This window comes from Platichthys flesus, chromosome 1 (genome assembly GCF_949316205.1).
Source record: "Platichthys flesus chromosome 1, fPlaFle2.1, whole genome shotgun sequence".
In the NCBI taxonomy this organism is placed as follows: Eukaryota; Metazoa; Chordata; class Actinopteri; order Pleuronectiformes; family Pleuronectidae; genus Platichthys; species Platichthys flesus.
In genome coordinates, this window is record NC_084945.1 from 26,408,771 (window position 1) to 26,985,486 (window position 576,716).

The following is a 576,716-nucleotide window of genomic DNA, read 5'->3' on the forward strand; positions in this document are numbered from 1 at the left end:
AGTGGGTGTAAATGTAAATCCCAGAGTGAAGTGTAACAACCTTTTTTTTCATCTTTAACATGTGTTAAATATTCCACATGAACTACAAACTATTTAAAAAAGTAAAATACAACACTGTGGAAAATCGCTTTTAATATTAAAAATACTGTGAGAAACATAAAATGACGAGATGAGAAACTGACTGTCCCCAATCCTTAATCAATCATGTCGTAACAAAACAGGAGAAAAGAAACCTAAAAATAAATTCTTTAGACGTACTGTAGCAGCTCCCACTAAGACTAAGCACAAAGCATGCCTTTACTCTCTCTCTTGCTCTATCTCACACACACAAACTGGATAAAGTACAGCGCCGTCATAGCTGGCATTTAACTGAAATCGCGCTCTGTCTGTGAACATTGTGTTTTGTCTTCTAAAACCCCCAAAAGCCCCAAAATACAACAATCTTGCCACATAACTTCATTTGCGGTTGCTACAAGTGATGCACGTGGGAATCGTCATCTTTATCGGCAAAAAACATTTTATTTTCAAATAAATGGGGTTTGATAACAGAGGCAGACATCCGGTTTTGGTGTTGTTTCCTCAGATGAAAAGGGCAAGAGTTGTTTTTTGACATTTACAACAGAGAAGTCATGCACTCGGCATCACTTGACAGTTCTCGAGTCTGCCCTGAGTTGTCTCTGCTGCATCTGCATCTGCCTGATTACCTACCTGCATTGCTTCTCAAGGTTTCAGAGTGTTACAAGCAGTGTCCCACTGACAGAGCCATTCCCACAGGTTAGAACAAGTGTTCTTGTTCTAACCTGTGAATCTGACAGCTTGAAGTTCTGATGTACAGTACATACATTTTTTTTTCATTCAGACTGCAACTGCAACTGCCCTGGATCTTCCTGCCTAATTGGACGAGATTATTTTCTTCTCAAGGCCGGTGGATTTATTTTAATATTTGCATGTGATTTAAGTGATTTTAATATCTCCCAGAGCTCACACCCATGTCATCCTTCTGCCCAAGTAATAATTATAGTTCAAATGCTCTACTGTTTGTTCAAACCCCCTCGGATTCTGCAATAATTTTCCAACCAGTCAGAGTGACATCTTGTATTTTAAATATCTAAGATTTGACATACAAAAGGATGTGTTTTTTTCTGTTTGAATAAGAAATTGATAACATGACAGCTTATCTGTGAAAGGGATAACGATAATGAAATTGTTGCAGTTCACTGTTTCAATCAATAGTTTTGATCAAGTAGTGGACAAATAATTCAGTTAAATCCAGTTTGAATGTTTTTTTACCCACCAATAATTATAATTAAGACTTGTCTGATAGTCAGTTTAGTCTATTTTCAAGCCCACACCTATTAGTACTCAGGTGTAGCCTGTACATCTCGGAATTTCAGACTCCACTTTAGAGTTGTTTTTAGTCTTTCCATGCAATCTACCTGTTTCTCTTAGTTACCAGTCTGTTTCCCCAGGCTGGCTGTCGACCTTCTGTTGAGCTTCAGCGCCTTCAATCCTCCTCATTAAAGCCTCTTTAATCACATCTTCTGTCTCAGTTTCATAATAGCTTTGTTTGTTTACAGTTCATATAGAAAATCATTGCAAAAATCAATAAGAGTTCAATACTCTTCCCTTAATTCGGAAAGGAAGCCGCTTGTTTCTGTCAGTTTTCAACATAAATAATTATAATTCCTAATGAAACCTGATGCCCGAATACATATTCAGCATATCCCGTAACAGTTATAATAAAGAATAATAATTGTTGAGGGTTGCGTGGGGGCTGATGTCAATCCCAGCTGACACTGGGCAATAAGCAGGGTACATCATGGACTGGTAACCAGTGTATCCGAAGACTGACACATAGAGGCAAATAACCATTGACACACACGTTCACACCTACGGCCATTTAGAGTTGCCTATTATACACACAGAAAAAACAGGGACAACATTCAAACTTGAACCTGCAACCTTCTTGCTGTTAAGCAATAATGCGATCCACTGCAGCACCATGCTGCACAGCAAATACAAAACCACAAATGCTGCCAGAATTACAATTTTATCATTATAATTGGGAAACACTCATTTCAAAACCCCTACTGACATCTCATTTGCTGTCCCAGGAATATCTGGTTGTCCTTTAACAACTAAATCATTAAAACATTTTTCATGGTAATGTTTGGCCTCTGAAATCAGAAAAGCTGAAAGACTGATGTACAATAAACAATTTTGATCACAGGACAAGATAATGGGCCCCATTCACAAACAGTGCATGCGCACAAATCTGTGCTTAATCTGTGAGTACGAACACTTGATTATTTCAGTGTTAATTTGGCAGCTATTTTTGATTTAGTCTTAGTCTTAGTCTTTTGACGAAAATGCATTTTAGTTTTAGTCACATTTAGTCATTTTTATCCTTCTTAGTTTTAGTCTAGTTTTAGTCGACGGAAACGAATTCCATTTTAGTCTAGTTTTAGTCACATTTAATAGCCACATGAAACTCCTTTTCTATAAAAACATATAGCTGCAGCCTAATAGCTCAAAAACATATGTTTAGTTTTAAATGTGAAAACAAAAAGTGAGAGCAGGTCAGACTGGAGGCGAACACAGAAACTGCAGCTCGGTAGAAACCAACTGCAGCTTCTGCTCTGATCAAGAAGCTGCGGCGCTGATCTCTGAGCAGCTGAGACCAGAGAAACTCTGTGTTTTCACTGTTTCCATAGTTAAGAAGCAGTCGGTCACTGAGAGGCTTCTTCACGTGTACTATGATCTTGTGTCTCTGAGCGATTGAGCGGGGCGGGGGGCGGAGCCTTGGGACCGGTGCGCTATCTGGGAGCGCACAGACACACACACACACACACACACACACACAGAGTCACAGACTCACTCGCCGGCTCCTGATACGATGATGTTAAACAAATTATTGTGACTTAGTCAACCACCAACATTTTCGTCTCGTCTCGTCTCGTCAACGAAAGTCTCGTCTTCGTCATGGAAAAAGGGTCGTTAACGAATATATTTCGTCATCGTTTTCGTCAACGAAATTAACACTGGATTATTTCAGTTTCTGCTGTTGTGAAATTCACCTTTTGTGGCCGTTTCTTATAACTTTAACTTCTATGTTCAGCACACCGCTCTGTTAAATAGACACAAATGCCATTATATAGAGAAATAGAGGTGTGGCAGTATGCTATTTACAGATAGCAGACACGCGTCTGTCAATTTAGAATGATTCTGATTCACAAACATACGCAAGATGTTGAGAACAAAACTTGTCATGAATTCTTTGGCGATTTTGCACTTATTTTTGTGCGGAGATTAGGAACATTTCTGTGCACATGTTAGTGAATGAGGCCCGTTGTGTTAGTTTTTTTTATATTTAAGCAAAACAACAATCTTTAACTTTCAACCTTTCCCTAACTTGGACTGGCCTTTTAGTAGCCTGATCCAAATCCTTTTACTTACCATGGCTTTAATATATAGCACATTCTATGTCTAACCAACATCTCCCGCACAACTGAACAAAGCAATTTTTTGAAAAAAAATACAGTATTGCTGATGTAGTATACAATACTGTCATCTTAATTCTGTACCTCTACTACAACAGTCAGGGTGTTAATACAAACCAGAGACTTTGATCAACATCTTTCTCGAACACTAAGCTCCTTGTATGTTTGTGCATCTACATTTTTTTTGTGGTTACATGGTGTCTGTCATTTCTACTTGAATTTGAGGTTCTTCCTGAGCAGATTTGTTCAGCATGATAATGTTCTGTGGTTCAGACTAATTAGTCCAATTATGGGACAAACTGACTCCCAGAGGGCCAAAGCCTGAGCTACCATCTGCTTATGGAACACCCTCTCGATTGGGATCAGCTTGTCAATCTGCCTGGGGGTTAATATACATACACACATGGCAGAAACATTCATCTTCAAACACTCAACAATGTATTAATTTGCTCTGAGTTTTTAATTATTTCCTTGGACCAAGAGAGAAAACAACTAAATCAGTCAGTGGGCTGCAAATCATCCCTTGTGCCATGCAGATGCAAATTAACCTAAATGAGAGACATCCTCTAATTTCACAAATTAACTTAGATGAGAGATTTCACTTAAAAAGACGTCTGAGCTCGTTTTGACCAACTGTGACTTCGCTGAAACAAAAAAAGGAAATGGCCATTACGACCCATGCTGATTTATTGGGCCTCATTCACTAATGTGCACAGAAGCGTCTTACTCTCCGCAGTAAATACGTGTGTGTGCGCAAAACCGCTGCCAGATTCATGTAATATGCGCACCAGCAATTTTGTTCTCACCACCATGCGTATGTTTGTGAATCGAAATCATCCTATCTCGTCAAGCGTGTGTTTGCTCTCTGCAATTAGCATACTGCCACATCTCTATTTCTCCATATAAGGACATCCATTTGTCATGAAGAGAGCGGTGTGCTGAACAGTTGAAGTTATGAGAGACGGCCCCCAAAGATAAAAAACACAAGAATCTCACAACAGATGAAATTGAAGGTGTTGGAGATGAAGACACAAATTAATTAATAACTGAGGTGGTGAATGCTGTGTCTTGCACAGAGCTGAGCACTACAGTTCCTGACATGTCTCCATTCCTAGATGCATTTGTTTAACACCGCTGTTCCAGGATCAGGACAGATGGCCATTCAAGGTCCAGTCATCCTGTGTCTGAGTCTAACTAAATAACTAAATAAACCTGATTATCAGTTTGTGTGTTAGGAGGTACAGAGACGAGCAAACACACACACACAGGCACACACACAGGCACACACGCACACACTCCTCCAGATAGAAGATAGAAGTCAGAAGTTTCACTTCATTGTTGCAGAACAAGAGACGCCCCGTTTATCCAGGAACATAAATATGAATTCAGTAGATTGCTATAGAGATTATGTGGATGAAAGAGCGTAAAATTCATACTTATTTAAAACATTTGGTCAATGCCTTAGTAAATCAAGTTATCGCTGTCTATCTACCATTTTTATTTAAAGGAGACATTTTACCACAGTTGATATGGCTCCTTGGGGTCTTAATGAAATGTCTGTAACATCTTTGGTCAAAATACCACAAGGATCATTTAAAACAATACACCTTTTTACCCCGTCTAAAACAGCCCTCCTCAGATTGACCTGTTTTGAGTGCCCTGCCATCCTCACCCCCGGTGAGCCTGGCTGCGAGAGCCCCAGCTCCCCAGTGCAGCCTCGCAGTGGGAGCTTGAGCTGGCGCAGCAGCAGCATCCGTCCACACTATTGAGTCAACGTTTAGAGGTGTCCCAGGATTCCCTTGTTTATGCGGCCACTTAAATGTCTGACGGGTAGAAGCAGCGAGCTAGCCGGGCTCCACCGGCCTGGTTAGATCGCGAGGTAACGCTAGCCGGGGAGCCGGGCCAATGCGACATCCTCTACCCTTAACCCTCAACAAGAGTTAGGAACATTTTTTATATACTATGCATTCAGATAAAAGGGTGCGTGTTTACATTTTCTAGGAGAGACGGGTTTTCATCATTGTGGCATACACATAGTCTGAGGATGTTCTAAATTTGTTCACAGAGTAACATCGAATTTAGCTGCGAACATGTTGATGTCTCTCAGATTTGTGCATCAAATATTCCCACTGTTTGTGAATGAGGCCCATGGTTGCTACATGATTTGTAGGCCGTCCATCTCCAGAGAGTTCTGCATACCTACCAAATTATTATAACAATAGCTTTAATTGCCCTTCTCCAGCAAATATAGTTCATGTGTAGCTGTTGGAAACACATAGGCAAGGTAAACAATGGTTGTGTATGGTTTTGAAATGTCCATTTGTTCCAGCAGTGTTGTTCCAGTTCTTCAGCAGCTGCTGTAGATGTTGTCAATGACCTTGAATCCTTTTGATATAAATGTCAGGGTAAACACATTCGAACATACACATCTGCAGTTTAATCACACGTAAAACTTCCATTCCATTCAGAGGCTAATTTGCATTACCATAGGAATCGAGTTATCCATTATTCTAAATATGCATTTAAGTTCCTCCTCTTTCTCAAGCACACCGATTCCTTCATCATTTCCAAGAATCTGGATATGTTGTCACAAAAGCGGTCTTGTTTGTTCAAGGATGCTCTTAGATATGAGAGAGTACAACACCCAAGACATAGTGCAATAACTGTTTTAATATCCTCTGCTGTGTCAAACTGGGAGATTTTATGAGATCTGTTTCACTACAAAGTTTTTGGGAGCAAGCTTTGTTTAAAATGTCTACAAATATCAATATGAAGCCCATTTTAAGGCAAGATCTTTCTAATAGTTTAAAGTGGAGGCTGCCTGGGCTGTGCCATTTAAGAGCCAGGAATATTATGTGTGTAAGTGAGAGAAGGAGAAAGTTCAGTCAAACCATGCAATGCACATGGGGAACACGTTTAAGCTTCACTGTGATATTGCTATTTCAAAGCAGTACAGCAGCACCACTAAATAAATCTGACATTTCCATGCAAATATGATTCACAAGAATGCTGTTTTTTGCACAGACCACTTAATAATATATACAGTGGTTTTCAAAAATTATTCAGACACCCTCACCTATTCACACTTTGTTGTGTTGGATAATTGGCATTGTTGCTCATCATTCTACACAATGTAATCAAAAACGCCAAGATAAAACCATGTTTTTTTGTGGATCTTTTGTTGTGTTATTAAAGCTAAAAATTGACATTTCCCCCTTTCTTATATAAAGAATGGAGACACATTTTCCATCAAATACAATTTAATGGAAAATGTGTCTTCATTTTCTCCCACTACAAAAATGAAGACAAAACTGTCTCAGTTGTCAATCATGAAGTTTCATCTAATTTTCAGGCAGAAGTCACTTAAAGAAAAAACACTTAAACATGCATCAGAGGAACCACTGACGAGAAATTTCTCTATCAAAAAATATTCTTTATTATGTTCTGTCTACTTTTTAGTTTAGCCTCTGCAACATGAATCAAGATGGTTTGATTTCAGTTTTGATGGTATAAATCTTTTATAAACAGTCCATGATTCAGACACTTTGGGGTGGCCCTCCAAATAGTGGTCATCCTGCTTTAATTTATCTAATAATCGTCAATATGTGTCGAGATTTCATAAGATCTCACATGTTACCAACTGAATTGGTTGAACATAGTTTAAATTTCCACAATTCACAGTGTGAATTACAGTGGTGCACGAGTGAAGCATGAGCAAAGGTGAGTTAGAGAGGTTGGAAGTAAGGAAGTTTAGTTTTAACTGCATTTGAGAGAGAGAGAGAGAGAGAGCGAGAGAGAGAGAGAGAGAGGGAGAGAGAGCTGGAAAACGATTCCATGTGTTTTATTGACTTTTTGACATAAGGGTTTCGGTTATGATTACATAGTAAATAGAAAGCCTGCACTTTCACCTTTAATGATATACATTTACCATAATGGTTATTATTTTGTCATGTGATTGGTTTGACATAAATTTTAATATTTGCATTCCATGTAATCTTCCTTTAAGATGAACATAGGGCCAAATGAATGCCTAGTCTTGTGCCTGTTACATTAATAATGATACATCAAGCAGGCTTATATCGTAGTTTTCTAATGGTTTGCAAGAGCAAGTCCTGAGAAAGAGTCAAAATTCTTACCTGAATTGTTTTCATTACAGCTGTGATTGCACTCATTTAACAATTCCTTTTATTCCTGTTTTCCCCTCAACTCTTTCCCAGTGTCTCCATCCAAACCAACGGTAACTGGAGCAACACTGAATCAAGCAGTTTTCTTTTAACACGTTTGACTAAGTTATCTCTTTGAGCTTTATATTTTTAATTAGAATTCAGGCAGATGTCACTGTGTCTTATACAGAGAGGTGTTCCTAATATTTTGTCCATCCTATTTCTATTAATCAAGGTTGACATTGACAATTTTGGGAACACCTGCCAGAACAATGCAGTATAGTCAACAGTATCACAAATGACATCCTCCAAAATAACTACAAAAATAAATCATCATCTTCAGAACTGCAAGAAGGGGCTTGTTGAGGGGGGTGACCAAGACCCCACCGGTCATTGTTACAGAGCTTCAGCAGAGATGGGAGAACCTGCTGGTAGGACGAAGAACTCAGCAGCACTTCATCAATCTGGCCTCTATTGTGTATATGGAGCGACTAGACAGAAGCCACTTATAGAAACAGACATCTGACAACCTGCCTGGAGTTTGCCAAACAGTATTTAAAGGATTCTGAGAGCATTAAGAAATCTTATCTAGTCTGATGAGACAGAAATTGAGCCCATCTGGCAAAACTCCCAATGCTGTGTCTGCTGAACACTAGGTGCTGCTCATCACCTGGCTCAAATGTTATAGACCGTATGTAATGTGAAATGACTGCTCCCAAGGAGTGATGCTAAGCCTCTGGACCCCCACCTGTTGGTTGGCTGCAATATGAGGAAGTGGAGAGGTGTTTTCAATCATGAAGCTTAGCGTATATTCAGTCAGGAAGATTTCAACTGCTTATTGATCAGCTGATTGGGGGCGTTCCTAAATGGCCAATCAGATCGGCCACATTCTCTTTCAGCCAATCATTGAGCATCTGTCAAACTTTAAATCCCCTTTACTCTCCTCCGCAGTCAGCCGTCAATCGTTGACGTGCATAACCCACCTCAACACCAATCTCCTAGCCAGACGTTGTCAGACTCACAATTCTAGTCAGAATGTGAGTCTGAGACCGCTCCATTGGGCTGTGATTATGGGGCGTGTTTCAACTGACCAGGAAGTAAAATTCCTCTTCGCTCAATTGGATCGACCTACAACCAATCAGAGCAACGTAGTATGTGACATATGCTAAGCATTGCATTGTGAGTTATTTGCTGTTCACACCCTATGCTTCAGCGCAGCGCCAAGCCTTAAATAACAGCTGGCTCCCATCCACTCCCATGTTAAAACTTTGTGCCGCTCACACCGGAGGCTGAAGCACCGCGAGGCAGCCTTGACGCAGAGCGGTGCTTCAGCCTCCGGTGTGACTGGCACAAAGCCGTGCAGCGATCTACTGGATCAACAAGTGTTATTATTAGCGCTGCCCGGCGGTTCAGCGTCGCTTCAGAGTCCGTTGTGAACAGCCAAGCGCCGGGGCGATAGGGATTAGGGCGGTGCTTTGGCGTCGCCTCCACGTTCCTCGTTCCTCTTTCAAAATGAATGCGCTGTCGATGTCTTCTAAAACAGACTCAATGGCAGCATCTACACATCTCAGCTCTCCAGCGGCAGGCATGTTTGTTGAAAACGAATTCAACCCAAGGGCACTTTGATGACGTGGTTGATTACGTTACCGTTGATCATCTGTCAATCATCGTATAAAGCCCGCCCTGACAATCTGATTGGCCCGGTCGGGCATAATTTTTCCTCAACGGAGCGACTCCAGACCGAACTGCCCGACCAAAAATGTTGTGGGCGGGGCTAAGTTCGTCTGGCATCCAGGCTACCAATCTCCTCCAGTCTACAGCAGAATCATCATCACATCATCCAGATCCCCGACCTCAACTGATCGCGATCATATGTTTAATCCTCTATTGTGTTGGTTGTCGATAATGGATCATCTGTCCGTCCTGGGAGAGGGATCCTTCACATGTGGCTTTTGCTGAGGTTTCTAAGTTTTTCTCCTGTTAATAGTTTTTTTGTAGTTTTCCTTACTCTTGTTGAGGGTTAAGGGTAGAGGATGTCGCATGACTAATTGAAACACCACCAGTGTCTAGACCCCGGGGAAGTATTTCTGATCTATGCTCTGCTTCATCCCCCTTCTAAACCTGATGACATCACACAGATGTCTAAAATGCCAAAGACTAAAACATTCATATTACTGTTTGCACTTGTTTAATCGTGAATCAAGTCTCTCTTGACTGAACTTTTATAGTCTAGTTGAGGACAGACAGAGTGGCTTTTTATAATTGAACAGAGGATGAATGCAGCCAGATGCAGAGAAGTCCTTGAAGAAGTCTGGAGTCCAAATGAATTTAGACTTCAGAGACAATACACATTTGAGGACAGCAAGAACCTAAAAGCCAAGATGACGCTGAGGTTTGAGTGTCTCTACCAAAACTGCAGACTTAAAGGGAAAGTTAACAGAAAAATGTGAATTCACCGATTATCTATTACCTCAATGCCAATGGAGAAGTGGATGAAGTGTTTGAGTGCACAAAACACTTCTGGAGTTTAAGGGATAAACTTTGTTGCAGCCAAGTCCGATACAATTTAAGTAACCGGGGACTTACACTTCACATGTTATGTTTTAAGCCTAAATGTACGCTGACATCTTCCTAGAAGGTGCGATCACAAACCCTCGGACACACCATTTTGAAGCTATGTCCGCTAGCATCGCCATTTCCAGTGGACTTTGAGGCTTAAAACATGATGAAATTACCTGTTATGAGTTTCATATGAAATCGGGAATTGCAGACACTTGAACGACACCACACGAGTAGTATGGAGGCATGTTATGTAGCCAGTTACTTCAATTGTATTGGATTCGGCTTCAACAAAGTTTACCCTTTAGATTGCAGAAGTAATTTGTGGACTCAAATACTTTCGCCCTCCATCGATATAGTGGTGAGTAGATAAAGAGTGAATTTTCAGTTTTCTGTGAACTATCCCTCTAAACCCCACAGAACATCTGTCATCTTTGCAGAGACCTGAAGATGGCAGCTCTCAGAGAGTTCCATCCAAATCGATGGGAAGCATCAGATCGGATTCCTCTGACAAGATATGTAAGGAAGACTAAACTGTCCAATTCAACAACCTTTACTCTCAAGGCTGTGGAGACTTATCAAACAGCACAACAACAACAAAAAAACATAAAGATCCAGATGTGTTACAAGCTGAAGCCTGGCAGAAAATATCTTTCATCCTCCATAAATTGACGTCTGGACCTCAAATACAGAAACTGCTAAATTTCAAGTTGGACTCCAACTACAGCTGGTTTTTTGTTTCCGAGTTTGTGCTGGTGTCAAAATGTTGTTTTGACTGCAAACATGGCGTGTGTTTGTTTCCAGAATGCAACTGGTAAGAACATAATCTACATATTTATAACTCTGTTTGATATCATTAATATTATCTTTGATACATATGCACTGGTGTGTGAGTGTGTGTTCCTGATTGATGTGCATTATGCTTCATCTCAGCATAAACTCAGAGGGAAGATTAAAGGAAAATGGGGATTCAGCAGAACGAGCTTAGAGTTGGTTTCGCACGTAAGCAAGATAAGTGAAAACTAAAATGTGCACACGTACACACACATGCACCCCCCTCCCTCCCACACACAAACACACACATATGCAGTGACTGAATCTTTTTCACATTTGTTTCATCTGGCTGATCTGTTGATCTGTGTTTATTTAAAAACCACACACTGCAGATGTCGTATAACCCTTGGCTTCTCTCGCTCTCTCTCTTTCTCAAATTTAAATGAGCTTCATCAGCATGAAATACTTTGGCATCTGTTTGCCAAAGAACACGGTGACAATCTTGAATAATGATAAATCATTGAGCGAAACGCCATCTTTAAAATTGCAATCAATTAATCAACAAGCAATTTATGATTATTTGTTGCTCCTGTCTTCGGTTAAAAAAATAGGTTATTTGTCTTTTCGCTCTTTTTCTCTCCCTCTCCGTCACTTGTCTTTTTATTGAAATCTGCTTGCTGCTGTAACCATCATATGCAGTCATAGTGTGAAAATCCTGATTGATGTGTAGCCATATGAGCCTCATCTGGACAGATACAAACCCAAACTGCATTTTCAATTAGAATCGTAACAGTATGCTTGTTATGAATGTGGTTTGTTATATTAGCAACATGTTTATCTGGCAGCCTGCATTTATCATGTGGCCTATATGTGGATTATATAATCTTGTTTAGGAATTTTTGACCATCCTCATACATTACTATATATGCCACTATATATTATGTATATTGTATATTACATTATATCTGTACTGTCTAATTCCCCAGATACTCCTTTTTCTCTCAAAGCAGTAACCAAGGTCAAGTAATAGATAAAGGGCCAACAAACAGTACATTGTAGTGTCTATGCTTAGGGACTTTCATATCTTATTCAGATGCTCCAGACAGAGAGGCACCAACTGCAACTATTTTGTGTATTTCACCAGTGGCAAGACGTAAGGACACAATGTAATTTAGGAATGCATACTTTAGGCTCAAATATCCAATAGGATGCGAACACCTACATGTAACATAGAGAGTGACAGCAATTCTAGCCATTCATGGATTTGCTGTTGGAATGGGTGATGCAAATAGAGGGAGATATAGTGGGATGCTGTGGGAGACATCTTCAGAATTGGGGGTGACAATTGCTCCTGTTTCTCTGTTAGCGTTTGTTGTTCCACCATCTGGTCTCCTTGATGCATCGGGTCTCCATTAAAACCTTCTGCATAAGACATCAGCTGCTGCCTGAGTTCTCCTTCTCCAGTTTCCAGAAAACTTCCAAAACATCTAGCCCAGAATTGATGGACTTGCTCAGTCTGTGATATGTACCAGAATTCCAGTGGTTTTTCTTGTATAATAATAATAACATGTTGAGTAAGTATTGAGTAATCGTTATTTTAAAAGCAGTCAAATATAATTTCCAGTATTTATAAGGAGAAGAAATTGCTACACAGCCCACATAGCTGTAGCTATTACTTTAAGCAGGGACACAATACCAGCACCGATCCTAGAGCTGACAGCAGGTCAAGGTAGGTGTGGTTCATAATGTTGATGGCAGCGGACTGTCAGACAATTGGAATCAAAACATATGAAATAATAAAGGGGGTTCACCCTCCTGGTTAAATGTCAGATGTGTGTGCTGAAAATAAACCATGGAAAAACCTTGCAGAAAACAATGAAAACAAAAATAGAATAAATCTTTGAGCAAATCACAGAGTACCTAGAGCATCTATATCGATAAGGTGTCAGGCACACACTTTTAAAAATTTAGTATCACTCTTTCGTTTAAGAATAAAAAGCCTAACCAGCAGCAATTGTTAAAATGTGTGCAATTGCAGGTTAATTAGAGGTGCCCTGTGTAGTTTTCTTATAAACGATAAAAAGTTATATTAGAAATGAGATTCTGAAGCTTTTTTATTGTGCTTTTTTGTCTTTTGTTCTGTGGTCTTGAGTGTGTCGGTATTAAGTCTCCACTGGAATGTGCTGCCTTCAGGAAACATCCTCACACTCTTAAATCCTAGCACTTTCCCCTTCCTCTGCTTCCTTTACTTTCATTCAATACATGAGGCAGGTCCAAATTGTCAAAAAAATATCAATGGGCAATATTTTTGATGTTTTTGCTCCAAAAATATCAATAAGCACTGAGCTCAAAACACCAATTTCAAATGGTTTTTGGAATAGGAATCGTTCCTACCAATTTGTCAGCCCCCTTACACAAAGCTTCTTTATCGTTCTTTGATTGAATCACATAATGTGGTGTGAATCAATGTCAGTACACTGGGCTTGTTTTCAACAAGGACATCAAAAAGCATTTTATTTTGTGTGTATTTGCATGTCTTATATCATTATGATCTTTTGACAATGTACCTTCTTAATTTATATGAGAGCACAGCTTTATCCCACACTGTTGATTACCATGTGTTACCAGATTACCAGTTTATCACACATGACGTCAGAAATCGACCTGTCAATCAAGTAAATATATATAGAATTACTCAACTTCCATACTAACATGTTCTTTATTCCACATCCTAGATAAAAGGGTGTGTGTGTGCGTGTATGTTTCATCTGCGGAAAATCTTGGCAAGGACTGGGCACAACATAACCTTTAAATGTGTGGTTGTGAAGTTTAGTACTTCTCTTCAAACTGACATGTAAGTTACCTAATGATGAGGGAAATCTTCTTTAAGTACAACAACCATTAAAGCTTAAATACAAATTAGAATGAATTGCAAAAATGTTTGCACTATACACACAATGCCCTAGTGAATATCTCTCCTTCACACAAACTAGTAGCAAATTTGCTTATTTCCACAAGGAATAACAGACTAGAATTCCTAAGTTATCATTAAACTATCAACCCTTGAGGAACATAAACCAATCAAAGTACATTCAAGTGAGACTGAATCCATTCCCTAACAAAGACTATATCAGCTTACACTATTGAGCAGTTTTCTTTTAACCTGTTCAGTTATTGGTTTATCTGTGAGTAATGTTATGACCTCTCTGAAATGCCACGGTATCTCTGTCCCAAACAGAGTTGTGAGATTTAATGTTAGGAAATAGAAGATCCACTTGTGTTTTGGACCCCATCTCATCTATCTTGTCATGGATTGTCTTCCAGCTATATCCTCACTTATCACAGAAGTCATTAACTCCTCCCTCAGCCCAAGTTCAGTCCCCCAAACACTTAACGAGGTTTCTGTCACCCCAAACGTCTACAAACACTGGCCTCAGCTCTGATATCATGAACAATTTTTGTTGTCACCAACAACCTCTTTCTTCTCAGCATTCTCCTTCTCTTCGACCTCACTGCTGCTTTTTATAACATTAAGTAAAGATTCAAGAGATTCAAGATTTTTTTTTTGTTTTGCTATTATTTGTAGTAGTATCGGCCAATACCATCACCGGGTCTATGGCCCTGCTAACGCCTGATTAAAATGTGTCTACAGAGAACTAAGTGACCGCTTATGATTAAATTCTCTCCCCCGCTCTATATGCAAATAAACACTACAGGGGTGAATCCTACTCAGAATTTTGTCAGTAAATGTCTATTATTACTGTCAAGTTGTTTGTTGGCATTAATACCAGAGAAAGGAGAAATGTGAATCTTGTTCGCACCGTACAGAGTCTGTTCTGTCGGCTCTCACCGGGGAGTCACACACAGCGGACAGCAGAAGAGGAGGTTACACATTCTGATCATAGAGACCATTTGTGAAAAGATACCCCACTCTTGAAATGTGAACGACATGCATTGCGGTTAATTGGACCGCAACACTACTGAGCCAACACAGTGCAAGGTTATTTACACAAAGAAAGAAATAACTTAATGTATAACATTTGGAACAAATTTACAATAAGGTTCAGATAATTAAGAATTAGTCGTAGACAATGTCAGGATTTCAATATTTTAGCTAATATCTGTCTCACTGAACTCTAGGTAAATAAAGATAGGGTTTCATATTATAGCTGTACTCTTACCAATAAGGGTAGGAGCAGTTTGAGCCAGATAAAGGGCCTTCACACAAATTATTTAATAATGACCTTTTGATTCCTAGTGTTTAATTAGAATGTGTGTGTCACATGGGTGTTTAGTCACCTGTCTTGATAAAAGGTCTGCTAAGAGCTGCTGCCTGTTTTGAAGACAAAAAATGTGTGATATACAATATACTGTACTTAACCATATCTCATTTCTAACTTTTACATATTAAGGCCTGATTCCCTTAGGTTCATTCAACGTCACGTAGAGTTTCAAGCAGATGTCTCAGGTTCGGAGTGACTTTGTTATGGCTCAGTCGGTACAGCCGAGGGAGCAGAAACATAACATTTTCTCCTAAAGGCTAGTTTATGGAACACAACATCGAACTGTAGGGGAGAGGGAGAGTTGTTTGGCAACCAGCAGCGTAGAGTAGGAGCGTGACGGAGGACGGTTTCTTGTCACTTCAGGGATTCCGTGACAAGAGGCGTGGGACTACAACTGTGGACCAATAAGGGAGAACCAAATTGATTTGCGGTGTCACCCCTCTAATCTTTTATAACCAATCACATTAAATCTACTGTTACAATTATATCAAACGCCTTCTGTGCTTACTGATTTAGCCTAGGATGTGATAATTGTCCATAGCTATGATTGTTCAACTTTTCACTGTTTCTCAATAAATACTTTAATTAGACCAGACTCTTCTCATCTTTGGGATAAACAAACACGCAGACAACAGCGCTTCACAGGGTTTATAAAGTTTTTTTTTCACTCAACAACTCTCAAAAGTGCCCAATATTAAAGAGTCTGGTGATACTGTGGAACACCAACGTCTGCCAACATAATTTGCATCCTAGAGAAGCATCATGAGCTATCGGCCAATAACCAAGCGGTGGACACCCTTAACATTAACCACATCACCATTCTCTGGGATGCACCCTCAACATCACTGGTACTGCCCTCTCTTGGTAATAGCTCACAAACATACATAAAGGGTTTATGGTTTATATTTATATAGTGCTATTCATACAGTGCATCTATTAGCAGCACTTTTTTTTCAATGAGGGGCAGTTCGGGCTTCAGCATCTTGCCCTAGGGAACTTCGGCATGCAGATGGGGAATACTGGGATCGAACTGCCGACCTTCTGGTTGGAGGATGATCAATCTACCCCTAAGCCACAGCTGCCCAACATACAACAGCTCATCAACATCAACAACTTCACCTCCTTCTTTACTTCTCTGTCCCAAGGTGTAACCCTGGGTTCTATGCTTGGTCCTCTAACACCACAGGTTTATAGAGGTGTTCACTTCCTCACTGCTCTGGTGATGTCCAGCTCTACATTGCAACTATCTCCATCACCACTGCTATTCACTTTAAACAACTGCATCACTAAAATATACCATGCAAGCAAGCCAATTTCTCCTGAACAAACTGTTGTAAATCTTGCAGCTTCATTAACAGGCCAAAATAATTCATTAAAACCCCTGGCAATTTCTGCCTCAACATCGATGACTCCTTTCTGTCCCCCTGACCGAAAAATACGTCATCAATCTGTCCATGTTATAATCAATACTCAAGACTTATCCCTTCAGAACTTATTTTAATTTGTTTAATGGTGGGTCTCATGTTTTATCCCATCATTTTAATTAATGTAAAACATCTTAAGATGCTCTGAAAAGTGCTTTATAAATCACTAGTAGTATTAAAACCAACGTATGTGTGGTGTTTGTGTTTTTGTGTTTATAGTTTGTTGCTGTGTCGTCTCCTGCCTTTCTGTGTTTTCCCTGTGTGTTGTGTGTGGCAGGGGGCGTGGCTGGCTGGTGACTGCAGCAGGACGAGGCACACTTGCCTCCAATCCAACTAATCATCCCTGCAATATAAGCCTGGTCGTCTCGTCACTTCGACGCCAGATTATTCTGTCGTCTACGGTAGCTAGTCGCAGCCTGAACGCTCCACTTATGCTTCACCTGGATTTATGCTAACCGTACTCTGTTCTTCACTCCAGAACGCTTGTGTGCCTTTCTGCTCGGCTCTTCGTCCTCCAACCTGCCAGGAACTTCAAGCCAGCCAGCAACCTGCCTCTCCAGCCTCCTCTTGCTTCATCAGCAATAAACTTTGTTCCATACCCATCAACTACCACTCCGTGTCTGCTTCGGGGTCCGATCCTTGACTTAAATCTTAACAGTATGTTTTTCAAAGTACATCCAGAACAGTCAAGGCACTTAACAGTTCCAAGGAGCTGTATAACAACATCCCATGATTATCCACCCTTTATCACTTTAAATTGTGGCCAAACTATGATCTTTGGTTTGCCCACTAGAACAGAGGAGTCATAGGTGGTGATAATATGCCAAGATATGTGTCACTGGAAGATGTATACTGCCAGCTCCTAAGCATGCAAACAACGGAAGATTTAAAATACTTGGAAAAACAGGCAACGCAAATGTTACATGAGAAGGAAAATTCATCAGTAGAACACCAACATCCACTTTGATTCAAGGATGAACTGATTCGATTTTTTGGTCAAAGGTCAAGGTCAGTGTGACCCTATGAGTGTGATATCTCCAGAACGCCTTGAGGGAATTGCTTTACATTTAGCACAATCATTCACTTGAACTGTTATTTCATTTTGTTAACCAAAGGTCGAGGTGGACTCAAAGATAAACTTATTCGATTTTGGCGCCTGTAGGTCAAATGTGGAAGGGAAACCTAAAAAAAATTGAAAATTCACTCATTATCTACTCATTACTATGAATAGATGGAAGGATGGGTGAAATGTTGAGTCCCCAAATCACTTTTGGAGTTTAAGGGGTTAATAGTGTTACTGCAAAATCCAATATAATTAAGTAAATGGTTGACTTCTTCAACGTAAAGAAACAACTGGAAAATGGCTCTGTGAGGTCAGTTACAACATGTTTTTTTGTTAAATGTCCTCTGCTATCCTCCCCGGGTCGTGTTCGCGCGTGGATCAAATCGGACATATAGGCTGAAGACATGTTGTAAGTGATGTTGTTTCGATTGGAACTATAATAATTCTGTTGATACTACCTGTATATTAATTTTATGATACAAAGACCTAAAAATATTATAAGCTATCTCTCTATCTGTGACAGTAGCAGAAATGACGAATACAGGAGTTGATGAAAAGCATTTAAAGCAAAATGCTACATGCCTAAAGTTGGATAACTTTGAGTCTATAGGACACACAGGTGCTCACTGCTTATTCATGTGAAGTCTTTCCAAACAGGATCATGGCCAGATGTGTGTGCCAGTGTGGACAAAAGGTGGAAGGGAGCCATCTGTCACTGAGATATTAGTTTTCCTAGCAGCCACAGTAACATTTGGGCTAAACTTATTATACTTATAAATGTAATTGCTCTATGATTGATAATGCACTCGGCTTAAACCCTGTGGGTATCCCACGTGTTCCCTCTGACATCGGCCCTTGAGGATTATGTAGCAAACTTAGCTTCATGCAACAAATGGAGGTGTGTTAATGCAAAGTGATGGATGGACGCATCTGAGCTTAATTGTTAACCCAATTTGCTGTTAATGGCTTGTATCTGCTTCAGATGCCCAGGTACCTGTATACCACATCTAGCTAACATTACACCAACTTCCATAAAACACTGTCACACACATCTTGTTTGTGTGATTCCAAGGTAAAGTAACTCAATCAATAACCTGAGGTGCAATAAAGAGAACCGCATGCATGGTTTGACTTGGAACACTTTCAGTGATAAACACATTCCTATGTATGTACCTGATAGTGAAGTGAAAGGCAGCGAGCAGGCGGCACACATACCTCCCTCGGGGATACAGCACTTTGACTGGAAGCAATTAATTACTGAGCCTTTATACACACAACTATTAGGAGTTGTGTAATGAAACTGGGATTCAAATGTATAAGTTGTGTGTGTCTGTGTGTGTGTGTGTGTGCGAGCTTGTCTTAGTCTTAAATTAATGCAGGTAGACTGGTGGTCTGATGGGAGGATCTGCAAAAACAAAGCGATTAATGAATAATGCAGGAATTGTGCACACAAACACACACACGCAAACACACTTACATGCAGGCTGAGCAGTAACACATACACTCACATAAAAATACATCAGGTGTCTCCAGTGTGTGTTCGAGTGAATGTACCATATGTGTGTGAGACAGAGAGGTTGATAGATTTTATGGGAAGGGTCCATTGCAACGTCCATGTTGTCTTTAAAGGTGGGCGGCAGGTAGTGAGGAGTCTCTGCTGAATATTAATGACAGTTGTACAGTGCTGAGCGGTGCACCCCTGTGTCTGTGGATTTGTCATATACCAGCGTGATATCACAACAGGTTGGCGTTGTTGCTACAGTGTTCGGACTGTGGGAGTCTGCTTAATGTCACATTTTTCTCTTGTTTGTTTTGGATTTATTTTTCCTAGTAAAGGATCCATTACATTCCCCATCTCCAATGTTATCAAAACCATAGCCTACACTTGTACTATCACAGCTCAAATAGTATGTTTTCAACAACATGTGATCTTTTTAAGCAGCGATTATTTTAGCCTAAATTAATACATTTAGTTTAACCCTTGCAACACAGCACTTTTGTGAATGAACTGTACTTTCAAAAAATGTATTTACCTCGTAGGCTGATGGTGACTTTGAATAGCTCAACATTCCTAAAATTACCATCAGCATTGGTTTATTTAAACCATGAAAACAATCATTCCTTAAACTTGCTCAATTACTCCAAGGACGTTCGGTTTTCATCAATATGTTTGTCTGTTTGTCAGTATTACGTAACAACTACTGGATAGATTACCATGAAATCTCATGATCTCATATTTACATGACAGATAAATCTGAGTGTTTGTAAATTGGTGTGGCTAGGGACTGTTGGCTCTTAATTGGCAGAGGTAAGTGCCATTCTAGGTAGTTATTATTCTACAACTCATTACTACAACAAATTAACCCTGAATCTAGAAGCTGTTGTGACTTAAACCATGAGCGATCCTTCAACCTTAATCGGAGAGCTGTGACTTTAGAAAATGTTGTTTTTTACAGGGCTGTTACAATTTCAGAAGCCACAGGCAATTGATGATGCCTTACCGCTGCAAGAACCATTTGTTTCATATTCATATACATTACGAACATTACTTTATTCAAAAAGTAGGAAAATGTTAAATGGGAACAATGTTATGTCTTAAATTGCGTTCAGAAATTACAGCTCCTCTGATATCAGCCGTTAAAAACTCCATGACCACGTAAAATGTTATGATGAAGACATGATAATTTTGCATAATTGCACTCTGTTCAATTTCCATGACCTTAATGATATATTACAAGGATTAGACTGTCAATGAATGGTCCTACTTATAACCGTGGCCACACATTAGATTCAGTCTTTACACTTTGACAGAGCATCATTCCTTCACCTTAGAAGACGTATTTATCTATACGTTTTTTCTCCCTGTTCCACGTTGACCAAAAAAACATAAAAACCACTAAAAGCTCACACATTTTAAATGAAGATGGCGTGTGACGGTTCGCACGGCGACCGTCACGCCAGTAATACACTGCCCTGTTTACATGTGTAATCATTACAAATGTTAACTGTATGTGTTGCATGTCTGTTGTCCGGGTCCGTAGACCGTGTTTATGTTTGTTAACCCGTCCATTTTTCATCCAAACTTCCGTGCATAGTGCAAAAGCTTCCTTCAACCATTACACTGCTACAGTTTAAATACCTTTGTACCCGTCGGTTTTCGGTTAAAATCACCACGCCATACAATGTCTTGTGTTATAAATGTTCCGTTTATTTCGTTTAAAATCTCACATTTATTCCATATTACACAGCGTTGGTCTTACCGTGGTTCAGCGTCGCGTCTTTGTTTGTTTGTGTGAAAAGCGAGCAGCCTGTGATGCGGAAGTAAACAGGTGCTCGACTTCCGTGTTAGCCGGAAGTGAACCTGCAGGGTATTTAATGTTGTTTATGCTGTTATATTATTAGTTGGCTATGCCTTAATGGAGCAATTGTATTGTAAATATGTTGCCGGGTATTTTTCCAGCCATAAGGAATTTGTGGTATAAGCTGTTAAAGCTTTGGGGTTTGCCTAACCTGTGACACCCCTGCGATACTATGTTGGTTTGTTCCAATTGTGGGGGCGGGGTTAGGTCCCATTTAAGCCTGTCTGTTCATTCTGTAGGGAGGGCTGCTGATGGAAAGACGTATGTCTTAGAGCTCTCCCGAGAAGTGTTTTCTTAGAATTATATTGTTATTGTAATTATTTGACTGGGCCCATGTGCCAATTTGTTTTCTTATTTTCCAAGTGTTTTTTTTTTTTTTTTTTTATTGTATACTTACCTTGGCTTAAATGTCAAACCACACTGGATATCATAGCCCCTAATAAAACAAGACAGAAATCACCTGTTGAGTTGATGAGACGCTACGAGATCTCAAAAGGAAGTGCAGAAAAACCTGAACAGAAAAAGACCGGACTGCATGTCCACTACTTATATACGTAAAAACTCTTGACCTTCTATAATAACAAAGTTAAATAGCATGTTTGAACTATTTCTCCAAATTAATCATCAGTAATCAACATAATCCCAGATTCCTTTTTATAACAATAGATAGACTTATAAACCCTGAGCTCCTTCCGCCCTTCTAGCCACCTCACCCACTGACTGTGTAAAGTTGTTATCTTTCTCTATAGGCTAAACCTCCATGAGCTCGGAACTATCATTGCACCAGCCACCACTTTTCATCCCAAATATCGCAGAGCATCCTGCGCGTTCCATTCTACTTAGTAACTTTCAGCAAGTGTCACTGTCTGATCACATCAACACTGTGTTGTATATACGTTCGTCTTCCAGCCCTATTGCCATCCTACCCACCTCACTCCTAAAATAAGTAATCTTTACCATTGGCCCTAGCCTTTCTCTAATTAATAATTGCTTCCTTTCTTCTGGCCAAGTCCCTGATTATTGTAAGAAAGCCACCATTTAGCTTTTATTTAAAAAGCCAAATCTTGACGAGCCCTCCCATAAAGTCATAGGCCCATTTCAAAACCCCATTCATATCCAACATTTTTGAAAAGTTGGTTTTGACCCAACTGCTAGATGTGTGTGAGAGTAATACAACTTTTAACGAATTCCAGTCAGGATTCTGCAAACAATACATTACGGAAAACGCTCTCCTTAAAATGACTAATGATTTATTATTGTCTGCCGATGCTGGTGATTATGCATCTTAGACAATTGATCAAAACATTCTGATCAATAGACTAACGCCATGCATTTGGCATATCGGGAACTGCTCTTAGATGGTTCAAGTCATATACCTCAGATAGACTAATCTCTGTTTACATTAGAAATTACTCCTCATCCTTGGCCCCACTAATATGCAAAGTGCCACATTGTTCGTTTCTCATACTATTTTTGCTCTACATGCTCCCATTAGGAAACATCATCAGCCATATTAATGAGATATCATATCATTCCTATGACGATGACACCCAAATAACGTAGTCCTTCAACGTAGGGAGCCTGTCTGCCATTAAGGAATGGATGTCACTTAACTTCCTTCAGTTAAATTCAAACAAAACAGACATAATAATCTTCGGTCCCAACCAGCTAGCAGGCAGATCACTTTTCTTGGTCCCCTGGCAGCCAATATTAAAACAACAGCTAAAAATCTAGGTATCACATTCGATTCTCATCTGAACTTCAAAGCACATGTTAATCAAATAATTAAATCCTGCTACATCCATCTACAAAACATTTCTAAAATCAAATCGTATTTCACCAAAAACAAACCGTAGGGCTCATATCAAGCCAATTCTTGCGTCCCTTCACTGGTTACCAGTTACATTTAGGATTGCTTTTAAGATTCTTTTAATAACCTTTAAAGCTCATCATGGGCTTGCCTCCATATACATTTAGCAGCTCTTGACTCCCTTTTAAATCGGTCGTAACCTGAGATCTGCCAGCCTGTCCCTGTTGGCTGTCCCTAGGTCAAGGCTGGATACTCAAGCCGACTGGGCTTTCTGTGTCAGGGCCTCGCGGCTTTGGAACTCCATGTCTGATGAGATGAGGCTTGCCAACCCACTACTGATCTTTAAATCACTGCTCAACAATTGTTTTTACAGGAAACCATTTCTAACATGCGACTTGTAATTATTTTCATTACAGCACTCTTTAAGTCTTAAAGAGTTCAAGTGTGATGTTCTGGATCTCTCTTTGAGAGAGTGATGTAAAGACTAAAAACAAAGTAATCAGTGGCTGGATGATTGTATTCATTAGACCTTTCTTTTTCTACCACGGTACAATATCACAGATATTATTCATCTGCTGATATTTTTATTCCTCTTGATACTATGCAGCCTGAGCCTAAAAGATTGCAACATTGAAAACTGTGCACGGATAAATGTCTTAGCACGTTGATAAATTAGATGGTGATATGCTGACTGTGGCATGGGGAAGCATCATGAAAACTGCTGTGACTCTGAGGCATGACACTCCTAATGACCATACAGATAGATGAGAGAGAAGGCGCAGAGAACAGAAAGAGGGCACAGAAGGAGAGAACTGTCTCAATTGGCTGACAAGAGCCAGAACAAAATTAACTTAAAGCAATTCAACATACCCAAAGTATCTTTTCATTATCTGACCTCTACAACTGAATTCATAATTGCACTGCGCGCTGCAAAATCCCCCGAAAGGATTGGCTTCATGTGAGAATCAAAATACCTGAGTCAGTTGTTATGGGTGTAAAACAAACAAAAACATCTCAGGAGGAAAGAGTCATCAGCAGAATCATAAATAAAGTATTTAATATGATGCGAGAAGAAACACTGAGACTTGCCGGTAAATGCGACAGACAAACATGACACTCAACCAGATGAAAAATCTGATCAGATGATTAAAATAGAGAGGAGAAACCAAATAGATTCAATTTTTTTATGTGGTGATGAACAATTATGAATAGGCTGCGTGATGCAGTTTCAAAAAGTTTGTTAATGTCAGACTGCTCAGCCAAAGCAGAGGAGAGGTGTAGTTAATGTGTGATGAGGTCAATCTGAGGGGAAGTGTTCAGACAGAGGTGAATCTAATCAGGACAGGGCAGACGATCGCTCTGGTGGGAAACACACAAGGGCAGATAGTGAAGTATCTGGAACAAGATGAGAGTTGAGGGGGGGAAAAATTAAACGAGAAACAATGCATGAATGACAAAACGAAAACATAACCTCGGGAGCAGAGCGGGACATGACAGATAGTTCTTGTGTTTTTAAAAGGGTACATTTCCATAAATTACATGGGCCTTACTGCGATATGGTAGATTGGTCTTATTTTGGAGATGGCATTGTTTACAACAAGAATATATTTAAAATACTGTGTATGTACATGCTAAATCAGCTCAGACAGACAGTTTCACCGATGTCAGCCACCTATAGAATTTATAGTCTTATTCCACAACAGGGATTATTGTACATGCATGGCTCATTATGTAGTTCAAGGCTTGTTCCTGGTTTTACCATAAAATCCATTTCAGTCTCACATGCACCGTGCTCAACAGATAACAGTGACATGTTTGACACTAAGAAATTATTTTGATGAGAATCTTCAACCATCAGTTTACTGTAATGAGAACCAGCAGATTTTATCACCTGTAACTAGCTTTCTAATTTGATTTTTTTACTCCCATTGATGTATCTTAAAACGCTACATGTCCCTGGCTAATACTCATCCTCACAGGGTGATGATCTGTGTCGAAGACTTGCACTAAAGAAATACATTAGTCTGTTTATACATGGCGTAACTTTGCACTTTCAAATTGCAGTGCAGTGCATGTGTTAATCTGTACCATGTGGTTTTGTGACATTGGTAGGAATTTCAGACTCAATCGCAGAGAGCACACATGAGACCTTGGTAAGGGTAGAAAGTCATGGTCTGAGTAATACACAAAATTAGTTCAATGCACTTATAGGCAAGGAACAGGCAAAAATCCAGAGACCAAAGAAGCAAGCAAGGCTCACACAGGAGAGGTCTGCTAAGAGAGCATGTATCTTGCAACTAGGAAATAAACAATGCAGCGAAAATGAGGGATTCGTTTACATAAATCCCAGGGGAAGACCTAATACAGTGCAGGTGAGTTTGTGTCAATGATTGGGATCAGGACATGTGACGACAGGAAGGCTTTTCCAAAATCCCTCAATCACTGAATAGTCCATTACATAGTGAATGCTTTCCAAAGGTTTAGTGACATTTTGATACCCTATATCCTGCACTTATTGTTTCCCACAATGCATTGTGAAGATTAGTGTACAACTGATGTTGAACCTAGGAGAGACGAGAAGAAAGATGGAAGCAGGAGCAGCCAGACCTGTCGTAATGTAAATACGAGTGTAGAACAGCATCACAGCACAAACTAATCAGACAATGTTATTTCTACCTTTCCATCTTTACGTACAGTCTATGATTAAAAGTCTTACTTTATTAAGATTTACGGCCGGGCTCCAGACTACAAACAAATAGTCCCATTTTGCAAACTTTTTCTGGAGACAGCGGAAGTACATTTTAAAACTACTCGCACCACTGCGACGTGCAAAAATGCCCCCCCGTTTTTTTGTTAAAATCATCATTGCCGTCAAGTGAAATACCAGGAGTGATTTTGAGTGCACCTTTGCAGACTGAGAGCAAGGTGGAAACTATACACACACAAACTGGCCCCGGTGCCCAGCCCCCACACATTCACACACTTTAATCAGAGCAGAACTGAGCTCTAGTTTCCTGGTTCCTGCCTCCCCTCTCCTGCTGACCTGCACTCACTATAACTAATAACAACAACACTCATCACTAGTTATTAGGACCTGTTCAGTACATGAAGTTGTTTGATTCGCTCCAGTACAACATGATACGTGATGCGCCATAGTCAGGACTCAGTCTTAAAGTAAATAGAGTGACACAGATTCATCATCCGACACAATCGAATAATAACTAAATACATGATCGTAAGTCTGTCACCTAAATCATAACCATCCCATCTGGTTTACAGAGCTTGTAACATGCACCCTCAGACAAATATTTAATATTTATTAAAGAGCAATTTGTGTTAACAGGGCCAGATTCCTTTTTATGTATTGTTTTGGTTGTGTGTGTGGTTTATTTTATACATGGTTTATTTACTGAGGATATTATAATATTTTTTAATTCTATCTGAAATGTCAGACTGAATATTGTTAAGAAGTGAAGGAGCTTTGTTCTTTGAAAGGCTTTACTTGCCAAATTATGATCTAATATTACTATTTTTTTTCCGTGGTATGAAATTGTTTCAAAACGATGGCATAATTTATCCAATAATTTCTGGGACAATATATCATCCAACAAAATTTGTTATCATGACGGGCCTACCTTAATATTTGTAATAATGCACCACATTAGAGGTTTCTTTGCACAGTTTACAGCTTTAGTTCTCTAAGAATGTATTTTATATCCAAGAAAAATTGGTATTGTAGACTGACGTATTCCGAACTGAATTGATATTCAGTCGAATCAGTCAGTAATGTGCAGAATAGCTCATTTCAGAAAAACATTTGACAGGATTGTCAGCACAGAGGAGGATTGGGTCTGATGTCAGAGGGTGTCTGCATGTGGACACAGTGGAGAACCTGATTAGAATCCGTCTTGAGGGAACAAGCTTTGAGGAGGTTGATGCCTGGGAGGCTGAACAGATGAGGTTCAGTCAGAGCTGAAGAGCTAAAAGGCCCAACTACGAGGGTTGGCCTTGAGAGGTGCCAGGGCCTAGTGGTCATCAGGGGGATGTGCTCTAATGGAAGGGGAAGGAGGCTTTCTGTAAGAGAAGTTCCATGTTTACTTGTTTTGTTGTGGTTGTTATTTTGTAAACGTTCTATTTATTTACCAAAACATCTATCAGTAAAACAGTTAAGATGGAAACAAATATGAATGTGTTGCGTTGTATGTCGTAAGTGGTGCACCTATATTTTGTTCTGTTTATGGGGGAAAATTTGAATAATTGCGTTACAGGCCGATTTAAGGTCCCCTAAATGTTCTGCTTGTGCTCCTAAAAGTTTCAGTAAGGGGCTTAAGTGTTTCTAGTAAAACAAGTTAGTCTGGAGCCCTAGTTTAGTGGATGATTTTGTTTTGGTTTAAAAATGTAAAATGGCATCCAACAGCACTAGATGGCACGCCTGATGTGACAATCAAAGTTTGTGCCTGATGGTTGCGTGTGTTTTTGTGTTGTGTAATTGTATTGTGTGAAAGGCAGAGAGACCACTAGAGATAATTATGTTTTGATTTAGTGATGATTTGCCATCAATCTCTGCTCCATGAGCGTTTTCACTTTAGTTTTGTAATGATGTCAGAACCTTTTTATTGTGATAGGGGCGAGGGACATCTGGCAGCTCCCTGAAAGTTTCTGAAGAGATTTATTCTTTAAACCCTGTTAAACCCTGTTTTTATCTTTGTGGAATTCAGCAGAATGAGGAGTGCTTTTAATGCAACTCTAGTTAGTAAGCTAGTTAGTTGGTTATTGGGATGTCCAGCTATTATTAATCCATTTCGTACACTGTTGCTTATTGTTTGTGTCTTTTTTTCCTAAGAAGACCCTGACCATATAAATAACTCACTATTGTAAATTGAACTAAACATTTCATGTTAAATCAATGAGGACATAAGACAATAAGGATTTCCCCAGATACACAAGTGGGAATCAGTTGTTAGGTAGGGCATTCACCAGTCATCCATGTTACTGCCGGATGATTGGTCAGCTGAATGTGCTGCTGCCCTCACCCAGACAGTTAGTGCAGAACCGCAGCCCCATGAGATGGGCCCCCAACTGTGTACCATCCCAACAATATTTATTTTGTTTTCATTTTTGCACTTTTTGTGTCTTTTAACTGCTCTCTGTGATTTACATATGAAAATATTATTTCAGTCAGACAACTCAGGTCCAACGTTTATTGCAACATTAGGCGTCGCTCCATTTCTCACCTTATACAGAGGCTCTGGTCTAGAGGCCCTCTGACCTCTTCAGCTCCCGGGACAGTGCTGGTAGGGCAGTTCAGGGATCCATCCGTGCCAACACAGAAAACCAAGCTATATTACAGATTATTAGAGTTCTTCAACGAAACCATCCTGCAGACCGACATTTTCCTATAAAACCAGACTGCACTTATTACAGTTAAACGCTTCTTTAATCACAAGCAGCTTGGGTTGCAGAAAATCCAAAGTGAATGTATACGTCAGCATTTTTTACACCAAGAATGCCAACTATTCTTATAGTGAAGGCTGGCAAAGAAAGTGTATGGCAGAGCCCAGCTTTACATCTTACATCTGTTTAGTAACTTTCTCTAACCACAATTTTCTAATGTTGGCCCGAGAGCAGCTCCACTGGAGCGACCAGGGGAGTTCAGCAGTTTGATTCAAGGCAGCACAAAAGTAGTTATTGTGAAGGTTTGAGTGTTCCTGATTAATTTCCCTGTCATTCCTCTCAGTTCAATATAAATCTTTCCAGAGAAATAAAACTGTTACAATCATTTTGACATTTAGTACCAACTGGGTGGGAATGCCATTCGGACAAATCCTTAAATGGGCCCGCCTTCTACCTCTAAGACCCCTATACACCACCCTGCATTCAGTTACCCTATCCATCACCTCAATTTCTTTCCCTTGTCTCTGAGCCTCGAGGATCCTTCCAGAAATCTGGACATGAACGCTGGCATCATGGTCAGGATATCTGGACTCAGTTCCACTGCGGTTACATGCCAACACGAGTATGTTATCATTCAGAGAGCAGACACATCGAGCCATTGCCCCGAAGAGCTGCTGATATTGAAACACGTTTCTCTTCCAATAAACACGTCCACAAGACAATTTAATGTCAGCACATATTTCATCTTCTACATTCTACATGTATCTGTCCCACAAAGAACATCTTCCCCTCTGGCTGTCTTTTATCCCTTGTCCAAGGAAAGAGGAGGGAAGACAAAACAATGACCCCGTCTTTTCTGTTCGTTACAACACCGCTGATATAAAATAATGCAGAAACAGAATCATTCAAGGAAAGAACAAACATGGGAAATAATGAATGAAAGCAAAAACATGCCCTTCTTTGCGTGATTTTCCTCTCTGTTACTCTATAAGTCCCTGTCTTTCCCTCTGTTTTTGTCTGCAGGCTCATGAATATCCGTTCTATTTTCTCTCAACTTGTTTGTTTGGCCTGCATATCCTGGACAGCTGCAGATGCTATATGGGCCGTTTATCAATCTGAGAAATGGGTCTCACGCTGATCCCCTTTCAGACACTCTTGAAGTGAGCCTCCTGCTTCCCTTTCTATACATTAGACTACCTCGTTATTTATACTGATCCTAGCTGTGCAGTCAAATGGACAGCAATAAAAGTGAACTTTTGGAGAGAGAACATTTATTTGGCCTGACACAGAATGTACTTGCAGCATTATTTTTTAGATATTCTGACAAGATAAACATATAAATGTTGGATGACACAATGAATGTTGACTGAGGTACCAAAATCAATCATATGGATAAACCTCACTATGGCTTTGCAATATTTTTGGTGGCACCATTTATTTTCTTATTTTCCTAAGATTACCTTCAATCCAGGATCTTTTTAAACTACTAAAGTTCAAAGTAATACCAACAAAAGCACGGAATATGTCTTCAGTAGGTTGTGATTAGGGCATGTTTAGATCTGATGCACAACTTTGATCTAATTTCAGCTTCTTCTTATGTCGATTGTCGTGCAGTGCACATGGGGGAGCGAGTGCCGATCACATGCTCCTGACGTGTCCAAGGTCAATGTCAATGTAAACCTTATTACCCACAAGGGTGAATTTACAGAGGCACACCATACATGTACACACACCCACCCACACATTTTAAGCAATAGACCTAACAACAATATAAAATATGCAAAAAGAGATGGCCTCAAGAAAGATATAGAATGTGAAAGTGCAATCTGAATATACTATATAAAGCATCATATACAATATACAATCTAAATGTTCATCTCAACATACGTTTTGGGATGATTTTAATAGTGTGTATCTTCTGCCTCGTACAGCTTCATGTATGATATACAGAGAATAGAATACAGTTTACAAAATAAGGCTTAATCTCATTTCACCACTTCTCCCTGCCCCTAAATCCAACCACTCTGTTTTGCGCGTCAATATAGGGTGTCCTGAATCTTGTTGGGATGAAGCAGTAGGGGCAAGTGTTAGGGCTGTACAGCCCTCAAATCAGAGATGTTTTTTAGACGCACACTTCCAACGAAGGGCTATGAATATGTTCCAGAATGCCTCGCGACCTCAATGGCAAGACAGACCCACAAATGTAGTTTTTTCTTTAAAAATAACGATTTTAAATAAAAATTTAATGTCAATGTATTATGGTATGATATTGCCGTATTTTGACATGATTTCATGTCGTATCCCCCCCTCTTTGAAGCTACACCATGCACTTAATTTAATTAGTGCATTGCAGCGAGGTTACTGAACTTAACTGCTCCTCTAATAAAGTTAATCCTGGCAGGGTTGCATACAGACCACTGGTAGCAGCATGTAGCTGTGAGCTTTTGATATATACGTGTAATAATGCAAAGCATCCAAGCTTTTCAATTTTCATTCCATGAATAGCAAATGTCATTGTGCTGTACCATTATTGCCTTTACCATTAAACTGAGAGAAAGTAGGAAAACATGTCCTGAGCATTTACCTGGTAATTTGATTTAGCTGCATTGGCATAGATGTTATTTGAATATGTACATTTAGTAACTGAAAGCGATTGCATTGGTTGATTTAAGATCTCAACAATGTTATTACAATGATGGCTTCTTGAGGGCCTGTCCCAAGTCATAGAGGAGGATCAACCACTTACCCTTGTCACTCCATTTCAAAGGACAAGATATCCCTCGAAAAAAAAAGGGAAGGGAGAAGGGATGACATGGGATATAGCCTACATAAGCTCACAATCTAAATACCTTGACATAATAATAAAATAAGTGAGGATCTATCCCTCTTCATTGAAAGAAAAACAGGGGCCAGAGGTCGAGCTGTGGCAACAGCATATCTACCTGTTTCCTCCTAGTCCTATAACAGACATACCATACATTTTTAAGATGTTTCTCCAGACCGAATGCCACATATGGTCAAGGCAGCAAGTTTCCCACTTGTTAGTATTGTGAAAGCAAACACAATTTGACTTCTTATTTGACAATGGCCAGATTGGGTCATTCTGGACTGGGCAGTCAGGTTATGGCTGGTCGATTGCACTTAACAGTGCAACCACATAAATTGTGAGCTTTCACTATTCATTGCTGACTTTTAACTTTTGCAATTTGACATAGAAATTAACATTATTTCTAAAGCCAAACTTAGAAGCCACACTTAGAAGAGTGTTCTGAAACTCCTTGGCAGAAGCAAATTCCTGGGCAGCAAGGACAGGGTTTAGAAAACTAAGCTTTATCAATGCCATGGCCACAGAACTTCTCTGCACTTTTTGATACGCAGGTATTGAACAAAGGTTATCAACAAATGCAGTGAAAGTAAATTATGTGGCCATGTCTTTGATATAGCTTAGTTTTCTATCCCTTGCCCTTGATGCCCTAGAACGTGCTGCCTCTATCCCATTGAACATTGATTCAGCTAAATTATTTATCTCTCCTTCCCTCTCTGTCTCTAGCTGTCTTTCTCATACACACACTCACACAGACCACCATAAACATACAAATATATTCTATGAAGGTATACTGCTACTACTTAGCACAGACAAGGGTTTCTCAAAGGTTCTCTGCTGATAAACCCTTGCATTTGCCGTACATTAAGCCTGCATGCTGATGTCCTGAATCCTGAAAGTGTATTATAATTTATTTTCTAAGATTCTCACTGTGTTACTTCTGACCTTTAATACAGAAAAAAAGACCGGAAGAAAATCAGAGGCAGCCAAGGTAGTACGAGGATTTTATTGTAATGCCATAGGACAAGCTTAAGAAATATATTTTGCAGTTGTAAGTATTCATTTGGCAACCCAGTGTTATCTGTGACTTTAGAGCTGAGTTTCTGTGACTTTAGAGCTGATCAAATCTTTCCCTCCGCAGCTGTTTCAAGTTCAAACCAGGATTTGAAACCCGTAGTGCTGAATCCTGACTGTGATGCATTAACCAAGTGAACCACATGGGGAGTGTGGTAGTAGCAGATGTTTTATCACATGATGAACACCAATGGCAGTGGAAAGTGAAATTCAGACTTCAGAGAGACCAGCATTGTCATAGGAAAAGGAGTATAATCTCTTATTTTCTGGCAGGTTGCTATGAACTAACTAGGCGCTGTGTGACTAGCCAGTGATGAGCAACAAGAGGTGTAAGGACCGCTCCTGGTTGCTACAGCAAATGAGAGGCATAGGAAGGATGATTCATACCCTTGCTGTATAAATTATATACCCCTATCAGTCAATGCTAACTTTTTTGTATTGGAATAATACTATTTCACATGATGTCATCATAGCGTATTTTATACCTAATGAGGATGAATCTATGGTTTATTAGGTAAGTTGTAGATCATGTTTCTACACTATATGACATATTTTCATAGTTGCATAACTCTGACCAAATTATTCTTGATGATTTTTTAACCAACATAAACTTCACATTTTGTCTATAAGGCAAAGATATACCAAGAATAATTCATTTCTAAACTATGCTTGTCATTTTCTGACATACCTTCTGATATCATATGATGGGCACAATTTTGTAAAGATTGTATGTCTTTATTATCTATTCTATTATTTTTAGATATTTTGGATTTTGTATTTGTTATATTTTTTAATTGAGCAGGGGAGAACTGGGTAAGGCGAGCCAGTAGGTACGATGAGCCACCCCCTGTATCTAGAAAACCAAAAAAATGTAATCATGTGACCAAAATTAAGGAAAAGAGTCGACATTACTCATTCCGTCTTTGACTCAAGTTCATTGAGAGAGTGGTGCAAACTAGAACAAAGTGAATTTTTTGTCTTGTATCCTAATTAAAATATTAAATAAAATATTGGTATTATATATTAAGTTAATTCAATGTAAGCCTCAAAACAAGGTAGGACATTCATCATAACTGTGAGATTTGAGCTACTGTGTGAAACAGTTAGATGTTCATATTGATTTCTATTAACGTAATGAATACCTTGTTGACTAATGCTAAGTTTAAGTGTAGAATTACACACGCTATTCTTGAGGGGAACAGGCGCTCGTACACAGTGTGACAGTTTCATCCATTCTCCGTTAGAATAGCGTATGTCATTTTTCCCTTAAATTCTGAATTATGCAGAGTGGTGGATGATAAACTTAATGTCGATATTGCTGTTTATGGATCACGCTAGCTTATCTTTTTTCATTTTTATTTTATATTAATACAGCATCGCGGCAGGTTCAGTGTTAACGGTATTTCATTAATAATTAAGTTACAATAACTGATGTTTTTCACTGCAGCTATATTGTATATTCAGTGAATGTTCAATTTAATTCAAGGATTTGTGAAGATCAAGATCAGAGTAGTGGTAGATGTGCAATGTTTTATTAACGCATACCACAACATTAAGCACACGTTGTCCTGGTTGCTTAACTTCAATTTACAATTCAAATAGCTACTATAATGCAGCAGGAGTCACGTGGGTGGGATGATGCACCTGAAGAGAATTCCCTGAAGAAGACATCAACAAAAAACTGGTCTTCATGGAAGCCTGTTAGTTTCTCCATTCCTTCTGTGGTCTTGCCTGCCCGCTGCCCAAAAACCGACGGTGATGTTTTACTCATGCCCTCTGCCGCATCTTCAGCTCAACCCCCTATTGAAGCTTTCTTGGCCACCTATTACCAGTATAAGATTGAGGAGAAACTCCGGTCTAATGTGCAATCACCCAATCAGTGCCTGAGGAACTTTGCCTATGGTCACCGGGCACTCTGTATGAAGTGGAATCCCAATATGGCAGAAGAGGAGGTTTTTCTCGGCAAATCCTCAGAGCATGTTATCCCAGGCTGGCCAGTGGCCTACGTGGCATCGTGTCCATGGTCGACCATCTGGTTAAGGTGGGGTCCTTGATAGAGAAAGACTGGAGCAACTCCAAAGACTACTGGAACCGCGTACAACAGTCCAACTCTTCGGACCGAGCTAACAAAAAATCCAGCAGGAAACCTGAACATGGGCAGGGTGGTGGACATGGTGCAGACATGGCCTCTGTGCAGGTGGCCTCTGTTCTGGGCATTCCAGCCCTCCTGGTGGTACCAATAATGGTCTGAGGATCAGGGTGCACATACTCTTCGATGAATAGAACCCTATGGAACAACCTCAGGAGGGCTGGAGAGACTTTGAACGTGAGTAATATCCCAAGGTTTGTTATAGCCAATGGACAAGAGAGTAAGGCTGAAGGGGAAACTAACCTGCTCCTCACCCTCAATGACACTCACATCTCCATCAGCATACATATTGCAGCATCACAAGAGGCCGTGTTATAGAGGGGCATTATGGGCCTCGCCCTGGGATTGACCAGCTCCCCACAAGATGGCAGCCCTCATCAAAGCTGGCTGATGGAAACTGTCCTTGTGGAGTTAAAGGGGAAAATCTGTTTTGTCTGAATAGATGACATCATTGTTTTTTCCAAGACTCAGGAGCAGCATCTACAAGACCTGGATGCAGTCTTCCAAAAGCTACATGAGGCCCATCTGACTCTCAATGTGAAGAAATGCCATCTTCTTCAGACGCAGCTTCACTTTCAGGGGCATATAGTGTCAGGGGAGGGGAGGCTCCTTGGCTTTCAGGTTCACTTTGACGCTACCTATGTGGGACTAGGGACTGTCTTGATGCAAACTATTGAGGGAGTGGACAACGTTATAGCCTTTGCCACAGTGCAGGGTGTTGAACAGAGGTAATCCACCTCAGAGAAGGAGTGCCTAGCAGTTGTCTGGGCAGTGGAGAAATGGCAGCACTACCTAGATGGGGAGACATTCAAAGTATTCACAGACCACAGCGCTCTAACCTGGGCCTTTTACTGTCCTAAGACATCGTCTCATCTGATCAGATGGACTCTGCAGCTCGAGCCTTACTCATTCAGATTCAATTATAAAAAGGGCTGCTGTAATGTTGTCCCAGAGGCTCTATCCCGGGCACCACCATTATCAGAAGGGAGTGTTAGTGTTGCTGTTGCAAAATCGTACAAGTCTGTCTTACCCAGCTCCCTTCAGGATATCAAAAGAGCCCAGCAATCTGACATACTTTGTTAAGGGCTTAGCCTTTCCATCGAGCAGCCGACACCTGGTCACATTCACTATGAATACCAAGAAGGAGTGCTATACCGAGGTGTACCTTCAAAATATGGGGGATTTGATTACAAAATGGTGGTCCCGCTTTACTGGTGCTAGAGTTTCTGGCTAACAGTTCTTTTGGAGTTCCCCACTACCTGGTATCAGACCGGGCCCCCAATTCACAAGCCAGCTGATGCATAGTATTTGTCAGTCATGGCTCACTACTGCCTACCACCTACAGACCAATATTACAGAGAGGGTTAATAGGACGTGTTTTGCGTGGGAATACCAATATGACTGGGACCGGTGGCTGCCAGAATTTCGGTTGGCTATCATCACTGCAGTGAACGAGACCACTGGTGTGACCCCTGCAGTGTTAGCTCTCGGACGCATATTGTGTATTCCAGTGTTAATTTTGGCAGCTATTTTTGATTTAGTCTTAGTCTTAGTCTTTTGACGAAAATACATTTTAGATTTAGTCACATTAAGTCATTTTTATCGTTCTTAGTTTTAGTCTAGTCTTAGTCGACTAAACAAATTCCATTTTAGTCTAGTTTTAGTCACATTTAGTCATTTTTATCCTTCTTAGTTTTAGTCTAGTTTTAGTCACATTTTATAGCCACATTAAACTCCTTTTCTATAAAAACATATAGCTGCAACCTAATAGCTTAAAAATATATAGTTAGTTTTAAATGTGAAAACAAAAAGGGAGAGCAGGTCAGACTGGAGGCGAACACAGAAACTGAACATCGGTACAAACCAACTGCAGCTTCTGCTTTGATAAAAAAGCTGCAGCGCTGCTCTCAGATCAGCTGACACCAGAGAAACTCTGTGTTTTCACTGTTTCCATAGTTAAGAAGCAGTCGGTCACTGAGAGGCTGCTCATAGAGAACGCGCTCTGCTTTCACTGTGTCTCTCTGAGCGAGTGCGCGGGGCGGGGGGCGGAGCTACGGACCGGAGCGCTATCTGGGGCGCACACACACACAGACACACACAGACACACTCACTCGCCCGCTCCTGATACTTCATGATGGCCTGATACGATGATGTTTTAAAAATTATTGTGACTTAGTCATCCACCAACATTTTCGTCTCGTCTCGTCAACGAAAATTAAAATAGATTTCGTCTAGTTTTTATTTTCAAAGATTCGTTTTCGTTACGTCTTCGTCTCGTCTTCGTCATGGAAAAAAGGGTCGTTAACGAATATATTTCGTCAACGAAATTATCACTGGTGTATTCTGAGCAGCCGAGATGCAGATGATGGTGAAGTTGAAGGAAGGATTCCGCGGACCCAGAACTAGCTTGTATGGTTAAAGTTTATTTACAAAGAAGTTCACAGATAAGGACGGACTCTAGAAATCCGGAAACATTCACGCGCCAATAGTGAAGCCCGCTTTGCAGGCGTCAAACGCATAATATATATAGAGGTTGCCTACACCCATGACAACGTCCCTCATCCCATGGTTGAGAAGTGCATGAATGCATGTGTCTGAGCATATAATGTAAATGAAATGTTTTATTCGTAAAGACATGCCTTGTGCTTAAAAACAACAACTCATCTTCTATACTCAGCCATTATCACCTAAGTGCACTTTACAGTAAATGTGTTGGGGAGGACAGGAAATCTGCTCTTGTTACCCACATATATTATAGTCTGTGCATATTTATCTAGCCTTAAATTATAATGACAAGGGATGGATCTCCATCTGTATTTGTTTATTGTATGTCTCATCTCATCTCATTTTCATCTGCTTATCCGGGGTCGGGTCGCGGGGGGAGCAGCTCAAGCAGGGGGCCCCAGACTTCCCTTTCCCGGGCCACATTGACGAACTCTGACGGGGGGATCCCGAGGCGTTCCCAGGCCAGTGTTGAGATATAATCTCTCCACCTAGTCCTGGGTCTTCCCCGAGGTCTCCTCCCCACTGGACGTGCCTGAAACACCTCCATCCTTACCAGATGCCCGAACCACCTCAGCTGACTCCTTTCTAAGTAAAGGAGCAGCGGCTCTAATCCGAGTTCCTCACGGATGGCTGAGCTTCTCACCCTATCCCTAAGGGAGACGCCAGCCACCCTTCTGAGAAAACTCATCTCGGCCGCTTGTACCCGTGATCTCGTCCTTTCGATCATCACCAAGGCCTCATGACCATAGGTGAGGATAGGAACGAAGATCGACTGGTAGATCGAGAGCTTTGCCTTGCGGCTCAACTCTCTTTTCGTTACAACGGTGCGGTAAAGCGAACGCAATACCGCCCCCGCTGCTCCGATTCTCCGGCCAATCTCACGCTCCATAGTACCCTCACTCGCGAACAAGACCCCAAGGTACTTGAACTCCTTCACTTGGGCTAAGGACTCATTTCCTACCCGGAGTAAGCAATCCATCGGTTTCCTGCTAAGAGTCATGGCCTCAGATTTAGCAGTGCTGATCCTCATCCCAGCCGCTTCACACTCGGCCGCCAGCCGATCCAGTGAGTGCTGAAGGTCACAGGCCGATGATCCAATGAGGACCACGTCATCTGCAAAAAGCAGTGACGAGATCCTCAGACCACCGAACTGCAACCCCTCCCCACCACGACTACGCCTCGATATCCTGTCCATGTATATCACAAACAGGATTAGTGACAAGGCGCAGCCCTGGCGGAGACCAGCATCCACTGAGAACGAAACTGACTGGCTGCCGAGGACGCGAACACAGCTCTCGCTTTGGGAGTACAGGGATTGGATGGCCCTGAGGATAGACCCCTTACCCCATACTCCCGCAGCACCTCCCACAGTTTCTCCCGGGGGACCCGGTCATACGCCTTCTCCAGATCCACAAAACACATGTAGACCGGATGGGCATACTCCCAGGCCCCCTCCAGGATCCTTGCGAGAGTGAAGAGCTGGTCCGTAGTTCAGCACCTTGGAGTAGACTTTACCAGGGAGGCTGAGAAGTGTGATGCCCCAGTAATTGGCACACACTCTCTGGTCCCCCTTTTTGAACAGGGGAACCACCACCCCGGTTTGCCACTCCTTTGGCACTGTACCCGACTCCCACGCGATGTTGAATAGGCGTGTCAACATGACAGCCCCTCAACACCCAGAGCCTTTAGCATTTCTGGCCGGATCTCATCAATCCCTGGGGCCTTGCCACTGCGGAGATGTTTGACCACCTCAGTGACCTCCACCAGGGAAATTGACGATGAAACACCATCAACCTCGAGCTCTGCCTCCAACATAGAGGGCGTGTTATTCGGATTCAGGAGTTCCTCAAAGTGTTCCTTCCAACGTCCGACAACCTCCTCAGTTGAGGTCAACAGAGTCCCATCCTTACTGTACACAGCGTGGATGGTTCCCCGTTTCCCCCTCCTGAGGTGCCGGATAGTCTTCCAGAAACACTTTGGTGCCGACCGAAAGTCCTTCTCCATGGCCTCTCCGAACTTCTCCCACACCCGCTGCTTAGCCTCCGACACGGCAGCAGCTGCAGCCCTTCGGGCCTGTCGGTACCCTGCAACCGAGTCAGGAGCCCTCCAGGATATCATATCCCGGAAGGCCTCCTTCTTCAATCGGACGGCTTCCCTGACCACCGGTGTCCACCACGGTGTCCGAGGGTTACCGCCCCTTGAGGAGCCTAAGACCCTGAGGCCACAGCTAGCCGCAGCTTCAGCAATGGAGGCTTTGAACACCGCCCACTCCGGCTCAATGCCCCCAACCTCCACAGGAATGCCAGAAAAACTCCGTCGGAGGTGTGAGTTGAAGATACCTAGGACGGGGGCCTCCTCCAGGCGTTCCCAGTTCACCCGCACTACTCGTTTGGGCTTACCAGGTCTATCCGGAAATTTCCCCCACTCCCTGATCCAACTCACAACCAGATGGTGGTCGGTTGACAGTTCCGCCCCTCTCTTTACCCGAGTGTCCAAAACATGCGGCCTCAGATCAGATGACACGATCACAAAATCGATCATTGATCTTCGGCCTAGGGTACTCTGGTACCAGGTACACTTATGAGCACCCTTATGTTCGAACATGGTGTTTGTTATGGATAATCCATGGCTAGCACAGAAGTCCAATAACAAACGACCGCTCGGGTTCAGATCAGGGAGGCCGTTCCTCCCCACCACGCCTCTCCAGGTGTCTCCATCGTTGCCCACGTGGGCATTGAAGTCACCCAGCAGAAGTACGGAGTCCCCTACTGGAGCCCCATACAGGACTCCATTCAGGGTCTCCAAGAAGGCCGAGTACTCTGAACTGCTGTTTGGTGCATACGCACAAACAACAGTCAGAGTTTTCCCCCCTACAACCCTTAGGCGCAGGGAGTCGACCCTCTCGTCTACCGGGGTAAACTCCAACACCGCGACGCTCAGCCTGGGATTTATGAGTATCCCCACACCCGCCCGGCGCCTCACGCCCTTGGCAACTCCGGAGAAGAATGAAGTCCAACCCTTATCCAGGAGTACGGTACCAGAGCTGAGACTGTGCGTGGAGGTAAGCCCCACCAGATCTAACTGATAGCGCTCCACCTCCCTCACAAGCTCCGGTTCCTTTCCCCACAGCGAGGTGACGTTCCACGTCCCCAGAGCCAGCTTCTGCCGCCCGGGTCTGGTCCGTCGAGACCCCTGACCTTCGCTGCCACCCATGTGGCTGTGCACCCGACCCCAACGGGTCTTCCCACAGGTGGTGGGCCCATGAGATGAAGAGAGGGGGGGTGCCACGTAGTTTGTTCGGGCTATGCCCGACCGGGCTCCGTGGCAAACCCGGCCACCAGACGCTCGCCATCGAGCCCTCCGTCTGGGCCTAGCTCCAGACGGGGGCCCCAGGCTTCCTCCGGGCTGGGTCCCATCTCCTCTTGTATCGATATTCATTGAGGGTTTTTGAACCATTCTTAGTCTGGCCCCTCACCTGAGACCACTCTGCCATGAGAGACCCTACCAGGAGCACAAGGCTCCAGACAACACAGCCCTCAGGTTCACAGGGACACGCAAACCTCTCCACCACGATAAGGTGACGGTTCAAGGAGATTGTATGTATTATGGTGTATATATTTGTTTCCTTATAGGCGGATGTAGTAAATGGGGGGAAGTGACGTCTCACCAGGGGGGTTTGTTTGTTTGTGGGGGCCGGTGAGCGACAGGCGAAGTTCAGTGAGGCGGACCCTAGGACCTACACAGGACTGGGCGGTCAGCGGTGGTGGGAATAGCTTGGATTCAGGGCCGGTCTTTCCTACAGGCGACATAGGCGGTTGCCTAGGGCGCCACTCAGATGGGGGCGCCAAAAACTGCGCCGAGCAAAAGAAAAATCTAAAAAATATATTTTTTCAGGTAGTTTCATTAGAGAAATCAGTAAATGACAGCAGCACTCAAGAGGAACGTTTGGCACAGGAGCATTTGCACCCCGTCCTGTCTCTTTGGGGGCTCCGCCCACCTGCCAGATGCAGTCTGGATGAGGAACTGAATGTTCCGTGTCTTTATTGCGGCTGCATTCATCCTGTATTGTACAGAATCAGAATCAGAATCAGAATTCTTTTTATTGCCTTGTATATTTTCACATACAGGAAATTGCCTTGGTGTGGTTGGTGCACTTTACAAACAACAATATAAAAACAACAATATAGAGCAATATAAACATCAATATAAAAAACAACAATATCGAAAAAATAATATATACAGTAAATGTGTTGTGTGCGGTTTTAAGGTGCAAAGATTGGTGGTAGTGCCAATAATGTAGTGTTATAAATTATGTGCGAGGGTGGGGGGGGGGGTCAGCAGAGTCAGTGTGATGGGGGGGGCTTGTTTGTGAGCCCCACTGCCATGGGGAAAAAGCTGTTCAGGTGACGCGAGGTTTTAGTCCTGACGGCCCGGAACCTTTTCCCAGATGGAAGTCTCTGGAACAGGTGGTGACCGGGATGGGAAGGATCAGCGATGATCTTGCCTGCTCTCTTTCTGGTCCTGGAGTGGAACAGGTCTTGGAGAGCCGGCAGGTCACAGCCGATGACCTTCTCAGCTGACCGAATGATCCGCTGCAGTCTGCCCTTGTCCTTGGCAGTGGAGGCAGCGAACCAAACGGTGATGGATGAGGTGAGGATGGACTCAATGATGGCTGTGTAGAACTCAACCATCACTTTCCGCGGCATGCTGAATTTCCTCAGTTGCCGCAGGAAGAACATCCTCTGCTGGGCCTTCTTGGTGATGGAGGTGATGTTCTCCGTCCACCTCAGGTCCTGTGCTATGATCGTCCCCAGGAATCTGAATGACTCCACTGTTTTAACTGGGGAGTCGCACATGGTGAGGGGGGCGGTTTGGGCTGGGCTCCTCCTGAAGTCTGCCACCATCTCTACAGTTTTTGAAGCGTTCAGCTCCAGGTGGTTCTGGCTGCACCAGGAAGCCAGGCTGTTAACTTCCTCTCTGTAGGCGGCCTCGTCCCCATTGGAAATTAATCCAATAAGGGTGGTGTCGTCGGCAAACTTCAGGAGTTTGACAGAGGGATGGCTGGAGGTGCAGTTGTTGGTGTAGAGGGAGAAGAGGAGAGGAGAGAGCACACAACCTTGAGGGGCTCCAGTGCTGATGGTCCGGGTGTCAGAGACAAGCTTCCCCAGCCTCACGCGCTGCTTCCTGTCGGTCAGGAAGTTGGTGATCCACCTGCAGGTGGGGTCAGGCACGCTCAGCTGGGTCAGCTTGTCCCGGAGAAGAGCTGGAGAGATGGTGTTGAATGCGGAGCTGAAGTCCACAAACAAGATCCTGGCGTAGGTGCTGGGGGAGTCGAGGTGCTGGAGGATGAAGTGGAGTCCCATGTTGACTGCATCGTCTACGGACCTGTTGGCTCTGTAGGCAAACTGCAGCGGGTCGAGGAGGTGGTTGGTTATAGTTTTGAGGTGGGTCAGCACGAGTCGCTCGAAGGTCTTCATTACTACAGAGGTCAGGGCGACTGGTCTGTAGTCATTAAGGCCTGTGATCCTCTGCTTCTTGGGAACGGGGATGATGGTGGATGTTTTCAGGCAGGCGGGTACAACACATTCAGCCAGTGAGGTGTTGAAAATGTCCGTGAACAATGGAGAAAGCTGATCCGCACAGTGCCTCAGTGTAGAGGGGGAGACAGCGTCTGGTCCAGCTGCCTTGCGGGGGTTCAGTTTCTTCAGGAGCTTATTTACATCTCTCTCCTGAATTGAGAGAGGTGTGAAGGGGGGGATGGAGGTGATGGGGCAGTCTGGGGCCATTTTGTGGGGGGGGCTAGTGTCTTTGTCCAGGCTGGGGAGAAGAGGTGTGATAGATGCGGGGGGGGTTTGAGAGGGTCTATCGAATCTACAATAAAAGTCATTCAGATCGTTGGCAAGTCTCAAGTCTTCCACAGAGTGGGGGGATTTGGTCTTGCAGCCGGTGATCACCCGAAGGCCTTTCCAGACTGACGAGGAGTCGTTGGCTGCAAACTGTTGTTCCAGCTTCTTTGAATACAGTCGTTTGGCCTCCTTAATCTCCTTGCCAAACGAGTATTTAATTAGTCTGAACCTATCCATGTCCCCACTCTTGAAGGCCACCTCTTTCTCCAAACGAAGCTGTTTGAGTTTTGCTGTGAACCAGGGCTTGTCGTTGTTATAACACACCCTGGTGCGTGTTGGAATACATCGGTCTTCACAGAAGCTGATGTAGGACGTCACAGCATCTGTATATTCGTCCAGGCTGTAAGTGGCAGTTCTAAAAATGTCCCAGTCTGTGTTTTCAAGGCAGTCACGCAGCTCCTCCACAGCTTCTCTGCTGCTCCAGTTCTTTGATCTCAGCACAGCAGGTTTAGAAATCTTGAGTTTCTGTCTGTAAGCCGGGATCAGGTGAATGAGAGCGTGGTCGGACAGACCCAGGGCAGCGCGGGAGACTGCATGATAAGCCTTGCTGATGGTGCTGTAGCAGTGATCCAGGGTGTTCTCCCCCCTGGTCGGGCATTTAATTAACTGTTTATATTTTGGGAGCTCCTGAGATAAGTTCCCCTTATTAAAGTCCCCAAGGACAATAACGGGGGAATATGTGTTCTCTCTCCTTCTCTCCACTCCCAGTATCTGCTCAGCGAGTTGTCGTTGAGCCTCGCGCACGTCAGCTTGCGGGGGGATGTAGACTCCAGCCAGGATGAAAGAGGTGAATTCCCGGGGAGAGTAGAACGGTCTGCAGGTGATGAAAAAAGTTTCCAGGTCCGGAGAACAGGACTGTAAAATGACTTTCACGTCGCTGCACCAGCCCTGGTTTATATAAAAACAAATCCCTCCGCCTTTTGCCTTGCGTGAGAGGATCGGGTCGCGGTCCGCGCGTAACAGCTGAAAGCCGGTCAGCTGTGCGGCGGAGTCCGGTGTGGCTTCGGTCAGCCACGATTCAGTAAAACAGAATACAGAAGAGAGGGAGAAGTCTCTATTTGTCCGGATGAGAAGGCGCAGTTCGTCCATCTTATTGCACAGCGAGCGGACATTAGAGAGGAGAATGCACGGGAGTGATGAGCGAAATCCTCTCTCCCTGAAGCGCACCAGAGCCCCAGCGCGCTTTCCTCTCCGTCTCCGCCTCAGTCTCGCTGCGTGGCCGAGGAGCACCGCACCTTTGACCAGTAAATCAACTAAATCCACGGAAGATGCGAGAAAGTTGGGACATAAATCAGATGGTGTTGTGTCCCTGATGTTAAGAAGCTCGTCCATCGTGAAAGTAATCCGAGTTGGGTCGCAATTAACAGAATTAAATACTAAAAACAAACACAGAAGTGCGCACCAACACACCGTGGCAGCCGTTCGTGGCGCCATCTTGGTCTCGTACTGGTTAGTAGTGGGTGAGAATCACCTACGTTAGATCACCTAGATCACCTAGAGAATCACCTACGTTAGATCCTAAAGCCTCGCTTGATCACCACGAGTGTCATTGAGACGTGTTGATGTTGTTTTGATTGTCTACTTAGAGTTAGACTGGTAATAACTTAGAAACTCCGCTGGGCATTGAGGACAGACACTCGCGCACTAGGTGGGCGGGGCTACATTCTCGTGTATTGGTGTTTGTTTCACCTGCACGTCGTCTTGCAGGCGGGTCGCTATAGTATATTGTTTACTTTACAGTGTGTAGTTCAGTTCCGACAGACACAGACTCTGTAATTCATGTATTGTTATTGTGCCTTATAAAGACCAGTTATAAGCTAATGTTAAATAGGTCTATATTGTAAATGTTTATATTTCTTTATGAGTGATAATGTATATTAAGATGTTTGGAGGAAAGAGACACCATAATAATTTAATGTATGTTTTATGCACTTTAAAATGCAGTTACACTCAAAGAAATGCTTGTACTAGAAATTGTGTTTAATTTGAATAAGATGCAGTCTGGATGTGGAACTGAAGGCTCCGTGTCCTTACTGCTGCTGCATTGCGGTTGTATTCTACAGATATACTTTGTTGCTGTGGTATCAATTTTGGGACCCATAACATATATCTCCAAATATATCTCCATATATGTTGACAAGAATTTATCTAACATAAGGGTAAAATGAGGCAAAAATGTAGGTACGTACCTCCTTGGTGTTGTCAGAATATGATAGCACATTGAGGCTTATGGTTAGAGTGTGTATGTCCAAGCAACTTCGACGAAGAAAGAAATAATTTTATATTAAGTTTTCGTGGAAAATCGTTTTGAAAAATTATTTTTTTATTTTTTGTGGGGGGGGGGGGGGCGCCAGGAGTGAAGCCTGCCTAGAGTGCCAAATGTGCTAGGGCCGGCCCTGCTTGGATTATTTAGTATATTATTGTTTTTGGCAATCTCACCATGCCACAATTGGTTAAACTTGGCTGTTGGTTGTTGTTGGGGAATATAAGGGACAAACTATTTAGTTTGATGAACTGAGGGACTATATGAACCTGGGGTTTGGGTGAAATCTTGATGTATGTGATTTGTTTGAAGTTGAGTGGTTGTGTTCACTTTCCCGTCTTTGTTTGCGGGCACGTCTAGGTGTGCGACGTGTGTATAATTAGGTTGATTGAAAATGTTATTATTAATTGAAACGTTCTGGGTTAATTTTGTTTTTATATATATGCCTTCATATGTTTAAGGAGCAGATGACAAGGTTATCGATCCTATAAACTATTATTTGTTTATTGTAAGAGGGTCAGTGGGTGGCGCCCATACACAGCTTGACAGATCCACTCGTTCTCCTTTAGAATAACTATGAAATTCTTCCCTGACATTCTAAACAAGGTGAATTGTTACAAAATTGCACAAACATGCTGCACATACACAAAAGAACATGCACACATCCATTATTTGTGTAGCTTACACACAAAGACCAGTTTAATCCTTCCCCATAATTTTTAACATGTTGAAAGACAGTAAACACATAAATGGTTTAAATTGTTTGCCTTTTGGTGGCATGGATTATGTATAATTTTTACCTCAGTTTTTAATGGTGGCCCTATTTACCCATAGAGGGCTCAATTTACCCCATCACTATGATAATTTTACCCCCCATCTTGGGATAAGTTGTGCCAAAGGACCACCTTTTTTGATGGGTCATTGTTCAGAAACCATAATAATTAAATAACTTGTTTAATTTCCATGACGACACAAAAACTTGAGGTATATGTAGTATATATATTGTTTGAAACAAATAAACTCCTGTTTTCCAGTCTATTCACGTTTTCCCCTACCCAATAGTGTGTAGCTGAATGGAAGTGGGCAGCTTTTACTGCTGGAATCAGGCCCCGGAAATTTAAGAGTAATGCTGAACTGCATATTCATTTAAAAGAATAAGAAATTATAAAATATCTGTACTCACATGCAATATTCATCAAGAAAACTGAAAATATTAAGAATTCTGAACAGAGTTTGGTATTTTTGTTACCTAAGCGGACTGTGTTTCAATTTAGTGAGTAGGACGACACAGTCTAAGCTGTGATTGGCTTTGTTTTCTTTACATGGAAATCACTTAACCATTCTGACTTGGAGCTCATTCGAATAAATTACCAATTGTGGCTGCAGAGGCTGCTGCCTACCAGCCAAAAGTTACAGACTGAGGCTTTTATGTCCAAGTAGTTTGTTTCTGCTAGTGATTTTAAAATAAATGTAGCTATCTATTAAGTTCTCCAAACCTCCTTTTTCAAAGAAATTGTTTTCTGGAATTTTTTTCAATTTGTTAGTGAGATATATATATTAAGTGGGAATACGTGATAATTGTTCAACCTTGTCAGCAATTTCTAATTATATTCATTTTTTGTTTTGTTTTGTTTGTTCTCTAAAAAATCATTGTCCATGGGTTTTTTGCTCTCCTCTCCTTTAGCTTAACACAGAACAAGTTTTCATATTTGTTTTTTTCTTAAAATTACACATTAACATTTAACTTTTACAGCAATTCCTCTTAAATATCACAAGACAGTCTTGTGCAATTGCAAAACCAATTTACATGAAACATACACAGTACGCAGTGCTGAAATGATCGGTCGATGAAAAATGATAAATACCTCCTCAGTCAGTTGAAATGGAAATTTGTCGATATTTTCAGGCTAACCGTTAAATAAACACAGGGTTGTTTATGCTAATGTGGATTCAGATGCAAATTAAAGATATTTTTAATGAAATTATTTTACACTGAGGATATTAAAAGGGATTTCTGCTAAAAAAAATACCCACTAAATATATATATATAATGTATAGAATATATAGAGAAAACCGATTAATAGATTCTGTTGAAAACTACCCAAGTAACCTGTTTTAAAATCAAATCTTTGTCTGTCAAAACTTTCTAATGAAGGTGCTACACTTTGCCAAGGTTTTCAAGGTTGTGCCCTTGGGCCCAGCATGATTGTAAAGAACACAGGAGCAAAAACAGAGCCACAAAGAGATATAGGGGAAGGAAGAGAGAAAAAGAGGCAGAAGCAAACAGAGAAAGACTGCGGCCAAAGTAATGAGCTTTAGAAAAGCAGAGCAAAGATGAAACGACTATCTCCTATGTTTTATTCATGTAGTTTGTTTTTAGCCTGTCGGTTCACATTAACTGCAGTGCACACACATACACATCAGCATTTATAAGAGCTTGCACTTAAAAGTTTATCTTACTATAGGAAAAATGTCCAATTGAATGGCACTTATCAGGAAAAATTGTTTGCATCCAGGTTGGAGGCTAGACAATTGAATACTGTGGAAACATTTCCAGTGTATTAAACTGAATAGTCACTGATCAGGACAAAGCAATGATATAAAGTTAAATTAGATGATGTACCCTTCTCTTTAGTTAATTTACTCAAGTGAAGTTTTGCATTTAATTTTCACCAGAAACTTAGGATTTCCTCCTCCAAGAAGGTTATATTTTAATTTTGTTGGCTTATTTGTTAGCAGGATTACTCAAGATTCTAATTTAACCGAATGGGGGGATAGGGCCCAGGCCTGACTACTAAGGGGTGAAACCAAGACTTTTATTTTATTTAAAAGAATGTGTTTTACAACCAAATAATTGTTTTGGTCATTTCGTTTATCATTTCCTTACTTTTAAATGTTCTACTATAAGAATTAGACAGTCATGTGTATGATTGTTCACTCTTGGTGGAGGTATGCATACCATTCTAGTTGTGTCAAGGGACTTTTACACCCCAGATATCTAATCTTGAAAAGTACAGGTTCTGTCGGTATTCATCCAGTTTAGATGCACGTTTCCAGCTGTATTCATGCTTTCGCATCTCTACAATCGTATCTGCTCATAGAAGGAGCATTGTAATTTATTTGTTGCGATGATGCTTGTGAAGACAGATGTAATGTATGAGCTTCCTTTACCCTGGCCTTGAGCTGACAAACAGCAAAAAGGGACCTTCCTGAAGGAAATGTAAGTTATTAATGTGTTGTCTTGCGAGCGGGATCATATAGGCCACATGCATACCAGAATGTCCCCCATCTCGCATGGTTTATTCTGTTTTACTCCTTTGGTTGTTTAATGATACTCTGTAAAAAAGTCCTATTGGCTATCACTTACTTACCTTTTTTGTTCCCTTCAGTTAAGCCAGTGTATTTTCTGATGGTAGGATTCCTAATCTAACTCACATGTGAAAATTACCAATAACAGAAACAGCTAAACCCTGATAATTTGTTCTGCCATTTACTTCTTTCTTATTCACAGGTTCTCTCTTTACTGCTCTCTACTTTACACTCCTACATAGTGAAAAACGTCAGTTCACTTCATAGAAAACCCAATGAATTCCATAGAAATGCTTTACACAAAGTAACATTTGAAGGTGGAAAGAAAGTCAATGAAAATACTCAGGCCAAGCCACAGGTGGCAAAAAGTGTGTTTTTCACCTTAACACAGTATAAGGATGCTCTTCAGCTCCTTGTAGGTTTGAAAGTCAAACCATCACACACATCACTTCATGTGCTCAACTCAATTAAACCACAACAGTTTGTTGAAGAAAAACCGGCATCTGCACACAGGCACAGTTTGCACCTGTGGCATCAGTGCACCCGTCAGAAACAGCACAGTGCCTGTGTGGGCAAAATTTGTTTGAGTATGAATTTGATAAACTGCATACAATAGTGTGAGGGTTTGATAGATGGATCTTTTCAAAACAGAACTATCACTTAAATATGCTGTTAAGTTTTTCTCAGATAACCAAGGAAATGTATTTTTGAAACAGACATCCATCCAGCAATCCATTTATTCAGCTTATCGGGGTCAGGTGGCAGTGGCTGCAGGCTAAGCCGTGTATTCCAAACATCCCTCTCCCCAACAAAGTTTTCCAGCTCCTCCTGGGGAATCATGAGGTGTTTCCAGTCCAAATGGGATACATTCTGTACTATACCTTCAGTGAGTTTTGGGTCTAACCCAGGGTCTCCTCATATTTGGTTGTGCCCAGAAAACTTCAGAATGAAGGAGCTCAGGGGGCATTTTAATCAGATGCCAAAACCACCTTTACTGGTAAACGCCTTTGACTTGACCTGAAGATTAGTAATTCCAGACTTGTTCTATTTACTTAATTATCGACTTACCACTGAAGTAACTGCAGCTATCGCGAGTTTTGGCAGTAAACACAACTTCTAGTGAGAACTGTAGCAGTAGGGTTAGGGTTAGGGTTAGAAAAAAAAAAGATTGGTGTTAATGACGTCGTTTTGAGTCAAATTTGAATGCTGCTTGGATGAAACCACAGGAGCAGTATGGAGGCGTTTGAGGGTTTTTACTGTTTCTTTTTTACGTCTGAAGAAGTGGTCACCATTTACTTCAATTGTATTTATTCTCTATACACGTTAGTTTATCTACAGTTATGTGAGACTGGAAGAAGGGTACTCTATGGACAGGCTGTCAGTCTATCTCTGGGCTAATTCACATGCAGCTGATAGACAGACAGACAGTCCAACTCACTCACAGACAATTTAAACTCTCCAGTTTCACTTAACCTACATGTCAATGGATTGTCTGAGGCAAGCCAGAGTAGCCTTAGGATATCCAAACAGTCATAGGGAGAACAACCGATCTCCACACAGAGAGGGCCCAGGAAGTCACAGTGGGGCTCAAACTTGTGGGCTTCTTCGCTGCGAGGCAATAGTGTACATGTCAACCGCTCTATTATTATATATGCATTTCATGCAACTGGCATGGTGAAAACAGTCACTGGTTGCTTCAGTACTTTAAAATCACATACTAAGTTGCTAAAAGGATGTGCACAGTCAAACATACCCATACATTTTGAACATGCCCTATCCAAAACCCATGAACATGAACCTGCTGCCACCACAGCTTGTGCTCTGAGGCTCTTCACCAGATATCAAGACCTGGGTGCAGGGATTTGTTCCCATTCAGCCACACAGAGCATTGGTAAGGTCAGGCAGTGATATTGGGAAATAATGCCCAGCTCAGAGTCAATGTATCAGTTTATCCAAAGCGTGTTGGATGGGGTGAAGTACAGCAATTTGTTAAGGCCAGTTAAATATTCCAAACTGAGCTTTTCCACTTTTACTTTCCACTTTTTTGCCAGGTCCACATCTACCACTAGTGCCTAAAATGCCAGTGTTTGACAGTGTCTGCAGTATAATTAAATTTCCATTAATACTAAGAAGTTTGGCCAAGACCATGAACAACAATGCCAGGCTGGAAGAAGACAAGCAAGCTGGACGTGATGTTCAGGTTTTCATATCCACTAAACCTAACTAAGTGGCTAAACAAAGTCATGCATAAAAATCAAACTTTCAACCTAAAGTGATTAATCCCGCTGAATTCATTATAATGCACAAGGTCATCAGCTCCAATTAGTCTCCCTTCCACACATCCACAACCTTGAAGTAATCTTCTCATCTTTGAAGCACCTTTTTTTCCCCCTAACTTGAGAAACCTGGCTTTCCCTCTGCCTGGCTGCCACAGAAAACCTTCCCCTCCTCATGCTTAGACTAATGCTACTGCATTCTGTACGGAAATTTCTCCTCCACTACATCCAGAACTCACCAGCTGGAATTTCAGTCCTGAATAACCTCCACAGCATATTCAATTAAGAGGATATCCCATCAGTTTTCTGGGCTTCACAGGCAGGAGAAACCATCCAAGCCGGAGGCCAAGAAAATGGAAAATATATTTGCATCAAGTCAAATTTGACCGAACTAAGTATTACTTTGTTGACATAATCGGAGATAGACTGTTTCTTTAGTATGTCACTATAGTCTTAATGCAGTTGTGCATTTAGTAAGCTCATTGGCATATTGAAGAACATTTAAAAAAACGTCAAATTTAGAGATTTAATTAAAGCCTGTTGGACAAATTGGATTTTCTTGACTTTCATGATTGGTCTGTTAAAACATCAAGCGTGCATGCACAGTCATTGCTGGATAGTGAAAATAGCTTCGGGAAAAGTTTCATGTCCAATTTTTTCTGGAAGGAAAACAATGTCACAATAGTTATTTCACTTACAATCAATAGTCTGACAAGCTTTCTGACACATTGACACAGAGTAATTCTTCTCCAGGAATTCTAAAGACGGTCCTCCTCAAATTAGGCAAAACTATGCATCTTTTGAAACATTATGCTTTCTTCTTTTTGATTGGGAGCCAACTCTGCGAAATCTGGCAGCTGGTACGCTTCGGAAACTGAGGCGCAAACTCAATTTGGCAGCTGGAAGTGTGAGAGTGTCTCTGAGTGAAAACATTAGGTCCTCTGGTAGATGGCGTTTGAATGACAAGTGAAGGGAGAGTGGATGTCTGCTGATAGAGTCTGTTATTATGTTTCTCCATTTTTTACCTTCTCTTTCACATCTTAAGCCCATATGTGCGCCGGCCACACCGCCTTAGGATAGCACAGCACTCAGCAGGCGTCTGAGGGAGGATGTGTAGGAGAAGAAGCATGGGTGTTTGTGTGATTTGTGTGTGTACTTTTCTGTATATTATTGGGTTTGGCTGTTGACAGAGATGCTGCGAAGGGGGATGCTGGGAGGTAGGAATGGGGAATGTTGGTGTATGTGCGTGTGTGTTGGGGTGGTGTTATCTAGGTACCTTAGCAGCCTCTTGCTGAGCATCTTAGCTTGATAAACAGAGAGATTGGAAGAAGGTTGCAAATGCCTTCAGGAGAGAAATACAGTGCAATCAAAGCTCTCGCTCAGTGTTTTCTCTCTCTCACACTCATGCACACACTCACAAATGCAAACACAAACCATACGCACAGAGGGAGCTCCACAAAATATACAATCAAATAGGCCTATACAGACACACAATCATGCCCACCCATATGCACACATTGGTTCTTTATCTAAAGTATGAGTACCACCTGGCTGGTGAAGGTTTGGTTTAACCTGGCAGAAGGCCGGACTGGATGATCTGTAGGGCAGACGAAGATGTAGCGAAGAGAAAGGGAATCATAGAGGCCAGACAGAGATAGAAGAAGAAACGACAAAGACAACAATGTTTTGATATTCTTTAACGAACCAGAAGCAGAGGGGAAAAAAATAGATAAGAAAGGTCAAGCGAGGGAAAGAAGAGAGACAGAGGAGTTTAGAAGAAGAGTGCTCAGCAGAGAGCAAGGTGAGAGCCAGAAAGATCAATGGCCCAATGAAGAGAAAGGTGAAAGATGAAAGAGAGAGATGTGATGAAAAAAAGTGAGACAGAAGGCGAGAGGAGAGTGAGTGTGGCAAAGATGTGAGCGGAAAAGATGAAAAGGCTGGCTGCAGGAAGGAAATGACAGAACGATGCTCTCCAGAGATGAGGAGAATACATAGTGAGAAATAAAGTGTGTGTGGTGTAGCAGCTGTCGCTTAAGGAATCAAGGGGTCCGACAACATGGGACATCAGGATTGAATGATTGTAGGATCTGACCGTTTAGGATAAAAGACCAGGGGGATTTTCTTTGCATTCTTCAGAAAAAGATTGCTGCTGTCAGCCTGGTATACCAGGAACATATATTTATGGCAAACATAGACATTGTTTTCACAAGAGGCTCTGAGATTGGCCTGTAAAAAACAGATTGTAAGTTTGAAAATTTAGCGTTTAATTAGCTGACGGTTTAACTATACACTTTATTTCACAAAAGCCATAAAAACTTTGCTTCACGGCTGTTAAATGTAAATTATTTGACTAACGAAAAGGCCAATCCATTAATTTTCAATCTTCTCAGTGGAGTTAATAAATTAATGGATGAGATGCCAGCAAGAAGGTGGGGAAAGGTAGGAAGGAACAGCATCAGTCCTTTACTTGACCAACACAAATAACATAAAGTACAATATGGATGAGATGACTCATTCAGCCCCATCCCTACCAAGACCACTAACAGGCTACCAGCACCTCAGCAGAAAAACAATACTTTGTGATGAAGAAAGGCTTATTGTTGTTTTCGGAGCCGCAGAGTAGTTTGCTTTCCTGTTGTCTGCTCTGTTGGCTCGGTAAACCCACCCTCCACACACAACGCAATCTCTCTCACTTTTTTTCCCTTTTCCATCTCCATCACACAAACCCTCCACATGCCACTTTCCCCTGCTTCCCTTCAGCCCTTGCTCTTCCCTAGTCTATACCTGTCAGTTTTTTCCTTTTCCCCCCTCCACTCACTCATGCCTCTTCTGTCTTTGTTCATTTTTAGCTTTCCCCTTCCACTCTGTTTGTTGTGATTAACAATTCAAAGAAGCTGGTATGCAATAATTATTGCTTGGGTGGGAATGGCATGATCTTCCCCTTTTAAGGGACAAAGGGATTCTTTTAAAACTCTTTTTTCTGTTTTATTTTGATGACTCTTACATTGCTTGTGGCTGATGGGCCTTTACTTCCATTATTTGTTATTTTTCTTGCCTTTGTCATCATCTTCTCCGCCCCGGATGTGTTTTACCTTTGTCCAATAAGATTTGTGTATTTAGGGCTGCATCCTTCAGGGGGAAGTCTTTGTGGTCTACAGAGGATTTCCATAATCTGCGTCAGCAGCTTGTGACACCCTCATGTCTATTTACTAGCAACAGAGCTGAAGTTGAACATGATAAAAAGTTTTCATGCCCCTTAGATTTTTTTTTACATGTGTACTGTTAGCTGTTGAGTTGAGTGTAAAACCTGGACGTCTCTCCACTTGCCTTTATCATTACCTCCTTGGAAAACAGTTTGTCAAGCTCAATGAATCCTGGGATAGGCTGGGTCGGAAATGATCCACCAATTGGAGTATTTTTCTTTGCTTGCCTACCTCTCAGCCTTTACACCACTGCTAATGTGCACCCTGCTTGTGCCCTTAGGTAAGATCTTGTGTGCAGCATTGTGTGTGTGCGTAAAAAGGTGAACGTGGCTCCGAGGATGATCAGAGGAAATTTAGGCTAAAAACATGGTGCAAATGATGCCGCTCCTGGTCGAATTTGAACGCCAGGTGATCTGGACACTTGGATGACACCACACAAAGTATTTTTTATTTTTTCTGTTGTTTTATTAAGTCTGAAGAAGTGATCACCAGTTACTTTAATTGGATTGTATTCGGCTGCAATACTGTTTACCCCTGAGAATCCAAAAATGTTTTGTGGACTCAAACACTTCTCCCACGCCTCCATCGATATATTTCTGTGAACTATCCCGTATTTTGACATATATATATACATGGCATATAAGAAGACATACATATAATTGAACGCACTTATAGGGTAACTTGGAGAGGGTCTGTGTCTGAACCTTGTCCTCTCACTACTGGGGTCCCTCAAGGTTCTGTCCTAGGTCCTCTCCTCTTCTCTTTGTACACCAACTCCCTCGGCTCTGTCATTCACTCGCACGGCTTTTCCTACCATAGCTATGCCGATGACACCCAACTAATCCTCTCTTTTCCCCGATCAGAAACACAGGTAGCAGCACAAATCACTGCCTGTCTGACCGACATCTATCAGTGGATGTCTCAACACCACCTGAAGATTAACCTTGACAAAACTGAACTTCTCTTCCTTCCAGGGAAAGACTCTCCCATCCACGACCTGACTATTAACTTTGACAACTCTGTGTTAACCCCCACTCAGACGGCTAGGAACCTGGGCGTAACACTCGACAGCCAACTCTCCCTTACTGCCAACATTTCTGCAACAACACGGTCCTGTAGATTCATGCTTTACAGCATCAGGAGAATATGCCCCCTTCTCACTCAGAAGGCGGTGCAGGTTCTGGTCCAGGCTTTGGCACGTCTAGATTACTGTAACTCCCTCCTGGCAGGTCTACCTGCTACTGCCATCCGACCTTTGCAGCTCATCCAGAATGCAGCAGCTCGACTGGTTTTTAACCAACCTAAATTCACTCACACTACTCATCTCCTCCGCTCCCTTCACTGGTTACCAGTGGCTGCTCGCATCCATCAACAATCAGCTCGTTGCTCCCTCACTGCGAGCTAAACACTCATCAAAAACACGACTGTTTTCCGTCCTGGCTCCTAAATGGTGGAATGAGCTCCCCATTGACATCCGGACATCAGAAAGTCTACACATCTTCCGCCGAAAACTAAAAACATACCTCTTCCGACTTTACCTTGAATAAAAAAATTAAAAAAAACTAACAACTTTTTGAAACTAACTCTTTAGTAGCACTTAAATGGCACTTACTTATAGCACTTTGTAGTTTTGCTTTATTTGAAGAAATTGTATTTTCTTGATTCTTGTCGTCCTTGGTATGTACCCTCGGGTTTGAATGCACTTATTGTAAGTCGCTTTGGATAAAAGCGTCAGCTAAATGAAATGTAATGTAATGTAATGTAATGTAATGTAATGTAATGTAATAATTAACTATGAACTCACTAATGACATACACCGAGCAGATGATTTCAAACAAGAAATCAATATGAACTGTCATGTAACCTTAATCTGTATCTTAATTAAGTGAGGATTCAGAGACATTTGAATGATGAATGCACAGTTCTAAAACGGGCATCTCCTGATTCCCAGCCAATTAGCATCAGGTCTGCCAGCTGAAAGGTCTGCTTTCAACCCTTTTAGCAACAATTCGGCCTCCCAGCTGGCTAGACTTCAACCTGCTAACCCTCAAGTCAGACCACTCTGGATGGTTAACTCCCACCATGCTTGCACTCAACTTGTTTCTTGATCGATTGCCCAGTTGGTGATGTTGGGGATCCTTCACCTGAAGTAAGCTTTAGCAGCCACAGCTCAGGTTGTTTAGGTCTGTTTGCATGTTGGATGACAGGTTGCTTGACTCAGACCAGGCAATCGTGGCCAACAGCCAATCTGTTCCCCTGTCAACAGATCTATATCTTGCTCTTGATTTTTAAGTCAGCAGTCTGGCCAATTCCCACCTCTTGATGCTAGTCGGTTGTCTGGCCAACGTCTGCGTCCTGTTCCTAGTTGGTTGTCCTACTGCCACCTGCTCCTGATCCTCAATTTGTTGCCTGTCCAGCATCTGCTCCTAATCCTCCTCTGGTAGTCAACTGGACACAAGCAACAGAGAAGCATCTTTAACTAAATCTGAGGCTGATTACATCCAGGACGTATTAAGGTAGTAGTAGAGAAATAGATGGCTGGCCGGATAAACTCCTCAGTTGCTAATTCAGCTCTCCATTAGTGTTGTGTCGTTCGTGAACGATTCGTTTGTTTTGAACGAATCGTTACAAGGACTCTGGAGTAACGAGTCCTCTCAAAGAGTGATTCGTTCATTTTCTCGTGGCCGCGCATCGGGACTGTTGCATAGGCTGCTGCAGGTCATGTGAAAAAGGATCCAAAGACTCGTATCCGGCAGATGAACGAATCACTGATCCGAAGACTCTGTTGGCAGAAGAACGAATCACTGATCTGAAGACACGGTCGTGAGGTGAACGATTCGTTCATCTGCTGGGTACGAGTCTTCGGATCATTTTCCACGTGACCTCCATAGGCTCAGAAGAGGAAACAGTTACCTCATTCCCTATGGCGGGACCGCTGTTAAAAAGCAGCCATGACTGACAGCTTTTGTGTGGCAGATCATATTTTTTTTAAGAAAACCTCCTCTATTATATACAGTAAAACATGACAGTTTGTATGGTTTTAAATTGTCATTTATAGTCACACTGGCATGTAATTATCACGGGAAATAATTACACTGCACTAAACTGTAAGTGTAAATGTAAAATGAAAATAACAAAACCAGTCATTATGACTTTTGAATAGGGCTGAACGATATGGGGAAATAATCTAATTGCGATTCCAGCTGGATGTGCTGGCAGCGTGTGGATGAGCAGCTCCGTAGATCCCCGTTCATGTCCGGGTGGACGTGCAGCGGTATGGAGGCGCCGGGCCGCAGCAGGAACAGCTGAACACCTCCGTCTCGCAGATGTGCATGTAGGTGACCGGGGGGCTGTGGAGCCCCGCCACCCCGGAGCTCGGCTTGCTTTTCCGAGGAGCTATTTTCCCGTCCGCCGCCCGCACCGCGGTCACCGGCGAGATGAGCTCGATCTGTGTGGCCGACACGTTGGCCGAAGAGTCTGTGGGCAGATGAGAGAAAAAAAGGTCGGGAGTTGAACGATTCGTTCATCTGCCGGGTACGAGTCAGATCGTATGGATCGTTTGCTGAAGTGGACAATGGAAGAGGACAACGGGAAATTAGTTGGACCTCTTCAGTGTTAGTAGCAATTCCACAACATCTTGCTGCATCTGATGGCACAATGACATGCGCTTGTCACGGCCAGGGTTTCAATGTGTTTTCATGAAGAAGAGAAGTAGAAACTTTATCTGCATGTTTAAAATGGTTATGAAATTTGAATATCATGTTGCTTGGAATCACCTTACGTTCTTGTACATCCATCTCAGTAGTATAAACTTTAGGTTACTTTCGTAACCCCGGTTCTCTGAGTAGCATGAGTGAGATGTCTCACTATGGGATACGCCCCTCGCGCGTATTCACAGAAGCACTTATTCCAATTCGCCAGCCCTGACAGGCTGGCAGTCGTGACGTCCGCGTCAAGGTGCCGCACCTTAAATAAGGTGGACGCGGCATCACACGTCATTCAAAACAAGCACACCTCTTCTCGCTTCACCCCAGTAGCAAGAAGGGCGGTCTGGTGAGACATCTCACTCATGCTACTCAGAGAACCGGGGTTACGAAAGTAACCTAAAGTTCTCTTTCTTAGCATTCGTTTCGATGTCTCACTATGGGATATGGAGACTCCCGTATTGCCAGACAAGCTTATCTCGGTGACTGACCACCAGCCCCCCCCCCCTCACTTAAAAGTGAGATCCACATTGGAGCCCACGCTCAAGACAGCGTGGGTCAGGCCAGGGGATGTGACATCCAACCTGTAGTACCTCGCAAATGTGAGGGGAGAAGACCAGCTAGCTGCAGCGCAGATGTCTTGGATAGAGACTCCCTTGAACAGGGCCCAAGAGGTCGCGAGACCTCTAGTAGAATGTGCCCGTAAACCAGTCGGAACCTGAAGGCCTGAGCTGGAGTAGGCCAATGCAATGGCATCCACTATCCAGTGAGAAAGTCTTTGTTTGGTGACAGGTTTGCCCCAGTGGGGCTTAGCCCAGGACACAAACAACTGATCCCCTTTTCTAAAGCTCCTCGTCCTTTCCACATATGTGTGTAAGGCACGGACAGGGCACAGCATGTGTAACCGCTGCTGTTCTGCAGAACCATAGGGAGGTGGCTGAAAAGCTGACAGTTCCACTGGGGAGCATGGTTTAACAACCTTTGGAACAAATGCAGGATTCGGTCTCAGCGTCACCCCAAGGTTACCCGGGGTGAACCGCATACATGCTGGATGTACAGACAAAGCATGAATATCACTTACACGTTTAGCTGTAGCCAAAGCCAATAACAGAGCCACCTTCAAGGATAACGTTTTCATGTCCACGTTATCCAATGGTTCAAAAGAATGACTAGAGAGGGCTCCAAGCACCACTGCTAGATCCCATGATGGTGACATAGTCTTAGAGATGGGCAGCAACCTCCGTGCACCCTTCATAAAACGACAAACCAGAGGGTGTTGACCCACTGGTTTTCCATCAAATCCAACATGGCAAGCAGAAATAGCTGCCAAGTAAACTTTGACAGTAGAAAATGCCGTCTTTTGATCAATCAAGTCCTGCAGGAAGGACAGGACTGTACCAACTGGACATTGAAAAGGGATTTCCTGTGCCTTAGCACACCAATCCTCAAACAACCTCCACTTACAGTCATAAAGAGACCTAGTGGATGATGCTCTGGCATTCTGAATTGTGTTAACAACATTATTTGATAATCCAGTCAGGCTCAGATTAAACCACTCACGGGCCAAGCCCACAGGGCGAGGCGCTCCGGGTGAGGGTGAAATATCTGTCCGCGCGCCTGGGAGAGCAGGTCCCTGCGCAGCGGGAGAGGCCATGGGTGACCGTGGAGGAGCTGTCTCACTTCCGCCAGCCAGTGCATGGACGGCCAGTGAGGAGCGATCAAAATTACTGACAGACGATTCTCCCGCTCCCTGAGCAGTGTCGGGGGAATCAGAGCCAGAGGTGGAAAAGCGTAAAGCGGGACGCGCGGCCACTCGTGAGCGAACGCATCCAGCCCCAGCGGTGCGCTCTGGTCGTGCAGGGAGAAGAACAGTGGGCACTGTGTGTTTCCCCTCGACGCAAACAGATCCACTGTTGCGCGGCCGAAATGTGACCAAATCTGAGCTACTACAGCCGGGTGAAGTTTCCACTCCGCGTAGAGAGGATTTCCCCTGGACAAAAGGTCTGCACCCACATTCTTAATTCCGGGAACGTGAGTCGCTCACACTGAGAGGAGATGCTCCTCGCTCCACAATATCAGTCTGCGTGCAAGAGTGTGTAACTGTAGAGAACGTAGACCCCCCTGATGATTGATATACGCCACCGTGGTCGTATTGTCCGTCCTCACTAACACATAATGTCCCTGGAGGAACGGCAGAAAATGTTTCAGCGTCAGAAACACTGCCATCAACTCCAGATAATTTATATGGGCATGTTTGAGATCTGTGCTCCACATCCCATTCGCGGATCTGCCCTCGAACACACCGCCCCAGCCTGACAGACTGGCGTCCGTTGTGATCACTTTTCTGGCAGATATTGCGCCCATGCTCAACCTCGCTGCCCCGACGGGCGTTGCCATGGTAGCAGCGCGAGGACGCAGGACGCGCAAGCCGTTACACTGCGGCGTCTGTGGCGCACAGGATCCAGTCTGAGAGAAGCCACCCAGCGCTGAAAATCTCTCATGTACAGCCTGCCCAGCCTCACCACCAATATTGTTGAGGCCATCAGTCCCAATAACCTGAGGCACAGTCCGTATGTGACCCGACGTGTTATGGCAAAATGAGAGAGAGTGGACCTGAAAGTGCGCACTCTCTCGGCTGACAGGCGAGCCGTGTAGGTCAGTGAATTTAACGTGAGACCCAGAAAGGCAATTTCCTGTCTCAGCGTTAACACACTCTTTTCCCTGTTCACCACAAAACCGAGATCGCCAAGGTGAGTCAGTACAATGCTCGTGTGCGCCGCAGCCTCTTGCTCTGAGCGCGCCAGCAGCAGCCAGTCGTCCAGATAAGTGGCCACGCGTATACCCCGCTCCCTGAGGGGAGCTATAGCGGCGTCGACACATTTCACAAACACCCTCGGGCTCAGTGACAGGCAAAATGGGAGTACCAGATACTCATACACTGTGCCCTGAAAAGCGAACCTCAGATATTTCCTGTGCGGAGGATAAATGGGAATGTGAAAATACGCGTCTTTCAGATCGATTGATGTGAACCAGTCCCCCGGTCGGATCAAACGTATCAGCGTTGAGTGTGTCATCATGCGAAACTTGTATCTCCTGAGATACGAGTTCAAAATGCGAAGGTCCAGGATGGGACGTAATGAGGTCCCCCCTTTCTTTGGGACCAGGAAATACCTTGAATAGAAACCCTCCAGTCCCTGCCTGTGTGGCACTATTCTTATGGCTCTTTTGTTTAATTGAGCTGATATTTCTTCCCGTAACACCCGGGCCGACTCTCCCTGCGCACGGGAAGCGATGAGGCCGGGAAAACGGGGGGGCATTGTGGTGAATTGAAGCCTGTAGCCTTTGGCCAGTGTTCTCAATACCCATTCTGACGCTGTGCATTCTTTCCAACTCTCTAGCCTCAAAGTTAGGGGGGAGTGAAGCTCTGTCTGACACAGACGATCTTTGGGGGCCCGTACCAGCTGCGCACTTCCGAGTATCACTGCGCATGCGCGGTCTGATAGGCTCGGAGTGAGTGGAACGGGATGTTTCACCACAGGTGGGACGCTGCTTCCCCCTTGTGGTGTTATGGGGAACAACAGTGTGGTCTGCACCTCTGTGTTTCGTTGGTTTTGTTTTTGTGTTTTTATGATTTTGCAACCCTGCGCCCTCGGCTGTGAGCCTGGATACGTCAGTGGAAAACCTTTTATTAACACAAACCCTGTGTGCGTGCTTGTGAGACATTGATGTGGCGTTGAACAATCCCGCATCTGAAACATGTCTCTTCGCCTCTTTACTGGGACGCACAAACTGAGCTCTGGGCCCACGCGTCGCCGAGAGGGATGGGTGGCACTGGGTTATTTCTCCCCTAACACACGTGATAGCTGGGCTGCCAGTGAACAGGGAACGGGTGGCAGCTCCGCTCCCGGTGGGGTTGACCGCTAAGTCGCCGCCTTCTTCCGCCTGGCCTGCTGACTGGTCGACGGACCCGGTTGAGCAGCCTGGGTTGACGGGGAATAGAAGGGCTTTCTCGGCCAAGCGGGCTTTGTTTCCGGGGGGCCGTTGGTGTTCGCACCCGGTTGAGCCCTGGGGCGCTTCGGGATGCGGAAAGCAGGAGCGGCGCTCCTAGAGGCAACCTGAGCGAAAGTCTGCCGGGGGGGCGGAGGCGCCGCGGCAGGTGCTTTCCTCGGAAGGCAGAGCTGTAGCGCCTCATCCTCCTTTTTCTTCGCCTCACAGCGCTTTTGCATTGAGGCGAGGGCGGAGCCGAAGACACCCTCGGGGACAATAGGCATGTCCAGGATGTCCTCCTTTTCTCTATCAGACAGATTGGTCAGATTCAGCCATCTCGTCCTCTCTTGTAACACCAACATCGACATGCACTTCCCTGCCGCCTGTACAGCGCATCGCTGTATGCGTAGGCAGATATCCGCGATTGTGGTGATCTCGTCCCACGCGGAACTTTCGGGCATGTCGGCTATGTCGTCAAAAAGCTCCGCTTGGTAAGCTGACAACATGGAGGTGACGTTGAGAGCCCTCACCGTCAAAGCCGCTGCTTTATAAGCTCGCTCAGTCATGGCAGATTGGAAGCGATCGGCTTTCGTGGGAAGTGTGGGGGCCCTGGATGAGGCAGCTGACAGCCGTGGATGAAGGTGTGCTGCCACCAGGGGCTCCATGGGAGGCATGCGGGCCATGGCATGCTTATCCATTCCCTCAATATCCAAGGAAGACGCACCTTGAATGGTGGTTTTGCTGGAGTAAGGGTTATGTTTCCATGAGGTGGTAACTTCCTCCAGGAGTTCCGGGAACACCGGGAGAAGTTGTCTCGCAGCCCTCTTTGCTTGGGGTAATTTCTTCCCCTCGTAGCGGGACCTTGGGGCCTCCGTCACGACCGCGGGCCATGGAATCTTCAGTCTCTCTGCGGCGCGTTTACACACATCGTGCATATCGCCACTGGGCTGGGGCATAATCGTCCCAACCGAGCCCTTTGCAGGGCTTGGAGAGCTGAGAGCCTGTGAAGGTGGGACAAAGCAGGATTCATAATCCTCGTCGTCACCATCCGACACCAGACAATCCCCGCCGTCGGACTCATCCTCCTCCTCATAATCCAACATGAGGGGCGGCTCCGTTAGCGGGTCAAGCAAATCCAGCGTGGAGCCCCAGCGCCGAATCTCTGATTCGGGAGCGTCCTCCTCGTCCACACCGGGTTGGGGTTCCTCGGTAGTGGCACTGGAAAGGATAGGGTCCCTCTCAGAGACGCTAGCTTGGCGTGCTAGTCGTCGGCGGCGACTCTTCGCTGTGAAGCGGGCGCAGTCGGCGCACAAGCTCGCGTTGCTGACAGCGGCGCGGGCATGTTCCAGCCCGAGACACGCGGAGCAGACCTGGTGAGTGTCCATGCTCGATATTTTATTTCCACAGGTGCACATGCGATGGGCATCGCCTGGTTGCGAGGTGGAAGGAAGCTTTGCAGCTTGATCCATTTAGCTTAGTGTGCTAAAGGGGAGCGAATTATCTGAAGTGATAGACGCTTTTAGCTAGCTCCGGTGGCAGGCAGTGTGGTGACCGCAGGCTCCCGGTGCCATTTAGCTAATCAAATAGAAGCAACTACCTATGGTGAAGGCAGTCGCATCGACGTTAATTCCACTAGCGTCCGGCGATGGAGGTGTTAGCTCCGGTCTGTGGACAGCAGCTAGTTAGCATCAACGCCGATTAGAAAATTGCTTGTTCGTGAAGCGAGAAGAGGTGTTTGAATGACGTGTGACGCCGCGTCCACCTTATTTAAGGTGCGGCACCTTGACGCGGACGTCACGACTGCCAGCCTATCAGGGCTGGCGAATTGGAATAAGTGCTTCTGTGAATACGCGCGAGGGGCGTATCCCATAGTGAGACATCGAAACGAATGCTTAGAAAGAGAACATGTAAGTTCAATCTCACTTCCTGCTGATTCCCCAATATTCATAAACCAATGACGTCAGTTTTGTTGTCTAAAAAAATCCAAGGTGGTGACTGAAGTATAAATTTCATACAAATGTTAAAAAATAACTTGTCACATTGTCCTTTGGATTAAGATTTCAATGTGATTTGCAGGTCACCTTGAATTTGAGAAATATTCTGTTATTGATATCATAGCATTGTTCATACAATAGATGATTTAATAAGTGACAAGTCCTTTAATGTGGGAAATCGTGGTCAAAGGTCGAGATCTGTGTTCTCGTATTATTCCTCGGCCGAGGTAAAACAAATTCTGATGGTGGCTTAGTTCCTACTTTTGTCCTGAAAGTGAAAATATATTCATATATATAAATGTTTCTTTATATCTCATGGGAGCTCAGTTAAACAAAAGGAGGCTGTGAGTTTTTCTCTGTGTGGGCATCATGCAAAAGCATCGCATTCATTTTAATTTTGTTTTGTTTCTGTTTTCTAGCAGCAGAAATGATGTGTAACTACAAGTCGGAACTACAACTGTGATCGGCAAATATCTCTGATCTGTGATTTACTGGCTGAAAAGGCAGAAACACAGCAGCTTACTACTCATTAATGTTAACAACCTATAGCTGCTCTAAGCTTAACAGGCAATGTTTTTTCCCACACAGTTCCCTTCTAGCAATGAAAGTGTGATTAAACGTACGGATCATTATCAGAGCTTATCAAGACACATTTAATTGATTTTATCTGCTGAAAAAAGCCAATTGAAAAATGACATCTTTAGCTGCTCACTCAGTAATGTCACAATGCTTGTACTGTGAATAAGTAGTAAAGACATTTTTGGTTTAAGAGCATAATGTATAATAATTGCATAATTTCCCTTAAATTTTCCCATTACATTAAGTAGCTATTGTTGTTTTGTTGATTTACAGTGAGTGTAGATTAAAAATAACACATGAGTTGGCAGGTATAAAGAAGTTTAAAGCTACTTATAATCATATGTAAATGTCACATCCAGCACCAGGACCATCAGCCCTGGCGCCCCCCAGGGATGTGTGCTCTCCCCACATCTCTTCTCCCTCTACACTAAGGATTGCATCTCAGGAGACCGTTCTGTTAAACTCCTGAAGTTCGCAGTCGACACAACAGTCATCGGCCTCATCAGAGGCAGTGATGACTCTGCGTACAGACAGGAGGTGGAACAGCTGGCCTTCTGGTGTGTTCAGAACAACCTGGAGCTGAACAATATCAAAACTGTGGAGATGACAGTGGACTTCAGGAGGAGCCCCCCAACACTGTTCTAAACAGAACACATCACCAAGTGTTCTCACTGTGTGACACCATTGTACAATCTCAGCTGTGAGTGGAAAGAGTTTTTCTCCCAACAGAGAGATACGTTTGTTGTTTAGATGATCACGTGACATCAATCTTAGGAGTCGTTACTTTGAGTCGTTTCATAATAATTATTCAACTTATAAACTCACATGTTGTAGCTACTAGTGGTGGGGAACAAAATCGATTCTGTTCAGTATTGCGATATTTTGCGCACTCAATTATATCGATACAGTAGCAGAAAGGATTGCAATATCTTTTTTTTACAATTTTTGCAATATTTAATTATATATGTAACAGTCCCTGGCTGGCAAAGCATGACGTGGAGAGTTACAGAGTTTAAAAGATACCTGGGCATTCAAGGCACTAGTGTGTCAGCTGAAAGGGTTTTCTCCCCTGCAGGAGATATAGTAACGGCCCAGAGGAGCACTTTAATGAGTTGAGCAGTCCTATTTTCCTCATTTTTTGAAATGCCTTTGAATAATATGGGGGACATGAAACGCAATATATCGCAGAATCGAATCGCAATACTTGCTTTTTCGCAATATGTTAAGAATTGCAATACTATAGAATCGTGGCCCAAATAACGCAATACTATCAAATCGTCAAATTTTTGCCAATTCCAACCCCTAGTAGCTACATCTATTATTTTAGACTGTAATTTACATGTTTAATTAACATTCAGTAAATGTAAGTACTGGATTTGAGGCAAATACCTGATAATACACCAGGGTGTGAGTGCACTGTGTTATAGTGTTTGTTTTCCCTCACAAATAATCTTTGAGTAAATATAGACATTTTCCATTTAGGAGAGTTACAATGAATAATGTTAATTAGGTACAACTGATAAATGAGTCCTTGGCTACATTTGTTATTCCAGCTGTCAAAAGAGTCTGCTACTTCAGTTTTTGTTTCCCCTTATAAATGAAAAAAGGGGAATAATAAATAAATCAATAAGAGATTTGTTCGCAAATCCAGGTATTTTGTCAACCTGGTATGGGATCCAGAATGGAACAAGCTTATACAATGTTGTACAGCAGCCAATCATCATACGAATGAATGAAAAACAATGAGTATTGTATTTCTGAGAGTGTGATAACCTTTGGTGTTAACCTTTAGAAATATAAAAAATCAACTTGCAAACTGCACGACAAGAAAACTGCTATTTACTAAGTCTCATATGTCGACAGATGTTGTGCCACACTGGCAATTGACTTTTACATTTACTCAAAAATTGCTGCTTTGAATAATGATTCTTGGAACTGACCACATAGTCTGTTTACGGGAGAGTTTATCAATCCCAGAGCTGAGAGGCATTGACTTGAAAGAGGGAAAGAAAATGTAAGACAGCATGGAAGGGTAATGAGGAGGGCTGTGGGTTAAACTATTTGGTGTCTGGCAAGAGAAAGCTCAGGGAAAACTAAGGAGATATTAGTTGAACTTAAAGTGTGCGTTGTATGTGTGCATGTACGCAGCAGTGAGTTATTACAGGACAATATTTCCCTTAGACCTAAAACTTGATACGAACCAAAAGAGAGCAAAACATTAAACCTCAGACAATTACCGAAATGGTCTGACTGCAATGCACTCCCACACAAACACACAAAAGGCCCATAGACTGGTAAAGATGCACAAAATGTGCAGGTAGAGGTTTCAGGGTCAAGACAAAGCGAAAACATAGATTTTTCATCCAACAGGCAATTTCGAGATTTCACGAACTTTCATAACTTGCCGTCTTCTTGACTAGTGGGAAGGTGATATCACTTTTAGATGTTTTTAATTTCTAAAATTCTATTTAAATCTGTAGCTTTCTCCTGAATTCACATTCTAACGCAACATGACATACCCCGAAGTAATTTTTAAAGCTGTCGCCTGCTTAATGTTATTGGATTCATCCAAAGTCATTTCCTCTTCGTCGTTCATGGTATCGTTACCATGAAAAAGTAACTTAGTTACTTTACAGATTACTTGATTTTAAAAGTAACTAAGTTAGATTACAAGTTACTTTATTAGTTACATCAAACAACTGCCGACAACACCCCTGCCGCCTCAACATAAAAATGACAACCGGTTTTGCCAAAACTCACTTTATTAGAAACCGCCGGAGGGGGCCCCCCTGCGCGAACGGAGGGTTCCCCCAGCGGGCGCTGTAGCTGAGGTGATCCGCGAGAAGGGCCCGACACGCGTCCAGTCGCTGCCGCCGACCGCTGTACCTGGTCCCGTCCAACGGCCCGCCTTCCGCACCGCCGACGGAAACCGCAAGGCGGCCCAAGAGAAGGAAAGCCCCTGCAGCAGCGGCGCCACGGACGAGGACCTCCCCCCCCCCAAAAAAAACGTTGTGGCCTGCCGCACACCGAGCCTCCGGCGGCCTGGAGAGGAGGGTGACTTGTCCCCCAGCCGCGGCACGTGCCCAGCGGTCATTACTGAAAAAAGTGGTCAGATTAGAGTTACGTGTTACTAAGTAGAGCGTTACCGCCATCACTGATTGTTACATTAGATGTGTGTTGTATGTGTGTTTTTTTATGAAACATATCTTTCAAGACTTTTTCCCTTGTTTTTTTTCTCATAATCTGACCCCCATAAATATCCAGTTCCCAGTTTTATTCATATCTTTTTCTGATGTTCCATCAAAAGCCGTAACAAAGCACTTCAGAACACACAATTTATAGAAAGACAGAGGCTAATATTAGGGACTTAACCTCTGAGCACTACACCAAGGCTTTGTAAAAATGTCTCAGACATTAAAAGAAAGCCTTATAAATTATCTGAACATTGATGAAACAGGGATATTCACAATGGAATAATTGCAGGTCAGTGAGGGTCACACCCAAACCTCTAGGTGAGAGTATCTTTGCCTTGGATCTCATACAATTCTTGGCATGATTCACTTCTTTCAAGATAAAGAGCTGATTCTCCAACTGAGCCAACAACTAAAGCTGGCATTAAAATTGTGATTTGGTTATTTATAAGAGCTGCTATGAATGAAGGTCATTTAGAATAGTTATTCTATAATTTCTCACATTTTAAGTTCAGCAGAATGTACATTTTTCACACCACAACTTCAAATTGGACAGATGAACACCACACATATCTGTTAAGTAATGACAGATTTTCACAGAACTAGTTTTCTTCCACTGAATAGCTCCAACGCTTCTACTTTTTCATTTTTAACCCCGCAAAGGAGGTTGTGTTTTCGCACCTGTATGTTTTTTTTTTGTATGTTAGCAGATTAAAGCAAAAACAAGTTATCAGAGTTACACCAAGCGGTGCAGGAAAAAGAGCAGCCGGATTATTAAAGACCCCTTTCACCCCAGCCATAAACATTTTTGCCTGCTGCCGTCTGGTCGACGGTACCGCAGCATCCGGGCCCGCACCACCAGGCTCAAAGACAGTTTCATCCCCCAGGCCATAATACTTTTAAACTCCTCTGAACTGCAATAACTCCACCAAACTAGCACCATGACATATTTGCATAGTTGCACCATTGCACTATTGTTGTTTTATTTTCTCTTCAGCTGTTTATATATATATACTTTATTTTCTATTTTGATATTCTATTTTATACTATTTCTATTTCATTTTTTAGGTTGTAATTACTTGAGCATTGCTAGAAGAGAGCCTGTGACTCAAGCATTTCACTGCCAGCGACTGCTAAATGTTATTGTTGTGCATTTGATAATAAAAATCGTGAATCTTGAATCTAAATCAGCACATAGGAGAATGTAAAATTGCACATCTGGCTGATACAACTATAAAATAACAAGGTAACCAGTAAAACTACAGCAGCTGAATACCCTTGGCTAAATAAAAAATAAACTTACTTTAAGATGCTTCTTCAGGTTGGAGATGGAGTCTTTGGACGCTGTTGGTTGCTGGCAAGCAGAGTTTGCAATGCACAGTTATACTGTACTACGTTCTCCCTTCTCTTTCTTCAAAGTGAAATGCTGTTTGAATTTCCAGGATAGAAAAGCATTCCTGCCGTTAGTCCGGCTCTGGCACCTGCTCCTCTTTCGACTCCATTAGCAGCTACTGATCACGCAAATAGCTATTTTTCATTCGTTTTCATGTTGGGGCTTCTAGGGATATGCATCAACTTGCCTTCATTTATTTAGAGAGTGAATCAACTCGTGAAACAGAGAAGTACCATCATGTAATCCATTGATTTAAAAAATGTAACAATATTCTGAATACCACCTATTTTAATTATAACTAACGGAATACAGTTTCTCATAATTTGTATTCTAAATACATAACACCGGTACATGTTTTCCATTACTCCCGCACACTGGTAACATCCTATTGCATCTACGGCCTGCCGCTTTACCCTGCAAGGCGCTAATCTAGAGTTTCCGACCTCCGGCCTCGGTAAACTAACCATGGATAAATACCCCAAAAAGTCTAGGAGGTAAATTTAGAGTTTAATTCTGCGTGGACAGATTTATTTGCTTACACTGCCAACGATGCAGACTTACCTGTATGCTTGATATGTGGCTAGTAATTAGCAAATGTCACAGCCCGGCTCAAAACCAGGAGGGAGACGACACGGGTGAACTGTTACTATTTCAGGATATTTATTAATAGAAAAAATTATAATTAACAACCAAAGTGTCCAAAAACAAAACAGAGAAGGGTGCTGGCGAGATTTGCTCTGATTGCCGCTGACGTCCACTCCCCCTACAGTTCTGCAGAAGGAAGAACAGGGACACCTAGTGTCCAGGTGAGGGTGGAAGGGGTCGTCACACAAACAAAAAAAAATTTAATGTTGAAAGACAATTCCAGTGTCATCAAATAGCGGTTGTGGCTCCAGACAGATTCAATTTGGAGGAAGAGGGGGCAGAATGGCTCTTTCGATAGTAAAGGTTGCCTACCCCTGACCTAGTAGAATTCCAACACCACTGACGAGTGACCATCGAGGCATCCAGAGAAAGCCTTAGAAATTGAATTAAAATTAAATGAAAAATCAGGTCACGGCACCACGTTGCTTTGTCAGGTGACCTTTCAACAAGAGGGCAATGCATTTCTCAACTTCTGTGTCCCCTGCTTCCATGGCAGCCAGCAATCCTGTTGCAGAGCCAAACTTCTTGCTCAGGTCCTTGAAAATGGGTGCTTGGAGGTTTGCAACTTTTTCTGCAGTAATGTCCATGATTTTGGCGTTGTCAACGTTAGCCAATACTTTTTCTGTAAGATGTTGGATGGTTGCCTGTGGGTCTTTAAAGTAGATCCAGATCATTTTTGCCTGATCCAGTGTCTTCATGATGAGCTTAATAACAAGAATCCTGATAAAAGCATTATTGTTTGGTGTCATTGGTGCTGCATTCTGTTCAGGATCAGCTGAAGTCAGATCGGGCACAGCTTGACTCTGGTCAGGATCAAACAAACTTTGGTCGGGAGCCAGTTCACTCGGCTCAAAATCAGCTGAACTCTGCTCGGGATCAGATAAACTCTGCTCAGTATAGGATGTACTCTGCTCAGGATCGAACGTACTCTGCTCGGGATCGGATGGGATCTGGTCGGAATCAGCTAGATCAGTGATTCTCAAATGGGGGTACGCGTACCCCTGGGGGTACTTGAAGGTACTCCAGGGGGTACTTGAGATTCTTTTTTTATATATTTAAAATTAGCATCCATTCACAAATCTTTGAAAAATTGTTATTTAACAAATATTCAATAAAATATAAGTGTAAGTTCATGAACTAAATTTTATATTCTGTAGGCTTATCAATTTAATTATCCTAAAAAAACAGTCTCCCCCATACCGATGGTTTGACCCAACCTGCCACACGCCACCTGTCATCACCTGCCTTGAAAACTTCAACAATGGAGTCGAGTTGAAGTGCAGCAGCAATGCTGCTGAAACACGGAGGGACAAGTTCAAAAGAAGCAGAAACCAGAGCAGAGAGCCTTCCCTAAACAACACCGTGAGAGCTTGTGCCTCTTCGGAGGGGCGCTAAAACGTAAAAGTTTTCCGTTGTGAAGTTAATGATTCATAACAAGAAGTCCGCGTCTCTACCGGTACCCTTTCAAAATAAAAGCAATAATACAAAAGCGGAAATGAAATTGTATGTCCTTAAAGCGAGCAAATATTTCACAATAAAATAACAGAAAGACACTTCAATAATATTAACAATAACATAGATTGGGTTATTTACACTTTTTGTTTTTTCTGTGGGGAGAGATTAGCCAACAGTGGCATTAGGCCACCACATCTTCAGCGGTATCTCCAGACAAAACATGAAAGTCATGTTGGTAAGCCACCTGAGTTTTTTAAGAGGAAACTTTCTGAGTTCAGGTCATCTCAAGACACGATGCGAAAAGCCTCCCCGAAGCAAACGGAAACAAGCTACCTGTCAGTATTCTTTTCGATCTTAAAAGAAGATATTTTAAGATGATAAATATTAAAAAAATATGTTTTGAGCTAATCTTTTATTTAAAACTAAGTTAATGATTTATTTTAACGAATCACTCTGTTCCATATGTCTGAAAGAATGGGATCCTCTGACTTGGGAACAGGCGAGTTGTAAGTCGGAGGTGTGATGTGAATGTAGAGGAGATCAGTCAGCTCTTGTGTGAGTGTTAAATTATTACCAGATGAGAAGTTTTGATTTGCATCATCCTTTGTAAGATGCACAACGTCAATAGAAGCATTGAGTGCCTGTAATTCCTCCTTGCTTTTGGCTGTGGCTGTAGGGTGAAACCTTGCCCTGGTTTGTGCAACAATCCTGTGAATATATGCTTTACCAAAAGTCTCCACGATAAAGTTCTTTATCCTCCCCTTCACACTGTCCCCAGAGTTGATCCTTTTGGGGCTTGCACCTGCAGACTCAGTCGGTTCCGTCCTCGCTGCAAACTGGATAATGGCATCTGCAGCATTTTTAATCTCCAGACGGGCTCTGACCCCAGTCCCTGTAAACCTGGACAAAAAGGAAAACATAGGACATTTTCTCAGAGTACATATTGGTTTACTATTTAAATGTTCAAAATTAAGATAATTTGAAGATGCTTTCAGGACCAATCAGCTAACAGCTCTATCCTGTGTTGATTGATCGTCTGTGGCGCAGGTGAGGGTGCTCTCCCAGTCCCCTAGGACTTATGTGGTTTCATAAGTAGACAGTCTCGGAGGAAGTAGGCACTCTACTGAATGCCGTGCCAGGTTTTACTTGGAATCTCAGATATTTACTGTTAAACCACAGCACTGACAATGCAGGGACCCTATTACTATTTAACATAACGATGCAAAATCAAATAAATCAGACAAATAACAGAAATTTAATAGACATCATCTGTGTAGTTTAAGTTATTTAAGTGTAATTTTTAAACCAGATGCTTTGGGAAATCTTGTTGATAATTGTGTGGACGTACAGGTGCACTGGAAAAAAGGCCACTCTAAAAATAAGCAAAACAAAAGTTATTTTTTGCGAAAATGAAAATTCTCTTGGTAAGATTTCTTGAAATAAGACATAATATTTAAGCCTTACAAGATAGGAGTGATCTTGAAATTAGCAGGGGAAACTCATTTTTAGCTATATTTTACTAGTACTATGGAGAGGCGGTGGTCTAGTGGCAGAAACTTGGACTATGGGCAGAGAAGGTCTCTGGTTCGTCTCTGGTTCGACTCCACGGAGAGACAACAAAAGACGAACCTGGATTGATCTGTCCAAAAAATCCAAGAGTCTCCCTACCCTGTCTAGTGCCCCTGAGCAAGGCACCTTACTCCCCCAACATCTGCTCCCCGAGCGCCGTACATGGTCGCTCACTGCTCTGTGTGTCCTGCACCAGATGGGTAAAAAGCAGAGATTAAATTTCCCTACCTGCATGAGTGTGCCTCTGCATGTCTGTGCATGTGTTTGGGATGAATAAATGGATCTTAATCTATTGTGTTTTGTGTCTCGTAAGAAGCTTGTGATGCTGTAGTATTTTAGTATTTTACCCTCAAAAGTATAATCTTTTTTATCCTCCGTTTGTTTCAAGTGTCAAGTAATTTTTTGTTCTGTAATTGTGACACTGTTCTAGATTTAAGTCCACCACCTACTTGAAATAAGATTAGAAACTGGCATTTTGAGACAAACTGTCTTGAAGTTAGCATTCCTGACTCGTATTAGGCATTGCTCTTTAACCATAATAAACCGTAATTTACCATCCTGTCATCATCTCAAGTGGTATTTACCTTATTGTAAGCTCTACAAATTCAATACTGTTCTAGATTCAAGACATTCATCTACTAGATTCAAGACATTAACTACCTCTTATAAGACAGAAGAAATGAAAACTAGTCTTGCATTTAACCAGCTTTTTATGCATTTATTAATTTTTCTCAACATTTTGGCTCACAGTATTTATGAAACTGCATTATAAAAACATAGCAGAACATGCCAAATGAGTGAGTGAGATAAGGTAAGGTCCAAACATCTGACCAATGTGCCCCTCAATACACAAACAAAATCTGTGCTTTGCACAGGCACACTCAAAGCATATAGACACACTAGGCCAGGGGTTCTCAAACTTTTGCAAGCTAGGTCCCCCCAAAGCTGGTCAGGGGTAGTTGGGGCCCCCCCACGCACCCGCAGCCCACCACAGCCGCCCTCGACTACACCTACATAGATAGATAGCATATTGTTATTGATAGACCTGACATGTCATGGTTAGGCTATTGTTAGAACCATAAAGACAATTATTATTACTTTTTTAACTATGTATTATTATTATTGTTATTATTATGATTATGATCAGTAGTAGTAGGCCTGTTAATAGGCTATTAATATTAGCAGCTATGTGAGCCTGCAGGCTTTCTTATTTTAATAATCATCATCATTATCACCATCATTATATTATTATTATTATTATCATAATAATAATAAGTTTTACAACTGCTATCATTAGGATACTGTTATTATTATGGGCCTCTTGTGATCTTTAAAAAGAATCTTGCAGGTCTGTCTATGTGAGACATGAGCCTGCTTTGCTTTGCGAAGGTCATCAAATCTTGGGGCAATGTTTGACAAACATATCCTCAGGTCATCCTCGATCTGTGCGCGGTTGCGATATTTAGTTTTGAGAGCAGTCTGTCTTGAAAAGCCTGCCTCGCACAAATAAGTTGACGCGAAAAGGAGGATAATTTTTAAGGCTATGTCGCAAAGATGAGGGTATTCCGGCATCAATGCTACACAGAATGAAGAAAGAGGGGAGGTGGTAAACAGATGCTTGAGTCTACTGTCACTCTTCAGCTCAATAAGCTGCTCTTGCATGTCTATTGACAGCTCGTCTGCTGAGCAGAGAAATGGATCCCGAACCCAGGCAAATGAACGGTAGTCCACTTTGAAATAGGACCCAAACTGATTCTTCAGTGCTAAAAGGTGATCAGCAGCGGATTGGAGGAGAGAGGAGAAATCAGTGCCACGTGCATCGACAATGAGGTCTGCAAGGCTGGGAAACATGTCGCAGTGTCCAGAATTGATGAGACCATGCAAGAGAGCAATTTTTTTCATGAAGGCATTCACTCTATCTGCGAGGAGCAGAACGTTAGATTCGCGGCCTTGCATGGACCGGTTAAGGCCATTCAGCCGGTCAAAAATATTCACCAAATAGGAGACAGAGGCAAGCCAAATGGCATCATCCAGGTGCTTCGCCAGATCTGTATGACTTTCAATCAAAAACAACTTTACCTCCTCTCGCAGCTCAAACAGCCGTTGTAACACCCGCCCCCCGGAGAGCCAGCGAACTTCATCTTGCAGCAACAGCTGCTCGTGCCCTGACCCTATCTCCTGGCAGAGGACCCCAAACAAACGGGAGTTAAGTGGACAAGCTTTAATATGGTTAACTATTTTCACGGCCTGGTGAAGCACTGACTCGAAGAGTGGTGGCATTTTCCTGGCAGCAAGTCCCTTGGATGGACCATGCAGTGTGTCCATTGCACAAGTTGAGCAACTTGCTGGACGCGAGCTACGAGGCCACGCTCACGGCCTGTCAACGACCGCACTCCATCTGTGCAGAGGCCAATAAACTTTCCCCAGCTCAAACCACTGTGTTGGATGAACGAGTCAAGGACATTAAAGATTGCCTCCCCTGTTGTACGGGTCTGAAGAGGCCGGCAAAACAGGATGTCCTCCTCAATTTCCTTTTCCCCCACATACCTAACAAGTGAGAAGCTGGGCCTGTCCAGCGATGTCTGGATGCATTTTTAATTTGCATGGCTTCATGCTGTCATTTGCCAGCACCTCGGCACACAAAACACACTGAGGATGCTGCTCAGTCGTGCCAGTGACGGTGAAACCAAACTGCAAATAGCTCTCGTCATATTTGCGAAGCTTTGGCTTCTTCGCAACTGGCGCATCGGTTGCCTGACTTTTACGAATCAGAAACTTGTCCATGGTTGTGTTTGTTTGCTGATACAGTGTATGTGATGTTAATAAAGTTGTAATTGCAATGTCGTGGTCTTGTGAGTATGTTTGTATGTGTGGCTGTGAGCGACTTGCACACGAATAATGAATAAGGCTGTGCTATGCAATGGTTCCTAAAAGAAAGAACAGTACACAATGTAGACAGAGACAGCACAGAATGGAAAGGAAGGAGTGAGTCTTTAAAAAGACTGTTTATAAACCAATGAATATCTGAATAATAGAGGAAACAAGAGCAATCGCACAAGCTCTGCAGGGTGTCGTCTCAGTGAGGGTGAGCGCTGACCATGCCTGCAGTTACTTTTATACTCAGAGGCGCACGTGCAACTCGGGTTCAAATGATAACACTCCTCTTTTGATTGGGGGGTCAGGAACGAAACTTTATTTGATTGATTTGTGTTAGTCCAGCCCCTTGCATTTCGCCACTGAGGGAGCCTCCACTAACCAGTAACAGGTAGTTTCAAATTGTTAATAATTTTTTTTTTTCTCACCTCTGACATTGCGCCCCCTGGAGAGTGCCCCCTACTTGAGAACCACTGCACTAGGCACACTAAAAACTACTCCTGTGACATTCATTCTTAAAACAAATGCTTAATATTGTAACATTCAAATGAAAGGTTCTGGGATTACATGAACAACTAGTCCCTCAATACACCATTAACCATTGTAACATCATCATTAAGGATGCACCATACTGGACTTTTCGCCGATATCCAATATGTTAATATTTTACAACTCAACGGGACAATAACCGATACCGCTATATTCAGTTTTATCCCAACCTAACTGCTTAGTCAATTTACTCCTTCACAGTAGATGTGCCTAAATTAGTGACTGCATCTGCTGAACAGACAATTAGTTGTTTAAACTCAATGTTAACTGAAAAGTTAAAATAAACTTAAAACAAAGCAGAATCTGCACTGAATTGTGCAAACAGCACACACAAAATATGACATCACATCACAGGATATCGGCATGTTGGCTAATATTGTCATGCACCCCAAATTAACACTGGGCTAACTTAACCAAATTCCGACCAAGAGTCAACAGCAATGAACATGGACTGTAGTACCCTTGGAGGGAGAGAGGACGTGCTATCCTACACCATATCTGACCACTGGTTTTATTGGACAATAAAAGCTTTCCACTCAGCCATGCTCTACTTGTAAGATGATGTGAAAAGTTGGTTATTGCCACATCTCCAACCACTAAGAAGCAGTTGGACGGACTGACAATTAGGACCCGGCAGGAGAGAGGGCGTTTCTTCAAGTAGGAATTGGGGTCTTCTTTTTCCTGTAACATATAACACATACATCCTTCTGTCAGGATAATGCATTTTGGTCATTTGGAACCTAGCATTGTTTACAAACACATAACTTTACAAAGCAAAATTCTGAAAAAAGTTACAGTACTGAGAAAGCTCATCCATCTGAAACTGCTGTTTTTAACTATCCCCAATGCATTTACCGTTTACAATTGTCTAGCCTTCCAAAATAACTAAAAAACAATGCTAGGATAGTCTTGCTTGGTTATCATTAGGGTGAAAAACCTGCTACCATGTAATTCACCCATTTCTGTACATACTGTGACATAGCCAAGACATCTACCCAGTGAAAATCCTCTTTCTAAAAACAAATGTTTTATGTGTCTTTGAAGGCTTAGAACATACATTATGTAAATAGGAAATACATTGGGAGTCCTCAGAGGCAGCACCTTCAGTTATATTTGTTTTCCGATTCTATAGTCAAAATGATCCTGCAACATTTTACACAGCTCACCTTGAGGACATGCACCAGAGCCTCACTCACATCTCGTTCCCTCTTTGGAGGAGCAGACGTGGAGGGGAACAGTGATGGCAGCACATGTAGAATCTCAAGAGCCTGTTCAGCTGTACAGGAAAAGATTCATTACTTAAACACTTGGACAAAGTGCACAAGGTCAAATCTGATCAAAAGTTATACAACAGACCCAATGCTTAAAAAAAAAAAAAATGGGATAGCCATTGTTGTATAGCACACTCTATACCGATACAACTTAAGTAGAGATGAGACAGGAGACCGTGATGGAAAAGACGTGCGTACTTTACTGTGAGTTTCACAGGACAGAAAATAACCAGCATGCAATGCAGGTAAACAGTGGGGCATTACGGATGCCCTGAGGGAACAAACTTAACTGGATATCAATACACAACAGCCATCATAGATGCAAAAGAAGGAAGACAAAACACCTGCTCATGTACTTGACAATTAAAATGCCTGAAGGTCCACCCTAAACCCTAATAACACCAAAACATCATTCCCTACCTTTGTCCATTCCCATTGGGGGTTTCAGTGCCTTTTTCCATACACCAAAAAACTGCACCTTTTGGCAGAAGTCATGCCATATTCCCTTCATTTCATCGATGAAGTTGATATTATCCTTATCCAAAATGCTTTGAAGCTTCTCCATCCCTTATGAAATATAAAATATACCAAAACAGACATTTGAATATATCATTTAAGAGGAAATTGGTATTTTAAACATTGTGTGTGATTTTAAAATAATTCATATGCTTTTAAAGAAATACGCTCAAAGTATAAGCAGGCATACCTGGGTTTGTGTCATTTACTATATACTGTATGCCTTGGAATTCTCATTGTTAGTTTAAACTTTTTCGCGTATACACCGAGATTTCACAAAATGTTAGGTCATGGAAATTTAGTTAAAAGTTATGGAAATCCATGGAAATCCATGGAAATCCATTGTTCAAAATGTGTATGAACCCTGGGCTCCGTTTGTGGCGGATAAATACGACAAAGTAAAAATGTGGAAATATGATATTCTGATATTGTGTTTATGAGTTATTTGAAAGTTAAGTGTTAGATACGCTCTTCACAGGCTTTCTCTCTGACTCTCATTATCTGATTAACATACACACAGACAGACATACCACTCCACCTACTTAAACCTTCCACCGCCATCAGTTGTAAACAATTTCAGAAGCAGGGAGGGGCTGCTATCTTTAGGCGTTACTCTTTTAGTCAACCACCATTCTGAGAGCCCCTAATTTGCATACACACTCACATACACATCCTTGTTAGTTAGTACGTTTATTTAGTAATTTGTGTTTTAACACTTTATTATGTTCATAATAAATGTTTTCTTTCACAAATGTTCTGTCATATTGTTGCATACGTGAATTTTGCCAACCGTTACATTGTTAAGAACTCTATTACCTTCATTGTTCATTATATAATCTTTAATAGTAAAATATTGAGATTTCTAATTGGACTAGATCTAAATGAGACTGATCTTAATCAATAAATGTGCTATCTTTTCCGTTCTTTGAAGGGTGGTGCCCTGCGAGAACTTTAACCAACTAAAGTTATGATCTAATAATATTTTTAATATTAATGTTTTATATTTTATTTTGATAACCAAATTTATGAATGCCTAAAGGCAAACCATTTGATGGTATCACTTTTTAAGCACTATTGTACAACACTGCTCAAAAAAATACATACGTTGGTATTAAGACATGTTTATGCAGCAACACATTCATATGTTTTCCCATCCTAACTGTTTTACTGATAAATGTTTTGTTAATAAGACAATTTCCAAAATAAAGAAATGTGCTGTTTCATTTTAAATTAAAGTAAAAAAATTGCAGAACTGCTTTACGGGATACTTTAAGTGCTGATAAAACACTCATGAAGTTAAATGGTGCTTTTTGAAAAATGTTCTCCAAATAAAAGAATTATAAATATAAACAAATGCGGTCAACTCATTACATTTACTTCCTCTTACATAAAGCCTCCTTTTCTCCCTTTAGAGCCCATCCCCCTGATGACCACTAGGGCCTGGCCCCTTTGAAGGCCAACCCTTGTAGTTGGGCCTTTTAGTTCTTTAGCTCTGACTGAACCTCATCTGTTCAGCCCCCCAGGCATCAATCTCCTCCAAGCTTTTTCAATATCAATTCAGGTCGGGATATGTCTACAATTCCAATTTTTCTTTGATATGAAATAAATTCTCAGAGAACTAAAGCTCTAAACTGTCCAGAAAGAGACTCTAACTTGGGGCATTATTAAAAAGTATTGAGGTAGGCCCATGAAGATGTCTCTGATGACAAAAATTGCTCTTGAATTTTGGATCATTGTGTTGTATGTAACCAGCTCTGTAAACAGGATGGGATGTTTTTGTTTTAGATGACAAACTCACGATCATGTATTTAGTTATAGATCGATGGTATCAGATCATGAATCCGGATCCTCAGATTAACACTGAGTCCTGGCTATTCGATTTGTGTTGAACTGAAAGCACACAAAAGGTTGACGACTCCTAAATGCAGCCTCAGAAACTCTTGAGCTATTCGAACAAACTCTAGGTTACTTCCCGTACTGATCAGGTCCTATTTACATGTGATGAGTGTGAATTAGTTCAAGTGAGAGCAGGTCAATAGGAGAGTGGACGGAGGAACCAGGAAACTCCAGCTTGTTTCAAACCAACTGATCATTGTTCAGCAGTGGGCCGTTTTGGAAATTCTGTATTGTTGCCACTGTTCTTCAACAAATTAACTTAACTGCTGGTTCACGTTAACAGACTCTGTTCATCTCATCTATGCCTCACTGTGTGTGTGCCTGTGTGTGTGTGTATAAAATCCACCTCGCTCCGGATAATACACGTGATGGCCGTTGAGGAGTAAAGAAAATCTGTATGATGAGGATTTATAAAAAAAGAAAAAACGGGGGCATATTTACAAATCGCTCTGGTGCGACTAGTTATAGATAGTCCTACAATCTCCAAAAATTGTTTAAACATGACATAACTATATCATAGTTTCCCAAATATTTAATTACATTTAATCTCTTATATATATTTAAGCCAAAACTTTTTTCTTAGTTTCCGACAAAGATCTTTTTTAAGCAAGTACATGTAAGACTCAGTCACTGATACGTGCCTTTGGGGACAGAGGGGGAGTAAGTTGATGAGGGCTGTTTAATTTAGTTCATAAATAAGTCTGTAAGAGACAGCCGAGCAAGACTCCGCATTCGATGACTATATAAAACTTCACACAAATTCCAAGCTTTGAAATAAACGCACAATGGAAACCTCTGCGATGAAGCAGCTGGTACAGGGCTTTCTGTTGTATTTATCTTCATTCTGTGAGAGCGCACCCCTTAAAGGAGCTGCTGTTACTTGGATTAGTCTGGATCGTGGTCACACAGTGGAAACAGACAAATCCCCCAGAAAGACAAACATCACATGCTCGTGTGGAGAGGTGATCTATTTCCGTGATTGATTCTTTCAAGATTAAAACACACCTGAGCATATAATATTCTTCTCAAGATATGCATATCGCAAACGTGCCATTGCTGCTACTTGAGATGAGTACAGATGAGAGAATTTGATCAGAGAATTATTCTATTACAACGTTTCTGCCTTCACTATGTAGTGAATCATTTCAAATGTGGATCTGTGTGATGGTTGATCACAGTAAAATTCTGGACTATCAAAATAGCTTTTTATTTGAGCCTTAAAAACTCTTAAATTGAAAAAATCCCACTGACACGGGCAGTTAAGGGAAGCTATGATTCATTGTTAAATTATTATTGTGTCTCAAGGAGTAACACTCACACACACACACACACACATCATAAATACATTTATAAATTGATAAACCAGGTTTTTCACAAGGTGGTTGTAGCGAGGGGCTGGAATGGAAACGAATGGCAGAAATCCCGTTGAGATCAGAAGCTGCATGAACAGCAGCACTAACCAGCAGTGTCATCAGGTTCTCACAGTGTGTTAAAAAAACAAATTGGTGTATGCTTAAGAGATTACATTAATGATGTGGAATCGCAAATATGAAAAGTGGTCATTTAAGCCTGTAAATATTTTTGTTTGAAAGCCTACCAGCTGAGAAACCTCTCCCAGCTGCTTCCTCCAATTGTAAAACGTGGTTCATTGAACACATCAGGTTTGTCGTCTCTGAGCTCATCCTGATTCCTGAACAGATCGAACTCGATAGATTATAATTACTGTAATTATTTGTCAAATAGTCGCCAATCTTCGGATCACTTACATTAAGCCTGCTGAGCTGACACTGTGACAAGGAGCACTTATATCCCTCTGGGGAGTTTTGTATTACTGCTTGGCCTCCTCACATGCCTTCAAGGCGCTTTCATTAAATGTCACACACACAAGATGACGTGTGAGCAGGGGAGAGTCTATCAAGGCCATGTTTTCCTTCAGTAGTTGTTTTTTTGCCTACCTGATCTCTTCATATGTGTTTGCCATACCAACAATCTGGCACACATCAATATGTACTGTGGTGTTGAACGTTTGATTTCATGCCACAGTCTCTTTTTCATTCTCATCTGTCCTAGAAGAGAGTTTTCTTCCCATTCATGAACACAGTAAAAAAATGTACATCTTAAAAAAGCATAACTTTTTTTTTTTTTAAAAGACACACAATATTTACCCACACCATTAAAAATAAGTTGTACTACAACTTAAATTGTACAATAATGACATTTTTTTTGTTTTCTGAAGTGGTCATTGCACCTTGTATTCCAGCAGAGCCATAGATAAAGTGAAGTTGTGACATGAGCTATAGGGTAGAGCGGGGTAATGTGGGACATCGGGTGATGTGAAACACCCACTGTATCTAGGCAATGGAACACATTTGTGGTCATGTGACTATTATGTTTTCAAGCCCCTCCCATTCCCCCCTTGCCATGAGGGAGAAGTTGGTGCAGGTGCTGTGGTAATTATGTTTTTTCACAAAAATTTGTTTTTTGCATGTAAAAGTAAATTTTCTTGCTTTGAACTTAATCAACTGTTGTGTCAAAACAAATTGATTCAGGTAGAAACAATTATATCATACATGTTGATGAACTTCCAACATATAAAACCATGTGACTGATGCTAGCTGAAGATTAGCCTGAATTGATAAAAGATATTTTTTTTCTAAAATTGTGGCTTCAGGGTAAAGTGGGACAAATGCTGTGGGGTAAAGTGGGACAGTGTCTCACTTTACCCCAACTTGAAGCACAAGTTAAGTTTAGTCTTAAATATATTTTTGTGTTATATTACATTATATATGTTTTATTTTTAATGTCATTAACATTGTAGAAAAGCCATCATGCCAAGAAACTACACCAGGAAGACAACCTGGGGCCAAACACCCCTCGCAGAGATGGAGAGTGCAGCCGCTGAGGTCATGCAAGGGGAAGAAGTCCTTAAGAAAAGCTGGAAGGGATACAACTATTGACAAGACAACCCTCAAAAGATTCATAAAGTAAAGACAAAGGGAAAGTAAAATCAGTAGCCTGGGGTGCAGTAGCTGAGGTAAAGAGAATATTCACAGATGAGATGGAGGAGGAGCTTGCCAAACACTTGAAACAACTAGCTGACCAGTTGCATGGCCTTGCTCCAGTTAAGTGCAGTGAACTGGCATTTGAATACGCAGTGAAAATCAATATCCCTGTCCCTACCAATTGGACAGAGAAACAATGTGCAGGTAAGCTGGTGTGTGCAAGAGATCACATGAATCATAATAATCATAAATGTGGTAAATTGACCAATCCCCATGATTCTGTTACTAGTCCGATATTAGTGGTTGTCAATCTAGCTGTCGGGATTTTAACTATTACAACATGTGTTGTAATGGTATTTTAAAGTGGACAAAATAAGTGGACCACTTTACCCCGTAGCTGGGGTAAAGTGGGACACAAGACCACTTTTCTTAAAACAATCATATTTTCACTGCCCTTTGTCCTGAAGACATTCTGATCATTTCCATTGCTAGAACACATCCTGAATCAATGGGAAATGTGTTAATTTTACTGATATATCAGTTTAGCTCGCCTAGAGGGGAGCAAATGTAAAAAATGTCCCACATTACCCCGCTCTCCCCTATCATGTGAATGCTCCACTGCCATTTTCTTTACATTACGAGTCATCTGCTGGCATCAGGAGAAAAGTGTTGTTTAATTGAGTAAGTGAGACACTAATATTCAAAATAAACATGCTATCTATCATTATGTTTCAATGTAATGACAGTGGCTGGATTGAGCAGTTTCATGATGTTTTGTTAATGGCGTTTGGGACCACAGTCCGCCATATGGGGTAAGTCTCATGCTAGTGATATCAAATGCCCCCAAAGGAGAAAATAATAGGTATACAATACGCCTCAAGCCTTTGGCAATGAAAGCAGATGATACAGAAGTGAGGCTACAGGCCGCTGCCTGCCTGTTGCCCCACTGCAATTTGACTGGCTGTTAGCCAGTTATTGTTGTTGCCAAAACTGGTATAAAACTCACATAAATGTCTGAAGAAATATATCGAAAATATTGTTTCCGGAAATATTGTATATCCTGTGACAATGTGTCATTTGCTAAATGCAAGCTATGCCCAGAACCTGTCTATACCATCAAAGACAGCCATTAGCTGGGCATAGAGTTTTTAAATGTACCACCACAGCCTCTTGTTGCTCTGATGAAGACATGCTTTATAGGCTGCAACTTAGTTAAAGCTTTACTATCACTTTGTACTCCCAATTCAATCTTTTCACAGTGTTACTGTCATTTATTCGTGTTTGAAATTAGTTAGTATCTTTTTTATAGACAAAAAGGTGCCCGCCAGCAAAACGATATTATTTTTATTATAAGCTAATGAGAGCAGAAAGAGAAGCATTGTTAGTTGCGTTTAGAGTGGATGGTTCTGCTAATACAGACAGATTGATTAAAATTGGGATTTGTTGTTATCTTGCAACTGTCCAGAGTTGTTGATGCCAATCTCAGCAGACATTGGTGAGAGGAGTACAGCCTCGAGAATCGTCACTCACAGGGCAGACGACCTGTTTGTCTTTGGACTGTGGGAGGAGGCCGGAGTAGCCTACCTGGAGAAATGTGGGAGAAAATGCAAACCTGAAGAAAATCCATTCACAGATTGTTTTGAACATTGGCATGGTAGATTTCATGTCTGTAAGTTTGCCAATAAGCTTAGTGTGTATAGATCCTTGGTATTTGTCAGAAAAACTGTGCAAGTGAATTAAGAAATGTCTTTCTAAGGTTAGTGAATAAGACCCAACATCATCATCTGTGTCTCTACGTCGCAGAGGCAAATCATTTTGCACGCTATCAATCTGTTAACGTAATGTAGGAAATGCTAGGACAGAAGGACAGCAGGACAAGATGAGGCTGTTTGGAATATAAAAAAAATGCTCAAACATGTTATTAAATTCTGTAAAGAAAATCTCCATACATACATATTCCAATGAATTACTTCATTTCAATAGGTAGACTTGATGAGGGGGTAACAATATTCATCACAGCAGAACCAGTGCAAAGAAAAAAACTCAAACAGTCCACTACAGATTAAATTTGCTGACAATCCGTAAACACCTATTGTTATTTTTCTTTTTGAATGACTACTTATTCTCTACCTGTCAAGATATTGGGCTTTTGGAAGGGATACACTCACATACAGAGTATAGACTACATGTGCACTGACGCACACAAATACAAATGTGCACAGTTTCTCAGGTAAAGGTTGTGGACTTGAAGAATATTCTCATTAGGTCTCAAAACAACACTACCGATGCTGTCTCCATCATGAAAACTGCAGTGTGTGTGTGTGTGTGTGCGTTTATGTGTGGACATAATGAGCAAAAGTGTGAGTAAGGGTGCTGAAAGATGGTGGTAACTAACACTCTGACAACACTCTTCTATCACCTTAAACCCCCTGGTGTTGAGAGCACCGGATAGAGCACAATTATGTCTATTAGCTCCTCTAGCCGTCACTCATACCTTAATAATAGCATGTCGTGTCTGACTTATTGTCAAAATACACTAACATACAGGCTGAGCTAAATTTAATGGCAAAATACAAACCATGTGGCCTGAATACAGTGAAATCAACAGTGGACAATTGTATCTCTCTGTATTTTTCTGTGAGGAAAATTAAATGAATATATTTTAAGTTTGTCCAGTTGCCAGGATGTTGCGAATGGCACTTTTCAAGGTATGACTGCAACACAAGATGTTTTGACTCAATTATACTCACTTTAAGAAAAAAGAGAGGCACATGTTTTTGCCAATGTGACTCCGGATAGTACATACATTGACTGTCATGGAGCTCTGTGCTTGTCGTCCTCGATGTAAAATACATTCAGAGAGTCTCGCCTACACAGCCTACACATATGAAAATTGCCCCTCTGCTTTTGTGTTGGAGAAAAACAGCAAAGCATGTGAGAGCGAATTCTGGAGGATTTAATACATTCTGCACCCTAGGCCGAGATTAAACCAAGCAGCGGTGAAATAGGATGTGAGAGCAGCCTATTGTGTATCATCTGTATGTTGTGGGGGTGTCTGTACGATATGATGATACGTGTGTGTGTTGCGCATGTGTTATGCCATATCAAGTCATGTCATCGCTTGTGTTTATATAAAAGGAGAAACAGGCTGGAACAATATAAATGGAGCAAACAGAATAGGTAAAGTGGAAATAAATAGTTTTGAGATTACTAACATGGAGTCCTCTAATTCTTCTTAGTAGCGGAAGGTTGTTAAAAACCTTGGGCGCTGATCAGGAAGAGGCTGCTGTATCGAGATGGAGCAGCACAGACAAGTCGTGTCATTGAGTAGGAGGGTGTGCAGCTTTGGTGGCTGGGACGCCACTGCAGCCATTCGTCAACTGTTGCAGTTAGCTGATCTGTGCTGTGATGCACCACAAGTCCAATATATTTCCAGATAGCACATAGCGGAAGGAAAACTAAATTTCACACCAGCTGTGGTGTTGCATCATCCAGGCCACCAAGCACAAACAAAAAGCATTCACAGCAGGTGGAGAGCTGAAGACCGATGGGGCAGTTCCAGGGCACATGCTTCCTAAGTGCTGTGTCCCCGTCACTGAAATGCCAGTTAATTGGGTTGTAGTAGTGAAACCCCTATAAAGCCCTAATGGAATTATCCACCAGACTCTGACCTGAGAAAATGCATGTTGATCATTTCATTAGAGGCCCAGAAACGTGATCTATAGGGTGGACAGCTGTGATGACCCTGTTGTGTTTATTGACTTCCCATCAAAGTGCATGGTGCAGCAATTCTGTGTAAATTTGGCAAGATTTCTGCTTGTTATCATTGTTGCATTAACCTGCCTAGAGGGAGTTCATACCATTTACCTCTAAAGTTCCCTCCACCCTTATTCATGTTAAACTGTGGCCCCTCAGATGCAAAGAGTCCCTGTCCAAGCTAATAGTGCAGAGTGGAGCAATTAAATTATGCTGAATTTCATCTAAACGTTTTCTGACACAGATTGATGGCTGCTCTGTTATGATAACAAGACAAGGTTCAATTTGTGAATGACTTTACTAAGAAAATGGAAAATGCAAACCTATGTCACTACGCAACTTTTCAATCACATCCTTATTTAGTTTGAAAAAAGTTAACGTTATGTTATACTACAGTTTGTTGGTTGTCCTGAAGGTCACCAGCGACAATTTAGTTTTTAATGCTTTGCATTACATCATCTTTATAGAAAGAATTTAAATGTTCTACAATTCTCTTCAATTTGTTACCATTGCCCTCTGAAACATTCCATGGTCTGGCATCCTTATTGTCAGAACAACACTGATAGTCACAGTCTTCCAAAATGCTTATGACCCCTTAAGTTATTTCTGTCATCGTTTTCCATAGTAGAACTCTGTGTGGTAGTATGTGGCAGGTTTTGTATCGTTGAAGTTTAAAAAAGAAAAGGAAAAAGGAGAGTAATAGTGGTTATCAAGAAGGCAGAACTTTGGTGTAAATCTGAGACAGGATGCCACTTCTTGCATGGGCGTAGGACTCTTCCACCACCCTAACCTCCAAACACTAGCAACACTAGCTTTTCACTTCATTGCAGACTTGGTGTGGTACACAGCTTGCTATAGATATGGCAATATATATTGTAATTAGAAATATACTGTATAGTGTGGTATCATTAATCATTGATGTAACTCAATTCAAAGGCAGAACATTTTCAAAGTTCTGAAAAAGTTGACTTTACATGTTTCCGTAATACCTCCCTGAACTTTCATCAAAATCATTTTTGCCACACCTCAAGTATGGCACAATAGACCATGCATATTCCAACAATTATCCAATCAGGCAATCATGTGGCAGAGTTGCAAGGCATAAAAACATGCAGACACAGGTCAATAGCTTTGATAAATGTTCACATCAAAAAGGGGGCAAAAATGTGACTCAACAGAAAAGGACACCATTCGTTCTTGCACAAATGCTACAGTAGCTCAGATAATCATCTAAAAATATCAGAAAATCCTCTCAGAATGAACCATACATCAGACCTTGAGGTCAATGGACTGCAAAGGACCACATCCAAAACTGCAGATATTGTGTGATGTTGTCAACATGGAGCAGAATCTCAAATGAAAGTTTTCTAAATGTTTTTGTATCGACACTTCTGAAGAACTGAGGCTTTTATGAGAGCAAGAGGAGCAACTAGCCCGTGATAGTATGACCTTCCAGATAAAGTGCTCTGTGAGTGGCTGCAGCTTATGCACACCAGCACTGTGGGTGCGTGTGTGTGATGTAGACATTGATGGAGGATTAAAAGTCCCACTCCAGTAACTTATTAACCCTCTGAAACTCTCCTTTGTTCCTCCATTACTCATTCTTAAGGTTTGTTATGAAAATAAATCAACTCATGGTCTTAAACTGGCCTACATCTTCGGCGTGAGTGGGATCTATGAATATGCTGATATGGCTGCAGTGAACATGACTGCGCACTGGAGACCACTTACAAAAGATAAATAAACTGTATTCCCCTGGCAAACCTCCATTTCCAAAATAATGTCCAGGGTGAGGTTAGGATGCATGTGTATGGTATTGGGTCCGATGGTAGTGCACATATAAATACTGGGGTGACACTCATGCGTTATACTGCATAATGGATGCTCTGGCTGTTCGAGGAGTGAAGAAATGGCTTCTCCTCTAAACATTAACATGTTTAATGATATAGGTCAGGAATATTGCAGCCGTCCCAGAATTTAATGCTTGCAGTTTTGGTTGTGATTGTTAAAATTGGGATAGGCAGTACATTGAATTCTTCCACATTCGGATTGTGCAAGGCGAATCTCTTTTTGCCACTACCTTTAATTTTATCATTTTTAATTTCAGGCACTGTCCTCTCTATCGAAGTCACTCTCACTCACAGCGGCAACATTATACGACTCAGTACATTTTCTATACTTTGATATCAATGCTGTGTCACAAAAAAATACGATGCTCCTCCACCCCACTCACAAAGTTGAGCTTCTTCTCACTTGATGCCCTGATTCACAAAAAAGAAAAAAATTGATCCTCTGGGTCATTTAATATTCATGTAGTGTTTTGCATTTATGGTTGAATGTGGCCGTTTAGAAGGCGGGATGAGAGGCAGATCCACATATGCCCGTTGCCAGGTGGACTGTGATTTATAAAAGGAATATTCCCTTCAGGTATGTGTGTGCATGGTTTTATATATATATATATATATATATATAAATTTATATATATACACACACGTACGAATATATATATTCCTTTTTTGGTTTCTTTTTGGCTCTCGGCTTCTGTGCACAGACTGTACACTCACTTTTATTATGAATCCTGAAAACTATTTTATGAAAGAAGCCCCAGGACATTGCACACCTCCCAGCACTAAGTGAGGGTGGCAGGAGAAGGTTACATTATAGGTTTTTCCACTGCATGTGTGAAAGAGTGAGTGGTACTTTAATTAATAAACACAAAATTATCTTTTCAGCGAAAGTAGCACTCAAAACACACACTCACAAACATGGTAAACAGACACTGCTTATTGAATATGTGTATTTCAATTTATTCTAAAAATCTCTGAGCAATGTCTTGTACATCGACTTCCACTGAAAGAATTATAAACCTCTGTCTGCCAAAAATCTGTTCTTTATACAAAGATATTACACAGTCTTAGTCATTAGAACTTTTTTTTCAGTTCATTCCTGATTTAAAAAAAATCTGGTTTCACTTAAATACTGGACTTTACCATCTCACTTTCTAAATGTTGGGAGCTTAGACTGATGGATGACATGACAGCTCCACAAAAGTAAAGCCGTATCACCTTGTTCACCTCCTGGTGGCTGGCTGCAGGATAGGTCAAATTCCCCTCCTCCTCCATGTTAGTGGATTGGGCATGAACCAAACTAAAGAGTAAATGGACTAAAGCGTATACATTTGTTATTTTGTACCTTTCACATTTCGTTGTTGTTTACAAAAAAGTGTTCCTTTTCTTTAGCTATGTTACGCCATCTGGTGGCCCGGAGTAGGACATAACATAAATGCAACAGGTTTGGGGAAGTGAGGGTGCAGTCACACAAAAGCCAGGACCCGATATGAGGCAAATACCAGCTCTAGTGGACAAAAACCTAGTTACTCTTGCACTATTTCCCTAAATGCAAATAGAGCCAAAGGGACGCCTTCATCCCATTCCCTACAGCTCTCCACGATATACACTGCTCCAAAAAAATAAAGGAAAACTTTGAAAACACATCAGATCTCATTGTGAAAAAAAGTATGTTGGATATTTATACTGATATGGACAGTTTAATTGTCTTAGGAACAAAAGGATGCCACATCTTTGATGGAAATAAGTTTTCAGCCTAGAGAGGGCTCAATTTTATAGACACCCCGAAAATCATAGTGAAAAAGTGATGTGGCAGGCTTGTCCATTTTGCCAAAATTAAATTTCTGCAACTCAAAATGCTTCTCAATATCTTGTGTGGCCCCCACGTGCTTGTATGCATGCTTGACAACCGTCGCGGCATGCTCCTAATGAGACAACGGATGGTGTCTTGTGGGATGTCCTCCCAGATCTGTCTAAGGGCATCAGTGAGCTCCTCTAAAGTCTGAGGAGCAACCTGGCGGCGTCTGATGGACCGAAACATAATGTCCCAGAGGTGTTCTATCGGGTTTAGGTCAGGTGATCGTGAGGGCCATTCAATTGCATCAATTTCTTCATCCTCCAGGTACTGCCTGCATACCCTTGCCACATGGGGCCGGGCATTATCGTGCATAAGGAGGAACCCAGGACCTACTGCACCAGCGTAGGGTCTGACCATGGGTTCACGGATTTCATCCCGATAGCTAATGGCAGTAAGACGGCCGTTCTCTAGCCTGTAGAGGTCTGTGCGTCCCTCCATGGCTATGCCTCCCCAGACATCACTGACCCACCACCAAACCGATCATGCTGAACGATGTTGCAGGCAGCATAGCGTTATCCTTGGCTTCTCCAGACCCTTTCACGTCTATCACAGGTGCTCAGGGTGAACCTGCTCTCATCTGTGAAAAGCACAGGGCGCCCCTGGCGGACATGCCAATTCTGGTGTTCTATAGCAAATGCCAATCGAGCTCCACGGTGCTGGGCAGTGAGCACACGGCACACTACAGGACGTCGCGCCCTGAGGGCACCCTCATGAAGTCTGTTTCTGACTGTTTGGGCAGAGACATTCACACCAATGGCCTGCTGGAGGTCATTTTGTAGGGCTCGGGCAGTGCTCAACCTGTTCCTCCTTGCACAAAGCAGCAGATATCGGTCCTGCTGATGGGTTGAGGACCTTCTACGGCCCTGTCCAGCTCTCCTAGAGTAACTGCCTGTCTCCTGGAATCTCCTCCATGTTCTGGAGATTATGCTGGGAGACACATCAAATCTCCTTGCAACGGCACGCATGGATGTGCCATCTTGGAGGAGTTGGACATCTCTGCAACTTCTCTAGGGTTAAGAAATCGCCTCATGCTCCCAGTAGAGATAATGACTCTAGCTTAAACCAACACTAATGGAAAACCAGTCGAAGTGATCAAGAGGGAGAAACTTGAAATCGCCTCCACATGCAAAACCACTCCTGTTTTGGGGGTCGTCTCATTGTTGCCCCTCTAGTGCACCTGTTGTTAATTCCATCAACACCAATGCAGCTGAAACTGATTAACAACCCCCTCTGCTACTTAACTGACCAGATAATTATCAAAAAAGTGCAATTGAATTCATGCCATACCCTGATAAAAAGTGTTCCTTTAATTTTTTTGAGCAGTGTATTTGCGCAACACTGACTTAAACGTCTGATGCCATCTTTCGAGTGCCCCCTGCGACTCCGGATGATAAGCACTCAAGACCCTTTGTGATATTGACAAGGATGTTAACACCTGATCGAAAATAGCCGAAAGGAAGTTGGTACCTTGATCAGTTTCCACGATCTTAGGGATGCCAAAAGTAGAAAAGAACTTGATCAGGGCCCTTATTACTGACTGAGCTATTATACTCAGGATAGCTTCAAGGTACCGGGTAGCTACACACATGATTAACAGGAACTGGTTACCGGATTTCGTTTTTGGCAGAGGGCCAAGTCAATCAACCAATACGTCCTCAAATGGTTCCCCTATAGCCGGGACCAGGTGAAGAGGTGCAGGCTTAATAACCTGATTAGGCTTCCCCGTGATCCGACATATATGGCACGTACGGCAAAACAAAGACACATCTCGCTTCAAACCTGGCCAGAAGAAATGTCGCAACACTCTGTCATAGGTTTTCATAATACCTAGATGACCAGACCAGAGATGTTCATGAGCCAGAGATAAAACGGACTGTCGGTACCATAGGCAACCTACTTGTCTCTGTGGTGGGGAGTATCGCCCTGAACCTTAAGCTGGACACTCGGCTCAGCAGTAAACTGAATAATCACAGGTTGGTAAACAGTCTGGCCAGTCAACTCACCCGCGAAAGAGTATCTGACAACTGCTTCACCCAAACTACATGCTTGAGAACGGGTGACCACACACATAGGGAACCCTTCAGGGAAGTCATGAGCCAACACATCAGGCTGCAAAATCTCAGATCTTTCTAGAACTTCTAAAACTGGCATAACTTTGCTACCATCGATGTCATTCCCTAGCATAAATGTGACGCTTTAACGAGGAAAGATGGGCGCACGCCCACTTTAAACACTCCATTTGCTAGGTCACAGGATAAATGTATCTAATGGAGAGGCACAGACAAAAACCCCAGTTCAATGCTTTGCACAAGCACAATGGAGCCACTTAAAGTGTCATTACAAAAAGGTAACATGTCGGACAATTTAAAGAGGGTGCTGCGCCAGTATTTATTAGAATACCCACTGGACACTGGACGTCAGCTTGGAGCCTCCGGCGCAGAGCAGGGACTGGAGCCGACGCCACTGTGAGGACCTCTGACATCGGAGGATGAGAGACGTCAGGTGGGGGCCTCCGGTGCGGAGCAGGGACTGGAGCCAACGCCAGTGTGAGGACTTCTGACATCGGAGAGTAAGAGACATCAGCTGGAAGCCTCCGGCGCGGAGCAGGGACTGGGTCTGGCTGGGGCCCAATCGGGGCTGGAGGTGGCTGGTGCTTGTGAGCATGCTGCTGGAGGGAGAGGCTTCTGCTGTGGATGCCCCCTCTCCAACGTCCACTACCCACACAAGAAGCCTTTTGGATGCTGCGGGGTCCCCCACGAGCCCAACAGCCTGCCAGGTACCGGTCAGCAGATAATGCTGGTGGCTGGTTCCTCTGAGCAGGCTGTAGAGGTGAGGGTTTGCTGCATCTGCCCCCCATAGCAGACACTCTTTGCAGGCACCCGGATCCACCCAGAGCCCGACGGCTTCCTGCATCCAGGTCTGCTGCTGGGGCTGGAGGGTTGCAGAGTCTTTTTAGTCCGTCCCGCACCTCCACGAAGTACGGGACAAAATGACTCACCTATGGGCACACCTTCAGCCAGGCCTCAACCACTGAGATTTCCTCCAGGGTCTCTGACTTGCTCTGGGGTCCCGGAAAATGCAGCTCATCAACCAAAAAATCCAAATAAAAAACTTTATTTGAATCTCTGCTGAGTCCATATTTTTGCTCGGATTGTTCTGTTAAGGTTTGAGGAAAGGAGATGGACCCAGATGCAGAGTTTGAAAACAAAAGGTGATTTTAATTAAACTAGTTCCTTTACTTTCAAGGTGAAGAGGCTCAGGAGAACAGGACAGGGCAGGACAGGAACGCAGGACAGAACACTACCATGGAGCAACAAGAACAACCAGTAAGAAAAAACAATCCGACAGAGGACAAAGGAAACACAGAGGCTTAATTACACAGGGAAGGCAGCGGCAATTAAAACACAGGTGAAACACATTAGGATTGGGACGACAATCAACAACAGGAAGACAGCAACAACACAGGAACAGAGACTACAAAATAAAACAGGAAACAGAAAACACACAATCAAACTAAAATGACAGAACATTACAGACGTGTGCCCTGTACATTAACTCCCATGAAACCTGTTGCTTAAAAGCATCAAAGATCCCGGACGAGCCCCCAATTTATGTTACACCCTCTGGTGGCTCGGAGTGGGACATAACATAAATTCAACAGGTTTGGGGAAGTGAGGGTGCAGTCACACAAAAGCCAGGACACGATATGAAGTGAAGAAAGTATTTATTTACACAAAGCAACACAGGGATCAACAAAGACTGTGAGTGGCACCAATTAAAAGAACATAAAGAACCCCCCCTGTAGCGTCCCCGGCTGAATGATGATCAGATTCTTTTTTACTGATGGTTCAAAATCCTTTTTTTTCTCTTCATACATCCGTGACATATGAACACACCGTAAGAACATGTGCCTTTCTCAGCCAGGTGCTAAAAACGACAAATGAGAATACGTTTCATGAGCAGCGAAGCAGCCATCGTGCAAAGTGCTTTTTCAAAATAAACGTATCAAAAAAACAATAGGGCATTAATGGGTCATTTATGTCAACCCCCCCCCCTTACAGGACCCAAAAGTACAGCGGGTGGTGCTCACTTAAACCTGGGGTATTAACCTACGTGTGTGTGTGATCTGTAGACCCCGGAGTATCTTACCTGTCCTCATTGTCCCTGTGCGCACAACAAAAACGATCAGAGCTCAGCCACAGCTCAACCCAAAAGCCTCCTTGCTAACAAAACAAAGGACTATTTAAAGGGGAAGGTTTGATGATGTGAGATCTGGAACAGGTGTGGTGATTTGATAATTGGAACAGGTGTGCACAGCTCAAGAGACACTATTTACTTCCTCTACTTCTTCTTCTACGATCTGAAAGGAAATGTAGCCCCTCTCTACTGCTACCCACAGGAGAATGAAAACAGGAGGAGGAGACAAAACAACAACACAAACCAACAACACAATACATGTAGGCCTATATAACACGTATACATACAAGACATACAGAACCCCCCCCCCCCCCCTCCCATTAAGAGTCAGCCTATGGCTAACGATACCTCAAACCATCCTGTAAACCCAAAATCAATATTAATTTCCCCCAGAGAGGTTTTGAGGACCACTGACCCATAATAGTTACACATGAGACAAAGCGTCTGCAAACACATTTTCAGTGCCCTTTTTGTGGGGGGTCACCAGGTTGTAATTCTGAATAACCAAAGACCAACACACAAACCAACAACACAAAAGAGAACACAATACATGTAGGCCTATAACATTTATACATACAAGACAAACATAACACTGTACGTAACAAGCTTTTTCTAATAAACCATAACGTATCTTTGTGTATGGATATTTTCGGAGGTAAATTATGTTTTAATTTGTTATTCGAAACTATAAAAAGGTGAAATGTCATGATTGACAGCTAAGACTGACTTGCGATTGGTCGACTGCCTGTATAGATGGGACCTTGGTACCGTAACTCTAGTCACATCACTTCTGAGCAGACTCTGGCTCCAAAAGACATACAAATCACAAGGTTGTGGCACCCTTGGAAATTTAAGCGTCCTTTTTTTATCAGCTGGCAGAGGAGCCGCGGTTGCGCTTCTTACAAAGCAATTCCGCGCCAGAACACTAGGCGGAGTAATGCTTTCAGGCTTAACCCGTACAATTTGCTCTCTGTTCAACATTACTCACCTAAAACATAACAGAGAAAATAGGTGTTGATTGCTACATTTTATGTTTAAAATAGTAAACCATCATTAAGGTATCCCACACATGACATAAAAGGTAACTTGATGAAAATTTTCCTCCTGAGTCTAAGACGATAATTTGCAAGCCTGTGTCAATAACTTGCAACTTAATTAGGTTGCTCTGCAAAAATGGGAACCGCTTGGGGACTATAGGGACACTAATGCAGATACACTCACTGGTTTTATGCAACCAATTTGTGTGACTGTGTTGCGGGAACATGATGCCCTACATCTCTACAGTTTCACCCGAAATGTTTGTTTGCATAGCACCACACCAGGGCTTTTACAGACTTGGCTTGCCTGCTACATTAGCATTCGTCTCATTGGTGACATTAACAATTATTTTGTGCCTTATTTGCTCATGCTGAGTACATTGCAGCAAAGGGGGTAATACAATAAAAACAAGAATATTTTCATAAATGAAACAACACAAAAAATGGTAATCTGCAACTACAGTAGTTGTACACACTGAATTAGATGCTCATTATTTGGAAAGTGCAGTGTACCAATCCAAATGGAGCAGGGCCAAGTTACTAATTGTCCAGCACTAGTTCAGATTTTTTTTTAGGAAATCTCAGTGTCTTGTCTTGGAATCGGTCCAGTAGATGGCCTCCACTGGAAGCAGAATCACGGTTTCACTGGCTACATAGTAATCTCAAGGGGCAACTATGACATTCTACAACATGTCAAATAAAAGTGCATTTTGTAGACCACAAAACAAAAGGTAAATAATCAAGTAACAAGCTAACAGTCACACTGTGACTCATCAGTGGACAGATCGAACTGGATTGTAGCCCGGGAATAAACCAAGCAGGAAGGGCATGTAAAGAAAGGTAGTGGATGAGCGCTCTCCCCTGGGTCTGGGCATGACTCACTACAAATACTCCTGAAATGGGGAAGTGAAAAAAATAAAAATAAAAGGCCTCACTCACCCTCCCCAGCCATCTCCACCTGGGGCCTCCGTCTGCTGGTGGGCTAGGGGGAAAGGTGACGCTGCCCTCCTCTGGGAAGGACTCAGTCTGGTCTCACTCACTCACAGCACTGTTATTTATTGTTTTTTTGTTTCCTTACCCTGCCTGCCTCCCTGCACACCTAGACCCAAAGTTAGATTGTCCTCCTCACTCTGCATGCACACACACACAAACTTATACACTTACACACACTCTTATATACAAATAATTCACCCATTTTGATCGTACGACACATACTCCAATTCTTACTGTATAATTCATAATTCCCTTAATAATATGCTGAATAGCTTGATGGGGGGTAAAAAGAAAAAAGAAAATGAATGGGGATGGCCCATTAACAAAACTGAATATTGAGCTCATCCTGAAACCTTTTTTGAAATAATTGGAAAGTCTACGTGTAGCTTGCAGAGTTCCTTTCTTCATCTTAATGAGATGGAAATTAAAAAGAAAAGCTAATGTCGACCTGAATCAGTAAATTATGTTTTATTATAGAGAAACTTGCATCAATGCATGATCCAACATATATATATATATGGCCGCTGTGTACAGTGCAACCCCACTGATTGAACTAAATATATTCCTCAACTCTTAATGGGACAAAAGTTCCTGATTAAAAATTTGAACATGTCACACTAATGCAGTGATTCTCAAACTGTGTGGCGCGCCCCACTGGTGGGGCGTGGAGGCATAACAGGTGGGGCGCGCGACCGGGAGGGGGAAATGTGAGGCGGAACTTATATTATAGCCGAACCAATGTTTAAACGTCCGTATCACTTTACCGCCGGAGCAGTAAACAAATTGTTCTTTCGCCGTAGCCAGGGCTCTGATGCCGCAGGCGGCTCTAAAGCCCCTCTGGAGTGGCTCCCTTATACAGTCTATGTCCCTGTAGAGCGCACACTCTCAGGCCCCGGGGCTCCGCCCCCCACCCCGCTCACTCGCTCAGACATGCACACAGGAGATCAGAGCTCGTTCAAGTGCAGCAGCCCGTCAGGGACAAACAAGAGACGGTGGTCAAAAACCAAGTTGAAAAGAAAGTACGAAGAAGCCTGTCTTGCTCTTGGGTTCACAGCTCTTCAGCCCCTCTGCAATGGCTCCCTGTACAGTGCTGTGAATGTTGCGCATATTTTTCGCGAACGGTGAACTTTACGAATCAGTTTTCATATGATGAACGTGAGTGAACGTACCGTTCACGTTCATTTTTTTAAATCATCATCGTATTAGGCCGTCATGGAATAACAGGAGCGGGTGTGTGTGTGTGTGCGTGTGTGCGCGCGCGCGCTCCCAGATAGCGGACACACACACAGGGAAGAAAATAGAAAGTTTAATTCTGCGTGGACAGGTTAATTTGCTATCACTGCCAACGATGTAGGTTTACCTGTATGCTTGATATGTGGCGAGGAATTAGCAAACAAAAAAAAATGTGATGCTTAAAGACATTTCCAGAGCAAGCACAAAGCATCTGCTGAAAAGTACCAAGCTGGATACGAGTAAAAAAAGCATATAGTTCTGTGCTTCATTTATTTCAAAGTAGGCCTACACATGTATTTTATTCTCCTCTTCATTAGAGTTTGATGTTTTCCTTTTTTGTAATGGGTAAAAATAGCAGTTTTTTTTATTGTCGTTCTATAATTTAATAAATGCAACTAACTATAGTTTTTATATATATTATGTAACTATATAACTTTATAACCTGTGTTATCAGGGCGGATCCAGACAGATTTAATATGGGGGAAGAGGGGGCAAAATGGCTCTTTGGATAGTAAAGGTTGCCTACCCCTGGGGTAGGACATGAGGAGAGACCAGTGGGGATTTTATGTCTGAAAACTCTATTAGACCCAACAAATTAAGATGACACTTAGAAACATTACACCACAATCAAATGCATGTGTTCTTTCTGGTTGAGCTTTATCATCTTTGTAACAAAGTGATTATAATTGAATAAATGTTTTCTCTATTATTGAAAAAGTACAGACTGATGGAGGAATGTAGTGATAAATGTCCCAAAAGAACTTCAATTAAGTTGAATTTAAGTAAAGTTATTGCACTATTCTGTGAAAAATGCAACAAAGGTCACAAAAAGTTGTTGTTTTTATTTGAACATCAAAATTCCTGAAAGTAATGTGGATTTAATGTTCATGTGTATGTTATGTAAATACACATGTTAAACTGGGAATGAAAAATATTCTAGACCCAAAGTGGGGCATGACAAAAAAAGTTTGAGAACCACTGCACTAATGGAATATAATAAAAGTGTGAATTGCAGTGTTATAGAGGACTGCAGTGTTTTCATGAATAATCAGCACAACACATGGCTGCATGTTCAAATTATGTGTCAATGCAAAAAAGATGGATAAAATCTTTATCTTTAAGTGTCCACTCTGAAAGAACTTGACATTATGCCACAGCTCTTATTTAAATGGTATTCTGATTGAAGGGCACTTCTGTCAGCAGCACCTACAGAACCCACGGCAATGAGTAATACCTGAGGTATCACTCGTGTAGGAGGAAAATGAGATTCAAATGAACCTGAGAACATCAAATATTAGATACTAAATATGATAAAGTTCATCCACTTTTCTGAGTCAGCAGCAGAATCTGCATTCTGAGTGTCTGATTCCTTTAGTTTCATAATGATCAAAACTAATCTTACACTACTCGTTACAAAGTAAAATATGTCTTACTTTTTGCTCTGTGGTTTCATTGTAGAGTTGTGTACAATGCTCCTTGCACTGCCATGGCTCTTGCTCTTCAGTGGTGTCAATGGCCTGGTGGACCATTAAAACATTCATAAAATGTTTTAACATCCTCTGCAGACAGCCAGATCCCAGAATAACACATACTCTAATTGTGACTGGTTCGCATAAGGGTAAACTATATGTATGCTCAGTGGCAGTCACAATACCTGACACACATGCCTGGTCTACCTCAATACTCAGCAGGGAAAACATGTTGACTGTTCACAAACATTATTTAATTAGATTTATTTGTATTCAGAAACAGCAACATGTCCACATGCTGTACGGTTCGGTGACAGTTTGTTCCACAGTGGAGCGTACCCATTCAGATGGTATCCATAATCAGTGAAAATATTCATCTTCGTTGTAATTTCATCCAGTGTAGTGTAATATCCTGATGTATATATATTATATAGACCAATTTCTATACCATAGTTATCTATTCACCATTTTATATATTTGTTGGTGTTTATACTTGTATTTTTGCTTTACTTAGCAACTTAGGTTACCCATAGCATTTAAATGACATCCATGAGCTGGATGCAACATAATATTGTGCTAGTGTGCACTTCACACTCTTGTGTATGGTTTGAATGATAATAATGTGAATCCTAATCTTGTTCTTGTAAATGATGTATCACCCCTTTTTTCATTTTAGGTTGTGACTGCTCCTGAGTCAATAAGTTGTTTTAGAAAACTACAGTAAGACCTGAGAGCAAAACCTCACAATCCAGCTTTGGTGTCGGCATTGAGCTGCAGTACGGTGACGCATCTCTCCTCACTCCTCAATGCCAGTATGCCACTAACTTCCAGCAAAGATTTAAAACCACTTAACAAACACAACACAACAACTCAAAGGTTCTACAGCAAACACAGTGCTTTGTTACGTATTCTTGAACCAACAGAAGACAAACAACAAATGTGTACCATGACAAATTATTTCCCAAACTTGTCTTTTATTTGCTTTATGCGAAACCAAACATGCCGTGTAAACACTTCAATTGGTTTTTAAAGTGTGTGCATCGCTTTCTGTCAATTTACGGACAGCGCAACACAAGACAGATTGAAAAAGTGCTGCACAAATATTTCACTATTTACAAATATGTATTTTAAATTTTCTTATAAAACTGATAAATTCTGTACAAAGATAAATCGCTTTACCACAAAATGACATGTCCAGTCTTGAGAACTAATTGATCCACAATGGATTTAAATGCTTACATATCTTTGACATACTTGTATTCATCATGATAACACTGAGCATTTTCTCACAAATGTACTAAGTAGTTAGCCCTCCACAACAACAAGGGACTCTATGAATCTATTTGAATGCACTGGGGGGTTGGTGCATCTGTTAATAAAGTTTCACCTTGTGTTTGCAGTAAGAGGAGAGTTAGCTCAGCCTCAGCCATCCTGGTGGCTTGACTTCATGGATTAACATGCTATTGTTCCATTGTGCAATATAAATAGCTTGGTCCACTTTGGGCAATGTGGCCCCCATTTTAGAATGGATTGTGAATCACATTAAAGTCTTGGATCCTGTGACACCTCATTGTGTTGATAATTTGTTTGGCATTTTTAAATCATGTTAAGTTTCTTTAGTTTGGGCAGAATTAGCTCCAAACCGAAGGCCGTCTTCAAGTGTAACAGGTTCACACAATGACAAACATCAGTAAGCACCATACTTCCACGGTCTTGGAAACTCATTAAGCATCTTAATCAGCTCCCCACCTATTCAACTGACAGCTCCTAATGATGAATCTTTACCTGCCCGAATTAACAGTTCTTTGTGTATACAGTCTTGATGCTTGATGAAGGTTTTATATCTGTTCATCCTATTGCATGCTAATAAATATATATATATATATATGTGTGTGTGTGTGTGTGTGTCCATCTACATTTTCAGTTTCTGTGAATGCCAGAGGGGGATCAAGTATTTAACTGCACATCAAATCAGTTAATTCCCTCTAACTCCCTTGCTAAAATAGTGACATATGTTAATGGCAGTTTCTACTCCGAGGCAAAAAAACACAATGGTTTGCTCTGACTAGTTATTTTGTATTTTGGTCACCAGAGCTGTACCAATTCTCTCTCTCTGCAACCTCCCCCCCATCCTCTGCCCTACATTGATGTTTGTGAATTTAGATTCATAATTATAAGAGGTACTGGTGGTATGACTTTGCCACTTTTATAATTCAGACATGGGGTAAATGCAAACACTATACTAAGTCATTTTAAGATAATTTAGATGATGATAGAAAACAGGATTTGCATAATGCATATTTATTTGGTGTTTGCTCAGAGCATTTGACTACATAATAACCTTACCTTTTGATAATGAATGCAGAAAAGGGTCCTATTTGACATTTTTTATGTCAGACTACATCACTATAAAGGTTCGGCAAAATAGGAGACTTATAATCGCTATATTATTTTGTTTTTCTGTTGTTGTGTAGCCTAAACTGAAAGTGGAAAACCTCAACAGAAAAAAAGCTGTAAAATAAAGATGAGTACATACAGTATAAGCTCACTTTTCCACCCCACTTCCAAAGGCTCCCACTTTTAACATCCTAAATCTGCTTTCTCTTCAATGCTTGTCTTGATTTAGCACAACAAACAGACTGTGGGAGGGAGTGATAATCTGTTAATCTCTTTGCTGAGGCAAACAGAAGGGAAGGACGGACAGATTGATTTCCTCAAAGCCGATGAGATGCTCTCTACTTTTGACCGGGGCAACAGAAGCTGCAGCGTAGGAGCTGAGACCGGATCCAAATGAGGCAGAGATATGGAGGAGGGGGAGATAGACTGAGGAACGAACTAGGCGATAAATGGTAGCTAAAGAGACAGAGAGAGATGGATGGAGGGAAGTCGGAATAAATGGGAACGTGGAAGAGATAGAGATGAATAGATGGAAAGAAGGATGCAAAGGGTGGGAGAGAGATTGATAAAGGTAAAGGGAGAGAAAAATCGATCTTATAGCAAGCATGTGCCCACAGGAGGATAAAGCTTCTAGAATACCAAGTTTTGTTTGCTTACAGGAAGAGGTATTACTGTGGCCCCAAAAGCGATGAAGCCAAATGCGTCTTTCAAGGTCAATATCCAAAGTTTTGGCCTAAACTTCCTGTAGTCACTTTTGTCATTTCATTTCCAATCTTTTTGCAAAAATTCAATTGTCCTTACATGCGGTTCGCTTTCCTTCTGGTGTTTGAACAGCACATTCCCTCATGTTCTCACATGTAAATCAGATGGCAACTGTTCTGTAAATCCCCTAAAGCTGTGAATGTTAATGAACATCTGTCTCTTCTGTCCAACCTTTCTCTCTGGGGTTGGCAGGACTAAATAATAAACATCCAAACAATGTCCTCTTACTGCAAAAGTGACGTAGTAACTATTACTAATGAGGAACTGATTACTTACCATGGTTCATTCTGGCAACATCTCACCTCTGGTACAGACGTTCATTAAATGGGCCTTTGCACCTCTGGTGCAACCACAGGAGTGATTTCACCTATTCTGGCAAAATAAACCAGTTATCAGGGCTGTGTGGGTGTGCACAGACCCTTTATTGACATCCCTGACTCACCTTTAGCTTTAAATTATCAGGGTGAGACAAATTACATCTTTATCAGTCTAATTAATTCACCCACCTGCATAGTTTGGGGCAACTTCAACCGAAACAGATATCAGAGCCAAAATTACTCGAAAAAGATAATACTAAAAACTGGCCATAGAGTACCACTGTCTGGGACCCACAAAGGGGAAACATACCCTGATTGAACATACCCTGATTGACATACCCTCTCTTTGAACTCTCGCTACTCCCAGCGAGAGTTCAAAGAGAGGTGCAAGCAGGGGGGGCTATCTCCCTACAATTGAAATGACTATGAAAAACATCCCCCTGAATAGTACTGCTAACTGAATCACAGTTTATTATTTAAGTTGGAACTTTGCTGCCTGCTCCTGCTAAATTTGGATCAGTGGCGCTCAAAACAAAACAGTTTGCAGCAGAGACAGTAAATACCCAACAGTACTTATTGTCCTTCACAGTCACATTGACCATCAGCAGCACTGGGAGAAATCCTATCCATGTTAGTGGCCATTCAAACTTCATGAAATGTTTACGGACCCTCCGCAGGCAGGCAAGATTCAGCATAAACTAGCTAGATACTTCTTTCACTGTGTGCATTCGCACAACATGCATACAGTTCGCTAATGCAGGGGTGCCGTCTCACACACCCCCACCACCAACCAACCAGCTCCAAATATTTATCATTCGTTTAAAACATTGCAAAAGGAGAAGGCTGGTGCCTCACAATCACTGAAGCAAATAAAGCAGGACACTCAGAATGCAGGAGTTTATGAATGTGTACACTTTTGTAGTTATGCATACAGTCATATAACTTGAATATCCACTGAGTGTGGACCACACTGTCAGGGCAGCCAGAAAAAATTATTTGCTGCTGTGGAAATGACAGAGTTTTTTGTATTGGTTTTGTTTAGAATACACAGCAGGAACGCTAATGGCCCCCATGGATGGACACACAAAAAAAAACTGCAATAAGAAATGACATTTATGAAAAATGTGAGTGCATGAAACCCAAGGAAATATTTTCTTTCATTAAAAAGTAGAGGAAACGTATCAGTTCCTTTCAGCAAGAGATGTTCCAAACATCTCTGGTTCACGTCAGCATGTCCTGTAATTATACTTAATTTCCTGATCTGCCCAGATAGCTGCATACAGTGTCTGTAAGGGTTTATCTGAGCATTTGTGCCTGATTTGACTTTAAGTTTGTGTGTGTGTGTTTGCGTGTGTGTGTGTGTGTGAACAACATAGCGTCCCAGTGATGTCACATTTTAATGTGAGAATCTATAAGTGAAGTAAAATATGTTCGAAACTGGGTTAAATTTGTACCAATGGGTTAAAAATGTGTGTGTGTGTGTGTGTGTCAGATCACAGAGCACAGACCCGAGGCAGAGCGTACCGTGACAAGCCTCATTAAGAGGGAATCTCCACCATTCTGGCTGTCGACATCACCACCGCCAGACTTCTCTAATTACGCTCTCTAAGTGCCGTTTCGTGCAAGCAATCAGCCCACTGCTCTTTGCATATGCAAATATGACAGACCTGATCATTAGCTTTTATATCTCACACACTCTAATTGTTATTGTAAAAACTGCTGCATGGAGCCAAGGGCAAACACACTCAGTTCTCTCGCTGTCTTTTCCTCTCTCTCCCTCTCCGTCTCGCTCCCTCCATCTATCACAGACTGTCGACTCTCATTCCACTACATGTTTTATGAGGTTTTGTCGCTTGAAACAGAGTCATGCAGTTGAATGTCACGGTCGTATAATCAGCTAACAAATGCCTCTGCCTGACATTGTTTCTTCGGAGTGAAGGAGAGAAAAATAATAGAGGTGCACTTGCTAGCGAAGGCTAATTGGCCAAATGGAATCACTTAGGCAGAACAACACTCCCATCAAAGCAATGATGACGACGATGATGATGGTGATGGTCATGGTGATGGTTCAAGACAAACTAATTGGGAGCCCACTGACACAATTGTAGCAACCCTGGATAAACAGTAATATGTTCAAGGATCTCCAAGGAAAAAGTTGAAACATCGTGTAAAAGCAGAAATGCTAAAACTTTCAAGAGCATTGACGTGACTGAATGATAATTTTAGGATTCTCATTTGATAACACAAAGGGCCAGATGACTTTAACTCACTATTATCTATGTTCATTTAAATGAAACTCATTAGTTGTCTATTGTGAATTTCTGAAAAACTTTGGGCACATTTTCGGACTTGATTAGAAATTCACTTTTTAAATTCACATCAGTTTTAATAAGTTTCTGATATTGAATCTGTCTGAGTTTTTTTGACGATTGCTCCACTGCTACAGGATCAGAGTGAAGCCCTGGGCTCAGACTGGTTCAACAGTGCAAAACTGTCTGCGTCATTGTTTCAGGGTTCCTCAACATGCATCAGCTCTGTTGCTGCCCCAGAATGTGAAAATAACAAAATGCAACTGTATTACCATAGGATATATGATACAAAATATTTAAATGTCACACTGACAGGGACTAACGAGAATGGTTCCTCTTTCATTCCCACCCTCACCCTGAATAGCTCTTATTGCTCTATTTAACTTTGGTACTGTCTCCTGTGAGAAGTGAGTAAATGCAGCTTCAATTGCCAGAATTAGGTCCAGCATGTTTAAGGGCAATGCTGAACAGTCGATCAGTTAAAGTCAGTCAAATCCAGTTTATCCTTATCACAGCAAGGGAATCTAAACAGTTTGCTGTATTTGTTAGCGGGAGCTGTTCTGAATCATTAGGAGAATCCCCCGTCCAGTTGTGTTTCAGTTCAGTGAGTGGGATTACGCAGTCAGAGCTCGGCTCGACAGAATTAGTTTTTGCTCCATGAAAACCATTTAACTGCCTGGACATGAAGCCAAAAAGAATCAGTTACCACCGATGTCTACAGAGGAGGCTGTTGCCTTGTAAAATGTACATAGTGTTGATTTAATATGGCTGGACAATGTCCTGCTAGAAATTCTTGGAACTAAGTTCACAATACCCGTTGACATATGTAAATCGAAACTTAAATTTAACATTCACATCTACTATATTTTGCCGTTACCAGTTTCTCTCTGCTGGACTGGCCCGGTCACACATGCAAATGCAGGTGAATTACACATAATCACTTGGTGAATGAGGACTGTGCAGCAAATGGCTGTTGGACAAGTGTTTTTTGGGTTGCGAGGAAATGTACAGTGAGGAATAGAAGCAGACGCAAATTTGCATGGAAGACATCCTACATTAATGGCTGGTTTGAGATAGCTTTTATCAGGGTCCCTTTCATCTTAGCTCATGGCAGCTAATGACAGTCAAGTGGGGTTAACCACCTTAACGTTGTTGATATTGGTTGTGACTGCGATTGTCGATGTTCACTGAAGTTGAACTCAGAGTGGAGCCACACAGGGAATTTGCTTTGTCAAAGGAATCAAATGTTATATTCGCCCCAAAGCTTGCTAAATGATCAAAGTGAATGGGAAGCGAACGTTCTGATAGGTCTAAAATCCCTGATAGTTAACTATTTGTCTTGGGGCAGTGTTCACAACTTAAATCCTCACAACAGTGTAAATGAAAAACCCATTCAGACTGCAGAAGCAGAAACACCATTTTTTTTCACATCATACACACTCATACCTCTTCAAAACTGTGTGTAATATATGCAACTGGCACAGAGTGGATACATTGAGTAATTATTTCAATCTTCCAATGCAATGTCATGGTTTAACTGTGTTGATGTGCTTTTGTGGCATAACACTGAACCGTTCTGAAAGAGCCACAGTTTATGTAAGGATCATTTGTAAAACAGCAGCTGGCAAGCAAATCTCCAAACCCCTTGTTTTATTAATTAGTTTTGAGATTTAACTTTTGTTTTAAGAACTTCTTTCCCTGTTGTATAAATTCGAACGTGAGACACACAGCAAATGAGGTTTTGCAAAAAGAGAAAAAACTGTTCAGAATGTGTTGTTTCACCTGTTCTGTCTGTATCACAGAGTTATTAACAGTTTGCAGGTGTCAATGCCGGCAGCTGCAGCATCAGTTTACTATACATCAGCTGCCTCTTAATTAACGCTTATCACCTTTTGATATTTATTTTGAAAACATGAAAAAACATTTCACAATGCACAACATTGTTAATATAATCAGTAATCGTTATTAAAAATGTTTCTGTTAATTGTAAAACACCTCCCCCCTGTTTTCTGGAATCTAAGGTGTTCCAGGAATCTACTCCGATAATTAGCTGTGTGTGAAACAGTCTGTACCAAACTGTGATTCCACTGCTACTAATCCTAGGTTCTACACAAACCTTCTTCCTCTATTCATTAAATCTCAGAACATGTGTGTGATACATCTTTTGCCTCTAATTTGAAAACTTCCTCACCAAATGTCATTTCTCATTAAGATCCCTTGTGGATACGTCTATGAAGTAATTCGACACCAAAAACAGGCTGCTGCATAATAACCACACAGTTATCTGTGACTCTGCACTGGAAGGTTTGAACTCATGTTAACAGCGATTTCTCTCAATATGCAGTGAAAACTATAAGGTGAGATGGTGGCAGACATCCTGGGGATGCATTAGTCACAGTCTATTGCAAAAATGTTGTAACACGAAGACTCTTCATCACTGGACATTGTCAGGATGGCTCATATCTTCATCCTTTATCATTCATTCATCTATGTGTCTAGCCAAAATATTTTTTTCAGAAACCCAACTTGAAGAATTGCTTTTCGGTACACTATGGGTCCCCCTACAGGTGGGAGGTGTTTTCACGCTTTTATCTGTGTTGTAAGTCTCAGTTTGAGCCTCTCTGTGAAAAGTGGTACACACAAGTATTTGTTTAGAAGCTGAAGGTAAAGAAGCCGGCAGCATCAGAAGCTTAAGAGCCATGTCCACTTACAAAGTAGATTAATGTTATAGGATTTTACACACAATAAAGGATAGTTTTTGTTATTATAAAATAATGGTGAAAGAGGGGTGATGCATACCCTGTGTGTGTGTGTGTGTGTGTATGTGTGTGTTAGTGTGTGTGTGTGTGTGTGTGTGTGTGTGTGTGTGTGTGTGCGTGCGTGTGTGTTGTATGCTGGCTACTACATATACTATAACTGTCCCATAACTGTTTCATAATGATAATTGGATATTTTTCACATGAACATCTCTACTGAATGTTTTGTGCCTTGCTTCAGAGGCAGATCTTTGCTCTCCTGTTGCTCTCTCTCTCCATCTTTGTCTCTAGCATACACACACACACAAACACACTGATCATTGGTATCACCAGGACAAATGTCTACTGGCTGATTAAAAACCAAAAGATTTTTACTGTCCTCTGTAACCAGGCAGGATCCTCTCTTCCTTGTTGACAGATCTGCTCCAAGTTACAGTAATAATCTAGAGATGCCCCAACAGATGTAAACAAGATTATTTTGAGGAATTATCAGTGAGAGCAATCATATAAACAGCTTGCACAAACCGCTTTTGGCTAGAGCGATATTATATTGCTTGTAAACACAAACAAAATCTTAATGAAGGCAACACAATAATTTGGGAGACTTGGTAAACAAAACAGACTGACAACAAAACCACACGTTTATGGTTTTGCTGATGTTCTATGTAAACCTATAAAGTTCACGTTGTCCTACTGATCACACCCGTGTGCAAAATAGTACAGCATTTGGGATGTCTCACCTTCATTGGATCAGTCATTCTCATCATATGCTTCTCTGAAAAACATTCAAGTTTTTATTGGTTTTGTTAATTTTCTTTTTGGTGAGCAGAAAGTCTGACCCATCTTTATCTCGTCCTTTGGAGTGTTAAACAAACTATAATTTGAAGGAGAAGCATCTAATAATGTGGCTGTGTCACTTAAGGGATGCATTCAGTTAATTCTGTCTGAAAACTAAAATTTTACAGATCTATTAATCAATTTAACCATAATAACAATCTTCCTCTAATTGTTTCAAACTAGTTGTAGATGCCTTAAAGCAGCACTTCACTAATTCAGCATCTCCACTTCAGTTTACTTGCTACAGAGAATATTATTTATCGTGTCAGAAGTGTTGTTTAATGTCTTCTCCAAAGTTCCCTCTGTGGTTAGATTTAGACAATAGAAACACTTCAAGAAAGGTTAAGGAAAGATTGTGGTTTTGGTTAAATGGTCAACCGGGTGCTGTCGAAAGTCACTTTGGATTTCTAATGCATTTAACCAGACCATGTTTTTTGTGTGCTAACAAATACGCCTACAAATGTTAAATAAGATTATAAAATGGGCCTTCAGCTATTTTTTGACTGGTATCTGCAGTTACGCCAGAGGAGGCGCTCTTGTTGGCAGTAATGAGCTTTTTCAATGTCCATGTGTATAGTGCCCTTTCTAAATATGTCTGTTTGGAATGGTCTGTCATCTTGGCCCGCAGTGTTGTTGTTTGCCTTTTCTTTCTGAAAATGGAAAATTGACCTGCAGTAATTTAGAATCCTAAGGCGGCAGCACCACTGCTGCACAAAGAGCTACCTGTTTATTCAAAGTTCTGTTAACTCAGTACACAGAACCATGACCTAGAGAATCAGTTGCTGTTGTTCTGAACACACATACAGTGCTTGTCGCCTCTGTATTTAAAGTTTATTAATATTGAACATTATAAATCTGACTCTGCCCTTTATGGGGCGCTAAGTCGGTATAGTATATGAAGCGGTTCACAGGATATGCGTTCCACATACACACAAACAGACAGGAAGAGGTTCCTGGAAATTGTAGATACGACTTTGGTAAAACTGTACTGGCAAACATCAACCAATTATTTTCAATTTCATGAGAAAAAGAAATAGCAAAAGTTCCACTCAAATGAACTCAGTAAAACATGTTTACAGGATGCATTTATATAGAGACAGAGTAAACAGGGCAGGTAGACGGAGTAAGATAATAAGTGTAATGTACATCCTGTAGACAGAGAAGCCACCAGGAGAGTGGTGTGGAGAGAGATTTGATCCTGCCGTAATGGGGTTCAATTCACCTGTCTGGCTGTGACTGTCCTTAATATCCCTGCTGGCTGATCCTCAGTAGTGTAGCTTGAGGAAATTATCTGCCGGCCTGGTACCTTTGATATATGGTTTTCTTTTACCAGGGAATCCATACAATATTACTCCTCTGCCTCACATGGTGTCAGAGAGGCGAGCGTGAGATATTGGGAAACTTACTGGGGAGGTGCTCCATGCAGCATAAGCAGCAGCACGGATTCGCTAAGGATCAGTGGCAGCCTTGTGCACTTAAATATTGAACAGAGGGGGAAAATGAATCTATTCGCTTTCATGCATTATTAATAGCAAGTAAAAACAGAATTGTATCCACTGAGTTTCTGCTCTATTCTCTGAAGTGAGAGGACGGAGAGTTTAGAATTATGAGTCTCCATTAGTAGTCAGAGCAGTGCGGAGAGCTGAGAGTTTCCACATCCTGTCCGGGGGAAATTGACAGACAGCACGCTTCCATTTTTTTTCTAGCTTGTCCAGGTTGATTCTCTAAAGGCCCTCTTAGGTTCCATTAGGTGCTAGAATATAATAACTCTTCTATTTTGATTTGATTCATTCAGTTTTGGAGTAATGTCCTTACAAACATGTAAAAATGCAGACTCATGAAAGTAATAGCTGCAAGTAAAAACATTTTAATATTTAAATGTTTATTAATGGTGAAAACATGGCAGATCTGCTGCTATAGCTAACTGGCACACTAGAACACACTAGACCTTGACCGGGACTACTTAACCCCCTGTGGTACATAAAAACAGTACTTAGCAGGTGAAGCTGGGAAGAAAGCGGCTGAATAAAGCATTCAGACCCACATGGCAGCACAGAGCAGCAGCAGGAGTCGCAGCCTGATGGAGGGCCCAGCAAAGGTGAGTCAAACCAGCTTAACATGGTATGATGATTAGTTTGCTTGTAAATGTGGCCTCTTAAGTGCCAGACCGTTTGACCCGGGGTGGACTTTTATGACTGATTGCTCTTTGTGTTTCTCACAATTTTTCATTCCCACAGCATGCCAACACTCAGCTACATGTTTTAAAAGTGAGGCTTCAGACCCGTCCAGCTCCATCTGAGGTTGGATGCTACATGAGGTTTGTGTTGAGCAGCTTTCCTCTGAGCACGTCTTTCCTCTGCCGGCTTCACTGCACCTTATACTAGGAATAGGTCACAGAACATTGGATCCTGCCTTCTATGAGTTCTTACCAATATTCAGCGGCAGTGTTTAGAGCAGAGGGTGAGGAGCCTTTTTCCTATCAAGGGCCATTTCAATTTTTATAACATCCTTCGTGGGCTATACGAAATAATTGAACACATATATCACACTTTCCTCTCTAATGCCTGGAACTACTTGTCTTTGGCCGGCCTCTGACGTCAGATGTCGGTGGATGATGATCTAGCTGCTTTCAGCCAAAACAACTTGCCCAAACCAATCCTCACCTTTGATAGTATCATACACAGCTTGCAAAGACAATTAACCCCCGTCGTAACAAACTTTGTAGTGACCCCCCCCCCCCCCCCCCCCCCCATACAAAAATGGTCAGCATTTGTCATGTCCGCAGCTTTAGGCCAGTGAGGAAAAGTCTTGCGCGGAATTTCAGTGTTTTTAATTATGTTTTGCCATATAGATTAATCTTCTCTGTGATAGCTCCTCTGTTCTACTATTTTTAGTATGTTTAAGCCCAATAGTTATTAGCTCACTTGACAGTCTCTATCATACAGGACAAGCTTGTATTTTGTTTACCCTGACTGTGACCTGAGCGTCAGAAGATGCTCTGTGCTTGCTGTGATGAGTTCACAAAGCGAATTAGTAACAGGACTAAACACAACCTGTGATTATTGCCAGATCTTTTCCAGAAAAGAGGAGAGGATGAAATGAAATGACGACAATTACTGCGTTGCACCTGTTGTGGAAATGCCAGAGAATCCAATGCTGTCGTGGATGTGTCCACAAGAACATCCAGAGGTGAACACAGCTCAGGAATTTAACAGACTCCTCCAAAAGCCACGACTGCCATTTTCAGAACTACCTGAGGTGGACCAGTGGCTGGTTTGATGACCTGCTTGCTCAATGCTGATTGGTTTTCCTTACTTTCCACTCAAATACAAATATTTCAACTCAAACAAGTGATCAAAATTTCTCACCGCCCCATTCTAGTCAAACATGCCAGGTGGCGTGAATGATGTGAAGACGAGAAATTTGCATCAACAGTGACATTGTTCAAAAGATGCCAGGTTTCACTGTTCACACCTCCTCAAGGTGTTTGAGTGAAATGCTAAAATCATGTTGTTCTACATCCCCTTGAACGCTCTCCCCCAGAGTTGAGCAATTTTATATTTATAGTTGCCATTTTAGAAATGCCACTGACTTTGATGAGGTCAGACATGAAATGGTCTATACATTAAATACAGCTATGGGCTGCCCGCTGGCTTAAGATACCACATCACTGCTTCATCCCTTGTTGCTGCATGCCAGCTCCCTACCACTGCCTTTTTTTCCAACCACTATGCTCTATGGTGCTGTCCAATAAAAATATTTAAGTAAAAATAAAAACCCTATAAAAATGAAGGTTGGTGTGAGGCATTGCAGTAAATTGGTTCTGACACCCCATGCATCCTTTGAGACAAGCTGGAGATGGTGAGTCAGCCCCTTGGGACTGAACAGGTTTAGTTGGCGTGAGACAGAGGGATGTGACCCCTGTGTCTTCACAGCTGGAGCTACGCTGCTGCTTCCTGTCTCCTGTGTGAAGCTGGATGGTCTTGTCCAGTGTGTGGACTTGTAAAGGTTGAGGCAGAGCTACTATTGCTGCCCAGGTGACTGAATTTTTGTTTCCATATCACTGCGTGGCAGCAAGAAAAGGTCTGGAGCCGATACAGGTTTGCAGCATTGAGATTGCAGGAGATGCTGAGATGAGAAATAAATGTTAGTAGTAGAATAAAAATAGGAACATTGTGCAGGAGATGTTGGAATCCAAAAATGCTCTCCTATATAAATATCAATAGTCATCCTCAAACAAAGAAAATTATAAAAATATGAATCGGATGAGCATATGAAGTGTGTAAGTCTATTTTAGTTGGGGCTGTATATCATGTGGAAACCTTATTCTGAGGATGATTGATGTTTTTTAATTTAAGCTTCCTGCATGAAGAAAAGAACCTCTTCATAAAGACCCAACCCGTCTAAAAAAACATGTGTACCTCAAGCGTCATGTGCACAAATGAGGAGGATTGAAAAGCTGTGTGTGTTTGTTTAGGAGACGTATAGCTACAGGCTGGCATTCCCAAGTGTCTCTATCCACTCTCTGACACATCCACTCGCTGACACACACAAGCACACACACAAACTATACCCGGCCAATTTACAGCCCAGTGGATCTCCAGATTGTGTTTGCAGCGAAGTCCAATTGGCGCCTTTCCAAAGCACTGTTGAACATATTTCCAGTCACAGTTTTTTTTTTTTTTTTGACCTATCTAGATATTTCCCTCGATGACTACTCGCCGGTTGCGGGTGGGAGGGAGAGAGAAATTATATGTCCGGATAATGATCTCACACCTTCCTCCCTTTTCTCTGCCAGGCTCCCTGTAAACCCCAGCTAAGCCATATCTGTTCCCCTAACTGTATTCACGAGTGCATCATCAACGGGCTTGAAGCCAAAGCTTAATTTGTGGGGGAAGGTCAGCAGTGGTCCACAGCTGATAATTCACTAATTGAAATTTGGTTGTACAACAAGAAAAAACTGTGTGAGAGGAGGAAAAAGACGGATAGAAAGAGCATCCAGAAGGGGTATGTAGTTAAAACGGGCGGGCAGAATAATAAATAGCAGCGAGGGGAGTGTGTGTTGTGTCAATCAGCAACAGCTTGTTCTTGTTCTTGGGGGACAAACCCCAGACGTGGAAACTGTTTGGTAGAGCCAGAGCCAGATTGACGTTCCACTTTATTGAGATTTAGTGGGTCTGCATGGATTTGAATGATCCTCGGTGCAGTCTGTCAGTTGTCATGATAATGAATGCAAGATGACAGACTCAGTACCAACCATTCTCAGTTTGCCGCTCACTGTCAGAGGCGGCCAAACTTTATGACAAGGGCAGCCAAGGGATCTAAATATGACAATATTGGTGAGCCAGAATCAAGATTAGATGGGCAGAAGAGAATGATGGCTTCTTATTGGATGTTACAGTGCATGTGGATGAACAGTTGAATAACTAAATGTTGTATTCCTGAGTTGTTGCTGAGATTAAAAGAAACTTAATTCAACCAGGGTTAGCTGGGGGGGAAATATGTGATAAATTAATAATTACTTACTACTCTCAGAAGAATTAATTACTTTACTTCACATATTACTCATTAACAAAATTAATTAGTTACATTTCTTTCTATTACCTGGCATTACAGATTCTTCATTTAATGAAGCATAATTAAAATGTGGCCCTCACAAGCAGCAGGTATTCACTGAGCCAGGTGATTGTTGTCTGTCCCGTTGTAGAGGCTGATGTTAGAAGGCCAGTGAAGAACATTAAGAGCAGGTAAATAATGAATGGATTCTTGGAGTCGGTAGAAAGGGAATAGTCCATTGTCTTGCAGAAGGTAGCTGCCTCACCCCACCTACAGGCCTTACACCGAGCTGACACGTCTACGGCCCAATGTTGAGTGAAGCAGTGAGTGCTGTGTAACTCCGGTTAGGACAGAGGACACAACCCTAACCCAGACTGAGTATTACAATATCTTGATGATGTTCTTTTATCTTGATGATGTTCTTGTTGACACTTGACATCTATTGCACTTCTGTCAGTCCTGTGAGAGGGATCCCTCACATGTGGCTCTCGCTGAGGTTTTTACCTTCTTTTTACCTTGTTAAAATAATTTTCTAGTAGTTTCTCCTTACTCCTGTTGAGGGTTAAGGGCAGAGGATGTCACACCATGTTAAAGCCCTATGAGAGAAATTGTGATTTGTGAATATGGGTTATACAAATAAATTTGATTGATTGATTGAATATACGTCAATCAAAAAGACTAAATAGAAATGCAGACTCTTCTCTTACTTTACTCAGAGAGTTACACTGATTTGTAACTTAAGAATTAAAAAGGAAATCGGATTTGCTCTTTGTATCCAACAGTCTGATATATATATATATAATGATTATATATAGTACATTTTAATTGGACCGTTTCTTTAAATTAGGACAGCTGGGGTCTTCCTGTTGCATTGGGAGATATGTTCCGTCGTCACCATGAACCCAGCTGTGTGAATTACGTGTGAATTAATCCGCCTCTAAAAGTAATTACAAAAATAATTACAAAATTGAACAATGTTTGCTATAAACTTCATTGTGGGGACCAACTGTTTCAGGGTGTGACTTAACCTTTTCAAAAGAAAAAATGAATAAAATAAACAGTTGTGGCTCATTTTTAAAATGGTATGGGTTCAGTAGGAGAGGGCTTGTGTTCACAGAAGAGGAAAGTCAGAAAGTAATGAGAGACTGACACTGTTATCTTTCCACTGAGTTCTGTTGGCAATGAGAAAAATATTGATAAAGACCCGCCTGGTCCTTAGTAGGGGAAATTAGTGGAGCTGTTGCTACTGTAACAATGTTCTTATGATCGATAACTCTTAACTATGCGATCTCAGGATGTGTCCATTTCCAAACAAGCTGAAGGAGAGGAAAAACAGAAAACATGGTAACTTTAACATTTCAGACAGGTCAAATGAACATTTATGATAACAGGACCTTACATGCTGTTACAATCAAAAAGTTGTATCTGTTATAGTCTTTTTAAGGGCACATTATAATGCAGCTATCAGTTACATTAATTTAAACTGGCAAGACTTTCGACCTCTGTGTATTGCTCTCCCTGCCCCCCCTCCTGGACTTTACTTAAGTGAAGTTGTGATTGTATGTTGCTTCGTGGCTTTTCAGCACAGATCATACACTGGAGACGTCCTGTTTGATAGCAAATGCGTAAAAGTGCTGTTTGTCATCTTCAAAGGCTATTGGTATTCCAACTGGAGTATGTGACTTTTCCTGAGGCCGGTCATATGAAAAGCTGTCTGTAATACTGACGGGCTGCAATATGAATAAGCAAACAGTTATGGGAAGTGCATAATGCATAATGGGTTTTATTTCAAATCCAACAAAGCTGCAAACATACACACAAAGAGATGAGAGAAGGAGATGATTCAGTCTGGTGCTCACTGGGCCATTGTCACTGCCACAGTGGGGAATATTACTCCACAGCGAAGCTTAACGGCTGACCAAATCTATCTCTGTCTGTCGCCCCACCTCTCTCCCTCTGCTTGTTGTTGCTTTGAAAATTTGTCCATGACGATGCGCGTCCATGGCAATGTAATTAAAAAATACATTATTTTATCTATTAATACATTTTATATCATTTGGTAAATACTGCACAATGAAATGAAATATAAAATGAGGGACACATGTACAGAGGAAATTTGTATTTAATATTTTATGCTGATGTGATCTAATAAAGATTTTAAACTGTACTGGTCCAAAATAATATTCAGTCAGTTTCGTTTTTACCCTAATTATAATCAAGTGGTGAAATCACTTTAATGATTAGCTTTATGGTAGGTTGAGGAGCGTATTGGACTCCCAAATCCAACAACCTGATTATCTTATTTTCTATTTCATATAATTCTATGTTTTAGTTGAGGAGGAATTCTTATTATAGTTCCAGTGGTGGAGAAAGTATTCATCATTTATTTAATTAAAAGTATTATAACGTAATCAGTCGAGGGTGAGCTAATTTAGCTGTTTAGTTATCAACAGTAAAGCAGCATATAGAGTACTTAGATCATTTCTTCGGTGAAGGCTTGATAATTTAGTCTGCCATAAACAAGTTGAACTATTATTTTAGCCAAGGCCACAGGCAGCTTCAGATACAACTTTTAACACTCAGTGCCTCTTCAGCTGCACCATGTGGTACATTGTGCGCCCTGTTTCAGATGTACGTCCTGGTTGGATGTGGCCCTTTGGAATCAAATGCGTTTTTTTATTCATTCGTGAAACGCTGCGGGGGGAAACTCACCTTCACATCCTGAGTTTAAAAGTTATGCTAAACACTGATGGAAATTCACTCCCACACGAGCCCAACTTTGACTCAACACATGAACACGGCTCCGCTGTTCAGCCTGAAACGTGTGTGAGTGAGTGTGATCAAAGGAGAGCTCATTTGAAACTTTTCAAACTGCATCGGTTGCATTGTGTTCAGTGGGTGGGAGTCGAAACAAAGGGCCGAACATGAGGCTGCTTTCTTCGGACGAGCTAATGACCCTGCAGCACTGCCCCAGATCTACCGCCTCAGATTTATTAACACGGATCCACGTGGAGAGATGTTGCATGAATCTTGTTGATTTGGTATTCAGTCCCATCTGCATGTGGAGAGGAGATATGGAAGTGAAAGCTGATATATGAAAGCAAATATCTCATATTAAATTCGAGACTGTTCATTTTGCTGGGGACTTGCCAGCGACATTCACACGCCCCCGGAGACGACCGGCTCCAAAACAAAACACAGGGCACTTGACTGTGACATACAGACAGCTCATGATTCTTTGCCTGACGCTGTAAACCTTTATTTTCACCCTGCACCCCCCTACCCCAACACCACCCTGGAGGCGTTTTAAAATGATCGATTTTTACATTATTTTAATCCAATGCACTGGCGTGTTATTGGAAAAAGGAGTGATGGATCTGGACGTGCAAGAATGGACATTGATCACTGGGAGAAGGCAGGTCGGGTTGTTTCCCTGAGGAATACTTCCCCCCGGCTCAAACAAGCAGACACGCACAGTCAAGCACGCACACGACTGCGCGCTGTTGGCTGTGGCCGTGTGGGTGTTTAGGTGGGCGCGCCCCGAGCACGCGAGTTGATTCGAGTCTGTGCTGCTTGCTTTGCTGAGAAGTTCATTCCCGTTGCGCCGGGCTGTTGGCAAAGCGTGCGTAAAGCATGCCGGTTGGGTGCAATATCATCCCGCTGACCCGAGGCTCCTCAGTGCATGCGAGGTCGAAAGAGAATCGACTTAATTTTAATAAGAGGCGAGCCACATGAGAGGGAAGCCGACGCGGCTGCGCACAGTTTTCAGCAAGATTAACTGTGTTTCCCGCGCGTGAGATCGGAAAACAACGCACGCAAAAGAGAGCGAGGAGGGAGCGGAGGTAAGCGCGCGCTCGAGCGGTAAGAGGCATTTATTTCCTGGGCCGCGCACAGACAGACAGCGCTGCTGGTGAGACAGCAGCCAGAGGAGGAGGAGGAGGAGGACACACACCACAAACACGCACACAAAAGTTCTCCTGTGTCGAGTTGGAGCATGGTGCCGACAGATGTGTGCGCTCCGATCTGATGGAAGTTTTGCACGATAGAGCGAAAAGAGGAGAAACATCCCCCATGTACCTCTGCGCAGCGCGAGCGCTTTAGAGCAGCGGAGCCTGTGAGACATCCAGTCATGATGTGGGTCGCGTTTTTACCCTTTTTGGTTTCGTGCGCACTTGGGAATACGACCGTGGAGCAGGTGCCGTTCTTTCACGGGCATGTGTTTGAGAACTCGTCTCCGGGCTCCCGTGTCAACGGACTGAGCGTCCCGTTGAAACGGCTCAACTCGCAGAGACTGTGCGCTACCGAGGGATCCGGATCAGCTGCGGCGCACTTTAAACTCCTGGGGGACGGGAGCGACAATTTCCGTGTGTTTGCGCACCACAAACGGGGAAATATTTTACTCAAGACTTCTGGCGTCTTGGACCGAGAGGAGCGGTCTGAATACGCACTGGGTCTGGGTTTGTGCTGCGGGCAATGCGCGGCACTGACCCTGGAGGATGACGGGGACTCCCCGGTGGTGGCTGAAGTGGCGTCCATCAAGGTGGACGTCCTGGACACGAATGACCACCAGCCCACCTTCGCCGGTGCCGATGTGAAACTGAGCCTGGATGATGCCACTGCGCTCCGCACGGCCATCTACGGGGTCACTGCGCGCGACGAGGACAGCGGCAAGAACGCGGAGCTCATCTACTTCGCCCTGCCTAAGAACGGGAGTTTCTATGCGGTGCCGAAAACCGGCGACATCCTCCTGGTGGACTCCATCCTCGGTCTGGATGAACCGATTCGGTTTAAGGTGTTTGCCCGGGACCGCGGGTGGCCACCGCGCACGAGTGAGTGCGTTTCGGTGGAGATCAGTCCCAGACAGTGGCCCATGGTGCCCTCGGTGAACCCCCAACCGGGCAAACGTAAACCAACATCACAAGTTAAAGTTCCAGCGCGAAGGACTAGGTCGGTGCTGGAGTCAGACAGCCCCGTTTTCATCAACGTGTCCGAGGATGCAGGGATCGGTTCAGTGGTGATGAACCTGAACCCTGTGAGGTTTCAGTCAGCCACGTTCGAACTGGTGGAGCCCGACGCGGAGAGCTCACCGGTGAGCGTGAGCCGGGACAGCGGGGATATAGTGATATCACGGAGACTGGACCGAGAGACGGAGCCTCTGGTGGAGATCAGCGTCAAAGTTCAGGATAAAAGAGGTGAGCCAGATACCGAGCGCGCGCGTGTGTGAAGGTGTCTAAGTGTGAGTTAGCGACGGGTAGTTTGTGTGTGAATGAGCATGGGGAAGATAAGGAGAGAGACAAGTGAGACACAGAATTGAACATGATCATTTACGCGCGCATTTCTGTTATCCTGTGCCTCCTTTGGCAGACTGGTTGTGCAAAATATAAGCATACATTTCCAAACACTTGTCACACCAATATCAGACTTTTTTTTTGTGGCATTTTCTTTACATTTCTGAATGAATGTGGTGCGTAAATACGCACGGTCCAAATGATCCTCTCTTTCCACCAGTCTCACAAGCATTCTACTTTGTAGCTGAATGTATCTTAATAGAGAGACAGTGGAGATGGACATAATAATTCTTTATTCTACAGATAACTTGATAAATCGTATGGTTTAATGTTGCTTCTTGAACTTTTCTCCGGTGGGGGATCCTGAGCCATGGGTCCAGAACATTGCACTTGAGAGTTATGTGTGTTTGAGGAGGGAGGAAACCCTTCAAAGGAGTAGCAGTAACAACAGGTGATGTGCAGCGGGTACCTTGCTCCCTCTCTTCACAACATCACTATTCCTGGGCTGCCTCATTTCCATTCACTACCCAGGTGCAGCCCTGCTCAGACTCTGAGATGAGAGGAGACCAGGCTTGCCCAGGGGGGAGTCTGGCTGTGAGTGGTGTCAAAGCGTCCAGTGATTACAGTAGACGTTAATCTGAGTAACATGTCTCAGTGCTGATGATGATTCATGTGTTTGGATGAATTAAGGCAACATGAAGATATCCTCTGCTGCGGCTGCTGCCTACAGCGACAGATGCTGGGATGTCAATGAGAGAAGAGCGGTGCATGATGGCCACTTTACCGACAGGTTAATTATCACCAGCGGATAGAGCACATTGAGAGCGGAAACACAGAGGGGGGGTTAACATACAGCTACGTCCACATCCAAAAAAACATATGTGAAGGAATGAACCACTGGGCTAATTAAAGGTGTCACTGCGTACTGGTGACTATAGAGCAGGCTGCAAAAACAAATATCCTCCTGGAAAGAATCTACAGTGAAGTTGACAGTTGGTTCTATATCTAAACATAAATCTGTCTGTGTCTGTGTAAGTTTGCCAGACGGAAGCAGTTCCACAGCTTGTTCCATCCGAACTAGTTAACGGCACTTGACTGGGGGAGTGACCCGATCAATGCAACCTATTGGTTGCAGTAATGTGAACTTTCCTGATGCAGAAAAGAAGCTGAGCATGCTGTTGGCACACAATGCGAATTTACACTCCCAGTAACTGCATGCAGAGTTGGCTTTTTGTCACATTAATTTCCATCTTAAACACTTTGGTATTGATGGGGGAAAAAGCGATACATTACACTGCTCACTGTGACACTTCATCTTACCGTTGCAGGATTGCAGCGTCATCCTTCGAAGAGTTCCATCATAGAGAATGGAGCTGCTAAGCTGGTGTTTGATTCTGGGGAGGCACTCAGACTTTTTGCATCCACATTTACACAAGAAGATAAATTGTGTAGTAGATGTTTGCATTGTCACAGGAAGGTTCTGGGTTTTGAATCTGCTGGCCGACACTCTCTCCTGCAGTTTGCATGTTCTCCCAGGGACCTTCTCAAGGTGCTCAGGCTTCCTCCCACAGTCCAAAGAAATGCAGCTAAGGACAAAAATAATTCTAAATTGACTTTATAGATACAAATATGAGTGGACGGCTGTTTGTCATTGTGTATCAGCACTGTGATGGAGTGTTTACCTGACCTGTGTACCGTTCCTCTAGCTCAGTGTTGGCTGGCATTGGCCTAAGCCCCCCTGCCACCTGGAAGGAGGAGTGGTTTGGATATGGATGGAGAGAACAATGCTGATAAATGTGTTTATAGATGATGTTTTTCTATCACTGTCAATGGTAACGGTTTATTTTGACATTCTTGTGAAGACTATATTGTAAAAATGTTGATGCTGGAGGAACAAAACAAATCTCATTTTAAAAAGAGCGGCAGCTACATGGAGTATCTTCTGCCATTTTATGAAACAATAATGTTTATTTTTGGATTATTTGGCCAAATCCATTTCTGTTTTGGTTGATTGGATCTTCACATTGCACCTTTCTCTGAATGTGGATGTGCTTCCACTCCAACAGGCTGCAAGTTGACCTAAAGTTTAAAGAGCAGCATAAATTGATGTTTTTTATTCAAAGCCTAAAAGCCTAATCTTTTATCAGTTTTTTTCTGGAGAGTGTGGGGCAGTGGGAAATACATTTCCATGACCTGACTGTTTACTGTGTCATGCCAAAAGACAGCAAGTTTTCATTTCCGGGCTCAGCAGCAGGTGCATGTGTGTGTGTGTGTGTGTGTGAGTGTGTGTGTGTGTGGAGGGGGGGGGGGGGGGGGGGGGGGGAATCGGCTCGTTGTCTCCTGCGGGATGGACGCTGCATCCGCTGGGTTGTCGGTGGCTCAGCTGAAGTCCTTTAATCCATTTGGAGTGGAGAGTCCTGCTCGAGCCTCGACCTCCCTCCATCTGCTCGCATTATCCCTGTAATACCATCTCATTCACTCTGTCTGTCCCCCTGTCTCACTTATTCTCTCTCTCTCTCTCTCTCTCTCTCTCTCTCTCTCTCTCTCTCTCTCTCTCTCTCTCTCTCTCTCTCTCTCTCTCTCTCTCTCTCTCTTACTTTCTCACTCTTACTTCCACTCTCACTCGAGGGATTTAATTTGAGCGGCGGCCCACTTTAACACAGGGTGGAGGGAGGGAGCTTCTGACATGATTCTTGGAAGGACGGTCTTGTGTGTGTGTGTGCGCGTGAGGCTTGAAGCGTCAAGTATCAGGATCTGCAATCACTTCTTCATCTTGTCTGGGTTCGTGGTTCATTCCACAAGTGCTGCCGAGCTCCAGGAATATCAGGGACTGATCCTTGTCACATTGACACACCAAAAGAGAAATACACCAGGTCACAGCCACATCAAGGGAGCAAGAAAATCACCATCCACATTATAATTGAAATTAAATGTGAGAGTAAAGATAGCTTGCTTCCTTCTTTTTTATTCTCCTCATAAAAACATATGCCAAAATCTAAAAGAACACCAATTAAGCGTGTAGTTTATTTCCCCCAAAGGTTCTTCCTCCCCTTTTGAAACAGCCAATGTGACTAATTTCTTTGATTCCTGTTGGCCAATGATTAATGAGGTGATTGTTGGGATTAGTAGTTAAATTATTAATTTGATTAGTCACAATCAAGTCCTTTGTCCATCTCCAGAGTTTTATCCTCATAAAAAAGCCACAATATGTTTTCTACTTTTTAAATGTACATGTCTTTGCTTTCCTCCCACTTACGCACCTGTGGAGAATACACTTTGCTAGCCACACTTTTATAACCCTAACCCTTTTTTTTGCATCAGTAACCAGTATTGGGAGTTGTATTGAAGAATTCCAAACATTATCCAGATGTTTGACTTTCTTTGCTGCTCAGTTACAGCTGTGTAGCAGGGCAGCCATTGAGAGCCAATCGCATGCATGGACAAAAAAGATTCATAGAGCTGTTAGGGTGTCAATTCTCAGTGAGAAAAAATCTTCCACAATACAGGGCGACATTTGTTTCAGTGAACATGTAAAACTGTTGTAAGTGAGAGATTTCAATTAAATATCTGCTACTTGGCGGGGATTTCCATCTCCAACTCCAGATGTATACACAGCCCTTTGACATTTAGCTCCACATCAGATTGACTGTAGTGTTAGTCTATGGATGGTCTATCTATTATTACAACGTAATCACAAGATTTTACCTGTTTGAGTAAATACATAACAGTTTTCTGCAATTTACATGTGTGATTTTCATGATAAAAATAATACAGAGATGTGAACTGAACTAAACCAGGAAATCTAGGGTGTCAATTCTCAGTGAGAAAAAATCTTCCACAATACAGGGCGACATTTGTTTCAGTGAACATGTAAAACTGTTGTAAGTGAGAGATTTCAATTAAATATCTGCTACTTGGCGGGGATTTCCATCTCCACCTCCAGATGTATACACAGCCCTTTGACCATGTCTATTTTAGTAAATGGGAAGCTCATATCTTGCTCATACATCTCTGCATATTTACGTGTGCAGACGATGAAGACCAAGTCTTTAACGCTACCTTATTAGGACTCTTCATTGACTTCCATTTATTGTGGCCAACAAAAACCCTAACCATGACCTCATGCATACCCCCAAACCATAACCTAATCACAATTCACATCTCCTCGTTAGGACCAGATTTGGTCCCCATGAGGACCGCTGGTTCGGACATGGTCAGTGTTTACGATGGAAAAGGTTTTAACAAAAAGGAGTAGATGTGCAGACACATATGAGCAAAGACCTGTAAACAGTTACTATATTAAAATGTGTTTTTAGGCTTCACACACACACACACACACAGACACACACATACACAACATTCACACAACATTCACACACAATACATTCAGCCACAAAATACAACAATCTGCTTATTGTGAGTTCCGATTTGCCAAATGAACGTATCCAGACAGATGGAAGTGAGGGATGCCTGTGAGCTGCATATGTTGCTCATTTTTTGTTTACTGAGATGAAACACGGTCTGTATCTCTTTAGTTATTTCAAAGGGCATATTTTTTTTTCCTATGCACACGCACACAGGTTAGCCACATTAACCCACACTTATCCAATGCAAAGACACTTGAACGTCTTTCTTGTCTCGTTTAACTGTATTTCCTTTTCTGTAAATAATTCATACAGACTCTGACGCACACACTCGGCTCGGCTCGTCATTCAAAGAGACTGTAAATTTCTCTCCAGCTTAGAGTACATTGGTAGTTGGTGCGTACAGCCTTCACTTTTTGTATAACAGAACAAGGGCGGGAGTTAGAAGACAGTTTAAAACCGATGGTCATTGTTGTTATATTCATGCATGACCATTCCATGAGTTGACCCAGATGGTAACTATGACAACAAACATCTGATTGGCTTGCCACCATAGATCACTGTATCAGAAGATGCTTCTATGGGTTGTATCCAATGGCGAAGACAAATAGTCTATGTGGTCCCTCAGGTTGGGGGACCTGTTGGCTAATCTGCAACACACAGCAGACTTTCCAGTGCCTCCCCGAAAGCTCACCCTCTCCTCCCTTCTTGTCTCTTCATTGCCCAGTAATTCTTGTTTTTATTGTTTCTGTCTTTTGTGTAGATGGCTCATTAAAAAACATGGAAATTGAAAACTCTGTGCACCGCCGCAGCAAAAATAATTTAGCTACCAAAGGCATTTCTGATTACTCTTTTCATTTGCTTTCATTTGCTGTGGAGAAGCATAGAGAACATTTGAGTCACACTCAGATGAGTTAATGGGACTTTCACCAGTTTTTTTTGCCAACTAGAGTTTGTAGAAATCCTAGTTCTCAGCTTGAGATACCGTCAGATGGGTGCCAACTTGCCAGGGCCCACATCGCCACAGTAATGGTGACAATAGCACTACTGGTTTCTGCTCATTTGCAAGTAGCATAACTATATGTGGGCTTTGTCCACCCTGACTGTAGTTTATTTTTCTTCATCTCTCTTCTGTTTGAGACTGAAAACACCATGGATACATGTTCTGATATTTTCCCCATTGAATGAAACATTTTCCGTTTGATAAATATTTAGTAAACAGTGAGGCATGTTGTCACATTCATTCAGAGCCCTAATTGAAATCTGTTTTTGTACAAAAACATCTAAATTTGTTAAATTCTTTTATCAAAAAGCAGCAAATTTCAACAATCAGGGAAAGGGGAATAATGAAATATTTTGACTTCCTTCCTTGAGAAAAGGCAATTTATTGATTAATTGGCCAATTATTTTGGCTGTACTCTTATTTACAGTAATTTATGTCTTGTACTCAGTTGACTACTTCAGCACTTATTAGCCTATGTTGCTGTAATGCTTCCTTTGCTATTCGATGACAATATACATTTTTCTTCTCCCTTACAAAACACTTGATATAATTTCCCACTGTTTCATCATGAAAATGGTGTGGAGGGGGGGGAGGGGGATTCAACCAGGGGTTCACCAGCAGCTCAAGTGGTGGGTTGTCGAGCAGTTTCAGTTAAGTGTGTTCAAAAATAAAATACACCATGTCTGCATGTGTGAGCCAGCGAAAGCAAGTGTGTCTGAAGAATAAGTGACATATGTAGATGTTGCAGCTGAAATGAGCAGTAGGAATCAGGCTCAATGTCTCAGACACGATCAGTTGTTGTTTGAGAATGGAAGCTGAGGTTCCAGATGATAAAGTTAAATGAGATTGAGGCGATTAGGCAGTTTAAACAGAATTATTCTAAAGCTGTTTCAACACCCCAGAAAATGCCCACACAATTAGGTTAACAATCAGGTAACTGCCATTCAGGTGTAATACAATGTTTTAGTCCTATTTGACAGTCACACTACAGTAACTGGCGGCACCATTCCACCCCCTGACATTGTTTGTTATATTATTAGTCATTAACTGTCCTCTCTCTCCTTCTGTCGTGCTTCACAGGAGATAAAGATGATGAAAGTGATTTTTTTAATAGACTTTTCCCTCTTTCCACCATCTGTCATTGCCAGAGACTCTGAAAGCCTCACCATCATTTATTCCTGAATAACAGTGTTGTCGTCCAGCCTTTTTAGTGTGTGTGTGACACAGAGCGGTTCAGCAGATTTGTGTCTAAATCCAAATGCACCGTGGAGACCGGGATAGGCCCTCCATGTGCTGATGGTAATCTGTGAGGTTCAGTAATATTCACAGTAATGAGAAACAAAAAAAAATATCTCAGCAGTGGCTTGTACCAAAAGTAAAGATGCTCTGGTGGGGATGTCACAATGCCTCAGGCATTTTATCTTGAAAAACTCATTGTAAACAATGATTATTTCACTATGGATTAAGCTTCTGATTATTTCTTAGATATATAAATATTTGTTTGGTTTATGAATATTCAGGTCACTGTCTGGAGGCCAAAGTGAAACCTTTGTATTTGCTTTTGTCTAAAGATCAGTCCTAATGTCAAACTCACTGAGCCATTTAGAATTATGAAAATACTTATGTAGAATATTGGCAAATCTTTACGTTTGAGAAACTGGAACAGTAAAATGTTTTGACATCTTTGCATGGTTCATAAATTCAAGATCAGTCAATAGTTTTGGCTGTACTTATATGTTTTCTGTTGGTATGTCAATGTAGATATGATATTTGCTAACTATGTCTAAACTTAAAGCAGAGCTAAAGGTGGGGAAAATATCAAAAAGTTTGTTATTTGGTTATGAGCAAAAGTGTGGGGACATGTTGGTTATTTCTACAAACAGATTTTTCATGTGAATATGCAGAATGTAATGGCAAAAAGAACAAATGCCATTAGTGGACAAGTGAAGCCTTTTGGTTTCTTTGTCGTTTGACCCATCACGTTTGAGCAACCTTTGTTTGCTCACAGGTAAAGAGTGGAGAGAAAATAGGCATAGCAAATGGACTGAGATGCATCGAGCTAGCAAATATTTAATTTATCCGTTGTATATATATAATCAGATAATTGTTTATAGATAGTTGTTAATAGACATTAGATTAGACATGCAGCCTGGAACTAAAACACCAACATATGTCTGTTTGTGAGAAACGTTCCACTCGAGTGAAGCGTGTTGGACTGTGAACACTTTATAGTAAATGTAAGAGAGAGTCTTGGCCCCGAATATCCACTGTCTACACTGGAAGACCCCTAATATTGGCCGTTGCCCCGAGAGGCTCAATGTCCAGCAATGTTTATACAAATTTCATGGCAAATAATCCAGTAGTTGTTCAGGTATTTCAGTCTGTCAGTCACCTTGCCTTCCCAGGAGCAGGTGAACACATCTAATCATGAATCTGGAAGTGGTCCCATGTCACTAGAGGTGAAGGAGAAGTGCAGCACATATTCTTACCTGCGGACAGCTGACAATTTTACCCTCATATGCTCAACATTAGTGTCACAGTGCTACATCTATTTATGTATTCCATTCATGGCGGGGGGATGGATTCCTCTCACATTTTATGCACAGAACTCACATTTCCATTTTAAAACATGCTCGTTTTGCAGAGCGGTATAAGGAACCAGTCAATAAATATACAGTGAAAGAAGACAACAGGTGGACAAGTGAGACAGCTGGTTCACCTACAGACTGGTGTAGGAAGGATCAATGATAGAAGCATGCTAGTGAAGGTAAAGGCCCTGGGGGGTGCTGTATACAGGCTTACAGACTGCAGAGATGTACCAGAGGGCCAGAGGCCGAAGGAGTGCGCTATCAGCAGCGGCAGCGGTGACGCTGTGCAGGATCTCATAACTGAACTCTATGAGCAGGACACACACTTCCTGAGGTTTTCACCTCACAGGTAGATGATGAAGAAAGCATTAATACCGGAGAAAGGAGAAATGTGGGTCCTGTTCGCAGAGTCTGTCCTACTGGGCCGTGACAGGCTCTCTCTTCTCTCAACAACTCTCAAAAGTGCACGATATTAAAGGGAGCCTGGTGATATTGCGGAACACAAACATCTGCTGCTTAAACGCGAGCACCAACAAGTCATTTGCATCACAGAGAAGAGAAGATCCTTCAATGTGGCCAAGGACGCATTGCTGAATTTGACCTGAGCGTTCGGATCTCAATTTTAAAGCCTTATATGTTTCATGTAGCATTAATTATTTAACTATATTTACATCGTATAAAATCAGGAGTCAGAAAGTATCATGAATTCACTTGACAACTATTCAGAATTGGCAAGGCAACAGCTGCCTTGCTCATCTCTCAAGTGCAATCAATGAGAAGAGAAGCAGGATGCCTCGCTCGTTAGCTGTTTCCACTCAGCTCTGGGAAAAAAATTATACGTTTTCATCAATTAACTACATAACTTAAAATACAAAAGTATTTACTGAAAAATAACGAGTGAGCCATCTCAGTTCCTTTCGATCTCTGTTGAGCTGTTTGTTTTGCCTCATCTGATTGGCTCCTCTGATCGGCCTTCACAGAGATTGCTGATCATACTAATCAGAGGGAGTGATCGGTAGCCGAACAATCGGAGCACCTTTAGAAAAATCATGACACAAGGTTGATCAGGGTGTACAACAACAGTAAATGTTAGATACCCCATCATTTAAAAATAAGTACATTTTATTAATAATAATAATAATAATAATACATTTTATTTCACAGCGCCTTTCATGTCACTCAAGGACGCTTTACAATTTAAAACAGGAGCAAACAAATAACAAAACAATTAAAATTAAAAGTGCAAGTAAAAACAGCATGGCAACTACAGTGAGAATGCAATCCTGAAAAAGTGGGTTTTGAGAGAGGATTTGAACTGAGGGAAGGAGTCAATGTTTATTCTAACTACTGAGTTGCTAGGATAAAATCATGTTGGCACAATGAGATGATTGCATTGTAGAATCTGGTTAATAGAAATGTTTAATATATTCTGAAAATTGTGTAACAGTCTAAAGCCTGGCTCTGTGTGAATGTAACAGAATGGTCTGATCAGCATGTTCAAATGAGAAACAGGGTAACTGCCTTCCTCTAGTCTTTATGCTAAAGTAATTTGACTGAAGGCTGTGACTTGCTCTATTGTAACAGATAATGCAGACGTCCATGCATCCATCCCATTCTTATGAACGCAATATCTCAAGAACGCCTTCAGGGACTTCCCACAAATTTGGTATAAACCTTCAGTTGTACTCAAGAATCAAAGTTCAAGGTCGCTGTGACCTCACAAAGTCATTTTTTGCCTCTTGACCTTGATTTTTAGAATCTGTAGAGAATTGCTTCAATTTTAACCTGTTGTCTCTCGGACTCAATCTATCTCAAATCTATTCATTCGTCCCCCCATATTAATGATTTGATTACTGATTCAGATCCATTGAAGAGCAGGCAAAGCTGGATTGAGATTTCTGTGAGGATTTCCAGTGTTAATGTGTCAGTCCACTGTCCACTTGAATTGTTACATCCTCCAAAAATATATCATCATGAATAATTCATTGTGCTTGGCAGCGGCAATTTGTGCCAAGATCAATTTCAATTCCTGGGAAATAAATTAGATTTTTAGCACTGCAGCTTACCTTTTTAATGGAATTTCGACTGTTTTACAATTGCACCTCTGCTCCCTTTAATGCCAGCCTCGTGCCTTTGGAGTTACGGTCTGTCATTTATGTATTTTAACAGCAGCATCGTCGCCCATGTTGCCGTGTCATAATCAGCATATTTTAACGTTATTACCCATCCAGTGTTTGATTTACAGTGACCTTCTATCTTATTACTTAAATGTCATTATTGTGAATGTAAAGCAGTTAGTCAGATGGTGAGTGTCTTGTGCCTGCAGCTCTTAATAACCAAATCCACATAATCATGTGGCTCCCCAAGCTTCCTCATTCTCTTTTGTCCTCTTTCATTTCCTCCTGCTAGTGTCCGTCCCATTATTTCCCTGTATTACAGATTAAGTCTTCCTATCACTTTTAAGCTCTAAGTATTTACTTAAGAACATATTTTGTGCTCAGTGGCTCAGTCGGTGAAGCTGGTCATTTTTAATGATTACAGTATTTGCACTCCATTATATGTTCTACTTCCTCAGCTTAGCATAGAGCTAAAAAAATAGCAGGTTGGTGGAGTCAGACACGGCTTATAGCTAATGGAAGTAATTGTAAAATGGATCTTTGGTAAGAACCAATCTGGGCAGGGTTTTTCTCCTTTGTTTGCAGACTGAGTGCCCATATAATACCCAACTGATTTAAGAAAGTGGAAGATTAATTTCAATCTATCATAGCCTGTCATGGTTTTTGGAATAATGAGTGCTTCTACCTATAGTGGGGAATGAAATTGAGAGGAGACTTGGGGCAGCACTATGAATCTATAAGTCTAGAGAAAATGTTCTTTATAGAAGAAACATTGATTTGCCACCAAGATGTGTGTGTGTGTGTGTGTGTGTGTGTCTGGTGGGTGGGATGTGTTGGTAAAACACTGTTATCCATACTAAGTCTAATGGTGCCATTATATAAGTAATAGAAATAATAATATAAAGATTAATATAAATAATTTGTGTTGCCCTCTAACGTTCAACCATTTCACTACCACTTTGGATCGTCTGTTGTTTCTTCAAAATTAGTTTGTGATTGATGAAAAGTTATCAGAAAAACATACTTTTGAGCCAAGTTTGGCTAGGTTACAAAAACAATACAGCTTTCAGTCATCATATATGTCCTGTAATAAATTCCAACGTTATATTTGTGTTAGAACAACATTCAAAATCTTTACTCTTTATGGTGAAGAGTGTTTCATGAAACTGTTGAAATAATCATTTTTTGTCAAAATGTTTGTCTGCGTTGCACTCAGGAATTTTTCTTTTGAATCAGAATTTACTAAGAAACTCCATCAGTCTTAGTGTACTTTTGCTTTTTTCTGTCATTGGTTGTTTTATATCATAACACATTGCTCAGAATTTGCTTTGTAAACACCATGAGTTTGTCCTTTTTGCTGAGGATCAGAGATTTAATTGGTCCAAACAGGTCAGGAGAAAAAGTCTCTAAACCCCAGTTTAGAGCTGATAATAAATTCAGCCCTGAATAATCCTGTAAGTTCAGGTGGACACTCTGAGGGGACTGACGTCCCCGTGATACACAGGTAGCTCCGTGCTAACTTGGATAGCCTGGCCGCGGCTCCGGTTTTTGCGCTCCCCTCGTCCGTGCCAGACAACGCAGGCTCCTCGTCTCCCCCAGTCTCGGGGATGGCTTCGCAGTATTGGCAGTGAACCAAGTCATTTTTTAACTCAAAATGGTCCCACTCTACACTTCGCCATGACCTCTTCATGTTTACTTTGGAAATGGAAATACACGGTAACTCGCAGCCAGTCGCAGGTAACTGAGTAGGCCTGTGGCGTTTTTTGTTCAAACACTGCCCCCTGTGGTCAAATGTGTAATTAGTGAATTTCTTGTTGAAAAAATAATTTCATCGAGGAAATTCTTAATGATCAATTAATTGATCGTCGATTAATTATGCCCATCCCTAAATGTAACAGTTCTTTCACATGCATGTTTTGTGTGGCCACTACCAAAGTATTAACACTGACCTCCAGATGTTGATCCTTTTGTCTTTTGGTAAAATCTTGTTTCATTGTAAAGGCACAGTAGTTAATTTAGCCCTTTCTTGCTCTGCTTGCTCTCTCTCTCCGACAGCCACACACACACCCACACACACTCCAACTCAGGATGGAGGTTACTAGCAGGTCTGAACAGGGCGTAAAGTTCAAAATAAGCACTTTAATCTCTCTGGGCATGAAAGAAGACAAAACTTGCATTAACTGAGTGGACTTTTTTTTCTTGAGTTAAATCCTTATCAAAGACCAAAGACCTTATAATAATGAGTTTAGTTATATATATTTGCCTGTAGAACTTACTCAGAAGTATTTATGCAAATAAAACTCTCTTCATAAGAAGATACTGGGTGTTCGCTAACCTCCTTCCTCCTTGATTCATACTCCTCAGTGAGGGAACTCTGCCTCGTTCAGTTCACGTTGCCACTGAGCTGCTGCCTAATTGAAGTGTGCATGTCTGTAATATGGCGAGAGTAGCCTATTTATTTGTATGTGGGTAGAGACCACAGGGCAGCTTCCTCAAGTCCAGCCTTTCTGACAGCGCTTGCTGCAACAGGAACAATTAATGTCTGCGTGTCTGTGCTTGTCTTCTTGTTATCGCAAGTGCGTGTGTGTGTGTGTGTATGTGTGTGTGTGTGTGTTTTGTGTGTAGGAGGGTTAGTGCCCTTATGTTTGGATCAAACACGTGAGTGTGTGTATGCACACAGCAGAGATCCTTTTTTCTCTTTTTCCTTCTTGTTACTTCTCTCTTTAGTTTGGATCATACACAGTCACTTCCACTTTCCACGCTTTTTCCTCTTTCTTTTCCTCAATGTGTTTTGAGTGTTTTTCTTGCAACAGTTTGCGTGCACTATAGCGTTATGGCCATTTTCTTGTATTCCAAGAAAATCAAATAATAGCATACACACACACTCACGCACACAATGCCTGATAAGTTTTCTGTACCCCATCCTCCTCCTTTCTTATCTTTTTTTCGTATTCCCCTTACATATTCCCTTTATTCTCCTCCCTCCCTGTTGTGTTATGCACTCTCTTCCATCTTTTACTGCTATCTCTCTCGTCGAGCACACAGCCGTTTTTGTTAATCACATTCCCATTTTTTGTCTTCTTGAATCTTTCTCCTTCCTCGCATAACATCACATTTTTCCACAGTCAATTATATATGCCGGCTTCATACACCCTTTCTTCACTTATTCTTTCAGCGTCACTTTTTTCCCCCAAGGGAGTCTTATTCTCTCTCTGTGGCCCATGCTATCAATGTGAGTGATTGTGCAATCCTGTGGTGTGTTAAAGACATGACGAGACTGTCAAACAGATCAATAGACGGTGTCTGAGCATGTCTTCCAAACACGCTCCTTTCCACACACCATATGCACAAAGACGCATTTTATAGAAATCCCAGCAGTCACACATGCAGGTTAACTAATGTATTCAGTCATTAAATGAAGTACAAATACTCACATTCAACAAATTGTGTTGGGTCACTGTGACGGGTCAATGATTGGTGTTCTTTACTGTGACTGATTTCCTGTCTGAAGCAGAGGAAGTCAGTTCATCCGATTAAAGACAGACTGAGAATTAAATAATGCCTCTCTCACACACACACACACACACACGCACACACACACACACTGCAGCGGAGTGAACCTCATGTACCATGTTGTGTTTCAGAATTTCTGTGAGCAATGCAGCACAGATATTAAAGTGGGGCAGCCAAACAGTCAAATTTAGACCTCTGTAATGACAAAACAAATGACAAACAAATGTCAGTCAGGGGCTGAGTAGGGGCCGTCTTTACAAAATGTTGCAAAGATATATTGCCCTATCTCCTTATGGCCCAACTATCCTATATCAAGAGGTATGACAGAAGTGGTCTTGTGGCACCAGGACTCTGTCCAAGGCAGGAGATCAGACTTCATGGACCCATTGGCATATTGGTGTCAGTGTGTAAGTTGATTAAACTTCGTTGAAAAACAAAACTTAAAATTTGTCTCTGCAGGACACTTTACAGTAGAACTTTATTATGAAGACATCTTGAGATGCATTCTGGTTTTAAAACTCTATCCATCTATTAAGTTTAGCCAGTGACGGGTTGACCCATCATTCTTAGAGACAAACAACCATTCACTTTCCCATTCACCCCTTGGGTCTATATAAAGGAACCATGTTGTGACATTCGTAGGTCAACTCTCCCTTACCGCCAACATTACTGCAATAACCCGTTCCTGTAGATACTGACTGCACAACATCAGGAGAATGTGTCCCCTTCTCAATCAGAAGGGGACTACTGTAGTATCCCACGTATCCCACCTATAGTGTATTCATATTTATATTTATCTTGCTCATAGTGTATTCATCATTCTTATATCATACCTTACCTCTTAATACTGTTCATATTCCACTTACATTTCTAACTGTACTTCCTATTTATTTTCATATTCCTCTATGCACAATACTCTGCACTTTAACTCCCTTTTTTTGCACTTCTGGTTAATTGCTAAACTGCATTTCGTTGTATATGTACTTTGACTGTGCGATGACAATAAAGTTGAATCTAATCTAAAAGAAGGCGGCACAAGTTCTGGTCCAGGCTCTGGTTATCTCATGCCTAGACTATGGTTACTCCCTCCTGGCTGCTCTACCTGTACTCTCTGTCTGCTGTACCTCTACCAGACTAAAGACACATCTCTTCCAACTCTACCTTGGATAAAAAAAGCAAAGAAAATTAAAAAAAATAATCTAGCACTTTAGAAGCACTAATATGGCTCTTAAATATAGTACTTTGTAGTAAAAAAATGTACTTGCTTGATTCTTGCTGTTCTGGGTTTTTACCCTCCTGGTTGAATTAACTTGTGTGTTACGCTTTGGATAAAAGCTGTCAGCTAAATGATATGTAATTTAATGTAATATAAAGTCTCCAATTAATCTAACCCCATGACTGTGGGAGGAGGCAGGAGTACCCAGAGACCACCCACACGGACACAGGGAGAACATGCTCACTCCAATGCCCCATTTTTTTTTATTCTAATTTGATTGAATGGATTTATTAACTGCTGAGTAATGTATTAAAACATTTAGCTAGACAATGTATTTCTTGGACTTAAGCCAACCCTACAATTTAAATTGCTATTTTGTAGTGAGCATGCGAGTCATTTAATTCACATTTATATCTAACACACACACACACACACACAAACACAGTGGAATTTTTACAGTAATTTAATATGTAGGGAGATCAGGGTGAGTATAAGGAGACTTTGTGGGATAATATTAGACTATACCATCATTTGCAGATTTTTTTTAATTTCTCTTGTCAGCTCTTGTCTTAGTGTATTGAGGGCAACACTTGGACATGTGTCAGAGGCAGGTTTTTGGCACCAATGAAACTGAAAGTAGTAACTTTTTTTTTTTCATTGTAAAAATTTGGCCGAGGTGTAGAAGCTTCACCTTTTAATGAACAAAGATACACAGATGCAGTGCACCAGTGAGTATTTAAAAGAAACACTGCCACGTGTTTCTAAGAGTTATCAACATTCAAAGAATCAATCTGCTGTTTACAATGTTTACTGTTGAGTGAGCCTGGCAGCACACAGGTGTGGTGTTTTTGAATTACATCCAATCACAATTCAAGGTCAGTTTTCTTATGTTAGTTTGCATAACAAGGCATGCGGTATGTTGACATGGTGACATGCTCTCCAACATCGATACTCACGTGTGCAGCTCCTCTTTGTGAGAGTTTGTTATATTACAGCCTTGGCTGAAGCACCGTAGGCTGGTTTGCAGCTCGATGCCATAGCTTTAGGTGGGGGTGTCCAAACTTTTATCCCGAGGGCCAAATTTGGAAAAAAAATACGAAGGTATGGGCCACTCACGGCACCACGCCCCCTTGCCCTGGAGCGGACTGTTGACAGTGGGGGGGGTGGCTGCATTCTGAGGGACAGCTGCAATGCATTGGGCCATAGTCCATCACATTACCTTTCATTTAGCTGACGCTTTGATCAGAAGCAACTTCCAATAAGTGCATTCAATAAGTGCGGGCCAATTTGAAATGGATAGCGGGCCGCAGATGGCCCGCGGGCCGTAGTTTGGACAACCCTGCTTTAGGGTGTCAGGAAACTCTCTCAGACACCACATTTCGAGGCTATAACAAGGCTGGTATCATTTAGGAGATACTGGGATTTCATGACAGGCAATATCACTAGTAGCTGATCAGGTTATTCACTTTTCTAAAAGTTTACTACAGCTTGAGGCGGCTGTTGGCTTCGAATTCCGGTCTTTTATGGGTCCCCTAGACACCCGAGGTACATGTGCACCCACGCTTTAAACCACATAGGAAATATTAGGAAAAAAAACCTGCAGCGAATTTCTGGAGCCAGAGTCAGTTTGGAAAGGTAAAGTCTCTCGATATATATTTCAGTTGAGCATGAACTGAACCTCAGAGTGACTCTCTAATATAACGTTTTTCTTCCTTTCACTCAAACGTTCCCACTGATGAAACGCTTTTTTGAAATATTTGAAATCATGTTTCGTTTCCCCAATTATGTGACTAAGGTAGTGGAAGAGAAAAGGAGGTTCATCTTCTCCTCCTGCTGAGGTGTGTATTACACTAAACACAAAGACAGGCAGCATCAGGATGTAAGAATAGTGCTCTGAGGGTTCCTGAGCAGCAATCCACAGAAGAGCACTTTTGCGGTTTGAGAACTATTTTGAGATTTCAGCTGTAAAACCTGCACTTAAAGGTCCACTGTGGAGGATTGTGGGCGATCTATTGGGATCTAACATGCTAACATTCAGGAATAATCATTGCACCAAATGCAGACAACAGGAAATCCATATATTTTGATGAAGTTCTCTTGGTGGGTTGACTGGATCCACCTAAGATTTGGTAAGGAAGTGCCTCAAGACCTTGATGAGGCTCTATTTTGGAGATTGAGTTTTTGTTGAATAGCGTTGCCTTGCCGGAGCAGCAAATTGCTGTTCCTTGTTTGGAATGGGAAGTAGTTGTAAATCTGGTCCAAACCAATGCAGCCTGGGGTCAGGTTAATTGGTGACTCTTAATTGTCTGGAGTGAAATGTGATTGTGAATTGTTGTTTGTCTTTGTATGTCGGCCCTGGGAAACGCTGGCTCTCCCTGTCTCCCTCGAAGAAAAAGAGGTATAGATGATGGATGGAGGGATACTCAGATGGATTGAAGTTGTTGTAACTCAAATATACAATGTCCATCTTCCCTAAACGTCATATGTTTAAGAACCTCAGCCTGAAGATAATTCCTAAGTAGCAATATTGAAACACATCAGCAGAACGACATCCAACCACAATAGGAATCATGAATTCTGTCAATTGGCAGCAGAAAAATTAAACGGTTTGTGCTGGATTATTCGACTAAATGTCCAACTCTCACACAGGAGACTGCCATTTGTTTACTGTTCCTTACCAACACATGCAAAAGCTGCTGACTGGTCAAACCTCAACCATAGTTTTGTCAGATCAGAAAATAATTTTAGTTACTGACCAAATCTACCGTTCCTCTTCCCTCTGCTGATTTTTTGTTTCTGTTCATCAGTTCCTTCTGCAGATGGAAAACAATCATATTACCTATTCTTGGCGAAATGCAAGTCCTCACAAAGTCATATAAGATTATCAACAACCCAAAACATGTTCTCTATCTCTGCTTTGAGCTAATACCATCAGGTATGCAGTGTAGACTGCCAGCATGTGAAACAAATTGTAGAAGGCTTATAGTTTCATTCCAGAAGCCAATTGGTCTATGAACAGGCAGAGTAAATGCACAGTCAGTCTGCCTTTTGTGTAGACTCACAAATAAAATATAGTACGGGAACTCAGGAAACCCCAGCCATTTCCCATTCTTATAATTGAATCTTAAAGATATATTTGGTGGGGGAACACTTTTAATATTCTTTAACATTCAAGAGGAAATAATGGCAAAAGATATCACAGCCCCTGTACAGCTCTGCACACGAACAAAAAAGTGTGCGAACATACACAGTCAGGCATTTAAGATCACACACAATGATGCACTATGTTCAGATCGATTTAAGGAATACTTGTCATCAAGAATTGCATAGTCAGGGTAATCTAATTGTAGTGCTCTAATTGGCAGAGTAAATGCCTGAAGGTGTCATACAAGAGGCAGTCCCACTTTCATCACATTAACATTTCATTGTGTGTGTATTTTTGGGAGCCAGCGGTGTGTGTGTGTGTGTGTGTGTGTGTGTGTGTGTGTATATGTGTAGGTATCGTGCATGCATGGGTGCATGCACATAAGTACGATAACAAGAGCCCATGCTGTGAGCAATAACCTGCTAACACAGTGGATTGAGTTGGCTCTGCAGGATTAGCAGTGGTGTGCAACACAACACCCTCTTAATTACTGCTATACAGTCATGTTCAATGTAGAGGAAGAGACAGAGAGCGAGGGAGAAGGGGCACAGTTTTAATTGCTGTAACACATTCGTGCACAGGCAAAGGAAAATTGAAAAGATGAAAGAGGCATGAAAGGACGTCTGTGTTTGGACATTAACTCGGTGCAGGAGTTGAATATCACCAATGAAGCCGTCTGCATTTGCGCACACAAGCCCCCGGGCTGTAAATAACCTGGCACATACACTCACACACAAGTAAGCCATGCATGCAGACACTCACAAACATATGTCACCAAAGTATCTGCCAGCCAGTTGTTCTCCACAGCAGCCACAATGAGATGAGACTGTTCTATCATTGTCACCACTATTTTCCCATCAGTGTCTCAGTGCTTGTGTGTTGGTTTGTGTGTCACAGGCACAGCGAGAGAGAGAGAGACTATCAGTTGGTGTAGATCGATATCACTGACTGAGAGATCACAGCATTGCTTAGTGCCCGTCAATGACATTGTGTGTGTGTGTGTGTATGTGTGTGTTACACAGTATCCAATGACAGGAAAGGGGGAAATGGGTGGAGCCTGGAGGGTTTAATGAAAGAGGGAAACAGATCAGCTGGTGAATCCTATTTTCTGCTCCAGCTTCCCTCATCCCTCTCTCTCTCTCTCTTTGTGTCACTCTCCTCCTTGTTCTATGTCTTTGGTTAGTGTCTGATCTAGCTCATGATGATGCTGTTACAAGATCCGAGAACAGAATACGAGAGAGACAGAATTGTGACAAAGATTTTTCAACTTCATTCAATTATTCATTGTGTCTTTTTCTTTGGTCTTTATCCTTTTTTACTCCTCCTCTTCTTCCCCCCCCTCTTTGTTTCCTCATCATTTCTAATTCTGTGTTGTTTTCACTGTTTCATTCTCTTTTCACTTTTCATGGCTCTTAGTGTTGAATGAATGGAGCTAAATTTATCAGTTTGCTGTTATTCTTCACGAACAGATTTCCATTGTTTTGATGTTATCATGAACATTTAAATTGAGGGAAACCAATTCTTGACTGAACTATGTTACTTGACTGATATACTGTTTTTTAACAAGACTAAATTCTCAGTGGTCAGACAATCGCCAGCGCTACAAATCCACAGCCCCTACATGAACATTGAAATGTGACTGACCGCCATGAGCAAGTAATTTACTGTTATCTATAAAATAAAAGGTACACAAACAGTACTTACACCCCCAACAGCCCTGAGTACAAGTACAAACATAAAGTATCTGATTTTGAGAGTCCCACCACGTGGTCACGAATGTGGCACAAAAAAAACACCCATGTTTTCATCCTTGACCAGTGGTCCGAAAAGTCTGCACATCTGTTTTTTTGCTACGGTTGTGTGAGTTCTTTACTTTAACTTTTAATATATCTTCAGCCTTTGTGAGGTGTCTGGTGTGGTCACTGTAGTTCATTGTGTAAAAGTGGTACCATCTACTTTAAACTAATACCAGTACTATACAATGTGAAGCTGTGCATCTTAAGCTCCTGCACACATTTCCCAATAAAAAACATTTAAACACAAATTAATGGATTTATTCAACAGAAACGCTGGAGTGCTTTTATTTCGAAATGGGGAGTCACACAAAGTGTATATTGAATATATTCGATAGATAAGCTGTGAACCTGTGGTGAAAGATAATTTTCACTGTTTATTCCGCTGTGCGGTATTTGGAAAAAATCATCAAGACCATTGATCTCTAGAAGAGCCGCAGCTGAACAGCGGCTGAACCGCAGCCGGGTTGGCAGCTCAGATCTGTTAACAGAGCTACGGAAATGAAAAGAAAGCCATTCCGCTGCCATTCCAGGGCGCATATGCAGCCAGTGTGGCCCGGCCATAAGGGAACAGATATTGCTGAAGAAGTTGCAATAAACATCAAAATCCACTACGCTGAAATTGCAAAAACACCACACAATGTTATGATCCATTTAAATGCTCACAGACACTTTAAGAACGTGAACATTTTAAAGTGGATTCTTCAACCTGGCAATTCAAATTCATGAGATGTAGGATATACAGAGGTGAAAGTAATAATGTAATGGAAAGTAAAAAACGGTAAGTTTGCACAGTTTTTGTGCACTCTCATTTCTGTCTAGTAGAGATATGGGAATGTGAAACATTGCTGTGTATTTTAGATCATGTGGCAATATATTCAGTATTTCAGTCTGGACCAAGCCTGACTACAGCCACACTGTTAGCTCAGTCCCTAGGCTGACTAATCCTGCTCTCCACTTACCATATAATTTGTATTTCACACTTTACCTCAACCCATCTCACGCGACATGAACAAACCAAGTTCTTCTTCACTCCAGATCATGTTAGACATTCACTTCCTAACTGGAGACACAACATTTTCAGTCTCACAGCTGTGTAGCATTCTGTGTGAATGCAGGTTTCGGGGTTAAAGGGTTTTATCTGGCTCCTATACAATTAATTTTCCCCTGCGTGCTGGTTGAAAATTAACCTGAACTCTTGCTGATGCATTGATGTGCTTGAAACAAGATAAATGAAGCAAAACACTGTTAAAAACCAAATGGTCACAGATAAAGGCAATGAACCTTCATAGTTTCGGTGTTAAAGGCTTCAATTGCTCTTTATGGAGCCTTGAAAGAATAACATTAGTCTATCATGGGAGAGTTGGAGAGGTGAACACTGATGCTTAATAGTTTTTAGCTGGATTACAGAAATAATTTGTCAACTGACATTCGTCAACTGACCTTCAGGATTTAACAGAGATATGTGACAGAAGTAAAGGATTAGAGCAGTCAAAGGGGATTGGAGGAAGGGGAGAGGAACTTATAACCAACAGAGTCTGTCCAATTTAGCAAGATAGAAAGAACCCTTTCACAAGGATTTAGTTTATTTTTACACGAGGCAGGTTTGTTAAACGGGCAAAAGTTTGGACAGAATATAATTAACTTCCATAAGACAGATAAAACCCCAGTAGATGCAACTACCAGCAACGACATATGCGGCCAACCCTTCCAATCCTTTAGGTTTACAGCAATATTTAGCATCATAGCTAGGCTAATGTTAGCAGTTAGCAGATATCTGGAAGGGATTAGCCAATCAGAGGGAGGGTAGGGGCAAGTCTTCTTTCACCTGAATCTTCTCTCACTTGCTCTTCCTCAGTGACCCGGATGTGAGGGAACTGAAACTGAATTTCTACAATTGAATGTATATATGGAGAGTTGAATGTTCAATGGGGATCAAACAGTTTTAGAGCATATTAATGAATGAGTTTCATAACGTCCGATTCTGTTTCAAGTTCATTGGAATTCAGCTACAAACTAATAAAGTACAAATTGTTCTATTCCAATTAAGTTTTGCGATGCAATTATTCAACATAAGCTGCTTCTGGTCTCAGTCCAGAAATAATCAGTCACACCATCAGGCCCTGAGCTTCGACTCTCTCTGTTCTACATTCTGCTCTGTCGTGTCTCCTCCTTGTTTCCTTCCTTCCTCCCAACAATTTGTGCTGTCAGACTATATCCTCTCATCATCGATCTACTCTCCATCTTCCTGTCAGTGTATGGGAGACCTGTGGTCTCTTTCTCTTTTTTCGCTTTCATTTCTCCACCTGATTGCTCTTTTTTCGCCTCAAGTCCACTTCATTCCAAACTAGTCTCGTTCAAACCCAGCTCAGTTCCGGTATGAATGACTGTCTGACAACCATCACTCAATAACTGAAATTAAGTGCAGTTATATCAATGAAGGGCTACTTTTGAACATTTTTTTTTGTCTCCCGGTAGCCTGTCTCTATCTCTCCAGCAGCCCTGATTAGGTTGTTTCCTATCCACTGTGCAGAGTGTAGCGCTCTGTGGCTAATTGGCAAGTTCAATCAGAGAGACAAATGAAGAGTGGAGACACTGACCTTTTAGAAGTAGTCACTGCTGCCCTGTCTTTTTTCTCCCCTCTGCCCTTTCTCCCCCCCGTTCTCTTTTTCTGCTACGTTTCCACTCTGTTCTTTTCATCTTTTGGCTCTGCTTCTTTTGTCACCTTTTTCTCTCTTCTCTTCTCTGTGGGAAATTAGTTGAAAGTCACTGCAATGTATTTTGACAACCTGCTCTCCAGCTTGTCACTAGAAAATTACAGCCTTCGCTCTGTACAGTCACACACACACACACACACACACACACACACACACACACACACACACACACACACACACACACGCACACAATACTGCCACCCTGAAAACGAATAGCCCACCCCTCCCCATGACAAGCTATTCAGAGGGAAGGAAAGCAATGGTCCGGAGCAGAACAATGGATGCTTCTATGGTGCGGTGGAGTCATTTATCTGTTTCGAGGCCCGAGCGTGTCCCACTTGCTTCTTGTCTGACCAACCGTGACTGATGGTGCAACTGCTCCACGTTGAGGTCTTTATTACAGTGTGACCTCCCTGTGTCAAGTGCACTCACTAATGGCTGCTGTATTGTCATTCACCGCTGCAACAGCCAGGGAGATGTGAATGATCTGGTGGAGGCATGGACATATTCATGGATTCCCTGCAAATGCATATGTGCAGCACACAGCTTCAAGCACATACGCATGAAATCCTAACCACGGGTGATGAAATGGACATCATACATTTATGAGTAGCTCACACCCCCTCACACATATTCACATTATCACTCTAAAAGGGCTCCTCAAGCCCCAAAACTGCCTCTTTATGCCTCAAACTTTGTTTGCTTGAGGAAGAAAATGCAACTTGGTCTTTATTTTATTTTCAGCCATTTGCAAGTCTATTTTGCTATGGTGTGTGAGCAGCTGCTACAGCACAATAATAATTCAGCCTGCAGCCAGTTCATGGAAGATTTTACATTTGCTACACTGTGACTTTGATAAACTGTTACTGGAAAAAATAATTCCCTGCTGCACAGAAAAGGATGTTTTTTATATTTTTCATACCTTTGAAAAATGAGCAGAAGATGAACGGATGATTAGTAATAAGTGCAACATTTTAAACTAAACTCAATGTGTCTGTGGAATCACCGTGATCAATTAATTTGTTCCCAGAGATATTTGAATTTACAGATTTATCATGCACAGAGTTTGGTGAACTCTGACATGTTAATTTCAAGAATTGATTACGGTTAAACTGCCATGAAAGAGATGACCTTTAGGTAAAAAACTAAACAACAACAGACATTTAAAAGCTGTCTCTTCATTGGTGCCTCATCCTCCGATTCACCATGTATTTTGCAAGCATGTGCAAACCTGACCTCATCGTGCCTCTTTCTGCTGTGACTTGCACTTAAAGAAACCAACAAAAGCAGTATATTTATCTATCTCAAAAGCAATATCAGAGCTCCAGAGGGCACTGCTACTGCAGTAGTGGGAACAGAAGTTAGTGGAGGCTCACCATATGCCATCAATGTATTCATACCAATACCAATGCCATGTTAAGATATAGAAATAGGCCACTGAGCCATGAAGGGAACACATCTTAGTAGCACTAGTCTGATATGTTTCACTAAGGGACACATGCAATTGTTTTACAAGTGTTATTAACATAATGTTCACTTAAAGCAACACTGATAACAGGGTTTTTATATGGCTGCCTTTATTTTGTCTTGAGGTTTCTAAAGTTTGAGAAAGAAATAGGTCTGTGTTGCAACAGATGGAATTTGGAAACTAATTCCACTAAGAATGATGGCTGTACAACTTATTCAAATGTTCTGTATAATAAAGACCCAAAACCCGGACGCATAAACTGTTTTGTAATATATTTATTTGACTATGTTTAGTCATAAAATAGATTTTAAAGACTTTCCCTAAATATAATTGCATGGGCTAGACTATATAGTCAAAGACATGTATTTAGCTGTTTCTGCATTCAAGTCTTGAATTTAATTTTTTAAGGAGTTCTCCATCTTAAAAAAAAAAAAAATACATTCATCTTTACTGGAGAATCAGAGTTGTACACAGGTTTTCAGATGTTTTAAAACCGGGACAGAATTGAATTTCCTATACATCTCATTTAATAACGTCTCATTTATTAATAATAACTTAATTTGAATAGCCTTATCAAGGTTAAATTTGCTTCAGAAAATAAATACGGAAAAGGTAATCGCATTTTCAGTATTTGAAAATCACATTTGTAAGGCTGAGTTGACCTGGAAGCTGCAATGGCCGAGATCAGGTGATGTTCTTTATTCACAGTGATTGAAGGAAAATGTAGATTTAAGAGCCGATAAATACTATTTGTTACCTAAACCTAACTGTGCAGACCTCATATTTCATTGTTGCCATTTTGTCTGTTATAGCTCGAGTATAATACAATTTGACACTTATTCGTCAATAATCTGACAAGAATTCAGATATCTGGCCTGACTCAGAGTTATTGTCACTCTGGCTACATAAATAGGCTCCATGTAAATTCTTATGAATGAATAAAATATTTTGTTGGTTTGTAAATGTTGTGTCATTAGTTTACCTTTGACCTTTTGAGATATACTCTGAAGTACAACCTATAATTGTACTAATTTTGCTTTAAACCGAGGTCTGCACGCAGAAAAAAGACAAAATACAAAGCAAGACACTCACAGACCTTCACTTGCAGCAGCAAAAAAAAAGAGAACAGATCCAGCCTCTGAGACACAGCAAGTTCAGACACTTAATGGCCTTGTGCGATGGAATTAATCCGTGGTGCTTTGTGTGTGTGTGAAGCGTGTGATGACTTCAAAGCCTTCTGTCACAGAGGGATGAAGAGTCAGTGTGATCAGGGAACATCGAACAGTTTGGCCCGTCGATTGCCTTGTTAAGCAGCACTTGTCTACCTGTCATTCTACCGTGCCGTGTCCAATAATATCCCCTCACAACATCAAAGCTTTTTTTAAGAGTGGGTCCATGAATGAGAGCTGGAGGAGCCATCGGTTATCTTCCGTTTTTTTTTGCTTTCGTTTCTTTCTCTTTTTTAAATGTTTTCTTCCTTCGTTGCATTTGAAGTGCGTTCAGTTGCTACCACAGCATTTTGCATCTATTGTCTGATTGTACTGAGGCTGCCGCTTATTACTGACGTCGGCCTTCTTCGCCCTGTTTGCTCTTCTTTTGCCATGAGATATCTTGTGTGAGTGGCAATCAGTGGAGACACACTTAACTGCAGAGCTCACTGGAGCTCAATTCTTTAAAGCACGTCACTATTGCTTTTTTATACTTTTTTTCGCTTTAAAATCTTTGCTTTTACATTTTCCCTCCTCCAGCCAGCAGCATCAGTAGCATTTACATATTCCCTCATGTACTGAAGAGATCTCCGATGTGTAGGTGGATTGTGTGTGTATTATGTACGTGCATGTGTCATATTGCTAAAGCTTTAGGCCAGCATCTCTGTAAAAGAAAGAGCTTGACACAATTTAATCATCAACAGAAGGTAAATGATAAGATGACCATGACTTAATAAGGACAATGATGGATGGAGGGTTCAAGTCTCTTTCTGAAATACAATCTAACTAATGTGTATGTGTTTGATGTGAGATCTAATTAGATGATGACTTTAGTCAACTTTGTTGATGTCCGGATTTCAAACGTTTTCCAGGCACAACCCTGTTATCTCCCACATCTTCATTTAGGACCCCCCCCGTAACTCATGTGAAGGATCACATTGATTGTCAGGTTCCTTAGAGATAGTAAACCCACACCGCTTGTGATTCAGCTTCCTTCTAGTCGTGAAAACAGCCTTATTCTACATAGCAGCTGAAATTAAATTTAGTTGCACCAGCAGCTGTTCGGGGCTGAAGCAGCTGGCACCTTTTGAACGCTCTGCCAAAATCCTGATTTGCTTTCGTCTGCTATACAGCGATGTCACCATTAACCTCGTCCTTCTGCCTTCCACTGCAAACAGGGTTACCTGTATTTATCGCTGATAGCTAAGCACAAAGGTATATTGATATGATGAGATCCTTCAGTCTATGTCCACATGTTAATTTCACCTTATTCACATTGAGGTTTTGCACTTCAGAGCTGCAGGGTTATATGAGATACAGATCAAACCTGTTCAGCTGCGTGCATTGATTATCCATGAATCATTTGTGTCCCTGAATACAGCTGCTGGTAGCTGAGTGTGTATCCTTGCTGGGAGTTGTTTCAAATGAAAATGGTTGAGAAAAAAAATTGTTTTTGTGTATGTTAAAATCATTTCATTCAAAGTTCTCAGAAGTGTTCTCAGAAGAGTAGGCTACAAACATTTTTTGTTACTGGCTCAACATCACAAGGCCCATAGAGAAGACTTGAATTGTTGAACAGTTGAACACTCATATCTGCAGGACATCATTTGTCTGGGCTTTCATAAACTCATGATTCACTGTTGAAAAGTAAAAATGTAGAAGTTTAATTATATAAAGGCACAAAAATGTCTCTGTTGGTGTCAGGACAGAATGATATTTGAGTTAAAATAACTACTCAGTAAAGATTAGGGGACCTTTATCAACATGGACAAAATATTAATTGATTAATATAAATCCAACAGTCACAGTGACTGATTCAAGAGACAGTGACTTCATGTTGTTAACATTATATATATTGTCACACCCATCACCTGGATATCAACATTTAGTCGTTTTATTTCTCATGAAAAGACTTCCTTCAGGACTTTGGATGAAACTCTTAACCTTTGCCTCATTAAATATATTCCTACATACTGTTTGTATTCTGTTTTGCATAGCTTTAGTTTGCTACAAAATGAATTATGTTATTATAGGAGTGAGAGGGTCACCGGAATGTATCTAATGTATCGTTCATGAGAAACTGTAGAATAATTATTCTTTAGCTGAGTATGATCCCAATCATAGACTATATATTAAAACTTCCTCCCACTTTCAAAAAGACAGATGGAAACACAGAGACGTATTCACACAAGGGAGGCAGGGCTGATCGAATACAGGTGAAACACATGAGGAGCAGGTGCAGATGATCACAAGGGTGGGAAACAGAACAAAGGCAGGAAATAAAGTTATAGAAACACAAGGAACTTAATTTAAAAAAAACAACAACAACAAGGAAGCAAGGAAACTCAGGGGGAAACAACTGAACACACACCTAAACACAGGCAAACACAGGTAAAAGTCAATAAACCAAAAGTGTCCATAAAGTGATCCAAGAACACTTTATCTTGGAGTTTAGGGTCATGGCAGTCTCTGCTGCTTGATGATTTCATGAAGTTTTAAATTGAAAAGCAAACCTTCCTGAAAATTGTTGTAATAATCTGACAAACACCAATGTGATAAGAGTTCTTAAGGAGCAGCTACGTCAGCAGGAGACTTGGTGTAGTGAGATAACTAAGGTCAGAAACTGGACTCTCAAAATGACTTTAGAAAATAAATCTTTGATGTCGGACATAATATGCCTATTACACTATCTTCTGAAAAAGGCTTAAAAATGTTGTGGTGAAAGGCGATTACATTCCAGCTCAGGGGATAAGGGCTTTTGATTCGAACCTCATCAAGGCCAGCCTGTCACCTAGGGGAAAAAAGAACAAGGCAAAAAAAGGATCAAATATTCTTTTAGGAGGAAAAAATATAACAACTTCCCTGGAGGCTATTGAAAGACATTCCCTTGGGTCGCTGATGGTTAAAATAAGGTATTTATCATACCAGGAAAACCTTGATCGTTATGAATAGCTTCAGAGGGTCCAAAGATCGTAAACATAAAGATTTAAAACTTTCTTGTGACAGAATGAGAGCAGTGATGAAAAAAGATTATCACATTGGACCTCAGTTAAATGACTGAAATTTCGATCATGCCTTTCAAAGAGACAACGACTTGACAGGAGGATGAGGCACCGTTGACCTGTCTGTCATGTAAAGTGCATATATTGTGGAAGTCAGTAATGTGCACATAGTGCTGCATTGCATTATGTAGCAATATCTGTCAGGCTGGATCATTATAGTGAAGCAGAGCATAAAGTGGGCAAGCTGTTCCAAGGAGCAGGTGAATTCATATTCCTTATTAATTAGACAGCCCCCGAGATACAGGGTTATGGATGGTTAGCAGGTGATGCTGCGACGTGTTGTATTTTCACTCTTGTGAATCTTTTCAGTATGTGTCCTCTCAGGGCCGCTGTCAGCTATTTGGATGCCCAAGGTATAAGATCTTTGGTGCCCCTCCCTCCCCCCAAAAATAGAATGAAATTAAATCAAATTAAAGCAATGAATATTTGTATTTGTCAAAAAAGACATCTGTTCAATTAGTCACTTGAGAAACTTTGCAAAGACACTTTATATTGCACTAAAGTATTTGAAAGTGCAATCTTATTCAAAGAATCGTATTTGAATTATCACTGTTGTTAAAATTGAATAAATAACTAGGTGAAAACAAGAAAAACTGAACTTTGTAACGCACACAACTTTACAAACAAAGCTTTGCCTGTTCCCAAGTATAACAACATCCTGATACCGCCGGACTAGCAAAACCACAACAACAACAGCACACACACAATTTGAAAGTGCTACTTTCTTTAATAAAATAAACCAAAGAATTACATTTTAACTATCGATGTTGTTAAATTTAAATTAATTAAATGCAAATAAGAAAAAAATAACTATATAGTTATTAACATGAAATAGAAGAAAAGTTATAAAGCTTTAGAAACTCTACAGAAGACTGTATGTTTTGCACTACAGAACATGCATATTCAGCTGTTGCGGGATGTTTTATAGATATAGGACCCAAGCGTGGATTTTTTGCCCCAGCCAGAGTGCAGAGAGACGAGGCAGGGACCGGGGAGCTGCACATCTCCACTGTCCCAGCCAGAGTGTGCACTGCCCGGCTGCAGCACCCCCAAACCAGGGGGAGAGCCCCCAGCCCGCCTACACAGCTCTCCAGGCCCAGTCAAAGTGCACATTGCCATGGGCAGTGTCGGCCGTTGAGCAACATCCAAGCAACATTCTGACGCCCAGCCACACTGGTTGTGGTACGTAATGGCTGCACCAGGGTTCTGCTTCGTGGTGCAGTTGTTCACACAGCTGCATCCGTGTGTCTCATACATGCAACCATAAGGACCAGTGGTTAACAATGTGGAATGTAGTTTATTATTCCTGTGGACCAGGACATCAGATGGAGGTCACCAAGGTTAGAAGTAGACTCCAAGTCTTCCCTATTTATGTCAAAATCTGTGTTATTAATAGAAAATAGCAAACAAATTGTCAGCAATTCAATAAGTTGACTTAAACTGTTTTACTGGGACTACAAATCATTATCTCTGTTGTGCAGTGAGTGAAGGCTGCATACTGCGCGGGGTGACATGAAGCAAAATGTTCTCAACATATCAAACCTTTATTCGATTTTACCCAAGGACAGACAACCAAAAGTGATTCATCACACACACAAATGACAGCATGTGGGGAACAAAGCCTGTTTATTGATGGCGATAATGACTTTGCCAGTTCATTATGACACCATTAAAGGTTTTTCTTTTTTAATTACAGTGTCGTGCTGATGGCTCTATGACATTTAAAAAGCTTCTAATTATTCTGCACGATGGAGGGACGATTAGAGGTGCTAAACCTGCAGTGATTTTAACATTTTAATATGGCCTGGTGGTGCCACTCACTGTTTGACCTGCAGTGACAGATAACCGACAGTGAGGGTTGGGGGGAAATTTCCGCCACACAAAAACAGCTAATCTACGAAAGTGATTTGTCTCAGAAAGTAAGCTTAAGTTTGAGCCAAAAGATGTCCAGGTTAAGATTAATAATCCTGTCAAAGATTACTATGTCTAAATATTCCACTTCCTGAAGTTTGTTTAATACCTGGTGTGCTTGTTAATAATACACTTCAGTGTCACTACAGTGTAAGGCTGTAGGCAGATTTATGTTTACCTCTGAGATGAGCTACACTGTTAATGCTCTCACATAATCCTAAGGAAAACCAAGCAAATAAGAAAATTTCCACCATTTTGGCCGTATTATGCTGCTCGTATTTTGGACTTTTCTCTCCTGTTGCAAAGTTAGTCCGTCTCCTCAACAGATTACGCTCGTCCTGTAGAGCCTGAAGACACCATTTGATTTCCATTAAGTGTCAACATCACCAAGTATCATGTAATATGGCCACCTACCAGCTGGTTTTTATCACATTGGTACAGCAGAACTGGTCCTGTTGTAACCTTGGTGATACAGTGGTGTTTACAGCTGACAGGAACCCTCTGGATAAGGGGTATAAAATTCATGACTCAGCAAGTGGTTGACCAATTACAAAAGTGTTCCAGATGACCATTTAGACAGATTTCCAGACACTAGTTAAAAGAAGGAATGCAGCACTGGACAGTAAAAAACAAATAATGGTTTGAACATTTCAGCATGTAAATCTGTTCTAGTACATCTCAAATTAAAAAAATACAGTATGACCCTGTAAAACTGCCATTACATGACCACATTAATGTTAGCGGGCAGAGTCGAGAAAAAAAAGACCAACATACCTGATAGTTTCTTTTGCCTTGTTATAGCAGCCAGAAACATCCTAACCTCACTGACTTTAGTGTCTTCTTCCTCTATATTCTAAAAAAGAATGCAAGTCTCTGAGCCAAAGCCAAGATAATTATGATGACATCTTCAGGGATATTTTCTAAAACTATAAAGCCCTTCTTGAGCCACGGGAGACATTACAAACACGCCAAGTAATACCCCCCATTACCTTTATGTGTAAAACCAGTTGTTCCTACTTTAGGAACATTGAGAGCATCTCCAACCAAACACATTTCTTTAAGAGTATCTGTGTGTATACCATACATAGGTGGTGTATAGAATATAGTGTTTTCATTGAAAATCACAGAATCTGTTATTTCAGTATAATTTTAGTGCAATAAATGGCCATTATTATAATAAATAAAAAAAATTGAACTCAGTAGAACAAAAACCTCCTTCAAGGCCAAATTAACAGTTGCCTTAAAATAAAACAATCTTTGAAGCTAACGTTAGGTTTCTCAGCTTCAAAACGATAGTGATAGCAATATAAGTTTTCCTAGAAATTTAAGATAAAGATGAAATAACGTCGATAGAGTTCATCCCATCCATGTTTTGACAGACTTTAAGATAAGATAAATTAAGATAAAACTTTATTGATACACACACACCGGGGAAATTCAGTTGTTACAACAGCATGCACGTCAGAATGAAGTAGACAAGAGGAAATATTAAGAGACTATAGAATACAAATTTATAAAAGAAAAAATGCTAAGTATGTACATCATATACACCTTTTCAATGTATTGGTTTGTGTGAAATGTTATAAGTAAAGTGCAGTGGTACAGGATGATCATATTTGCAAGTAAAATCTGTTTCGTGCGTAAGAGAAAACATTCGTACATAAGAAGAACTATGTATATACACAAACATACACCTACATAAAGAAAGTTATTATTTGTTATATATATTGATATATTTAGATATCGAATGATATAAAAGAAAGTATTAAGATTTTTTTCCATATCGCCCAGCCCTACACTACATCCAGATTTGTATTTGAATCCCCAAGGAATAATCGATAATACCCAGTTAATACGTTTGGCTTTCTTCATCAAGATTCAAATAGAATTCTCTGAAAATCAACAAAAATGTTGATTTCAGAAAGACAATTTCTGAAGCCACCACTTGATCCAGATCCTCTTTAAAGTTTGATGTCTTCTTCCCTGACTCTTACCACATAGTAAAGATGTGCTGACTATTAAAGAAACAAACACTGATGACAACATAGCTCCTTGCTAAAGGTCAATCACACCTTAGTGTCTTTTGCAGTTGCCGGCACACCTCTTTCTTCAAAACCCCAATCAAAGACGGTGAAAAAGTAAACTGCTATTGTTTATTGTAAGTATAATTGCAGTACATGACCCTTGTGTATATAACTCTCAAATGAAGACGGTTTCTGACTGACCTTGGCTTCATGTTCTTTTGCAAATGAAGGAGTAAAAGGATATGGAAAGCACTAAAGTCAGGGCCAAATCTAAAAGAGACTCATCACAAGTTATTTAACTTTTCTCAAACCTTGTTGTACATCATTCTCCCTTGAGCTATTTGCTAGTCAGAAATGTAGGAGTTGCCTTTCCCTTTTTTTTCTTAATTAAATTTTCATGATGGAATTGCACCTCATTTCATGCTGCATAGATTCTCTGAATAGTATGAAAAACGCTTCACCAATTGCGCAAATAGAGCTCGTCTCCAACAGACTAGTGTAATATGAGTGTAGTGATTGGTCTTTCAGACTTTCTGTATGGAAACCCAATTTTCAAACCCTAATGGTGCTAATGCAGTTGGCCCATAAGCATGGCTGTCCGTAAATGGGAATAGCGAGAAGCTTGCACCTCTTGAAGCTGGTCTGAGTGTTACCAGATGATCAAACCAACTATTTCACACCATGTTAGTGATGGAAAAAAGTCTCTGTGACAGCTGTGTGAGATTATGCACGCTAGAGAAGTGGAGAATCACAGTTCGTATGTTGACAGCATGTGTAGCATCCGTGTGCATGTGAGCCTGATGTGCTTATAACCCAAAATTCAAGGAAGCCAGTTGAATGGGCCCTGTCCACCTACGTTCACATTATTCATCGGTATTGTCTCTAAAACTGCAAAAAAAATGGTATGACCTTTTATACCCATGGACGCAGGCTTGGAAAAACATGACATTTCGACTGTAAGCTGAAAATCAGCTCCCCTTTCTTTAATACAATTACATCTTTCAATCATTTCCCTTTCAAACCTTTTTTTGTGACCACTTGCTCATCTGTCCCTCTCTTATAAGAGATAGTGAACCGAGTGGATCGGATTCATTTTGAGCAAGTTAAAAAAACAAAACTTATAACAAATTCTCAAAAAGTGGTGATTGACTGAGGCGAAGGGTAGGACTGCCACCAACAATGTCGTTTCACAGCAGAGAACTAGTAGAGTAGTAAGACAGTATCTGGACAGTGTGTGTTAACACGGGACACTGGTGTGATCCTCCTGCAGATCCTACTTCATAGCTCTGCTCATTTCAAGTAGTAGTAGTTTTTTTGAATGACAACAGGATCAGAAAGTAATGAACCATTTGTACTGTGCTTACTGTAAAGCGTTCACTCTTCTCACCCAGAGAGGAGGTGTCCTTCAGGGTTAAAGATCAACTTCATTAAATCCCACTTAATATGTGAACAAGCCTCCAGCATGTTGTGAGGACACATATGCACATTTTTTTACCAAAAGACAAGTCGGTTGGTGAATTATGGAGCTAGATTATCTGTTTGTGTGTGTGCGTGTGTGTGTGTGTGGGTGTGTGTGTGTGTGTGTGTGTGTGTGTTTATGTATGTGTGTCTGTGTGTGCGACTTCATCCGTGATTGTGTGATGGATCAGTCCTGTTAAACTTTGTGCGCAGGCTGCCTGGTGGGTACATGATCAGAATGCAGATGTCTAACTGGTTATCATTGAGTGTGATGGTGTGCAGGTTTTTTGTGTTTGTGCGCCTTTGAGAATTATATTCCGGCTGAAATATGTTGACAGGAGAACAGATGTGTGACTTGCACTTAGGCACATGTGCACATGAACTTCAAAGCATCTGTGGAAGTGGAATCAATAATTCTGCATTTGCATTTGCACTCACTTGATAAACACTGCTAGCTTATGGATAGAATGGAGTATTCAGAATTAATTCAGAATTTTTTATCTTTATATAAACATATAAAACCCAATTTTTTTTTTAGATGTAAACTATATGATGTGACTGTTCATGATTGAAATACATCAATACTGGTTTAAAAATCACATTTATAACAACATTTATACAAATCTGCATATATGTCTTATAACGCCACCCAGGGTCTGTAACTCTCTTGGACCCTCCAGGGCCAAAACCTGCTTTGAGTCAAACGTTTGGGACGTCTCTAATTTATCACATTTATAAATCTAAAAAGATTAACACCCTCTAATTAAAGGTTGGCAGCAGCCCACTGCCAACGACCCGCTCCAGAATGGAAATCTGGAGAGTTGCACTAAATTTCAAATCTATGCTTAACCCTTAAACAACCTATTGTCTACCATTAAGAGACATCCCCCGTCCTCTTCTGCTCCTTGCGTTCTTCCATACAGGAGGTTAAATGTGCCACTGAGCGGGGTAAAACCCGAACAGAAGGACAAGACAAAGAAAGGAGGTCATATAGAGGAGGGAGTGATTCTGTCACATAGATGTGTTTCGTCTCGGCATCGGCCTGTGTCCCCCACACTCTCTCTGCCCCCCCTTCACCGCTAGCTCTCTCGGTTCTAAAATAATGAACAAATACAATAACAAATTCTGTAAAGGGCCAGAACTTTGCGAGTTAATCCAATGACAGGGTCAAACACCACCTACTGTATCACTTTTATTACCTTTGCAAAAATAATAAATTAATCAGTACAGACATAATCTGCACATTAGAGCCGCTAATACAATCAAATACACAATATGGACGCGTACATTTTTCAAAAGAGGCGTTTGCTTGCGACACATTTGACAAAGAATCATAAAGCAGCTGGTGCAATTTACATCTGCAAAGTCATATTCTCAAATGACACAGACACATTTACATTCACTGCTACAGAAAACATGCTATAGTGTCATATGTGTTGGTATCTGGATATGAAATGACTTATGAGATATTATTGCACATCTCAATGATTGAATATAGAAAAGGTCTGGCCTCAGTGAGATGAAGCTGAAAAACATGTTTTCTCACCTTCTAACCTGAAGATTGCTTTAAGCCGTGCAAACCTCTCGCAGATTTGTTTTTCCCTTCACTCAGATGATGGAGTCTATAGATCATGGCTAGAGGGCTTGGTTTTAACCAGAACTGCTTAGTGTGCGGTACAAGCGCAGACAGCCATAGAGATTATGTATATAACTAATTTATTACAGCAAATTTGTTTCTTAGCAAACTCATTGGGATAGGATAATGAACCTATTCTGCATTTCAAGTACATGTTGATACTTAATGTATCATTAAAATATTTACAGACAAGGTTTTTGGTCTCACACCAAAAGAGATGATCCTGCAGGATGTTGTCCTCTTACAGTGACCACAGCATTTTACAACCTCACCTCACAAGGTTTGATAATATATTCAGCATTGTATTAATTAAAAAAAAGAAAACCAATGAGTCATGTTTGCAAACAGACGCCACTATAATAATAACAATAATAATAATAATACTAATAATAATAATATGAGTAATAATTTTAGAATATACGATCTAGTTTTGAGACGATTAAGGTCCTACATTTTAATGCTGAGAGGAGAACGTTCAATTTTATTTGACGCACTGGTGGATCTTTGCACACAGCCCATAGCTTGGCACCAAGCTTCCATTACGTTCTCTTTATTTAATAGTTGCACTTTTTCATCTTTTCCCATGCAGAGGATCAGATGGGAAATGGCATGTGAAGGGATAACAAAGAGAACATAATGATGAATACATGCACCTGAGCAAAAGCAGAGGAGAAACAGCGCTGAGCTTGGAGAGGTAGAACTTAAGAGAGGTGGTTTCTGGAGCGCAGGACGGGTGTCGGGGGGGATATAACAAGAGAGTGGAGGACAGAGGGAGAGTACGGGGAGAACACTGGTTTGACAATTAAGGATTGGAGGAAGAGTAATGGATAACAATGGCTTGTTGCATCAGTTTAGCTGCAGCAGTGTACTACAGGAATAGAAATCAGTTCAATACATACAGGATGAGGTAGGGTGGGGGCGATATTAATAAACAGTCTTTTTCGCTTTTCCGGAAGGTGACAGTATTACATCACAGTGCTTCTTCTCATCTCTTACTGATCATGTCATATAAGGCGTGGCAGAAGTTAACGATGCCTGGAGTGAGTTCGTTGTGGTTTTGGGACATGCTCCACTGGCAATGGTTTTGGCCTGGGTGCGGTTGCTTCATCATATTCGGGGACACAAGTGTTGTGACAGGCTGCTTGTGTTTCCACGTTTTGCTGTCACGACACAGTCGGTAAACCTTGCATCGTATAGCGGGGATACCCGACTCGATCCAACGGGACCAGGAACAGATTTGGACAAAAATTATATTCATGTTGTGTTCTGTCACATAGGCTAGCCTATAAATACTCGTTGCACATGTCTGTAATCAGTGAAAACCAGCAACAAGCACACTTACACAAACACAGTGCAGATTATATTAACTGCATCAGGCTCAAGTCAGGTTCAATGAAATAATAAAAAAACTGAAACGTCTACCGAACCGTTAGGGTTTGGTTATCTTTGTCTAAAGCTCGGGCAGGTTCAATACAACCCAAGCTGCAGTACAGCATAATACTATAGTTTTGTAGGGGACCAGTGATAATAGAGAATTCAACAAAGACTGTTTACACTAATGTGGTTTGCACCCTTACACACCCGGTAAGGAGCTGTGGGGTTACCAAGGTAACAAGTGCACTGGGTGTGGTTAAAAGCGGATGTTTTGGTGGCGCCCGAGAGTTCTCTGTGAGTGAATTGTTTGGTCAAAATAAACGCACGCCGAGAGGTGCACAAAACAAGAAGATCTCCGGACTCCGTGATTCCTTCGACTCCTACAGTTTGGTCCTTGTAGGATGAATTGTGCCCCCAAAAAAGGTGCCCCCCCTTTAGGGACATCTTCCTCTCTTGTGGCAGCCTCGGTTTTCCCATCTGGTTCTGACACTCCCTACATCTCATCAAGCTTAAGTGGCTACTTCTGAGCAACCTAACCTCCCTTAAATTGATAAGTTGAGCTGCTCCCTTTTCACAATCCAACTTGCATGAAGGCAGGTGCTGACGGGCTGATAAATGGATTTTCGTGTGTAGTTATTCATTTGCTGCAAGATATAGTCAATGTTTTTGAAGGTGTGTGTTTTTGTGTGTGCGCGTGCATCCAACCATCCATGTCAAATAATGTCAAAATTCATGATGTGAATCTGATAAAAGTAATAGTCAAAAGACAAATATTCACAGCATAAATAAAACCCTGTCATTAACAGTCACAGAAAAAGTACCGCTTTTGGGAGGTTCGTCAGTAAAATAACATTCTGGAGAGCATATCGCTTTGGCTGGGTCCTTCTCATCAGTCATGAACATACATGTAAATGTGTTGAAAGGCACGTTGTTTCCTCAAAAGGCCAACAAGAGTAGCAGCAATAGCATTTTATAGTACTTTCTCTCTCTTCCTTTCTTCCTCTGCGCTCATTTTGATTTAACAGACAGGTAACAATGCTTTCAGCATTCAATATGTTAGTTTCTGAAATACAATGCATTTCCCACTAAGCTGACAAGCTGTGGTGAATACACAAACACTTACAGACAGAAGAAGAAATAAGAAGCTTGTCTTTGTCAGTCACAGATAGACACAGTAAACACTTTTTCTTTTACGTTTTGTATAATTGCCTCTGGTGGTCACATCTTGTGACCACCAGTCTAAAGTCGAAACAGAGGCAGTGAAAGATTCAGCAGAATGAGAAGTCCCTTCTCCGTCAGAGGCTTGTGTGGATAAACAAGTGTATGGCTGCTTTTTTTTTTTAACCAGCAGCACCATGCTGAGAAATAGAAACTTTACATCATTAAACATGACTTTGAATTCAACACGTGTTTTGGAGTTAAACACAGCAGCACTGTCACATTCAACAGATCAGTATTTCACGGAATTATTAGAATATCAACCGCTCTCAGGGCAGGGGTTAATTGAGCTTTTGGGATCTTTTTAACTGGGCACTAGCAAATCCCACCAGAGACACACACATACACACACACACACACACACATACACACACACACACGTACACACAGGCACAGCAGCACATAGATTCATTGTGAAAGACAGTTCCATCTACAGTTTCTTGCAGCTCATTTCAACTTTGTAACAAGCAACCAGTTTGCTCCTCTTTTCATGTGCCACGAGCACAATTACACCAGCAACTGGGCCACTACTCCCAGCACTGTCCCCACACACGCTTGCACACACACACACACACACACACACACACACACACACACACACACACACACACACGTGCACACACACACACACATAACTGCACACAAGCATACATACACACACAGACACACTTCTGATGGAAAAGTTGTGCTTTAAATACTTATTAGCTGTACAGTGACCATTCTAAACCTGCCTGTTTGGAGTGGGCTGCAGTAATTGAGCTGCAGTAAATAAAGACCTGCAGCCGGACTCAGTCCACAGAATCCTGAGGCTGCATCACTCTTGCTGCACAGAGAGATGTTCACCTGTTTATTCAATGCTCAGTGAAGTTCAACTCGGAAGCCTGAACCCCAAAATGGAGAATTGGTTGTTGTTGCCCTGTCATGAACGTGCTGTTGTCATGATCATCAAAGTCAACTATGTTGATGAGTCTGAGATGCCTGTTGATTCCAATATATTGAATGTATTGATTGTTCAAATCACAAATTCAAGACAACACTTCTTTGGGCGCTTAACAATACAACATGCCAAGTGTGAAGCTGATAAGGTGAGGCTGCTTGAGATATGTGTTCCAAATACATACATAGGTCTACAGACAAACAGACACTGAAATAATGGATTAGACATATGGAATCATTAGTTAGCTACAAATATGTTTTATTTGCTAGTTTTGTCCCTTGTCAAAAAAAAAAAGACCAAACTGAATTTGAAGGTGTTGCAAATGTTTCTATATTATGTTATGTTAGATCCCTTGCATGTCAAACAGATAGAAGACATTTACCTAGATACATTTGTGAACAGAAATAGTAACCTGCTATGGAGCAGCCCCCGTTATAGATCCACGTGTATTTGAACTCTTTCATGTGTATTTCAGCTCCTGGGAGGGTCTGTATTTGTAGACTTTTTGGACGTGTGTGGATGATTTGTCTATGTGAAGACTTAGTTTCTTAGTTTTAGTTTGATGACTCACTGTCTTCAAATGCTCCCTTACAGACAAATAAAGGATCTTAAATCGAAATTGCATTGAAATTTCACAGATAGACACTGACTATTAATCAGTGTTTCAGTCAAGAGTTTAATTTCATCTGACAGGTGAAGGATGCTGGAGAGATCAGCTCATTATTAGGAATCAGTCCTTCAGACTTACTTTATATCTGAATCTCATTTAGTGGAAAGTTATCAAGCTTTGTATCTTGTACCAAGTGTTGGATAGAGACTGAGTGACTGCACAAGAGAGAGAGATTTGGATGAGAACTTATAAATAACATATTTACGATTGTTTTAATCAGCATGGATGCAGATAACAATTAGACAAAATCATGTATAATCCCAGTTTAAGCTTTTTAAGGTATAGCAGCACATAAAACAGGGACAAATGCCCGACTCCTATTTACTGAGGAAAATCTGATTAAGCCTCTTGAGGAAACTACCATGTTCACCACATGGTAATTACCAAGTTGCTGTTTTGATGGTTATGTCAATGAGTTTATTAACAAGTGATCAACAAAACTGATTAAACAAGTAGAGCAGAGCTTACATCCTTTAATAACGCCCCTGATGAACTCTGAAACTTCACATAATACAAACTCCATTTTGTTGTCGTGTTCCTTCCCACAGACAGAGATGATGAAACTCCCCTCAGTGCACGGCCTCACGCTGTTTCAGTGAGAAAAGTGCTGCATTGAAGGAGTCATTTAAAAGTTAACTGAAAAAAGGTTTACATTAGAAAAGTTTAATTTCACATCGAAACAGTTTAAAGTAAGTTTTATATAAATTCAGCATTAAACCACCCACACAGACATTTTTCACATATTATGCCTATTAGACTATCTATGGACCGTGTGGGTGTGTACAGGCTGTTTAATTGTAGTGATGTGCAGGTCAAAGGTTTTTAGTTGTGTTTTTATCAGATCTCTGATTCAACTGCCAAAATCTTTCAGAACAAAAAAACTAAAATTCCACTTAACACACTCTAAAACTACAAATTGATGATAAAGCTGCAAATATAGGGCCAGGCTACTTATAGATTATAGTTTGGGTGCAAAGACATTTGATATTTCATATAATGTAGATTACCGACAGACAGAGTAGGGGAGAGCAGGGTAATGTGAGACATTTTTTACATTTGCTCCCCTCTAGGCGAGCTAAAATGATATATCAGTAAAATGTACACATTTCCCATTAATTTAGGATGTTTCCTAGCAATGGAAAATGATCAGAATGTCTTCAGGACAAAAGGCAGTGAAAATGTGATTTTTTTATAAAAGGTGGTCTTGTGTCACACTTTACCCCAGCTAAGGGGTAAAGTGGGACAGACCAGAGAAATCAAGGGGGTAAAGTGGTCCACTTACTTTTTCCACTTTAAAACTACCATAACAACACATATTGTAATAGTTAAAATCCTGACAGCTAGATTGACAACCACACATAACTAATATGGGACTAGTAACAGAATCATGGGGATTGGTCAATTAAGCACATTTATGATTAATATGATTCATGTGATCTCTTGTGCACCCTAGCTTACCTGCACATTGTTTCTCTGTCCAATTGGTAGGGACAGGGATATTGTTTTTCTCTGCGTATTCAAATGCCAGTTCACGGCACTTACGTGGAGCAAGGCCATGGAACTGGTCAGCTAGTTGTTGAAGTGTTTGGCAAGCTCCTCCTCCATCTCATCTGTGAATATTCTCTTTACCTCAGCTACTGCACCCCAGGCTACTGATTTTACTTCCCCTTTCTCTTTTTTCTTTATGAATCTTTTGAGGGTTGTCTTATCAATATTTCTATTTCTATCTATATTTTCTTAAGGACTTCTTTCCTTGCATGACCTCAGCGGCTGCACTCTCCATCTCTGTGAGGGGAGTTTGGCCCCAGGTTGTCTTCCTGGTGTAGTTTCTTGGCATGATGGCTTTTGTACAATGTTTATGACATTAAAAATAAAACATATGTAATGTAATAATACACTAAAATATGTTTAAGACTAAAACAGCCACGATTTTAGAAAAAACATCTCTTAGCAATTCAGGCTAATCTTCAGCTAGCATAAATCACAGGGTTTTATCTGTTGGAAGTTCATCAACATGTATGATATAAGTTTTTCTACTTGAATCAATTTGTTTTGACATAACAGTTGATTAAGTTCAAAGCAAGAAAATTTACTTTTACATGCAAAAAACAAATTTTTCTGAAAAAACATACTTTCCACAGCACCAGCACCAACTTCTCCTTCATGGCAAAGGGGGATATGGGAGGGGCTTGGAAACATAATGGTCATATGACCAAAAATGTGTACCGTTGCCTAGATACAGGGGGTGTCTCACATTACCCGATGTCTCACATTACCCCGCTCTCCCCTATAGAGCCTTTTACCACTGGTCAAAAAAAAACACTAACACCCACAAACATCTGGCTTTTGTCTGCATTGGGATTGGATACAATCGGCATTTACTCCACAGGGACACAGTTTATCGACTTGGGCTCCGATCAGCGCTGATGGTGATAGAGACACTCAGGTGAAGGCGCTGAGAGCCTCCAATTTTGGTGTGTTGATGTTGAACATAATGCACGGGTTAAAAACAAAACTGAGAGGTAAAATGCTCTACTGGCAATGGGAAAAGAGTCCAGCCCCTTTTTTTGTGGGTTTACCTGCATTTAAAAAAATGCTGTTTTTGTGTGTGTGGGTGTATATGTTTGTGTGTCTGAAGGGGATGGAGGGTTGAGTCATAATCACGGCCTAGGATTGCATGTAAGTTAGCCTATAACACAAAGCCCATCGCACGCAATGCCTCTGCAAGTAATGTATAACCAAGTCTGAACGCCGCGTCTGTCACTTTATTGACCCGCAGGATCTGCAGATTATGGATCCACGCTCACCTCACCATTTAATTGATGTCATCCTCTGTGTTCTTTGTCCTTCATCACTTATCACTCACTCCCGAGACCAAACATTTGCCATTCAAGAAAATGGCAAATGTTTGCTCTCTGTTTGGGATTACAGTCCAATTTGTTCTTGTCCCTGAGCCCCACGGGCTGATGAGAAGTCTCTGTAGCGGATCTAAGAACAGTGATTGCTCCAGATGATAAAATGACATGTTATCTGAAACTCCCGCTGACAGTGTCCTAAAATCACCCACATCAGGGATTTAGAGCCGGGGGCGAACAGATGATTTCCCCATTTCAATCTTATGATAAATACTATCCGTCATTGTACTATTTGTATTGATGATAAATACTGAAAAGTTTGAGTGAAACCTCTGAGCATCTGTAGGAGAGAGAATTATATTTGAGGTTATGTGTGTGTGTGGGTGTGTGTGTGATTGTGTTTTGAAAATTGTCGTCTGTGTTTCCAGAAGACCCTTCATCCTTTTATTGCAACCAATTGCAATCATTTTTATCGTCCATACCGTCATCACAACTGCTGGCAAAATCATTATCCTCAACACAGTCGCCATTGTCTTTATGATAATATTCATCGTTCTTTGAGTCATCACTGGGATCACTGTCAGCACCAGTGGGGACACCATCATTCATCACTATTACAACTGGAGTCGTCATCATCCTCACTCATCCTGTGCCATTTGTTTGTGCCACCTCCTCCTCCTCCTCTTCTTCCTCCTCCTCCTCCTCCTCCTCCTCCTCCTCCTCCTCCTCCTCCTCCAATCCCTCATTCCTCCCACCCTGCTCGCATTCCCATCTCACAAATCCCTTTATTAAATCAAATCCCTTGACTCCTGGAAGCTGCAATGCAACCAAGGACCGGTTAAACCCTCGAAGATAGCATAAGCTCTGTCCATCCCCGTTCACTGCCTGCCTTATTGTTTGTTACTGTGTGTCTGAGTGTGTGTGTGTGTTTGTAAGCTGCACACAATCCATCTGAATTTCCCCTGGCCCCTTCATACTCCTTAGCCAGAGGGAAATGTTGTGTGCGTTTATGCCTGTGCGAGGAGAGGTTATAAGTAGGGGCCTATAACAGATTAAGGCTGCACAGTCCGACGGTTAGAGAAGTGGGAGATACACAGCTCTGCAACACTAAGATGCCAAATGCCTAGAATCCATTCTGTGTTGTGTGTGTACTAAGACACAAGTGTGTAAACATAATTGTATAAGGTACTCAATTTCATATTTTGCCCACATTCCTCTTTTGCCCATCCATCCGTACCTTTTTGTGTCGGCTTCTTTTCTGTGTTCTTAACTCTCTGTCTCTCTTTAATTTTTTCCCTTGGCTCTTTCTTCCCCTCCGCCTTAATTTCCTTGCCTTTTCTTCCTTCCTTTGCTCTTAGTGTCTATTTCTTCCATCACTTTCTTTTAATCTTTTATTTTTCCTTCAGCTCTCTGGCCCCAGGGTGGTGTGTGTGTGTGTGTGCGTGGGGGGGGTTATTAGTCTGTCTTAGACACTAGTACGTTCAGCGACGCAGAGACACACACAAGCATATACTGACCTGAGGCCTAATGGCTGGTTGTCTTTGATTGAGAGTAATAGTGAAATCACCCAGGCTGCTGTTCCAAACAATGGTCTTCACTCACACTTATCTGGGACTATGGTAGGGAAGTTGGAGGCTTGCTGGGGGGGTTCTGATCAGCAGTGGTCCAGCAGCAGCTGGAGGAGGGAGGAGAGATGCTGAACATGTTCCTCCACAGTGGAGCATCTCAATGGGAAGGTCCTTTCAGCACATAAATACTTTTGTACTGTTCCATTGACATGAACTCATTGCATTTAGGGTTAAAGTAGGCGAAAATGTCTGGTGACAAATGCACCTGATATGGTATTTAATAAGCTCAAAGAGATCAGATCATCTCTTACATTACATCTGAATAGTCCAACGATATGCTTTCCTAAGTTTAATTGAAGTTGTTTCATGGTTTCAGTGACATTAAGTCTGGATCATGGTCCACACAAGGATTCATGCCTTCATCATCTATGTGGGCTGTGTCTACCTATACTTGACATTGATTGGTTTGTAGATGGACGTACATCTGACGTTGCTCTGTTGTCAACTCAGCCTTTATGTTCACTTACTTTTTTGAAGAAGGTCAGAATTAAACAGAGTCTGCGGGCACCAGGGTATCAGGGTACCTAACACATATCAGTTGCACAGTTGTCTTGTTATGCATATGGCATAGATGTAGTTCTTTTATGGTGCTTTTGGATGTTGCGACACTTGATGGTTACCACCGGGGGTTTTCTCGGCTCGGAGCACACTGACACAGAGCTTCTATCACCGATCTTTATTGTAATGCAACAGATCTTAACGTCTCTCTGTGGTTGGATCTGTGGGTGCATTGGAGCGATCACTCATCTGATCCCTGCATCTGCAAATGGAGGGATTCTTTGGGGTTTAGGTTTGCTGGCTGCTGTAGTGACTGAGGGACATTACTTGGTTGTATCATGAAATTAAATCTTATTTTAGTGCAGCTTTACTTACTGTTAGTTTATCTAACCAGATTTTGTATTCTCAACCTCCAGGGCTGACAGCGCAGCACTATTGTCACAATTGAACAGAAAATATATGAAAGTGCCTCCGGTGTCTTGCACTGCACTGTGCTTAACAGAGATATGCTGCACATCTCCCTGAGTAGATTGGATGGTGTGTGTGCGTGTGTGCGTGTGTGTGTCTGTGTGTTTGCATGCACTTCCTTGTGTCTTTGCTTAAGTGTATGCGTGTGCATGCAGACGTGAGTGTACGTCCCCAGAGCTTAAAGTGCCTGTAAACCATCTTCCGTCTCAGTGGAATTGTAATGGGCTGTCAGTGGCTCAGTATCCCATGAGGTTTTGTTATTCATAATGTGTGTCCCTTTTTTTTTTTCTTTCTAGTGTGAGAGTGACAGAGAAAGAGAAAAAAGAGAGGGAGAGGGTGTAATGATTTTCTGTAGTAAAGTACATCGGCCGCTGTGCAGAATGATCCTAATTGACAGTGATGGCCATTTCCTAAGGGACTCGGTGTATGTGTGTGTGTGTATGTGCTGATTTGTGTGTGTCTGCACTTGGCACTGAAAGTTATTATAGTGCATAATGTTTATGTCATACTGAGTACACTTGTTTCAGAAACAGCATTTACTGTTTGCGATTCACTTACATCATCATCTGTTATGCACTGAAAACTGCACCCTCCTCAAAAAAAGACCATTAACTGATAAAAGGATGATTCGTTCTTTTATTTACATTTAATATATCATCTGTAGGCGTTTAATTGTTCTGTTTTTCTCTCTGTGTATTTCTTTTTCTTCCTCCCTTTGTTCTTTAGCCCAGAGATACAAACGACTACAATCTTGTGTTCTGATATGGCGGCAGAATTGTGACACCTCCACCCACTGCTGCAGGTGCAGCCCTTGAGCTCCCATTACCGAGCATTGTTTATTATTTATTTAAACACTTTAATAAAATTTCCCTAAAAGTCGTTTCCTGTGTCACCTGGTTTTCTGTGTCACTGTGGTTTTGCTGAATCGGCTCAAGATGGATCATAACCCTGAGACTGTGTGGAAACATTTCTGGTACTCCCCCTGCACCTATGGGCTCACAGCCTTCATTGTTCATGATAAAGTCTTATTTAGACAGTGGGGGGGGGGGACATTATTGTTCCGGTGACAAGTTAGTTTTTTGCTATAACCCTGATACCAAGTCTTGTCCTTATACAAATAGTCATGCACACACAAATACACCGACACACAAACACAATCCAAGCCTCATACCTGCCTTATTGGATTGCTGAGCTGCATCCGTGTAGAGAACAAGCCGAAGAGAGAAATTATCAGAAAGATAGTGAGAAGAAAGAGGGGGTGTTGTTGAGAGAAAGAGAGAGAGAGATGGAAAGCCACAGGGGGTGAAATACTGTTTTCACATGAGTTCTTTCTTTTATCATTAATTTGGTGCAGGTGAAATCAATGCTGGTGTTTGGTGTCATCTGTGTAGCACTCAGTCTGGTGTTGATGGTTACTCTTAAGTTTCTCTTTTCTTTAGAGAAAATACAGAATAGCTTGTCATGATATCTCAATAAGGGGAACCCTTAAAGGTCCTGGGTTTGAATCCTGGCTCTGTGGCCCGTTTTATATTTACATTCATAGAGCACTTTTCTAGTCTTGATGACCAAGCCCTTTACAGTATAGTTTTACATTCACCCAACACAAATTCATACAGTGTATTTATGTGCAGCACTTTCTCAAACAGAAAAAGACACAAGTGAATACCTCTGTATTGGTTAGATCTTTGTTATCTAGGTTTCTGCAGGTTTTAACAGGATAAAGACGTGTTAAGACTGAAGAGTGAAACGAGGACCAATGTTAACTAGACAGATGAAATAGCCCAGTCCCAGGAGTCCCAGAATTACTGGAACTTCCTCACAGATGATGATAAGGTGAAGCAGCTTGGTAGAGAATATGCTACAGGCATAGAAAGAGGGTATCCATAGTTTATAGAGTTCATTTTGATAGAGATCTATTCTGACCAGCGAATTTGTAGTTATCAGTTATCAGGCTCACATTGGTCTTATTTGTAGTTTTATTACAGTGTTCTAATATCTGTATCATTAACACTACCACACAAGGAGACATGTTACCAAAACATTTAAGAACCGCGAAAACCCCGAACACGGTGAAAACCCATGGGAACAACAAAATTTCTAATTTTAGGTAAACTGTCTGCTTTTCTGTCACAACCTGACCCCGCGTTGATGAAACTGTTGGTAGATTTACATCCGCCACTCTCTGTTTCCCTCCTCCTCTGGGTCGTGTAAGGGTGTCAACGCGCAGACAGCGGTGATGTGCAACACACCCGTCACACTGATGACCGCAGAGCTCTTTGACGGAGAGCGGGGTGTCACACTTTTTTGCCTCTGTCATCCTATATTTAATTCCATCCATGTTTGTCGGTTTGAACTTGACTCTAGTAAACAAAGTGTGTCCCTCTACTTCTCTTAATTGTCTTCTCTGAATTCCTGGTCATTGATATTAGTCTGATATAAAAAGCAACATCTTTGACGGAGTAAAATCTTCTTCATGAATTGTGATGTTCCTCCTGTTACAGAAACACATAACTTTTACTGTGTGATTCGAGGCTGGTTCTTAATTTGCACTTATCGGCTTAATATCTGCGCCCAGACAAAGCACACTTTATGTTTTAGACCCTCCGTCCACAAGTTAGATGTTTTATAAGATTTCTGCGAGTGTGCAGATTGAAAGTTGGGGAGCATTTTATGACATACTGTACTAAGTGTGATGACTTTAAGCTGACAACATGCTTCCGCTGTATTGTTTATAATTTGTCTCCAGTATTTTTACATGCACAATTTCCCTCACAAGCAGTATCACTAGCCAAGTTCCATAAAAAGCATATCATCCAAATGGAACTTGACCATACACAGCATACACCTTAAGACCTATTTTTATTCACATACCAATATTGTATATAAAAATATATCAAATTAAAAGCTGTATAGTTGGATGGCCATTGGCAGGAATGACTTCCTGTGGCGCTCTGTGGTGCATTTTGGTGGTCTCAGTCTTGCACTTAACGTGCTCCTGGGTTTGACCAGCACATCATTGAGAGGGTGGAAGGCATTGTCAAGAATTGCATGTACTTTAGACAGCAACCGCCTGTCTGACACCGCCTTCAGAGAGTCCAGCTCCATCCCCTCACGCCACTGGCCTTGCGGATCAGTTTGTTGAGTCTGTTGGCGTCCGCAACCCTCAGTCTGCTGTCCCAGCACACAACAACCAATAGGAGAGAACTGGCCACCACGGTCTCATAAAATATCCCCAGCATAGTCCGGCCGATGTTGAAGGACCTCAGTCTCCTCAAGAATTAGAGGCGGCTCTAGCCTTTCTTGTAGAGGGCATCAGTGTTTTTAGCCCAGTCCAGTTTATGGTCTGCACTCCCAGTTATTTATCCTCCTCCATGCTGACATCCTGGATGGAAACAGGGGTTACCTGTGTCCTGAACCTCTTCAGATCCCAAACCAGCTTTTTTGTCTTTGACGCGTTGAGCTAAAGGTGGTTCTGCGCACACGAGGTGACAAAAGGTGGAGGCTGGGGTGGTGGAGAAGATATGCCGGCAGGAGGCGTGAGTGGCAGTGTGGCTGAGCAGGGATCAGTGAGGAGGAGGTCGTATTTAAAGGGACCACTTTTGTTAGAGATTGGCTGTGATTGGTGATTGACTGACGGGCCCCCATAAACCTATCATTAGCTAACAGCTTATGACACCTGAGCACGTGACTTTGTGTCATGCATGAACTTACAAAATGCTTTTTTTAATTTTATTAAATAAGATATCAAACCTAGCATTAATGTGTTTTATTGGATCCAAGTCATATAATGTGGTTTACTGCTCAAAAAAGTCAGCAAGTGTTTAGTATCTCTTACAATAAGCGGTTAACTTTATGTTTAAGCGTGTTTTGTTGTTGCAGCCAAAACTATGGATGAAGATTCCGCCGTGTGTACAACCAGCTGCTTTAGTAAACGATGTGTTGTTTTGAGTGTTGTGGAGGATTCAGCTATGTCAGTGCCTATAGTTAGCACTAGAGCCTTGATGGTTAAAACAGAACCCTGTTGTTCTTACATACACATGAATACACACATTATGTACTCACACAAACAAACACTCACTGGCCTGCAACATAACAAGATAACACCCCCCCCCCCACACACACAAACACACACACACAAACACACACACACACACACACACACACTAAAAAACTAGGTTCCTATGTAATGACAGACACTCCTCGCCTACAGCGGATTGCCGGTCTGACTACTTGCCATTTCACATCACTCTGCAGAGATGAGTGGGACACAAACATGATATCGCTCGAAACCATACAGATGGAGAGGAAGAGAGGCCCTCTGACATGACTGTAGATGATGTTTATGATAGAGAAAAAAAAGTCTAATGATTTGAGTGATGCTAATACCATGACACAGTACATCTATTCTAGCCTGAGACTGTGGGAACAGGGACACAGATCCCTCTAGCCTCAGTAAGGATGTTAAAGAGCTGGATCATAGAGTGCTGAGTGAAAAACGTACACAGTCTTTTAAAGGGGATTTACCTCGTCAGCAGCAGTCACATTCTAAATTTGCAGCAGTTCCTGCTCCAGGTGGCTCAAGGCTACTCAATAAGCCCACTTCTTTGCTGCCGGTTAGCCAAGGGTTAAGTGGGTTTAATTCTAAAATAGTCTTAACACCGCAAGGTGGCTCATCTTGGATCACAGTAGGGTAAGCTTAGCTGAAGACGGCTTGAGTCTCAGTTATCCACTTTCAGATATGCCAGGTTGACACAATAGTCGAGCGCTTGAATCTCCATCAGCAGTGGACTGAACATTTTCTATGCAGAGCAGTAAAAAGGCTTATATTTTTATTTGTAGATGTGTCTTTATGTAACCTTCCTCAGCTTCAGCTTTTCATTTAAACTCTCAGATTCCATACTGACTGATGATGGTTAACCAGACACTAAACACCGGCCCCCAATTATGGAAGTTCAAGCATTTGGTGAATATGTTTGTATTAAAAAATATATTTTTGTCAACATGACATTTGATGGGGGGGGGGTTTCTGATTTAAATACTAATACTAGTCACCGCTCTATACATATCATGATCAGATGTCTCTCTGTCACTCCAGATGAAATTCAGGTTTGAATATACAACTGCATTTCCCAATCCAAAACTAAACTCGAAGGCCCTTAACAATTCCTCTATCTTTGTTTTGTTTTGTATTATTTCAAGTAAACAATATTATGTTAAAACAACCTATGCCGGAAACACAATTAACTCATACTGCAAATATTTTGACAATCATAAAACATTTACATGGAATCAATGTACTTTTATTAACTACAAAGTCCTTTAATCAGATGTTTACTCTGACATTCATATATCTTGTTTTGATTATAAGTTGTCCTGCACTGATGATTAATGTCGACCATTTTAATTATGTCTTTGTTCCTGAGTAGTTGTATATATTTATCCACAGACCAGCAAAAGATTCTGTCACTGAAATATGAGCACACACACAAGTGCACACACATATACACAAACATACACTCAGAGACATTAGAGTGCTGATTAGCATCAATGTTGGAGTAATGAGAGCAAGGCTTTGGAAAATGAGGGATATGCTGTAAAAAGATGGAGGCACTCAGGGAGGATTATTTTCTCATTCACATTCATCCTGAGCAGAGAGAAAGAAAAAAAAGAGATGAGATAATAAGTTAGAACCACTGGTCGTCCACTGTGACTGCATAGCCTATTGATACTATAGAACAAAGAATCATAAAGGGACCCAAACTTGGAACGCTCAGTCTCGGATAAAGTGGCATATCTATATCAGGCTTTTATTACGATACCAGTCTTTGAGCTTCCTAACTCTACCCCAATACACATGTGGGGGATGGGATTTCATTTGAAGTGAAAAATTTAAGTTTGAGAAATCAGCAGCAACATATTCTTCAAAAGCAGTGTCCTGGTTGCTCCTGATAATCCACATAAAACAGTCTGTTATTGGAAACAAATAAATTGTCCCTATATTTATCCAGTAATTAACTTAGCTGTATTATGTGGAGGCAGAAACCTCTGGTGTGTAAATGCTAACCTCTTAAAGGTACAGTGTGTAGAATTGAATGGTATCTAGTGTTGAAGATGCATGTTGCAGCTGAACACCCCTCAGCTCACCCTTTCCCTCCAAACATGATAGAGAACCTGTGGTAGCCTTCAGTTGTCACAACAACTCAAAAGGTGTTTAGTTTGTTCAGTCTGCGTTACTGTAAAAAATGGCGGCCTCCATAGAGAGGACCCACTCCCAATGTAAATAATACAGTTTTTAAATATAAAGGGCTCATTCTAGAATAAAGAAAACAACAATTTGATAATTGAGATGAAACACAAGTGAAAACATCACTAGGATTATTTTGTATACAAATGCTAATAGATCCCTTTCGCCAACATCTCACCCACCGGACCTTTAAAATGATTGATGTAAAGATCTTCAATTTAATTTCAGTTAATGCCGTTTTTGGTTTATTTATTTTATTATTTTTACCACTTATTCCTCCTTGAATGAATGAATGGATGAATGTGCAATTTAGTCTGAACTCTCAAAGACGTTCAAGGCTACTTTCTGGATTCAAACCGACTTTCTGTCTTTTTCCAAGCTTGCAGGGTTAGGAGACAGCAAAGTAAGATAGACAGTGTGCTGGTTTCATTCAGAAGATGAATAGTCTACCTGCCATTTCCTTAAGTGCTGACGTGAGTAAGATGTTTTGTCTGCAATGGTCAAAAGCACCAGAGTCTGCTGCAGATGCGTCTGTTTGCTCCGTGGAAAAAATACTTTTCACAAGCGACTGAATTCATTATATGTTTCCCTTAGTCTTTGCTCAAAAATAGAAACACAGAAAATGGAGAGAAAGCAGAGAGAGGGTAGAAAAAGCCAGGGACAGAATGAGAGAAAGAAGAGGTGGTGCGTTCCAAGTCAATTTCTCCTTCTGCAGATTGACTTCAAAGCAACACGGCTAATCCTCTCACGCCTGCTCGTTAATAATCCAGTTAATAATCCGTTTAGCCGCTTTCATGTCGCGCTGTTTGTTGGCATTATGATGCTGCGGCAAAGGGAAGAGAGGAGTCGTGGTGTTTCACTCAAAGCAGCCACTTCCAACCCCCCTCAACCCCGTCCCCCCGTTTAATGACACCGGCGTCTATTTGTGGCGTACTTCACTCCAGTCAGGTCATATATTCAAACACTTATCAAGGCCTCGGCAACGCCTTGCACACATAAAGATTGATTTTTTTCTTTTAATAGCTCTATAAATAATGTGCATTGTACTTTGTACGTGTGTGTAGTTGTGTCTGTGTGTGCATACGTACATATCCGACCCTCTTAAAGATAGTAGTTTGAAGTAAGAAAAGAGAAGGCCTACTACGCATGCACACACACACACACATATACACACACACAGACAATATTTGGTCTCTTTCTTCTCTTCTTCTAATCACTCTCTCTCTCCCTGTTTTTCTTTGCTTTTCTCTCTCGTTCCATTTTTTTTTTTCCCTCATAGATGGAACTAAGCCAGCCTCAACTGGAGTCTATATTTTCTTTGAGCACTTTTGGAACTGCCATTCCCATTGAGCCAGAACAAGTGGTTTGCCAGATCCATCATGGTTTTATCTCTCATTATCTCAGCGACCCCTGGCCCCCTCTCCAGCAGTCTTATTTAACTGCTGAAACAGAGTGCAGATGAGAGATGAAACAATTAACTTCCATTTTCTAAATCAGGGGACTTGACATGAGAACTAAAGTCTCAGAAACCAAGAAAAAAAGAGACAAGATGAAAGTAATACTGGCTCTTACTGCATGTCTGTTCACTGTTGAGTCTAACTAAAAACCTACATATGCCCATGGTGGAACCAGAAAGATGTTTGTGTAGATGGTATATCATTTGTGTGACTGCTGTCTGTCTGAGATCATTTGTTGCCTTTTTAACATGAGTCAACTGATCAAATAAAATCCATGGAAGTGGGATTGTTTCTGGATCGTTCCTTTAAAACACAACATTAGAGTACAAATCACTGGATCGATTGTTATACTGTAACCCTAAGAAAGACACAAGAAAGGAATTAAGTAAAGATGCTTTAAAGGCCACAATTGTAGAAACAATTAGATCAAAAACTGGGAAAAAAGCTCCAACACACTGTCCATCTTGCAGTCAGGGATTTATGTTGCAGCACAGTTCAGTGCTAGACCTACATCAGGCAAACATTTTGTGGTGATTAGAAGCCATTTTTAACAAGGAGAGGCCACAGGCCAGCAAATCCAAAAATATCTGAAGCTGAGCACGGAAAAACACGGATTAAACTAAAGCACAAAAACATACTGAGGAAGTACAAAGATGTTCACTAAAAAATCATTTTAGAGGAACACAGAAACAAGTTAAGAAGAAGTTCATCATTCAGTCCCTTTGGAACTACTGGATTGCCGTGCTCAGCTTCAGATATTTTTGGATCCCTAAGAATATGTACACATATTATCAGGTTATTAAAAAAATGAGACCTGTCATGTATGCATTGATGCCAAATGGGATGTACTTTTTTTCACTTTGTTTGCATTTACATGGTGTGATGGATATGGAGGAGGATTCTGTTTTGATATAAACATGGTTTGGATTGTTCTTATTTTACACATATTCTTAAAGAAATGTTATGGTATATATAATTTAGTGAGGCCAGATCATATTCATTATGACAGTGATGCATTGTGTCTTCTGGAAATGTTGTACTTGCCATAAATGCATCTATGCAGTTTCACCTGCAAATTAAACCTGCCTAAAATTGTATTAGGGATTTTATTGGGTGGCTGACCTGTGGCCACTCCTTATTTAAGATGGCTTCTAATTATCATAAAATGTTTCCCTGATGAAGGTCTCGTGCTGAAACGTTGCAGCAGCAGCTAAATAAATCGCTTATTGCAAGTTGCACAGTATGTGGGAGCCTTTTCCCAGTTTCTGATCTACTCGTCTCTCGCCTACACACATTTTCTGCCAAATTGAGGTGCAAAGCATTCTATATCGTTTTAGAAACAATACACGAGAAACAAAAATTCATGATGCTAGAGTCAGAATTCAACTGAAAAAGTAAACCTGATTAATTAGCTCTTTAATTTATTTATTAATTTTTGGCTAATTAATATATTACGTCAGTGTGATTGGTCCTCTAGTTTAAGCATTAACATTTTTTGGGGATAATCGCAAGGAAATTATGTTTCTCTGCTCACTTTGTCCATCATGAACTCCCCTCATGAATGTAGCTGCATGTTGTCATCTGCAATAATACTGAGATTGGTATTTTTCATCACTACAACTGTGTCCCCATAGGGACACTGGCTTGTCTTTTACTTCCACATGAAAACGATTATTTGCCAAATGAGCCTCAGTACTTTTTTCAGTTCAGGTTCATGGTGATCAAGTCCTTTTCCAGTTTTTACCAAACAACTGTAGTATATTTTGTCCCTTTATTTGTTAATTTGCTTGTATGGCTCACTGCCCCGCCCTGGCATATCTCTAGTTGGAACTGCTGGCTGCAGTTTATTTAGCCTATTTGTGCTCCTCCACAGTTCATTGTTCACTTATTTAAGTGCCATTGCTTGAATCTGTCTAGCGGAGCAAAACAAATGGAGGAAAACAAAGGTATCAAGCTTCATGTAGTGGGCCACCAGACTCATCAAAAACTGTAGAGTTATGGATCCAGTACCCAATGGACTAAGGCTCAGGACATCAGCTCACAAAAGCCACAGAAACAAGTTGTACAAATCAGGTCATATAAGTCCTGGAAAGCATCTGCTCTAAGTGCAGCATTGGCAGTTTCATTGGATTCCACTGTGTTAATATTAAAGGTATCTTCTACATTTTCCTCATTTGGGCTGGTGTAAATTTGATCATAGGGAAAGACAACAGGACGCATGTTGAGAAAACCAGGCGAGAAAGTGTTCTACCTTGCATAAGATTATGACGATCATTTTTTTATATGTATATATATATATATATATATATATATATATATATATAGCAAATGCCTTTGTTTCTCTCTAGGCGCAGTTGTAGTACAATGATGATTTTGTTTAACCTTGTCACTGAAAGATTACAAAGGTTTTGTCAATTAAGCGTTGTGACTTTTTGCAATTATAAAAATGGGTTTGAGCCAACAATGTGTCCACTATAGCAGATGTACTGGGAAGCAAGACAACTTTTGGAGTAAGAAAGGAAAGTGCTTTGAGTCAGGGATTAAGTTTTTCCTGGTCAGCTAACATGCTGCTGTTGGCAAATGTCTGGGATAATATGTGGCTTGAGCTCACAGTGTTTGAGACCAACGGCAGATGCATCAGCCAGCCTCCCTGCGAGCACTTGGCTCTGTCTAAACAGCTGCTGCTATTTAACGTCTTGCTTAAAAATGCAGCACTGACTTTCATGTTAATCTTCGCTACGCAGCGCACGGTCAGGCACAATGTGAGGGAGACAGGAGACAGAAAGATGTAATTCCTGCTGAATCCCAGTACAAGTTAATAGGCCTTATTAAAGCAGGAGATCTCAGACATTACCTCAGCTGAACTGTAAACTGAACTCATGAGCGCACACATATGGTGACCTGAAGCAGACTCTCAGTTAATTTAAGGATTCTGTAATTAGTAAATTGTTAAATGGGGGACACATTTTCCTCCTATTATGCTGTGCTGTTTTTGGCGTCTGTGGAATCAGGACTAATACTGTCTATCTGGAGCAACAGAGTGGAGGTTGTAAACAATAGCTGGTATCACATTTGGTAAGGGAGTCTTTGATCCAGATGGTAAATCAAGTATTCTCAGGAAGGGATTGACCAATTATTGGCTTTAGAAGGTTAATACTCGGTCTCTTCAATTAACACCAAATGTATTTATCGTCTACCTTTTCTAATGCTCTTAAAAATTACCGATGAGAACAGGCCGGTACAGACGGAAAAACAATCGCCTGAAACACAACTATCGCAAACAGCTTGACAAGCGTGTGGACAGCAAAACCTCGACAGAGCATAGACATCATAGTCTGATAGATTAGTTTTTGCTTACATTACTGTTCACAGCAAGACATCCCACAGATGTCAGGAGATAACGAAAGCTTCCATTTTAATTGTATGGTTTTGTTCACAATCTAGCTTTTAATGGCCGCCATCCGTGATTGTCAATCATGACATCATAGCGTTAGATAAATAACCAAACTCCAGAATAAATTAACATACATCAGTGTGATAATAACAACCTTAAATTACAGAAACCATCTTCTAGAAAGATTTGACTATTATATAGTATTACTCCCCACTGGCAAAATAATTTTAGTTTTTAGCTCAAATCCCTGTTACAGTAAAATTCGGGCAAGGCGAAAAATCCATTTATTTGCTTTCTTGGGGAATTGTTTAATAAAGAACGATTCCAACTGAAATTTGCTGGATAAATATGAGGCTCTACCTGAAGCTGGTTAGCTTTGACCCCCTGTCTTTATGCTAAGCTAGGTTTAGAGAAGATTTGGCTTCACTTTTGGGAAGCCGTCATGTCGTCCATCTTTATATACACTCTATAGTGTATAGGGGAACAACAGAGCCAGGTGGAGCTCCTCTACAGTTCACCACGATGAATCCTTTCAAATAACGTGTCTAAGCCATTGCATAAAAATATTGATTATTACAACTGCAGCATAATCCCATTCATTATTACTGATGCAAATGTGATAACGTATTGTGTAATTGATTTGAATTGATATTGCCCAGCCTTGGCCAGTACCATGGCTCTTAAAGTGAGCTGAGCACATCTCTGAACACTTTGTCTCGCTGCTGGTGTACATGCCAACTTATGTGTGTATTTGTTTGACCACAATATTGGCAGCATGCAGACTCAATTATGAGAAGCTGCACTTTAAGAATACGCAGCAAAACTATTGGCTAACCATTTGTATAATTTGTAATTAGTGTAAGAACTAAAGCTTGATTTTCTCTCTCCCTTCCCTCCTCTCTCATCCCTTAGTTTAATTGGCAGTTCCATATTAAATATGTAAAAGTCAGTAAGACAGCGGCAGCTTTCCGTTTAAACAGATTATGTATGGCACAGTTACCACTGAGGCCACATAGCCCTTTGTAATCCTCAGAGAGGACATTTAATTAACTGGCCTTCTTTGCTATTCTCTCTCTCTCTCTCTCTCTCTCTCTCTCTCTCTCTCTCTCTCTCTCTCTCTCTCTCTCTCTCTCTCTCTCTCTCTCTCTCTCTCTATCCAACCACCAATCTATCTCCTCGTCCTCTTTCACTCTCATTTATTTCTTTATTCCTTTCTTGCATGGTGTGTGAATGCTTACACACACACACACACACACACACACACACACACACATTTTCAACACAACTGAATTAAATTCAAAGGGACTTTACTGGCATGCGAAACTGAAGTTTTTTACATGGCCAAAGCAAGTGTGAAGTAAAATGTACAATGTCAAAATGTTCGCCTTGCAGTTGGAATTATAATGTTGATATTGTGGCAAGACAAGGAAAGGCAGAGACGCAGGTACTGTTTACTGTCGTTTATTCAGTAGCAAGGAAGAACTGGCACATGTTCTCCATACGGGAAGTATATATAGCTACAGCCTCTAACATTACCCATCAACCCACTGGGTGAGAGGACACACCCCTGAGTGCACGCCACACAGCCCCCCCCCCCCCCCCCCCCCGAACACCCAGAGGGGGAAAAAAAATGGGACAAAAGTCAGTACCTCTCAGGGGGTTTAACGAGGCAACCATAACGGCTACGCCGACCCCCGTCCGCAAACGCAGGGTGGAACAGGCAGAAGGGACATAATTTACAACAGGCACAGGATCAGGAGGCACAACTGGAGAAAAAAACACAGGGGTCTTGCTCACCGGTTTCCCCTCCAGCCCCGTCATACCGGGGCTGGAGGGGAAACCGGTGAGCACGAAAACAAACCGAGTGGTCGCGAGATCCGTTGGCACGAAAGACCGAGGAGAAAAATGATGCACGGGCACCAGTGCACAAGCCGCCTGTGACGCAGGACGCGCAACAGGAACCGGAGAGGGGGCCGAGCTCTGAGGCAGAAACTCCCCTGGGACGCGGAGCGGCTGACCGAGCACCAACTCTGCAGGCGAGGCATCCAGGTCAGCCTTAGGAGCCGAGCGCAACCCGAGCATCACCCACGGCAACCGATCCAACCAGTTCGTGTCTGAGAGCGCAGCCCGCAATGACGCCTTAAGCGACCGGTGAAAACGTTCACACAAACCTTTAGCCTGGGGGTGGTAGGCATTGGTACGGTGAACCTGTGTGCCCAAAGACTTTGCTAGCGCCGACCAGAGATCCGAAATGAACTGCGGGCCTCTGTCAGAGGTGATATCAGACGGTGCACCAAAACGTGAGACGCAAGCTGAAAGAAAAGCGCGTGCCACGTCCGCAGATGTCGTGGAAGACAGAGGAACCGCCTCTGGCCACCTAGTGGTCCGATCGACCATGGTAAGGAGATATGTAAAACCCTGGGAAGGGGGAAGAGGCCCCACAAGGTCAATATGCACATGATCAAAACGCTTGGCCGGAATCAAAAATGGCTCGAGGGGCGCCCTAGTGTGCTGGTGAACTTTTGCGCGCTGACACGCCACACATGTGGCCGCCCACTCTTTGATCTCTTTGCAAAGGCCAGGCCACACAAACTTCGAAGACACCAACTTCACCAACGCCCGGACACCCGGATGAGAAAGAGAGTGCACCATATCAAAGACCCGACGGCGCCAAGCAGCTGGCACCACCGGGCGGAGGCGGCCCGTGGAGACGTCGCAAAGGAGGGCAGAAGAATGTGCATCTCAGTTTCCACTTCCCTCTGTGTTCAGTGGGTGCAAATTCCTTCTGCCTGTGATGGCCTCTCTTTGGCGAGGCTGTGCTCAGTAAGTGTGTTCATGATCAAAGATTTACGTAGTTTTGGATCACTCGCAGTGGTCAGGTAATCTGCCATTGAGTTCTCTCTCCGGGGAGAGCATGGCCTAGGGGATAGAGCGGGTGCTCTGCAACAAGAAGGTCGCCGGTTCAATTCCCACTATATCCCATCTGCATGCCTAAGTGTCCTTGGCAAGATACTGAACCCCTAGATGGCCCCTCATAAAATGATGAGTGTTCTAAAAAAAAAAAATGTAAGTCGCTTTGGATAAAAAGCGTCAGCTAAATGACATGTAATGTAATAATGTAATGTACTCTCTGTTTAGGGCCAAACAGTATTTCACTTTGCTCTGCTTTTTAATTAAGTCTAATTGGTTTTAAGTCGGGGGGCTCTGTGGGCAGAGTCCAAGGACCAGCTTGCTGAGGGGGCTCCTCCTAAGGGTCTCCGTGTAGGGGAGGGCTTTGTTCTACAGAACGTAAGGGTTTGATGAGTATAACCTTAAAATCGAAAAATCTCTTTGAAACTTTTTTAAATTAGTGGAAACTGTAGCCTTGTTCTGGCTGAAGTTTTCCATTTAGACATGGACATTTGCAATAGAGTCTCAACTTGGTATTTGTCTTGGACTGTAAACCTTGGAATGAAAAAGTGAAACAGAAGGGAGTTTAATATTGTAATTCAGATTAGAATTGGATTACCAAGTAGTGCCTCTTTCTGTATCTTGTAGCCGATTGAAAATTTGTTGAAGTTAGTGTGGAGGTAAAATAATCAAATAGTTAATCAAATGAGCAGTACATTATTTTTGCCATGCCATCATTTTTATCTTGTAGGATTCACTGTTCTACATTCTTACAATTTATACAGCGTGCCTAATTGAGTCGAACGCTCTTTTGAAGTCAGCAAAGCAGGAAAATAATTTGCTTTTGTTTTGTTCATTTGGATGTCAATTAGAGGGCTGACATTTTGCTCATTATTCTTTTCTTTTTTGGTCCAAAGAAAATGGACAAGTGGTTTACATACGCATTTTAGATGGGAAGGTCCTCATGTCTTTGTTTGTGTAGAGTGTTTTCTAAAAAGCAGTTCATTTTTATGGATTCCTCAAAAGCATGGGGAACGTTCTTTGGAGTTTTTGCGCAATTTGGGAATGTTGCTTGCAGGATCTGGTTTTGGTTACATGGATTGTGTTGGTCCAACTTGGTGTGGGGAGACAAGTAAAAAAAGGTAAGAGAGTAGAGTTAACTACTTTTGTGTTGGGTAATGGGGCAGGAACTTGTTCTGCCACTTGGTTACCTGTGTTCTCATGTTGTTTGTACCAGTATATCCAGTGTGGATGATTATGTGACCAGGGGAACCCAGTATGTCCTCTGTCAGCAGCTCCATAACACAGCTATTATTTCTCTTCCACATACGGCTCATATTAGTCCATGAGGTGCACAAATTTGTTGATTTCTTGTTGTGTTGCTTTTGAAGTTCTGGAAGGGGTGTTTGTTGGAAGAGGAGTATCTTAAGGTTTTTGGCTTTTGACTTGGTGTTGTTGTTGATTGTCCCCCCCCCCCCCCCACTGTATTCTGTTGTTCAGCCTGGGGGTTGATTATGATTTCACAAGTTGTTTTCTGGTCAGCTTTTTCACACATGGTGCAGCGTTCGCACCTTTTCCCTGAGCTGGCAGTTCTCCTGCTGAAAAGCCTTCTAATTGTATTATATCTTTTTTCTGCAGTGCAGTAGCAACAGCTTTAGGCCACCCTCCATATAACCGTGGCCGTGTTCATACCTGGCATTAATAAACGTTTTTACGCAGAGAGGAGCACTAAATTACTGACAGTCTGAAAAAAATTGTAAAATATAACTTTTCAATCGACCTCAGAGAGAGCCACATGTGAGGGAGCCCTCTCCCAGGACGGACAGAAGTGCAATAGATGCCACGTGCAGGAAAACATCATCAAGATTAAAGTCTTCAAGATTAAAGATTAAAGTCTCTAGCAGCATTTGATGAGGGTAAGCATCCCGAAGGACTACCCCAACATGACATGCCAAGCAGTCCCACTGCAATCACAGTCCATGGTCAGCAACCAGCAGGACCACGATCCACCATCCAGACCAGAACGCCACTCAAGTCCTCAGTCACCGTCCACCGCCACCCACCACGAGCCGCCGCCACGGTCCTGGTCCAATGCCCGTACCCGATGCCAACGCGACACAGGGTCCGCCACCACCACCACGATCAGCCCACACAACACAGAATCCGCCACACTGGATCCACCACCGTGACCCCCTGTGCGCGATCAACAAACCGTAATCCATGGTGCGGCCACAGAGGTCCTGGATCTGCGGGTGATGAAGCAAAGGGATTCGGGGGAAGGGGGATAGGGATGGAGAAGAGGAAGGAGAGCTAGAAAGAGAAGCTCCGTGTGTCATGTGTCACAAAATAGAACAAGTAATGTTCTGGCGCACTAATTAGCTCTAACTATAAGCTTTATCAAAAAGGAAGGTTTTGAGCCTACTCTCTTTTTCTGCATCTTTTTGCGAAAGGACATGTCTGATTTTTGAGGTATTACGCAAGTGGAAAAAGGCGGTTCTAGAAATTTGTTTTAAGTGACTATTAAAGGATAAATCAGGATCGAAGATCTCTCCCAAGTTCCTGACTGTTTTGTTGGAAGCAAGGGCAATGTCGTCTAGTGCAGCTATATTTTAGATAATGTATCTAGGTGTTTGGGGCCAAGTATTATAACCTCTGTTTTGTCTGAGTTTAATAAGAGACAATTGCGGGCCATCCAGGTTTGTATGTCCTTGAGACATGCTCGAAGTTTAGTTCATTGATTACTTTGTTCAGGTTTTATTGACAAATATAACTGGGTGTCATCCGCATAGCAGTGGAAATTTACAGAGTTTGTCCTGATAATGTTTCCTAGTGGAAGCATATATAATGAGAATAAAATTGGGCCGAGCACAGAGCCCTGGGGAACACCATGGTTTACTTTGGTGCGCACAGATGACTCATCATTAATTTGCACGAACTGGGAGCGATCAGAAAAGTACGATTTAAACCAGTTAAGGGCGGTTCCATTAATGTTAATTAAATGTTTGAGTCTTTGTAATATAATTTGATGGTCAATTGTGTCGAATGCTGCACTGAGATCTAACAGAACGAGGACAGACACAAGTCCCTGATCTGAGGCTATTAAAAGGTCATTAGTGACTTTTGCCAAGGCTGTCTCTGTACTGTGATTGGCTCTAAACCCTGACTGAAAGTTTTCACATATATTATTTCCCTGGAGAAACTCACACAGCTGATTGGCTACCACTTTTTCTAAGATTTTAGACATGAAGGGGAGATTAGATATTGGTCTGTAATTGGCTAAAACCTCTGGGTCTAGAGTGGGTTTTTTGAGAAGGGGTTTGATTACTGCTATTTTAAAAGACTGTGGTACATAACCTGATGATAATGACAGATTGATTGTATTAAGTAACAAACTATCAATTAGGGGCAGAATTTTGTACATATAGAGCACTTTGTTTTCATTTTTTTCAGTGTCTGCATAGGCTATGTTAGCAGTGAAGTCAGAGCAGAAAGACTTGAAATGATTTACTTACGCCGGGTTCACACTGGATGCGGAAGCGACGCCGAAGCGAGGCGTAGGCGCTAATCCCTAGAGCGCCGGCGCTTGGCGGTTCACACCGGGCGCGGTAGCGACGCCGTAGCGCCGCTGTTATCAGCCTGCAGTAAAAACGGCATATACTTACTTGTTGCTCCAAAAGTAACTGCAACAGCGTCCCAACATGTGTCCTTTTTAGTCTTGTCTTTATACAACATGTTCCGAGGATCATACAACTCACTGTACTTCTCCACTTCAATTATATGTTGAAGAACTTCTCAGCTGTTGGCTCCGTTAAATGTCGGGTGTCGAGGGTGAATTTACGTAATCTCCACTCAAACCTATGTGGAGAATACGTAGCCCCCCTCTCTCTCTCTTTATCTTTATGACTGCTTGTGTGGCTGTAGTGTAGTGGATGGGCAGAGGGGGACATTTAATAATGTGGTCGGTAAAAGTGGAAAAAAAAGACCTGACGCCGAAACGATCGCTGCACGGCGCGAGGCAGCCGCGGCGCAACGCTACGCTTCAGCGTGCGGTGTGTTCAGCACAACGATTTAACATGGGAGTGGATGGGAGCCAGAGGATTGCTGCTGCGCTTACGCCACGCTTCCGCGTCGCTTCCGTGTCCGGTGTGAACCCGGCGTTAAGCATTTGTTAATTTACCGCATGTCACATCTTGCAGCAATACTTTCTGCATATGTGTCTCAAGTAACACTCAATATGCAAATAGGTTTACATCATCAACAAAACATGTTGTTTGTAGCCATGGGGACAAGGACAGACAGCTCCACTGTCAAAGGCCATGTTCAGACCTGGTATCAACAGCTGTCCAGAGATATTTCAAGTGGATTAAAACTGGACCGCTCAAAATTTCATTTCGCACATTTTGGATTTATATGTAGTGGAGGGTGTTGTGCTCTGCTTTTGTTGTCTAGGTTCAAGGAATTTTCACGCTTCTCTTCTTGACATCTCAGGGTTACCTGAGGTTGCAGCTTAGGCCCAGGCCCCTCTCACCCCTTTGCACTACCCCTTATTCCTTACCCTTTGTTTTGTGCGTTCACGTGTTAGCAGGTATACAGAGGTTTATTTTGAAGTGGGTAAACCCACCAAAAAGGAGACTGACTCCTTCCCAATTGTCAGAAGTGGAGGTGTTTTCCTATCATTCTTTACCCCCGTTGAGTCAATGTTCGAAGTCACAGATGCAGAAAGATACCAACGTGTCAAAAACTTTGCTGTCGTGCAGGTGTTGCATCTTGCACAATATGAAGACACAATGCATGTTGTTCCCAAGGTGTGAAACATAATTAGTACACAAACATACATTGCTATTTACACTTTTAACACCCTGAAGTTCAATGTGCGTCATGAAGGAGCATCATCAGCCTATAGACTATAGCCATGTTAACAAACATGTTCACCTGGGTGTCATGTTTCCATCACAACATATGATGGAAACTGATAAACAGTAATAAAGTGATGGAAACAGAGGTTGAAGCTAATAAAAACCAGGGTTTACTACAAAGTAATTTAACCTGAGAGTGAATGCCAATTGTATCCATTCCCATTTCAGACTGAAGGTTTTAATGGGTAAGTGGATTTTTTTGAACAATATAGAAAGGGGCTGCAGTTCCAAAGATGTAGATCTCCAGGTTCAGTGTTGTGCCATATGTCAGTTTGACTTCATTGGTGGAAAAACAATCCTTGACTTGGTTCCTTTGTTAATCCTTAATTTAGACCATAGCCTTTCTGGTAACTATGTTTAAAAGGCAAGTGGCAACTGATTTTGGGTGTGTGATGGAAATATGTTTGTTTAAAGTTATAATGACAGTTTTAGGTGCATGTTATTTTTCACTGATAGTGACAATCACAGAGGAGGTGTTGTTAGATAGTCTTTTTTCCACAGGCTAAAACAATAGTGCTTCATATTAATGCCAAATAAGACAGAGAGAAAGAAGGTGTGTGTGTGTGGGGCGGGGGGGATCCACGTCACCCCTTCAGTACTGTGAGTGAGAGAATGACAAAATGAGATGGCAGAGAGGTAGACAGGTGCTGATTGGGGTTGTGAACAAAGGGCAACGAGTCTTTGTTTGATTCATCAGCCGTGAACCGAGTGTCTTCCTGTTTGATACCTCAAGCTTCAACACAGTGAATGGTACTCAGACACGTGTGTGCTCACTTTTACACATTCTACACACACTTAATGACGACACGATTATGTAGTGACCCAAACATGCATTTACATAAATGTTCTGTACAGTCTGCCTTTACATAGAGCCTTTCTAGTCTTGATGACCACTCAAAGCTCTTTCCAGTACAGCTTTACATTCACCCAGTCACATACACATTCATACAGGGCACCTATGTGAAGCACTTTTCTCTATAAGAAGGGACAATTTGAGGTTCTGTGTGTCCTAGGACACTTTGGCTTCAGGAATGGGGAAGACTGGACTCTGATACGAGGACGACCGCTGTAACCCCTTAGCCACAGCCACCCACTGACAGCACTAACAGCATCTATCGGCTCCAATCAATGGCAAGAAAAGTTTCTCTGCTTGGTTTGCTCATAAACAGAGTACTTACATGTACCTGCAAAAGCCCCTTCTGACTGGCATTGTCCATCTGCACTTTGCTGTAGGAGTCCAATGACTCATACCTGTGCACTTGTTTGAGATAATAGAAGCAGCTGGGCACTTACTTGTTCAGCCAGAGTATACTCATGTCCGTCTCACACTGTAAGTGGCCTCATAAAGCATCCCACTGCAAAACAATATCCCCACAGAGATATTTTATGTACAGTTTTATTTACTCTACATATAGAGCTCAAAGACAGAATACATTATCTCAAGGCACTTATAGAGTAAGTAAGGATAACCCCCCCCCCCCCCCCCCCCCCAAAAAAAAAAAAAAAAAAAAAAAGTGAAGACTAAGCATCTTGATGGCTGGCTGTAGCATAAGTCATAAACCCTGCCTCCTCCATGTTAGTGGATGGTACATGAGCAAAAACTTAAAGTAGATGCACCTGTGAAATAACATTTTCACAAACATTGTCCATGTTTTTATTGAGCAGTTCACTTATTTTTGAAAGTCAATTCATGCACACATACACATGAATTTGTTTCACCTGCAGTACTATCAGATTCAAATTACATGTACATGTAGTATATTTGCTCTCATCCAGAATCACCTATTGTACAATACTGCTAATTGTTCCAGATTAAGACATCACTTAGCATGTCCATGAGAGAAGACACATGTCTGCATCAGATCATCTCAGCAGTTGACTTAAAGCACAGAACGTACTACAGGATGCAAACAAAGCATCAAAGAGCTAAAGTTCAGATCAAAGTCTTTGGTGTCACCGAAAATAGATCAGGCATCAACACACAGCAGCTGGAATAACACATTACAAGTAACATTTGGAAAACGTTCAGACCAAAGATCTGATTGCATAAAATAACTGATTCACTATCGCTAATAAAAATGGCTGGTGAGAGTATGCACACCGTACACATATTACTGATCAGATTTTGTAGTTTGTAAAGTTATTTATTTCAAGGTTCTTATTTATTTGTATTGAAATTATTTTTATGAAACCATACTTTTTAAGTTATCTAGTTCGAGGCCATAACATGCCAGAACACAGTCCTGTCTCTTGTGTCTGATATCTGTTGCTTAATCATGGACCCATTTTGCAAATATCTCTGCATTTTGAAATTTGCATCACATATGCTGAGCATGCAAGTTCCATTTGAATTGGATGAGAAACAAAACATTTGATACGGATCGCTCTGAATGTTAGAGATTCATTTCATGAATGTTTCTGAATCCTTGTAAGTGGTACAAGACAGGTGTTCTTTAAATTAAATAACAGTTGTAGAATACAGGATAGGAATTCATGGCTAATCCAGTAAACTATAAGATCAGCAACAAATTAACAACACATTGGTAAAACCAACACTAGGATGAAGCGGTCAACTGACTGAGTTTAAACACTGCCAACAAAGGAATGGAGCTTTTGAATCTGAATACAGTTGTAAATCTGTTTATCTATTTCAAATCCTTATCTCTCACTAAATCAGTTTAAAGTTTGTATGGTTGGAGTGAGGGTTAGGGTTAGGGTTAGTATTTAAAAATATTTTGTTTTTATGTCACTCAGCAGGGGTATTAACATTTCAACAATAGTTGATATTTAAGAATCTTGTTCCTATTAATCATGTTATCAATCTTCATTTTAGTTGTGATTTAGGGACCAAGTATAGTTGAAAATCAGGAGAATAAGAGGGATACAACGGATAGTAATTAACACTTGATCCTTTATCCATGACATTCTCACCACTTGTTTCATCACCGCCCTTCCCTTTGGTCACAAGGGAAAAATGCTGCTTTTATTCAGTGAATATCAACAATAGAAATGACTGATGTTTTAATGAACATTGCCTGATTGACATGTTATCTGAAGGAGTACTTGTTGCGCTGCTACAGATCAGAGAGTTGGATCCCTGTACTGTGAAGGCAATAGCAGCTAGTTTTTTAAATTTGAGAAGGTTCCTTATTTTCCTCTCAATCAGCAAATATATCGATCAACTTATCATTTAAGCTCTCTGTTTATATTGTTAGGAACAATATTTTAATTTATAGCAAAGCACAGCCACCACTGTGGCTGGCCTCCACCGGCTTCAGCACTGTGCAGGACGAGGGAGACCATTCTGCCACTGGATAAATTAACCCTTTCCTGTTTGTGCAACCCCCTTAACACTTGGTCTGTAAGTGAGGTAGAATAGTTTTCCAGAAAATATGGTCTGACTATGGGTTTGTTAGAAGCACAGTTTCTAAAATGATATTTAGGTATTTGAAGAGGGACATTTGGAAAAATAAATAGTAGTAGATGAGTTTGGTAGGTTCCTCGGCTTTTCAGAGAGATCTGTGGAAGAAACCCTTCATGCAGATTAACTGACAGGCGAGTGAAACAGAAGGTGGTCAAAGGTGATACAAAAGTACATCTTTACTGACAGGAAAGATGACATTACTTGGTATTATATAGACATTTATGATAACTCACCTTCTATCCATGCAGTTGAATATCGAATCCTCTCTTTGTTGCCTAAACCTTTTAGCTTCGTACAGGCTTGTGATAGCATTTGTCACAGTTATGTAGCCTTCACATACAAGGAAGTTTTTTGTGTAGAAGCTACAAAATATGAAGTGTTAAGAAGGTAAGTAAGAAACAGTAAGTTTGACATCCACAAGTGAGGAATAAGAGTGCAAGTCCATCAAAGGAAACAGTACAAAGCATCCAGCCTGCAGCCTCACTACAGAGTTATGTGAACACACATGCTGTTTAGGGTCAACTGGGTGAGCATAAGCTCTTTCTGCTCATCTCACTTCCAACCTCTTCAATGCAACCTAACTATTCTCCTTTTTTTAAAGTTATCACAGTCTAATCATGAGTGGTAGTGCAATGTCATAAATACTCCTAGAGCTGCATATGGAAGACTATTCTTTTTTTTCTCAGAATAAAATAAAAATTTTGAATTAAGAATCGCCAAGATGGTGACCTGCATACACTGTGGATCAGAAATGCCAGCTTGTCATTCTGTTAAAGGACAATGCTTCTACATGCAGGAATTGTATGTAAATATAATCAATCCTATTTCTTTGATTTATCGCCAAGTCTATTGTAGTGCGATGTGTCTTAACAGGAGAATCTGCCCATTTCCAGCACGTAATGCTTTTATGTCAACACTTGTTTTCAGGACTAATAACTGCTGCTGGTGTTTTGCTGTCTGTCCTTATCCTTACTTCACCCCACCTAAGTTCAGGACACCAAACTCTGACTCCAGTATGACAAGTCCTATAGTTAGCCCCTGGTAATTGACTAGTCATTAATAGTGACATCTTTGAATCCTTATAACTGCGATTGTGCTGAACGTTCTGTGAGCTTCCAGCTGTATTGACTGGGACTCATGCTTCTCAAACGCAAGATTGCATTTTCTATAAATCTCATTGTTTCATATCCTAAAGAGTCAAGTGTTTCTTCGTTGGCTGAGGGGGATGAGCAGATCAGACCTTGGTTTCTAATTCACTTTCCACTGCATATGCCTTATCTGGAGAACATAGCTGCATTAGGAGCTGCAGTAATTAACTAAATGACTTGTTGATCAATTCATTGGCATCTACTATAATAATTAAATAATCGATTTTATAATTTAAACATGCCAAACAATCAAGACAATAATGAATGGATTGAATGGGGATGGAAATAAAGCTTGGTTGTAGCCATAACTTCATGTCAAAAGTTGTATAAAGCCTTTTGTGGCAGCGGGGAAAGGAATCAGATTTGTTGCCGAAAGCTTGATACTTGAGCATCAGCTGGAGCACAATATATAAATAAATCTGTAAGGTCCCCAGATGTTTTTTTTTTTTTTTTTTATGAAGGAAGGGGAATGCATGGAATAACAAAAGACACAATATCTGTTTGTTCTGCATCGGTTTTGATATTGTCAAACAATATTATAGTACTTTAATATTAAATCAGCGGCATACTCTGATAGTATAAAGTTGTGGTGGCAGACAAGTGGAACTGCTGTCCCATGTGCTGCCAGAAGACCCAGTGGATGGCCCTTCAAATTCAAACCAGTGAAAAACTAGAGCACAATGAAAACTGCAAAAGCTGCCAGTCCTCATGGCAAGTGTCTTTTGTGTTACAAATTATTCTAAATTTGGGGTAGTAGTGTCAAACAGTATATATAAATGATATGACATAGAGTTTCAGAGTATATTTATAAAGTCATTGTCGTACAGTGTATGATTTAAATGTAATTGGTTGTATTTAGCCCTTGCAAATCGATGAGCAGCGTATATGATTTTAATATCAGCTAGAACTAGTGGGATTTATTTGTTATTTGATTCAATGGAAATTAAGTCCCCCAATGAAAATTCTGATTTAATCCTGCTCTCTTGATAGATTATTTTTCTGAATTTGATGGTTTATATTTCTACAGATATAAATGTATGCATACTTTGATAAAATATTGTATCTATTGCTCTGCTCTTACAGACATGACCCATTCTGACTTCTGCCAGCCAAGTTAGTCATCTGGAATGATGTTAGCTTATTGCCTCAAATATTGTTACACACATTATCTTTATTGGGATTTAATCAATTTGACCTGGCGAGAAAATGTGAAAACAATAGTTGAATCGGCAGCAGAGGTTCTGATAAAACTAATGACATTATTTATAATAATTAGAAAGATTATAAAGTATTATCACTATAGCGCTACAGCTTTTTATGTGCTGAGAATTAGAACGCCGGCTGTAAATAGAATATTGACAAATTTCATCAGAAAATTTTAAAAGAGAAATGCTGCTTTTTTTCAGCCTTGACCAGAGTAAGATTTCCGATCGTGACAAAAAAATCAATTACCATGAATAAAAAGCAGCAAACACAACCTTCACTTCTTCATTAAAGGTGTTCGAGGATGAGGTTTCACGACTTCACAGACATTGCATGTGCTCTGGGAACAAGATAACGAGAATGCTGTGAGAACAATGACATGTAACCATGGTCCGTCTTGCAACCTATTTGAGCAATTGAGGTCGATGGCCATGAAAAAGTCTTCTGTATCACTAGTTAGTAATTGAAGGTCCTACTGTTTCTAGGGATTGCGACATATCATTAAATCCAAAGAGGAGCATTAGTGTGAGGGATGGCAATAGCATCAAGCTGTATCTCCCTATTGTCCTTCATTATCCACTAATCCACTGATGATCATTATTAGTGAGAAAAAAAGTGTATGTGTGTGTGTTTGTTTGTGTAATGCATTTTGGCATAGCGCTCTGTATATTAGCCCAGTGATTTATTTGTTCTGGGTAATGCCGTCCCATCTTCCCCAAAGCTACATTGTCCTTTTGCCAATTAATTCTGAATCTGTTACGACCACAGGGAGGGAGGGAGGGAGGGAGACAGAGTGAGAGAGAGAGAGAGAGAGATCATCAACAAATACATTGGTTCAACCCCAGAGTTAAGTGCAGTGCTATATGTTTTGTAAGATGTGGATGGTTAATTCCGTTTTTCCGTCTTCTTTTGATGTCCGCTTATGGCTTTTCTCTGTAATGCTCCCTCGCTCTCTCTCTTCTCTAATGCCATTGATTTATGCAATTGCTTGCTTGTTTTTTTTCTTTCTCTTCTTAATTCTGCCATCTTCCACTTTTCATTGTTCTGCTGTTTCTATAACAACCACAGGGTCATTTCTCAGCCTCTGCGTTTCACTCTTAATCCTGTTCATGCGATGCACAGCTCTTATTCTCCTTGCTGCTTTTTTCTCGCTGTGCTCTGTATTACTTGATTGCCCTTGCTCTGAAAATACTTTGCCCCCTCCTGCTCTTCTCCTCCTATCCACCTTGCATCCTGCCATCATTTACTGGACAGTCATTCACACAAAGGCCCTTTCTCATTTCCCTACAAGGGATGCTTATTACAGCCCGAGAAAGTACAATGTAAAGGTGGAGAAAATTCACCATCTGGACTTGCTGCTCCAGCCATGGTGAATTAGTGCCGAACAATTACAGAGATAAGATTGTATAATGTAACTATTCCATATAAGAATCAGACATTTCTCCTCCCAACAAGTACCAGAATGGACAACTGAGAGAGCTGTCTAATGGGTCGTGCACTGAAATTATTCCAGTGCTCCCCTGCTGCAAACAGCATCTTCTTTGCATCTCTCAAGATTTGTGTGAAACCTTGATGTGTCTTCTTAGTGCTACTATAATTGTTGTTGGCTATACGAGTGCAGTAAGTGGCACCATATTACTGTTGTCTGGTGTCCACGTGACACTTTCACGGATGAAATGACATGCGGGAGAAGAGAGTGTAATTTAAAACAGAATAAGAATAGAGAATAAAAATACTGCATGGCTTGAGCAAATACTATTTCTCCTTTATATTTTATCGGATTAGGGGCTAGCTGCATCTCATCACCTCTGTCTCTTATGCGTCTACTTTGCCTGATCATTTGTTGCACACACCTCAGTTCTCCAGTAGCTTAATAATCGGAAACAGCAGGAGTGACCATTGTTTATATGTGGTGTAAAATATACTGGAGCCTTGCCTTATTCAATAGGCAGCCAATCCAGAATACCACAGATTGTACAGGGCATTTGTTATATTTTATCTTTAACTAATCTGTGAGTGAGCTTCTCGATGAAAACATTAGTGTGTGATGTCCAGGAAATGTCAATGTCTATGATGTCCTGTGAAATTGCTTGTTTTGTCCTTCAAACAGAGCAAAATTCTGAACTGTTCAGTTTAAAATGTACTTTTGTGTATTGCCGTGGTGCGTCCTTTAATCTCATTCCCAGACACCCAAAAGGTGTTTCCTCACATTTAGCACCTTGATTGACCCTCTCCAAACTGTGACCCTTTCTAAACTCTCTTCTACTGTTGTTCCTTCCCCAGGTTCAGAGTGGTACTTCATCAGAGTGGAGTTGACTGTGACAGATGTCAACGACAATGTCCCAGACTGGAGCATGGTTCCTGTTCCCTACCTTGCTGTGGTTGCACCTGATGCCCCTGCAGGCTCACTTGTCTACAAGCTCCATGCCCAAGACGGGGATGAAGGCAACAACGGTGAAGTGGAGTACTTCCTGTCAGATGGTAGGTTATTTCTTTCTTCTTTTCTCCTGCTTGTGTGATGGTTTAACATTACTTTTTAACGACAAGGTAAGTTCTTATTCCTTACTCCTCACATTGATGTTTAGGTGCCAGGACCCTGGTATTCTTCATGCTGCTTCACTGGCATTAGGATGCATTGATTAGAGCAGAGCGAGTTCTTACACCCGTGCCGTTAATGCGATGATGCTGAGCCAACCTGTGGTTGTAACAAAACAATATTTTACCCTGATAAATGAACCACTACTGAGTTTTAATCTTAAACCTTAACATCTGAACTTCCATGACATGGGTTTTGGTTTGGATACTCATAGCTTTAGATTCAGTCAAGCAGTTATCATGCTGAAGTAAGCAAACTGATTTTATTGCAGAACCCTTAAACACAAATCACAAATGTTCAGATAGGAATTTATCCTTTCAAGCTAATTATTGCCCACTAAACTAATGACAGATCAAAAACTGTGAAACTGTATTTTTGCCAACAGCGGATATAAAAGTAAAACCAGAGACTCTTTGGAATGAAGTTGCTTTCTCCTACTCACCCTTGGTCCAGATCCACAGCTGCATGCCTGCCCCTGTCGCAGACATCTTCATCAAGTTCACAGGATGATGTAACATGGTAGAATGATTTTATCCCATAGAACAGCATCAAAGTGAGGAGAACTCACTTTGCAGCCACTGCACAGTGAAAGTGTCCCCAGAAGTACATGTATGCTGACTGGAAAAACAAAACGAAAAATTGACTGTCAGACCACCAATACCCAAACTCAAATCGTACACACATAGATATCAGTCCCTGAAGCACACCTGATCATGATGTAGAATCGAGTCTCTTCCTACTGCGCCCTGAAATTTCCAGCCTCTGCTGAGCATGAATTTGGAGTTCATGCACATGGAGCTACTTTTTTATGTTATGTCAAAGTAATTTCTCCACTGCACAATGTGATTTTGTTTCTTATCGTCTGTCACACAGTGATTTCTTCTACTCTTCTTAGAATCTGTTACACTACTGTCTATACAAATACCATCTTAAAATGTTCCCCCTGTGGGACTGACAGAAAAGAAATTGAGAAAAGAAATTACAGGGGAAAAAAACATAAACATTGATGTTAGCATCTCGACTCAACTTTTCTCTGGTTTGAATTGATGTTTTGTACATTAAAGGTTTAATCATACTCTCACAGTGCTTTTGTGCACCACTTCTGTGAACTGAGTTCAATTCTTTTTTTGGATGAAAGAAAGCCTCCTATTCAGGTCAGTCTTTTGCAAACACATTGTAGTGTGGATGTCTTATCACAACCTGTTATGTTCCATACAGGTCAGGGATTTTAAAATCAAAGTTCCAGTTGCTCTGCTCTTTGCATTTCAAATCTCATCAACTATGAAAACTGACCGTCCAGCCACATTTATCACTCGGCCGGCACATGCTCAACGAGATTTTACACTATTTTTGACAGCTCTCAAAGGCAGAAGGATTTACACACAACCTTTTGCCATGTAGCCCTCTGCACTGCTTGACTCTGAGCTGAAATGGAGAGAGACTGTCCAGGGGTTGGTATGTCTCTACTTTTAAGCTGAAAGCCCCCGCAGTGGGTCTGGACGACAAAGATGAAGTTCAACACGGATAAACTTGTATCATGAAATAATGCTCTGCATCTCTCTGGTTCATCTGCTCATCATATGTTTGTGATACACAGTCTCACTGCTATTCTGCCAATGCATAACATCTATAGTAATCTCTCTCCTTGTACCTCTCAGTGATTCTGTCAAGTATCTGAAGTTATTATCAGCACTGCCAACGTGTTGAGTCATTTATTATACATAAAAAGTGTATACTGAACCTGGACTCTTTTACTTCTTATTCCATTTATGTTCTCCTTTTTTTGTAATCTTTGTCTTTTTTGCATTTAGATCTCAGATGTAAATCTCATTTTTGAACTGCTTTCTGTATAATGTCCAATGAATATTGTACATTTCTTGTGTGAAGAAGGTGTAATAATCCTCCTCTCTTCCGCAGGCGGTGATGGTCGATTTGAAGTTGACAGAAAGAGCGGCCAGGTACGGACCACAGGCCTCCCCCTGCAGCGGGACAGGGAGTACCTGCTGACAGTCGTGGCTGCCGACCGGCTGGGCAGCCGCAGTGCCCCCGCTGTGGTCTCTGTGGTTGCTGGAGCCAGGCCGCCACAGTTCTCAAACGCCTCCTTTACTATTGCGTTACCCGAAAACACCCCTGAAGGACAGCCGTGAGTTCACACATACACACATGATTTTTTACCCAAATCTCCTCACTAGAAATCCCCCTTGAAGTGGTTTATACACATGAAAGACTCGCACAACTGTGCACACTGGTTTCTCTCAGACACGTCTTTCTACCACAGACTTGATTGATATCTACTCAGATGAGCATTAATTTTACATTGCATATGTGTTTGAAAAGATGAATTCATCATACATATTTGATGGGCACGCATAATATTTCTTTTCTCTCTGTGGCTGCGCGAGCACATCTTTGTGTTCTACAGACCGCTACAATTGATTTCAGTAGTATAAGCACGACACACTGAGCCATGAGTATTATTATATGCATTGGATGAGTAACGGCGCTGCCCTCATGTATTGATCTACACACACACATGAACACACTTGCACTATGTTTAATTGTGAATGTTGAGTAATGGATGCAGTGGTGGATGTAATACATGGTCTCTGCACGGGTCTTGAAGGTAAATCGCTGTGCATCAGTGTGTGCCTGTCTTTCACACATTATACTGTGCTGTGTGTCTTATACACACATAAGTGCACACACACACTGAGGTTTGAGTTAAGTGGTACAGTTAGGACTGGTGTCCTTGAATTGGTCTCGTTACCCATGACACCCCCTCCAGCTTCTTTAGTGTTACTGACACATTTGACAAACCAGTTGAGTGGATATTCCAGTCTGTTGTTTACGCTGATTTCATCAGGGAAATTGTGTACAGCTCCGTGATAAATAACAGACATCAACTCAGCTCAGGATTTCATGGACAACTGCCCCCACCCTAACCCCTTAGAGTATTTATTGCTACTCTAGTGGACACTGTACAGTAGTGTACATACCTCTCCCTCCAAGGATGTTGCTGTATACAAATCTACTCATCTCAGTACTTTTTCCTCTTAAGGCACCCACTATAATTCTATTCTAATCAAAAGAGGTCTATTTGACACATACTGGAATACACTTTACAGCTCTGCATCAAAACAATCTCTGTCCCTGCGTACTCGTCTGAAAATACATACCACAAGACCATTCATGTACAATTGGTATGATCGTGCCATTTTATATATCGCCATGTTGCATTTACCATTGGGAGTTGTTGTTTTTTTTTGTTATTTTCCTGCAAAAGTTCTCGAAAGTCTCTTATCATAACGCTAAAACAAAGTGGATGCCATGTATTAATAGCAAAAACATTAAAAACTAAAATGCATTCATGTGGATGTAGCACTAGGGCCATGTCAGGTAATGGCCGGTAAGAAACAACAAGCAGACATTCTGTGTTTAAACATCACAAATTAAGTTAATTTGATGAGTTGTCATTTATTTGTATGTAGCTGCTACTAACATTGGGTTAGGATGGTTACTCTCAAAGCCTTGTCAGTAATTTTCTTAAAATGTAATGATGATAAGAATTACACACATGTGAGAAATGATCCTTATTATTGCCATATTGAATGACATTAGATCGTTGCCCCTGTGACCTACAGGCTCCTTACTTAAGGTTATGGATAATTTTCCATTGTGCAAATGGCCAAAACACACAAGTTTTCTGCAGCACCACTCTAACAAAAGCATGTTTGGAAGACATCCATTTAAACAGGCCACAATATACTTTGCACTCATCTGCCCCAGTCCTGCTACTCCACCTTCAGTCAATATCGACCTTTGTCTCTGTGTCTCTCCAGCTTCCTGGTCACACCTGCGGTGTCTTTCCAGAACAAACCAATCAGCTACAGCCTCCTCATTAATCCCAGCAGTCTCTTCTCCATCTCAGCGGAGATGGGTGAGATCAGTCTGACCCGCCCTATCGACTACGAGAGTGACCAGCATCGCTACTTGCTGCTGGTGCGAGCAAGCGAGGGCCAGGACAGCATGAGCAGTGCAGCAGAGGTTTGTGGTTCAAGTCTCATTTCCATGGTCAGCCTTTAAAACTCTTTCGACAGTACAAGGTTGTCTCGTTGTCTTACACAGTCTGCACAGCATACAAACAATCTCTCTGGGTCCTCGACCTAAGAATACTTCTACCAATTTTACCAATATCTGGATCAGCACAGATAATTATGACCTGCTGTATTTGCAGCTATTGTTACTTACTTTCTGGGACTGAATTGTGGACCCAGTAGAGTAGTAGATGGTTGGGAGAAAGCTGTTGAATTGTCCTAATTACCCTACACCATTCCAATAATGAAAAAACCACACAGGGACGTAAAATCCCTGAGTACTCTGAAACATCCTTGAGCTGAACATGCATTTAAGCTGCTGAATAACTGTGGGGTTTAATTGTATTGATTTACAGTTGCTGTGTGGCTGGTAATAGTTGTGAATGTTGCAGTTAAAATGATCATTTTGTTTTAGGGCCTCCAGATTAGTCTTGTTTTAGTTGGGTTGTTATTGGAAGCCCTCATCCGGAATTGATTGCAAAAGAGCATTACAATTCTCAAAGTAAATGACAACTGCACATTTGCATTTGCATTCTGAAAGCATGAACGCTGGCTTTTTCAACTCTGAATAGACATTTCTGTCTGGACTGACTGCTGTGGGATTCCCAGTGACTTCCTCATTCGGTGAGGAAGTGAGGGAGAACAGCGGCTGACCGCTGCAGGCATTGATGCATCTGGTCTGCTTTCCATCATTACCCTGGCCTCGGGCTGAAACATGTCCTGCTGAACCGATCCGTCCTTAACTGCTCCGCTCTGGAACTCTGTGGACTGCAGAGCACCAGGAGCGAGGGAGAGAGGGAGAGAGGGAGAGATGGAAAGTAAGAGAATGAGAAGAGGTTTGCTAGATTCCGTGCTAACGGGAGAAGGATAGAGGGAAATAATGAAAAAAAGGAAGAAAGGAATTGGCAGGGATATGTTACGTGACCTTGTATGCCCACACTCCTGCCCTCTGAGGCCAGGGTAAGCTTTTTGAATTTCCAACTGCGCTGAACAGCCAGCACCTTCTACACCCAAACCCCTGGCCTCCATACACCTCTCTGTCTGTGCAGCTTAACACCATGATGACGTGTGTGTGTGTGTGTGTGTGTGTGTGTGTGTGTGTGTGTGTGTGTGTGTTTGTGTCTGTGTGCGGAAACTTGCCATATTGCATGTGATCTTACATATGTTTTTTATTTCAAGACAGTTGTTGTCTTGCATCACAAATGAGTGAAATTACATTCAAGGACAGTTTTTGATGTGGTGCTTTTACCACCGTCTCTCACATATTCGTCTGAAAACACTCTAACTGAACTCAGTAAAAGGATTTACTGGCCCAATACCCTGAGTGTGTAGTGTTCAGTATCAGCAGTGGGGAAGTTTTGTGTTGTGAAGGATAATCTTGTTGACAGAGTAAACCTTTTACAGAGGCTCTCTGCTTTAAATCAGCTTTAATGTCCCTCTCCCTGCTTTTTGCTGCCTCCTGAACAGAATTACAGTATCAGTCATTGCATCACATTAGAACAATGGAGAGGATAATGGAGGCTTGAATGGCAACAACAACAAAGCTTAAGTGGTTTATTGATATAGTATATGGTTGAGGTAAGGAAGGATACACACTCGGCTCCAGATATTTGTTTGTTAAAATATTCATGCTATATGATTGTTGTAAATATAATAAGCATAGTTTCTTTTCAACAGTACATCCAAGTCGTACCTAGAGGTGCAGCGTCTCCCGTGCTCCATGGTAATACTTTAGTCAAAGACTGTACTGGTTAATTGTAGGTTCCATGCACACATTACAGCATGACTCTGATGTGATGGCAGGTTGGATGCAGGTTCAATTATACGTTGGGCAGATGGTTTTAGATTTTCATTAATAGTGAGACAGAGATATTTGCATGGTGTTTATTTAGTGTCAACACCTCTATGAACCATTTGGGACCATCTATGTATGAACCATCCCCTCACAAGGGCATATTCACGAGTTAGCGTTTTCGCCTTACTTGCACAACTGTGTTTACGCGAGCTTAGAGCTTAGACCCCACTTCCCTACTTTCGACTGCTCAACACCCCCCGACAGCTGCTCGCCCGCCTAGTGGAATATTGGGACTTTGGAGGCGGGGCCAGTGGTTGATGCTCCCCTCCTTCGATTGGTCAGTTTGAACACTCCGGTCCTCTGATCTCCTCCACTTCATGGATCATATATAGCACGGATTTCAGCACAAAAGCCTATATGTTACATTTAGAATGGTTATGCACTATTAACTTGTATTAAGGGCATTATAGAAGTGGCTGGCTCAATTAAAAAATCTGCACAACTTGCTGTCTTGTGGTACTACTTGACGGTCTGGTGACAGGGGGGACATATACTACACCAGAGGTCTGGAGGATTTTCTAACCAACTTTTTTTCCACAAATTTAAATGTCTTTAAATACACATTAACATGCATCCAACATATTGAGAGGCTGATTTGACCCTCTGCCTGACAACCTCCATCCATCCAAGGTTAGATAAGTTGTGCGCTACCCATCAGGGTGCGACATCTCACTAATGTGGGAGTATGTGTGCCATCCACGGATGGCTTGAGGATTCACTGTCTCTTCTACATGTATGTTTAAAATGAAAACATGAATCTGTGAATAACTTTAATAGCTCAGTGTTGTATGCAAGATGTATGTTTATAAATGGCAGTGGCATGGCTACGCTGTACTTAGCACATGTTTAAATTAAAAACATGAATATATGAACCCGTGTTATATTTGAATAGCTTAGTATTGAATGCACAACAGGGTAGCTATGTTTATGTATGGCACTAGGCCCAGAGTAATATAAGACACAATTAAATACAATATATTTAGTAGGGGGTCCCTGCTCCATCTCGCCACCAGTTTGGGGGTCCTTGGCCGGATATACGTTGAAGACCCCTGCTCTACACTATCTTCAACCAGTGAAATCTCCTGACTGGTCCTCAAACTCAATATGTCTTCAGGCTCTGTCCCCACCTCCAAAGACTCCAAATGCAACTTGACGAGCCAGCGACTGTTGGTTGGTGTTAAGCAGTTTTGAACGCTTGGAAAAGGGCAACTTCATGTTTGTCTCACCCCTGTGCTTGCAGAGCCGCAGTTTTGCATGCTTAGCATAAAACCAAGCTGGTGAAGTATGCCTTCCACTTGCCAATACCGTTTTCCGCGCTTGCAGAATACAAATGTTCCCTAGCAAGTAAGGCTTTATACTTGGGAGTTCTGAGACTCAATTAACGCCATATTATCAAAGCCAATAATTAAGTCAGCATTTAAAATTGGATTATATATTTATAGTTTTATTTCCTGGAAACCTAGTTGTGGCATCAGTTGACAACAGAAACAGCAAGTCTTGTGTGTGTGTGTGTGTGTGTTTGTATGTGTGTATGTGTACATCAAATCTGCTTACCATAGATGTGTTGGTGAGTATGGCTGATGGATTTTTTTCCCCCGGAGACACTGAATGACAGGCTAGAGAGAACATGGAGACACACTATAGATGATTGTCGATGGGAAATGCATGAGGCAGCAGAGTAACGCACTCACCACCCATCCATCTGAAGTGTTATGTAAGTTGACGGTCAATAAAAGAAGACTCGTGCTCATAACTGCGAGACTAGACTCCCTTAAATCGATACATATTTTAGAAAACACACTTCCTCTGGAAAAAAAAAGTAGTTGTGCGGTCAGTCACTTATGGAGAGTCTGCTTGTGAAGCCACGGTATCTCCCTACAGAGCCGAGAGGAGAACATGCAGCAATCAGCATCCTCCATTCGTGCATAGGATCTCTGGTGACTGTGGAAACTTTTCCTTTTTTCGATTGCACAAGGGTGAATTCCTAATAAACTATCCATCTTTTGACTTTGTTGAAGATTTGCCAAGCGAGGTAGTTTGGGTTCCAGTCATCTGGATTCGATAGACATAAGTCAAACCTTAAATAATTCTCTTTTTAAACTCCTCTGTGACGATTATGTCACTGAATTTAATTCTGCGCCAAATCCACTCTTCTTGCAGAGCCCTCAACTCTACTTGCCCATGTCCAATACCTGTGCAAAAGTATTGATTAAGTGAAGTTAAATTGTTTTCCTTTGACCTGGCTTTATTTGAAAATATGTAAAAGGAGCAAAGTCTGAAGACTTCAGTGCTGCTGGATGGACTGTGATACTGAACCTATCCTGTAGACACTTGTTTCACTGGAGCTTTCTCTTTGGTACTTAGAGGCTAAGAAGATTTACTTTCCCAGATGAAGGTGTGACTTTGATTATCTGCTTAAAGTGTGAGGGATCCTAGATCCAATGTCTAAGGACTGTGCTACTCTCGGCCTGAACAAAATCCCATTAGACATTTTATCAAGACGCTTTGGCCACTATTCTTACCTACACAGAGGAGCGTATGTGTCTGTCCACATTTGTTTGATAGTTGCCAGTGTCACACAAAAACTACTGAGCCAATTTCCTTTAAACTTTGTGGATGGGTAGGACCAGGCCAGAGGAAGACACCATAACATTTTGGAACGGATCCTAATTAATTCAGTACTTTGTTTGCACCGTTTTCTACTAAATTAATTCAACAAATGGATGTAGAGGGGGTGCATGTGAACACGCACAGAGGTCTGTCTCACGCGCAACACAGACTGACGTTCACAGAATAAATGCATTAGAAAGAGAAATGCATTGCATACCACAACTACATCTTACATGATGAGGTCTGAATGGACACTATAATATTTAATGGATGATAGTGCCATAGCGCTATTGAGCATGCTGCAAATAGCACTGCAATTAGCGCTGCAAATATAAGATATTATAAGAAGTTTAAACAATCTTTGGGTTCATTGTGAAACTGTGGCCACCACAGTCTAGATAATAAAGTGGAAACACTGCTTCCGCAAGGCAAGATAGGGCATTAGCCTTGGAGGAGGTATGTGCTCTCAGAGCACCCTTCTCATTGTTTGTGTGTCTTGTAAAACACCGGTGGGCTCTTCTGGCTTTGCACCACTGTTTCCCTGCAGTGTCAGTTACTGTGTCATGCTCAGGTACACCCACTCCTCTTTTCACTCCAACAAACAATACCTCACAAGCTGTGGTGGCTGGCGATAGAATGTATAGGGGGCGCAGAGTTTTGTTCTGTTATTGTTGGGGTGGACAACAGCACAATAAGCCAGTCCTGTAGCCTGCATCGGAAAAGTTTTCTCATATTGACCTAGGCAACTTTCATGGCAGTTGCATTTTTCAGAGAGATGTTTTAGATCTCCAAAACAGTATTTACATTATTTTTGTCCAGAGGAAGAGTTTGCTCTCCTGGCCTAAACAGTCTCTGTCGATGCAGTCAGACACCACCTCATGATTTAAGGTGTGCTATGTTATCCTATCCCTCTCTGATTAAAGTTTACCATAGCATTAATAGTGAGGGTATGAATTTATTTTCCCATAAAGACTTGAGAGGTAAAGTCAGTGCAGCAATCCTGCTGTACTTACATTTTTGCTTTTGATTTGATCCTGCTCTTCAGAAATCTGTCTCTGTCTGCCAGTGTAGCGAACAGAGGTGCTGCATCGGTGTGAACTGGAGCCACTGAGCATGACTTTAATTTGCAGGTAGTTTCCAAGTTTCTCCCTCCAGGAGTGATAACTCATCGGCACCATTAGTTACCTAACCAGCCTGAGACCTGCCAGGAGCCGCCGTGTGTGTGTGTGTGTGTGTGTGTGTGTGTGTGTGTGTGTGCTTAAACTCATCTTGCTTTGTTACGCCTTACTTCCCTTCTCTTCTCATTCAATCTTGCTTTTCCTAAGACCTTGTACACACACATACAGTAGGATTGTATGGCTTGCCTTACCCTCACCACTTCCTGTCATATTGGCACATAGGCTCACTCGCTCTGGCATGACAAGACAAATACACAAAAATCCCATAAACACTCACAAAGCCAAACTAAGATTGGCAGCCACTGGCAAACACACTTAAGTCACCTCAGGGAGTTGCCATGGTCAGATTTTTTTTTCCATTGATTCGTAGCTGATCTTTGCTGAAGGATTAACGGATATTACAGAATTTAATTTCACCTATCGGGACTTAATACCAGTGGTATTTGCACTAACTCTGTGTGTGTGTGTGTGTTTGCGTGCGTTTGTGTGTGTGTGTGTGTGTGTGTGTGTGTGTCTGCGTGTGTGTGTGTGTGTGTGTTTATCTGAGATATGTTTTGTGTTAATGTGCAAACTACTGTTTTTCTGTGGAAAAGGAGTTGTGGGGTTGGGGTCAGATGAGCTGCCAGCCCATGTCTGTATTAATTCCTCCTGAATACTGCAACCCAGCAGTCAACATCTGGTACAAGATGCTCTGTTTTCCTTCATGTCCCTAATGATCCAAACAGCATTACAGTGGCTCACGCACACGCATACACCCACCTCTATGCTCACACCATACAAATCCATCTTTGCACAGTGATCCACTCTCATTTGTTGGCTCAGGGCTTCTGGAAAAAAAAAAAAAAAACTGCACAAGATTGCATTCTCTGCTGACCTACTGAAAGGGACCACAGTGCCAGCTCTGCAGCAGTTTGCTCACTGAGGAGGGGGTAAATAAATCAGACGGATCAGGGCGAGGGCGCGCCTTCTGAGGAGGCTTGCTGTTTGGTGAGGAATAGGGTTAATTTGGGTTACTCCCCAATGAAAAAGACTCCAGACCCAAAGAAAGCCAAATGGTGCCTGAAGTAGTTAACCCACATTTACATTATTTTCATAACACAAATCTAAAAAGTTTTTTTTTTACTTTTAATCTCCAGCTTTTCTACTTTTCTACCCTTAACAGCATCACTGAAACATATACTTGACATTACCACATGTAGGTTGATATACATTCATATTTAATACAACGTTAAGTTTTGCACTGGCATTTTGTAGACTGAAACAGAAATAACCCCAACACGACGATCACATTCTGTTTCTACCTGTACGTCCTCGCTCAACCCAGCCTGCCCCACTAACTTCCTCCATGTATCTCTTTCTCTCAATCTCCTCCTCTATTCTCCCTCAGGTACGAGTTGTTATTGTGGATGAAAACGACTGTGTTCCAGAGTTCCTCCAGTCCATTTACAGCAAGGATGGTGTCCCAGAGACGGTGACGACGGCGACCTCCCTGCTGCAAGGTGGGACATCCACACAGATCTCAAAAGTCTTGTTTCGTTTCCCGGCCCTAACTCCACATTGTGGTTTGTCCCCTTGAATGCACTTTTCTCAATTTAGGTTTCAGACAACAAAAGAAATCACATTTCACTTTTCCAAACGTTATACAAACTTTACCTTGCAAGAGGAATTGGAGCAACGCTGCACTGTTTTTACTAGCTTTTGTTTAAAATATCAATAAACTGAAGGAAACTGCTTTTGTGTTATTATACTATTCACCCCTTCATTCTCATAAAATATCATGCAATGCTGAACATCCCAGCGTGTTCTCAATGATACATGATAATCATGTTACTGAGGTGAATATGCTGCAGTGGAGCACACTTCTCCACTGTGTTCTACTGTTGAAATAGCTTTTATTTAGTTTATACCGATATAAAATGGTTTTAAAATTCAAGAAAGAACATATTTGCATATGTATGCATATATAGCTAAAGCAGGTGAGGCTCAGTGGGTTATGTGTAGTGTCAGTAATATGCACATAACTCTGTTACGACCTGGTATTTTATGCCAGGTGATCCAATCCCACTCTGACAGCTCTGAAGTGATGGTGTGAATGCAGCGAAGAAACCTCAGACCCCATTCAGAGATGATCTGGGGTGTGTGTGTGGCCATTGACGGACCACCTGCTCAGCTGATGTCCTGTTACCTGCTTCCGTTTCATAATGAAACAAAGATATTTTTCAGTTTTTTCAAAAGAGTAGTTTATATTTTATTAGACAGCTGTAGCACATGGATTCGCTCAGCCTTTCCATGCCCCTGCTGTCTCTCTCAGGCTGCAGTCTCCTGAAAATGTCCGGAGAGGCTGTATGTTAGTATATTAGTTGTTGTTGACATTATCCAGACTTTTTTCTGGCAGCCTCCCAAAATAAGAAAAAAACATCTCCTGTGAATACAGCAGATTATGGGAAGATTTCCTGTCGAGCGAGACGGCGTGTTGATGTTTCTAAGGTGCAACAGATGTAAAACTGTAAAAACAGAAAGAATCGCAGAGGAGCTACATAGAAGCCAAAGACAAACATATCAACTTGGAAAGTCAAGATTGTCTAGACAGTGTTCATGTTCTGTAAAACAGAAACATGTGATCTCCACAGCGGAGTTTATACTTTACACTCTGTCTCCTGCACGCTGCGCCAGCCCTCGCCTGAACACTGCACAAATGTTCCTGTAGTTTTCAATGTGTGCCGCATTCTTCACATGTGAGAGGTCGAGGCTCTGTGGAGCGGACTTTCTCCAGAGTCCATGTCTGAAAAGGGTTTTGCTCACTTTCTCTCTCTCTCTCTCTCTGTTCTCTCTCACATACACAACATGAACGATGCTTGTGCTTATTAGCTGGCGACATGTTCCAATCTCAGGTGTGAGCTGATGTAGCTGGATTGGTCCATTTGTGATTAGATCTACGAAGACACCAGCTACTGCCAAGTGTGATAAGACCCAAGGAGCGGCTGAGCTGCAACATTCTGATGTTTCGATTAGTCGGGAAACTAAGCACTGGAAGTTGTGAGATTACCTGCACTTCCATCAGTGCATCTGCATTAGACCCGCCTTTCCTGTAACAACCCAACGTCTACACACGGATCGCTTGCGTTTCATTAAGCCTCAGAGGAAAAGGAAATGGTAGCTGTTGTGGGCACGATTCACTGCCAACAAATCTGACGGCAAATCATTCCACACTTTTCTCTCCCTCTACCTTCTGTAAAAGACTACTCAGCTAGCCCCACTCTCCATTTAAGACAAATGGGATATCTTAAAAAGTACAATTATTGCTCCAAATTGCATGGCTTCTAAAACAATATTTCCACTTAAAGAGCAGCTCAGGATCCATCTTTCCATCTTCACAGTTTAAAAGTCATTGATGCTCCAATGCTCCTTTACTTACTGTAGGCTAAATATGGAAATACCAATAGCGCAGCAAATGATTATGGACGAGAACAAAATGCAGGGATATAAAACATCACATGGTGGATGTAAATTATTGATGACTGCAGTCATGACATCTCAGTTTAAGGCCTCATTAGCTCCGGCTGCAGGCAGAAACTTTTGAGTTAGATTTCTTTTTTTTAACCATGTTCTGTCGTGATCATCGCAGTCTCCCTCTCCGCTATCATTGTCATCATTAGTCAAATAGGCTGTTTCTTCACAAGACAAAAGTTGTGCAGCTAGTTTTAAAGTGCATGGTGTCAGACAAAATAAAAGAATGGCTACGGCTTGATAAATCCATCTATATCCTGGGAAAAAAGTCACATTATGTTTACAGCATTTTGACAATAACGCAACTTTTCAAAACCCTAAACAAATTAGGATAAATTCGTTTTGCAAAACTGAACATGAGGTTGTGAGAATTATAAGAAAGTATCCATTTTTACCGCCAGCTCCCGGGGCTGTAATAAACTCGCACGATACGGTTGTGTAATTAATGACTCATTTTATGTGTTGTGTTACAGAAGACATACAGTACAGTAGCCATGTGGCATTACCCGGCCATTCTGTACTTGGTACTTGGAAAAAAACATATATGGATTCAGGCTCAACATTAGCACACAGAGAAAAGCTACATTGCACAACATGATGAATACTAGTAAGTAATGTGCAGTAAATCCATTCAGGACACGCACAAAAGACACATTTTCAGCAAATAGTTTAAGCAGTTCAACTTCACAAAGCAAATAGATCACCAGTGGAGCTGCAGCAGCCCTTTGAAGTGACTTGATTTATCTGATTCAAGGCAGCATTGAACATATATAAATCACATTAAAACATTACAGGGTGTGCATGCATTTGGACCCAGATTCGCCCTGGTAGAATATCACATGATTGAGGCGAGCGTTAGAGCTGTTAGTTACCGTAATTTTTCTAAATTCTTGTGCACATACAATCCATAGGGGAAGAAGCCATATTTTCATATACTGCTGCTGAAAACATGTGAAATCAATACATTACATTAATTGAGTTTGTCATCTGATCACATACTGTATAACCTTTTAATAATCAACTGTAGCAGCTCCACAGGCAAATAGACATGACATGTGTGCAAAAACACCTCCCAACAGCATGGTTCTAGTTAAAGAACAGTATTCACCTTGAAAATATGTTGTCATGCTGTTGGCCTGCTGCGAGCACCACTGTGCTGTCTGCATGTGGTTATTATTCGTAACATTAGCATGATTGAAAAAATCCTGCTTCTATAGCAAGACTGTTCCCTCTTTCATCTGTAACTGATTCACAATGTGAACACACGTCGTGTCTCTCAGAACGTCTATGTATGTGGGCTCTTTGTGGTTGATCTTCAACACAGTGGAGCATCGAACCCTTTAAGAGGAAATCAGAATGGTATTAAGCTCACAACAATAGTGCTCATAGGGTGATGTTAATCAGGGGCCGTAACATTTTTTTTCGTCTCAGTTTAGCATGTTATTAATAAACAGAAGAACATTTATTGTTGTAATTAGCCTTCTATGGGGATCAAGATTGATGGATTGTCATTAAAGTTTGCCTCATATTCAACAAATTGTTGGTGAGATATGTCAGTTCGTCTCTCTCCCTTTCATTATTTTAAAGGATCAATAAAAATGCTAGTGAATCTTAGTTAGTGAGGAATTGACTGAGGGAGTTAGGTGTGTGATGAAGGAGGAACAGCAGATGCTCAGCGTGCTGCTATCAACAGGTGCACCAAGGAAGGCAGGATATTGTCCCCTCCTGTGCTGCTGCTGCTGCTGCGTGTGTGTGTGTGTGTGTGTGTGTGTGTGCGTGTACAATTTGTTCGCCTGAGTAAGGAGACGGCTTTGTATACTTTTGTGAAAGAGTTCCCAATATTAAGAATGAAAACTCTCTCAGTGTCTGATATTTCTGTAAATGCTTCTTTTGTACTTTTTGAGTTTCCACATTTAAATTTGAACACAGGTAATTAACTTTTGAAGGACCTGTGTGTCGGATTAAGGAGGATTTGTAAGTCCATAAGTATGTTTGAATAGAAATGAGGAACCATTGTGTGTTCATTAGCTCAGAATAAGTATGTTAAGCGGCGCATTGTGAGTTATTTTCTAACGGGTTCACACCGGACGCTGAAGCGATGCCGAAGCGACCCTTCAGTGCAGCGTCAAGCCTTAAATAACAGCTGGCTCCCATCCACTCCCATGTTAAAACTTTGTGCGGGTCACACCGGAGGCTGAAATTGCGCCCTGCGCCAAGGCTGCCTCGCGAAGTGGAGAAGTGCAGTGAGTTGTATGATCCTCGGAACATGTTGTATAAAGACAACACCAAGGAGGACACATGTTGGGATGCTGTTGCTTAATGTTGGAGCAACAAGTAGGTATATACTTTAAATCTACTGGATCAACGGGCTTCGCCTCCACGTTCTCTGTTCCTCTTTCAAAATGAATGCGCTGTCGATGTCTTCTAAAACAGACTCAATGGCAGCATCTACACATCTCAGCTCTCCAGCGGCAGGCATGTTTGTTGAAAATGAATTCAACCCAAGGGCACTTTGATGACGTGGTTGATTACGTTACCGTTGATCATCTGTCCATCATCGTTTAAAGCCCGCCCTGACAATCTGATTCGCCCGGTCGGGCATAATTTCTCCTAAACGGAGCGACTCCAGACCGAACTTCCTGACCTAAAATGTTGTGGGCGGGGCTAAGTTCGTCTGGGCATCCAGGCTACAATCTCATACTATTTTCTTATAATTTAACTTCATAAATCCATAAAAATTGCTTTGACATTTTTAACAATAAATACTGTTGATTCCACCAGAGTCAAATCTGAGTGCAGTTAAAATTGATCAGACAAACCTGTTGCCCTTACTTCATTTATCAGGTTAGAAGACACACTATGTGTATGAGTAGAGAGAAATAGGTATCCAGCCTCGATTTGCTAAATCATGTGTTGGTAATCTCATAATTCCCTTCATCATGAGAGTGGACAAATGTGTTCTTTGCCAAGTTGGAAAAGAAACTCCAGAGTACCAAGCAAGCCAATTATCTCACTTTCCATAGAGATCTGAGGCCCCTGCAGTTTCCATCTTGAGTACAAAATCATTATGTGCTAGACGGACATGGACGCTGCAGCCTGGACTGCACCACGTAGCGATGCCAGCACAACGATGCTGATTTAAGATTACAGAGGGACCCACTCAGAAATAGATAAATAAACGCTCCAACGGTGCTCTGAAGAGTACAAATGTGTACTTAGTGAATTAAATATTGACTCAAATGTGACATGTGTTTGACCACTGTACGATTGGACCGACACTAGTTATCCAATTCATTTCCTACCCTTCTTCATTGGATGAGAGCTTGTTCATCACTTTGCAGCAGGAAAACAGCAGCATTTCAGAAAGAGGACAGTTGCTGTAACAAAGGCTGCAGGGCTAGGAAAACATTTAGCTGACATCAATTTCAAAAACAGAAATATCTGTTACACCATACTACATAAAATAAAGAATATATGTTTTGATGCAGTTTTTATTTGAGTGTTGCCATTTTTGTAGTAAGTAATTTGGCAATATGACATATAAAATATATAGAAGCTCTAGACTAATGTAAATTGCAAGGCAGTCTTTGATTTGAAAGACTAGTTCTTTTTAAATCAATCAATGTTGCTGTGTGATAGGAAACTTTGGTTGATGTGCAGCATTATAACCTTAAGAAATGGAGGTAAACTGCACCTAGCATGCTCATGCTCACCATCCGGGCAATTATGTGATAATATAAAAACCAAAACTGTTTGTGAGTCCAGCTGTCTGACTCTGGAGCTGCTCGCATAATCATTAGTATATTACAAATAATATTTAATTGAAACAATTTGGACTACGAAGTAACTCTTTCTTTGAAAGTCTTTTGTGACTTTCCCTTGCATCATCAGCTCTATATGTAAATGCACGATTGCCAGAAACATTGCAAACATCCGGGTTTTGATTTGTTTCTGGTCCTACACGTACGAGTGAATAGGTGAATAAACAAATTTAAACAGTTAATAACTTTTTGGAAGCATTTCTCTTCCCATAAGGGTTTGCAGCAGTAAAGGAACTCAAATAAATAATGACTTGGTTCTTTGTTTATGTGGGAGTGCATGTATTTATTCATTTTCATGCCGGTTTTGTGAGTGTTTGTTTTTTGTGTGTATTGGCACATGAGCCAAATGCAATGTAAGGTGAATTGGAGAATTGGGAGTTTGATGCTGAAATGTTCTTGTTAGCAGGAAATATGCTTATTCAAATCCCTGGTGGTCTTTTCAGTTTTAGCAAGGCAATCAATTTGTGGCCGAGCAAGTCCTGGCTCCATGGATTCTCAGTGTGTGATGTAGAGACAGAAATGGTGCAAAATGACAGTCCTTTCTATTCATGTGCTGGGAATGGTAACTCAAACCTTCACCTTGTTAGTTTATAGAACTGAACATTTATATCTGTGGGAACGACCCTTTCTTGTCAATCTTCGTCTCATTCTGAGCAAGAGAAGTGAATAGCTGCCCTGTGCAAAAAAACAAGCATTGTCCTTCTCATATTAGATTCAGCCTCTATTTTCGCTTTCTTAAATCAGTAAACTGTATTGCCCTAAGCAATGAGGCTTTGACAAGTAATGCCTCATGTCATTTCATTTTTCTGAAGAAACCCAAGTGGGAATGAAAGGAAAGAAAGAGAAATAACATAGTTATGTAGCAATTTCTTTCTTTGAGTGTTTTTCACTGGACAACACAGCTCATGCGCTTACCCTTGTCCAAGTACAAGTAGCGCCTCCATTCATGGGTTCATTGCAATAACAAGGTCTAACAGGAAGAAGTTGACAGCATGGGAGCTTCCTCCTGTGTAGCCATGGTAGTGATGACATATTCAGGTAGTAGGTATCAGTGGAAACAAGGCTTTAGTTGAGGTGTGTCGGTACCATGATGTGGGAGATGGGCTTTAGATAGTGTGTCTCATAAAGCAGCCCTTGTATTGGACTATACTGCACGAGTTAAAAGAAATGTTGAGATCTATGAGGCTCTGTGATGTCTCGGCTTAATACTTCTAACTTCTGTCTTTCTTTTTTCCAACTGTCTGTTCTCCTCTTTAGTGTCAGCAAACGACTGTGACTCAGAAGAGAATGCAGAATTGACCTATTACACCCTGAGTCAGGACTTCACCATTTCCCCTCACGGGACTATCTTCCCTGTGGGGCCGCTGGACTACGAGAGGCCCAACCATCTGTACGAGTTTGTGGTGATGGCCATAGACAAGGGCGAGGTCCCTCGGACTGGTACGACCACAGTTCGCATCCGAATGGCTAACGTCAACGATGAGACGCCTGAGTTCTCCCAACATGTGTAAGTTAGAGCTGGGGTTCTTACACAGTTGGACATTGTGCAATAGACAAAACAATGGAATGTGGTTTTGATGGCACTCAACGACACTGAGTTTGTTTGAGGTATTTAGGAATTTAAACCCTCCTTACCCTCTGTCTGATTCCTCCCTGCTGGTGAGGGTGAGACACTTAGAACCCGATGGTCATTCTGGTGACAGCAACCTGTTATACAGAAGAACTCAAGCTGTTCAAGTGTCACCCTGGATTCTTTATCCGTTCTGGTAAGCCTCTAGCGGACAAACCATCTGGGTCTGACTCTCGAGGCTAAGATCCTCTGAGAGCCAGGACAATCTTACTAGCTTAGTCTTCACACATTTCCGTTGCACATAAATCGATGACACATCTGAGCCACTGCATGCAGCTGGATTTCCATGTGGTCTGAAGGAGTTGAAAAGATGTTTTGATGGGTTTTGATGACCAAGTCATTAATTATCAAGCAAGAAATGCATTCACAAGTTTCATCATTTCAAATGAGAATTTGCAAGTTTTTTTGTGTTTTATTTAAATTGAATTTATTAGGAGTTTGAAGTGTTCGTCAGACAGAACTGAATAGTTGATACTGGAAATGATCATTAGATGTAGGCCTCCTTCTATTTTACCATCTGATGAAATGCTTTGCTTCAGGCTGAAGGACAAAATGTTGCCTAAAATATTTTGGCAACATTAAACTTCAATACAACATGATAACAGGAACACATGCGTAAAGCATACAGTATAAAATACATACAAACCAGAGCGAGAGATAGAGAGAGAGAGAGCGAAAGAGAGCGCTTGACTGTCCTGCCTTGTCAGGTCAGTTCCTCACAGCTGCTTCCCAAACCAACTTCGCAGCTGCCGTTACCCACAATTCCAGCACACCCCTGCCCCCCTCCCCCCGCAGTGCCGCTGTGGCGCACTGCATCTTTTTAATTGGTTGATTTTCTGGCAGAGAGCTGGGAAGATTGGTGAGGCAGGGTCAATCAGCCATGCCCACCAGCACCCTCAGGAGGCCCAGAGCTCGCACTCCCAGTGTGTGTGTGTCTGTCTGTCTGTGTGTGCATGTGTGTGAGTGTGTTCAGTAATTATGAAGGCCCCAGCAAAGTAGGGCGTTGGTATGGGAGATATGTTGTCATACAGTGCAGTCATGCGTCATCCATTTGATATGCATGTGTTTATGCTGTTATTTATGTGTGCGCACATGTGTGTGCATGTCTGCGTGGGTTGGTACGTGTGTTGGTTTTATTGATTTTCTGTCAGCGACAGCCGAATAATCAGTCAGTTTCCTTCTGTAACCCTGAGCCCTCTACTGTAGCTGCAACAAAAACAGGAGTGGATAATCTATGACGTATCACTCAAACAAACGTACACGCTCCGCAGAGCTTCAGGCTCACAAATACATAGACGCCTGAACAAATGCATTTTAATTCACATAGATGCACACGTGAGCGCTACAATTAGCAAACACATGTGGTGTCTTTGTGGAAACGGGGAGAGTTTTGTAAGTTAAACGTAACATATTTTTAATTCTATACCATCCCTGTATATTCATTGGGTTTAACTGTGTGTGTGTGAGTATGTGTGAGAGGGAGACTGGATACACATGTGTGTTTAGTCAATGCATGTGATGGATGAAGAGGTAAAGAGGGAGGTCATTAAATGTATCATCATCCAGGCAGATAATCTGGCCTATTTGTATCGATTCTTGGAGTTGGATGCATGCGATAATGAGCATCCATGTGTATATGTGTGTGTGTGTGTGTGTGTGTGTGTGTGCGTCTGTTTCTTTTGCTCAGAGTGTTTAAAAATGACCCTGAACATTGAACAGTGTTGTTTTCAATTTAGTGTAGATGCTACTTTTTTTGAAAGCAAGAAAGAAAGAAGGAAAGAAGAACTCCTTGTTTTTCTTTCGGTTTTGCATTCACCAACTCTCAGACCTGCCTCTACGGCCTGGCTCTTTTGTCCCTCACTCACGAGTGACTGCATGGTTACCTCTCATCTGAGTGCTGTCTCCTTTGCCATCTGGACCCTATTACTGTACCTACCATCGCACTTCTGCTGCCCTGGAAACCACTGCTTTCAGCACCTTTCTCGCCTTTGTGTCTTCATATCTCACATGCACTATATGCACAATGTGTGGCAGCTAAGCACAACACTGGCAGCCAAAGCCTGCTGCACACCAGAGGACAATTGGCCATTTTCGGGTCCCAACAATTGTGGGATCCTGATTCGATTATCCAGCCAAATGATCCTGTAATGCGAGGGCTTTACAGGTTTAATTGTAACGTTACCTTCTGTATCAGAGTCTCTCCAATGTTGAATCGTAAATCCTGAATATCAAACATGTTTTATACCCATTGTCCCCCGTACTAGGTGAGGTGGACAGTAGATAGGAAACTGTAACAGTGCTTGTTTAAATGTTTCCTGTTGTTTCTGCAAATCAGAAAACCTAGTTAGCAGAATACATAAGAGCAGATGTTGAAGCTATTACTTAAATGTACTATATTTTGTTGCCCATACAGCTGTAAATAGAAACTGAGTATTGCTCTTACATCAGCCACATACACACAACTTCAGCGGTGGTGAAATCCGAAGTTTGACGTCATTCTTACATTAGCTGTCAGCTCTCCCATATTGTGAAAGGTTGTGTTTCAGTTCATGTGCTTTTATATTGTAGATCGTCTCAGGAAAGGTCCAAGCCTTGTTTATTTTGTTTTGTGATGTTTTCCTCTACATGAAATGACTGACGACTTAAGTCACTGATATAGTCCCTGCTCATATCTATTTCTGATCTTTTGTTTATTCATTGTCTTTGTCAGGAGCCATTTTCTTTATGACTCCTGCTCATGCCTCACCTCAGTGTTATTGTTCTGGGAGAAGATTTTTCACCAAATCAGATTTCACTCATACAAACATTTCTCATGCCCTGTTTGTTGTTTCCCGGTAATCACACAGTCTCCATGGATGAACGATAACAGTCTCATACAGTTAGTTCCTCTCTGGGGTTTGATTGAACTCAAAACTCATCTTGGTTACATATTTAGAAGTTTTCTTTCTGTGGAAAAATCATTTCATGGCTTTTGAATGACTTGAATGTATCTCTACACCTTCGCTTCATTTAGTCTTTGCGGATCTATCAATATATGTAAATAAGCCATGCTTCTATCTCCACCCACCGCTCAGCTGCTCGCCTGCAGCTCCTTGGTCTGATTGTCCCCTCGAGTTTAGCTAACTTTAATTCAATTCAACTCAATTTTTATTTTTATAACACAAAATCACAATATGCATTATCTCAAGGCACTTTGCATTGTAAGTTCAAGCCCCTACATTATAGAGGAACTTAACAGTTCCCACAATGAATAAGCACTTGGTGAAAGTGGACAGAAACAACTTTTAGAGGGAAGAAACCTCTTTGACCAGACTCGAGTAGAGGGCCATCCGCCTCGGGTGGTGGGGTGAGAAGATAGAAATGAGGGAGAGGAGAGGTAGGTAGAAAAAATCCTTTGGCATCAGTCTAAAGTAACGTTACATTTGCTTAATGCAATTCTATATAGACAGGAGCTAATAAAGGTTGATAAGAGGAAGTGCAGAAGAAGACAGTTTGAGGGTGTCATAATCACAGTGCTTACAAGACTGCTGTCTTTCACTAACCTTACACACATTGAAATAAACATAAAAAGTGACATTTTATTTATATAGTCAGTTTCAACATATTTTCAACTTGCAAAATACATGAATTAACTATTTACAAATCTTCGCATAGAAAACTTAATCCGATGGCAATTAAGTTTCATACAAAAAGTATTTGCTGCTGCAGTTTAGTTTTATTGAAATATACATTTGGTCATGATTGATGTAAAGTGAACTTGTGAAGATTCACACATGTGAAGGACTACATTGATCAAATAAAGGTCTCTCTGATTTACCCTTTTCATCATTCCCTGTTAACACGAAAACAGATTCTGTTTTCTTTTTTCTAATTCCCGTCACCTTCCACTCTTATGCTTGATTTACTTTGTATCTGGTAAAACATATAGATAGCAAACTGTGTGATGATCATCTACAAACTAATGTTAGAGTCAAAGCTTGGCAGTGTTAATGCTGCTAAATGACTCTTATGTCCCATCACTGACGATCAGAGGGAGAAGTCCGATCCAGCAGAGTTAAAGACAATAGAGACCAGAGTGGCTCAGCTCTGCCCATGAGACTCACGTCTTTACAGGATGAACACAGGCAGGCTTTTGAAGAGCAAACACAGATACATGAACAATATTTGAAATGTGTACTTATACACATATATCGGTTTCCCTGTTTCATGTAAACCCCAAACAATTATTTACCAAATATGATCAAACCTACGCACTGGTTAAAAGTAAAAGTCCTCATACACACACTCATACATTTTAACCTCATTCTCTGTGTATAATTGTATCTGTGTTTGTAATTATCTTGTGTTTTAGCATCAATTTGAATATATTTGAAAAAATGCTTGTTTCCCCTCATCTTTGCCAACTCAGGGCATTCATTCTACAGATTCAACAGATTGAGCTGTCCCGCCCCACATGGGAACACAAATCTCACAGAATTAGTTCACATGAAACACACAGCTCTCGAGTGCACACACATCCAGCCCACCACTTTAATAAGATGCTATATTTAGGCTGTCAGAGGCCTCACTTATCATCCTGCTGTAGCAAACACTGCTGCCTCACTGTAGAAGCTGCAGCTGCGTCTGCTCCTGTTGTGACTGCTGCATCCACCTGAAGCCTCTAACTGTGGGTTATTACACCTTCGCTATGCAGGTGTATTGTAATCAGGGGCATTTGTCTGTGTCACTGTCACAGCGATAACTCGAGCTGTTTTAATCCAATTTGGATTCCACTTGGTCCATTGGACAGGATTCAGGACATGTGTTTTTAAACATACATATATATATATATATATTTGTTTCCAATCTTTTATAGGTGAAGGTCACTGCAACACATTTTTTGCGCCGCTGCTAATGCATGGCAAATACATTAAAATCACATATCATCCCTTCAATTTTCTTATTATGGTCTTAAATATGCACAAATTTAGTTTTATATTTTATAAATGATTATTTACACATATATATTTAAATAAAAAAACTGTACAGAATTGATATTATCATATTTGTAACTACACCACACACATGTACATCAAATAAAGTCCTGCTCACGCTACAATGTCATTATACAGTGCCATTATCATTGTATTATTATTTTGCTCACCTATATTAGTTATTTTAACTTCATAATTGTTCTCAATCAATACCATTAACCAGTGTTTAAAAAAATAACACTTTTGATACTTAAATGCTCATGTACATATTGAATATTTATTGAAAACTTCATAGAGCACGGACTGTCAGCTAATGTGCAAATAATATATAACATGAGATGGTATTCAACAAATACTGATGAATAAGGAATCATACAGGAGTAATTCCAGCAAATAAATATGGAAGGATCAGCTGTTCAACACACAGCTCTTTCCTGATTCTCATCCACATTTTATCTGGAGAAAAGTAAATTGACCTCAATAATTAAATTCAGAAATTAATTTCCACAACTTCACCAAGAACCCACCTAAGGGATGCATCTATTTTCTCTCCAGAATGAAAACAAAGTAAAAGGAAAAAAAGCTTTAAAAGTAATTAGTGTGAGGTGGTGTATGTCTTAGCCCTTTTTCAATTGATTGCAGCATTGATCTGGTCAAATTAGAGTTGTGGTGGAGCCGAAATGTGATTGCAAAAGGCATCTCTGCCTTTGCTTGGCTGCTGGGCTTTCTGCATCCTCTGGGTGATCCGTCCTGAACCCTCTCCACTCTCCCTCGCTCTCGCTCACTCACATAGGCAGTCGCTCACGCACCAGACGCCTACGAGTATCTGCTTGAAAGCATCGGAGAGCAGTGTTTGTTGAAGATAGGTTGATTTGAGTGTCAAGTAGTATTAACCTCAAAATGCCCCCTGCAAATTTTGCCATGGCAGGGAACCATTATTTCTTTGTGTGTATTTAGGAAATGTACATTAAGCTTGGCATAATAGTTGGAATGGTCACGGTACATCATGGCCTTTATTCTTTGCAGGAAACTACTGCAGTTCTTTTCTCTTGTTTCATTATTATTCATCTTGACTTTTCTTAGTTTTCATTTAATGGGAGGGTCATGCACTGGATATTTGTTTGAGTAGAGTTCCTGTTGGAGCCCACAGTCACCACGGTGACACATTTTGTGTGTGTGGACTCTGGAGGATAGGGGCAGATACAAAAAATCATATGCTAGGCACTTCAGATATGGCGAGTATAATATAATGTATTATTGTGTTGACTTCCACTTAAAGAAACTAAGTGTGTGCAAACAAGATGGCCGAATTACCATACATCAGGGCAGCAAGCAACAATTGTTTCTGACAAAACAATCTCACACTATAGCAGCTGTCCTGGTGCGTTGGATCACAGAGCTCACCATCTTTTTATGCAGATTGTTTCTGTTTCCCCAGTTGCCATTGTCTGAGGTGGACAGTGTGATAGGATCCAACGCTCCAAAGTACCCACTCTACTCAGATTAGTTTGTGAACTATATATTTTTGAACTACTTTGTTCTTGTGATTATACAATATGCTAATGAGATGTGCCCAGTCCCCCGGGGCACCAACATCCTTGATCCTCATTTTTCTGTCTGAACCCGTCCAAGAGAAAAGTCACAGAGCCTGACCCGACAGACATCAAAAGTGTTTATGTACGAACTTGATGGAGTTAATTTAAGCTGCACTGAGTTTGTGTTTTTCTGTCCCCTTGCTTGTTTTCCATGCTTACAGTCTGCATGTATAAAGCATCAGCCCAGCCAATGTGAAACACCTGACCCTGAATATCTACTTCTAATGTCTGTTGAGTCCTGACTGGTTCATTGACGGGCCTGTTTTGTTTTTTTGTTCGATTATTGTAGTAGGCTTAGATTTTATGTAAACTTGTTAAAAGTTTTGCACTCTTTTTTTAAACTTTCAAATGTTAAATGTCAACTTCCCAGTTTTTAAAGCCCAATCCCATTTCACCCCTTGGCCCTACCCCTTAGCATTCCCTTTGTTAGGTTAATACTATTTCAATGTATTTAGTTCACTTGTTCACCACCATAGCAAATATGTTGCACGCTAGCGTTAGCATGCTGGCCCTCTTTTTATTGCATGACAATCCCGTTTTTTCACATAATTTAATATCGCATCCCTAGGGTGGTGAAAGTGGTGAAATGGGATTGGTCTAACCAACAGTCTAAACGCCAGTGATATTCAATTTGCAATATTAATAACCTAAAAAAGAAAAACAGCAAATGTTTGACCCTGAACACAAACACACTTAAATTATCTATTTCGAATTGTTTGACAAACTTCCCTCTGTTTCAGTAGCTCAGCAGTACTAATCCCCGATGCTGGTAGTTTTTTCATATGACGATTACAGGCCAACGTCAGCTGCTGCTGCCAGTCCTGGCCGCCTGTAATCAAAAGCCTAATTGTAAGCCAGCTCTGTTTGTATGCATAATGATTACTCTGTCTGCATCTGTAATGCAAAAGTAGACTCAATTTGGGGAGTTATTCATGATTCCAACTGCACTGACAGCGTCTATAATTTTGCTAATTGCGGGCAGAAACGCAAACGGAAGCCTCAGTTTGTTCTGGATTGCAGGTGAGATAAATACAAGCAATTATCTGATGATCTTTTCAAACAGCTTCCTTAGACCACAAGTGGAAGCCGTTTGATCAATGCACCCTATGTACCCTGAGAGAGACTGCATAATGAAGAACCACGGCGCAGCAGCTCTCCTCACCTGACTCGTGTATCGATCTGCAGAGGAGTGCGCGGCTTGCAGAGTGGGAGCTGGAATAACTCAAATGCTGCAGCCGCACTCGGCAAACAGAGCAAAGAGGAGCCACAGGTCACTGATCGTCCCGGGCAGAACTAGTCCAACAGTTGTTGAGGCAGAAAGTCGGCAGTGACAGAACATGATCACAGTGCTCGGCTCCTAATGAGAGTACCTTGTTTTCAGTTAAAAATGAATAAACCTTGTCGTCAGGGACGAGTGACAGACGGAGACAGTGTATGTTTGTGTGGGGCACATTTTTTACATTTGCAAAATCCTGGGTCACACCACCAACCAAAATGACACAAAATGACACTCTATGGCCTAACACAGTACATATAATACATATAGTTAGTAACATAGTTTATAAATGTATTAAAAAGCACTATTTTAAATTATTTCAGCCCTTTATCACTCTGATCTTTTAATGAGCACAAATTGATTCAGATTTAAGAAATAATGTTTGATTTAACGAAACTTTATTTAACAGGGACATATTATGCCAATTTCACCACAGTTGATATGGCTCCTTGGGGTCTTAATGAAATGTCTGTAACATATTTTGGTCAAAATACCACAAGGATCATTTAGAACAGCACCTTTTTACCCTGTCTAAAACAGACCTCCTCAGATTTACCTGTTTTGAGTGCCAATAGTTACTCCAGCCGTTTACCCGCGCTTCATTGAATTTCTTCACTTTGACATTCAGAGCACTGGGCAGAAATCACATCGCGTCAACACCCTCGTGGGCCTTCCCGATGCTTTGTTTTAATTAAACAGTCGGATTCCCCTGGTCCGCACCAGTTCTAAGTCAGCTGCTAGGCACCAGCCGAGGCGCACCGCCGGAGGGGGCCCCCCGCGCGAACGGAGGGTTCCCCCAGCGGGCGCCGTAGCTGAGGTAGCCGTAGCCGATTCGCGTCCGGAGTCACAGCCGCCGACAGCCGTACCCGGTCCCCTCCAACCAGTCCCTGCCTTCCACACCGGCGACGGACACCGCCCCGCTGCCCCAGAAAAAGAATGCGCCGTGAGGCGCCCCGGACGAGGACCTCCCCCCCAAGGCGTGCCGCACACCGAGCCCCCGAGGGCGACACTAGATATTAGATAATTTCCCACGGCACACCTGACGAACTCTCACGGCACACTAGTGTGCCGCGGCACAGTGGTTGAAAATCACTGCCTTAGTGGACTGTTATTGGGATCAACTGTCAACTGGGTTCCCCACTGAACACTCTAAGTAGATTTTCTTGAGTAACCACGTCATTTATATGTTATTGTGACCTTCATCAGTGTGGTGAGTGCAGTTAATAAATGTTTCATGGCAGCAAAACACTGTAATATTCCTTGTGGTTTGTATATATAAAGTTTTAATTTGGATGTCCAATTTATAATTTCAGATAATAATAGATTGAAAACTGGAATATTGTGGCATTTTACAAAATGTTTTGATGACAAAAATAGGTTGATAATAATTAATTAATTAATTTCTTTTCAGACATGTATTTATTTTGAACATTTGTTGTTTTAATTAAGTGGTTTGCTGTGCCTTTCTCTTTTATTCTTTTATTTTTACTTTAAACATGTGCGAATAAAATATTCTTAAAAATATTTAAAATACAGCCTGTACCTGGTCTTGTGCTTTAGAAGCGATCAACAGACTTATATAGCACAGACCCTTAAAATCTGATTAGGGTTCAGCCGCCCTGAGTGTGCTCCAGGTTAATGATGGAGACCAGTGGCCAACACGACCAAGAAAAGGTGTTTGTGTTGAGCCACTCCTGTGTGCTGTTTATTAGTTTACAGGATAAAGGTCTCTCTCTCTCTCATTCTCTCTTTCACACACACACACACACACACACACTGAGTGATTAACACCAGGTTCCCATGGTGAGAGCAATCAACAAGCTGGTTTAACAGGAAACTGTTGATACTGAGTTCGCTGAAGAATATTTGTCTCATTAAAACATGAGGGATTTACCATAGAGAGTATCCTTGGTACATACAGTCTGGAGACCAGAGTCAAATGTGTCTCAGTACTCTGCACCTACTGTGGGATCACCACTGAGAGAAGCACTTACCTTTGTCAAAGTCACAGTTTGTCCTCTCGTGGCTGCAGTTGATTACATTTGATGAAATTCTCTTGGGTCACAGTGTGTAACACAACCACTGGTCCAGCCAGCGCCCAGCACAATGAACAAAGTCAGCACATCATGTCAGAGTAAAGAGAAAGCCTCAGGCTAACATGGCCAAAGTTATGAGTTCTGATCATCTGGGGTGTTGACTCACAAGAACTATGATTCCCTTCATCGTAGAGCTGATGCATTTTACAAAAGTATGTCTTTTTTTCATTATGCAGTTTCTCCAGACGTGTTTGTGTTTGCTTGCTTTATTTGGATTCAAAAGTCAAAACACTACTGATTAACCGAAATGGATATGACACAAGTTAGGTTATTAAATCTAGTGAGGAAAATGCGCTGATATATTTGTTTGGTCTGTGATTGGATTCAGTATTTCTGTGTGGGCAGCACGTTACCATACACGTTACCATACAATTGTTCTGAAGCACTGAACTCATGGTTGAGTGTGAATTCGATGAAATGGATTTAAAACTCTTTAAAAAGTGCCTGATTTCTACCTGCCAAGCTGCCTCTCCGAACACGCGTCTTTGTAAATTGAAGCACTTCCAGGTGAGATGTTGATCCTTTGTGTTTTCTTATTTGTTATTCTAGATATCGAACGTTCGTCTCAGAGGACGCGGGCCCCAACACACTTGTTGCCACGGTGCTGGCGAAGGACCCTGATGGGGACGGGATCACCTACAAGATTGCCAACGGAAACGAGGAGGGCAACTTTGTCATTGACAGCCAAAAAGGTTAGAAATACTGGATTGATTCTGTCTTTTTACCTTGTTCTTCTTTTTATCTAGTTCTCCTGTTTCTGTTATTTATATATTTTTTCACATCATCAGGACAGCTGTAGAATATGACTTTGAAAAGACCAGACTTCAGATCTTGTGACTAAATTGCTTTACCCACAGTAACACAATACAGTAACTTATATCGATACATACTTAAGACACAGGTCTCACGTCTATTTTTTACCCCTCAGCTTAAAACGTTTGTATTTTATTCCTACAGGGAACTGTTATGATGGTGCAATATCACCTTTGTGGATTTAGCGCAATGGCCGAAATATCCACAAAGATTGTTTTCCTTTCCCCAGTTATTTTCACCCTGCTTTGCTGTCTGCTGTGCCTGCTATATTTACGTACAGCATATAACTGTAAAAGCTTTCCAGTTTCTCAAGTGTGCCTCAGAGAGTCATGAAAATAGGCCTCACATAACGTGCATGGTTCAGTTTTATGTCCTACAACGTATACACAGCCTTTCTCTTACTAATAGAATGCTTGGTCAAAGATGTTTAAACCCTGACAGCTCGTGTCATGGAGACGTTAGAGTAATGAGCCAGTGCGAAGAGCGTTTCCACAGTGTCTTTGTAAGGAAATACTATCTGAGCTTCACAGTCACACATCTCAGCAATGATAAGTGGGAATCTGGATTAATGATGCTGTGTGTGTGTGTGTGTGTGTGTGTGTGTGTGTGTGTGTGTGTGTGTGTGTGTCTGTGTGTGTGTGTGTGTGTGTGTGTGTCTGTGTGCGGGCAGAAAGTGGTGGTATGGTGGCAGTTTCATAGCGGCTCAACACTTTTGTAAATTGCAGACCCCTCTGAATCTGCATATCGCATTATAGGGTAATACGATGACTTTTACAAATTCAATTAGGGGAAACTTCAAGGCACAATTTCCTCTGTTCACCCGCAGTGACATTCACTGTCAGCTGATAGGGCCGATCATTTCATAGAGCAGGGAGTCAACTTGTAGCTCATAACTCCATCCCGTCGACTATCAGATGACGAGCTCAGGCGTGGATTGCCATTTCTATTGTTCCGTTACCATTTGCATTTAGTCACATCAGCCAAATTTTTGCCTGTCATTCGTCATAAAAGGTCAATTTACACGTTTGGTTCCTCCGACCGACAAGGTTTATATCATGGTCCTTCTTCATGCATAGTTAAATATCTGCTGCATGGTGGCCACCTGCTCATTTACCTGCCGAGTTTGTATTTATTGCTATATGTACGAGCTATATGGCTGCAGTTTGGATGCCATCATGTATTTACTTTACTGGTGACTGATTCAAAATAGAGACGGTTTAAGAGGCTGTAGCCAGCCGTTTGACTTGATCTCACTAATACCATTACCATGGCTCCCTTATCTCCAAGTGTCCCAGTTAGTCATGTCAGTGTGACAGTGAGCGTGCATGAACAAAACCAGTTCCATTTTATTATTGACACATGAGCTCTTCTTATTGTCAACATGCCAGAATATCCTCAGAGGGTAGGCTTTGGAATTTCCACTTGATAGATGTCATGAAGCTGCTGGGGAGATGTTGCCTCACAATCCTGAAAAGATGTTAAATCAGGGCCAAATATGGAGGAATGTGTGAGGGTGTAAAATAGGTGTGCAGGACTTCTAAAGTACATGCCTCTAATTTTAAAAGATGAGAAGAAAACTAACAAGGAAATTTAATAATTTGGAATCCTTAGTCGGATATACAATATTACATTACATTACATGTCATTTAGCTGACGCTTTTGTCCAAAGCGACTTACATTTTTAGAACACTCATCATTTTATGAGGGGCTATCTAGGGGTTCAGTATCTTGCCAAGGACACTTAGGCATGCAGATGGGATAGAGTGGGATTCGAACCGGCGACCTTCTTGATGCAGAGCACCCGCTCTATCCCCTAGGCCACGCTCTTATTAATATCTTATTCCTCTTTGCCTTGTCGGTAAATGGTCTGTATTTATATATCTTTTCTAGTCTTGAGGACCATTCAAAGTGTTTACAGTACAGTTTTTTGCCATTCACCCATTCAAACACATATTCATACAGTGCATCTATGGACAGCATTTATTTTTTCCATGAGGAACAGATAGGTGAGACTGGAATTGAACCGCTGAGCGTCTGGTAGGAGGACGACCGCTCTCGATCTAGGGCTCAAATTGTTTTGCAAAACCTTTTAATAGTTCAGTGAACCTCTGGGCAATGTGTAGGATCATTGTCATACCACACCATTACTCTGTTGGTCTGTACTCTGCCGCTTACCTAAACACTACCTAGTGCAACCAAATGTGTATTTTTTATGCAAGTGAAAATTGTTCCTAACAAACTAATATTTACCAATATTACTGTCAGGATTTGCTGTTTTTTCCTTTAGTTTTTTTAATCCTATAATTATTTTTTGGTTTTACCGTGGTTTTTGAAAAAAAAAGGAAACCTGGAGACGTAACCTTGGGCTCTGGGAACCTCGTGATATGCCATGGTCACATTTTAATGAAATGCAAAGTCAGTTATTGGAAAAAAAAATGTGACCAGGAAAACATGTTCCCAAGGACACTTTTTCATACGGACAGGAGGAACTGGGGATCAAACTGCCAAACTGGCAATGAGCCCACTCCACCCACTGAGCCACAGCTGATAGAAAAGGGTGAAGGATTTTAATCTGTTCAAAATGTGCCCAGATACAGTCACTAAATGGTATATAGTACACAGAAAAGGTTTGGATCAGCTGCTGCTCTGCCTTCCAATGTATTTCAAGCTTGGCGCTCTTCAACAAGAGCTTTTTCTATCTAGCGGTTTATTTATAAATAGAGAAGAGGCAGGAAACGAAGCACCGTTCTGTCAAAGCATGTACACTAAACAATAATGATGATAATCACTGGCGGCCTGTGATAACATTTATTGGGGGGGGGGGGGGGGGGGGAGTGAAGCGTTGGATGGACAAACAAACAGAGGCCAGACTAAAATAAAAAAAAAACACAATACACAATATGTCAATCCTGTAGCCTTCATCCAGCTGATGAGCAATGTTAAGCCGGCCGCAAATATCGAGCCTCATTGTGTCAAAGTGACTGTGGCAACTTTGCCATTTGCAAATCTTCAGAGAGAAATTTTAGGTTTTGCACCCCCTTCGTTGTCCACAGTTTAAAACAGCAACCAGGGAAAGCAGTAAAAGACGTTACTTACATCACATCCATTTAGTTAACTCTGTTTTTCATAACAAGACAAGGAGAAGCCCCGGCTGTAAGCTGAGCGGGCCACGTGGCTTTAATAGCACTGCCATACAAGCCAGTATGATGATGCCAAAGATTCTGATTTTCACTATAACAACCAGTTCAAAAGTGATGTTCCTTTTTTTTGGGGGGGGGTGTTTTTGTTAAGAAGTTAACTGATTTGCCGCAGTTCCCCTCAAAAAGTCTCCATATGTTTGTCGGTCAGCTCGCGGCGAAAGAAACTCAGAACATACCTGATATGGGGTTGAGGGTCGACCAATCACATTAGATGAATTAAATACTAAATTTCCTTGTGTATTGAATTGAAACATAAATCAATACCTAAGGCTGTAAATAGAGGTGGGACAGCCTGGGGAGCAGAGAGCTGCGTCCCCTGGAAAATCTGCAAAAACCAATCAAAGAACAGCCTCAGGTCCTGCTGTTAAAAGTTGAATGACTTACATTCACTTCATTTGGCCGGTGCCCCGCCCCAGGGAGTTTTATGTGTTTAGACAGGAACTAAATACAGTTTGAAAACAACTTATATTGAATACTCACAGGGGCTTACGGTGTTCCAGGAGCATTGTAACTGTTAAATATTATTTTATAATTAAATGGTGTTCAACATCTTTTTTTTTCTCATGATATTGTAGGGGATTAATGATGATAGTACAATATTAAAAACTAGAAAACAATTCATAACATTGTATGAAATATCACAGAAGATGCATAGATGAGTAAATAAAAACTTATTATTGTTCTGGATTATTGCACTGTATGACAAATTTGCCTCATTGTTTTCCTTTTGTTTCTAGAGATGAATCAGCATAAACTTTGGAAGCTATTTGCGCCAACTGGTCTCAAGTTATTTCTTAAGGTTCAACATCAGTTACGCCAGTTGAACCATCAAGGCTCAAGCCTTCTTCTCACTTAGGCAGATAAATCTTAACTGGCCTAAAGTAAAATGTCTACATCGGCTCTATATAAGTTGGATGGATGCTGCCTGAGGAAGAGTGGCCTTGTCTCTCCCCTTATTACAGTACATGTCTTTAATGTGCAGACCATTTGCAGTACATCAGCTGACAATCAGTCATATTCACACAGGCACACACTGACAGAAGTGAGCCTAAAATAGATTCACACTGAGCCAAAGTGTGACAGCACAACACTTGTAATACGACCCAATATATTGTTTTGAAGAGCCCAATATTTGGTCATTAAAAGTATTTTATGATTCTTATAATGGAAGGTGAGCACATTTGATTCCGCCCACCCTCTCTAAACCATCTCATTCTCCCGCCGCTGCTGATGAAAATCGTTTATTGCCTGTCACACCACCACCACCAGCCCATTCCCCCGTTCTAAATGTCTGACAATCATCGGAGCGATTGTTTTTCTCTCCTCCAGCGGGTGCAGCCCTGCCGTCCTCCCTCTCCATGTTAATTTGACTGTAAGTCACCCTGGAATACATTGTGTTTCTCTGAGATTTAGAGCAACCATTAGGAGCCATGCAGGCCGGTCAATATGATGATCACAACCTTCCTATTAAAACCCATAAATACCGAAACACCCACTACGTCGGAGGAGAGAAAGTATTTTCTGACAGCTAAGGGGGAAATGCTGGCGGCAATAAACAGGCTTCAATCATTTTTTTTTCCTCCCCTATATATGTTTCACAGCATTTTGGAAACGAGCAGCCTATTCCTTGTGATAGGGGGCGTAGGTGAGCTTGTTTTCAGCCGATAGTTAGCATTTGTCCTCCTGTAGTCTTGATTTATTTCTTTTATTGAGTCTTTCCTCCTAAGCCGCTGGTCCTCTATCTACTATTTAATCTGCTGTACTGACCTGTGTCTCATTCCGACTTTATGTAACAAAGCTACTTTGCCCTCATTCTCCTCCGTGGTTCCTTCTGGCAAAAGTACTGTTACCTTTTTCTCCATCTCTATCTCTCTCGCTGCCGCTGTTCCCTTCCTAGTTTTTTTTAAATTGTGTAACTCTTTTATTTATCTGTTCCTTTTTGCTTCTTCCTCTTTCCCTCTCAGTTACAGCCTGTTCTTCTTTGGCATGGTGCTGACCATCTCCTTTACCTTTCACCCCACCCCCAACCTCCACAATGCTGTCCTCTGTCCTCTCTGTTGTCTCTCACCATAGTTCTTGCACCCGTCCCTTGCTTGGTCTCTCCACTTCCTCCCTAGCTGTGTTCATGTGAAGTGACGGCTGCTCACTGACTCCCGAGGAAACATCTTCTCCATCTCCCATGAGCGAAGATATTTGCTGGCCCTGTTCACAGCAACTCTCCCCCCACACACACACACAGACACACACACACACACAAACCCTCTCTAATTCCTCACGTTGTACAAAAATTAGGCCAAAAATTTCCCAGACACAGGTGCTGCCATCTTGTGCTGGTGACATCATTCAGAGCCAGGGCCTGCACAGTAGGGATTGTGAAGTGAAGCCAAAGTTAAAACAAATTTTACCAGAAAGATGGACGCTGGAACATACATTAGTGAATTCTGCTGGGTTCTCAAATGTCCCCCTGACCTTCTGTGGGATGTTTACCAGGGAACTTGCAGGAGAAAGTCTGCAGAAATTCCGAAGCCTCTCACACTTACATTTGCATTCCCACATACAGCCGCTGGGGAGAAACTCAGAGTTCAGTGAATGTCGGAAAGCAGCTACCAACCCAGGTTATAACGTCAGTTCCAGAGAGACACAAACACTTGTAGATGCAGGAAAGTTATAAATAATACTATTTACTCCAATATGAACACTATCGATAATAGTAGTGGCTGTGATTATAAAATTACACAAAATCTTACTTTCTCAAATATTTAAGCTACACAGACTCATACACTGAAGCATACGGCACAAACACAAACACAGACACTATTATAGACCTGAATAAATACACAAAGGAGTGCATCCTATGTGCTTACAAGTGTTCTTACACTGTATACAGTCTTGTATATCACTGAAAAGGATGAACACATGTAATATACAGAATCACACACAGAACCAAACATGTCATCTATTTATGCATCCACTCACAAACACACAAACACACACGCACACACACACCCACACTCGCACACATACACACGCACATGCACTTGCACTTGCACTTGCATTTGCACTTGCACATGCACACAGTCATATCCCATACGATTAAGACATATCTCTTAGACCAGAGTAGACACCGCCTTGTTCTTGGAATGTCCTAAAACCTTTTCCATGTCCCATTTTCAACCACTTACTCAGCATGTGTTGCTCTCATCTAAGGCTTTTAGGCCCCATTAGATGTTTATGCCAACCAGCGGCAGAGCAAAGCAGGGATCCGACTACAGGGCGCCTCCGGAGCTCCCTGTTAATGTAATAGCGAGCATACCGCAGCCTCTCTCTGTGGCTGCCTGCTGCCTATACTGAACTGGTCACATTTATCTGGCCTCCTGTCTGAATTCATTAAGCGTGAGTGCCCTCCTTGGCTCAGTTGGAGCAGCGTGGGTGGACAGATAGAAGGATGAAGTGGTGTATACATATTATTTTAATTCATGAATCTATGGAAAAGTCCATCTATCTGAGTCAGTGTACATTTGAACGGTTTGATTTCAACACTAGAGTGACATTTTTTCCAACAGACCACAGAAAATGAGAAGGGAATTCATTTTCTGCTCTTGAGGCTTATATTGTAAAACCCACAATATAACTGGCCTGGATTAGTGAGGCCCATTTCAATTTTTGGCAGAAGAAATTTGAATTATAATTTCTCTTTCTTAAGAAAATGCAGAAACAAGGATGTACAACTAAATTTCCCTCAGTATGATTTACAATGAGAGAAAGAAAATATAAGTTGATTATTAGATTATTACAATTGTTATTATGTACTTGTTTGATGGTATCCAGCGAATAGAGTCTTAAAACATGCTTAATTATATTTAACCGCGAACAGATAACTAACACGGTGCTGTCTGGGCTTCTGTTGCTGGAAGGATACGGTTCAAGCTGTATTTTGATAAGGGCGATCAGTGTTCAGGTTCCACAATCTCCACAACATATCAGTACATTATCCTACTACATTAGAATCACATGCAGACATTTTGGACATAAATTCAGCCCCTGTAATCACTAACGTGGATATATTTCTTGAAAACAAAGGATATTTTCCCCTTTAGTGTTTCATTACCTTATCCGAGACGACATGTCTTCACAGGTCCACATGAACTACATTATTCAAGACCTTTAATCTGAAATCAGGCATTGATTAGGTGAGCCATGCTGCTATTTCAACAAGCAAGAGACGGATAACAGAAACCTGGAAGTATTTTCAGAATTTTCTTGGAGGAAAGATGAATTGTACCACGGCCAGGCACAGGGGAGAAGGCTGCTAAACGTTTACTTGTTAAAGCAATCAGATGGGAAATCCGTCCTGAATGGGTCTGTGTCTACTGGCCAATGTTACTTGGTTCTGAACGTGTGTCCCAATTTTCAAATGATAGACGGGTCCTGGTCAAGTTCGGTTGGAACATTTCCAGGTCATTTCAGAATCACTAATGTTTCACAAACACCTATACCGTGTGACATTGTATTTTACTAATTGATCTGACAGAACAACTTGTGGACATTACACATCTTTTCAGGTTTGATAAACTACTTGAAAACAAAAAGTGCTTCATATTCGCATCCCTGTCCCTTTTTGGGAAAACTCCAAATAGTGATGCAGATGTCTCTTGGCATTTCCCTGGAATAAACTGTATGAGAAAGTTTCACATTCACTTTCATACTGAACCCGCAGTCAGTCGCTGTCGTCCCTACTAAGCAGCCGATGTGCCAAAACATCAGTAAACACTTTTTGGACAGAGCTGCATTGACTTGATTGGCTGCATGCTGCTAAATTTAAAGCTACTAAGACTCCAGTATTCCAAGATTAACACACACACACAAATGAATCATGACATCTTCACAATAAACACGCACTTAAATATGAACATATAGTGTAATGGACAGAGAGATATATGAAAATAGGAGGCAAAGTCAGAGTCAAAGTGAACTTTATTGTCATTCATGACCACACAGCAAAGAGTGCCCGGCAGAATGAAACTGCTCGTCTCCCACAAAGCACTGACACACAAGGGAAACAGACACACACACACACACACACACACACACACACACAGACACACACACACACACACACACACACACACAGACACCTTACAAATACATGTAGACAATAACAACTACAGCTTAACAGAATAATGTGTCAGAATAATATTAGCAGATTTAAATTATTGTAATCTAAGCACAGTTATTCATTATATAAATGTTTTCATATGACTATCAACCATATGACCAGGATCAGCATCAACCTTTAATACGACCTAAGAAGTGACGACCTGGTAATGGAATAGTTTTGAGTCCAAACCACATGGATGCATCCACCTTGAGTTGCCAGCCAGCCAGACCATACACTGTGTTTCTTCCCACTTCCCCAAACCTGTCTCCTGTCTCTTCACTGTGGTTAGCGGCTGGTGTGGGGTCAGAATACCTCGTATTTGCAGTGGTTAAAACTATCAAGTTATCATAAAGAAAGAGTTATTGTGGTTCTCAAAGCATAACACATTACACATTACAATTCACAGATATGTACTGAACTCCAGAGATCCTCCGGAGTTTCTCTGGAGGAGGTGCATGAGTGGAAACAAATCCAAGTCCGAGTGAGAGCTCTGAGAGAGACTTCTGCCGATTTTCTGCTCGCCTGACCCCATAGTATAAAGTCTGCAGAGAGTCCTGAGTGAATGTGGCAACACTGCAGGGGGTGGGGGGGACTGATGATGTTGCTAGCATGAGACAGACGAAGAAATGAAAAATATCTAAACCAAAAGGGGGGAAAAAAGGGCTGTCATATTGTAGAAGACACCCACAAAGATGTCAAGTCAAGAATGTGTATGTCACATCGTGCCTCTGCCTGCTGCACCAGCTTCCGCTTGAATCCTGTGGCAAATGTGTTGCTGTTGTGAACGTGTCAGTGGAGAATCTCCCTCTGTGTTGTGCTTGTGTGAAATGCAAACTGGGGGGAAAGTCTGGACCCAATTCTCCTGAGTTCCTCTACAGGTAATGTCTGAAAACAGCTCTGGTTTTACACTGGTTTATCTTGAACCCTGCTAGTGACAACATTTTGTGCAGACATGGTTCTCAGTCTTTATCTTTGCCAACATGAGGCCAAGATTTGTGGTTTTGACTGAAGTAACTTATTAAGAATGGGATGCATGAGGTTCAGATGTTGTGCCCCCACCCAACCATTTCCAGTCTGCTGGAAATTAAGTCTGAAAATCCAGTCTGTAACAACTCTGGACAATCGGAGCACAGGACAGGGTTAAACGCTGCACATTCTTCAAGCATAGCAAATAAGTGTACACAATGCACATGAGGATCAACGTCACACGAAGTCAATAAAGTTCGTATTTACTGCATTATTTACTAGTGAACCCTTTCACCTCCTCCTGCTCAATGTGTTGTTCTGCAAGTTGTGTAGTTTGAACTTTGACTAACCTTTGAAACAGTTCCTGCAAAATACCTATAAAACTGATGACATTCCCATCAGTCGCAGCACTACTTTTTGTTTGAGGCAACTTGTTGAACCATGTTATTGTGAGCATGTGGATATTTTGCCTCACGGAGCATTGAAGGGATAGTTCACTGAAAAATAAAAATGCACTCCCCACTATGCCGATGGAAGGGCAGGGTGGAGGGTTTTGAGTCCCCAAAAAATGTGTGGAGTTTGAGGGGTAAACAGCATTGCAGCCGCAACCAAAACAATTGACTTTAGTGGTGACTTCTTCTTCAAACTTAAAAAAGCTATAAAATGCTTTAATTTTCTTGGGTTTCTATCAAAGTGTCATAACAACAATCTTGATATAGTCTTTTTGCACTGTCATAAGATGACTGTGTATGTCATTGTTCATAATGAAGCTTTTAAAGTTGAATAATATCATTATGTATAGTGTTTAAATAATCTGAATGGATGGATGGAGAAAATGGATAGTTAATTTATTCATCTAATTCTTATTTATTTTATTATTTCTCTTAATTTCTCTTAATTTATTTATTTTGTGACCAGTGTTTATTTACCCAAGTCGGTTGTTCTCTATGATGCAAACAATTGTTGTAATTGTAGTCTTCGTCGGCCAGTCTACAATGCAACCCCCATTCACCCATCATACAATAGCCTATTTAGATGAGCATAATGAGAAATTGGGATCACGCCATCCAGGCTATTGTGGTGTTTGAGTATGAGCAAATTGCCTGTTTTTTAGTCATAGAGAAGGTGTCCAGGTGGGATGGGGGCTGGAAGGTTTTACCTCAGTGCATACAGCTGCTGAAATGGCCAAACGCGAGCTGCAGTCAGCAACACCAGTGTCTGTAATTAAAAGTCACGAAAGAAGGAGCGTAGTGAACTGTTTATGCAGACTGAGGAGTTTGAGCAGAAGGGAGGATGAAGCATGAGTCAAGGTTGAATTGCAAAGTATTGTTATGCAGCCTTGAGTGTGTGGGTCATGAGCGGGTCAGGCCTCATACAGCAGCTACTCTGAATAGACTTTCTGTTAAATATGACAAATTCTGGTCTATAACTGTAACTATGGCTTTTTGATATGCCCTTTACAGTATTGTCTATTTCAAATATACAGCTGATTCATATCATGTTGTGGTCATGGCTGCAAAGTAAATATTAGGGATACTTAAGTACATGGATTTTTAATGCATAGTTAGTGGCAGGGATATTTGTAGCTTTTCAGGGCCCTATGCATAGGGTCCTAACACTTGGCACTCCCCATCCATCCCTCCAACAATTGGGACACACTACAACTGACAAGGGGGGAATGGGATTGGGCCAATGTCTGCTGTTCCGTATACTTAGTGTCAAAGCCCCACCCCCTAAAAAAACGTCAATATCCCTGATATGTTTATTCTAAGCTAATTGAATTGGCAGAATTGGATAGCTTATGATATTATGTTATAATATGACCATATGCACATAAGTGGTCTGCATTCTGCAAGATACTGCCTTGGTTGGTGGTATTAGAAACAAATCAAGGTGTGAGCAAATGATGCTTCCCCAAATGGTGCTCCAGAGAATAGCTGCTGCATGGGCGCATCCAGGATCTTTCTAATCCGGGGCCATGAACGCGCCACATTTTACCCAGAGGGGCTAAGGGAAGGAGCAAAGACACTTGATCCTCCAATGAAATGCTGTAATACAGTGGCAAATATTACAAAGGGCTGCTAACATTTGTTGGAGACTGAAGGTTGAAAAAGGGCACAGGTGTGAAGATAGCCAGGCTTTGTGTGCAGATACTGAAAATGTCTAAATGTATGCAGGAGGCATTCAGAAGTTTGCCTCTGTGTGTTCAATACCAAAGAAACATTAGTATTTCACAGAGGTGAAGAATATCACATTTCGGAGCCAACAGAGCATGTCAACATAGTCCTGTGTGCAGAATGTTATGAAAATCGGCTCAACCTTGCAAGACAAACAGCTAATGAAACTGACAAGCGTATGAAACCACATGGATGTAGCTTATTTGCATTCAACCTGGAGATACTGGAGTTCCTCAACACAAAAGGCTATATGTTGTTTCTTAGAAATAACAAGAGAAAATTAGGTCCTGAAGCACATTAATTATCTGTGTACAAGCTTTTGCAAAGCAGCGTTTAGTTTCCTCTGCACAAAGAGTTGTGTAGTTTGGCACGAGAAAGAAAAAGACTTTGCTAAACTTTTTGTATTATTGGTGTAAGCCTCTGCAGCAGTTTTTGCTGAATGTAAGTGTTTGTGTGCTCCCATGTGCAATTTACTGCATTTACTGTGTAGGAGTGTGTGAGTATATATATGCATTACATTTTTCTTTCACTCAGAATATGACATGTATTTAGTCTGGCAAAGCTTCCTACTCTTAAAACTGTATAGCTCCCCCCAGCAAACACACACACACACACACACTTAAAAACACATTCACATAATCACGGAGAGCAGTGCCAGGGAACCAGTCACTGTGACACCTCAAGCCAGACACCCCCTCTATGGCAATCTTCCATCTCTTGTGCAACAACAACATACACACACACAAACAGACTCAACGGCAAACACAAGGGACATACTGTACATGTGCAGTTCTTAAACCTTGAGCTTGTTCAGTGTTACCGTGACCGCACAACAGGGATTTTGCTCTTGTCTCATGCACAAATCACTTGGTGGAAATCTTCTGTCCGCTTGTGTTATGCTGCAACAGTTGCTTTGAACACACGCTCATTAGAACAAATAAAAATGATATATTTATTAAACGATAAAAGCATACATTCCTTGGCTGCAACCCCTATTTCGCTTGACAGAGATAGACGATTAATAGACCCCCCCCCCCCCCCCCCCACACACACACACACACAAACACACACACATGCAGTATCTATGATGAAGTTCACATATGATTTCAGTCACTTGTGAAACAGGGACCAAATTAACACATGACAGTGACAGCACCTGCTCCTGGTTGTAAGATAAAGAGGTGTCCACACACACAAACACACACACACACTTATTCACATACTTGCACCACTTGCATACACACAAAGTAAACAGAGCACCAGAGAGTGAGATGAATACAGAGTGGAGGCGAGTCACTCACAGCAGAGTGGGATGCAGATGAGACGCCTACACCAGACTGAAAGAGAGAGGCAGAGAGACAGAGGATGAGATGGAATGTCAGAGCGACAGTGTTAAACAGGGAATACCAATCAGTTTAACTATTCATATGTAGTATAGACATAATTAATGAAATCTCTTACAAAGCTAAAAAACTGACGAGGAACTAAGTGTCTATTTGGAACTTCTCCCTCCTTCATCGGCTCAGCTCATTTCCTTCTTGTTTACAGAGATAACTGTTGCACCTTTACGACAGGGAGGAAATGTGAAGGATGACGTGGGTTATTTTCATCCTGGTGCTCACTTCAGTCTGTTGTCATGCAGGGATGCTGGGAGTCAGTTGTTGATAATGAAAGAAAACATTTATATGATGGCATCTTATTAAATGCAGTGCAGCAGCATAACAAGCATGATTTGAGTAGCAATTTGAACGGACACAACAATTGTCTGGGAAGCAACAATACAAAACAGACACACAAAGGATTTCTTTTTTTTTCTTTAATTGACATGTTTTGTAAAAGTTTTGGACTTGTAGTTATAGCTCCTCAACAGTAGGGGAGCTGCAACCCCCTCCGCTTCTCTACTTCCAGCATATTTGGTGTCATGTTGACTACATTGTCACTTGGTGTTGCCATGTCTTTAGAGATAAGCTACTCAATTCATTCATCTTTTCTAATCTTACAAATTCTCAAATGATTTACTTTTTCTTCCATCTTAAAGGTTTATTACCTGGAGAGCTATCCATCCAGTATCTTGCAGTAAAGTTAGTGTTAGTCTGAGCTAAAACCTAACATTAACATGCTCTGAATAATTTGATGGAAGTATTCCCTTACTAGGCCAAACAAGCTTCATGATTAAGAAAATAAATGCATTAAGCTAAGTGCTAACATTTGTTGACATGCTGCTCAAACGTCTTGTGACGGTTCTGATTTAAGCAACTTCAGGGACTTCCTGAAAGATTGTACTGAGGGTTTATTAGCTTATCCGTTTATATTTAGTTAGGCTCTTCTACGTACCTTTGCCTCCCTTTAAAAGAAGTGTAATGCATTCACTAAGCATTTTTCTAGTCTAGCCACAACTCAAAGTACTTTTCATTGCAAGTCACACTCACCCATTCACACAGCGCTAATATATGATGCACTTTTTCCATCACATACCATCCCTCCAGTGCTAGCATACCTGTCAGGGGGAAATTGGGGTTCAGTGTCTAGCCCAAGGACACTTGTTCCACCTCAGCAAACAGACTACTACTTGAACTTAAGGAGACAAACACCTTAACTTGTGTTTGCTCTTCATTGTGCTGTTTTTCATGTTGTTTGAACTTAGTTATCTGTTCCTGCCCATGTGAAGCATGGACAGCACTAAATGTAAAGGCCAGGCCATTGGTGTCCACCCAGAAAAATTACTGAAGCTTCACGTTCATTTGAATCTGAAACTAGCTCACTGACTGACAGATCTGCCATGTAACAAAGCTAAACTGTGCTGGGTCTGGATTTGAACATGAATGGTTGTCTGACAGAGATGTCATCACTGTTAGCGTGACAGCTCTCTCCTTTCACCGTCACATAATCTTTTAGCAGATGCACACACCCCCCACACACACACACACACACCGACACACACACACACACACACACACACAAACACACGCACACACACACACACACACACACACACACACACACATGCACACACCAATTTGGCCTCTAGCACACCGCTGAAGGACCCTTTGATATGACAGATAGATTATTTTTATCTCCAAAGTAAAGGTTGACCATGTTGACGGCGATTATTTACTGTTTCATCAACAACACACAGACCTTGTGTGTCATCCTCTGTCACCTTTATGTTGGGTCACAGGTTTGATCCGTTTACGCTCAAGCCCACCCCCTCGCCTCCAAGGCGTCGAATACGTCCTCAACGTTACAGCAACAGATGACAACGCCTCAGGCGGACCTCAGGCCCTCTCATCCACAGCCCAGGTCATAGTCGGAGTGGATGATGTGAATAACAACAAGCCTGTCTTTGAGAAGGTAAGACCGACAATCTCACGCACTTCTTTCAACCATTATCTGCTGGTGTCCTGGTCGCCTTGCCTTTCTCCTTCTACTGTATCTCAATCACTTCTCACTCAATCATTTTCAGTACAAGTTCTTTATTTTGCCTCCATCTATTCTATGCAATACTACTCCATCACTTCCCTGTCTCCCTCTCTCTCTCGTGTTTCTCTCTCCCCTATTTATTAGTCTCCCCTCTCTGGAGGAGTGATTTGCCGCCTTGACCCTCATCGGTGCTCTCTCGTCTCCATCCTACATCATCTCGGTCTTTTAATTAAAGCTTAAAGGGGGTGCGGGTGCTAAGTCGGCTCTTGCTTTTTTCAAATCATATCCCATTTTTTAAATTAGCTGACTTTTGAAGCCCCCCGATGTATCATGAACCAAGATTAGGAGCACCGGCTTGCTGAGTAAACCTTGCTCATTCCCTCCTAGGGGAAGTAAGCGGCAAGTGTTTCCCTCTTGGCTTTACCTCTTTATAGGGAGAAACAGAGGGATGGGCGACAAGATAAGAGCCTAGAGAAAAGAGGAATTCCTGGTCCACAGTATTTCATGTGAAGCTGTATACTCGATTTTCTCTCTGAGGAATCCCCTGCTGGCATCATAGTGCAACTTAATGATTCATTCTTTAGCCTCTGCTGGCGAGATGCTGAATATAATGCCCCTGCCCCTGGGCCGCCACATACACACTGCCATTGCCGCTTCTAAGTCAAAGAGCCAATTTGAAAAAGGAAAAGAAAACACAACTGAAAATGGAAAAAATTCAAATCAATCAAAGAAAAATGTAAGAACAAAGAAATAAAAATGTGTCAATAGAGGGAAGAGTAAACACCGGACGACCACTGTTTATTTTCTTTGTCTCTGGTGAAAGATGGGCAAAGAAGCTGAGTGAAAAAGTACAGAAGAAAGTAAATAAGTCCTGGGACAAAGAAGTGATACGAGGTAGAGCGCTGGTTTCTTTCTTAATAGAGAGATCTGAGGTCAGCTGCTGTTTCCTCTGCGGCTGGCAGCCAGCAGCGGGACACTGGAGCAGAAAAAGCCTTTTATCTTGTTTTAATGCCAAATCATAGAACATACTGCAGCTTCTCTGGAACTCAGTGCTGGATCAGTGGACCAGGACAGAACAACCAAGAGACACACAGAGAGGTAGATTTACAGAAAACCAAGATCTATCAGAAAACAAGAGCAAACTGGACAGAACAACATGAACAAAAATAACCATCCAGTAATCCTGCAATTGGGAATGCACTGAATTCAAAACTTGTCACACAGCTACATACCCGATCACATTCATTTATGCCCCTGCCCATGTATGTATTGATGATTTGGATGAATATTACTTGGTCGGTTGGTTTTGGGACAACCGTAGAGCGGCCGCTGCTGGAGAAATCAGAACGAAAAGCGAAAGCACCTCCACTGAGTCTAAACATAATCCTGCCTCCCTGCTGAAGGCAGTCAAATCTTTATGGATGGCCACCAACCACGTGGGAACGTATAAGAAACAGTGAGCAAGACAAAGAGTGCACAATAAACTGTGGATGTGTGCACACACAGCTTTCTATCTAATATGCATGCAGTGTGACTATTCACGCCTCATACATTCAACATGCTACACAAAAGCCTGAGTGGACCATGTAGATGTGTCAGTCACCGGGTTTTTCTCCTGTGTGTTTGTAAAATTAGCTAAACAAGTAAAAGCATTTCTTCTCATGTCCACAATACACAAGACACTATTTGTTCATGGTGTTGGTCATGATATCTTGTGATGCCCCTGTTTCAAACCAAATTAGGCAGTGCATTAAGGCACCAAGGTCTACGCTGCTTATAAGAGGATCCTAGTAGCAGTAAGTAAGGAGCCAATAATCCCACCCACCAAGCCACATCGTCTCCCTCTGTCCTCGGCCAGACTGGATATCGCCACAGCGTTTTATTTGATGTGAACAGGTGTCTCTTCCCACTTTGCATACCTCAGCTGGCTCCTTTCAACATGAAGACCTTATTAAGCAGCCTGGGTAATGGTCTCATGCAACCGATCCAAATTAATTACAGTTTTTTCATCGGTGTCATTGCAATATTCAGTCTCCCCACTGAGTCATTCAGTGCATCCCATATATCCTTCATCTTGTTTGCATCTTCAAACCTGTTTGATAAAACAAACAGTATTTAATGTTTGTGTTATCAAAGAGGTTTAGTTGCCTTTGAACCTCAGTGATGAGTCTCTTGGCCATCCGTCACTTAAGACGTGGCATGTTGAACATGGCCCCCTGTTAGTTCTGATATTTTTTGATTGGCTGCCAGTATTTCTATAGTCTATCAACCTGTTCTGAAACCGACTTCAACAATATACTTTGCTGCGTTGCTGTCATTAAAGTTGCCTTTCTGACTCCAACATTCACTTAGTTAGAACAATAGAGTTAGAACAATATTCATATAATGTTTTGTTCTATGTTTTTTTTTTTGTTATTTATAGTTATTATTGTTCCTGGTGTTGATGGCCATATCATCTGAGCACATGGTGAAGCATAGTTGCACGACTGAAGAATGTAGGCCAGGAGAAAAAAAAATAGGCCAAATGAGAGGAGGCAGGAAGTGAGGGAACAAGAGAAGAGTATAAAATATGTTCCCCTGTTATTAATTAGACGTCAAAGGGAGGCAAACCCTGTAGTACTGTGGGATCCTTTCCTCTCTGTGTCTGTGGCACATCAGCATCACCACTCCAGTGAGACAGAAAAAACAGGAAGAGTTGATGGAGACAGAGTGAGAGAACAATGAGAGACCAGCGAGATAAGAATGAGGATAGAGAAAGTGAGTGTGACACAGACAGGGTTCAAATGAGGATAATACATCTGCATGTGTGTGATGAGCTCAGTGATTGACAGAACCTTTGAGATCCAAACTAGGAGCACCTACATTGTATCACATAACTGAATGAATCTCTGTGGAGTCATGGGCTGCTACATTAACATAGTGTTAATTGCTGAACTTTAGTTATAGACAAATTGCCATGTCCTCCCATTGCACAACTATAAAGCCAAACTATTCAGGATACAGCTTGGAGATTATTCGGAGCCAAGATTTTTAGGTTTCGGCTAATAACTGCACTCGACCAATCGTAAGTGAATTTCGGCTATAAATCACCCTGTTTTACCGAATCAAACACCTTATTAGATGTTAAGGTCTTCAATTTTGGAAGCTGTCACTCATCCATTTTTATGTACAGTCTGTAGAAGTCTCAATATTCCAGTTCTTCTGGCAGAGGACGCAGTCTTTGTATCCTGTGAAAGAAGGAGCTTTTGCGGGACATGTAGACATCGAAGGTCGAAGCAACGTTCCTCTTGAGCAAACACATCCTTTGAGTCTTGAGAGGATGAAGTACAATCTGTACTTAACAGAATCTGTTCTCCAGAACATCTCTTATGACTTTCAGCACGTGAGTGGTTCTGGAGTGGTTTTCTCAGCTGTGTAAAGTGTTTACAAGATATTGCTATATGCGGCTCAAACATGAAAATAAAGTTAAAACATAGAATATTACCTGGCCTCAACAACCAGTGTAAAATCAATATGTTCTTAAGAGCCATTTCAATTTGTATTGTGGACTTGGTTCTAAATATAAATCATATTAAATTTGGCCAATGTTTTCCCCATCTCCAGTAAAAGCTTAGGTTTTTAGTTGTTTTTTTGTCAAAGCACATAAGATCAACAGATCTCATGTTTACCAAAGCGCAGGAGCTGCAGTGAGCACATAAACTTCTGCCCATGGATGCTGGGATGGGCCCCTGAACCCACTCCCATCATACTGCCTAGCGTAAACAGGATTGGCAAATGTAGAAAATAAATGGAAGGAAACGATGGACCTCGGCTTCCCACTTTCTTTCTGTGTTTGCTCATTATTCTGTGTCCATGTTCCACTTTATGTCCCACCAGTAAATAATCTTCTCTCTGTCCCTTCAAAATAAATAGCATTCCACTTCCCACATACTCCCTCACTGTTTCGATAGAATGGAGTATTGATCGAGGCTTCTCCATACTTACATTGCTGATCTTCTCCTCCTCCAACCCATCCCCTCCGCCTGCCACCTCATTCTCCTCAGTGTCAGCAGTACAGAGAGAGCACGTCGGTCCTGGAGAACCAGCCGGCAGGGTCGTTTGCTCTGCAGGTTCACGCTGTGGATGCTGACGAGGGCTCCAATGGCAGGGTCACATACGGCTTCATGCACAAAGACTCAACCGTTCCCGCATTCAGCATACACCCTGACACAGGTACTGGAACACACACAAAATCACTTCCACTTGCACAAAACACAAAAACAGACCAGGGCACATACTTTTATCCCAGTGGGAAGTCTCATACAGACCTCATTCTCTTCAGCATATCCGTCAGGTTTGACAAGGTGCAACAGTTCATGAAGGGTGTTGACAAGTATACAGACATATTTAGAGTTTAAAGCTATTTCTGGATTCCTTTAATGACAGAAGGAAATGAGCCCATATTTTTAAAGCAAAAATAAAGGATCATAATTCAATGCCTTGTGGTTAGATGCATCATAATTACTGTCTGGAAATTGTTTTATCATCTCTTCTCATTAGAATAATCTTCTCAAACCAGAGCTATTGCCCCATTAAATATTTTGAAGCATATTTCAGCCTATCTCACAAAAATAAACATCTACAGCATCGACCCTGTGCACAAGGTAGTTTCATTCAACTGAGCTCATAAGATCACATAAAACAAAGTTACTTCATTTTTTTCATTCATCAAATTTGATTTTTTATAGCTATTAACAAATCACAATTTCCCTCATAGGGCTTTGAGACATCCTCTGCCCTTAACCCCCAATAAGAGAAAAACTACAAAACAACTTTTAACTGGCGGGAAAAGGTGTCAGACAATTTTGTGTAATGCCAAAAAAATGAACATCAGTACAAACAAAATAACATTACATTTCACATCAGTTGCAACATTGTTTTAGTGGAGCAGGAAAGGTTTTAACTGTCAACCCTAAATTCATCTGTGAAATTAATAATGAAGATCATTCTCTCAGTATTTGAAGATAACTTCTTTTGATATACTCTAATATCTTTTTGCTACTAAGTGGAGTCTTTAAAGTTTTGGCAAACAAAGGAAACTTAATTTCTTGTTGAGTTGCAGCTGCTCTGGAGACATGAAACCGAGCGGTGTTTGGTAGGATTTACCTGTCGGATCAACCTTGTTGTGTCTGTCTGTAGGGGTAATTGTGACTGCGAGGAAATTTGACCGTGAGCGCCAACGGGAGTATGCGGTGACGGTGACCGCCACTGACCAGGCTGCCGACCCGCTGATTGGCATTTGTCAGCTCAACATCCTCATCCTGGACCAGAACGACAACAGTCCCAAGTTCGAGAACATCCGATATGAGTGTAAGTAGATGACCAATGTTTTTATTTCTCATTACATTTCTATACAGCTGAACCATCAACGGCAAATATGTTGTGAAGGAAACACATCCCTAGTTGGAATATGGTTAGAGGTTAAATATTATTTTCAATGAATCATGTGTTTAGATTATTTACAGCAGCAGAGTCTCCAGGAGGTGTTAGTGTTGATGGAAGGTGTAAAGATCTCACAACTGCCACAGTCGAGATGGAGGTTTGGCTCCACAGTCCCATCTGTGATTAAGACAACCAAAGCACGTTCTGTTAGAGAAAGATCAGAGTTTTGATTAAATGCTAACAAACTAATTAACAAACTTTAGCGGAGAGCTGCGAGTTCCTAGACATAACCATACAGAAGTTAAATAATGCTGTGGATATTATGCTCTGAGATCGGATATTGATAAGTAGAAAACTACGAAGACAGTTAAATTATGTCATTTCCATGACATAATTTAATATATTACATTCCCCAAATATAAGCATTGTTGCTCTGAAGACATTTAAATTTACATTTACACATCACGTCAATACAAAACATTGTCACGTTGCAGTTACATTTTTGTAATCTATAAGAAAGACATTCTAGTCTGTATTTGCTTGTTTTGGTGTAATTAGTATTCAAAGTATTCTTCTTTATGCAGCTAATGTGTCATCAAACAGCACTTATGCTGCAAAGTGTTAATTTTCATGCGTTTTATTTGTTTACAGCTCTTTTTCTAAATGTGTCACAGGTTGCCGGAGTGCTGAAAGTGTTTTTTTCTTCATTTGTTTGTTTTCTTAAGTTGCAGCAGATTTCAAACACTTGACCACAGCACTGACAAAGTGCAGACAATTCAGTCTTCACATAACCACTTGAGCACAAACCACTGTCCTTATTCTTCCTCTCCCGCAGACTTCCTCCGTGAGGATACCATGATCGGGACCAGTTTCTTGCGAGTGGCAGCTCATGACGATGACTTTGGCCCCAACGCGGCCATCACGTACTCTATGTCCAGTGAACAGCCGGAGTACCTCAGGGTCAACCCCTTGACTGGATGGGTTTATGTCAACCAGCCCATCTCTCAGGTATGAACATACTGTGCAGAAACGGGTAGTATAAATCTGCGATTCCTGCTTGCTATTACAAAAGCTAATATCGCACAGTTTGCTATGTTGGAGCTTTCTGCTTATATAGCTGCTGACATGTGTAGCAGCGTAGTGAATAACCTATGGGTTGTCCATGACACGTTCATAAGCCTCCATGAAAGCTGTGATTATCACCGTCACACTCATTGACAAAATGACAGCACTCCATCATGTGATCTTATCACCTCTCCGTTGCTCTGCTCTTCATCGTTGGGGACCTCCTGCCGCAGAGGACCTACATCACCAGGGAAATCGTGGCTACGGACGGAGGGAACAGGAGCAGCTCAGTGGAGCTGTCCGTCACCATCACCAACGTGAAGAATCAGCCTCCGCACTGGGAGAAGGACAGCTACAGCGTGGTCATCCCGGAAAACACCGTCAGAGACACGCCCATCGTGGTACGTTGGGTGGGGGATGTGGTCGATGGCAAACACAGGCAGCAGAATCACAAACACTTAAGGAGGAATTGCTAGTAAATACATCAGTGCTGGACTGATGACTGACATGACTAGAGACTGATAGTGGCATCATGTTCACCCCTCCCTGGGCAGCAGAGCGCACACTGCCTCACTGTAGCTTTACTCTCTGCGCTATAACATAGAGGGAATTATTTATTACCTCTGGTTTATTAGGAGACATGTCTTAATCAACTTTTTGGCTCCCATCAGAATGATTTAATGTTAGGCATCACCCAATAATGAGACAGATCCCATTTTTATAATTCACGTTTGTTACATGTTGATTAAAAAGCCGGTGTATCTGACACATTGATAACATAGCTTTACACCAGTTAATGTCACTCACCTTAATTTTATGATCTTCTTGTTCAAAATACTGAAGGTTATGGTTCTAAAGCTGTAAGCTTTGTTTAATTATATGTTATAAATCAATGTTCACTTTGCAGAATGCTTTGGAGATTAGATGCAAACTGCTAAGATGTCTCACTCTGATGGATTTGTTGGAAGTAAAGAACAACAGTTGAGACCATGGACTGTATATGAAGAAGAACGATACTGCTGGCTGCAGTATAGAACACAAACTATGTCTCCTCCATGTTAATGGCTGAAACCCTGACCAAAATAAACAAATGATAGTTTCTGTCATCAGCTTTTTTTATTACTCTAAGCAGCAACAGCAACGCTTTACAGCTTTTAAAATAGGAAGCAGCTATTGATTATAAGCATCAGAGCTTCATAAATCTGTTGCTGTCTTCCATCTCAATGTTCATCATCATATGGCAGTTCAGTAAACATTGCCTAGGTCTAAAGCACATGAGAAGAGTTTTTGTTCTTTTTTGAAATGTAAAAAAGCAAGGCATGTTTATTTATATATCTGTGGCACCTTACAAACAAGAGGGTGGTGGCCCAAAGCGGCTTTTGACAGAAAGGGTTGTGATTCAATTACCCAGACCGGAAGGATACATCTCATCAGGGACAGGGACACGCTGTGGTACTCTCAGTGCACCCACCCCCCATCACCATCACAGAATTGCCCTTGAGCAAGGCCCTTAATCGCAACTGCAAAGGGGAGCTTTGCCCTCTCTGAAACTTGAACAACGAATAAAAGTTTGAAAAACAGTAGGCAATTTGAAGTGCTTGTCCTCTTCCTAGATTTGAAGCACAAGCAGTAGCCGTCAGCATCCAGAAAGGTCAGTGCAGCTCCAGTGAAAGTACACCAAATCTGACTTTATCTGGATCTGGATCCTTGCTAAAAGTGGAGAAGCCAGTTCTATCTTTTTGCAGTTACTTTCTGACAAAATAGAAGAAGGTGTCAACAGATGCCTACACAGAAAATACATTGTCTCAAAACTGAGCAAAAAGTTAATATCGATTCTATTTCCACATAAGAATCACAATGCCTAATAAACTGGTGTGCAGCTAAAACACACTGTGGGGATGCAAATATAGATTTTTATTCTGCTCTCTGTTTACTGCCTTTTACTCTTTTCTTTCTGTGGTCAACATAAATTTAAAAAAAGTATCTTTTCATGAGACACCAGCAACAATCAGCTTTGTGCGATATTCAAAGTCATCCTGTGTTGATATTACTTCAGTATTTGGCAGCTCAAATGTTTCCCCAGAACGGGATTTGATTATTCACAGGCATCAACTTTTAACTCCATTAACATCTTATCGACAGTATTTGTTTCCGAGGATCTCTTGAAAGCAATTCAATCCATTAAAGTTGCTGATGAACACTATTAACTCAAAGTTGAAAATGAAAAGACAGAGGAGAGTACTTTACATGAGGCCGTGAGTGTGTGTGTGTATTAATTGTGTGCGCGAGATATGCTGATAAAGGGAGGAATGGAGATTGAAAGAGAGGGAGTGCGGTCCCTACAGTACATTGTATTAATCGAGGTGGCAGTTCAGCGTTGATTTGACTGTTATGCAAAGATGCAATAGCTCTCAGCGGGTTGTAATAGCTCTGCCGTGGAAAATTCTGTTTTTTATGGCCTAAAACCGCTCATACCATAGCCAGGCATGTTTGCCAGTCCTTAATGCCTAATAGGGTGTCTCATTATTGTAGTGCTGTGCTCCACAGGTTGAATGGCTACAGCTAGGTCGCCCATAGGAAAGCCGCATCACGTCCGAGATGGCATCTTTGATTTTAATTGGGATATGTGTGTGCGTGTGGCCTCAGCTTTGAGTAGCTTCTCCTTAATTAGTTTAGGGAGAATGCATGATGAAGAGCAGAGTGTTTGATCCCGCAGGATTTCTGCAGGTTGTTTTTTAGTCTAACAGTTTGAGTTAGCGTTCGTTATTATTTGCAATAAAACACTTTTATCCATTTGGACAGATCATTTGTCACTATTTAGAATGCACACTTCCACCGGAGCCCAGCAGCATCTGTCCCCCGTCTCCGTTCCTGTCCTGAGGAGCTCTGCTGGCATTCAGAGTTTTCTCCAGCTTTCCAAACTCATAATTGGAAACATGCCAAATTTCTGTGGGGTTTTCGGATTACAAAGCAGTATATCCACTTTAAAATTGAGAAAGTAACAATTATGCACACTGAGTCACATGTAAAAATAATTTTCCAGTTTTCAGGCAAGATGATGAGTAGAACACCTATCACCATGTCAGAGCAGTGATATGTAGGGATATTTTCTACTACATTATGTAGCTTCTGTAACAACTGACAACTAAGTGAGTGATGGGGACCCTGGGTCTTCACTGACAACAGAAAGCCCCTCAGTGGCATGCAGACTAAAATGAGTGAAATGTCCTTTCATAGAGAAATCTGACTACTTCTCTCCTTGTTTCTGTTTCACACAGACCATCAAAGCCACCTCCCCCCTTGGGGATCCCAGGGTGACTTACAATCTGGAGGACGGAATGGTCCCAGAGACCAACATGCCTGTTCGCTTCTACCTGACCCCCAACAGAGAGGACGGCTCGGCCTCCATCCTGGTGGCTGAGCCCCTTGACTATGAGACCACCAGAAACTTCATGCTGCGGGTTCGAGCTCAGAATGTCGCTGCCGTGCCATTGGCAGCCTTCACCATCGTCTATGTCAATGTCACAGGTGGGCCATTTTCATGATACATTTATTTTATCTTAACTTGCTTTATTGGATTTTCATTCCTGCACTATGCTTTACATTGTCTCCGAACACCATTGATTTCCTGCATTCATCTAAAAGCATTGTTGCCACTGGTTAATTGAAATTGTGTAATCGGATCTACAGTATGTGTAAGGTTACAGGAACAGAGGACAAAGTGGGTATTTGACTGCAGATTTCTGATGGCTAAGGTATAAGCTAATGGATGAGCAGGATGGATTGTACACGGTGAGTTTGCAGGATGGGCTTAATTTACTTTTATAACAATAAATGGTCAAAGCTGCTCTCAGTCAAGAGCAGCACTAAGCACTTTGATTATTCCAATACTGATCTTGAACCAGCCACAGGACCCACCTCTGGTCTCAACTCATCTAGTGCCAACCTAAAACATGTCACTAATGTGTTTTGAGTCACTGTCATAAAAAACGACTGCTTTGTATATGCTTTTATTTTCCATTCTCCCCATCTGTGTTCAACATGGACAGTGACACTGTTACAGCAGTTGCTCCCCATCTGAGGCCGTGGCAAGAGACAGAGTAAAGCACATTTGGCAGGAACAGAAGGGTCAGTTGTATCACTGCGCTTTCTAAGACCGGTTGTGTCATAATTTTCCATCTGACCCGTTTAAATCTTGGATTCCAAAGCTGCGCAAATCCAAATTATGTGCAGTGCTCGCCAGCTGTTGTGAGTATGATGAGCTTAATGTGCAATACGCTCAAACCCACTGCTCCAAGAAATTTCAACACGGACTCCAGTCGATGTCTAGTCACTCTCCTAAAATATATATTATCTCCATCTTCAGTAAAACCAGCACTTTTCACCTCTCTGTCGTTCTCGATCGTGTTCCTGTCAATGCTCGGCTGCTAACTTAGGCTGTGATCACTGCTTAATGTGAGATGTGAGAGTGTTTGCAAGCGCCTGACCTGGCTCCTTAAAATAACTCTGCACACACCCTACATGCCCCTCTCTCCCTGCATTTAATCCCCTGGCAACATGCACACATACACACACACACACACACACACATTGGTCCTAATCCAGTGAGAAATAATTAATTCACACAGACCCATTCTCTGCCTTTCTGTCCCACTCCTGACTCCCTTCTCTTTTCACTCACCCCTCCAAAGCTCTCTGACTCCTCAGAGGCGATCCTGCTGGGGGAGGGAGGACACTATATAATGGCGTTAAGGCCTCATTTTTAATTTAAAGATTAAGACATTTTCTCAGAAGAAAGGCGAGGGGGGGGGGATGACTCATGGAGCAGCTTTATATTTTATCTATTGCTCTATCCAAGTCATTTCTGTGATGTTTCTGACCTTAAATGAAGCAGATTTTGGCCTCTTCTATTCAGGCAAACTTGCTTCACCTTGTGTCTCTCTGATTCTTGGTGCTACCTGCTTGGACCCTACTCTCGATAACAACCTGGCTTGGAAGATAAATTCACAACAGCAAAAATAACATTTAGCTATAATGAATGCATGGTCTAACACAAATCAATAGGATGACCAAGGAGCTAGAGGTTCCATCCCATGGTGTTGATACCGATGTTCTCAGACAATTATTCCCTACAAATATTCTGCTAAACCAATTATTTATTAATTCAAACTAGAATGAACTATTGTGTCCTCACCATCAGCCAGATCTTAAAATCATATGCGAAATAGATTCCTAACCTTATTTTTATAGCTGCAGGCTGATGAAAGCCAACAATCAGCCACTCTCCAGAATGCTTGGAGGACCGGAGCCACTTTGAAGGCCAGCGGGCACCAGCTTTGATATTCATTGTCGGGTTTAAATCTATACACAGCCTACAAAATGACCTTTAAGAAGTATTCATAAAAAATAAAAGCAGTATATGGTTTATAGATGTAGATGTATTGTGGACATCCAGACACCAAAACACTACACAAGGGTTTTTGATATATAGTTGTCCTTACACAAGTAGACAATAACAACATAACTGACATGACCATTATTCGAGATAGAGACACAGCTGCGACATTACAATGACCAAGAAGGAGTACGTTGTGTTTTGAAAAAAGGTTCTCTAATTGTTGTATTTTAGTTTAGATTTAATTTAGTTTGGTTGAGGTAATTTATTTATCTTCACAGAAGTTTGTGTTGGGACAAAACAGAGGTAGTTAGTTTTAAGTTACCTTTGTACCTCCGCCAAGAAGATAATAATTCATGGATATTGATGAAAGGTGTGGCATAACAGGGGACTGATATTAAGATAATTCTGATAAGAAAATCGGATCTAGTGAATTTAAATTTTGGCTAAATATAGGGACTGTTAGGCCTTGGCGAGGATTGGATTCTATGTATATAGCAAAAAAGTGGTTTGCTGTTACACATAAAAGTAGCAAATACACATGAGTATTAAAAATACTGGTTCAATTGAAAATATATATTATTTTCTGAATTTCAATCAAAATAACTTGCCTAATGATGAAAGAATGCAGAATCCGTGGTGGTCCATTCTGGTCAATATTATGGTGTTTTGGACAAAAAATGTTGACATATGAACAAAAACATGAAATAATCTTGGGATTTTGTCATTTTATTTCCTGGCAGTGCTCATGTAGCAATTATTTGTAGATGAAAGCAGGAAATAGACAGGGACCAAACCAGAACAGACTCATAAACAGTGATCAGAAGAAAGTATTGTATTGTAAAGTATTTTTGCCAGCAGAACATTTGAGGGTGTTGCTTGTGGAGGCACAATGTCAAGTAATTTAAAGAGATGGTGGTAAACTAATTAAAAATAATCGATGTGGGGTCGGCAACAGGGTTAGCGGGCTGAATAAAGGATTCTGGTGTGTTTTCCTTTCAACGTGATCTACGAACATCTGACAATCAACTAATTAAAGATTTTACTTCTCTGAGTATTTACTCCTTGTTTGTGGCTGTTCATCATCTCTTAATCCAAAGAAACAATACATCTGTAATATAAAAGGTCACTACATTGCATATTATTTGTCGTAACTTATATTTTCAATTGATAACTGTGCCGCCAACAACTGAAAACAAATGTTACCTTCAGGCACTTCAGGCCTTGCAAAGAGCCTATTAATTGTCAGTGATGTTTCATATCAAATTCCCCAAAACATACACTGGTATATTGTATTATATAAAATATTGTATAGCCTAAGAACATGCTCTCTTTCTCTTCTCTTTCTTCTCCAGATGTAAACGACAACGTCCCGTTCTTCACCTCCTCCATCTATGAGGCCTCGGTCACTGAAGGGGCAGAAACAGGAACTCTGGTTGTCCAGGTGTCAGCCACTGACCTCGACTTGGGTCTCAATGGCAAGGTGACGAAAGACGTGCACGTGCACACGTAGACACACAAACTGGGGTGAAAGTGGTGCATTGCTCTTTCAGGATCTTCTCAGTTGAACTGGGTTTCTTGTGAATATTCACGCTGTTCACTGCTGTGTTAATTCAATTAAATTCAATTTTATTTGAGTAGCACCATTGACCTGCGTGTTTTAACCTTCCCACTGTCCAGATATCCTACTCTCTACTGGAGGATCGCAGTTGGGACCACCAGTATTTCCGTATCGACCCGGAGCTGGGATACATCTACACTCAGACTGTGTTTGACCGTGAGACTAAAAGCTCATATCTACTGGAGGTTCAGTCTGTGGACGGCTGGGAGTCAGCGCGGCCCGGCAAACATGGACAGTCCAACTCTGGTAAGTACGACTGATACGTAGCATCTTGCAAAATTACAGGGTGAATCTGGGAAACATTACTTTAAAACATGACAAACATTTAATGTTCCAATTACCCTAGGAAAGAACATGATGCTACTCTAACGACCAATTTTAAATAACCAGAGCAGCTATTACAGCGTCCTTTATCATTCCAAATGATATAATTCAGGACTCACACTAATAAGTCTAACCTAGACGTGCAACACCAACAGGCACACATGTACACACTCCAGCTGAAACTTGGTGTTTATGCATTAACAGCTAAATGCTCTCTCTCTCTGTGTCTCTCTCTCTTTCTGTCTCTCTCTCTCTCTCTCTCTGTCTCTCTGTGTCTCTCTCTCTGTGTCCCTCTCTCTGTGTCTTTCTCTATCTAGCTCTCTCTCTCCCACATACACACACACATTCATAAATTAATTTATGTAGCCCCTCCCCCACAACAGAAATACAAGATCAAAAGGCAACATTGATCAACCTTATCATTTAAAACCAGGCCAAATCTTCATTCTACATCATAGAATCATCATGACCTCAACCCATCAGCAGAACATCACATACCGCTAAATTACAATATCATTTGTGCAGGTAACTTAACCCGAGCAGAGAACAGGTAATGTTAACCTTATGGGTGATGGACAAAGTGCTTATTTTTTGTGTTTAAACAACCACCATGAAACTTCTCGCTGCTCGAAGGCCGTTCTCCTGTCCTTTATTGTGGCCCCCCCTGGCCGTTAGGTCCCCCACAACAGTGGATATTTTACCAAGGTTGAAAAGTCTGTCCCATCCACACAAGTCCCTCAGATGAGCTTTTTGTATCCTTTTCAGACAGGTAAAAGAGCGCTCTGCTGATGTGCTGGTGGCTGGTAATGTGAGAGGATAGAGTGTGTGCTGTGTAGGTCACCCTCAACAAAATCCAGCTCTCCTGGTGGATTGTGAAAAATGTTGTACAGATGGGAAATTCAGTTTGGTTGCAGCAAGGAGAAAACAACGTGTGATACAGCCCTAGAAGAAAGCTTAGGCAAATTGTTGGGTCATGCTGTAGCTGACTGCCAATAATCTGTAAGTAAAGACATGAGAAAAATGCAGCCGTTTCCTTGTGTCATTCTTGGTAGTGGGTGAGACCCTGATCCTTCCTGCCTCGATGACAATGTCCATAGTTATAACAAACCCAGCGAACCTATTCCACCCCCAGTTGAATCAAATCACAGGGTGCTTTACTCCCTGGTATCAAACGCTGTGGCCTCTGCTCTGCCACACAAACTATGCCATGAAGCTCCACACAAACCATTCTCATACAAATGCTACATCTAGTTTGAGACTGCAGTGTGTTAGTCCTGCTCTGTAAGCTTGGGGCTCACTACTCCACCGCTGACCTGTCACTGTATTTGATTAAGAGAATTATTGCAAACTTGATATCCTTTGACAGTGAGGCATTAGAAGTCAGTGAGCAGGCTCAGCGGGCTCAGCGGGAAATTATTGTAAATTTAGATTTATTGCGAGTACGTGTGATTGTAACTTTTTTGCACTTCTTAGTATTGACACTGCAGATCACGTCAGTTACAATTTTTTTATTCAGCATTCTTAGCAATTTCAATGAATATAATTTAGCTACTTCTAATGCATCTGCACTAAAGGAAAGAAAATCAGAATGTGTGAACACAAGGATTTTCCTGGAACCAATAATTTCTAAATCCATAACTGATACCAAACGTCTGCACAGAGATACTTTTTTCAAAATGCAATCAGATTTAAATCTTTCAGACATTACAAACTTCAAAAATGTCAATCAATTCAAAACAAATCCATGACAAATCAAAAGTCCCTCAAAGGGGAAGAACCATGACATTTACTCCTATCGTTTCAAAAAAAAGCTTTACATACAGGATCTTACAGTTTTCAAACATTCATGTCATTATACAATTTATAGAATCGTCAGGTTTCAAATAAATGACAGATTCATGTGATTGAAAACGAATGTCCTTGCAGAATTCAGTAAAATTCAGTTGCTATTAAGGTTGTAACAGTTTATGTGTTTGCTGATAAATGAGCGAAAAAGAGGATGAACACAAAGGAGGAGAGGGCTGCACACAGCTGCTCTGTAGACTTGATTTAAGACTCTGAATGTTTAGTGAAGGCAGTTTTCCTCTTTCTGTCTCTGTCCTACATCTGTTCTTCTCTTCTTACTCGAGGACCATCAGCCGTCTTCTTCTCTCAGTCTGCTCCCTCTCTTCCTCCACTCTCCATTTCTCTCTCATTTGCTGCCAGACGAAATGCATGCATGCTCCAATGGTAGAATAGAGACATGAAGAACGAACAGATGTTTAGGCAGATTGGTGGATGGAGAGGTGTTGAAGAAGCAGCAAGACAGACCAGGATATTTTTTTTATAATAAATATGATCATAGATTATTAACAGACCATCTCTCAAGGTATATTTTTATGTATTTATCCGGGACAAATGGTGGTAAATTATAGAAAATGCAGATGCACACATCAAAACACAAACACACATACATTTGCATGCAATTGCAGTTGTCGAAGTCAAGATCATTTCAGTGTGGCATGAGCAAATTTCACGCATCAATCTCTTGAACCTATAATTAATTATACCTTGAATGACAGATCACCTTAAAAGTGGATAAACAAACTGATTTGTAACAGCATGCCAATACATGAGAGTAACATTGGTTCTACAAAAAAGATTGACACTGATTTATCTGCCTTCGCTGTTTTAAAAACTCTAGGAACACAATGGCCTTACCTCTAGGGTGCTTCTCATTGCAATTACTATGTGAGACATTGATTCATTTGATGTGGTTGTATTGAATACTACTTTTAAATATATTTTGTCATACTTGACAAATCATAACAAGCTTGTGTCCTTCAACTGTGTACAATCAAGTTCAACCTTGGAGGGAACTTAACAGACATAATTACACTTGCTTCTGTTCTTTGTTTTTATTTTATTTTACCTGCTTTCACCATATTTGTAATTTTCGCTCTGCCAACGCAAACACATTATTGTGTTAAAACTAGGCCGGATTTATGGCACAAAGGAAGTGCACCTGCCAGAGCACAACCAACACAGAGTGTGCTTTTGTTTGTGCTGGTAACTATTGGTGGCTGTTTTCAGGAAATGGAAGTAGGGGACTAGGGAGCAGTCAGAGTAACAGTGAGAAGAAAATAAGGCCCATTATCAGAGAATGCAAAGACAGTGAAGATGAGGGTGATTGAAAGACGAGTTAAAACAAGATTGAACCTCAGATAGGCCTTCACTACATGGAGACCACTGTGGTCCCACTTGTTCAAGCATTCAACCTGTAACAATCAAAATCTGACCCAGAGGAAGTGGATTCTCAGGTGGGTGCAAGTAAAGACACAGCATAGAGCACGCTCTTGTGCAACACCCTGAATAACGGAAACACAGAGATGGTAAATATAGTGACAGAGAATAACCCTTCTTACAGTTGGGGGTTAAATACTCTGCTTTGGTCATCACATCGAGATCAAGATGTCTCCTAGGTTTTTTTGGTCTTGCTTTGGACAGTAGCCAGGCTGGTAGCATGTTGCTAACACTACTAATCATTGTCTTTTTGATAGTATAAAAAAGTGCATGTTTACATGTGATGGTCTTTCTTAAAACAAGTAAACTTACAATATTACATTATGATTAAGGAGTTGATGAGAATGGAATTTGATCCTATTCGTCATTATTGTCAATGGGAATACTACTTTTAATTATTGTTTTTTAGGCTGAAAGTACTCGCATGCATATCACATTGGTTATGTGAAAAAAATGAAGCTTCTTAATACGGAAAAATTCCATCTGACCATTTAAACACACACTGACCAATATTGCAGCATAATGCCGTCATGTGCTCGCAGTACAACATGATGAACACTGTTCTCAGAGGAGGCTAATGTATGGGGCGGGGGGTTGGGGCTATGATACTTTGCACGTCCTTTCAATGAGAGCAGAATTGTAAAACCATTAATGAACAGACAGCATTGGCGGATGAGTGGGAGGATGATGAGATGGCAGGCTGGTACATCTGCTCATCCACTGTCGGTGTGCTTTCTCCACCCCTCTCTACCTTCCTTTCTCTATCTGACACATTGTTAACATTGGCAAAACTCTGGCATTTGCGGTTTAGTTTCCTATCTGAGCTATGAACTATAAACAATCTCCTTCACCCTGGCTTAAATTATTTATCTCATCTTAAGCGTGTATTGCAAATTATGCTCGTTTTGATAGCAATATCAAAGGGAGTGAGTGTGTTTGGTTGCTCAACTACAGAGCATTACGCTGATGCCCTCAGGGTGCTTTGTTCCCCGCTTCAGCCAGCGGTTAGATCCTGCAGAAAAGAAGAAACAGCTGGATTTAATGCTGAAATAGACAGAAGCCTGATGATGGATGTAATTAAAAATTTGTAGATAGGGGAAAAAATGGTTATTTTTGTTTGTTGTTCTCTGCATGCATGAGGAAACGTGTGTGTTGCTATCCAAAGAGAGAGAGAGACAGATGTTCATGTTCACATTGACAGAATAAGAGCAATCACATGTTTATGATTGTTTCTCTCCTTTTCTCTCTTTCAGACACTGCGTACGTTCGTGTTTTTATCAGTGATGTGAACGATAACAAACCAGTCTTTGCGCAGACAACCTATGAAGTTGATGTGGATGAGGATGCTGACATTGGCTTTGCCATCCTCACTGTCAGTGCCAATGATGGGGACGAAGGTAGGTGGCATATATAATGTGTATATATGTATATAAATGTCCTATATATAAAAATATAATATATATAACACATCGCTCAAGCACATTGCTGAAGTGCTTCTATTTTTCCTCACCCAAGGAACATTTACTTTTCACTTCAATGCTGTTTTGCGACCCCCTTTTACTCTGAAGGAAAGAATGGTTTTCTCTACGAAGCAATATATGATTGTGAATCAGTCACTGTAGAAGAACACATCTAATATAACCTTTGGATGTAAGGCAAAGAAATAGTCTTTCAAGTGTTGAACTGCACCTTCACCGGTTTGGACATCTAAACATTATTTTTTCACTTTAGTCAAGTCCTTTGAAATGGCTGATGTGACTGGTGTATTTTGATGTTTTTCTAACCCCATGTCAGCAGTATAGTGGCAATATTTTTTAAGTAATAATTTGTTTTTGTTTAATGATTTCTGACTGCTAGAAAATATATTATATACACCTGGAAATTTAGGACAATTTATTGTGAGCTCAGGTAGGAGGTTGTATTCATATAAAAATCGGTCCTCACTACTTGACTTTTCCTTTCTAGCTGTTTTTAAGAAAGCACTTATTAGGAAAAAACATTAGCATTTGAGAAATGTAAAGATTTGTGTCAGATGTGGTGCATGTGGAGACTCAGCTGTCATCACATCAGCTCATGATTATTACCCTGAGGAATAACAATGTCATTTTTGGAGCACTGTAGATGTTCCCAATCATAGGCAACTAGAAACTGGATAATACTCCAACCAAATATCTCTATAATTAACAACAACAAAACCAATTGAAATCATTTCAGTTAAACTCTATCTGAAAAGCAACATATCACAACATACATTATCTCAAGGCATTTAGTAAAGTCGAGACCTTACAGAAATAAAGAGAAACCCAACAGCTCCCACAGTGAGCAAACTCAAGTATGGAGCCAAAAATCCCCCCCTTCAACAGGCAGAGAACACTGGCCGAACCAGACTGTTGCAGAACCACTCTTCACAACTCGACAGGACGAGGCGAGCAGGGGGAGATGGAGGAGAGAAGGGAGATTGGTAAGGGGAGAGCATAGACTGTATAGAGAGAAGAGAGAGGAGGGGGGCACCAGATGTAACTGGTATTCAAGCAAAACTTTGGTTGTAGATATGGTGCCTTGCTCCTGAACCCGAGTGGGTGCTGGTTCCACTGGAGAGGAGTCTGGTAGATGAAAGCAATGCAAATCAATTACGCAACGTAAGTTACTGTAGTGGACGTAACAGAGTGGTGACATCAAGATAAAGCTGAATGAGGGTCAACATAACATGTTTCCTCTTCAACAGGAGAGGCTGACGGATCTATATTCAGACATCACACAGAGGTTAGACACATTGTTCAGGTTAGACACATAACTAGATTGTCGCATATTGATAACATGTTGTGTCGACTTAAAAATCATTTTTTTGATTATTAAATCTCTAAGTTTTCATTTTATGGATTTTTGGACATGTGGGAGGAGAGTGTATTTTAAATAGAGATTCTATTGAATTCAAAACAAAGTTAAAACAATGTTATATGTCCAGGAGGAGCTTTTTTTGTAAAAGTGTCAAATTATGCACAAACAACAGACCTCTGCAAACAGATACAATCAGTTTAAGATGATATGTTCAAGCATACTTACAAATGTTAATATATGAACAGTAATAAAAAAGGTTAAACCCCAAGCTAGTCATTAATGAGTCTGACAGATGTCGGCACAAAGCCATATTAGCATATTCATAGACTTGCCAATACTAATTGAGGCAATGGTGTGAAGTTACATCCAAGCCATTTCAAAGCAGTAAAGGTAATTTGAGGGAGCAGAGATTTTAGTTTTCAGGGGTTTCCTCAAAGCCAAGAGAGATGTTTTTTTTTTTTTTTTTTTTATAAATTTCTTTATTGAGCAACAGAGATACAAAGTAAGAACATGAAATAGATATTTTACAATGCTCACATTTTTCCAATTTTTTACATTTTACGTTAACCCTCCAGCCCTCCTCCCGCATACCCACCCACACATCCTTCTCCTGTAGGAGATCCCACCAATATCTACCTCTAGGTAAAGGGAAAAGAAAGGAAAAAAAAAAAAAAAAAAAGAGAACAGAGAAAAAGAAACAAAAATAAAGATTAGGAACAAAACAAAAAACAAAGAGAGTAAATTAAAGAAAAGAACATTCTGGGAATGTAAAATTTGGTGGTACGTCAGCAGAACTCAGATATCCGACTCCTCAGGTGTAATATCTAATGAGTCTATAATGGACAACAATGGGTTCCAAATTTGGCCAAATTTCCCCAGAGAGCCCTTGAGGGAGAATCTTAACTTCTCCAATTTTAAGTTGTGTAGAATTTCCTTAACCCATCGAGTGTAGGATGGGGGGAAGCTGTGCTTCCAGTTCAACAAAATTAAGCGCCTAGCCATCAGAGTGCAAAAGGCCATAGAATGTCGAGCCTCAGTCGTTAAAATGCTGTTGTGTGGGATACCAAAGAGGGCAGAAAGGGGATGGGGGTCGGCCACAAAATGGTAAGCAATTTGAAGGGTGTCAAATATTTTGGACCAGAGGTCTTTAAGCTTTGGACATGACCAGAACATGTGTATGAGATCGGCAGGGGACTGGTTGCATCTATTACAAGTGTCAGCCACATTGGGATAGAATTTAGACAGTCTATGATTGGTGTAGTATGTCCTATGTATTAGTTTACATTGAATCAGCCCGTGTCGGGCACAGACAGAAGAGTTGTGGACTTATTTAAGGATATTGTCCCACTGATCTTCTTCAAAATGGAGCCCCAGATCCTGCTCCCACAGATGTTTTGTTTGTTGTGGGTAGACTGAAGTAATGGCGTCCATCGCGTTAAAAATTCTGGAAATATTCCCTTTTTGGTTGGGGTTAAGCATGAGAAGGGTATCTAACAGAGTTTTAGGGGGAATGTTTGGGAACCTAGGGTAGTTTTTTTGGGCAAAATGTCTAATTTGAAAAAAATGAAAAAGGTGAGATGAGGGGAGATCGAATTTAGTCGATAGTTCACGGAAGGACATGAAAATACCACTATCGTAGAGGTCATTGATAGATGCCACACCTCTCTCCGACCACAAATGAAAGGCAGAGTCCATAATGGATGGTTTAAAACTGTGATTATGGGATACTGGGGCATGAATAGAGGGACCCTGCAGGCCAAAATGTTTCCTGAATTGTAACCATATCTTAAATGACTGATTGACTACTGGATTATTACTGGCTTCAGTGGCCGACACAGGAAGTGGGGAACACAGCCAAGACCGCAGCGAGACCCGAGATGACAACTTTTCAATGTGGACCCAGGCAGGCTGGTCGGTGTCAGGTTTATCAATCCAGTACAAGTGCTTGTGAACATTGGCTGCCCAGTAGTAATATAAGAAATTGGGAAGAGCAAGGCCCCCTGTGCTCTTAGGAAGTTGCAATAACCTTTTCTGCATACGCACAGGTCTATCTGCCCAGAGAAATTTAGATATTGCCTTATCCAATTTAGCAAAAAACTTTTTTGAGATAAGAACAGGGATATGCTGGAAAAGGTAAAGGAATTTTGGCAGAACTGTCATCTTGATGAGGTTCACCCTACCGGCCAACGATAGAGGCAAGGTAGATCATCTATGAAAGTCCTCCTTAACTCTGCCAAGCAGTGGGACAAAATTTTTTTGGAAAGTGTCTGATAGAGACCTTGCTATAAGTACACCCAAATATTTAAAACAGTTGTTCACTCTTTTAAAGGGAGCTGTGCTGTCTGGCAAGTCGCCAACTAAGTTATTAATCGCAAATAACTCACTTTTTCCGAAATTGAGTTTGTAGCCAGAGAGCTGGCCAAATTGCTTTAGGATGTCAAGAATTATCGGGAGAGATGTGGATGGATTTGATACATAAAGAAGCAGATCATCTGCGTACAGTGAAAGCTAGTGCACTGAACCTTGACGGGCGACGCCCTCAAATCTATTCTCAGATCTCAGCCAGATGGCCAGGGGCTCAATAGCTATGGCAAATAATAAAGGGGATAGTGGACACCCCTGCCTTGTGCCGCGGTGGAGCTGGAAGGGGTTTGATACTATATTGTTAGTTTGCACCGAGGCTACTGGTGTGGAGTACAACAGTTTCACCCATGAAATAAAGCCTGAACCTAGACCAAACCTCTCCATCACCTCAAATAGAAAGTCCCACTCCACCCTATCAAAAGCCTTTTCAGCATCCAGCGACACCACTACCTCGGGGGTGCTGGAGCTGGGCATGTTCAAAATGTTAAACAGTCTTCTGGTGTTGTGGAATGAGTGCCTCCCCAGCATGAAGCCAGTCTGGTCTGGTGAGATGATTTGTGGGAGAACCCCCTGAAGACGCAGGGCCAAAATCTTAGCGATGATTTTTATAATCCACATTTAACAGAGGTATAGGTCTAAAACTGCTGCAAAGTAAAGGATCTTTATCTTTTTTTAAGAGAAGAGTAATTGTGGCATTAGTCAGGGTTGAAGGAAGCTGGCCGAGAGACAAGGCCTCGTTATATACATCGCACAAGACTGCCGAGACAAGTAGGGCGAATCTCTTATAAAATTCTACAGTAAATCCATCCGGACCCGGCGACTTGCCACTCTGTAAAGTACCAATAGCACTAATGATCTCAGCTGCTGAAACTGGATTAGCCAGACCCTGCACCAGCTCTCCTTCCACTCTGGGAAACTCAATGTTGTTTAGAGCACTGGCTGTACTGGTCTGGGGATGGTCAGAGGCATATAAATCAGAATAAAATTTGGTAAATGTTTCATTTATGGATTTTGGGTCAGTAAGAATAACGCCTGGTGTGGACCTAATACTGTGAATAAGCCTGGAGGCGGGTGCGGCTCTGGCTTGCTGGGCAAGGAGTTTTCCAGTCTTGTCCCCTGATTCAAAAAATCGCTGTCTAGACTTAAGCAGTTGCAATTCTGCTTCATTTGTAGATAAAAGGTCTCAGATAAAACTCAGTTTGGAGTTGTAAACGCTTTTTATAAAGTAGCGGGTCTGGGTTATTAGAGTATCTATCATCAATCTCCAAGAGGCTCTGTGACAGTTCCTCTTGTCTGGACTTAGCCTTTTTTCTGTGATGCGCTGTGTAGGAGATTATGTGTCCTCTCAAGTACTCCTTAAAAGCTTCCCACAAGGTTCCTTTTGATACTTCTGGTGTATCATTAATTTCAAAAAATAGTTGTATATTAGATCTCAGGAAGGCTACAAAGGGGTTATCGGATAATAAATGTGAATTAAATCGCCATGGTTTTAAGATGCGGCTGTAATTGGGAAATTGTATGTCTAGCGATGTGGGAGCATGGTCTGAGATTAAAATGCTGTGGTACTCGCATGAGTGTACATTAGAAATAAGTCTGTTGTCTAAGAGAAAAAAGTCTATTCGAGAATAAGAATGGTGGACATGCGAAAAAAAAGAGAAGGATTTTTTATTTGGGAACTTAGATCGCCATGGGTCTGACAAGCCCAACTCACTTGCAGTGGAGGTTAGTAGTTTGGCAGAATTATTAATAGAGTATGGTCTAGAGGAGGATCTGTCTAAAACGGGATCTTGTACAAAATTAAAATCCCCCCAACAATGATGTGATATGTTTCAATGTTGGGGATGGAATTGAAAAACTTGGATATGAATGTTTATTGTCCCAGTTTGGTGCATAGACACAAGCTAAGATAACCTGAGAGCTGCACAGCTTTCCCGTCACAACAACAAATCTACCAGCCTGATCAGCTACAACTCTCTCTGGTTCAAATGGGTTGTTGGTTTGAATCAAAATGGCAGTGCCCCTGGCCCTCGCATTGAACTTTGAATGATATAAATGGCTAAACCTACCCCTTTTAATACGCAGGACCTCGTTATTGCGTAAGTGTGTCTCCTGCAAGAAAACTACATCACCTTTCAAATCCTGAAGATGAGACATGATCTTATTCATTTTGGTGGCCTGGTTTGCCCCCTTGACGTTCCACGATATAAAACGAATGTTATTCATAGTTTTTTACTTTCCATGTAGGCCTGAGTGATGGATTATCTTGTATAGCATAGTGAAATATCTGGTTATATCTGAGACAAGGGAAAAGGGAGAGATAAAAAAAAAAAAAAAAAAAAGGAGAAAACCAAAAAAAAAACATAAGAGACAGTGTGAGACCCCAACCCCCTCCCCAGCCCACAAACACATTCACAGTGCCCCCCAGTTCCCCACCCCACACCCACCCACAACCCTTGCACAAAAGTGCCATGTTCCCTTAGCAAAATTCTCCCGGGGTTCCTCTCCTCCATTCTCCCACCCTGCCACACAGTAGTCCTAATGGTAGAAAATTTAAGTCAATTTGTAAAAAGGCACAGTGTGACTGTCTCAACAAGATTGTTACACGCACTTAAAGGCTTGACATGAGTAACAACAATATAGGATAAAACAATGCAATGTAACAGTTCCATTCAGAAGTGCTGAAATAAAAACAGTGAGCCCAACTTATTGCAACCACAAATAACTTTGGCATCATTTAAAACCAGAACACGAACAGCCATATTTGTTCTGCTAAACAAAACGCAATCACATACCTGTTCCATCCAATGACATGTGATTAGGATAGGCTATTGATAGTTCAACCTACTTTAACTTGCATCAGTCTTTTAGTGCTTCTGGTGTGTGGCCAAAAGTTGCTGCGCCTCCTTCACTGACGCGAGACGCCGTCTGCTCCCGTCCTCAGCATTGATGAACAGCCGTGCTGGGTACAAAAGTGAAGGCTTGAGATTGAGGGCGTTATACTCCGACCGCTGGTCCAGGACCTCTGGGCAGTAATCCTCATAGATGTAGACCGGTTTGCCGTCATATTTAAGTTCGCATCTTTTTTTACGGGCAGCGCGAATAACAGAATCTTTGGTCTGGAAGTTGTGAAAACAGACGATCACGGCTCTCGGTTTCTCCCCCGCCGTTGGTTTGGGTCTGAGAGCGCGATGAGCTCTGTCGAGCTCTGGTGGGGAAGACAGCACATCTTTCCCCAGCACGTCCACCAGAAAGCCAGAGAAAAACGCGGTCGGCCATGACCCCTCGACTGCTTCAGGCACACCTATGAGACGCACGTTGCACCGTCTGCTCCTCCCCTCCAGGTCAGTTAGCTTGGCCCTCAGCTTTGCATTATTTTCACTCATGGAGGTTACCTTTTCCTCCAGGAACGGCAGCTGGTTCAGCCCAGATTCCAAATCAGAGATTCGCTGTTCATGGTCCGTTACTGTGGATTGTATCCCATCTAACTTTGCGTCGATGCCCGCCAGTTTGTTCTCAAATCGTACAGAGAGTGAGTCTTGTCTGGTCAGCAGGTCCGCTCTCAGCTCCGCTAGCATGCTGGCTTACGTAGCATTGTCGATAGCAGTGTCCGGTGGGGCAGCTTGTTCAGATTTTTTCGACGGCTTGCTTGGTCTGGACGACATGTTGTTGGGCGAAAAGCTTGTTTGGGCGCCGTTTAGTGTTAAGTTGCAGCTAAGTTGGGATCATTTAAATTGACTTATGGTCAAAAAGGAGACTGTGTGGCGGGTGCCCGAAGAAACACGACTACTCCATTCCACTCACCAACCGGAAGTCCCAAGAGAGATGTTTTAAGGTCATGGTTATCTTCCCTTCACCTCTTTGAGAAAGTGTCCATCTCAGCTTGTAACTATTCTTCACAGTGGTATCCACAGTGACTGTGCCATCAGAGTATTTGATGGAGGTTATTTCTGGGTCTGAGCTCCTGCAGTCGTCATAGAACAGCGTGAGGAGCGCAGGTGAGATTACAGAACCCTCTGGGGCTCCAGTGGAGACGGTTTGAGAAGAGGCGAGCTGATCATTGATTCTGACCACTTGGTGTCTCCCTGTCAGAAATGAAAGGACCCAGTGGATCACACCTAGGATGATGTCCATTTCACTCAGCTTTTATGGTGCTGATGAACTGTGTCAAAGGTGTTTGTGAAGTCCATTCAGGCTTTAAGAGTTGGATAGGCACTTGTGCAAGAGAGCCAATGAATATAAATCTCACCTTGTCATTTTATTTATTGATTGACTCACAATGTCAACTCAAGCATTAAGTAACACACAAGAAAACATTCCACATTTTCAGTTGCCTTTAGCTGTTTGTAGCCTTTGAATGCAAAGAGAGTTATTTTCTACCAATCCATTTCATTACTAGTACAGATGAAAAGGCAGAAAACGTCCTTTTGTTCATCAGTCACGCTCCCGCTGATTTGAGATGCATTTATAAAGAAACATTACAAAGCCAGCCTGTTTAACTGGGGACGCTCGGGCTGCATCCACAATGCCAACTGGAAATCAAAGGTATATAATCGATGTTGAGTGTGAGAAGACGGAGACTAAAACAAGAGAAGCTTGCAATAACTTCCAAGACCCATAGTTTGTCCTCTTGTTTCGTGTTTGTCTCAGTTTCAGCCAGACACTCCCCTCCTCTTTTGCTTTTTCATGTTTTTTTGTTCATATATTGAGTACCAGAGCAAAGTACAGCTCTAGTGATGATCGGATGTTTTGTAAAAAATAAGATGTTTCTCTCATAAAAATAACATGAACGATTTGAATGAAATCTGATTAGATTTGAATCAGACATTCCAGCAATTGAATCCTACAATTGAACATGTGTGTGAAAGATAAACCTCTCACCAACGAGGTGCAGGTGAATGTCCACTGTCCTTTAAAAACTGCTCCTTTAGTTCAGTCTGAATTGTTGACACTACCTTGCACCTCAATGGATCAACATCTGGGCCCCTTTATATGCGTGCCTTCTTTTCAGTTGGGAAAATGGTTCCTTTCTTCAATGTGAATGTCAGTGTGGATATTGTACCCACAGTTCAAGCTGACATAACTGTGCAAACCATATATGTATTTACTGTGTGTTTTTATTAAGCCAATCTTAAACTCTGCCCATCAGTTGGTGAGGGTTCAGTTTGAAAGTCAGAGCTGGTCAATATTCGGACCTGGAAACGTTTTCTCATTTTCTGTCTAGAAAGGAATCATTAAATATTTCAGCTTACAACACACTCACCTCCTGATTGACAACACTAAGTGTTGATGAAGTATTGACACACAAGTGCCTCTCTAAACACAGTGTGTTTTATCACACACAGATGCACACATACATGCATGCACACGCAGTGACACACACACACATGCAGGGCTACAGCGAGTGATGTGTTCATTGTGAAGTGGATCGAGTTTTCTTAGAAATACTGAATCAGAAAAACAATTCTGAGAAGAGGGAGGCGTGTTGTGTATGTGAAGATGAATAGGAGAGGGTAGAGGACAAACTCATCATATTATCCAGCATTTATGGGTGCAGAGGCCTGCAGGTCACATTTCGCTTTTTCTATCCTGAACGGATACACACTCACATGAGATCACAGGAAAACACTTATTTAGTAGGTGTATGAATGTATGTGTAAAAGACTTCCTTGAGTCCAGAGAATGGTTATTAGCAGCAAGTCTCTAAAATCAAACCCAGAGGTTGTGGGCTGCATACAGGTTTAAGTAAGTGGAAGAGCAAAAGCAGTAGATAGAGATGTGATTTTTATCTTCTGCCAGTAATTTGCAAATCGCATAGCAAATATAGCCAACTTATACAGTATTATATAGATATGATAAATAACAGTAACTGATCGGCACCATCTGTTTAATATCATTGCATGAACCTAAAGATAGAAGCATAATTTGAAGCATAATTTTTTTCTCAGAAACCAAACATTAGAAAGGCCTGCTTTGGAATTAATATCAGTCACAATTTCAATCAGTCTTCTCATCGATCTTCAAGATATCATCATACAGATCACAGGCCCTTAAAGATCTCTAATGAAAACATTTTCAGACATAAAGACTCACTTCCTTTACAATTAAATTTAGTTTTTCTACGGAGATGGCTTTCCCATGAACAAACAGTTGATATATGGCACAGCATTGGGGTCTAAAATACACAGTGGAGAATTTATGGGACGCACACATTCACTGCTGCATTGCAAACCTTTTATCCTCGTCATACACTCAGTCATTTCAGGACTTTTTCTGTCCACTAGGTGTGCATTGCATCTCACTCAGAAACGGCTATTCCTCTAAAGCAACGCTTCTCAAATACCTTTTCATTGTGATGTGTAATGTTAAGGCAAACCTTAAAGCGTTGTCTCAAGATGTTATTCAGGTTCCATGCTACTATGGCCTCTTTTTCTCCACCGGACCAGTGATTCCAGTCCGGTGCACATAGCTTTTACTCCATCTGACACGAGTTGCTTTGGCAAGATCTGGTTTCTTTGTCTCTCTGCGTAGACAGCAGGTGGGAGTCAGCCTTTCTGTGTTGCTCTGTTTACAGTGACAAATCTTTCTGCTGCTTGTTTTGACACTCTTTATTCCTGATCGCTCTTCACCTGGAAAACCCAGACAGGGCGTTGCGTTATTTCGACAACCAGCAACCGTGAGCTGTCAACAACAGTATACCCAGCATCATTGAATATTCACTGTAATGGGATGTTTACTAGTTATTTCTTACAATGGAATTGATTCAAAATGTTACTATAAGGTTGTAAGTATAAATATTACAGTGGTTGCTTATGTGATAAAATGTGAAGGGAAGGTTGGAAGAAATCATTCAAGAGTTGTCTGCATGTGTGTTTTATTGGTAGATGCTATAAATCAGTTTATGAATCAGTAACTGGCAGTGTTTGCGTTGGCTCTACGGACGCTATTTAAACTTCTCACCTATGATGCTTATGTAAATTACACAACCAGACATTTGATTCATGTCAGAAGAATAGAAACAGTGTCCACTCCAACTCAGCTGTCTGTCAGTGTCAAATTATTGTGGGTGCCGCCTAGTGGCACCCATAATAATTTAATAATTTAATTTGCCCTGCAAAGCATGGACCTAGTGGTACATATTACTATTCCCCGTCACTTATTATGGGTGCCGCCTAGTGGCTGGCACCACTAGGCGGCACAATGCTTTAAGATATATTGATTGACTCACAATCAATGTAATGCTTTGCATGGCGCAACGCGCCAACGTGCGCGTTGCGCACGTGCCTATGCCATGCAATGCACTGCCTAGTGGTGCAGGCACCACTAGGCAGTGCATTGCATGGCGCAACGCCATGTAGTGCAATGCACTACATATAACTATTCTGTATACTTATTATTATTATTATTATGGGTGCCTAGGCGGCACAATGCGGCACAATGCGGCACAATGCCATGCAATGCACTACATATTACTATTCTGTATACTTATTATTATTCTTACTTCTTCTGCCTAAAAGTTTGGACCGCTTCTCCTCCCACAAATTTTGTCGCACATTCACGAGACCCACAAATAAACCTGCGGAATTACGTCGAATAGTGTGCTATTATTTTTATAAGAATTTCGTCCAACAGTTCGCTCATAGATCGCAGTAACGTGGCCGAAAACGCAGAATAAGAGTCAAGGTCTCTCACCCACAAAGAACGAGAGTGAGAAAAATATATTTTCCAGGTACCCCAGGTGCACTAAAACTGCTCTCAATTCCCCAAACGGAGACATGATTTTTAGATATTTGAGGTGGTGAGATTGTTTCCTTCGCAGGCATGTCACTCTCAAATCCCTCAGACCAGTGCTTAATTCCGCCACGAGAAATCTAGGATTTTTTTCCAGATCCTTCTCCCATTGGAGCCACATGTTAATTCTGAAGATTTTTCTGAAAAGATTAAAACTGAAAAATAAAACGTAAATCGCTCCCACGGCGCCATTTCTCAGCTCTCACGACTCTAAAATATATTTCTGGTTGTAGTGTAAACTCTTGTGATTCTCAAAATGTTTTCATTTTCCAGATAGGACTTGTAGTTTTTGAGTAACAAGTATTTGTTTGATGACGGTGCTAGAGGGTGGAAAAATGTCTCTTCATTTAAAACTAATGATAGGAAAAGGAGGAGATTTATGAAATGAGAACTACATTTCTAAACTGCTCGCATGGCCTAATTTTTTGGCTCTAAATAATTATATAGATATGTACTTGTTCGTACAAGTGTTGTGGTTCTCATGGTCATTTATCTGATAGGAGTTATAGATTTTCAATTAGAGCATTTTGTTTGGGACTTCTCCTCAGGTCCTCTGTGTCACAGGTGCGTCGTTAGTGAAGATACACATGCTGAGGAGGGGGGCCAGAGGGGGAAAGGGGGATCTTTATATTAGCCACTTCAAAGGTGTTGTTCAACAGCATAGGTACTCTAGTGGTTAAAGAAGAGGGTTAGTAACTCAGAGGTCGAGGGTTCAAGTCCAACTGAGGGCAGAAATTTAACATTGTCATTTTCTGTGTCTTTCAGAAGGAGAACTTTAAACTCTTTAAATATTCAATTGTCATTGATGTTTAAGGTCAATACAATTGGATCAGTGGGTTGAGCTGCTGACTCAATGATGGACTGGTTGTGAGTTCAAAACCAATAGCAACCTAAAATTGCTTTTGAACAAATATATTAGTGTGTATTTATTGATAGTGATAGCGACACCTAGTGGTCGTTGGGAAAATGAAGATTGAGCAATCGGACCCAAATCACACACACCTCATCAGATTCCAGACCTGAACAGATATATTAGTGTGTATTTATTGATAGTGATAGCGACACCTAGTGGTTGGTCTGAAAACTAAGTTTGAGCAATTGGCCCCAAATTGGACACACTTCATCAGATTCCAGACCTGAACAGATATATTAGGGTGTATTCATTGATAGGGATAGAGCCACCTAGTGGTCAGGGTGAAAATAACGTTTTTACGAATCGACCCCAAAATTCTGTCACATGATCAGAGTCAACATCTGATCAAGGCACGACTATGACTGCATATACACTAATAGTGATAGTGCCACCTAGTGGTCAGTTTGAATATTAACTATGAGCAATCGACCCCAAAATTCTGTCACAGGATCAGAGCCCTGACCTGAAGAGACCTATGAGTGTATGCAGTGTTAGTGATAGCGCCCCCTACTGATCAAGTCGCTCTCTCTTTCTTAAACCAGTCTCTCTCTCTCTCTCTCTTTTAAAGCAGCCAGTCTGTCTCTCTTCCCCAAAAAACAAAAAGTCTCATTTCGACCCGGACGCAGAAGGCACCCATTCGAAATTATCTAGTTTACATTACTATCAGTATGCAACTATGACACAATCATAGAGTACTTACCTAAAAGTCATGTTTTCATTTTAAGTTTTCCTTTTCCTATTTGTCAAAGCTAAAAAGTAATTAGGATAAGTCAGCACAATGTCCTCTGAAGAGCGTGTGTGTGTGTGTGTGTGTGTGTGTGTGTACGTGCAGTACCTCAAAAGATAAACAGAGTTTTTGAAATTGGCACACTTGGGGAACAACATTAATTTTCTCTCAATTTGTTTGTTTCTTTTAAGGATTGTTTTACTCCCAGTGCTGTTTCTTCTGTCCTTTGGGTCTCACCAGTTTTCTAAATACTTAAGCGATTGAGACAGCAAGAAAAAAAATCATCAACTAACAGTGAGCGAATAAAACAAGAGATGCAATTGCATATGTCCCTATTGTCTCATTTAAAACGCCAACAGAGAGGCTACAAAACGATCTGGATAAAAGCATTGTCCTCTCTCCTTCCTTGACTTTCATCTTGCTAATAAGCTGTGAATCCCATCTCATTTTCAGAGGTTTCTCTCTTCCATAAAAACATGAGGGATGGTAGATGCAGTGGTGATTGAGATGCAGACCTTGCTTTCACCAGTAATTGCATTGAGAGGGAACGTTGTGTTGATCAGCATTTAATATACTTCATTAAAACTACTTCTCCGAGCAAGTAAAGAGAACATTACGCGATGAAGGGACACAGCACATGGAAATATAAAGGGGGGGGGGGGGGGTTGTACTTCACAGTAATAGGATTTTAAATAGCTTTGACCAATTGAATATTATTTGTCTATTAATTGATTACTGGATTTCAATCATGTTTTGACACTTCGTACTTGTACAGGCTTTGGTCAAAACGAGTATAGTCTTGTTTTAGTTTTTCCTGGACCCCATATTACACCATTACAAGTGATAGCTATGTGAAAGTCTCGGTCACGGTGGAACCTATTTTTTATATCTAATCAAAGGTCTAGACTCTAGACCTCACTGAAATTGCATTGAATTGATTAACATTTTTATATAAAAACCACTGGAATGATTTCTGTTGTCACACCCGTGCCAGTAAGTTCACTTAGTTATGGCACCGTGGCGAAATGCATTAAAGCTTAATCACCTTTACAAGTTAAAGCTGATACTGTTCTATTTAAATTCAAAAGCGAGCTCTGTGCTGCCACTCCTCAACAAGTATGGTAATGAAACCATGGAAAACTAAACTCATGCACACTGTCAGAAACATCTAGAAAGGCAGTGTTTACCAGCTTTAGTAGACAAGCCATGGCAGGTACCCACTGTGAATGGCTTTCATCACACATTTCCCTCTATGATCCAATTTTCAGCCTTCATATGTTATAGCCTTAGTCCTAGCCTTCAAAAGTCTGACACGATAAATTAATACATAACGGCGTTGACAATAAAGATAGTACTTATCACATGGGTTACCCCACCCGCATCAGAGAAGACACATTTCTGTTTGCATTTGTGGCTTTTTGTGGATATATAGTTTTAACCCCATTTCTCTCCTTTTTGTTTTGAATACTTTAAATATATTCCTTCGCTCAAGTGTTCTGGCTTTGATTCCTGCTCATACCCCCCCCCCCCCAAACAAAATATGAAATGTCATTGTAATCAGCTTTTGATGGCTAAAAAGCCAGAATTTCTGTACTTTTGAATGAAAATACATTTTCAGCACCTGCCTTAGCTGCAGGAGATTTTACATTTTGCTTTGAAATTTTTGATATAGCCCTCATCACCATTTTTTACCACAAAATGTCTTCATAATTAATTGTCCTTTAAGTCTTACAAAGTGCCATTAAAACCAACCTGTGGTTTAGACAAATAATAGTTTTGAAACTTCAATTGAATTTCTGTACAAAAACTGCTGTAGAATTGATTGAGTTTTAATCAGGATTGCCTAAAATCTTACAGAGATTGATTTGTGTGACACAACAAAACAACAAAGGTACAACAGTTGCTACACACTTGCTGAAATGTCTGACTGTGCTTTCTATATGTCCTGTCATGATGGTGCTTCTCTAATGCAGTTGTAGTAAACACCTATGTAAGGGCAGAGGTTATCTGTTGTTGAAAGACTAATACCAATCAGATCACACCAAAGACTCCATATCTGCTTCCAACAGCCACAGCAGGTGATAGGGGAGATAGGGATAGATAGGGACTTCCAAATCAGGTGGTATCAGGTTTTCATGAAAGCTCCTGATGGCACGAATAGATCAAATCCTGACTTTTCTCTCCAGAACAGCTTAAACAAAAATTGCTGCACTCTACTGCGCCAAGGTCTAAGCTTCATTTACACTAACTTCCCTTCCTCATTCACCCCCATCTTCTATTGATCTACAGGTGGAAACGCTAAACTGCGCTACCAGATCACCTCTGGGAACACAGGAGGGGTATTTGATGTGGAACCCGAAGTGGGCACTATCTTTATCGCCCAGACTCTAGACTATGAACAAAACAAAAGGTAGGAACAAACCCCAGGGAAGAATCCTTTGAACCACCGGTTAAATGCTTGTCAACGGATTTTATCTCAAATACATGATGCTATATTCCCTGTTGTTTTTTTTTGCTTTAAAGTTCACTTCTGAGACTTAAAATCATACCAAAGTAGTTTAAGTGAGGGAGGACAGATATGTAAGTCCATTTTGATATAAACGTTTGTTTATTGTTTGACTGCTCCTGACAAAGTGGACATTTTTGCTCAGGTACAAGCTTCATGTGCTGGCGTCAGATGGGAAGTGGGAAGATTACACCACGGTGACGGTAAACGTGGTCAACAAGAATGACGAGGCGCCAGTGTTTACCGTTAACGAATACTACGGCAGCGTTACAGAGGAGCTGGATGGTTCCCCAGTGTTTGTGTTACAGGTACCGTCCAGTTATTGTTCAGCTGTACATTCAATCTTTGGAGTTTTTATTAACTTGCAATTGACTATTTCCTAAAGTTTAACCCATCAGCCCGAAAGAACAAAATTGTTCATTAAATCTAAGCATGCTTGAGGACAATCTGCATTTCAATACAATTCTGTGTCTTAATTTGTAGGTTTTCTAGTGTACTTGGATCATCAACATGTGAAGCTGTTGCACAAGATTTAACTTTCGCTGTAGTTTGTTGCACTATATTGTGAATTAATCAACTACATCCACCAACTAAATAATAGTGCTAATCTAAATTTGTTGAATAGCTGTTCAGGCGGTGACCTGAAGCTGATCTATACCTTATTGCTAGAATAGATTCCGATGTGACTGAGGTTTGTTTTTGCCAGAAATCAGTGTACAATTTTAAAAGTGTGCATTTTGTTGAATGTGTCTTAATTAGAGAGGAAAAACACTTCAAACTAAAAAGTCTTTATTGAGTTGTAGTTGTATCATTAATGACTTCATGTATTCTTGCCTTTAGTCAGCATCCTCTCTTTAATACACTGAGCTTCTTTAAAAGGCTGCAGAAATATAATTGAGTCTGAGTTTACCATTTTTTAGCCCTTTCCTTTTTTCTGTTTGCATTTCATTTTAAACATTGATTTTAGGCTTTACCCGGCAATTACTGTGCAGCCGTGGACAGATACGGCCTATTTCTAGATCATTTGGGCGCAGACCCTGAAGCTGTATCTTCTATAAATTATCATTCTGATAAACAAAACATTTAAATTTGTGTAAATTGTCACACTTGCTCAATAGCACATATTTGTCTCACCATCATTAAGCTGTTCTATGGGACTGAATACACTTTGGTGATTCATTGTAAGCCCGGTGCTCTCCTCCCTCCCTTCACATGTAAGAGCACACTTCTTCCCCCTTTAAAGGAACACAGTTAATTTTGGCTCTATATCACACTGCAATTACCATGCCAAATTGAAACATCTTGCTCAGGGTGTAATTGCTGCTTATGTTCAGGGGATGAGTGAGAAGTGGTAGACAGAAGAAGAGAGGCAGAGGAGGTGTGGGCCGGGGCACAGCAGGTTGGATCTTGGCCAGATTTACCTACTGGGGGTTTTATAACTGCACAGAGCAGTTGTGAAGTGTGTCCAGTTGAGACATCATGCCAAGTCAGCAGCAATTCAATTATTAAATAGTGTTGAAAAAATGCCAGTGATTACGCTCTCATATCCTTCTCTCTGTCTCACTGCGCCTGTGATGTTGTAGGTAACGGCGTCTGACCCAGATAAGGATGCCGACCCAGAGGCCCTGCGTTACTCTCTCCACGGCCAGGGTGCAGAGAGCGAATTCATAATTGATGAGGTCACAGGCAAAATCTACGCCCAGAGGACTCTGGACCGCGAGGAGCGCGCTGTGTGGCGATTTGTCGTCCTGGCCACCGATGAAGGTGGCGAAGGGCTGACAGGCTTCACTGATGTCATCATTAACGTTTGGGATATCAATGACAATGCGCCTGTCTTCACCTGCGCCCCCAGCTGCCAAGGAGATGTGGCAGAGAACTCGGTAGTAGGGACGTCTGTGATGGAAATGACAGCCACTGACCTGGACGACTCCGCTGTGGGACAGAATGCCGTGCTCTCTTACAGGATTGTGGGTAGTCTAGATGGCACTAACGTTGAGGAGGGAGGAGGAGTGCCGACTTTCTCAGAAATGTTTACCATAAACCCCACCACAGGAACAATCACTGTCGCCTTGGGTGGTCTGGACAGAGAGCAGGTTGAGTCCTACCTCCTGGTCGTGGAGGCCAGAGATGGCGGAGGGATGACTGGTACCGGAACTGCTACTATTCAGATCAATGATGTGAACGACCATGCTCCAAGGTTCACGGATCACTCCTGCTTAGCACGGATCTCAGAGAATTCAGACCCCAATGCAGAGGTGGGTAGAAGCCTTACTGTTGAGGCACCACTTTATTGGCCTATACTAAAGAAACTGTTTTGTGTCCTTCCTTTTAAATGACCTGTGCAAATGTCAATTTACCATTTGGTGGATAGAGATATTGTTCAGAGCTCAGTATCTCCGACAAATACTGCATACGAGAGAGGACTGAACCGAGGGAGAAGTCAGCAGCCTGCCTCCAACCTAAGATTAATGGTATAGACAGGTGTAGAAGCTCATATTTAGAGCGTAGTGTCTTTGATTTTGAGGGTAGTTCATAGTTTGACTCCATTTAAAAGAATATCAAGAAGAAATACAAATCATCTGCTGTATTTGAAAAAACAGTAAAGGCATATTTTCCATAGAGAGGCATGAGGCATATGTCCTGTCCTGACCTGGAAGAAAATGTGCACATTTCTTTGGTATCTCTTGCTCAGTATAGTACACTAAAACTTCCTATTTTAGTCCATGTAATATATAGGCTCCCTCCCAACACCACAGGACAGTACTTGCTCAGGACATAGTGGTAGCGCGCCCAAGTGAACTAATTACTTGTGTAGAAATTCATCATTCAACATCTGTCAAGCTGCAGTGACCTAGATATTTTGATGAAAATATGGGCTTGTTTCACAAAGATAGAGTTTGACCACTTAATTATTTACACTAACTTATTGCTACTTAACCAATGTAGCATGTATATCAGCGTTCAATGTTCAGCATGACACTGTACAAGAGCCATTTCTGCTTCTACTTCTGTCACATCCGAGCTTTTAAACAAAGTTGCATTGAACATAAGCCCCAGCCTTTTTCTTGTCACTTTCCAATAGAGTTGCACCCTATGACCCTTTTAAGCCCCATTCAAATTATATAATTGTTGAATAAAGAGTCGAATATTGACATAATATCAGTTGTCGAAAAAAACAGTAACTCATTGCGTGTGGCTGCTACCGTCCAAAACATTAGTCAACTTGCCAGAAGCCACCATCCCCAATGGGATAGAACCTTCAAACTTTGTTCACATGATCTTCCTGTTTGTTCTTAGGTATTGGACCTTGCTGCAGAGGACACGGATACTGGAGAGAATGCCCAGCTTACTTTCAGTGTTGTGTCTGGAGACCAAGAGCAGAAGTTCTACATGGTCAGTCACAAGCAGGAGCAGCGTGGCACCCTGCGGCTGAAGAAACGACTGGACTATGAACGCCACAGCGAGCAGAGGTTCAACCTCACCCTGAAGGTACAGGACATGGAAGCAATTCCAAATAGACATGCTGCGTTATTGAAGATTATTCTCACCCAGCTTCAGTGTTGTTGGACACACTCACATACAGCAGGTTCCTGGAACGTTTTGTGGTGAATTATTGTAACTGACAGAAAAAGAAAACAGCAGAGGTTTTGAGAATTTTCCTTAATTTGTGATCATAGAGTTTTTTGTCTTTAGAAATTTGGACAAATAATTTCAAAGTGAAGGGACCTCTGAGAAGCCATTCAAACACCTGGTATATTATATCATTTGCAGACAGAACCTTTAAAGCTTTTCAAGGCAACCTTTGTATATATGCTGTAGTGGTATTCTTATTATAATGGTTTATCCTAAAGGTCCAGTGTGTAAGATTTAGGTGAAAGAGATCTATCGACAATAATTTAAAATACAAAAATTCTAGTGATCTTTTTCGAGTGCGTTTCATCTAAATTATACAAATTGTTCTGTCCAATCACAGTTACTGCAGTGTATGTTGGCCATTGTTAGCCAATTAGCTGAGCTGCAGTGTTTCCAATGTACTTTACATGTATTCTTGATCTTGTCTACACAACACTTGATTACAATTTGAGACCTATTGTGGTTGATGTTTCAGGTGGAAGACCTGGACTTTTCCAGCCTTCTTCACTGTGTGGTGGAGGTAGAGGACTACAATGACCATGCTCCTGTCTTCATTCCACACTTTCTTTCTCTCGCCCCGCTACCTGAGGACATCTCCGTGGGAACTAGTGTAGCACGTTTGGTTGCCAGTGACTCTGATTCAGGCCAGAACCGTGACATCACCTACAGCCTATCAGAGGACTCAGATCCTGAGGGGCTGTTCACCATTGACCAGTCTGGTGTGCTATCTGTGGCCCAGCCTCTGGATCGGGAGAGTGTACCCCAGCATCACTTGATTGTCATAGCAACTGATCATGGGGTTCCACGTTTATCAGGCAGTGCAACAGTGCAGCTGCCTCTGTTGGATGTGAATGATAATGGACCAGAGTTTGAGGCAGCATACTCCCCAATGGTATTTGAGAATATGGCGGGACCACAGGTAAGCTCTACTGGGTTTGAGCTCATGTTACATGTGCCATACTGATTTGATGCAATGAGTTACTAAAAAGGAAGAAAGTGAGGAAGGAGCTAAGGATAATCTTTGTTCACTGGTTGTTCAGATGAAAAAAATCCAACCTGAGTAACTCCTAATGCCTTATGCTCTCCCTCCTTGTTTAGGTTGTGAGGTTGAACCAAACATCGACTCTCCTGCGAGCTGTGGACCAGGACTCTCCAGAGAATGGCCCCCCCTTTCACTTCTCAATCCCCCCTGAGTATCGCCACAACAACGACTTCTACCTCCAAGACAACCTGAATGGCACTGCCACACTAACTGCTCTGCGGATGTTTGACCGTGAACGGCAGAAAGAATTCCTCATTCCCATTATAATGAGTGACAGCGGCCGTCCAGCCAAAACTGTGACCACCACCCTGACAGTGACTATCGGAGACCAGAATGATCATGCGCATGTGGCAGGGGAGAAACAGATTTTCATCAACAGTCACCGAGGTGAGAAGGTCGTCTACATCTTCGGGATGTATCCAACTGATATTTTACATTTTCAAGCACAGTTAGATTTTTGCTATCAAGGGTAATTTTCTCTGTAGGTGTAACATCATACTGGCAGCGATTTACAGTAATTCCTAATCAGTGTGCAGTGATTTCAACTGGCACACACAGAGATATACACACACACTAACATTTTTATTGTGTTATTCACCTCTGCCTCGACCCACCCATCATCACCACATTAGTATTGTCTGCATGATCGGTGTTCAGTCACAATGACTCCCATAGTGCTATGCTAAGGGGTCACACTGTGGCTCAGCTTGATGCAGTTCAAAACTGATAAATTATCTTCTATTTTTCTGTTCAGTTTTCAAATTTGGTACAGTATACCGAGCAGGCAACCTAAACGAGTATCACAGGCTAGAATACAGTGAATCTCATAATTTTATGCGGACTGTATTGGATTCTAAACACAAGATTTTGTCAGTCAATATGTTATTCATCATCAACTTTACAAGATGGACAGGTATTTGCATCCTTTTTCACCAAATAAAACATGGAGCTTTTACTTGTGTGCTGTTTGTCACAATATGTGGTGCGGAAAAATAGTAGCATCATCATTTCCATTGCTATGTAACTTTTTACCTCCAAAGTTTCTGGCAAAGGCAAACCACAGGTTAAAACTCAGCATGTCATGGTCTGCCTTTAAATTGTGAAGGGTACCCTCAGAGTAATTCCCACATGGCTCAGAGTGTGAGGAGCTGCAGGGAAAGAACAGCAGTTCCTTCCAGATGATTATAATCATTGTGCATTCAAACAGGGTTTCTGTTATGCATTTCCCTCTCCCTGTGCCAATCACCTGCAATGTCACTTCTTAGTTCAGCTGAAAGGGAATGGGAAATCAGCCTCAAATCTGCATAGTTTGTTTCAAACACATGGACACAGAGGCAACACATGCAGAAAGGCAACACATAGTGTCTCACAAACGTTTTACTGAAGAAATGGAGGCCAGTGTAGACTAACACGTTTTCTCTTAAACCTCTCCAGCGTTTTCAGTGTCAATCACATGCCGACTGACTTGAAATGCTTTTGGCCATTTAACCTGATAATCTCATTAACTAATGTGTCTTCTGTCATAAGGCCGTATGCCAACCACAGTGCTTGGTAAGGTCTACTCTCCTGACCCGGATGACTGGGACAACAAGACTTACATCTTTGAAGGACATGTGCCTAGGTAAATAATGTCATGTGATAAGTGTGTATGCTCTTTAGTAGTGAATGTAAAGGGTTTCACCTTTTGATTGTAAATGTGAACAGGTCATTTTTCAGTTGTTTGTCTGAGAGTGTTTGTGTTTTGTGTAGAAGCTTTCATTTGAGTTATTATTTCAGAAAAGTCCTAGAATGGGTTCGGTTTAATTCATGTATATTCATGGTAATTCAGAATAATGTCCCTGACGGCACATTTAGGACCTATGACACAAGAAAAAAGAAAACTGCCCTATGGATCATTTGTAAATGAAAATTGAACATTTCTTTCCAACTTAAACAGTCATCTAGGCCATCTGCACATACAGATGGAAATTTCTTCTTCTTTGTCTGCATTTTCAAACCATAACTGTGTCATAAACTAATTCAAGGGAGCAATTGAATGCAGGAGATGTCTGATTGTTGAATATAGTTAATACATAATACAAAATTGTAGAAATTTATCGTACTCTTTCTATTTGCTCTTATGAAAGCTCATACTTTAGGTTTTACAAATACAATCCCTACAATCTCAGATCTATTCAGGTTCTTTTCAAATTTGGTACAAATTATTAGTTTGACTTCAGGATAAATATATCATATTTTTAGAAAGTGATGTACAGTATATTGTAACATAATGACGAGCTCTAGTCCGAAACATGGGAGCCTTGCGGTTTATTGCTTACCTATAGGTGGTTTTCCACTTGACAGCTCACCAGGTTGCAGAGTTCTCTTTCACTGTATTCACAGGCAACGCAATTCTCCTCTGCCACCGGGTCAATCTACATTAATGCATGCATGAGACCACACAGGGTGACATTCTATGTAATCAGTCCATTATGTGACATTTCTAAGAAGTGATGTTCTCTGTAGGAACGGTATGGTAGATACAGAACATTCATGTTACATAATTTATGTTCAATACAGTCTAACAAACTCAAAGAAATCAGGAGCAGAGATGTGGATCTTAATCATAGGTAAAACTAATGGAATAATATGTGTTGCACAATGTAAGGAATTTCTTAGCCTTTATGCATGTCTCACCTGCTGTATTTTTTAAAAGGGTCATTACTCACAGAAGTTACTTTTCCTACATTTCCTATTTATAAACACTAGAAGTTAGATGGTTTGTCTGTCAATGGTTTTAACATAATTTGGTGTAATTAACTCTTGAGAGCCAAGCGTATTGTCAATTATACCCAGTAGTCTGGCTTTTTTGGGGGCCAGTGCCCCACAAATCCAAGATTACATACAAATCAAGCCTTACCGTGTTAATATATCAAACGGTTAGCCTGGAATAATGTTCTTAATCTGTTGTAAGTATGATAATTGAGTATTCTTCTTTTATTTTTTTTATAAATCAGGTTTCATTGTATTATACTACTATGGTCAAAAGCATTTAAGGTCAAGAAATGTATTGGATTTAACTATAAAGATGACAAATAATTGTCATTAATTTCCCAATGAGCAAATAATCCATGGAAATATAATTGATATTTGAATGTTAAACACATGATGGTAAACAGCCTTTCAGAAATGCCAAACAAAAAGCATTATTTTCAAACTTCATCTTAAACAAGAGGAAAACAAGAGCATTCCAAAAAAAATTATTCAATGAAAGACAAGATCTAATGTGAAATCAAGAAGTATTGCCCTCAGAATTAAAGAGCATGCTCTTGAATCAGGACAGGAAAGAAACATCTTTTAAATCAGCCTGATACTCTATATGGTGTTCTTCACTTCTCTTCCATCTGTTTACCATCCTCCTTTTCTCCAGTACCTAACCATTCTGTCATTTGTTTTGTCTGTTGTTTTATTCCTCTTTATTATTTTTTCTCTTTCGGTCTTCATAGTTCCTTTTTTTAGTTTTTCAAAGGCTGTCCTTAAGGTTTCTCAATGCTAAAAGTCTTAATTTGGTTATATATTTATTTAAATTACAAACACGTCCCAGGAACACATACAGTGACACTGCAGCACCACAACACCTTGTCCTTCCTCTTCCAAACTGAGCTAAATTCACTGACTCATTTTTGTTCTGTCTCTATCAAAGTCAAGGTTCAGCCCCTTGGAGGACTGGGTGTAATATACAGCATTATCAACTCATGACGTCTCTCTCTCTCTCTGAAGGTTTTCAAACCTACACTGAGCTCAGAGCACATTGCCTAATGCCTACTGTCCTGGCTTCTCACAAATCGAATCCTGTCATAGTTTGTTCTGGTTTGCTTTATATATTTTCATTTCACTGAATCAAATCACGCACAACAGCTTTGGTTCAGTGTAAGTGTGTACTTCAGCTGCTCAATTCTGGGCGCTTCGGATCAAGAGGTTGTATTGCAGGCGGTTGTAACTACCACATTGCACAGTGAGGATTGAGCATTTGTATTTCGACTTCGTACATTTGTTTATCAGTCGGGATAGTTCCATGTATCCTACATTTACTAGAGTAGAAGTGGCCACTAATGTAAGTAGTTGACATAAATGTCAATAAAACTTGTATTAGTAGATTGGAAAGTATTAAATGGAAAAATATTGGTAGTCTTACTAGACATGTATAATAGTATTTTATTGATGGAACCTGGAATAAAGTGCTAGACCTCTAAGGCATAATCTACACACCATAACATGTGCTGTAAAATGTTCTAATGTGGCCCTTGTGTCTCCAAGTGGTTTATTATTTGATTTGCCAGGGTTCTTGAATTTCCTCTCTAATTAAACTTGAATGAGCTCATTTAATGTACAAGGGGAGCATGTAGACAAGAACCAAGTGAAATTGCTTCCTCACATGTCTTTGTGCCTATTAGTCGGTCTCGTTTTTTTCCCTTGCCTCTCTCAGCCTAATGTATTGTCTCTGCTCACTCTCTGTTATTGTCCCAGAGGGGAATTGGTTAACAGCAGAAAAACAGAGTAAAGACTAAGACACAGAGTGAAATGCAGAGTCAAACACATGGCCGAGGGGGTTGAAAACATATTTCCACTGTTCTATCTAAATCCGTCTGGCAAAAGGACAGGAAAGGCTATGGAGCCTTTATATCACCCAACCCACAGACATTGTATTTGTTATACATTGCTTGAACAACATGATGTTTAGGACATTTGATAATTGCATTTAGTTTAAATGATACATATTTAAGTATAAAGGTAAGAACAGTATACATCACGTTCTCCAGAAATCCCAGTTCATAAGTAACATATTGACTGTCAGTGCTGTATAATACAATCGCACCATGGATTGGTAGGTAGGGACTTTGGGACTACTTATTGGAATGAGTTGCTTCACATATAAATGTCATTTGGAGCCTGCACAGTAGTAGTCTCAGCTGTCAATAATGATATTTAATCCCATTTTAATAGCATCATTTAACTATTTAAAAAAACAATCTTACCAAATTAATTTAATGTGTATCCTTAACTTTAATTAAGGGTACACGTAGCAGCTGCACATAGCATGGCCTATGGATGACATAAGTCTCTAACTGAAAGGAGCAAACCAAGTGCATAAAGTCTAGTTAACGATGGCCCTTACAATTTCACCGCCACCTCCTACTGAGTTTTTCTTCCCACTTAGATGGTTACCATGCCACAATGTGACGGTCAAACCACTTAAAGTACTGGTCTCTCCAGACTTACTGACACACTGATAATGGCCAATTGACAAATCACTACAATACGAGGGGTCAGCCCTGTAGATTCAGCAGCTTGTCCCTCTCCGGCTCCAAACCATTAGAAAAAGGGTTCAGGCTGGACCTTTGCACTGTTTTCTTGGATTCTGGTCTGGGTTGGATCGCTGTAGCCAGGAGGCACATGATGCAGTAACTTTCCTGATGGCAATCGCCGAAAGCCTTGAGTCCTGCTTGGTCTTTGTGAATGTTTGTGAAAGTTTCAATGCTTAACAGGGGATGCACTTGGCTGTCTGAACATGTCCATTCATTTTGTTGATTCATGAGGGTGAGAGGTTTAATTTACTCATCCTGTAGAAGGCTCAGTTTATGTGAAATAGAAGCAAGGCATTAAACCTATTGTCATCTAAATACACCTCTTTTTTTACTGATGTGGTTGTTTGTTTTTTCCTTCAGTTACTTTATCCTGAACAAGCGAACAGGTTTCCTGATCATCAAGGAGAATGCCCCACCGGGCACCTATCAGTTCCAGGTCCGCGTGTCCGATGGAATTTGGCCCGATGCTGTCTCCACCGTCACTGTGCATGTGAGGGAGCTGCGAGACGAGGCCATCTACAACTCGGGGTCCCTCCGACTGGCAGGTAAGGCTGACCCACAAAGCTACACAGACACACAAACACACACACCTGTCTCTGTTGAAAAATAGTCTCTGATGTCACATGTGAATGTCTTTCCTATTATCTCTGCGGGTGACAACTGACTCCTGGTTGATGACCTTTCCTGAGCCCGGTCATTGCTGTGTCTGGTTTTGGTTTGGCTCTCACAGCTGATGTGTGTTTGCCATCTCTATGTATGTATCGTTGTTCTTTCACAATTGTTAGGTTACTAGCATCTGTCGAGTGTGATGTCATACACTACTCCAGTTTGTGGATGTTTGTGCGTTATCATAAGACTGATGTGTGTGGTTGACATCAGAACCCCCCATCCTAAGACAACAACCTCAAAATGTTGAGTTGGGAAGTTTGGTCAAATGACCAAAAACTTTTTACTGCCACAAATCCACCGGTTAATGGAGCAGAGGCTTGGCATATTGGGGCAGTGTCAGGAGTAAGCAGATGTTGTACTGAAGAGTAGGCTCAATCTAAGGCCAACACTCCTTTACTGATCAATCTTTTTGTCAATACCCTACAAGGTCATGAGATTTGGGACGTGACCAAAAGAACACGATAAGGCTTGAGAGCCTTTGCAAATCAGCTGGGCAAAGCCTTGGAAATAGGATAAGGATATATCAGGAAGGAGATGGAAGTTGAGTCACCGCTCCTTTGCTTTGAAAGGGAGTCGGTTGAATTGGTTAGGCAATCTGATCAGGATGCCTCCTTGGTGTCTTCCATTACATATTTTACCAAGTGTGTCCAACTGGTAGGAGGCCCTTGGGAAGACTCTGAACACGCTGGAAGCAGTATATATTAAATCTGGCTGGCAGTACCTTGTAACCCCCACGAGGAGCTCACAAATGTTGGTGGCGACATCTGGACTACTTTGCTTGACCTAATCCTTGATAGGCAGCAGTTATGGATTGAAGTCCCATTGACCACATTTTTCTTTATGTCTGGTTTATTTACAATATTCTAACATTGGCATAATTCTGGTGTTGAATGGATGCGGTGAAATGCATGTATTGTATCTACGCAGAATGATACAAAGGACAAAGTCAAAGGTCTGAACATTACACAGGGGTGAAATCAATTAATTGGGCATTGAGCTTTCTTCTTATAAAGATTGACATCCTAAATCGTCCACTCTACTCGCACCTCTGCGAAGAAACCTTGACTTGTACTTTGCAATTTAGCTTTGGCCAGTTGTTTACCACTCCTTTGTATCAGCTTAGTTTGGACATTCATGCCAACATACTTGACCCCCACTGCTTTTGGCCTTCAAAGCGCATTTTTTCCAGTTTACAGCTATGGCACAGCCTCTCTGTCTGTTGTCATTTTGATTAATGTCCAGTGACATTTACTATTGCAGGAGCAGGTAGCTTTGCTTGAAAATTAAAACTGCTCACTGTTGAGCTCAGTGCCGCTGATAAGGGAGTGTTGGAGAGCATGCTCATTATTTGAGTTGTCTCCAGTCCTAGAAAATTAATGATCACTGATTACTGTTTGCTTTGGTAGTGAGCAGTGTTTCAAAGGACTGTCTCAGTTAAAGATGTTTCCTTTGCAACAAAAAACAAAAAGACACATTATTAATCGTTCTCCCTTGACTTATTGGCTCTCAGCTGTCGTTCGTGCACTCACAGAAAAGCCTGTTTCCATTACTTATGCTGGCAAAATAATTAGTCGGGAGGTTTTGCTCAACCAGCACATTCTCCGCACATGCTGAGCAGCATTCATCATTACCTGATGTACAGCACATCGGCTGTCTCCTCAGAATTAAATTCACTTTAGAGAAATGGGACATGGCTGAAGGATTTTTATGATTTCAGAGATATTGAAATAGAAGCAGAGCGGGAGGCCAGTGGGTGCACTCCAAAGAAGGCTTGGGAATAGAGTGACAGAAAAAAAGAGAGGATGCAAGGGAAGAGTCAACCTAAGTATATAAAAGATTTGCTTGTCGTTGTGGAAAAGGGGCTGATGTGAATGAATGTGCACCAAACCAAGGGATGGCTCAGTGGAGAACAGCTGGTGCTCCCATTCCAATATTTGTGTAATGACTCACTGCACCAAATGCAGACTAGCAACTGTCACTTTTCAATGAACAAAAGAAATCACCATGAAAGAATTGCTCAGTTAAACAGGTCTCAGTGTTGTTGTTTTTTGCAATTCAAACATGTCTTTTCTGTCCATTTAAGTTAGAAGGATCAGTTTAGGTCTGTCAACAACTTGTGCCTGTGGGGTGGTCACTTCAGTGAGATTTTTTAAATGGCTCCACGGTCTTCAAAAGGTCTGTTTGCTGTGGAGTGTATTGATTTGAATGGCCCTGGTTGTAACAGAGGGACTTAAACTGAGCTGGAGCGCCGGTGTCAGAAAATTGCTGTGAATACTGTGTCAAAATTCCGCTATTAACCCAAAGCTCGGAAATGAGCAAACTCCCAAAAAGTGTAAGTTTGAGGTTACAAAACATCATTGGATGTCAAGGATAAATGACTTCGTGATCATCCTGTGGTGTGGGCAAGCTACCAAACAGCAGTGTGTGTGTGTGTGTGTGTGCGGAGGATATGTAACAGAAGCCATTTCCAGGATTTTATTTTTCCATGTGGAGCCATGGAGTAAACAGTCTCATTGATTCTCAGTGTCGGGGATTATGAAAATATTCTACTTATAGCATTACTTACTCCCTCCTTGACATTCTAAATCACATTTCAAGAACAAATGAGGAATGCAATAAGAGTACACAAAGAAAACACCAGTTACATATGCCTTCCTGAGATTAGGGCTCAGGACAAGAAGTCCTTGAAATGTCCATGTGAATTAGCGTAGTGAAATCCAAAGTGCTCAGGGGGAAGGTACAATCAGATGCACATGATGAGTACATACACTGCATACAGTAGGCTGATGCAGCTTGTTTTACATGATTGAACTCCATCTGCCAGAGTGCCGTGTAGCAGAAGATACAAAGCTGAGACACTACCCAAATCATTTTCCGTCTCTCTTCTTACATTTGTCTGCGCGCTGAGAGACGTGTTATAACGGGATCAATAGGCATAAATTGGAAAAAAGTTTAATTTAGTTTTCAAATGCAGGGATTATATCTGAGCATCCTGGGACTTTAATGACAAATTGCCAGATTTCAAGCAAGTATCTCCTGCTGAAGACAATGCTGTGGGTGATAAAGATCCACAAGCTACTCTAAGCAGTGGAAGTTCTGGAAGTGGATTACCTGGCGGGAAAAAAAACAGTCTATTCTATTGGTGTACACAGGCTACAAAAACATAGTTGTATTTCTAGTTCATTGGGGCCAGAGATACTATAGGCTAGGATATCTAGGAGGAAAAGTAAGGAGTGCCTGTATTCTACAAACACATGTTCAAGAACAACATCTGTAATCTGGGGATCAGGAATTATTACAAGAAAACAAAAGCCATGCAATGTGTCTGGCAGTAAGGAAAACCGGAAAAGGATCTTTATTCATCCAGATATTGTGTCTGTCTGGAGGAAGTGCTAAAGGTTTGCTATGGTGAAAAATCAACTACAGTTTTTTAGGCTTCATAACATGATTCCAATCGCCTGAGCAAGATCAGATTAATGTGATTAAAGACACAATGTTTAAAGCAAATCATCTTTGCAGTTATTTACGCCTTTGGTTTTTAATTGAGAGTGCATCTCATCTTGATAGGTTTTATGATTTATACATGTTTTAAGAGATGGCTCAACATGAATGATGTGTAGCTCATTTACATACACCTCCCTCACTCTCTGTTCAAGTCTTTGGCTAATCAAAACAGTTTGAAACATTTTAATGAAAAAATAGAAAGAACTCAAAAGACAAATTATTCTTATTTAATGCAGATGTACAAGAATGTTATAAGCTTAAAGACAGATTGGATAGGACACATGTATTTCTCATCATTTAATTATGAAAGTGGAGATGTGGCAGTACTACTGCATACAAATTTACATATTTGTATTAATCACCTTGACGCTGACTGAAATGGTTGCAATGGGTTAATTCATGGCTTTTTATTTGGGGAACAAATTACATATAATGCGCATGCGGCTCATGATATTGATGCATCCCTCCTTTAATGACGAAGGGTGCTAACTGAAACTTTGTAATGGGAAGAGCCCTGGTTTAATATAACTAAGAGGAATCCCAGAGAACAAGACATGAAGGAAATGATGGAAGAGGTTGGTTGTGTAGATGTATGGATCTAAATGTATTATAAAGATTGCATGTTTTTTTATAATCTATACAACACATATTCTAGAATTTGATTAATTTTGCTATGTATGTATAGACTTTTTGGGGGGAAAGCAATAGTGCTAATATCTATATGAAACAATTATAATGGAGATATATATTATTAATATCAATAAAGCTGTTTTTATTGTCTAGCAAAAACTGAACCTTTGCAATTGCAGAAAAAAATGACATTGGGAAAACAGATCCATCAATCTTAATGGAAACAATGAAAGCATATTCATGGATGATTGCATCATACTATGCTGCTTGATAAAATAAAGTAATTTAAAGAACAGAAAGACGTGAAATAAAAGATTTGAGTTAAAGCTGCTATATCAGACCCCTACGTGATTCTTTGATTGATTGATCTGACTTTAACATATTGAAATAGATGAAATACAAAACATTCTCTATTTCTACAGAAAACAGATATGAATATATTAATAAATCAGGTCACTGCGTGACTTATTAATTAATTATAATAAACCTAGCAAAGCAATTTCTTAACTGAAACATAAAAATTATAAATATGTATCTAGCCTGTATGTCCTTTGATCTCACAAATTATTTCAAAGCTTTAAATATCTTGGTAAGACATCTTAAATTAGTCGTAATTTTATTTTGCCGATGTGACCACTGACCTGACAATTAGTCTCATAGGGCTTTAAGGAAATATACCTACACTCCACATCAGCCCGACCATATGGATATGTTCTGCTCCTGATATGTTCTGTTTGCTCTTTCAGGAAATAGGGGTAAACAAAAACTCCATGAAATGTTCACATAAAGCTACCTACAAGCAAATACATTACACAATGAAGCGAGAAGGGCTTTATAGACTGTGCCTGTCAAGGGGTCGGTCTTTAAAGGAGATGCGATGCTGGAAGCGTAACCCGAATGATTCTCTGTCTCTTGTTACAGCCTTTTCTGCCCTCTGAGGTATGTGCTTTTAGGAATCAATACACAGAAATAAATGGAACAAAAATATATTTAGTTTTCTACTGCTGGGGTTATGTTTGAGAAACCTTTGACTTTGTTCTCCTGACTTACTGATCTGGGATTTTTCAATATAGCGTCTCTACCCAGAGGTACTGCCACTGTGGATGCCCACAAATGTTCCACATACACTTTCAGCACTGAAATATGACTTCGACCAGTGATTATTTTCCTTAGAATCAAAGGGGCCGCCCTCTGTTTGTACACATTAACGCCAGACCCTTGGTGATGAGAAGTTATACTCACCCTGTGAAGGTTTTCACTGCTGGAGGTGTGGGGTTTGAATAATTTGGTTATTTAAGTAGTTAAGTAGTTGTAATTTAATCTGAGCTATTAGCTGCCATAGGTAAATTTTGTATTTATATCGTGCTTTCTTAGGCAACTCAAAGCGCTTTACAGTTAGTTCTGTGTTTCAGATCTAAAACTTCATGAAAGGGGCACTATGAAGTCAGGGGCAAACCCCTTTATTGATAAATCCTTTTTTGTTCTTAGGAGTTTCAAATACTAACGCCTCTTGCGAAATTACCCATAACTCAATGTGACATGCTAAATGGCCCATTTTGTCAAACCAATTCCAAAGATGTGCAGTTTACAATGAACCTGAAAACAGCATCACATCATCTGAGGACCTGAGAAGATGTGAAGTCTTGACTAGTGCTAGGGTAATTAATAGTAATCATTTTCTTCTCACTTGTTAATAGTTTTTTTTTCACCCTTAGCAGCCAATTAAAATCTGCATAATCAGTTGTTTTGCTCGAAGGAGATTACCCTGACCTCGGCCTTCTCATATGATTCAGGGTCATAATGTAAGAATGTCAGACATAATTATACAAACAAGTTTTTATAATTTAGTGCCAAAAATTACCCTACTTTTTTCCTTCCTTTTTCTATTATATGAGCCAAACAGTCATCAGTAGGCATGTTTGGCCTTGGTCCACTTACACTCAACTGAGTGTCATTAGTTTAATTGTTCTGATTTAAAAAAAAGCTTTTTAGAAATTACTTAAGATATTTCATATTCATATTTTTGTTTTCTCTACCTTAACATAATCTACAGATTGCTTCTAAAGAAGAAAAAGCAGAGATGTATTTCAAAGGAGATCTTAATGAGAAGTGACAGCAGAAAGAAAAGATATTCTCAGTTGTCCAAAATGCACCAACTGTGTTTCAGTCATGCTCAGGCATAAGCACGATAAGTTATACAAAGACCGTGATGGTTGTGTTGTGTGTCTCCATAGTTTGCATCAGTTGTGTCATCACTAAACCACTACACAGGCTGGATAAAGATCCCTTTTTGTTGCTATTTGTTTGAAATCACAAGCCTATATCCAGGTGCGTGTCTGTGCGGCACCGCCTCGACACCCGACTCTGACGAAGCCTCTGGGAAGGAGAAGGCAGTGGTGAAATGTGAAGTTGGATCACAGCCAGGTGCAAAGGCTGCCACTATGTGTTAGGAGTTACTACCCTCTAACCCCAGCCCCCATCCCTGCTGAAAGTCTCTCTGTCTGCCGGTGTCCTTGTTTCTCGCACTGGACTGACTGATGGGAGCTGACATTAGCCTCGATCTCTCGCGCTGTATCTACAGAGCCTGCTCTGAGCCCCCTGTCTTGACTCTTAATGCCAGGACTGTCTCCCTTAACACACTCACAAATCCCATCACCCCGGTCAACCCTTTTATCTAGGACTAGGTGTGTGTTTGTTCTCATATTACTATATCCGGGAATCTTTTTGTTGAATTTGTGACAAAGTGTAGTTTCTGTTAGTCCTTCATCTTAAAGGGTACACATACAGACACTCATGTGGCCACGTGTCATGACTGTAACAAACATGACTGTAACTCAGGGAGATGCATACTTGATTTGAGTAACCGATGTTGCTGAAGCCTGATTTTATTTTAATCTGCAGATTATTATCTAATTAGTCCAATGTAAAACATTGGTTAGACCTTGGAACACATCAAAAGTGCAGCACTACAAGACTGGATACAATGGTTCTCATGCAAAAACCATTTCTACAAACAGATTTGGTCTTAAGTTGTGCGTACGGGTTATCTAGGACATTTAGCCGGATTCAAACGTTTTTTTGAATTTTAAATTTTCTGGTTGGTGCAAACACAATTCAAACACAAGTCCTGTGACGTGTTGTAGGTCATTTCATAAATTTGAAGCTAAAATGAATGCACAGGATATATAATTGTATTTAAATTCATTAAAACTCTTTCAGATCAAATCTATAGGCCTGTGTGGGTCATTCTCTTGTGAATACCATCAGGCACTTCCCCCTCCGGTGTGTCCCTAAGAGTACAAAAGAAGGGTAATATCAGAAAACGTCCTTGCATGAAGTCCAATGTACACAATGACAATGAAATCATGTGCTGCAACCACAAATGATTTCCCACTCATGGTTTGACACTTGCCCTGCCTCTCTTTCACGGTGTTCTCAGGAATATTTGACATTGGATCATGTTCTCACAGGCTGTGGTTTAAAATCACAGTGCGCTGGTAGAACACAGTATATAACAGGCAGGACTGTCAACACACCCAAGTTAGGCACATCATTACAAACAGCTGAATAAAGGATGAAAAGCTCCCTCCATCTTGCTTTCCTCCCACTGACATTCTTTTCTCTTGACGTGTTGAAGAGTATTGGCTGTAACTTAATGAGTGCTGTACAAATGTGCATGCGTGACTAATCCCAAGTGCAACCTCTCCTTGTGAGGGGACCATGTTTTATACACTACATCCCTCTGATGTCCCTGTGTGCAGGTAGTAAGAGCAATCTATAAGAGGAATCTGATCTGTCACCTTTTTCATCGTAAATAATATGGCCGTATTTTAAAAGCAACTACAGATCCAAGCGAAAACCATTCATCATTTTTCCTTAGCAGAATGTAATGGCTATTTACGCCCATCATAAAAGTGATGGACGTGTAAGTCATTATCTAAAAAATTGCGGAAGGGGTTGGCCAATGTCCCCCACTTTGAACAAGACTGTAATATCTCAAATGCTATTGGACATCCATACGCAGAGGATGAATGTCTGGTTTTGGTGATCTCCTCGATTTTCCTCTTGCCTCATCATAAAATTGTTGAATGTGACAATACAACAATAATTCCTGAGCAACTCATTTTCAATGACAAAGTAATTGCTTCTGTATTGGTCATATGGGTTTTAAAAGCATACTGAAAATACTTTTAGCTTTAGCCTTCTTTTAGTCTGTCGCAGGTGTGGCTTTCATTTAAGATTTAATCTGGCAAATCTAGTAAAATTTTGAAGCTGATTGGGAAACATAAAGTTTTTTGTGTTTTGGTTGATGCTCTCCTTTAGTTCTCAACACTCTGAGGCTAGTAGATTAGAAAATAGCAATGCATCATGCCATACCCGCTATTATGAAGATTATTGTTCCAGCGGGGGTTACGCATGACTTCTTTCATCTAGACACACAGATTCATCTCTCACTTGTCTCTCCTTCTGATAGCTGCACACACACACAATCCAGTTCTCTCTCTTCCTGGGTTATTTCCCTTGGACAAATTTAAACCCACCTCTCCTCTGGAACATCCTTCAAACCTATGGTTCCTTTAGAATTGCTGTTTGAAAAGTTTACTCTTTATGGTTTTTGTTGCTGTCTCTAGTGCTCATCGACTCTTGTCTACCCAGGTCCAAATCTCAGGTCCACTAGCAATGGAGAACAAGTTTGTTATTATTATGGTTGTCCATGTAATAATCAGAGATAGTCTGTGTGTAACATAGAGCTCAACTAAGCACCTGACCAGGGGCCAATGTCTATATGAGGGTAGAACGGAATCAATCTGCTTAGAGTTCCTGTAACTTGAGCTAAGCTTTTATACTTATGGGTCAGCCCTGATGACACATGATAACTGTTTTGAAACTTGACCTTAAGTTGATCTTAATGGTGTCCTTGTTCATTTAGACCGTTAAAATGTGGACCTTTAACATACAGTACATCTCAGACATGCTGGACGTCTGCAGGGAAACAAAACATGACTAAAATGTCTTTCCATCTTTCTCTTTATGCCTGCCACAGAGCATGATTAGACACAGCACCACAGATTGTCAGGAGTGTAATTACCTTTAAGTGTCACAGTTAGGAGTCGAATTCCAACTGCAAATCGATGTGTTCACCTGCAAGGACACACACATGGACATGCACAGACGCATACTCCGGAAGACAGTACATTCACAAACTAATTTATCAAACAAAATAATGCATCAGATAATTTGAGCAGCATTCAATAGTTTATACTCTCCAGTCTCTTGTTCCATTTTTTTCACGTAGCATTTTGGCTAAATGGATGTATCCTTGATCAGATGTGGAAATAATGAGGCCCGCTTCTATACAGTGTACAATTCCAATGGTGTGTGTATGTGTGTGTTTTTTTCTTAGACATCACCGCGAAGGAGTTCATTGAACTGAGAGGGAAGCAGCGGAGCCGCTACGAGCTGCTGGTGGACTTCCTGTCCGAGATGCTATCTGTTCCACCTGACGATGTCAACATCTTTAGCCTAATAGATGTGAGGGAGCGGATGCTAGATGTACGCTTTGCTGTGCAGGGCGGCCCGTCCTTCCTCCAGCCTGAGAAAATTCACGGTTATCTGGCTGCCCACAAACAAAAGGTAGGTTGTTGTTTGTGTTCTTTATCTTTTTAGCAAGGTAGACACAGTGAATTGCCATCAACCAGGTTGTTTTGTTGGCTTATCTGTTGATGAAAACATTTGGAAATTTGAAAAAAGCTAGTTCTGCCAATGGCGAGGAATATATGACTTTGTTTGGGTCCAACACAGACACACAACCGAGACACAACATATTATGGAAACACAACTGCATCAGTATTCAAATTATTTTTAAGATGGCGCTGTTTGTCCGATATGTGGATGTCTGCCACACTGTAAATGGTGCAAACAAGAATCTAGTTGCCTGCCTTGCGCATTTCTAGTACCTATCTCTAAATACAGCATAGTCAGTGGCGACTTGTGAAATATCTTCTCGGTGGGGCTGTGCTGTGCCATACTCAGTTTTTAGTACCCATCCCACTACGATTTAACAAAAATTGCAGAATACCAGTTGTTAGTGAAATAATAGGTACTTATTTAATTCAAAAAATAAACATGTAATTCATTTTTACACAGAAATAGATACCTAACAGTATACTGCATACTGCACAAACTATATTCAAAATCTAATCTTAGAAAAAATTATTCAAACTAATATAAACAAAAATAGTAATTGACAGTCGATTGATAAATAATGTAAATTATTATTAGTTGTTGCCCTTGTGCTCAGATAGTAATTTGAGTATGCATCTCAAGACTAAAGACGGAGTCTGGTTACTAGTGTAACGTACACGCTGGATATCTTATGAGGTAAACTATACACAAAGAAAATCCACGTAGAATTTGACACAGTCAATGTATCCACCAACATCTTCAACAATATATATGTACTGCATATTTATATACCTCCTCGCAACCTTCAAGGGGATAAGCAGGATAGATGATGGATGGACGGATGGATAGATGCCTGTTTGTGTCTAATTCAACATAGAAAAGTGAACAGCTCGCTGCTGGCCTGTTATGATTGGAGACAGCATGTTCAGTTACCACTTAAGAGTGTAACGGACATAAAACAACAAAACAACCTCAAAACATCATATGGGTGTATTTCTCAACATATTTTTGCTAATTTGTCCTGACAGCTTATTTTGTACCACTTTGCTGTGAGAAAAGCAAACTCCCAACCATCAACAGTGAAATAGATAGAATCAGGTCAATTTCATCATCTCTCATTAAAGTGCAAACAATATATATAGTGACAGACAGATGAAAAAAACATTATAAGCCCTCACACATATCATTATATATTTATTGAATGAGTTAGGCGACCTGCGCCTGCATCATTTATGTTATTACTGTTCATTCACACATTATCACACACCAACAGCATTGATTTAATTAGACCTAGGGCTGAATGACTGGGAGTAAATCTAAAACAGCAGTTTTTGTGAATTGAAGCACATTTTCTCCTGTCACTGTAGGGAAAGCACAAGTGTGAATAACAAAATTAATAAGTGCTAAATTCCATTGAGTTGCTTCAGTCTGTTGGTATTGTGTACACTTGCTCACGTTGTCATTGCCTAGTGGGAATAAAAGAGAGCGACTGTTAATGTGTTTAGTAACACTTTGTCTGCTGCAGGTCTGTTGTGATTTGCATTCCGATTACTCTTGGAAATTACACTCCAGGGACTTACTGCATAACTAGTGTGTACACAAAACATGCATATCTTTTAATACTACTAAAGTCGTACCTATTTTACAGGTGTTATAGTCCATTCTCCAAAGGATACAAATGTAGAACTTTTTTAATTTGTCCTTTTAATTGTGGAAGTATTTTGGAAGCATATGATTAAAAGTTTTACATTTTATTAAATTAGACATTTTGACGGAGTTGCTTTCTTTGTGCACATTAACTTTTGCAAATGAGGCCACAGCCCTGTCTCATTATATTATCAAACATCTTTGAGGCATAAGCGCAAAATTATTCTGCTTAGAAAAAAAATTGATTTGAAAGTTTCAGTAGTTTAAGCAAAGTTACCACTAAGCATTTTGGGCTTATTTTCAAACCAGTCAGTCTTTGAAAGGTCAACTGAAGTAACTAATTTCATGTAGTTACTCTCAATGTTAGACAGGTCTCTTTTACTACTGCCATTATGTTTATTGATGCTTAACATTGACTCCCAATGACAAACTGACAATGTCAAACTTGTGTCTGGTGGACGTGTCCTACAGCTATACTATCTACAGCTCTACATCATAGCAGCTCGAGCAAACATTAGTCTTTACCTCACAGGAGGAGCCACTTCACGAACCATGCATTTTTAACTGGGAGATTCTGACTACTATTGGCTGTCTCATGGTTACTCTGCAATTATATTTGTTGAGTTAAGGCTTCATAGCTGTACCTGCTAACTACCTGACTCAGCATGCCGTCAGCACCCTCATAGTCATTTCTCAGCAGGAAATAAATCATGGAGTCTATACTGGCAGTCTTGAATGCTGGCAGAGGTACACATGCAAAGAAGAAGGAAAACAGAGGTAGTGGATTGGTCTGAATCAGATCAAAAGCAGGTTCAAAATGCCCACTCTGCTGTTTTTAACAAGTGCCAGCACTGAGTCTGAGTGATTCCCCCTCTGGGTATGGAAGCATTGTGTGAACAACTCTCTGTGCCAGGAAGCAGCTGTTTATTCCCCAGAAGCTTCTGGTTGAGCTGCTCTCACCTGTCTAAATGAACCACTCTATGCACTGCAGGTGTTAAATCACCTCAGTGTATAATCACACCTGTAGTGCAGTCAGTGTTAATACACTTTCATGTCCTCCATTGCTTTGGCAATGGAGGACACGCACAGGATACACGCACAGGATACAAAAGGAACTAATGACTCTGAGGTTGAAGGGCTTTTGAGGCTGATTGCATCCATACTGTGTGGATTGCAGAGCTCTCTTTTGTATGTGTAGTACTCGATTTTAAGACAGCATAGCAACATAATGACCCTAAACCTATAGAAAACATAGATGCAGAGGTATCTCGTAAGACCTCAGTCCAAACGGACATGTCTTTCACTCTCCCACGATGAAAGGTCCCTGAAAGAAGAAAGAAGCCAAGCCTATGGCTGTGGTCTGTGGGACACAACCTTTGGATCCTTCAGTGACACGCTGCCATTTATTTGAAAACAAATATTTGAAAAGTTTGGTGACTTCATGTAACTTTATGTCCTATTATTTTGGTTCCTTTGAAATTGTGATATTCCGTAAATACCGGGCTGTGATTCGTACTCAGTTGATCTGATAAAAATATAGAAACTCCCAATTAATACCAGTGCACTTTAATACACAGTCAAACAGCAGAACATACTTTTGACACTTCTGTACCTTTTCTCCCAATGTCTTATATAAAGACAGATTATTTCAGTCGGTTTTAATCTTATATTACAAGATTCTCAGTCACACTACACATCAGGTCGTTATTCAATTTAATTCAACCTCTACTTCTGCGACATTTATTGTTGTACCACCCAAGAGCCTGGAGGAAGAAGCATCCGTCATACAGTTGATACAAACGGTTACATGCATGTTATAGTGTGGAATTAGGAATAGTATCACTTGAATGATCAGGCCCAGAGGACTGTCACTTATTCTTCAGAAGATCCAATTCTGAAGAATGAGGACTCAGTGGGTTGAAAAATCCTTATAATTTTGTTATTGTAAAATAGTTTTTTGTATCTATTATCCAGCCTTGTCCAATAGAGCATGAAATTAAAATTGCCTCCCCAAATTATGATTTTAGATGGTTTGGTTTCATGATCTGTTCAGCATTGCTCGATATATCCTTCTTTCTCCTTCCTCTACCTCCACTTTGTGTTAAAGAAGAGACCCGTGATGCAATACAGTGAAGATTACACAGAGGAGAGATTAGACAGATGTTATGAATACCCTCCCAATGAAGTACACACTGTCATGCTACACTTTCATTTTAGACTTTTAATGATTAGAGATTGAAGTTCCGAATGAAAAGTTTGCATTTTGTGACAGGAAGTGACAACATGCATGTGATTTCTCAAATCTGGTCGTTTTTGTAGATAACAATGATCTGTGAGGATTACTCAAATCGAGAAAACAAGCAATGCATAAATATGAAAAACAATAAATCATGTTTATAATCAATATTCAATTCTTCATATCAAAATGTCATTAGCAGCTCTTTTTGTGTTGTTCTCACACTCCTATACAGCTACAGATTTCCTGATTCAAATGCACCCGAAGCCCCCTTCCCTTTCTTCCAAAAGACCATCTCATATTGTCAAAGCCACAGCTTGTAGGCCACCTCTGGTGAACGCTTGTGACCACTTCTTGTTGTCAATGATAAATATTACACTCCATGTATCACCCTCCACCTAAAACCATTTCGGTTATTTAGGACACAGGGAAATTCGGCCTGATTCAGGCTATTGTCCTGAACAGTTATTTCTGGGTCAACCCCCCCAAAAAAAAAAATGTTATTTCTACTTTATTCATAGTCCACGAGTGTCCACATCCTTTTAAATCCAACCCAATTTGACTCTTACAGAATTGCACAGTGCGGATTATAGCTGTAATAGTGACTCTTGCTGTCCAAAAAAACACGCAACAGAGCCGTGCTCTGTCAAATGAGAGGGGTTTGTCAAATAACATAGTTCGTCCCATATTTGATCGGAAATTGTCTGAGTTAATTCAATTCTACCCATTACAGCAGGCTTAGCAAAATTCCAGAACATTAAAAAGCACATCATCACCATATAGGAGAAAGTTGGTGAAACTCAAACATTACACTGCATCACACTGACGCACACTGGCCGCTGGCTTCAGTCAGACCTCATTTCACGTTTCAAGAGTCTGAATGGAAGTACGGAACCTGAGTGAGTGTGAATGGCGCTAGAGCGTGCTTTATTTTGTGTGTGTGTGTATGTGTTTGTGTGTGTGTGAGAAAGAGTGAGTGAGTGAGTGAGAGAGAGAGAGAGAGAGCTGGCCCTCTGTCCTCAAAGGGAATGATGAGCCAGTCTCTATCTACATGTGTCTGTTAGTTGAGAAACAGCACAAGTCACATTCACAGTGCTCAGTCCAGCTCACTGTGATCTACCCTTTGCATCTCTCTTTATATCCCTTCCTGGTGTCCTGTCTTTTCTTTGTTCCATGTGACCATTGCCAAGGAGAGAAAGGTGAGACGGGGAGGAAAACATGCAAGCGTAGATGAACTCTTTTCATTCTAAAATTAGCAAAGTGTGGCCACAGAGAGAAGAAGAGAGGAAAGATGTGTAAGTGGAGAGGTAGCCAAGGCTTTCAGGTGTGATTTGTGAGGAGAGGGCCTAGCGTTTCATCTGAATTCAGCCAGGTTCTCTAGAGAAGACATTGATCAGAATGACATGTGAAGCGTGGCGAGGGAAAGGATGAACGAGCGCTTGAGAAATAGAGCGGGGGGGTTGCTGGTGGACGGGGGAGGAAAGGGGTGGAGGCGGTGGGTGGAACAGGTAGGTAGGGGGTGCAGAAGACGGAGGAGCGCTTATTATTAATGTGCTCAATTCTCCAGTAATACTTTAGAAGTAGGATATTTAAAACAAATCTTTATTCCCTATATCTCTCTTACTCCCATCTTTACCTCAATAATGGAACTTATCCCTCGGTGTTTTCAATCCAGAACGCTCCACTTGACTTTCAATGATACCACATTGAATTCCAACTTTAAAAAAATCATTGGTATGGCGCTCAGATACCAAGGTTCATCTTTTCATTATATTAATGTGGCCCGAGGGCAGTGCAGAGGACTGTGGAATCTCCCCAGTGCACTGAAACAATGGTCCAAGGAACAATACGTCCCTGTGGTCCTGCTTTCTATACACACTGTTCTGCCTCCGAAAGTTTGAGTGCATGCCTGTCCTTGCATTCCCTCAGCACAACATTCAAACCGAATGGGCCATACTGATTTCCTTTGAGCCATACCAGGGTTAAGAGACTACAATGTGAGATAAAGTGTTTTCTTGGTTATAAAGCAATTTAAAAATAATAGTTCAAGATGAAGATTAAATGAAATGCGTTTTTCTTGTGTTTACAGTTTTTCACGGAAATTTTGTTTGCTTGAAAAAAGTCTTAATGTAGGAGTCAACAGCATGGTAAGACCATGGTAATTTACCTTCACACAGGATACGGTTATTTCAGATAAATTACTCTGTTGGCCAGCAACCGTGTGACAGACAGCATGACGCCGACTTCACGAGGCCGCCCTTATCCCTAGATATCTCCCTACTGGCCGTGCTCCCTGCGTCCTTGTGTCCACCCCCCAACACTGTTGCCCTTTTCCTCATCTTCGCCCTCTCCCCACTTGTTTTGCTCTTCACTGCCTGACTGCGTGTCGTTGGCTTTTAATGTCAGAGATTCCAAGGATGCATTATCTCATGCTGAGAAGATGCCAGCAAGGAGAGCCCCTGTTGATGCAAACACACAGGTTTCATTAACACAAGTTTGAGTTTGATATGTATGATAATGTATTCCTCTTGTTGATTGAGGCGAGGAACATGGGCTTCATATTGCAAAGTCATACTCCACCACAGAGTGTTTAGAGTATTTAATTAATGTGATTGTCAGAATCTAGACATTATAATTAAGTTTGTCATGTTCACCTTTTAATTGACCAGTTACAATTGATCCCAATGCTTTTCATAAGCTATTCATGAATCAACTATTCATGATTCAAAAAGGTAAAAAAAAAAACTAAGAAACTTGTCCATGTGTGCTCAACATGTTTCATACGTTTTGTCTCCAAAGGTTTGGTAATTACACTGCTTCCGTATTTCCCCTTCATGTTCTGTTAATGTTACTGTGACTCAAACTAAATTAGTATTAAACATTAAAGGGCACATATTCTGTAAAATAAATTGTCTGGGCTTTTACTATCCTTTATACTTGAAGGGGTCAGTAGGGAGCCTCAAAGTATGAAAACAGTCACTCCGCTGACTCTATTCTTAGAAATATGTTATTGAAACGTCTTGTTCCGTACTTCCTCCCCATATGATGTCACTCTGGATTGCACTCGTCTCACAGCCCCACCCAGCTGGTATCAGTCCAGCCTCTGTACCCACCAGCCCCCGTCCCTGTCAACTCCACCACCACCCCTCCACACTGAACACAGCACCAAGCGGACTTGTTGCTGAGCTGGCAGCTTGTTAGCTACCACAGGCTAACCACAACACTGCAGAAACACTGCAAACATGGAGGGATGCAAGGAAGAGAATGTGCACATTCCTCCTAAGAACGTTACTGTTCGAGACCAGCGGTTACACTTCATTTCTTCTGACGTACCCTGTACTGGTTACTCGGGACTGAAACTCTGTTGTGAAACTCCATATTGTAACTCGGGACGTTACTCATACATTGACCGACTGTCCAACTAAAACTTGAACAAACATGAGGACGATGTTAAATTACCTCGGAGCAGTGAAATTCTTATGACATGGCAGGCAAACATCTACGCAGTAGGCAACTTTACAAAATGACAAAAAATAACACAACATATAACATAACATTGTAACATAACATAACACAGTCAAGTGAATATTAAATTAAGTAATATGAATATATGTATATCATATAACAAATTAAAGTCAAATAAACTCAAATGAAGCAACACTTTTCAGGGTGAAGAAGTGGGGAATATTAAATAAGATAAGTATATGTGAAGTAAGTGTATTTGTATGATTCAGGAGCAGAATGTACATGGTGACTATTCAGAGGATAGAAAAAAAACAACATGCTATCTAACATAACATATCACATCATAACATATAATGTAGTCAAATGAAGCAGTAGTTTACAGGGTGAATGGAATATTAAATTAAATAATATGAATATATGTATTAATATAACATAGTCAAGTCAAAGTCAAATGAAGTAGCAGTTTACAGGGTGAAGGAGTGGGTAATATTAAATTAAATTAAATAATATGAATATAGGTATTAAACAGGCAGAAAAAAGTCCAAATGAAGCAGCAGTTTACAGGGTGAAGAAGTGGGGGAATTTAATCAACGTCACTGGATGGATGACACACCAGAAGATATTTCCTCATAGAGTGTTTTGAGGAGTGGAGAGCTCTACTGACTGTGAAGGCCGTGGCTTGTGATACATTCTGGTTTCTCTTCTCGTAAAATGATTGAGTGAGCCCTTGTTACATGTGGACAGAGGCATTGTCATCCTGTTTAACATGGTTATAGCTTATATCATCGGCTAGATTAAATCTGTAAACAACCATGCCATCTTTGCTGGTTTTCACATTTGCAGTGTTCCTCCTGACTTCACAACGGCTGAATAATACACAGCAGACACCAGGGGTCATATATACACAGTGTGGATTGAATTTCCTGAGAATTCCCCCTCACAGTTAAGACTTGGGAAAGATAGAGGTTACCTCCAAAGCATCTCAGCCCTGAAGAAAGCTCCGCAGGTGAACAACTGTTGGAAGGAGTAGGACTTTTAAGAGGCTTAAGTGATTCTTAATCAATCAATCAATCAATCACATTTTATTTGTATAGTCCATATTCACAAATCACAATTTGTCTCATAGGGCTTTAACATGGTGAGACATCATCTGTCCTTAACCCTCAGCAAGAGTAAGGAAAAACTATTAAAAACCCTTTTAACAGGGTAAAAATAGGTGGAAACCTCAGAGAGAGACACATGTGAGGGATCCCTCTCCCAGGACAGACAAAAGTGCAATAGATGCCACGTGTAGGAAAACATCATCCAGATTAAAGTTTTTAGCAGCATTGATGAGGGTAAACAGCCAATCATATTTGCTGTAGTTTACCGTACTCTGGGGGCTTATACCGAATTTTTTTTCGATACTAGACTCAATTGGTTTCAGTCAGTGTTTACAACAACTCATTGTTGTAACCACACACTTGACCTTGTATTATCGTATGGTGTAGGAATTGAACATTTAACAGTACTTCCGCGCAATCCAGTTCTATCAGACCATAATTTAATAACCTTTTTTCAATAAGTATATATATGCCGCTAACAAAAAATTAATTTTCTAGATGTCTACCTGATAGTGCTGTATCTAAATTTAAGGAAATAATTCCAATTACATTTAAATCCATATTATCAGTAGATATAAAGAACAAATTCTTTAAAACCCTGAGCTCCATTGAGATCTACCACCTCGTCGATAGCTCTGCAGACTCATTATGAATAACATTAGACTCAATAGCGCCTCTAAAAAAGAAAATGTCAAACATAGTAAATTAGCTCCGTGGTATAATTCCCAGACAAATGAGTTAAAACAATTATCAAGAATACTAGAAAGGAAGTGGCGCTCCAGCAACCATGTTGAAAACCTCATAGACGAAAGAATAGTGTTAAAGAATATAAACAGGCTCTCCTCAAAGCAAGAGCTGCCTACTATTCAAAACTAATAGAAGAGAATAAAAACAACCCCAGGTTTCTCTTCAGCACTGTAGCCAGGCTGACAGAGAGTCACACCTCCATCGAACCCAGTATTCCTCGATCCCTAAATAGCAATATATATATATATATTTTAATTATTATATATTATAAGGTTAACTTCAATATCTTGATCTATTATCAGCAGTCCGCAAGATCATCACGGATCACGGAGTGCTCTTGTGGGTTGATAGGGTACTGACAGCTCTTTAAGGTAAAATGGCGCCATATTACACCGGGTTCACACCGGACGCGGAAGCGTAGCGTTGCGCCGCGGCTGCCTCGCGCCGTGCAGCGATCGTTTCGGCGTGGAGTCTATTTTTTCCACTTGATGCGAGCGTATTGCGACAGGAAACACACTGAAAAATGATTTTAAACGATATTGACGACATATTTAATGTCAGATTAATGATCAAATATGCATCCCATACTTTGTATTCATCTTCTGTTGTCCAGGAGTTTTAATTTTACCACTTTTACCGACCACATTATTAAATGTCCCCCTCTGCCCATCCACTACAGCTACACAAGCAGTCATAAAGATAAAAAGAGAGAGAGAGGGGGGGGCTACGTATTCTCCACATAGGTTTGAGTGGAGAATATGTAATTTACCCTCGACACCCGACATTTAACGGAGCAAACAGCGAAGTTCTTCAACATGGATGACATTAAATTAATAATTGAAGTGGAGAAGTGCAGTGAATTGTATGATCCTCGGAACATGTTGTATAAAGACAACACCAAGGAGGACACATGTTGGGACGCTGTTGCAGTTACTTTTAGAGCAACAAGTAAGTATATGCTTGAAAAAAAATATGAAATGCCGTTTTTACTGCAGGCTGATAACAGCGGCGCTTCGGCGTCGCTACCGCGCCCGGTGTGAACCGCCAAGCGCCGGCGATCTAGGGATTAGCGCTTACGCCTCGCTTCGCTTCCGCGTCCGGTGTGAACCCTGCGTTATTCAGGGCCTTGAAGGTGAGCAGGATAATTTTAAATTCTATTCTAGATTTATCCGGAAGCCATTGTAGTGATGCTAATACTGGAGAAATGTGCTCTCTTTTCTTGGTTCTCGTCAGGACACGTGCTGCGACATTTTTGGACAAGCTGTAGAGTCTTTAACGACTTACTGCTTGAGCCTGATAGTAATGAATTGCAATAGTCCAGTCTCGATGTAACAAATGCGTGGACTAGTTTTTTTGCACCTTTTTACAAAAGGACATGTCTAATTTTATAAATATTAGGCAAATGGAAAAAGGCGGTCCTAGAAATTTGTTTTAGGTGTGAATTAAAGGACAAATCAGGATCAAAGATAACTCCCAAGTTCCTGACAGGTAGTAGAACATCTGTTTTATCTGAGGTTAATAAGAGAAATTTGATGGTCATCCAGGTTTTTATGTCCTTGAGACATGCTCAAAGTTTAGTTAATTGATTACTTTGTTCAGGTTTAATGACAAGTATAACTGGGTTTCATCCGCATAGCAGAGGAGATAATGTTTTTTAAGTTATTGTGATAACTTGTGCCAGTGAAATGGCAGTCACCTGTCTGAGAAACCCTGTTTGTGTGTATGTCCTCACTCACAGTAACACATCGCTCCCAATTGTTGTCACATGCACTCCTCAGTGGTGTAGCACAACCAGAGAAAATTAGGCTCAATACGATTGTCCCCATGTCGGCCCTTGGCCTGTGCTATAAACACCAGGAGGTGAATTCTCCTCTAAGACTACTTTTACACACGTCAACTAAATGAGCTAATGCTAAACATTGTTCCTTTTACCAACTGGGTTATCTGGTTCTTTTACTCACTTCCATTGATGTTTGCTTGCCTGCTGGTTTTAGGTAAATTTACAAGGCAACCAACAGAGCGACTTATATATCAGAGAAACTGATGTAAGCTGTTTTTCCTCCATTAATTTCAAACTTTTGAATCAAATAAAATAACAATCAGCATGTCAATAGGCTGCTTATTGTTCATGTTGGCCTTTGCATTTGTAGGTTTACAGCATATTAAGAAGGAATTATTTTATGGAATAAAGTATTGACTATTATTCCAACTTTTTAACTATTGACTCCAGTTCTTAATAGAGTCTTAATTTTATGATTAGACCTGTCAACTTCACTGCCCATTCTATCATTCTATCCTCATTATCAACACGATCGTTATGTTGAATTGTCTCTGTTCCTTCCTCATGTTTGTTGATACAGCCCCAGATGTGCAGGTTAAAACACACATCCTCACATACAAAATTATTTTCTTTTTAATAATTTAAAGATTTACCTGAAGAGAATTAAAAAAGTTACTTTATCCTGCTTACTACACTTACCATATTGGGATATATCAGCAGATGGTGATTCTTATCTGATATAGATGCGCAACAATAGACTCACATTTTCCTGGCATTTATTTGGCATAACATTTTTTGATACAATATTGGCATTTAAATGGCCAAATTGCATTGTTGCATGACCATTGAAAACACATTTTTGTTTTCCTTGCCTAAATGAAATAGCCTGTAAAAGCACTTTATCCTTATATCATACTTTAATAAAACATCTTTGTTGAGTGTGTTAGTTCCTGAGCTTTCTAAAGGCTGAGAGATTTGCTTTGACTCTGAGTAGACTTGAGACACATTACATTAACACCGTTCACAAGTGGACTGATTTGCAGGACAGCCAATCTAATAAAAGGACATTATTAAATTAAAGACTTAATAGGCATTCCTGTAACACCAACCTTGACTGTAATCACATGTTCCACTCACTACACTGTCCCACAACCCAGTGTGTTACAAAGGGTTGCCACAGTCTTGTAGAATTGAATGGCACTTTAAGCAGAGGGAGGAAGGTTTATAGAGATATACATATATGATAAGTAACAGGCCCTCTTCTTCATTAACCATTCATCATTCCCACTTGTTTCAATTAATTCACAAAAGGCTGCGTATATCCTCACAACATTTAAGTCTAAGAGGGAAAAAAGAATAGTAGCACTGACTATCAAAAGGAGCATTGATGTCACATGGTGAAATGAGAGTCAGTGATTTTGAATGGAAAAAAGACCACAGCTGGTAGTGGCAAGTGTTTGGCTCAAGGGATGCGAGAATCACTCAGCGATAACACTGATCCATAAAACATAACCTGTATTAAAGTTGCAGCCTCTTCAGCACAGGCCATTTCAAGGGAAACAAGTGGAGTAGATGTGAAGTGCATGGTTAGTGAACACAATCCAGTCACACTGAATGAGGTCCAATCAGTCCAGAACATTGAGCATCAAGTGACCTCTGCTTCGGTTCAACACTTACACTGTGTGTGTGTGTGTGTGTGTGTGTGTGTGTGTGTGTGTGTGTGTGTGTGAGACTGTGTTTGAAAAACTTAGTGGAAAGCTACCTGACCAGTGTCACTCTTACCAGCACAACCAGATGCAAGCACACACACACGCAAACACACACACGCACACAAACACACACACACACACACACACACACACACACACACACCGGACACACAAACACACACACACATTCACATTCGGCACATATCCAATTTTCATTTCATTTTCCTTTTGATTGCTTTATCAAACAGCTCAACCTAGAGAGGAATAGTTTCCTTTTAGCCCATCACCCTTTAGCCCACTTTTTCAGGAATTGGTGCAGAAAAAAACAGCTTGATCTCTATTAAACCTGCCTACTGTAGTGTAAGGCATTCCTTAACTTAACCTGCACTTTCCACATCATCGTTGTGCTGTTTGTCAGTGTGTGCGTATGCACATGTATTTATTGGTCTGTGTAATCTACATTAGCCAGATGTTATGGATCAATGAGGGATTTGTCATAGAGTCACATGTTGGATGAATGTCAGTCCCTTGATTTTCATTCATTGCTTCATTTGTACTCATACAGACAAAGAATTAAGTCTGGGTAAACTATTACTTTTAGTTAATCACTAAAACCCATTTACTTTTGATTAAGGATGGGATTAACCCCCCATCATGTGTATATGTTGGTTTAAGACAGAATTGTAGATGTATACACTGGACAGTGACAAGCTATGGCCAAGTATGCCAGTAAAACGCTCATGCTACAGCTGGATTGGACTCAGTTTAATTAAACCATCAAAAATAAGCAGGTATACAAATATGATTAAGATAAATGATTTGTATACTGCTTTCAACAATGCTCAAAGACATTTTGAAAGAGCAAATAACGTAAGTTATGACCATAACTATGGATCTATGAGACCGACCGATGACCGTCACCACGGTCTTAACACGAATGATGTCCTCATCTCCCTAGCCTCGAGACCAAATATCAACAATGTCACGTGAGTGACCTTAAGGGGGCTGGGCTCACCGCCTATAAAGCTCCCCGGTGAGCGCGGCCGCCTCCTCCTTGTCTGAACGCCTCAGCCCGTTCTGAGTGACAAAAGAGGGTGACGGTCATCGGTCGGTCTCATAGATCCATAGTTATGGTCATAACTTACGATCTATTTCGACCTCCCTCAGACCGTCACCACGGTCTTAACACGGATGACTAGTATCATCAGGGTCACGAAGAACAGAGGACTCTGCTGCCTCACATCCTCGCCCAGCAGCTGAGAGCAGCACTGCGGAAGCCAATGGTGTGGGGGAAGCCACGTTGACCCTGTAGAATCTAGAGAATGTGCAGGGAGCACTCCATGTTGCTGTTGCACATATTTCTGAAAGAGGGACCCCCTTTAAAGCAGCCCAGGAAGTGACCATACTCCTGGTGGAATGAGCTACCAAGGAATCTGGGACTGGTATGTTCTGTCCAGAATAGGCCTCAGCGATAGTATTAACGATCCAATGGGAGAAACACTGTTTAGACACAGGGTGGCCGACTTTTTTACCCCCAAAACAGACAAATAACTGAGAGTATGAGCCCCTCAGAGACTTTGTGCGTGCAATATAAGCCTTCAGTGCCCTCACTGGGCACAACATAGGCAGGCCGGCTTCCTCCTGTAGTAGAGACGGATCAGGTTGAAAAGTGCTGATCTCGATCACCTGATTTACCGTCTGATGGTTTATGACCTTAGGCAAAAACGAGGGGTTTGGCCAGAGGGATACACCTGATTCACCTGCCCTCCATCTTAGACAATCGTCACTTGTAGACAGAGCATGCAATTCACTCACCCTTTTGGCAGAGCATATAGCCAGGAGGAAAGCTGTTTTGTAAGATAGAGACTTAAGGCTGGATTGCCCTATGGGTTCAAAGGGAGACTGCATCAGGGACCGTAATACCAAGGGGAGTTGCCACGATGGAGCCATGGGGGCCCTGCTTGGTCGCAGGCGGTGTGTTCCTTTAATGAACTGAGACACTAGAGGATGTCTACCAACTGTAACATCTCCCACTGTCTCATGGAAGAAAGAGATTGCGGCAGTGTATACCTTAACGGTGCTAGGCGCCCTGTTAGAGTCCAAAAGTGACTGAAGGAGACGGAGAATCAGCTCAATAGGACAAGTGGCTGGATTTTCCTGTCTGTTGCGACACCATGTAGAAAACACACTCCATTTATGGCCATAGTTAGCCCGAGTGGAGGGAGCCCGGGCATTGTTTATGGTCCTCAGGACAGCCTCATCTAACCTTTGAGAGAGGTACTGAGAAGGGGCCAAGCCCAAAGCTGCAGGATGTCTGCTCTGGGGTGCCATATCTGACCTTCTGCTTGTGAGAGGAGGTCTGCCCTGACTGGCAGGGCCCATAGTTGACCGTGAACCAGGCGAAGGAGCGTTGGGAACCAATGCTTCCCTGGCCACCTGGGGGCTATTAACAGCACCTCGTAGTGGCCCGAGGCAACACGGTTGAGTACCTGGGGAATCAGAGGGAATGGAGGAAAAGCGTACAACGACCCTTCCGGCCAATCTTGAGATAGTGCATCTAGGCCTAGGGGACCTCCCTGGCTTTTCAGAGAGAATCACGTCCTGCAGTGGGATGTCTCTGCTGATGCGAATAGATCAGCCTGAGCCGTGCCAAACCAACTCCATGGGAGGGATACAACCTCTGGATGAAGCCTCCATTCTCCTGGGAGAGGACCAGTCCTGGACAGGAGGTTTGCTGCTCGATTTACAATCCCTGGGATAAAGACTGCTTTGGGTGAAGCCAGATGCTGAAAGGCCAAAAACAGGAGTTTCTGTGCCACCTGGAGGCAACGCAGGGGCCTTGTGCCTCAAAGAGAAACAAAACAAAGAGCAGAGCTTAACACATGCAGTGTAACCCTCTGCCTCGCTATTAGAGAAGGGGAAAACCACAAACAATCCTCAGGGACACAAGGAGCCGGCACAAAAGTGTCGGATTGATAAACGTGGAGTCCCAAAATATATCACTTACCTGTCGGTCTCGGATGAGGCGAGTAAAGAAAAGAGGAGGCGGCCGCGCTCACCGGCGAGCTTTATGGGCGGTGAGCCCAGCCCCCTTAAGGTCACTCACGTGACATTGTTGATATTTGGTCTCGAGGATAGGGAGATGAGGACATCATTCGTGTTAAGACCGTGGTGACGGTCTGAGGGAGGTCAAAGTAGATCTCGCAATATAACAGCAATCAATCACACCTTTAAAAGCAATCAGATGTGAGACAGTGTAACGTGGCACAGAGCTGAAGATCCGTTCTTCGTGTTGCTTCTGTCTTCCAGCTGTTGCTTATCCCTCGTCTCCTACAGCACATTGTAGGCCACATTTTGACCCTGAGTCATTATTTAAAAGTTATATTTACTTGAGGATGATGTTGACATTTAAGTTTTAAGTTGAGGTTTAGGTTTGGGTCTGGGTTGAGGTTTAGACATTTATCTGTGATAAGATGGATTTCTGATCAGACTGTGGAATAAGCTCCAGTAATGTATTAAATCCACAGTGTGGTTTAAACCTCTTTGTGGGTGGGAAGCTGCTGAGGGATTTTTGTTAAAAGAGTTTAAAAGACTAAATTATGCATAATGGTGAGTACAGATGCTTGTGCAAACTCTATTGTGGGGCCTCTTTTCTCTGGTCACCTAAAATAAAATAAAACAGATTTTATCCAAGTAGACATGTTGTGTTTCATCCTCGTCTCTGTCTTTCTCCATGCAGCTCCAGTCATTCCTGCAGGTCAGCGTGTCCCAGGTGCGGGCGGATGAGTGTCCCTCTTCGGATTGTGCCGGGACCGGGGGCTGCACAAGCGTTTTGAATGTTCGAGACACACCCACGGTGGTGGATTGTGGGACTATGAGTCTTGTATCTGTGACAGTGGAATCCACCGCTGCGTGCTCCTGCACAGGTAGAGAGCAATCCCATCAGCCATGCGCCGCATATCCCAGAAACCCCTGCTTCAATGGTGGAGTGTGTGTGGACACACAGCACGGTTACAGGTGAGTTGAAAATGAAAAGTGTATCTAAAACAGAGCCTTAGGGTAAGTGCCTGGTAGCTTATCAAGGTCGAAACAACAAATTATATGTTGTTTCATCCATGATTTCTGCAGTAACATTTTAGATATCATCATGAATGGTTTATGTTTGCTTGCCCTGAGGTCGCAACGGCCTGTAAGATGGAAACAGTCAGATTTATTTTCTCAGGGTAAAACTCCTCCTTTAACTTGAAATGAATACAACAGTTATAAATAGTTATCTATATCATCATGATGGACAGGGGCGGCTCTGCATGCGGCTCTTCAGCCCCTCTGCAGTGGCTCCCTGTACAGTATTTTGCATGAACAATTCTATTTTTTTTCAATGATGAACTGAACAAATTAGTTTTCATGAGTTGAACTTCACTCACGTCAATTTTTTAAATCAGCATCCTATCAGGCCATCATGTGAAATACCAGGAGCGAGAGAAAATGTGTTTACACCAGTCAACTAACACAAACACACACACACATCATGAAAAATGACTCGTCGACATTTTGTGCTCAGTACAACAACACGTGATGTGACTCACAGTCAGGACTCAGTGTTAAAGGGACCGGAGTGACTCTTTCACCTCGTAACTCTTTCACCTTAATCATCCAAATAAAAAAATCAAGGGTTAGGGTTCAGTTTCATTTTTGGAACCTTGAACTTAGTTCAGAATCGTATGAATTCAACTATGAAGTTGAACTAGTTCATTTTCATCTGCATGAACTGAACTTTGAACTTGTTCATTTTAAGTGCGAACTGGCTCTACACTAAGATAAAAATGTATAAGCTGTCCTATTTAATATGTTTTGCGGCTCCAGGCGAATTTTATTTGGTGGAAAAGGGGGTAAAATGGCTCGTTTGATAGTAAAGGTTGCCGACCCCTTATTGAGTTGAGCCCTGACTGTAGCAGTATTTTGTAGAAGTTGGTGAAAAGTACAAAGATGAAAGCGATGATGCAATGTTGTGAAACAGTTTACATACATAACTGTGTTTCCTCTATGCATGTCATTAGTGAAATTACATTATTGGTTTAATTTGACTAAAAAGTGATCCTGAAACTTGAAATCATCACATGCAGTTTTTAATTCTTCACTGTCCCCCTCACTGGCAAAATGATTATGGTATTTATATTTGATAAATCCAAATATGTAATTTTGAAAGAGGCCAGCAGTTAGAATCCAGTGAGCTGGGACAATGGGAATGATGGGCACGACAAAAGAAATCGAAAAGTGCAAAAGGGTACATTTGAACAAGGTTGTACGGTAGTATGTGTGTGTACACCTGTGTATTACTGTGTGTGTATGATTCTGAGGCACTGAAGTTGAAGCAGTGCAGGTAAGTCATCTGACACTGCAGGACATTTGTATTTGTATTTGCGACAGGAGAGTACCTCTGTTTCTTACAGTTGTGTCTTTTCATGGCCATCCCATTGTTCTTTATTGTTGTCAGGCTATGGAGGCCAAATTTGGAGATCATCATTTTATCTTGTCCTGCTTGTGTTTGGATAGTACAGGTCTGAGCCACTGAAACCAACAAAGCTGTACAGAAACTATGCCAGAACCGTAGAAACTAAATGTGACTGTACTCCAATGGACCTAGTGTACCAAGCCCTGAAACTGTGACTGACGTGGAAGTAAGGTTGTAGGCTGTTTACTTGTTTATCTTCGTCCCATTGCTTTTTTACAATGCTATTCCAGTTCTGCCTGTGGAAGAGCAATGTTTCTCCACGGCTCAACACAAGCGGATGCAGGGGATTGAACAGCCGAAGTTGGGGAGCACAGTGCAGTGGTACAATACAAAATGCTAAACATACAGTGTTAGCCTCCACACTAAGATGCATAGTGTGTAATTTATCACAGTTTATATACCGCAGTGTTGATTGTCATTTCAGTTGACATATTTGTTCTGGACTCACACAATGGACATAAGCACGGTCCCCAACGATTAAAGACATTACATATTTTCCATTTAAAAAGCTTTAAAGTCAATCTTTATCAAATGTTATGGTGAATTAGGAATAGTGTCAGGAAATTAGAAGTATGTTTGAACGGTGGTTATATGTGTGTGTGTGTGTGTGTGTGTGTGTGTAAGTCTCTGCACCTGATAGTTCATCTTGCAGCTTGTGAGAAGTATCAGGCGGAGAGAGCGGACGTAACAGAGAAATGTAAAGCTGCTCATGCTGTCATTGAAATAGAAAGCTCACAGTGAGGCATGTCCTTGGGTTAGAATGCTCTCTGTTGATGCATCAAGATCACTAAACATCTCGTGGTGCTAGTTTTATGCCAACTTTTTTTCTTTCTGCCAGACGTAGAGAATTCCCATTCCGGCAGCCGAGCTGGTCTATGACCTGGCCTCCAGACTCAAGTAGCTGCAGACTGTGGTTGTTGTGTCGGAAAGAAGCATGACACCACAAATCAGGCTTGTTTAGCTGATGTTCTTAATAAGCCGACTGCAAAGAAGCTCGAAGGCGTTGTCAAATAAATGTCAAGAAGTAAACAAAAAGCACTTAAAACATATAACATTTTAGGATGTAATTTGGGCTTTCAGTAATGTCTAGCCATGGTGAATGAGGACTGGTGCGATATTTTGTTTGAAGGAAAGCAGGAGAGCAAGTGGAAGAGGATAGACCAGGTTGAAGGAAAGGAACGGAGTCTACAAAACCTCAAAGTGTATACTTCTGAGACTGTGCCGTGGTGTTTGTGTGTAACAGTGGGAGTGAGTTCATGCTGTGTTTGGTTAAGAGGCAAACTCTTTCTCAATTGATGGTGATTCACTTCACAACACTTGAAACAATCAGAAAAAAATGGACCTGCCCTATGGCACTGACAGAAACTTTTATTTAACGCTGTGGCGGCAAATGATCTAATAAGCCTGTAAACACTGAGCTCTTAATCTCAACTCCCAGTTCTTTTCACACCCATTTCACTCATTAACAATGGTGAAGGGTGTTTCTCTCCGAGGCACTGCACATGTAGATGAGATTGAATTCAAATGATGTCGCAATTAGTATTTTTATTCACGCTAAAGGGAATTTGTGAACCTTGTTACAGCTAAACACACATCTTCATGCTGTTGGGGCATTGCAAATATGAATAGGGATCTGTTTGCAGTATTGGCAGTGGCAACTACAGAATGAGGAAAGGAGTGCAGTATCAGCAGGCGTGTTTGAGACGGTTAAATTAAACCACTATGTTTATTCACAGTTTTTTTCAGCTCTGCGTCTTCCACCATCATCTGATCAATTCTTAAATGTTTCTTTTTAAAGGTTTTATGTATAAATACATAAAACGAAATAAAACGAATGAAAGTAATTTTCATTCTCATTCTCATCAGCTTAAGTTTGTACTTTGTATTTCGCACTCATTATCCAATGCCAGTATGTTGAATTGCAAAGCCTCAAATGGTAAACATGATAAACATTGAAGCCGCTCGACATCAGCACGTCAGCATTGTCAGTGGAAGAACGTTGGCAGACATTAGCGTTTAGCTCAAAGCACCACTGTGTCTAAGCTGGAGACATTTATATGCTGCCAAGACTCAATGAATTTGTTGTTTTAGAGAATTCATCTACATATATATAATTGTGTATAATATGTATTTAAATATTCAAGAAATGTTTATATATATAGAGAGAGATTAAATAGTATAGATCTAACTTCAGGATGGGGGAAGAGTTAGTGTTAGAAAGACGTATCCCTTGGCTTTGTGTGTTGTAGTGTTTTCAATGACATGAGACAACACAAGACAATATGGCTCTTGTATGGTGGTGGTGACAGTGACAAGATGATGTCTCTGATGACCATGTCCCTGATAATGGCTGTTAAAAAAGAGAGAGAACCGCTGATCCCCTATTGTACTATACGTTCATGTTCTATGTCTTATGTGTTGTAGCCCTAGCTGTAACCCCTAATTGCCCTATGGGGACAAATAAAGTTGGAAGTTGAAAGTGAAGATACCACTGTGTCTTAGCTGTAGTCACGGTATATCGTCCTACTCCACATACTGTGTGTATAACAAATACTTGGAAGAAATTTGATTTTATCCTTTTAAAATTCAACCTGTAAACAATATATAGTGTGAATTTTTAAACAGTAACACTCACTGAGGCTTAGTTAAGGTTGACTTCAGGTTAACTTTAGGCACATTAAACATTTTACCCCCTCGGGCCTGTCTCACTCTCCTCCCTTCTTCCAATTGTTCACCGCAAAAGTCAATGCATCAGTTTTATTGCCTAGGGGTTGTGTGCAGATTTTGCAGTATTTGAGTTCACAACATTTTGTTTACAGGGCATCGGTGGGTGCAGACTTAAGTACTCTGCAGTTCCCTGACAGGTTGTAACTGCCTGGCTTTTCACTGTTACAGATCCTGACGTGCAGAGTCTCAAAATACAGCTCCTGTTTGCTTCGGTTGCATTATAAATAGAATCAAACCTTTCACAGCCGCGTACAAGATGAAAAATCAGGCATGTTAGCTGTCACATACTGCCAGTTCTTGTTTCAAATCCATGGCAAACAAGTGAACTGAAGGAGAGTGTCTTCATTAGCATAAAATACTCTGTAAACAAGGCCAGAAGTGGGGTGAGAGTGTTTCAACAAATCCTTTTAACTGCAAACATGATGATGAAATAAGTTCTTTGGTGCTTGGAGTGGTAGAGGAGACATGGCGACCCTGTTTAACTTTGTGTAATTCAGCCTGATGCTCTGTGTATCCTGAGGCTCAGATCTTTAATGGTGGAAGTGAAGGGCTCTTTGCAACCAATTAAATGAAACACCAGGCTTTTATCACTGTCTCAACTGTAACTCCATGCAGAATTTGAAAGTTATGATGAAATTACGAGTCAATTCCTGCAGTGGTTCCCAAAAGAAGGCTGAACTGATCTGTCCTGTACATTGTTGAGATCTATGCTGTCACAGGTTAATAAAAGGAGGTGACGTTGATGTTGTCTCTTTAGCTAATGGTAAATAGTAAGATCATATGTTTGTCTTTTATAATTTTTTTACAGAACTGCATGTTATGTTTATATATATATATATATATATATATATATATATATATATATATATATATATAGTTAGTAGCATTACACAAACACGACTGGAAAGATCACCATGATATGTAATGGGTTGTAACTGGGTTGTCCCACTTTGGGGTTACACCTTATTAAATGAGCTATCAAACAGTTCAATGGTATCTTCAGTTTGCTGATTTATCAGATGTCACATATGATCCCAACTCTTAAATTGCAGTGCTAACAACACACTGTCTTCTTGTGAGTTGTGATGAACACGCATAGTTCTTCCTTCAGATGTGCACTAGACTCCAGAGGAGGTGCAGGTGTGACCGCAAATGTCCAAGTGAGACGCTCCGTAGTTTCTCAAGACTTTATCCGCTTGACCTCCTAGTATGAGACCCACACATTTTCAAAACAAAAAGAAAACAAATATCTCCTGGTGAAAAAGCGATGACAAACTTGACGACACAGACAAGACCTTGAGAGACTTTTGTGTCGGAAAGCTGTAAACATGATCACGTGATCCGAGCAGCAGAGTTCATACGTTATTGCCTGGGTCAGTCTGCTGCAGCCCCCTCTAGCCTGAATAACGCAGAAGATTTGATGCTGTTGTGACTAGGCGAAAACCTCCTGTTGCATTGTATTTTGCCAAAGACATTTTTTCTTCTGTTTAACATTACAGAACTATCAATATAATGTTTAATAACACATTGCTTTTATCTGCGGAGAAATTATTTCAGTTGGACTATAATTAATTTCAATTTGTTCTAAAATGCTTTATAACATTTTATCTGAACACATTTGCCCTTTCGGTTCAAACAGTATTCAGACTGTGACTCATGATATTTCACATGTCTGCTAGAACACAAGACACCAAGGATAAAAAAGGCCCAATGAAATCTTTACTCTACCCCTACAACTATATCAACGGTAATATCTTTTGGACATCAGTTCCATAAATGTGCCTGATTTATTTCATCCAGATCCACAAATGATTCCCTGGGAAAAACACCCTACCTGGCTTTGTAAAAGAAAGTGAAAAAAAAAAAAAAAACGCCCCTGATCTGGATCAGCACCAACATTTTAATTGGTTCTTCCCTGACGCATGTTTCATCCTTCCAACAAATTTCATGGAAATCTGTTAAGTTGTTTTTGTGCAATCCTGCTAACAATCAAAGCAACCAACAAACAAAGGGACTGGGGTAAAAACGGAACCTCCTCGGCAGAGATAATCATTATCGCATTGATGTTTTCAAGCCTCTTAGTGTCCTGGAAGCGCTGTAGGACTCGTTTTAGGTGTTAAATGTAGGGTTGCATGTAACTTATCAGGCAACTGTTCGCTTCCTGAATGTGACATCAGTCACCCTTTTATCACACAATCCTTTTCCCTTGTGAGAATGTTATCAACCTCATCTATCAGTGGTGAATGCAAGTCTAGTTCACCGTTCCTGTTTCATGTTTCTAGCTTTTTGCAAGTAATCAACCAACTTCAGAGTAGACAATCTGCCGCCTGTTTACATTGGTGCAGACATCGGCAGTATATGTGCATGGTCATGTGTAATGCCGATTCAGGCATGATTGTATAGGTGTGGATGCATTGTCACAAATAATTAAGGTGCTGTGTTGCAATATAATATACATATTAAGTAAGTGTGCATTCCTTCAATGGAGTTACAGCGAGATGCCATATGATTGGGACCAAAATAAAGTGTAGCTCTTAGGCGATGCATTTCCTACACAAATGATGAAGCACATATACAGCACTAAAGACCTTGGAAGATTTCAGACATCACTGAATGTTGTAGCAGATGCTCCTACATGTGTTTTATGTTCAAACATGACACAAACCTGCTTTTTTTGCCCCACAAACACACATACACACTCCTTCCGAACCTACTTGAGACCACATGAACACATAGTCTCATAGAGCGTGTGTCCACTGAGCTTTCTTGCTGTGTCTTGAAGAAGTTCATTTTACCCTTCAGCTTCATTTAATTAGAGGCAGTGAGTGAAAAGGGCAGGATTTGAGTCTGGCTGGCTGGAGCCAGCGTGTAATCTGGCTCACTGCTGGACCAGAGCAGGATGACCTAATCCCTGGATTACACACATGCAAGCAAACACACACATTCTCACACACTCACACATGCAAACACTATTGTCAGAAAAGTAGGCATTTTCTTCCTATTAGTGTAATACATAAACAATATTGAATTGCTCTGCATATTATTATTACATATCACTACCTGGTTGGAGAAGATGTCTTAATCGTTTTGGAAGCCTTCTTGACCAATGCATTATTGAACATAATCATAGTTGTCATTGTTTTTTTATTTTTGTCCTTTTCTTTGAATTCTGGTTGTATTATATACATCTTCGACTTTTGTTAGAACAGTACTGTTAGTGTTTCATCAACTTTCGTAACAAACTTGCATTAGTTCAACTTAACAAATGCTAAAGTCCTTCAACCTCAAAAGACATTAAGGTGTTTTTTCCCCAATCCTGGCTCAGATATGACCAAGCGTAGCATACACGTGGAAGGAACAAAGGTAACAATGATAAACACATTGTTAACAGTATGATTGGTTAAGTTTTGGCTGGAAACCTACTTGATCAGGTTGAGGCAAAGAAACTATACAGTTGTGTTTAGTTGAGAATTAAGTTTGGTTAAAATCTTACAAAAGTACAGTTTAAATGTACTGTTTCTTAACAATTTTAACTCAAAAGACACAACTTTTGTCTATACTGAAATTTTAAAAAAGTAATCGAACTTGCTGGTAGAAACCCTAATGTGTTACATAATACTAAACTGTGCGCATGGCTTAAATCTTGATATGATAAATTGCAGCTTCTGCTGTCTCTAACATACCCTGCTGCACATCTCTTTATACAAAGCGAGTGTTGGCCACAATGGAGGAGCAGAATGTGTCTTTGTGAGGCATCAGCCAAATAGATGACAGGGAGAGAAGAAGGCAGAGCGCAGCAGAAGTTGTCAACCCAGAGACACAGCCGCTGCCGCTGATTGTCACATTCTCAGTCAAACTACAGTAGCCGGGCTCCGAAACATCTGCTGTGTGATTTCACCAAGTTCAGGGGAGGACAGGAGAGGAGGCAAAATGTCAGGGCTGGAGAAAACCTGGATAGAAGAGAGGAGACAAATGGAGGAAATTAAAAAAGAAAGGGAAAGGAGAGCTGAGAGTAAGGGAAAAGTAGACCAGTTAGGAAATAACTTCAGAATATGGATCGAAAATAGCAATTGATGAAAGAACATGGAAGCAGAAAGGAGTAGAAAAGAAAAGAAAAGCACGAGAGAAGTGAAATAATAAATTCAGATCTGATATGAGTTGTTAAAAGTTAGAATAGCTGGAGGACAGTTGTGTGTTGCGTAGGCTTTCAGAAATGACCCCATCTAGAACCCATGCAGATACATACAAACACATTCTGCTCCAAGATTGAAGGAAGAACATGTAGATAACCGAGGCAGTGGGATTAATAAAGAGATTTTGTGAGTGAGGGTTTTGTGGGCTGGGGATGGGATTACAGCTCCTGGTCCAACGTTGACAAACACAATTCCCATCGGACAGGGAATGAGCAAAACAAAGCTGCCTTAAGAGGATTGAAGGGCTTGGCCATTGTGACTAAAACTATGTATCAGATTGTCTTTCCCTCGAAGAATTAGGATGACATTGCCAAAATGGAAATACAGGCGTGCCGTCATACACAATCATACACGTACAGATATAATATGTGTGTGCGAACGGAGTGATGGTTTAAATCCTCTGGAAACTTGGCAGGTGTTGTTCTGTAACGGTAAGTAGTCACGGCTTGATGAGTAACGTTCAAATTTAGGTTGGAAAACAAACATCCTCAGGTCAATTTGAGCACTCAGAGAATTCAACAGGGTTTGTCTTTATATTCCCAGCAGAATATTGACATCACGTTTATGGCTGATTATGGTGACGTGTTCTTTAGCTGGTTTTAAATTTATAAATGCATGTTTTGATTATCTTGGCTGAAATATCTCCGGCTATCATAGCCTTTATCATAGGTATTCCCTTGTGATTTCCTTCTGAATAAAGAACAAACAATTAATATATATTAAACATCTTTTGTTGTTTATTACAGTGAATTTTACTCTTTGGACTACTCTTGTTTTCCCAATATTTACACTATAAATCTTAATATGTATTTTAAATTATTTATAATCAGACACTTACTTGTACTACTTACTTAACCACATTAAAATTACACTCCGTTTTGAATATGTCAGTTGGGGTTCTGTATAAAGTGGCCTTATTTTACATTCGTTGTATGACTCATTACATGACTCAAAGAATGTTTACAAAAATCTAAAAATACAAATAACTTGCTGACAAAATACTTATCTAGGTATTAGTAACAAGGATACTGATAAGAACTAAAGGAACACACCATGCAGCCAGGTAGTGGAGAGGACATTTTCACTTCATATCTCGTCCAGCTGCCGTTTCTCTTCCTCAGGCATGAGCTTTAGCTCCAGCTTCTCAGAGTCCCTGCTGAGCGCCTGGTATCAGAAAAATGTAATCATAAATGTGTAGATACTCAACGGCGAAATTCCCCCTGCTGCCAAGATTTGAGCAGCTTCAAGTCTGTCGTGCAGGTGCTGGTGCTGTGCAGGTGCTGTGCCATGAACCATCTCAATAGGGAAGGAAATGGACAAACAAATCAAGTGACCATGTGTCATATCATTTGGAACACTGATTAATATAATGCAGTGTCTTCTCTTCTCTTACCTCATCCCTGTACTCAGAAGAGCAGTCACATCTCGACCGTGGCTGCAGTTTTACACCATAGCAACCAGAGCCAGATTCACCTTCTGAGTAATTCACTCGTTTTAAATTTGAGCCTGTTTGAGCTGCAGGGCACTTCCAGTTAATTAGTACTCTTTCTTCTTCTCTATCATCTTTTGGAGGTGACACTTTTTCCTTTTCCTCTCCTGTATAGTTAGGAATCAACATTACCAGTGAGAGACAGCAGTATACACACACCAAGGAACATGTTGGCATATAATGTTGAATGAAACAAGAAGATTACATTACATTACATGTCATTTAGCTGACGCTTTTGTCCAAAGCGACTTACATTTTTAGTACACTCAACATTTATGAGGGGCAACTTAGGGGTTCAGTATCTTGCCAAGGACACTTCGCATGCAGATGGGGAAGAGTGGGGTTTGAACCGGCAACCTTCATGTTGGAGAACGCCCGCTCTACCCCCTTGGCCACACCCCCCCCCAAGAAGAAGAAGGTTTGTTTAATACCTCGTCATTGACAACTGCACATGCTCTTGACACAGCTCAAAACATTTACTGGCTTGCCACTGAGGTTCTGTATAATAACTCATATAGGGTGTTAAAGTAAGACTAACTAGATGCTTTGGCTCCAGCTCAACCTTTTTTTAATAAATTGCAACGTTGGTGCTGCAGTCACTGGCTTTGATCATATACCTAGAAAACAGCAACACATAACTGCAGCTTTGATAATTATGCAAAATCTGTGAGAAACTCAAGAGTAAAAAGTGATCTTGTTAAACAATCACTAACATCTTTCTTTTGCCTGTAATGGGAATAGACACAAACAGCATTTACTCTTGGGTCATAAAAACTCAGCATTGGAGGTGGGTTTTTTATCAGCTCCAGCTCAGCAGAAGACGGATGGAAACAAGACACCATGGTGAACCTGCTAATTAGAGAAGACAAGGAGGTGAGAGAGCTTTCAGTTGTGTGACGTCTGATGCAGGACGCAGTTGCAAGCATTTACAAAACCTGCTTGTCCCAGCTTATTCTGGTGTTAAAGAGGTAAATGTCGCTGACTTGGAGGTGTCTGGAATGCCCCAGGTCAGTAGCCTGTCCTCTTTGTTCGGGGAGCCTTTGGAGGAGTTGGAGCCAAAGCCTTTACAACAGGGGTCTGGGTGCAGGATGTGAGTTGAATTGAAAGATTGCCACTTTTTCCATTATAGCCTCAACCTCATCTCAACCGTATGGCCCTTACATCCATTGACTGCTTTCCTGTCTGTTGAGATCAACGGCCAATTATCATCATCTAGATGTCTCCTAGGTTTTACCCAGGTAAAAATGTGAGCAGCAGGCGATCACAGAAATGAAAGTATCGTCACTCACTGTGCGAAATTACCATATCCAGTGGTTTTTGCCTCCAACACAGGAAGACGACAAGCTCTTCTCCTGGACAGAGGAACTGGTTGACGAGGAAGTGGAAACAGGGTTCTAATCAGAGGAATGGTATTCGGAATGAGAGTCTAATTTGTAGTCAAGCAAGTAGGGGTTATGGTTGGGGTTGGCCTTCAGGAAATCAATGTATTTGTCAATTTAAAGTCCCTACAGGTGTCTTAGAGTCCCTACTGGTTTCAGATATCTTGAGAAGCTATCGAAGTGTGAATAACACAAACCATTGAACAATTCCCTTATTAGGAGCAGAGGGATAGCCCTGGAGAAATACCTAATTTCCTGAGCTGTTTGTGTGTGCGAGTAGTCAGGGGGGGAGGCCGTGTGTGCAAGATTGTGTTTTCCATAATTGCTAAGAACAGGTGGATTGAGAGAGTGAGGGGAATTTTTATTTTGCCCGAGGGATGCAAGGCTTTCTCATAAAATTCATTAAGGAGGTTGTTCCTTTCTTTCTCTCTGTCTCCCCCACATATTACATACGCATGGACGACTAATGAGCGATTAAATATCTACTGCATAGAAGAGATAATTGTGCTTGATTCAGTCTTTTGAAAACTGTATTTTGGGTTTCATAACAGCAGCAAGTCTATAACTCATTTATTATAATTATTTGTGATAAACTGATTAATGTTGTGAAGTTTCAAACTGAGCTCAAAGAATTCTTCCTTTAACCAAAAAACATTTACCTCAGCAAAATACTTTATACTCCAGGACACAGCACATGGGTTCGTAGTAGTTGTTGATTGAGATTATTAAGATACATGGTATAGTCCAAGTAGGAAATTAACCTTTTGTAGTGCAAAACAATCAATAACAACAAATATTTCCATCTACCAATGAGTATCAAGAAAGAAGAAAAGAAAAAAGAAAGAAGAAAATGTTCCAACACATTTGATACAGTCATAGTTTTCAATGCAATTAGCAGTTTTTCAGACCAATATTTTTTATGCCAGAATTGTTTTAAGTGGGCGAGGGAAGGAAGCTTGCAAAACAGTATTTTGACTCATTTCTCATCCCACAACAATCATTTTAGAACATAGAACAAGACGGTGAATGTCCCTTGTATGTGTGAACGTCCTCTGCACTTGCAGATGTCGGCAGATGGTAGCGACCACCAGCGGATGTTAGGGACAGGGAATCTTCAGTCGTCCACAAGTGTTTCTTCCTTTTAATCACAAGGCACCCTCTGCTAAGGCAGGCCCACCACAGGCGGATCAGACCTGGGTGTATGTCCCTTAGATCTTTGGTCCCAGTTAGGATCTTTCCTCCCGATCCAGAATCCATGTTCCTGGATAGTAGTTCAGAAGTTTTACCTGTGAAGATTCTCTGTGTGATATGAGGTTAACTGGCCTTGCTTGAAGTTTCCCATGCCTTTGATTCATGCTCAAAAATAGTTCAGTAGTTCTACTGTTCCTGGGTCTTTGACAAATCTGGGCAGATATTCTAATGTTTCTGCTGACAGTACAATCAGCTACACTCTTGCCACAAGTCTGTACTTTAATTAATACATTTCAAAAGGTTTTCTTTTTAATCTTTGTTCAACTAGAAATATCTTGCGCCTGCTTGTTTTGTTTGATTAAAATCAGATGTGGATCAAATAATATTTTTGGACAAAATCTACACCAATGAATATGAGAAGAGCGGCTCAGATAAATTGATTGCACGTACATAAATGTTTAAAATATAAAAAAGATGGTAGAACAAATGGACTGAAGGATTGACTGTCGAGGAGGTGTGAGGTAGAATTTTGACAGGAAGTGTCAGGACAATTATTGGATGTGTGGAGACACTGGGAGAGGAGTTCCCCAGTGATGTGGTGATTCTCCCTGTGGTTTTGCCACTAATGAGAACGTCTGCATCAGTGAAACAGATGCAAGGCATGAGAGAGAGAAGGCTGAAAGAGATGGCTGCCTGAGAGGAGAGAACAACAAGGCTCAGAGAGATGTGTAAAAGAATAAAATGCAGTGGTTTGAAAAGAAGGAGGAAGATTGCGATCAGACTGTTGTGTTCGACTCACAGAGGGCTCTCTCACTATTTTAAATAACAAACTGGTTGAGAAAATAAAATTGTCAAAAACAAAAAACAACTGTCTTTTATTTATTGCTTTTACTTATTCATGTATTGTTTTGCTCCTCTCCTCAAGGTGCCAATGCCCAGCTCAGTTTGAAGGGCCTGAGTGCCAGCAGAACAGACACGGCTTCCACGGTAACGGCTATGCCTGGTTCCCTCCCATGATGCCTTGTTTCGAGAGTCACGTGTCGATGGAGTTCATCACAGATGTGGCTGATGGCCTGCTGCTGTACAGCGGTCCCTTAGCCCAGCTGCAGGCCTGGGACCACGAGGACTTCATGGCTATAGGTAAGAAATCGATGACACATGACAGCTGACTCTGAATCAAAATTCCTCACTCTATGAGGACAGGTGTCACTAAGATAAGATAAAGAAAATGATTAATTACCATAAAGCTTCAGTGTGTAGGATTTAGTGGCTTCTAGTGATGATGTTGCATATTCCAAAATAATTAAGCCCCTCCCCTTACCCTTCCTTTGCAAGCATGTTCGAAAACCAACAGGGACCTACAGGCTTTGTTAATAAAATAACTCTTTCTGGAGCTACTGTTTGGTTTCTCTGTTGAGGGCTACCAAGTAAGGCTGTGCAACATGTAAGAGGCAGAAGAAGGAGGGAGACGATGCTTAGCTCAACTGTATCTGCTCAGTCTTGGGGAACTGCCGCAGCAGCAGTGCATACATTACACACCTGGCTTCTCTGCCTTATCTGGTGTGTAAAGCATTTTAGCATTATCTCAAACTTCACTGGTTTGAGTTTCAAAAATACTTGACGGAAAAATGTCTTTTCACAGTGTGGTTTTCCAGAGCGGGATACTGACCCAAGAAGTGTTTTTTCTGGTCAGTCTTACAGTAGGGGAGATAAAGAATGACGGCTTTGTGTGGGAGGACAGCTTGTATCTGACAAGGTACAATATACACAAACTGCAGCAGTGATCGACAACCAGGAATGCTGTTACATGGGAAATATGGATTATGTGGAAAAGAATAATTGTCGTGGACTACAGAGTCAGACGACATTAGAAAATGGTGGAATTTGATGAGACTGGAATTCAACTTGAATTAAGTTGGCATGTACAAATGTAAATTGCTGTGCTACTCTCTCATATGACTGGCATCTTCAATGAGGGAGGTTGAAAGAAACACAGCAGATCCACTGTAACTCTTAAAGCCCCTCTGTCACTGAAGACTCTGAAATGTTACAAGACAGGAACAGGATCCATCTCAGGTTTAATTCCCTGTGTGTATCAACTTTCCACGGCCTGGGGATTAAACAGTGACAGTCTCTCTTACACAATTGCTCCTATTGATCTTATTAAAGCTGACATCACTATGCATTTTAATGTGTTTTACTTAGATTCAAACATTTGTATTACACAAATGCTTATTTACAGAAGATAACTATGACATGGCCGGTCAGTCACACACACACTCGTCCTTCGGGCAGCCAATCCCCACGATACTGTGTATATTTGAGTGCTAGAAAAATCTAAAAATATTTGTAGACTGAGCGTTGGCAGGTTTACGTCTTCTGCTCTTCAGGGAGAATGCTGGTCGTTTGTGTCCGTGGCGATGCTGTTGAAGTTTGGAGGCAATAAAGCTCGTTGAAATGAGGGCGGCGGGCAGGCGTAATAGACAGACCGCAACACAGAACAAAATGTCTTGTACATCTCCGGTATATTTAGTGTTTTAATCTGAGAGTCTCACGCCTCCTTGTCTCTCTAGCTTCTTCTTCCCTTGTATTGGGCCTCTCTCTTGGGAGAGATGCTGTTGTTCCATCACTGCCAAAGTAATATGTGTGGGAGGTGAGGTCTGCCTGGAAAGCTGGACGGGGTTTGTGTGCGAGTATGTGTGTGTGTGTGTTTGTGTGTGTGTCAGTCCTGATTCATTTCTTTGGCTTTGGTCAGTGTCAGAGGATCTGGGTGCATCTGAAAACCAGCCAACATGTGTTGTTGGATCGTAAAGAGTTAACACGTTTGTTGGTGGAGCAAAGGCTAATTTGCCACTGCTCAGATTGTAATTAGAGTCAGGCTGTACATATTTAGAGCTCTAATTAACTTGTTTCAAGGTTCAGCTACTGCATGTAGGGAGTCCACCGCCAAGCCTCGACTGAGCCTAATATAACTGCATTAAACACTGTTTTTATTGCTGCTACTTTCCCTGTCCTTTTGTTAACAAGGAAAAATGGAAACTTGAATTGTTGCAGCCCTACAATCAGCGAACATAACAGTGTTATAATGATATGCCGAGTGTGTTTCCCAGTGTTTGAAGATGGAAATGGCTGTAACTGCTTAGATCTGAAAACGCAGAAAGATAACCAAAGCAATGTCCAGTAGGACAGCGCTGTTGACCTGCTGTAAGGCCTCAAGTCAAAGCTCTGCTGCTCCGCTACTGCCCCCTGTGCACCGCTCTCTGTGCATTGTTTATGAAGCACGTAACCTGTCACCTCCATGTTCCAGCGAAGTCGAGCAAACTATAGCAGCGTTAGTATTTGCCCAGAGATCAGGGATTACAAACACAAATCTGTCCATCCAGCCATTGGAATAGGGCATTCCAGACGGCCCTTTCCAGCTGGTCCTCTTGATCCTGAAGATATCCCAGTCGAGCTTGGATATTTAATCCTTTCATCAAGTTCTAACTCGACTCCGGGATCTCTTCAACGTTAGTCGTGGCCAGTAAACCTACAACATAAGCTGTCCAGGAGGCATCCTGACTAAATGGCTGAACTACTTCCACTATCCCCTTTTGACATGAAGGCTAAGCGGTCTGAACTCCTCACCCTATCACCGAGTCTGAGCCCAGCCACCTGATAGAGAATACTCATTTTAACAGCTTCCATTCACAACCTAGTTCTTTCAGTCACTTCTCAGAGCTTGTGACCGTAGGGGAGGGTTTGAACATAGCTCCATCTGTTAAATGATCAGCTCCTTCACCACCACAATGGTTCAGTACAACAGCTGCTTTATTGCCATCACCATACTGAACTATCTGTGCTTCAGAGAAAATCCAGTTACAACATATTTGGTCAAAACTGAGTTTTAATTTGTGTTCACCTCCTTTACTATTTTATCCATTAATTATCTATCCTGCTTATTCTTTGAGGGAGGTGGATTTTAAAATGATTTTTTGTATTAGTATGTCTCTGTGTGTTTGCATGAGTTTGTGTGCGTGTGCTGATGTTAATGTTTGAGTGTGCACCGTAGGACTTGTTCTCACATTTATTGCACTACTGTTAACTGGACATAGTAATCGGGCTATACATCAAGTGATAATTTCACTTTGCATTAAACAGTGGCTATAGCCTGAGCTAACGCTGAAAGGTATTGATCATATCATATTGAGTGTCTTAAATGTATTACCGTGTGAAGTAATATTTATTTATTTATTTTTCTGTAAAATGTTTAATAGTCATGAGTTGGCTAAACATATGAACGCTTTCATGTTCTTATAAACTGTGGCCTATTCTATGGATAAACTGCATTCATGAGTTTGAGAATCCGTTATGCTGGACCAGCACAAGCTGGTCCCAGGTTTTCCTGTCAGTGAAATAGTTCAGTGGGAATCAGAATATGGAACACGAAAGCACAATCTTAATTTGAAGTATAAGAATAAAAGACTTTAAAACCAGATTTGAAGATAGGACCTCTCTGTAAGACTGGTTGGAAAGATTAGTTAATAATACAGGACCACCTTCTTTCGTACTGTACTTTAAATATGCACATTTCCTGAATTTGCAATTTATTAAAATACCAAAACCAAATGTGCAAAAAAGCTGTTATTTCTGGAGGCCTGACGATTTCAGACTCTGGACAGTTTCCACATTGGGCAACAGATATACTATCTAACTACAACCTGAAGTGAATACACCTGAAATGTTGGTAGTGTAGGTTAAAGCTCAATCTGATTGTTTGTCTTTAAACTGTTATAGCAATAATTTTACCAATCAACTTGATTTTGTATTTGTATTTGGATATATCATTGATTAAAAAGTAATTATCCTTCAGAACTATCATGAAACATTTTCAACAACCACTCCCTGAACAATGAATGGTGAGTTTTGTTAAGTAAAGGTATGTAGGCATGTGGCACAAACAAACACACAAACACACACACACACACACACACACACACACACAACCTTGATTTGTTTGCTTGAACACCTAATCCACAAATCCATTCAATATACAAATATTATTAAAAAAACATATGAGGAAGCCATAGTCAGGGATTGAACCTCAAACACAGTTTTTTAATAAAAGGAAAGTACAGGCAGCAAATAAGACAAACATTGGATCTAGCAGATAAGGACCAAGGACAGGATAGGATTGACCGTACTGTACAATGTATTTTGACTGAGACACATACAAATAAAAATGTGCTGTGAGAAATAATAATGAAATCAGTCTCTCAGTCAGCCTCACTGTGCTTTTGCACTATGGAGCTGATACAATCGCGTCCAGTAGCAGAACATATAAGGGGCAAAAGTTAACCAGCTCTTGCATGACTGTTAGATTGTATAAAACAGTGAGCCACAGTAACAGTGAACCACTAATCCAAAGAAAAAAGTCATAGATATTGATGATGGTAAGCTCACACTGAGTTTGTTTTCCTGACCAGAATCTTAACTTATCTCCTCAAAATTGACAAAAACAATAACTTTTTGATTAAATGGGATGAGTGCGGCACCAGGGAACCGGAAAACATTGTGTTACCACAGCTTCAAGCATCCTCTGTGTGTTGGACTGGTGCTTCATTGCATGAAGAGTCCACCAAACCAGGACAGCAACCAAATCAAAGAGAGAGCAGAACCAGAAGGTCCCACCCAATGTATTGAGCATGAGAGCAGCACAAGATATGATTGAGTAAGAGCCACAGCGGTGTACCGGTGTCAGGCTTCAAGTGTAAAGTGTAGGTTAAAAGGCTGCCACAACACACTGCACAAAGGTGTTTGCAAAAGACAGAGAGGTGGAAAATGGATCTGAAGGAACGGAGGCATGAGAAGAGCACAAAGAAATAGAAGGTGGCTGCGAAAGAGACTGTTGTGTAAAGCTGGGCTGATGTCAAGTGACACCAGATATAACTCCATGATTTTAATTTCCGACACTTGGACATGTGTGTGACTTTGTGTGTGCGTGAGACAGTTTGCACCTTGTTATTAAACCTTGTTAAGAGATGCTGCCCATTGAGCCTGAGGTCATATTATTTTTTTACACACACACACACACACACACACACACACACACACATTCACAGACACACAGACCTTCAGCTTCTTATTGAGATGCTGGTTTGCTGTTCCAAAGCCGCCCACTCATCCGCCCTTTATCCTGCCGCAGGGCAGCTGTACCAAGCCAGCCCTACTTTGTAGGGCAGAGAATGTTTAAGACACATGCACAGACACACACACACACACACACACACACACACACACACACACACACACACACACATACACTTACTCCAAATGTAGCACTTTATCCAATCTGCAGCCACTCGGGGAGAGAAGATTGCATGGTTATAACGCAAAGCTTGTGGTGTGTGAGTGTGTGTGTGTCAGTGTGTAAGTGTGTATATAAGGCCTAATAATACCCATACCTTAGCTAACCTCTTGTGTTCTAGGTAAGACCAGAACATTGGATGTTGTCCTAAATCCATTTATTTTCACTGGCATGTCAGTATTGTTTATCAATTTGTGAGGGCTTAAATCTCCATAAAGACATTTTGAGCTTAGAGCAGCATCTTTGTTAGTCCAGTGTCAGTTTGTTCCAAGCCAACCTCCTGTTTCACATTCCCATGCACGGAGTCCATCCACAGTCCTAGAACCCAAAAGAAGAACAATGTTTAGTTTCACTGAACGACACAGCACATATATTACTATACATGAATCTCATTCACGAGTGTCAAGTCACCTTTCCAACTGTGCGGTCCTGGTGTGCAGCTTAAGCCACAGCAGCAGTTTTACCGGCAGATAATGATCAGGAGCTGTGTTTACTGTCAGTAAATCAGTTATTTTGCTGTATAGTGAGTCTGCTGTCAAAACAGCACAAAAGAATGCAAATATGCAGCCAAGCCTTCCAGCACACTGTATTTGCATACTAATTTCCAATTTCAATTACTAGTGCTTGAGAAAGGCTAATAGGCATTTACAACCAATAACAAGTCAGGGATGCACTTTAAGTTTCTAATGCATATTCTGATGCTTGTCTAAAGCTGCTGCTCCAGCACAAGGCTCACACCAGTGATGTCAAATGCATGAAGGATTGTCGCTCTGTAACCAGAGGAGGGGATTTATTTCCTCTTAATGTGTCCATAAAAGTCTGGTTGCAGAGCAGGGAGGATTCAAACCGTTGTTGTTAACGTGTAGCTTGAGTCCAGTTTGTGTCGAGATCAGATTCAGTTGAAAACTTAACATGCATCACTTCCTCTAGGTAAATGTGTGGCCATGACAGTTTGCAGTGAACGCTTCTTGCTCCCATTTTGACATTACATGTTTGACAAGGCACTGTCCTGACTGTCCCACAACTTCTCTGACTGGCATAGAGTTTGACGCTGTCACGACCACCTGCCATGGCCTCTGGGGGCGTTGGCCAGTGATCTGATCTGTAATATACATACAGTGGGTATTTATACCTCCACTACGATCAGTTCAAATTATCCTGTGGAAGATAGATCATGTCAGTCATGTTTGCCGTCAAAAGTTTTTATCCGTATTATTTTACTTTTTGAATGTTTTCCTATGGTACGTACTCTGTCACCTGACAATGAAACTACATGTGCAGAGTATGGAATAATAAAATAAAGAATTCACAGCGTGACAAATCAGCTCTGTGTACAAAATATAGGACTGTTCAAATACGGCTGACTAAATAATAATTACGCAGACTAACTAATCTCAGTGAATACCTAAAAGGAGGCTGAAGTGTAACATTTATTATACAGAAAGTCCCAAATTTCAGACAGACACCTCTCTTATTTGCTGTGGCAGCCTATTAGGCCTTTTTAAAAGAATATTGTGACATTTTGAGAAATACACTTGTTTGCCGGACAATTTCTTGGCAGTTGCGATGACTTTCTGTTGGGTTGCTAGGCAACCGGGGGACCTCGGGTATTACCAGCCAAGAAATTGTCAAGCACATAACCTTTTTTAAAATTACAAATTGTCAAGTTGTGCAGATTAAATAAAGTCTTGCGTTATCTAATCTGATAAATGTTGAGGTTGAGAGACCATGCTTCCTGTTTTGATGCTAAGCTAAGCTAACCGGCACCAGGCAGCAGCTTCATATTTAGCTTATATTATAATAGACGTCAACTTGCTTATGTCACATGTAATGAATAAGTGTGTTTACCATAAAGTCAATGACCTTCATTGCTGAATATTTACCCGTTGCTATGTAAGTAAAAAAATATGTCTGAGTTGTAAAAAAAGAACGTAATGTTGCTGTGCACTTTGACAGCTCCATCAAAACTCCTGGTAGTACATGCACCAGCCTCACCTGGCGTCACAGCTGCCTGGCCTGATCAGCGATGCCGACCTTTGACCTCAGTCGTATTAGTGAGATTGATTGGCACGGTAATGACTTGTGTCCAGGGAGATCAACAATGAATGACAAACATGGCTGGAAGCTTTAGACCTGCTCAGAGGTGCTTCAGCAAACACCCACCCGCTCTCTCTCTTGAACACGCACACACACACACACACACACACACACACACACACTCCTGCATGCAAAGACCACCAGCCACAGGCCAGTACTTGTCCAATCAATAGAGATATTAACAAGACAAATTAAATTGTGTAATTACAAGACCCTTGTAGAATGGAAAAAGGTTTGCCAGCAGGGGGTCAGACAAGGGCTGGCAGGAGTGTGCGTTTACTTAACACTTCCCTTGAACCAAGAGGAACATGTTCTCATCATTTTGAACAGCAGGACATTTCTCCATATCAGGAGGGAGGACTCAGCGATGAATACAGAGCACGAGTTGAGGAAAAATGGATCTAGCGAGCAACAGCACACATGAACAGATTCACTTTGGCATCGTACACATTTTCCACTGAGCTGTTTCTTGGCAGAGCCCCCCACCCCGCTCTCGCTCCTACCCCCCAGCTTTGCTCTGCGATGGCTTTCAAATAGGAAGTGCTGCTGGATGTGGGGATCCAATATGCGTTGGCTGCGGGGCTGGCTATAGTGAGTTGACAGATCGTTTATACAAGAGGCTCTCAGCTCTGCACTCGCTGCATCACCTGCTGATTTGTACACAGGCTGACTTCTCCTGGCATTAGCGTGTATGGGGCTGGCTCTCCGGCTGTGTGGGAGACGGGCGGGTGTGTGTGTGTGTGTGTAGCAGTATGATTTGCAGTGCTGCTTATGCGGTCGGTATGCTCGCGGTTTGACTCCTGTGCATCGCCACGCCGTCAGGAGGAGGAGGACATTTTTTATGTTTAAGAGCCCCCAACTCGGTGGGAGTTCAGGCTGCCGCATGCACGCAAAGCATACACATTTACTCGTCTCTCTCCATCTCCCCCCCTCCTTCTCTCTTGTCTGTCTCCGAGTAGGAGGTAATAAATTACGTATGAGGAGCAGAAAAGAAGCCTGGCCATGTGGATAAGCTCTTTAAGAGCAAAGTCTTGTCCTAAACTTCGTAAACCCAGAGCATTTAAAATAAATACTGGCCCCTATGAAGAAGCACTCCTTCGGTCAGTCAGCCTGTTTCATTCCCAGCAAGACTTTTCTAGCTCACCTCATATTATATTATTTCTACTTTACAGTTTAATGTAACTCTGCAAATGATATGAAAGTAATCTAGAAAGCTATTCTTGCATCCTTTTCACTGTGCGACCTGCTTTGGTGTCTTTTCTACATGCGTTGGCTAAGAGGAACAAACTTCTAAGGGACAAATCCTGAAGCAGAAGGTTTTTCACAATGAAGACTTTTTTAAATGTGGATAAAGTCAACCCTATAACATTGAAACCAAGAGAGCTTGACTTTTAGTTGTATTCCCCTGGGTGTCACTACCGATTGAAGCCAGAGACTTGCATTGCAGACAAAAGGTTGTTAGACCAGTGGGAAAGGGGCTTACTTGGTGACTCATTGTTTGAATGGTGCTTCTCATTTGTTAGTTCCCTATTTACTACAAGTATATGCTCAGCTTTCCTCAAGAATGTTGTTTTATAAAACGAAAGTTACATACTTACCATTCATATCGCCTAATCATGCATAATAATCCAAGGGCATGTTTATTTTATTTCTAAATGTATCAGCAGGAAGCAGCTTTCCACTGATCATATACATTGTGTGTCAGGGACTGACACAAAGGAAATAGAAATGTAGCTGTAGCTACAGATCAGATTTACTTACACTTTTTTCAAACCGGAAAAAATATGTTTGAACATCTCTTCTTTGCGTTACACTTTACTTCATGCTCTATTGATCTGGGGCTTGTAGGCAGAACATTTCCGGTAACATTTTGTTGGTTATAGTCTCGTCTAGGTTTTTTCTATCTTAGAGGTTTGAAATGTACGAATAGAGCTGTTTTCAAACATTCATTAAACTTGGAGATCCTCTGCAGTTTTCTCTGGAGGAGTTGTATGTGTGAATGCAAATGTCCAAGCGAGCCTCCTGAGTTCCTGCAGGCTTTCTCTGCCTGGCCCCTTTAGTATAAAGTCAGCAGAAAGTCCTGGGGACTTTTGTTTGAGAACAGAAGAGGAAAGAGGAGATGGCATTGTCTTTGTGCTCTAGACTAAAATACGTGATCTCCGTAGCAGAATTGTTCCGTTAGATTCTGCCTCTGTCTGCTTTACTTTCCCCTCAACTCATCCCCTGCGTTGTGAATGTGCGAAAGCTCAACTGCAGAGATAGTCCAGATCCAATTCACCGGAGTCCCTCCACAGGACATGTCTCAAAATGTCTTAAAAGTAACTACATTTGAATCTATATGATTATAGCTGTCTAACATGATCTGAGTGGTTTCCAGTCACACATCTCTTCATGTTCCTTCAGAGTTAAAACAAAGACAGCTCCTGGTAGAAATCTGCATCTCTGTTTTCCGGCTTTACCGCAGAATCAGCCTTGATGAATAATTCAGGTTCGTAACATCCTTTGTTGGAAGCAAAGACACATTTGAACTTACACAGTTTTAATTGCTGCAAGCCTGTTTAGCTCATTAACTAAAAATAATATGAAAATGAATGACTCACATGAATCAAGGACTGATTCACACTCGTTTGATGAAATTAGAGCCCCAGAGCATATCCTCAACTCAGATTCTCTCTTTCTGTGCCTCTTTCATTTGCTTCCAGTTTGTCCTCTCTGACTCACCCTGTCCTTATGTTCTCTATTTCTGATGTGCCTGCATTGCTTGTTTCTCATTTGTTTCCCCTGTTGACCATCATGCCACCTGTCACCTCCAAACTTGGCCTTCCTCCTAGCTTTGTTGTAATCATACTTTCTCCTCGTTTCTCTGAAAGTCTCTGTTCTTTCCTCCACATCTCCCTCCTTCCTTCCTGTTTCACTTTTGACTCTAAGAGTTCCTTTTTTAAATACTTTCTCCTTTTGCTGCTTCACTTCCCCCTGTGCTCCTCCTTTGAGACCACTGAAGTTTATCTTCATGTCCCAGGATAATGTCACGTGAATCTTGACAAGAACGCTCCTAAGCTGTGCCAGATGATCAGCTGGTTATTCTTCCTTTTAACTTTGTCTGTGTACAAGCGCAGCTTTGGGAAATCTTCTGCACATGCCTCCATCTATCATGCATGTGTATGAGTAAGCACATGTGTGAAAATATACTTTTTTGCCTGGCTTATGCAGGTGTCCTCCATGGTTGTGATAGACCTGCCAGCTCCAACATATCTGGCTGCCCCAGTGCAGGTGGAGAGGGAGGGCTTGGGGCGATACTGTTAGCATACATACTGGGGTTCAAGAAGAGAAAGAAATCCCCCTGAGGACAGAGGGGAGGCAGCCGGAGGAATGGAAATTGAAAGAGTGAGATGAGTGACATAGAGAAGAAAGAAAAGGTAAAGGGCTCCATGAGGGGCAGTAAATGGGAGACAGGAATTAATGAGGTAACCAAGATTTTGAGAGAGAGTGGGGTACAGTCTTAAGATGACAACGGATCAGTTAAACAAAGGAGGTAGGTTTCAGATTGAACTGATTGAATTTATTATGTTCTTTCGGGTCAATTATCTAGCTCCTGCCAATATATTAAAACTATTGGATCATTCCTGGAGTGCGGCAGCAGCTCATCTTGCAGCTGGAATAGGCTGAATCAACTCCGAGGTAATTGAGGAAAAGCCGAGAGGCAAAGAGAGGCTAACAACAAACTTGCGCCTGCTGTGGCTTAAAAGCCGACTCTGCCGGGGCATTTTACCTGTATGAGCTGCAGAATAATGAAGTGTGGGGGCACTCGTCTCAAAGACACATCTCAGCTTTGACAAGGCAATTAGAGAGGAGCAGCATCTCATGTTGTCAACAGCACCTAATTCCCTGCAGCTCAACGTGAAGACGTAGTTAGATCCATCATATTAAACCTTTTGACGAGGTGGTGAAGGTGTTACTGCAGACAAACAGTACTGCTTGGTACATGTCACAGGAACCCTTGACAGAGGTTCCATAAAGGCACACTTGAAAAGCAGAATGTCAGTAGAAAGCGTTTGGGAATTATTTGAAAGCAGCACAATGTAAAAATGTCAGTTATGGTGAAAAACTTCATGAAAGAGTGAAGCAAGGCAGGAGGTAGGAGAGAGACAGGAGATGAAAGAGCACCAGGAGGCAGACTGACGCTGCAAGGAGTTGCAGCGAGAGGGATGACGAAAGCTCAGATGGAGCCACTTCCACGCGCACAAACACACACACACACACACATAGATTTCTCTTTGCCTCTTTTCACCCACTTCCACTCAATTTAAAGCACCAAGCCCCCAGAGGCCTTGGTTTACAGTGACTTTAGAATAGCTAAGGAGCATTGTTTGGCATAATGTAGAGTGGATTATGAACATTTATCTGGATATCATAAATTTATTGTGCAACTGTTGAAGTGATGTTCGATTACTTTAGCACTTCTCTTTGCTGGTACAGGGATGTTTTATTATGGTATATTTTAAATGTGCACTGCCAGAAGTTCAAGTATTTCAGTATGATTGCATGGGCCTTTCAGTCTTTTACAACCAGATCTGTAGTATCTGGAAAGATCACCATGGCCCATCATCATTTTCCTCTTCAGTTAAAATGCGGGGGCTTGTTTTTATTTCTGTAATCAGTCACAATCAGTCGATCTAAGGATGCAGCCACAGTGCCCCTGCAAACTGCATCATTTGTACATCTGGAGGTGATCACTATAATTACTGTCAGGGATAATACAGCTCAACAGTGTGGTACCCCAAGATAAAATCCAATTCATTTTCTGAAAAGATGTTTTTCATGATCAGCCTTAATATTGTAACCATCCAAGGCAAACTGACCACACGTTTCCAGGTTGTGAAAGAGAAGCCTCAAGTCCACAAATTACATGCTGGTAAATTCAAGATAAATTTGCTGAAAGTCATTGGCAAGTTATCATTCACAATGGATTATGGGATGCATAGTTTCTCTTTGAACCCTGAAATTATTAAGTACACAGTCTTGTACCTTGGGCTTTCAGTCCTCCAATATTTGTTCTCAACAAGTGTTAATGAACTTGATACAGCCCGTAGCCATCGGTAGAAATGAATAGGATATTTACTTTCAGAACAGCAGTCATTCTAAAAGTAGGTGTTCCCTGCAAATAAAAAACTGTTAGTGATGGCATCTGTGTGATGCACTGATGCAATTCTTCTTTTATATCCAAGGTGTAGGTTGCAGCAGAGGTTTTTTTCCCATAGTGACTGGGATTGTGCTAAAAAGGTGGGAACAGGCGGGAAACCGAAGGCAGGATAATGCTGCAGTAATACTGTTGTTATGCTGTCACAGGTGTGTGTTTATGGAGCATCTTAACCACTGCTTTGGAAGCAGCTCAACCAAATAACAATCAAGGAGCAGAGCTATCTGTTTTATAAATGAAGACAAATGTCACAGTGCAGTGTTTCGTCTCCAGTTTTAACTGTTAAATTAAATGAATTCTCATACACACAGTGTTCCAAACACATTTGGCCAGATCAGGAGTTAGGGAGCACTCAGAATGAAACAGGAGAACAAATGCTTTAGTGGAGAATGAATACTTAATTCTGGCAGAGGGAGTATGGGAGAATAGCTTCAGGGTGTCACTGGGGAAAATTGGGAACAATGAGCTATTGGACATGAGCTGTGACGACCTATTATTATTTTTAATTGAATACAGCCAACAGAGACATACTACTAGGCTTGACATAAGCCATCATTTCAAAACAACATAATTACAACATTTTTATTTCTGAATTCATTGCAGTCGTTCTCATATTTCTTGACTTGAATTCAAATGCATCACTCTCTTTGGCTCAGACTTTTCCGTGAGTTTACTTTTTGTCCTTGGTGCCACAGACTGTGGACTGATGAAAAAGTGACACAGTTGATGAACAACACAGGAAAGACTTCAAGCCACTGCCATGGGGGACGGTATTGGTCGAGACAACCTATGATGGTCTGATGGTGTCAGACATGTCATGGCTACAGGAAGAAAATAATTGTTCAAACCTCTAAATAAATGACCCAAGAGAATTTATGACCGCTGTGGAACCCAGAGGACTAAAAGGTCCAGGTATTGAAATTGTTGTGTCAGTTCTGATGCAGTCTCTTAACCGAAACCACCGATGTGTGAAGTTTGACGTCACCAGCACCACACTACACGTGATCAGGGACAATAAGACATTTAGCGTTCAGTGTACAGTACGTGTCTGCATGAACTTTTTTAATTGAGCACGTTTGATGATGGATTGCCACTGCCGGCTGGTAGGCATGTGCACCCATAATGCCTTACATATGGTGCAGAGCATGCAAGCAGTCTTAACCACTTCATTAACTTTTAATTTCCCATTTGAGTAAGTCAGAAAATAGAGTGTAATACATTTGGTCTGACGTCTAGTGACTGCCATGAGATGTGAAGACAAAAGCTATGTTGTGACAGGCGCTGTGCGATAGTTGTGATCTACAGACATTGTCCGTTTTTGCTCTTCATCGTACAAGCTTTACACATCATTTAATTACATGGCACGTATCGGTTACGTTGGTTTCAGTGCTGCTTTAGAAACTTGAATACCATGCTCCAAACACCCGTGTTACAACCAGCCTCTTTGATAGCTGCTCGCAAAACTCAGATTTTCCTAAAACTCAATGATTTTAAAGAAACGTATCTCACCCCAAATCCTCCCTGTCCTTGCTTTCTCTCTCTCTTTCTCTCTCTCTCTCTCTCTCTCTCTCTCAGAGCTAATAGATGGGACCCCCACCTTGAAAATCAACCACGGCTCTGGCACAGTGGTGCTACAGTTGCCAGGCAACGTGAACGTGGCAGACAGACGCTGGCATCGGCTGGATGTCCGCAGCAACAGCAAGGTGGGTCACTTCAGCCATTTAACACCAACCACCATCCAATACGCTTCAGGTATATTCACACTGAGCTTTACAGTAGGATGAAAAATCCCTTCATGTTTTTTTTTACTATTTTTTTACTTTTAAATAGATGTGAGATGGTGAGCAGTGAATCATGTTATTGATACAAACAGCCAACTTGCTCACTGCTTTAAGAAAAGCAATGAAGGTGTGTAAGTGCTTTTAGATCATCAATGAGCTGCCATTGAGCAGAGAACAGGTACAATGCAGCTTCTTTTACCGATTGTTCCTTTGAGATACTGTCAGCATTTTGAAACTTCTACCATAATGTTGCTTTATGTTTGTGGTTGAGGGAAACAAACTACCAATACACCACTAACACAGCATTAGGTGAGGTGAAGTGCACTGTATGAACCTTCGGCACCGGGAAACACAGGCAAGACTGAAGTAGCTTGTTACAGGAGCCTGAAATCCTACTTTTGGTGATATTTTGTGAACAAAGCACCACTCTGAACCGTAGGTTGACATGGGCCAGGGGTTGACCCATGGGTGGGGCCAGGGGGCACTGGCCCCGGCGGCAAACTGATTTGCCCCCTGTCGCTGTTTTTTTGAGAATGTGTCACTTACTAACAATAGCACTATCTTGACCAAGGAACAATTTTGGCTTACCCAAAGCTTTAGAGCTAACAGTAAACAAGGGATGACTTAAATGGGTGCCTTAGTCATTTTGGAATTGTTCATGGATATTGGACATATAATTGACCCCTCTGTGTAAATTGTGTCCCCTCGATGGCCCCTGATCTAGATCTGCCTGATATTAGCACAGTTAGAGCAAATATAAAGGCTGCCTGTTAAATCTGTTCTGGAGACTAGTGGCAAGAGGGACATGCTCGATCAGGGCGCAAGTTAAATAATAACAACAACATTGGATTAGTAATTAATTCATTGTCCTAGATATTTACTGTCATGAGTCTGTCCTGTGTTAACTTTTGAAACATAGGATTCAAGTTTTGTCCACATCCCAACTTCTACAAAGAAATAAATCAAAAAACCAAACCAGGAAAACAACAAGGTAAACGTCCATGAACACAGAGTCCAACAAAAGATCCAAGCAGTTTGTCAAAAGGACAGAATCATGACATAAACTACACGTCCCATTTTTTAACTGAACCTTTTAAATGCAAACAATGTGATCAAACTTTTGTCCACTGAAACTGGACAGCTGGGTTTTCAACATTATTCCAATCCTTGAAATCCAAATATCACCTATTTGGCCCCATGCAAGCCCACTTGACACACTGATTTCCCAGGGTTCCAAATGGTAAAAAGGTTATTTTCTAATTAAGCCTTGCAGATCTGTCTGGTCTGAGCCGTACAAAGGAAGACAGTTGTGGTGAAAGTGAGACGAATGATTGCAGTGGACCTCCTTTGGCAGTCTCCACCCAGGATCATTCCTGGTGAATTAAATTATAGTGGAATTAAGTTCATCTTCATTTGACTGAGAGACGCCCAAAGCTCTTCACCTCCAAGGACACACACGTTACCAGTGGCTTACGTTTTTTTTCCTCTTAAATATCAAGACCACAGCCAATGGTCCTATTTTTAGTTTTTGTTGATATGAGGCAGGCTAAAGAGCCTTGCAGCTTCACTTCACATATATTAGGACACTAAAGCAGCTGGAATGGCTGGATCTCAACCTGGTTTTGGGAGAATCATCCCAACGTACAGCAGCTGAGGACCACTTCAGTCAAAAGAACATGGCTGACTCACATTTTTGTCAGCACTTTTTTTTATATTCATAGTGAACACCATCAAAAGCCTCTTTAAAACATAAAATTGAATTATCCCATCGATGTCACAAATAAATTGGCTTCATATAGCTGCTTACTGAAGGACTCCTAATGTCAACCCCCTTTTTAAAACACACACCCTACATTACGTAGGCTAACACTTTTTATATAGGACTAGTCATGAGGAACCTTGGCTTTCCACTAGACTGCCACTGAAATGTGTGTGTGTGTGTGTGATGGGTGTCCTTTACCAAACTATTATAGCTATACTTAAGTACCACACAGGCATTGCCTCAAAAGTTGTCTTACTAGCTTTGTTCATTATATTAATTTGTTAGATGTCTTCACAGAGAAAGAGAGCAGCAGCACCATGCAGGGAACCTTTTTCTCAGTGTTGAGAATGAGAGCAGTCAGATGAAAACACAGATGCACTTTGAGCGATACAGAGACATTATTCAGCATCGCTTGAATACACGGAGGCATTGAGAATGTTGTTATTACAACCGGGGATTATTCTGCATCACAAAGGCATTATTCTAAATCACATGTGAATCTGTTCATTTGTCCTGAATGATCAGCAGCAGCTTATCTAACCTGTCTGCGTGACGGGCCTGAGATCAAACACGGACAGAGGACGGAGCTGCTGTTTGGAGATTGACTGTGCAATTCAGCAGCCAGGAGCCCCACTACACACATCATACAACGAAGTTGAGCATTAATCAGATTTTGCCCGAGCAAAACATGTTTTTTCATGTAAATCTCTAGGCGTCTGAAACCATGCTTTGGAAACAGTCACAGAGCTATCAGCTGGCACACAAACTTTAAAATAAGCAATTTCATGACATGAACTCTAGAGAAAATGAATCACTCACCCTAACCCTTTTTTTGCAGATAATTGTATTTTTTTTTTGTTTTTTTGGGGGGTCCGTTATGTATAGAAACGTCATCAATCTTGCTTGCGGTGAAGGCTCTCTTGTGGTCTGCTGTGTTCTCACATGGGCTCACTCGGACATCGAACTTCTGGGAACTTTCGCAGCTATTCCTCAGATATTTGAGTTCTCACATTCAGCCTGGATAATGCCAGGAGATCATCCTGAGTTCAGTGCATGTCTAAAAGCATGTTAATCTTAGTGTGTAATGACACATGCAGTGTACCTCCTGTTGATACATATACAACCACTCATGATACAGCTTGTCCTTGAGGGTCACAGGGGGGGCTGGAGCCAGCTGATATTGTGCGAGCGGCAAGCTACACCCTGGACAGGTTGCCCGAGGGACACAGGGCTGATACAGACAAATTACCAGGCTCACTCACATTCACATCCTAATTAGGTCTCCAGTTAACGGAGAGTGGATTTCTTTTGACTGTGAAGAAAACGGCAGCGGCAGAGCCAACCACTGCTCCACTGATCTCATTGGTAGCTTTGTTCAAGTGAAATTATAACTTTGGAGTGACATATATATGTAATTTTTAGAAAAATTACATATTTAAGAATATGCTTTCAGCCACAGATAAGATTGTTCAGTATCCTCACTCCAACGTCAGTTTCAGAGAGGTTACATCCATGAGTCTACCATGTCATAATCATGTCAGTTTAAAATTGCCAACTACATAACATTGTCTCTCCCATCTCCTGTCACTGTTTTCTCCTGTCAACAGAAACTTTGTGGCAGATAATTTTCTTTTAAGGTTTTAAAGGTTGTCCGATTTAGCAATTTGGAGGTGTTGATTATGCTTAAGATCACTTCTGCGTCAAAGCTACGCCTTAGACAAGCACTTAGCCTATGCACAGTGTCGATCTTTCATAGTTTTGCGTCAGTGTGTGTCTGAGCTGTGCTGCGATTACAAAATACTTGTGACGGTAGGGTGTCTATGCTGGTGTTGAGTGTCTTTGATTTTCTGGTCTATGAGTGTTAGTTAAGCGATTAAGATTGACTGTTCAGGGCTCTTAACTCATCCTTCTATGTAACTTTAAAATGTCTGATTGTCTAAGATATTGCAACTAAAACTTCTGCTCTTTGGACAAACAATGGAAACAAGTTTTCCTGGCTCGTATTCAGACCACATATGAAAGCTTTTATCTTAGATGTGAAACAAGTCTGTTCATTACTTCTGTGTATTCTCTCAACTAAGGACTAATGGCCAGGACTGTATGCCAAAGCACACAGACAAAAACACACTGAGTTGTTAACAAACAACTCAAATAAGACACTGTGAGTCTGCTGCCAATTGACTCAATCACAAACCCCTCGGGGGGTTCAGGGATGTGATGTACTTTTTGTGTACGAATTAACATTCTTTAACTTTGATGCTACCTGCCTTTTGTTGCATCCCGTTTTTCATGGTTATTCATTGTGCACAACAAGAAAGAAACAAATAAAGATTATTAGATAAAGGTTGACATGGCCTCAGCTGAGCTTCTTTATACGTATATACACATTTACTGCATCATGCTGGTTAGAGATGTGAAGTCTCCTCTTATATCTCCTTTTTTGTTTACCTTAACAGGCCACATAGCAGGCAGCAGCAAAGCAATATGCACTGATTAAAGAAATGTCAGAGTCACAAAGGCATATAGTAGAGGATGTTATAGAAACTATGGTACAGAGCAAAATTAAGTACATTCATTGTCATGAACAAACTTTGTGGAATTTGTTGCTGCTTTTTGCCTTCTCTGATAACATTAGTTTCGTGTACAGTAGCATGGCCTGATCTGTGGGTTCTATACAGGAAGTGCGTTTCACCCTGGATCGCTGCTCGGGAGCAGCAGTGATGGAGATGGAAGGTCTGGGCAGCTGGCTGACCACAGAGGACCACTCCTCCTGTGAGGTGACAGGCGTCACACCCAACACTGAAAGGTACACGCATTTCCGTGAACGCACAAACACACACTTCTTTTACATGTTGCCACATGAACGATTTCCAATTTTCCAGCAGACAAAGGACATAAAAATTGAATAGCCTAAGGGATTTGATTTATTTACAGACCCAAACTAATCAGGATATGAGGCTCAATTATTAAGAGTAACATGTTAAGGGTTACTAACGGTGACAAACTGCCATCACCATCTCTGCTATCCTGTTATCTCTATTTGATGGTCTTTCAGCACATTGTGCTTTGCTTGTCATGTTTGATATTCCGTTTTAAATGTCAAAAGGCTGTTGACATTGGGCTGGTTCATAGGTTCAGCAGTGGCTACAAAAATATCACTAATGATGAGTTGAAACTGTATTCAGTTGTTGTCAAAGTATCGACATTGTCCCTCTTTCATCAAGTAATTCTCACAGTTTTATCCCAGCGACAGGGATCTGACATTGCATGTATTAAATGTACTATAACTGTGAGCCCTGATTGACAGTAGGGGATGTTTACGTCTCTGTGTGTTTCCCGGCGCCTCTCTGTTTGTTTAGACACCTGAACATGAGCCAGGTACTGCAGCTCGGTGGTGTGAACGAGGACATCCCCTACGTCTACCCTCAGCTTCAGCACAAACACTTCACCGGCTGCATCCGCAACTTCATCGTGGACAGCAAGGTGACATACTAGTGCACGCAACAGTGACACACACGCGTACCCACACAACCATTGGCACAGCCAGATGCAAGCAAAACTCACACCTGCACTCCAGCTGATAAATGGCTTAATAACTGTTTTCAGCATTCACAGTACCCTTGTGCCATGTAAGAGAGTTTTTTTTTATGCTTTTAACTTTAACCTCAAAGCACTTTCAAATAGTACACAGAGTATGTGCACTCCCAGGTTGAAATGGAATGTGAACCTTTCATATGAACTTTTCCACTGACCATTCTGATCTCAAGTCAAGAGTTTCGAGCAGCTCTCGACTGCTCGGCAGGAGGCAAAAAATTCAGGGCTTCATGCTCAGCTATGACGATCTGAGCCCAACCCCAAGAAAACCCATATCTTTTCAGTATGAACACCGGCCTTGGGTATGATAACCTCATCTAAACCTAGTTCCCTCTAGGTTTAGATGAGTCAGAAACTTTGTATTTCTGCAGCAATTTTAAGTTCGGCATCAAACGCACTAAGGGAGAAATTCTGCCTTTGCGTTTTTTGAACTCTTTAGCCTGGTATATCTGGTATTTAGACCTAAATGTCAGACTGAATTTCCATTTATGTAGAATGTTTAAGATGTGCAATTCTCTGATGATAAGAATTGTTTGGGGCTTATTGCTTAAATACACAATGTGTTTAGCTCACTGAGAAATAGTAATATGTTGCCAGTACCATGTTGCTTGCAGCAGTTATGAAGTGTGCTCCACATTCAGGTGTACGTTGAATCTGATCAGGATATTTTTAGAGGGGAACAGGGAATCTCATCTTACATAGGAGGCGCTGGAAACTTTGACAGGTTGTTTTTTCCACATTCGGCTTGCAGCTGCATTCAACTTGGCACCAGTGACTTCTTCCAGTTGGGCTGTGAGAGCTGAGCTCTACTGGTACTGTAGGAACAGAACTTGCGATATATATATATTTTCATTTTATTTTTTTAACTAAGCTACGTCTCAAGTTGATGAAGTGAAGGGTTTTGGATAAATAAATCCTCTGAAAATCACATTATACGGCATGTGAGCAGGACTTTAATTAAAGCTGAGTCACATATTTATTATCATTGTCTTGTTAAAAGGATGATTTATATACAATAACGTCCCCTAAATGAAATATGAAATGCATATAGACATGTACATTGACAATTCTTCCTGATACCTATTCCTCCCCCTTTACTCTGGGTACTTGCCCAAAATCTGTAACACTGTTATCTTCATTGATTTATTACATTTTTAACCCTGCAATCCTCAGAGTATGATATCATTGGGATCATTCATGTATATGGACTGTAACATGAGGTTTTAATTACCCATGGAGATGTTTATCCGTTAACATTTGTATTGCCTTCTGTTATTTGAAATTATATTGTTCTTCACAAATGTATGGAGCTGTAAATTAGGAATAACAACAGCAACTAAGGAACAGTATGTTATGTTAATTGATATAACAGGACCACTACCATAGGCTGGCATTGGGCTATTTGGGTGCTCACCTCGAGGCGGCATCAGCAGTGTAGCTCAGTCAATAGTGTGCCGCCCAGGAAGGAAACAAATCTGAAAGAAGACAGCAGGGTCACTCGCGTGGAAAAAACTCAACTCTGCGACACATGAGCATTTAATACATGTGATCCTCTTGAGTGACCTGATGAGGATCGCAAGGAGAGAAAAGAAACAGAGAAAGAGAGAAGAAAGTCGATGGAGTCTTCAGCTCTTAGACAAACTAATGGCCAATACTTATTCCTTTTAATGAGGTCAGTTTCAGCTCTTTGCATCATTGGAATTACCTACTCTGCACAACACACTGGTCTGATTGCAGTGTGAGCATAATGTCACCATTATTTGGTGGTCACTTACTTTTGTAATTTCTCCATTTAGCAACCGGTTGCTAAAGACACAATTAAACTACAGTTGACTTGAAAAAAATCTTTTAGAGTTAAGGTCAGGATTAGGGTTAAAATGAGGGATGACATGAGAATTCTAGTCAGGTAAGGGTTTGGAATAAATTGATCATTACGTTACGTTAATGTCCTGTTAAGGATTGCTGCGCCAACCTGTGTGTTTGTTTATGTGTTTCCTCGTTCTCTTGCTCTTCTCTAGTGGCCCACTCATGTTTAGCTGCTTGGGCCCATCTTTAATGCATCAGTGAGACACGTTTTGCTTGCACGTGTTTGGTCGGTTATAAAAACCCAAAGGTTTGTGGGAAAGGGTTTTGTTCTGACAGTTATCCTCAAATGAAAAACATTGGAAGTCACTTGGTCACTTGCGCAGACTACTTGTGTCTACTTGTCTAGTTGTGTGTTGGAGCCACGGTGCCTCTGTGCTCGGTGGAAACTGTAATTTTTGTATCTCTATCCAGACCTTTAAATTAAGATCTCAAGAGTTGGGATACAAAATGATGTGAGCAGCGTCTGCTCCAGCGCTAAAGGCTCGTGGTTGAAGCGCTGCACCTTCACTGGAGACGTAGCGGGAGGCTGCACAAATGGTGTGTTCTAATGAGAAAAATCTGCGTGGTGCGTGTGGGCAGACATGAGGATAATAAATCTCCAAAGAGCAAGCATCAGTAGGAATACTAATGATTAATAATGGTGATGGACATTGTAAGTTTTTTGTGTTTTTCTCCATTTTTTTCCTGTGGTGTTGCTGTTTTAATTATCACATAATGTTCTATTGTGGGACATTTGTTGCTATAGTAACATCATCTGTTTCATTGGAGGTATTAGGGGCTGTGTTGTGGAAAGGATGGCTGACACTGAAATCTGCTCTCAATGTGACTGACCTCTCTGTCTGTTCCCCTGTTTCCTTGCTTTTCTTCATATGCCTCTATGTTTGTCTACGACTTTATTTCAGTCAAGCTGTACATATTATTATACTGCATGTCATTGTCCTGTTCCCTGGCTATGTACTGTCTGTTCACCCTGTCCTTGTCTATATGTTCTTTCCATATATGTGTGTTTTTACATTTGCAATTTTTTTTCTGCTTTCGAGTCTGCAGAGATGCAATATGTCCAGAACATATCAGCTGTATTAAACCTGCTTAAGTACGATGCAGTGTATGAGGTTGAGGATGAATAAGATACTAAAGTAGAGATGAGGAATTTTTTTTTAGAAACGTGTTCCTATTCTGCAGCTGGATCTTTCTCTGACTGTCATCCACCATTGTCTGTTTTCAGCTTTCTCGCCCGTTGTCCAGTCATTATTCTGCTCGTCTTCTTCCCTTCAGCTCTCCCTCTAACATTACTGCTTGAACTTTTTTCTCTTGTTTTGACACAACTGTCACTCACATTTTAAGTATGGAGGTGTTCAGTTACAGGGGTTGAAATAATGTTTTTTCTCTCCTTGAGTTGCAGTTCAGCATTAACAATAAACTTTGACTCACAACAAGAGTTGCAGAACATTCCAGACCCGTTTTGAAAACCCGGTTTCACACAGCCAGCCTTCTGCACTGTGTGTTTCAGGAGAGTCAAGGTCCAGATGACATATTTCTGTTGTCGAGGCAAAACCAGAAATATATTAAAGGAGGGGTAAGCGATTACTCAAACAAAGACTCTCCTCGCTTCACTGCTCCTTTAGCTCCAGCCCCCACAATAATACAAGATCAAGTTGAACCAGTGATCTCAACTGTGGCAGTCGACGATGCCACCGGAATCTCCCCACAACAGCCAGAGACAAACCATTCGCTTTTCCGTGTTCTTTTATTTATTAAACTGGCACCAACATGAAATCAAAACGAAACCCAACTCAAAGTGTCCAGCGGTCTTCGCTTGGCAGATCTTCTCCTTCATTGGCTTCCCTCATGTGTGTCTCTTCATATCTTTTCCTCTCAGTGTTCCTTTGTGTGTCTCTCTTCATGTGATATCCTGTGCTCCTTCCTGTGGCAGCTGTACCACTGCCTTACATTGGCTGTGAAGTGCCACGCAGCGCCAAGAACGGGTCTTGCTCTGCAGCAATGTTTCTTTGGGGGGGACTCTTGGATTTCCCTGCTGTTCTCCTGGAGTTTCAATTTCCCCGAATTTCCCCCCACATGATGAAATTTCCACATCTGCCAACAGACACAGAGAGAAAGACAGAGGTAAATGATGAAGACAGAGAAATGCACGCTCCTTTGTGAACAGCCAGGCGGCTGCATCCGGTGTGAGTCCAGCGTTATGGATCGAGGGTAACTGGCCCACTAATCTCAACTGCGCCAATTAACACTCCCTGGTTCACCTGGAGCTTCTCACTGAGCCGCCTCCACACCTACTAGCTGGGATTAACCACCACAGACATTAGCGTTATCTGTAGACAAAATGTACTCTCTGTATTTACACAAACTACGCATTGAAAGACCAGTATCAGCCGCGGCTTTGCGTGTCTGTCTGCACTTGAAGAATCAGACCTATCGTTTACCCTGCAACACCATCGTATATAATTTGCTGCTGCCCCCTCGGACGATGTTACATACCGGCATGTGGTCGCTGTGGTCCGGGGGCAGTACCTGCTAAACGTGAACAGGAGTCTTTGCTGATCTTAAGAAGTTGGAATAAGTCTCCACAAACATTAACAATCGGAACAACACGATACTGGTTCTGCTGACAGCAAAACCAAAATGAATGTGAACCCAACTTACAAGCAGAGACATTGAACTCCTGCTGGTTTCTCTTCACCGTTAAAACGATCTTAGCTCTTTCATTATCTCGTTATCCTCTTTGGGTCACCAGTAGTCTGTGGTGCTTAACATTTGGAGCACTACTGAAAACAATATTGTTGGAATAACTTCCTTTGAGATTGCAGTGTCAGCATTGCCTGTGGCTAACAGTATTTATTACGTTTTTAAACGGTAGTGGTGATGTACGTTATCCGAGGCTACTTTTTTGCATTCGTCCTCCCACCCCTTGTTTGTAGAAGGAAGAAAAATTATTACATTATTTAAGGTAATGTTTCCAGGTGTTTTATTAAAAATCGCTTCAAGAAAGAGGACTAATATAACGTTACCTATATTGTATATCTACCTTTTTACCCTTGTTGCTGATTGGCTGAAAAAGTGATGTGCTGGGTATTCCAGCTTTCTTTGTCTCCCAAGTACAGAGCCAGGGCTGTGTATTCAAACCAGCGGACCGTGCGGAGATATATCAGAAGTTGATCAAAAAGTGTATTGGATTGAAATTGCTTAGCCCACATTTATTGGAAAAATAATCCACAAAAACATTTCGGACCAAGACGGGTTCCCGAAGGAGCAGAGGCCCGTGAAGTTCTGCAGTCAGAGCCTCATCAGTCACATATGGTTGTAAAACTGGAACATCCACACAGGTTTTCTTTATGTGCTGCTCTTGATCATTTCTCCCCGCTGAGCTGAGACAGAGGGATAAGGTTCAGCCCCTTGTTGTGAAACTGTAATCACTGCACTCGCAGTTGTATACTTTGTATTTGAGTTTGGACTTTTAATTTAGTTTCCTGTGGACGCCTGAAAGTAATTGTTTTACAAATAGGGCAGCCCACAGTGTCTCTGTGTGGGGATGCAACACTCTTTTCAGCTGATGCCATAATTTGTAATATAGGGAGGATCCGTGTATTTCTGCACTTAACTCAACAGTTCTGCTCAGACGCACACCCACCCACACACACTACAGTCCTCCCACCCCTTGTTTGCACAGTCAAATCAATTGCACACAACAAGGTGTGCCTTTCAGTCGTTGATTGCTAATGTCTGTATTTCACTCCTAGGCAATCAACGTGATCATTCCAAACCCTGTAGGAAGACGAGCCCTAGCTTGTAAAGGTCAGCAGCCAATAGGTGTCTCTTTGCTGGAGGTCAGAGCTAATCAGCAGCTCCCGGCCCGAGATGACTCCCTGTCAGTTTTTACGATTCCTGCATCCTTGCGCAGCACCAACAGTCCTCGTAAAGTTTGGGTTTGGGAGGGAAGAGTGGGGACATATTAATGTCTTTTATGACGCACTTTTGTAGGGGACACACATTTAGCCATTCAAGGTTCTGATGTCCTTTCAGCTCTGTGCAAATGGCTGTGCTGTTTGTGTGTCCGAGGATCAATCCAGTGCTTGGTTTCATCACTGTAGTGGGACGAGAGAGAGAGGGATGAGAGTGGAAAAGAAGAGAAGGCCACAGTGTACCCTGAGCTCATGTCCGACAGCACATTTGAAAGTTTTCTTCCTCTTACTTGTCCTGATCCTACTCCCCTCTGCTAAGACCTGTCTGTGCTGTGGCATCCCAAATCCCCTCTTCTCTGCTGTCACTTTGTCTTTTTGCTTCCTGTTTGCAAGTTACTTAGTTACTGGAAACTCTTCCTTCCTCCCATCCTCTTATCTCATCTCAACTTTCTGCACCCATTACCCATTCTTTCTTTTTTTTTTCTCTCCCCTGTCCTCTGGGTTTTCTACCGCTATCTCTTCATCTGTATCCTCTCTTCTCCTCTTCTTCCCATTTCTTTCCCCTCATCTGTTCCAAATGTTCTACCTCTTTCTCATCTCCTCATCTGTATCTCCTCAATTCAGCTGTATGATTTGGGCTCCCCGGCCGATTCCCAGTCCAGCTCCCCGGGCTGCCTGACCACCGACAGCAGCTGTGTAAACATGGGCTATCCATCCTGCGGCCTACGGGGTCGCTGTCACGGCGAGTGGGGCTCCTTCAGCTGCCAGTGTGTGCCCGGGTACACAGGACACCAGTGTGAAGAGGGTAAGCCCAACTTTATTATTTTTCTGAATTTTTCTTCACAATCAACATCTAAATCTTCCATGTGCATAGGACAGATCATGTCCTCTGTGGCCACAAACGTTAATATCTGTGAGGTTCTGCACTTAAAAATAACGGAGTCCGAGCACAGATACTTCATATAAGAAAACAGGTTTGTAGCACTGAAGTAAAATGATGGGCAGCGTGTAGGCCTTAAAGTTTTATCACCAAAGGCCCCCAAAGGGAATTTTTTTAAGGCTTGGCCCCATTTCAGCTCACAATGCTGTGGAGGAAACAGATGGTTTCTCACCTTAAACATCTTGCGAGACATAAACCTGTATAAATGATAATAAGGTATAATTACTTTTTTTTTTAATATGGGAGTTTACAGCCCACAGAATTATCACACTTAAAATAAGCACAGCACCACTAGTGTCTCATTTGAGGAATCCAGAGGATAGAATGCATCACATTACAAGCTGTTTTTTTTGTCTTGCACAGCAGAGAAACTCGCTTGTTAGTGTAAAGTTTCAGTCCTCGAAGCCAATTTGTGAATCTCCTCCTGCACATTAAGGGTGGGAGCCTCCTATTGAGTAAACCTAGATTCAATTATCACTATATTACTATTGTTGGACCTTTCCAACCAGCGTCAATTGTACTACCACTGCTGTTTCCATGTCCCCACATATATCACATCACCCGTTCTAGCCGTCCTTCAGGAGCATTACTCTAATGAGGCTCTTGCTGATTGCAGCACTCTCTGTCTCGTTCAGAGTGGGTAAGCCTCTCCAACAGGACTCCCTCAGATGAACAACAAAACAATGCGAAAAATATGTGGGATGCAATAAATCTTCTATTTTAGAAAATTTGCTAAATTTCTTTTCTTTAACAGCTGAACTCTCAGTTGTCAACTGTTAGGCCCTGTTGGTCCTAAACCTCTCCCCCGCTCCACAGTGATTTCTTTTGTCAGTGAGTCATAATTAGTGTCATCTGTGGACATCTACAAACAACCGAGGGCAAGTAGACACATTTTCAATGAATAATTAAGTGGGCGAATTAATGAATAAATGACTGAAGAAATGTGAATGAATCATGCTCCATATTCATGAGATGATTCCTATCTTTTTGGAAGAAAAACAGCAAAGTCTGGAGTCAGTGGGGCAAATGGAGGGTTTTGGCAGCCAATGCGGCAGGAAGAAAATGTAGTGTGTATTCTTTTGATTTTCAAACACAGGCTGTGTTTATGGGATGTTTCTTGATTACTTTTACAGGCCTTGGAAAACACAGCCTAGATGCAATCTGGCAAGACAGAGCAAAAACAACAGAGAAAAATCTGTGTAAAAAAGAGAAAATCCCTTCTTAACGGCTTGTTCCTTCTTAGGTGTTAAGATGCTGAGCGTCCCCACTTTGAAACCAGCTGGGGATATTTAATGCATCTCTCCATCACCATCATCTTCTGTCATCTGTCTGTGTTTGAAATTGATCTATGTTCCAGATTGTGCCTGGAGATGCTTCAGCTTAAATGTGTTTACACCTGCTCTAGTATTTAATTGTAATGATTATATTTTGACTATATGTTCTTACTAATATGAAATGACCTCTCACTCAATAATATTTAAACATGAGAAAGTACATACATCTAGTAATGTGACTGTGACGTGTTGTTTCAGATGCTAGTCAGACAATGAAATGTAATCCAGCGATTCCAGCTGGAGAAACAGCCATGAGTTCGAACTAGGGATGGGCATTCGATTAAATTGTCTTAATCGATCTTAGGGAGAATTAAAGATCGATTTTCGATTAATCATTAATTTTTTTATATTAAAATTCACTCTTTATAGGCTATATTAAAATGCAGTGAAAACAGAAAAAAAAAAAGTGTGTCTGTCTGGGCTCCCTTCCCTGTCGGACTGAAGTGGAGCAGCGGAGGGTAGCTCCGGGCTGCTTCGTCCAACTGCTAACATCCTCGCTGTGCTGCGTTCAGGGCAACATGGATATTGCGACCTCCTGCCACATAGCGAACATGCAATAGTTTTATCGATGAAAAAATATTGTCATTGACAAAATTCTTAATGATCAATTAATCGATCGTCGATTAATTATGCCCACCCCTAGTTTGAACAGTAAAGTGGTTAGTAGTATTCCGATGATGGATTTTCTTGCACTACTTTAAATTCCCCAAGATGCATGAAAATATAGATTGATACAAATCAAAGTAGCAGTGAAAGAATACTCACACTGCTGAAGGTGCTTAACTTCCGGGATTTTGTCACCACACTCCTCTATACTGAACGATATATGTTTAGACTGGTAAAGATTATTGGTGTTAAATTGAGAGGTGCAGTTACCAGGGAATCACAACCAGAGTTTGAAAAGATACAGCCGGTTGCCTTAAGAGAAACACAAAATTTGACATTTCCTTCAAGCAGGATGTCCTGAACCACTCAACTTTGTGAAAGTTTCATGGAGGAGAAGAGACAAAGAGGGAGAGTTGTGGAAGCAGTCGATTGAAAGAAGAAGAAAAAAACTAGCAGATGCTATGAGATGGAAGAAGGGCTTTAAGAGACATTTGAGGTGTGCTTGGTTAAGTCTGCCAGGCTTCCACAAAATCCACTTCTGGGAGCACGAGAGTAAAAAAAGGAGTCACAAGCGCACATCTTGTGTATTTTGCATATCCTGTCGTGCCTCCCTGCATATGAGGGGAATCTAGGGTCTGATTTAGCTCTAGTTACTCTAAGTCACTTCCTTCTGGAGTGAAGCGCCCTGTGCATCAATAAAATGTTGCACTGCATTCTGAAGTTTAATTGTGTTTAGTTTCTATTATATCCCCATCTGACTGGTTTGTGTCCTGCTTATATGTGCGTGTACCAACACCAGAGGTCCCAGAGTTTTCCTTTGACGGACATAGTCAGGTGCACTATCAGTTGGCATCCCCGCTGCCAGCCCGCAAGACGTGGGTTCAAGTCCTTGTTCGAACCCGCAAACACAGCAGCACCATCCTCACGCTGATCTCCAAGGAGCAGAGCGAATACCTGCGACTGGAGGTAAGTCTGCTGTGTGCATGTGTGTGTCTGACTGTGTTACAGCTCATTTTCTGAATTCTCTACAGTAGAATTGGATTTGTTTTTGTTGTTGCACAGTCCTAGGTTTTGTCTCACCTGCAAGACCAGGTTTGTGTCTTTATCCCTTTAGTTATTTTCAGATTGTATTTTAGAAAGTGGACGAAATTGCTTTATAGACCAACTTACATCTGGTTGTCATACGTGGGCTGCACGTGGGCTCCATACAGGTGCCTACTTATACTTGAAATTGACTTGAGCGTTTGTAGACAGTTTTCTAAATAACTTTATTATATAAAAAAATATTTTTTGATTAGCATTTTCCACTCTCGGTTCATGGGCTGAAGGTCTGTGATCACAATTTAAAAAAGTGAAGGCTGGTGACTGTGGAGCCTCCTGCATCCACTTTGTCATAAGTGGATGCTGTCATTCCTTTGTCTGAGACACGCCTCACGGCCGACACCTCTGTCACCTGCCCACTACCACAATGTTAAAGCACACACTGTACTAATTTGTCCATGACAGGGATCGACAACTACGTTTGACTTGGGGCCAGGATTGCCCTGAGCAGACACTGTGGGGGTCGAGATAATACAAATAATCATAATTTTAAAAGGTTTTTTTTTTTGTAATTAGCTTATTGTAGAAAAAATAATGTAATTCACTTTCTTAATTGTTATTTTTAGTATCCCGTTTCAGTGTTAAAAGACTCACACACACACATAGTTGGGGTCAGTAAATTGTCTCTCATTAAACTCTTATAAGATAATTTTCGACAATATGTGGGTGGGGGTCTTGTGAACTCCATTATTTAAAGATACCCTCTATACACTGAAAGTGTTAATTGCCAGGTGGTGACTAATAAATAACTGAACAATACACAGCTCCATTTGTGTTTGCTGTCAGTTTCACATGTTGCGTCTGCCCTCTCTGGTTCTCCAACAGCAGCATGATGGCTGCTATCCTCCTCATCCTCCTCCTCCATCTCTCTCTTCATTAGCAACATCTATCCCACCCGACCCTCTGGTGCTGCCACAGCAGTGCAGACTGAAGCCTGAAACTATTTGAAACAAATTAATTGGATAACTACTGGTCGGACTGTTCAACTTTTCCACATGTGGTTTCCTATATTTCTGGCTTCTCTATTCGGCTGACTCGTCTGGTCCAGACTGTGTTTGTGCCTCCTCAGGATGAGCCCTTTGAACTTATTTTTCAATATTCATGTGGACTGAGGGAGTAAACACTCGGACTCATAGTTAAATAATCAACATTAATGTTATCTACTTGCACAAGCGGTTGCTATGGACTAGCAGCTATGACAGGCGGCTTCTCTGCAGGGAAGAGCCAAGAACAAACCTTCGTCCTGCACATGATGGGCTTTTGATTAGAGTGCATGGAGAGAAAGGGCTAAGAGAGCAAGAGAAAAAGAGAAAGAGACAGACAGTGGGGCAAGGTGAGGCTGAGCAAATCAATGTGCTGTGCACTGTGCTTCACAATGAAATAGGATTTGACCCATTTGAAATCACAATAAAAAAATTGAAAATCAATATGTGGCGTCAATGTTGATATTATGGTGGGCTGCCATAAATAAATGAATATATGAGAAACGCTGTTTCAGCCGAATACCCTAATTACCAGAACTCAATTTTTTTTTCCTCCTCATATTTTCTGAATTCATTAACATTTTGCTGGTCGGAGAGGTGAAGCTTTAATTGACCTAACGTTGCCCGAGGGCCTGATGTGGCCCACGAGTTTATGGTTCACTGGCAAAAGCTCCAACACATGGATCCAGTTTTAGTCCGAGCAGAAAGGCTAAGTCATCTGCTGGTGATGTGAAAGGAGTCCATTGGCTTTTGTTGGCAGAATTACCTGCATGTGAAAATCAAATCGTGGCTAACCCTAACCCTAACCTGTGAACATGACATGACTGAGAGGTCGAGGACACTGCACCCATCTACACCTTCAGCCTGCACCAAATGCTTACCATGCTATCTGACTCTAAATAGAATTTGAAAAGGGCTTGAAACTAGAGATGCAGACCATAAACTCCATCGGAAAATGTTTACTTACCTTATAATTCAAAGAATTCAAAGAGTTTTTCTTATTGACTTCTATAGAAATTAAAATTGTTTTTGCAGCCAGCGGAGTGGCCCTCTTCTGATTGTTTCCAGGCACCTTGGAGCAGAGCTCTTTGCTCATACTTGAAGAAAACCTTAGTTCTTCTTTAGTGTATTATAGTGCAGATGATTAAGATTAACGCTGACACCAACACTGCCAGGACTGAAAACATTAAATGTATTATTTGCTTATGTGGCTTGAAGGTTTTGTTTCCTCACTTTGGTTGCTTTGCTCACACCTGAATTCTTCTCTTTATACATAATGATTATAGTCGCTAGCCTCCCTCTGTGTTTTCTTAGCCATTTGCATCATGTAATATCTTCCCAGTCCGTTCCTCTCACTGTGTCCTACCCCTTGCTGCGACCGCAGGTATCGATCAAACATCAGCATCTGAAATAATGATGATCACCCATAGCACAGCTGCCGTCGTGGTACAACCTCTCCTCTGATCCCTGTCTGACATCCATCTGTCTCTCCTCTCTATCCATCATTCCGACGATTTCCTCTCCAATGTCTTAAACGTCATACTGCTCCCTCAGCACAGCCCCGTGGGGAGCGGGTTCACATCATTTATCCGACATAAATAGTCAATTTATTCCAGAGTGCAGAAAGCATGAAAATGTGTGTAATCCTATGAAGTAGCCCCCCCACTGTGAAACACTGGGAACCCTGCAATGTTCTTTGATAGAAATATAACCATGTTGCCTTCTAGGATTAGTTTTTTTAATGCAATTTTCCTATTTGTTTTTAATCAGAAGGATTGGTATGCGTTACTCATGGCTGGCTGCAAACTCAAAATGTGAGGCGCTCTTTCTCTCTGCTGTGTTTGTGTGACTTGCATCACTATAACATAGACAGCTTGAGATATGACATTTGATTTATTTGAAGCTACTTTTACCTTCTCTGATTAAAGAGTAAATATTTTTATTTTAGTTAAGAATCATGTGGACCAGATGATATTACTCTATATCAATGTGACAGTTCTTTCTGAACCACTGGGAATCTTTTTTTTTTTTTCATTTTCATGTAACATGATAATAAGGTCAAGGGTTCACATGCAAGCTTTAGCAACTTTCAATGACAACTTGAAGTCTTGAGCAGTGAGCTGGCTCAGGTGATGTGTGGAAGAACTTGAATGTGGAGGCAGATCACAACCTCTGTTGTGGATGAAAGATGTTCTGTAGTGTAGGAGGTGCACCGTCTCTTTGATATCACCCAGTGTCGTACGCGTGCTTTCATGTTGTGGTGTCTTTCTTACTCCTGCGGGTGATGGGCTCGGTCAAACCTATGAAGAGTTGAGTCAGGATGTTTCAGAGGCTGCAGCTCTGAACACAGTGGAGCAATTCTGGTTACGTTGTAGTTATTATACATGAAACATTAATCAAGTAATTACATTACTTCACAAATTACTTACTCAGGAAAATGAAGGTGTTACTTGTTACTTAACACTTGTAACTCAGCCGTTGAAAAAACTCCATATCCACCAATGCACTTAAACAGGCTGGCTTTTTAATTTCACTAATCTGTCAACACCCTATTAGTTTTAATCACAATCGTGGCTAAAAACTCCTTTCAAATGACTGTTAACGTACTCTTGGCATGTGTAGGCTGGTGCAGACAGGAAGGATGTGGTTGTTGTTTCAGAAAGAGCTAAACAACAAACAAAAAGCTGTAGTGGCGAGCAAGGATCAGCCTCTCTGTTTCTGCCCATCACCTGACTCTACCAAAACACAGCCCTGGGGTTTAACTTAATCCGAACAAGAAGCTTTTTAAAACATCTCTGTTCTCAAATTAGTTTGGATGCCAGGAGTATCTGTAGCAGTGTCTATATATTGTCAAACAAAAGCTAGTAAAGGGGATGCGAGCCTTAGACCTGGTGATTGCAAAAGCTCTCCAGACGTCCTGACCTTAGAATTACAGTTAGGTACTCTCAAAGTCTCAAGTAAAAGGGGCTGTGTGAATGCTAACCTGTGGTTAACATACTACATGCAACATCAGCCAAGAAAAATAAGAGTTTGAATAAGATACAGTTTTGCTTATTTTGGTAGAGGTTACTGCTAACCTTAACAATCTGAACCCCAAATGGAACTGAGGGTGCTGTGTTTAATAACTGTAATGTTATATCTGAAACTATAAATCATTTACATTACTTTTTTCTGAAAAAAGCAATACCATTGCCCTGGAAAATGCAAAAAACTCATGTCAAAACAACTCAAATTCTGAACACGTTTATATAAAGTATTGTCTGTCAATGCGCTATGAACAATGTATGTATGTGGAAAATCTACCTACATACATGAGTGGGGCTGGTAAGTTGAACAAGTGTTCTTAATGAGTAAGACTTAGATGAAAGTAAACATCCTGTTGCTCTCATCACTAGATCTCTATTTAATACACTTAAATAGACTAACAGACTTTGGACGGGCAAGTTTGACCTTGATCAAAGTACAAGAGGAGCAAGCATCCTTTGGAACAATCTGTCCTGTAGAGTTTCAGACAATTGTAGTACCTATGACCGGGAGGCGGCTCAACACATTTCAGAGAGCTGACATGTGCTGGTTGCACCATTGTCACTTGTGTGTACTTACTGCAGCAACAAAGTGTGAGCGCGTGTCAGATGGTGCAGCAGATTTCAAGGAGAGCTCAGAAAAAGAGAGAAAAAATAGCAATGGAAACATTTGTTCAGAGTTTCTGAAGCTGCCGAGTTTAAAACCAGTGGTACAAAGAGCAATCTGATGTCACATTCTGATTTATTGTCTTACATAACTGATAAAAGGACTAAATGTACTGTACACTATATGTTGAAACTGAACATTTCAACATATATGTATCTACCTCATAATATTGGTGTGAGAAACACACTCGCACTCTGGCAGCGATCTATAGCCCTGCTCTCACACTGCATGTCTCTGATGGTTCTATTGTGATGTCTGATGTGATTGTGGATGTGTGATTCTTGTCTGTGCACTGACGCTGATGGAGTCGTGCTGTTACACTCTGTACCCGATTCAGATACCACCAGCTCTGCTGTTTATTAGACCCAATACAATTAAAATGAAATAACAACACTGTGTTCTCTCCCACTAACCTGCTGCATGCCAACAGTGGAAGCCAAAATTACAAAATCATTTGGTTGACTCAAATATTGAACTCAAGTATATTGAACTCGATCTCCGATCTTTAACCAGTCATGAGGAGCACCGTATGTCCAACATCGGGATCCCTCTTCATCTCGCTCACTGACACGCTCTATGACCGTGGTGCCTGTCTCAAGCTGTTATTCCTTCCATCAAAGTAAATGTTTGGAGCTCCCACTGTGTGCTCCCTGACAGAGGAGCACCCCAAGAGCAGCCCTAACTGTCGGGTGAACATGACACAACCATTGATGCCAATTTTGTATCTTTCAACCACGGGTGTGATGCTCACCAAGCCTCTCAGGCCGCACTTGTTAAGCATTGCTAACACCATATCTCTCTTTTTGGGAGGAAAAGACAGGCACTGTTTACAAATATCATGTATCACCTGAAATGAAGGAAAGTATACATCCCCTTGTCTGGGTTCAATATTTCAAACTGTACTAAAAGCATATTAAGATGAAGTCTATTGTATGGGTTGGACTCATCCATGGACAGAAAGTAAGTGAGTGTGGAGTGAGGAAATATGAGCCCCTGTCAGGTAGAAAATACTCTAAGTAAATCAGTTTTATGATGTGACGCTGAGATATGAGAGCTTTGACAAGTCTGAGACTTCATTATTGCTTCTCCTCTCAGTGAAGCTGCACCGTCTTTTTCTCACTCTTTCAGTTTCTATTATCTTGTCTCGCTGTCTGTTTGTTTTCTTTTGGTTTTTCTTTTGGTGTTGTGTTTTATCCATCATTGCCTCTCGCATCAACTCTTCTTCCTTCATGTCACTGTTGTGCGTTTGTGCTGTTCATCTCGTCCCAGAGCTTCTGGCATCTGCCTGCCCTCTTTAGATCATGTGTCAGCTTCCCTTCTTGTCAAGACACTACATTGGCGTTAGAGTGACTTGAGTCCCGATTTTTATCTAGGACCCAAAGCACCGATGTCTCAGACTCAAGCATCAACTCTACTCTTTACTCTCTACTACGTTTTTTAGCAGGCCATAATAATTCAGCTTCCATGTAGATCTATATCAGAGACGGTAAATAAAGATGGACAAAAGCACTGCTCCCCAAAAGGGAAGCCAAAGCTTCTTGATACCCCCTGGTGGCTGGCTGCAGCATCAAGCCATGGTCATTCATGCTAGCAGTTAATATATATATATATTTAAGTGTAAGTTAAGTTATTTTATTCCATAAAAATGGGATGAAACACCATTATTGATTAATGCTTAGACAGACTCATGATTGGTCAAGAGCTTGCATCAGTAGGAACTTGATATTTATGGCATTCACCATAATAGTGCCCAGAAATGAGACAAAAGGGTCTCAAAATAAAACAGAATATAACTGAATGTGCGATAACAGAAAAAATACTTAACTTAACGCAAGGAGGAAACAACAGAGACAAAAATCTAAAAACTAATCGCAAGGAAAGGAAACCAAATTGGTAAAAGTCCTTAAACACATTGATCTGATCTCAGACTCACCTCAGACTTGAACACTTGGAACATTGGTAGAGGAAAATGTTTGGTTATTATCATAACATGTACTCCAATCAAGCACATGGTTAAAACAAACGACCGGTATGCTTATTACTTAATATTGTGTGGAACAAATATGGTAAAAAGAATAATCTAACAGCACCCTTAATGTAGACCCACATTTCACAAACTAGTTATGATGAATAAGCTCTAATAAGCTATAATATTACATGCAGGGGATGACCTACACAGTATACATCACAGTCCAGAATAAAGAATATTATTAGACACTATAGAGGAAATCATTGTTCAACACTTTCATATTAGATTATTCCTCGAACTTCAGTGCAGAGGATAGTAGAAGAATAAGAATACAGATGACGCGTGCCGTGTGTCCAGTTTTGAAATCATGAGGTCAACTGAAAAACTGCATTTTTTTTTTTGTCTCATACCTGACTGAGAGGGAGGCTTACGTCATACTTCACTGTTATGACAGTGATATACACAAAAAGTCAATAAAAAGTCTATGCTGCACATGTAGTACCTCCAATTGTTGATAGTCTATGTGAAGGCACTCTTGCTTTTCTTCTTTCATTTCCACACAGTGGGACAGAACCATATTTTAGTCATCATGCATCATGCAAGTCAATTCATTTGTACACTCCATTATTTGTAAGTTTAAAGTATTTTGTATAAAGAACACAACAGCCCCCCCCCCCCCCCGTTTCTGCTCCACCAGCTTCAATGATTATTCAGCAGTCCTTTAGCTGAATTTCATGCAGCTAGGTTTTAAGGGGTTATGACTTACCAACAGTACAGCCACGTACTGAAGCTGCTGCAGCTATGCCACAGGCTGTGCTATATGTTGAAGATGTCTGCCCGCTTAAAGGTTTAACAGTTCAGAGGCCACTGAGACAACACATATGTGGACTTGAGCGCGGAGTGGGTTAGTTTGTGCTGCTGGTAGTGTCTTCTGCAGGCTTCTGATGTTGTGAAGGAATGCTGATAGTGAGGAAAACCCTGAAGAAATCACTAAACATTCATCAAAAAAATCTCAATAATCTGAATACCTGAATATATAACCCCCAAAACACCTTAATATAAAGCAGTCCAGTATAACAGCATCACTGGCCTTGACCTCAGTGGAAATCATTGAATTGCGTCAAAAGAAAACTTTATGGCAGAATATTTTAATTGGATACATCACCCATATATCGGGTGGAAGATCTGGAGCTACAGTGTGTGAATGTTTGGTTAAAGGGAATCAGAATCAGGATCAGAGTCATAGTCAAAGTCAGAATCGGAAATACTGTGTAAAGTCACAGGTGTCAGGCTGTTCCACTGATCAGTGAACATTAATATAAAGAGTACGGGGTTCAAAAATCTGCTTTGTAGATATTTGATTAGGAAGAACGTGCAGCTCATTACTCTCACTGCATTTGGGTGAGTAACACTGAGCTAAAAGATAATTTAGTGTTTGTTTACAAGAAAACTCAACAGGGCTCCTCACTGTTCGGCAGCTTGCCTTGACTGTAAGATGACAAGCTATTTGAGGTAAGACTAAACTAACTAGATGTATAATATGTGTACAGGATAGAACACGTTTCACACAATAATGATAATAATTTTTTCATATGATAAATTACCTTTACTTTACTATTTAAAATCTAATTCATGGAATATTTTATTATTCTTTTTTTCTTGGCACAAGATAGCATAGGTCTTTCCAGCAACCTCAGAAATGTAGGAAATGTATTCTTAAATTAAGAGAAGCTTCCCTTGAACAAACAATCGGATCGACACCAGGCTGGAGCTGCGTCTGTTTGCACAGAGCATTTAACATAAATAATACTCATCTGCCTTTAGGCTGGTAAGAATTCAAAGTGATGCCATTTGCCCAGCAGCAAATGGTTTTATTTATTTATATTTTTATGTCCAAATCAATATCTAGACCCTGAGGCAGCTCACTGCAGAGCAGATATCTGGAGGTGGGAGAGAAAGCACTTGTGATGTGGACATTGCACAATGGTTTAACTTCCCAGCATAAAATAGTAATAATAAGCACATAATCTGAAATTGCACAAGATAATTTAATCATGAGAAGAAGGGCGATTAACTCATTTTCTGCACGTCTGTGATATGGAGAACCTGCTGCATGGAGAGCAGCCTGTAGCAGGGAAGCTTCTGGGGAAATGAGACTATTCCTGTGGTGGGACTGTTCACACAGAAATGGAGTCACACACCTTCAAGTTACACCTAGTGTGTGAGGCTGTTCTGCAAAAACTCACACCACCTCACCCACCGAGGAACACGTTCACTCATGCACCACCCAGGGAGCGAGGCAGGAGCCAAAATGCTGCGCGCCGCTCAGCTTTAATTGGGGGTAAAATCCGGTGGCTGTGAGTGCGTCTGGTTAAAAAGCACTGGCCCCAGTGGATTTGAAATATGATTCATACTTCATCACAGAGCCTTGAAATGAGCACAGGGCTTCAGAAAAACAGACCTGGGGTTGTTGTAGTTTGACCTGTGGGTTATAATTAATTAACCAGCACTCTTAGTAGAATGTGAAATCTATGGAGTTCATTATTAACAATTCAAAACCAAATACACTGTATACAGTATATATATACAACCAATTCAATTCAAGCCAGTAAACTTTCTCGGCAGTAAAAACTATATAATTGATAATAATAATAATATGTGTTTAATTTATTTTTATTATTATTATTAATTATAGAATTGTTGCACAATTGTTTAGCTTTTTTTGTTGATCATGATGCATTGGCAACATTTGCTATGTTATTCCTCAAATTGATAAACCCATTGTTACTACCAGGCCAAATTTGACCCATCAAATGTTTTAACGAAATTTAAATTAGGCATTAAAAGAAAAGAAACAGATAAAAATGCTTTGCATTCTGTAGACTATTTCAAATAATTTCATGAAGCCTAGTTTATGTCAGAGAAATGGAGCGGGGATCGATGCAGCAGAGTAATGGGCAAACGTTGATGTGATTTTCCTTTTTTTGGTTTCATTTGTTGTTGACCAAAAACATAGTTGTGTCCTCATTATGTCGAGAGGGAGTGGGAACACTAATGGTAGTCGTACCCACTTCTCCTCCCCATCTCACTGTCTCTGTATCTCTGCCGCTCTTGTCTCAGTCGCTTGTTTACATGGTGGAGAGGAGAAAATTATGCTCAGTGGGACACTTGGAGGAAACAGTTTGAAATTGAAATGAGGATGGAGAACCCACCAACCTATTCATCTGAAAATAGCCTTCGGACTTATTCTCTCAAACCTGATCCCTCCACCCCCCCATCCACATTTCAAACACAAACACACACACACACACAGACAGCTGGATTTGTTTTAAATGAATACTGCTCTGTGATAGACATCACTGCCGAGCAAAATGGAACCGTTTTCCTCCTTGAGATTTGAGTGTGGAGGGAAACAACCTGTTTTGTACATATGAGGTTTTTTTTGCTCCCTAGTTGTCATCGATGCATTTCCCTTTCCGTCAAGTCCCAATTGTCACAATTTTCATCAGCAGGTTGTGCTTCTTCAGTCACGCTTTACATGTGTGTGTGTGTATGTGACACTGACAGCAGGAAAAGTACAAGGCTCATAGCAACAAACCAAATGACAACTAGATTTTCCCCATAGCATATTATGTAAAAGTGTCATCTCTGCTTAGTGTACAAAACTCTGGTTAGCAGGTGTGTGTGTGTGTGTGCGTGTATGTGTGTCTCTGTGACATGCTTTTAGGCAAGGGTTAGAATTAAGTTAAGGTTCAGTAACAATTTGGGTTAGCATTTAGTTGTGGGAATTTCACAGGAATATGTGTGGGCATGAATTTGTTTGTGTGTGTGTGATTGACAGTTAACAATGTTGGACTTTTTCCATTTTCCCTGTTTGTGACCCTTTAGAGAGTCAATCTGGCTTATTGGCCAAATAGGCCTAATGATCCAATCGTTTAACAACCACCTGAACGCTCTTCTTTCTTCTGATTCTCATTTGTTTTAAGTCCTGAGACTTGGACTGGGATCAGTCCAATCATATTTCCTTATTTACCCACAGAGGTAATGGTATCTCAGTCAACACGCAGATAGTGTTCATCTAATTTGCTAAGGTTGTGAGATCTGTGCTGCGAGGACTTCTGCCACCGTCTCTAAACAAAGAGACAGAATGTCACAAGGTTCGTTCGAGTCTACATCTTAAGATAGACAGAAGAAAACTGTCCTTCTTACTGGGAGGTTTGTGTAGAGACCTTGCTGTTTCCATATCATTTTAAACCCAGCTACTATTCACATCCACTCTGCTGGGAGACAGGTCTGGTCCTTTCTTCTGTTGAGCTAAATGAAGAACAACTGCAGTAACATGTCCATTTATGTTCCGATTGTCAGAGGAAACTTTATGTCAAGATCTATGGGCAAATGGTTATTCCCATTAAGTCTCCAGTTTCCTTCAGTGGTCATTGATAGAACACATGTAGCAGAACTAGTGGAGCCGTCTTTGCTGAAACAGATTTGGCTTGCAGGTTTACCTTGGTCACCTGCCAGGCCTGTATTTACCATTGAAATGGATGACTAATTCAGTTTTATATAAGGATTTTAAGAAAATGTCAACATGATTGGCTGATTGAGATCGTGGTAATATCTGATTGGACAGCCAGGGAGAGCAATATAGATTTATGAATGAAGCCACAGGAAGTATTTTTGATTGAACCTACACTAAGCTCCACTTAAATACAGTCCTCACTGACATTGTATCAGATGGACTTTGACAAACAGGCCTGTTGCCCTTTAAGAATGCAACAAAAGAAATTAGAGTTATTCAGCTGACAAGTGGGAAAAGGCTAAGAATGAATCAGAAGGGAACATTTTTAGTTTTTCTCAGTCTTAATAGTCGCCAGCTTTTTAGTTTTCTCTCTGCACTTTAAAGATGATTGAAAAAATGTATTAGCAAATGTTCAAATGTGCAAAACAACTGCTTGATCCTTTCATACAGCATTAAGAGGAAACGCTTCCATACAGAGCTGTCTCAATAAATGTCGACTGACTGTACTATGAATACACTGAAGACTTGTTGCTACCAGTTTACTGTGCATCAGGCGTACGTGCATTTCTTTTCTGTGTTGACATTTATTTAGAAAACCAGTCTCGATAACCAACAACAATCTTTCAATATGTAGCAGTCACTGCTGAAAGTTGACTCACAAAACAAACCTTTTTCAATTTCAGATCCAACCTCTGAGATCAAGGTTTAACTGAGCTTCTAAGCCTCTTACAATATGTCCTCTTCTCCCATTACAGATCTTCCAGGGCCTCTTGTGTATTTTCTACAACCTCGGTGATGGAGACTACAACGTTACCCTGCCCACGTATCGGCTGGACAACGGGGAATGGCACGAGGTCCTCCTAGATCGGCACGACAACGAGATGACTCTGAAACTGGACGGTGGTGGAGGACAGCGGGAGGTCACGGGATCGCGAGGCCGGAGCCGAGAAATCATTATTGACCCCAGTGTGGTGATTCTGGGCAATAGCTTCCCATCTGCGGTCAACAAAAGCTTCCAGGGTAAGTAAAAGTCTTTAACTGAGCCAGTTATTCAGCGAGGAGTTGTTAGAGCTGGAGTAGGCACAGACAGATGTCGCCCTGCCAGTCGGATAAGAACACATTTCTCTGTGTCGTTCTAGACGCAACAGACAAAGAAAATATTGTGTTTAATTTCCACAAGTTGTAACATCCTGAGAGGGAATCAGCTATGAGAGAGCATGGACCATCTACTTGTTATGTTACATAGTAGAGACATAGACAAGTGCCCAAGAGTTTGTAACGATTGAATATAATAAATAGATGTTAATCAGAGTCTCAAAGCATCATATTTTGTTTATAATATGATACAACAAAATAGTAAGAGATAAACTAATAGTAGTTATTCTGCACATGTGTATGAATAAATGTGTTTTCCATCAAAATTTGACAAGTAAAATGTTTTATTTGGGGTTCCCACCTAGCTGTGGGGAAGATGCTGGGTGTGTGGTGCTAATAATGAAAATAGATTTTGGGTGAAGGAGCCAACACATACAAAATATCACAATCCTCCTTGAAACTGTATAAATAGATAAAACAGTCAATTTCTGGAAGCACTTTTCAGGAGGATTTCTTGTTGTTGTCTCTCATGCCTGGAACGACACATCAGCCTTTTCATTTGACCCTTTGGCACATCACACACAACACATCCTCTTTGTTGTTAAGCATGTATTTGTGCCTGGACCTAATCAAAATGTGACTGAGCATCATTCTCACCATGACGCCCAGGTTCTTATATGTCCAGCGCCGGCTCACACCTCTGGGTTGTATCTAAGGGCAGACACAAGAGCCCTAGACAGCTCCTTAGGTTGCAGGACTTCCACATTCATTGCCGCCTGCATGAAGTTTGGATGATGTCTACCAAACACTCTTCAGTGCGATTTTGCCAATTCTCCACTGCAAGTTATTTAATAAGAATATTTATGCTCTCCTGTGCCATAACACATTCTCCCATTCTGTGTGGAAAACGTTTCTCTCTTAATTATGCATCCCTGCAAGCGTTCCTTTGCCTGAGCCACGTTAATATGTCTCTCCAGAAAGCTAAGCAAAGTGAATGCAGATTTATTTTTTGGGATCAGGACTTTTAATAACTATTACAAATAAGACATTTCTTGTAGTACCAACATTAATTGCATCCAATTATTATTACATTTTTGTTCTCTTTTTGTGCAACAGCCGTATCTTATCTCATTATCAGTTTTGATTAAATTTACAATGGAGAAAAAACACTGTATTTGAATCCATAGGCCAGGGGTCGGCCACCGTTACTATCAAAGAGCCATTTGTCCCCCTTTTCCACCGAATTACATTTGTCTGGAGTCGCAAAACATAATTGATAACAGAGCTTCTAAAGTTGTATATATAGTCATACAGTATATTCAGTGTTGTGCCAGTTCACTCTTTAAATGAACTAGTTCACTCATTCATTTGTTTTATTTTTTATCAGGAGGATTTAGGTGACAAACGTAAGGTCATGTGTTTGGTTCTGAATCTATGGTGTCGGATCATGTCTGCGTGTCGCTCCGCTCATTTCAAGGCCGAGTCCTGACTGTGAGCGTCACGTCTCCTGTTGTACTGAGCACAACATGTTGGCGAGTCATTTTTCATGATGTTTAAATGCAGCCTCATAAACTCTGGAGCGAATCAGACAAACACCAGGTTACCTCATGGGCTGAGTGTGATCAGAGTGGAGGAGGACAGAGAAACTCCAGCTCGGTACAAACCACCTGCAGCTTCAGCGCTGATAAGATAAGATAAGATGGATACTTTATTAATCCAGAGGGAAATTCAGATCATCCAGTAGCTTGTACACTTAACACATCACTGACATATACACATAAATCACATAAATCACATATATCACATACGGAGAGCATATATACAGATACAGGTATGGAATGCAATGATGTGATTGTGTCAGTGTCCAGTATTTAAATTGATTTTGTGCTGGAGTGGTTAATACAACAAAATATAAACTGTATATATATTATAAAACAGCAGAAATATATATATATATATAAATATATAGGAATATCAATCAATCAATCAATCAATCAAATTTTACCTGAATAGCCCATATTCACAAGTTACAATTCTTCTCATGGGCTATAACAGGGTGTGACACCCTCTGTCCTTAACCCTCAACAAGTAAGGAAAAACTACGAAAAAACCCTTTTAACAGGTAAAAATACGTAGAAACCTCAGAGAGAGCCACATGTGAGGGATCCCTCTCCCAGGACGGACAGAAGTGCAATAGGTGCCACGGATATTGTAATTTCATGCCGGGAAGATCTCTCCCCCCCACTCTCCCTCTGTGTGGTGTTATGAAGCCGAATGGCTCTGGGGACAAAGGACCTCCTCAGCCTTTCCGATGTGCATGACAATGACAGGAGTCTGCCACTGAAAACGCTCCTCTGACCAATGAGAGTTTTGTGAAGTGGGTGGTGCTCATTGTCCAAGATCACTGAGCATCTGTGACCAGAGAAACTCTGTGTTTTCACTGTTTCCACCGTTCTTCGACAAAGTCACTGACCGGCTGCTTCACGTGAACGAGCTCTAATCTCACTGTTTGTGTCAGTGAGACACAAACAGTGAGATTTGGGCCTCACGCACACACACACACACACACACACACACAAACACACACGCACACACACACAGTGTTTCGCCCACTCTGGTATTTCACGTGATGGCCTAATAAACGATGATGATTTAAAAAGCTTGCTGGAGTGAACGTCACTCAGGTTCAAATTCATCATATGAAAATGTTTTCGTTCAGTTCGTCGTTCACGAAAAATATGAACGCGTTCAATCAACGCAGTCATGTACAGCAATGTAGAGGAAGACACTGCAGAGGGACTGAGGAGCTGCATGTGTAAGTTAGGTGTCTCTCCCTTAAATTCAATAAATGCCTTTCAAACACAGTCCTCGGAGGCGGGGCTAGACATGCCTTCCTCCCCTCCACACACACACACCCACACACAAACTTACATAAACGATAAACCAGTTTGATTCAGCAACATTTTCTAAACTGCACAGGCAGCCAGTATCAAGACAGCCAGAGACACAGTTGAAGGGCAGGAGAGGATGGGCGACGTCTGTAAATGATGGCTGATTTGCTGTTTTAGGGTTTTAGTTTCAGCATACATCTGAAAGCAGCCTTCCAGATTCTCCCTTTTGAGCAGTCACTGATAGCGAGGGCTGCTCAACTTTGATCAAAGGATGTTTACCTTTCTAAATGTCTCTATATAAATGTCATGATGTATAGACTTCCCAAATAGTTGACTCTGAGCATTGGCCCTACAAGGTGCAAGATGGTTTGACACCTTACAGGTGGCGACTTATTCAACAACTCAAATAACACATTTATGTTTACAGTACGTCTTCAGAGAGAAACTCTTATCTTCTTTTTAAGGGTAACATTTTGATGACTTGCTTCTCTGCTTGAATAGAAGGATTTTCTCTGCCTTCCTTTTGGAAAGAAAACACTATTCAAAGAGATGTCTACAAGCACTGAAGTCAGCAAAGGAACGCTACTTCTCCCGCCTGCTTTCACGCTCCGAGCGCTGCAGTCTTTGTGGGTCATCAACCCTTTTCTATCAGTGTGAGGTAACGCAGCCTTTCAGGTAGGAGTCAACTGAGACACTTGAATGAAACAGGACTTGTGTGCTGCTGATCTGATGGAAAGAGCCTTTTCTCGACACATTGGAAACATTAATCGAAAATTCATTAAAAATACATAATTCATGGTCTGTATTTAAATAGCACACAAAGCTCTTAACAGCACAGTTTGCCATTCACCCATTCACACGCACATGTATACAGTACATCTATGCGCAGCACTTTATCCGTCACACATCACTCTAACACTGCCGGCACAGCAGGGAGGGTCAATTTGAATCAATATGTTGCCCAAGGACACTTTGGCATGCAGAATGGGGGAGCCTGGGATGGAACTACTGACATTCTGGTCAGTGGTCGACGGACTCTAACTCCTGGGCCTCAGTTTTTCACTCATTCTAGGTGTCTTCAAGTGTTTTCCTTTTTTCTAGACAAAAAAACTCTGCTTTCTTTAAGAAAAGTCAAACTGCTAAAGAAAGAGAATTTCAAAGTGTTTAATTCCTAAGAATAGAACAATGAGTTTTCTTTTCTGTGAAAAACACTTTGTAAATGGACTCCCCAAGCTTCACCCCCCTTTAGAGCCAATACGCTCATCTGAACGTAATTATCACTGGGTGAGAACAGAGCAGGTAAGAGGTGAGAAAAATAACAGATGTGAAATGAATCAGCCATCAGAAATAGTTAATACTGAAAATCTCTACAAGAGGAATATTCAGTGTGAACATAATGCCACAACTGTTGGATCAGAGCGTACTTTAAAAAATTGTTCTAATTGAAAGCAGAAGGGAGAGTAGACGGAAACAGGATGTGACAGTCAAGCAGCTGTCCACATCTGCTGAATCAGATTGCAATTGATGAAAATCCTGCTTGAGAAAGTAAGAGGAAATATCAGCAGTTGCCCAAGAGATTGCCGAGGCTGTGGTTTCATTTGGTGCTACGGGACTTCAAAAATGGCAATTTGAACTTATTGTTTGTTTAACAAGTTTTCCTTCAGCCTCTTGCTTCTCCAGCTGTTCCCGTGCAGACGTACTTGACAGATGCTGAATGTGAATGCAAAGCCTGATGAACTACACTGACAAAGGGTAGTGCTGCACAGAGCTAGAGATTCAGCCGACATTCCAGCTCAAAAAAAAAAAAGCCCTTCACATTTGCTGCTCCTAACACCTGGTCTGTGGAAAGTCGTCTCTGATAACAACTCTTAATGGCTCCGAAAGAAGCTGACCACCAATGTAAAGGCATGTGGATCAAATGTCTGTGAATCAAAGTGTGTTACCAGTTGTTGTCAAAGATTCAGTAACAAAACATTTTTCAAAACTTGCAGATGTAACACACTACACTTTTTCGCTTGTTTTGAATGGATACAATATACACAGATATATTGTATCCATTCAAAACAAGTGAAAAATGATGCATAATTGTACGCTATTACTTTGAAAGTGTTGGTGCTTTCCATTCATTTTAAAAACTTTTCATCAAATGAATTGATCATACATTAGAAATAAATCATTTTTTGACAGCCACTGGGCTTCTTCAGAACACAATGATAAGCAGCTAATGTTCATTGTCCGACTCTTTGTTTTGTGCTGCAATATATTTCCTAAGCTTGCTCTTCAAAGTCCAGCTCTGTGACTACAAAGCAAACAAAACCAGGTTGTGTTATTTTAATTCTTAGACAAATGGCTTAAGAGGAAGTGATCCGCAGTCATGACACTTCTGTCTGTGTCAGTCCGATATGATGCAATAACAATAATCAGATTATCAAAATGATCTGGAGAGTGGAATGTTATTGCTGGTGGGCCTGTTTTTACCCGTGGGCCAGCAGTGGCCGACCTCTGCTGTAGATTCTTTGAGTATGCAGAAGAAGAAAACTCAGTTCACACACGTTTGCTACTCTTCTATGTAGTCGTCGAGTGTGCATTTTCCTATTGTTACTTTTGTCATGTTCGAGCTTGACATTTCCATAAATGGGCTTTCTATATGTTTCCTATGGTGCTGAAAGTTTATTCTGAAAACCACCACTCTCTTATCTGTCTGTTCAGTCGCCAGCAAAGAAATTGGGCACATACGCAAATGTAGCAGTGGCAAAACTTCCCCTTCCTGTTCACTTCTGTCTGAGCGAGGGGGTGAATAAAGCATTCACTTCCTGCGATGAAGCAAATCTGCAGTGAAACTTAGTTTAGAGTTCAGCTTTGGTGATTTTTGACCTGAGACATTCACCTTTATTTGTGTGTGTGTGACCTCGCCTGTCACCTGCATAATAACCCTAAAGGCAAAACCACAAGTTGTATACCTAGTTTTTTTCCACAGAGCTTCATCTTTGCTCTGCAGACATTAGATATCGATATTCTCATCTTACTCCAGCAGGGAAGTAAATAAATTCGATTATTTCCCGAAATGTCCGACTTTTTATCTAAAACTTGCTGAGTGGAACAATGCCAGCTCCACTTCCTCTCTCGTGATTAAACCCACACAATGGGCACACACTGATTCTTCTGAGGCTCGGCTACAAACGACAGGCAGTCTGAAAGAATGAATTCCCCAAAACTGACTTGGTTTAAAGTAAGTCGGCGGATGAGTCATAACGTACAGTATTGACTGAACTCTCAGGCCAGGTGTAAAAGAGTCAGAGCGAGGAGCGACTGCACATGAACCTAAAGGATGATTCATGCAGTCGAAAAGACTCAGCCAGTAAAGTAGTGTGAATGAGGAAGTACAGGAACTGGAACAAGGTAAAATGCTGTGTGATAGCAGAGAGAAGAGGAGGTCAGAACCATGGAGAGAGACTGATAGAAAGAGAGAGACAAAAAGAGAGAGAGCTCCCTGGAGTTTGACTGTGAGAGGTGTATCTGACTGTGCCTCAGGCAGTAAAAGACAATGCATGTTTTTTAAATGGACTTTAAAAGTATTTTGTTTCAAAGGAGGCAGATGTGAGAGTTGGCTGGAAAGTGTACTTTGATTTGGGACCATAAACAGTAGAAATATATGACCTCTGACGCTCGTGGCTCCGTCGCTCCTTGGAAACACTTGAGCAACATCCACTTCACTGAGGTAGACATGATGAGTAAATGCAGACCTTCAAACGTTACACCAGCCTCCAGGAAACAGATCTGAGACACTCTGCTCTGCAGTGAGACCTGTCGTTAGGAAAGCATATTGACATTTCATGTTGGATTTGATACTAGATTAGTGTCTTCATATGTAATTATTCAATGTAAAACAGATTAATTTAGAATCAATGAGTCCACCATGGACATTCATTTCTAGATGCATAGGATAACTGATTGCTTTTTACTGCAGCCTATATCCAGGGTGTCATTTAAAGACAACAGAGAATCAGTGCTATAAGCTCTGAGCCTTCATTCTCATAGCAGGCGTTAAGAATTTACTGATTGATTAAAACCTGTATTTGAAGTGTACAAGTAAACATAATATGATCAAACACAACAAATTAAATTAGAGTAATACTTAAACAATAGTAGAAGAAAAAAACAATTATAACTGCAAGAGACAATTAAATGATAACCAGGACAAAGTCATCATTAAAAACCATCACATTCTACTGGTCGTAACGTGTTAGTGTCGCTCCCCACTCTGTGATACACTGAACTCAGTGCTTCATTGTAGAGAGAAACAAAGTCAGAGAGTAGACACAAACTCTCTGTGTTAGTTTATGTAGTATTCTACTTCCATTCGTCCATTATCTATCCTGTTCATCCTTACAGGGTCGCAGGGGGAGAAGGTAAATGGATTTATATTTATGGCGCTTTAGTCTTGATGACCACTCAAAGCTCTTTACAGGACAGTTTCACATTCGCCCAATCACACACACATTCATACAGTGCATCTATCCCAGCACTTTGTTATTCTATGGGGGCCATTCATGGTTCAGCATCTTGCCCAAGGACACTTCGGCATGCAGATTGTTCAGACTGGGGATTGAACCGCCGACCTTCAGGTTGGAGGACGACCACTCTACCCCTCAGCCACAGCCGCCACAAAAAAAAAAAGACCTTCACATTTGCTGCTCCTAACACCTGGTGTGTGGAAAGTCGTCTCTGACAACAACTCTTTGAGGCTCCGAATGAAGCTGACCACCAATGAAAAGGCATGTGGATCAAATGTCTGTGAATCAAAGTTTGTTACCAGTTGTTGTCAAAGATTCAGTAACAGAACATTTTTCAAAACTTGCATATATATTGTATCCATTCAAAACAAGCAAAAATGATGCATAATTGTACGGTATTACTTTGAAAGTTTTGGTGCTTTCCAAGGAGCAATCCGTATTCTACCTTCACATAATATTGTGTTCTTTTGAATACTTGATCGAATGACTGAACTGTGGCTAGTACAGATGTGTAAAGGTGACCAGGAAGTCTGTCTATGTATGTGTTATGATGAACAGTTTGGTGAGTAAGTCTCAGGTAGGTTCTAGGTGATAAGTTTCAAAGTTATTTGACTAAAACTCATACAACTGCTCATTCTTCTTTTTAGCAATGTTAGCATATTCCCTGACCTCAGTTTGAAGTTTGGCTACACAAATTATAAAAACCTATGTAATTGATTTAATTGTATTCTGCTGGTCTTCCAGAAGTGTCTCAGTCATGTACCCCAAAGAAGCAGTGACATTTGTAAACAGCACAGCTGTGCAAACACCACGGAGCACATAATGTGAAGTCCCACATGTGTGCAAGTCTTTGCCTTCTGTGTTCTCAGATGCTTTTTTACTAAATCGCATTTTTAAGATGCTGTAATAAACACCTCACAACATGAAGATCAATATAACACCGCGTTCACTAAAATATATTCAGCGCACTGACTGGGACGGAGCAGTCTGGGTCTTAAAAACAACATTGGATTTATGCAGCGAGTGTTCGCTCACAGGTACACCAGGCTCAGTATAATTACATTGTGTGTCTGTGTTGGTGAATGGAGATAACAGTGTGTTTCTTGTTCCACTGAGCTCTGCTTTCCATTTCTCCTGCTGCAGGCTGCATGAGGGACCTACGCCTCAATGGTCGCTATATGCCAATGGACAGCCAGCCGCGAGATGGGGTTTCCCAGGTCAGCGTGCAGGGCCTCTCCCTCGGGTGCTCGTCTGACTCCTGCAAAAGGAACCAGTGTAGTTCCCCGTTCACCTGCGTCGACTTGTGGAGAGTGCACGAATGCAGGTACACACACACACACAAACACACACACACAACCCCATACACTCTATGCAACCACATGTTCACACTTGGCTGCTCCACGTACACACTCATCAGATTGAAGCAAAGGCATGAGGACTCATATATTTAACCCAACTCACGCTTCCTCTGAAGCCATTTTCCAGCTTTTGACCTTGGTATTGTTTTTGTTCATACTCACATGAATGTGTTTTAAAATAAATCAACCCTGACCTGCTTGAAAATGTTCGAAAAATGTTGAAAGTTATAGAAGAAAAAGCATCACTTAACCTTTATTTGTTCCAAAGCTGATGAAGCGTGCAAATACCAAGGCATCCGTTTTATAGAGCCAGAAGTCCATGCACTTTCACATTGCATACAATTAAAGGAATTATTATTATATAAGTTATTTTTTAATAATGTGATTATTGAAGAATTATTATAAAAACCTTAATACAACCATATTAATAATCTGACCAGCCCACGACATCTATTTTCAGCTCTCTTTCATATTAAATATACGCAAATCAATTATAATATAAAACAAGAGTGCTGTTAGGGTGGCTGTGGCTGAGGGGTAGAGTGGTCGTCCTCCAACCTGAATGTCGGCGGTTCGATCCCCAGTCTGAACAATCTGCATGCCGATGTGTCCTTGGGCAAGATGCTGAACCCTGAATGACCCCCCATAGAATAACAAAGTGCTGGGATAGATGCACTGTATGGATGTGTGTGTGAATGTGAAACTGTACTGTAAAGAGCTTTGAGTGGTCATCAAGACTAAAGCGCTATATAAATACAAATCCATTTACCATTACCATGTTTGAGAATTTCATTTCACTGTCTAATTATCAAACCAATGTGATGCTGTATTTGTGGGCTCCCTGTGAGAGGCAGGGTCATGACATTGTAACACTAATTAGAGCAAGAAAATGGAAAAATTTAGAACGCTTCACTGATTCAACTGTGAGAGAAAAAAAACAGTCTTTGTCCTCATTGGGTCATTTTCAACTCCCCACTGATGACCATAACGATGTCCCTGTAGTTGACGTTTCAGCTGATGAGCAATAACAGCAACAGATAGATGAAGCCAGAAGTGTTACATATTTCATACGTGAAAAGCACTCCAGAGAGTAAACCACAGATAAATTAATTTTGTATTCTTCACTTAACCTAGATCCTCCCATAGAGATACAATATGAGATCAAATGCATGCAGATAACACCACATAAACACATTAAAAAGCAAAATAATGACATGTGAAATGTCTCTTGGCCTCTTCTTGGCTTGACAAGAAGCCTGCAATAAAACTCGGGATGAGTTTTGAATGCCTTGGGTAGTTTACCAGGTCCAGTCCAATTTTGCTAAAAATATCTCAAACTGTGCTGCCTCAGTTTGGACTGATGTTTTTCAGCCTGTCTTTAGCAAGTCCCTCAACTTTAGAGAAGTTTTGCGGTAAATCACTGCACTACACCATCAAACTTTTTTTCTGGTGATTACAGATTGCGTGAGTGGCTCAGAGGAATCTGTCTTGGATCTCTGCTGGATCCCCTGTCCAAAATTTAAGGATTATCGTCCTAGATACAAGATGGATTGAAATCCTACATTGACTGCAGCTACTTCTCTTTCAACTTATCCCAAGGTCTTCTTTTTTTCTAAATTTAGTCTACTCTTTTTCTTCTTGTCAGGCAAAACGTTGTTTTTTCAGATAACCAGTTTAACCTGTTTTCAGGTATTTTCGTTCACAAGAAATGAATATAGACTTTGTGTTTGTAATGTCCAGTGTTGGGAAAAACGCAGTACAAAGTAACGCGTTACTGTAATTCCACTACTTTTAGCGGTAACGAGCATGTAACGAGGTTTTATTTTAAGTCAAGTAACGCAGTTACAATTACTGAAATTTAAATGAGTTTGTTACTCGCGTTACGTCGATCGCGATCTAGCGGTCGACCGCGAAGGACGTGTGGGACGATCGCACTGGACAAGAGGCAGTCATGAGGACGCTCCGGCGCACGTAACAGCTCTTTTTCTTTTCTTCGCCCCCCGCCACATGGTCGCGCGTTTAGATGTCTCATCTGCTCTCTGTATCGCTCACGGCGGAGTTCCATCCACATGCGCACACACACAGGTGAGCACCCTCCCACCAGCGGACAGAGAGCTTCCCCCCCCCCCCCCCCCCCCCCCACACACACACACCCAATAAAAGGGAAACACTGACAGCGTTGGCGTGTCTATTAAATCTTCATTGGGCCTAATGTGGTAAAAAAAACACTGTTAAATGACTGAGACAGTTATTTTGTATTAAGTTAAGTATTAAAAGGGATTTTTGTACTACTGCTTTATTTGAAGGCCTGTTGCCCTGTTGATTACAAAAAATATGTTTATTGTGTTTAACTGTTCAGTACTTCAGTAACATTTAACATTTACATTTAACATTTTCATTACATTTAAAAAGCAGACATAAAAGTAACTTAAAAGTTACTTTCCCTATTAACAAATTACTGTTGATATACAGTAACTGGTGAAGTAATTCAATTACTTTTAAAATAAGTAACTAGTAACTGTAACTAATTACTAATTTTCAGTAATTTGCCCAACACTGGTAATGTCCATAAAATGTCCATAAAAAGCCTTACTTAATTGATGTGTTACTGATCCAGTTCTTGATTGGACAGCACATGCTGGAATGACTAAACGTTTGAGGTGACTGCCAGACAAGCTGTAAAAACTGTTTGCAGGTTATCACATGTTATGTCTATTATGTTTTCTTTTTGACAAGATTTCTTGACTTTGAAAAATAGCAAGTGCATTAGTAACACTACTACTGAGGTTATAGAGGATTCATACTTCAGAACAGTGTCAAAGTCATTCAGTGCATCATATAACTTTGTACATTCATTTAAAGCTGGGTGAGCTGGTGTGCATGTTGCTACATGTTAGTAGTGACAGGAGTTAATCCAATGGAGAGAATTCAGGAGGAAGGCTAAAAAAAAAAAAGAATTCCACCTAAAAAATGTTGCACAGTAAAAACCATTAAAACTTTAGAAAGGATGTGCCCGCTAAGACTGTATGTCATTCTCCTTAAGGGGTTTGGCAGGTCATAAAAACAACCGTATGGTTCTTTCTTCTCTGTCCCAGTGTGAGGTAAACACAGGATTTGTAAGGCTAATGCAGTGCACCGCTTTTCTGTTGAAAGGGAAAAAAAGGTTGAGCCAGGATCAACTTTTGACACTTGTTTTGTTTTGTTACTGTCAGTCGAAATGTGTCCTCTGGGGGACTGTCAACAGTTAAAACCCCGTGAGAGGCAGTGTGCTCTGCAGACAGCCGTGTCTTCCTTGCAATTGTGCAAAGGAATATGCAGTGAACCTCACCTGCTCAGTCACCGAGCTAAACACCGAAAACGTTGGAGGTGAAAACAAATTATTTTCCCAGCCCTCTGAACCTGATGGGATTCACACTTTTGCTAGATCAACATTTTACATGCACTGCCGAATGACTTTCTCTATTCCTGGGTTTGTTTGTCAGCGGGATATGGGAAATGTCGTGCAGTGAAAAGCTGCAGTAAACTAACAGCCCTCTCCTGTGGCACGCACTGAATCAAACATTGAGTGCTCTTAGCCACATCCACTAATCTCAGCAATTTTTTCTGCCACTGGAAACATCAGCCTGCATTGTGTCTGTGCAGCCTCCTGGCATTTAATCTTTCCTTTCCCTTTTCTCCCACTCCACTGATCCACTCACCCACATCATCTATCCACCAACCTATCTATATTTATATACGGCTCTGGCTCTGGCTCTCTGCTCCACCATTTATTGGCTTGTTGGGCTCTAACCTTGCTTACTTCTGATTCAGTTCAGTAATTTAGCCCCTGTCCGGCGGACACATACCTACCACTCAATATAAACATGAAAACTCTCCATCTTCTCCTTGCTTGTTTTCAAAACTTGACCTTAACTCTGAAGGATGATACGAGTAGTAATTGGTCTAGTGATGCCTCTAAACCCAAGTACTTTCCCAAAGTAGTAAAATTGTCTAATATTGTCATACATTGTGTGAATAACAATTCTACCAAGGGATCAAATTAACGCACAAAAACATTGATTTGTCATTGTTATTGATTTATTTGTTTTTGTTATTTTTGATTACTAAAAAAGCCGTAACAACAGTTGTTTAGCAAGCCATGTCAAAGGAGTGTTTCCAATTGATTATCTACACTGTGGCGGCCCACCATCTAAATTGTTCTGCCACAATTTGATATGATTATGAAAAGAAAATATTTCACACTTATTTCACAAAATCCCTGTCAGAGATCCCTAACTTTGGGTTTTGCACCCTTAGCCCATTGTATAGCTGTGTGCAGCGCAATGTGACACATGCTTGTGCTATCAATCATAAAGGTTTTCCCATCCACATAGACAGTCAGATAGTCTTTAAGTTACCTTTGCCAAGCTGGTTGTTTTATTTTTGTTTGTTTGTGTGCGTGCAATCAATTCTCTCTCTATGCCTGTAACTCTGACTCTGTTGCGTGTGAGAGCCACCTTCATTCTTTTACATTCGCACCATGATTGAATTAGTTATTCGCTGCAAAGTAAGCAACAATAAATTGTGGGCTCTCCAATTATTCAGATCTGCTCCAACATTTAATGGATTCTTCCTTGGGCCATGTCCCATCCCTCCACAAATTTCATGGGAATTTGTGCAGCTGTTATTCCTCTATCCTGCTAACTATTAACCATATGCTGATGAAAACACATCCTCCTTAGTGGAGGCAACACATTTATTCCGTTGGGTAACAGGTAACTTTATAATAAAACCTTGCACAGGTTTGAAATTTCTACTGAATATCGTTCGGGCAAACTCCAAGCAAGCAGTCACAAACCTTTTAGTCAAGTGGCTTCTCTCTTGCCACTCTCTTCCTGCTGGGCTCAGTTTAGACGAATGGCCCGCTCTATGAGGAGCTTTAGAAATGCTTTCAAACTCTTACCCTGATGTGTACGTCAGCACATTGATCACAGAGGAGTACAGAAAGTTCGATGGACTTCATGGCTTGGTTTTTGTCCTCACATGCAGTGTGAATTTACGGACCGTATATTCACAGGAGTGTGCCTTTCTACACTAATTCCAACCAATTGAATTGGCTTGTGATGAACTTCTCAATACATGTTGAGGATGATTAAAGCACCAGATGAACCTGACCACAGTTTAAAGTGCAGTCATAGAAAAGGGTCTGACTAATTTTGTGAGTATGGGTTATTGAGTGTAAGTGAATGGGCAGTAATGGCAATTTTATCCATTTAAATTAAATTGCTAACAGAGTAGAATTTGCAAAAGTAAGGATATTTGAATACCTTCTGAAATTCTGTTCCGTAAATAACTGTTTGCTAGTGACAGTTGTCTTTTCAGCTGACTGAGCTGATAAGCCTATTGCTAACAAATACAAATCTTTAACAAAGTTTTTTATAATAATATACAAAGAAAATAGTCAGGAAATAACAGACTAATGTTTTGGATCAGTTTGCAGGGGCACATTTTTGCAGTACAACACTATGATAATTATATCCAATTACCATCATCACATTATTATTGTTGTTAGTATTTTTCTGTGCCTAATTCAAATTAAGAGTAAACATCCATTTTAACACGTTGAGAGGGTGTCCATGTTCATCAAAGGTTGCGATAAGACACTTGTCACAGCACTGATTCCATCTCTCGCTAATGAGAGGCAGTGATAAGAGCGAGCAGAGACAGGAAACACGCTGTCTAATTGACTGACAGGTGTCTTTCCACACCTACTCAGACTCCAACCAGGCATGATGAATACTGAGCGCAGAGCCTTTGTTATGGGACAATAAATCCACCCACATTTAATTACCTTTTAAAATGTGCTTCTTACTGCTCGATATGTGCTTTCACACATTGTATATATAGTTGCTTTAAAAATAGTTATTTATACTCTTGAACATTGATTTTAAAGACGATCCTGACTCTGGTTTTGTCAATCAAGTCACCCCACCTTTTTTGGTAAAAGTGCAACCACACAGAGTCTCAGTTCTGATATAAAGTGTTCTGAAGAAGCCTCTTATGGGAATTAGTGCACTGAAATGCTGCAGTAAAAGCAATCAGCAAGACCCTGAAATCAGTTCTGCAGCCGACAGAGAGAGGGAAACAATTTTACAGTGCGTTCTCCTGATGTGGAACACCACTTTCCGTCTCACCACTTCCATCGACCCCATCCCCGGCAGCAGCAGGGAGCTGTTCACTGTGGAAAAGACCTGCGTTAGACCCTCAGCTTGCAGTAGCATCACAGACAAGGTTGGCAAATAGCTGGTGATGGTTAGAGTGAATTGTCCAAAAGTAGTTTGGTCAAGGCTGGTTGAGTAAACATCTCTAGACTTTGTATGAATCATGTGGCACTTGTTGGAAGATGTGTATCGGTCAGTTATAGTTTTCATTACTTAACATCCCCAAAAAAAGGTTTAGGGTTAGAGTTTAATATAAAAGATGTGCTCACGTTGGAGTATATACTAAAATAAAACTGTGTGTCTCTAACCCTAACCCTAGCCTTAATTTATCTCCACTCATGTTTGGTATCCAATGTTTACATTAGTTTATTTCATTCGTATTCTACCCTTTTAATGCACATTACTATTACTGTTCTCCACTCTGCCTCTCAGCATCATTAGTGTACTTGTGTGCATGTGCATTGTGCATTCTGCTCAAATACGAGACATACTTTATGTAGAAGGACATTTATCCAAACTTTACACTACAAACTGTGAGTGAACAAATCCGCCAGCTACACAGGAAACAAGGTGAGGAGAAGGATGTGGTCAGGACTTTGAAAAGAGCAGGATGAGACAAGGCATATAGGCCCCATGTCAAAGATCTTTACACCTCGATCCTGCATCCGAAACGTTTGTAATGTTGCCGTGTGTAGATCGCTGGAGCAGATAAGTCACGTAGGAACAAAGGTCACAGGGGACGGTGTGGCTGAAGATACAGTTCATTTACCCTATAGTTGGTCGCTCCTCCAGATTAGTTTTCAGGCAGAAGAGGAGCAGTTATGAGATAAATAACTGCACCATCTTTAGTTTAATGTCGCCATTTCATAGTAAAGTTGAGTCAATATTTATCAGCATGGACTAATCTCCTGAGAGCAGAGGCAAGACTCATCTGTGATGTCATCAAAATGTACAGCCCGGAGCTGCTCCATAGACATTGACTGGGATACTGAATTAATGGGCTCGTAAAATGTTTGTTTGAGCTGTTACACCCAAATGAGCTTTTAATTATAGTGGTGCTTTCTGAAGTGAGGCAGAAAATGTGCCCTTGTCTGCATAAAATCATCCTAGTTACTGCCAGAGCCACAGTCAGCGTTTTCATCTCCTCCCATCGATTCTCTGTATTGAGGTGTAGGTCTGTGTGAGATCACTGATTAAAAGACACTAATTTGTTTTTTTGTTTTTCCCTCTGGGAACTGGTTACAAACAAGAGAAGACAATAAGACAATGTTTTTAGCCTTTATATTCATGTTCATCTTCAAGTGCTTCAACTGTCCAATGTAATTTGTTTTATTCTCCTTATTCCTCTATTTTTCAGATTTTTTTTCTTTGATGGATCTCGAACTGCTCCTGTAAAAGGGATAATTACATGTTATTCTAATCAAACCTCCTGTCAGGTTCTGTAAGGGGAACTTAATCTGCATTTCATTTTGATTTCCCCTGTCGTTTCCTGTCCAACCTTTCTATTCAGATGTCCCCCTGGGCACATGATCCGAGTGAACGGGTCCAGGAAGTCCTGTGTCTACACTCTCTGTGCCACGCGGCCCTGTCACAGGGGGACCTGTGTGGCCCAGTCACCCTCCAAATTCACCTGCCACTGCCCGGAGGGTTACAGAGGACGCCACTGCGAGACGCCGCTGGCCATCTACAGGGAGGACGTGGGCCTGAGCTTCAGCTCGCTCTTTGCCATCTGCATCTGCTTCATGGCCTTACTAGGTAACATCTACTGCATGTTACACATACACCACTGATAAAGGATAGCAAAGCAGGCTGTGTGTGTGTGTGTTTGTGTGTGTGTGTCTGTTGATCTTGAGATTGCACCTTATCTTCGCCAATATTTATAAACAAATCCATTATATAGCAAAAAAATCTAGAAATATTAGTCACTGTGTTTTGCAATGACTATTTGGGAAACACTAAATATTATTTATTTATTAAGGTACCACAAGAGTATGTAAAATGTGAGAATGTGAAATGTGTAATAAAAACCACAAAAAGTTTAAATTGAATTTCTCTTTATCTTTCTCTCTCACTCACACAAACACTCACACACACACACACACAAAGAGAGAGAGAGACGATGTGTGCACCAGATGTTTTTTTGAATGATGCAATAGATGATTCTTTGGTCATTTGTGCCTTATTTCATCCCCATAGAGGCGTTTTTAACTCATTAGTGGATATAGTTAGACCCCAGGAACACTGTTAGCTCACTTACACCACACACCACAGTGAATTAAATGTAATAATTACTGTATGTGGCCTCTGATTAGCTCAGGCTTCTCAACTGTATTCACATCTTAACATTTGTGAAAGGTAGCCAGTGACCTTAGTGCTTTGATGCATTTGTGTGTATTTTAAGTTTCAGAACCATTCACATTATACACGGATCAGACATACAGCATTTTTCCCACTGACATGTGAGCTAATCTCTGCCCCAGGAACAAGAGGGAAACACATCAGGCAAAGATACAGAGTCTCAGCGGTTGACAATTGGGTCAGAAGGCAGTTTTAACTTTAAAAATAAAAATAAACAAAAGATCAAGTTAAGTTTCAGATTTTCAAGTGAATTGAGTGAATAGTCAGCTCTTAAAACAATCCGAACAGGAATGGAATCATTTGTAATATGTTCAATGGTACCAGTTTGAGAAGATTAGTTGACATTACAGCACCCAGAGCATTATCTGAGTTGCAGTTAAACATATGATATCCGAATATAAAACGATATACTGTCAAGGTAGAGTAGCTTTGGAAAGAATTCAGATCCCTTGAACACTTCATTGTGTTGTTGATTTATTTGTAAATTCATTAGAATGACCTTTTATTCATATCAACCCATACTCAATATTTTATTATGACAAATTGCTCTTAGAGTTTTCCAAATTTAGAGAAAATCAATGACAGATTTCTTTCCCTCACAAAACTGCTCAGGTGTTCCTTATTTCAGTACTTTGCGGAAGCGCTCTCTTCCTTGGCAGCGGTTAGAGCTTCTTGTCTTATTGGATAGGTTGCTACAAGCTTTGAACAAATGACATTTGGCACTTTATCCCATTTATCCTGGCAGCTCCTTTCAAGCGCCATCAAATTTGATGGGAGGCATCTGTGACTGCCACCTTCACATGTCTCCACTGATCTTCTGTGACGTTCAAGGTTCCCTGTTCTCTGGCTGGGACAATCAAGGACATTCAGAGACTTGTCCCAAAGCCACTCCTGCATTGTCCTGCTGTGTGCTTCAGGTCATTGTTGTCCTGAAAGGTGAACTCTGGAGCAGGTTTTCCATGAAGGGTAAAATCTAAGTTCACTCATTATCTGCTCACCACTATGCTGATGGAAGGGTGGGTGAAATGTTTGAGTCCACAAAATACATTTGGAGTCAAAGGGGTAAACAGTTTATTAGCCAAATCCAATACAATTGAAGTAACTGGGGGACCTCTTCTTCAAATGTAAAAAACAACAGAACAAATTGAACATGCCCCCAGCCTGCTACTGAGGTATCATCCAAGTGTCTGCAAGCCCCGGCATTAAAATTCGACTCGAAACAGTGCCATTTCTGTGTTTTTTTAAGTTTGAAGATTATTGGATTTGGCTGCAGCGCTGTTTACCCTTGTTTTGTGGACTTTACCAAACTCTCCATTGGCATCGTGGTGAGTTGATTATAAGTGAATTTTCATTTTTCAGTGAACTTTAAGGACTTCTCTGCATTGGCGGCATTCATCTCTCCCTCAACTCTGAGCGGTCTCTCTGTCCATGTAGCTGAGAACTCCTGCCACTGCATGATGCTGCCCCCACCAGCAGAGATGGTATTTGCCAGGTGATGAGCAGCGGCTGCTGTTCTCCAGAGTCAGTGTTTGGAGATCCGCCCATGGGCTAATTTGTGTGTAATCAGACAGGAGGAAGTATTTGCTTATGCTCTCGGGGTCCTTTAAATGCCATGTGGCAAACTTCAAGTGGACTATTATGACTTTTACTCAAAGTGGGGATTTTTCATCTAGACAATGATTCCTTCTGGCAGATTCTCTCCTCTCTACAGAGGACTTCTGAAGACCCTGACCAATGTCTACTTGCCCACGTTTGATAGATGGCCAAATCTAGGAGGAGACCTGCTGTTTCAAGACTTCTTCCATTTTACATCTATGGCTCTCCACATTTGAGCAGCTTTGGTTTTGGAGGTAGAGCATGTTGTCCACTGACCAGAATGGTTTGGTACTCGGCTCCGCCAGTCTCCTCAGTGTCCTTGAGCAAGATACTGAACATACTGACAGTGTATGAATAGTGGGTGATAGAGAAGTGCTGCATAGAGAGGCTCTGTGAGTGAATGGTTGGATGTAACTAGTGTTGTGCCTGACAAAGGGATTCTCAAATACAGTCCATCTGCCATTTACAGCTTTATTGGAGGACTATAGAGAGGCTGTCTATGATTTTTTTGAAATGCAGTGTAAATGGTGAGACATTGTGTTGACATGTATGTGTCTTTCTAAATGATGTCCAATCTATTCACTTTGCCGCAGGCGGTTGCTAAACAACTTCTAGACACATCTCAAGGACACTAAAATCAAAGAAGAGGCACCTGAAACCTGAATACAAATTTGAGCACCACAGAATAGGGTCTGAATACTTAAGAAAACAGAAACATTTCAGTTTGCAAAAGAAATGTGCAACTACTTTTTGCTTCGTTTAGTACAATTTGATCCATTTACAGTCACCTTTCTAACAATGAAATAGGCAAGAGGTTTTAATACTTTCTGAAGCCTCAAAACAACAGCGTTGCCAGTACTGAATACATTTTGTGTGTGCTTGCAGGGTGAAAGTCAATGAAAGCCCTGCTGAATCAGTCTGTTGACTTAAATGTGTCTTTTAAATTATGAACTGCATTATACAGTTTATACCCAGAAATGGACCGACCATAACTAAGCACTATAGTCTGTCTTTCTTCACCAAGTGCACAAAAGGGTCTCTGGACAAATCTTAGGTTAGGACAATAGCTGCTTATATCTGCTGTGGCACTGTACGAGCACTACCTCTGGCCTGTGGTTGAATAGACGGCAACACACTGGTATCTGGTTGTCTATTCAAATCTAAATTTATTTGTCTGCCTGGCTGTCTCTTTTTCCTTGTTGAATATTCATCTGCCTGTACCTTAGCTCTGTGTTCTTATTCCTAAAGGACTCTCTGTTCAGAAGTGCCTCAGGCACAGCCTTGCAGAGAGAATGAGTTGTCTGTACCATCACATGTTCCCATTGTCTAATTGATAACAATACAACAGAGCTGTAAAGAGCGGCATGAGGCAGAGCACAGTGCAAGATCAGAAAAACAGATCAGAGCAGAATAAAACAGGGCACAGCACAATACAAGAAGAAAACAAGAGGGAGCTGGAAAGATGTCAAAGCTGAGGCAGCGCACGAAACAGTGAGAGAACGGAAAGCAGAAGATGCGTGAAGGAGGGTGTCAATGTCAGGCTTCTGCTGGACATGTCTGCTTGTATCACTCGGGATTCTGAGGGCAATTTCCTCCCACCCTGAGGCCACATAGTTTTCAAATGGTCATTTCTCTCATGTCTATTCCACCGAATCACCATTCAATCTTGGTATTGGCCGCATAATAAATGCAACATCCAACTTTGATCCTGTTGAGACTCTGTTCTTTCTTAGGTGTTAATTACTTGTTTTGTAGGCATATAAGGTGCTGTTTACCAAAACCTGAAGAAATTGAGATCAATGCTCCAGGGGCTCTGGTAGTAATTTCAATCGGTAAAGCATTTCTCGCTCGATCAGTCAAGCATTCCTCATTCGGAAATTCAAGTAGGAGCAAGAGTGACTTTTTTTAGACCTTGATCTAATATTGCTGGTACAGACCAATGTTTGAATTGCAAGAACAAAAGAAGGTGTGCAACTATTTGGTAAATGTGGAAGGAAATGGGAGCTCATTTGCAAATGTTATGACCAGTGAAGATTAAGGACTAAATCAGCTCTAAAAAGAATTCGTAGTAGTTTGTTTTCCCTTCGTAAGGAGAATTTTGTGCAGACAACTGTGGCTAAAGCAAGTCAGTATTCTTCATTCATGGTTTCCAGAGGATAAGATTCATCCTGTAGATCCCTTTTCTTTTGATCTTGTACCATCATCAGGGCTTTTGCTAATGTTAGCATGGCGACATGGTCAGCCAAGATGGGGAACTTGGTAAATATTACATGCTAATTGTCTGCATGTTAACATGGTCCATGTGATAATGTTAGCATTCTGATGTTAGCATTCAGCTCAAAGCAAATCCAAAGAGAAGACGACTGTAGACTTTTTGTCCTGTTAATTATTATTGTAGGACAATGATTCAAGAAAATCTTCCTCTTATAAATTTGAAACTTAAAACTTTTAAAATGAATTAAGGGAACATTCAGGAGTGATGTTACCTATTGATAATAAATGTCTGTTTTAAGTCATTTCTAACTTTCCATTTTTTCTTTTTATAATTTAACATGGGAAATCTTTAATAGCAGCTCATAGTAGATGCATTGACTTTGCTTTTTGTTGTTGAGCTGATGCACCTGATGTTTCCAGACAGTATATCTATTTCTCGTCCATTGATTAGACCTGGATATTTGCAGTATTCACCAAGTGACAGTCCCTGTGCTGCTCCTTGAGTTCAGAGAAGTTGAGAAATGCCAGCACAGCTCCACACCATGTCAAAGTCCAATAGACTCTCTCTTGACAACATCAATTCTTAATAACTTTACGCTGAATTCTTCATGAAGCTTGAATGTTGATTTTGTTTTTAATGGTGTGAATTAATCTGTGCTGTTCGCTTATTTTGGCTACGACATGTTTGGAACTGCGCATAACTACCGTCCTCTCTTCACATGCACCTCCTCACCTTCTTCTTGTGCCCTCATTTCTCTGTCCCAACATTGTCCTCACTCGATTATGACTGTATGGCGGGTCCTAGTGTGAATTTGGTTAACCATTGGTTTCTTCTGTTTTTCTTCATTCATTCCTGCTTCCCATGTTTGATTACCTTATTTCTTTACAGAAAAAATATAACATTTATTTCATAGTGATATACAGAAAAAATTATAGTAATGTATCTATTTTATTCATTGACTTCGAAGGCAAAGCTCAATTTATTATGAGATAAGCTATTCATTTATCTTTAAATGCAGTATCAAAATAATACATTTAAAATGGATTATTTTAATATGTTTAATGGCATATATGTTGCTTTAAAAAAATATTTTGAAGAAAATTATCAGCTGCTTGAGAGGTGGGTTTAGAGGAAGATCAAAGCCCAACAAAGACCAGGTAAACACAGAGTCTCTCAGATGAGTAGCGATATAAGTTATTATGTATTTATAGACATTGCCACGGTTCTGAGATGCAAGGTTCATAACTTGCTTCAACCTACGACATTTATATTATTGAATTTATATATACTGAGACCCATTTTTCAAAACATCAGAGCATTTAAGACTGATTGACTACTTCCCCAATTTCTACTGTCATTAACATCCATATGATAAGACAGCCGACTTGAAACCTTCCTATACTAAATCCATCACAGTGAATGTTTATGCACAAATCAATTTGGTCCAGATTTCTTTTTGACACATAGTCATGTAGTTACAAGCAGGAACTGTTTAGAAAACTATCACTTGTTGGATCAAAAAAGATATAACCTGGAGCACCTGATAAAGCTGTCTGCTGCAAATCACTGGGAGACAAAACTCTGAAGACAAGACATGCTGAGATAGAAAATACAGCACAGTGACAACTATAGAGTAAATCATGTTATTTCTTGTATTCAAAAGCTTCATGAGTATATCAACATTTTTGGATGGTTGCAGTCGTATTCAAGCATTTGATGCTGCCATTAAGACACTGGTGGCAATTCAATGTCATAGAAATTAATGGGGGAAAAATACACAAGAAAGACAACATTTTCCCATTCATTTAGACTACATGAACTCTAGGCTGCCTTTTAATGAGTGTAGATGACTGCAGGGGAAGGTGACCTTACTGATATTAAAACAAAATTAATCGAATAACCCGAGGTGTCATTTGTAAAATGGTCAGCTAAGCACTTGTGGTTAATTTATGGCGATCCATATCAGACAAAATCCATGTGGTGCCTGGCAATCAAGCCGACTTAAAGTGCAGAGATTAGAGAAGGATATCCGATTAATGACACAGATGTTGGTCAATGAGTCACATACTGAATATATCACAACAATCTCCTCTGCCAGATGAGCCACGCAGCCAGTTCAGTGATTGCTGCATTGATTCAAAAGTACTTCAAGGTGAAAATGTTACCTGGGGTATTTTCGAGGATTTGTGAGAGTTTGCAGCAGCAAAACAAGAACATAGAGATCCTGGACCACTCTCTGCATAGACCAGGAGTGCAGCCTTCCAAACATCATTTTCTGGAAATGTATTCAGCGAATTAACCAATTAATTAAGACTATTAAACAGCAAAATAACTGAACTGCAAATGTTTTTCAGTTATTTTTTAGCGGACACCCTTGTCAGAGCTCTCCATCAAACAAACGGCCTTCCAGCCGATTGAAAGAAAGACAACAACTGCCCCGACTCTGGCTCCAAACGTGCAAAATGCATTTCTAGATTGTGGGAAGTACTGGAAGCTCGCTGTCCATCTTTATATATCTATGGCTCACACCAGATGAGCCTCTGTAATTGGATTGATTAAGATGCCATCATGGAAATTAATCCAGTTCTTTTTACAAAGATTAATCCGTTAAGCTCAATGCAAACAATCAGAGCAAAGTTTTTTATTCAACAAGTTACACTAGATAATTAGACATCACTCGCACCAATTAACATTTAGACATGCTGCTGGAACAGAAGAGACACCCATTCTCCAAATCAGTCTCAATCTCAAATTACACCCACCAACCACAGCCTGATTCATTTAGCTAATCCTTCCATAAGGAGAAATCAGATTTTTTTCTTTCATGCATATTTTGGTAATCATTTCTGGATACATGATCCTGTTGAGGAGCACATTGGTCACCAGCACCTTGTAGAGTTGGATGATTGCACACGTACACTGATAATAATCCTACTGTTTTTCCTGGATAATCTTCTAGGCAAAAACATCCTCAAGCATAGACGACACTACTAAGAGGCTGCAGGGAGGCTCACCTTCCCCAAAATGCTCATGGAAATATTATCTAGAAATGTGTTGTGATTTACTTGCAGATTGTTATTCAGGCTGTAGAGATGTTAGGTTTTATTAATACCTGCACCCACCCAAGCTGTTAGAAAGTCAATTAGCAGCGGCCAACCTGCAATAATATGGGTTAATCAACCACCGAACCTCCAGAAATATAAAGTTTAATTTGATTAAAGCAGTTAAGTAGTCTGCATTGATTGATGAAGATCGATTCTAACACTATCTGTCTCTCAAAGCTGCTTTACACTGCATTACAAGCTTCTCCTTCAGGTCTTTAAATCCATGCAGCCATATGAAGGCAACAGGACACATTTTAATGAATCCACACACTTTATTACAGCTCTTTTACCCTGTGCATCATGAAGTTTCTGACGTTTTTCACCAGTGTTTTATTCCAGAAAGGCTGCACAGTGCTAATACTGTCATATCACATTTTTACATTTTTACAGTACACACTGCTGGGCTAGTTTTAGTATCAAAACTTCGGGGTAGTGCAGAGAAATGTTTGGCAACAATGACGCAGAGCCTCATGACCGCTTGCTGATTGGGTCTTTTCAGTCACAACATTCGCCTTTGCTGATTCGTCAGGCTATTGAAAACCTAGTAGTATGGATGTAGGCAAAGTGTTTCATTGAGTAAAGACTGAACAGAAAGACAAATGAAGTGAAAACCAATTGGGAGCATAAACATTTGCTTTGTGTTTGTGATTCAGTGCCTTTGCCCTGGTGTTCAGTCACTTTTTCTTTCGTTATAAATTGATTAACAATAAGAAAATTTAACCGAACTGAAAATCATAAAAAACAGTGCTTGTTGTTTCCAGTGATATGCTCTCCAAGGCACAGACAAGTTCAGTGATCCAAGACCCATGCTGATGAGGTGAAGTGTATAGGGAAAACACACATACATCATTAAAAGTACTGCATGGAGTAAAATAAAAGAAGAAAGTATCTATTTTTAAACACACCAAGACTTCACTGAGAGGTTCTTTAACTTCTCTATCTGTGTGTTTGCTATTGCTCCTGTAACTTGTAACTTATTTAAGCTGCTCCCTCTCTTAACATGAGAGTTCTTTTCTGTTTTTTCACTCTTGAATTACTTTGTAGTGAGGAGAACTCTTTTCTTCACTACTGTTGCACAGCAACAGTTTTTTACACCTGCTACTGCCAAAGACAGACAATAGATTTGAACCAAGTTGATACACGAGATGGATGTTGGATTTAGTATTATATGTTATTATATTAACAAAATAAAAATAAACATCAGTGACACATTGACTTAGAGCTCTTTGTCATAACAATAGTCAGTGTGGACAGAGAGTGTATTTCTGAAGGGGAGATTATGTTACTAAAGAGTGTTCGAGCTGAAAAGAAACACAACCCATGCAAGTTATCAGTGAATTGATATTGTTTACCACTATCACTTTTCTCCAGTCATTTGAAGCTATAGAGCAGTGGAATCAGTGGCATCAAAGTGTTCGTACTGTTTGAGGAAGAACAGAACTGTCACAAACCAGAGCAGTGAGACGAGCTGTAGATAGACAAAGCACATGACAGCAGATGGCTGCAGTAAACATAATTATAGTTTGATGAGGATAAAGTCCATACTGAATTATTGACTCGTGACGACGTGACACTGATCTCATTGCAGATATTGATCGTGGGAATGGGAATCCCATTACGCACACTCATTCTGCGCCATCTCAAATGCTCATAGCACAGTGGATTTCCCTTATCATCAAGTCATAGGATGATGTGTTACGTGAAGGGGCAGTGTGGGAGTTTCAGGATGCGGCTGCAGGACATCTTATTGACATCTGTCTTTTCATTTTCAGATACTATCCCCTTTAATATTTAAGATAACAGGAACTGGGAAATCATTCATTTCAAACACTGTCTGTACTTCATGAGCTACAATGTTTGGTTTTGGTCAGAATGTGCAAAAGTCTGAAGTAGTGCTCATGAGTCATGAAGCAGCTCAGGAATAGCTCAGAGGTTGGATCAAATGTCTTGGTTTATTCTAAACTTTAAAGAATGGATAAAGTAGAGTTAAGTAGATACAGGTGGTTAGACGGAGGAGAAGGGGAGAGAGAGAAAGGGAGAAAGTTAAACAAAAAGAGGAGTGATGGTCAAGGAGACCGTAGGACCTTGGAGGCATTGTAAACAAATAAACACATAATCTCTCTTTTCAGGCTCACTCTTCACTCTCTCTCTCACACACACACACACACAAACAAACACACACACACACACACAGATACATGCACACACCGTCAGAAATACCAATAAAATTCTCAATTTCTCTGTTTGCCCTCTAGAGAGAGCATTGTACAGAGCAGATTCATCTTGTATGCCCTGACCTCCAGCTTCCTTGCTCACTTCCCCATGGAGCTCGCACTCGCCACTTCTTCAAAGACACACACACACACACACACACACACACACACAGTTACTCACACATGCACACACAGGGCGGAAGGAAGCAAATGTAAACACATTGAGACAAAACCTCCACATGCAGCGACACACCTGTTGTATTTTCAGTTTCTCTGCTTCGATCTATCCATAGGGTTTTTTCCACTCATAAAGGCATAAGCCCTAATGCATGGAGGAGGATATAGGAGGTATTGATCCATGCAGCACAGACTCCCTCCCAGCCAGCTCCACATCCGATTTCTTTGTGCACCTCTGTTCACATTGTATCCCGGCTCTTTTGCTGTGTATTTTTTCACCCCAGTGAGAAAAAAGAAATATTTCATAGGGTCAATGTGAAGTGTGTTGTTTGTTTGCAAATGCACGTGCACTGCCGTATACACAGGGCATACTGTACTTTTTACTAAAGGACTTTAGAAACCAGCTTCACAGAGGGAAATGAAAAATAAAACACTTCAGCGTGATGATAAAGATCACACTAATAAAAGTATAGATCTGAACTTTGAGACTCAATACATCATTATGATTACTTACAGTCTAGTAGTGCAGAAGCGAGAGGTGTTAGAGAGAGGTGATCCACAGTCGGCCTTGTGAGTTTATTGGGGAGTAGAGGAGATATAGATCACAAAAATATAATCTGGTCAAATTATTTGAACAGATATATATAAAATTTATATATATTACAAAAATGGTATAATACACCTGGGTCTTATCTTGATAGCCATAATTTCTATCAGTTGATTATAGTTGATTATAGTTAATTGATTTGTACTGAGTAACAATGAGTCCAATTTAACAGAACATTATTTTATTATTTAGCTTTTCACTTCTTCTCAAAATATACTAGCTGCGTCATTTACATTAATGTTTGCTGACCAGCCATCTTCTTCTTATCTTGCCTTTACTAGAGAATAACTAAATTTGTGTCTGGCCCTCAGTAAAATAGCAATAAACAAATCTTTAAAATAAATGCTCTATGGCACATCAGATGGTCAAAAAACAGGCACAACATCTCCATCTGCACTTGTTATTTTGTCGTAACCATTTTAGTGTGAGTTGTTTATGGAAATATGGATGTGCTAAGACTCTGATTTATGTAGATTCTGTGGAGGGAGCGTGTACAGTGAATTAAATAATAGTACATTCTGTTCATTATCTCATTCTGTCAGAACAGAGACGGAACTTATTTGTATTATTCTATACAACCCAGCCTGAAGCCTTGTATTCAACATGGCTCAGGAAAACTCCAGGCTGATGAGGACCATCTGCCTTTTAACAGTGCCTCTGTGTTTTCGGTAGCTTGGGCCACCTCGCAGTAAATGAGGACCACTGCAGTCGGGGCAGGGAACTGAACCACTGACCTTGTTTTTGCCAATGCACTGCCTCTCTAACATCAAACTCTCTGTGGCAGTCGGCTACATGAGTCTTCTGCCAAAAGTCTGTCCCTCAGGTTTTTTTATTTCCTAATATATTGTCGTCTCTTGATGGCTGTCATTTAAAGCCATAATGCCACTCTTAAAATGAAACGGTGAATCTCTTGAAACAATTTAATCTTATAAATCTGTCTGACACAGGAGTTGCGGTAAGGACGACATGTTGACAGTAAATGAATATTGATTTTCCCTCTCGCAGTGTGCAGCCGGTTTCTGGCTGAGTGAGTTTACTCTCAGCGTTGTCAGAGGGTGGGCTGTTTAATGGAGTGTTATCAATTCACGGGGAGTTTGAGTGTCGTCTGTTGGTAGGCTTACATGATGGATTGGCTGCTGGCTGTTAGTTGTGATGTAGGCGCAGGATGTGTGGATTTAAAAGAAAAGCAGAGGTGGAAGGTGAGGAGGAGACGGGAGCAGTGCGTGTTGAAAAGATGTCATGGAATTGTGTAGATCACAGATTTTCTTTTTATGGCAAAGTCTTACATCCGATTAATAGGATTTGAGCAGCCGGCGTATTTATAGTGCTGGCAGTTAAAATCGTTTGCGGTATATGATTGCTGCTGTTCTCAAATGTGATTAAAGGGAGCTCTTTGTGCGGTCTGTGCAAAAACAGATTTGAAGATGGGGAATGACTCTGAAAATAATTCAGTCAGGATTAATAAGTGACACATGTGAAAATGATTAAATATGATCTCGACATTTTATCTTCTACAAGTTGCTCCTTTAGCAGTTGGAAAGAAGAACTGAAAAATTACTTGAGAAAATTATTTGTGTCAAAGGGAAAATTGAGTAAGTCAGGAGCATGTATAGGTCTAATTAAGATGTAGTGAAAGCTGTTGTGAAACTCTGATTAGCATATCCTTGGTGCACTATAATGTCAGCCAGCTCTTCATGTTTGCTTCTTTCTTCTCTCTGTGCTCACATATACATTGTTTAGCTGGATTCCATACACAGATGTTCTCATTTACATGTTTTACTGATGTATGAAATAATGACATGGCCCATATAAACTAGAGGTTAACCAGCAGGCACTCCCTAGTCAGTTTCAAGCTGCTGCTCTGCATTGCTATAAAAAAGTGAAGAACATGAAGACGAGCTACACTGGGGTAACTGCTGTTTCTCCTCCTAAATTGATCATGAGAGGAAGCTAGAAGTGACACAGTTTCTTCTCTTATTTGAGCCATTTTGACAAGTCAAATACAAGTTATTGTCTGATTCAGCCATACACTGTACATAAAGATAGATGACATGTCTCCACATCCTCCCACTTTCTACTAAATGGAGATAAAATGTTGAAAATGCACGTCAACTTCTTGTGCATTTGGCGCAAGAGCACTTGGATATACATCAGTGTGCTAAGACCTACCTAAAATAACCAAAACCATCTGTCAAACAATGTATCTGATGAGTACTTTGACTTTTTCATTTGGCCCATACCCCATCTACTAACATGGAGGAGGCTGCCAGCCACCAGGTGGCGAATAAAAGTTTTTGGCACAGGCCAGTACTTTCATCCATCTTTATATAGGACTACACAGACTATGAGTTTGACTGATTCCTACATTTGTGTTCACACATACAGCTCCTCCGGGTAGTGCCTCGAAAGGTTCAGGGCTACAATATGCTTGAAAGCAGCTTTCATGTCTCACACAAGACTCATCCTCTGTCTGGGTAACAAATCTCTGCTCTGCCGCTCTTCCACTGAGCAGAGGAGATGTAAAGAGAAGTGTGCCACTCGCTCTCAGGGCAGAGCTGGTGACTCAACTTAAAGTAGCGAAAGTTTATCTCTAGGTTTGTCCTTTTGAGACTTTTTGTAAAGCAGTGGCCAAATAGCACAGGGTTTTTATATATATGTGTGTGTGTGTGTGTGTGTGTGTGTGTGTGTGTGTGTGTGTGTGTGTGTGTGTGTGTGTGTGTGTGTGTGTGTGTGTGTGTATAAAGCAGGTTATTAAAGGCTAGTGAATTGTGAAATGTTGACTAAGGCAAGAGGAGATGGGAGACAAGACACAGGAATTATTGTTCATGTGAAAAGGTCAGAGCAATGCTTGAGTGGGAAAAACATGCCAGTGGGATGAAGTCTGTACCTGCTGCTCCCTGTCTGCAATAAACCCACAAATCAAAAGCTATCACTTTTTATTATTATCTTTCTTGCACACATTTTTAATTAGCATCCATAGCTCTGGCAATGTTAGAGTAATGTATCATGAGAATAATTCAGATTTTAACACTGTCAGTAATGTGATACGAAAGTAGGTCTCGTGAAAGGTCAGGCCATTAATTGACGGCGCTTCCACTGACCTGAGCAGCATCTTTGAAGCGTATTGAATTTAGACCAAACACTGTCATCAGTGACTGCAGGGGCTATTATCTAAAAGTTTCTCACCGCACACAAGGTCTGTCATGTAATCACAGTGTTATAAATACCAGATAGTGGTGCAAATGACAGGCTGTGAATCAGAATTACAATTTCAGTGAGGTGAATATTAGACTGATATATATATATATATATATTGTATCTCAGATGAATCAATTGCTTTCGGTCTGAAACCTTCCTGTAATGATACTTCTGTTAAAGCAGGATTAGATCTGTCCTCGATATGCGTGATTTTCAAGGTATCATCCCATTAAATCAAATGTGCTCTGGGGAACAGTCTGTTAGCATCATTTGGCCAATTGCTTTGACGTTCCTCAACAATTTTGCTCCGCTATGGTGTCACTAGACACAGTGGGCAGAAGAGTGAGGGGTTGTTGGTATATGACAATGTTTCGAGGGGAAGTATAAAGTCAAGTGCAGCCCCCCCCCCCCCCCCCCCCCCGCCCCCGATAGATTTAAGATTAGTTGCAAAGGCTCCAAGCATCCTTATCAGATGAAACCCAGACAAATTAGCACATTTTATCTCACTTTTTGTCTGCAAATGTTGCTCAAGGCCTACTCCATTAAAAAGCAACTCTCTCTGTGGCCATGCCTTAATTGGCTGAAGGATCTTTTAATTTAATTGATTTTAATATGTACTGCTTATGCCTGCACTGATTAAACCTCCACTACTGTCTGTCCACAGTGCTGCTGCTGGGCATTTTCCTCTACACCCGCTGGAGGAGCTACAAAGGGCTGAAGGAAGGTGTTTACCACGTCTCAGCGCACCATGACGGGTGGGAGGACATCCGAGAGAATGTCCTCAACTATGACGAGGAGGGAGGCGGGGAGGAAGATCAGGTACAGCCCCCACACGTACACTCACACACGTGTTCTCACTATTAAAACGCCTTTATACTTGCGCTTGCATGAATTATTTTTGAACGACACAATTCGTAAGGCTTCTATCGGTTTTTATTATATTGGAAATACTAACATAGCATTGCATGCAGTGGATTCACTGTGTGTGTGTGTGTGTGTGTGTGTGTGTGTGGGTGTGTGTGTGTGTGTGCACCGTAGCGTTTTAATTAGGCCCACGCAAAATCAAACAGCCACTGTAACCCACAAGTACTCAACAGTCCTCAAGTGCTTGGATAATATTGAGGCTTTGATCTCAACAAACAGACATAGCCACACACACATATGTGCTGCTAACACACACTTGACCTTACACAGACACACACACACAAACACGAACAGACAGAATTGGAAAAAATACCGTCACACACAGGTTGTTATCACACCTGGTATCCAAAAGCCTTCAAGGTCTTGTTCCCAGTGCTTTAAATCACCTGCAGTCAATCACACGAAGAAACCAAACACACACACACACACACACACACATACACACACAAACACACACACACCGATCCCCTATAGCAGAGCAGATGCTGTAGTTAATTCTCAAGGGTCCTGTCTGAAAGCTCTCTTGAGGAATAAAAACAGCACTTTCCACTCATCACATAATCAGTTTAACAAAGCGACCCACACCTCCTCTGTGTGTATCGTCTCTTCCTCCTCCTCCCACATCCCCCTGTTTTTCAGTTTTTTTCTCTTCTTTTTCATCTCTGCTGCCTTGGTTACAGTTTTGGTGAAATCACATTAGCGCTCAAGAGACTGAATACAGTGGGTGAGAGTGTTAAGCCCAATTCCTGAGGCGGTGTAGATATCAAATGCTGTGATGGGTCCACTTGGCTGCATCGCCACCGCTTTAGTATTGAGTTGAACGAACAAACCCGGACGACGTCCTTCTTTTCTTCGTTGGAAGTTCTTTTAAAAAAAAAAAATGAATTGCTCTTCAACATCTATCAGCTCCAACTCCAACATGATCCACTGAGTACCACTTGCCATTACTCTGAATTAAACAGAGACACCAGAGAAGTTGTAAAAAGGCGGACCAGAAACCGGAAGACACCCAATACCAGCATAGAAACTTTACCACCACTAGTGGCTCAGCGGTGTAATTGCAGCGACTCACACACACACCTTCAGCCAACTAAGATTGCTCGGCCCCGTGCGTAGGTTAGGTTGGTAGGTTACGTGCATGTAGCTCCGACCCAGGAGCATGAGCTGGACTTAATGGCAGCTTATAGTATACCCCAGTGTATAAGGAATGGATGGAAAGAGAGAGACGCCCTTCATCACCTGCCTCACACACACACACTCAAACACCCACACACACACACACATACAGTATACTCAGATGTATGGTAATTCTGTGAGACAGTAAAGGGAGATAGATTTTAAACTTAAACAGCTGAAACGTTCACAGTGAAGGTAAGATGGAGAGCTGATTGTTTTTCACCTCTCTTTTCATTTTTTCTCTCTCACTGCCACATTTCCTTTTTTTCAGTCTTTCTCTCTTTCCTCTCCTTCACTGCTTCTGTGCTAACTGGGACTCTTTCTCTGCGTTTGTGTCTGTGTGTTTATTTGAGTGTCCAGAATGCCTATGACATGGCAGAGCTGCAGAAGTCCCTCCAGCCGAGCCCGGCTCAGTCCATCCAGTACTGCCGCTCCAGAGCCCTGCACCACCCTCCTCCTCCCCACCATCACCACCACTTGCTACACCAGGCGCCCCCTGCCCCTCCCTCCACCCAGCCGCTGGACTCCCTCAGTCGGACAGCCAGCTCCAACACCCTGCCCCCCTCAGCAGCCTCCACCTCCTCCAGCGCCACCACCACCACCAGCATCCGCAGGGATGTCCCTCCTGCCAGGCTCCCGGCCCAGGGCCAGGCCCGGCCCTCCCAGCTGGCGCGTCGCTCCCTGTCCTTCTCCAGCCAGGACCTGGCGCGCTACCTGTGCGAGATCATCCGTGATGCCGACCAGCATCCAGACACTGGGCCTTTCGACTCCCTGCAGGTCTTCTCCACTGAGGGAGGGGGCTCGCCCGCCGGTTCCCTCAGCTCCTTCAGCTCGGCAGGGCTGGATGGGAGCAGTGGCGGGGATGGAGGAGGGGAGGCGAGGAGAGAGGAGACACTCGGGGAGTGGGGGCCTCGCTTTGAGAAGCTGCGGGCCTTGTATGAGCGCGCGGAGGCCAGCGACCTCTGAGTTTGGGCGTACACGACCACAACTGATAGGACCTTGAAAACCGGCCCGCCTGAAACAATCATTTAGCTGACACTTAGCGGTGACCGAGGCGGAAAATCAGCAAGAGGCTGAGTGACAGAGAGACTCCCAGCACTTGCTTACAACTTATATGGAAGGTGTTGTATTTACGGGATGATGAGGCCTGTCAATCAAAGCGGTGGCTTAACGGACAGATGAAAGTGTCCCTCTGGAAACAGCCTGTCGCTCTGTGCTCCCTCCACCTTGGACAGCAATTTTGTAGGAGCAGACTTTATCAAACCTGCCAGTCAGGTTAAAGGCTTCGGAGCACGACCCTCCACCACGGACACTCACCATGATGGAGCTTAGCTTCACTGTCGGAAAAAAATCGATTAAAAAAAACAATTTTCCTCTGTTTTCTAACTCTAACATTGTGAGCTGCTCTGAACTAAAATGTGACACTAAAAACATTTTGGCCGAATTTTACATAAAATGTATTTTTAGCACCTTGTTGCTGAATTGAACCTTGTAAATAAAGAGAGGACCGTATATTCCACACTGCACCGTTACATGAACAGTGAAAATTAGTGGAATCATTCTGAGTAGCCCTTATAATACAGTTTGGATTTTCACTATATAGTGGACACATGGTGTTCTCACTGCCTGGCTGTACACAGCTTCTATCGATGTTTGTATGAGACAAAGTGCTTCAGCCGTCACTGGGTTATGGGGTGAATTTTTTTTTTTTTTTGTGTCTTTCGCTGGGTTGAGTAATTCTGTATTGGTTGGGTGTTTCAAGTTTCAAAGCTCCGTGGGTTGTAAGACATCAAGCTTTCTACTTATTACTGCACCCTCGTGTTCATTTGATTTCCTTTTCTCGTTCGCGCTCCTCCGCTGCTCGTTCCTCCCCACCCAGGGGAGGGTGCACCAAATTTCAAACAGCTTTTTTACAAAGAAATGAGACTGGACGTGCGGACCGCAGGAGGGAGGAAACGCCTGCTCTGTTGCGCTGCTCCATGCACACTCTCCATCAGGCAGACCAAATGGGGTTGCATCTTCGCAGACGCTTGCTCGGTAGAATACAAACAACGACAAATGGCTTTCCAAGGTGTCTACTCAATAATTACAAATGGCCCGGAAGGGGATGATTTAATGTGTAATGATTATACAGATATAGTTCTGACCTGTGCTGCCTGTGCCATTCACATTTCAGACACAATTCCCATTCACTTTCACCTGGCTGAAAGTGTGTCATAATTGTGATTGTGGGGAATTGGACTGAGAAAATTACAAAGTAATAACACTGCAATTACTATCCGAGCTGTGAGCACAGTGGCAAGCGTTCCTCCGGTCTGCGCTCCTCGTCACATCAGGGCGAAGGATCTTGTTTTTCACCCCTCTCAACTTCACAAAGAAGAGACTTCCTGCTGTTGTGGGAACATTAAGAAACATGGCCAAAACAAGAGGAAAAGAACGATAATAAAGCAGGGATTGGGGAGAGCGGAGAAGGACCTGTTCTTTTCACCTTTGATAAGAGAGATGATTGCAGGGTAGAGGGTTGAATCAGAGAGTGAATGAGCGAGGGAGGAAGGGAGGAATCATCTTAACAAGTGCCTGGCTCTGTGGTGAACTGTTCCACAAGTGCACCATGGAGCTCAGTGGCTGCGCAGATGCTGGGAGAAATGTTTTTTCTGCAGGAACGGTTTGTTGCACAGCAAATGGCACCCCCAGCTCCAACAACAATCCACCCCCCCATCCCCCTTTCTTCAAGCAAGCATCCCCCCCAAAAAAATCCCTCCTGGCATTTCAGGTGGTCTGATCAGCTGGAAGCAGCAGCAGCACCTTCATCGTGCTCTTTTTGTTTCATTCGTTTTCACATTGGCAGAGCCAAGCCTGTTGGCAGGGAGCATTTAAAGGGTAGGAATGTGTGAAAACACGTCAGGCCACTAAGCCTAATAGGAGCTGATGGCTTGCTGTCACACTTGGGGAAAAAAACCATAGGCATTGCAGGTACTTTCAAAAAAATAAAAAAAGTCCTCAGAGGAGTTGATTCCCAGATTGTTGCTCTCTGGAAATGTGCTATTTTCTGGAAAGCCACGGCAACAATGTGGATTTTGGAAATAAGAGACTTTGCTGTCAGGCGAGTGTGCAGCACACTGTGGGATGACACCTGATAGGGAGACACAGGCTTCTTTTCTTTTTAACAGAGAGTAGGTATATCCTTGGCAGGGATGTTTTCTATTCTCCTGTAGTGAGGCTGAGCCACACAGAGTGGTGGGGGATGAAGATGCTTCATGCCTCACTTCCTCCTCTCTGCAGCTGTGCAGCACAGCAGCTCAATTCCCATCGCCATTCATTTGTGACATAAAGCAGCTTCCTAAATGTTGTGTTCTGGGTGCAGACCTGTTGTGAACATAGTTAATGTTTTTACCTCATTTGTAAATACAGAGATAGATCAGTTACAATTATCGCTGTGTGCCAAGAAAAGCACCATAAGTTTAAAATGTGCAGCTTCTAAGACAAAATGAAAAGAATCTAACGGGACATATCATTCTTATCATCATGATGGTGATGAGCTTTGGACAGTTATGTAAGTGTTTTGTAATTGCTTTGATCATTTCCTTTCCTCAATAAATTCTTTTATTTGCACCAGTGACTTTGCTGCATCATGACTGCATCTGTAAAGAGGAGAAAATGAAGGTTCTGACCACACATACTGAAAAAGAAATACTTTTATTGGTCATACTGCCATTGAACATAGATATATCTAATAACTACCACTGGCATTGAAAAACTCAGGTTATCTTACATATCACTTCCACCAGTACTTTGCTTGGCACGAAAACAGTTTTGTTTGGGTTGTAAACATTCACTAGTGTGTTTGATGTCTAATATGAAAAATGTCCTCCAGTAGAAAACCCAGCTGAACAACATGAGTTAAAAAAAATTGAGGAAATAGCCAAAGGCACTCACAAACATACGATACCATTTTTTTTATTTAAACCCAGAAGTCATCTGTTTCCACTCAGACCGTATGACTGTATCAGTGCCTGTGCTCAACATGATAATGTTCAGGGTCACAAGGTGCAACAGTTTCCTGTCTGTCACTTCTGGAGTACCAGTGTGAGCACAGGATAAAGTGGTCTGTCAACACACGCTATGAAAACCCTTACCCTCCCAGTGGAAATGTCACATTCACAAATAGTTGCAATGTTTTTAAATGGCACAGACTCAGCCAGAAGCCTCTGTATCGACGCTCCGAGGAAATAACTCGTCTAAGGATGGCACATGCAGCAGAACTTCAGCTGGTCAGAAATATAAATCCTCTTTATACTTTCATCAACATTTAAATCTGAGCCAGTCAGCAGCATATATAACCAGGTAATGAGACGATTGACATGTTTGGCCAATGAGAAATGTATCAGTCTCAGCTGTTCCTTCTGCTTGTGATAATAACACAAACACATTAAAACCAACAACCAAGTACTGTTTAGGTCACACATGTGCAAAAAGAAACTCTGATCTGTGATAACAGAAATAACCTACTCTCGCCTTCTTTCTCTAAAACGATTCAGACAAACAGACAGAATTCAAGTGGCTGCATTTGATTCAGCAACATGTACTTGTTCTTTACGAGGCTCAATGGAGTGTTGAGCTGAATTCTATGTGCACACAACTTAATGGCTTTCTTCATCTCACTTTCATTACGGAAACCATAGGCAGACAGCACGTCTTCGAATGAACTACTAATCCCAATATGTATGGAAATTAACAATGCTGAATAAAAAATCACATTAGTACACTCTTATTAGGCAAACATAATGGAATCACTTCGTTCAAATAAAGCAATCAGACATCTTCTAAATTTAACATCCAATATGGAGGCGAGGGGGGGGTGAGCGCCGCCGCCTCGCACTGATCGGATTTGTATGCATTACGATGTGGCTGCGCGGCTAACTAACACGTTACGAAAAGCCCCACAACAGCTCAGCAGGAGAGTTCGTGCGTCAGCGAAGGTGTGGATTATCAAAGACACAGGTCCTTATTAACAAGTGAACAAATACAGGCTGACTGAGATGAGAGAGAGGAAGTGTGTGTGTATATGTGTGTGTTTGTGTGTGTCATTCCCACATAACGGCCCAATGTGGCATCAAGTTGCCGATCAATAATTATCGACATCGTACCAGCAGCTCAATCACCTCCCCTGCGCTCCCTTTCATTTGAGAGGAGAAAAAGAAAACCCGGGAGAGGTTGGGATCATTGTGAATCTGTGTTCTGATGCACTCCTCATCCCTCGTCTGCTGCTGTTTAAACATGAGCCTCTTCTCTAGCCTCCCCTCTCCTCCCCCCCTCTCTCCTCTCTAACCACAAAGCCGGAGTTTGATATGCAAGTGTTGGCCCTCTCCCTTTCTCTCCCTCACAAACTATTTTGGATTGCGGCGGGGAATCAGCGTCGTTGTCAGCCTGCTGCAATTTCCTCGCCACTTACATTATTCATGTGTGATTGTGGCTGCGTGTGTGTGAGACAGAGAGAGAACACAGAGAGGGAAAAGGTTGTGGCTGCTGCTGATGAGAATCACAGAGCCTGCAGGAGAAAGAACGGGAAAGAAACACATGACGGCAATCACAACAACAACAACAACAACACTGTCACAAATATCACTTGGTACCAGCTTTGACCTGTTTTTACAGCAGAAAGACATTTAGGCTGCGGGGGGAACCTGTTTCCACCAAGGCCAGAATGAAAAAACAAAGTTATTTCTGTCTTGTTTTTCGGGGTTATTGAGACCATCTATCACTGAGGAGGCAAACATGCTCAAGCAATGGGCTATTCTTTTTAAAAATGACCCCAAATTCGGGAAAATACTGGAATAAGCATTTCATTGTGTCTGATCTGTGATCACAGAGATAGTAGTTTGACAACACAGTACACAGTCAGGTTCACACATGAACAACGCAGCAGGACATTCTACGCTCAGGCACGTTCACAACACAGGTCTAGGTGTTGACGTGAGGGGAATGCATCTTAATTCTGCTGTGGAGATCACGTGTTTTTGTTTACAGCGACATCGACTCGAATCTCAAAGTCTTTTCAAGGTGACATTTTTGTCGGTGTCTTCTACATCTATGGCTCCACTTTTTCACCCGGAGATGTTTGTATTCTCTTTGTTAGTTTTTTTAGTTTCACATCATGTGACATGTTAGAAACCTCCACATGCCCGCTCGCTCAATGTGAATCCTCTGGAGATTCTTCTGCTGTGTTCTCAAATGGGCTCATCTGGAAATTTCCCATAGTTTGTATTCAAACTAAGACGGCAACTAGCTCGGACATTTGCATTGCCCCTTCGAATAACTTCAGGAGATAATCTGGAGCCCACTGCATGTCTGAGAGCCCGTCTGGTAAGTGGACCTTCAGTTGGGATTATATTGTTACATCCAATGTCAAGAGTAAAATTTGCACTTTTAAATGAACACAAATGTTCAGTCCTAAACATGCTGTGGATGAAAATCATAGACAAACCAGAGCCTTTAGAATACAATTAATTCATTACAGTGGCTTTTGTGGGAAGGAAGCCCCTTATCAGGGGAGTCCAAAATGGTCTCCCCTGATAAGAAAAACTTCTCAACGAGCATTAGTAATACTACAAACGTGGTAACTATTGTATTGTTCTATTCTCCACCTGGCTACATCGCCAGTTTGCTTGTTTTGTCTTGAATAAAACTCTTTATTGAAAGAAATGTAATATCTTGGACTAATGTCAGTCCAGAGAAGGTATTGTGACCATCTAGCAAGTCTTAGCTAGCTAATGTGTTAGATGATAGCTCATTAAGCTATGCTAGCTCACAAAGAAGCCCTTCAGGTAGTTACGAAAGCAGCAAAGTTTTGGAAAAAAAAATGTTTACATCTCTTTTCTGGTGTGACCAGGCCTTAACACTCACTACAGTGCTTCTTTAGTTGTTTTGTCTAAAATTGGGATAATAAGAAAGAGCCCATTGCTTCAGTTTTGATCCACACTCTGCAAATATAGCAATTTCACTAACTGGCAGTATGAATTTCCATCACTGCAGTGGCTCAAACTTGAACTTTCATAACAGAAAAACTGTTAAAGACGGTTGGGCTCCTATAGTGAGCTCCATCGGGGATCTAGCTAAAACTCCTTGAACATATTTGATGAGATCAACAAAATCTTTTGGCAATTCTTCAATTTTTCTCCTCATCTTTCAACAAGTAAAAAAGATCTGTAATATACTGCATATCCAGAAAAATGCTCTGTTCATCAGTATGTGGCGAGTATTTCATCGTCAAATATCAATAGCTAAAGTAAAAAAATAAAAGTGATAACAAATTCTAGAGGGTTCTGATCTGATGTTGGCTGTCGAATGCTTTTGAGCCCCAAACCAATTATTTTAATAACTCAGAAGTACAGGAGCCATGACTTTCATCCTTCTTTCATGATGCACTGTGTGGAAATGGCAATGGTGACTTCATATGACACTAAATCATTAGTGGTTAGTCGTTCCAGACTCCGCCTGTTTCCAATTGTTTCTGTCTCATTTTATCTGTGGCGGTGAGAGCTGGGAGGAGAGCAGGTGGACAGGTGGAGACAGAAACAACCCAAAGCAGGACCCTCTACAGATGCTCCCACACTCCTCTAACTAAAACAATGCAGCCCCAAGCTTGAACCGGCTCACCGCTCCATCACCACAGTTCACAGAGCCGTGTGTTAAAAAATAATGGGCATGATCACAGCTGGGCACTGTGCGACAGACAGAAGAACAGCGAGGATTCAGTGCTTTTATGTCTTCCTCTCCTCCGTCTCTCTCCTCTCTGGCCTCTGACGGGGGGTTTCTTACAGCCCGGCTCCTTTTATTGAGTCGCACCGGGCTCTGACAAAGTCTTGGCACTTTTCTTGCGTTTCTTCTTGACCCGGTACACGTGGAAGGTTTTGTTCTGGAATGTTCTGGTGAACAGAGCGGTGTAACCTGCTGGGTCCGTCTTGATGGCCTCGCAAAATCGAGGGTGGGAGGCAGGGACAAGGTCTGGGTCATTCTCTCCCGGTCCATCCATGATCTGATGGTACAGAGAACAGCAGCAAGAATAAATTCTCAACGTATTTGAAGGTGTTTAAATGTAAACAAATACCGGTAATAAGGTGATCACTTTCAGTTTCACTCTGTGCTCCTGTCTGGTGGATCTAGCAGACAGAGCATTAAGGCAACGTCCACACGTAAAACAAGAAAGAGCTTAATGCAGATAAGCTTTTTTAGATCTTTACACGGAATCATCTCCGACCATAACTGCACAGCCTGCACCTCCAGACTTAAGTCTATTGTAGGTGCTTGACAAGGCCACAGTAGTCTGGACATCAGGTGTAAATAAGGCTAGACCTATTAGTCTATATGTAGCCAAAGACTTGAAAAAACTGTTTTTACAAAATAAATAAAATTCGGCTCCCGCACTGCAACTTCTCAAACTTCAACTACACATAGAAAAGAAGTCTGAGGTTTATCCAAACAGAGAAAGAAAATGCTGTTAACTCAGAGTGTATAGACTCTTAGACTTGCAACATGGAAGAGCCACAGGTTGAAAACAAGACCTTTCTTGTCCACGATGCTCTCTAGATTAATAACACTAAGTAAAAAGAAGAGGTCTCTGAATTAAACAAGAAAATAAGAAGGCAGAAAAACAAAATCACAAAGACAGAAAGACGAGGACTTAGAACACAGAAAAGGAAAAAAAGAACCAAACCAATGAGAGAGAGAGAGAGAACAGACAGATAGATGTATTCCTTCAATAAAGCTGTCTAGAGGTCCGATGTTGTGTTTGCTATGTGACATTTACGCCTTCACAAACACACATCAAGTACGTGTCTCATGTGTCTTACACCACACTGAGCCAGACAGCCTGATTGAAGCTCGTCTCGCCGCTAGTAATCCAAATAGCCAGAGTGCGGCATCCAACATCAAAATAAGTAAAGACAGTGGGGGGTGGGGTGGGGGGGGGAGGCTGAGAGGAACGAAAAGAGAGAGCGACGGCGAGAGAGTGAGAGACAGTGACATGCAGATGAGAAGTGAAACTATTGATCTCCCTGGAGGCTGGGAGCTTTCACCCAGTCGCAGAGGTGGGCCGAGGGGACGGAGCATTCGGCCCCACACACACGGACACACACAATCACGATGAGTCACTTTAAATAAATGCCACCCACATGTCCGTTGGCCAGGTCGAGCAGGTCCCGCAGTCTGCAGCCTCGCCTGTGCCTCCGCTCGTAACAGATGCTGTTCTCCAGCACCACGTAGTCGGCTCCGGCAGCCCTCAGGATCTCATGGACGTCTTCCGGGGACTGACGAGCATACACCTGATACACCTGCTCATGCACACACAACAATACCAATTGATTTGTTTACATAGATTTGCGATTGATTTTTCTACCTAAAGAGCATCTGGCTTTACAATTTAACACCAATGTTGTTGGAGGGAGAGAAAATCCATGCGCGTTTACTCTTTGAATTACTGATTTGATGAAAGTTAGTTTACATTTAATTATTACATGTTTACTATGCGAAAAATCTGTATGAAAACCAATCCATTCCACGTAAGGGAAACAAAATCAGAGGGAGAACAAAAACAAAGGTGATAACGATAGCAGCACTCAGCTTCCTGAGATCAGTTATTGTTTTATCTTTTAACTGCAAGAACTAAAATAAAAGAAATCTGACCCATTTCACACAACTTCAGTTGAAAAGGGACAAATTATGCAAACCATAAATACTGAATAACAGATGTTTAACCGAGAAAAAACTGAGTCGTAAGCAGTGAATTATTAAAGGAAAAGGTTGTTACATCAAACAACGACATTAGCTGTGACTACAAAGGGCACTGCAGTATATTTACCTATTTATTTGAATGTCTGAATTCTGAATAAATCATAGTGACCTCAGATATTCCTAAAATGTAATAAACACTACTTTAGGTTTTGTATTTATATAGCACTTTTCTAGTCTTAATGACCACTCAAAGCGCTTTACAGTACAGTTTCACATTCACCCATTCACACACACATTCATACAGTGCATCTATTCGCAGTACTTTGTTTTTCTATGAGGTGCAATTCGAGGTTCAACATCTTGCCCAAGGATAATTCGGCATGCAGATTGGGAATACTGGGGCTCGAACTGACAACATTCAGGTTGGAGGACGACCGCCCTACCCCTCAGCCACAGCCGTCCCCATTTATAAAAGGCATAGAGGTAATGAAGACTGATCCACTGAGCGGGCCACGTGGCTTCCATAGCAACCCCCCCCCACTCTCCTGCCCATTTTCTCTAGTCAGCCCAACAGGACGAGACAGATGGCCGCCCACACTGAGTCTGGTTCTGCCAGAGGTTTCTTAGTTAATGAGGGAGTTTTCTTAACATTTCTAAATTAAAGGTCTTGACCTATTTTTTTACAAATTATTATCATATTATTGTTATTATTATTATGATGTTTGTGAACACATCATTTTAGATACAGTGTAAAATGTACTTTTGACCACTTAGAATAAGAACACATATTTATCATATTATATTTATCATATAAATTATTATATTAAGTGTACCTAGCAAATTTCTTTCAAGCAGTGGTTTGCACAAATGACCGATACACATGAATGGCTCATACAATTAGAAAGTGCAATTACATTTTCGTTTATTAATTTCCTCAGTGGGTAGCTCAAGGGCTGTCCTTTTGTTGGTGTTGTTTTGGTCTGAAAACTTAAATAAAGGATACAAATTTTTTTTTCAAAAAGATGAACTTCAGTGCTCAACAACAAGCGTTTACATTCTATGTTCCAACTTTTAAATAAGTCTGATTGTATTCTATACTTATTGACATCTCCTGAAAAGACCCAAACCAACAATTAAGTTATTTTGTATTTTGTGTCTGTAAAAAATGTACTATTTTAACCTGATTGGGTAACATTTGCTAAAACCTACTGTTGCTAGATGTATTCTACTTTCAGTAGGAACAAATTAATTTGGAGTTAAGGTCATTTGATGGGATTTGTTTAAAAAATATGTAGAAAAACACCAACCATATCTTGAAAACCAAAGGAATATACCAAGGTCTTCTATTTTTTGGGGACACACAACCTTTTCTGTTTTTGGAACCTTGCAGTGTTATGGACGACGAGTGTATTTCTGCTACATGATGTTACACATGCTATCTGAAAAAAAAAAAAATAAGTCACCTGTATCTCTCATTATGATGTTGAATGTATGCAAAGTAATTCATAAAAGCAGAAAAAAAGGGTTATTACTAATGATAATATCCACTAATAAATTAATTTGAAGTAACACAAGAAGCAGAGATTTTAGCTTATCAATGTAATATATGCAAATGAACGAAAGCACACACACAGTCTAAAGGGTCAGCAAAAGTGTTGTGGATCATTAATGAGCTCCACACTAATCTCTGGCCTCGCCAGTGGCTCAGCATGGCTGACGATCCGCTGGGAGGCAAAACATGGTTTCAGCCGCCCAAGAAATGACCCACCCATTACATCAATTACATCCATTGTAAAGTACTCACGCACGCACGCACAAACACACGATGTAGAAGCAGAAAAAAATTGATAACAGCAAAGCTAATTGACTTAGGCTGACTATGGCTTTAATTGGTTGTATGTGGCTGTTTTATGCAATGTTTAAGCCTGAACAAGTTTGTGTATTCTTTGTCAATTGTTGAATTAAAAACAACACACAGTCATATTAAGCCCATACAGTTAATTGGTCAAATAAAAAGAATAAAGTGGAGACATTGCTGATTTCATCCTGTGTGGTTAACGTTATAATTGAGTGACTGGATGAAAGACAAAAAACCTTGAGGCCTTTTTATTCAATCCTTCAAAAGCACTGGATACTGTTTATCACCTTATCATGCAAGAGTGTCTGATCAGTATTGGGTTTTCTGAATAGGCTATTGGAATTTTAAAGTGTTTATAAGTTAAAATCAGATTCCGTTTGGTTCTCCAAACGGAAGTGTAAGAATTGATGGCTCTTTTCATCTGGAGTTCCCAGAGGTTCTGTTTAGGGACTACCTTTCTTTTTTTGGCTTAAAACATCCCAAATGCAAAGTCTCAATGACCATGTAGTGATTTACTGTTATGGAGCAAAGCTTGCTCAATGAATTGTGTATTGGTATAATGTAAAGACATTCACATGAATAGCATGTAAGGACTGAATTAGTGAATTGTTGAAGTAATAAATCCTGCTTCCCCCGTTTTCCTGAGAAAAACAAATGGTTGATGCTACTTTCCTCCCTTTGCTTGACTATGGTGATCTGCTGTATATGGATGCCTCCTCCCAGTACTTGCCATAAATCATAATTGTATCCAACATTTCAGAGTACACTTCAGTCTTTTACTTGTCTATCTTGTTTAAAACCAATATTTGCTGTTTCCACTTTAATGGCAGCCTTTTACTGGCTGTCCCTAGGGTTTGCAAAGAACTTGGCAAACATGCTTTTATGTTGTCTGACCTTACAGCCTAGAACCATTTGCAGACTGATTCACTAAAGATTTGCTGATCCCAATTAGGGCTTTTCAAAATGTAGTGAAATGTTTAAAGGCAGAATCTATTGGGATTTGTAACTAATTCTGCTTGTTTTTTTCCAGGAGTATCATCCTCTAAGTTGTTATTGTGCTTATTATTTATCTTTTAGCTTTATCTTTATTTTATGCATTTTCAAATGTTTGCTGTATGTTGCTTGGAGCTATCTTTACCAGTGCTTCCCTGTAAAAGAGATCACATAATCTCCATGGGACTCATCCGGTTAAATAAAAAATACATAGTTTGACAAGTGGTCTCCTCCATTACTGACACGTTTTGTATTCACATGATTCCCAAACAATACAATAATCTCTACGAGAGCATTTTTCTAAAATGCACTCAAGAGCTAGTGCCACCATTCATCTCCAGTTTGCATGGACACAGAATTTTTTAGGTTCAATTTTCCTTACATTACTATTCAGTCCAACTTAATGGATGCATCTCGTACTCACTACGTCTTCTGATCCCATATTCATTCACACAATTACTGCAGGTCACTGGCCCCATCTAAAGACAATTCCCTGGCTCTAATGCAAGACATTAGCACAGAACTGAGGGTGACAGATGGTTGAGGCAATGTGGCTTTAGCTGCAGACGCACAATACAGATTTCTCTCTTTGTTTAGTTATTCATTTAGTGTTTTTGACCTTGATACAAATTGTGAATTATTTACATGCAGATAAATAAATCAGCTGGTTTTTACTACACTCCCTGTTCTTGTTGATATGAATAAGATCTGATGACACACACCTTAGGTGTCAATGAGTACTGCTTCTCTATTGTATTTTATAGCATAAAGTTATATTTAGAAGCAGCATAGCTGTAATAAGTCGACAGAAATACAGGACACAAACAAACACGTAAATTTGCTCTTGGCACTTTTAACATGGAGAGAGAGCACATCCACCTGAGCTGAAAATGTTTCATCTTGGGCGATCATTTTTAGTTTTCCTGAGTTTCACTGACACCATGAATGCAGAGACAGCACCAGAAAGGAGTAGGAAAATAAGAAAAAGTGGAAGCTCTGGCAACTTTGGCTGTCAGAGCTGTCACACAGTTGGGGGACTTGTCCACTGGATGCTAGAGGACGAAAGATTATCAGAAAAATATAGTAACACCATTCCAACGGCCCCTCGATTTTCCTTTTTTATTGAACATTGACATTAAGCACACAATTGTCTACAGCTCATTTGTCATACGCCCCACAAAAGCATGAATATTGAATAGACAACAATACTGTCGGAGAGGCTGGCTTGCTAATTGCTAGTATGGTTTCTTCTTATTTCTTGTACGGTACAGAACCTGGAAGTGCTGGGCTTTCTAAACATGACCTTTAACCCAACTTAAGTTATTGTTTATAATGTAAGGATTCATTCATTTTATTTTATTATGACAATATGTTTTCCATTAGTGGCCAACCATATTCAAATGTTTCCTGTTGCAATTTCATTATTAACCAAAACACTTTCAAATTTCTGAGAATAATGTAAGAGATTTCCAACTTTGTGTTTTTATCTCCATTAATCATAGTATAAACTGTGTGCTACGCTATTAGCAGAATGCCTACTATAGTGGATAAAGTTGTTACCATCCAAGCAGACAGTCGGATGTCATAGTTACAGCTTTAGTTGTGTCTCCACAATTTGTAATCCTCTCTCTCTCTTGTCTCTCACTCTTTAGTCTGTGTACCTGTATCGGAATCTGTTAAACGTGAGGTCGGCGTTGGTGATTTCAGCTTCTGCCAGAGATAACTCTTTTTCAAACTAAAATAACCCTGGATATAGATATCATACCCATTACAGGTTCTAGAATCAACAAGTGAAGAACACAGCTTAGTGCTGCAAACCAAGCAGAGGAAAATCTAAACTTATCACAAACTGAACACAGGGCAAAAAGATCGAAGAGTAATGCTGTTTCAATGCTAGGTAAACCCAGTGGCTAGCCTAGGCCCCCAGACGAAAACAATACAGTATTAGGTATTGTGCCAATTTGAAGGGGTTTGAATAGTTACTGAAGCTACTGTATGTATATATTGTAAAGAATTGGTAGTTCATGTTCTGGTTGACTGCTATGTGTTTGTTGTTCATGACTTAGAGTTGCAATATTTGTTAATAAAGTTCTGAAATGTCCATGTGTCAGTGAACAGGGCAAGATGGGGCATGTGACAGTTCTAGACCAATGGCTGTGGGTTGTGTGAGATGGCGGGCTCTCATTGGCTGGGTGACAGGGTTGTTGTCGGGTCAGGGGTGAAGGAGGAGGTAGAGCGTGGGAGAAGACGAGTGTTACATGTGTATGAGTGTCGGAGCGATAGAGAACGAGAGTGTTACATGTTCTTCTGGACTTGGTAACGGCCGACAGTAACCTGATTTACGTTCTCGAATAAAGCTGCAAATAAGGAGAGGAAGTCTTGTTTTGTCTCTAAAGCAGGGACGCTATAATAATTAGTTTTCCTTATATAATTTTGAATATTTCTAGTTGTTGCTGAGACGTTTCTGTTATATCTAGCTTAAAATACCTTAATAACATAAAATGCATAATAAAGAGGTGGACAGACCTGCTGTGCCTGATTAAAGTTCTTCAGCCTAACTGCTCTTCAGGGAGGAGGTCTAGTGTCTACAGCATCAAGTGGTCTTAAATTGAATTTCAAACTCTAAATGGTGCTCTACATCATATGATATCTTACCGTATGCTCTGTGTGAAACACTGATAAGCCAACATAGAGACAACAAATTCCGTCACCTCTAGTGTTCGTCTCGTGTTCCATCGCAACACACAGCTATGACTCATACAACCCCGCGTTAGAGCTGTCAGCACAACGCATTGAACACTCAAATATTAAACTCATCATTATTAACTACCTTAAAGCTTATACGAGCTCCTAATTAGTTTTCAAACCCACACAACGCCTTTGTGTAGCTGACAATGTGATTATCTTATGTTGACGTCAAATGTATACTTCATACTAGTATTTACTGAGTTAACGTTAACTTGCAGCCCCTCTGTTACACTCCACACCCTTGTGCATGTTCTGCAGTGTAGTGCAGCCTGTGTTACCTGTCTGGTCCTCTCACGCAGGTCTTTATCTTCATAATGGGGGTGGTTGGTGAGAACTCTGCCTGTGCACAGCTTGATGCCAGCCAGCAGCTGCATGCTCCCTGCGAATACAGCCCCCTTATGGGTATTTGTGCTGTGGACAAACAGAGAAAGAAGGGAGTGTGAATCACACATTATTCACTGCTATACATATAAGGATAATGTTCGTCAAGACCAACGCATTTAAGGCTCTACAGTATGTTTGATAGCTTTGTGACCAAGTTCAAAACAAGAGGATAGAGGAGAATTAAAAAAAAAAAATCTTCTGTAGAAACTTTCTGCAGATTGAAGGTGATGAACTTTGAAAAGTACACAGGTGCATTCAGCCATCAAAAAAAGTTTGATTGAATTTTGCTTTTCTTTTCTCTCCTTTGTTAGTCAGTCCATATGCTTTGGCTTTCTGGATTTGCTGCAACAACTGGGACATATTGATGGCATTTAGAAGTTTTTCTTCAGAGATGTAGCTTCGAGGACAGAGGCTACATCAAGAACAAACACAAAAACCACTCTTTGCAAAGTCAAAGAGATTGTAAAAGATGTGCAGCTGTGTTATATGAGTTAAAGAAAAAAGTCTGCAAGGACGAGCTTCGTGAGGTTTTGGCATGTTAACAAATTATGTGAGAACTTGGGTGTGTGAGTAAATCTGTGTGTTGTTTGTAAACCAAACCTGACCTTAACTGGCCTCTATTATGAAAACTCGGACGGACACACGCCCACACACATATATTCCACCTGTTATGTTAACCTTGAGGTCATTTTCAATCTTAAATCATGTCCACACACAGCTGCTGAAGCATTTCTAGGATTGACAACAATACTGGACCACCTAAAGAGATCATGTGATGTTGACATAGGGTTTAGTCCCAGCATAATCGAACACTTACTAAATACTAGTACTACTAGTATGACTGTGGTTTTTACTGAAATAGTAGATTGTTTACAATTATATAAAAGGTTTTAATCTTGATGACCAAAGTGCTTTACAGTACAGTTTTTTTTTTTTCCATTCTCACACACATTCATACAGTGCATAAATGTGCAATTTGAGGTTCAATATCTTGCTAGTGCACTTCTGCATATGGATGGTGAGACTGGGACAGCGGACCAGCCCCTTTCTCCCTGAGCCACAGCCCCCGCCTGTCGGTGCAATGCATGATCGTGTAAACTCATGTTAATCAATTGTACAATACTTTAAACAGTGCATTGAGGGGTTATTTGAGATTGCATGCAAGAACAACACTGTAACAAGAAACCTGGCCCATGCAGTTGGTGTAGGTATTTTTACAAACTGCCCCTCAATGCTGAATAATATGCAACAGTCGGTAGAGAAAAGGGGGAGGAGACCTACAGGCATCATGTGATCAGAAAACTCAAGTGTAGAGGTGGAAGTCAATCAGAATCATCATACTTAATATTTATTGTAAAATTCATTCTATCCCACGACTGCCTGAATTCTTCAGCCCACAGACATCAGCAGACACGTATCTCCCCTGGTGATGCACAATGTCAACAAAGACTCCATATGCACCTGATATTGAAATATGCAACGAATTCTAATAGGATCGAGATATGATTTTAATCAGATTACATGTACAACAGATATTAATGAGTTTCCTCTGTCCACATTGAGATGTAATACAAATCTGATCGCTTTGTCCAGCTCATGTCACATCTTCCTCTTATTTGCACAGGACACAAAGCTGACAAACAACCAGTCCTCAATGTGCCTTCAATTTATATCTACATTTTATAGCACTATCCAATCACACAGTTTCAATTCCAGATGTAAACATGGTAATAAATGCCCTGGTTATAGTCCAGTTACACTGCAGTGTTGAACATAGGCTGGTGTACATGTGCTGGGTGTACAGTGTGTGAGTGAGCTATTAAGTATTGATTATTCCACAAACCTTACTTGTTTGAAATAGAGACATTTGCTAAGATTGCTGTGCATCTCCTGGGGTTATCATACGTCTCTTTGGTAATGTGTGGGTTGATGTCCTGGCCTCCTTACCTACAGTAGAAGTGGGTCATTTCCATTTCCTTCTGTCAGAATTTTAATTTAATTTCTTGCTGCAGAAATCTTGTATTCCCTCCAAGTTAATTTAGATTTAATTTCACATTTATATTCTCATATGTCAATGTCAGAGGGTAATAGAATGCACCCTACTGACGTTACAAATATTAGACATTTAATCGTAGTAATTGTTTATGTGTTGCACAAATGCATTTGGAAATGTTCATTATGACCTGTTGCTCAACTTCAGAGAGCTCCATTAAGAAGACAAAACAATTGAGGAAGAGGCAAAAGAAAAATAGATACATGCAGTGTGCATCAAGTCCGAAATATGAATATGAATATTATAATACAATGCAGCATCGGCACCCATATTGAAATGACTATACTTTTGAGCAGGAAAAGCACAGTTGTTATGAATAACATTAAGTTGCGGTAATCTGCCTTTCTATATTAAGAATGGATAAGATGACATCGTCATGTGATAGGTGTTTTGACCCAACCGTGGCACATTTCGCTAATTTACATTGGCTCTTTTTCACCTGTTTCTTCGCCCTCATCTAATATTCCTGCCAACCACCAATAGGCAGTGAGACAAAGTTATCAAGTAGCTACACACACAACAGTAAAGCACAATGCTCTTTAGTCTAACTCTCCATCTCTTTCCCTCACAAACACTCAATCACTGTCAGACTGACCATCTGCACTGAGAGAATCCATTCCACATCGGTGGCCATTACTCGGCGGATGGTGGTCAGTGGCCATCCATAAAGATTTTACTATCTATGGGAGGCAAGCAGGATTCAGAATGCAGGAGTGTCATCCCACACACCCACGCCCCTGAATGATCAGCTACAAAAGTTGAATCGCGTGATTCCCTACTCAAGTTATTTTGCTTGCGAGCTTGCGAGCCTGCGCACACGCACACACACACACACACACACACACACACACACACACACACACACACACACAATAATAATGGTAATCTGTTAAACATCCACCAGGATAGAGCATGTACATATATACACTAATCAATATGCTAAAAGCTGAACATCCATAGATACAATGTACTGTTCAACAACTACATACATATGATGTGAAAAGATATTTTCTAAGCTACTTTGTGAACTTAACCAACCATGAGGTTTCTAAATCAAACAAACTGAAATATATATATATATGGAGAAAAAAAATGCACAAACCACCAGCACATCCATTGACGTGCATTTGATTTTAATAAGGCTGACAGTATTTAAAACAAACGGCTTCTATACGCAGTAACAGGGGCTTAAGGGCCGTTTCAATTTGTATTACATCCTTCGAGGGTCATACTAAATTATTGAACACATATATAATCACCCTAACCTCTTTAATGCAATGGCTGACACTGCTTCTCTTTAGCGAGAGGTCTGAGATAGACCCTTCACCATCATGATATTTGCACCTGGTATTATAGGTTTATAGGTCAGTCATTCAGATTGGACCTGAGTCCAGGTCTTTTTTTAAAAGTGCCGTCCCAAATCAGAGATACAAATTTCAGTTTGTGTTTCCAGAGAATGGGAAAATCCTCCGCCAAGAGTTTACAGCTCCAGCAGAACGTGGATGTACCTACTGTAGCTTAGAGCTCATTTTTTCTATGCAGCTGAACAATGTAATGTTGTAGGTCGTCGTGCACATCAGTTGGCCACACATTAACAAAATAACTAATATGCTCTTGTTCAATTGTTATGTTGTGAAACCTCTGATAAAGGCTTCTGAAGGCAAGCTTCTGTCTTTGCACAATTGTAAAATGTACAGTTTTTCCCCTTTCCTGTTGCACGTGCCACACATGCATGGTTTGCAATAACATTAAAGGGATAGTTCATCGAAAAATGAAAATTGGGTGAAGTGTAATACTGCACAAAACACGTTTGGAGTTTAAGGGTCAAGTAAATGGTGACTCCTTCTTCAGACATAACAAAAATAACATAAAAACAACATAAAATGCCTCCATACTGCTCCTGTGATGTCATCCAAGTGTCGGGAAGCCCCGACATTCAAATTTTACTCGAAACGCCTTCATTCACACCTACATTTTAGCCTAAATGTCTTCTGATATCCTCCTCGGAGCCGTGTTCATGTTCGCACACACACACATGTTCACAATGCACACACGGCACACAAGGTCTCGACTAAAGGTCACGTGTTAGCATTGAAATGTCTGGTAGCGGACTTTGAGGCTTATTTCAATTATATTGGATTTGGCAGCAGCAGTGTTTACTCCTGAGAGTCCAAACCTGGTTTGTGGACTTAATTAGAGTGAAACATGCTCCAGAGCTTAAGCTGCTCCTCTCTAGGCTGCACATGGAACACTTGAACAACTTTCCTTGCACTGAGATCAGCACTGAGTTCACATGTCAAAGAGCGGACCCACAAAGGCACTGCTTATGATTCCTGCTTTCGTTTTTCTTAGCCTCGCTTGTTTGACACCATCCTGCTTTCACAACACAACTCTCAAATCTGGATTAGAAAAAGGGGAAGATATAGACTGTGGAAAAAGCAGAGCGGCACGTCAAATGTGTGAGACAGAGGCGATATTGGTGACTTTAAAAACTGCACGCTCACAACTATAACTCACAGTGGGAGGCAGTGGAACGGGCAGGCATTGCTATTGATTTATTGACTTTCCATTTAGAACCGAGCATCAGCCTACAGCTGAGCCGCCGCTGTTATCCAGTGGAAACTTGTGAGCTTTTCTTGGACAGATGATCTTCTCGCTGATGGTGCCACATTAACCTGCATCTTAGATCCTCAAACCCCTAGAGCCCAGGGTTGATGAATGACTGCCCAGAGAATTAGGATAATCCCCTCATCAACCTGCCTTAACACGCATTTCAAAGATCAGGGGAGCCCAGGACATGTATCATTAGCTGTGAGAGGCTTCTTAACTCTGAGCTCATCCTCAAGCCATCCTATCTGTCTTTTAATCTAATAACTTTATCCTTTCCTAAACATTATCCTAATTGTGAATTTGTAGAAATAGGAATTGGTCAATTTAAAGACCTTATCTGAACATGTTATCCTTTTTAGACATTTCATTCTGTAAAACAGAATTAAGAGTTGCATTTGCAATAACTCATACATGCAGCACATGCCCCGCAGCCAGACGTACCACAATGAGTTTATTTCAGCTTCACAACCAGCCCCCCCCAAAAAAAGACTCTCTTCTGTATGCATGTTCTGTACCTAGCTTTGTTCTGCCCCTCATTATACTACAGCTTGGGAATCTCCTGTGACCTTTATACATAAAACAGCCATGGCCTTGGTCAGCTTGAGAATACAGCATAACATGCATCCCGCTCCCCATCTTAACACTTTCATCTGGAATGTAATTAGCGCAGCGGCAAGAAGCAGCTTTGCGCTCCACCCTGCTCTCAGTCCCAGCCAAGGTAATTCTAGGCAGCCCCTAATCCTCAGAGCCTAATGGGATTAGCTCCAGAGGGAAGGGAGTCCATGTCGCACACAAATACATTCACACACCCGAACCCCTCCTCTTCTGTCTCACTATCCATCTCTCTCCTACACCCTCTGTGCCACCCCACTATCTGTCTAATAGGATTAGACCAGAAATGAAAATTGTTTCTGGTCCACTCTGATTCTTTTAATGCTGATGATGATGATGATGACTCTAACTTTTGTACAATTAGGTATTTTTGACAACATTTTGTAAAAAAAATGTATAAGGGCAGTACCCGATGACGAAGTTTATTAGTGCTGTTCCTTCCATGGACAAGTCCAGCTCATGACCACAAGAGAAACATCAGAACGCTGCAGCCAAAAGCTCTGGATCAGGATTTGGTTGGGTTTGGATGAAAAAATGTCAATACCTGTACGGTTCAGGCCGGACTTAGTTAGTGAAAGGTGAATGTGAAACACCAAAGTCTTTTTCTCACTGAATGCTAGAACTGTTTTTACTCATGCGCTAAATCTTTTACATATTCTTAATTGGTCGGGGGGAAGACTACGTGATGTGATGCAGTGGTACGTACATGATATGCAACAGGAAGTCTTTAGTCAACTCTTTAGTTCATAGGACAACATCTAACCTACACATGTAGACACAGACACCCACACAGCAGCAGCGGTGCCGAGCCATTCCAAATCAAGGCTCCATCTCTGATCCCATCAGGCGGATGCTCTTGATCGAAAGCCCGACCACGGAGACCCCGAGGTGTGTTAGAGCTCTGCCAACAGCTGGGTCTTTTCCAGCACCCCCATGTCTTATTCATGGACACCCATCGGCTCGCATCACTCATCGGCAGGACTCCCACGCAAACAAGCACAGATACACATGCACACATGCACGGTACACATTCTCACAGACTTATCGAGGGCATCAGGCAAAGTGAAACTTGATCTGCGGAAACAAGCTAATCCGATTTGCCTCAATTTGAGGCAGGGCTCTGGATTTTCTGAGTGTGGGTGTGTATGAGTGTGTACATGTGTGTACCTAATCCAGGTCATGAGCTCCACAGTGTCTGGATCATGAAACTCCCTCAGTTCTGATACCTCCTCCATCAGCTTAGGCCAGAACTAAAGGGAACAGACAGAGACAAGAGATGAAAAACCAAGTGTCAGTGTTCATTAACGCTGGAAAGCATAATATGACACCTAGTGATATATCTTAAACAAAAACTCATAATGGCACTGAATATGACAGTGAAATGACAGTCCTTTAGGCTTTTCCAATAGCAAAACGAATTAAAGGGGAGCAATCATTTTGGTCTCCTGTTATGATCCATTTGCTTGTTATCATTTTCTTCTGAAACTTCCATTTCAGCACTTAATTTTTTCTCACATTCTTGCATATAGTTTATAAAAAGTGTCTTGGCTCTGTAATGAGGCTGAAAACACAGTGATGAACATAAAGCGCCAAAGAAAACAGCATACCTTGTAATACAGGCAGGCCATCATCGCCAGTGGAACTGCATATCTGACGAAGCGTAACTGCAGAATGAGAGAAAGAAAACAGCTCTAATGAAATGAAAGAATATTATCTTATCAAAGGCAGAGAAAGTCAGAGTCACACAGAGACATAACTAATATGAAGACAAGCACAGAGAGAAATAACACGGAGATAAAAGCGATACAGGGCAGCGCTGGCCCCTTGTATAATTTCTTATCAGACACATGCTGTTGTCATGTCATGACCACACTGACACCTAGTGGCCTCCTGAGTAGTTATATCACCAGTGCAGAGTAGAGGCTGTGGTTTCACAAACAGCTGGTCATTGGACGGCTTCTTCAAAAAATAAGTAGATGATAAAAAAATGAATAATAATACTGTCTTCCAAAATGTCTCATTTTGAGATGTCACAGTAAGAAGTCGCTCTCATGCTCACTGGAGAATCATGATCCACACAATGCTGGTTGTCACAAGAACTGGGACAACACTTTAACATCTTTTCTTGCAGCAACACTTTGCTCACATCGAGTGAAGTATGCAAATAAAATCAAATATTTGTATGTGTTGGTGTCAAAATGAAGCCGCAATGGTCCACAGGGGAGACAAGTTGTCTCATTTCACTGGAGCCGGCCACTGTTGCTGTTGTGCTGCTGCTGGGAAACAGAGACATTTAGAGAGAAGTGTAAAGTGACGTATAGTGACATGTGGCTCTGCGGTGGCCCATTGGAAAACCAAACTGGTTCTTTAAACGTTCGCAAGTCAAATCTGTTGGGGTCCCAATGAGAGTTTTCACTATAAAAGCCTGTCAGAAGTATTTAATACCTAATATCAGATTATGTCCAATCAAAAATGATAACTCATCCTCCTCTGAATTTTAATTAGGAAAGATCTTTAAAGCTGCTTCCGTTACAACACAGATACGACTATTGTGTTCTGTTAATTGAAAGCAGGGTTTTAAGGCAAAAGATTTGTATACTCCTGAAAATTGAGTATATATAAAGAATTGCTGATATTGAAAGCCAAGACAGTGTGGTTATCATTTAATGCACTGCTGGAACAGGGAAAGTGAAAACATGACCAGGAAACACTGTGGCCTGAAGAAAAGGTTAGAAAGGGTGATCTGTCAATGGAAGGTTGCTTAGGCTACGTCCGTTTCCCAGGCAAGACAGGATCTCATTAACAAACTGATGGGGGGGGGGGAAATCTCCTTTCACAAGCTTCTATGAATGTGTTTTTATGTGTTTGCACACTTGTGGTTCCACAGTTGCCAGAGGCGCAGGACGATGCATGAGCGGTACCTTCCCTAGTGGGTAGCAGTGATAGTATGAACATGTGTAATCCATGTGTGGGAGTGGGAGTATGATACCATCAGCTAACAGGCTAAAGGGTCCACTGGGCTGAGAGGGTTCTCTGTCAGGTTATTCCTTCTCTGTGTGCTCATCACTATAAACGTACCCATTAATAATGACAGTTTAAGATGTAACCATTAACCTTTCTTTGGAAAAAAAAAATTCTTAAAACCCACTCATGCAGATTCTACCCTTCACCACTGTTTCTTATCCGGGATTTGTTCTTAGTGAAACACAGAATCTATGCACACTCCAGAACACAGTGTGACATTCTCCTGATACAGCTTTCACTGAACATGTATCTGAATCCCATGAGTGCTCTTTTCTGATATTTTATCCACTGCTGCTGACACTACTAAACACATTCGTTTTTTTATGGTCCAGGTCCGATTCGCCACCATATTTAGATTTCATTTAGTCATTCTTGAAATCGTACATTTTCTTTTCAGTTTTGGTGATTTCTGTGTGCACACACGGCCGATGCTAATTAGGTATAACTGGCACACCCTGTCAAGACAATGGCATTCATCATTTCAAGAACACATGTGTTAACAAGTCTGCAGTTTAAGAAGGCAGAGTTCTCTTAAAAACGTATTGAGAATTTGAGAAAAAAACCTAAGAAGATAATTGGGAATGCGTTCTCAAAGTCAGGTATCACACTTTTCGTATAAAACCGGGGAAACCAACACAGCAACTGTTTAGAGCTGATATTTCTTACCAGAACTTTACTGTTGCAGCGGAGAGTGGTGAGAAGAGGAGTCCACAGCTCCGTCCCGCACACACCATATGCTGCGATCGCACACATATGACCAGTCCATATATACTTCATCCTGGGAAGAAAATAGGAGAGAGAGGCGAATATTGATTGACATTCAGTCAATTCGTTGAAATATTCATTCACTATGCATTTCCAATGGGGATAAATGACAAAGTTAGTAGAAAATCTCAATCCTGATCTCCATAATACGAGGACTGACAGAATATTCAACAGGTTAAAATGCAGCTTTTAATTCCAATACTTGTGCTTGTTTCATTAAATTCAAACATGACAACCTAATTGTCTTTAGTTTAGCAGAAGACTTGGTATTATTCAGTATGAAGGATCCAGAGTGGTTAAACTTGATTTAGTGTCGAAAGCACGATATTATTATCCAAGATCTATTCTGATCCAAACCACATGAATCACATTTTAATGGGAAAAAGATTAAACAGAGAGGAGTGAGCGGTGGAAAGAGGGCGAGAGAATGAAATGAGCTGAAAAATCGTTGACGGATACAGAGAGGAGAGAGAGGAGGAGGCATGAAGAAGTGCAGCCTCACAGGAATAAATCACAATACTTTTTCTAAGCAAAGCAGCTAAGTGACAGAAACAAATGGCGTTCTGCACTTTTGGCCTTTCACTCTTAATCAGCACTTTCGAGAAAAGGTGCCGGTTCGTGCACTCCACCTGCCTGCTGCCAAGCTAAAAGCTTTCAGTTTTCTCACTCTGTGTGAAGTCAACATTTCAATAATTCCTTTACAAGATTTCCATTTTTATTCAGATCTTCACACAGTTACAAGAATGCACCATGCAAAATGGATGTTTAAAAAAAAAAACTGTTTGTCACAAGCTTCTCCGTACAAACTAAACTACTTTCATGAACCAGTGAAAACCTGTATCTTCACATTACTATGAATTAACCAGATACCAGAATGCCTTTAGTTTTTGTTGTTATCTGAATAATTGCAGGTTTCCTTACAATCAAAAGCTGTGATGATGCTTTTTCTCAACACTCCTCATAAATTCTCAACTTGTGCAAGATGAGGGCTTCTCTGTTGGAGTGCTCAGCATCTCTGACAGGGTGTGACATCAGATGGTGATGTCACTATACGTCCTGAAGTTCACGTCTACCTCATTAAGGCAATTTGAGAAGGTAAACCACTGGAAGCTTAGACTGGATGCCAGTCGAACTTAGCCTCGCCCACAACATTTGTGGTCGGGAAGTTCGGTCTGGAGTCGCTCCGTTGGGGAGAAATTATGCCCGGTTCGAAATCATCCGGACCAATCATATTGTCAGGGCGGGCTTTATACGATGATGGACAGATGATCAACGGTAAGGAAATCAACAACGTCATCAAAGTGCCTTTGGGTTGAATTAGTTTTCAACAAACATGCCTGCCGCTGGAGAGCTGAGATGTATAGGTGCTGCCATTGAGTCTGTTTTAGAAGACATCGACAGCGCATTCATTTTGAAAGAGGAACAGAGAACGTGGAGGCGACGCCAAAGCACCGCGCTAATCCCTATCGCGCCGGCGCTGGGCTGTTCACACCGGACACTGAAGCGACGCTGAACTGCCGGGCAGCTCTAATAATATCACCCATTGATCCAGTAGATTAAAAGCATATACTTACTTGTTGCTCCAACATTAAGCAACAGCATCCTAACATTTGTCTTTCTTGGTGTTGTCTTTATACAGCATGTTCCAAGGATCATACAACTCACTGTACTTCTCCACTTCAATTATTAATTTAATTTGTTATCCATGTTGAAGAACTTCACTGTTAAATGTCGGGTGTCGAGGGTAAATTACGTATTATCCACTCAAGCCTATGTGGAGAATACGTAGTCCCCCCCCCCCCTCTCTCTTTTTATCTGTATCACTGCTTGTGTGGCTGTAGTGGATGGGCAGAGGGGGACATTTAATAATGTCATTGGTCAAATTAAAACTCCAGGACAACAGAAGGGGACTTCAAAGTATGGGATGCATATTTGATCATTTATATCATATAAAATAAGTCATCAATATAGTTTAAGATTGTTTTTCAGTGTGTTTCCTGGAGCGATACACTCGAGTCAAATGCAAAAAATTGACTCGATGCCGAAACGATCGCTGCAGGGCGCGAGGCAGCCTTGGTGCAGCGCGGTGCTTCAGCCTCCGGTGTGACCCGCACAAAGGTTTAACATGGGAGTGGATGGGAGCCAGCTGTTATTTAAGGCTTGACGCTGCGCTGAAGGGTCGCTTCGGCATCGCTTCAGCGTCCGGTGTGAACCCGGCGTTGGTAAATAACTCACAATGCGTTGCTTAACTTACGTCACATACTACGTTGCTCTGATTGGTTGTAGGTCTATCCAATTGAACAAAGAGGAATTTTATTTCCTGGTCAGTTGAAACACGCCCCATAATCACAGCCCAATGGAGCGGTCTCAGACTCACATTCTGACTAGAATTGTGAGTCTGACAACGTCAGGCTACTGGAAGCTGATAAAAAAATATTTTAGGGGCTGGTTACTTTCTCATTAAACATAAGCAAATGCTAAACAGCTTACCAAGAAAACTGGATAAGATTAAAATATTAAATCTTTTAAAAAAGTTTAAATAATATACGATTTACAGAAATAAAACACATACACTACAGAGGAGAACGGAGAACATTGTGCGTTAAGTTAGGACCGTGATCGATGCATCGGTTGAGAACAGTCAGCGTGGATTGTTTGGTGGTCATACTGTACTTCTGTACAGACTGACAAAACATTTAGGGTCTTTTCTGTTCAGCCTTGTCACCGGTGCCAGTGTCAGGGCTCTCTGGCACCTGTAACTGGAAAGAGCCCAAGTGGAGATACTGTTCCTGTAGTGGAACCTGCTGAAAAATGATGCAGCTACAGGAGGTGAACCAGAGAGATAGGCCAGAGAGTATGTGTGTGTGCCACAAGGACCCCAGAGAAACAGAAGAAATATTAAATATGAGAGGGAAGGTTAATAAGGCTAAAATCTTGTGTTACATAAGACGATATAATGTCCATTGCCTGATTTATGTAGAGCTTCTCTACTCTTGATGACCACTCATACATTCGCGGCACATCCGTCAGCAATAATGTCTGCGTTCAGCCTCAATGCTGCCATCAGTGTCTTGCCTCAGGACATTTCAGCATGCGAAACGGAGGAACCGGGGATCAAACCACAGACCCTCTGGTGAGTGGACGTCTTGCTCCTCCTTGTGATCCTTTACCTCAACATCTGCTCTGAGCCTTAAGTATCATACCTGACTGCAAAATACAGTGACTGTGGGAAAAAACCTTCCTCAGAGAGACACTCATTTTTCTGTCAAAGTTTCCTTTCAGCCTGAATTGACCAACTTTCAATGGAAATGTGGCCCAGGCTTCTTTCCAGCCTCATTTTGTGTGTGGGTTTATAATTTGGCTCAAAACGGTTATTTTTCTCTCAAAATGTCTTTTTACCGAATGGCTTTTACTTGTCTTCTTGTTTTTTGCTATAACCTGTTTCTTTTATCCTTTCCTTTTGCCATTTATTTTGAATGGCGTGGTATTATGTATCTGCTCTTTAGATATTTGTTTTAAATCATTTGCTGCCATGGATTTGAAATGATATTGTACACATTTTCTTCTTGTCTTTGATGTTTTGTATTTTTGGGTATATTTCTCCTCTTGATTAAGCATCTGTTTTGAAAGGTGCAATATAAATAGAGTTATTATTTATACTCAGTATCTCTTAAGGAAAGAATGTTTGCTTTCATGTAACCAAGGTCATGTGATTTAGTTCGAGAGATGCTCATTTATTTTTCTGCAAAAAAAAATACAAATGACCAGATATGTAAGGAGTGGGTTAAACAGTGTGTCTTTTTACTCTTAAGTATGTATGAGTATGCTAAATAACTACGGTGGTAATCAGGCATGATAAATGATTCCTTTGTTCTGCTAAAAACTTGGGTGGAGGACAGTCCAGGATGCTCTTAGAGAGAAGGCTAATGCCTGCTGATTTGTTAAATCCTGCCAACATTACCAAAGATAGTGTACTATTTGCCAAATACATTCTTAGTCCTCCTAAAGCATATCTAAAAACATGCTGCAATAACAATAACTAGTCTGTGAGCTAAGCCATCAAACTAAGCCATAACAATCAGACATTCAGAGGTGGTCTGGGCCACTCAGCTGCCATCCTCTGTCCCGCTAGAGTTTCACTAACTGATCCTATTTTACTCTTATAATTGCCCATATGCTGATGTGTTTTTTAGCAAACATTTTAACACCTTTTTTTTTTTTGAATTTGTAAAATCTGTCTTTACTGCTACTGCACGAGATTGGCTCAGCACCTCCTGACTCCTCTCTCTCTTATGCAGACACACACAAGCCAGTGACATCGGACACATCTGTAAACTCAGACTGGTTCAATTGGTCTGAACTCGAAAAATGACATATGTGTTCATTTGCGTGAGATCCAATCACAAGTGGTAAAGGGAGAGAAATTCAGCACTGCAGGATTGTGTGGCAGGTTGATCGGGGGGGAATAGTCAGACTATAAGCATAGAAGTGGCCCTTTTTAGCAACTGCATATAACCAACTTGTCAGGAGGAACTGTTTGATAAGTCCCTGCCTGAGAATGAAACCATTGTGAACACCCCGGAATATGTTCACATCCGTGCATCTGAGATATACATGATCTGTGTGTGTGTGTGTGTGTGTGTGTGTGTGTTCACCTCATAGTGCTGATAGCCAGGAGACCGTAGAAAAGCGTATGCAACACATTATAGGCCACATCTGGACGGAGAGCAACCATGCGCCCTTCTGCTCCTTTCCTCTCCTCAACTGAAACTCCTTTGGCCCTGCTGAGGAACAGAAACGTCAGGGAGAGAAGAGACAGCAGCGATACATAAAACATTACAGCCAGGCGCTTGAGGAGAGCAGCAGAAGGGAAGGTGGGTGGAATTGATAATATTCCGATTGCAGTCGCTGTTATTCAGATTTCAATCATTGTTGTTTAGATTTCTGTGGCCGCTCTGCACACAGACACACAATGATGCACAGCTACAACTGTGTGTAGGAGTCCGCAGAGAAACAGAGAAAGGCCTTAGGCCGGTGATGTCACTCCAACAATTTGGCGTCCCACACAGAATTGGACAGACGTCGGCTTCCATTTGAATACAAATCCAGCTTAGCTCCTCCTGCTACATGAGGTGGGGTAAACAGGATTAAATTAATTTCCTGAATTGGCGAATAGCCCTTTGTTCATTGAGGTTAGTATTCCAGCCCTCCTACAGCAGAGGGTGAGTTGACATGCTAATGTATTTGGCTCACTGTGGCCCCTCACCTTGCACCACAGGCAAATGCAGCTTCGAGAGGCAGCTGGCAAAATGTCTAACACGGCATGGAGCTACAGTAGCATCGCCACAGTGATGTGGGGGGGGAACAGGGGACGGTGACTAACACTGTGACAGGGTTTCTGCCTCCTGACAGCCATTGTCACGTCCTGTGCGTCACTGAAAGTCCTTGGAAGGTTTGACATTTTCCATTCATTTACTCTTCAATACCTCTTTACCTCAGTTTCTGCTAAGGATTCACATTAACTTGTAAATAAATACGAATTTCTGTGCACATCATTTAAATTCTGTGATTCCTTCTGCATTGCTAATAACGTGCATGTCAGCTGATGTGTGGTGTTTAGAATATAGATCGCATATTGCAAAAAGTTCCATCAAGTATCTGGGCTCTACTTTAACTTCCACGTTCCTTTAAATAGTATTTGTATTATTAGTGCAGTGCCTGTTCTAAATCTGCCAGTTTACAATGGTCTGTTTTCTTGGCCTGTGTTATTGCAGGTAGCAGATTTTTTCTTGCACTTTGAAAGTGACCTGCAGTAATTGAACCGTGGTACGTCAGACCAACTGCAGGACTCAGTCCACAGAAGACTGAAGATGCACCACCGCTACTACTGCACACATAGCTGTTCACCTGTTTATTCAAAGTTCAGCGAAGATCGACTCAGAACCCTGAACTGGAGAATCAGTCGGTGACTGGTGACTTGATTGAAAAAGTCCACTCGTATGGATGAATCCCAGGTGCTGCTGCTAAAAGGTCACCTAGTTATTTGAATTTGATCAAAACTGAAAGTATCACGTGTCCAAATAGCACAAAATTTGACACTGCACAATTTTGGGCCCTTAACAAAACACACAAGAAAAGTGTGACTGCAAAAATATGTACAGTTCTTGAGATATTTTTTGAGCCAAATACAACAGTCAGAGATTTCTGGAAATATAAGCGAGATACCATATTGCAGCTTCAAACACATGCAGGATCCAGTGTTGGACGACACTTCCTGTCCTGCCATCACCTACCTCAGGTTTTGCAATGCGCTCACCACCAGCATGCCACTGAGCAGCAGCAGGGTGAGGATGTAGGGATACAGCAGGAGCGTACCAGCCAGCCGCTCCAGTGTGTCGAGGGGCAGCACGCCGAAGGCTTCCTCACACAGATACAGACTGGCATCAAAATCCCTACAGGAGGGGGGGTGAAAAAGACAAAATGGGTTGGCATTCAGGGTGGGGGGTGAGAGAAAGGGAGGAATAGATTTAAACAAAGGGAAAGATGGACACAAAAGAAATGAGCATGTCATTGGTAGGACCGAGAGAATTTATATTCCAACAGCTGGATCTATCAGTGGTCTACTTTTTGGTTCTGTTTCTCTGTGATTCCTGTGGTGATCACTGGTCCGTCAGTAAGTGTGTTGAGCACCGTCAGTTCTTGCTTCAGTTCACGAAGCTTGAATTTCTGTAGACTGCACGCCTGCTTCACATGGGATTCTACTTTAAACCGATTTAAACGATTGGCTGGCGTACCTGTCTGTCTCTGACTGAGCTGCCTGCATGTGTGGACCCAGCCTGTGCTCTCACTGCACACGACTGGAATCATCAACCGGAGAGACGATGGTCAGAAGTTAACAAGCAGGTCTCAGAAAAGTCGGCTGCTGGCACTTGTCACTCAGTGCACGTTCATGTGTTTTGCGGGCGTGGCTTTGATGAGAGGGCCAATGGGAGGGGACGGGATGCATCAGTTGCATATTCCCGAATTATAGTCTGCTCTTGCCAGGATTGCCAACCCTAGTTTTCTACATTAACCCTTAGACCTGCAGTTTTGGCAAAAATGAATTGTTGCTCCATTAACAATTACAGATGTTTTTTTACGACAGCCTTACAGCAACTAAGCATCCTGGCTTTGTTCATCATCCTCAATCACATAAAAACAAGTCAGTTATCTATGTACAATGAAGAACATGTCCAAACTCTTCAACACAATCTTGAATCATAACTTGTGGTCTCACAAACACTTTCCTAATCCGACAGAGGTGAAAAAAGTGCTGAAGACAGACCTGCAAAAATCGAATTCTACGAAAACAACAGTGACACAACAATCAATAAATACCCTCCACACCTCCTTATTTCCTCTGTTAGATGACAAAAATAGTAACACAAACGTGCCTTGTCCAAATCAACGGAACACATCTCAACAGGGACTGAATGGGAATTATTATAAACCTTTGTTTTTTTACTGCCTCTGATACACCGACGTGCTGATAAGTAATTGAACAGAGAATTGGGATTTCACCAAAGGCAGAACAAAACTCGAGGGATAAAAACAAAAGGACACGGATGGAGAGAAGAAAGGAGTCTCAGCGAAAGAGAGACACAGCGACGGAGGGAGAGGCAGAGATAGAGCACGGAGTAAGCACTGCATTTCCCACAAGCCTCCTGAATAATTGAAGGGCCAGTTGTGTGGCGCTGGGTTGTGAGCTGTGTTATCTGCCACCCCAAAGCAGCTCTCCAGTGGCTGAGCTGCTCAGCGCACACACACACTATCTGATTGATGGGAGGCCTGCTGGCGTTACCCTGCCATCTATTATTCACACACACTAACACTCCAGGTGCTACAACACCGGTGCTTAGTGAATAATACAGTCAAGCTAGATCGAGTCAAGAGGTAGATGGCGCAGACTTTGTGTATGTGAGGTGTCTGAGCAGGTCCTTGTGCCAAGGTTTTATAAGAGAGTTGTGTGGCTGGTAACTAGAACAGAGGCACTGCTGAGTGTTTGTGTGTGTGTTCATACCTTGTTTGCCCCAAGGCGAACTTTGACTTGATGAATTTAAAGATGTGCTCGTCTGATCTGAGCTGAAGAACTTGCTGTAAACACACACACACAGAGATAAGGTCATCTTGTTAGGGCTGAAGATCAGCACTGAGATGTATAAATAAGTAAATAAAGCTGCTGATCATATGGTCATCTCACGTCCCAACTACAAGCTTGAGATACATCAGGATGAGGAGAAAGAGGAGGAGGAGGAGGAGAGGACATGGGGCTGCGGTCGAGGGAGGTGGAAGAGGAGAGAATGTAGTGAAACAGGGGGAAAGACGAGGGTGGTGAAGCAGCAAGTAAAAAGAAAGTAAGAGAGGGAGGAGCAGCGGAAGTCCAGGAGGGGACGGAGATAAGAAAAGTCCAGAGCTCAAAAAGAAAATAAAAGAAGAGGAGATATGCAGGAGAGAGGGAGGGAGAAGAAGAGTGAAAGGAAATCCCATAATAAGAAGTGAGAGGCACAGAGAGGAAGAAGAGGCTAAGTTGGAGTATTAAAAGAAGAGAAGAGAATGAAACATTTAAGCAGGGAAGCAGAAGAGCGGCACCTTGGCTAGGTAGTTGATGGTGAAGGTGAGGAGAAGAACCATGGCAGTGTGGAGAAGCAGTTTGCCCAGACGAGCCAGCGGGCTTCCTGTCTTCAGTCCAGACTGCAGAATCAGACAGCAACGAGAAATGAGTCAGTGCATCTGCTATGTTCTCAGTACTGTTTGATATGTAGAAAAACGTACACACACACACACACACACACACTGTGCTAGGAACGTGGATCTCCATATTAATCAAGATATCAAACACCAACACTGCATGGCTAACCTGATATATTCAGAGGATTTAGAATACTTATAAACCATATAATACATTCTAACTCAGAGGTGGAAAGAGTTTTAAAAGTCACATGAAAGTCTCAAGTCTTTGCAATTGTTATTAACTACTGGAGGTTTGTTTGTTTATTTACTGTATTAAGCCGACTTGTAGTCAAGAAATGACTGACCAAAGTAACCCACAGCACAGACTCTTTTCTATGACTCTACTTCACTGTTCACTGGGACACTTTCCCATCACTTATGCACAGAAACCATAAGACACCATTTCAGTTGTCCCAGAGCGTAGCCTGGCGTGGCTGAAGGCGACGCCCCAACAGATCGAGTGGGGGGGAAAGACGTCAGGAAGTTCAGCTTAAAAGCATGAGAAATCCATAACCTGCCTATTCAGACAGTCTGCCTGCACCTCAAGCAAACTGCATACGCTGTAGAGACTGAATTAAATGTTGGCAGGTGAACGTGAAGGAGCTAGCAATGAGTATAGCCCATGCATTTATTAATAGCATACCAGTTCAGTTTCTGTCGTAACAACCATTGATTTTAAAATTGATTTCCAATAAGTCAAGACCAGCTCCTAAACTTTGTATAAATAATACTCTCTTCAAAGTGCAAGTTATTTCAGTAAAAACTGCATTTATTATCTTCCAAAAATGTCACAGCCTTTAAAAGATTTATAAGCAAAAGAATCAGGTCCACTCGATATGTTATTCCACTGTCAAACTTTGGCATTTGATCAAATCTGCATGAAATTGTAAATGGTTTCCTGAATCCACTTGTCAGCAGCTGTTGACATTTCTGACAAAAGGAATGAATAAAGTTTAGTGGTGTAAATTATGTTCACACTTTTGCTGGCTGGGTAGACAGGAACAACCTTTATTTATTTTATCACAGCCATTAAATACCTGAAAAGGAGATGAGCAGCAGAAGATGTGACGTCTTTGTAAAATATGTATTGGACACATTGAAATAACCCCTGTGGCCTACTTACTTTGGACAAGTCATTTTTCATGAGCTACTGTGATATTAGAGGAATGGTGCAGAGTGAAGTATCGTCAATCTCACAAATGATTTTTGGCCGAGCACAGACACCAGCTTGCACATTAAGGAGGCGGCAGCAAAATTGTAATTTTGGTAATTTAACATTCGTCTCGTTAAAGATTTTTGTTATTCAAACCAGCAAAAGATTCAAATTTTGCCAACCTGAAAAGTTTTTGCTATAAAGTGATAAAGTGCCAATCTGCATTGCTATGTGCACTGTGACTGGCTGCTGTCAAAGTTCAGTCTGTTGTCAGGAATGTGAAGCGCTGATGCTCTGCATACTTGTGTGTATCATACATTTAAATTTTTCCGGCTGGGGAGGATCAAGTCCATGTCAGGTCGCAGGTTGGTATTGTTAAAGTCGAGTAACAAGTGGGAGTGTAAAGTCATTTGCACACACTTCCCAATTAGAGCAGATTATTGCAGTACACAAATAATGTATTTCCAGGAATGAAATCGTTCTCTCCTCATTTCAGATTGTTACCCTTCCTTCATCTTTCTCTCTACTTCCCTTTAATTCTGTCACGTTAAACGTTTCAATAATTGTTACTGTGATAAGATCTGATTTCACGAAATTACATTTAGACCTTGCAGGAGAATGATTTTCCGACGTACAAATTTGAATTATCTTCTCCAGCACAGACCCCTTCACGTCAATGTAGGTTAACCTTCCATCTGTAAACAAGCTACCACTCCTGTCTGGATCTTCCTCTGTGAGGCTTTGACTCACCTTCAGGGTTACATTAATTCTCCATGTTACCCATTCCTGTCTATTCTCATTTCAAACTCTCTTTTCCCCAGTACTCATTATACACACACACACACACACACACACACACACACACACACACTAACCTGGCAGTGTCTGATGAAGAGTGCAGCTACGATGAAGCTCAGGACCAGTGATCCCAGTATCATGGAGTTACAGAACTGAAGGAGCCACACGCTCAGCAGACCGCACACTTGAACAAGGTACAGAGTGGTCACCTGGAGGACACACACACAACACACACACACATACACACACACACACACACAGTGATGTATACCAACTTGTGTAGATGTGATGCATCGACTGTGTATAAACAGATACGACATGTGAAGTCGAAGAATCTCGATCACCATCTGATGGCTGATCAGATCAAAGTGGACAGGGAACAAAGTTTACTCTAAGCTGGATTTGTCATTGTATGTTATTCATATCACACTGATGTTCGTTCAAGTGGTTTTCTGTTAAGATTGGTTTTGATTAGTTATGTGAAACTATAAAACTTGGGTGAAATGTCATGATTAACAGCTGAGATTGATTCTTGCCTTGTTGAGTGCAGGTAACAACAAGTATCAAGAAACTTTCCATTGTGCTATGGACTAACCAATGTGGAAATAGACCCAGAGGGTTGAAAGCCTTTTTTGGCTTGTGTGCTCTGCATTAAATTTTCATTCAACTTCTATAACTGGGTCCCAGTGGCTCACTCTGTCCCAATATGGGGTCCACAACCTTTAGAGGCTGCATTTGAAGGCCAATAGCGTCACAGCAGAGCAACTAGGCAGCCGACAAATGAAGAGTATACTTTAAAATGTAAGTATATGGCTTCAACTCGGTCAAATCCTCTATAGATCAGACGTTCTAATTTTGGTCCGGGCTTTGTGGACCTTACAGTGTCCTTCGTAGGCCAAAGGTAGAAACCCCTTGATCAAGACACAGCTAGTACATTGATGGAATTAACCCTATTGATCAGTCTTCTTCCATACCTGTGTAGTTGTTAAAAAGTCGATACAGTCCAGGGTGTATATGATGAGGGCCTGAACAAGTAGGATGAACTGGTTGAACTGCCACGTCAGACAGAAGCAGAATGTTGTGACATACATCAACCACACCATCACCTTCTGAGAAGGGAAACACACACAAACCGACCTGGGTTAGAAGCTTTAATTGGACACTAATGACATATAAACTCATTCAAGCTGTGCTGCTGGCTGCGTTACAAACAGCATATTATTGAGCTGATAGGGTGAGTGTGCAAAATCCAGGCCAATCCATGAGGTGGGTCAATCACTTTGATTTGTTTGTGCACATGTGGTTGTGTGTGTGTGTGTGTGTGTGTGTGTGTGTGTGTGTGTGTGTGTGTGTGTGTGTGTGTGTGTGTGCGTGTGTGTGTATGTGCGTGTGTGTGTGTGATGTGTGTGTGTGTGCATGCATACCTGCTGTAAGGCAGTGAGCTGAGGCCGGAGGTAACATGTGATAGCAGCGACCTGCAGTGCTAGGAAGGGCAAAGACCAGTTCTCTCTGAGGGAGATGGTGAACTCCACACGAGTGGTATCTACCCTGAAAGGAGAGAAAGAGGGAGCAAAGGAGGGTTGCAGAAAAAGGTGGATGGTGGAAATCAAAAACAAAATAAGGTTGAGATGATGTGCATACTGCTTATTCACTAATTGCTACTGTAAGAGCAAGAAAAAACGAATAATCAATTTTTCCTGCATTGCACTGTTTATAGGAGAAATATATATATAATATAACAGAAATCTTGCCTCTTTATCCAAATAACCCGCATACCAAATGCCAGCAGGGTTTCAGAAATTATTTCCAAAAACAGCTCACACAAAAAATAAAGAAGTTTCATGTCCACTGACTGAAAAGTGCAATTAAATAAAGAAGTTTTTTTTCTCTTTCTTTCTTTTTTTCGAGTGAGATTATTGACTCCACTCTAAATATGAAGCTAGTTTAGCTGACATTAGCATTAAGCCTGGAATCTGAAAAAAAAAGAAGAAAAGTTACTAATATATTATATTATTTATATATTCCAAACATAATAGGAACACTTTTTGAAACACAAGAACTACAAGTTGTCTTGTAATAGCGAGTTGTGTGACTGTCTCGTTGGAAGTCCTGAAAGCTTGTTTACCCTGCGAGGCCGGGAGTATTTTTCCACAGAGTTAAAAACGATCCTTGTATTTTTATAGCACCCAGAGCAGCTTTATAATCAAAAATCAAAAAAGACATGTAAATGTCACTTTCTACAGTGTTTGGAGATTTAATCCGTTCAGAACAACTGCATCATGTACCTCTCGCCTACTCAACTAACAGTAATCAGTGACATTACCAGTAATAATACCAAGTGCTCAACAGCAGCACTTTTGAAAGGTTTGCTGGTGGTGTAGCGTAGCTCATTAAAAATTCAAACAGCTTACACACCTTTATCTAATATGTTTTCTGTGTCATCAATCATGGAATAGAACTTTGCACTATAGCCGCAGGCAGAGTCATTTAAAACATGAATCTGAGTCCTTAACCCAGTTCACACTACATGAGACCAAATCATTAAGAATCCAATAAAGTTTCTCATCAGTTATGTCATTTACTGAGGTCTGCAGCCTGAGTCACACAGTCCAAATCAAAGTTAAGTTTTGGCTTTCATTGAATTCATATTCTGCTCACATGCTACTGCTTTTCTGGATTTTCATCATTCAGAAGGACTTGCTTTTTAGGGCGATGTGTTTTCAGTTCTGAACCATGAGGGGAACGAATCCTCCAAGAAAACACATCTTCAAAAACATTCACTGCTGCTAACATAAAACGAACATCTACTAAAATGACCTCATTCAAAGGAGTTTGTGACCAAAGTGATTCATTGAATTGATTTCTTTATAAATAAGAACTCAGAATTAAATGTGACTATCACACTGTTATTTTGACAGCTCCCATACACAGTATACAGAATTGAAAAATGATACAGAAAAACATCAATATAATAGGCAGTTATTACAATAACTTTAAAACAATCAAGCTTTAAAACAGCTTTAAAGTGATTTAAACAGTAGGTAGAACGTTTTCAAAGGAAGTTATCATTGGAGCACAATAATGAGGATTGATTACGAATGATAAACACTGAATAAATTCTACAGCAAAAAAATTGAAAAAAAACTGTAAAGAATACACCTCACATCCATCAGTTCATGCAAACCGATCGAACTGGGTGAAACACATTGAAAATGTATTAATCACATCCAGGATTTGAAGTAAACAGTCGGATAGTCGTCAGATATTTAAGTGAAAGTGTTGATCAAATTATGTAAATCACGCAAACATTCTTGTAAATGTCAGACAATAACTTTGTTTTGGGAAAGTGTACCTGAAGTAATGATATTAAGTTTCTTAAAGTTGTAAGACACTTATCTCTGGATTGCTTCTATAAAACCTGCAGTAAGACATAATGCACAGTAGAGATACTTCAAAATGATTCCTTTCTATTAGTGAGTCCTCCTCCAGCCGTTATTCAATATTCCATCACTTTTTATTATATGGCTTCAACTCGGGCAAATCCTCTATAGATCAGACAATCTAATTTTGGTTCGGGCTTTGTGGACCTTACAGTGTCCTTTGTAGGCCAAAGGTAGAAACCCCTTAATCAGGACACAGCTAGTACATTGAGGGAATTAACCCTACTGATCCGTCTTCTTTCATGCCTGTGTAGTTGTTAAAAAGTCAATACAGTCCAGTGTTAATTTCGTTGACGAAAACGATGACGAAATATGTTCGTTAACGACCCTTTTTCCATGACAAAGACGTAACGAAAACGGATCTTTGAAAATAAAAGCTATGACTAATCTATTTTTAACTTTCGTTGACGAGACGAGACGAAAATGTTGGTGGTTGACTAAGTCACAATAATTTTTTTAACATTATCGTATCAGGCCGTCATGAAGTATCAGGAGCGGGCGAGTGAGTCTGTGAGTCTGTGTGTGTGTGTGTGTGTGTCTGTGCGCTCCCAGATAGCGCAGCGGTCCGTAGCTCCGCCCCCCGACTCGCGCACTCGCTCAGGGAGACAGTGAAAGCAGAGCGCGTTCACGTGGAGCAGCCAATCAATGACTGACTGCTTCTTAACTATAGAAACAGTGAAAACACAGAGTTTCTCTGGTCTCAGCTGATCAGAGATCAGCGCCGCAGCTTCTTGATCAGAGCAGAAGCTGCAGTTGGTTTCTACCGAGCTGCAAAATGTAATTTGTTTTAGTCGACTATAACTAGACTAAAACTAAGAAGGATAAATATGACTAAATGTGACTAAAACTAAAATGCATTTTCGTCAAAAGACTAAGACTAAATCAAAAACAGCTGCCAAAATTAACACTGATACAGTCCAGGGTGTATTATATTTATATATTCCATCACTTTTTATTATGTGTGCACCTGCTCACAAGGTGCTGGACCTTGTGAGCAGAGTTTTTTTATAAACGGCCTATGGTGCAGACTGAAGTTAGAAAACTTTGTGTTCATCCTACCTGGTTTATCTGCAGTACAGAATTCATAATCAATGTTTTTCATAAACATGCGTTTGAATGATTTGCTGAACTGATGTCAAGTAATCGATAAGATATTCAGATTAAAGTTCACAACTTTTTTAAATAAAAACTAAGTTATTCTGCGCAGGATAGAGCATTGCTGCAACAAAACTAAGATTGTGATTTTACTTTGAAGACAAATTGCCAAAAGGAGTTTTTCATGAACATGAAGTGATTCTATGAATTGTGTTGCCATGACAAAGATCAGAACACCCCAGGGGTCCGGCCATCTGCGTCTGTATCAGTCCAATATGTGAGATAAAAATTATCAGATAATTAAAATTATCTCACAGAGATTTTAATGCCTGGTTTGACCCAGTTGCCAATCACTGCTGTAGTTTATCTGAGGACGTAGAAGAAGTTATGTTCAACTCAGTCCACAGAAGGTACACTGTGCCGCCGAACCCGGCCAACAACAGAGTGCTGGTCGCCTGTTTATCAAATTTGTATGAATATTGACTGAATCTCAGTTCCAAATCGCACCAAACTCAACATTGCACTTCCCTGGGCCATTAACAACACACATAGCAAGTTTGAAGCCGATAAGTACAGTCACAAGACATGCGTTTCACATACAGAAAGATGGAGGGACAGATATATAATCAGAATACTGTGACTAGCTAGTTTTAAAAAGGCATTACAAGAAAGTAGCTTGTCAGACACATGGTTAAAATGCCAGTCTCCTGTCTAGATACACTGTACTTACACTGATACTACAGCTTAAATAGGGCTTACACAGACAGAATTGTGAGATTTTGAAGGGCTTGTCAAGCTGGGATGACTCACCGGAATGCCATCTAAAATAAGAAGATATAAACCCTCATCTTATGCGGATAACCTACCTGTTGAGGATGTACCAGACCCCAGTGAGCGCACCAGCCAGCCAGGAACCAGAGAGGAGCCATGCTGTGAGGTACAGAGCGATCACATACACCGCTTGGAGCGAGAACACTGTGTAAATGTAGAAATACACTGGCTCCAGATACGACTGGACCACACACACACACGCACACAGAGAGAAGGAGGGAGAAAGAGCATTGGTTCATTAGGCAGTGTAAACGATCACACAGGGTGGTGTCTTCTGTGACAGAATCAGGCACTCAGGAGCACTGTGGCATTTTCAAAGCTTAGTCTGATATTTCACTTCGTGACATTCTTGTCACACAGTGAGATCCGTGAAGAAGTGCAGTGGCTGTTCCTCAGTTAATTGATGTGCCAGTACAGAAACCTTTTCCTCCAACTCTCCCCAAGTGCAAATATGCCATGCTATGTTAGAGAAAAGATTAAAATGCCACAGCACCTCTAATACCCGACTTTCTCCTAATATGTCTGTGATTCATGGCACTAGACATAACTTGGTGGGTTAATATTATTAGGAATAATATTTTTTAAACAATGGTGATATTCGTTTACATTTTTCATTAAGGGGGAAGCTTTATGGCATGAGCCAACATGACAAGAATAGCCACAGAAACAATCAATCAGTCAATCACATTGGAACAGTGGCAGTCATTACTCTAATCCTTTGTGTTTTACAAGCCTGTTGTGAAGAGCTGACAGCTGAGTGATGTGTTACCTGAATGGGCAGCAATCTGTAGAGAACACTGAGAAAGACCTCTTGGTAGATATTCATTCGCTGTAGGAGATTAATGGTCCTCTTGGATTCTGTCAAGTTGTCATGGATCAAATCAGAGAGCCCTAGGAACACACACACAAAAACACTTTGAAAATGCCTCAGTGACATAGACAGACAACAATTATTTGTTTGTGACAACCAGGGAGGAAAGGGTATGAATGTTTCTCAAAGTGCGGAGCTGTTTCTGTCAAGCACTAATCCCAAAGATTATTCTGCACCGATTTAATTCTTTAATTGCTGAAAGCAAATCAAACGTCTGAACCCATCAGTGCATTCAACCTCAAAAGCTTTTAAACATCACTTGCTTTGTTGATTTAAAAAGCTAAGCAAGGTTGTGCTGTTTTTTCTCAAATAAAAAGAGGGTTCACACCATTGAGTGAAAAGAAATACAGCATCGGTGTACGTGTCAGGGTGTCCTGCAGTGTTTTGTGGCGGATGTGGCCTGAAGCAAGACCACCTCCACTGACATCATACAAATGAACAATTTTCTGAAGGAGATCCAGAGTAGAGGAGATTCTTCCAAAGATCCTTTAACGGTCTGTAAGCAATATCTATTCCGAGAGGCCCAGAGAGAATGAGCACAGCTCTAGGGAGTTTTGAACATCTTCCAACCAGTGTTTGAGTTTGATTGTTTAGTTTAACTTTTAAGTTAAATTTCAGTGTGAGAGCTAATGAAGCTCTTTATCTGTAACTGTTTGCAAACAAGTTCACTGCATGAAGTTAAGGTGAAGATTATAAAGTGTTTCCACTGCCCCCATCTGGTCAAAAATATGTTTTAATATATATATATATATATATATTTTGTATATATATATATATATATCTTGTGTGATATCACAGCTTTTCTACAAGGGTTTTCAACAGTGTAAATGTAAGACTTTTAAGACTATAATAAATGAAATTAAGACAGATAACACAAGATATAAAGGAACGGAGAAGGTAGTCTGTTGAAGACTAAACCTCAAAACACCACAATAATTCATAAACTAAAGTTAGAGACAGTAGGTAAGATCGGTTATCATTTCCACGTTGGTTGTGTTTGCAGTTTTGTTACAGTGTGGTAATATCTATATTGTTGATAAATATTACAAAGTAGACATTGCAATGCTGCAAAAACAGAAACCCTGTAGCACTGTACTCGGTTGCATTACCCTATGTCAGAAAATACAGAACTTGGTGAGATACATTTTAGTATTATCGAATAACTGGGGGGGGAAAAAGCCTAATTGAAATAATCCAGAATGATTCTTTAACAATGGCATTATCCTGCCATGAGCAGTAGCCACCACAGACTGGCATCATTATTTAAAATTGGAAACTGGGTGCAGTATCATTGCAATGTATTTAATTTGACTGAAATAAAGTGCGACAGCAGAGTAGCAGCAGCGAGCTGACTTCCTGCTGCACACTGGGACGTGTCAGCCTGATCCCTGCTGTGTTCTTGAGCCATGTAAGACCATGAGCACCATCACTGCTTTACATAGACAAAGTGGGTACACAACCACTGCCAATTTCTCTACATCCCTCTGCTTTCCTCCTTCCTTCTCTCACCCATTGCTCCCTTACTTACTAAACCATGTTGATCCTTATCCTTCTCTCCTATCCTCATCCACGCTTCTAAAACACTGTTGTTTTCTTCATCTATTCTTTATCTTCCATCCTCACCTCACTTTTTCCATCCCCTTATCTTTCACCTCCCTCCCTTACTCTCAATACTTCAAACTTCAGCTGTCCCTCCCGCTTGTGTAACGAGTGAGAAAGGAGAAGAAGCACACACAGAGAGACACAGAGGGAGAGGTCAGCCAGTTCCTCCTCTAACTACCCTACAGCTCAGTTATTTGGCTCAGTGGAAAATTAGGCCTGTTTTCAAGGAGGAATTCTAAATGATAATGGGAACCAAATAATTTGACTAATTCCAGAACAGTCTGTGCGTCATGAGAAACTGCAGTGATTTGATTGGTCTTGTATGATAATGGAGGGGAAAAGTTTATTTTTCCTTGTAGGAGTAGGTCAAGACAACCATCTGTTTTTTTTATCCGTGTAAAATCCGTTTTAAATTTAGACTGGCCATTCTGAGATATAGTAATGGTTACAACTATAGCAGTGTCACAAAGTACCAATTCTCAAAATATCTATATTTATACTGTCATTGTCCTCTTGTGACGCTGATTGACTGTTTGACTTACACTGTTTGCTTAAGTTACTCTTTTTAACCAACTAATATAATCTAATTTAAAACAGAGGGCTGAGATGAACAACTGTATATGATCCAAAAAGTACAGAGGCTAAATCTGCATGTCCAAAAATGGGATAACAGCATAAGCATGACAATATGAAATAATACCATTAATATTAAGGCTTCTAGAATGGAGTTGAGGAAGCGTGTGTCTGGCAAACATACTGTTTACTCATGTTCCACTGACTGAAGTCTCACTGATGTAAATCTTGCCAAATCAAACAGCGCTGTTTACCTTGGCCTGAACTTTGATGATATGAGAAGTCTGAGCTTTTTTGAAGCCTGTTACCTGATAAGATAATGTAGAGCATTGATGATGTGTTTCTTGGCCTCAGATATACTGATAAGTTACCTTTGTAAAGCCCCTTTTCCACTGGTCAAAGAACAAACTAACATCTGGCTTTTGTCTGCCATGGGAATGGATAGAATTCACTAAAATCACTCAATTGACATTGCAATAGACACTGGTTGTTATCAGCTTGGCAGTGATGGAAACATGTCACCTGGGTGAACGTGCTAATTTGGCAAGACAGTGAGGTCTGAGAGTTACTCCGTTTCCTGGATGTTCCTGATGTCCAGCATGACAGAAGCTTTTAGGGGTTTACCCACGTTTATACCTGCTAATATTGGTGAATAATGTGTAAAGGTAGAAAATGATCCATCACTACAAACATATTGTAATGTGTATACCTTCCTGTATGGTCGGGGCCTGCAACATTTGCTTGTAGTAGGAATAGTACAGTCCGCACTCTGTTCGAAAGGAAATCTCCCGCTCCACTTCCTGAAAGCAAAAGGGGGAAATTGTCAGAGTGATACCAAATCCTTCTGTTCTCTGTAATATGGAAAACAGATATCCTGGCAAGACATGACAAAACCACTAGAGATAGAGCCAAAGCAGCTAATACAATCGTAATCTGCAACAATAAGACAGTTAGCACTATGTTTGTGTTTATGTGTTTGACTTCCCATGATCACTGTTTCCAATGGGGGGGTCAAAAGAGGGAGCACAGGGTTGACAACCAGCTGCAGAGTATTTATATCATGTTCTCTTTGAAAATAGCTTTTACGGCTGGGCTTCACAAAAGGTATTTGTTTATTGTGATATTTCTTTCGCACAGAGTTATGCAATTTAAACTCGGTCTCAGTCAAATTGTTGTCACTCCACAGACGAATGCAGTCATTGCCTTTGATATTGACATGTGCTTCTTAAAAACCAATACACAATCAAGTGTTATTACGATGCCACTGAGGTGATTCTTTTTCCAGTTATGACTCGTAAAAAAAACAGCTCATCCCTCATTTAAAAAAGACCATGAAAAACCACTAATGGACACAAAATTGGTACAACACTATGTTGCCTAAATGACTAATAGGGAGACAGCCCCAAATATTGTTAATTTGCATTACAAATAAAGATATTAAGCTGGAAAATACATCACAAATGATGGTCAAAGATAATTTGCTTGGAAAATGTTCTCTTAAATTTCCATGCAGCGTGTAGCCCAACGCCTACACACATATCTCTATCCCTCAGAGGAACTGATGGATGAATTTAACTAGTAAGGACATCTGATTCCTGTCTTAGATGTCCTGAATATCATCATAACTAGTCAGTTAGTCAAGCACATGCAGGGCACCAGGCAACAACAACTACCATAAACTAGCTTCTAATGCACTCTTCCATTCGGACCATATTCTACAAGTACTCGTCCATTCAGCTGCTTTCAGACATGCACTGAACTCTTAACACTGATCGGAAAGTCTCCTGACATTCTCCACAGGGCCTGTATGTGAGAATGCAAATGTCTGTGTGACCAGTCAAGGAATTATCAGGGGCTTTCTCAGAATCAATTCATGGCTTAACTACGGTGACTAAAATGCTTTGCAGAAACTGGTTCAGCATTGTTTCCAGAGACATAGAAAACCCCTAACCCTAACCCAAAGCTCTTTGGAACGTGGTCAAATCAAGCTGGGATAGCATGGGTCATCGGGTTTTTTACCCATTGTTAAAGGAGATAGAAGATGCTTTTTCAGTTTTTCTTTCCTCGAGTTTGTTACGTAGGTTTTTTGTGCATGTAAAAGATTTAAAAAGGTAAAAAGTATCCCCTCTCTCTCAACAGAAAATATAAAAAGCTCCTAAAACACCACATCAGTGGACAGGACAATAGTGCAGCGTGGTCTTCCTCTTTACATTGTATTACATAAAATTTGATTTAGATGACATTTTTTATCAAAGCAACTACAATTAATGCATTCAACATTGAGAATAAAAACCCTAAACAAGAATCAAGTAAGTACAATTCTCTAACAAGGTCAGCAGTTCAATCACTGTGGCAAGATACTGAAGCACACCATTACCCTTTCTCAAAGAGAAAGTGCTGTACAGAGATGCACTGTATGTACACACTGTATTTACAATGTGTGTGAATGGGGCAAAAAAATGCACTATAAAGCACTTTGAGTAGTCCATAAGACTCGAGAATAACTACAAATATTTACCATATGACCCAACGTTTTTATCATGCAGTTAGTCAAACAAAGATAAAAAGAACATGTGAAGGAGGCAACTACCAATCAGAACAGAAAAGGCGATAAAGAGACAGACGGGAGTTAAAACCAAGTGTTTCGGACAGAGACTAAAAGAGCAGCAATAATCCATATTAAAATAATGAACCTGAATATGAGCATAATACCAAATTAATCAGGTGCATGATGTCATTAAAGCAAACAGGGGACATACCAAGTATTTTCAATTTTGGTATATGTGTGTGCATGTGTGTACAAATAATACAACTCCTACCATGAGCTGAGAGAACCACAGCAGATTCTCATGTAAGGAGTTAACGCACCAGGCCTGAGTCCCCGCCAGCAGGACAGCCAGAAACAGCCCTGTTGCCATGGAAACACGCAGTCCCCAAGGCCACCGTTGGGGGTTGCCTGAACCGGAACAAGTCCCTGATCCTCCAAACAGAGAAACGTTCCTTCTATCCCCCTCCTGGGGGCCATGAGATCTTGCTGTCCCCAACATCATGTTACTGCTGCATCTCCCCTCAGATGGTGCATCTTGTGAAAGGCCAAACTTGTGTTTTAGCTTGTTCCGCTTAAGTCTCTTACGAAGCTCCATTGCCTGCGAGGACGGAGACTATCAATAAGTTCTTGGGTCCTTTGAAGAGCTGGATTCAGGTAGATAAACACGATGCTCCTGGGTTAAGCAGTAGAACTGATCCAAATCCATTACGGTAATACATGTAAATGCAGTGTGTTTTTCTTTTCTTGAAGTCGGTCCAAATAAATTAGCCTTTTAATCAATTCAAGTTCCTTGCCAAAGGATATATGCAAAGCTTTCTCCGAGGGAATGAGCAGCTACTTTTCTTTCCAATCCTTCTTTTGAGTTTGCCAAAGGCAAAACAAGCTTTGGCTTCTCACCAAGAACTGTGATGAGATGGCTAATCCCCAGTTTAAATTAAGGTCAGAGAGAATACGCCTAGTTAACAGGTTCACACATTGCTTATTACCTTGACAGCAAGTTCATTTCTCCAAAGGCAGCCATCCTCTTCTCTCTGTCTCTCTCTGTTACCATTTCCTCTTTATGGATCTTTGAATAACTCCCATCTCCCTGATGTGGTGCTTGAAGAATCCAAGGGTCGGTCCAGCATTGGCATTATTTCTTCTTTTCTCTATTTCTTGTCCTCCAGAGCCGAAACATGGATGACCTCCACTAACCCCCAAAGTCCAACAGAGAATTCAAAGTAAAAAGCTATATTTCTCAACAAATCAGCTTCTACATATGAAGGCAAAAGCAAAGTTTGAGCCGGAGCTATATACCGTGAGAGTGCAAACAACTGGATGTGCTGTAAATAGCCGGAGGGGCAGGAGAGAGCGAATTAAATGGGAGTTGACTACTGGTGACCCCTTGTCTATAAAAACACACATGCACGCAGGAAAAGAGAACGACGGGTGGGGGGTGGAGAGCTGTGAGAGGAACATGTTGGAGTATCATTAGGAAACTAGGGGGAACGTTTGTCAGAGGGCTTTGTGGATCTGGAACCAGCTTCAAGCTGTGAGCACACGTCTGAAATAAACTCCCCCGGGAACTGAGGCTAACGTGGATATGACTTCACACCTGATGAATTCAAGAGGCCAGATGAAGCCGGCTGTCTGACCTCATTGTAAAACTACCTGAGATAGTAAGCATTGTTGCAAAAAAAGAGAAAAATAGCGAAAGAAGAACTTCATGTTATAGCATCCACTCCAAGCTCAAAAGAGAGAGAGAGAAACTAGGAGTGTAGTAGAGAAAAACTAGGGGAAACAAGTAGGTCTGTGAAGGCAGGAACAGAAATGCTTTAACTAACAAGGGACAAGAGAGAAAAAGAGCCAACAGTTCAAACAGCAGGCAAAACCACAAGCATCTGAATAGTGTGTCAGATGTTCACCACACCATGTAGCATGTGATGCATGTGGACTGATTCAAGATTTAGTTAGGTCCATGAAAATTAATCTATTCCCCTCTGTTTGGTTTCCTGTCCTCAGTTAGTTCTTAAACCCGGAGGTTTAACTTTTTGCCAAAACTGAGCTTTTTTAAACTCCAGGGTGGATTAGTGTGGAAGAATTGATGAAGTGTAGCGAACTCAAAATGTTTAGAAGAACAAACCTGCCCAGTGCTGTCATTAACCTGTATTTATCAGTATTTGTTGAGATGACTGAGAGTAGTGATAGGGCTGTATCATACTATAAAAATCACACTTAGATAATTTCGTATTCACATTTTAAGTTGTGATAGCAGCAGCCAGTGTCTATCTTCATGATCCTTAACCAATTCATGATTCATAAGAGAAAAAGCCTTTTTCATTATCTCAGTCTGGGGTTTGTTTTGAACACGCAACTGTACTTTAGTGGCTCTCATCTTTAGACTCTATATTATACTTTTATTCTATATACATCTAAGTGTTTACCATACATTGATTAATCTTGGACCTTGAAATCTTGAATCTTTTGAAACATCTAATAACGATAATATGTGTAATATTTTAAAATAGCAGTGATGTATTACATGTTTATTTTCATCGAGCTGTGAAGTCAGATCCTATCATGAGTGTTCATTCTATTGCCACACGAGAACGCATGCAGTTCAGTTGCAATAAGCTCACCTAAGAAACATGTTAATGCCAGGTACTCTTAGGAAAAGGACCAAAAGAGAAGTTATCCATACAACCCGCTGTCCTGCCATGTTGGAAATCTAAATGTGTGGAATGTTACTGGCAATCTCTTCTAAAAAACTATCTGTGTTACTGTGGCCGCACATTGTCATTTCTCAAAAGGAGCATTTTCAGTGCACAGACATTTTGGGGGGCAGCGGCTCAAACCCCCCAAAAAGGGCACCCATCGCCCAAAATTATTTATGAAATTAAAAATAATAATAATAATAAATAAAAAACACAGTAGGATATTTTCAACTGATATATCTATTTTTGTTAACAAACTAACTCAAATTATCAAATTGAATGAATAACAGGCAAAAACAGACAAAACAAGGCCATGCTGAATAACCAAATAATATGTTAGAGTTCATGATTTGCTTTGAGGGCTTGTGAGTGCCGCGGAGCATGTCGGGGTGACATTCTCACAAGAACTCAAATAAATTCCCCGTCAGATATCAGAACACATTTAGGGGGAATTGATGACAGAGAGAATCATTTTTATTCTTAAATATTGATGAATGAAGAAAAAAATGGGCTCCAGCAGAAGGGCACTTTTCTCATCCAGGGCAATAGGGCCAGTGCTTGAGCATCACTAGGGGTGTATCTGTGCATGTGCCTGCCGTGGAGCATGTCGGGGCGACATTATCACAAGAACTCCAATAAATGCCCATCAGTTTGGATGATTTGAAATGGTCATTTATCATCACAATAGCATTGAATTATCACTGCAAACAATTACGCTTCACTGAACTGTAAGTAAAGTACAAGAAAGTTAAAATAACAAAACCTGTAATTATTACTTGTGAACGAATATCATTCACAGTTATATTCCACAATACTATGCAAGAGCATTTCAGTTGTGTATATGAGCACATTTCACTATTGTGTATGAGAGCTTTTCACTAGTGTGTGTGAGAGCATTTCAGTAGTGTATGCGAGAGCATTTCAGTAGTGTGTGTGAGAGCGTATAGTTTTTCAGTAGTGTGTGCGAGAGCATTTCAGTAGTGTGTGTGAGAGCGTATAGTTTTTCAGTAGTGTGTGTGAGAGCATTTCAGTAGTGTGTGTGAGAGCGTATAGTTTTTCAGTAGTGTGTGTGAGAGCATTTCAGTTGTGTGTGTGAGCGTATAGTTTTTCAGTACTGTGTGTGAGAGCATTTCATATGAGTGGATATTCTGAATAATGTCCCTCATGGCCCCTCATATGTGGACGTGGTCTGACACACAGCCTTTGATAGCATTAACAGAAGGCACCCCCCCCCCCCCCCCCCCCCCACACACACACACACAAACACGTGTCTGAAATATGTGATGATGTCAGCCAGGAGCCATCTTATGTGGGAACATTTCGGGGAAATGTTCAGCAGGCCTGTAAAATGACCTCCATTCATTATAAATGAAAGCACCTGTCTCTATCTTCCCTTCACACACAAGGCACATAAACAGGAACAAGACAGCGTAGGACCACAGACTGTGTCTATGCAGACTCTGCTTAATTAGCTGGATGGGCTGTTTTGTCTTCCTGAGACCAAAACTCTGAAGAAAGGATCCACTGCAGGATCAGACTGTCTCTATGTGGGTCAAGAAGCACTTCTCATGTGTATGTAACACAGATGAAGCTCCTGGCACAGCATGTTACTGCTGACAGATGCTGACAAATTCTGAGTCGAACATTTCTAAACGCCTTTCAGTTCAGTTGTTTTTTTGGATTCCTCACGTTCTCCTTTCCCCTGCTGAAACCAAAGAGGGCAGTCTGTTCTGTGATTAAGATCAAATCTGAACCAGTGTTTCTAATTGAATTGAATGTCTGCTGTCTGCAAATTGACTTAAGATAGACGTACCAATCATCAAGGTGTGGATTGAGATAGTTTACAATATATATATACAATAGAGAGAATAGAGTTCTTAATTATATTTAAATTAAGAACTCAAGTTGATATTTTTTAAGACAATTGGTTGAAATGGCTTATCTATGGGTCAAGTAAAAGACCTGATTTTGTTTAACAGTAATGTGACCATGATAAGGATGTTTTTTTTTCAATTTTGAAAAAAAAAAAAGTTTTCTCTCCCACCACAGGCTGATGTAAACAAGTGCCTATGGATATTCACATGCTAAAACATGTAAAGTGGACCTGAGAATATGTGCTATATGTTAAATAATAGTGCATGTGAAAGTAAGTACATTAAACTCTATGTACACAGACGATTATGATACGATTGAGATACGATAATGTTAAAAGACACATCCTCCCCATGATGTTTACGTTGGTGTTGTTTACTTCATTTTAGTTTTTACCGACAATTGTTTGGGGTAGTGTTCTTCTTATTTCCTGTCGTGTTCCATAAATGAAAACCCAATTAAAAGTTTAATGAAACTAAAAAACACTTCAGATGAAATTGTTACAATTTTATTAAATTGCAGTATTCTTGCGGACAGTATTACAATATAATGTAAATAATGGAATCACAATAGCCCCGTAACATGATACGCATCACCGGCCCTATTCAGACCAATTTTTATACATAAGGTCATCCTGTAGTATCATTAAATAAAAAACACATTGCATGAGACTGAAACTCATGACTCATTCTTCTATCACAGCAAATGAACAATACCGCACCTCTAAACGAGGCAAAACAGCACATGGCAACAGTGTTCATTTCCATTTTGTCCTATGACAGAGCAGTCTGTGCTGCCATGTCAACTGGAGGGTTGGTGAAGCTCTGGCAGGAACATTTCAAAATTACATCATATCTGGCAGGGCACAATGTACTGCTGCTTTTCAGAACTCTGAACAGGCTGTAAGAAGGACTGGTTGTTTGGTGTTCATGTGGTTCATTGAACAGGCCTGAAAATCAATCCTCTGCAGATCATGGAAAAATAATCACCTCACTTCAGGAGTTGATGACGTGTTTGCGTTGTATTTTTTAGGAGAAACATGGATGAGCGAGTCGGCATTTCTACTGAAGCTACATTTCCTTTTGGGATAAACAGTAAAAGTTATATCAACCTTTTGGCTTTCAGAAACTTAAACCCTAAAATATTTTCCACCGGTAAATAACCACATGTGATGTGGTTGATGAGTCTAACACATGGATGTCAAAACCTAAGATGACCTCTATATAAAAGTGTCAGAGAGATGCATCTGATTTATAGCAGGAGACTCATAAAAAACATAAAAATAACACGTGTTCCCAGATTTCTTCCTGAAGAAGAAACGATCAAAGAGGCATATATACAGGTGTTTTGTCAACAATTGTATTATGGCACACAATCAGTGTTCAGAGAGCTTGAATAATCATAAATATATTTTTCAGTAACTCTGGTAAATCTGATGTAAAGGGAAAATCAAAACTCTCTTAAAAAATCTGCCAATTTATATTTTTACTGCTACAGGCAAGTACACTATATGTTGTGATAATTTCTGTGTTAAATAACACACAGAAATTATGTGTGTTATTTAACACAGATTATTACTGGCATGCAGACATGTGGAATACTGTCTGCATGCAGACATGTGGAATACTGTCTGCATGCCAGTAATAATCGCTAGTGTCTTCTTGTGCAATGTTTTACACTCAATCTTCAGTTGTTTGTCATTGTTGTACTTGGAGGGTTGGTACACAAAAAAACGAATCCAGTGGTTCCGACAAGAGTGGGGACGACAAGACACAAGAACAAGGATTTTCAGAAATCAAATACAATTTTGCCATAATTGTTCAAGAAGCAAAAAAAATACTGATCCTCAGGATTCTGATACAAATAAATATCCTTTGAAATGATGTTGGTCATGTGACCCTTGCACAGTTATTTTGAGGAAAGAGGGGAGGCTAAAGAGTTTGGGACCTCCTGGTCTAATCCATAAATGGAAGGGCATCTGTCAAAAACCCAGAGCAAACACTTGAGCGTTTCATTGGTGGATTTTTGACCGATGACTGCAGTGAGCGTTTTCACAGCAGACATTTTTTATTATAGGCAAAGAGATGGGTCATTACCTTGATGTTGGAGAACCAAAGGTCGTTCTCATGTAGTGTGGCCACGTAGATACAGCAGAGCAGGCCGAGGCCAACAGACACAGACCAGCCAACAGACGTCCACACTATTGACCCCCACGACCAATCACCTGCAAGCATTACATTGTGGTTTGTCAAGTGAGGTTTTCATAACTTTTAAAAACACTTAACAGGAAAAGAGTCAATGTTTATGTCATTGATTAAGACTTTAATGACTATGACATCTGCACATTATTACGTAAGTCACATCACTGAGTCAACTTCCACAACACAGGGCCATTAACATTCATAGGCCTAATTGAAATGTAACCATTATGAATTAGACTGTTCACTGGGTACTAGTAAAATGCAGTCTTATTATATGTAATATTATGACCATTAATGTCATTTTTATATATTTAAATCTGTGGAATATAGATTTTCAGTTCATTACTCTACACATCCTACAAAGATTCAACCCAAGCAGGACGAGACTGCAAATGGCTTTGGCTCAGGAGATAGAGCGGGTCGTACACTAAACAGAATGTCAGTGGTTCAATCCCAGGCTCCTTTATCCGCATGCTGAAGTGTCCTTGGGCAAGACAATGAACTGAGACAGGAAAGTGTGTGGTAGAGTAAGAGCTGCACATAGATGCACCTTATGAGTGTGTGTTTGTGTGTGTGTGTGTGTGTGTGTATGTGTGTGTACACGTGTGTGTACACGTGTGTGAATGTCTAAAACTTCACTGTAAAGAGCTTTGAGTGATCATCAGGGCTGAAAAGAGCAGACCATTTACCATTTACATAGGCACTGCAGGTGTACCGGTTAGACAGCAGTGAATTATGAAGAATGTGGCATTTAAACCCTTTGGAGACTTGTCCATCCCACTCTGCACCCACAGAGGGTCAGAGGGCCAGCTCACAGACTGAACACTGGCCCCTGGAACACTTCGGCAGGGGGGTAGGATTGCTGCCCAGCAGGCTCATCCCTCCTTCTGATGAGGTGGACCCTGCAGCCACTGTGCTGCTGCTGCTGCTCTGTATGGAACTGAGCTGAGGAGGAGGAGGAGGAGGAGGAGGAGGAGGAGGACACACTCACCGTGCAGCACCTTCCCTTCGTGGTGGTCGGTGCAACAGTTGGCCTGCTGGGGCTGACACCCTGCACCGGGGGCCTGCTCCTTCCCCTTGCTGCCCTTCCGCTGACGCAGCGCTGTCATGTTGAAACACCGGGAGCGTGGCAGACAGGGGCGGTGCTGCGGACTGACTGGACCCAAACTGATGAGATGGAGCCCACACACACACCCAAGCACCTAAACCTATAAATCTGGATTTGGTCTCAACACACAAACACACACACACACACCGACACACAAGGCGCAGCGAGGAGCGATCAGAGCCACAGTGGGTTCCCCCCCTCAGTGTCTGCAGCCTTTCATTCAAACCCCCAGTCGGGCCTGAGCTGCACAGGCTGCACCACCATCACCCGCTAACTGCGCGCATCCCGCCGCGGTCAAGATCACAGTCTACGCCGGAGTGCGCGATGAGACGCGAGAAGGGACATGAGCGTCACCGGTGATGCGGGCGGTGACGCAGCGATCTCGAGAAAAGTGCGACAGATTTAAACTCCTACGCTACAGCCTCATTCATCATCATTGTTATCAATGTGTATTGTACAGCAAGGCGCGCTCCCGTCACGCACACCGGGTTTTCAGTCTGTCTTCACGGCGACAAAGAGGGCAGAGCCCGGCGGTACATGCTCCAGCCTCCTCCTCCTCCTCCGGTAGGACGGTCCGACCGGCGGCTCCTCTCTATCGCCATCGTCCCTTCATTTTCTCTCGTCTTTTCCAGCCCCTCCCGGTACAAAGTGTAGGTCAGTTCCTCTTACCCGCACCACGGTTCAGCCCCGGACAACACCGGAACAAGGGAGAGGCCGCCTTCAAAATAAAAGCGCGGAGCTTTTGCTTCGAGCGATGGGCATACGTTTTAGTTAATAAGTCATCCTGTGCTGGAGGAGACAGAAGTTATCTGTCATCGGGTTACGTTCAGTTTCATATCTGTGCACAAGCTCGACATTAATATAATAAATAAGATTCCTGCTCTTAAATCATTTTTTTTAATTAGTAGAATAATTTTGTTAGTACTTTGAAAGGGAAGGAAGCACTTCATATCTTACAACTGGGGTTAGGTGATGGGGCCAAAAATCATATCAAATTAAATAATATCAGTCTATATCTATATACTATACTACTATCACCATAAAAATCGTATTATTATTTGGTTTAGGATTATTGCTCCTGAATGAAGGTTTTAAAATCTCTACATGAAAACATTGTGTTATAACTCTTTACTGTGCGTAGGCAATGCTTAACCCTAGCCCTAACCATTGTATCAATTTATATATTTATTTGTATCGAATTTTTGTTATATTGCTTTTGCTAAAAATTATAGTTCAATAATTATTGATAGTGTTCTATTGATGGCTCCTCAAAAGATTATGTAATTTAAGGTAGTTCTCATCACACAACTGATCCATTTTCTGATGAGTTTGGTTTTAACTTGTTATTTGATGCTGTGAATTCTGGGCGAAACGTCGTGCCTGACAGCTAAGACTGACTCACGATTGGTTGGGCTCATGTATCAGCGGGACCTCACTACCATGTCCCCCTCCCCCTATAGCTTCTGTGCTGACTCTGGATCCAAATGTGCAAGATGGTATCGTTCTTATTTGGGACATTTTGGCTTCATTTCTGGACAGTGGGAGAAGGTTAAGACAAGTAGTAGATAAATGATGACCACCTTACCCTAAGGGCCTTATATTCCATTGTAGCACCATTTTTATAGAATCACTTTGGAGCTATTGCCACAGATAGAATCAGAAGAACTAGAGCATTCAAGCAATGCAATGGTAAACGGTACAGTATTGCTATTCACCCATATATTTATACATTGCATCAACGTGCTAGGCAGAGACATCAGGGGCAATCCGAATCTTGCCCGAGGACTCTTGTCTGGGTTGTGTGAAGATAAAACAACTACAGCAGTCCTACCAAGGTCAAAGTGTCCCACAGCTCAGATGGTGTATTCCAAGAGGTTACTGTCAATGTCCGTATAGGATGTTCTGGACTCTATCTGGTAATGAAGCAGACAGATGGATCTCATTAGAACAGACAGGAGACCAGTAGTCAAGTATCCCAGTTACTCAAGAAGGAAAATATGCCCTCTAAAGTAATGGGACATATGGAAACAAAGCTGTCAAATAAAAGCATGACAAACAATGTTTAATGTTGACGCTGAATCAAAAGAGTGCATTTAAATGTACAGTCATCTGAGCGATGATCACATAAAGTAGACTTTTGTTCCCAGCAGTGACTTGTCAGAAGGTAAGATAAATAATGAATAATAAATAATGAGCCAGCATAAACAACACCAGGAATGTGGAGTTTGCTTATATAAATAAAAATGCTATTAATTAGGGGTACTTATTACACTAGTGGTTTTTCTGTCTACAGCTCTATTTAACCTAATTTAGCACATATTGTTTACAGCCGGCACATTTTTCACTGTGTTTGATTCTGGCACGGCTCATCAATCGCATTTATAGCAGCTATTTACTGTAATATGCACTTAGCCACTTTGTGCTATACCTGCACAGCGGCGCCAAACAAGATACTACATCAGTTTTGCATAGCAGTGGCTCAGGCATACTTGTCCAAGAGCAACAATAGGTAAAACATACATGAAGAGAGGGGATACCTTTCACAACAAGGCAAAACACATCAGTTCACTCCAGTACCCCCTGTCTCAGGCCGTAAAACTTCTGCTGTGCATCTTTCAGAGACGGTCAACCTGAAAAATCCAATGTGTTGCAGAGGAGAAAAGGATGCTCTGGGAAATCTTGTGTGCGTTGCATGACAGGTAATGTGCTTGCAGAGCAAAAACGATTTTTTATGAAGTAATGCACAGAGGGTAATAGGCGTGACAAACTATACAGACAAAAAAGGACTTTCCTTGTTAGGATAATGGAGCAGGGGAAATTACAGTTACATAACTTTAGCCAGAGCATTTTGTTTACGTGCAGCCACATTAACGGTTTTAGAGTTTTATACTTGAACAGTGACTATGAACAATCAATAGTAATACTTTTATGTGTGACATGCAATGCTTTCAAATTAAACCCAAGGTATTAATGCAGACAGAAAGGTGGGATGTTGCAATTTTGATTTGCACAGCCATGTTCAAATCAATTCTCTTCATTATTTTTGTACACACTGGTGATTGTATTGTGTTATACAGCAAAATAAACCTTGTCCTATATGAGGACATGATTCTTTTCAAAAACTGCTCTCTCTTAAAAGACAATGTTTTATTCTCATACTCTAAAGGTCCCATTAAACACAAATAGCTATGAGAAATAAATGCATCCTAAACAAAAGCCCAGTTCCCAAGAATTTAAGGCTTCAAAAGGCTCATGTTGCACCGTGACTGCAGGTTGTATAAATATCATTGAGTGTAGGCAAATAGACAACTGTTTGCAAACCTAAAACATTAGAAGGATTGTGGAGGACTTCGATGTGACAGACAATTCATTAATGCACCTTTATATTATCAAGAATGGTTCAGGAAGAGGTTTTAATGAGGGGGGATCAGATAAATGTATACTTTACAAACCTTAATACGTATCATGTTTACCTTTCTCATGTTGACACATTCATCCCACATGAGTTTCGATCAATAAGACAAATACATTCTAGTAAACCATATCAACACACATTTTTCTACCAGCCACATACAGGAGAGAGGAGAATGCGATAACGTGGAAGGGTGATAGACATTAACCTCTTAATATTGTGTGTGTTTTTAACATTTTTATATATTTAAAGGCTATAGTGCAGGCCAAAAGTGTTTTTTGTTTTGTTTAACTGCTTTTTGGTTTGTGTCCTTTATCCAAAATTGAACCCCAATGAAGATCTACAGAGGTGGACACTAGTGTCGTACAAACAAATTATGTAACTAATAAAGGGATTTTTCTATAACTTCCACATTGTTCCTGTTTAAAAGAAGTGTCTAAAGATGGCTTTTGCATACATGTGTTGATTTCAGTCCTTCGTCTGGATATCATTTAATTCTTCCTGTAATAAAAGAAGATACCATTAAATAGTAGATGAACCTGTCTTTCAGGACGGTCCCCCTCATGCCTATCCTGGTCCCAATAAGAGTAAACAAGCATGTTGCTCTGACGTTTCATCACTGACAAACATTTTGGTGACTGTCAAGAAAGGTAGATGATGATTGGTAGCATTTCGATGAGAAAAGGAGAAAACAAAGTTTGTTGTGGTGTCGACTGTCATTTGTTTTGAAGAGCCGTCACATAGCAGATTAGGGATATACCACAAGATAAAGAAAAAATACCAAATACCTAGAACAGAAAATGTTACTCTTTGGCCTACGGTGAAACAACATACATAATAAATAAAAAATAGCTATCTACTTTTATGCATGGGATTATAGTCCAGTTTGATTTGAGAGAGCAACTTTTGTCTTCACAGGCCATGCACGATTTGACAAGTGCAGCTGGAAAGAGGAACGACTCCAAGCCTGCTATGACATCTGAATATATATACTGGTGTGATTAAAAAACGGGAAAAAGATAAACAACACAAACATCAACGGCAAAAAAACAACAGCACAGGACCCAAGTTAAAAGTTCAATCCATCAATCAATCGAATTGTATTTAACTCAGTAAGTCAGTCAGTCAGACACACACATTAACGTTTGTGATACTCACTAGGTGAGGGAAACACTTCATGGATTTATTGGTGGGGATACACACACTCCCTGCAATCAAATGATTGACTTGATCACTCATTCAGTGAGTGAACTTTACTGAGAAAAGATCTGATTATTTCAGGTAATGATTTGGTTCAGTATAGGCCATGTAGAGCGATGCAGTATCACTGATATTTTGAGACATTTTGCAGTTCAAGTTTGAAATGGGGAGAGGGAACAGGGAGGACAGAGCAAAGGGCGGCATCAGAACAGAACCTGCAGGAGAACTCAGCACCCTGATACTGAAGATACATCACATGAACTCCGAAGTAATCGTGTCATTTAAAAAGGCCATTACCATATCTTCTCCTGTTTCCAAGGATCCCGTACAAGCTGAATTTATAGGCAGACTGGATAAAACTATTTAGAAACCAATTCACGTTAACTCCTTAAAACACAATCCAATGAGAGCTTATCTGATTCGAACAAAACACCTTGCAGACCCAGTTTTCCTTTATGTGTGTCCAGATTGAGATAAGCATCAACAAGGTTTCTCCCTTCACCCCTGCACAATGGAGGTGAATGTAATCACCCATAGCAGCGGAAATTTCATTTGAAAAAATTCGACAGCAAAGCAGGGTCCTGGTTACTCTGGTTAATTCACAGAGTCCCCGTTGAAACTGTTCACATTGGGCTTTGAATTATACGGTAAATGCTCCCTTTTCTCTCTTCAACCCCATTCCGACCCAGGAGAACACGACCCACACTTGAATTCAAATCAATCACACAAACATTCACAAACTGCACTGTCTCGACAAGTGTACTTAAGACTGCAAACAGGTCGAGTGGAAGCACGCTCAGGGTCTTCCGATGGAAAGGACAGAGAGTGTTCAGGGGCTGACTTGAAAGACCTGAAGATTATCAAAGAGATTTATGAAAACAAATTTGCTGGGCTCCTTCAGGAGAAAACAGATTGTTTAATGGCCTCCCTCTGTTTCTAACCCTTTAGCTTTTGAATCATTTCATAGTGGGCCCACATGCACGCAGTCTAAATGTGTCCCCTTCCCACCTTTCATTCCTCTAAGTCTTCTAATCTAAAGCAAGGGAGTGAGACCACAGGAAGATGGCCCAGTAAAGATAACCCTCCTCTCTCCCAGTGCGCCCAATATAACTCTGTTTTGCCAGCATGGAATCCAAAATCCTCTTGCCTTTTCATTCACTGCAACACAAGACAGGGGTCGATAGTGCAAGGAAATCTGGGAATTAAACAAATTGAAAAGCAGAAGAGTCCATTGAATTTATTCTAGACTAACACGCTGCTCACCAGCTCTCTTTAGCCTTATTTCATATATATATATATATATATATATATATATATATATTGGCCTTGATCTTCACTTTTCACGGTGGCCTCGTAAAAGGTTTAGGTAGCAAACTTGATCCTTTAAAGGAAGGAACAGACAGGGATGGGTTTGTTCTGCTTGTGCAGCCAGGGTTTGGTGTATTAGTGAAAGGGATTACAGAAATAGACGTTTTTATTTTCTTCTTCTTTCAAGATGTGCAAGTGAATTTGTACATCCACGTGTGTGAAGTGATGGGAGGTACTGGCTTGGTTCATCAGAACATGACAGCCCTTGAGTTATTGTGTACCATAAGAAATTATAAGAAAAGGAATCTGCGTGAATATAAGGCTGGCTTGAATGCAGGTCGTTGCTGTAGACTTTAATCGACTTCTTCCAGTTTTCATGAAGGCTTACAAAGGCTCTGCTTTAAGTGCATTTTAATTATTTTTCCTATGTGTCCCAAAGATTTAATTAAATGTTAACCTTGCCAACAGCCGAATAGTTAAAGAGTGACTCGGTGTCTGCTGGATAGCTTAACACTTTCAAGTAAAATGGCAAAGCCTCTTTTGAATTGTGTATTCATTCCAGTTGCAATGTTATGTAAAAAAGTAGCCCCCCCCCCAACAAAAAAAATAAGCATGTTTTCAACTTGTGCTTTACTTATTTAATACAGTTTTATGATATCATTCCAGCTCTGGAGCTCTTATCACTGAACCCAACCCTTCCACAGCAAAGGGTATTACAAACATTGTATCTCTGCCTATCTATCTTATGTACTCCTCTAATACAAGTCTTCTACAAGCGTGGGATGTAGCAGGCGAAGGACAAATTGGGCTTGCTTGGAGAAATTAGGGCATGCACGGATTATTAAACAATGGGCCGCTGGGAACAGACATGCCATGGCCTTACCACCACAGGCAAGGCAAGCTCTCTCCGAGTCAGCCTTGTGGTTAGCAGCCATTTAGCATGGGCAGCATCATTAACATGGCTGTTCTGTGCTGTAAAGGCCCATAGACGCCATAGGTATTTGTTTTTTAACAGCATCATCGTGGGCATGTTTACAATGAATGTGATGTAACAGTGGAAAAGCAATATCAGTGTGTCCACAGAGGCGTCCGGTTTACACCACTGCTGAACTGAGCTGGAACCATCTCGTCAACATTGCGGCGACCAATGGTTTCACAGGAAGGGACTCTAATGTGTCTAAAGAAGCCCACATGCACTAACATGAACGTGGTTCGGCTGAGCCAGCCACCAAGACAAAGAAGAGAAAAGCTCAGATCACAGCAGTCAGAGAGGAACTTCATTCTCTGCTCAGTGCACCATTACTCCCCGATATGATATCCTTCATATCCTGCTTCATTCATATTTTAAAAAGAAGAGCTCAATCACCTCCTGGTGGATGGTTGTAGAATAGACCACAAACCCCAAATCCTCCATGAAGGTGTGTGGGACATGGGCCTAACAAAAAAGTAAAGTTGGATGTGTAAAAAAATAGATTTAGATTCTGGTAAATTTGGTTTTAATTATTTGTCGCTATACAAACAGGGTGAGAAATCGATACCATGGCTCCCCACCTGAGAGAAGATAGAGCTGTTTTGTGTCAACACAACATTAGTTCATTAAGGAAACAACATGAAGAACAGTAAGACGTGTCTGCCTGTTCTCCTTCTTCCACTGTGTTAGGACTATTGTTAAAAAGGGAGTTCAGAGATCAAAGAGTTCACAGGTACTTTATAATACAATATATATCGACAGGAATAAATCCATGTATTATATTTGAGTTGTGTAAATATGTATTAAGAATATATTTCTGAAAATGGATTTATGTCAAAATGTGTGTGGATATCTGTGTGTGAAAGGTATATAACAGCCGATTAGTGATCAGACACCCATATAGGACTGTGAGTGTCTGCGGCAGAATCCAAATATCCATCCCCTCGACTTGTGGACTGAGCCGGTGCAGATTTCACCAGGTGGTAGTAAGGCTGTACACCATCTAGCCTGTTGCTATGGAAACATTCAAACCTCCTACAGCTTACATGTGTCATTTGACATATTTCTGTCATGATGTGGTAGATTATTATGATTGGCCTACATGATTCAAGTAAGGTTTTAAGAAAGTACCTGTTAAGCCAATTCATAAATATCTTCGCCAAGGTTTTTTTTCCACATCTGACCCGTCCATTGGTTTTTTGGTTTTGTTTGTTAGGAAGATTGCACAAAAACAAGTGAACAGTGAAAGTGGTTGCTGGAGTGATGTAACGTGGGCCAAGAGAGAAAGTCCATGGAATTTTGGTGTGGATCTGGTTAAAGGTGCAGAAGATTGAAGATTTGTTTTTTTTCATCACTTTTGTTTATACTGCAGGGCTTTATTTTGTCAAGGGATAAAACATGTGTTTGATTAAAAAAGGTGAGGTAGGAGGCGGTATCTATGACTGTGTACAATTTGGTGCAGATCCGAATAATAATCCAGATTAGTCTATTCTCATCCATGGTATTGTATTGTATAGGGCTATTAATCTACAACTACAACCAATGTGTGAGATAATTGGGATTCAGTCGACACTGACGGATTTGACGGATCTCTGATCTTTTTCGAAGTATATCCAAGAGAATATAACAGAATGTATGTGGGGATCGAGATCTGGCCACTTTAAATGGGAAGTGGAAAAACTAGAACAAATTTCATTGAATTGTGAGTAATGAAATCAGTCAGGTGAAGTCTGCTTGATGCCTCTCGTGCGCTGGATGAAATGCCGATTTTGGAGCTCCATCAGTTACAGACTTCCCGGAGAATGTGTCCACCGCCGGGCTCCGAGTCTTCACCTGCAGTGAGGTCTGGACATTGGATTCAGTCACAGTGTGTGGTGGATACAAGTTATGTGACAACTATGTTCCAGTATGTTTCCCAGTATATCAGCTACCTGTGCGTTTCCCTGTGAACCTGTCACCTGCGCAGCCTGTGAGTTTGATGTCAATCATTTAAGCTACTTCAGAGCATCATCCAGTCTCTGAGGCTGCGTTGGGTTCCTCTGAGCCGGTGCTGTTATCTGCAGGATGTGACACTGACATTTCAGCGGCTTTTATCTCCCACTCCTCAGCTGCGGCTGCACCGAGCGCTCATGCGTCAAGTGACACATTCACTGATTCTGTCTTTCTTTAATTTATAGCTGATCTACAGCCAGGGCTTGCACTTAAGTTAACACTTGAACTGACACCACCTTTCAGTTCATACACTTGAAACTCCTGTCAACACTTCTCTTCTACCGACACTGCCAACTCAGTTTAACTTAGACTTACATTTCAACTCCTTTCAGCAGACAGTCAGACAACTTAAGAGAGGTGGGGTCATATTTCATACGTCCGAAAATATCAACAAATTTTAACGTAGGACTTACCTGCACCGTGTATTGCATTCATATATGGAATCTTATCAAAAGCTCAACAATTAATTTTTTCTTAAGGCAATTTAAATTTTAACCTCAGCAAACTTGAACTACAGCTGTTGTTTATACTTGATTAATTTGTTTCAATTAAATTCCATGTACTGTATGATTTTACCATTGGGCAAATCTTACTGCTTCTTATTTGTGTTTTCTTAAAATGTTTTGTGTATTTGCTGTGAGGTTTCTACCTCAATTTAGTTCCAAGTTAAGAGAGAGGTTGAATATTTTTTGTGTAGTGAAATATTTCCACCGCAGCGAAAGTAACAAACATGACCAGAGACAAAGTCGGTAATTTCTCAGTCTTTATTACCAAAAATACAATAGCAAAGTAGTGACATGACACTGCCTACGATGTTCTAAAGAATAAATAAACATGAAGCAAACCTCACACTGCTGTTGGACACGATACCATGCTCAACCCCCCATTACAAAGTTTAATAAGATTAAAAATACACTGATCAGGACAAACATGTTATGTTTCCACCAGCTTTGGTTTGAAGTCAAGTGGCTTATTTTTCCACTTTTAGCTTAAAACCATAAGTTCCCTTAAACAGACTGGGAGGAAATAAGAACAGAGCCAAAAATTAAATTTACAATTCAAAGTTTTTTGTTGTTGTAAGTTCTTTCTACAAGATTATCAAAAAATAGATTTTATCTTTTAAAAAATGTCAGTTTTCAGGTTCTGCAGTGCTCATCTACAATATGTACACACCTAAAATACATATCAAGTGTCTCAGCCCATATTTAAGCTAAAATGTCTTAGTTATACATGTATGACATGGCTGCTTCACATACTCTGTTCACCCAAACCGTTAAATAAAAAAATGTGCATTTGCATCGATGGGAAACTGAGGTGATTACATTTTTTCTCCCACTGAATGACTTAAACAAAATATTGATATTTTGTTATGGTCAATTTGCAGCTTCACCCTAAATAATACTTTGAACTAAAAGGCACAATAACTCACAACAAAATACAATTGTTCCTATGACAGTCAGGTCAATGCTGTAACCTTATATGGCCCAGATGATTGGTTCTGTAATTGTAGCAAGAAACTGAGTCGTGGAGTCTTTTAGAATTTGTAATATATATATACACATGTAAATACTTACATTTTTGTGACTTTAGTACAGTGAGTTTGTCTCCAATTGAATATACAATTTTAAGGATAAGTCTCGTATTATTAGGGTTTGTCAAGACCCACAATAAATTGTTCCTACAGACAAGTAATATTTGCACATCCAAAGCCTGATACATCTCTTTGGTCTGTGCCAAGCAGTTCCACTGTTATCAATCGATCAAAGCCCAGATTCACAAATCACAATTTAGGAGCCCATCAGTGAAGACGTCTCAGTAGCCAGGGGACTCTTGTTACACGACATACTCCTCTCTCCCTATTTTTCCTGTCTCTTTCTTTACAGTCAAATAAAGCAAAAAAGAAAAACATCAATGAATCATGCTGCTGTGCTTTTGGTGACCTTTCTCTGCATCATGACAAACATCTGCACTGCAGTGTGCTTTGAGTCAATCTCACATACAGCATCCTGCAGCTGGCAATATTCATCGGTGCTCCAAGTACAGTCCATGTATGCACAGTTTACTGCAGATTTGCTAATCCTCAGACTTTGTTTCAAAATTAAAGTTCATATGGGTTTTGGCCAGTTGTTACAGACATTATAGGCTTGGTTTTGGTCCTTTGATAGGATCTGTTGTCAATAACAACAAAAAAAAACAAAATCACATTCTCAGCCCTGTTTAACTGCTATAAGGAGTTTACTTACTTGCTTACTTAAACTTACGAACTTGCATGGCTTGATAAACTTTCATTCAACTCAGTTCAACATGAGAGCAAACACAATTAGATAAGTTATGAACAAACTTAACAGTTAAGAAAGATTATCAAAACCACTTCATTTGTACCAAAAGTAAAACCAGAATGGAGTGAGCCCAAAACCCTGCTGATAATCTCCAATAGCAAAGGAAACTGTTCTCACAACTCTTGCAGCCATGAACAAAACTTGTCAGCTGGACCGGGACGTTTGGCTGGAAACTGGGATGGTTACAACAGACACCTGGGGGTAACTTGGTCACCAAAAATGAACAGAAAATAAATTCTATAAGGACAGACATTTAGAATGTATGTGTATGTAAACTGCTGTATCTGACAGAATGACGTGTTAATACACTATATATTTAAACTTTTTTTCTGATAAAGTGGCAGCACTACTCAGAAATGAACTGGGTACGCCAAAAGCATGAATATAAAGTCCCTGGTGAGCAAGAATCAATAGCCACGTTGTTTATTTCCACAACTTTTGGAGGTGAATTATCAGGAGCGGTCAGATACATGGCAGCGTCCTAACAACAGAGGAGAGCGGTGGGCGTGGGACGTCTGTGTGTGGCTGTGGTCTGACTCGTCTTTAATGTTCACTGCTCATTAAAATGCATGTCATGTTAATCAGACAGGAGGGACACTGAAGCCTCACTTAGATTTAATTTTTTTCTTCATACAGACACGTCACTGTCTCCTTTGATTCAGACAAATTAAAAGCCAGACAATAATTATCCGGTATGATAATGAGACGTCCAGGCCAGGTATAAGGGCTTTGAGATACAGATTAAATTAGATTAATTTAGTTTCTCCCTTTACGCTTCACACACACACATGTACACGCAGTTATACCCACACACACACACTTTTAAGTTATGTAAGGGGAAGTGGGGTGGATGGGGGATGGGCATGAATTATGTATATTCCGTTTTATATTAATTTCGACAGCCTCTGTCTGTGTGGATGGAAGGAGGGGGTGGCAAACTGATTGCAGGACAAGTGCGTAGGGTTTAGCAGCAGAGGTGAGGATGCAGACTGAATACCCCGCCCCTTCTATGGTTTGTTCATTCTGGGCTCGTGTAGAAACTCTGAGTGTGGAAATAAAATCTCATTTGAAGCTTAAGTAAACACATCAAATCTTAGTTTAAGGTGATTATTCCCTGATGAAAACATAATACCCCTAAATCCTACAAACTGGTCCTCTAATGTGACATGGTGCGCTGTACACAGAACTGGATGGCACATTAGATGGATGGAGAACCGACTGTTGGATTTAAAACTAAGCTTCATCTTTGACGTGACCCTGGTGGGTTTTTTGGCCACAGAATTATTCTTTTGTAAGGCTACTTGGTTATCCACATGAAAACATCTCTTTTTTAACTTTACATCCTGGATGAATGGCACAGTGAGTTTGACATGAATCAACATTAAAGTGGGAGACATACTTTGGGGGAACACGTATCTACGACAAGCATTAGGGCCACTTAAGGTGAAAAGAAAATCTGAAATAATATTATGAGAATAAAGTCTTAAAACTACAAGGAAAAGGTTGAACATTTACTAGATTTAAGTTGAATATTACAAGAATACAGTCTTAAATGTACAAGAATAGAAAAGTCATTATTTTAAGTTGCATGTCATTTTCAAGGGAGAATATCAGGCTGATGCCTGTCGCATGTGTTAAAATGAGGAATGTGGAGCATATTGTTAAGTTAAACTTTACTTTAGGTTTCTTAAATTACAGCATACTCCATATTTTGGCTCATCAGCACCATATTGTCCTAAGAATCGGGACTTGGAAGAAATAGAGTGTGAAAAGAAAATGCCTTTTTTGTGGAGGATGAAATGTGTAGTAATGGTTGACTGTGAGGCTGTATTTAAAATTATATGTGTGTGACACTCAAAAGGATTTCATACAACATGTCATTGTTTGTTGTTTCTCAACAAACAATGACATGTATGACACAAACAATGAACTTTGGTAAGCTAGGGTTACATTTCATTTCCCCCCCTCATATTATTACCTTTTTCTTTTCAAATTAAGACATCATTTTCATAATATCAGAATAAGATTTGTCATATGCTTCTGGGTGATCAGTTACATTTTTATCCTTTCATAGAGAAGCCATTGGTTGCCTTGTTTCTGTATCGAAGACATTCAGATCATCATAGAAAACATGAAGCCTACATTGGTCGAGGTTTAATCATAATGACACTGTGCTGAGCTGAGAGTCGTTATATCACAGATAATGATTCAGTCGCATGGGATTTTCACATCCACGTATTCTTGTGTACTTTGGCCACTAAAAAGTTGTATGTGTAAAAGTTTATATATTTTTTAAACACTGACAAAAAATATTATAATACAAATGTTATATACACCATAAATGTCATGGGCCATGAAAAAGACCTTGACTAAACGCTAGTGTGCATAGCACCGCAATTGTAAGTGAAAAAAGGTGGGTTTGATTCAATACCACATATTCTTGCTCTCAAGTGTCTAGGCACCAAACACCCACCTGTGCTAACTTCCCTTTTAAATCATTCCTTTTAATCAAAACCAAACATCTGCGGCCAGAAGACTTTGCTCATCCTCCACCTGTTTCTACTTTGCACTAGATCATCCTCGACATCACCACTGAGAGCAATTACATTCTCCTCTAAAGACGCTACTCTACAAACCCACAGTAAAATTACAGTCACTCATACAAAAATATGTATAATGCAAATAACAAATAAGAAACATTTGCCTCTTGAAATGGGCAGAACGGAAACTAACGTGCATAAAAATCTGATACTATATCATATTCAAGCTCTGATGTGTGCCCTTAGGCATTGGTAAGTTTGCACATGTACCTCCTAAAAAAAGTCTAGAGCCACGGCTGTGTCGAATTAAATACATTAAATATTACAGTAGCAATAAAAGAGCTGCCTTGTAGTCAATATATGAATTAGACTGGAAAAAATGTCATCTTCTCTTTTCTCCATTCCTGCTGAGGGATTGTGTGGTTTTGTGAGGTATGAACTTGTCCCTGTATAGTGAAAAAAACTTGGGCTAAAGCTCGGGTTTGTCCCTTGAAATCAACGTTGCTTCCCTAAAGACCTATTTATGTCACTCATGTCAAATTATTTGATACAAATATTAGCGGCTTATAAGCGTTGTTCTATGTTTTATTTAACATTCCTTTTAAAGGATATGCCACAGAGAAAACCTTTTCATCATATTTCTCCACACCTGTTCAAGGTGTGTGTATTGGACCAAGCTACTTCAGTCCATTGGCTACATCCATACTGCTATGTTTTAGTTTGAAAAAAACTAAACTGAAATAAGTTTCCATTTTGTTTTCTTCAAGTTTTGAAACATCTCTATTACTGCCTGTCCAGACTCAAACACTTCTCCAAACATCCCTGTTATAGCTGCTCTGAAACTCTGGAGTAGTGTGGACACCAGGTATATAATGAAAATGCAGTAGCATGGATGTAGCCTTTATCACCCACCTACATGCTGAGAAATGGCAGTAGACTATGAGGGTGTGGTAGACATGAAACGGTTAAACCTCCAACCCACAGCCACCTTGAGGTAAAGAAATATAATGAAACAGTTCTATGTGAGGCAGATACTTGTAAGAGCACAGGGTCAGGGTTGATATAGAGAAAAGTAGAGAAGGACAGGTCTCACTCTGCTGTCTGGAGGCTTGGTTGTACTCCAGCTTGCTGCTGCTGCTCCTTGTTGAGGATGATGCTGATGATGTCTCCCTCGTGCTCCTTCATGTGCTCCATTAGCCGCTCTTTACTGGTGGACTCATAGCCACAGATGCAGCAACAGAATAGGAGCACGCAGTACTCCATGCTGGGGCCCGGGACGGGGGTCTGGCCAACAGGCTGGCTCTGGGACTGAGAGTGGATCTGTGCAGGGTCACTATCAGGGGGACTTGGGGATTCAGCTGACCACTGTGAGGGGTCTGTGGTGGGTGTATTGAGGCCAATCGAGCTGTCTGTTGCTGGATCAACTGCTGTTGTTGTCATTGTGGGTGTTATCTGTTCCACGGGGGCCTTAACTCTGTCCTTTGAGGAATGGGCCACCGCAGGGTGGTCCGCCACTGATTCCGGAACTGCAGACAACTTCTGAGGAGTTCTGAGGGACATGAAGGAAGGTATCATCAAGAGGAAGAGAAGAGAGGCAGCAAGATAACATGACTGAGTTGCAGTTCTTTTACTCTTTATAAACACATAGCTTGAGGTGAGGAGGTTTTTTGTTTTCCAGGATATGTACAAATACAGAAGAGAGAACTTGAAAGAAACTCAAAGTAACTGTATAACTGAATAAGAGTCCATATGTTTACCGGCTGCTCTGGGAGATGGCCTCGTTAATGGCTTGGTTGACTTGCTCGTAGTTGTAATTCTGGTCTCCGGCATGCTTCCACATGTGCGACTTGAGTGAAGGTGGGTGACTGCACACATAGCCACACAGAGAGCACCTGGAAGAGGGAAAAATAAATAAGGAATAAAAAAGGGATGATGAGCAACGAAGTGAGAGCGGATCAAGTTCAAGTTGATTTAATTTGCATCCTGAGGTTCTGCTAATCCTTCTACTAAGTTCCATCAAAAGGAACAATTCTGATGCAAAACTCCACGGGGACATTCATCTTGACAGATTAAGTGTGGCGGACAGAAATAGGATTTACAGCCCACTGGTGAAGTCACGTGTCAAAATTAAAGCAATTATAAGTCATCTCTGCATTCATTCTTGAATAAACTATCCCCATGCCTGAAGTAGCAAATAATACAAATAAATCAGCCGATGTTGATACAAGGTTTTTGCTACTTTCATTGTGTAGCTATGACCCGTCGCTACAGAATTGTACCCGCCACTGCCTCAGGGTCAGGGCAGACGCACTTTTGGCCAAGTCACCTTTTACCGTGCCCACAATAAACACTGTCAGAAGTTATTAGGACCTGAACGGTCCTGAAAGTTTACTATGTTTTTGTTTTGATGTGACTCACAGCAGCACCAGTGAATGCCTGGAAATTCAAAACAACTTGTTTTGAATTTCACCACCTTTGACCCATTCACTTCCCCTCAACTAAATGTACCGACAGTAAACTAGCTAGAAGATCGAAATGGTTGACATAAAGACAGAAATAGCCAGTGCTATGTATGTTGTCAGTGACCGGACACGTAACTGATTTACCACCCAGCAACAGGAGAACAGATGCTGCAATGATAGATGGATGGATAGATGGATAGATGGATAGATGGATGGATGGATAGATGGATAGATTACTTTATTCATCCCCGAAGGGAAATTAAGTCGTCATAGCAGCCGGTACATTTGAATAAAATAAAATAAAATAAAATAAAATATAAAATTTTGCGGTAGAAACAATAAAAACAGAAACACAAGATAAATGGGTAGATAAGGTGCAGTGGCAGATGATGGTAAGTACTGATGATATGATGGTAATGTTATTGTTACAGTATATAAAAAATAGTACAGTATATATATATATATAGTATATAATATATATTTATATATGAAAGTATGAAAGTAATTATACCAATATAATAATAGCAGTATATAGTAATAATAGCAGCAACAGTATATATAATAGTAAAATAGTAAAATATAATAATAACAATAACAACAACATGTACACATGTATAAATATGTGTATATAGACTTATCTATACAAAGAATATATAAAGAGTATGATATAATATATGATATATAGTACGGGTATAAATATAAGTATTTGGCGATACAATAGATAATATGATATACTATAAGGGTGTAAGAATATGTAGACTGAGTGTGCAAAAGACAATATTATTGTATAAAGTGATGAATTGAGACAGGTATATTTAGTGCAGTTGTGTGATGGTGGCTCTGACAGAGGTAGATGCGTTGTACAGTCTTATTGCGGTTGGGAGGAACGATTTCCTGTATCGTTCCTTAGAGCAATGTACTTTTTAAAGAACACATCTCAAATACAGGGAGAACAAGGTGGATTTAACCCATTGTATGTGAGTGTATGTAGTAGGGCTGCTCGATTAATCTAAATTTAATCGTGATTTCGATTATGGGGTCAAACAATCTCCAAACTACCATAATCGAGTTGAAACGATTATTTGGCATTTCGTTCGAAAGAGACGCGGATGCCCCGTCTAATCGACAAAAAGGGTCGAAAAAGTTCGAGCAGCAGCACACCAAGTAGCGACCGCGCCGCACACTGCTATTCTCAAGCGCGCTCCCTTCTGGCTGTTCAGACCGGTCAGACCAGACCCACATTTCTCGGCACCGGTCAGTCGGTCAGAGAGTGTTAGGGTTGCCATCATTGAGGGTTTGAATAACCGGGCACCGATATCCTGGTTTCACGGAGGAATCAGTGCAGCCGTCATCAGTGTTTACCGGAACCGGAAGTGATTCAACAGCAGGAGTGTGTGATAGTTGATATGAGAGTTTAGCATGAATTTTAAAGATTAACTAGTATATGGTAAATTGAGTTTCCTATTTACTTAATTGATCATAGTCTTCATGACCACTCAAGGCATTTTACACTACAGGTTACATTCAGCCAGTCACACTGACATATTCCTAGAGTCACACGCAGCTATCAGGGTAACTTGAAGTGGAGTATCTTGGCCAAGGCCTAGAGGGCAGGGGTTGAACTGAATGTGCTGATCATGAACTCTCATTGACGCAGTCTGTACACAGCATTTCTATTACACATGATCATTTGCAAGCATTTTCCCTGGTGCGTGACAAGGGCATTACACCTGCAGAATGATAAGCTTACCTAATATTCTGGGTACTTAAGTATTTAAAAGTGAGTGAAACATGGCCTCCACACAGCAGTTATTTCCCCATCCCTTAATATCACTTCACAAAACACCTCCTCTTCATGCAGCTGCTACCGCGTCAACTGCAGTTTGGGCTAATGATGCTCATTAGTCCTTTCTCTGGGACCCCACACAAGATGAATAAAAACATTAGTGCGAGTAAAGTGCAGCCTGACTTAGTGTCAGTCACCACAATATGATTCTCTGCACGTCCACAGACCTGGACAAAAATCTGGATATATCCTCCTCGTTACTCCACTTTTCTAAGGGATATTTGTTTTTTTCCATTTAATATGATTGCACATACATATCTTGCTAATTTTATTAGGTTTTAATATTTTTATTTCCATTTCTTGTAATTCATTTATATTTTATAGGTCTCTGCTCCTGTATGGAACAACTTCCACCACAGGGATAAATACAGAGCATGCCATTTGTCCTCTGATTTCATAAAAGAACATTACAAAATAATTTAAGTGCCCCTTTAATGGACAAAGACATTAAAATTGTGTGTCTTTTGTACTGTATGGACATGTACAGTCCAGCACAGCGGTTCCTCTATGACTGTATAACGCAGCACAAGTATTCAGTCAAGTGGAAATCAGCAATCAGTGCCATGCACAGACTGGAGGATATAAAATATTTAAAGAGGGACTGCATATAAACTCCCACAAACCACTAGCCTTGTAATCAGAAGCCCCTTTGTCAAGTTTCCAGTGCGTTGGCACCATGAGAGCCCACAAGTGCGGTCTCACACACACACTCAAGCCCACATGGCCTCAGATAACCCCAGCAGCTCTTTATTCTAACTTCGCAGGTCCTGTCTGTGCTCATTTCTATAATAATGATAATCTGTCTGACTCCATTTACAGCAAACATTAAAATGAGTCTATATTCCAGCTGAATTTTGTATTCCCTGACTAAAATGTTCAACCGGCATTATTACATGTTTCCAGTTTTCACACTGAGCAGCTCATATTACATCCTCTCATACTCTTTATAAGCAGATTCTGCATCTCAAAAAGGATAACACAATGTGTTACTGACCTCTGCTGGTGATCTTTTGAATCACAAACTGGCGTTGGTGTATTTACTTTCATGCAATGAAATCTGATTTCAATCTGACCCTTAAATGAAACATAAATGCCATATGTAAATTGTCGTTCTCTCTCTGAATTGTATGCATGCTCCGTGTTTCTCACCTGTACTGCTCCAGAAGCTGCACAGCTTGGTGCTCCTGAGGGTGCCTCCTCATGTGGCTCTTCAAACTGTTCATGTTGGTGGTGGCAAAGTCACAGCTACAGCACCTAGCAGATGGAAAAAAGGGAGATGAGAGAGCATCGAGACAGAGCAGCTACTTTAACAAGCTGCCTTCTGGGGTCATCGTGTTGCTTCTTTACACTTGAAGCCTGGAGGGAGATAAGGGATTTACAAAAAAACAGGGAGGAAATTGCTACTTAAAGAAAAAATAAAAAGATAAATCATAACTTTTCGTCTTTGCTAAACTTCAGATGTTATGGTTGGCAGAGGAAACTGGCTTTTTTGTTGCTTAGAGGCAAATACAAGGTCTGCAAACAAAGGCTGCAGTCAACTCGCAGACATTTGCACTGCATTAATATAAAAAAATAACACAAAACAAAAAGCTGAACTTTATAAACTGAGGTTCAGCAGGGCTGGAATGTTAAAAACACAGATCTGACCAACTGAGGACAAGAAAACTTTATGAAAAAAATAAAAGAAGAAAAACTTCCACCTTAGTTTCAAAAGAGTGTAATTGTTTACATTTATTCTATTTCAACTAACTACTGATTACACGTTTATTTGCAAATATAAAACATGAAGTATGTTATCTTTTAGCAGCGTTACCCTTGTATAGTTTAATTAATGGATGGTCAGTCCACTTTCACTGAACAGTTTGTTGTATCTTGCTATACAACAACTCAAACATAAGTGGATTTAAGGTCAAACCTGTGAACAATTTGGAAAAGAAGAAAAGAAAGACTGACAATCCTTGGCTGAAGGACACTAATTCATAACAAACCTTCAGGACATTTATTTCTTTCAAAATGGGAGATGGCAATAGCATGACATGGACATGTTAAGGCTGCATTGTGGTTTAGTAAAAAAACAACTGTGTGAGTAAATTGTTTATTTTTGCTCTGTGAAGTCACGCACAGAAACAACAGAGGTCCTGTTATGTGTGTGTTTGTACTTATATATTTGTGAGTACAATTAACCTTAGAACAGAGGCGACTGTAAACAGTTTAGGAAGCTGTCGTAAACAGTCATATGTGTTCTCACCTCACAGCAGCTATGTGTTACCAAAAAGGCCAAGTGCTAACACAGAGCATTACTGAGCATGTACTGCCATCTACTGGATCCTTCTGCTGCAACATCTTTACATAGAGAGGGCTGGAAGGGGAACTAGCATATAAACAATAGCAAGACTCATTTTCTAGAAATTGGGGTATTTGGTTTGCCATCACTGCCTGAGAAAGGAAGTGAAACTAAACCTATTCACTGACCACTGACACTACTACACAGGATACAACACAAACACAGGAATGGTATTGTTCTATTAAAAATATTGCATCTATTTAAAGGTGGTACCAATAACCATCTTACTGCATATTTTAGACGACCAATGTCAGGTGGGATTTGGCAAAACACATAACATTCAAGGACTCATAATCTGGCTGGCAAAACATTTTCAAACACTCATGCTGTTCTAGCATCTGTACCTTTGCAAGAAAAATGAATGATTATTTGATGTTTTCAGCAACATCAATCACGCATACTCCTTCATTCAGATATGTGTTATTAAAAATGCAAATATAACAAAACCATACACCAGTAACTCATAGCTACTAGTTTTTGCAAGTAATACTTTTTTAGGCCTTTACTTTAATGATTATCGTCATTTAAGACTTTACTCCAGATCTATGGACACAAAGTCATTCTGGATTCGGCAGTGACTGGTATGAGAACTAAGCATTAAGGTTATAGTGGCACATGTGTGCAAGTTTTCTCAACAACTCACCGATAAGGCTTGTCAGAGTTATGAATCCTTCTGTGGTTTCTCACCCCGACATATGTGGAGCTGGTGTAGTCGCACACATCACATTTGTACATCTTCTGCTTTGCACAATCTATCAAACAGGAAACAGGAAACAGATCAACAACTTTCTGAAAACAACACTGACAATAACAAATCGCATGACAACAGAGGAAGAATTGACACTGAAACTGGAGCGTCAGTCATTCATTTAAATATCGTGTAACAGTCTTACCGTGGTCTGTTTCTCGCGCAGCTTCCTCCACTGCGGCTGCAGCTTCAGTGACGGCTGTGAAGGCTGCCATGTCGCTGCTGAAGCTGTGGTGCTCTCTTTCATGGTTTCTTAACTGACTCTGTGGAAAGAAAACACAAAGAGAGTAAAGTTTCTACACATAAGAGGGATAATATATGCAGTTGACATTTAAAGCAGCAGCATGCAGGTTTAAGAGGCTGTCTAACCCACTAATGCCACCTGTGGAGTGAATACAGCAGTGGGCCAGCTTCCACTCTCCACAATTAGAAACTCTTTCAGCTTAACTCCCAAATCTGCTGAATGATATGTTGAATTTAATAACCTCTGCAGCAGATCGTTACTCGACTCCCATGACAACAGTGGAATCAATGCTTTTCTCCACGGCTGCATCATCAATCTAAGACAAAACTTTCATGCCGAGCGGCACCAGGCTCCAACTTGTAACGACAAAGAACCTCTCTTCACACAGCTACTTCATACAGCTAATGAAATGCCTCTATGGGCCTTGACTCCTCTTCTTTAATTTCTGTAATTGCTGAGAAACTGTTGACGGGATCAGCATCTGGATTTCTGTGTCTCTGTACAAGCCAATGTCTGCATATTACAATCTTACCACAATCACAAATACAAAGACTCTGTATTTAAATCAAAGACTATGTATACATCTATTCTATGAAAATATCTGAGGGAAAGAAAATATGGCCTTCAAAATATTCCATAGACCACACTGATCTCTTTCCTCACCCAATCAAAAACTGTTGCCTCTTATTATTTTATAATATATTACTTTTATTGTTTGACCTGATTATGCTCTCATTTGACAGCACATAAAAAAATCAAACACATTTTTACAGCTCTTAAACAGGTGATTTGAGAGTTACATATTTTTATTCATCAGATTCTGACTATGCTCTATAAAGAAACCTAGCCCCGTATTTCAATCGGAGATACTGAAAGTGTTTTGGGCAGATGCTGTTTAAATTTGAGTTTGCACACAAGAGAGCTCACAAATGAGTCTAAACTCAGGTATGAGATGAAGTTGTCAGTCAAAACGAGTAAGTAAATGACGAAAAAGAAAAATTCTTTCCAAAATCCTCAGTTGTGTTTGCAAAATCTAAACTTGTTTTCACTCAAAACAAAAAGTTGTGCACAAAAAACACAGATAATGGAAAATAACCTGGTAGACCAAGGAAAAGTATTGTGGATGAGCAGAATATGATCTGCATAGTAAATACAACCTGCTCTTCAGGATGTCAGTTTACACGTTTCCTTGTCAACATCATGACCACAATCGCACAAGATTCACCACTAGATGCAAACACTTGGTAAACCTCAGAAATGGAAAAAAACAGGTTGCAGTTTACAAAGGTAGACCTTTGGAACAAAGTTCTGTGGACCTACACAACAATAATCAACTCTATCCAAATTATGGAGAGAGGAGAAAAGAACGGCTCATGACCCAGAGCCAACAACATCATCAGTCAATGAGGTTTCCTAATTTAACTACATAAATCTTTAATGGAACATTTCAACTTCTTTGAATAAGGTTTTAGTTGCATTAGGGATAAGGAAAAAAATCACAATTGTTGTTGGTGAGGAGGTGACTGTTACACATGTGGCACAGGTGAAACAGAAGTGAATGGTCAGTGTTACATTAACTAGGAAATACATATTGATGGTGTATACAGTCTGTAGCTCTGTGTGTGTGACCTGCACTTTAACCTGGACAATTCTGCCAGGAAGAAAAACCTGTGAGGCTGGCTCAGACTTTAACACCAGCAACTTCAACTGATATCCAAATTCATAATAACATAGTTTGTTAATAATTGCTAGATCACATATAACAGGATTTAAATGCTTCATGTGGAAGTTGACATCCCCTCACCTTATAGTGGAAGGCATCTGGGCACTGCTTGCACCGGTACATCCTGGTCTTGCAGTGGTGGATCATATGGCTCTCCAGGTCCATGCTGTCTGCGGCTATGTGATCACAGATGGGACACTGATACGGCTGCCTCTGCCTGTGAACCCGCAGGTGGTGTTTGATGTAGCCCTTGTTGCTGCTACTGTAGCGACACAGGCGGCATCTGTATGGCCTTTCACTGCCGGGGATGTAGTCCACCAGACCACCATCAGGAGAAGCCACCGACACATCCATTCTTGGAATGGCACACGTGTAACTCCCAGCTCCGCTGCCTGTGACCACACTGGCCACGGCCCCGTTGTGGAACTGTGCGTTGTCCTGAAGCTCTTTTAAGATATCTTCATCAGAGGCATTCTGGTCCGAGCGCTCTCTGAGTCTTTCAATGACAGTGAGCAGCGACAGGCTAATGCCAGTTTTAGTGGTAGGCCCCTCCTCGTCTCCCTCCCTGAGTCCCAGGGGCCCCAACTCTTCTTCCTCACTGTCCTCCCTATGAAGATCCAAGTCCATTAGAGCTGCCGTCGTTTCCACGTCTGGTGCTTTGAGGCTGGAGGTGGAGAGCTCATGGGTCCTCATAGGCATCGCTACCAGGGCCTCAGCAGCAAGGGAGTGCAGGCGGAGGGACTCAGAATGTGTCCTCTTGCGAATAGCTGGGGGAACATTTTCATCCCGTGGAGAGTTGCTACTTATGGTAACGGAGGATTTTATATCAGCAATTAATGACGGGCTGTCGGCAGAGTCTGCACTCCAGCCAAGGACCTCCTCCTCCTTCACAGCTCCAATGTGGTCACGCTCTTGCTCCTCCACATCCTGTAAGCTCTTGTCCCTGTCCACATCTGGGCGAAGAAGAAGTGGGTTAGTTGCCATGACCGAATCCTCAGCCGAGGGAAGACGTTCTACAATCACGTTGATCCGGCCGGCACTGTTGGGACCGCTGTTGATAATCTTCTGGGCTGACGACAGTAAGCTGTCCGTGATAGAGCCACTATCATGGTGACCATCTATCTCAACCTCAGTCTCTGCCACCGTCATCTCCTGCACTTCCACCTCGGAGGTCAGGTCTTTGAGAGGGTACACATGTTCCTCCTCTTCCTCTGCCGTGTCTGGACTTTCATCAACATCAGAATCATGTTGATTTAACAGATCCTGTTTACTGTCGACACCCAGTGGAACACAGAGCTGGAGCTTGAAGCCAGTGGGGAGCTTTTGCAGGCCTTTATCTTGAAGAGCTGGGGAAAAAACGACTATTTCCTCTCTGGTCGTGGCAGGGTTAGCTGCCGCCTTGAACTCTCTTATTGCAGGAGACCCGTTGTCATCCTCAAAGATAGGGTAAGAGCAGTCGACAAGACCAGCATGCTTCCAGGCATGGGTCTTTAGCATTCGCTGCTGGCTGCAGACGTAGCTGCAGATTAGGCAGCGGTACAATCCATACTCCTCATAGCTGTACCATTTCTTCTTCTGTGGCAGCTCCTTGGAACTGTCCGCTGAACTTTTGATGACCTCGGTTCCCGTACTGCCACTGCTCCCAATCTGGTCCCCATCCTGGTTTCTTAAAACATCTTCCTTTCCATCGCTATAGGTATCCGACAGAGGGTAATCCCTCTTCAGGTTTCCTCCATTGTCGAAGTGCAGCCTGACATGTGCCTCAAGCTGCCCCTGGTCTCTGGAGGTAAAGCGACACTCGGAACACATGAGGATGACATCACTGTTCTGCTCATTGTGCTGCTTCAGGTGCTCTTTGAGCAGAGGCAGTGTTTGGGAGAGAAATGGACAAAGGCTGCACTGATAGCATGTTACTGCCCACTTTTGGTTGCTGCTGTTTGAGTTGTCACATATCTCTGTTACAGTGGAGGTGACGTTATTGTTACTGTCGCCTGACACAGGTGGAGAAAGGACCCGGTCAGCTGTGCTGCCATCTGTTCTCACCACCTTGACGTTCCTCTTTATTTTCTTAATGGGAGAGCTTCCTCTGCTCCCCTTCGCCCCGTCATCACCCCCTCCTCCTCGTGCAGAAGAGGCCTGTTGCAACACTCTTTTCTGTGCCGCCGAGATGCAGATACGCTGGGGACGCTTCTCCACTATTTTGCTGAGCTTCTCAATGACTCGGATCAGAGAATTGGGGGCTTGCTTGTGTTGAAAAATCTGAGAGGTGTCTTCCTTGATGGCCTGCCGGGTTTGGCTTTGAGCAGGGGATTCCAGCGCTGACGGATCAGAAGAGGAGGAGGAAGAAGTGGAGGAGTGCGTTTTGAGAACAGCCACACTGCTGATCTCCTCCATGACCTGTCAGAGAATAGAGGAGGAAACACCATTGATTAATAACCAAATAATGTGATCATCACTTTGTTTGCAGCTGAGACAAGACACGCACGCACGCACACACGCATGCACGCACGCAGACAGAGGAAAAGTTCTTCACGCAGATTATTATTATTATGAAATATGTCAAATATTGATTTTAAGTCATATCGCTCAGCCCCACATGTTAAATATTAATCAACTTTCAATAAACAGGTGAGGAGTTCCAACAATCATTATTATAAGCCAAGGAAACAGCCCATTCCAAACAGGCATTTTTAGCACAGACACTATATTGGTTCTTTTAAATTGTGGAAGAGTCAAAAGTGTTAAAAGTACTTAATTTACATTCATTAAAAAATAGACATGCAGCACATTTTAGCATTTCAGATGCTTAAACGAATTGATGTTCGGCATTTTTTGCTTGCTAAAAATATAAATTTATGATTATCAAATTCAATTATTACCTGATATTTCCTATATATAATTAATTTCCATGTCTACTCGAATAATCAATTCAAAACAAAAAATATTAGATATCATGTTGAGAATCTTAATAAACATTGTCGTTAAAGGATTTGCATAAAATAGAGTCATTACTTTGGCTCAATTCTCAGCTCCCAACCGCAAAACCCTTAACAACAAATCACACACTAAGTGTGTGTGTTCACCAATGAACCATTTGAACCAATAGAGTTATTGTCAAACAATAATGTGAATCAGCAACAACTGCTGATCTAAACACTGTCGTTCTACCAGTAAATAAGCGACCACAGCACAGTATTTAGTGTAGTGGGGGGATTGGCTGTTAAAAATGAAAAGTGAAGCATGACCATGATAAGTGTGATATCTTAACTCCATGACGATAATCCCTCTCACTGCTGCCTTGAACACACGTGCACCATGTGCATCTGTTTACAAACGCAGCTTCAGGGAACTGGTCTGACCGCATATCCCCCACTTTCCTCTTTGTCACTCTCTGACCACAGTTCACCTTCCTCTTTCTCCTACTTCTGCTTGTGTGGGACTAGATCACATAGAGCGGGACACACATGCATGAATCACTGGCCAATAAAAGGAAACAGACCCAATCGTATTGTCCCTGTTGCAAGATCCATCGATTCTAATAACAAACCACAGGCTTCTTCTTTCAGAAATGTTTCAGCTAACGATGTAAATGTGCTAGATAAACAGTGCATGGTGGAATATCATTGAAAAAGCCTGTCTGGAACAGCTGACAGATTATTGCTCAGGCTGCCCGGGGAGTGTGGCCAGTCTGGGCCATCCTGTGCTCAGGCAAGCCTCAGATGAGCACCTGTTATGTCAGGGTCTAAAAATATTCCAGCCCCAGTGAGAAGTGAGGCTCAGCTCCTCGCTCCTCGCACAGCCGGGGACCACCAGGCTAATGCTAGCTAGCGTAATGAAGCTGCCCGGAAATCACTGTGGACACTTTAATGTGGAGACTCAAACTAAACAAAACTTAAGAGGCAGGAGACAACCCTGTTAGCTTAGCAGCTAGCTCAACACACGAGTGTCCCACAGTGACAGAAGTCAGTCCCCTCACTGTACAAGGACAATTGGATAATGTTTCCGGTTAATGAGCGACGGAGGAGCGCGTGCTCTTCTTTTAACAAAGGTATACTCACTGACACAGAAACACGCGACGCTCTTTGTCCTCAGCGCATAAAACTACTTCACATTTTATTCGTTAGCAATAAAAAAGTGGCCTCCCTCTGTCCCACATTGCAAAATGGCGTAGATGGAATATGGGTCACGTGATTCAGAGTATGGGTCAGGTGACCAGCCCGGTTTAACCTATTGGGTGTCAGGGTTTCACCACGTTGACTCCTGCTGCCTTCATGTGCCGCTCGTATAACGCCCCTTCATCCACCCGCCGGTGTTGTGCCAAGGTTAGTTATCCCCGACGGAGACTGTGCCCCCATTCACGGGAGCGCGCCTGCGTTCAAACGGTGGTGAGGCGCCATCACTTCTCTGTCGCTGGTGAACAATAAGCACGCAATCAATGTTGGTTTGCACTAAATGTTTTTATTTGCTCCATATGTTCACCTCCTCTGTGTTATTATTGTGCGTGTGTTATTATTTCATGTTCTGTTATTGAATGGAAAAGTTTACCTGAGCAGCTCACACTTGAAACTTCACTTCACTGCTTTGCGATCATCTCTCCAAAATTATTTACTAACCCAATGGCTTTTACTTGATTTATTTGACGTAATATGCTTCATGTTGACTGTTTCATTAGTCTGATAAGCAATCAACCAAATCTGGAGATCCAATTTCACAACTTTTCAAAATAAAAACTTCGTAATTCAGCAACATAAAAAGCATTGCAGCAACGAAATAAATGTTGTGCTTTTACTTTGAAGAAAAATTGCATTAAGGAAGTGATTTTATGAATACTGTTGCCATGACAGAGATCATTATCTGTTGTGTCACATGACACCCGCTGGCTTAATGTACAACAAAATATCACTGCTGAACAAAAACAAAGTGAGTGTGTGTATGTGTGTGTGTGTGTGTGTGTTTGCTCCCAGATAGCGCACTGGTCCCGGGGCTCCGCCCCCCGCCCCGCTCACTCGCTCAGAGACAGTCTTAATAATTATTCGTGTGCAAGTCGCTCCCAGCCACACATACAAACACACTCACAAGACCACGACGTTGCAATTCCAACTTTATTAACATCACACACACTGTATCAGCAAACAAACACAACCATGGACAAGTTTCTGTTTGTAAAAGTCAGGGCAAACGATGCGCCAGTTGCGAAGAAGCCAAAACTTTGCAAATATGACGAGAGCTATTTGCAGTTTGGCGGTTTGGTTTCACCGTCAGTGGCACGACTGTGACGTGTGTTTTGTGTGCCGGCAAATGACAGCACCTCATGAGTCATTGAGTTCAGTCTCTTCATCGATGCAGAGTCCACATCATGATGCATCTAAGAATCGAGACATTTTCAGAGCTCTAGTGTGTGGTGAAATTGATCCCTCTCAGGGCCCTGAAAAAAAAAAAGTAAACTTGCTCGGCCAGAGTGTCTCTTTTGGCTCATTTTGCTGGTCCCAAGCCCGGATAAAGGAGGAGGGTTGGACGTAGAGCTAGCAATGCCGCCCCACTTAACAGGGCTGCGCACATGATCTTGTGGCGCACATCATCCTGTGGCGCACATCATTGTGAAGCGCATATCATCTTGCAGCGCACATCATCTTTTGGCGCACATCATCCTGCTGCGCATATCATCATCACCGCACATCATCCTGGGGCGCATATCATCCTGGGGCGCACATCATCCTGCTGCGCATATCATCATCACCTCACATCATAGTGCAGATGTGCAGCGCACATCATCGTGCAGGGCAAATCATCCTGCTGCTTATATCATCATCACCGCACATCATCACCCCACATCATCGTGTGGCGCACATCATCCTGTGGCGCACATCATCCTGTGGCGCACATCATCCTGCCGCGCACGTCATCCTGCCGCGCACATCATCCTGCAGCGCACATCATCCTGCGGTGTACCTTATCGTGCAGTGCACATCATCCTGCGGTGCACATCATCACAGCACATCATTGTGGGGCGCACATCATCCTGTGGCGCATATCATCATCACCCACATCATGTGCGGCGCACATCATCCTGCAGCGCACATCATCCTGTGTTCGCCTCCAGTCTGACCTGCTCTCACTTTTTGTTTTCACATTCCCCAACAAAAATACATACGATTGCCTGATGTTGTTTTTATTTATTTCAAAATAGGGTACTTCTTATTTCATACATTTCAAATATGGGGAGGACTCAAATAGCCCTACATAGTTCTCTGTTTTGTTTATTTCAAAGTAGGCCGATACTTGCCTGTATATTTTCTTCTCCTCTTCATAGGCGTTTGGTGTTTTCCTTTGTTGGAACTGGTAAAAATAGCAATAAAATCTCAACAGTTTTCTTTATTGTCGTTCTATAATTTCATAAATGCAACAAACTATAGTTTGGTATAGTGTAACTTTGAAGCGTATATAAAACTTTATTAGCTTTGTTATTCAAATATGTTTTGCGGCTCCAGACAAATTTTAATTGGGGGAAGAGGGGGCAAAATGACTCTTTTGATAGTAAAGGTTGCCAACCCCTGCTCTAGAGTATAATACTGCGAGGTTGCGGGACAGTCTATATGACCTGCTTGAAGAATGAGAATGGAAGCTGCAAGCTATGAATGAGATCAGGCCAAATGCAAAGAGGGTATGGAGGTTACCACTAATGTATTTTAAAATAATAATAATAATTACTTTTTATACTACATATTGAATACTCTAAACTTACAAACAAAACCCTAAATCTAAACCTACCACCCAATAGCAGCACACAGAAAGCTACATTTTAATGTGTAAAAGTCTTTTCTTCTTCTTTCCCTGCAGCTGTTGGTGGCCATCGACGCCCTGAAAGGTCTTGAGACCCATTTACTTGTTAACTTACTACTCACTCACATTTCATGTATTATTTGTGCATGTAAATATCAGAGTTGAACACAGAAGTCTGAGCTTGTACAGGTAGAGGTGACACAACAATAGCAAAACAACCCTCAATCAGAGGCTGATGATTAGCTGGTATATACCAGGTACCGAGTAAACTGAGTTGAAGGCTTACGTGCAAAGTTGGCTGCTTATCGGCTCTTCATATAAATAATTTAAAATACCTCAAAACCTGGAACCTAAGACCTCCTCCAAGTCTCTGAAACTAGGATATGAGTTAGGATACTAGTACGAGTTATGGGGCTTAGGTCACTTAGGAGAAGTGTTGGCTTAAAGAACAACCTGTGAGCGTCTGTCATTGAAGTAAAAACCTCTACACTGTTTTGGGACTAGAAATTAAAAATAAAAAACACAGAAGAGTGAACAAAGAGGAAACCAAGGCACAATTCTATACTTTAATTTAATCCAGTGTCTACCCCGCAGACCGTGGACAGTGGTGACCCACTATTTAGAGCTGACACCACCATCTAGTGGTTACCTGACATATGTGCATGTCAGCGCACAGGAAATGTGGGGTTAATGACTTTGTAAATAAAAGCCATGGTTGGACGTAACAAAGTACATTTAATTATTACTGTACGAAAGTAAATTGATCATGTATGACATACACTTATTTTCTGGTACTTTTTACTTTTGCCCCACCACATATATCAGCTAATATTAGTACATTCCACTCCACTACATTTTGTACCCTGCATTGTGTTACATGTTCACTTCAATCAATACCAAGGAAATGGTCCATCGATCCAGTCAGAGTGGGCAGGATGCATTAGACCCCGCCTCCTTTTGCAGCAGTATCACTTTTGAAGAAGAAACGTCTAACAAGGCTTCAGAAGAGGCCGAGACTCAGCCATAACTATGTACTGTTGCATGAGGGAATAGGCAAGTATTTTAACTTTTATTTTATTTTAAGTACTCTCAAAAGAAATGTAATTAGTTGGTTTATTTAAGTGCTAAAGTTAATGATGTACTTTTACTTGAGTGCATGTTTATCAATTTATTGTACTTTTACTTGAGTAAAATATTAGTACTTCCTCCACCACTGTTAAATTCCCTCATAGGTTTCAAAGGAGAAATGTCCATACTTGAAATGCACACTTATACAAAATCAACCTGATAACTTTTGTCACCTGTTCTTCCCATCCCGACCACAAACAACTTTTATGACTCATCGTTCATCAAGATAAAAAAGTGCCTCCCTTTACTCCTCCGCTGCCTGTTTTGGTAATTAAACACATAAATGGCCGTGGCATTAAGTTTGGCTGTAGCTGTATTCATGTATTTTAATAGCGCTCTAAAACATGCAGGTGTCCCCGGTCAGAAACACACGTAAATTATATATTATGAGGCTGCACAGCGGCTCAGTCAGCTCAGCAGTAATGTTGGGGGACAAGCACTTTCTCACCACATAATTAGTGTGGATGCCTATTCAGCAATTGTTTACTTGTTCTTTATTACCACTTCCAGGGAGATTATGTTTTCATCTGCGTTTGTTTCTTAGTTTGTTCCTTGATTTCACAGAGAATAATTCTTGATGTAAAAAAGTCAGACATGTTTAGTGGACTGATATTCATGAGTCTGTGCAATTTGTTTCCGATCCAAATAATAATCTGGATCTCGTGAATGTGGTTTTATAAGGGGACTGTTGGGCCTTGCAGGAGCTTTGTACTGAGTATATACTTTATTATTATTATTTTCATTCGTTCAACCCCTTATTTTTTTTAAACATTCAGCTTTTCTGCAGTTTTTGTAATTTATGAGTGTCTGTGCGAGGCCTCTAGTGACCACACTGCCTGGAATGGGATTGGGTTTACCCCGAAAGCTCAGGTTCTTCCCACTTTTATGATAAAGTATTGGATTATAATTTTAACGTCCCAAAAATGAACAAGAGAAATTTAGAGCTTTAATGTTGGAAACGTGGTGACCCCAGAAACAAAATCTCAAAATCTTCATCAGGAAATGCATTATGTAGTTAGTGGATGTTATTTTCCAATAGACACGTTGAATGATTGCTTGTCTTTCTGCTGGTATGTCAAATTGCAAATACTCAAACGGCACAGAACCCCAAAATCCCAAAAGCTTCATTAAATACGACATTAAACATAAGATTTCTCGATAACATATACTTTGCTTTGTGTTTACTGTGTTGATGGAGAATTTGAGGAACTATGTAAGGAATTCAGATAAAAAATCATACACATACTTGGAATAAGCACACACACACACACACACACACACACACACACACACACACACCATGTAATTCTGGCCCAAATGGTGTAAAACAAGCCTGTGCTGAAAATGACATATTTCATTGTTGCTATCTCCATTCATATGTGATTTTTATGAACTGTAATTCCTTCCACCTCCTATTACCCCTGTTGCCTCTCCGTCAAAGGCACACTGAGGCTGTTCTCTAATCTGAAGTGACAGCCCATATACTTTCACTCACACATTACAGTGCAGCCTCGGGCAACAGAGCCTGCTCCTTTCAAAATGTTGAAACCAGGTTATTTCTATTGAAGTATTAAAGTAATACTTCAGTTTAAGCTATTATTTCTGGGTGTGTTATTTTTTTCTAACTGCACAGCTGAGTGGGGATTGATTGAATGTGAATGAGGGAAAGAAAGGACACAGTGCAGAGACTGGAATGGAGGAAATACAGAGCAAAAAGAAAGGGTCACTGATGAGAGGAATTCATTTTTTCACAGTAAAATTGACTTTTACCAGAGCCAACCCCATCTGCTGAAGCGTTCAATGAAATGTCCCTTAAAGTGTAGCTAGATTTTTAACAATTCAATGATTTAAATTGACTCTTTACATGTTTCATGTAATTAGATATATCACTATCAGTGCCTTGTATTCAAAAAACATGTTCCTGCACTTCCCATAATGCAGTTTGACAAGATTTTTATAAGAAGCATCGGTGTCATGTCAAACAAACCTGCGTCCATGACTCTCTGTTATATGTGAGGAGTCTGACATCAGCCCTAATGACATCATCAGGGTTATTTCCTGACTCCACACTCCAGACAAACATACCTCCACTGTTTTATTGACACTCTAATGATACATAAATTCATTTTGACGCGTGAAATCATGCCTCTGCTCTCTAATTCCACATTTATCCATTTTATTCACATTATATTTATATGTTTAGTATTGTATTAATGAATGATGCATACTGTAAGATAAACACTCAAAATCTCTAATATAGTATATCGGCATGGCTTCATTGGTTATGATTGACAGCCTACAAGCAACACCACCACTAGTCAATGGACTTCAATTTGAGTGTTGTTCAATACTGATTGATGCAATTTTCGAGGGCCCTAACAGTTATTGTTATTGATAATTGTTCCCCTTTGTCCAGAGGCATCAGTAAAATCTGTTTTAAGATTGTAAATTTAGTGATGCATGGATCACACGTTTATCAATGACGAAAAATAAAATCTGTCTCTGTTTATAATTCTGAAAAGCTGAGCTCAAATAAAACTAATTGTGTTTTCAGGGTGTATAGTTTTTATCCCCCTATTCGGCATTTGCATTAGGTTATCTTTATAAGTTTGATAGCCTCTCTTCCCCTGTGTGATTCCAAAGATGACCACAGGGTGACAGTAGTGACCTTCTGGTCAGTGGTTGATGTGCAGCAGAGAGTGACTGACAGAGACAGACGCAGGGAGAGAATTTGAATTCGACCCAAGTGTCATTGAGTGTTTTTGTTTTATTGATCAGAGCAGTGATATTAGTTATGGTTTTATCACCTGTCTATAATAGTGGCCTTGAGTGATTTGTAATGTCATGAACTTCATTGAAAAAAAGTGAAACATGCCGGAAGGAATAGAGAAAGAAGCCAATGATGATGCTGAGAAACTGAGAGAGGGCAGATAAAAGGGGGATAAGTTACTGAGGGAGAGAACAGCGCATGGCTTTTATTATCACTTAAGAATTCAATTTTGTTGTGCAGAGGTAGCGGTGGAGAGCCGGAGAGACTAAGAAATTAAAGAAGAAAGAGTCAGAACACAAATGTAAGAAAATGAGATGTAAGAAAAAGGTGCAGAGTCTGAGGAGAAAGTACAGCGGTGGGCGAAAGAGGTGAGAAAAATAGGAGGATGAAGACAGAGGCCGGGCTTTGGATTTTGTTCCCCACCTATATTATGTGATGATGGAGTGAAGGCTTGGAGAAGGTGGCGAAAGAGGGGAGAGTGTATGACAGAGGGAGAGAAAGAAAAGAGAGGTGAGAGGTGGAGCAGGAGGAGGAGGGGGCCATATTGTTTTTGTGGCAAATTGATGCGATCCATCTGAACCATGTGACTCCTGCAGCACACTCCCCGAGTGACCAGAGCCACGCCACACCCAAGGGCAACTGGAATTGCATTGTTGCCCCCCACCCCCCGCCAACCCTCACCCCCATCTTTTTCCCCTCCTCTACTCTCTCTCCCTCCCGCTTTTTTTTCAGGCAATAAGAGACGATGTATGTCTTCCATTTTGCCACAGGAGTGAGCAAACAAAACGACAGCCTGTAGTTATATGTATCGCGGTCCTTCTTCCCTTAAAAATATATATTCCACTAATACACACACACACACACACACACACACACACACACACACACACACACACACACTCTCTCTCTCAGACGGGTGGGCATTCGGCTTGCCTCCCCAGTCATTTTCCTAGGAGTTGCTGTTGTATCGTTGCCCGCTGATCCGATTTCCCTTACTCTCTGGTGTGATTTCTCTTTCCGTTGCCCCGGTCAGTCTTACGGCCACGGTTCACCTGCAAGAGAAAAATTGGGTGAGCACCGCAGCGACACACTAGCGCTAACAACAATAACAAGTGGCATAATAATGCTTTCATTTGAGGAATGGGAAATAATGTGTCTTCATGATCTATCTGGGCCATATCGAATGCATGAATCATGTTATTACAGAGGGGCCGGAGGAGACCGGGGGGCTGCACACGGGGCGGCGGTGGAGGAGACTCCTGGGAGAAGTGCCGGTGTGGCCAAGGTGTTTTGGCCATGAGCGTTTGTGTTACTATGTGAATTCAGAAATTTGTATGAGGCTGTGCTCTGTCTGTTTAGTTAACTTGATGTACTGTTAATATTCACATTGACACAAATCCTACAGAAGGACCAAAACCAACAATTAACGCTTTTTAGTTTTTGATTCAATTTTCCAGTGTGCCCACAGAGCTCAGAGCACAGTTACTACTAAAACACATAAGTGGTTGAATTCCTTCACAGAGACACACAGTCCCACTCAATCACCAAATATTTTTCTAATATAATCTAATTAAAAAAAGTGTTTTCAGAAAACAGGTTGTTGGACTTATAAATAAGGTCGGACTTTCCTTCCTATTTGTTTTGGGATTATTCTTTATTGTCAGAATTTGTCTAAACTAAGCTTTTTCTCATCAATATTTTTTTCAACATACATATCTTTAATTTCTTCAGTACTAAAGGATATAATTGAATGCAGCTGGTGACAAAATGCTACACACACCGTTTATTTTGACAGGTCACAAGCAAACATCTGTGAACCACGTGGTCAGTAGAAGCTGTGGTTGTACAGGGAGGATACTGTATGTGGCTCTGACCACACAGAGTTTTCAAGTTTTTCCACTTTGTTAAGTTGTATTTGTGTTTCACTAAATTTTACTTGATTATAACAATAATAATTAACTATGATATTTGATTCTTTCTGATATTCCATGTATAGAGGAAAAAAACACTTTTGTTTCCTACCTATTTTCCAGTTTTTCAGAATATATACTGCTCTTTACTGTGAGTGCATCTCTCAAACTGTTGATGAGAGAGTGTAGGTTTTACATGTATTCAGCAGGTCTCAGGCTCTGATAAAGACACATGTGATCAAAAGAAAAGACAATGAATCTAAAAGTGTGAGGATGATTTGACCTTTTCCTCATTTCCATTGTCTTAACTCATTTTCAGCTTTGAAACCAGAAGATGACATGAAATACTGAATAAAGCACAAAATGAAAACTAGCAATGGTTTCCTCATTGCAGCAATGATCTAAGATCCACAATACGATTATGAGATACAATAAAATAAAGAATAACCTGTACTTAAAAACGCACCCGTGTGCCTATGAAAGGAAAGTAGAAGAAGTTGAGCTGAGAGTGAGTTAAAGAAAAAAGAAGAATCTAGACTCGATAGTAACTTAACTGTACAGTTATTCAATTCAAAGTTGCTCTCCAACTCCTCTATCCCTGGCTCCTCTCCAACAAAACAAAAGCAATATTATGGTGTTGTCCACTATCGGGGAGGAAGAACAGAGCCAAAGAAACACTCATTCCCTTCTCAGAGAAATCGAAGCGAGAGAGATCTATTCATCGCCTTTCCTCTCCTTCCTCTAATTTAAATTTGAAGTTTTCAAACCAAACAAAAAAAGCAGAAGAAGAAAAGTAAGCGTCAGGAGCAACACTGGTGACACTATAGGGCCTGTTTTCCCTCAGCCAGGGAAATTAATTACTTATTGATCAAGCAAGCGGTTGAATAAAATGAAGTGAATTAATAAATAAGTGAAAAGATAGCAGAGGGCAGGTCATAGATGGGCTACTTGTTCACATTTACAAACATCATAGTTGGCAGATTCTATTTGTTTTCCATTTCATTACAGGAGTCTATGCACAGTGGAAGGGTGAATTTGTTAAAATATGATTTTTATTTAAAAAGCTGGAAACAGCGGCCACATACAACCTTTCGTGCTACTAAGTTAAGTTTAGATGAGGAAAATTACTGCATCACATTAAAATCTTTGTTTAATTCTTTTGAATGATTTGTTGTTTGGAATCATACTTATAGTTAAAGGGCAATCATTTTATCTTTTCTTTTAATAAATGGCCCTGCTGCTGCAAAGTTGTGCTGCTGATTGGGACATCCCTTAAAACTTGCTAAGTACATATCATTAGGCCTGAGCACAGGATGGCCCGCCTAATAAACAATTATTTATAACAAATTATTGCCTAATGTATCAAATTAACAACATGCAGCATGTGAGATTTACACACCATGCTCGCCACATTTATTACATTTACTTAAGGTATTCAGCGACGCACATTTGGTGTAAAACACATCTTTTTTTATAGATGCTGCTTTATGGTGGAATATGTGAGATTAACAGTGTGAAGTGTGTTTTTGTTTGGTTGATTTATGGACACTATAAAGTCATGTTTATTGGGCCGGTGCAAATAATTAAATGGTGGAGTTTTAAGTGCAATATTCACCTAATGTAAAAAAAGAACGGGCGGAAATATTACCTCGTAAAATCCGAGTTATCTCCAATGTCAAGGAGTCAAAATATTTACATCGATAAATCTGTCCTTAACACCTCGCAGCTAACAGGGGTGGACGGCCCCACCAGTTGGCTTTTGTTGCAGCGGGGCTGAGATAAATGTTGGCGGGAGACGCTGCTGTTGTTTTTCACTGCCTCTAATTGCCTTTTTACCCTCCAGTATGGAGAGTTTAGGACAAAGAGGAGGAAAAGTTCCAAAACTACATCAACACTCACACAAACACACAGCAAAAATCATTCACACACAAATCCACTTTGTTTCATTCAGCAGAAAACAACATGAGTACACAACCTCCGGGCAACAAACATGCAGAAACAATTCAACACACAAATATGTCTGCTAGAACACGCACACACAGATATGTGCAGCACAAGCACGAACAGGAGCAGAACAGACACTCGGATGAACATTCACACAACTAGGTCAAAAGACACAAAGTCCAACTGATTCTTTAAAATATTTAAAGTAATCTTAAAATTCCTGCTTGTTGGGTAATAGGACACTTGATAATCAGATGCATTGATAAGGTACATTAGTCCTGACCTGTCAGGGAAAAAATAAATGCAATTTGATCACCATAACAAAAAGTCTATTGATTATAACAATATGTGGCTGGGTCATGTATCCAGCACTTGTACTGGTCATGGAGAGAGAAGAGGAAGAGAGAGAGGAGCCCAAGAAGAGGACAACTGCATTAATTTGTATGTATGTGTTTATGTGTGTGTGTGTGTATGTGTGTGTGTATGTGTGTGTGTGTGTGTGTGTGTGCGTGCGTGTGTGTGTGTGTATGTAACACCAACACATTTATGGCCTTTCCCCTACCAGTTGTCATTCTCATTCTCATTTTATGTTGGTAAAAGCAGGTGGGTGAAACATTTACAAAAGTATAATTGACCAAAGCTTCCTACAAGAAGATTCTGGTAGGAATTCTAGAAAAAGTCTGGTTTAGCCCTTTCACTTTATACCAACATCTCACAGGGCTCCTGTGATTTCATCTTAGGTGTGAAGATGAACTCAGAGAACTACGTCCTTCATGTCTTTTCAATATGGCAGTTTTAAGAAGACACACCCTGATGCATTCAATGAATTCCACCAGTTTGGGCTACAAACAGTAGAAAAAGAGACTTGTGACTAATATGACCTGTTGGTCCAAAACACCAAGTTTGTACAACAGCAAAGAGGAATGTGATACAGACAGTAGACCAGGTCATCAATTGACTGAAACAGCAGAAGACGGTGGGATGTCTGTAAATAGCTGTGTCCTGATTTGGTAGAGGATCAGCACCTAAGATGTGGTCCAGAGCCACAAAGAAAGAAAGGAATGACCTAGGGATCTCTGACAATGAGAAAATGGAAGATAAGAAGAAAATAATCAAAGCAGTGAAACACCAGCAGCGAGTGAGCTGGGCTTCCTTAACAGAGCCATGTAGGATGCCCTTCCAAGACCCCAGAATCTGCATCTTTCGCCCCTCAGCAACCTGCCAATTCTTTGACTCATATGTAAACACAGTGGCTGATCCAGTTCGTTCACAAGGAGGCCAGGCTCAGAGCAGCAGCACGAGGAACTGTTCCTTTCTGACCTTGAAGAGGGAGAACAAGGGAGTTTCTATCTCTGGCGCAAAAGAAAATATGAGGTGTTCTGGGATTAAAGTAAACATCAGTGGAGGATGACTCGTGATAGAAGGTCACTGGGATGCTGTGTCAGGCTGAAAAGTCCATGTGAACTGTGTGTGGCCTCATCACATATAATTAGCATATTTAAAGTATGAAAGTGTGTACAAAGCAAAATTTGGAAATGTATATCTTACTTTTTTCATATCTGCCATTTTTCTAAATTGTTCTCACTCTTTACTGATTATTTTAATTTTTCATATCAGACACAGACTAACCGGTGACAGGTGCTGATCTCATGGGAGCAACAATCACTTCCCGTTCTGTATTTTGTCTTCAAAGTAAAAGCATAATGTTTGTTTTGTTGCTGCAAAGCCATAGACTGTGTAAAGCTTTATATAAACATGAATTACAGCGCTATAAGTTTGAAAAGTTGTGAACCTGGTGTCACGTCCCCAACTTGGTGTAGGGGTAGGGGGAGTAACATTAGACCAGGGTAAATAATTTCAAGAGTCAAGTAGGTACGTTAAGGTTATTTAAGAACACCAACGGAAGTGAAACAACTTCATAGAGCGCCTAACCAAAATAACAAACAAAAATCATCCCTAACAAATACCAAGCATACTTCTTACTCACACAAAGAGAGGTACAAAAACTGAACCTCCCTGGCAGCACTTGAACAGGGGAAAACTTTGTTGAAACAAAATGGCTACTCTCCCCTACAGCTTCCTGGACAAAAGTCTGACAAAGATTCCCCAAACTAAAGACAGCAGTTAAGGAACAACAACAAGTTCACTAGTTCACTAGAGTGGGCAAACAGACAAAAAGGCATCCAACAAGCAGCAGAGCGAGCAGAGCAGGAGGCAGAGGGGGACTGAAGAGAAGCTCCCCTATCCCCCCTTGATAAGGGCAGGTGTACAGGAGGCACCACCCACTGCAGATGTGGAGCTGAGGGTCTGGAGCTGACTGAGGCCTAGCAGCAGCACACACACACACAGACACACCAGAATCATCACAACATTTTTTATTTTCCTAAGGGGAATGTAACACTTGGGTTTGTAGATTGTGTCAGATTAACAGACCTCTGAATAGTCTACATGCAATGTAGGAAAAAATAACAACATTCAGTAAATCATTCAAACTTATATAAACCACACAAGTGAACAATAATAAAAAAGATTCATTTCCTGAAAAAGCATTGTAATCCCTGTAGTTAAACCAGGTGTCATCAAATCTAAGTTTTCTAACTCCACTCTGCACCATAGCTCTGAGTGCATGTGTTCACACCTGTCTGTAAAAGCTGGTCACTTATACGTGTCGTGATCAGATCTCAGATTAGTTCTCACTTAGAAAGCGACGATTCAAAGAACACAGACAATGTTTTCGAGGCAGAGCAAATTTCTTCTGTGGTTATTTTTCCCTGTTGCTCGATTTACATGTCTGCTTACACAGAGGACGTCAGTTGAGAAGTGGTCCTTTAATGTGACCAGGATTACATTCACATCGCTAAAAAAATATGGACACATGTGGCCCAGACCAGCTCTGAATGGAGTCTATCGAGATCGGAATGCTATCCGATCTGAGTGTGTTCACACCCGCACGCTGAGCTGTCCACTTGAGATCGGCTCACAAAAAGCTGCATGTCAAAACCAGGTGTGTACAGCATCATTAATGAAAGGAATAATTCTGAAGTAACTCTGAAGCATAAACACACGACAAGAAAACAGCCCAGTCCACACAGGCAGGTTTAGAACGGGCCCTGGACTAGTTGATGATAATAAGAATGACAGATGAGCAACAAGGATAGAAATTATAGATTAAATAATGAAATAATGTATAGAATTGCTTTCAAAAATCATGTAAAAACATTACATCCCCAGAAAAAGGGAAATGCTCCTTAATAGCAACAAAGAGCACGGACAAACCGGTGTTTATTTAAAGGTAGACAATCAGGCAGATTTCCAGAGATCTTGCTGTATGTCTTTTCAATCTTCTTGACCAGCCAAGAGAAAAATGGTCAGAGGAACAGTAGATAGCTAGGTATGTGGAATCAATGGAAGAAATAGATGTGGCTTATATTATTTATAACATACACTATGTTAAAGCTAACTGACCCAACAATAGTAGGCTCCTGGCAATAGGAGAATTTCTGTGTGTGAGTATGTGAACACGTCCATGCTCACAGACAGACATGTCCTAATGTGCGTGCATCTGTTTGCACACATACACACCCACACCGGCCACAGTGCCTGAGCTATGGCCTAATAGGATAATGAATTCAGTGTGCAGAGGCAGTGTAAGGACCAATGGTGTGTGTTTGTGTGTTTGTGTGTGCGTGCAGGGCAGCAGTGGGGGTTAATACAACATGATAAATATTTGATTTCTGCTGGGGCCAGTCCCCTCCTACAGAATGGGAAATGGCTGTAATGCGATTCAGAACAGATTGTCCTCTGGGAGGGCCTTTGTGTGTTTTGGTTGATGTGTGTGAGTGTGTGTGTTTGTGAGCATAAAGGCCCGGTGACTGCATGTGTATGGCCAGGGGAAATAAAGGAACAAATCGGCTTACAAATCACCACAGCACCACGGCACCACAGCGAGCAATGGCCCCTGTCTGACTATCACCACCAGCAATGACCCTGTACACGGCGATCAAGTTGATACAGGCTCTGACGTGACATTATGTACATGTTCAGGAGGAAGGAGCTACATGCTCCTGGTCAGGACACACTAGTTGCACTAAATGATTTGTGCTCATGTGAAGAAATAAGGATATTGCAGGCGAGGGGAAAGTCTGTAAAGGCTACTGTGAATTATAAAACTAATAAGACTTGGAAAATACTGCAGGTGAGTTTAAAACTTTATGATCTTTTTCGATACCCTACAGTGTCATTATTTTAACATCATTCTAAAATGCTGTTCTTGTACAAATAATCATATCAACTACAAATTTGTTGTAAGGAAACGGCTTGCTTCACTCCAAAGATTCCATGAATTGATTTAAAGGTTCAGTGTAATTTGAGTGAAAGGGAGAAATAAATAGTGTGTATTCACCTACATTTTACAAATTTGTCTTCTTTACACCAGAATGGGTCATTTGTATTTAATACTTTATATTAACATCAAGAGCGAGTCCTCACTACAGAGGCTGACATGTTTTTTACAGTAGATCAAACGGGAGAAACTAAAAACACCTTTTGAATTTTTATGACAACTGAAGGCTACCATAGGTTATCTTTCATGTTTGGGGGTGTGGGGGGGGGGGGGGGGGGGGGGGGTATTCAGCTGCAACATGCAACTTCACCAATAGATGCCGCTAAATTCTACACACTGAACCTTTAAAGAAATGTAATGACATTTTTTCTTATCAACATGATGAGAAGTGAATTTTATTGGATAAAACTGTAAATGTACTGAAGATTTCATCTTATAAAAGCTACTGTGGTTCCCGCCTTTGGAATCACCAGTTATCAATATTATATTGGTCGGTTATATTCTAAGTTTCTGGATTTAACTGAAAATGTGTTGTGTTTTCTCTTACGGACAGATATAATGTAAAACTGCTCTCGGACATGCACTGAACTCGGAAAGTCTCCTGACTTAATCAAGGGGGGCCTGTAAGTGAGAACGCAAATGTCTGAGTGAGAACTTCCGGAGTTTCTCCCCACAGCACAAACTCTGGATAATGTCCTAATGAGTCCATGTGAGAACACAGCAGAGGATTCTCTGCAGGATTCCCCCCAAGCGAGTGGGCGTGTTGGCCCCCCTTCTATCACGTGACAGACGCAATGAGGGAAAAACTAAACAAATACAAACATCTCAGGGTGAAAAGCGGAGCCATACACATAGAAGACGCAGACGAAGACAGCTTTGGGTGATAAAACTCTATTATTATTAACCAAAATAATCTCATTGAAATGAACACCTTATGCCGTGCGTGTGCCTGCTGCTCCACCCCTCACCTGAATCCTCCAGATATTTCTGTGTAGTTGTGATCGCGTCTGAGTGGAGAATCTCCTGCTGCGTGGTTCATGTGTGAAAGTCCATCTGCGGAGAAAGTCCTGATGCTATTGTCTGCACATTGTCTGGAGCTCCCGACTGAAAACAACTAATGTGATCTTTCTGTTTTTAGAGTTGACAGGTGAATATGTTAACTATTCACTGAACATGTTTTCAGACAGTCACAACAGCAGAAGTTGTTGAAATAAAACGATCAGATAATAAGCAGACCAATGCTGTTTTTTTTAAATAACTTGCAAAACCTAAATTTAACCGGCACCCAATCATATTACACTACTGTGCAGGGTCTCTGTGTTTTGATCTTTGAACCAAAATTTACCTTTTCTCTTTTCATTTTATGCCGGACCTGAGGTAGATAAGCCTTTGTAATTATTAATAAAAGTCCACTCTAACATTTATCACATTTGATATTTACATTATCTTGAATTGTATTTATCTTTATCCAAATTAAAGGTGAAAAGATAGAGAGACAAACTGAGCTTCATGAATCAATTTGACTTGACTAAGTTAGAGTTTCAAAATACTTGAGGCCCTCTCCGCATTTAGGTCTGTGATCACTGGTGAGGCCAGAAACAGATGTTTGCTCTTTAAAGAAAGACCTCTCTAAACAGACATATTCACACTGAGGTACACGTACACAACCAGGTTGTGGAAAAGTAAGGAAAAAAAATCTTCAAACTCAATACTGCAAGGGGGGGGGGGGACCGGTCCGTCTGATATATTTATAGACAAGTGTGCCACACAATCAAGAAACATTTTGTCCTCAAGTGGAGGAAATATGGTTCTGTTGATATTGGTTGGCACTGGAGTGAGGGTAATGATTGATTATAGCCAGACACAACTCTTGTTGCTAATTTAATCATTGCTGAAAAATGACAAGAACAGTTCTGCGACAAATGCGTGCACACAAACGCAAGCACACACACACACACACACACACACACTCAAGACAGGCCCACTCCCAATCCCTTGTCTTTTCTTTTCCTGTTGTGCAATTGTCAGAGCAAATTGATGCAATTAATGTGGCCTTGGGCAGAAAGAGAGGGGTTTTGAGTTTGTCACACAGCAATTCTGTTATCTAGAGATGAAAAAGGAAAAAAACATACACACACTCACAACCACACACAATCTTGTTTCTTCAGCTTGGACTACCCCCCCCCCTCCCCATCTTTCAGAGAAGCTATCCTTCCTGGGTGTGTGTGCATGCTGTCATCACGTCCCTTCTCATTTGGGATGAGACGGAGACGTTGGCGTCAGCCCCAATGAAATCACTGTTAATATGTCCTAATGAGTCAGGCACACTGACGCACATGCTGGCCACTTGGATTCATGTCTAGACGCACTACACGAGAGAAAACACACACGCATACTGTTTAGACGTACGTGCACAGTTTTAACGGCAACAAGCGCGACTTCAGCACAAGGAAGGTGTCTCGCTTAACTTCTCTCCTCTATTTCAAAATAATCCTTACTCAGCTGGGGTAACTATTACAACCTTTAGTTATTGAATGAACTAGATTTATTTTTCATCAGTCTATAATGTGTGTATCCAATGGCAACCTGAACCTTGACCTTGGACGTTATTGCAGTGCAACACTTGTGAGAAATACCCGTGCCTCTCTTCTCATAATTGTCCTTGTAAATGCCAATATTTGACATTTACCAGGTGACATACAGTCAATATTTCCCACTTCGTAGTTTATACAACACATGATATACGATATGTACATAGTTTAAGCTGAGGACGCTAAGTGCATAAGCTGTGAGGCGGTGAGGAGTTTATCACGCCAGGCTGTGATTCTCCTCCTCACCCGCTCTCACTGATGTTGGCACTGACCCCAGACATGCAGAGCTGACCCTATTAGTGTTGTTTATGACATGTTTAAGACTAGTAAACACAGTAGTAAACACTCCATTAGGCCTAAAAAAAAAACTCAGCACCTCTGCAGCCACCATATTCCAGCTTTTGAGTTGTGTGTGTGACTCTGTGTGAGTGTGTGTGTAAATATTCCTGTGTGAGGCCCGTTCAAAATGACTAGACTATTTCTTCCAGCCAGTCCGGCCCAGCCTGGCTGGACCAATTTGTCAGTACAGCCACCTGTGATTTAGTATAAGCAATAACAGCCTCAGATGGAGTGCGTCGCTGCTTTTTAGCTGGTTGTAGTGCAGAAATGTGAAATATGCATTTGATATTTCAAGGTGCTTTGAAAGCCGCAGATGAAGCCATAGGTGGGCAGGTCAGGGGCCCCGGCTTTTATGTTGCAGGCCACATGACAATGTTTGAATGAATTGTCCAATAAGTCTGTATGATTATCTGTCACGAGTTCAAAAGTAGAGGAAATATGGGCCCGTATTCAGACCAGGTTAGGACAGTTTATCAGATCACACTGACCATATCCCAGCAAATGTTTGCACCGTCCTCTGAGCACAAAAGATGTTGGGATTTTCCAGGGGATGATTTTCTAAGGACAGAAATGGAAAGTGATTATATGAACCTTGTGATTACCATTAGATTAATGAGAGCTGCCCTGGAGGATGAACGTTGAAGACTGTGGTGATCCCTTGATTTTTCAGTGGGCGAAATTAGAGTTATAATAAACATCTATCAGATGGTTTGTCACCAAATCTACAGACTTAAAATATACCAACAGAAATTACTATCCTTGATGCACTAATCCTGCATTAAACAATGTTTACTGACAACGGTTGATAATTTTTTATTTGCCTTGCTGGATCTGGTGCAGCATCCACAACTTCCACCGATGAGAGGACCCAGTAAAGATCCCAGGATAAACCACAAAAACACTTTCTATAGCACTGAAAGGTACATAAATGTAACAAGTATCACAGGAGGAGCAACATTCACATTCAATGTTATTCATTGTGTATATTATATTCCCACCAATGCCTTCATTTTGATACTTTCATATGGCTCTGCAGTGATCTAATTTGACAAAAAATATTGTTGTATTAGAAAATAAGCTACCCTGGGTAATCAATGAGTAGGATTATGTGTTATTGGCCCTTGCTCTCCATTTTCTTGCTTACCAGTGTTAATAATTCGTACACGTGAGCTTATTCTACTGTCACACATCTTCATAATTTCTGTGACAGAACAGGTTCACCACAGCTGCATTTCACAATGAGAAACAGGATTAGTTTGCTCTGTGGCTGCGTCTAAAATTTGGTGCCGGAGAATAAACCCTGCAAATATGTAAAGGCAGCAGAGCTGAATGTCACCCAGGTAATAATACAGACAAATTGTCCTGAACCAAATCAGTCTGGAGATTCAGCCCTGCTGCTAATTAGAGCTGGGGTTATTGCTGAGTGGGAGAACAGTTAAAAGGAGGGGGTGGGGTGAGAGGGAGACAGAGAGAGAGAGAGAGAGAGAGAGAGAGAGAGAGAGAGAGAGAGAGAGAGAGAGAGAGAGAGAGACAGGGTGATGGTGGTGCTCTTTTAATTCAATCTTTAGCTCTACTAGTAATGTTTAATTTGTCATGGGGAAGGTGATGTTTCATAAAGGGCAGCCAGAGCTCATGTTTAATTGGGTTGAACTAGGAAGCTGATAATAAGTGGCAGGAACAGCAATGGTGTGAGGAAATTTGATTTTTTATTTTCCATGAAATAGGAAGGCATCAGGTGAGATCAACCTTGAGGTAAAGAAATGTAAGGCTTAACAGATCCGAGGAGAAGAACAGAGGAAGAGGTTTTTAATTGATGAGTGATTTAATTTGTTTAAAAATACAGAATGATACAGCCTCATTCCAGTTTTTTCTTAAATTTGATAAAGAAGACTCTACGTCTGATTCATGAGATGTTTTTAAACTGCAGAATTCTGTGTTCTCATATGAAGGTATCATATGTTTTTGTGAATTGAAAGCCAGTTATTCCTAATAAGTATAGGTCCACGCCCTGCCATTGCCCAAGAAAGAAACTGAAAAATTCTCTTTTTGATACTATGATGCCTCCAAAAGATTATTTTTATTTTATAAAAAAAATAACCCTCATATTGGAGCATTTAGCAGCTTTCAGGAATTGGAGGAGACCAAATCAGAGCAAAAAGTGTGTAAATTGGACTTAAATTCATCAAGTTGCAAGACACATGGCAACAAAAGAATAATAATGTTGCTCTGTATATGATGAAGAGATAAATAGGTTCTTTACTGTCAAGTGAATCATACCATGCAAATGATTATCATATTCTGTCTGTTTTGTTTTACAGTATAGACTGTAAATAAAAATGGGCAACATGTCTCAACTTCCTCCCGCAAAAAAATGAAGCCATCTGCTATCTTCTGCCATCAAAGTTATTTGGTCGAATCGGATGAGGCCGGGGTACTGAAGTACATGATCATCCAATCACAAGTCAATATCAGCTGTCAATCATGACGTTTCACCCTTATTATTAAACATCAATGTTATAAGAACTAAAAATAACCAAAAAAAGATTGTCTCCTTTGACGTTTTAGCTTGACCCATGTCCAACCATTAACATGGTTTAGGACCTATGCTGCAGCCATCCACCAGGGGGTAAACAAGATGTTTTGGCTTCACTATTGGGGAGCTGTCATTTCATCCATCTTTATAAACAGTCTAGGGTTAACAGTATGTTTCAACAGTTCCTAAGTGGCACTTGGCCACTATATACTGCTGCTCTTACTTCATGTTAGCAGAACTGTATGATCGTCAGCTAAATTCTGATGGTAGGACCCATGTCCTTTACTGCCGACCTCTGAGCTGCACTTAAAAAGAACATTTTAATTAATAACTCAACATTTTGGAAAATACTGTGTGTGTATCATTTGATTGGAGTAAGAGTGATAAGAAGATTGATTCCTGTCAATCTGGCCTGGCTCTGTCTGAAACTAAACAACGACCGCCTCTCTAAAGCTCACTGTTTAAACTGGAATCCTTGTGGAAGACATCAGTGAGCACATCGACTCTGCCTCAGGAGCGAGAAAGCCAGAAAAGTCAGAGAAGTGCTTTAGCATTAAATGATGAACAGATATGTTCAATACTAATGCAAATTACTTTTCAATTCAATGACCACATTTCACCATGCTCATGATCTTAGACACACACTATGTAAAAATCCAACCAAATCTAGTCTGATCAATTTCATCACTGATCTCAGAACCCTGTGATTCCGATGGCAAACAACAAACATGCTCCTTCATTCTTGGTTGTAAGTAGATCTATAATGATGGAATCACATCTCATTTGTGGGATTTAGGGGAAATACATTGGCCTATATTCCAAACAAACACACAAACATGTCCATACAAATATGTTTTGCTGCTCATTAAAATGTACAGGCTAGCAGGATTGGGATCCTGTATTTGGGCCCACTGTGTTTGTGTGTGTGTGTGTTCTGTCGGCTGCCTCGGGCTACAGCTCTAAAGTGTGTGAAATGAGAGAGTATAGCCAATGGTGGGCCCTTGGCTATGAAGCAGCATTGAAGAATGTGTGTGTTTATGAATATTTTTGGTGTGTGTGTGTGTATGTGTGTGTGTTTGTCACATACATATCAGACATATGTCAAATTCACTGACACATCTGCTGATGTGAGTGACACTGAGCCTGCAGGCTGTCTCCATCCGCTCCCTCTCCCCCATATTCCCTCTGACGTGGAACAGTCCTCTATTTGCTCTGCAGGGTAATGATGCAAGCCGAAGAGACAGAGGGTGTGTGTGTCGGGCTTCAGTCAGGTGTCAAACTTACTGGGCCTTAACCACAGTAAAGGAGGTGATAATACAACAAATAAAATACATCATCTATGTCTCCACATGACCTGTGATTTCAACTGGATTTTTTTTCTTCAAGAAAAAAGAAAATCACAAAACGCAAATTTTCTTGTTCAGATTCCATCCCTCATTTCCTTCTGTTCTCTTATCGTCTATTTTACTCATGTATTCCATCATCGCAAGTGTGCAGCTATTTGTTTATTAAAGAGAGATTGTAAACCGTAGGTTTCTCTTACATCATCATTGTCTGTTTCTGCTTCAGTCCTTCCTTACCATTTCCCTTTTCTGTTAACTTTAACCTTTACTCTTTTCTTACCTCTCTCTAAGTTTCATTTCCTTCATTTTCCTTTCCTCTGGTCATTTTTCAGATTTTTGTTATCCGTCTTTAATTTCATGTAGTTTCTGCCCCTCCCATCTTTCTATTCTCTCCTTACTCCCTTTATTTTTCATTCTTTATTCGTACTCTCCTGTGGTTTCTCCGTTATACAAAATTCCCCTTTTTTTAAATGATTAGCGAAGGTGTGATTTTAATTCACATTTTCTTTGTTGCATCCTTAAACCTCCAATAGATGGTGCTGCTTCCCATGACTGAAACACCTCGGTGATATTATCAGCCCTCTTTCTCCGCTCTGAAAAATAAAATCTCTCTGTCTTTCATTCTCTTCTACCTCCAGATGCTGCATGTACCTCAAACATGGACTAACTAACCCTCCTATGATGCTTCCTCCTTGCAGCCACAGAACTATAAAAGTGTGTATAAGGTTGATTCAGAAATAGCTTTGTATCAGCTGTTTATTTAATCTCACAGTAAAAACCCAATTGAATACTTTGCACATTGTTCGAGAGATTGATGCAAATTGAACGGTCTTACTGTATAAACAATTTGCACCTCAATGAAACTAATCTCAGTCTTCTTCACTTTATTTTTGGGAAAAGTTTAAATTTCAAACCATTTATTGTCAATGATGTTATAAAAAAAAAAAACTCTTCAATCAAGAGATTAGAATTACATTTATTTTTCAGCATTGATATGTCAATGAGTGGTTGGTGTTTATTTTTATTTGGTTTTATGGCTAAATAATCAATATTTGTTGGTGTTATCAGCTTCATTGGACCATTCACAAATATCCAAACGTGCATCATGTGACTTCAAGATATTTGTGAAAGCAGCAATGAAATTGCCCTGAACGTATTTGTGGAAAAAGAAGAAGAAAGTAGAGTGATGAGTAAATTGAATCAACACCTGTCGGATACAATTTGGTCTTATCGGATGAACAAACTCATTTTAACTATTAAGGTTTACCAAAAAGATGCACCACAATAACATACCTTTTGAAAATAAAATATATAAGGATGTTAAATATAATACATTCAGTCCTGACAGTGTGATAGAGTCCACACATATGACCCAATAATCAATCCATAATAACCATCTATACAGTGCAGCCTTACTTACAACAATATGGACTATGAGACTTGCAGATTGACAGATGCAGAGCAAAAGTCTTGTCTCACTACATTCGTTCAACGAGAACAAATAAAAGCTGCACTGCATAACAGAGGAAGGATCAAACCAGAGAAAGGTATTTCCTGTCTTAACCCACGTCACCATCCAAACCCTCCAAACAAAATTTCTATGCAGTGCGTGGAGCCCCGGTAACCATTTTACCTGCCACTTGGCGAGCGGATAAGAGTCGCTTGCATATTCATAAGTGCAGATAAGAGCTACCCATCCAGCTCCCTTTAATTGAGAATGATGGAGAGGGACGGAGGGATGGAGGGACGTCGGAGTGCAGGAGTGGAGGGTGGAGGAGGATGGGGAACGATAACCCGGCGCTTGCCTTGATGCATTAATTGAGGGTATTAAAAGGAGGGATGGATGGACTGGGAGGTAGTGGTGGTGGGTGGGTGATGGCGGTGTACCATGGAAATGCCAGCAGTGCCAATAAATCACTCCCCGCTGGTGATTGACTCTGTAAATGTAGTCTGGGAAAGGCCGGGGAAGTTGGGTTGAATCAATCAAGTCCAGAAACTTTTCGACCCTCTCAGCTCTGAAGCAGCGCGGCAGATAAAAGGTTATCATCATAACTGAGCAGGAGGGACCACGACCTGAAGACACTTGGACATGATACAGCTTTCCAAGGACAATTTATTTTCAAAGTTGAAGCCCCTGCAGGACCCTTAGATTTCAATTGTGAGGTGTAATTAGTGTTTTCTTTTTTTGGGGGGGGATTCAACTTTTTTGATCTCCATGAAAAATTTGAGACATTTAAGCAACTAATAGTTACAGAGAATAATCCTCTAGTTTAAAGAGGAACGACAGAAATTAAGTTCAGCTCTTCCATCATTCATTTTACAAGAGATTTTTAAATGGAGTATCAAAACTTTTAGCATCAAGTACAGGCCGAACTACCCAAACACTGATCCTGCATTTCCCATAATGCAACTCTGCAACACAGTATATATGTTTATATATATACAGCAGGTGAAAAATTAAAAGAAAGAAAAACATCATAAATTAATGAAGATTCAGGGTAATCATCCTGTTTTTCAAACACACACACACACACACACACACACTGTTATATATGTATGACAGTGAATAAATAAAAAGCAACAACATACAAATACTTATATTAACGTATATTATATAGATTTCACTAAATTGATTCCATGGAGGCTGGAGTGCTGTGATGCTATTATGGGATGTTGGGTTGCCGAGGAAGCTCATTCTCTTTGACCTGCTTTATTAGAGGTGGCCTCCATGTCTCTGACTCTGTCTCCTCCACCATCACAGCTACTGCTCTGCCCTGCTTCACCCAGGGAGGCTTAGTGTGTGTGAGTGTGTGTGAGTGTGTGTGTGTGTGTGTGTGTGCGTGTGTGTGTGGGAGAGAGAGAGAGACACAGCAGGAGAGAAAGAAAGTGAAAGAGTGTACAATTTCAGTGCATGTTTTCTGTTTTCTTTGATATTGTGTGTGCTGCTGTGTTTTTGTCTGTATGTGTATATTCAAATTTTCTGTGTGTCCATTTATTGTTTGCACACTACTCTATTTTCCGTGGGTTCTTTTTGTATGTGTGTGCGTGTAAACCCACTAGGGCTTATATTTCCCCTGTGAGTGTTCATGTCCCTTCTGTTTTCAACCACCGTGTGTGTGCGTGAGTATACCTACATATCGGGTCTGCTCTTGTGAGTGTGCATGATTGTGTGTTTGTGTGTGTATGTGTGTGTGTCTGTGTGTGTGCATGTGTGAGTGTGTGTGTCAGAGGTGCCATTGTTTGGCCTCTGGAGGTTTCATTAAGGCCCAGTGTCCAGAGGTAAAAAGTCATTCATCTCCCCTGTTGTGAAGTGGCAGCTCCGCGCTCCTTTCCCCTCCTCCCCCACCTCCATCTCTTCCTCTTTTCTATCCTCCCATCTCTATTTCCTCTCTTTTCATTTTTCTTCTATCCTCAGCAATTCTTCCTCTGTCTCTTTTTTCATCTCTTCCCCTTCTTTTTTCTTCTATCACTTTCTTGCAAAAAAAAGAAAGTCTTCCGAGTCCAAAGAAAACACTGATAAAAGGGAGGGAGAGAAAAGGTTTTGATGTCTTTCAGACGAACCAGCTTGTCTAATGACTCCTTCACCAGTCCGCTAGAAGATGGGCACATCTTCCCCTGTTTCTTTCTTTTTTTGCATTTTTTTTTTTGCCCCCATGCACATTAATTAGAGCTGTCAAAACTTAAGCCTGTCCCCTTTTCTCTCTCTTTCCCTTTTTTATTTTGTTCCTTCAAGTGGCTGAATGGGATACCGTTAATTAAAAAGATATCAGATCATGGAGGCCCCCTGAGCGCTGGAACCGTCTGGGCCTTCGCTTCCCGACAAGTCGAGACGTCATGTTTTTTTTCTTTTATTTTTTGGTCCACACACACTCCAAAGAAATTCTGGTCCCTTTTGTCCACAAGTTAGAGCGACGGATTGAAGTTCACAGGATACGAGACTGGAGGGGGTGTAGTGTGCGTGAGCATGTGTGTGTGTGTGTGAGAGAGAGAGAGTGTGTCAAAGTGCTGTGTTGATAAAAGCATCTTTTTGGTATTTAATTGCATCTCAGCTTTATGAAAGCGTGGGCCTCTTCTGATGAGGACTTCAGAAGGTTCACTGTTGTAAGTGCCATATCTTTACTGACAGAACAATGTGCGGAATGAAAGACACTAAGAGCACTGTACCTTCTCCTTTGTGTGTTCTCTAAGCATGCGTATGTACCATAAAAGAGAAAAAGTTCAAGATTTAGGGTTCACTTGACTTTGCCACATTTAGGAAATTTGACTCTGGCCTCCCCTCATGCTCCATGGACTTAAAGACAGGGTGAGATGGCTGCGGGAAAATGAGATCCAATGCAAGTACACAGCAGTCGAAACACAAGACAAAGAAAACACACATTGGTGTTACGATTCAGTAATAAACAACTACAACTGCAAAATAAATGAGTCAAATTATAGCTCTGCTGGTTGGTATAAGTGGGAGTGGCCGGGAAGTTAGCTACCATGCAAACATTGTGGTGATTCATTTGTTACAGAGGTGAAGTCACAGTGGATCATTTCCATCTGCTGCGGGTGCTTCTTCTCCCACTCCAACCCTCCAACCCTGCAAATCACACATCAAGTCCATGTTGGCACAACTGACATTGGTCAGCATCACTTTGAAGAACATTGGCCGCTCCACCCATGTTCGTAAACATTTCCAGACAGCAGTATATATATCATTTGATGCCAACATGAAGTCACCAGCCTGCATCCTGAACTTGAGTGTGTAGGCAGACCCAGTGGTTGTTTGGAAAGATCTGAAATATCAGAGTATAAAAACAGAAGACAGAATTTAGCATTAAATTGTAACTCTACCAATAATGAAGACACATTAAAGAACGAGAAAATGTTGTGCATGGCTTTTTCCACAACCTCTGAATGATGACTGATGTTCCTCTTGAATTTGCTTCTGAAACATGAGCATTGGAATATTGTGTCAACAGCAGTGTTATCCACAAAGTTTAGAATTTAGTTTGAAGATCAGAGATGGACCTGGGACTCGAGTGGTAAAAGTGACTGATCGAAGGGGGGATCTAAATCAACTTGAGGAGCGAGCCACTGCTGGGAGGTGTTGAACAGTTAAAAGCATGTAAGGAAGCTCGCGCTTGTCTCAGCCTCTTGCTGAAAGAACCACAGTTGTGAGCGTGGAGCTGAAACACTCACACGTGAGTCTGTCTTTCCACTCATACTGTCCTGTGTGCTCGCAGAGTAGAAATGCTCCTTCGATCAGAAGTATGAGTTTGAACTTTTTAACATGAATTTCATGTTCATGAGAAATGTGGCCAAATGTGCATCGTTTTGGATTGGATCATTTTTGGTCTCACAACTCTCTGACAAACGGCATTCTAATTTTGACAAACATTTGATCTCTAGCTCAATCTGCTTTCTTCATGTTAGCTTGCTTTTGCTGGACACTTCTCTTAAGTTTAATGGTCTTTGATGTATGTGCTGTGTCTGGCAAAAGAGGTCGGGCAAACTTTTGGTTCCTTGGTCTTTCTCTGTTATTGTGCTCTGGCTCTATTAAGAAAGCTCCAACAGGGTAGATGCTGCTAGCTCCTCCTACCCGCTCACTGAGGACTGGAGCTGAGTGAGAGCACATGCACTGAGGCAGTGAAGCTCGAATGATTGACTGTAAATTAGAGACATACCCTGGTCGTGATTGGTACTTTTCTTTGGGCAAGAAGGATTTTTGTAAATGGCATTAAGGAATTATTTATTTTTCACTGATGTCTCATTTATTACTTCTAGAATATAGTGACAGTTTCAGCATATACAATCCGACAAAATCTTGTTTTTTTTGTTAATCTGAAACACATTTAAGATGTATTGATTTGAGAACACACTGGACGAGCATACAATTGTCTGCACAATAAGCCAAATTAAATCAGAGGAAGATAATTTTTTGCATTTAGAGAATAAAATATAAATGTCAAGAATGCAGTCAAAATAGCCAGAGGCACACATACACACACACACACACGAACACACACACACACACACACAAACTAAGATGTGTTGTGAAATCAGTAATTTGCAGTTAATCATTTGGGCTGAAGAGGAATGGGGAGGGTTAAGGAAGAACCCCCCACCCCTCAACAGCATAGTGGCTGCATAGAAGCATAGAGACAAATGACACACACGTATACATATGCGCGTGCACACACACACACACACCCTCCATGCAAAAACCTAATTAATTTTGTGCAGTGTTTCAGAATTGATTGTGGTCATTCCCAGTTCTAATTTTTCATCTGGATTTCATGGGCCTCCTCCTGCATTCATTCCTTTTTGTGTCATTCTCTGTATTCCTCTTTAGTGAGAATATGTGTCACTCCATATATGAAAACGTGCTTGCATTCATTACAGAAAATTGAATTTGACTGACAAAGTTTTGTTGTCTATTGCTTAAGTGTCTGCAAGTCTCTCCTGAGAAAACCTTAAGACCCAAAATATATTTGATTTTCAAAAAAGCCAAAGAGAAAGTAGATTGAACATTGTTTAACGGAAGAACTAGAGAGTCCTACAATTGCATTTACAAATATACTAATGCCAAAACAAAGACCTTGATTAAGCATAAGCGGTAAAGCAGAATAGTTATAGTAATTGTAATGTGTAACTGATTAATAATAAGAAACTAGTAACATCACATTGTCTTTATTTAAGATGTCATGTTTTGTACAGTGACAAAGTCACAATACAGAAAGAAGAGTACACAGTTACTCCTGTCACATACATATCTCCACAATTAGAAGATAGCATGTGTTTATTCAACAAGAACTTTGGCATCCTTTAGTTGTTGGGATCAAAAGAGGCACTGAATAGAAAACTCCAGAATAATAACTAAACAAATTATTAATGAAGCACTTTTCTGAACAATATAACAAATTGCTTTTACGAATGCTGCATATAAAATGTTTTGTCACTGATTAAAGGAGGGAGAGATATTCCTTCGCATGAAAACGATATTTGAAATGAAGATCCAGGTTCACTCCCAACCTGCTACTGTACTTGGGGTACTTATCCCCAAATTGCTCCTCATAATAATAAAAAGCTGTTCATAGATAGTGTATGAATGTATGTGTGAACTGCAAAAAAGGCTTAGAAAGGTCATCAAGACGGAGAAAAGCGTTATATGAATACAGACCATTAACCATTTACCCATTCTTAGTGCTCCTTCAGAAGCGCTCACCCCCCTAAATTGAAGCACACTCATTACCAAGGTGAACCACGGATATCAACAACTTGGAAGTAGCCGATACAGATATAACCATTATTTGTTGACAAAAAATACACACTCTGTATTTACACAAACAGGAGCTGTTGCTGTTCTCAGACATTTGGAATTAGCCATTGCAAACATTAGCAAATGGGACAACGGAACACTGACCTATTTGGTTGTTAAACAGCAGTTTTTCACATTGATTATCTAAACTCGGACAGCTCGCCACATTTTTAAACACTTTTTATAATAACAAGAAATCTCTGTATGCTCATGCTGTGGTTGATACAGACTTTACCATCCACGCAGTAAGTCAGACCTCATAGTTTCAGCTTTCAAGCTATGTACCTGTCACTTGGAATTTGTTGCATGTTTGAGTGAACTTTGTGTGAGTGCCTGTGCACACCTGTCCCAGCCATAGATTGAATTGATTCTGTGACTAGCACTGAAAAGTAAAGGTAAAATGAATGGTAGCAATTTGCAAAAAAAGCGCAACCTCTTCATCCCTTCACATCCTGATAAACTTGGGCTGGTCTTTTCCCCATTATAACAACTCTCAGATGTTCGTGCCGGTCTTAGCCATTTTGTTATCTACCTTGTGTTAACTGTTGTCTGTGGTGCTGCAGAATTCAGAGCGCTACTATGTAATGATTATGATTATAAATCCTGCGAAATAGCAGTGTTAGCATTTCGTGTGGCTGACAGTAGTTGTTACATTCTGAAACAGTAGGGATGGTATATGTTATCACTTTTCCTGGTCATCCTCCCATCCCTCGATGGCAGATGAATATGTATCATTAGCATATACGGTCTATCTGAGTTTCCAACTCAGAGACCTCCATCTCCCTCCCTCTGCCTCTTCCATCGCTCTTTTGGTTTTCACATTTTTTGTAAGCGATGCATTCAAAGGTGTTTTTTTTTACATTTCAAATATCAATCCCAAAGTCGTCCTATAGTAAATGTTATTATCACAAATTAAGCTGAAAGTTTGCATACACAAATAGGTCTGTCTCCTCATGAAATAATAATCAATAAAGTTATGAAATTAAAACCCAAAAAACCTGATGAAATTGAGACATCTCATTAAGTTGTATTGTTATTATTATTAAAAAGCAACGTAAAAGCGGAGGCGGAGAAGGCAGCAGGCCAACAGTAGTGTCCTACTTGCTGCACAAAATATCCTAATCAAACCATGTTTTTCTTCACAGGCTTGGTGTTGTTGCTGCATTTCTATTTTTAAGACTGTGTCACTTTAAGAAAACCCGTTAGCCTTTAGAAATGAAGGAAATTAATGAATCTGATTACGGCTTTGTCTAATAGCTTATGCATCACAATTTCCTATTTTTAATCACTACAGTAGGACAGTGCAGCCCAAGGGCACTGTTTTAATTCTTTTGTGTTACCAGCAAATGCAGGAAAAAATTATAAGACAAATAATTGTTTTGGATCAGGATCTAATAACAAGCAATAAAAACCAGCCAACCAGGATGTTACCACCATACCAGTCTGGGTGCTGTTATTAGAAAAATCCTCTTTACATGTCTGCTTTTTATTTTATATTTCTGGACTTATATTGCCTCTGATAACATTGAACGGTTTTTCGCAAAGGATAAATATTTGAGTTTGCTTATGAAAGAGGCTAATAGTGTTCACATGAATAGAGAATGATCTTTTCTTCATGATTCACTATGATTTCTCTCTTCTGGTCAATGACAGACAGGCTGATCAAATATTTACAGCCTCCTGAGGAGACATTTAGCAGAAACACATCACAGGTGACATGCACCTGCTCTTATGCATGTGTCTGCAGGTGTGTGTGTGTGTGTGTGTGTGTGTGTTTGAAGGGTTGACCTAGCTATGCGTGAGTGTGTGAGCTTGATCTGTCCGCGTGAAAGAGAGACTGGGAGTTAGAGCTTGATGAGAGTGCCTTGCTCACATGGCACCATATAGGTACTGATGATTAACCCGAACTCACCCATAATTGCTCTCCATTGATCTCTTATAACTCCTGTTTCCCTTTATTCCCCTCTCTCCATCATATTCTCATCTTCTCTCATGTCTGTGTAGATTCAGGTGTTTTTATTTTTCTGAACTTTGGTCTAGCTCACACAATTTTTTGTATCAATGTTGTGTGAAATAGAGCGCTTCTTGCTTCTAGAGTTTCCTGATGGCCCAGCACTGGTCGTCTCAAGCCGTTTGAACCAGTGTCTGAGACTCCAAGCTATTTGAACCTCGTCCTGGAGCTACAACGTCTTTCTTCTTCATCTCACCTGGCAACCAGAATGAAGCTTCAGTGTTTGGAAGACTTGGTTTGAAAAGGTCTTACAACACAGCCAGATCAATGAATAGATGCTGCATGGAGGCTGCTGCCAGGCTGGTGTTTACAACAGGGCACTGGGTCCACAGCATAGAGGAGGAGAAGGTAGTCCTCCTAGCCATTACACAAGGATTCCATGTGGGTGAATGTGGATTGCAGTGTAAATCACTTTGAGTGGTCGATAATGCTAGAAAAGTGCTGTATAAGTACAGTTTAACTACCTGAAGACAGTGGTTATGGTTTAAAGAACTGCTTGGTTAAGTTTAGAGAAAAGCCATGTGCATGGTTGAAAGCCACACTGTTGACTCTTGGTAGGAGATATGAACTACAGTCTTGTATATCCCCCACCTAAGAAACATTTCTTTAAGTTAATTTTTACTTTTACCTTTTGGCCATGAAATTTCTGTGTGGCAAATAGCACTTATTTCACAGATAAAACTCCCTGACTAAATGTCTTCCAGAGGGCGTGAATACCTACACAGCCTCCTGTTCCCCAGCTTTCCTCAGAGCGGTGGGTGTTCCAGCCCGGTGATGGTGAGGTCCATCTGGAAATGCTCAGAGCATTCTGTTTCATAGCTGCTGCCATCACCTCTCATAGTATTTCACTGTTTTATGGACACAAACCAGCTCTGAAGCTCCCTGTCTCCCATTGGTGCGTCTTTGGAAACATCAGCCAGCTTTGTATTTACAACCTCAGAGACAGGCCTGCTCCCTACTGTGGTAGCTGTTTGCATGGTGGACATGCAGGGATTCAGGCAGACTACGGAAACATATTGCTGCCATGCCAGGAAAAGTAAATAACAGATCAGTATCATGTTTATGTAAATTGTATCACACTATAAAGTAATAACAAACATTTATTTATAAAGTGATACCTTATTTTTCAAATAAAAAAAGTATGTTGATAACTTGCTGTTAAAGCATAAAACTGTTATTTTAATATAATAATATGATAACACTATTTAAACAAGTTAAAACAAACAACTTGTCATATATAACATACAGCTTTCACATTATAAAATACACCTCTCATTGTTAGTTTTATTTTTTTAACAACAAGCAGTATTTGACTTGCCAATGGTAATGCTTGGGCCGTACAGGCTGCAGCTGTGTCTGCGGTTCAGAGGGAGTGTGTCTGGTGTGCATGTCTGTGTGAAGTTTAGGTTATGACTACTGTATTCCCTTTAATAAAAGTATCCCTTGAACGCACCTTAATGCCACGACTCTGTGGTCCTTCAACAACAAGTAAAAACAAATAAAAGTATTCAGTCAACAGAAACGCTAGAGTGCTTTTACTATGAAACAGGTACAGGAGGTGTTGCAAACATATATTTTTGTGACATGCTAGACGGATACAAAGCAACTGTGGGAGAAGATAATTTTCGTCTGCTGAGAAAATAGGCAAGACACTTAAAGAACAGATTATTGTAACATGAGACGTTTTATATTGTAGCCTAAAGCGAAAAGTTATATGTTTGACAATAAGCTATCTTATTATAGCGTGATATGTTTTACGTTATAACATGACAAGTTTGATGTTTTGACAATATCTTATCTACAACTTGTAAAATAACAATTGCTTTTTGATTTGTCCAATGTGGCAGCAATATGCTTCCATACCTATCTGCTCACAGATCTCAGGTTAAGTAAAATTGCTGTGTGCTTGCTTTGTCCATGTATCTGTGTGCACAGTGAAACTGTGGCGACATTGTAAATTTACATGTCAAGTAAGAAATGTTTCATGACCTGAACACTTTGTACTAATATGTTTTACAATTTGACATATCAGTAAAATATATGGATTTATCACAACGTAGGACTGGATGTACCATTCCAGTGCAGAGGATTCATAAACTACAGTTGCAGGACAGCAGGCAAAAAAACACAGAGGACATTTAGTTTTTATCGAGTCGTGGTGAAATGCATCTATTATTGTTTGAGCAAAATTTATATTACAATTATAAATAGAAAATGCATTTCTTGCTGAAATCAAGCTGAAAATGTAGGAAGTCTCTGTTGAATTTTCAAAAAATTAAAGTTTAAGACAGCTGAACATGAGTTGAATTAGTCGAGGAGGTTGAAAGCCTCACTTAGGTGAAAAAGCTGCAAGCTGAAGTGTAATAGTGGAAGAGTTGAAACTAGAAGTCTGTATCTAAAAAAAAAAGAATCACTGAAATAATCTCACTGGAGATTTTCAAACAGCATCTCCAAAACTTAAAGAAAGTAGAGAAGAAAAGAGTTAAAATATCAATGTGTTGACTGCACGGAATCGATGTGGTGTACTCATAGAGAAAAGAGAAACCAGTGTGTTTGTGTGTGTGTGTGCGTGCGTGTGTGCGTGCATGCGTATTTGTGCGTGTGTGTGTGTTTGTGACATGCAAGCAGCCCCACTTGGCTAGCTGACAGGCCACTTTCTGATTATAAAGGCACTTTACTGGTATTAATATTAATGCCACTCCATTTTATTCAGTATGTCTGCCTGCCACTCTAATGAGACTGCACTTTCTTGCTTTAAATGGTGCCTGTGTACAGGTATATGTGTGTGATGTGTTTGATGTGTGTGTGTGTGTGTGTGAGTTGGTGTGTTTGTGTGTCTGTATGTGTATGGGTGCGTGTGTGTCTGCGCACACATGCATATGGATTCAAGTGCTTTTGATTCACTGGCAGAGATGCAGTTGTCAGACAGAAAAGAATCCCCCCTTTACACAACACACAAAGTTAAAGCATCTGTGTTTCTTAAGTGGTGATCCTTTAAAAACAACTATTTATAATAAAAGATTTTTTTGCTGTTGTTTGGATCAGAAGTGCTGATGGCTTTGTTAAACCACCACTCTGGGTTCAGGTCACATTTCAGAGGCCTACAATATAGCCCTCATAAAGCATTGCTGCAACCTCTGCAACCTCTCCTCTGTTTTACAAAGGGTTGTTTTACAACCCTTTTTTTTTAATCACTTACTTTAACAAAGCAAGTTGGGGCAAAACTTTCAAAATTATAACAATACGTCAGGGGAATAATGTATGGATCTTGTTAAAACTCAGCCAACGAAAAATAGAAAAGAAAGCTAGAGAACCTCCATGTCCAGTAGAGAACTTTTGTAAAGCACAGAGCAGATCAGACAGATGATATCTGCAAATGTGATAACTTCAGTGCCAGCCCTACATTAGGGTTGCAGAAGCAACGACCAACCAAATTTCCTCTCTTGTAAGGACTGCCCTCATCTTCCTCATCGATCTGTCCTTGTGAACACATCCACCAACTGATTACCACTTCTCCATTCGGCTCCTTTTCTATCTGAAGTAGTGAGCAACAGACAGGAAAAAAGAGAAAGCGTGGCGAGGAGTGGGACGACGGGAGGCAGGAGCGCGGTGCAAAGCTCCGGGTTATCAAACTCATTAATCTACATGCCAAAGTCCCCGGATGAATAATTGTACATGGAATTTATCTGCCAGTGTGATAGCTACAGCTTGGCTCTTCCTGTGCCACAACTGACAGTGCATTGTGTCTCAGCGTTGTAATTATTACACACTTTGTCTTTGCTCGGGGTAAAGGAGAGGGGTTGAGGGGAAAGCAAAAGGAATCGCCTTAACCCCTCAGTTAATAATACAGGTATTACTCCTCCGCCCTTCTCCACCCATACTGTTACATACAGGAAACAGAAACTGGGGCTCAGGTAATTGCTTGACAGAGGCATTTTGGCTTGATTGTGTAAAAATATGATATTTATTCCTCTGTATCTCATTGTTTTTGTGTCATATTATCAATTTGATAAACAAAAGATATTTGTTAAATTCATACAAGACAACAATATACACAAAATTGGCCACTCGCATAGAACAATGTCTCAATGTATTCACCCCTACCACTTACTTCCCACTACAAATTGAATGAGATGATTAACTGGCTTCAATCAACAAACTTACCTTCACCAAGCACTTTATTTGGAGCATCAGAACACCTACTTATCCAATACGATCATATAATCAACCAGGAGCAAGTTTACATCAAACATCAGAATGGGGAATAAAAGTCTGGCAATGGTGTTGACACCAGACAGACTGATCGGATTATTTCTGACATAATTGACACAACAGTTTGAACTCAGAATGAAGCCAAAAACAAAAGATATCCAGTGAGCAACAGATTCCATGTTGATGAGCGAGGACAGAGGAGAATGGTCAGACATGGTTGGACCTGACGGAAAGGCCATGGTTTGTCAGAAAACCACTCTTTACAGCGATGGTGAGAGGAAAATCCTCTCAGAATGAACACAACCCACCTCAAGGTGAATGGTTTACAACAGCAGAGACCATAGCAGGCTCCTCTCCTGTCAGACTAAGCAGAAACCTGAGGCTGCAGTGGCACAGACTCGTAAACACTGGACAGACACTCTAGCCTGGTGTGATGAATCTCAAATTCTGCTGAAGCTGCAGATGGTAGAGTCAAGAACTGGAGTCAACTTCAATTCAGTTTCTTATTGTTATCATTGTTACTGGGATGACAGAATTCCAGCTTTCCTGCCACTGGTCTTAAGGAGCACATCTCATAGGAACAAGCAACCTTAATGGGATAGATCACCCAAAAATGGATATGTACTCACCACTATGCCGATGGAGGGGTGAGTCCACAAAGCACTTTTGGAGTATCTAACTAACATCATTGCAAGTTAGTGATTAGCTGGTGAAAATAGCAAAGTATTTAGCAGCTAAAGGTGTAGATATTTTTGTCTAAAGACTAAAATCAGAGTTGGCATATTATAATTAACATAAAATCCAAATGAATTACTAATGTAGGTCTGTCAACAGGCAACTGTTACAATGTTAATCATATAAACTTTAACAGACAAACAGGTTGTCACATGTTCACAGTCTGTATTCACAGCTCCTTTCTGCCGCACCCCCCCCCCCCCAAAAAAAGACAATAATAAATGTCTTAAAAAAATCACAAGGTTTCCTCATGTGTGATCATGATCTGCATCTATGTTTAGTGACAGTGTAAACCAACACGTGTCTTGTGAATGTGCAATCATCTCAAAGCTGCTTGTTTGTCTTTTTGATCACGGGTGTATTTTCCCAAATGAAGTAACAACAGGGAACATGACAGAACAAATAACACTCTTGTTGTCAAAAGTGCTTGCAAACATGAAAACAAGCGTTGTGAATTTCTTCCTCTTTATGCTATTTATCTTCAAACAACTCAACCCTCGGAGAGAGAGAACGAGTGTGTGTATCTGTGTGTGTGTATGTGTGTGTGGGCACAATCTGACATTCCCTGGCTGTTACAGCCAGGGAATGTCAGATTTTGGGTACGATTTTGGGAATGATTGTGCATAATCCAAAATATTTCAGCAACACAGGAAGCCCCTTAATTGTCATTTCCTATGATATTTATGATAAACCTATTGGCCAGGTTTGTACCCTCGGTATTAAAGTTTGCCACAATTTGAATTGCAGTGGAAATGTCCACATCCCATATCCCGCCAACAGTTAATGTTGACTCCCATTAACCCTGACTTCAATTGTTCAACAACCAAACTTAATTTGTTTCGTAGAATACCCACTTACTTAATCAATACATAATATTTCGATGGTACTGCAGTTTCCATCAGTATTTCCGTGTCTGATTCAATCTGTCCTAATTTCAAACTAATAATGTGTAGAATAATAGTGTAGAGGCTATACAAACGTGTCAGTGTGTGTAGGAGCCTGAACCCAGCTCGTCCTTGAGACAACCTCCAATCGTGGATCGGACTCAAGACAGTGCTCTGTGTTTAATTTGTTTTTACCTGCTGGAAGATCATCCAGCCCAGTAACAAGTGTGGTGGGGGGTTTGGGTGGGTAAGAGGTGGTGTGGAGAAGGGCGGCTGAGCATTTCCTCTGATTATAAAAGCTTACACACAACTTCACATTTATCATTTTCGAACACCTAATATCTTTTGATGAAACAGAAAAGGATGGTGACCCTACCCTGCAGTTGCAGAGGGGCATTGGGCTGAGGGGAGGATGGAGGGAGCGAGGGAAGACACGGGTCCACCTTCAGATGTCCCTGGCAGAGAGAGAGAGCGAGGGAGAGAGAGAGAGAGAGAGAGAGAGATGTGATGTATTTTAAAAAGCTCTTCTGACCTGTCTGCACCCAGTCCAATGTTTGCTTAAATGGACACACCATAGTTTTAGAATGTGCTTTGTGTAGCAGATTTTGAAATGCACTATTAGGTCCAAAGGACACACATGTTCATCACACACATTCTTTCAATGTGTCTGAAGTGTGTGTGTGTGTGTGTGTCTGTGTGTGTATGTGTACAATCACACTTACTGGAGCCACATAGGGCATCTGTGTCAGCCTGAAGGTTTCTGGCAAGGTCCTCTGGGTAATTCCCATTCACCTTGGCCAGGACCTGTGTGAACGGAGAAGTGTGTGTGTGTGTGTGTGTGTGCGCAAGCGTGTGATGGACACTTCTTTTCTTGTATCTGCATGAGATCTGACTCATTTTTATGAGACAGAAGTAGGAGAAACAGGATAAGTTTTGGAGGTCACAAACAAATAACAATCTCTACCTAGTATAGTGTGTGTGTATGTGTGTAAGTGTGTGTGTGTGTGTGTGTGTATGTGCAGGAGAAAGAGGCTACATTTGTGTGTGTGTGCAAGTGTGTACTCCAACACAGCAGCAAATTGAGGAGCGTGTGTGGGTGTGACTACAGATATTTGCGGAGACTGTCTATATGCAAATGATAAAAGGATGTGAACATAATGACCCGACAGTGAGAAAGCTCATGGCTCTTGCAGTGGAGAATGCTGAGGAGGGATACCAGGGCTGGTATAGAAATATCTTTTGATTAAAAAAGATTTTCATTTCAATGAGCAGATATCGATTCCTGACATCCCAAGATCTGTCTTTTAATACGTGCCTTTTACAGCAGTGCCCGTTCTAAACATGCCTGTTCTCTTGGCCTGTGGTGCTCTTGTGCTACTTCAGAATTATTATTATTTAGTCAATAGTGAGTCCTCCTCAATTAGTTCTATGAAATAAGTTCACTTTTGGGCAGAGCAACTCTGCAGGACTGAAACAATAACTTTTTTTTATTCTCATCAGAAATATCGTACTTATCTTCTGAAAGGTTTGCTTGTTGGTAAATGTTGTGAGACAGATTCTCTTGCACTTCACACTCATAAACCTATTATAAATCAAACATAAATGGACTTGATGTATCTGTTCATGAGCAGTTGCAGTTTTATGAAATTTGATTTGCTTTATCCATACATTATATACACTGCTTATTATTAAGGTAGCAGCGGCTCTGGAGCCAATCCCAGCTGACATCAGGCTAGAGGCAGGATACACCCTGGACCGGTCGCCAGTCCATCACAGGGCCGACATACAGAGACAACCATTCACACTCACCTTCAGACTAATGGTCAATTGAGAGATTCCAATTACCCCTAATCTCCAGTCTGAAAATGCAAACAAGGGGAGAACGTGCAAACTCCACACAGAAAGCCAACAGCTAAACTGGAAAACCAAGAACCTTCTTGCTCTGTGCCATCTATCTGTCAGTTTAGGCTACCTGTTGAGTTCATCACAAAAATGTTACCAAAGAATACAAAGGAGAAACTCACCTTAACTTACGGTCCTGATGTTAGACATTGCCAGAAGATGATGATGTTAATGTGTAGAGTTAAGTGGTGTTGACAAAATATTAGAAAATATTAGTAGAGCTATCAGTGACGTGTTATCACAGGAGTGAATACAGAAACTCGTTTGTCCAAAGCAAAGTGATCCATGGCTTGGATGGGTGGCAGTCAAAGGGATGTGACAGGCGCAGAGATGGATGAGAGACTATAAAACAGCAGATAATGTTACACGGTTGAGTGCAACAGAGGCTGCTCCCGTAGCTCAGGATTTACATAGAGACGTTTGAAGTTGTATGAAACAATTTAAAACTTGGCCTGGTACTGTCACTGTGAGCTATTAAGAAAGGCCCACACACGTGACTGGTACAACAGGCCTGGGAATGTTCTTCATGCCTAAGATATGCCATATTATACAATGAAGGTGGTGATTGCAGCAGTGTCTCTAAAATCCTGAGGACTTAAGACTGCTCATACAAATGCTGGATGGATGTGACCCCGTCTCCTCAGATGCACCCAAAGGTGGATACACCCCCGCTGAGGTTACTTCACATACACTAATGATTGCAGATGATTACAAGATGATTGTTTATTGACAAAAAAGTTATGCAAAGTATACAATCATGGTTGGTAATCTTTCCATCCAAGCTTCAAGTCAAGTATGACTGTATTATTTTTACAGCACTGTCATGATGTGAAACAAATGGCTGTTTTGAAGGAAGGAAGGAAGGCCGTCTATACATGGGTGGCACTGTAATCCGAGAAAATAGATTAGCAGCAGTGTCAAGCATTTATTCGCTGTATTTAGTGAGATTTTAGAGGCAATAACTTCAGCAAAGCTAATCTGGATCGTCTCAAACAGCTGACCATGCAGAACAGTCATTAGACCAAACTACCTAATGATGGCTGCCTGTTACAGACCCACTGGCATGTGCAGTTAATAGCTTGACACTGACACATTTGGTCTGGATGAAGGAAACATTAGTTGCTCTCCACATGTTAATGGTTATGTGCTTGGTTGGAATCTGTCCTTTGATTCAGAACAGATTTCCAGTTCTATATGAATTTAAGACTCAATAAATGCAATATGAAGCATAACTGTCAATGTAAGCTAGCTGGTTTTGATGTAGGTCAATGTCTGTCAAAGTGAAAAAAAGATATAAAGAAATGTACGATGGCTAATATAGTGCACTCATGATACTGGGAAGCCCTAATAGCCTACTTCAATGAGAAACAGCATGACATCAATTCTGTTGACATAAAGTCGAGGTACTTGGCTTTTTGCCGTTGGTGAGAGATGTATTATCTGTCAATTCAGCTTTGTACGATGGTTTTTGTGGACCTGAATAGAGGAACCATTTCTGGTCAAAGTGAAGTTACTGCATGTTTGAACTTCTATTTAATCTTTCTATTTCTATTTCTATTTAATCCGGCAGTCACATTGACACCAATATCTAATTTCCAAAAGAGTGGAAGAATACATTCAAAGAAATTGTGAATAATTTTTTTAATTGAACTTTGAAAAAAACAAAAACTAATTCAATTTTCATAACAAAACAACATGACATTACTGACTTACTTTACGGATAGGTCGAGAGGACATGGGATACATCAAGTCAACAGTGATCACCCTCGTTAGAGAAAAAACTACTTATGATTATATAGTGTCTTATACGGTCTGGGGTGGATGATGTAGAGAGACTTTATCTTGAATTACATAATACGAAATGTATGTTCAAATTTCAAATTAGAAGTGACAGTCCAACATTCAAGCTGCTAATCGCCTGTTCTGGGGAGGTCACTGAAATTCACTGTGATGTCCATTTAGCCAGTATGAGTAGATATGGAGCATTATAATTTGAACTGGTCCAGCCACTCTCTTCTGACCTAACTTAATGGTCAAATTTTCTCCCATTTTGATTTGAACATTCACTGAAGCTCCAGACCTATATCTGCATGTTGTCTTCCTTGCACTGCTACCATATTACTGGCTGATTGAAAAACTGTGCGGTATATAGGTGTTCCTAACAAGGTGCTCCTTGTGTTGGTGTCTAATGTTTTCAAAACACACACACACAAACACTTAGTTTTGCAGGTGTTCTTCATTCTGCATGCCTTTGTGTCAATATTCCCTGTATCTACTGTCTTATGTCTACTGTTTTGTAATTTGCACATTTCTTGTGTATATCAGCATGGAGCATTTGAAAAAGACTCATCCTTGCTGGGCAAGAGGACATTGTAGTGGTGAGGGCAGACAGAAGGTGGGGCAGGGCAGGGGAAACAGGGATGCAGTCTTAAGTGTTAGTGATGGACTAGACAATGAAAGGTGATGTAGGATTTAAATCAACTCTGTCCCCCTCAGAGCACTGGAAGCTGATGGGAGAGGAAATGGCTGCGTGACGGCATCCGCTGCTATCCTGTTATCTGTGAAGCTCTGTCTGTGTGTCTACTTGTGTCTCTCTGGTTTACTTATACTCTCCTGTCTTATTTGTTGGTGTGTGGGGGGAGAACAGATTACAGAGTTTAAAGGGGATTGTATGGATGGTTTCACCCTACTACGTTTGGAAGATTAAGAAGGACAAACTTGTAGCCCTTACCCTAACCCCTTACCAGTCCACACACCCATAGCAAAATAGTTTGGGCTCAGATTTGTTTTGGGTTGTTTGGTCCACTTTAGGTGTACATCCAGATTAAACCTTGCCGAGAGCACCGCATGTTTGCCAAAAAGGCCTTCATTTGTTTCCAAAGGTCTCTCTTTTCATCTTACTAAAGTTTTACTAAAACAGAGCTCGGTTACATACAACAGCAGTGGATGCGGTAAATGCCTGTGTATTGCATACATGTACATTTGGATGCATGCAATCTATGTGTAAATACAGGATACTTCCATCTGGTTATGGGTTTTCTACTGAATCATGACCCCCCCGTGGCTGCTACCTTGCCGTGGTGGGGAGGCTTGCGTGCCTCCGTGACTCTAAAGGCTATACCGGCGGGTATTCATACCCCCCGTAGGTGCAACCATGCCGGGCAGGTTTTAGAGTAGAGGCCGGACGAAAAGCAGCACCTGGTCCTCCAGGTTGGGGGTTGGGCGTGGGGCCAACAACCCCACCCTGTAAAACACTTGCAGTTACAGAAACGTCGACAAGAGAACTACGAGAGGACACGGCCCTGGGAGAGAGTAGCTCTTCAGCTAGAAGACAAATGACGTTGTGTGGTGAAAGCCAGGAGCCCCTGGAAGCCACAGGACCGACCATCCTTCTCTCAACCAGGAAAAACATTACCATTGGAACATGGAATGTAAGAACAATGTACCAAACAGGGAAAACCTTTCAAATAGCACAAGAGATGAAAAATTATAATCTTGTACTAATGGGCATCAGTGAGGCAAGATGGACAAAATCAGGCCAGAAAAGATTAATGAGTGGAGAGCTGCTGATTTACTCGGGCCATGAAGATGACCATGCCCCACACACAGAAGGGGTAGCCCTCATGCTATCAAGAGCCGCACAGAGAGCACTGATAGAATGGGAGGCCCATGGACCAAGGATCATCACAGCATCGTTCAGAACAACAAAGGAGAAGATAAAGATGAATGTCATCCAATGCTACGCACCAACGAACCCCAGTGAAGAAGAAGAAAAAGAGGAGTTCTACGACAGGCTTCAGAACATCCTGGACAAATATCCAGAGAAAGATACCACCGTCCTCATGGGTGACTTTAATGCAAAGGTAGGAAAAGTAAACATCGGATATGAGGAGGTGATGGGAACACATGGACTTGGAGAAGCAAGCGAAAACGGAGAGAAGTTCATGGATATCTGCGCACTGAACAAGCTTGTTATCGGAGGCAGCATCTTCCCACATAAGAGGATACACAAAGCAACATGGGTATCACCAGACCACACAACAGAGAACCAAATAGATCACATCTGCATAAGCAAGAAGTTCAGAAGATCACTACAGGATGTGAGAGTTAAAAGGGGGGCAGATGTAGCATCTGACCATCATTTGTTAACTGCTAGACTGAAACTCAAGCTCAAGAAGAACAAGACGGAGACAACAGCTAACAGACAGAAATACAACGTGAGCCTATTGAGGGACGCAGAAAAACAAGGGGAATTCAGACTGAAACTATCAAACAAATTTGACGTTCTCCAGGACCTACTTGAAGACGAAAACAGCATCGACAGTCAGTGGCAACATATTAAAGACGCACTAATATCCACATGCCAAGAAGTGGTTGGCTACAGGAAATTCCAGCAAAAGGAGTGGATATCTACAGAAACCCAAAAAAGAATCCAAACAAGAAAAGAGAAGAAAGCACTAGTGACAAACAGTCGTACAAGAGCATCCAAGGCAAAGGCACAAGAAGAGTATACTAATATCAATAGAATGGTTAAGAGGAGCATTAAGGCGGACAAGCGGAAATACATCGACAACCTAGCCGAAGAAGCAGAGGAAGCAGCAAGAAATGGAAACATGAAACAGTTGTATGACACCACCAGAAAGCTGTCGGGCAAATACAGCAGGCCACAAAGACCGGTCAGGGATAAAGAGGGAAACAGCATTAAAACAAAGGACGGACAACTACACAGATGGGCAGAACACTTTGAGGAACTGCTAAATAGACCCCCACCAGTAAACCCACCAGATATCCCACCAGCACAGACCGACCTCCCCATCAGCTGTGACATACCCAGCAGAGAGGAGATCAGGAAAGCGATACAGCAGCTGAAGAGTGGGAAAGCAACTGGGCCAGATAACATCCCGGCAGAAGCCCTAAAGGCAGACGTTGGTATCACGGTGAGCCTGCTGCATCCACTCTTCAAAAGGATCTGGGAAGAAGAAGAGATACCATCTGACTGGAAAGAGGGCCTTATTAACAAGCTCCCAAAGAAAGGAGACCTGGGAAACTGCAACAACTATAGAGGGATCACCCTACTCTCTGTGCCAGGCAAAGTGCTAAATAGAGTCATCCTGGACAGAATGAAGGATGCAGTTGACCACCAACTGAGAGACGAGCAAGCAGGATTTAGAAAGAATAGGTCCTGTGTCGACCAGATTGCCACTCTTCGCATTATCATAGAGCAGTCACTAGAGTGGAACTCCCCACTCTATGTCAACTTTGTCGACTACGAGAAGGCATTCGACAGTGTACATAGAGAGACCGCATGGAAGTTATTGAGACACCATGGAGTGCCCACTAAGCTAGTGAACATCATTGAAAACAGCTATTCTGGAATGACCTGTAGAGTGATACATGATGGACAGCTCACGGAACAGTTCCAGATCAAGACTGGGGTCAGACAGGGTTGTCTTCTATCCCCATTCCTGTTTTTACTAGCCATTGACTGGATCATGAGAACAACAACAGAACAAAGGAAGAACGGAATCCGATGGACATTATGGACCCAACTGGATGACTTAGATTTCGCAGATGACCTGGCACTACTGTCACATAGCTACCACCAGATGCAAGACAAGATCAATACACTCGTAGAGACTTCCTCACAAGTAGGACTTAACATCCATGAGGGAAAAACTAAAAACATAAGGATAAATACAACTAGTACGGAACCGATCACCCTTGGTGACACCATGTTAGAAGAGGTAGAGTCCTTCACCTACTTGGGGAGTATCATCAGCAGTCAGGGTGGTACAGATGCAGATGTAAAAGCTAGGATAGGTAAGGCAAGGACATCATTTCTACTTCTCAAGAACATCTGGAACTCTAGAGAGATACGGGAAACGACTAAAATCAGAATCTTTAACTCCAACGTAAAATCCGTCCTGCTCTATGGGGCAGAGACATGGAGAATCAATAAGATCACAATAAATAAAGTGCAAACCTTCATAAACAAATGTCTCAGAAGAATCCTGAAAATCTACTGGCCAAACAAGGTCAGCAACAACGATCTGTGGACAAGAACAAAACAACCCCCAGCAGCAGACGAAATTGGACGAAGAAGATGGAGATGGATCGGGCACACATTACGCAAACCAGAGTCAAACACCACCAGACAGGCTCTGACCTGGAACCCTCAAGGAAAGAGAAGCAGAGGACGTCCTAAAAACACCTGGCGCCGGGACCTTCAGGCAGACACAAAGAGACTGGGAGGCACCTGGTCGCAGATAGAAAAGAACGCCAGCGACCGTGAACTCTGGAGGTCCCTTGTCGACGGCCTATACCCCAGCAGGGGTGCTACAGGCACTAACTAACTGAATCATGAGGTTAATTAGGCTTCTTGAGTTTTAATTGCTAATTGTCTTATCAAAACATAGTCCCAGCAAAGGTCTGCTGAGCTAGTTGACTCGTCAACAAAAATGATTTCATGTTAAAGGTTTAGTTTGTGGAATTTAGTGACATCTAGTGGTGAAGTTACTTATTGCAGTTGAATACCCTTCACCTCACCCTTACCTTCCAAACATGAAAGAGAGCCTGTGGTTGGCATCAGTTGTCATAAAATCTCAAAAAGTATTTAGTTGGTCCAGTCTGGGCTACTGTAAAAAAACATGGCGGCTTCCGTGTCAAATAAAGGCAAGCAATGCGGGATATTCCCAAAGGGATACTTTGACCGGCATAGTGAGGGTTATGTTACAAAGACACACTCAAAGTCATCCACTTCCTGTTTGCTGTACTAAATACGTTAACATTGCTTATCCTTAAGAAAGTAATTGGAGCTTACAGCTGTAGTTGGATGAAGTTCCGTGACCCTTATCTTACACCATAGAGGTCCCTTCAGTCGAGGCTACTTTACAGGCTCCAATTGTTTTTACTTACTTTACCAAAAACATGCAGTCTGGAGGAAACGGGCGGAGTTGGTGACCTTTTTAAATTTTGGATGGATTGGTCTGGGATCCGAACACAGTGTCTGTTTTGGGTGAGGTAACACCATCTTTTAATATTTGTTTTTCCTTCCAGACTTGATATTCAGAGCAAACGTGTTTTTAAGCCTTCGTCCCTCCGAACATAACTCGTGTTACATAACTGGTCTCGCGTAAAGTGCTATGACTAAAAGGAAGACTAAATTAGATTTTGCAGTTTTTCAAAAGGAAACGAGGAAAAAACAATGCCAATAAACATTCACAATAAGATTCCATGTTCCAAAAAAAAAGAGAACACATTCTTAACTCAGTAAGTCCAATACATATTGCTTCTTATACACAAGATCTCTCGGTGACCAGATTCATTATTTTGCAAGTAGATTCAAAGAAATAATTGAAATAGTTGTAAATCTTCTAATATATATCTTATATCATTTAATAAACAGTGTGAGTATGTGAGTGCAAGGAAGAGATGGTTCAATGATGTGCTGTCATGATACAATGTGCTGCAGTAGCGAGTGCTGACCAATAGGATCACTGCGTATAATTGTGTGTGTGTGTGTATGTGTGTGTTTGTGTGTGTGTGTGTGTGTGTGTGTGTGTGTGTGTGTGTGTGTGTGTGTGTGTGTGTGTGTGGAGGCAGGGGGGGGGGGGCAGAGAGGATGATCGATGACTTGGCCAGTTGTAATATCTCCATACCAGAGGGAACTACGTAGCATTAAACCTGGTCACATATGATTATTAAGTAAGACATATTAATAACCATGAACATGCAAGTGATACAGATGAAGCTGCTGTCACATGTACACCAAACACACACACACACACACACACACACACACAAATGAAAAATAACTTACATTATGTGTAGGCAGGTGAACACCCTATAGTAAGAATCATGTTAAATTACATATTTTGTTATACTGTAATACTTGCTTCTTTACATGGCAATCTGTGTTATTCCTATACTCATTCCTGTGCGATGCTGAACTGGAACTTAGCTCCTCAAGTACACAGTCCAAATCACTAGTAGTTTTGGAATAAACATGTAAGATTAAATCTTCAGACTTAATGATATTTGGACTTTTATGATTGTGTATTTTCTGTGAGAAACTCAGATTAAAACAGATTCAAAATAAATAATAAAAATAAATAAACAAGCCTCTGTTTATCTTGCATTGCTATGACATGATACAGGGTTACATTTAATTGGATATACATTCTTATATAAAGCAGATGTATGAAGACACATGTACAATTAATCTACAAAAGCTTCTACAAGCTAAAATATCTTAGTTTGGGGCATAGATATGACTCACAATTGTATCTTTTATTATTAATTTGCTTGTTATCAACTATCTTACCTAAAATTTCAAATGACTCACACTGATGCAAGCAGAATGATTTGAAAGCTTCCAAAACTTCAAAGGAAACAAAGTGGCTTTAAGTAAGGTTAAAGTGAGTGCCTGACTTTCTACAACATGTCAGGAGGTTGGGCTGAAGCTAATGCTGAGGCGCCCGTGAGCAAGGTACTGCACCAACATACAATTGTTTTACAGCAGTCAGGGACAGTGTTTTCATGGCTATATATGAAAACACACACAAGTGCGCATGCACACACACAGCCAGACATGCAGAGAGCAACACACAGCTGTTTATACTGTAAGCACACAGTTACCAGTAGCGCTCGCTGTGCCTTGATCCTCTCTCCCTTGAGGAACTTGTCTGGCTTTAGCCTCAGCCTGCCTGAGCCACACTTGTAAAATGACACACATGGCTCAGAACTTGGTCCCGTTCTCTGACACACACACACACACACAAACACACACACACACACACGACACACATTCACACAAAAGCTTGGAGAGAGAGAAAGATGCTTAGGCGTCTGCATGTATGTGTGTGTGTGTGTGGCTGCTCAAAGTTGTGGCAGGGTTGGGATGTGACAGCTGAGTCTCAGGAGAGGTTGTGTGCAGATCAGGGCTGAGCTGAGAACCACGGCCTGGCTGTATTAGAGGGGGAATTACACGACAGCAACCCCACATGAGAGCCTTATCTCCTGGCTGTTGCCTCTCCCACACAGCCCCTTACTGCTGGAGCCCTCGGGGGAGGATACATGTCTGTCTGACTTACCCCTGAGTGTCTGTCTGACTTACCCACTGACTCTACATCTGTTTGACTTACCTCCTCAGTTTATGTCTACCTCACTTTCCCAGTCTATGACTTAAACAGTGCCTGACTGTCTGACTGTATCTCACCCACAGACTGTCTGTCCCTGGCTGAAGGCCCCTTTACACCGCACACTTTTGACTATGCCGTATGAGAGTCGACAAAAACAGAGACTATGGTCCCTGATGGTTATAGCAAATGTACAGTGCATAGATTGCAGCTGTGCAGCTGTACAGCTGCACTCCAGCCAGTCACGGCTACATAATGGTGTCAGTGTACACAGGAAATGTAAGTGAACTGTCTGATCCCCAGCACATTCATTTTATAGATCAGAGTTGTTTACCCAACACCTTTGGGTGTTTTACAAGCATAAATATGTTTGCAGCTCATTAAGACAAAGTAACAGAGGATGTCGCTGTACTTAAATGTGAATCTAATGGTTCATAATTCATTTAAAATGTAACTATAGCTAATGTAGCAGTGAGTACATCTTCTACCATGAACCAATTTTATTATTTTGTCAGATGATATTGTGATCCAAATGGAATGATTCACTCTGAGGCTCAGCAGCATTGCAATGATTGATGAACCTTGATCAAATGTATTATTATTAACATAAACACGTAAATGTCTAACAACAGAATCAGGATGAAAAAAATATATAAATGAGAACATTACCATTCAAAATTGACCTCCATGTGGTGGGTAAAATAGACAAAATAGACAAAGACACGTGGATTCTTTGGACACACACTTTTGGCAAAACTGGAGGTGGGGGGGGGGGGGGGGGGTGGAACCGCCAACCTTCTGGTTACTTGATGACCTGTTATCCCGAACAACAGTAACTTTGCAATTTGACCCAAAAATTCTAATCAGGTGAATTTTGGCAAAATTTTAAACGAGACAACCCGAAAATATAATGCAGTCCATAAGGTCTTGCAGACATTCCTGAAGATTGGATTTAATTTAATCTGGCTGAATGGATAAATAATGATGGGTGTAATCCACACATCTGATAATATTGCCGAAAGGAATCATATGTATATATATATATATGTGTGTCAATAAGCCCCAACAATCAAATTCCACTCTAAACAGTGTCATGTGCACCATGTCTTTAGCCTTAATGTCCACTGTGATCCTCAGCCCGGAGCCTTGTTCATATTCCCAGGGTCACGACGCACAAGCCCAAGGGCCAAGTATCATCACACGCCCCTTGGGTGAGAGCATAGAGTGTTCAGTGGACTCAAACACTTCTCCCACCCCTCCACTGGCATAGTGGTGAGTAGATCATAACAATGACCCAAGAGGTCCCACAACGAGCAAGGCCAACTGCCTAGACCGGTTGGGGTGAGCAGAGAAAAAAGGGAAGAGAGGAGAGGTGGGTGGCAAAGAGGATAGCAAGAGAGAGGGGGTTGGAGGAGAGAGAGACCATAAGCAGTTGTGTAACCATTTTATTTAAGCTCTGTCAGACGGGTTATTATAATGCAAACGATGTTGGTAATGATAGCAACACTAGTAATTTATTTATTATACAGCGTTTATACATTTATATTTCCTTAATATGTGGATGTAGCACAGTGTAGCTGATCTCAATCTAATACAGTTATTTTGTATCATCTTTAGAACTAATATGTAAAAATTCATGTAACAAGGCAAAAAAGACTGAGTGGGTTTGGGTGAAGAGCTTAGATAAAGGTTTGTTAACAGTTCTAAAATACAATGGTAAAACCTGAAATGTCAGTGGGATCAGGCGACTGGCTCCCTCTGACTGGCTGCTTCACTTACTATCTGTCTCTCTTACGGTCTGCTTCTCTGTCTGCCTGTCTGCCAGGAGACTGTCACAGCATCGATAAGACTGAGCTGTTTACACCAGGGTTAACAATGATGATAGGTCTCTGTGTGTGTGTGTGTGTGTGTGTGTGTGTGCGTGTGTGTGTGTGTTTGGATAGGGGTACACATGCTCTCACAAACTCGCAGCACCCATACTCCTATCACTCATTCATCCCACTAGAGTGCTTAGTGTTTCACCTCGTGCGAGCTGGCAGATGGTGATGCTACGGGCAATCACACTGCTTTATGAGAGAGATAGAGAGAAAGAGCGCAAGAGAGAGAGGGAGAGTTCCCACATTGACAAAAGTAGACAACAGAGTTGGAGAATAAAAAGCCTATGCATTCGATACTTACTCCTCTTCTAGCTCTGTTTTGTTCACTATCAACTCCTGAGGGAGGTATCTGTTGTTTACTATGCTCCAATGCTTGTTACTAATTTTCTGTGTCAGATGTTTTTTGGGAAGGCAGCAGCCAGTGCCTTTAAATTAAATTTGTGTAAGCAATCACACTGAAGTAAAGAGTAGCATTGTATTTAAGCAAAACGATGAGATTAAAAAATGCTACAACATTATGAAAAAGCACTGAAGAGAACTGCAGAGTCCAGGACTAACAGCCGCAACTCTGTCTTTAGTTAGTGTCAAGTTGTTCTGAATAACTAAGAAAATTATTATATAATTATATGTCCATGACAACTGGACAATCTCCATTCACCAATGAATGACACATGCAATCAACAGCACTGGAGAAAGCAAGTAAGTGAACCTTGATTTTAGAGTTTAATGTTAAAAAGGACATAGATGTCACTTGATGAGACTATTGTTATATCTCTCAACTCTTCTTGAAAAACATCATTGATTTAAGTCTCACAGCTGACCTTCCAACTGTATCACGTTTTCAAATAAAATGTACTAAATGGTGACGAAAGCAAAGAGAAAATACAAACAAAAAACATATGTGACCTAGTGGAAAATACTAACTGTGTATGCTCCGCATCCTTCAGTGGAAATCAAAGACTGATTACGTCACAGCGGCACGCTTACACTCCTACATGTATTAATGTATCCTTGCATCCTCCACAAAAGATGAGACAGGTTGATTCTTCCATTCCCAACCTATCACAGGACTCATTGCGCTTTGTTAATGAACAGATTTTCAAAGAGGTAATGGCCCCGCCATCAAAATGGGCATTAAAAAGGGCATTTAATACTCTTTCACCATGGACAACTTCGGCTCAGTTGTTATGAAGAAGTAGTAAGGGGAAAAGATGGTGACTCCTCTCATGGTTGTGTCAGCATTGGTGATCTAAACGGCCAATGAGGACCACCTCCTCAGTGGGTCGTGTAGAACAGGGGCTGCCCCTGAATTGGGACACAACTAGTGTTATTATGTAAAATGACATCACTTAGTGAGACTGATGCATTTCTATATAGTGAGAAGCTGACTTCAGAGGCTTTAAACAGTGATCCTCACTTTGAAAGTTCTGGTAGCTGTCTCACACATTCTTGCTCCTACGTAAGGACACATCCACAGTGACACTATCACAATAAGTGGCAAAAAAAGAATTGTCACTGACTGCACTCGTTTCTAAATGGAAGGTATGTGGACAGATGCTGGTCTCTATGAGAGTGCTCATTCTGTACCTCTATTTTCGTGAGTATATTTTGGGGCAGCTTGTATGTTTGCTATTTCCTGACAGGAGCGACAGATGAGCACCCAAATCCTGTGGGTCCTGTGCTTTAGCAGCTGGCATACTTCCTCCTGCAACATCACAATGGAGCCTCCATGGATAAATCAGCAGCTCTTCTGCCTGGAGACAAGACCCCTGGAAAATGGCCCAGATTCTTACATACAAGACCCAGATTGGTTCAGATCAGGTTCTCTTTTATACCTTGCAGGTGCAACATCTCTTTAGTCATTTGAGAGGACAGCCCTGTCTGACATGCTGTCTGCGCATGTGTGTGTAGTGCATATGAGACTATAGGGATTTAAAGTCACAGAAAGTAGAGTACAATCAAAACAAACAATTTTGGAAACAACAACAATGCCAGTCAATGTACAAGAAAACAGGTCATCACTGTGCATCATCCATCTCTGCCACTATAGTGGAAAACAGTGTATGTTGGTCATGGTGCCATTTTGTTGGAGTCCTATTGGTTGGCTAATAAACATAGGTTGCCACGCTGTGAAATGGTTTTTCCAAACTTTCTGACACTATCGGAGTTCTGAACCTTTCTCATAGTGTGTCACTATTTTGGAACCATGATTGGGACACATTTCTTTTACGTTGGTTGTTTCTCATCTGGGCCTGCCAAACATCACACATACTATATTCACTTTGACTCTTGCATTTTAGACTATGAGTGAATGTTCAGTACAGTTTTATGATTGATGTTGGACCCTTGTTTATTAGATCCTATTGTACAGTATGGCATCCAATACACTTGTAGGAATCACAAATATCAAAGTCTGCAAGTGTTTTAAGAAAGTGAATATAAACCTGAGACATTTGAAGAGCATTTTGGAGTCGGTATATTACGATCAACAAGTCAACTCAAACGTACACTACAGAGGTGAGTACACACACACACACACACACACACACACACACACACACACACAAAGTGACAGACAGGGTAAAGCAGGAGACGGGGGGAAGTGAAAAACACAAGGAATAACCTGGAGTCAAGGTCATGACCATGACACAATGAGCTATTGTCAGATGTTAAAATAGTCAGAGAACAAACATCTAAAAAACACAACTCTGTCTTGTAAAAATGTATTTCATTTACAACTAAATGAATTATCATAATAAAGTGTATCGACAATGCTGGCTGGACATTGTCAATGTTTTTTTTCAATTTATTTTCTCTATCAACACTGTTTTGCTCTTCTGCTTTCACTAGAAAAGTACCTTAGCTTTTTCATGAAGAGGACAAAAATCTGTGTCACATGTCAGTTTTGAAAACAATATGTGCTTCTCTATTTTGTTCCAGGTCTTTGTTAGACTGGGGATGGAATTTGATGATATCAAAGATAGAAACAATGCCAGTAAAAAAATCTTTGTATATGTGTCGATTGTGCAATCTTCTCAATTAGTTGCTTATTTTGAAAAATATAATGTTAAATAAATGGACACGCTGCGGCTGGAAGAGAAAGCCCCAATGCATGCTCTATGAAAGATTCCTTGACCTCTGCCTTCAAAGCATATAGGAGAGTGTCAAATGGCCGGTGTTTTATTGAGATATTAAACACTTTTTGTCAGTGTTGTGCCAATATTTACTGCAACTGTGAGCAAAAATCCAGCCGCCTTTGTCTTTGGAGTCCTCAATCTGTTGATTTACCTTATGTCTCTATTTCCTAGGAAGAGGATGGTGTTGAGCATTATTCAATATGCGGCTTCGATATCAACTGCGTCGTCTGGCGCTCAGGGTCAGGGATGATATGAGCCACCTCTGACATGATAAATGTGTTTTTCTCCCCCTGCTCACACCTTCTGTGAGAGAAACATAATAACAAAAGTTTTCTCCTAAAAAAAGAAAAAACTTTTCTTTCTTTCTTCTTTTCCCAGTTCCCTTTGAGAACCCCCCCACCAGCTCCTGTCCTCTTTCTCCCGAGACAGAGAGAGGGAAGACGGGGTGATTTGGGGGGCTGTCTGATTGCTATGCATTGTTTAGTTTCTTTCATTAATGCTGGGTGCCAGTCGAGGGCTACAGATGAACAATAGCAGGGGCCCCAGGCATGGATCAATAGCAGATTGCTGATAGTGCCCCGTCCATTCTCCCCACCAGATTACATGATAAATGGGACGGTCCATACGCAGTGACAGGCCCAGGGCTAGCAGGACCCAGGTATGGCCCTGCGTCTTCTGGATATCACATCCTTCGTGTGTGTACTGGTGTGTGTTTGTGACAGAGTGCGTGTGCAGATCCGAATAGTCTGTGTATTTCAATGATTGTGGGTCCATACTTATAGGTTCTCAAACAGAAGTGTCAACGTGACAACTGAATAATTTTGTGTAAGAGTTAATAGCTGTGCTGCATGTGTTTTATGCGTTATCCGTGTTCAAGATAAATATAGAACATTTTGGAAAACTAAACTTATCTTTAATAATAGAAACTAAGACTTATGAAAGGTTCATCTTTTCGATTTTACAGCACTTACTTTACTTCATTAAATCATACTTTTGTATACTAATATAATATATATAATAATATTCCACATTTCTGTTGTGTTGACCCAGGTAGCCATGTCTCCCATGTCTCTCTAAATCCCTACATCACCAGTATGACTGAACATTTACACACTTGCCTGAGAGTGCAAGAGGTAGTGTCTTTGCATCAGTTTGATGTGTTTTGACAACCTAATGCATGTATGATTGTGTGTGCTTTCACATCCATATTGTATGTTTTTTGTGTGTATGTGTGTGGGTGTGTGTGTGGAGACAATGACTCTCCTTTAATGGACACAGAGGGGACTGGGGTAGATATAAGGTTCCAAATTGGCAATTTGCTCTAGCGACAGTGGGACACAGTGTCAGCCAGGCCTCAGTTTAATAGGGGTTAAAAACTCTAAATGGAGCAAAGAGCAGCTACTTGCTCATCGTTGAACCACAAAATACGAGTTAAGGCAAATGTTCAAATTGATCCTGTATTTTGTGAACGCCATTTCCAATTATTTCTTCTCTTCCTAACACGGAAACACCGTCTTTATTTTCCCTCTCCTCAGTCATGTGTTCAAAACAAATGCTTGGGCATTTTCCCCTTAAGCCACACATCCGTCATGGCATTTGTAATTTGTGTGATATTTTCCATAAAATAGATGGGAGTGAAACAAAGTGAAAGTTGCTATAATTCAAGGTCCTTTAGTAAAGCCGGGGAACACTAGTGGCTAGTTAATCTACTCATTGACACGTCGTCCTCTGGTGCGGCTGAAGGACGGTCTTTAGACTAATGACCACACATATGGCGCGTCGCCCATTTAAAAGAGAAACAAACACCTCCTGGCCATGGAAGTGTGTGTGAGTGCATGGTGCAACGATGTGTGCAGACATAAAACTCATGCGTGCATACTGAACTGAACACACAGACGCAAACACACTTGTCTGTTGCTGTCTCTAATGCTAAGACCCACAAAGTCACACAGGCATAGAAACAAAAAGTAATGGATGGATGCAGGGAGGGATGGACATTTAAGAAATACAGACGTTTTGTAAATTGGTGTTTTAAATAAACACCATCTTGGACTGATCTACAACAATAGTGGCTTTTTTATTAGCCCTCACTTGACTTGATAAGAAGTTAAAGATCACATTAGGACACTATGTAATGATGACTGCTGACACCAAACACCAAAAGGAGCATCTGAGAGCACCACTACATAATATCGCTTTGCCCCTCTGTGCTTCATGTAGTTTCTCTTTCTTCTTTTCACAGGGACAAAGTGAGCAGACAGGCCAGCATTTTCAAGGTGTGTTTTTTAGGTGTCTGCTGTACTCTGTCCTCTGACGCTGTGGGTGATGTAATTGATGGAAGTTCAAGATAGATGGGGTGCTTGAGAGCGTTGGGATTTGGTTCCTGTCCTCCAAAGTGAGGGCATTACTATCGTTGCCTCCTCCAGAATACTCCATTGTGACAACAGCTTGAATGTAAGGTACATGTTTTTCGGGGAGTAAAGTTAATGCTATCCATACGGAGTCCTCAAAGGTGCAGTGAAGTCTTACTTACTATGTTGCAATGTCAGTCACACCACTAAAACATAGGAAGTGCTAATCTCAGGAGGGATGAACAGGAGTGTGTGTCCACTCCCTGCCGTGTGTTTGCAGCTGGGATCAGTCACAGAGCTGACGGCCTCTGAATGCAGTTTCTCAACACCTTCAACACAATTACAAAAAAACTCCATGACAGCTGCCAAACCTGCACCCACAGAGTCTGTGCTGACAATTTGGTAGTGCGCATGAGACACACGTCACATATCCAAGTGGGATGTTTTACTATGATAATCCTGTAACTTAAAGCTAAGACTCTTAGACCAGTTTTGGTCTAAGAAGTCTTGAAGCCCATCACCTATGATATGATGAAAGTTTTGCCTCTGGGGGCAACTATGTAGACTTCAGGTGCCCAAGCCAAGGCTCCTTCCAGATATTGTCAACTGTATACTGTACGACGAGAATGGAGTTGAGTGACGACACCTACAGGTGTAGGTGTTTATGGCGCGGATGACCATTTGGCTAACCTCTGTTTGTTATAGCTAGCTGCATGTGAATGCAGTTAAGTTAAAAAGCTGAGAGTCATTGTATTTCCCTGACCCCTAAATATTCCAAACCATGATCTCTCCTTAAATCAAGATGTATTTTGTGCCAAACTAAACCATACAATTATCAAATGGGTTCAACAATGTCCTGTTGATTTTGGATGGCGCTGAGGAACAATGTGACGTTGTATCAGATCAGACAACACTGACGTGTCCTACAGACGGGCATGTGAATAAAGTAAATTAATTGAAAGACAAAGAATGCTATCTATAGGCTTTTTTCAATCAAACAGCCAATACAACTGTTGTCCCCTGAAGTAGAATCTATGAAAAACCATATACTGAACAAATTAAATATTACAAAAATGTCCCCAAACATTAAAAAACTAAAATAGGAAGAAACTCTGTTAGCACTGGGAGATGTTTGAACAACTTCTCTTTAGTCAGTTTGAATCGAGAAATGAAAAATTTCCAAACCCCCACACTGGATCTTCACTCTGTTTAATATTGATACTAATTCACACGACTCCTCAAGATGTCAGAGACTTTAGACATCTGCTGCCGACGGGGCGAGAGAGATAGAGAGTAAGAGAGAGAGAGAGAGAGAGAGAGAAAAAAATAGATCACTAGCACTGTAGGTGGAAGGCTTTGATCACCACACTTCAACAAATGCAACTTCCTGACACACACACACACACACACACATACCTACCCACACACAGTCAGGAATGTACATATCCAAAACCTGAAGAACCGAAGAGAGAGAGTGGGGTGTTAGAATGGAGTGAAGGAGTGGGAATGATGATGAGAGAAGGTGAAAGACTGCAGGCCACTAATCCTCTGGTCTTTAATTAAAACTTCCTAATGATCACAGGGAGAACGACAGACTGGAGGTGGGGGAGACGGAGAGATAAAGAGAAAAGTGGAGAAGAGATGAAAAGAGTGCTTTTTTTTCAACTTTCTTTCCTTACACCAAGCCCCTTATCTCGCCCCATCAGCCCTGCTCTCACTCTTCTCCACACAGACACTTTCTGCTAACATTTGTCTCCCACGTTTACCGTTAGCAGACAAAACATTAGCATGAACAGATGATCGGGGTCAAGCATGTTTCAAACCGAGCCTCAGATAGACTCACAGTGGACTGCATTGACCTCCCAACTGGAGCCTGTAGGATCCCAGTTCATGTCGACGGCTTTCAGAGGGAAATCAGAGTGATTAAAGTGATCACTGAGTTAACGCATCATTTTCAAACAAACTAATTTTCGTTAATCACAAAGCGGTCGTGCTCAGTATGTCATCACACTGAGTGGGTGACTTTAGCCAGAGAAAACCAAGAGGCTAGATGGGGTTGCTGTTTATGGAATGACGCCTGCGAGCTTGTTCAGGCAGCCAACTCGAGCTCCAATGCTCACATACATCATGTGACATACCTCACCCTCCACAACCATCTATAATACACACCCACCTCATCAGCTGGTCTATTTAAGCAGAGAGAAATTTCACATCATTCCCTTTGCTTGCACTGCTGCTGCAGTATTGCTAATTGCTTCGGCCCCTCCACCACCCCAGCATCCACCTGTAGGCTCCGACAGGAGGATTACAAGTATTTGCTCATCACTGTGATTAAGTTGGAGCCTAGACGCCAAACACTAAACATGTTGTACTGCTGCAATACATGTTTGAACGTGAGTTGTCTGACTGAACTTTCTGTAGTGTTCTCAAGCATCAACAGACAAAGTGTTTCTTTCTTTCTTTAGGCCTAAAATGGACTGAAGGCCGTAGCATTAGCATACTCGTACCTGCTACAGTAGCCTGATGATTTGTAACTACTGGGAATGCAGACAAATTCTGGTTGGGCTGTAGCATGTTTCATCCATGTCTCTTATTGGCTGGACAAGCACTTGAGAGACAACCTCCTTCTGCCTTAATGCCCTCAATGTTTTCTCTGTTCTCTGTTTAATCTGACTAAAAGTAATTGTTGATGTACTACGTCCAACATGATCCACTGAGCTTCATCTACCTAGTGTTTTGGCCCTGAACAATGGTATTGGCTCTGTGCCAATATAAGATGAGGTATAAACCATCAACTGTCTAACTAAGGGAATACTAACTGGCTACATTGTATTTACTATTAATATTTGTGTTTCAACTGACAAGTCTCAGTACAACAACCAAAGAGTGATATTTACAGATCTTCTGTTCTATTGTTTAGGTCTAAAAAGGCAATCAACCATTGATTATAGATACATTCATCAATCAGATGCTATTATGAAGTTGATTATATCTGACTGATATTTGTATTAGTTGTTTAGGTGTTTTTCAGAATTTTTTATTACTACATCAACGGCACAATTCAAATTTGCAATCTATCTTGCAGGTATGTAAACCTGGCAATGTGTTGTAACACTTCATAATCCAGAATAATTTTTGATTAGTCTATAGATTAAGGCCAATCAATGGAGGTTGTTGTTGTTTACCTTGTATTACTTCCTCAGTACTTCAGGAAAAGATTTAATGTCATAGGTATTTTGTACATTCCCTGCAGTAGACTAGCATGGAGGTAGCTTTAGATCCAGCAATGAGACTAATACACAGAGTGAATGTACACCTACAGCATATCTGAAGGCAATAGCAAGAGTTTAAACTGCGGGAACAATGTATGAGTCAAAGCTGAGAGTGTAAAGTAGTTTTAGAGGTGGAGGAGTACGGGCTCGGGAACACAAAGCTCATATCCCACGGGGAAATTTATTAGAGGACCCAACCTCCTGTTCATTTTGTAAAGGCTGTTACAGAGGCAAACATTACTTTCATTCTCCTGACACTGGCATAGGCATATGAGCGTGTGTGTATGTGTGTGTGTGTGTCAGAGAGAGCGAGAATGAGAAAAAGTGAGAATGTTCGCACTCTCAATATTCAGCCTGCAGATGAGTTCTGTTTTGCTCTCAGATTAAACATGGAGGTGTCCCAGGTCAGTTACTTATGACACACAGTGTTCCATCCCTCACCATACACACACACACACACACACACACAAACACACACACATGCACAGATGCTTGTAAGTAGAGAGAGAACAATCTCCAATCCCCCGATGCAACTATTCATAAATATCAAAACAGGAAAGTGGAGCCTCTTGCTATCAAAACCACGACAGCATGCAAGGGTAATATGTTTTCAAATGGCACATGAGAAATGTGCTTATGACAATGATGAAACAAGATAGCAGTGGTGATGGAACAGGCATATCCCTGGAGTGGTTTGTCCTGTTGCATTGTAATCACACTTTGCTTAAAGTGTGTGCTGATAACAGAACTTGTGTGATGATATCAGATCTGTGCTCAAACCATACTTTACAGACACAGATGGGGAATCGGGAATATATGGAATTGTCTTCCTGTGAAATGGTCTATAATGTTAAACACCTTATTTCTTTCTTCCTCTTGGTTATTATGACCCTCTGTCGGTCACTCTTTGTTATCCACAGATAAATAAAGTTAATGTTTCATTGGTTTGTGATCTAATAGTCTGTGTGCTCATTTGTGCTTAACTTAAAGGTCAAGCACTAGCATTGAGAAAGCATTTGTCCATTTCTGTGATACACTAGTGGCCTGTTACACACAGAATTGACTTTAAGGTTCTTCTTCTTATATGCAAGGCTCTGAATGGGTTAGGACCGAGTTACATAGCTGACTCTCTAATTAATACGTTCTTTCAAAAACACTGAGACCATTGGCAGCAAATCCAACGGAGGCCGAACAGCTGAAAGAAAATAGGAGTTGTTCCATATGTTTTGCATAATCCTAGTGAAAAACAAAGCAAAGAAAATCGGACTGGGGTGAAAAAAAAACCTTTTTGGTAAATGGCTAGATCAACCATAGAGTGACTACTTGTATGTTACCCTGTTTAAAAGCAAATGCAGGTAGAGATCAAACCAGCAATTCAACTTGTTTAATTTTTAACAAATAAAAGCACTGATATGTCTGTAGCCTGTTGAATCCAGAGGTAGCACTAACAGAACTGTCTTAGTTCTCCAATTGCCTTCATGAATGATATTCAACCATCTGGATATTACTGTTTTATTAAATCCATTCAGACTACTGATGGATTTTTCTGAAAGAATACTGAAGAATGAGAAAATATAACAATGTCAATGCGTGTCAGTCATCTGTTTTAAATTCTACATTTAATGTTCAAAGGTCGCATAGTTTCTATTGTTACTTGACCTCTAGTGGTCATGTGAGGAGACCACACCTTTTAAATGTAATTAGGGTTACATTAACACCTCAAAATGAGGCTGAGTATTAGACTTACCTTTGTCATGTAGCTAAAAACATGACCCTAATCAAGATTGTCAGATTGGAAAATGTTGTATCATACCTGAAGCTTAAAAAACATCGTATTTTGAGGGAGATATCGTACGCTACCGCCGTATGGGTGAGGCCCTAAATACCGATGTTTCAAAGCTGTGTCGAGATTCCGAAGTGATGTAGTGTACAGGAACGCTAATTTTCAAGGAACATAGCTCTTATTTGGAAATGAAACAGAAAGGACTTGTGTTAAGCGGCGGTCACGTTCATAATCACAAGCATGATTGGCTGGAAAAACGTCACCAGAGAAGAGATAAGTAAATACAGACGTGATCCATATTTTACAATGCAGATTACAACTGACAATACTGTCACAAAATGATCAAATTATTGTACATCATGCATTATTGATTGTACGTCTTGCAAATATGAAAATGATTGTACATCTGGCAACAATGCCCTGAATGAAGGCTTAAGTTACCATATGTCTGCTCGATGTGTAAATATTTTTTCTGGCATATTCACCGCATCAACTTTCTAAAGGTGTAATATATCAATGCTGTGTTTACAGCTTGTTCCTACTGCAAGGTAAATACATTTTTCCAGACGCTGGTCACAGTTTATTAGCTAAAACTACATCATAAATCCCAGGTTGTGAAAGCTTATATTTTCCCCTTTGCTGCTTATGATATCATATCTCAATAAATATGGCCATGATTTATTCTCCATCCTATAATAAAATGGAGTTGAGAGATACGTAAGTTCAAGTTGCTTTTAACTTTAATCAGTGAATGTTCTTCTGATGCAGGATAAGAAGGCCATATTTTAAAGGTTCTAAATTGTTTACGATGCATTACTGTTTTACCTCCTTGGAACAGCGTTCTCATATTGTGTCAGCAGCAGTGTTTTTTTGCTACATCACAGTTGTGTTACTGATCTCTCTCTCCTTCCTCGGTCTCCACCAGTCTTGGATGACAGGTGACATTTAGTAGCAGGAAAAGACCTATGTGGCTGATTGCCGTGTGCGTGTGTGTGTTTTGTGTGACAAATTTGGTGTATTCCCAGCCAGACGGGTCACTCAGAGTATTACATGTGGCCTGCAGGGGCAATGGGTAGAGGAAATGAAGGGCTATTAGAGGGAGAGAGGGGGAGAGAGAAAAGAGTGGCAGAACCGATAGACAGAGAGAAAGACAGAGACATTTAAGCTAGAGGCTATGTGACAGCGAAGACTGTCCAATAATGATGATGTGTTCCTATCAATCTAACCATGGCTGCATGCTGGCACCACAGCCCACAGCCAGGCCTTGCGATGCTCAATATCATATTAAATATAGTGTCAGACCCAAAACAAATAATAATAACAGTCGTAGCAATACTAAAGGGTAAGTTTACATTCGCGAATAAAGAGTTGAAACACGCGGCTACGGATAATCTTTCTTTGTAATGCTGCAAAAATAGTTCTCCCCAGAGAAGAGGAAGAGTTTTTTTTCCTGCGCAGCAACATTTGCATGATGAGAAAGCGCCGCGCATATTCATCTTAGTAAAGTCACATTAAATGACTCCAGCAGCATTATCATCTGTTTTACGCAGGTGTGCGGCCAGGGAAAATCACTCACTTCAATCAAAAAAGCTGCAGCTTGCCGCATAAGGAGCCTCATTTTTTACCATCACACTGGAGGACCTAGGAATTAGAAAAGAGAGAGAGAGACATAAGAGTCGGAGAGGAAGAGGAACATAATAACTTTGTTTCCTCTGCGGTTTACAGAGAGAGATTTTACCCACTCGACTTTAGGGTGATGTGTATGAGTGTGTGTGTGGATTTTACTGGCATAACTCTTCTGTGAGGGTAGCAGGGTGATGCAGAGTGAGGAAAACACATCATGTGGCAGTGGTGTCTTTGGACAGGTACTGGCCATCAGCCTGCTAGCCTTTTGAGTATTGCTCCTGATTCTGCCATTTGGTAAAGTTACACAAAACATTCACACATTTGGGGATTATTCTAAATAGTGCAGCCTGATTGCTAAGCTACTAGTCCACTTGCCAACATTTCAGCAACACAACCGTGTGTGAGAACTGTCCCACAGGGTTAAATTGACTATTTCTTACTCTAACAGGGGTACGCATGTACAGGACTGTCTCAGAAAATTCGAATATTGTGATAAAGTTCTTTATTTTCTGTAATGCAATTAAAAAAACAAAAATGTAATGCATTCTGGATTCATTACAAATCAACTGAAATATTGCAAGCCTTTTATTCTTTTAATATTGCTGATTATGGCTTACAGCTTAAGAAAACTCAAAAATCCTATCTCAAAAAATTAGAATATTTCCTCAGACCAAGTAAAAAAAAGATTTATAACAGCAAAACAAAATCACACATTTGAAAATTTCCATTAATGCACTCAGTACTTGGTTGGGAATCCTTTTGCACAGATTACTGCATCAATGCGGCGTGGCATGGAGGCAATCAGACTGTGGCATTGCTTAGGGTTTATGGATGCCCAGGATGCTTCAACAGCGGCCTTTAGCTCATTTGCATTGTTGGGTCTGGTGTCTTTCAGCTTCTTCTTCATAATACCCCACAAATTCTCTATGGGGTTCAGGTCAGGGGAATTGGCAGGCCAATCGAGGACAGTAATGCCATGGTCAGTACACCAGTTACTGGTGGTTTTGGCACTGTGGGCAGGTGCCAGATCATGCTGGAAAATGAAATCCTCATCTCCATAGAGCTTTTCAGCAGACGGAAGCATGTAGTGCTCTAAAATCTCTTGGTACACAGCTGCATTTACTCTGGACTTGATGAAACACAGTGGACCAACACCAGCAGCTGACATGGCTCCCCAAACCATCACTGACTGTGGGAACTTCACACTGGATTGCAAGCAACTTGGATTTTGCTCCTCTCCAGCCTTTCTCCAGACTCTGGCGCCTTGACTTCCAAATGAAATACAACACTTGCTTTCATCTGAAAAGAGGACTTTGGACCACTCTGCAACTGTCCAGTGCTTCTTTTCCATAGCCCAAGTCAGGCGTTTCTTCCGTTGTCTTGAGTTCAGAAGTGGCTTGACCATGGGAATACGGCTATTGTAGCCCATTTCCCGGACACGTCTGTGAACAGTGGCTTTTGATACCTGGACTCCAGCTTCAGTCCACTGTCTTTGAAGATCCCCCAAATTCTGGAAGCGACCCTTCTTCACAATGCTGTTAAGGCTGCAGTCATCTCTCTTGGTTGTGCAGCGTTTCCTGCCACATTTCCCCCTTCCAACAGACTTTTTATGGATGTGCTTTGAAACTGCACTCTGTGAACAGCTTGCTCTTTGAGAAATTTATTTTTGTGTCTTACCCTCCTGATGGAGGGTGTCAATGATGGTCCTCTGGACAGCAGTCAGATCAGCAGTCTTCCCCATACTTGTGATTTAGTTTACTGAACCAAGCTGAGTGTTTTTCAAGGCTCAGGAAACCCTTGCAGGTGTTTCGAGTTAATTAGACGATTCAAGTGATTAGTTGAATACCCCACTAGTATACTTTTTCATGATATTCTAATATTTAGAGATAGGATATTTGAGTTTTCTTAAGCTGTAAGCCATAATCAGCAATATTAAAAGAATAAAAGGCTTGCAATATTTCAGTTGATTTGTAATGAATCCAGAATGCATGACATTTTTGTTTTTTTAATTGCATTACAGAAAATAAAGAACTTTATCACAATATTCTAATTTTCTGAGACAGTCCTGTACACACTCAAAGATCCCATTGGTGCAACATATCCTGGGCGACTGGCACACTGATTGAGGAGTGAAAGATAAGTTCCCCAGGTGAGAGAGAGAACTGTATTGTATGTAGCAATGGCAGCTGAAACTTTGAGGTCTGACTGTCTGTGTGGAAGACACAATCTGTCCCTGTGGTTGGACCATAGCGGAAGCACACATGGTAGCACAACAGTGCAAGTGAGCATGCATCAAGTATCACTGCACACCCCAAACTAGTGGTGGGACAAATCCGAAAATGGTGGATCACCACAGTCTAGCTAGTTAATGTGAAACATAGTTCCTATTTTAATTTACCATTCAATGATATATTAACTTCTTATGAGCGCCTCCATTTCTGAAAACACCATCAAACATGGGACAACCCATGAACCCAGACTGGCACCAGTAGAGGTGGTGCAGGTAGTGTTTCATTGTTGTCACAAGGTCTTAGGTGACCAAGGATCCTGACCACTGCTGGATAAAAAAGAAAACCCCATTTTAATAGTGAAAAAATGTATCATATTGGCTGTAGAGAAAATATCAATTGAACATCAATGCAAAAGAACACCTTATGTCACATTGTTAAAAAAGGGAAAGCTCTATTGTTAAGATCCGCGCCAAAATTGAATTAATTTTTATCTTTGGACCATGTCCCCTCCTTCAACCAAGTTTAGTGGACATCTGGTTGCTAAAAAAACTGTAATTTTTTTTTAATTTGTGACATGCCTGAGTCTGACTCAGAGGCAGGAAGGAGTTTTTGTATTCCTATGCTTTTTTCCATTGATCACGTGTATCCATTCTTTGTATCATTCATCACATATTCGATGTGTTCAAGACTGATGAAATTTGTGCAAAGCTTGAAATGATGCGCGTCTCATCACCCTCTTGATAACATTACTACTGGTGGAAAGTGTAGCTCTTTCTAAATATTCATTAAAGCACTGTCATTATACCATCAGTATCAATGTGTAAACGCACACTTTTTTGTATATATATATATATATCTATATATATCTTTCTCTCTCTCTCTCTCTCTATATATCTATATTTATATATAGATATATGAATATATATATCTTTATATCTATATAGATATATATATATAGAGAGAGAGAGAGCGAGAGAAAGATATATATAGATACAAAAAAGTGTGCGTAAATATATATATCTATATAGATATATAGATATATAGATATATATATATAGAGAGAGAGACAAAGATAAAGATAAACCAATGTGTGTGTGTTTGTGTTTGTGTGTGTGTGTTTGTGTGTTTGTGTGCGTGTGTGTGTATGCATGAGTGAATTCAAGAACCGTGCTACTCCAAAGCGATGGTGTCCAAACTACGGCCCGCGGGCCAACTGCGGCCAGCCATCCATTTTTAATTGGCGCATCAACGTTTTTTTTTTAACTTACAATTTCGTAACACTTAAATGGCACTTATCCTGACGCAGCCCGCAACACTGTGATTGGTCCGCTAACTACATCCTTTCCGGAGTCACATTTCCGGTTTCATGCCTCATAAAACCGGCAGAAACCACGGAAGATCTAGAAAAACGAATATGGGCCAAATAGAAGAGCGTTTGGCAGAAGAGGATCTGAAAGTATAACCACTTGTATAACTCATCATTGACGGAATACAAGGACACGCAGATGGCCTGCAATTCCTGGACATCTTGGCTAACGTCGGTTTGCAGGTCCACGAAGGCACAAAGCTGTGGAGAAAGATCAGGGACAATTTGTCCTCCAGAAAAAGTAATAAAGTAATAAACAGACAACGACGACTGCCACACACAAAGAAGGCGTCTCTTAGACAAAAAAAAAGTTACTCCACCTAGTGTTCTGGCGTTGAATTGCTTTGCAACACGCACAACCCTTGGAGAACCATAAATTAAAACGAGTCCATCGTCACAACTGCGTGAAAAGTTGCAGCCGCAGTTGCAGAACCATGCGCCGGCCTTTATTGTAAGTCGCTTTGGAGAAAAGCGTCAGCTAAATGAAATGTAATGTAATGTAATAGACTATGGCCCACTGTTTGCACTTCTCAGCCATGACTTGCCAGCTGTCCCTCAGAACGCTGCCACGCCCCCCCACCCTGTCAACAGTCCACTCCAGGGCAGGGGGCGTGGCAGCGTGAGTGGCCCAGTTCTTCAGATTTTTTTCTGTTTGTGGCCCTCGGGACAAAAAGTTTGGATACCCCTCCTCTAAAGTTTCAAATATGGCAAATGGGAGCAGTGTCCTACCGAGATTGAAAACTGTGACTTAAAGATGACTGTCTATGCTCACGCCAATCTACAGCCATCAACACACTCACACACGCACAAGCATGCCTCCCTAATGTACTGAATATGAATATAAAATCAGAAACAGGTATAAATATTTATGAAATGCATTATTCTTTGGCTTCTTTGCTAACGCAGAGGTGACTGTGATTTGGCCCTGTCTCTCTCTGTTTTGCACCCTCTTCACAAAAGCCTTGCAATATGAAGACACAGACAAACCAGACACACACACACTCTCAAACACACACCAACAATGAAGAAATACATCAACAAGAGCTTAAACACAACACTGTATATGTATCTGTTACATCTGCCTGTAGAGTAGCTTCCTCGCCAGTTTAAACAGTTTCAATCTCTCAGCCATGCACGAATACAAATGCAAAAAATATAAATGTGTCACTAAGATTCATTTTATGAAGTATTTTTAAAGGTTAAATGTATTTTGTTCAAACTTTGATATATATATTTTGTGTTGATATTTTTGTATATAATATTTGATAAAACAGACTTGCAGTTCATCCAAGCTTACCATTAAAACACATGTTATATTTGTTAAATATATGTTTTATACGTGCCATTTAATCTCATCAATGAAACAACACTAATCTATAAAAATATATCTATTGTAAGATTTGCTATGGTCTGCAAAGTCTCTGCCAAAGAGCCGTTTTTATTGTGCTCCTGACGTCTGTTGCACTGACATATTATGAAGCGCTGTTTTCTTCATAATGCCGATCATCAGCCCCCCTGACCAAATCCAATGATTGCCATCTCGTGTCAGATTTTGAGAGTGGTAACCGAATAGAGGGAATATCACCCGGGAATAGCTTCTCTAATTGTGCTCTCTGTTTTGGCTTCACTTTGGTTGACAGTTTTTCTTTTTGCTCATTTTTTTTCCCGAGGAGAGTAGATACACAGAAATGTTGAGTACAAAGAGCGTCCTATTGCAACTGTGTAGAGCAATCGCCCTGACGAAACATAATTGTGTTTTAACATGATAGAACAATATCCCTGCCCATAACTCCCTTTAACTCTTACTTTTGACATGCCACTGAAAACACATTACAGTATGAGATGTGAGCCGGCATCAATTTTGTCTTTACTCTTTTTTTATTTTATTTTATTTTTTTCGCAATAAAACATTTGATGCTCTTATACCCGCCTTCGATCTTTCTTCTCAGTCTCCTCATCCCTCCCCACTTCTTTATTCTCTTCATTGCATCTCCTCCTCCTCCTATCTGTAGCGGAGGGGAAGGAAGGAAGAAGTGGTAACACATAGCATGTCTTCATTAAAGTGTCACTCCCCATTATTTTGGTCCTATCTCAATTAGCAGCAGGTTTAATAAAGGCCCCCTTCTCTCGCTTGCGCTCTCTTTTTGTAACTCTCCCCACCTCCAAGTCTTTCCCTTAACTCTGCAATCAGACCGAATGATGGAGTCACTGTCTAAGACAGTGATTTGGCAGAATGTGAGGAACACAAACATGAGAGAAGAAAGGAGAAAAAAGGCAGAGACGAGGAGTGCTGAATACATGGAGGAAAAACCAGAGCGGAGGTAGAGCTGCACTGGTTTTCTTCTCTGCATCTCTTTCTCCTCTGAGAGCAATTAGACACTGCCGGCAGTGGCTCGTCCCTATCTGCAGCTTCTGCTTGCATGTGTAGTGTGTGTGTGTGTGTGTGTGTCTGTTTGTGTGTGTGTGTGAGAGATGAGCTAGTGGGAGGAGTCGGAGCCCCTGGACCTGGCCCGCTCCTGGTATTTCATGATGGCCTGATACGATGATGATTTAAACAAAATTAACGTGACGTTCACTCACGTTGATCGTTACGTTCACGTTAATAATATGAAAACTGATTCGTTGTTCAGTGTTTCGCGAAACATATGCACAACACTGTGCAGCCACTGCAGAGGAGCTGAAGCGTGTGTGTCCATCACTTTTAGCTGTCCTCTGGAAACACTTCCGTTGTCGTTTTGCCTCTATTTGCAGCGCATTTGTCCATTTGCTGCACGTTTCTGTAATGTGTTGTGTTGTGAAATTGATGAAGATGTTTTCTTACTTTGCTTGTGTTTTGTCAAGTTGCATGTGTTTTCTTAAGTTGCTGTTCGTTGAGCTCTCAGGGCCACCATGCCTCTGTGCACATTGTCACACACAGTACATGTACAAACATGCACAGACTTACGGACACCGTGACAAGCACCTGCAAATACACACATGTGCACATACATTCACCCTCGGCTTTGGTCAACTGCCTCACATCCCCACATAAACACACATACACACCTTTTTTCTTGTAATGGACTGATTACTATGGAGAGTGCTGCCATCTTGCATTTAGCTCTCCATGGTTTGGTGTAAGCACACTAACTGAGAGTGCATACATTTAAACCCTCTCTCCCCCAACACCTATCACTGACACACACACACACACACACACACACACACACACACACACACACACACACACACACACACACACACACACACACACACAGATGGTGCTGCTGCAATGACCAGTGACAGGAGTGGGTGGTTGGTCAGGGGCTGATCTGTGTGTAATTGGGGAGTATTACAGCAGCCATCTCACTTAGCCTTTGGGAGACTGATCTATATTCACTTGGCAACTCATATTCACATGGCTCCGTACACACACACACACAAACACACTCACACACACACACACACAAACACACTCACACACACACACAAACACTTCACATAAAATCCGGAGACCAAGGACAGGCAGTGAACACAATACTAATAATCATGGTGCTCATTGAAATACAGAAAACAATGAGCACCATGATACTGTTGCCTCTTAATCCTTAGTGCATCCTTATGTAAGATGTCGGGGGTACAAACGATTTAGCTTTAGGTTGGTGTTGCCCCACAGTCCCCACTGTTTCTTTGAAATTAAGTTTCTACACAACCAAATGACAACAGCAAATACGTTTTGTAGGGGAAATAAAGTTTGGATTATATTTGGAGGCAGAACAAATGTTTGAATGACTGAAGCAGGAGATGATCGGGCGGGTACGTGTCCAGTGTCTTGTCTGTGGTGAGGTTAAGGAAACAAGCAATTTAGATTGTAGTTTGTTTTTCTGTTTTAAACCATATGACACTATTAACCCTTAATGTGCAGTGGGAAGTACGATGCTCTGTCCACACTAATGAGGTTCTTGAGCCTCTCGACCACAAACAGCTCTACGTCATTTAAACCAAGGTTTTTACAAATCCATTCCAAGATGTAGATTTTCAAAAATACTGTGTATTACTTACTGTGTATCCTTGTGTACATGTACAATGGAGCATTTTGGAAATGATAACGCCACAGTTCACTGTTGGGTTCTGTAATGAAAACAACAACAATCGCAGCTATGTACCAGTTTTTCTACGTTTGGTGAGCACTGCTAGGTCTAATTAAGTTTGCACCTAATTTTGGCATAACTTCACCAGATAACAAGCATTCATATTCGCTGTCTCACCCAATAATATTTGAACCACAGCGTTCTTCTATGGTATTTGACCAATTGTTGATGGAGACGTATTTTTCTGATCGCTCCCAATTTGTGCAAATTAATGATGAGTCATCTGTGCGCACCAAAGTTAATCATGGTGTTCCACAGGGCTCTGTGCTCGGCCCAATTTTATTCTCATTATATATGCTTCCACTAGGAAACATTATCAGGACACACTCGGTAAATTTCCACTGCTATGCGGATGACACCCAGTTATATTTGTCAATAAAACCTGAACAAAGTAATCAATTAACTAAACTTCGAACATGTCTCAAGGACATAAAAACCTGGATGACCCGCAATTTTCTCTTATTAAACTCAGACAAAACAGAGGTTATAATACTTGGCCCCAAACACCTTAGAGATGCATTATCTAATGATATAGCTGCGCTAGACGACATTGCCCTTGCTTCCAATGAAACAGTCAGGAACTTGGGAGTGATCTTCGATCCTGATTTATCCTTTAATAGTCACTTAAAACAAATTTCTAGGACCGCTTTTTTCCACTTGCGTAATATTTCAAAAATTAGACATGTCCTTTCACAAAAAGATGCAGAAAAACTAGTCCACGCCTTTGTTACATCGAGACTGGACTATTGTAATTCATTATTATCAGGCTCCAGCAGGAAGTCGTTAAAGACTCTACAGCTTGTCCAAAATGCTGCAGCACGTGTCCTGACGAGAACAAAGAGAAGAGAGCACATTTCTCCAATATTAGCATCGCTACACTGGCTTCCAGTTAAATCTAGAATAGAATTTAAAATTCTCCTCCTCACCTTCAAGGCCCTTAATAATATAGCGCCTTTATACCTTAAAGAGCTGTTAATACCTTATAAACCCACTAGAGCACTCCGCTCCCAGAATTCAAGCCTACTTGTCGTCCCTAAATTCTCTAAAAGTAGAGTAGGAGCCAGAGCTTTTAGCCATCAAGCCCCTCGGCTGTGGAATAATCTACCACTTTCAGTTCGGGAGGCAGTCACCATATGTTCGTTTAAAAGTAGGCTCAAAACCTTCCTTTTTGATAAAGCTTATAGTTAGAGCTAATTAGTGCGCCAGAACGTTACTTGTTCTATTTTATGACACATGACACACGGAGCTTCTCTTTCCAGCTTCTCCTTCCTCTTCTCCATCCCTATCCCCCTTCCCCGGAATCCCTTTGCTTTATCACCCGCAGATCCAGGGCCTCTGTGGCCGCACCATGGATTACGGTTTGTGGATCGCGCACCGGGGGTCGCGGTGTTGGATCCAGTGTGGCGGATTCTGAGTCATGTGGGCTGATCGTGGTGCTGGTGGCGGACCCTGTGTCGCGTTGGCATTGGGCACGGGCGGTGGACCAGGACCGCAGTGGTGGCTTGTGATGGGTCCTCCTGGTGGGCGGCGGTGGACGGTGACTGAGGACTGAAGTGGCGTCTGGTCTGGATGGTGGATCGTGGTCTAGATGGTTGCTGAGCATGGACTGTGCTTCATCAATGCTGCTAGAGACTTTGATTATTGATGATGTTCTCCTGCACGTGGCATCTATTGCACTTCTGTCCGTCCTGGGAGAGGGATCCCTCACATGTGGCTCTCTCTGAGGTTTCTACATATTTTTACCCTGTTAAAAGGGTTTTTTGTAGTTTTTCCTTACTCTTGCTGAGGGTTAAGGGCAGAGGATGTCACACCCTGTTAAAGCCCTATGAGATGAATTGTAATTTGTGAATATGGGCTATACAAATAAAATTTGATTGATTGATTGATTGATTGACTTTAACGGCACCTACTGGCCTGATATGCCTGTTTGAGCATTTGTGATCGATTTTATGCTTTTTTTGTTTCTTTGTAAAACAGATTTATTTTTAACGGGGGGGTATCTATCCAAAAAAATATCAGCAGCAGTGTCGACGTTGCCTAGTGAATATTGTTGTGAAAGATTGGATATTTTGGAGGAAAACAAACATTTCACTGAATCATTCCGCATCAACATATTTGCAATGTGGCAAATAAGTAAATAATCAACATGTCCTGTGTGGTCGTCATTATTTTAATCCTGTTGTAATTATGTTTCGTATAAAATCAAATTTCCTTTTGTAGTATATTTTAGTACACAGCCTTGTTACAGTTTCTATGCAATACACAAGGAACGGCGCTAATCATCTTCACACAATTATCCTTATTAAATTAAAAGAATAATTAACTCTTTTATATTTTTGGCCGCGAAAGGGAAGGAAAAACTGAGAATTTCTACTCAGGTTTCAACAGCAATGCCCCCATATAGAAATACAACAACATCCTGCATTCAAAGTTTTTTTTCACTGACACAGACGTATTCACAGCAAGTCTACGAAAAGGGATTCGTAGTAAAAGTATTGTTTATGTATATATTTTGAGTGAATGCATAAAATAGCACAGCTGACATACAGTACTTGAGTAATTGTAATCTGAAGAAAGGACACACAAATTCAAACTATACAATTTTTTTATGAAAAAAAACATTAAAAAAATAAAATAATCAACAGCGAAAAGGATATCATAAGTTGTAATTTTGTGTCAACCCCTGAAATCCTTTAGTAAATGCTCGTATCATAGGTTTAAAAATGTCAATGAGTGCTACTCTTTATATTAAATGAGAACAACAGTGGAGAGCGAGAGAGCAAGGTGATCTCCTTGGTGCCCCAGAGAGCTCCATGCTAATTTTTCCAGGGCACGGGCCCATTAGCATAGGGAAGCTGACACCATTGCTTTAGGCTACATAATACCCTATTGACCACTATGCTGTTACTTCGAATCAAGGGTATTAGTTTTGTCTCTGATAAAAGACAGCTGTGATGGCTTAGCCTACTTCCACTGTTGGACAGTGAGGCATTTCTTTATTTCATTGCTGTGTTTTGAGGAAAGAAAAAGAAAAATGTGATTTATCTGTGACTACTGCTGAGAGTCAACACGGCGTCTTCTCTCCTCCCATCCCGCCTGCACGCTCCCTCATCTCATCTCTCCTCTTATGTCTTCTGTTGCACTCCGTTCAATTTTGTCTCTCTCCTCGTACACTTTTTATTAAAAATGCATTTACTACATAAATCAAAGGAATCCAGTCGTACTTATAGAATTATTACAGTGGCCATGCAGCGTTTTCCAGCAACAGCTTCACAGCTTATTAAAAGCAGCCATGTGACCTGTGTTTATCGATATATTCTTTAAGGCTCACTATGGCAAACCACTTTTATTTTGCAGTGGTACGACTGTTCATGAAGCCACACAGCTGTAAGACAAATAAATATAGGTATCTACAAGTGTAAATAGTTTTTTATATGATGCAGAGGTAATATATAACATTCTTCTTCTAATATATATTATAAAAAATATATAAAACTGTGTATTCAATGAAATAAGAAATAACCTAAATATTTGAATTACTGTTGCGTAAAAATATATTTTACGAATTAAAACTTTCCCATGTAACATCCTGATATTAATCCTGTTTAATAGCGTGCAAGAGTTCACATATTTACAGAGCTGCGGGCCTCGTCCGTGCTTTACATCAAGACATTTTGCCGCTGATAAAGACTTTGATGTCACTCAAGCAACACATTATTTCGATATTTCATTTGATTTCATGCAAATAGTGGACGGGGACAGGGAGGATCAAAAATTAATGGGGGACTTTGGGAAGCACGATAAATTATTGAGCAGCGGCCTGATTAATTCTTAATAGCCATTGTCAAAAAATCACCGTCTTCTAGTGCTGTTAATTCTCATCAAACCTACTTTAGAGCAGCATTGCTGCTCCTGCAGTCGAACTTCCTCCTCCTCCTCCTCCTCCTCCTCCTCCTCCTCCTCCTCCTCCTCCTCCTCCTCCCCCTCCTTCTCCTCCTCCTCCTCGCTGCAGAGGAGAGATGGAGCTTACGGCTTGTCTGACCCAGTACACGTAGACATTTGTGAAATACATAACAGATATTTGTGAAACACTGACTGATTTCAAAAGGAAAAAAAGTATTCAAAAGTGTAATTTTTTGAGTGTTTCTATTGTTACCCTGATAAAAACACGATTGCACTTCTCAACTGCCAGTCCATGTATCTTTCTTTATAAATGATATGAAGGCTTTGTAAGCTTCTCCACACTAAGGCTTTGGTGTCTACATTTCCTCTTGACTCCAATGGGAACATTTCTCAATTTTTTTTGCCACAGACTTCAAAGAGCTTTTAATTTGGAGAAGCATGAAGCAAGGACAAACTCTTTTATCAGCTCCCAACCTGACAGAAAATTGCCCCCTGCTTTTAGACGGCCTCCTTCTAACAGCACATGAACAGAAACACAGAGACAAAAGAGCTCTGCTGTGCAGTGAAAAGTGTCTCTGTAAAAGTAAAGTTGTGTTTTATCCTTCACTGCTTAGAAGGATCTTTAAAATGGAAGGATGATGGATGAGACCTAAAACACACATTGATTTAAGTTGATGCCTTTTGTGTGAATGTTAGTCGAACACAATACAAGACCCTTAAAAAGCAAAAATTATCAGTCGAGTATTAAAAAACAAAAAGTAATGTTCTCAGTGTGCTAGGCAGGTGAAGAGCCGAGATATCCGCTCCCTGGCCACACCACGGCGAATCAAAACACAGCATCTTATTATGAATATTAATTTCAAAACATGTTCCCATGAATTATAGATAACAGATATCAGTATGTTAATGAGTACACAACATATGGTTAGCTGCAATGATTATGGATTTACACCAGTAGGGGGAAGAGTGTGCAAGGAAACAGATCCCGGTGTTATGAAAGCAGCAATCACGGGGCAGGGAGCCTCTGTGTGCATGTTATACGAGGGAAAGTTACATGTTCCCGTTCACATTCACTGACATTTAACACTGAAGGCAACATTAGCAGCAAGTTCGCTCACAGAGAGAGAGAGAGAGAGAGAGAGAGCGAGAGCGAGAGCGAGAGAGAGAGAGAGAGAGAGAGAGAGAGAGAGAGAGAGAGAGAGAGAGAGAGAGAGACCTCCTAAAGTAAACAGCATCAAACTTCTCCCCTCATGAAGCCGTTCCTCAAACAGGGTCACAATAACTGGTCAGTGATTTTAAATTTAATCCCAATATCAGGAAGGTAACATGAATTACATAGTTGTTTCTTTAAATAAATTGTTCAGTGCATCAGGCATACAGTCGTATTTTTTTTATTTCATAATTTATCAATTCAATCAAATGTTCACTTGTGCATATAACAAGCTTTCTGGGCTTTTGTTGCCGGTGCTGGTATTGTTCTGTAATACAAATCTCACCTGTCAGCTGAAAACCTGGTCATTTCATTGAGTGCAAAAAACAGAACGCTCATACACACCACGCATAGGCTTTATATGATCAATTCTCCACATGTTTCTAAAACCCCCTATTTCACAAAAACAAAATGACATTCAAAGGAATCAATGATTAAAAAATAATTCTGAGGACCTGACTTCAGTTGTAGCCATGGCACTGTCTCCAGCCTGTATTTAGACATAAAAAAATGATCTACTGACATCGTGATTGAATATATCTTCAAAAAAGCGGATCCCGGAAATTGTCCCTGCAGGCCCACTTGACATATTTACTGTCCCTTCAATAAATGATGGCAAAACATATGATTACTCACATGTCAGTTGATCTGTATGATCTCCACACATTAATACTGTTGTCAGCACCATTTTCATGGCACTCAGGGCCGACCATGTGTCATCAGAATAATCAAATGCAAATCCTACAACCTCCTTCAGACTGCACGGTTCATTCTTCAGTTTAGCTGAGATGTATCGTAGGAACACATGTCTTAGGGCCGTTGCTCTTAGGGGGGGGGGGGGGGGGGGTCCTTGGCACACTGTCCGGGGGTCTGAGAAAAGTTTCCAGAGTCATCCTTTAAAAACACCATGCTACATTCTGTATTGACATGTTGAAAATATGTTTGTCCATAATCATTCCTCATATAGAGTAGAACTGTAAATCAAATTATACATGAGAGGTTCCCGGAATATTTCCTATCTTGTACCTACAAGAGGTCCTCAAAACATTGAGGACCTCTTGTAGGGGGTCCTCTCAGATATTGAGGGCCTCTGCTTACAGTGAACTGTGGTTTATTTTCTGCAGCTAAACTGAAAAGAACATAATTTTCACAAATAAAGCGGCTAAATGCTGCTGGTTTCTCCCTGGCCAGATGTAAAGCAAATGCATCTATTATGTGTTATCTTTGCTCTGCTCCACAGCTATACAGTGTGTGTATAGGTGTGTGTGTGTGTGTGTGGGGGGGGGGATTGCCACTGACTGTTGACTGGCACGGCCTATCTTCTGCATATTCAACAGCTCTTATGAATATCACAGCTACTTGATTGCATTGTGATTATTCACAATCCGCACTCTCGCACCGCTCTTCCCCCCTCTCTCTCTCTCTCCCATCTCCCTGCCCTCTGTACTCCATTACTAGTCAGAACGCAGCCCCGGCGTTGTAGCATCACCAGCCCGATCTGACACCATTCCTTTTAGGGGTTCAACAGCTTGCTTGTCGTACAGCAAAGTAATTAGTGCTGCACGCTCATATTAATTAACAAAGAGCGTTATCACTTTATTAATCCATATTAGAGAGATGGGGGAGGAAGGGGAAGATGCATTCAGTGTTGGTGTAAGGAACGCTCTCGGTGGGAGTCCTCCTCAGCACCGCGTTGTCGTTTCATTGTCCATGACCCTTGGTGCCTTCACAACATCCCTCCACCGGTGGCGTACGGTTTACACCGTTCATTAAACCTTTTAATGCAAATAACGTCTACGGAATAAACAAACAGGGGTGATGGGATTGGGGGGGGGAAAACAGGTGCCATGGTGTGAACGCGTGCTAAACGATGTGATAGTGGGGGAATTAATTACCACCGCAACGCTAATTGGAAGCAATAATTTGTGTGATTAGCGGGCCGCTTAAGAAGTGAGACACAGCTACTGCCTGTATACACAAGTGGAGAGGCCCGTTCACACACACACACACACACACACACACATCCACCAAATAAGTGTCCTGTCATATGTGCATCTGTAGACCTGAGCCGTCATAAAAAGGCACATGTAACATTGCCAGTAGATGCAAGTGCAGGGCGTAATTCAAACGAGGACAGGGGGACTTTCTGTGCCCCCCTCCACAATCACACGTGATCACATGTGATGAGGCACATCCGAGAGGCTTTATTACAAAATGCTGATGTGGCACGGGCTAATTAACAAAGCGGCCTTTGTGGGTGGGGGGGTTCGCTCCCATCTTTGTTACCTTTTCCTTTCTTCCTTTATTAGAGGCCCCTGCAACCCTCAAAGCTTGGCGAGGAGCTTTACACACGCAGCACTTCTAAATGTAGACTACAACCCAAACAGAGTCCCTATATTACCCCCGCCCACCTCTCATTATTTTTCTTTAATTGCAATTTGCCATAATTATCAAAGTGCATTTTTAATTTCTGCCAACTCAGGGTATAATCTGTTTTCTCTCTCCTTCTCTTTTTGTTAAATTTAGCTCTGTGCAGTAACTTGTTCACAATCTTTACTGTATTTTTTTCCCCAGTCGTCTTTTGTTTCACAGCAGCTTTGGATTAGTGATCCGGGGATGATGGTGAAACTTTCTAATCCACCCACCTCCACACGTTTTCTTGAATTTCCTGTTATTTAAATCTTTCTCTTTGATGATTACATTGTTGATATGATGATTCCATAAAGGGCCCTACCTTACAGATGCAACATGGAATTGTGTTGCCTTTCCCCCTGTAGCTATATAATTGTCTTGACTTACTATTACTATTACTGGCCCAATGGACTTTGCTGTAAAAAATAACAATACATATTGTCATGTGTCTGTGTGCTGCGGTCACACTGAGGGCTTGCTCTCATACTCTTAACCTGGCTTTCATTACACCTTTCACGGTTACTGTCCAGCTCAGCCATACGCATCACATTAGGCCATAATGCTGCTATGTGAAATGAGAGACATACCATCGGTATTGTACAATCTTAAAGCCTCTAATAAAAACAAACAGTTTAGGAACAGATCGGCTCAGGGAGGTCATTGTGCTATAAACTGAACAAATAACAAAGCAGGGGGAAAGGCTGGATCCCTCAAAGAGGATACCACTCTTTCACTTTAGAGTATAACATTAGCTGTTAGAACTGAGTGATCTGCTCACATCTCTTACATTTAATAAGATGTTGGTGGAAAGAATCAACTGTTTTAAAGGTGAGACCACTTCTGTGATCTTTACATGAACGGCACATATTTTATTTATTGGAGCACATTTTGTTGAAAGCCTTGAGGGAACCCAGGCCAGAGGGGCATCCAACAGCTCCAACCACGATCATGGGAGCTGTCTCCACATTGGTCAAAGCCTTCACCACTTCATTGTGAGGCATCTTTGATCCAGGTGTGTTGACCTTATTGTTAATGTGAACGATAGCGTCACTTTTATGCGAGGTGAGGTTAAAGGAGGGATTTACCTGTCTATGTAAGGGCATAGATTGGGAGGTTATTCAAAAAGGGTGCAATCAGGCAATCATATGTCTATCATGCAGACATGCACTACTCAGTTTGTTTGAGTTTATTGTGCCAATCGTTTGAGAATCTGTTTTCTATCCTTTACCATGTCAAACTCTTATGCACCCACACTCACTTTATGTTTTAAATTTTAACTAGTTCCTAATGTTTTATATATGTATAAATGTTGTTTTCCTGACGAATGGATGCATAATTTATGCAATTGACTGTATATTTATTTATTTCAATTTGTACATATTGTGAACTCTATGAATGGTAAAATGACCCTTGGATTCATGTGTTTGAATGTGCACACCAGCTAGGAGACCTCTGGCCCAGTCACCTTTTAACTACCTGAACTACATCCAGTCCCTTCAGGAAGTTGTTGGTATTTTTCCAGTGTGAATGGGAGTGTGAATGGTTGTTCCTCTCTGTATGTTGGCCCTCTGATGGGCTGGCGACCTCTTGCCCTTTATCAACTTGATTGGCGTCACGCTGAAAGGATAAATGGAAAAGATGATGGATGGATGGATGACATTGTTTATGCTTCACTGCCTCAAACTTCTGCTTCAGAGACACACACAGAGTATTTTTGACAACCTCCCCGAGTCAACTGGATGCAGTCACTGTTTGTTTTTGCCATTTGTCTCGGTAAACGTGACACGGAGGTGACGAGGGGAGCATTTTATAATTGATCCATCACATGATCTACAATCAAGGGTCCGCGCGGATGCATGAGGGATGGACGTTCCGCCATTATCAGCACCGCGGGCTGCGCTGACACTCATTCGTCTGCCGAGGCCTGATTGATTTTCTAGTCATATTTTCTGAAACATATTCCCTGATGAAACGTCGAGCTAGTGGCAGATGTTTTAAAACACAGATATCACAGAGCTGTTTTCTGATTCCTTCTGATGAATTAGAGCCGGGTCCCTCCAGTGCTCAAAGGGAGTCCACTCCGCATGAATTATTACCAAATATAATTTCAGCTATTAGTCCTCTTTCCTTAACATCTGAACATGGAAAATGTGGAATTAGAAATTAATACCTCTGAATATCATGGCAGGGTTTTTGAGACCGGGGGATTCAGCTTCATGTTCTCCTCTCTCTCTCTTTTTTGTATTGCGCCCGAGTTTCTGACACATTTATGTGTTAAGTTGGGCTCAAGCAGTTCTATTACCATACAGATTATTCATTGTGAGCCTCGCCGTTCTGCAGAAAAGAATTGGTATTCAGTGGAGAGAAAGAAAATACAGCGGCAAAGAAAAATGAAATGAAAAGGGATTATGTGTATCCTACTTCCCTCCTGTTTATGTCTCTAATCTTTACTGGGGTCAATGTTTTATCCAAATTGATTTCTTCAAGCTAAATGCTCATGCTGCTATGCTATGTTCTGGCTGCCTATCTTTGTGTGGTTAAACAGTTTCCTTCTTATCTACATAACGGCTTAAAGTACAAGGTGATGACTCCATATGCCTCAACAACAGGAAAGCATCAGCAAAGACTCTCCTGCCTATTCTCCAGTACACAGTGTCCAGAAGCTACAGCATGTAGAGTTAACATCTAGGCAAATTCCAAATGGCCTCACTTGCTGCCGGCCTCTTACTGGCTGAGACCGACAGCCTCTCTGATCTCTTACAAATAATTTGATGTCTCTGGGGGTGTCTTTGTATGAAGTATAATAGATAATGACGCACACATTTGGACTTTCTTTCTTAAACTTTTTAAGAACTTGTACAACTTGGTTCTATAGAGAAAACAAAGACGTACCTCCCACTGCAGCTCAGCAAGAAAACAAATTGAGAGAGGGCAGACACTTAGTGGCTCTGCCACGACATGCACAAAGAAGGACGGTATGAGTCTCCATTTGTTTAATATTTTCCCACTTCATAATTTTCCTTGGCAAAAGCGCATCTAAAACTTTGTTCTGCAGTTTCTATCTGCACCTTTAGATGCATCTTTGAATGAAAAAAAATCCTGGATGTCTTTACCACCACGACACCAGTCTGCATACCACTGTCCTTTCTTAGCTCCCTTGATTGAAGTTTATCTTTCTTGGCCACCTCCTTTACTTTCTCATTCCAGTCTTTCCCTCTCTTTCTTTCTCTCTGTATCTGACCTTACAGTCATGAGGGAGGATCGCATCTGAAAGTTCAGCCAAATGTTAGCAGGAGAGGGAGGGATGTTGCTGAAGAGGAGCACTCACTCTCTCGCTCTTTGTCAAACACCTCTTTCTACCCCCTGGCCTCCTCCTCCTCCTCCTCCTCCTCCTCCTCCTCCTCCTCCTCCTCCTCCCCTTCACTTTACCATTCCTCCGCTCCAAGCCGAAGCGTTCCGTCTGGCTTCCCGAGACTGGTGGCCAATAATGGTGGAGAAGTCTGATATCATCGACTGCCCGGGAGGGAGTGGAGGCAGCTGAGAGGTTGTCTGCCTGGCAAACCCAAACACCTGTATTCTGTCATTCATCCGATTGTTATCCCTCGCCCCTCCGTCCCTCTTCCGTCTGCCTCCCTCTCCATCATTCACTTTGCTCTGATCTCCCTGCCTGTCTGTCAGAGGGGAGTCTGCCAAGATTTCTTCAGCCCGCAGAGGTGTGCGCACATCCCAGTACACTAGGCCTACATCTGTGTGTGTGTGTGTGTGTGTGTGTGTGCTTTCTTAGATGGAGTGAAAATGCAGGCGATTTATGAGCTGACAAAAAGGGGTGCCTCTTTAAAGTTTGGCAAGGTTTGAAAAGAACAGAGCTGGGGGTCTGTGAAGCCTGAGTCACATCTCTCTGCTGCTGCCTCCTCCTCCCTCTGTCTGTTGTTTAATTTGTCTTCTTATTTTTAACAAAATACAAGGTTTCACAACAAATTTACAATAAATTTGATTACTGGCCAAGGTAGATGACAGATTGAATAGACAGGAAAATAGCTGCTACTTGACTCATGAACTCCGACAAGAATTAGCTTGAAAATGGGAAAATATTTGTCCTAATTTCAGAGGCAGATTATTTTTCTTACCTGGAGGGACTACAAGCTCTAAGGGCTCCTGCTGATACACCGTCAATTATCACGGTGCACTGAGCTTCTTATACTGTGCAGATAAATCAGAAAGGAAAGCACAGTTGAAAGCACAATCTCAGTTCAGGTTCAAGCGGTGGACAAGTGGCAGAAACTTGGACTATGGGCAGAGAAGGTCTCTGGTTCGTCTCTGGTTCGACTCCACGGAGATACAACAAAAAGACGAAACTGGATTGATCTGTCCAAAAATCCAAGAGGATTCTCCCTACCCTCTCTAGTGCCCCTGAGCAAGGCACCTTACTCTCCCAAAATCTGCTCTATTTCCCTATCTGGTTGAATGTGTCTGTACATGTGTTTGGGACAAATAAATGCATCTTAATCTTAATGTTACTGTTGGTCTCAACAGTTTGAAGGATTCTCATGAAAGAAATCAAACACTTGACTTGAAAAAGAAAAAGTTCACTTAAATTTAAAGATTTAAATCTGAATGTAACACGATCTAATATCACCTTTGTTGTCATATTCTGTTTTTACTGACCTGTATTTTTCTCACATGGTCTCCCTCAGTATGTCCAATGTTGCTGGCATACAACAGCTACGTAAAGAGATTGAAGTTAAATTAAGTGGGAGTGCAAACTAATGCAGTGTCATCCTCAAACTGTTCAAATATGTCCTCGCCTATATCTTTTTTCACACTTTACTTTCACTAATTAATCTCTGAAGTTTGTATTTTCGAATGATGAGCAGGAAACACAAACAAACTCACTTGCTTAAAACTCGTTTACTTATATTAGATGGAATCCTGATGAACCAGTGTTTAATTAGCATATTATATCCCAGTTGTTATATGATACTTATCTGTCAGTTTCATTTTTTAATTGAGTCTAAGGTCACTGATGGCCTTGATCATACATTTGAATGAAAGCAAAAAGCACAAACGACGATTTTCATAGACACATTCTGCATCTTCCTTTATGGTTCATGGTCAAGACCAACTGCAGCCCCAGGCAGCACATCTCCTGTATCCTTCATCCAAACAATATCCAATCCTGGTTAGACACCAAAAAGCATCACTCCGATTTTGACGGCAAAGACGGAAACAAACAGCTGAAAACAACAGCCCTTGTCGGTGCTTGACAGCAAACACAACAGTGCTGCTCGGGGATTTAGACTCAGTGGCAGGGTGGAACAATCTTTGGGACATGTGCTGGGGGTGCTGGATGATGTTCGACATCAGTCAGTGCTGTTTGGGAAATGAGAGTGGGCGGCTGGAGTCATTGATATTAGACAAGCGTGTTTTATATCTCTGGGGGGGGGACTGAGATGTGACGAGTTCAGCAGGGTTGTTAACAGTATTTTCTTTCAGTGCATAAGAACAGAAATGGTGATCTAAAGCTTGTTTAATTTTGGCAGTGAGGAATGGAACGCTGTAAAGGAAGCACCTTCCCTTTATCATCTTTTACGAGCCTCATCATCTTTGCAGAACAAAAGTAGAATCCTGGCTTATGAGATAAATAGATCGCTCCAACAAAGTTCAAGATGAGGTTTGACACATTTAGATGTTCACACAGCCAAAGAGAAAAGAGGTTTTATCAGTATTATTGTGGTTTAGACGAAAAGGGAACTCATTCAGCTATCTGTTTGGACCACTGTCTCACTGTCATAGTGTGGGATGTGTGCAGCATGTTTCTTTCATAATAAATCTGCTGTCCAGATTTACATTCTCTGTGAGTCTCACATAGTCAGCCCTCACCAAAGTGACACTACACTGTTGCCTGGTGGACATTCTCCTTAAAGGGAAGAATAAGTGACATACCTAGAACATTCCAATATCTCCCTGTTTTTATTGACTAATTGCGAACGTTTGTATTTTTCCATTGATCTGATTGGTCAGTAGCTCTGCCTTTGACAGGTTTCATCACTAATCTTAAAATTAAAGGCTCAGTGTGTAGAATTTAGTGACATCTAGGGGTGAAGTTGCATGTTGCAGCTGAATACCCCTCACTTCACCCACTCCTTCCAAACAGTGGTAACCTTCAGTTGTCATAAATATTCAAAAAGTGTTTAATTTGTCCCCTCTTAAGTATTCCTATACCTACATCGTATACAGAGTGGTTAGTGGTGTGAAATACACTAGTTATGAAAAGCACCCGTTCTGTGTTTTCTACCCTTTCTTTCTTCAACATAGAAGGTCCAGTCGTCACTTTTGTAATTTATACTCATATTTGAATATGATCAAGCTCTCTGTGACGTCAGAAAAGATAGATAGCCAGAATTGGATTTCTGTCATGAGGGTCCATAAAGTCTATTGTATGTATAGTACAGTTGTCAAAACTGCCATTTGCAAAACAGAACAATTATTTCCCCACGGTGCACTGTTAACGGTAAGGAGTAAGAGTACTCTGAGCCTATGTAATATGTATTTTATATTTTAGTAATGACTGGGCTCCAAACTAATGTAAAATAAGGTTTTGAGGAGGTTAGACATTTGAGGACGGTTGTACTGCATGTGGAGTCCTTGAGACAAAGACAAGAATTAAAACTGTGGAAAGAAAGAAGTGTAACAGACTCAATATTTTATTTTCATATCCTGCTGTGAACTTATTCTCTAGTCATGCATCATCCTGTGTTTGGCTTTCCTTTCCCACGGAGCCGATTCTATTTCCACCAAACATCTCAGGGTAAATTTAGAATAGCTGCGGATCATATAGGTAGCATGTGGCTCACTTAAGGAGGGTTTAGGTGTTATACCTGAGCTTTCACACACTATATAAATCATCATCCTTTGGCTGGTAAATGTAAAAATGCAGATGGTGCACTTTCCAAATCTCCCATGTCTGATTTCCCCACTGAAAATCCTTTCAAATACTGTAGTGGCCAGGGGCTTGATGGGCCTTCTCCAATAGATAGCTATGGAGATGGAGTCCTGTGAAAGATGTTGCCCACACTGACCCAACTACTATTTCCATAAATGTTTGTCTGTCTTTGTGTCGTTATGTGGTACTCGCAAACAATTCATCTTTTCGGCTTTACACTTATTCCTAAAGGCCCACCCACTGTCAAATTTGTTGCGGTTTGGAAACACGATACTTTTACGATACTTTCAATATTAATTCAATTTGAATAAACAGGGGAGCAGCGCTCTGCAACATCTGTGGGAGCGGGTCAGTGTGCCTTCAGTATTTGGACTGAGTTGAACCTCTCTGACGCCCTCGGATAAACTACAGCAACTGTCAATATCTGGATCAGATATTGACAGTTAAAATTGTCACAGGTTTAATTTACCAGTTCACTAACTTCACTCTGCACCATAGATTGCTCATAAAAAGATCTTCACACAACACCCGGCTCACAAACAATAAAAAGTGACAGTATATTGTAGAACTGTAGAACAAGTGACAAAGAAAATTCTGAAGTAGCTCAGAGCAGACACAGGCCTCGATAATAGCCCATACTTAACGGGGGGGGGGGGGGGGGGGGGGGGTTAGGACATGCACTGTACTAGTGATGTTACATTTAAACTTTACTTCTACATGCAGAAGTTTATAGTTTATAGTCAGAGAAAGGCTGGAACAATCAGGGCCCAGTGGAAGGACGTATTAAAAGTAACTGTGTACAGTGTGTGTCCTCCAGCCTCGGCTGCTCTCCATAGCTCGTTGAGTAGATTTATTCATCAGTCATGTTAACACTAAGAAAGCACACTGCTCTCCTCCAGCAAGCCTGGCCTGACAGACAAACACACACACACACACACACACACACACACAAAGCCCAATATGGGCCTCAGTGTACCGTCTCAGTTACCCGTGACTAAACTCATGACGGATGGCGGTGTTCAGGAATGAACACACACACACACACACAAACACACAACAATACACACTTTCACAAACACACTGAAAGACAGATGTCAAGCACAGTCGTGCTGCATCCGAAAATTACAAAATTTAAAAAATCGTCGACTCAATACTGGTGTTGAATACAATCGCTGCTCAGGAAGCCGCGTGTACATGAATAAGATGAATGACACACAGGCCTGTCACTGTCACGGTAGCCTTCCCACAACCCCCCTACTCCCACACCACCTCCACACAGTGTGTTTTATTACAATCAGTACCCATGTCTGCTTGCACTGGGGAAAATGTGCAAGAAATAATGATCTGGATGGTCTTGGGGGTCTGGATTGAAGTGTTCCTGTAAGAATTCTCGTGGTGTAAGCAATTTATTTCTTAACACATAGTTCATATTGTTTAAGACACCCCATATATATGCCAAGTGTGATGCGAAATATGGCTTTAATACAGCATCGCGCGCACCAGGGGACAGGGAAATATTTCTAACCCCAGCCCCACCCACCATCCGCCTTCCAAAACTCAGGAGGAACTGAGCTTCAGGAGAAAAACCCACTAAATGACCATGATTGCTGCTTCAGTCTCCTGATAATATGAAGAATAAGGAACATTAACACAAATGAATAAATCATGTTTATAAAACACGAACAATCCCATTTAACCTGAATATGAAAGGCATTTAATTCTGACTTCTTCCTGTTCACTTGTGGAGTGTCACTTCTCTTATATGGAAAACATCCAAACAGTGGTGCGAATCCTTATCAACGGAGACTCCTCGGGGGACGGGCCACATTCCACAGCTTCCCAGCATGCAACATCGTTGTGTGAGCTGGGCAGCACAAACAATGGCGCCTGTCGCCATTAATCATGTGTTGCATGTGAAAATCATTTACTGTATCCTGCTGAGTAGGAAGTGGAAGTTTAATCAGGCCCAACTGCTCAACTGCATAACTAAAGTGAGCCACATGTGGAACAAACATTAAGACATAAACAAAGAATCCCAGGTGTGTGTGTTTGTGTGTGTTCCTGTCTTGCCATGTAACACAATGAACATTTTACCAAATGTAATGTCCAGAATTTAAGGGTTTCCTCATATTTTCTGCTGTGGTTTAGGGTTCACACTTTCAGATGCCTTTGTGTGCCTGTACAAATAATACTATTAATATGTTTTAATATCAGTGAACAGCAATGAACAGGAACAAATCAAAATCATGTTAATATTTGATGTGAAATCTCTGCCTTTAAAACGGCACCAGGTCTTAAGGATACTTTAGTTGATATTGGCTGTCTCAGTGTTTGTCTCTTCACGTGATCTCAGACCGACTCCATGATGTTGAAAGGACTCAGCGGGGGTCACACCATCTGTTGCAGGACTAATATATCAAAATATGGCCATGACACATGCAACAGTTACTTTAAACCTGACCCCTGTCTCAACATACAGTAAATACCTTGTGTATTTAGAGAGCTCCCCTAACAGAGGTTAAGCTACACACGACAACAACATTGTGTGTAAACAATGTAGAACAATACATTGATCGATATCTTCAATTGAGCAATTATATTATACTAATATTTCATGTTTACATCCATGATGTTGTTTTACATAATGTCTTACTAGTTCTGTTGCAAAAATATCTGACTGATAACTGGGTGGCCAAACATACCTCAGATATCCAGACCGTCGGCAGAATAACAATAGAAAATGTGATTTTTGCCTTTTCCCTTTTTGCACAAGAGAATTCAGTTTGAGGAATACAGGGACCTGAGGACTTTATTCAATACAATTACTGAATTGTATTATGTTTAGTAGGGTTGACACTGTTAAGTTAACAAAAACACAATACATATACATGTTTCATTGAATTATTTCTAAAATTAAGACATTTTTAGATATACTTAAAATTTCTCTTATATATTTTATCACACATGATAAATGAGCATTTTATGAATACTGATTTATAATCCCTTCAGTTCACTGTGAAAGCTGACAATAAATAGTGTTATACTGTTCTTTCTTTGATTTGACAGTTATTTGTTGACAAAAGACACAATACATCTAATATGTCAATGCATTTCACTGAAGAATAATGCTGGTTAGACGATGATCTGGACCTTTGCTGGAAGGATTTTTTTCTCTATCTGGACCACTCTGAATCCTTTTTTGAATCCCCCTGATCAGAACAATATGGGCAGCCGGGCTCTCTCTGAGTTGCTGTGGTTCTGAACACAAGAAATACAAAATTTAAAAGACAGACAAAACAAACTATTTTGAAATTTCCTCCTGCGCTGAACAGGAATGTGTGTTTGTGTGTGTGTGTGTGTGTATGTGTGTGTGTGTTCATGTGTGAGAGTGTGTGTGTGTGTGTGTGACTCTCAGCTGGGTCAATAGTGAACCTGTGAACTCTGATGTTGCTTCCGAGATAGATGAGCCTCTCTCCAGAGATGGGCAATGAGGAGCCAAAAGACATATCTGTGTGTGAATGACTGTGGTTGTTTATGTGCGTGTGAGAGCGGAGGGTTGGATGGAGGTGATGGTGGCTTGCACCAATGGCCAATCACAAACAAGCCAATTTTTTCTGCACGGTGTTCATTCTAAAGAATTGAGTCACTGTTTTGCTAATAATGTCATCAGAGAGAAAACCAGGTAGATCTTCACACCCTCTGCTTTGTGCTGCTTCGTGCTCCAGCACCCACTCGCCCTCCCTAACTTTTGTGTTATGGGGATATTTGCAACCTTCATAGCTTTTTTCTTTTCTAACCTCTTTTCGGTTCTATCCTCTTTGAGTGAGTCACAGGTTGGAAGACGGTGAGGTGAGAGGTGGGAGGATGTGGCTGCCTAGGGGCTTGTAGAGGCTGGGGGTAGAGCCGAGTAAACAGGCAGTAATTAAGAGCAGAATATTCCCTATCATTGCAGTTTTCATCCCACAAAGGATTGCTTCAGAGGATTTTTTTCCTTTTCTCTACAACCAACACTAATTTTCCCTCACGTCAGCCACTCTCCTCTGCCACTGTGAAGCAGGGAAGAGTCACAGTGTGTGTGCCTGTGTCGGGATGTGTGTGTGTTGCCGAGGCCTTGGGCATCTTTAACGCCAATTAAGTAAAGGGGCAGAGAAACCAACCTCTGCTGAACTAGCAGGCGCTGACAGGGAGGAAATGAAGAAACAGTGAGAGAGGAAGGGGGGACAAATCTGTATATGGTATCTGGGCTACATTATTATTAATACTATTATTAGATATGCATATTACCAGAGAGGTCATTTTGGTGTTCTGTGGTGGGAATTTATTCCACAATTCTAACCTGTCAAACCTCCAGTGCCGTTTTATTCAAGATCAAAGGAGTAGTTTTCTAAACTCTTTGTAGTTTTACTGGCTATTCCTTCTCAATTATGAGCTTGTCCACCTAAATATAATTTTGTTCATCTGTTGTTCATATCCAAATCATCTAAATGCTGTTTGAGGGGGTTTGTCACATGCTGATAAAAAAGATGTTGAACAAACCCTGTAGCTTGGAAGGGAAAGCAAACACATGTATAATTTATTGTGCCATGAGATGTTATTACTCATTACACTTGCCATGCTAATGACGGCACTTACTAGCATAGGAACATAAATCTCAGTGGCCACAAAATGATTTAAAGCATGTGAAGTAAAACAAAATAAAAATGTATTCTGCTACACAAGATTATGTTCTCATTGGACCTTTCTGAAATGTTTACTCAATCTTTGGATAATTTCCGGGTTTGTTTAGGTCTCTGTAAAACATTTTAACAAAATATTTGTTGTGGTAAATCACTCTCTTATTAATTGACTTATATAGCTGATTGTGATGATTTTTTCTTCTACGATAAAAGTAAATGCAATAGTTCAATGCTAGTCGAACTTAACAGAACATTAAAATTATCATGACCTGCAGAGATTTCTTTCTTTGTTGAAGCCTAACACCAAAGTTATTCCAACGAACCTTTAGACGGTGGACTAGTGGCAGAAAGTGCGACTATGGGAACAAATCCAACGGTGGTCTCTGGTTCGAATCCACGGAGTGACAACAAGAACAACATACCTGGACGGAAAACACCTGGACAACAACTGATTCTGTTCCACACTGTCAAAGTGCCTTCCCCACCCCACTGTCTAAGTGCCATTGAGCAAGGCACCTTACTCTCCTAACACCTGCTCCCCGGGACGCCGTGCATGGCTGCCCACTGCTCTGTGTGTCCTCCTGTGTACACCAGATGGGTCATTGCAGAAAAACAAATTTCCCCCCTTGCATGTCTTGTGTGCATGTGTGCATGTGTGTGCATGTGTGTGGGACTAATAAAGTGTATCTGTATCTCAAGGGTTACAGTGCAATTCTTCTTCTTCTTAAACTGTGGCATGATCAGCCAGAAAACATTGGTCAGACAGCGATGTTGAGTCCGGGGCCAAATGTGGCGCTGATCTGAGGGCAAGAAAAACTGAAATTGTTAAGTTTCAAGTAACATCAATATTATTATTTAACACTTTTTCTCCATTTTAAGTGACAGGGGTTTAGTCCAGTTTTGCTGGAATTTGATATGATTGTGTCCTTATAAGTTGTCATCCTTTCATGTTTAATTGTGGTCCTCCTGGACTTGGCCTATGTCTCTGTATATGACTGGCATATCTGGAGAGCTGTTCATCTTATAGTCCTCACACTTTTGTGTTCTTCTCTTTACTTTTACAAATATTGGTGTTTTAATCAAATGTACTGTATACTTAAGCACTTACTTAATGTTGATGATTATAACAGTATATTTCATCTGTGCTGGAACATGATGAAGATGGTGGTCAGGTTATGTTGAATATTGGTTCAGCCAACAAACAGTGTTTGCGTTTATAGGGAAGGATTATTATTAGCTCAGACAACTAAAGCACACAGGTTAAGTTAGAGTAAGTTCATCGTTAGGGTTAAGAAATGCTGAAAGTCAATTGTAGGTCTGCAATGGAATGCATAAACCTCTTGTGATCAACGCACAACTACCTCCTTGAAGTCAACACAACTTGACTTGCACTGCATTGAAGCCACGAGGTGAAGAAATGTTGTGTCCTGTGTGGACATAATTCCTTGGATACTTAGACCAAACTGTACAGATGTGGATTTCTTATGAAGAGTGTCTCAACAAAATAGTGTTGCTAGTTCTTTGTCTGAACAGTGAAACTGTGATTATTCTTTCCCGCACTATCATGAGAGGTTCCTTTGTGTGTTTTTGTTGTTGTTGTTGTTTCCGTGTCAGTGTTTTACCTCCTCTGTTTTTAATTTAAAATTTGTTAATGACACGACTGAGATGTGTTTCTCAAATCTCTGACTGATCTGTATTTGGCTGGAACAATGACATCTCTGACAGCGCTGTTATTCGAGCAAGCAGAAAGATTGTGTCTTACAGCAGGTTTAATTGAAGTCAGATGAATTATTAATCGTCTTGCTTTGTGTTGTAACATGGTTTTAGTGTTGCATCATGAGATCTGGGAATTATTAGGCTTTGCATATTCATCACCAAGTAACATGGAAAAAAGTTGTTGGCTGCGAAATAACACATCTTTTCCTTTATTATGTGAATGCAGTGAAACACATTTCTGAGATTTAGGTGTGAGGTGAAAGGTCTGTGAGCTAATTGCCTATACCTGCACACACGCATGCATGCACACACACAAACACAAACACACACACACAAACACACACACAAACACACACACACACACACATGGAGTCTCCTCCTCTAGAAATCCTCTACGTGGATCCCGAAGGTGATGTTCCAGCACAACATCAGCCAACACTGACTACTCATAAAAGGGATATTTTCCAGCTCAATAAACCCACAACCCCTACACACACACACACACACACACACACACACACACACACACACACACACACACACACAGTAGTAGCTACTGTATCTTTGTTGCAGCACAGAGGGCTGGTACTTTAACAACAGTGGCGGGCGTAGTAAAGTGTTGCCTCAGATTTAAGAACATGGGCCAGAGCTGTAATTAGCTTACTGCTCATTTGTGTCAGCCACCCAGTAATTCTGGCCGTAATATATCTGTGTGGCTCTTGATTGATGGCCATATGAAAGGGAGAGAGAGACAGAGAGCCACTGGGAGTGAGAGAGAGCGAGAGGAGAATGGCAGGCTGATTTGTGATGCCTGGGCCCGCTGCTTGCATTTCTAATACAATAGAACGACAGTTATTTGTCCATCTGATATAAACATCAGCGGTGAGGGAGGGGAGGGAGGTGGAAGGGCAGCACAGTGCCAGAAACCGAGATGTGTGAGTGAATTCGCTGCAGCTTTGCCAAAAAAATGTACTACAATTGTTAAATGCTGTACTCTATGTAAACCTGCACTGATTAAATCTTTGTGGCCACTTGGAGGCAGTGGAACAAACTGTGAAAACGTTGTTGACGTTGTATCATCATCCAGCCGCCCATTCACACAAATCAACATATAATTAACTGGACTCATGTCTCTGGCCACTGTGCTAATGTACTTCCCATATCCACTCTCTTTTTAGCTCAGGTTTGGTTTGCACCATAGATGCAAGCAGTGTTAATTTTGGCAGCTATTTATGATTTAGTCTTAATCTTAGTCTTTTGACGAAAATGCATTTTAGTTTTAGTTACATTTAGTCATTTTTATCCTTCTTAGTTTTAGTCAACTAAAACAAATTACATTTCAGTCTAGTTTTAGTCGACGAAAACGAATTCCATTTTAGTCTAGTTTTAGTCACATTTAATAGCCACATTAAACTCCTTTTCTATAAAAACATATAGCTGGAGCCTAATTGCTAAAAAGTATATATTTAATTTTAAATGTGAAAACAAAAAGGGAGAGCAGGTCAAACTGGAGGCGGACACAGAAACTGCAGCTCGGTACAAATCAACTGCAGCTTCTGCTCTGATCAAAAAGCTGAGGCGCTGATCTCTGATCAGCTGAGACCAGAGAAACTCTGTGTTTTCACTGTTTCCATAGTTAAGAAGCAATGAGTCACTGAGAGGCTTCTTCACGTGTTCTAGCTCTGATCTTGTGTCTCTGAGCGAGTACGCGGGGCGGGGGCGGAGCCTCGGGACCGGTGCGCTCGCACAGAAACACACACACACACACACACACACAGACACACAGACTCACTCGCCCGCTCCTGACACTTCATGACGGCCTGATACGATGATGTTAAAAAATGTTTGTGACTTAGTCAACCACCAACATTATCGTCTCGTCTTGTCTCGTCAACGAAAGTTAAAAATAGATTTAGTCATAGTTTCTATTTTCAAAGATCCGTTTTCGTTACGTCTTCGTCTCGTCTTCGTCATGGAAAAAGGATCGTTAACGAATATATTTCGTCATTGTTTTCGTCAACGAAATTAACACTGGATGCAAGACTTGTCTCCACTTCATCTTGTTGTAAAGAAATGGTGCCACCATTTTGCAATCTTGACGTCATTTGCAGTTAGTCTCAGCTGTCAATCATGAGTTTTAAACCAGTTTTTAAAGCATCCAACAACATTAAACCCAAAGTTAGCAGCAACATGAACCCATGAAAAACAGTGTGATAGAACTACTTAAAATGGCTCACAAAAAAAACCCCAAAAAACTTTTTTAGTTTGGTTCAACTAACATGGAGGAGGTAATCGTGGAGGTAATCGTTTTGGAAATGAAGAGATAAGAGATAATAATTAACTTAAATGTCTTAGTGTAAAATCCAGAGCAGGTTGTGATGGTTGAATGGATTTATTGCCATTTTATTCATAATTTGTATTTTTTATTAACTTTTACAATTTTGGTTTGGGCAACAAACAAAGGTTGTTATCTGCTGGAAAACGTTCCTCCTGCCAGTAAAGCACACTGTCTGAAAGCCCTGAAAGCATTTGCAGTAGAAACTGGGACAAGGTGTATAAAAGATGTGGAATTTTACCAAGATGATAGGGACAAACAATGGTAATATTGTGGGAACTGGTAATATTGTAGCATATTCATAGTGCTCAGAAAGACAGGGTCAAGAAGATGTGAATACAAAGGATCAGAGAGGGGCACTAAGGGAGTTTATGGTACAGGAAGGGACAAACAAGTCCACTGAATGCTTCCCCTATAATCTACACTGAAGAAAGTCCCACATCCCTCCACACTTTAATATTACGTCATCGTTCTCGCAATTTGCCCCTCAGTCTTTGAAAAGCATCAGCTTGTAAGACAGAGATGAGTGCTGCCGTATCTCGCCATTCCATGCCAGGCTGTCTCTGTAATTGTTTGTAACGTCATGCATGATTTTCGAAAAGGTTAGCTCCCACTTTCTGAGTGTGTGTGTGTGTTGCCAGCTTGGCTGCAGGGTACAGTCTTAGTGTGTCTTGCTCTTGTCAGTGTTAGAACAGATGCTGGAGGCGAGCCCCCGGGCTGCCCTCAGGGCTTCATACACTCTGGAGATACACACACCTGAGATGCAAACATGCACAAAAACAGACACACACAAGCACACACACACACACACGCACGTATATAAAGGGAAGCAAACACAAATCTTGTTAATGTTTGCATAGGACCTTCTGATCAATGTCATATGGAGTAGTGTCAATTCTTTTAGACAGACATTCAGTTCCATATGCTTATTGTACACACACACACACACACAAACACACTCTCTTTCTCACACACACACACACACACAGTTTATGCCCTTCTTCCCTGCTGATTTTTTCTCAAGAAAACTGTACTTAACCAGCTAAAGGGTGAATGCAGCTGAAGTGCAGAAAGGTAGTTGTTACCTCTACCTAAACACTTATTACCTGGTATAGTAGGTTCAACCTAATTACCTGATGGAGTTGCCTACATGGATTTCTCCTCCACCTGTCAGTGCACTCGGAGCAAGCCACTCATTATCACAGTCAGACCGACTTTAGCTGGAGGTTGTGTTTTACTTTCAACACCCCGAGGTGTCATTACGGCTGTCAGACAGTCAAGTGGGTGACACAAGTGCATATAGTCTGTGCACACACATTCTGGAAAGCAGCATGCCAACATACACAGGTATGCGAGTCAAGCAGATTCAGATACTGGTATGTTTCGTTTCGTTTCCAGGCATTAAATGCTAATAATGCATCACAAGCTTCTGCCTACCAGTAACAGTCTGCTGGTCTGCCATTAACAAATATGATGAGACTTGTAGAACTATTGAGGGAAGTGCAGACAACTTGCTGGTTTTGAGTTTCCACAACTGGGCCCAGGCAGCTCAGTTGTTGCATTAAAGGAATTTGCGCTATAGCAAGCAATTGAAGTTGGCACCAAGGTAATGTCAGCAGTAGCATAACTAAATGAAGACTTTATGTCAGGTTAGTGTGCATTCCTGCTTCACCATGGGGAAGTGATGTTAAACAATTAAGACAAATTAGCCTTTAACTGGAAGTTCACTGTATGTTGTTTATACAGATTATAATACAGATATTAAGCGAGTCCGCCAAGAGCAAGACACACTGTAAATGTGTGGTTGACACGTGGTTCACATGAGCTATCAGCACCATCATTCTTGGATTAACCTCAATGACACTTTTATTCTCATACTCCCTTCTCTCACCAACCTTTATCACTTCCACACAGTCAGTGCAGTGTGTGATATTGGCCCTTGGTGTAAACACACTGCTGAGTTGCAACATATGCGCTCAGTCTTATGAATCTGATCTCTCTCAAATGGATCAGATAAGATGATGTCTGCCGTAAACGGCTGCTCGGTCCAATACTGGACGATCACATCACAGCAAAAGAATGTCCAAGTGACATCTTCATCAAAAAAGAGTGTGTGGGAGAGTGGCTGGTGTCAAGGAGTGTTTGTTTTTATATGGCAAATTCTTTCCACCCGGGCTCGCTCTGTCTCTGTCTCAGCGTTGTTGTGTCTTCTCTCTCTTCCACTGTAGCCACAGCAAACACACATACACACATGCACACGCACGCACACACGCACATACACACACACACACGTGCAATGCATTATTTTGTTAGACTGGCTGTTACAAGCCCTTTGACAATCACCCATTGACACTGTATGACTTTACATACAAAATATACTCAGCTATTATTTTGTGGAAAACCTGTGTTTTACACCGGAGGAACAAAAAAAGATAAGGATAGAGGAGAGGAAAACAAATGAAATGAGAAAAGAGGAGATAGGGGGTGGAGAGGTGAGGTGATGGCAGGACTGACGGCGGTGTGCGGCGGAGGCATATGTCACATCCTATCAAGCGACAGGACGAATGAAAGCTACAGTATTGCTACTGCCGTGTTAGGAAACAGCGAACACACCAGTGCACACACGTACACAAACACACACATGCACACACACTGGCCCAGCCAAGCTTGTCTGGCTCTCCACGGCTGCACGGCCTCCATGCAGAGCAGCCGTCGCTGTCGGAAGAGGACCGGATCATTTTGGACAGTATCATTAAATGCCATGTCATCACCCGTTATGGAGTAGTGCTCTCACTCCCTGCTTCTCCCATGGGAAGGTAAGCCCATCTGATAGGTATGGAAAGGTGTGTGTGTGTTTGCATGCTTGTCAGTGACTGTCTGCGTTGCCCTATGTGTTTGTGCCTCGCAAAAGGGTTTGACGGAGGCAGGCAGAGACAGAGGCAGAAGGGTACGTTGTCGGCAGTGGAAATGGGATGGACGGGGGTTGAGAGACGGAATTGGCATTAAATTTCCGACGCGGCACAAGGATTGACTTTGACTGGAGCGCAAGGGGGCTGTTAGCTTATCTTTAAGGCCGTGTTTGTCACAGCGCGGAGGGCAGCTCCGCTAGACAGGCCGGGAGAGAGGGAGGGAGAGCCGAGCCGAGCCGAGCGTGGGCTGAACGATATGGATAGGTGAAGGCTCCCGGTGGGACTCGCTGCCTGAGCCGGCGAGCTGCGCTGGGGAGCGAGAGGAGGAGAGCGGCTAAATTGAAGGTTTATTTATCCAATTCGCTGTCAAGGTCGACTTGTCGGTGAGCTGTCCTGTGTGTGTTCACAAAATGCCAAAATCTGGATGAATTGTTTAAAAAAAAAGAGAGAGAGAGCACACATTGAGGAGGGGGAGAATCAATGACCTTTGGTTGCGTCAAGCTTCAAGCTGCCAGCAGCTCTTAAGGCTGTCCTTACCGGCCATTATGGTTGCCTTTTAAAAACAAGGCAGGGGAGCTGTCGACAGAGAGTAGTCCAACATTGACACAAACACACACGCACACAAATAGAAGTACATTACACCAGGATACACAGACACACACACACACACACACACACACATATACCTGTGTGTATTACCTGAGCAGCAGTTTCTTCAGAATGATAAACATCTTACATGCTGAAACACACTCACGTAAATAACAAAAAAACAAGGTAACTGTTGCGTTAACTTGCAATAATGGCCGGAAACCAATTTCCATGTTTGCATTTGCCTTGCGCAACCGACTGTTTCCATGACTATAGATGATATAGGGTCCATCAGAAAGACAACTACTTAGCTTCAAGCTCATTTTACATGATTGGATGGTGTAGCACTTCCAGAAGAGAACCCAACTGCTCATCAGTGATAATCAGTTTATCCTTTTACATCTCAATGAATAAGATTGGGAAGTGCGCAGCGCCGAGGCTGATGGGCCATCTAGGTTCAGCATGACTACCCCTGGAAATGCAGGTTGAATAGGAAAAAGGGCTTTTGATGTAGAGCATTAATCAGTTAGGCTTCAGCTTGAAGTGCTACTGCTGCTACTGCTGCCGCTTAACCCATGTGGTATTCTTTAGAGGGACCCCCGGCATCAAAGTTTTGGAAGGCCTCTGTCAACGTGAAAAGAACATGACCTTTAAGATCGTATCAGCATGTTTGCTGGTGCATACACAGCCAAAGAAAGGGTTCAGTGGCCCATCAGAAAAGGGAGAGCGAAGAAATGTAAGACAAGGAGGGAAAAGAAAATTGTAATTCACTCAGAGGGCTGTTTGTTTGAAAGAGCAGTTTGCTGACACTCAAGAGTGTGCCTAGAGAGAAGCAGAAAATAAAGATACAAATAATGCCTTGGCGCTGAGCAATTTATTTACCTGATTGTTTCTTTCATTGAGACCTAATTTGATGGGACTCATAATGAAGCCAAGGTGAACTTCATGAAATTGGAAACACTGTACCTAACTGACCAGTGTATCCATCAACCACATGTAATTGGTTTATTTTGATCATGCTGTGTCCACCATTATTCTTTTAAGGTTTGAAATTCTGCATCAACTGGATTTTACAGGTCAGATCCGTTTCTCTGGTTAAGGTGAGTTATACTCAAGAGCTCCATCTACAATGTGTGTGGAAGTGTGTGTGTGTGTGTGTGTGTGTGTGTGTGTTATGTCTTATGAAGAGCTGATAGTGATGTGATGGTAGTCATCAGTCACCTCCTACACCCTGTCTACGAGTGTGGCTGCTCACTGTCTGCTCTGTCACACACAAATACAAAGAGACAAACAAGCACAGTGACCAAATCTACCCACCGACACTGACGTCTACAGCTACCACATTGTCCTGGAACTTCATTCAAAAAATCACTCCTACAGCAGGAGTACTTACAGCAATAGAATATGAACACATACTGTTACATACTTAAGTCACAAAACAAATTCCGATGTAAGTCCAAATATTTACTTTTTGAGATCTGTTTTGGTCTCCACCTCCTCCTGAAAGACATATGTTGTTCCATATTGTCTAAATGCTCCACCATGTTCTCCAGCTAGTTGCTAATGTCTGCATAAAATAGCTGCCTGCCAATCCACTTGAAAATATTGATTTGTGTAGCGTTAATATTGTGCATTCCACATGTAGAGAGGAAATGTATTATATTTGATCAGCTATGTCTATGTGAGTGGCCACTTGGGGGACTTGGGACAAGTGGAGAAAACCTCTGCAGGACGTACCAATTGGGACGAATGTGTTTGAAGGAATTTGGTCATTCAGCAGATGTCGGGCGGCTGTGGTTCACGAGTGAGAGCGGTCGTCCTCTAACCAGAATTCGGCGGTGCGATCCCAGGCTTCCCTAGTCTGGAAGCTGAAGTGTCCATGAGCAAGATACTGAACCCCAAATTGCCCTCTCCAATAGAGAAAGTGCTGCACAGAGATGCACTGTATGAAAGTGTACACCTGCACTGTAAAATGCTTTGAGTGGTCATCAGGACTAGAAAAGCGCTATATAACTACAGACCATTTACCATGAAGTGACTTGCATTCATTAGCTTCATGCAAGCTAATGAAGTAAGTCTAAATATTTACGATCTTTATAACTAAGTTTTGTTAGTTCAAAATAGGTAGAGTGCTTTTTGATTGAAAACAAAACAGGGTCAATGAGATCCCAATTTCTGAGCTGGAATAAAACATGAAGATATGGGCGATGGAGCTGAGGGGAATAACAAATGGTAGTTTGATCATTCTTTGGCAGAAAAGAAAATAAATATATAATTCTTGACTAGGACTTCAATAAATACAATACAATACAACACTAGAAAACAAGCAAACAAACTGCTGTAAAATTTATTTTGTTTAAAAATGCTAACGCTTTTCCAATCAGTTTATTATTTTTCTTTTCATCAGAGCTGAGCCTTCCCTTTATATTTATCCATGTTTTTTCTATGGACAATCACTAAACAACAGTACATTGGTTTGCTTGAAATCTTAGCGCATCCCATGATCACTGTTTCCATAACATAATATCAACCAGAGTCCAGCAAAGAAACATTTCGACACAGTGTGCAGTGTGCATACCCTTGGCATTGAAGATTAAGCTGCATTAACACGTTGTTCCTACAGTCTCAGTGGTACATGGTCTGATTACTCAAAGTGAAATCTAGTTCTTTTGTTAGTTTTTCACCAAATAATGTCTCTGAATGTAATGGCCCTTTTTTCTCTTGAACTGCATGCATTTCCCCCAAGCATTCTGCGATTACAATTTCTATTTTTCCCTCAGCATTCTCTCTTTTTCTCTATCACAGTTAAGGAGAGCTTACACAATATCTCCACTGAAAATGTTCCAGGGATAAATATCCCAAGGCAGCAACAACCTCCGCCTTTTCCTAAACTCTTCCTATCTGCAATTTGCATGGCCAACGCAGAAGGTTTGAAAAAAGAGAAGGGGGAAAAAAAATAATGGCATTTGCTTCCACGAGCCATACGTCCCCAAAGCGATTCCGTGACCGAGATCCATTTCATGTTCTTGCTTTTTGCACCACTGGAATGTAACAGGGCACACAGGTTCCAGGCCTCACTGGGATAAGCCAGTGTAAAGCTGAGGTTTGAAAGATTGCAATGTGGACAACATGAAATAAGAAAGACAAGCATGTACCTTTCTTTGTGCTTACAGCAGGAAGCATGTGATAAAATAGAAAATGGCCTGTCTGTAGTTGGATGGCATCAGGATTTTCCAGCACTCAGTAGTGAGTTGACATCGAAGACGGCATATAAAGACGGATGATGCGTCTCCACTTCCTCCCACTATCCAGAAATGAAGCCAAAATACCACGGATAGGAACACTGCCATCTTACATCAAAGAAATCCTTTAAAACCAGAGTCTGCATAGTAGCAGTTGGGGATTAGGGATAAGATAAGATAAGCTAAGATAAAACATTATTGACCCCACACTGGGGAAATTCCCTTGTTACAGCAGCAGACATGTCAGAATGAGGTAGACAAGAGAATACAAATATAAAGAAGTCAACAGATTGAGGTCCCAACAGTATATGTGCTTATAGCATCAAATAAGTTTTTAAACCAAACTTACCAAAAAAATTATACATTAACATACCCATGATAAGAAGTACTACTACCAAAAATTAAAGGAAACCAACTTTGACAGAAGTTCATATAACTTATTATTCTGACCCATGTCCCATCCAATACCATGGAGGAGGATGTGTTTATGACCTTTACTGCAGCCAGCCACCAGGAGATGGTTTATATGTGTTGGCTTCACTTGAGGGCAGGCTTCATGTCATGTATCTTTATGTACCTGTAGGTAACATCATACTCATGCTAATTAGTAATTGACCCTCATAATTCTAATGTTACCACAACTTTCCAGTTATTTTCAATAGTTTTGGTCATCATTGTTGTAGTAACATTATACTCAAACTGTTACAAACGTATCCAAGTATAGTGTTAGTCGTTTGATTGTATACAACACTCTTCCTCTGATTGTCCCAGATTCAGGCCATAAGCAGATACAGTATGGGACTTGTAATCAGTTTGATCAGCAAGATCGCAGTGGAAACAGTA

The 576,716-nt window shown here is 41.2% G+C and overlaps 3 protein-coding genes across 4 annotated transcripts; 1 reads left to right on the top strand and 2 right to left on the bottom strand.

The window, feature by feature from the left end:
- Window positions 1-117,786: 117,786 nt before the first annotated feature.
- On the top strand, window positions 117,787-398,456 carry si:ch211-186j3.6 (neural-cadherin). Its single transcript, XM_062390233.1, has 37 exons — window positions 117,787-118,979; window positions 190,905-191,102; window positions 193,135-193,360; window positions 195,057-195,261; window positions 202,342-202,453; window positions 209,540-209,789; window positions 220,402-220,544; window positions 235,345-235,517; window positions 239,630-239,798; window positions 240,765-240,935; window positions 241,843-242,015; window positions 242,306-242,473; window positions 245,351-245,600; window positions 248,823-248,950; window positions 249,148-249,334; window positions 253,948-254,091; window positions 269,614-269,734; window positions 269,976-270,138; window positions 271,414-272,085; window positions 273,128-273,319; window positions 273,939-274,382; window positions 274,562-274,892; window positions 276,033-276,126; window positions 280,211-280,395; window positions 290,058-290,287; window positions 306,765-307,042; window positions 320,442-320,656; window positions 334,732-334,859; window positions 339,378-339,505; window positions 340,059-340,182; window positions 346,701-346,881; window positions 349,756-349,922; window positions 361,974-362,238; window positions 370,862-371,042; window positions 378,787-379,031; window positions 393,409-393,563; window positions 395,205-398,456. Exons 1-37 carry the CDS (start codon window positions 117,917-117,919, stop codon window positions 395,808-395,810), a joined length of 8,865 nt encoding a protein of 2,954 aa, XP_062246217.1. The 5' UTR covers window positions 117,787-117,916; the 3' UTR covers window positions 395,811-398,456.
- Window positions 398,457-398,524: 68 nt separating this feature from the next.
- dpy19l3 (dpy-19 like C-mannosyltransferase 3) lies at window positions 398,525-449,802 on the bottom strand. 2 transcript variants are annotated; one of them, XM_062390254.1, is made up of 18 exons: window positions 449,058-449,802; window positions 447,962-448,089; window positions 439,462-439,552; window positions 436,476-436,597; window positions 435,742-435,887; window positions 431,765-431,888; window positions 431,315-431,449; window positions 430,418-430,549; window positions 428,249-428,350; window positions 427,680-427,753; window positions 425,914-426,072; window positions 424,276-424,401; window positions 419,522-419,633; window positions 417,439-417,495; window positions 416,999-417,081; window positions 410,451-410,583; window positions 404,015-404,173; window positions 398,525-402,879 (listed from the first exon to the last, which is right to left on the bottom strand). In XM_062390254.1, the coding sequence occupies exons 1-18, from the start codon at window positions 449,173-449,175 to the stop codon at window positions 402,676-402,678; spliced, it is 2,205 nt and encodes a 734-aa protein (XP_062246238.1). In that variant the 5' UTR covers window positions 449,176-449,802; the 3' UTR covers window positions 398,525-402,675. The 2 variants fall into 2 exon arrangements, with proteins under 2 accessions (XP_062246238.1, XP_062246230.1); XM_062390246.1 differs by lacking the exons at window positions 447,962-448,089; window positions 449,058-449,802 and adding an exon at window positions 441,572-442,610.
- A 9,003-nt stretch (window positions 449,803-458,805) lies between these two features.
- znf507 (zinc finger protein 507) lies at window positions 458,806-476,452 on the bottom strand. Its single transcript, XM_062390266.1, has 7 exons — window positions 476,361-476,452; window positions 472,384-474,699; window positions 470,481-470,598; window positions 470,231-470,339; window positions 468,393-468,497; window positions 464,693-464,827; window positions 458,806-464,484 (listed from the first exon to the last, which is right to left on the bottom strand). The coding sequence occupies exons 2-7, from the start codon at window positions 474,694-474,696 to the stop codon at window positions 464,025-464,027; spliced, it is 3,240 nt and encodes a 1,079-aa protein (XP_062246250.1). The 5' UTR covers window positions 474,697-474,699; window positions 476,361-476,452; the 3' UTR covers window positions 458,806-464,024.
- Window positions 476,453-576,716: the final 100,264 nt, after the last annotated feature.

What these genes read in the sequence shown, in the direction of transcription:
- si:ch211-186j3.6 (XM_062390233.1), top strand. Translation starts at nt 117,917, where the DNA reads ATGATGTGGGTCGCGTTTTTACCCTTTTTGGTTTCGTGCGCACTTGGG. An exon ending in TGTCATTGACAGCCAAAAAG is followed by an intron (nt 220,545 to 235,344) that starts GTTAGAAATACT and finishes GTTGGGTCACAG; the next exon opens with GTTTGATCCGTTTACGCTCA. An exon ending in ACAAGCCTGTCTTTGAGAAG is followed by an intron (nt 235,518 to 239,629) that starts GTAAGACCGACA and finishes CATTCTCCTCAG; the next exon opens with TGTCAGCAGTACAGAGAGAG.
- dpy19l3 (XM_062390246.1), bottom strand. Translation starts at nt 441,895, where the DNA reads ATGGAGCTTCGTAAGAGACTTAAGCGGAACAAGCTAAAACACAAGTTT. An exon ending in GTCTGGTACATCCTCAACAG is followed by an intron (nt 431,889 to 435,741) that starts GTAGGTTATCCG and finishes CTCTCCTTTCAG; the next exon opens with GGTAGATACCACTCGTGTGG. An exon ending in ACTTTTTAACAACTACACAG is followed by an intron (nt 430,550 to 431,314) that starts GTATGGAAGAAG and finishes TGTGTCCTCCAG; the next exon opens with GTGACCACTCTGTACCTTGT.
- znf507 (XM_062390266.1), bottom strand. Translation starts at nt 474,696, where the DNA reads ATGGAGGAGATCAGCAGTGTGGCTGTTCTCAAAACGCACTCCTCCACT. An exon ending in TGCGCGAGAAACAGACCACG is followed by an intron (nt 470,340 to 470,480) that starts GTAAGACTGTTA and finishes CCTGTTTGATAG; the next exon opens with ATTGTGCAAAGCAGAAGATG. An exon ending in AACTCTGACAAGCCTTATCG is followed by an intron (nt 468,498 to 470,230) that starts GTGAGTTGTTGA and finishes TCCATCTGCTAG; the next exon opens with GTGCTGTAGCTGTGACTTTG.